The sequence below is a fragment of the Platichthys flesus genome, chromosome 7, assembly GCF_949316205.1.
Source record: "Platichthys flesus chromosome 7, fPlaFle2.1, whole genome shotgun sequence".
NCBI lineage: Eukaryota > Metazoa > Chordata > Actinopteri > Pleuronectiformes > Pleuronectidae > Platichthys > Platichthys flesus.
Window position 1 is genome coordinate 9,728,019 of NC_084951.1, and position 551,241 is coordinate 10,279,259.

The 551,241-nt window shown below is 42.5% G+C and overlaps 10 protein-coding genes and 367 non-coding genes across 383 annotated transcripts in view; 8 read left to right on the forward strand and 369 right to left on the reverse strand.

Moving 5' to 3' along the window:
- Window positions 1–2,534: 2,534 nt before the first annotated feature.
- LOC133956979 (protein piccolo-like) lies at window positions 2,535–26,949 on the reverse strand. Its single transcript, XM_062392358.1, has 3 exons — window positions 26,932–26,949; window positions 22,208–23,908; window positions 2,535–2,567 (listed from the first exon to the last, which is right to left on the reverse strand). Exons 1-3 carry the CDS (start codon window positions 26,947–26,949, stop codon window positions 2,535–2,537), a joined length of 1,752 nt encoding a protein of 583 aa, XP_062248342.1.
- Window positions 26,950–93,863: 66,914 nt separating this feature from the next.
- On the forward strand, window positions 93,864–161,447 carry LOC133956683 (helicase ARIP4-like). Of its 2 annotated transcripts, XM_062391935.1 has the most exons (23): window positions 93,864–94,549; window positions 111,790–111,946; window positions 141,854–142,097; window positions 143,873–144,006; window positions 144,863–145,036; window positions 148,208–148,428; window positions 148,688–148,870; window positions 149,527–149,660; window positions 150,378–150,574; window positions 150,742–150,945; window positions 151,046–151,184; window positions 151,279–151,456; window positions 152,044–152,262; window positions 152,814–152,932; window positions 153,071–153,195; window positions 153,719–153,818; window positions 153,938–154,143; window positions 154,938–155,113; window positions 155,874–156,070; window positions 156,303–156,502; window positions 156,619–156,708; window positions 156,824–156,919; window positions 157,438–161,447. In XM_062391935.1, exons 2-23 carry the CDS (start codon window positions 111,838–111,840, stop codon window positions 158,496–158,498), a joined length of 4,506 nt encoding a protein of 1,501 aa, XP_062247919.1. In that variant the 5' UTR covers window positions 93,864–94,549; window positions 111,790–111,837; the 3' UTR covers window positions 158,499–161,447. The 2 variants fall into 2 exon arrangements, with proteins under 2 accessions (XP_062247919.1, XP_062247920.1); XM_062391936.1 differs by lacking the exons at window positions 93,864–94,549; window positions 111,790–111,946 and adding an exon at window positions 129,448–130,040.
- Window positions 161,448–163,399: 1,952 nt separating this feature from the next.
- Window positions 163,400–173,709, forward strand: tmem115 (transmembrane protein 115). Its single transcript, XM_062392521.1, has 3 exons — window positions 163,400–164,896; window positions 166,558–166,922; window positions 169,528–173,709. Exons 1-3 carry the CDS (start codon window positions 164,405–164,407, stop codon window positions 169,826–169,828), a joined length of 1,158 nt encoding a protein of 385 aa, XP_062248505.1. The 5' UTR covers window positions 163,400–164,404; the 3' UTR covers window positions 169,829–173,709.
- Window positions 173,710–175,684: 1,975 nt separating this feature from the next.
- On the forward strand, window positions 175,685–186,837 carry rhoab (ras homolog gene family, member Ab). Its single transcript, XM_062392522.1, has 5 exons — window positions 175,685–175,807; window positions 180,812–180,969; window positions 182,569–182,689; window positions 183,703–183,833; window positions 184,161–186,837. The coding sequence occupies exons 2-5, from the start codon at window positions 180,814–180,816 to the stop codon at window positions 184,332–184,334; spliced, it is 582 nt and encodes a 193-aa protein (XP_062248506.1). The 5' UTR covers window positions 175,685–175,807; window positions 180,812–180,813; the 3' UTR covers window positions 184,335–186,837.
- Window positions 186,838–201,161: 14,324 nt separating this feature from the next.
- Window positions 201,162–426,605, forward strand: sema3h (sema domain, immunoglobulin domain (Ig), short basic domain, secreted, (semaphorin) 3H). The gene is made up of 18 exons (XM_062392739.1): window positions 201,162–201,718; window positions 384,060–384,214; window positions 388,581–388,643; window positions 389,109–389,228; window positions 391,175–391,268; window positions 391,529–391,648; window positions 392,876–393,021; window positions 393,769–393,883; window positions 412,375–412,444; window positions 416,138–416,282; window positions 416,525–416,614; window positions 416,886–417,015; window positions 417,151–417,239; window positions 417,742–417,783; window positions 418,442–418,599; window positions 419,152–419,213; window positions 419,533–419,675; window positions 420,406–426,605. The coding sequence occupies exons 1-18, from the start codon at window positions 201,619–201,621 to the stop codon at window positions 420,862–420,864; spliced, it is 2,301 nt and encodes a 766-aa protein (XP_062248723.1). The 5' UTR covers window positions 201,162–201,618; the 3' UTR covers window positions 420,865–426,605.
- On the reverse strand, window positions 204,182–204,254 carry trnav-aac (transfer RNA valine (anticodon AAC)). The gene has a single exon. It is a non-coding gene; the product is annotated as a tRNA-Val (tRNA).
- trnav-cac (transfer RNA valine (anticodon CAC)) lies at window positions 204,624–204,696 on the reverse strand. The gene has a single exon. It is a non-coding gene; the product is annotated as a tRNA-Val (tRNA).
- trnad-guc (transfer RNA aspartic acid (anticodon GUC)) lies at window positions 204,772–204,843 on the reverse strand. Its single transcript has one exon. It is a non-coding gene; the product is annotated as a tRNA-Asp (tRNA).
- trnar-ccu (transfer RNA arginine (anticodon CCU)) lies at window positions 204,997–205,069 on the reverse strand. The gene has a single exon. It is a non-coding gene; the product is annotated as a tRNA-Arg (tRNA).
- On the reverse strand, window positions 206,007–206,079 carry trnav-aac (transfer RNA valine (anticodon AAC)). The gene has a single exon. It is a non-coding gene; the product is annotated as a tRNA-Val (tRNA).
- trnav-cac (transfer RNA valine (anticodon CAC)) lies at window positions 206,444–206,516 on the reverse strand. The gene has a single exon. It is a non-coding gene; the product is annotated as a tRNA-Val (tRNA).
- Window positions 206,592–206,663, reverse strand: trnad-guc (transfer RNA aspartic acid (anticodon GUC)). The gene has a single exon. It is a non-coding gene; the product is annotated as a tRNA-Asp (tRNA).
- trnad-guc (transfer RNA aspartic acid (anticodon GUC)) lies at window positions 206,964–207,035 on the reverse strand. Its single transcript has one exon. It is a non-coding gene; the product is annotated as a tRNA-Asp (tRNA).
- trnar-ccu (transfer RNA arginine (anticodon CCU)) lies at window positions 207,189–207,261 on the reverse strand. The gene has a single exon. It is a non-coding gene; the product is annotated as a tRNA-Arg (tRNA).
- Window positions 208,199–208,271, reverse strand: trnav-aac (transfer RNA valine (anticodon AAC)). Its single transcript has one exon. It is a non-coding gene; the product is annotated as a tRNA-Val (tRNA).
- On the reverse strand, window positions 208,643–208,715 carry trnav-cac (transfer RNA valine (anticodon CAC)). The gene has a single exon. It is a non-coding gene; the product is annotated as a tRNA-Val (tRNA).
- trnad-guc (transfer RNA aspartic acid (anticodon GUC)) lies at window positions 208,791–208,862 on the reverse strand. Its single transcript has one exon. It is a non-coding gene; the product is annotated as a tRNA-Asp (tRNA).
- Window positions 209,163–209,234, reverse strand: trnad-guc (transfer RNA aspartic acid (anticodon GUC)). The gene has a single exon. It is a non-coding gene; the product is annotated as a tRNA-Asp (tRNA).
- trnar-ccu (transfer RNA arginine (anticodon CCU)) lies at window positions 209,388–209,460 on the reverse strand. Its single transcript has one exon. It is a non-coding gene; the product is annotated as a tRNA-Arg (tRNA).
- trnav-aac (transfer RNA valine (anticodon AAC)) lies at window positions 210,398–210,470 on the reverse strand. Its single transcript has one exon. It is a non-coding gene; the product is annotated as a tRNA-Val (tRNA).
- On the reverse strand, window positions 210,835–210,907 carry trnav-cac (transfer RNA valine (anticodon CAC)). The gene has a single exon. It is a non-coding gene; the product is annotated as a tRNA-Val (tRNA).
- On the reverse strand, window positions 210,983–211,054 carry trnad-guc (transfer RNA aspartic acid (anticodon GUC)). Its single transcript has one exon. It is a non-coding gene; the product is annotated as a tRNA-Asp (tRNA).
- trnad-guc (transfer RNA aspartic acid (anticodon GUC)) lies at window positions 211,355–211,426 on the reverse strand. Its single transcript has one exon. It is a non-coding gene; the product is annotated as a tRNA-Asp (tRNA).
- trnar-ccu (transfer RNA arginine (anticodon CCU)) lies at window positions 211,580–211,652 on the reverse strand. The gene has a single exon. It is a non-coding gene; the product is annotated as a tRNA-Arg (tRNA).
- On the reverse strand, window positions 212,590–212,662 carry trnav-aac (transfer RNA valine (anticodon AAC)). The gene has a single exon. It is a non-coding gene; the product is annotated as a tRNA-Val (tRNA).
- Window positions 213,034–213,106, reverse strand: trnav-cac (transfer RNA valine (anticodon CAC)). Its single transcript has one exon. It is a non-coding gene; the product is annotated as a tRNA-Val (tRNA).
- On the reverse strand, window positions 213,182–213,253 carry trnad-guc (transfer RNA aspartic acid (anticodon GUC)). The gene has a single exon. It is a non-coding gene; the product is annotated as a tRNA-Asp (tRNA).
- trnad-guc (transfer RNA aspartic acid (anticodon GUC)) lies at window positions 213,554–213,625 on the reverse strand. The gene has a single exon. It is a non-coding gene; the product is annotated as a tRNA-Asp (tRNA).
- On the reverse strand, window positions 213,779–213,851 carry trnar-ccu (transfer RNA arginine (anticodon CCU)). The gene has a single exon. It is a non-coding gene; the product is annotated as a tRNA-Arg (tRNA).
- Window positions 214,789–214,861, reverse strand: trnav-aac (transfer RNA valine (anticodon AAC)). Its single transcript has one exon. It is a non-coding gene; the product is annotated as a tRNA-Val (tRNA).
- trnav-cac (transfer RNA valine (anticodon CAC)) lies at window positions 215,226–215,298 on the reverse strand. Its single transcript has one exon. It is a non-coding gene; the product is annotated as a tRNA-Val (tRNA).
- On the reverse strand, window positions 215,374–215,445 carry trnad-guc (transfer RNA aspartic acid (anticodon GUC)). Its single transcript has one exon. It is a non-coding gene; the product is annotated as a tRNA-Asp (tRNA).
- trnad-guc (transfer RNA aspartic acid (anticodon GUC)) lies at window positions 215,755–215,826 on the reverse strand. Its single transcript has one exon. It is a non-coding gene; the product is annotated as a tRNA-Asp (tRNA).
- On the reverse strand, window positions 216,030–216,102 carry trnav-aac (transfer RNA valine (anticodon AAC)). The gene has a single exon. It is a non-coding gene; the product is annotated as a tRNA-Val (tRNA).
- Window positions 216,474–216,546, reverse strand: trnav-cac (transfer RNA valine (anticodon CAC)). The gene has a single exon. It is a non-coding gene; the product is annotated as a tRNA-Val (tRNA).
- On the reverse strand, window positions 216,622–216,693 carry trnad-guc (transfer RNA aspartic acid (anticodon GUC)). Its single transcript has one exon. It is a non-coding gene; the product is annotated as a tRNA-Asp (tRNA).
- On the reverse strand, window positions 216,994–217,065 carry trnad-guc (transfer RNA aspartic acid (anticodon GUC)). The gene has a single exon. It is a non-coding gene; the product is annotated as a tRNA-Asp (tRNA).
- trnar-ccu (transfer RNA arginine (anticodon CCU)) lies at window positions 217,219–217,291 on the reverse strand. Its single transcript has one exon. It is a non-coding gene; the product is annotated as a tRNA-Arg (tRNA).
- On the reverse strand, window positions 218,229–218,301 carry trnav-aac (transfer RNA valine (anticodon AAC)). Its single transcript has one exon. It is a non-coding gene; the product is annotated as a tRNA-Val (tRNA).
- Window positions 218,666–218,738, reverse strand: trnav-cac (transfer RNA valine (anticodon CAC)). The gene has a single exon. It is a non-coding gene; the product is annotated as a tRNA-Val (tRNA).
- Window positions 219,195–219,266, reverse strand: trnad-guc (transfer RNA aspartic acid (anticodon GUC)). The gene has a single exon. It is a non-coding gene; the product is annotated as a tRNA-Asp (tRNA).
- trnav-aac (transfer RNA valine (anticodon AAC)) lies at window positions 219,470–219,542 on the reverse strand. Its single transcript has one exon. It is a non-coding gene; the product is annotated as a tRNA-Val (tRNA).
- trnav-cac (transfer RNA valine (anticodon CAC)) lies at window positions 219,914–219,986 on the reverse strand. Its single transcript has one exon. It is a non-coding gene; the product is annotated as a tRNA-Val (tRNA).
- Window positions 220,062–220,133, reverse strand: trnad-guc (transfer RNA aspartic acid (anticodon GUC)). Its single transcript has one exon. It is a non-coding gene; the product is annotated as a tRNA-Asp (tRNA).
- Window positions 220,434–220,505, reverse strand: trnad-guc (transfer RNA aspartic acid (anticodon GUC)). The gene has a single exon. It is a non-coding gene; the product is annotated as a tRNA-Asp (tRNA).
- Window positions 220,659–220,730, reverse strand: trnar-ccu (transfer RNA arginine (anticodon CCU)). The gene has a single exon. It is a non-coding gene; the product is annotated as a tRNA-Arg (tRNA).
- On the reverse strand, window positions 221,668–221,740 carry trnav-aac (transfer RNA valine (anticodon AAC)). The gene has a single exon. It is a non-coding gene; the product is annotated as a tRNA-Val (tRNA).
- On the reverse strand, window positions 222,111–222,183 carry trnav-cac (transfer RNA valine (anticodon CAC)). Its single transcript has one exon. It is a non-coding gene; the product is annotated as a tRNA-Val (tRNA).
- On the reverse strand, window positions 222,259–222,330 carry trnad-guc (transfer RNA aspartic acid (anticodon GUC)). Its single transcript has one exon. It is a non-coding gene; the product is annotated as a tRNA-Asp (tRNA).
- Window positions 222,631–222,702, reverse strand: trnad-guc (transfer RNA aspartic acid (anticodon GUC)). The gene has a single exon. It is a non-coding gene; the product is annotated as a tRNA-Asp (tRNA).
- Window positions 222,856–222,928, reverse strand: trnar-ccu (transfer RNA arginine (anticodon CCU)). The gene has a single exon. It is a non-coding gene; the product is annotated as a tRNA-Arg (tRNA).
- trnav-aac (transfer RNA valine (anticodon AAC)) lies at window positions 223,866–223,938 on the reverse strand. The gene has a single exon. It is a non-coding gene; the product is annotated as a tRNA-Val (tRNA).
- trnav-cac (transfer RNA valine (anticodon CAC)) lies at window positions 224,310–224,382 on the reverse strand. The gene has a single exon. It is a non-coding gene; the product is annotated as a tRNA-Val (tRNA).
- Window positions 224,458–224,529, reverse strand: trnad-guc (transfer RNA aspartic acid (anticodon GUC)). Its single transcript has one exon. It is a non-coding gene; the product is annotated as a tRNA-Asp (tRNA).
- On the reverse strand, window positions 224,683–224,755 carry trnar-ccu (transfer RNA arginine (anticodon CCU)). The gene has a single exon. It is a non-coding gene; the product is annotated as a tRNA-Arg (tRNA).
- On the reverse strand, window positions 225,693–225,765 carry trnav-aac (transfer RNA valine (anticodon AAC)). Its single transcript has one exon. It is a non-coding gene; the product is annotated as a tRNA-Val (tRNA).
- trnav-cac (transfer RNA valine (anticodon CAC)) lies at window positions 226,130–226,202 on the reverse strand. Its single transcript has one exon. It is a non-coding gene; the product is annotated as a tRNA-Val (tRNA).
- trnad-guc (transfer RNA aspartic acid (anticodon GUC)) lies at window positions 226,659–226,730 on the reverse strand. Its single transcript has one exon. It is a non-coding gene; the product is annotated as a tRNA-Asp (tRNA).
- trnav-aac (transfer RNA valine (anticodon AAC)) lies at window positions 226,934–227,006 on the reverse strand. The gene has a single exon. It is a non-coding gene; the product is annotated as a tRNA-Val (tRNA).
- Window positions 227,378–227,450, reverse strand: trnav-cac (transfer RNA valine (anticodon CAC)). The gene has a single exon. It is a non-coding gene; the product is annotated as a tRNA-Val (tRNA).
- On the reverse strand, window positions 227,526–227,597 carry trnad-guc (transfer RNA aspartic acid (anticodon GUC)). Its single transcript has one exon. It is a non-coding gene; the product is annotated as a tRNA-Asp (tRNA).
- On the reverse strand, window positions 227,907–227,978 carry trnad-guc (transfer RNA aspartic acid (anticodon GUC)). The gene has a single exon. It is a non-coding gene; the product is annotated as a tRNA-Asp (tRNA).
- trnar-ccu (transfer RNA arginine (anticodon CCU)) lies at window positions 228,132–228,204 on the reverse strand. The gene has a single exon. It is a non-coding gene; the product is annotated as a tRNA-Arg (tRNA).
- trnav-aac (transfer RNA valine (anticodon AAC)) lies at window positions 229,142–229,214 on the reverse strand. Its single transcript has one exon. It is a non-coding gene; the product is annotated as a tRNA-Val (tRNA).
- Window positions 229,586–229,658, reverse strand: trnav-cac (transfer RNA valine (anticodon CAC)). Its single transcript has one exon. It is a non-coding gene; the product is annotated as a tRNA-Val (tRNA).
- trnad-guc (transfer RNA aspartic acid (anticodon GUC)) lies at window positions 229,734–229,805 on the reverse strand. The gene has a single exon. It is a non-coding gene; the product is annotated as a tRNA-Asp (tRNA).
- Window positions 230,115–230,186, reverse strand: trnad-guc (transfer RNA aspartic acid (anticodon GUC)). The gene has a single exon. It is a non-coding gene; the product is annotated as a tRNA-Asp (tRNA).
- On the reverse strand, window positions 230,609–230,681 carry trnav-aac (transfer RNA valine (anticodon AAC)). Its single transcript has one exon. It is a non-coding gene; the product is annotated as a tRNA-Val (tRNA).
- Window positions 231,053–231,125, reverse strand: trnav-cac (transfer RNA valine (anticodon CAC)). The gene has a single exon. It is a non-coding gene; the product is annotated as a tRNA-Val (tRNA).
- Window positions 231,201–231,272, reverse strand: trnad-guc (transfer RNA aspartic acid (anticodon GUC)). The gene has a single exon. It is a non-coding gene; the product is annotated as a tRNA-Asp (tRNA).
- Window positions 231,582–231,653, reverse strand: trnad-guc (transfer RNA aspartic acid (anticodon GUC)). The gene has a single exon. It is a non-coding gene; the product is annotated as a tRNA-Asp (tRNA).
- On the reverse strand, window positions 232,076–232,148 carry trnav-aac (transfer RNA valine (anticodon AAC)). Its single transcript has one exon. It is a non-coding gene; the product is annotated as a tRNA-Val (tRNA).
- trnav-cac (transfer RNA valine (anticodon CAC)) lies at window positions 232,520–232,592 on the reverse strand. Its single transcript has one exon. It is a non-coding gene; the product is annotated as a tRNA-Val (tRNA).
- Window positions 232,668–232,739, reverse strand: trnad-guc (transfer RNA aspartic acid (anticodon GUC)). Its single transcript has one exon. It is a non-coding gene; the product is annotated as a tRNA-Asp (tRNA).
- Window positions 233,049–233,120, reverse strand: trnad-guc (transfer RNA aspartic acid (anticodon GUC)). Its single transcript has one exon. It is a non-coding gene; the product is annotated as a tRNA-Asp (tRNA).
- trnar-ccu (transfer RNA arginine (anticodon CCU)) lies at window positions 233,274–233,346 on the reverse strand. The gene has a single exon. It is a non-coding gene; the product is annotated as a tRNA-Arg (tRNA).
- trnav-aac (transfer RNA valine (anticodon AAC)) lies at window positions 234,284–234,356 on the reverse strand. The gene has a single exon. It is a non-coding gene; the product is annotated as a tRNA-Val (tRNA).
- trnav-cac (transfer RNA valine (anticodon CAC)) lies at window positions 234,728–234,800 on the reverse strand. The gene has a single exon. It is a non-coding gene; the product is annotated as a tRNA-Val (tRNA).
- Window positions 235,257–235,328, reverse strand: trnad-guc (transfer RNA aspartic acid (anticodon GUC)). Its single transcript has one exon. It is a non-coding gene; the product is annotated as a tRNA-Asp (tRNA).
- trnar-ccu (transfer RNA arginine (anticodon CCU)) lies at window positions 235,482–235,554 on the reverse strand. Its single transcript has one exon. It is a non-coding gene; the product is annotated as a tRNA-Arg (tRNA).
- trnav-aac (transfer RNA valine (anticodon AAC)) lies at window positions 236,492–236,564 on the reverse strand. The gene has a single exon. It is a non-coding gene; the product is annotated as a tRNA-Val (tRNA).
- trnav-cac (transfer RNA valine (anticodon CAC)) lies at window positions 236,929–237,001 on the reverse strand. Its single transcript has one exon. It is a non-coding gene; the product is annotated as a tRNA-Val (tRNA).
- trnad-guc (transfer RNA aspartic acid (anticodon GUC)) lies at window positions 237,077–237,148 on the reverse strand. The gene has a single exon. It is a non-coding gene; the product is annotated as a tRNA-Asp (tRNA).
- trnad-guc (transfer RNA aspartic acid (anticodon GUC)) lies at window positions 237,458–237,529 on the reverse strand. The gene has a single exon. It is a non-coding gene; the product is annotated as a tRNA-Asp (tRNA).
- trnav-aac (transfer RNA valine (anticodon AAC)) lies at window positions 237,733–237,805 on the reverse strand. Its single transcript has one exon. It is a non-coding gene; the product is annotated as a tRNA-Val (tRNA).
- trnav-cac (transfer RNA valine (anticodon CAC)) lies at window positions 238,177–238,249 on the reverse strand. The gene has a single exon. It is a non-coding gene; the product is annotated as a tRNA-Val (tRNA).
- On the reverse strand, window positions 238,325–238,396 carry trnad-guc (transfer RNA aspartic acid (anticodon GUC)). Its single transcript has one exon. It is a non-coding gene; the product is annotated as a tRNA-Asp (tRNA).
- Window positions 238,697–238,768, reverse strand: trnad-guc (transfer RNA aspartic acid (anticodon GUC)). The gene has a single exon. It is a non-coding gene; the product is annotated as a tRNA-Asp (tRNA).
- trnar-ccu (transfer RNA arginine (anticodon CCU)) lies at window positions 238,922–238,994 on the reverse strand. Its single transcript has one exon. It is a non-coding gene; the product is annotated as a tRNA-Arg (tRNA).
- Window positions 239,932–240,004, reverse strand: trnav-aac (transfer RNA valine (anticodon AAC)). Its single transcript has one exon. It is a non-coding gene; the product is annotated as a tRNA-Val (tRNA).
- Window positions 240,369–240,441, reverse strand: trnav-cac (transfer RNA valine (anticodon CAC)). Its single transcript has one exon. It is a non-coding gene; the product is annotated as a tRNA-Val (tRNA).
- Window positions 240,898–240,969, reverse strand: trnad-guc (transfer RNA aspartic acid (anticodon GUC)). The gene has a single exon. It is a non-coding gene; the product is annotated as a tRNA-Asp (tRNA).
- trnav-aac (transfer RNA valine (anticodon AAC)) lies at window positions 241,173–241,245 on the reverse strand. The gene has a single exon. It is a non-coding gene; the product is annotated as a tRNA-Val (tRNA).
- Window positions 241,617–241,689, reverse strand: trnav-cac (transfer RNA valine (anticodon CAC)). Its single transcript has one exon. It is a non-coding gene; the product is annotated as a tRNA-Val (tRNA).
- On the reverse strand, window positions 241,765–241,836 carry trnad-guc (transfer RNA aspartic acid (anticodon GUC)). The gene has a single exon. It is a non-coding gene; the product is annotated as a tRNA-Asp (tRNA).
- trnad-guc (transfer RNA aspartic acid (anticodon GUC)) lies at window positions 242,137–242,208 on the reverse strand. Its single transcript has one exon. It is a non-coding gene; the product is annotated as a tRNA-Asp (tRNA).
- Window positions 242,362–242,433, reverse strand: trnar-ccu (transfer RNA arginine (anticodon CCU)). Its single transcript has one exon. It is a non-coding gene; the product is annotated as a tRNA-Arg (tRNA).
- On the reverse strand, window positions 243,371–243,443 carry trnav-aac (transfer RNA valine (anticodon AAC)). Its single transcript has one exon. It is a non-coding gene; the product is annotated as a tRNA-Val (tRNA).
- On the reverse strand, window positions 243,814–243,886 carry trnav-cac (transfer RNA valine (anticodon CAC)). Its single transcript has one exon. It is a non-coding gene; the product is annotated as a tRNA-Val (tRNA).
- On the reverse strand, window positions 243,962–244,033 carry trnad-guc (transfer RNA aspartic acid (anticodon GUC)). The gene has a single exon. It is a non-coding gene; the product is annotated as a tRNA-Asp (tRNA).
- On the reverse strand, window positions 244,334–244,405 carry trnad-guc (transfer RNA aspartic acid (anticodon GUC)). The gene has a single exon. It is a non-coding gene; the product is annotated as a tRNA-Asp (tRNA).
- trnar-ccu (transfer RNA arginine (anticodon CCU)) lies at window positions 244,559–244,631 on the reverse strand. Its single transcript has one exon. It is a non-coding gene; the product is annotated as a tRNA-Arg (tRNA).
- Window positions 245,569–245,641, reverse strand: trnav-aac (transfer RNA valine (anticodon AAC)). Its single transcript has one exon. It is a non-coding gene; the product is annotated as a tRNA-Val (tRNA).
- trnav-cac (transfer RNA valine (anticodon CAC)) lies at window positions 246,013–246,085 on the reverse strand. Its single transcript has one exon. It is a non-coding gene; the product is annotated as a tRNA-Val (tRNA).
- Window positions 246,161–246,232, reverse strand: trnad-guc (transfer RNA aspartic acid (anticodon GUC)). Its single transcript has one exon. It is a non-coding gene; the product is annotated as a tRNA-Asp (tRNA).
- On the reverse strand, window positions 246,386–246,458 carry trnar-ccu (transfer RNA arginine (anticodon CCU)). Its single transcript has one exon. It is a non-coding gene; the product is annotated as a tRNA-Arg (tRNA).
- On the reverse strand, window positions 247,396–247,468 carry trnav-aac (transfer RNA valine (anticodon AAC)). The gene has a single exon. It is a non-coding gene; the product is annotated as a tRNA-Val (tRNA).
- On the reverse strand, window positions 247,840–247,912 carry trnav-cac (transfer RNA valine (anticodon CAC)). The gene has a single exon. It is a non-coding gene; the product is annotated as a tRNA-Val (tRNA).
- trnad-guc (transfer RNA aspartic acid (anticodon GUC)) lies at window positions 247,988–248,059 on the reverse strand. Its single transcript has one exon. It is a non-coding gene; the product is annotated as a tRNA-Asp (tRNA).
- trnar-ccu (transfer RNA arginine (anticodon CCU)) lies at window positions 248,213–248,285 on the reverse strand. Its single transcript has one exon. It is a non-coding gene; the product is annotated as a tRNA-Arg (tRNA).
- Window positions 249,223–249,295, reverse strand: trnav-aac (transfer RNA valine (anticodon AAC)). Its single transcript has one exon. It is a non-coding gene; the product is annotated as a tRNA-Val (tRNA).
- On the reverse strand, window positions 249,667–249,739 carry trnav-cac (transfer RNA valine (anticodon CAC)). Its single transcript has one exon. It is a non-coding gene; the product is annotated as a tRNA-Val (tRNA).
- Window positions 249,815–249,886, reverse strand: trnad-guc (transfer RNA aspartic acid (anticodon GUC)). Its single transcript has one exon. It is a non-coding gene; the product is annotated as a tRNA-Asp (tRNA).
- On the reverse strand, window positions 250,196–250,267 carry trnad-guc (transfer RNA aspartic acid (anticodon GUC)). Its single transcript has one exon. It is a non-coding gene; the product is annotated as a tRNA-Asp (tRNA).
- On the reverse strand, window positions 250,421–250,493 carry trnar-ccu (transfer RNA arginine (anticodon CCU)). The gene has a single exon. It is a non-coding gene; the product is annotated as a tRNA-Arg (tRNA).
- trnav-aac (transfer RNA valine (anticodon AAC)) lies at window positions 251,431–251,503 on the reverse strand. The gene has a single exon. It is a non-coding gene; the product is annotated as a tRNA-Val (tRNA).
- Window positions 251,875–251,947, reverse strand: trnav-cac (transfer RNA valine (anticodon CAC)). The gene has a single exon. It is a non-coding gene; the product is annotated as a tRNA-Val (tRNA).
- Window positions 252,023–252,094, reverse strand: trnad-guc (transfer RNA aspartic acid (anticodon GUC)). Its single transcript has one exon. It is a non-coding gene; the product is annotated as a tRNA-Asp (tRNA).
- On the reverse strand, window positions 252,404–252,475 carry trnad-guc (transfer RNA aspartic acid (anticodon GUC)). Its single transcript has one exon. It is a non-coding gene; the product is annotated as a tRNA-Asp (tRNA).
- Window positions 252,898–252,970, reverse strand: trnav-aac (transfer RNA valine (anticodon AAC)). The gene has a single exon. It is a non-coding gene; the product is annotated as a tRNA-Val (tRNA).
- Window positions 253,342–253,414, reverse strand: trnav-cac (transfer RNA valine (anticodon CAC)). Its single transcript has one exon. It is a non-coding gene; the product is annotated as a tRNA-Val (tRNA).
- On the reverse strand, window positions 253,490–253,561 carry trnad-guc (transfer RNA aspartic acid (anticodon GUC)). Its single transcript has one exon. It is a non-coding gene; the product is annotated as a tRNA-Asp (tRNA).
- Window positions 253,871–253,942, reverse strand: trnad-guc (transfer RNA aspartic acid (anticodon GUC)). Its single transcript has one exon. It is a non-coding gene; the product is annotated as a tRNA-Asp (tRNA).
- Window positions 254,146–254,218, reverse strand: trnav-aac (transfer RNA valine (anticodon AAC)). Its single transcript has one exon. It is a non-coding gene; the product is annotated as a tRNA-Val (tRNA).
- On the reverse strand, window positions 254,590–254,662 carry trnav-cac (transfer RNA valine (anticodon CAC)). The gene has a single exon. It is a non-coding gene; the product is annotated as a tRNA-Val (tRNA).
- trnad-guc (transfer RNA aspartic acid (anticodon GUC)) lies at window positions 254,738–254,809 on the reverse strand. The gene has a single exon. It is a non-coding gene; the product is annotated as a tRNA-Asp (tRNA).
- trnad-guc (transfer RNA aspartic acid (anticodon GUC)) lies at window positions 255,110–255,181 on the reverse strand. Its single transcript has one exon. It is a non-coding gene; the product is annotated as a tRNA-Asp (tRNA).
- trnar-ccu (transfer RNA arginine (anticodon CCU)) lies at window positions 255,335–255,407 on the reverse strand. The gene has a single exon. It is a non-coding gene; the product is annotated as a tRNA-Arg (tRNA).
- On the reverse strand, window positions 256,345–256,417 carry trnav-aac (transfer RNA valine (anticodon AAC)). Its single transcript has one exon. It is a non-coding gene; the product is annotated as a tRNA-Val (tRNA).
- Window positions 256,782–256,854, reverse strand: trnav-cac (transfer RNA valine (anticodon CAC)). The gene has a single exon. It is a non-coding gene; the product is annotated as a tRNA-Val (tRNA).
- trnad-guc (transfer RNA aspartic acid (anticodon GUC)) lies at window positions 257,311–257,382 on the reverse strand. Its single transcript has one exon. It is a non-coding gene; the product is annotated as a tRNA-Asp (tRNA).
- trnav-aac (transfer RNA valine (anticodon AAC)) lies at window positions 257,586–257,658 on the reverse strand. Its single transcript has one exon. It is a non-coding gene; the product is annotated as a tRNA-Val (tRNA).
- trnav-cac (transfer RNA valine (anticodon CAC)) lies at window positions 258,030–258,102 on the reverse strand. The gene has a single exon. It is a non-coding gene; the product is annotated as a tRNA-Val (tRNA).
- On the reverse strand, window positions 258,178–258,249 carry trnad-guc (transfer RNA aspartic acid (anticodon GUC)). The gene has a single exon. It is a non-coding gene; the product is annotated as a tRNA-Asp (tRNA).
- trnad-guc (transfer RNA aspartic acid (anticodon GUC)) lies at window positions 258,550–258,621 on the reverse strand. Its single transcript has one exon. It is a non-coding gene; the product is annotated as a tRNA-Asp (tRNA).
- trnar-ccu (transfer RNA arginine (anticodon CCU)) lies at window positions 258,775–258,846 on the reverse strand. Its single transcript has one exon. It is a non-coding gene; the product is annotated as a tRNA-Arg (tRNA).
- trnav-aac (transfer RNA valine (anticodon AAC)) lies at window positions 259,784–259,856 on the reverse strand. Its single transcript has one exon. It is a non-coding gene; the product is annotated as a tRNA-Val (tRNA).
- trnav-cac (transfer RNA valine (anticodon CAC)) lies at window positions 260,227–260,299 on the reverse strand. Its single transcript has one exon. It is a non-coding gene; the product is annotated as a tRNA-Val (tRNA).
- trnad-guc (transfer RNA aspartic acid (anticodon GUC)) lies at window positions 260,375–260,446 on the reverse strand. Its single transcript has one exon. It is a non-coding gene; the product is annotated as a tRNA-Asp (tRNA).
- trnad-guc (transfer RNA aspartic acid (anticodon GUC)) lies at window positions 260,747–260,818 on the reverse strand. Its single transcript has one exon. It is a non-coding gene; the product is annotated as a tRNA-Asp (tRNA).
- Window positions 260,972–261,044, reverse strand: trnar-ccu (transfer RNA arginine (anticodon CCU)). The gene has a single exon. It is a non-coding gene; the product is annotated as a tRNA-Arg (tRNA).
- Window positions 261,982–262,054, reverse strand: trnav-aac (transfer RNA valine (anticodon AAC)). Its single transcript has one exon. It is a non-coding gene; the product is annotated as a tRNA-Val (tRNA).
- trnav-cac (transfer RNA valine (anticodon CAC)) lies at window positions 262,426–262,498 on the reverse strand. The gene has a single exon. It is a non-coding gene; the product is annotated as a tRNA-Val (tRNA).
- Window positions 262,574–262,645, reverse strand: trnad-guc (transfer RNA aspartic acid (anticodon GUC)). Its single transcript has one exon. It is a non-coding gene; the product is annotated as a tRNA-Asp (tRNA).
- On the reverse strand, window positions 262,799–262,871 carry trnar-ccu (transfer RNA arginine (anticodon CCU)). The gene has a single exon. It is a non-coding gene; the product is annotated as a tRNA-Arg (tRNA).
- Window positions 263,809–263,881, reverse strand: trnav-aac (transfer RNA valine (anticodon AAC)). Its single transcript has one exon. It is a non-coding gene; the product is annotated as a tRNA-Val (tRNA).
- trnav-cac (transfer RNA valine (anticodon CAC)) lies at window positions 264,253–264,325 on the reverse strand. Its single transcript has one exon. It is a non-coding gene; the product is annotated as a tRNA-Val (tRNA).
- Window positions 264,401–264,472, reverse strand: trnad-guc (transfer RNA aspartic acid (anticodon GUC)). The gene has a single exon. It is a non-coding gene; the product is annotated as a tRNA-Asp (tRNA).
- On the reverse strand, window positions 264,782–264,853 carry trnad-guc (transfer RNA aspartic acid (anticodon GUC)). Its single transcript has one exon. It is a non-coding gene; the product is annotated as a tRNA-Asp (tRNA).
- Window positions 265,057–265,129, reverse strand: trnav-aac (transfer RNA valine (anticodon AAC)). The gene has a single exon. It is a non-coding gene; the product is annotated as a tRNA-Val (tRNA).
- trnav-cac (transfer RNA valine (anticodon CAC)) lies at window positions 265,501–265,573 on the reverse strand. Its single transcript has one exon. It is a non-coding gene; the product is annotated as a tRNA-Val (tRNA).
- trnad-guc (transfer RNA aspartic acid (anticodon GUC)) lies at window positions 265,649–265,720 on the reverse strand. Its single transcript has one exon. It is a non-coding gene; the product is annotated as a tRNA-Asp (tRNA).
- trnad-guc (transfer RNA aspartic acid (anticodon GUC)) lies at window positions 266,021–266,092 on the reverse strand. The gene has a single exon. It is a non-coding gene; the product is annotated as a tRNA-Asp (tRNA).
- Window positions 266,246–266,317, reverse strand: trnar-ccu (transfer RNA arginine (anticodon CCU)). Its single transcript has one exon. It is a non-coding gene; the product is annotated as a tRNA-Arg (tRNA).
- On the reverse strand, window positions 267,255–267,327 carry trnav-aac (transfer RNA valine (anticodon AAC)). Its single transcript has one exon. It is a non-coding gene; the product is annotated as a tRNA-Val (tRNA).
- trnav-cac (transfer RNA valine (anticodon CAC)) lies at window positions 267,692–267,764 on the reverse strand. The gene has a single exon. It is a non-coding gene; the product is annotated as a tRNA-Val (tRNA).
- trnad-guc (transfer RNA aspartic acid (anticodon GUC)) lies at window positions 267,840–267,911 on the reverse strand. The gene has a single exon. It is a non-coding gene; the product is annotated as a tRNA-Asp (tRNA).
- trnad-guc (transfer RNA aspartic acid (anticodon GUC)) lies at window positions 268,212–268,283 on the reverse strand. The gene has a single exon. It is a non-coding gene; the product is annotated as a tRNA-Asp (tRNA).
- On the reverse strand, window positions 268,437–268,509 carry trnar-ccu (transfer RNA arginine (anticodon CCU)). The gene has a single exon. It is a non-coding gene; the product is annotated as a tRNA-Arg (tRNA).
- Window positions 269,447–269,519, reverse strand: trnav-aac (transfer RNA valine (anticodon AAC)). The gene has a single exon. It is a non-coding gene; the product is annotated as a tRNA-Val (tRNA).
- On the reverse strand, window positions 269,891–269,963 carry trnav-cac (transfer RNA valine (anticodon CAC)). The gene has a single exon. It is a non-coding gene; the product is annotated as a tRNA-Val (tRNA).
- trnad-guc (transfer RNA aspartic acid (anticodon GUC)) lies at window positions 270,039–270,110 on the reverse strand. The gene has a single exon. It is a non-coding gene; the product is annotated as a tRNA-Asp (tRNA).
- Window positions 270,420–270,491, reverse strand: trnad-guc (transfer RNA aspartic acid (anticodon GUC)). Its single transcript has one exon. It is a non-coding gene; the product is annotated as a tRNA-Asp (tRNA).
- On the reverse strand, window positions 270,695–270,767 carry trnav-aac (transfer RNA valine (anticodon AAC)). Its single transcript has one exon. It is a non-coding gene; the product is annotated as a tRNA-Val (tRNA).
- On the reverse strand, window positions 271,139–271,211 carry trnav-cac (transfer RNA valine (anticodon CAC)). Its single transcript has one exon. It is a non-coding gene; the product is annotated as a tRNA-Val (tRNA).
- trnad-guc (transfer RNA aspartic acid (anticodon GUC)) lies at window positions 271,287–271,358 on the reverse strand. Its single transcript has one exon. It is a non-coding gene; the product is annotated as a tRNA-Asp (tRNA).
- On the reverse strand, window positions 271,659–271,730 carry trnad-guc (transfer RNA aspartic acid (anticodon GUC)). Its single transcript has one exon. It is a non-coding gene; the product is annotated as a tRNA-Asp (tRNA).
- Window positions 271,884–271,955, reverse strand: trnar-ccu (transfer RNA arginine (anticodon CCU)). The gene has a single exon. It is a non-coding gene; the product is annotated as a tRNA-Arg (tRNA).
- Window positions 272,893–272,965, reverse strand: trnav-aac (transfer RNA valine (anticodon AAC)). The gene has a single exon. It is a non-coding gene; the product is annotated as a tRNA-Val (tRNA).
- trnav-cac (transfer RNA valine (anticodon CAC)) lies at window positions 273,330–273,402 on the reverse strand. The gene has a single exon. It is a non-coding gene; the product is annotated as a tRNA-Val (tRNA).
- On the reverse strand, window positions 273,478–273,549 carry trnad-guc (transfer RNA aspartic acid (anticodon GUC)). Its single transcript has one exon. It is a non-coding gene; the product is annotated as a tRNA-Asp (tRNA).
- Window positions 273,859–273,930, reverse strand: trnad-guc (transfer RNA aspartic acid (anticodon GUC)). Its single transcript has one exon. It is a non-coding gene; the product is annotated as a tRNA-Asp (tRNA).
- Window positions 274,134–274,206, reverse strand: trnav-aac (transfer RNA valine (anticodon AAC)). The gene has a single exon. It is a non-coding gene; the product is annotated as a tRNA-Val (tRNA).
- On the reverse strand, window positions 274,578–274,650 carry trnav-cac (transfer RNA valine (anticodon CAC)). Its single transcript has one exon. It is a non-coding gene; the product is annotated as a tRNA-Val (tRNA).
- trnad-guc (transfer RNA aspartic acid (anticodon GUC)) lies at window positions 274,726–274,797 on the reverse strand. Its single transcript has one exon. It is a non-coding gene; the product is annotated as a tRNA-Asp (tRNA).
- trnad-guc (transfer RNA aspartic acid (anticodon GUC)) lies at window positions 275,098–275,169 on the reverse strand. Its single transcript has one exon. It is a non-coding gene; the product is annotated as a tRNA-Asp (tRNA).
- Window positions 275,323–275,394, reverse strand: trnar-ccu (transfer RNA arginine (anticodon CCU)). The gene has a single exon. It is a non-coding gene; the product is annotated as a tRNA-Arg (tRNA).
- trnav-aac (transfer RNA valine (anticodon AAC)) lies at window positions 276,332–276,404 on the reverse strand. The gene has a single exon. It is a non-coding gene; the product is annotated as a tRNA-Val (tRNA).
- Window positions 276,775–276,847, reverse strand: trnav-cac (transfer RNA valine (anticodon CAC)). The gene has a single exon. It is a non-coding gene; the product is annotated as a tRNA-Val (tRNA).
- On the reverse strand, window positions 276,923–276,994 carry trnad-guc (transfer RNA aspartic acid (anticodon GUC)). The gene has a single exon. It is a non-coding gene; the product is annotated as a tRNA-Asp (tRNA).
- On the reverse strand, window positions 277,295–277,366 carry trnad-guc (transfer RNA aspartic acid (anticodon GUC)). The gene has a single exon. It is a non-coding gene; the product is annotated as a tRNA-Asp (tRNA).
- On the reverse strand, window positions 277,520–277,591 carry trnar-ccu (transfer RNA arginine (anticodon CCU)). Its single transcript has one exon. It is a non-coding gene; the product is annotated as a tRNA-Arg (tRNA).
- On the reverse strand, window positions 278,529–278,601 carry trnav-aac (transfer RNA valine (anticodon AAC)). The gene has a single exon. It is a non-coding gene; the product is annotated as a tRNA-Val (tRNA).
- trnav-cac (transfer RNA valine (anticodon CAC)) lies at window positions 278,972–279,044 on the reverse strand. The gene has a single exon. It is a non-coding gene; the product is annotated as a tRNA-Val (tRNA).
- Window positions 279,120–279,191, reverse strand: trnad-guc (transfer RNA aspartic acid (anticodon GUC)). Its single transcript has one exon. It is a non-coding gene; the product is annotated as a tRNA-Asp (tRNA).
- trnad-guc (transfer RNA aspartic acid (anticodon GUC)) lies at window positions 279,492–279,563 on the reverse strand. The gene has a single exon. It is a non-coding gene; the product is annotated as a tRNA-Asp (tRNA).
- Window positions 279,717–279,789, reverse strand: trnar-ccu (transfer RNA arginine (anticodon CCU)). Its single transcript has one exon. It is a non-coding gene; the product is annotated as a tRNA-Arg (tRNA).
- trnav-aac (transfer RNA valine (anticodon AAC)) lies at window positions 280,727–280,799 on the reverse strand. Its single transcript has one exon. It is a non-coding gene; the product is annotated as a tRNA-Val (tRNA).
- trnav-cac (transfer RNA valine (anticodon CAC)) lies at window positions 281,171–281,243 on the reverse strand. Its single transcript has one exon. It is a non-coding gene; the product is annotated as a tRNA-Val (tRNA).
- trnad-guc (transfer RNA aspartic acid (anticodon GUC)) lies at window positions 281,319–281,390 on the reverse strand. Its single transcript has one exon. It is a non-coding gene; the product is annotated as a tRNA-Asp (tRNA).
- trnar-ccu (transfer RNA arginine (anticodon CCU)) lies at window positions 281,544–281,616 on the reverse strand. The gene has a single exon. It is a non-coding gene; the product is annotated as a tRNA-Arg (tRNA).
- On the reverse strand, window positions 282,554–282,626 carry trnav-aac (transfer RNA valine (anticodon AAC)). The gene has a single exon. It is a non-coding gene; the product is annotated as a tRNA-Val (tRNA).
- On the reverse strand, window positions 282,998–283,070 carry trnav-cac (transfer RNA valine (anticodon CAC)). The gene has a single exon. It is a non-coding gene; the product is annotated as a tRNA-Val (tRNA).
- trnad-guc (transfer RNA aspartic acid (anticodon GUC)) lies at window positions 283,146–283,217 on the reverse strand. Its single transcript has one exon. It is a non-coding gene; the product is annotated as a tRNA-Asp (tRNA).
- trnad-guc (transfer RNA aspartic acid (anticodon GUC)) lies at window positions 283,527–283,598 on the reverse strand. The gene has a single exon. It is a non-coding gene; the product is annotated as a tRNA-Asp (tRNA).
- On the reverse strand, window positions 283,752–283,824 carry trnar-ccu (transfer RNA arginine (anticodon CCU)). Its single transcript has one exon. It is a non-coding gene; the product is annotated as a tRNA-Arg (tRNA).
- trnav-aac (transfer RNA valine (anticodon AAC)) lies at window positions 284,762–284,834 on the reverse strand. The gene has a single exon. It is a non-coding gene; the product is annotated as a tRNA-Val (tRNA).
- On the reverse strand, window positions 285,206–285,278 carry trnav-cac (transfer RNA valine (anticodon CAC)). Its single transcript has one exon. It is a non-coding gene; the product is annotated as a tRNA-Val (tRNA).
- Window positions 285,354–285,425, reverse strand: trnad-guc (transfer RNA aspartic acid (anticodon GUC)). Its single transcript has one exon. It is a non-coding gene; the product is annotated as a tRNA-Asp (tRNA).
- Window positions 285,735–285,806, reverse strand: trnad-guc (transfer RNA aspartic acid (anticodon GUC)). Its single transcript has one exon. It is a non-coding gene; the product is annotated as a tRNA-Asp (tRNA).
- On the reverse strand, window positions 285,960–286,032 carry trnar-ccu (transfer RNA arginine (anticodon CCU)). The gene has a single exon. It is a non-coding gene; the product is annotated as a tRNA-Arg (tRNA).
- trnav-aac (transfer RNA valine (anticodon AAC)) lies at window positions 286,970–287,042 on the reverse strand. Its single transcript has one exon. It is a non-coding gene; the product is annotated as a tRNA-Val (tRNA).
- trnav-cac (transfer RNA valine (anticodon CAC)) lies at window positions 287,414–287,486 on the reverse strand. The gene has a single exon. It is a non-coding gene; the product is annotated as a tRNA-Val (tRNA).
- Window positions 287,943–288,014, reverse strand: trnad-guc (transfer RNA aspartic acid (anticodon GUC)). Its single transcript has one exon. It is a non-coding gene; the product is annotated as a tRNA-Asp (tRNA).
- On the reverse strand, window positions 288,168–288,240 carry trnar-ccu (transfer RNA arginine (anticodon CCU)). Its single transcript has one exon. It is a non-coding gene; the product is annotated as a tRNA-Arg (tRNA).
- trnav-aac (transfer RNA valine (anticodon AAC)) lies at window positions 289,178–289,250 on the reverse strand. Its single transcript has one exon. It is a non-coding gene; the product is annotated as a tRNA-Val (tRNA).
- Window positions 289,622–289,694, reverse strand: trnav-cac (transfer RNA valine (anticodon CAC)). Its single transcript has one exon. It is a non-coding gene; the product is annotated as a tRNA-Val (tRNA).
- Window positions 290,151–290,222, reverse strand: trnad-guc (transfer RNA aspartic acid (anticodon GUC)). The gene has a single exon. It is a non-coding gene; the product is annotated as a tRNA-Asp (tRNA).
- trnar-ccu (transfer RNA arginine (anticodon CCU)) lies at window positions 290,376–290,448 on the reverse strand. The gene has a single exon. It is a non-coding gene; the product is annotated as a tRNA-Arg (tRNA).
- Window positions 291,386–291,458, reverse strand: trnav-aac (transfer RNA valine (anticodon AAC)). Its single transcript has one exon. It is a non-coding gene; the product is annotated as a tRNA-Val (tRNA).
- On the reverse strand, window positions 291,830–291,902 carry trnav-cac (transfer RNA valine (anticodon CAC)). Its single transcript has one exon. It is a non-coding gene; the product is annotated as a tRNA-Val (tRNA).
- On the reverse strand, window positions 291,978–292,049 carry trnad-guc (transfer RNA aspartic acid (anticodon GUC)). The gene has a single exon. It is a non-coding gene; the product is annotated as a tRNA-Asp (tRNA).
- On the reverse strand, window positions 292,350–292,421 carry trnad-guc (transfer RNA aspartic acid (anticodon GUC)). Its single transcript has one exon. It is a non-coding gene; the product is annotated as a tRNA-Asp (tRNA).
- Window positions 292,575–292,647, reverse strand: trnar-ccu (transfer RNA arginine (anticodon CCU)). The gene has a single exon. It is a non-coding gene; the product is annotated as a tRNA-Arg (tRNA).
- trnav-aac (transfer RNA valine (anticodon AAC)) lies at window positions 293,585–293,657 on the reverse strand. The gene has a single exon. It is a non-coding gene; the product is annotated as a tRNA-Val (tRNA).
- Window positions 294,029–294,101, reverse strand: trnav-cac (transfer RNA valine (anticodon CAC)). The gene has a single exon. It is a non-coding gene; the product is annotated as a tRNA-Val (tRNA).
- Window positions 294,177–294,248, reverse strand: trnad-guc (transfer RNA aspartic acid (anticodon GUC)). Its single transcript has one exon. It is a non-coding gene; the product is annotated as a tRNA-Asp (tRNA).
- On the reverse strand, window positions 294,549–294,620 carry trnad-guc (transfer RNA aspartic acid (anticodon GUC)). Its single transcript has one exon. It is a non-coding gene; the product is annotated as a tRNA-Asp (tRNA).
- Window positions 295,043–295,115, reverse strand: trnav-aac (transfer RNA valine (anticodon AAC)). Its single transcript has one exon. It is a non-coding gene; the product is annotated as a tRNA-Val (tRNA).
- Window positions 295,487–295,559, reverse strand: trnav-cac (transfer RNA valine (anticodon CAC)). The gene has a single exon. It is a non-coding gene; the product is annotated as a tRNA-Val (tRNA).
- On the reverse strand, window positions 295,635–295,706 carry trnad-guc (transfer RNA aspartic acid (anticodon GUC)). Its single transcript has one exon. It is a non-coding gene; the product is annotated as a tRNA-Asp (tRNA).
- On the reverse strand, window positions 296,007–296,078 carry trnad-guc (transfer RNA aspartic acid (anticodon GUC)). Its single transcript has one exon. It is a non-coding gene; the product is annotated as a tRNA-Asp (tRNA).
- Window positions 296,232–296,304, reverse strand: trnar-ccu (transfer RNA arginine (anticodon CCU)). The gene has a single exon. It is a non-coding gene; the product is annotated as a tRNA-Arg (tRNA).
- Window positions 297,242–297,314, reverse strand: trnav-aac (transfer RNA valine (anticodon AAC)). The gene has a single exon. It is a non-coding gene; the product is annotated as a tRNA-Val (tRNA).
- Window positions 297,686–297,758, reverse strand: trnav-cac (transfer RNA valine (anticodon CAC)). Its single transcript has one exon. It is a non-coding gene; the product is annotated as a tRNA-Val (tRNA).
- trnad-guc (transfer RNA aspartic acid (anticodon GUC)) lies at window positions 297,834–297,905 on the reverse strand. The gene has a single exon. It is a non-coding gene; the product is annotated as a tRNA-Asp (tRNA).
- On the reverse strand, window positions 298,206–298,277 carry trnad-guc (transfer RNA aspartic acid (anticodon GUC)). The gene has a single exon. It is a non-coding gene; the product is annotated as a tRNA-Asp (tRNA).
- trnar-ccu (transfer RNA arginine (anticodon CCU)) lies at window positions 298,431–298,503 on the reverse strand. The gene has a single exon. It is a non-coding gene; the product is annotated as a tRNA-Arg (tRNA).
- On the reverse strand, window positions 299,440–299,512 carry trnav-aac (transfer RNA valine (anticodon AAC)). The gene has a single exon. It is a non-coding gene; the product is annotated as a tRNA-Val (tRNA).
- Window positions 299,884–299,956, reverse strand: trnav-cac (transfer RNA valine (anticodon CAC)). Its single transcript has one exon. It is a non-coding gene; the product is annotated as a tRNA-Val (tRNA).
- On the reverse strand, window positions 300,032–300,103 carry trnad-guc (transfer RNA aspartic acid (anticodon GUC)). The gene has a single exon. It is a non-coding gene; the product is annotated as a tRNA-Asp (tRNA).
- trnad-guc (transfer RNA aspartic acid (anticodon GUC)) lies at window positions 300,404–300,475 on the reverse strand. The gene has a single exon. It is a non-coding gene; the product is annotated as a tRNA-Asp (tRNA).
- On the reverse strand, window positions 300,898–300,970 carry trnav-aac (transfer RNA valine (anticodon AAC)). The gene has a single exon. It is a non-coding gene; the product is annotated as a tRNA-Val (tRNA).
- Window positions 301,342–301,414, reverse strand: trnav-cac (transfer RNA valine (anticodon CAC)). Its single transcript has one exon. It is a non-coding gene; the product is annotated as a tRNA-Val (tRNA).
- On the reverse strand, window positions 301,490–301,561 carry trnad-guc (transfer RNA aspartic acid (anticodon GUC)). The gene has a single exon. It is a non-coding gene; the product is annotated as a tRNA-Asp (tRNA).
- Window positions 301,862–301,933, reverse strand: trnad-guc (transfer RNA aspartic acid (anticodon GUC)). Its single transcript has one exon. It is a non-coding gene; the product is annotated as a tRNA-Asp (tRNA).
- Window positions 302,087–302,159, reverse strand: trnar-ccu (transfer RNA arginine (anticodon CCU)). Its single transcript has one exon. It is a non-coding gene; the product is annotated as a tRNA-Arg (tRNA).
- Window positions 303,097–303,169, reverse strand: trnav-aac (transfer RNA valine (anticodon AAC)). The gene has a single exon. It is a non-coding gene; the product is annotated as a tRNA-Val (tRNA).
- On the reverse strand, window positions 303,541–303,613 carry trnav-cac (transfer RNA valine (anticodon CAC)). The gene has a single exon. It is a non-coding gene; the product is annotated as a tRNA-Val (tRNA).
- On the reverse strand, window positions 303,689–303,760 carry trnad-guc (transfer RNA aspartic acid (anticodon GUC)). The gene has a single exon. It is a non-coding gene; the product is annotated as a tRNA-Asp (tRNA).
- Window positions 304,070–304,141, reverse strand: trnad-guc (transfer RNA aspartic acid (anticodon GUC)). The gene has a single exon. It is a non-coding gene; the product is annotated as a tRNA-Asp (tRNA).
- Window positions 304,564–304,636, reverse strand: trnav-aac (transfer RNA valine (anticodon AAC)). Its single transcript has one exon. It is a non-coding gene; the product is annotated as a tRNA-Val (tRNA).
- Window positions 305,008–305,080, reverse strand: trnav-cac (transfer RNA valine (anticodon CAC)). Its single transcript has one exon. It is a non-coding gene; the product is annotated as a tRNA-Val (tRNA).
- On the reverse strand, window positions 305,156–305,227 carry trnad-guc (transfer RNA aspartic acid (anticodon GUC)). Its single transcript has one exon. It is a non-coding gene; the product is annotated as a tRNA-Asp (tRNA).
- Window positions 305,537–305,608, reverse strand: trnad-guc (transfer RNA aspartic acid (anticodon GUC)). The gene has a single exon. It is a non-coding gene; the product is annotated as a tRNA-Asp (tRNA).
- On the reverse strand, window positions 305,762–305,834 carry trnar-ccu (transfer RNA arginine (anticodon CCU)). The gene has a single exon. It is a non-coding gene; the product is annotated as a tRNA-Arg (tRNA).
- On the reverse strand, window positions 306,772–306,844 carry trnav-aac (transfer RNA valine (anticodon AAC)). Its single transcript has one exon. It is a non-coding gene; the product is annotated as a tRNA-Val (tRNA).
- Window positions 307,216–307,288, reverse strand: trnav-cac (transfer RNA valine (anticodon CAC)). The gene has a single exon. It is a non-coding gene; the product is annotated as a tRNA-Val (tRNA).
- Window positions 307,970–308,042, reverse strand: trnar-ccu (transfer RNA arginine (anticodon CCU)). Its single transcript has one exon. It is a non-coding gene; the product is annotated as a tRNA-Arg (tRNA).
- Window positions 308,980–309,052, reverse strand: trnav-aac (transfer RNA valine (anticodon AAC)). The gene has a single exon. It is a non-coding gene; the product is annotated as a tRNA-Val (tRNA).
- Window positions 309,417–309,489, reverse strand: trnav-cac (transfer RNA valine (anticodon CAC)). The gene has a single exon. It is a non-coding gene; the product is annotated as a tRNA-Val (tRNA).
- Window positions 309,565–309,636, reverse strand: trnad-guc (transfer RNA aspartic acid (anticodon GUC)). The gene has a single exon. It is a non-coding gene; the product is annotated as a tRNA-Asp (tRNA).
- trnav-aac (transfer RNA valine (anticodon AAC)) lies at window positions 310,440–310,512 on the reverse strand. The gene has a single exon. It is a non-coding gene; the product is annotated as a tRNA-Val (tRNA).
- On the reverse strand, window positions 310,884–310,956 carry trnav-cac (transfer RNA valine (anticodon CAC)). The gene has a single exon. It is a non-coding gene; the product is annotated as a tRNA-Val (tRNA).
- Window positions 311,032–311,103, reverse strand: trnad-guc (transfer RNA aspartic acid (anticodon GUC)). Its single transcript has one exon. It is a non-coding gene; the product is annotated as a tRNA-Asp (tRNA).
- Window positions 312,649–312,721, reverse strand: trnav-aac (transfer RNA valine (anticodon AAC)). The gene has a single exon. It is a non-coding gene; the product is annotated as a tRNA-Val (tRNA).
- On the reverse strand, window positions 313,086–313,158 carry trnav-cac (transfer RNA valine (anticodon CAC)). The gene has a single exon. It is a non-coding gene; the product is annotated as a tRNA-Val (tRNA).
- Window positions 313,234–313,305, reverse strand: trnad-guc (transfer RNA aspartic acid (anticodon GUC)). The gene has a single exon. It is a non-coding gene; the product is annotated as a tRNA-Asp (tRNA).
- On the reverse strand, window positions 313,606–313,677 carry trnad-guc (transfer RNA aspartic acid (anticodon GUC)). The gene has a single exon. It is a non-coding gene; the product is annotated as a tRNA-Asp (tRNA).
- Window positions 313,831–313,903, reverse strand: trnar-ccu (transfer RNA arginine (anticodon CCU)). Its single transcript has one exon. It is a non-coding gene; the product is annotated as a tRNA-Arg (tRNA).
- trnav-aac (transfer RNA valine (anticodon AAC)) lies at window positions 314,841–314,913 on the reverse strand. The gene has a single exon. It is a non-coding gene; the product is annotated as a tRNA-Val (tRNA).
- On the reverse strand, window positions 315,285–315,357 carry trnav-cac (transfer RNA valine (anticodon CAC)). The gene has a single exon. It is a non-coding gene; the product is annotated as a tRNA-Val (tRNA).
- trnad-guc (transfer RNA aspartic acid (anticodon GUC)) lies at window positions 315,433–315,504 on the reverse strand. Its single transcript has one exon. It is a non-coding gene; the product is annotated as a tRNA-Asp (tRNA).
- Window positions 315,805–315,876, reverse strand: trnad-guc (transfer RNA aspartic acid (anticodon GUC)). The gene has a single exon. It is a non-coding gene; the product is annotated as a tRNA-Asp (tRNA).
- On the reverse strand, window positions 316,030–316,102 carry trnar-ccu (transfer RNA arginine (anticodon CCU)). Its single transcript has one exon. It is a non-coding gene; the product is annotated as a tRNA-Arg (tRNA).
- On the reverse strand, window positions 317,040–317,112 carry trnav-aac (transfer RNA valine (anticodon AAC)). Its single transcript has one exon. It is a non-coding gene; the product is annotated as a tRNA-Val (tRNA).
- trnav-cac (transfer RNA valine (anticodon CAC)) lies at window positions 317,484–317,556 on the reverse strand. Its single transcript has one exon. It is a non-coding gene; the product is annotated as a tRNA-Val (tRNA).
- Window positions 317,632–317,703, reverse strand: trnad-guc (transfer RNA aspartic acid (anticodon GUC)). Its single transcript has one exon. It is a non-coding gene; the product is annotated as a tRNA-Asp (tRNA).
- On the reverse strand, window positions 318,013–318,084 carry trnad-guc (transfer RNA aspartic acid (anticodon GUC)). The gene has a single exon. It is a non-coding gene; the product is annotated as a tRNA-Asp (tRNA).
- On the reverse strand, window positions 318,507–318,579 carry trnav-aac (transfer RNA valine (anticodon AAC)). The gene has a single exon. It is a non-coding gene; the product is annotated as a tRNA-Val (tRNA).
- trnav-cac (transfer RNA valine (anticodon CAC)) lies at window positions 318,951–319,023 on the reverse strand. The gene has a single exon. It is a non-coding gene; the product is annotated as a tRNA-Val (tRNA).
- On the reverse strand, window positions 319,099–319,170 carry trnad-guc (transfer RNA aspartic acid (anticodon GUC)). Its single transcript has one exon. It is a non-coding gene; the product is annotated as a tRNA-Asp (tRNA).
- Window positions 320,716–320,788, reverse strand: trnav-aac (transfer RNA valine (anticodon AAC)). Its single transcript has one exon. It is a non-coding gene; the product is annotated as a tRNA-Val (tRNA).
- On the reverse strand, window positions 321,153–321,225 carry trnav-cac (transfer RNA valine (anticodon CAC)). Its single transcript has one exon. It is a non-coding gene; the product is annotated as a tRNA-Val (tRNA).
- Window positions 321,301–321,372, reverse strand: trnad-guc (transfer RNA aspartic acid (anticodon GUC)). The gene has a single exon. It is a non-coding gene; the product is annotated as a tRNA-Asp (tRNA).
- On the reverse strand, window positions 321,673–321,744 carry trnad-guc (transfer RNA aspartic acid (anticodon GUC)). Its single transcript has one exon. It is a non-coding gene; the product is annotated as a tRNA-Asp (tRNA).
- trnar-ccu (transfer RNA arginine (anticodon CCU)) lies at window positions 321,898–321,970 on the reverse strand. The gene has a single exon. It is a non-coding gene; the product is annotated as a tRNA-Arg (tRNA).
- On the reverse strand, window positions 322,908–322,980 carry trnav-aac (transfer RNA valine (anticodon AAC)). The gene has a single exon. It is a non-coding gene; the product is annotated as a tRNA-Val (tRNA).
- Window positions 323,352–323,424, reverse strand: trnav-cac (transfer RNA valine (anticodon CAC)). The gene has a single exon. It is a non-coding gene; the product is annotated as a tRNA-Val (tRNA).
- On the reverse strand, window positions 323,500–323,571 carry trnad-guc (transfer RNA aspartic acid (anticodon GUC)). Its single transcript has one exon. It is a non-coding gene; the product is annotated as a tRNA-Asp (tRNA).
- Window positions 323,872–323,943, reverse strand: trnad-guc (transfer RNA aspartic acid (anticodon GUC)). The gene has a single exon. It is a non-coding gene; the product is annotated as a tRNA-Asp (tRNA).
- trnar-ccu (transfer RNA arginine (anticodon CCU)) lies at window positions 324,097–324,169 on the reverse strand. The gene has a single exon. It is a non-coding gene; the product is annotated as a tRNA-Arg (tRNA).
- Window positions 325,107–325,179, reverse strand: trnav-aac (transfer RNA valine (anticodon AAC)). Its single transcript has one exon. It is a non-coding gene; the product is annotated as a tRNA-Val (tRNA).
- On the reverse strand, window positions 325,551–325,623 carry trnav-cac (transfer RNA valine (anticodon CAC)). The gene has a single exon. It is a non-coding gene; the product is annotated as a tRNA-Val (tRNA).
- trnad-guc (transfer RNA aspartic acid (anticodon GUC)) lies at window positions 325,699–325,770 on the reverse strand. Its single transcript has one exon. It is a non-coding gene; the product is annotated as a tRNA-Asp (tRNA).
- Window positions 326,071–326,142, reverse strand: trnad-guc (transfer RNA aspartic acid (anticodon GUC)). Its single transcript has one exon. It is a non-coding gene; the product is annotated as a tRNA-Asp (tRNA).
- On the reverse strand, window positions 326,565–326,637 carry trnav-aac (transfer RNA valine (anticodon AAC)). The gene has a single exon. It is a non-coding gene; the product is annotated as a tRNA-Val (tRNA).
- On the reverse strand, window positions 327,009–327,081 carry trnav-cac (transfer RNA valine (anticodon CAC)). Its single transcript has one exon. It is a non-coding gene; the product is annotated as a tRNA-Val (tRNA).
- trnad-guc (transfer RNA aspartic acid (anticodon GUC)) lies at window positions 327,157–327,228 on the reverse strand. Its single transcript has one exon. It is a non-coding gene; the product is annotated as a tRNA-Asp (tRNA).
- On the reverse strand, window positions 327,529–327,600 carry trnad-guc (transfer RNA aspartic acid (anticodon GUC)). The gene has a single exon. It is a non-coding gene; the product is annotated as a tRNA-Asp (tRNA).
- On the reverse strand, window positions 327,754–327,826 carry trnar-ccu (transfer RNA arginine (anticodon CCU)). Its single transcript has one exon. It is a non-coding gene; the product is annotated as a tRNA-Arg (tRNA).
- trnav-aac (transfer RNA valine (anticodon AAC)) lies at window positions 328,764–328,836 on the reverse strand. Its single transcript has one exon. It is a non-coding gene; the product is annotated as a tRNA-Val (tRNA).
- trnav-cac (transfer RNA valine (anticodon CAC)) lies at window positions 329,208–329,280 on the reverse strand. Its single transcript has one exon. It is a non-coding gene; the product is annotated as a tRNA-Val (tRNA).
- On the reverse strand, window positions 329,356–329,427 carry trnad-guc (transfer RNA aspartic acid (anticodon GUC)). The gene has a single exon. It is a non-coding gene; the product is annotated as a tRNA-Asp (tRNA).
- On the reverse strand, window positions 329,728–329,799 carry trnad-guc (transfer RNA aspartic acid (anticodon GUC)). Its single transcript has one exon. It is a non-coding gene; the product is annotated as a tRNA-Asp (tRNA).
- On the reverse strand, window positions 330,222–330,294 carry trnav-aac (transfer RNA valine (anticodon AAC)). Its single transcript has one exon. It is a non-coding gene; the product is annotated as a tRNA-Val (tRNA).
- Window positions 330,666–330,738, reverse strand: trnav-cac (transfer RNA valine (anticodon CAC)). The gene has a single exon. It is a non-coding gene; the product is annotated as a tRNA-Val (tRNA).
- trnad-guc (transfer RNA aspartic acid (anticodon GUC)) lies at window positions 330,814–330,885 on the reverse strand. Its single transcript has one exon. It is a non-coding gene; the product is annotated as a tRNA-Asp (tRNA).
- On the reverse strand, window positions 331,411–331,483 carry trnar-ccu (transfer RNA arginine (anticodon CCU)). The gene has a single exon. It is a non-coding gene; the product is annotated as a tRNA-Arg (tRNA).
- Window positions 332,421–332,493, reverse strand: trnav-aac (transfer RNA valine (anticodon AAC)). Its single transcript has one exon. It is a non-coding gene; the product is annotated as a tRNA-Val (tRNA).
- Window positions 332,865–332,937, reverse strand: trnav-cac (transfer RNA valine (anticodon CAC)). The gene has a single exon. It is a non-coding gene; the product is annotated as a tRNA-Val (tRNA).
- On the reverse strand, window positions 333,013–333,084 carry trnad-guc (transfer RNA aspartic acid (anticodon GUC)). The gene has a single exon. It is a non-coding gene; the product is annotated as a tRNA-Asp (tRNA).
- On the reverse strand, window positions 333,385–333,456 carry trnad-guc (transfer RNA aspartic acid (anticodon GUC)). Its single transcript has one exon. It is a non-coding gene; the product is annotated as a tRNA-Asp (tRNA).
- trnar-ccu (transfer RNA arginine (anticodon CCU)) lies at window positions 333,610–333,682 on the reverse strand. Its single transcript has one exon. It is a non-coding gene; the product is annotated as a tRNA-Arg (tRNA).
- Window positions 334,620–334,692, reverse strand: trnav-aac (transfer RNA valine (anticodon AAC)). Its single transcript has one exon. It is a non-coding gene; the product is annotated as a tRNA-Val (tRNA).
- On the reverse strand, window positions 335,064–335,136 carry trnav-cac (transfer RNA valine (anticodon CAC)). Its single transcript has one exon. It is a non-coding gene; the product is annotated as a tRNA-Val (tRNA).
- Window positions 335,212–335,283, reverse strand: trnad-guc (transfer RNA aspartic acid (anticodon GUC)). The gene has a single exon. It is a non-coding gene; the product is annotated as a tRNA-Asp (tRNA).
- On the reverse strand, window positions 335,584–335,655 carry trnad-guc (transfer RNA aspartic acid (anticodon GUC)). Its single transcript has one exon. It is a non-coding gene; the product is annotated as a tRNA-Asp (tRNA).
- On the reverse strand, window positions 335,809–335,881 carry trnar-ccu (transfer RNA arginine (anticodon CCU)). The gene has a single exon. It is a non-coding gene; the product is annotated as a tRNA-Arg (tRNA).
- On the reverse strand, window positions 336,819–336,891 carry trnav-aac (transfer RNA valine (anticodon AAC)). Its single transcript has one exon. It is a non-coding gene; the product is annotated as a tRNA-Val (tRNA).
- Window positions 337,263–337,335, reverse strand: trnav-cac (transfer RNA valine (anticodon CAC)). Its single transcript has one exon. It is a non-coding gene; the product is annotated as a tRNA-Val (tRNA).
- Window positions 337,783–337,854, reverse strand: trnad-guc (transfer RNA aspartic acid (anticodon GUC)). Its single transcript has one exon. It is a non-coding gene; the product is annotated as a tRNA-Asp (tRNA).
- On the reverse strand, window positions 338,008–338,080 carry trnar-ccu (transfer RNA arginine (anticodon CCU)). Its single transcript has one exon. It is a non-coding gene; the product is annotated as a tRNA-Arg (tRNA).
- On the reverse strand, window positions 339,018–339,090 carry trnav-aac (transfer RNA valine (anticodon AAC)). The gene has a single exon. It is a non-coding gene; the product is annotated as a tRNA-Val (tRNA).
- trnav-cac (transfer RNA valine (anticodon CAC)) lies at window positions 339,462–339,534 on the reverse strand. Its single transcript has one exon. It is a non-coding gene; the product is annotated as a tRNA-Val (tRNA).
- trnad-guc (transfer RNA aspartic acid (anticodon GUC)) lies at window positions 339,610–339,681 on the reverse strand. The gene has a single exon. It is a non-coding gene; the product is annotated as a tRNA-Asp (tRNA).
- On the reverse strand, window positions 339,991–340,062 carry trnad-guc (transfer RNA aspartic acid (anticodon GUC)). Its single transcript has one exon. It is a non-coding gene; the product is annotated as a tRNA-Asp (tRNA).
- trnav-aac (transfer RNA valine (anticodon AAC)) lies at window positions 340,485–340,557 on the reverse strand. The gene has a single exon. It is a non-coding gene; the product is annotated as a tRNA-Val (tRNA).
- trnav-cac (transfer RNA valine (anticodon CAC)) lies at window positions 340,929–341,001 on the reverse strand. Its single transcript has one exon. It is a non-coding gene; the product is annotated as a tRNA-Val (tRNA).
- trnad-guc (transfer RNA aspartic acid (anticodon GUC)) lies at window positions 341,458–341,529 on the reverse strand. Its single transcript has one exon. It is a non-coding gene; the product is annotated as a tRNA-Asp (tRNA).
- On the reverse strand, window positions 341,683–341,755 carry trnar-ccu (transfer RNA arginine (anticodon CCU)). Its single transcript has one exon. It is a non-coding gene; the product is annotated as a tRNA-Arg (tRNA).
- On the reverse strand, window positions 342,693–342,765 carry trnav-aac (transfer RNA valine (anticodon AAC)). The gene has a single exon. It is a non-coding gene; the product is annotated as a tRNA-Val (tRNA).
- trnav-cac (transfer RNA valine (anticodon CAC)) lies at window positions 343,130–343,202 on the reverse strand. Its single transcript has one exon. It is a non-coding gene; the product is annotated as a tRNA-Val (tRNA).
- On the reverse strand, window positions 343,278–343,349 carry trnad-guc (transfer RNA aspartic acid (anticodon GUC)). The gene has a single exon. It is a non-coding gene; the product is annotated as a tRNA-Asp (tRNA).
- On the reverse strand, window positions 343,659–343,730 carry trnad-guc (transfer RNA aspartic acid (anticodon GUC)). The gene has a single exon. It is a non-coding gene; the product is annotated as a tRNA-Asp (tRNA).
- trnav-aac (transfer RNA valine (anticodon AAC)) lies at window positions 344,153–344,225 on the reverse strand. Its single transcript has one exon. It is a non-coding gene; the product is annotated as a tRNA-Val (tRNA).
- trnav-cac (transfer RNA valine (anticodon CAC)) lies at window positions 344,597–344,669 on the reverse strand. Its single transcript has one exon. It is a non-coding gene; the product is annotated as a tRNA-Val (tRNA).
- Window positions 345,126–345,197, reverse strand: trnad-guc (transfer RNA aspartic acid (anticodon GUC)). The gene has a single exon. It is a non-coding gene; the product is annotated as a tRNA-Asp (tRNA).
- trnar-ccu (transfer RNA arginine (anticodon CCU)) lies at window positions 345,351–345,423 on the reverse strand. Its single transcript has one exon. It is a non-coding gene; the product is annotated as a tRNA-Arg (tRNA).
- Window positions 346,361–346,433, reverse strand: trnav-aac (transfer RNA valine (anticodon AAC)). Its single transcript has one exon. It is a non-coding gene; the product is annotated as a tRNA-Val (tRNA).
- On the reverse strand, window positions 346,805–346,877 carry trnav-cac (transfer RNA valine (anticodon CAC)). The gene has a single exon. It is a non-coding gene; the product is annotated as a tRNA-Val (tRNA).
- On the reverse strand, window positions 346,953–347,024 carry trnad-guc (transfer RNA aspartic acid (anticodon GUC)). The gene has a single exon. It is a non-coding gene; the product is annotated as a tRNA-Asp (tRNA).
- Window positions 347,334–347,405, reverse strand: trnad-guc (transfer RNA aspartic acid (anticodon GUC)). The gene has a single exon. It is a non-coding gene; the product is annotated as a tRNA-Asp (tRNA).
- Window positions 347,559–347,631, reverse strand: trnar-ccu (transfer RNA arginine (anticodon CCU)). Its single transcript has one exon. It is a non-coding gene; the product is annotated as a tRNA-Arg (tRNA).
- Window positions 348,569–348,641, reverse strand: trnav-aac (transfer RNA valine (anticodon AAC)). The gene has a single exon. It is a non-coding gene; the product is annotated as a tRNA-Val (tRNA).
- Window positions 349,013–349,085, reverse strand: trnav-cac (transfer RNA valine (anticodon CAC)). The gene has a single exon. It is a non-coding gene; the product is annotated as a tRNA-Val (tRNA).
- On the reverse strand, window positions 349,161–349,232 carry trnad-guc (transfer RNA aspartic acid (anticodon GUC)). The gene has a single exon. It is a non-coding gene; the product is annotated as a tRNA-Asp (tRNA).
- Window positions 349,542–349,613, reverse strand: trnad-guc (transfer RNA aspartic acid (anticodon GUC)). Its single transcript has one exon. It is a non-coding gene; the product is annotated as a tRNA-Asp (tRNA).
- Window positions 350,036–350,108, reverse strand: trnav-aac (transfer RNA valine (anticodon AAC)). The gene has a single exon. It is a non-coding gene; the product is annotated as a tRNA-Val (tRNA).
- On the reverse strand, window positions 350,480–350,552 carry trnav-cac (transfer RNA valine (anticodon CAC)). The gene has a single exon. It is a non-coding gene; the product is annotated as a tRNA-Val (tRNA).
- On the reverse strand, window positions 350,628–350,699 carry trnad-guc (transfer RNA aspartic acid (anticodon GUC)). Its single transcript has one exon. It is a non-coding gene; the product is annotated as a tRNA-Asp (tRNA).
- Window positions 351,009–351,080, reverse strand: trnad-guc (transfer RNA aspartic acid (anticodon GUC)). The gene has a single exon. It is a non-coding gene; the product is annotated as a tRNA-Asp (tRNA).
- trnav-aac (transfer RNA valine (anticodon AAC)) lies at window positions 351,503–351,575 on the reverse strand. Its single transcript has one exon. It is a non-coding gene; the product is annotated as a tRNA-Val (tRNA).
- trnav-cac (transfer RNA valine (anticodon CAC)) lies at window positions 351,947–352,019 on the reverse strand. Its single transcript has one exon. It is a non-coding gene; the product is annotated as a tRNA-Val (tRNA).
- Window positions 352,476–352,547, reverse strand: trnad-guc (transfer RNA aspartic acid (anticodon GUC)). Its single transcript has one exon. It is a non-coding gene; the product is annotated as a tRNA-Asp (tRNA).
- Window positions 352,857–352,928, reverse strand: trnad-guc (transfer RNA aspartic acid (anticodon GUC)). The gene has a single exon. It is a non-coding gene; the product is annotated as a tRNA-Asp (tRNA).
- On the reverse strand, window positions 353,082–353,154 carry trnar-ccu (transfer RNA arginine (anticodon CCU)). Its single transcript has one exon. It is a non-coding gene; the product is annotated as a tRNA-Arg (tRNA).
- On the reverse strand, window positions 354,092–354,164 carry trnav-aac (transfer RNA valine (anticodon AAC)). Its single transcript has one exon. It is a non-coding gene; the product is annotated as a tRNA-Val (tRNA).
- On the reverse strand, window positions 354,536–354,608 carry trnav-cac (transfer RNA valine (anticodon CAC)). The gene has a single exon. It is a non-coding gene; the product is annotated as a tRNA-Val (tRNA).
- On the reverse strand, window positions 354,684–354,755 carry trnad-guc (transfer RNA aspartic acid (anticodon GUC)). Its single transcript has one exon. It is a non-coding gene; the product is annotated as a tRNA-Asp (tRNA).
- Window positions 355,065–355,136, reverse strand: trnad-guc (transfer RNA aspartic acid (anticodon GUC)). Its single transcript has one exon. It is a non-coding gene; the product is annotated as a tRNA-Asp (tRNA).
- trnav-aac (transfer RNA valine (anticodon AAC)) lies at window positions 355,558–355,630 on the reverse strand. The gene has a single exon. It is a non-coding gene; the product is annotated as a tRNA-Val (tRNA).
- Window positions 356,002–356,074, reverse strand: trnav-cac (transfer RNA valine (anticodon CAC)). The gene has a single exon. It is a non-coding gene; the product is annotated as a tRNA-Val (tRNA).
- trnad-guc (transfer RNA aspartic acid (anticodon GUC)) lies at window positions 356,531–356,602 on the reverse strand. Its single transcript has one exon. It is a non-coding gene; the product is annotated as a tRNA-Asp (tRNA).
- On the reverse strand, window positions 356,893–356,964 carry trnad-guc (transfer RNA aspartic acid (anticodon GUC)). Its single transcript has one exon. It is a non-coding gene; the product is annotated as a tRNA-Asp (tRNA).
- On the reverse strand, window positions 357,118–357,190 carry trnar-ccu (transfer RNA arginine (anticodon CCU)). The gene has a single exon. It is a non-coding gene; the product is annotated as a tRNA-Arg (tRNA).
- trnav-aac (transfer RNA valine (anticodon AAC)) lies at window positions 358,128–358,200 on the reverse strand. The gene has a single exon. It is a non-coding gene; the product is annotated as a tRNA-Val (tRNA).
- trnav-cac (transfer RNA valine (anticodon CAC)) lies at window positions 358,572–358,644 on the reverse strand. Its single transcript has one exon. It is a non-coding gene; the product is annotated as a tRNA-Val (tRNA).
- Window positions 358,720–358,791, reverse strand: trnad-guc (transfer RNA aspartic acid (anticodon GUC)). Its single transcript has one exon. It is a non-coding gene; the product is annotated as a tRNA-Asp (tRNA).
- On the reverse strand, window positions 359,092–359,163 carry trnad-guc (transfer RNA aspartic acid (anticodon GUC)). Its single transcript has one exon. It is a non-coding gene; the product is annotated as a tRNA-Asp (tRNA).
- trnar-ccu (transfer RNA arginine (anticodon CCU)) lies at window positions 359,317–359,389 on the reverse strand. Its single transcript has one exon. It is a non-coding gene; the product is annotated as a tRNA-Arg (tRNA).
- Window positions 360,327–360,399, reverse strand: trnav-aac (transfer RNA valine (anticodon AAC)). Its single transcript has one exon. It is a non-coding gene; the product is annotated as a tRNA-Val (tRNA).
- Window positions 360,778–360,850, reverse strand: trnav-cac (transfer RNA valine (anticodon CAC)). The gene has a single exon. It is a non-coding gene; the product is annotated as a tRNA-Val (tRNA).
- On the reverse strand, window positions 360,926–360,997 carry trnad-guc (transfer RNA aspartic acid (anticodon GUC)). The gene has a single exon. It is a non-coding gene; the product is annotated as a tRNA-Asp (tRNA).
- Window positions 361,298–361,369, reverse strand: trnad-guc (transfer RNA aspartic acid (anticodon GUC)). Its single transcript has one exon. It is a non-coding gene; the product is annotated as a tRNA-Asp (tRNA).
- Window positions 361,523–361,595, reverse strand: trnar-ccu (transfer RNA arginine (anticodon CCU)). The gene has a single exon. It is a non-coding gene; the product is annotated as a tRNA-Arg (tRNA).
- Window positions 362,533–362,605, reverse strand: trnav-aac (transfer RNA valine (anticodon AAC)). The gene has a single exon. It is a non-coding gene; the product is annotated as a tRNA-Val (tRNA).
- Window positions 362,977–363,049, reverse strand: trnav-cac (transfer RNA valine (anticodon CAC)). Its single transcript has one exon. It is a non-coding gene; the product is annotated as a tRNA-Val (tRNA).
- Window positions 363,660–363,732, reverse strand: trnar-ccu (transfer RNA arginine (anticodon CCU)). The gene has a single exon. It is a non-coding gene; the product is annotated as a tRNA-Arg (tRNA).
- On the reverse strand, window positions 403,124–403,196 carry trnar-ccu (transfer RNA arginine (anticodon CCU)). The gene has a single exon. It is a non-coding gene; the product is annotated as a tRNA-Arg (tRNA).
- Window positions 426,606–432,445: 5,840 nt separating the features above from the next.
- On the forward strand, window positions 432,446–440,696 carry borcs6 (BLOC-1 related complex subunit 6). 3 transcript variants are annotated; one of them, XM_062392178.1, is made up of 7 exons: window positions 432,446–432,495; window positions 433,836–434,422; window positions 434,859–435,045; window positions 435,236–435,418; window positions 437,985–438,148; window positions 438,376–438,459; window positions 438,886–440,696. In XM_062392178.1, the coding sequence occupies exons 2-7, from the start codon at window positions 433,847–433,849 to the stop codon at window positions 439,009–439,011; spliced, it is 1,320 nt and encodes a 439-aa protein (XP_062248162.1). In that variant the 5' UTR covers window positions 432,446–432,495; window positions 433,836–433,846; the 3' UTR covers window positions 439,012–440,696. The 3 variants fall into 3 exon arrangements, with proteins under 3 accessions (XP_062248162.1, XP_062248164.1, XP_062248163.1); XM_062392179.1 differs by having other exon boundaries at window positions 432,474–432,495; window positions 433,839–434,422; XM_062392180.1 differs by lacking the exon at window positions 435,236–435,418.
- Window positions 440,697–443,180: 2,484 nt separating this feature from the next.
- Window positions 443,181–447,704, reverse strand: si:dkey-72l14.3 (Glyco_hydro_56 domain-containing protein). Its single transcript, XM_062392176.1, has 6 exons — window positions 447,016–447,704; window positions 446,242–446,490; window positions 445,962–446,108; window positions 445,502–445,588; window positions 444,777–444,971; window positions 443,181–444,035 (listed from the first exon to the last, which is right to left on the reverse strand). The coding sequence occupies exons 1-6, from the start codon at window positions 447,631–447,633 to the stop codon at window positions 443,613–443,615; spliced, it is 1,719 nt and encodes a 572-aa protein (XP_062248160.1). The 5' UTR covers window positions 447,634–447,704; the 3' UTR covers window positions 443,181–443,612.
- A 49,261-nt stretch (window positions 447,705–496,965) lies between these two features.
- On the reverse strand, window positions 496,966–497,076 carry trnal-caa (transfer RNA leucine (anticodon CAA)). Its single transcript has 2 exons — window positions 497,039–497,076; window positions 496,966–497,011 (listed from the first exon to the last, which is right to left on the reverse strand). It is a non-coding gene; the product is annotated as a tRNA-Leu (tRNA).
- Window positions 497,077–497,431: 355 nt separating this feature from the next.
- Window positions 497,432–497,542, reverse strand: trnal-caa (transfer RNA leucine (anticodon CAA)). Its single transcript has 2 exons — window positions 497,505–497,542; window positions 497,432–497,477 (listed from the first exon to the last, which is right to left on the reverse strand). It is a non-coding gene; the product is annotated as a tRNA-Leu (tRNA).
- A 13,066-nt stretch (window positions 497,543–510,608) lies between these two features.
- Window positions 510,609–521,357, forward strand: xpc (xeroderma pigmentosum, complementation group C). The gene is made up of 14 exons (XM_062392723.1): window positions 510,609–510,872; window positions 511,539–511,835; window positions 512,241–512,343; window positions 512,440–512,524; window positions 512,653–512,810; window positions 512,927–513,047; window positions 513,159–513,248; window positions 513,972–514,808; window positions 515,798–515,958; window positions 516,690–516,771; window positions 517,775–517,906; window positions 518,049–518,218; window positions 518,967–519,060; window positions 520,030–521,357. The coding sequence occupies exons 1-14, from the start codon at window positions 510,758–510,760 to the stop codon at window positions 520,363–520,365; spliced, it is 2,781 nt and encodes a 926-aa protein (XP_062248707.1). The 5' UTR covers window positions 510,609–510,757; the 3' UTR covers window positions 520,366–521,357.
- Window positions 521,358–523,866: 2,509 nt separating this feature from the next.
- arih2 (ariadne homolog 2 (Drosophila)) lies at window positions 523,867–538,572 on the forward strand. Of its 3 annotated transcripts, none has more exons than XM_062391853.1 (15): window positions 523,867–523,990; window positions 526,696–527,246; window positions 530,021–530,088; window positions 530,403–530,475; window positions 531,181–531,322; window positions 532,159–532,280; window positions 532,920–533,029; window positions 533,291–533,408; window positions 533,599–533,649; window positions 534,152–534,173; window positions 534,535–534,686; window positions 535,019–535,162; window positions 535,689–535,766; window positions 535,961–536,086; window positions 536,516–538,572. In XM_062391853.1, exons 2-15 carry the CDS (start codon window positions 526,977–526,979, stop codon window positions 536,585–536,587), a joined length of 1,548 nt encoding a protein of 515 aa, XP_062247837.1. In that variant the 5' UTR covers window positions 523,867–523,990; window positions 526,696–526,976; the 3' UTR covers window positions 536,588–538,572. The 3 variants fall into 3 exon arrangements, with proteins under 3 accessions (XP_062247837.1, XP_062247839.1, XP_062247838.1); XM_062391855.1 differs by having other exon boundaries at window positions 535,689–535,757; XM_062391854.1 differs by having other exon boundaries at window positions 523,875–523,990; window positions 526,788–527,246.
- An 8,633-nt stretch (window positions 538,573–547,205) lies between these two features.
- impdh2 (IMP (inosine 5'-monophosphate) dehydrogenase 2) overlaps window positions 547,206–551,241 on the forward strand; it is a 12,487-nt gene continuing 8,451 nt past the window's right edge. Inside the window, exons 1-2 of one of the 2 annotated variants that reach the window (XM_062391587.1) lie at window positions 547,206–547,612; window positions 551,048–551,096. In XM_062391587.1, coding sequence (XP_062247571.1) covers window positions 547,515–547,612; window positions 551,048–551,096 — 147 coding nt within the window. In that variant the 5' untranslated portion in view covers window positions 547,206–547,514. The remainder of the gene's footprint in view (window positions 547,613–551,047; window positions 551,097–551,241) is intronic. The other variant, XM_062391588.1, reaches the window with a different exon arrangement.

The window sequence follows — 551,241 nt, forward strand, 5'->3', positions numbered from 1 at the left end:
ATCCAAATTTGTCACCTCGAAGTGGAAGTTGTAGAGGTACACTCACACACTCACACGCACACACAGTGTGTTTAGGTCATTGTCATCTGTCCTTCAATGTGTGACTCACCCCCTCCACCCCCAGCTGCTCTGATTTCCCCTCAATACGTGTGTGTGTTGACCCTGACTAAAAGTATGCTGAGTCAACCTCTATAAAAAATAACACACTTTTTTGCATACTCTGCATCCACACAATATCTAGGTCAGTCTTCACTCTGCCATTTCTGAGCTCCAGTGTTTTGCTCAAGAGCACTTCAACAGGAGAAGCCTCATTTATATTGCAGCGACCCCTGTTATTGGCTCGAGTGGTGAGTGAGATGTGGAAGGACAGGGTGACCCTCTGCTGGTATGGCTGCTCATTTGTTTTTAGCCACATGCTAAGCCGAGATTGTAGCAAAGTGCTCACTCCAGCACAAGATCATAACAGTGTTTGTGTTTAATCAGATGCTGAGTGGCAGGATTTTCCTTGCATCAGTTGGTCCTGGCCTCCATCTAAAAGACCATTATCTATGTCTGACGTTGACATCCCTTCTACACAGCAGCCCTAGCAGTGTGTGTCTGTGCGTGGGTGTGTGTGCAGCTGCAGGGTGATATTTGTGCAGGATTTGACCCAATGCCCCCAATACAATGCACCACGTGGAACACACACCTCCATCACCAGCGCACATACATACCAACCTAACCTAAAAAAAGATGCCCCCATATAAATATGTTGATGTGTTCAGACACCAACGAACACAGTCTTGCAAACAGAGGGTACACAGTCACAAACCAGAGACCTCTACCCTCTGGTCCAATCAGATCTCCCAGTAGGAACGTGCTCACACTGAGCAGTGGAATTATCCACCTGCTCTGAACGACGAGGGCTCCAGATGAATCACACTGCTGCAGCTGTTTTTCTCTTTTCTCCTCATTTACATTTAGTTCCTCTTGAATTGTTTCTTGTCTCTCTTCCAGTCGGCCTCAACTCCTCTGGTCCTCTCCCTAGCAACGTGTCCATAAACAGTCAAATTTTAGTTTTAAATGTGCCTTTGCCCATCTCTAACGATATCGTTTTCCATATATATGTTTGGCCTCTATTATTTTCTGCTTAATCGGATCTGGACTCTAGAAAAAAGTTTTCCTTTAAATTAAAAATACAAAGCAAATAAATACATAAACAATGTGAGAAAGAAGACATCAAGTAAATATAGGTTCTAAAGAGAGTAAGGTAAGGTGGAGGAGCTGTAGACATAAAAAACTGAAAAATGGTTGTTAATAATGGCTATAATATTAATGGTATTTTGGTACATAGTTTGGATATCTTAAGTTTAAAGGGTTTTGCTTGCCATACATGTTTTTGACGTGATTTATTCACCTGTTATTAAGATGATTAATCTGTATTTGTGTGAGTTTACGTGTGTATGTGCACTATTCCTGGCTGTCTGAAGATCAGCAGTATAGCTTCAGGGACAACACGGCCACTTCATGCTGATTATTTGTCATCTCTGGACAGAGATGACATGATGCCTGTCACTGCAGCTCCGATTGGCATTGATTAAGTGTCATAGATGATTCTCTTCCCCCATCTGTTCATGGAATAGGACAGAGAGAACCAGACCAGAAACTGATGTCCCACTGGTGCGAGGGCAGCCAGCGTTGGAAGAAGAAGGGAGAGGGACAAATTGTGGAGGGAATCTTTAAATTAAATTCCTGTATCTGTCATCTAATCTAAGTTTTGTAATCTCGGTAACATTGACACGGATATAGATAGAAAATTATTCCAATCCATTCGAATGATCAGATTCTCAGCAAATCAAGGTTTATTGAAAGATTTTTTTGACAAAAATCCTTAGATTGGTAGAAGGTGTGTTTCTCTTATGTAAGCCTATTTGTTGTTTTGCCTCGATCCAAAGAACTGAAGTGAAGGAGAAGAGGCTGTTCACAGGTCACTAACCTATAACCATTAATCCACACGTGGCCCCTGGCAGGACCATCAATAGAGAGAAATGGTAAGGGACACAAGGGAGTATACAAGACGGCACTGACCATCTAATTACACACTGAGGAAAAACTAACATGAAAAAGAAAGCTGACCATGATTTTAACTTGTTTCCTGATGCTATTTGCTTACATATTATGTTATACTGTAAATATGGCATATTTATTTTCACAGTCAAAATCACATTTTCCTTTTTTTCTTTCTTTTTAGGACTCATGAGGCTCATCAGTTTCATCTTTGTGTGTTGGACAGTAAGACTGGTCCAGGATGTGTTTAGCTTGGTTGAGCACAACTACTGATCTCTGCTGTATTTGTTCAAACACACAGGGTAACTGCTTGTTTAAACGGTCCTAAAAGCTTATAATGATAACAACAATGATGAACTGGTTTGCCAGGGCCCTCCGAAAAAGACCAATAGGACTGTTACTCACAAGAGTGAGGTCCGGCTTTTATTTTATGCACTCTACATCCAACCCAAACCTCCTCTAAAGATATTGTGAAGTGCTGTAAAATATCATACTGCACGGTTCACTGTGCCGTTGTACTCCTACACATATAGACAGTTGTATCATTATAAAATCCAGAATTTAACTACATATCACTGTTAGCAAATACAAAAGGGTCAGCAACAGTTACCTAATTTAGTGAACTGATTTAGTGAAGGCCCTGTGATGAACGATTGGAGCAGCAAATGGTTGCCAACGAGTATTCAAACTAAAATGGGGTTAGCAGCATTCCCCAGCTTCTTTGTTTTAGCGGCTCTAAAAGTACTGTTGAATTCAGGTGTATCCACAGCAGAGGTGATTCACTTTCAAATGAAATCATAGTAGGGGGATATTGCCCTGACAGTCATCATTTACCCTTTACCCTTTACCCTAACCCTAACCCTTCACTCTATTATCTGGTTAAAAAAAGAGTTTAGAGTTACGTGAGGACAAAGTCTTGCAGAAGTAATGCATATTCTTAATGTAAAAACAATACAATACTGGAGGGTCCTGTTTCATCATCGATACATTAGCAAGGTTTAGCTTCGTCACCCTGAAGTCCCTGCAGTCTGTTTGAATGGAGAACGCAATAATTCTTGAGTGACATCGCAGCTGGAAACAGGGTGAGGAGTCAAAGGTGAGATGAACTAAACAAAGAGGGGCGAAGGGTAGCAGAGTGGGAGTGGATGGAGGGATAGATGGATGAAATATAAGTGTTGGATCAATTATTCAGAACAATATGCCTCTTGCCGCCGAAACAATGACTGTCTGCATGGACTGTAAAAACGTTATTGACGAAGTGTGAGCGAGCACTCATCAAATAAAGTGCACACAACTGTATAATCTATTATGAAACTGTGGCAGGACAAACCTGAATTTGGCCCGTCGCCACAGATAATTAATGGAAAATGCTCATCACGGACTGAGCTCAGATACTAGATTGCTAAATTGTATGATCTCGTGGCCACACAGAGAATTCTGACTGATTGACGACTGTTAATTATGTAACCCGGACCCCCAAAAAACGAACCTAAGCATGTCAAATTTTAACGGTCAAACCCAACAGCTATTTGAAGTTGTCAATCAGGCCAGACTGTCCTGTCTCTAAAGGTCTATAACAGCTCCTCACAAAGATAGAAGTAATAGGACACAAACACTTTCATGCAAACACACAAATCACATGCTGGCAGTTCAGACTGAGTCAATCAGTGGAAAAGAATTAGTTCCATAATCTGTGGCGCTGCAGTGACCATGAAGCTTCAGTGGCCAAAACAACAACAGAGAGGAAATAGATCGGCTGTAAAAACACTGCACAGCAGCTAGTGGAAGATCCCACGCCTCTGCGTTTTACTCTAATTAATAAACATACAGTCACTCGCCACTACACACATACACACATACACACATACACTGCATTACACTACACTGCTATTTCTCCACATCCCTTGGGACAACTTAGAGGTAAAGCTATCTTCAACCAAATGGGAAATGTACTGCCTTTCACACTTTCAGCACACACACACACACACACACACACACACACACACCTTAGTACATACAATTGTATTGATTAGAATCCGAAAGAGCTGATTGGTCAGTTTCAGGGCAGAATCTACTCCAGTTGGATCAAGAGAAGGCCTGGCTGTAATTTGATTCCCCAAAAGACTCCAGGGGGGTTTTTCTAATTGTTTTATGCTTGCGTGCACAGGAGTGTGTGTATTTGTGTGCGTGTATGTACATATGTGTGTTTGCTCGGGAGGCTACATCAATTTACCCTCCTCCTCTCCCAGGGGAGCTACAGAGATAGTACACCTGCTCTCTCTCCCTCATTTTCTGTTTGCCATAAAGCCCTGCCTGTCACTCTGCTGCTTTATTTCCATACTCTCCTATATTTGACTACAAATCCACCTTCATTTAAATTCAATACGATAGTATTAGTTTATACATCAATTGTTTATCTATCGCCGCCGTGGGTAATGTGTGAAAACATACAGTGGGAAAAAAACTAAGACCACTTATATTTACACTTATTGTTGTGTTCTTTTTATGAAAATGGTGTAGGTGAGGTCAAGAAGATTAGTGAGTAATGTAGACAGTGATTTAAACAACAGTAAAATTACCCTACAACGGCTGATAGTGTTACAAATCCCTGAACATCCCTGGTTACATCCAGATGTAATAAGTCTTATTCCACATATATTATATGTGTGTCATTTCAGCTGTCTGATGGCAATGTAGGCTTTTAGAACAAAACAGCCCCTGGCTACTGACAGCATTAACATAATAAAATGGAGGAAAGTGCATCATGTACTTGAGAAGATGGTAGTTTAGGCTGTGGACGAGGAGAGAAGTGGAGTTGACAGTCTATTGAGGAGATGTTAGTACATGTCTTTTTGTGTGTGTGTGTCACTTAATAAAGTGATGCATAATAAGTATAACTACAGCAGGAGTTTGGCAGCTGTAGCGAGCTCCAGACACACTTTCAATCCCATCATTATTTTCTTTGATCTCTTTCTGAGTTTCCCTTTTCTCCTCTTTCTGCAGCTTCACCTGATCCCTCTAACAAATTTGTTCCAGATTGCGGTCAACTTAAAAAGTCTGACTTAACGTTATACCTCAAACATGAACACATCATGGTAAACCTCTTATAGTCTGTCCACAGAACACCTCAGTCATAGTTGTCCTCCAGCTTCCCTTACATCACATAAAAACGAACGATAATGTTAACATAGAAAGTGTAAACTCCTGTGTAGAAACGGTGTTGATTGTCCTGTTTGACTGTGATAATTACAAAATGTTTAATAATATATTTAGTGGATCGTTATGGATGGTCAATTACTCCACCACTCAAAATCAAGGCATCTTATTAAATTTGCTCCATTAAGATCATGACACCAGATATGAATCCTGGCAGCAGCAAGAAAACAGCTGAAATCAGCACCATGGACAGAGGCAACATCCAAGTGCAATAACCAATTCTCACCAGCAGGGGGACAAACAGGTCCTACTGATGGGAGACAGCTGTGTTTCTGCTTCACTGTAGTCTCAGATAATAGAGCATACTACACAACGTAATGTGATACTGCATAGCGTGTCAGAGAGTGAAGGAAGAATATCGAATTAGCAATCCAAAATCTCCATAGAAGTGATTCAGAGAAAGAAAGAGGACAAGGAGGGAGAGAATGACAGAGGATAAGAGGAGGCAGAGGGAGAGATGGATACTGTAGAGACCAAGAGCAGCAGTGGAATGCAAACCACTGAGCTGCTGGTTGTAGCTGGATTTTTCTAGTTACACACACGCACACACACACGCACACACACACACACACATGCACACACACATAGATTCTCCATCCCCCTTCCTGCATCGTGGTACAGTCCAATCCTAACCTTTATACTCGCTCCCATCACCCTCCTTTAGCCATCCATCACTTTCTCTCTCTTTTCCCTTCTCCATGTGTTTCTGGCTTGTTCTCTCATTGCATTCGTGAGGACCGTTATTTGTCATCATGATTGTGTAGGCGTATATGTGTTTGTGCATGCTAGGACGTGGATGTACTTTGCATATGTGCTAACTGGCTTCTCTCTCTCTCTCTCTCTCTCTCTCTCTATCCTCTCTCTATCCTCTCTCTCACTTTATGACTTGCTACCCTGCTCTCTTTCTCTCTCTGTTTTTGCGAGAGCTATTATTGCTGAGATGAGACATGCCGTGCATACATAGGGACACATCCACAAAAACACTCGCAGAGGTCTCTTCACATCACCATTATTCATTATGTCTCCTGCTGAGCTGAGCAGAGGAACAACATGCTACTGACAGAGCTAATTCAACCGCCCACGCCTAAATTACACAGGCACATTATTTATTTGTGCGAGTGTGTTTTCCCTGAGTGGTGTTTGAAATATGATGCAGTGAGAAACAAACAGGGCTGTGATGGCTACTTGTCAAATCACTCTCCATTTTCTTATCCTAACCTTTTCTTCTGCTGGTAACAAAAAACACTGTTATGTTTTGGAATAAATCTTAAATCTTAATTAGAATTGTTCTCTATCATTTATTGTCAACTACAAAAAAATCGATCCATCCATTACCTATACCAATCGTCCTTTGAGGGTCATGGGGGGAGCTAGAGCCAATCACAGCTGACATTGGGTGAGAGGCAACCTGGACAAGTCTCCAGCGTATCGCAGGACCAACATACAGAGATCCTGATCTATTTAAATCATGAAGAAAGTGGCTGTAGGTCTAATATTGTCAGTGTCAGAAAATCTTGGACATGGCAATGGCAGGAGAGAGAGATGCTGTTTTCTAAATGTGACCAGTCTAGATTGTCAAATTCATCTCATCTGGCATTTGTCTGCAATGGAAGTGGATTCAATCGACATTCTCGGGTCAGTAGAATGTCAGTAGACAAAGGTTTTATTCGGCTCCAGCTCCGATCGGCAGATTTAGAAACATGACACCCCCGTGTGAAGGCGCTTAGGTGAGAGAGCACCTAAGTTTCTGGTTTGTCCGTGACATAGAAAACGATGCACCAGAGAAAAAAAAACAAAAGGCTAACTCCTCTACCGCCAAATGGAAAGGAGTCAACCGCGTTTTGTTTTACCCACGTGGCATAACAGAGGTATGAAGCAGGTATTGGTTGTCAGTGCACAAGTTAAAAAACACCCATAAGAAAACCAACTAGGAGTGTACAGTGATTAAACAGTACTTTAATAGTACTTTTTGTCATCACATTATACAATATCAAATAGTAAATGAGGTTGGTACAGGTGCTGAACTTTAATTTTATCAATAACATAATTTAAAGGAGGAGTTTGACATTTTGAAAATGTGCTGTTTACACCTATCTAGAATGTTCATCTATAGACATGTAAATATATTCTTTAATCTGTTATTATTTATTGTTTAACTAATCTTGAGTGTTTGGTTTTTGTAAAATTCTCAAGAAATTAAGAAAATATGAGTTACAATAAGTCAAAATAAATTAGATTTTGAGTGGAGGAGAGAAAGTTTGAGTGGGTAGAGGAAGACAGGTGTAAGGGAGGAAAGAGGGAGGAAGGATGAATGGGGGAGTAGTGGAGGAGAAACACATCAAGCTTTTGTCTTGGAGGCAGAACAGCCAGCAAAGAAGATAAAAACACCCCCATGAGCACCAACAGAATGGTATGGCCCACTTGGGAATCATCCATTCAGTGAGCAGCACAAGGGAGCTGGAGGAAAATACAGTAAATGGATCTGGCTGGGCATACCCTTTAATTTAGTGAAAAGGCGTTACTGCTCTTTGAAGGGAGCCGGAGCTCATGGCACAGTTTCTTTCAGAGAGACATTCAAAAGGACAGTCCATCGTTACCTTATCGCTTTGATTCACTACAACAGTGGGGTCTGCCCTATAAAAGCCAACGTCCTGACTGACAGACTGACTGACCGACCAACCGACAGCCGGATGAAGTTTCCCCATAGGCCGTTGCTCTTTCAAAACAAATTGATGTGAACGTTGCAACCAATCACATCACATGCTGAGCTGAATATCCCTGAAAAAAATTGACCATCCAAAAATAGGGCCCATAACAATTGTTATTTGCAAAACCATAACTAAGGGCATTGGGCTTTGGAGCATAATGATACAAAAATATGACTTGGTTCCCTTCAGTTGCACATCTGAATAGAATCAAATGGTTTGTGACCATAACGTCATCGTAATGTCTTGCTTTCTATTCTGTTCTATTGTTTCTTGGTGTATATATTTGATGTAAATGTAAATGTGACTGTCTGTGAACAGAGCTTACAACTCAAGTGTACACACATTTATCTGTATTTACATCCAAATGAGTGACGGCTTGTTTATGTCTGTGTTTGTGTGTGTGTGTGTGTGTGTGTGTGTGTGTGTGTGTGTGTGTGTGTGTTTGTCAGTGTGTGTGTGTGTGTGTGTGTGTCAGTGTCAGCGATGGGCACATGCAGGATCAGGATCTGACAGGTGATTGGCAGATGGAGCTCCAACATTCGTCAAGGCAACCACAGAGGACATTGTCGGGCTGTCAGAGGGAGTTTATTCAGAATAGTGGTGTTATTAGGGGTTTAAACTTCACTTTTCATTATGTGAACTCAAACTTGTGAATGAGATGACAGTGGACTGACGGAGGAACCGTTTAATAAAGGAGATGTCAGTGTTTCATATGAGCTACATGAAAACTGGAGGGGCTTCATTTTTGTTGTTTCCCTTTAATATTACAAATATAAGTTATAGAGTGAATGTATGTATTTGTGTGTGTAGGTGTGTGTGTGTGTGTGTGTGCGTGCATGTGTGTGTGGATGTGTGTGTGTGTGTGTGTGTATTTAAAAAGGAGTCAGAGCTATCCAGAAAAACACAATAACATTTATTGTCTGTCTGTGACACCAAGCGTCTCCCTTGTGTCCTTGAGCAACACCATGAATCCTTGCCAGCTTCCAACCCTGTGGCTTTGTAAAACAAACCTTTTTATTCTCCCGGAATCTATGACCTTATGACTAAGACTACATTTTAGTAGTATGGCAAAATTGAAACATGAAGGATTTCTACAATCACAGGAACTTTTTCCCAACAGTAGCATGTGGAGGATCCATTTAATCATTTAGCGCCTCCAGCTCTTGGATCTCAACCCATCCCGTGACAAATGGCTCCATAACTTGTGGTAACACGCCCTCACAGCCTTTAAAAGTACTTAAAGACTTGAAACTGTTCTCATGTCTTCACTTGAGCTGCATAATCTGTCGTTATATGAATAAAGTTGTGAAAGCACCATTTGGCATCTGTTGTTACAGCTACAGCCTGTCTGCTGCTGTTGCAACAGAAGAGGTGTTTGATAAGTATAGAAAGTAAGACTGGTGAAAGGACCTGGATCTAATATTGTGATATTTCTACGTTTTTTGCTCAGATATAACACATGAAATGAAAAGGAAAAACAAAAAGTAAACTGTAAACGGAGCCAAGTGGAGAGCCAAGTACAGGAGCGAATGAATGAAAACATTTGCAAATCAATGTTCTTTCTGTTTGTCACGACCCCACAACACACCTACATATCCCGTCACACACATACACACATTGTGGGCATCGACTGGACAAAACCGACTGCTGGTCCAATGAAAGGAAACAAGAAAAAGAAAGAGAAAAAGACAGATGAGATGAGAGTGTCTGAGTCATTCACCCTTTTCACTGAATAATCTATGTGAGTCATGGCTCTGTGTATGTGTGTGTGTGTTGTGTCTGCGTGTGTGTGTCTGCGTGTGTGGGTTCCCTATAGTAGTATGTGTGTTACTGTATAATCACAAAAACAGACAGATGCTGATTTGAGCTCACGAGTCAGCCATTATGCAGAATTAAAACCAGTGTGAGTGTGAGAGAGATAAAATGTAAATGAAAAGCAAATCAACGTGTTTGTCTTTGATATGAAACATCCGAATCCTGGACAGAAATAAATGTTAGGGGGGGCAGTGAAACCCCAAAAAGTGACAGTGCTTTTAACATCAGTCAATATATTCAGTCTAAGTTACAGCAGCTTCCAGGTTTCCTGCTGTCAGAGCGTGTATGTTGCTTCATTTACATTAAGGCTGTTTTCAAAGATCCTGGGAAATCAGATATTCTGCTTTTGTGTTAATGGGAAATCTTGTGACAGGCAACAAGATAACTACTCAAATAAAGGGAAAATCAAAGAGCATCTGTATTTACACAAACAACACGTTTAACTGTGTTATTTGGTTGTAGAAATGGAATATGCCAACGCTATATACCATGAGGAAATTGCTGTTCTCGGTTCAGAGACCTATGTCTCTCTCCCAGAAGGTCAGTCTACATTTAGAAGTGACCTTGGGCAAGATACGTAACTCCCAAATCCCAGTTTTCATCACAGATATGCCCAAAGTGCACAAATCCCAGTTTGTGCTGGAGCATATGATTGTGTGTGTGAATGGGTGAGTGCTACGGCACTTTAAGGTACTTTAGGTGGTTGATGAGAAAAAAACACAATGTAAATACAGTCCATTTACCATTTGATTTATATTCAGGTTGCCAGCCTATCACACGGCCGACACATAGAGACAAACAACCAAATAGAGACAAAACACAATTCCCATTCACACTGACATTTAAATGTATCACTCAAAGGTTGACTGTTGTGTAAAGGCTTCTTTCTGATGCTGTCATAGTTATTGGTGATCATAAAGCAGCCACTCCATTAAGGATTCAAAGTAGAAATCTCTGTGTTAGAGGTTTCAGGTAGTGATGACCACCTGCCAGCCGTAGAGGGACCAGATCCAATACAGTCGACATCTTTCTCAGAGCAAACCCTCCTTTCAGGCCCTGCTGCAACCTCTGGTGATATAGGACAAGCTCTGGGCCACTTTAAGATATAGTATTACTCCAGTCGTCCGTAATGACTCAGAAGATCAAGTCTCTGTACTTGGCATATTGCTCAAAGAGAATCCTTCATTAACTCTCAGCAGCTGTTTCAGCTTCAGAAATAGTATTTTCCTTCATCATCTTATCTGAGCCCTCGGGCGCCTTCGTGGTAAAACAGTGCTCATCTTGTTTCCCATCACTGGCACTTGGCAACGCTGTAACTGAGAATCTGAACACTCCTCACGTTGTCCATTATGCTTTGGGGTTTAACGTGTGCTGAGCCTCATTTTGACTCACCAGCTGCATATAATGTGCCTCTCAAAAACAGCTCTGATCCTCACAGAGAAATCTACCACACACACCATCACAGCTCTCAACCTACAGGACGCAGATTACTCCTCCAGAGTCCTCCATTTTGTTTCTTTTTCCATGTCAGTAGTGATGTTATGCAGGTGTGAACCCTTGGGGGAGGATAGTTCTTCTTCTGCTCTGTAACTGTGGATCAGGATGTACAGGGCTTATGATGTTTACTAATTATCCCCAGACCAATGCTTCATGAAATATCAAAATGAATTAGCCAGATGGAAAAACTAAACATCAAGTGTGCATTGCTGTTCCCCTAAATAATGTGAACAAATACTTGCTGCCAGGTTCTGACATCTTGTGGTAAAGCCTTCCCCTGAGAATCATATTGTCCATGTTGTTTTTAGGAGTATATGTAATTAAACTCTCCTCTTCTCTTTTTCTAATGAATCATTCTGCCTCAACACTTAATTACATGCAACTATATCCTACATTTCTGGAGAACCCCAGTTTCAGTTGTTTATCTTTTAAATCTCAATCACTGCTCAACTATAGGCTGATATTTAAAAAGTGGCTGCCAGCAGCTTGTCCTTTCACTCGTTCGGGCTGTTGGGGAACTTCCCATTTTCTCTTCAGCTGCAATGTCCCTACACCTTTGGGACCTTTAACTCAGAATCACACATTGTGGTTCTGTGGCAGACTCTTTTTTAGTGTGTGAGGGGTGCTGTTAATCAGTGTGTAGCCTGGGGGAGGGAACAGCTCTCCTCGCTGACCCATTTAAAAGGCAGTTTGGTAGAGAGAGTAGGGAAAGTAGGGCAAGAAAAATACAAAACTTTAAGGTACAGCACGCAGAAATGAACGCAGCCGAACACATGCATAACGCACAACTATCTTCTTACCTCCCTGAAGACCTGCTGTTTCTGTACCAAAGGTGTGACTCTCGCTGTCTCCTCCTCTGTCCTGACCTAAAGAATTTATTACTGCTTTTTATCTCGTGAAGAGGTGTTTTTATTCCCCTATGTCACTATTGTGAAGGATCATTCCTCCACTCATAGAGCATTAACTCAAAACAACACCACTGTCAGTGGCTGTAGGGGGCGCAGTTACCCACCTAAAATGTGCAGAATTACTGTAAATACAAATATGTGTAGATTCTTGAATGATCAACTATTTGGCCTTTGCAACTGGTTGCAAAAAGAACTCTGTTTCAATAGAAGTCCATCAGCAAACGACCCTACATTTTCTTAAGCACTTTATGGTCCTGTTTGGAAGTCTTCTTCAACTCAGCATGATGTTCATTGTAGAGCAAAATAGCTGATACATCCCGGTATACACAGGAGCACGGATATCAATGTGATTGACAGCTGCTACCGTCCAATGGGTGCAGCTCACAGGTGTACTTTTTCAGTAAAGCTTACCCCTGACTTCTCAAAATATGGCTATTTCTGGTTTCAGAAAAACTAGATGGTGCTGGCTAAAATGCCAATGTATAAAATGGCATTTCATTAACCAATGGGTGACGTCACAGTGAGACTGCAACTAAAACACAACATGTCCACTCTTCAGAAAACAATCAGACAACTAAATTACTGCTGGCAATGAAGGATTATCTTGTTGGATACAATATTTTGATAGAGAATGTCCTCAACACCATTCTAGAACAGGATGTTTCTTTGTGAGCATCCCCAGTCGCTTCTCTGTGGTTTTTAAGAGCGGATGAAATCACTGTCCTCCTTCTCATCCTCTTTACCGACACAGTTATCTTTCTATATGAGTTACACTTGTTACACTTGTTACACATGTTCTTTGAAATAGAAAAGGGCATGTAAACGTAACTCTGACAAAGTGAGTCAGTGTAGCTGATCTCAGATCAACACATTAGCTATAAATGAAGGGTACAACTCTCATTGCGACAAAATTTGTTGCAATGACAATAATGACTGGCCTTACAATCGTATGTAATAAAGACTACATTTTTTAGCACTTAAGATTGTGGCAATAATAAGATATTGCAACATACACAATGTTGGAAAGTTAAAGGTAACAAACAGTCTAGCAGTCTAACCGGTCTTTATCAGTTTTAATCATATTTAACATAGATTCTCTATACAGGCCCGGTCACACCAGGAAATGACACAGCCAAGTTCACCTCAATGCGTTTTTTAACTGTATGGTTCTAAGCATGGTGATACAGTGGCTGGCAAGTTAACTGCTAACACGCTAATTAGCTGGGAACAATCTAGAGCTGCTCAGTCACAGAAGCTCCCTGAGATGTCTTCAAGGTCACATACCTTATTTGAAATGATGAGGGTCAACAGTGTGAATTTCTGCATTAAATTTCAGTATACTTTCACTCAAAGATAAACATTTCAATTATCTTTGTACTTCGGCGACTGTGGAGAGAAAAACTCAATTAACAAAAGATTGGTAATGAACAAAAATGTGTTAATTGAGTAAACATTCAAAATGAAACACAAAAGTACAGCATCCTGCCCTGTCCTTTACTTTCATCTTAGTCACAAAAACATGCCTCAGTTTAGAAAAACTTTCGCTCACTTTCTCTCAGCCTCTGATCGAGGACTCCTGTGTTCAAGGGGGTAAAACCTGAGATAAAACAGAGCAATTTCCATGTGAAATGGTGTGTGAGATTGTATTAGTGTGTGTGTGTGTGTGTGTGTGTGTGTGTGTGTTTGATGTGTTTGTGTGTGGGTGTTTTACAGAGAAATCTGATTCAAGCAGAGTTTTATGTTCAATGAAACTGCCAAAGACAGTAGGAGCAGAGAAGCAATGAAGGATGTCTGTGAGAAAGACAGAGAGTGAAGGTGATATAATGAAAAGACGAGAAGAAAAGATGGAGGGGTGGAGACAGAGCAAAGGGGGGGAAAGTAGACAGATGGATGAGGGGAGAAGAAGAAAGGGAAAGATGCAGGAGTGCTAGTATGGAGGAAGGGGTCGAGGAGGAAAAGGCAGTGTTGTCCTGCAGGACAGGAGAAGATTAGGATAAACCAGAAGCTTGGACAGACAGGAGGAAAGACTGAGTGAATAGTTGAGAGTGAGGTTTGAAACTAGAGGTGGACAGAATGGAGATGGAGACAGATGACAGGGTAGAAGGTGACAGGGGGAGAATCAATGGAAGGTAAGTCAAGGAGGAAAACACAAAAGTCCTTCAGACATAAAGACTGGAGAGTGTGTGTGTTTAGAAGAGAGAGGAGATTCATGAGGGTGCATAAATGAAGTGACCGCAGACGACCCAACGTGCCACAGACCAGTAGGAGTACAGCACATCAGGGCTGAAGCATCATTTTACACCAGTACAGTCTTTTTTATATCTATGTTACAGAAAGGTTCTTGAGTTTGGGAAAACAGAAACATCTCAAATTGAGTCTCACTGTTCCTGCCTGACCAATCCAAGCGCACCACCTCAGTATACGTCATCTGCAGGTATTTAAAGAACCGGCTGAGGCGACTAGTTATCACGCACACCCAGTACTGACGTCACTCTAGAAGGGGAAAAAAACAACACTGGACTCAACTTTGGATGGAAATAGTTGTGAGTCCCTTTCTGTAAAACAATTGATGCAGTGATGTTAAAATGACTCCTGGGAGGACACAATCATTCCTAACCCTTTTCCACACTTTGACATCTTTAGGACCACAAAACACTCGAAACACACCTCCCACCTGTCCACTACGGTGCAAGTCAACCAGGAACACTGCAGCTACACCTTGTTTTTGTACAATCAATCAATGGGCTGCACACCACACCGCAAAGAAATGCTAACAATGCTACCCATGCTAACTAGCTGCTGGCCAGTAGACAATGCTATTGGTGTCAATGAGGTGTGACATGGCCTTATCCACAGCAACATTATTTAGATAAATGGTTAAAAAGCAGAAAACAAAGGCAAACAAAGACACTACATTGTATTCTTAATGAGGCGCACACACATTTGTTATTATAAGTCTTAATTCAGGGTCTATATCCTTCCTTCTGCGTCATATCCGCACACAGTCTAGCTGTCACACAAAGACCACCTCCTCGGCCACACAGACTGTGAAGGCCCAACCGAACTAAGAGGGTCTGGTCTTCAGAGGCTTTCTGTGATCTGCATCACCAGCTCATACCATCCTAGCAACAGAGCTGCAGGTCAACGAGACAAGAGGGCTTGAATGCCCTTTGGTTTTTTAACATTTGTAATTTTAGTTTATGTGTGATGCTAAAGCATTGTACACCGGCGCCCCTTTCTCTTTGAAAAACAATCAATGTCAATGAACTAAAATAAATCCTGGGATTGGTTGGGGCAGGAAGGATAAATCTGTTTGACCATTTATTTCTCAGGCATGAAAGGGCGTATTTGTCTGCCCCATTTGGAGGAGCTTTCAAAATGGTACAGCTTAGTCATGCCTCTGTGACAAAAGTGTTCAAATTTTGCCTCTAAAAGAAACAAACTGAGTCTGCTGCATTTTTTTAGGAGAGTTCTGTCTTGTTCAGCTCTTCTAATGGGCCCAGTTTTGTTATTAATTACAATCCGTTGTATTTTGACATTATTGGGTGAAATAAACCCCATATTTTGAAAAGTAGTCCTGTTCTCATTTGTCCTTTTGACTGCATGGTCTCTGACAAGGTGTTACATTACATTACATTACATGTCATTTAGCTGACGCTTTTATCCAAAGCGACTTACATTTTTAGAACACTCATCATTTTTTTTATGAGGGGCCATCTAGGGGTTCAGTATCTTGCCAAGGACACTTAGGCATGCAGATGGGATAGAGTGGGATTCGAACCGGCAACCTTCTTGTTGCAGAGCACCCGCTCTATCCCCTAGGCCACGCTCTCCCCATGCTAAAGTTACCAAGCTAAAGAAAATAATTGATCTGTCTCTGTTAATGAAAACTAATTCTAATAAAGTATTGTCTCAACAAAGGCTCTTTGCAAATGGATAAAACAATTTCCATTTATGAATTCATTAAAATAATAACACATTCACAGGTTCAGCGCCCTCCACCGCATCCTCTTAAGTGAGTTGATTTTACAGGTAAAAGAGTTCAGACAAGCAGATGGTTCTGTTTTTCCTGGTTATCATTATTTCAATGACTAAGCTCATAAGGCTGTGAAAAAAAGGCCAACACCACAGAAAACCGAAAAAGTTAGTTGCCTTGCAGCCTTCTGAATGCATATTGTATGAATTTTTTTAAATAGTGAGTGGAGGTAGGGCACTGAATAAGTAAAGAGAGAAAGAGGCTGAAGGTGGGCAAGTTTGTTTCTTGCAGACATGACAACAAAAGAGGACAAGGGAGGGTTTTGCGAAAAAGAAGAGGAGACAGAGAAATAGTCGCAGAAGAAGAAATGTAATAAAGAACATAGAGGGAGTTAATGAGGTAGCGATTGAAAATGTAGGAAGGCTATATTTACCCTCACAGCAGGACAGTGATCAGAATGTTGCTAATTGAATCCCACCTGATAAAATGTGGATGGGAGACGATGAAAAAAGGAGGCTCAGAGGACAAGATCAAAGGAACAGATGGAAGTAGAGGCTGGACAGCGGCATGAAGAGAAGAAGGAAGAGAGGAGAGGATGGCGAGCTGTTGTATTATTAATTGTAGTGAGATATCCTCGAGTGTAGGAGCGAACTGTCCGTCCATTAGAAGCCCAGTGGTTCCTGCTGCTGCTCTCAGCCTCTATTTCTGTTCTGGTTTCTTTCTAAATAGAGAAGCATGACTCACTCCATCCTTATTGCCTCCATCTAGCAGCTCTTTCCTTCTCATCTCTCCTTGTTTCTGGGCCTAAGTCGCATCTTCCTTTTAGTGGCTTTCATGCTCTTGGCTTGTTGTAGACTATTGTGGCTCCTTAAACGACAGAACTCTTTTCTGTCTTTATTTTTAGAGTATTGGTCCAGCTGCACAAGCAAATATTTACTTTGGTAGAGACATTCTTGTCCCACGGATTGAAACTTTAACCTTAATTTTCACGTTTGAAACTGCAACTGCAAACCAAATTCAACGTATTTGAACATATATAGTTCAATCCACAGCAGGAGACAACCTCTGCTCCTTTCTGTATGTTCTATTTTTACATGTGCGCTCAACCAGTGTGTGTGTTTATGAGCATTTAAAAGGACACAGTGTGTGTGTGTGTAATGCTCTATGTAATTATACCCATTGGGTGACATCACCTTATTGCAAGCATAGCGATGTGCATGTGTGAGCATAATGCATATAATCTGTTTTTCGTAAGTGTTTGTTAGCCTGGTGTGTATTCATTGTGTGTGTGCGCATGTATGTACATAAGTATAGAGTGCAAGTGGTGATTCCTGCCATTTTTAAACTGTGTGTGTGTGTGTGTGTGTGTGTGTGTGTGTGTGTGTGTGTGTGTGTGTGTGTGTGTTTGTGTGTGTGAACTTGTCTCTGAACATGTCAATCTAAATCCGACCGGGTCATCACAGCTGCAGATTTTGGTTTGTGGCATCTATTTGTCTGGTGTTGACTAAATGTCAAACACTTTATGGAACATTATGCAGCTTGTGTGTTTTGCTGAAATTTTCTTCTGGCTGTTTCCTCGCTCGATTACCTTGTGCCTCTCTGGGTGTCTGCTCTCTGCACATCAATTTACAGATTGTTACTTCCCCCCGAGTTGAAAGAGAACAAATGAGGAGTGAAGACAATGAGAGAAATTGGAAGACAGAAAAAGGTAAAGGGATGGACGAGGAATAGTTGATAATAATGATAGTGCTACATCAAAGATACAATAACTAAAGCTACTCTATTAGCCCTGATGACCCCTAGAGTGCTAAGAGCAACCTTTGAAATGACCAATCAGCTCTGTGGAAAGCACTTACACTTGCACACACGCATAATCAAAGTCATACAGAGAAACTCATTAAATTACCAGTGTTAACCATTTGGCCGTTGTGGCATTTGCCTGATGCAGAGTGATGTGTCTGAAAATAGTCTTATATAAAATATATAAAAATATACATGAAGTGCTTGAGTTGAGAACCTACATTTTGGAGCTTGGTTGCACTTATAGAATGTGAATATGTACGACATGACAGCTCCCCAAACGCTAACGGCTGCAGTATAGGTCATAAATCTGACTCCTTTATATTAGTCTGGACATGGACAAAACTGAATTTAAGTATATATTGAACAAATGTTTCTCAAAGAAGATTTCTGTCATTTTAGTTAAATCTTACTGTTGTTCAAGTGCTCATGTTTCTGATATTGGTTTTAACTAGCTATCAAGCATGTGTATCAGTGAGGTCAGCCTTCAAACTAATAGTGTGTCATGTCAAATTTGGTTGAATTAGATTTTTGACCCAAATACAGACATATACATAATGATACATAGTCACACTCTGGTACACAGCTACCTCTCACACAAAAACATACCCGGTTAGACTAAAAACCCAAATTTGATCATAAACCTGCAAACACAGACACACCACATGTGCACACACACACACACACACCTATACAGATTAAAAGCCACAGTCACAAATCCGTTTACTTCAGTTCAGACACACAAACAAACACAAGCACACACATGTAGACACAAATCCAGGTGGACGGGCTGTTAACATCCTGATAATTGTTGCGACGGCAGTGATGACAGCTGTGAAATCCTGAATGACAGACCGGACAGAGAAATGGCCTCATTCACTCATTCACTGTGTGTGTGCATGTGTGTGTGTGTGTGTGTGTGTGTGTGTGTGTCATCATTCAGTCTTTCATGTGAAGCTTGTTCTCATCACCAAACAATTACTTATTCTGTTTCATGTGTTTCCATGTTGAGATCAGACTGTTGCATAAACAATACATGGACCCATTTGAAACATATGCACAACACATGACCCAGTCTGTCCAGACTGGATGTCCCTTGCATGTCCCATTTAAAGCTCTATTTCATTTATATGGAAAAATGTCATTGCATTGTTCTTCTCTGTCTCTATAAACTGAAGAAACAGAAAGTGGACAGCCAAAAAACGCAGGGAGGCATAATAAGATGGAAGCAGGAATTAGTTAAAGAAGCAGGGAGGCAAGAGGGGGAAGGATACTGTGACTCTTAACTTTTCTGTTCCAGGAGACATCTCTCTGGCTATTTATATATATGAACATATATATATATTTAAATATATATAAAAAAACTTATCTGAATTATAGATGAACCAAGCAAGTCCTACCCTCCATGTGTCTCTATCCCAAAGCGCGCTTGTCTTTTTTTCAAACACTAAAGCTCATCCGCACCATGCTGTCAGACACATGCATTTTTCAGTAAAGACACATGAGAGTGACCTGTAAGAAGAAATGGTGAAAGTAGTCGACTTCAAAACCCTATTTGATCACTATGTTGGCCATTTTGACATTTGATTTGTATCTAAATGTTTATAATCTGGATATCTATGGGCTTCTGCATTTACACCTGAGGTTCTCATCATGTCAATTCAACATGTAATGAAAAACTGAAAAGGCTGCATATACAATATGCAAAGTAATTTGGTCAAAGTATAATTTTTGGAGCCGATGTAGGACTCAATGAAACTTGGATATTTACATTGTTATTTACAGCACTGTATAAAAAGTGCTATGAAGTGTGATAAAAGTACTACACACAAATATTTTCATTAGGATTTAGTTAAAAACACCTCAGCATAAAAAAATGAGGACTGTGATCCCTTTGGTCCCTTGACGTCATCTCTCCTTCCCCCTCTTTGCTTCGCTAACGTCATTTTTCAACCTCCTTTTCCCTACTGTTCTACTAACTGCCATTGTGTGTGTGTCTATGTGTGTGTGTGTTGGATTTTCATCCCTCTGGACTGGAGGCTGCACGTGATTCAGCTCCATGTCTGGTTTCTCCCTCTGCCTCTATCCGGCTCTCTTTCTAACCGCTCCGGCTGCTCTTTCGCTCTTTCAATCTGACAAAATTTTAACTTTTCCCTAATCTCTGTGAGACTAGTCTCTGTCTGTAATGTGTCATCCTATTAATTCCATTAAGTTCCTCTTCAACGCTTTCTAACGTTTCTCTTTCTTCACCTCATTTTGCGTTTCTATTCCAACTCCCTTTTTAAAATCTCTGCTGAAGCATCTTCCTTAAACATCTTTCTTCAGACATCTCTCAATTCAGTCTAATTGAATGTTTATTTCATGGCATTTACTGAAAGTATAATTTAATCTGGTGTTCTTGATATTCATTTTTTGTACCTTATAATAATATAATGCAATATGTATCCTCTTCTCTCCTCATTCTGTCTTTCTTGTAATTACACAAACACACACACTCACACACACACTCTCCTTTTGATCTGAAAGTGTGTGATGGTTTTAATGGTGTGGATTTCTCACGGTCTAAATAACATTCTTTGTCTCCATGCTCTGTGTGTCTATTCACCACTGTCCTTACACAGTGGTAGTAGTAGTTGTATAACGCTTTCCTTTATTATCTCGAAGTCTGTATTGTGGCATTATCAGTACATATCAGTATAGCACTCCGAACTCCCCAGAGACCCTGAAGGCATCACACTCGCTCAAAGTAAATACAACACGAGTCATCCTCATTTTGCATGACCGACTGACTGACTTACACACATCCTTGCTTCTTTGAGTCTTTTCTATCATCATTTGCATCCCTCTATTCATTTTCCTGCTGATTTACTACTGCTACTTCTTTACCTCCTTTCCTTCCCTCCTTCCTTCCTTTTTAATTTCCTTAATGACTGCCTCTTTTCCTTGCATAGTCATCTACTTCTCTGCATTCTTATATATCTTTATTTTCCAGACAACCTTCTGTCTTTTGGCCTTCACTCCTTCCGTCCTTTCCCTACGTTCGTTCCTATGTCTTTCTTTCCTCCTTTCTTCCTCTCATTACATTTCTGTTGCCTTCTCTCTTGCCAATGGGGAAGCTTTTTTTAAAAACTGTTTTCATTCATTAATTATCTCACCCTCTCGCCCTGTTTCTATTCTTTGTCTGAATGCTTCCATCTCTCTGCCCTCTGTCTGGAACCCTGTCTTAAGCATCTACTCTTCAATGCCCCCACTCAAAAAACTATCTATCTCTCTTTTTCTCACTTGTTTCATTTGCAGCCCTCCATATTTCTTTCTTGTTCTTAAATCTCTATTGTCTTACCAACCGAGCATAAAAAAGTGTGTACAAATTTGCCTTCACCCATGTGACAACCATTAGATTGATGGAGGCCATCTTTGTTAAGTTCAAAGTGACACAGTTAGCTTGTCTTTTGTTTCGAATAAAGATCTTGTAAACTGTAGAGCAATGAGTATACAATATGTAAGTCTTAAGTTTGTTTGTATATTTTGCTCAAAGACCTTCATAGATACAACACAGGAGGAAGTTCATCATTCTCTCAGCAGCTGATAAATGAACTTTGTGCATCCTGCCACAAATGAGTGCAATTGCATCGTGTTAAAGGTTCTATCTAGATGTTTCCTTTGAATATTTGTCCCAATTAGTCGGATAACTAATCTTTGTAGAAAGAATAGAGGTTCAGGCCTAACTTCTGCACAGTGAGGAGGAAGCGGTCCAACAGTGGAATGAATAGCGTTTTTTTGTATTTGTGCTGAATAGTGTTGACTGTGTTAGAAGAGATGAGTCTGAGTGTGTGCGTGTGTTATTATACTTATATCTTAGTGAGAACCATTTTAAGCATTGACTGTACAGAGTGAGGACATTTTGGCTGGTCCAAACGATTTCAAATGGGCTGTTTGAGGGTTAAGAATTGGTTTAGGGATAAGGTTGGGGGCTAGGGAATGCATTATGCCAGTGAGAGTCCTCACTAAGAAGAACTACAAACATGTGTGTGTGTGTGTGTGTGTGTGTGTGTGTGTGTGTGTGTGTGTGTGTGTGTGTGTGTGTGTGTGTGTGTGTGTGTGTGTGTGTGTGTGTGTGCGCGCACGCAGTAATTCTACTTTACTACAACATGCTGTGAGACTCCTTTGTCAACTGACATGCTTCATGTTTATTGTGCACTATGCGTGCACTGTATTCTTAGTATGTGTGTCATTCCTCTTACCTCAACCAGATGTGGTGTAGGGTTGAAGCCACACAGGTTACACACTTGGCTTTGACACTGTGTACAGGTGTTGTAGTTGGGTGGGCCAGAGCTGCCAATGTTCAGCTCCGTTTTGCAAAGAGGACAGTTCACTTTCGGTTTCACAGGTTCTGGAGCGGGCACAGGGGCCGCCACAGGCTCCTGCTTCTGCAGAGCTTTCTGCAGATGAGGAGGTGTTTGCTGATGAAAACCTTGTGGTTGTGGCTGTCCTTGCTGCCCCTTTTGATGATGGGCGGGTGACTGCTGCTGCGGCATTCCTTGTTGATAGGGCATGGTCTGCTGATGTTGCTTCTGAGATTGCCCATGTAGTCCACCCATTTTGGGACCTCCCATTTGGCTTGGTGCACGATGACCTCCAATTTGGCTCGGTGCATGAGCAGCCCCCATTTGGCTCGGTGCATGAGCAGCCCCCATTTGGTTCGGTGCATGAGGACCCCCCATTTGACTCGGTGCATGAGGACCCCCCATTTGGCTCGGTGCATGAGCAGCCCCCATTTTGCTTGGTGCATGAGGACCCCCCATTTGGCTCGGTGCATGAGCAGCCCCCATTTGGCCCGGTGGATAAACAGCCCCCCTTTGGCTGGGTGCATGAGCAGCCCCCATTTGGCCCGGCGGATGAGCAGCCCCCATTTGGCTAGGTGCATGAGCAGCCACCATTTGGCCCGTTGGATGAGAAGCCCCCATTTGGCCTGGCGGATGAGCAGCCCCCATTTGACCCGGTGGATGAGGGCCTCCCATTTGAGTTGGAGCATGAGGGCCCCCCATCCCTAATGGTTTAGTGCCAGCTGTCCCTTGTTGTTGCTGCTGCCTGTTTTCAGGAGTTGCATTGCTGAACACCACCTTCCCTCGTGCAGGACTTGGCTGGGTGGAGGCGGTGGGCAGAGGGTCAACACTGATCAGGGTACTCGCCTGATTGAGCAGCGATGCTCCAAAGCCAAATAGTTTGGTTAGGCCATCCTGGGCAGGAGGGGGTGCCTGACTTTGAGATCTGTGGGCCGGCGAGGAGCCGGCACTTCTTGTCTGGTCGTGGTGTCGAGCCATTGACTGATGCATCGGAGAACCACGACCCAAATCAGGCTGGGAGGGTGCTTTTGCCAAACCAGGCAGTGGCACAGCACCAGGGTGGGGAATCCTTGGACCCCCAGGTTGATTGGGGCCTCCTGTAGGCCCTCCGGCAGCCCCTGGAGCTCCAGGACCTTTGTGGGAGTACGGGTCAGACCTCATGCCCTGCTGAGAGGGCCCTGTCTTATTCTGGGGGCCGCCAGGGCCTGGGTGTCTCTGTAAGCCTGGGGAGGTGTGAGGCTGAGTCTGCAGCCCTGGCTGGGATGATGGGTAAGTCTGAGACTGAGACTGGGGATACTGCTGGGACTGGGAGTATGGCTGTGACTCGGAATAGGGCTGCGTCTGGCCGTAGGGCTGAGACTGAGGATGCTGCTGTTGCTGCTGCTGCTGTCGCTGGGTGGGCTGACTCTGTGCCAGAGGTTTGGGCAGTGCTGCTGCTGCCGGCTGTGTTGGCTGAGGTGCGGGTTGCTGAGGCTGGACAATGGGTTTGGCTTGGTGGGATGGAGAATGAATCTGCTGTTGGCTCTTAGAGCGAGGCGTGGTCATATCAATGCCAAGAGCTCTCTGCATCTGACAATTTAGACACAACCACTCCTGGACCTGTAGACAAGAAACAGACAGTTATAATGTTATTTAAACCAACAAAAATACATTTTCTAATAATTCAACTTTTATCTGCATTATAAATATCACTCATACATTCTATATGATATAGTTCCCACAGTTAATGGGATATTGAGGAAAGCCTTTGACTGTTTAATGACTGTATCAATCAGCTGAATGATAAATGTTCTAGATTCCTTGCACATATCAAGTGTCTTTGGGATCTCCAGTTGAGGTTCTGCAGGACTGAACAGTGCTTGGCAGCACAACAAATGTCAGTGGGGCATGAGTCATGACTGTTGCAAGTTTCTCTTAGCAGCAACGCGTTATCATCAGATAAGAAAAAGAGCATCAGAAGAAAAATTGTAAAGACGTAAATGAGCAAACAGAAAGAGACTAAATTAACTTCACTAACAGAAGAGGTCAGTATTGATATAAGCATTGTCTATAAGTCAACCAGTTCGCCTTTTAAAGCTGATTGCTATTGATTACTTTAAGTATCACTGCTGACTCAGACACTATAAACCAGTGTCTTTAATCATTCAAACCAAATAAACTCTGTATTCATTCATTCATCAAACTTAAAAGTTGGAGATTATGCATGAGAGACAAGACATTGGGATGGCGACACATCAAACAAGGTCCATATTTCTTGCCGTGGAAAACAGAAGTGCAGAGACAACAGCTGTAATCAACCAGAAATAGAGGGAGAGAAGGGTAAATCAACCACAAATTGACTGCAGCACTGAGTGATTGCTGAGCCGAAACCGCAACCTGAGAGAAAAGCATTACACCCTTCAGATACACACCAACACATAAATCCACATGGGCACAAAGATATACACACATAAAACACAGAAATCAACTGCTGGCCCAAGCAAGGCATAAAACGATACAAGAGAAATGAAATGAAGAGACAACACCCTTCAGCATCTTAAAATAAACATTAAAGATCACACCTCCTCCTATTCCTCTCCTCCTGTCTTTTTTCTTTCCTTCTCTTCTTCGTCCAGACGAGAGCTGATACTCCCTTGTGTCCAGACCTTGCTTTGCTCTCTAATTTCTCCCGGCTTCAAAACAAAATCACACAGCTTCTTTCCGCGCTGTGTCAGCCTGCTCCCGTCCTGTCTGTCCTTACGCGGCTTTGCATCCACCGCTGCGACCCAGCTGCCATTAAGAGTGCTATTTTAGCTTTTCACTAGCAAGCTAGTAAATCTCTGCACGTTTCAAGCGTTTCTTCCCATCCCTGTCCTTCCCACAATGCAACGCGCAGCTGTCCTGAATCCAGCTATCCACTAAACCCCCTCCCACCCCGTTCCAATTTTTTGGCAAGGTGCTAGGGGACAAGTTTGCCCCTTGAATTTAAGGGGAAGATGTGGAAAGCCTCAGTCACATAGTCTAGCTAAGCAGTTCCTCCCACTGAGCTTTCCGAGTCTGCTTTGCTGTCAAGCATTTTCTAGCCTGACAGCATCACTGATCCCATGTTCTGTTAACTCAGCGGCTACAGCTCACAGCTCACTTCTACAGCCTCACATCCTCCTTTTCCTCCTAACATATTCTCTTTGTAGCCGTCTCCTCCCTGCTTATCCTCTCCCCTCTTTCTATCATCCCATTTTTCTGGATTTTTCCTCTCTCCCCTCATTTTTCTGTTCTCTCTCTGATCGAGGTTGAAAATGTAGGTCTTGTTGCCTGAATGGCTGAGGTGGAAAGATATTTGAAGGTTTAATTTTTTGCTGTGCAGGCTCCTCCTACGTTGTGCTGAAATAATTACATCTGATGAATATGATGGCGAGGGGGGAGATGAGGAGAGGTAGATAGGGAGAAAGAGAAAGAGAGGGACCTGATTTGAATGAGTCCCTGCACGTCTAACTTCCCCCATTATAACCAGCATCATGAGGGAAACTTGAAGAAATGAAGGATAGAGCAAGGGATGGAGAGATGGGTAAGAGTAAGGCTAGGGAGTGAACAGCGGCAGGAAAGAAGTCAGCAGTTTTTTAATCCAGGCAGCTCTTCAGCTCTCGTCATGTCAAGCTTAATCAACGGCACAGCAGCAGAATATCCACTTCGGCTGCACTGTGGCTCAAACCAGTGCTCTTTTCATATCAGTATGGTTACTAGAAGGTGAGGATGGTCCGCCAGGGTAAAGGCTTGTTTCAACAAATGTTTTAATATACATCACTTAACTTAGTGCTATATAGTCTCGTAGCTGGTGTTGCTTTTGACATATAATAGACACATTATGTTTGAGAAAAGTAACAACATCAATTCAATTGCCTGACCCCATCCCCAACACATAATATGCTTAATTTTTATTTGTTCAGATAAAAACATTGGGATTCACTCTACTTGGGCGTCAGCTAGAAGATACATAATCCTTTGTGGCTAAATTAACATTCGCTACAGTTTTCTTACCCTCCCTCTTAAAGGGATAGTTCACCGAAAAATTTAAAATGCACTCATCATCTACTCACTACTATGCCAATGGAGGGTAGAATAAGTGTTTGAGTCAACAAAACACTTGACGAGTCTCAGAAGTTAACTTTGTAGCAGCCTTATCGGATACAATTGAAGTCAATGATGACCTAGACTTCAGACGTAATTAAACAATTAAAAAAAAAACACAACATGGCTCAATACTGCTCGTGTGGTATCATCCAAGTGTACCATCATTCAAATTTCGACTCGAAACAATGTCATCTTTTAGCCTTAAAGTCCACCGGAAGTGCCTAAGCTAGCAAACATTAGCACGTCCAACGGTCCATGAATGTCTCGTAGGAAGGTATAATGGACTTTTAGGCTAAAAACACGTTGTAAATGACATTATTTTGAGTCGAATAATAATGTCGGAGCTAGAGGACACTTGGATTACACCACACAAGCGGTATGGAGGCATGTTATCTCTTTTCAGTTGTATTATGTCTGAAGTCATGGTCACCATTTACTTCAATTATAATGGATTCTGCTCTAACAAAGTTTACTTCTGAGACTCCAGAAGTGTTTTGTGAACTGAAACACTTCACCCTCCCCTCCATCGGCATGGTGGTGAGTAGATTGCATTTTCATTTTTCAGTGAACTATCCCTTTAACTATTATCATCTACCTCTAGTTCTAATCATTATCATTACCTATTGTGACGGGAATTTTACCATTTGGGCATTGATTGATGGAAGGAACTACTTTGATGTATAGAAAGATATCCAGTGATAATGGTACACCATTCGTAAGCGCAGCTTTAAAGAGTGTTGGTGAGTATTTGGGTATCGATATGCGACAACACTATGATACAAAATGACCAAGTTTGTGGATATTTGTTGTGTTACAGGCCTAATAAGCGCTTCATTGGTATTTTAAAAAGTCTGGCTTTGACTAGTTGGACTAAGTTGATAATGCAATTCTCAATCATTGTATTAGTCCCATAAAGTTGGTCAGCATAAAAAATGGAACCAAAGGACATTTAAACCAGAAATTGATGGCAATGAAAAAATAGGTCACACTATGCAGATAACCTGCGCTGGATTCTTATCAGTAGCATGATTTGTGCCATTTTCTTCCACTTATCCTTCACATCAATGTCACCTTAAAGGGTTTGGGGAGTATTAGTGCAACAATTATGCTCGCACTAGTCTTTAGCAGAATATTTAAGTTTCCACCTCTACTGACATAAACAAATATTTTTAAAGATGTTGTTGGACGTGAATCAGCTTGTAGCTACTGAAAATAAATGTAACAGGTTATGCAATAACTAGCCCATGCAAGACATGTGAGCTGCACAAGCAACAAACAAAGAACAAAGAAAACTAAATGCAGACAGACATCTTCCAACTTTGTTTATGATCAGTAGCCGTCATCTGACCCTCCAAAACGGCCCCCCCGGCCCACTGAAGAGTCCCGGCCCTAGTGATGATGGCCCTCTGTGTCAGAGACCTTGACTCTGACACAGACTGATAAGACTGTCACAGCTCTGACAGGTGTCTTATGTGCTTCAAACCATTATAGTGCAGGCATCATCTCAAGTCATAGCCCATTTGCTGTCTGTGTACCTTTCACGTTTCTCCCAGTCAGTTTTGCATGTCGGCCGGGCTCAGGCGATGTTCAGGCTGTGTAAGTTATTACAAAAATCTCCTGACTCTGCACAGGCAAGCAGGAGGAAATGTAAATAGTTCTGCCTGTTCTTGTTTAATTTTGTTTCAGGCTTTAAATTTCTTTCAGTATACATCACACACTCATGGTTGATAGCTTAAATGAAAAAAAGGCACTTGCAGGCAGAAACACATATAGTGACTGGAATTATTAAATGTATTATTCATCAAAATAATAATACGACCTCTGCTTTAAACTCTGACATCAGAGATTTAAATAGCTGCCTATTGTTTGAGTCAATGCCCAGTTTTGTCAACTGGCTTCACAGATTAAAGTGAAATAAAGAAATGGATAAAACTGTATTCCAACTAAAATATCAGTCGAATCTATTCATGATAATTAGACCATATCATTCAGCTCTGGTTTAGAGAATGTGGTCGTTTCATGTAGCCGAGTTCACTTAAACTCTGATATCATTTGTTATTAATTAGCCTGGAGACACAGAATTAGGAGATGAGAGGAGTATTAGAGGATTAAGGTTCAATCACAGAGCTAAAACAGCACAGATGAAGAAATCTGTTAGGTTTTCTTCCACTCTTTTACTAATTTGTATTCACTAAAGATTTAGAAAGTTGAAAATTGAGTGTAAAACTAACCAAATGATTGACAACACCACCAGGGAACCAGATTGAGATCGTAGTTTTCAAGTCTTAACGACCGTTCAAAGCACTTTACAATACAAGCCACATTATCCCATTCACACACACATTCCTACAGCGCTACATGCTGTGCTTTTTTCTTATCACACACACCATTTACACACTGCAGGCAGAGTTGTCGATTGGGGTTCCGTTTCGTGCCAAAGGATACATAGGCATTCAGACTTGAAGAGTTGGGGATTGAACCACCAACTCTTTGGTTCATGGACTCTACTTTGTTTGCAGATTAAATGACCAAGTAAACTGTATTTATAAAACCTAACAATGCCATTCTCTAATGTCAGCCAATATGATTGTAAGGTGTATAAAACATTATAATAAGTGTTCATACCCTATTCTATATACATTCTCTTTTGATTGATGGCTTTATCTCACTCACAGTAAGGCACTGTTCTCATCAGGCAAAGAAAAAAGGAAGTTTGACACTTTGGGCCTCGATGATAGAATAAGCTATTTCCTGTGGGTGTTGCAAGTAAAGTGTGACATGGAAACAAACCGAGTCACACACACACACACATACACACACACACACACACACATACACACACACACACACACATACAAACACACACACAGCAACCAGCTGTCAACATGAAAAATTCACATCACATATCTCCAACACTGAGCAGGTGTCGATGCCGTTTTGTTGAGAAACCTCGAGGTGTGATTCACAGCATTGTCTGCAGCGAACTTCAGCAGACATTTCACCTTTGCATTTCTCTCAACACAGATAAAATAACTTCAAATTACTTCCCAATAACACTCTTACTTATAAAATGCCTCTTTATTTGGGAAATAATTTTGGTTGACGTGGATGCAGTGTTCCTGGTCCCTAATACTGAACAGTCACGTACAACCCAGAAACTACCCAGTGTGACCAGTCCTGTACTGCTGGCAGCTCTATGAGCGTTTGGATGATTAATACCTTGTTCAAGGGCACCTCAGCAGATTTAATGACTTACATGTAGACAAGCCTACTGCTCCTTTCCTTTAACCAACTCAGCAAAGCCTTGTAAAATGATCGCAGCAAATTCAAGTGTAATGGCGCACTTTGAACTGCAGTTAGTAATGCTGTGATTTTGCAGGAGTGAATCCCACTGTGCATGTTTTTTTTCTCTCATTCCATAATTTTTCTCATTTGAACATCTACATCCCTGATACTGTTGAGTGTATACGCTTAGAAAATGTTGAATCTTTACAAACATTTGCATCAAATGTTATCCTGAGTTTAACAGAATTATTCCTTGCCATTAGAGAGTTCTCCTCTAACAGTTCTACAATATACTGTCATGTTTTATTTATTGTGTGGTGGATGTTGTGTGCAGAGCCTTGAATAAACATACAATGGTAAAGAGTGAAGTTTGTGTTCTTCCTTGTTTATCTGCAACAAAGATTCTATCGATAAAACTACAATAGCATGGCAATTTTTTCTTATGCGGTGCTCCAAGATTAGCCCTCAGTCACCAAAACACTGACATGACTTGACATGAAATAACATTGAGGCGTCAGTCATCACAACAATGCCAAACTGATAGTATTTTACTAACCATAGATTCCTGTTTCATGTTATTCCATGCTTAGTTTGAGTTTTTATCTTTGTGAAAGTATCAGTAAACTGAATCTATCTAGACTAGCTCTAGATAACAGACAGGCTGAAACAGCACAGCAGGGGATTTCAGGTATTGCAGATTTTAGCTATATAAATAAATATAGTTTAGTATACAGTTTCACCCACTATGAAGGAACAGTGTTGGGTCTAGAAAAGAAAAACATGTAAAATGTGGTTGCAGGAAACTTTACTACATGAAAGTGAGCTTGAATTAATTTTCCATGACCTGAAATTTGCTAAGATTGTCTGGAAATGTCACATGTAACGTAGAGTAAATGAAGCCGGCTGTAAGCATTTGATGCTGTTTGTGGTTTAGTGTTGTGGTCTGCACACTCAGTGTCACTGAAGCCGGCCGCACACACACAGGTACAGATACATGTTCACTCAAAATACACACACACCCTAATAACCACATGCAGTGCATTGAACAGCCTCACATCCTCCTGCAGAATCCATGTGCACCTCCACGTAGGGACAATGCACACAGCTTTTAATAGACCTGTCTATCAACACATGGTGTGCAGCATTTCAGGGCAGGAGTGGAGGAAGGGAGGGAGAACAAACACACAACAGTGGGAGTGTTTAGAAAGGTGGAGGTAAGATTAATGAGTGATGGAGACTAACAGAACAAGAGAAAAGAGAACAGGGTGAGTCATGTGTATTTAGGGGTCATTTAATGCAAATGTTAAATGTATGTGTGTGTGTGTGTGTGTGTGTGTGTGTGTGTGTATATACATATATATGTATATATATAACATTTTTAATGCAAAAAATGTAATGAAAAAAAACTGCTTGTGTGTGATTTGTGTGTTGTTGTGTTAGAGCAACGAGTCGCAGAGGGGCAACCCACACAAGCGTTTTGACTTATTTTAGCTGATTCAACCTCGTCTGGACTTGGATTTCTGTGGGTGTGAACAGACTGACTCTTTGATTGACAGCACACTCACACCCTTGCATGCTAGGCAGGACAATTTACATTATAGCAATTTCTTTTTTCAACGTAGCGGATACACAGGCGGCGTGATAAGAGGCAAAGCCTGATACACATATTGAATTTCATTCAGCCTGGCATTGTGTTCATGCCAGCCAGATTACTTTGTTGGAGAGTAGAGGTGTAATGTTTTGTTTGCCCCTAACCAATCATTCGATAGTGCTATGGGAGCAGTTCACACATAAAGCAGGACCAAGTGGTAATGCATGAGTACACGGCAGCATTAACAGGCTGTGAAAAAAATTCAGCAGCTTCACTAAGAGTGTTAACTGAGTACATGCTGACAGTATGGGTCACATGCACGAAGAGTTACTGCATTAAAATGACTGAATAAAGCTAAAACATTCAATTTGCTGTGTCAGGGATTCTACACTGTGTATGAGGAAGATGTGTGAAATGTAACATTAGAAGATTTTCAGGGTCGAGTGTGTTGATTGTATGTCCCCCGTCTATATTCACTCTCAGTCACTGAGTGGAAGCTCTTATGCAGACTGACTGCAGTGAGTGAACAGTTAGCCGTCATGGCAGCAGACTAATGTACTGATCAATATTCCGCACAGAGCCAGGACGTTCCAGGAAGTATTCCTGTGATGTAGCCCTGACATTCTACATCTAATTATGGAAACACACATGCACACATGCACTCTCAAATACACACGCAAAGTTGTTTCACTATTGCCTGGATGTATTTCCTAGCATCCTACCAACCTTAGCCATCCCAACTAAAAGCCATAAAGGGAAACTAGCTAAAAAGCGATACGTCTGTAGTAGTGTGGACACAAGGCATATCCATTGCAGAGATGTTTTCAAATGAAAATGTGCTGTAGAACTATGGATGTAGCCAGCGTGAAATGAGAAGAGGTGGGGTGAGTGTCCATTTGTCTGAGTCGAGACCGACTTTTAAGACCTCTGCAATTATACTGTTGGAAACCTGCCTATTGGAACAATAAGAGACAAAAACCTTGAAATGTAACATCTGAAGACCAAGAGAAAGACCCCTCATCCTTCAAGACCTTATAGCGCTGCAGCTGACAGTTCATTCTCTGCTCCGTCCTGACAAATGGACAAACCCATACGCACACACAGGTGCCCACACACACACAGACACAACTGTCTTTATCTCAGTGTGATTACCATCAGCAAGCCAGGAAGAGAAAGTCATAAAACACACGCAGCCCTCTATTCTACAGCTGCACACCAGCACACATACAAACAAAATCAAAAATTCCAATTTTATAAATCCTGCTCTTATCATGACAGTCCATCTCAGTCCATACTCTGTTGCCACAGTCTCACACAGGAACACACATCGCTCAGTCTATTCTCCCTGTTATTTGTACACCTTCCTGCACACACACACACACACACACCACCTGTGCCATTCATCCAATGCCACCCTGGATAACCCAGAGTGGTCGATTGTATTGACCACTATCACGCTATAATGAACGTTTCTTAATTAAAATCTTCCTCAGCACTTTGGGTCCCATCCAGTATGATCACAGCCTCTATGTGAACTGTGTGTACTTGTCCACTTTAAGAGATAGATAGATAGATAGATAGATAGATGTGTAAAGACAGAGAGAGAGAGAGAGAGAGATAGATGGATAGATAGATGGGTATGTGAGCGTGTGTGCGTCTATGCGTACAACTTGTGATTAAAGATCTGGGTCTAAGCTGTGCTGTTAAATCAATAGTAGATTTGAGTCAGACTGCAAAACAATCCCATGGGGCATTGCAAGGGACGGATGGAAGAAAGTAAGGACTCATGAAGCATTTGGAATGGAGAAGCGCAAATGGAAAGAGTGAGCCAAGGAGTATGTTGAGTGGGGGAAAAAAAGGAGGCGGATGAGAGTGAAAATAAATCAACATACAAAAAGGATAACATCCCTGCATGAGAATGTGTCTGAGAACAGTATAATGCTTGCCTGTCATATACATGTTTTATTCTGCAAGGCTTAAAGAACTACGGCAAGATGGATCACTTCTATCAATACCAAGGAGAGAATGCTTGTGAAACAAATACACATTTTAGATATTTTGGGCTCCAACGTGACAATGTTTATATTGAAACAAATTAAAACCAATGTGAATTTTAACCAATTTAAAGTCTCTGTTTGGAGCTGAGAGTGTAGAGGTCAATTAGCTTTTTACATATACATTTAAATCTACCAATACCTTTTTCTATGCCATAAAGTAACCTGTGCTCACTCAGTTATGGTATAACGTTAACACACATTACAGTTTTTATTTATATCCAAACACAGAGAAGATGTTTGAAACTCAAGATGGATAAACTATCCATGATCGTTGACTTTTCAGGTAACTTTCAACAAATAGGGAGTGACAATACACAACAGGTACATCTTTTTGTTATAGTGTCTTGTCTGAAAAATAGATCAAATGAATTAAATAAATACAAAATAATGTAGTATAAGAAAACTCCAAATGGTGCCTGTTTAATATGTCTCCAGTCACCCACAAACCAACCATCAGCATAAAAGTGGTGCAGGAAGAAGACTGTTTTATTTTGGATGTTAACAAAACCTGTCCCAAGTGGTATATAGTAAAACCACTGAAACAGCCACAACTGCACTTTCTTCAAGAGAAAGCAAAAATCCAGCAAAAATCTAAGTTGAGGGCAGACCAGACCGAGCCTCAACCTGGCAATTATTACTCATTGAGAGCTCTGCAAGTTTCAGAGGTTTATTATTGATAGCGACTTTCTTTCTCAAGGGATTTCAACCTGCTACCTGTTTGACTAAGATAGCTGCTTTGGCTGTCTGTTGAGGGCATTGGTCCCTTGATCAAACAGAATGGAACAAGCCAACTTAATTAGGCAAGCAAAGAGTAATTGAATACCATGCAATGTAGATGGCGAAGAAAAAAAACTATACTACTATAATATCTGGATAGTGGGAGTAAGCAGAGACGCGTTATCCATCTTTACAGTTCATGGCTTGAACAGCCAGCACAATCTGGAGGATGTACATGAGGCAAACGCCACCTCTTTAGCCGTGCATATCTCCCTAATGGAGGTTGGTTGGAGTCGAACTGAAACGAGATGTGAAGAGTTAGACGCAGCTTGTTCTTACAGGCTTTCCTCGAGGGGACGAATGAGCAGCTAACAGAGTTTGATTAATTGATTTAACATTTTAATTTTCTGCTTTGATTAGATTCCTGTAATGACTCCAACAACCCTGTGAGGCAGACATGATATTGACGACATTGCACCAACAGGGTGAGAACGAAACTGATAAGTCATCTATCCAGCCAGGAAGCCAGCCAGACAGCCACACAGTGCAGACCTGTTTGCAGAGGTATGAGTGTGTGAATGAGTCCCATCACCTCCACTTCAAACAGCCTTATCACGCAGGGACAGCACCCAGTTTTTTTTTTTTTAAACGTCCTACGGACAGTCTCTCCCTCTCCATCCATGACCCTCCCTCTCTACTCTTTTTTATCTCCCACATATTCCTCCCCTTCGGTGTGTGTGCCTGTGTGATAAGAGTGGACATCAGTGGTGTATGTGTATATGTGTTTCAGGCAGGGAGGACGATCAAAAGTGTGTGAACATGCGCAAATATGTGTGTTAAAGGTCAGTGACACAGAACAGAGCGGACGTTTGCGAGAGCCGCAGCTGTGTCCTTAAACAACTTCTCTCAGCCAGCACGTACTTGATGGACTAACCCGAAGTGGCTCTCCTCCAGAGACAAATAACACCAATACCTGTTTCAGGCAATTGCCCAAAAGATGACATATGTTTAGGTTCAAGTGACCAAGACTTGTACCATCCGTATATGAATGATGAGCCACGTTTGACAGGGAAAAATACTGCACCTCAACACAGGAGAACGCTGTTGTTTTCTTAAATCATGACCGCAATTAATCTCTCACCTTTACCCCAGAGTTATTAAACCATAACAAAGATCGTCCTAATGTTTCTTTGTCCGAATACAATGCAGCAGAACCAGAGATAGGGTCTGGCCTAAAGCAGAAATGACAACTGAGATGTCTTAAACCTTTATTCTTCAGCTTCAGCAAAACAGTTACAACTCTCTCAGGTATCATGCAACAGCAACAAAAGCTATATTTTAAGTGTTAAACTTCATAAAAGCAATAATTTGAACCCAAACATTCATCTGTCCTTCAGGCCAAATAGGTCAATATTGACATGGACACGACTATCCTGATTACTGACCTTCTGAAAGTTATTTTGATTATGATGTTAAAATGAGTTGCTAATAGAATATTTAATGTATCTTCCCATTTACATGTCATTATTACTCACTTCATTTAGTTAACTACTTACACTACTTACACTACAGTACATCTGACGATATTCTGTCAGTTTTAAAACCCCAACCTGAAAGTTTAATTTATCGTACACCATTTTGGCTGATTTCTTTATAATTTTGCTAAATCTATCCGTTAATGTGTCATGATGTGACATAAACATATCTACATGATGTGATGATAATTATGTCTTTATTCAATTCTTGTTTTCAGAATATGATCTTATTCACGTTCGGCATCAGAAAATGCTATTAGCATGTTGTCCTCTTATTCAGACTATTGGGTTACACTGGTGAATATTGGAATATTGCTGTCCATGGAGGCTAAACGCAGTCAGTGATTTAAGACAGTGTTGGAAGACACAGAAAATAATAGAAACACCCGATCAGAAAATGCTTCAATGTCAAGTTGTAAGAACATCAGCAAATTATGTATTTTGTTGTTTAGTCTTGGCGACAACAACATTAAGGAGGAAATAAGGTGAAGTCATTGAGGACATGCACATCAGGCTTTTCACATTAAATGGTGAGTAAACAAGCCAAGCGCTTGTTAACTTTTACTGCTGGGTTATTTCACATCACAGACGCTTACTGATTCACAAGAGGCTGATTCCATTATAGACAGAGAAAGAAGATCTGTAAAGAGTGTTCTGTATGGTACAATACAATTCTTAATACAAATATTCAAGAAAATAAAGGCAGTTTGTGATCAGGGTAGTTAAGCATCCAAGAGGAACTTCCTCCTTGACCTCACAAGCAAACACCATGTGAGAGAGACGTTTTGTTTTTGTCCATGCCATTTTCAAACAATACATAGTAGAATGAGGGGAGTCTGTCTTTTCAAATCTGTCTTTTCTCCAAGTTTGTTTTTGTTCAGCTAGTCTCAATAAAGTAGGTTTGTTCTGCCTGTCTGCAGGTATCTGAGAGTGCTAGCAAAACACATTAATCATTTAAAGCAAATCATTATAAATTCCTGCTCTTCAACTCCTTGGCTTGCACCTGCACTAATGAGGTGCGGGTGGGTGTGTGTGTGTGTGTGTTTTGTCTATAACAAAAGATTTAAGAATAAACATATATAAATTGTCTTTCATATAACCCCATACATATCTATTTTCCACATGACAATGTTTCCTTGTATAGTTTGCTGACATTCTCAACAAGGTAATTTATTTATGTTCTAGTTTATACTTCCAAAAAAAGTCAGCAAAATAAATCTAAAGGACAAAAAAAGCACCTACATGATCATTAATAACTTCACACAAACAATCGCCTGAAAAAAACTGTTTTAATGACAGAAAAAATGTAACCTCTAAAGTGTAAATAGAAAGCAGTCAGGTAGAGATAAAAGACATCTCATCCCCTTTGGAGAAAAATAAGCAGTAGGAAATTGTTCTGAATGTGTAAGAATATAACGTAAGATATGTCATGTGTATAAAGTGTCATAGTGCCGGTTTCATAGACTTTGGTTCCCAGGTGCTGCAGCAGAAGGAGAACAACTGCACGTTCTAAACTCGCTCCCACAATATTTTAAGGTCATGTGACATGGTGAGGTTTTGCAGAGCTGGTAAAAGTCAGACAATTTCTAACCAGCATGCATCGTGGTATGTCAAGGTAGCTACTGCTGCTACTGATATCAACAGTCAATATTTAGGGGCGTGGCTATTGGAAAGCCTGGTGTCAGCCTGTGATGTCAGCTGTCCTGGGTGCACTTCTCTTTGGTGAGTGTGTTCTCCCTTTAGTGTGTACTGTTTAGTGCGTGTTCTCTTAGACATGTTCTCTCTTTGGTTTGTTTTCTTCCTCTACTTGATAGGTGAATGTTCAAAGTAGTCTACGGCAAACCGAGAGAGCACTTACTATACCCAGGAATGCAAGGATATTCAACCTGATTTTTAAACGCCAAGCCAATAACAGAAGTATTGGAAAACAATATCAGAAACATGAATATGGACATCGACAGCATTTTACCCATTGTGACGTCCTATTTCGAAGGCATGACATCAGGAAAATGGAATCTTTCGAAAGCAGGCAAACCTGATGTGGCCACAATAACCATACTGGAAGAGAAACTGCTGGAAATTGTCTATTTAGAGACACAGTCCACCCTAAAGGATCATGTGAGCACCGATGGGCCTGTGTCTCTGAACAGTGTGATTTGCTCTTTTGGCAACAAACTTCCTCAGATTTTTGCTCAGGCTCTTGACGTTCCAGATGAGGTCAAGCTGGTCAGCTCAGACAAGTTGACAAGGTTGATTGCGAAAGAGATTGCAGAGTGTGTCAACTCTGTCCTTTCCATGAGCGTGGACAGTGTGAAGGAAACTATTCCTCATATCACACCTCCAGAAAGGCTACAATGTCTGATTCAACAGGCCGGCAAAATGATCAAAGAACTCATGAGGAATCTGAAATGTAAGTGTGCACCTTGTAAGAGCAGAAAGAAGGTCAGTCAGTCATCATCCTCGAAGACAATCTCAGAAGACAGAGAAAGTCTTTTGTCTGCAACATCCAAAACTGTCAAGGAGATCATTAAGGATGAGGTCTCTCAGTTCACCGAATGTTCTTCTGACGAAATTTCCGACTCTGAGCAGTTGGAATCTGGCTCCACTCTGGAGATGAAGAATGTTGCAGAAAACCTTGCTGAGGTGATTGTGGATGAAATCATGTCGCAAAACCCAGTTGATCTAGAAACAGTCCAAAGCTCGTCCTCTTTGAAGAAAGTGATTGGAAGGGTTAAAACATGCGCTGCAAAGCAGTTTGCCCAAGCGTCCATTAGTCATCTTGTGGAGAGACTGAATATCAAGTACTTTGACAGCCCTGACAACCCAGCCTTTGACAAGGTTTTAGGTAGGCAGTCAATGCAGTCTGTCATGACTGATAATGACGCTCTGCTTCCAGCAGTAGTTGGCGAGATACAGCAGGGGCAGAATGTGTCTCCATGGATTGAAGATATTTTCAATGGTGAAACCCTCTGGTTAACCAATGAGCTGAAAAATATCCTCAGCAAACACATTGATAGGATGAGACCTAAGATCACCTCAGGACCAAAGCGCAAAAGCTTAATGGTTTTACCACCACGTGCTTATCCTATCAGCTGACATCCTTGCCATGGTGTGGTGTTTCCTTGGAGTAATGAGGTGGTGGCTTCACACACAGTCAGAAACTCTCACTTCCAGGGTGATAAAACATACTTTGGAAAAAGCTGTGTCAGAGGGCTCGATCGGTGGGGCCAGTCTGCCTTCAGATGATAGTCAAGGGTCTGGCTCAGAAAGCGAGGTGACCACTTCTGAATTCACTGAAGAATACAGCGAAGAGCAAGAGTCAACAGAGGACGGAAGAAAATTACCCATCAGGATAATTGTTATGAAGCTGGTTTCGAGGATCTTTAATAAGGCAAAGGTGTTGGACACTCTCAGATCACCAAACACCATCATCGAGCGTCTTTTCGAAAACATATGGGTCGAAATCGAGGATGAAGATTTTGAGATCACCCCAAAAATTATGCAACGCCTAGACAAGGTCATCTTCAAAAAAATCTGCAAAAAGTGGCCCAGTGCTTCAAGTGTGCTTTTGGAATTGGAAATGGAAGACCCAGCACAGGAAGAGTATATTTTATCTTCCTTAAAAGATCAGCTTATGTCACCAAGTTCCTGTGGATTTTTCTCCTTTTTTTCCTTCTCCCAATTCTTTTCATTAAAAACTAATTTCTTTTAACAACAATGTTGTTTCTCTTGTGTTTGGGCTTTCAGGACAGATTGCTCCTCTCTACTTCCCTGTGTAAGTCTCCTGTTGTTCGGGTTTCCTCCTCCTTTGCCTCCCACTTAGTTAACACAATACAGAATCTCCCGACTGAGAGTGTGTTTATGTGCATGTGTGAGAGTGAGAGAGGGAAACAGGGGGAAAAAAATGAGAGAGAGTGTTTTGAGGGAATGGGGGATAAGGAGGATTGATTGTGAACAGCGAGGCGTAGGGTGATGTGAGTTGTAAACTGGCAGATGACTAGCTTGTTGGTCAAACCTTGCAGCTTCAATCCAAACAACTGAAGCAATCACATGAGTGCACACACACACACACACACACACAGACACACAAACACAGATGTGTGACACGAGCGGCACATGGGAGCACAATGTTTATAAATCCCCAAAGATTTGGACAGTATTAATTTCCTTTCTCCTGTGTGTGTGAGTGTGTGTGTGTGTGTGTGTGTGTGTGTGCGTGCGCGTGCGTGTGTGTATGAGCACAACAAACGATAAGTGTGTGTAAAATGTGTGTGGGTAGATGTTTGAATATGTGTGTGTCCAGGTGTGTGTTCTCTCCCTCTCTTCCTCTCTCCCTCTCTCGTCCGGCTGGAGCCTCTACTCTCATGGTTTATGCATACGGAGAGAGAGTCCTCGTCCCAGTTCGCTCCCCTTCTTCCTCCCCCTACCCCACCTTACTTAGCCAGTATAGTCCTGATCTCCACCATATACAGAGAAAGATAACTTCCTTTCCTCCCCCATTTCTGGTGCACACCTCGGACAACGAGAGTGAAAAGCGGAGGTGGAGAGATAAGGAGAGAGAGAGAGAGAAAGGGCAGAGTGATAAGAGGTAGGAAAAAGAGGGAGGACGGAGTGATAAGAAACATGAGGGGAAATTTTAAAGATTAAGATGCATTTATTTATCCCAAACACAGACATGCAAAGGCACACTCATGCAGGTAGGGAAATGTAACCTCTGCTTTTGACCCATCTGGTGCAGGACACACAGAGCAGTGAGCGACCATGTACGGCGCTCGGGGAGCAGATGTTGGGGGAGTAAGGTGCCTTGCTCAGGGGCACTAGACAGGGTAGGGAGACTCTTGGATTTTTGGACAGATCAATCCAGGTTCGTCTTTTGGTGTCGCTCCGTGGAGTCGAACCAGAGATGAACCAGAGACCTTCTCTGCCTATAGTCCAAGTTTCTGCCACTAGACCACCGCCTCTCCCCACTAGACCACCGCCTCGTTAAGATGAGTAGAGGTAGTAAAAAAAGGTACGAAACAGAGTGAAAGGCCTTTCTTAAAAAAGACCAGAGAGAAACCCTTGAATGCACCCCTGTATCTGAAAACTGTGTGTGTGCATGTAAAGATATCTGATCAACCATTACGACGACAAACACTTACAAATACACTCTATTCCTCACAGAGGCATGTATACAATATGTGGAAAATCAGCCAGTCAGAAAGGGAAACAAGAATCTCACCTTCAACTGCAGAGACCCTGGTTTCACTTTTGTTGATTGTGTAGGAAACTGGTGCTTCACAATAAACACAACTGTCAAGTTCGTTTTGCACCTACATTAAACCTAATCAAACTTGAAGACCCATTGTGTTGCTATGGGATGAAATGGATTATATTTTCAAAAGTGATTTGTAAGTTTTGAAAGGCAAAGTTAAATGATATCATCCTACTTGTGGTTTAATTTTGTTTAATTTAAATTGTCTTGTTAATCAAACCAAAATAATCTATTATTTTAAACAGATATACTGTATATTCTGAAATATTTCTAAATGCCTTGTTGTGCCTCGTTCACACTAATTTGGGTTTAATCATACTGAGCCACAATATGTATAAGTAATAAAGAATAACATTTTGTGAAAATGTTTATTTATCCACGTTGTATATGCAGTATGTTATACCAGAAGATTTACAATTTGTAAAATCAGGGATGTCTTCTAATTCCAGGAAATCGATGGATCAAATGTATGTACATGTCTGTCAAATAGAAATACAAAAATGATATATATTTATGTAGATGTGTCACTGCCATCCGTTTTTGTATTCTTGTTCTATTTCTGTACCTTCAGCAACTTCCTCAGCCAAAAGGCTCAGCTAAAGCAGTGCCAGGTTAGAGAGGCACAAAAAACACACACACACACACACACACACACACACACACTGGGCAGCTATCACTGTGATGCTCTGCTATATTAGCAGATAATCCTAAACTGGCCTCACTATCCTGCCATTTGGCAGCCATTCTCTTAAAAGCACGTCATAGTACTACAAATGTCAGTTTCAACTCAACAGGTTCCAGCAGGAGGTGTGGAACTCATTCCCCGTCTATGCCATCAGAACATCCCTCTTACAGTGATGCAGCCAGTGAGCTTACAGCAGGGAGGGGCCTGACACAGAGAAACCCATGTAAGAATGCTCTGGCTCTTACATGACTGCAGGATTTAAATGCAGATTGCTGTGAATTTGTACATTGATTGGAGTTGAGGAGAGATTATAAGGTTTGTTGTTGGGGAAACTCCCTGTGAATACACTGAAGGGATTTAGTGTTGAGTCATGACAGTGGTGGAGCTTCAAATTAAGTGACAGAAGATTCAGCATGGAGCACTGGCACAATAAAACACTGGATAATATGAATGTATTTTACATTAACATCTACTCATGTGGCAGACACTTTGATAGAACGCTTCTTACAGCTCAGGGACAACACATAGCTTCAGTGCAGGATGGAACTGAGAGATAAATCTGTTCAACAAGACAAAATATGACTTTCAGCAATTAAATGATTGATTTTCTGATTCTGAAAATGTTATAAAAGGAGCATTTATTTAATTTATTGAGAGAAGTTATGGGATTTACTGGACCGTTGGAAACAACCACAGATTTGATGATGTTGATTCATTTCTGAATTGTAGAAATGTGCTGTTAGGTGACAACCTTCCATGGTCTCTTGAAAAAAAATCTTTGGACAGGATTGTGATCAATCCTAATCAACACTAACCCTAACCTGTATTTGGTGTTGAGGTACTTACACTCACACTAAAGCAAGTATAATATTGCATAGATACCAGCATTTTTTTGTTGTAAACAAAACATTAATGAATAAGATTTGAACATGGAGAGAGGAAAGTACAGCCATTGTTTAGTTTGGATTAAAATGTTATTGTGCCTGCGGCTTTTTCTCCCCTGATGTAAGATTGGAACAGAAAATAACCGTTTCCAGGAATTGTCATTTATATTCATAGTAGCTTAACAAAGGACTGATTGGCTAAACAGGAGTAAATAATCAAGTATGGGAGATAGGATTGAGCTCCATGACGAGAGAAAAGCAGATGAAGATGCTCTTCTTGTTAAGTGAATGTGTCATTATTTAGTTTAACAATTATGTTTGCAGTATTTTTTCATTCTTGATCTTGTGTGACTCAACACACGTTTGTGTCTGTGTTTGCATGTGCAGTACATGTCCCCTGGTGGCCCCAGTAAAGCTGTTGCCATCACAGTCTCTCTCAGCAGATTTCTGCACCTTGATGTTGCAACACGCCCACAGACCTTAACATATGGGAACATACAGCATTTCCTGGTATCTCGGCATAAACAGATACAGTGACCTTCACTGTACCTGACCTGGTTTCTATGGTGACGGTAGTGTTTGTCTGTCAAATGCTGGTAAATCTATTAAGGGTCAGGATTGAGACGAGTAGAGGGACAGAAATAAGCTTGAAGAAAGAAGAACAGGGATAAAAGGGAGTGGATATCACAGAATAGCAAAAATGAGAAAGACGGGAGCGAGCTTAGCGTGGAGTGAAGGAGGACAAAGGAGAAATAAAGGAGCAGAGTGGTAAAAAAAAGAGAGTAAGAAAATGGGCTTCTGTGGGACTAATTGGGAAGAACAGGGTAGTAACACAGACAGGGTTAGAGGTGTCACTCCCGCTGGGGCCAAGCACAGTCAAAGGGTCCAGATGAAGACAGAGCTGTGCTGCATATCTGTTGAGTTTTGTGTGTCTCGATGAAACAAGAGCTTTTGGTATTGTTATAAACCAATGTAGGCCTAGATGATAATAAAGGAAAAATGTGTTTTATCGAATTTACATTTGTACCTCTTTTATTTGTTGACTTTTATTTTTCTATATTTTACATTTACTCCTGGTTGTGATGCACTTTTGTTATTGCATTGATGGACAGTAACTTGCACAGTGAAAAAATAGAAAAATGTAATGTAATACATATATACACATATATTAAGGCTGTACATAGCTCACGTATTAGCTGCCTGGCTTTCTGATGTTGTGAGCTAGGTAACTATCAGCTTAGTAGTCTTCTGTAAGCACTCGAACCATAGACTGTATGAAAAGATGGACAACATGGCAGTTACCCGACAGAGAAGCCAAATAATTTTGAAACCCTGCCTCTTTCATCTTAGCAAAAAGGACTGAGACCAATTGAAAACTGAAAGCAAACATCAAATAAATTTTCCATTCTTTTGTCACAATGATGTTTGTTCGAATGCTTAATTTTTCCTTTCAGGATAGTGGGAGGAAGATGAGATATGTCGTCCATCTTTATATACATTCTATGGCTTCAACTGGCTGAGTCAGCTTAGTCAGGATAAAATATGGTCACCCCCAAAGTATTTTAAAAACACAAAATACCATATAAATATAAAAAATTTAATTGTAATGCTAGATAACCTAATGTAGCTAACTAGCTAGCTGTGAAGTAACTGAATGTGACTTCATCGTGAATTCTCACCAGTAAAATATATCAACTGGCTTGGTTGTTTTCAGCCAAAACAGCCACTGTGGAGAACTACACCAGAGAGTGAAGTACAGTAAACTCTTAGAAAGAAGATATAGTTTAAACAAAAAATGGTGAAGGAGCAGAACACTGTTGTGGAATTCTCAGGGTGGGTGTGGATGTATTGCTTCTGGGGTGATGCCAAAGTTGCTTGTTTTTCACTGGCTATTTAACCAGATGAATCACTTTCAACTATTCCTGTATTAATGCATCTAACCTCGTCACTGAGTCGCTCAGAGGGACATATAGAATGCGGTTGCGGTGAGGGAACCCTCAGGGAAAACACATGGATACATTTCTCCACTGAACTAGATTTGTTTGTGAATGTACTGTGTGTGTGTGGGGGGGGGGCTCCATATGCAAGTGCAAGTGTGTGTTCATGTGCATATCCACTGAGCTGTCAGTGCAACTGGAGGCTTTCAAACAGGATTTCTGCTGCTTGGTGGAGGTTTATGCCGACGCTGGGGCTTTTGATTCGCCACTCACTCATGCATGACGGACTGCTTCCTAGTACCGCAGAGATGGAGAGAGGGAAAGAGTGGAGAGACTGCAGATGTACACAGGGAGGAAGCAAGGAGAGAGCTGGATAAAGGCTGCGGTAGAACACTAGAAAGAAAGAAAGAAAGAATTGCAGACCTAAAACGGCAAGAAGAAAAGAGGATGGAGGCTGACAAAGAAAAGAAAAGTCTCTGCTCTAGCAAATTTGGAAAATAGTGGGGAAGGAAATTTGCAATGCTGTGTGGACGCTTTACATACATTTCAGTAAAGATGAAAGTTGGAGTCTCAGGCATGATTATTTTCCACACTTTGAAACTTAATTGCATGTCAGGATTTAAACCCTCACTGGCAGCTCAGTAATGACTTATAAAATTAACCTATTTCCTCGCCCTACGATTTCACCTGAGCCAGTGTTTCAACAACTCAGGATTACTTTTAATTGTGGGAAGATCTCTGACAGTTCAAAGTGTGAGGTACAGACTGACTCAGTTTTTCAGCTGTTATACGGTTGGCTTGGTATCAGCTGGGGGGGGGGGCCTGTTCTGCAGCAATTGTATGAAGACTTCTCCGGAAATCCATTTATCGTGTAATGTATTATACAATGGTCAGATTTTTGTGGGAAATAATCAATTTAGAGTCTCCAAATAACTAAACCCTAATCTGCATGTCTTTGGACCGTGGGAGGAAGCTGGAGCCACCCTCACAGACAGTAAGTATGGATGGCAAGACCCCCGACCGAACCAGGATTTGAACTGGAATCCCTGAGGCGACAGTGCTTACAACCATACTGCCCTAGCCATGGTTAGGTAAAGGTTGGGATAAGACCGAGCTTTTGGCTTTTCCCTAAGATTGTCGCCTTCTGGCAGGATATTTTTTAATGATATTCTAAAATGTATGGTCTACAAATTAAACCACTGGTTGCCCTGTTTGGCTTCTCTGTAGTTTCTCTTGCACTGCCACATGCTGTACAATCTTATGTTTGGTATGTTAGTTGCAAAGAGAATAATACTAAGTGAATGGAAAGCTACCAGTGCTCCTTGTCTCTCCAGATGGTTAACGGAACTAGTTTCAGGGATACATCTTGAGAGGCTGTACCGCTGCAGTTTATCTCTGTACAGTCTGGCTTTTTCTTATTCTTTTTTTGCCTTTTGTGGTTATTGTGAGTTATGCTTTTGTTTGTATTGTATTGTATCTATGTTAGAGGCGGTGGACTAGTGGCAGAAACTTGGACTATGGGCAGAAAAGGTCTCTGGTTCGTCTCTGGTTCGACTCCACGGAGAAAAAACTAAAAGACAAACCTGGATTGATCTGTCCAAAAATCCAAGAGGATTCTCCCTACCCTGTCTAGTGCCCCTGAGCAAGGCACCTTACTCCCCCAACATCTGCTCCCCGGGCGCCGTACATGGTCGCTCACTGCTCTGTTAGTCCTGCACCAGATGGGTTAAAAGCAGAGGTTAAATTTCCCTACCTGCATGAGTGTGCCTGTGCATGTGGTTGGGATAAATAAATGTATCGTAAGTTATGTAAGGAGTTTGATGTTTTGCGTTGGTCTGTGTGATTAAAGTTAAATCGTTTTTTTTCTAAAAGACGGTTGTTTGTTTAAATACTGAAAAATTAAAAACACATCAGTGTAGTTAAGAGCTTTGTACATAATCAGAAGTTTGTTCTGAAACATTACATAAAGACTTGGGCTGTAATCAACAGAAGAAAAGCAGGAGACAATACAACAGTGATGAGCTCTCACCAGCCATTATATTTATTTCAGTGCTAGGTGTCGTCTGTATTATAATCATTATGCTCCATTTGCAATGATGAAAACACCTCCTCTCATTTAGGCCACCACAGTCGTGTCCCTCATTAAAGAGTGAACGGCCCCTGTTTTCAGTCCTTATGAGCAACTGGCTCCAATTCTCTGAGGCGAGACTGCCATCGCGGTGATAAAAATATCATGTCATTAAAAAGAAATGTTAGAGGTAATTACCAGATTGTCATTCCTGTAACTTGTCTCAGTAGCATTATCATTACTATCTTCATCAGAACCAGCAGCAGTAGCAGCTGCAGCAGTGCTATGAGGAATGGGACAGACCCACACACTTACTGAGTGTGCAGGTGCAGGTGCTGGTCATGTTGTGGTCTTGTACTAGTTTATTAGATGCAGACAGTAAATTTTATACAAAAAAAAACTTTCACAACCCCTGAGAGATAATTATTCTTGTACCAAGACTCACCTTGGTAATAAATAAAGAAATCCTGTACCAAGTGGGTTTTTCTAAAACTTTGTCCACTGCAACTACAGCCTTGAGTTAAGGAGCAGTTTCTTGCTGCTTTAAGACATGCACTGAAGTCCGGACACGTTTGTGAAATTATCATGAGAGGCTGTTTGGAGGAAGCAAATCTCACTGCGCTTTAGTGATTCTCTCGAGTTTTCCATGAAAAAAATTAAATGCGTGAATAGGACGCAGAGGAAAAAGTCAATTTGGAAAGACAAGGAGATTCAAGAGCTTTTGTTGAAGAGAACTAACGCCGATGCTGTACACAAAACCAGATGATTTGCACAACATAATGTATACAACATGTTACTGATCCTGTGTGCTCTACCCAGAGGTCACTCCTTGCTTGAATTGTTTGGACATTTTAATGTTGTTGTCAACATGTCTCATTTGGACAATCTCCTGCTGCATTTTTTATATGAGAAAGGCAATGTCCGAAAAAATTTCCAGACCCCCTGACGCAGACATTTTTCAGAGTCTGTGTTTAGGCAGATATTAAGATTTGAGAGACGGGAACAGAGAAGCCCAATCTGCAGATTACTATGGAAACTAATTGATCCACCTCACACACACATTTCCAGTGACAACTCTTTGTGCAAGCTGAGTCTAAAATTAGCAAGCAGTCTGTTGAACAACAAACAGGCTATGGAGGAAGACATGCTGTCGAAGGCCTTAGATGGCAAATGGCTAAGAGACAAGTGGGCCGAGATCAAGTTAGTGTGAACGACAAGAAAACTAAATATCATCAATAATACACTGATAAATAATAGCCTTTACTTGTGCGATAGTATTTTCAATCCACTATTTCCATAGTGGATTTATTCATGATTTAAAAAACCCAACTTTACAGCTTTTGCCACCAAAACAGGATGTCTAGGGTTCCGCCCACTGAGCCAAATATCGACCAATGACATAAAGTTTCCCTGCCCAGTGTGTGGCTGTAGAGTGGATGTTATTATTGAACAACTGCCATGCACAAAACATTCCAACGCCATAGTTAATTAGGAAAGCAATATATTTTTTTTAACTGCGGAGCATCAGGAAAAGATGACAAGCTATAACCCGTCCACTGCTCAGTATGAACTTCCACACTGAGGGTTTGTAGCATCTTCCCCAGGTGTATCATTTTAAGGAATGAATAAGTCATATAAATGAGTTTCAAAAACATGGTTTGTGGGAGTTTCAGCATGCCTCATTCATATTTATTTATGAGAGCCGCAACACTTTTATCCTTCTAAGGTGTTTAAATGACAAAACCAACACAAAAAACATCAAATAACAAAGGTTCCATCTGGTTCACAGCAAAAACACCCTGTAAGTGACTATGTGCCAAATGGTGGGCATCATCTCATAAGGTTTGTTTGAAGTCTATTCTACCAATAAAAAGTACCTGTTTAGAGGTTGATAAAGATCCCACAGGCACCGACCTGGAACGACTTAAATCTGAATTTTATAGATCAGACATTTTGAAACCTTTTTCCTTTTTTGGGGGGGAGGAAAAATACAGAAGTATGAGAAGACAATTTTTGACAGATTCATTTAATGTTGCAGCTTCAGTTCCAGGCTCACAGTATTGTTTATGCTGGCACATTGTCACATGATCGTTTCTTACTGGGATGCTCGACATAAACTGAGCGATTTCAGTAACACCTGTCCTTTTCTTACTATGTTAAAATGTCTGCATTACGATATTGCAGCATAGCATAAGGCCAACATGCAGAGACAAGCAACCATTCACTCTCACATTCACAACAATGGTCAATTTAGTCTCCAATTAACCTAACCCCAATCTACAAGTATTTTGACACAACCCACACAGCCACAGCTAACATGGATGAACCAAGATTTAAACCCTCTTGCTACGAGGTGACAGTGGTTATTACCACACCACCGTGCTGCCAGCGCCAGGATCTGTCACATGCTACTGTGATGTCCAGATTCAACATAAGAACCGAACCTATAAATAGTATTTGAATGTATATTTCAGTGCCTGACATTCCACTAATTACACTCACAGCTAAATTAACAACATGAAAGCTGTGTTCCCTAAATACCACCTTTCCTGAATCAAACACATTGGCTATAATCTGTCTCTGATCCTCCTCTTTGGCCTGATAATTGGTGTCACCCTCCTGGCTCAGCCTGCTTAAGGTCATCCGATGAAAAAGGTGTCAGAATATAACAAGATGTGGACGTTTCCCTGTTAATAGAGAAACAAAGATGGTGAGTTTTTTGTAATATTGAGGAAGCTGAGTTCAATTATTATTATATGATTCTATAAAGAGCGGTGTGGTTATAGCTGGAAACATTTTATTATTATATGAGAAAGAATTTCCTTTCGGTCAGGATCATTTAAACATGAAGCATGCCAGGACTTCATGTGACTCTGCGCTTGTTTAACAGTCGTTAATAAACATCTCAGACCTGTTAATATAAAATAATCTCTTTAGCCTACCGGCCTACGTCTGCTTAATGTTCTCGGATGCAAATGGAATGTGATCAGTTTGACAGACATAGAGCCTGGTGCTGCTCATAGAATTATCAGGACACACAAAACATTGATTAACTGTGATCATATGGGATAATGTTCAGTTTAACTATGAATCCATACACAACATGACTGGAGATCTGCCACACACAGCTGAAGGCTTTTGTGAAGGGGTTATTGCAATGGCTAGTAGTAAAGTTTTCATATTCGTGTGATCACAATTTTTAGATTATTTTTATCATAAAAAGTGCAAAACATCACTTACCATTCACAATGTATATTCTTATTTCTATTAAATTTGAATTCCCAAGCTTCCATTGAATTGTCTGGGGTAGATTTAATCTGAATAAAGGAAATTCCTTAAAAAATGTCCACTGAGCTGGCTATTTCAGTAAAATAGCCAGCTCAGTGGAGTAAAGAAACATGTGCAACATGTGTAAAGAGCTTTACTGTTTTACAGCTGTTGAGCTAAGTCAACTGGATACTATAAACTACATCAGGGGAACAGTGTTAAGAGATTGGCACTGTTTATCAGACAACCAGGATTGAGGGAGCATTGATTGGCAAGGACAGAAATTGAGAAGATAGTAAATGTTAATTGGAGAAGACGGCTAATCCATAATTTATACAAGCCCTAACAACAGCAGGACTGTCAGATAAATCTGTACAAGATGGAGGAGTCAGAAATCAGACCTCAAATTTGAGGATTAAGGATTGTTCTGGGAAAATAATTAATTCGTTTTTTAAGCCACAAATTGCGGGCGACTGTAGTGTGGGTGTCTACATATCGGCAGTTGATGTTGCCTCTGGTTTAGTTTGTGCGCTTGCTTGTGTGTGTATGTGTGTGTGCACATGTGTACGAGCATATGTGTGTAATATTGTTTGTGTTAATCTGCCACAAATGCAGTCCAAATCCCTAAATCAGAGGTTTATCAACTCCTCCCTGCTCTACATTAGCATTATCCACCATTATTAAAAACTGTAGATTCTCTCTCACTGTCTCTCTCACACACACAAACACACAAGTGACCACATGTGCAGGAACATAAGAGCAGAGATAAAAACTACATCATAAAGATGTAAGTTTAGACTGAATTTGTCGTACTCTAAATACCAAATGTCACTAGAATCAATATTTCGATGCCATGTTGATGTTACAATTCAGATTATTCTGACAGTATCAAGTTATCGAAGGTACCATGTTGATACTTTTTACCCTACAAGTTTTTTAGCCTGATATCAAACTCTACACACAAAAATTGCTTTAGGCAGGTGCTCACAACAATGATACTTCATTCATTAAGTCTGTCTAAATATAACATTGACTTTTTAAATAAATATTCACACACCATTGGTCTGTGTCAATTTAATCTCAACTACTGCTTGCACACTGACTTGTGCGTGCTGCTGTGTGTGTGTGTGTGTGTGTGTATTTCCGCTTACACACACAGCCTGTTGAGCATAGACTATCGCCACCTGCTGACTGGCTGCAGTATAGTTCATAAATCCTCCTCTATGTTGATGGATAGGACATGGCCAAAACTAAAAAGTCACAGTACACGTCAAATATTTCTCCAAAGTGTTTTTGGTCCTTTTAGGTATTTCTCATAACACTGATGTTTGTCCAAGTGCTTATTTTGGGTTTTAACTTGTTATTTGATGCTATTTAAACAGGGTGAAGCACCATTATTGACATCTGAGATGGAATTGGTAGAGCAGCAGAACCTCCATCTCTGATCGCTACTGTGCAGACTCTTGTAATATTTTGGCATCATTTTTTATGACACATCATCCATCTTTGTATGGAGCATCAGAGTGAATGACCAAAGTGTGGGTACCAGGTAAACATGGATGTCACTGGGGCAAATGTTCTCCAACACAAAAGCAAATCAAAATGAGACATAACAACACATCCACAGCTATTTGTTTATTACAACCGAGTGTCTATCCTGCCACCTGCCAATGAAAAGCCCTTGAACCTGACATGAAAGTTTGTGCCAGCATAGCTAATATATCACTCGTAGTCTTGTGCCTCTGTGTGTTGTGTGGCATTGTTCCAGTCTTTGCTGTCTGCATGTGGAGGCTGAGACTTGGCATTTGTCACCTGACCCTGACACCTGACTGATAGTTTGAACTCATCAACGAAGGGGAGTGTCGACCTCCTCTCAATCAGAGAGTCTCTTAACCTTATCTCTCCTCCTCATCCCTCCATCCAACTCTGAATAACTGTACAGTTACACTCCTCTGCCTCTTTTATTCTCCATCTCTCTTTGAATTCCAGGAACTATTGTTTTCTTAACACAAACACACACACACACACAAACACACACACACACACACACACACACACACACAAATTCCAGACCTGGGGATTCTGTCAGCGCATCTGGAAGAAATTACTGCCACTTGCTGAGTCTTTATACTTTCTGTCTATCACAAATACACACTGCAGTAAAAAGTCTCTCTCTCTCACACAAACACACACACACACACACACACACACACACACACACACACACACACACACATACAAACACACAAATTAAAATACATAGAAAAATAAACGCACAGTTAAAGCTCCCAATTATCTTTTTTAATGTGTCCATGCTCTCTCATTCTCCCTCCCTCTTTCTCTTCCCGTCATCGTTAGTCTCCTTTGCCTCCATCCATCTTTCTCACTTCTTTCCCTGTGCCAAATCATTCACTCACTTCAATTCAATATCATTAAAGTCAGAGGTGAATGATTGGCATAAAAATAAAAAATGGCCAAGCTAAACATCTCTACTCTCCTTCGCAGACTCTCACAATAGGCCAGACAAAATATATATCCTGTTTGTTTCTGCAACATCTTTTTCCAGACTCCAACTTTCACTATGTAAATTAACTTTGTCCTGTTGTTTATCATTAAATACTGAAATATGAACTGACATAAACCTCTGTCCACCCCCAGGATTAGATTATATGCATATCCAAATGCTTTGTCTCTCAGTATAAATCAGCACAATCAGATTGCTGATGTAATTTATGCAGAGAGAAAACTGAAAAGATTCGACCTTGTTGTACATATTTGCTGTGGAAAAGTAAAGACACAGACATGAGAGGAAAAAATGCAAATACACACAGAGACGTAGATGAACACAGCTCCTTGTCAACCAGGACTTACCTCAGTGAGGTGTGGGTTGGGGTTGAATCCACACTGGTTACAGACGGTGGCCTTACACTGGGTGCAGGTGTTGTAGTTGGGTACAGCCGGTGGGTTGGACAGCTCTGTGGAGGTGCAGACTGGGCACAGTTTGCTGCTCGGCATGGGCGCGATCTGTGGCACAGAGTAAGGTGAGGTGGGCGTTACGCCGCGGTCAGGAGACGCCGATGGAGACCGGCCGGTCCTGGAGCCACTGAAGTCAACCTGGAGGTTTCGACGGGATGCGTGCTGACCAGGACTCTGACCTACATGGCCTCCCATACCGGAACCGGCAGGACCGTGACCCATCCCATGACCAGATCCCTGGCTGGACTGCATGTGTCGGGGGGAAGTCGGAGTGTCGTGAGTGGCCAGGCGGTAGGGCTCGGCAGCTCTGGACCCTATTCCTCCTCCACCCATTCCACCTCCCATTCCTCCTCCCATTACTCCTCCACCCATTCCCCCCATCCCTCCTCCTCTCACCCCCCCTATCCCTCCTCCTCCTATTCCTCCTCCTCCACCCATTCCTCCCGAACCAATTCCTCCACCCCCCATTCCTCCTCCTCCCATTCCTCCTCCACCCATTCCTCCTCCTCCTCGTCCTCCCATTCCTCCTCCACCCATTCCGCCACCTCCCATTCCTCCTGCACCCATTCCGCCACCTCCCATTCCTCCTGCACCCATTCCACCAATACCACCCATTCCTCCTCCCATTCCTCCTGCACCCATTCCTCCTCCACCAATTCCTCCACCTCCTATTCCTCCTCCACCCCCAATTCCTCCTCCTCCCATTCCAGCCATTCCTCCTCCCATTCCCCCTCCATGGCCTCCTTGTTGCATGCCAGGCTTGGGGCTACCCATCGGACCCCTGAAAGAGAGGGACAAAGCAAAAAAGAGAAATTAAAATCAAAAAAATAGCAAAATTCTAAATGGTGTACAATCACGTTAGTAACTGTGCATCACAACTTACTAGTCAATCATATTGTATTACTCCCATGCCCTTTATCTAACCACCCACCCAACCAACAACCAACCACCCATTCACTCAACCAACCGATGAACCACTCACCAGACTATCCAACCACCTTCCCAACCAAACAACCAACAACCAACCACCCAACCAATCTACCACCTGACTAACCAACAACCCAACCAACCAAGCTACCAAGTAGTCTGTGAAGTCTGTCTTGTCTTGGGTTTTTGTCTCGTAACTTCCTGTTTTATTTTGAAATCCTAACTCTCCTCTCGTTTCAGGTCACTTGCCCTTCCTCATGTGTCACTGATTCCGGATTGTTTCCACCTGTTCCCTTCACCCTCATGTGCTTATAGTCTGCGTCTCCCCTTTGTCTTGTGCCGAAGTGTTTCGTTCTTGTTCGTGCACCTAAGCCCTTGTCCACAGCCATAGTCGTGTTTTGCCTTGATCTTTCCTACACCATGTAAGTTGTTTTCTGTATCCTCTTTGAGAGTGATTTTTTGTTTGCTAAAGTTTTTCTAGTTTAGCTTCGTTTTGTGTTCTTTGGTAATCTGTTCTTCTTCCTCCCTTTTGGAGCGATTTATGTTTAGTGAGTTGTAGTTAGTTTGATGAGCCTCCGGTTTAGGTGAGCCTTTTCTTTTGTCCTTTTTTCATAGCTTGGTTTTTCCTCCCTGAGGAGCGCTTTTGTTTTATTACTCAAGCCTTTTTTTTATCATCCTTCGGGAGCGATTTATGTTTATAGACCTTTTTCTTTTCCTAGTGCTTATTTTGAATCTTTTAGGGAGTTTTCTTCCCCGGTTTATTTTTTGCCAGGTCCTAGAAATATTTAGTAAGTGTTTCATTGCCAAGTTAGTTGTCACTCATCATAGAGGATCTGAATGCAATAAAGTGTGCTGTAAGTGAAATCCTCTGCATCTGAGTCCTCATTCTAGTCCAGGCCTGATACTGATGAAACACCCACCCAACTAACCAACCAGCCAACCAACTAACCAGTCAAATAACTAACTACCCAACCAAATTAACCAATGATGTATACTCCAGACCTGCATTAATCCCAGATTGCTTCAGTGTTAATTCAATTTTATATAACAACTTAATTACTAAATGAAATTGCTCATTTTCTTTCTGCTGCTGGGGTAGAGTTAATGGAATGAGAAGTGTTGGTTATTACCGAAACATATACAAATATCTTGGAGAACTCAGCCTGGTAATTGTCACAGTATTCTAACAAATTCAAATGCCTCCTCAGTGGCAGAGACTCACCAGCAGAAATATCATTAAAAACCAGTCAAATAATTAATAATAATATAATATAATATAATATCATCATTTTTCTGGGGTTTACAGACACATTTCTGTTCTATTTTTTTATTGTTGTGTCATTTATTGAATGGCAGTATAAGCTTTTCTTCCTATGGACAGTTTTGGCGTTGTAAAATCTCTGCCTCTCTTTTCCTTTATGTCTCTGACTTTTTTCTTTTTAATTGAAATCTCTGAATTTCACTCCATAAAGTTTTCTTTTTCTCCTTCACATTTTCCTCTTTATGGTTCAGGCCCCCCTCTCTTCATTGCCCTCTGCCTCCTCCTCTATTATCTTTTCAGCCAGCAATGACCATGGCCTCGTTTCCCTGATGGTTTTTATTTCCTTTGTCGAGTTTACATTGATTGAAGTTTTCGAAATGTCAGTCAGCAGTGTGACAGTTATTTTGGGGGAAAGAGAATGTACGCAGCAACCATTTGCATTGGCTCAAGTGAACACTGCTGACAGTTATCTTTGTCAGGCAGAGGGATGTCAGTCTGTATATGATAACATTTTGTTTCACAAAAGACCACAACCTTCAATCCCAGATGTACACAGTTACAGATCAACGAAGCAGTGCAGTTGTGTGCATATAGCATGTGTATGTGTGTGTGGTCGGGGTGACTCACGTTGTGGGGACCTAAATCTACAAAGTCACATTATGGGGACTTGTCTCCTTTGTGAGAAGGGGGTGGGGGAGGGTGACTCAACACAAACCTCAAAACTTCACTGAGGAGTCGAGTATGTCACTAAGACGTTGGAGCCGACAGGGTAACAGACTTACAGCTGAAATGGATGATATGAAAGAAGGTAGAAAAAGAGAGAACAAGGCTGACAGTGGACTCTAAGCAAGATTATAACTGAGGCTGTATATAGATCTTGTATGACACCATACAAAATCAGCCTTAATTTAATATGAGATACTAAGTAAATATTTGGTGGCAGTAGGGAATGTTATTTGAAGAAAAAATAAAAATGTAAAAATCACAAACAAATATTTTGACAATTTAGATTTGCAGTTTAACTGTAGTCGAAATATAAAAGAGAAGAAAGGAGAAGGAAGAACAACAGAAAAAGAAAACAGAGAAAGCGAAAAAGAATGGGCGATAAGTACAAGAAACATGACAATGAAAGAGCCGGGGATTTTCATTTTCAGGAAGACACCAGCTCTAATCGTTCAGAGAAAGTGAGGCTAACGAAGGTGACAGCCCAAATAATGGGAACAGTCCTGCTCTCTGTGTGTTTACACACTTAGCCTCTGCATTTAGCTGGGGACATTTATCACTGTCGCACCCAAGTGCCTCAATACACATGCTTGTTCAGTCAAAGTGATTTCATCCTCTCACATTATAACCTCTGATCTACTGTCTGAAGAGAGGGGGGAGGCTTGTTGGCCAGTCACAAGTAAGTGACATTGACAGGAGTGGACCACAGACTGAACAATGAGGTGGACATAACATAACTGCTCCACTAAAATGAAGCCAAAACATTTCTCTGTCTGGCTGCAGTATTGACTCTACCCCCTCCATGTTAGCAGATGGGGCAAGAGCAAGCTGAATGTTAGCAGATGGGGCAAGTGCAAGCTGAAAGAAAATGTGAAATAAATGTTTTCCAAGACTGTTTTGTGTCATTTTAGTTTCACTTCTTCTAGTGATGATATATATTCTGTTCATTTTGCTGTGATATTTGGTTTAAAACATCTACTGGATGTTATTAAAAAGTTGTGAGACATCATGATTGACAACTAAGATTAACTTAGAGGTGCACTCTTCTGAATGCAACTCTACTTATCAAAGCAAATAGACATATTGCTTATATGCTCTGTCTTATTGAGAACTAAAGGGAAACTGCAAGCAATCCCAGAAAATCCCCATTGGTGGTGCTTTCACTTTTTATTGACCTTTATAGCCTTCTCTTAGGTGGGTACAATCCTTATCCCAACTGCAGTAAAACAAGTCTATTCCAGTTATTAGTGGACCAAAACCAAACATCTATTTCCTCCTCCTCCTCCATTTCTCCTCTTCCTTCATTTCTTTCCACTCAGCTGTTGACAGAATGGCTTTTGTACGACCCATTTCTTCCCATCTGCTTCCTCCTTCCCCCGTCATCTGCCATTATTTTATGCCATCGCTTCTTCTCTTCTGTTTCTGTTTTCCATCCCCGTTTGTATCTAAGAATTAAGTATTTTTTTTCATTTGTTGTGTTGTACAGGAATTTTTATTATCAAAAGTTAAGCTTCTTCATAAGCTACATTGTCTCAAATCAAGAAATATTTCAAAGGGGAATTGTTTTCTCAAGAAGAAAATCCAAAAAATAGCCTACACCTTCAAGTAAGTACATAGTGTACCCAGTGTGGAAGAGCCCTGAAGAGAGTATCCAGGTAGGCAGGAAGGTCAGAGGACTAGCTGAAAAATCTCTTACCTCTTGCCTTAGCTCTTCACTCTGTGATCACAAGAATGTTTCCAGCAGTTGTGTCTCATTTTGTTATTTTTTTCTTATGTTGATACACCGGCTTACTGCAGCTAAGTTATTTCCATATCGGCATCTCAGGTTAATATCTAAATTAAAACACATGAGGTCAAACCAGCATAAGCAGAGTTAACCAGAGGTCCAAAGAGCTGAAACACATGGCAGCCATTGCTCTTTTCTCTTCCTCGCTGCTTAAACAGATGACACACGCAAACCCTACTGTTATTGTGGGCACAGGGTCTATTGGGTATCTCAGTGAAAACATACTCCAGATGCAAGCACGAGTGGATTTAATGAATGTACATAAATTAAAGCACAAGTGTACGCATTCTGTGATTTACATATATTTTGAATAAAAAATTAAACTTTATTGATTCCCATGGGGAAACTTTGAAACGTGCAGCAGCAAATAAAAATGGTCTATGGTCTAAAAAGAAAGTGGGCTGCTGGGTGAGCTGTCTTTCTGTGTAACACTGCAGTACCTCATATCTTGTATTTTCTGGTGTTTAACCATTAATCTGGGAAATTGAAAGAAGAGAAGGAAACAAGTGAGGAGCCTGTCATTCAGCGGATGTTGCTGTGGAGCTGCAGGGCTTCAAACCAATGATGACAGCAAGTGATTTCACTGATGCAGAGGAAATAATCAATTAAATTTGGTTCTCGTGGGGGGAGAAATCTGCATTGTCTCAGCAATCTGTGGCACAATTTGACATATCTAATCTATTTTGTGGGTGGTGATAACGCCCTCTCAAGTGATAACACAATGGTCTGTTTCAGTCCGATACTGAAAAATAGCTTGAAAAATTACAAAACTAACAACAGTGTTCACACACAAAAAGACTGACCGACACATATGCATAATAAGAATGATAAATCTCATAGTGATGCTGTGTTCTCAAGTCTCTTTGATGTTTGCAGCTTAAGCTAATGTTATATAACCGCTGTGTCTGTTCCATGCATTCAAGCTCAAAAAGCACAGAACCGCTTCTGTTCAGCCGATGGTGATAATGCTGTGCTAAAGGGGGGAGTTTGCCAAAAAAAACGTTTTGTGAGAGAAAAAGAAAGTCTTGTTTCATGTTAGAAATCATTTCTATCTGATGCAATGAAAGATACAAGCATCAGAGCACGGTCCTTCTACACTGACCAAGCATAACTAATTTAAGAAAATCTATTCATGGTGTAGCTTTGATTTTTTTCCCATTGCAGTCCGCAAAACAGCTCAGAGCTTAAACCGATTTCCAATTCTACTTAAAAGTTAGTCAAAGCATTCAGATATGGATGAATCATCAAATTATGCACTTCACATTCCCAGCATTTGGTAAACAGCAACTGAGGACGGTGGTTCCAAGGAAATCAAGTCAAATCAGGCTTCAAATACTTACACAAACCTGTGTGTGTCAATACTTCCACATATGCACAAAACACACCTGCTCTTTCTTCAAGAGCCAAAAAAGAAGGGAGGTTGATATTGAGTCTAGTATGCAACTGGACAATTCACTGTTAGAACATAATGGAAATGCTTGCTCGACTCCAAATTGGATATAAATATGCATGTGTGTCTTGTAAACTAATTCTAACTAAACTAGTAATTCTTGTTTTCAGACAAATGTTTAAAATGAAATTCTGGTCAGGTGCGTCATCTTGGCTGGATTGGTTTACCTATTCTGTAATTGGGGAAAACAAGCTAATTAGTGTGTCAGGTACAGGGCAACAAACTCAGTGCAGCTACATATACTGCATTAGGTACAAGTTGAAATTTGACCCCAGATGTGACAAACACACAAGAGAGCTGTGAACCACCACTCTTGCACAGTTCTTTCCATTGTAAAGAATGGGTTCAGAGCACAGCAGTGTAACTGTTATGTTATCTTAAATGATCTTAAATGTTACCATTAGTTTTCTAATTACACTATCGATAAAGTAATCTGAATATGGATTATGCAAGAAAGAAAATGTCTTCAGCATCACTGCTGCCATAATAGGATTTCCCATTTAAATCGTATTCAGTGTGATGCAGTGCAGGCCCAACACACTAGGTGCCTGATGATTGCTGGTTGATTTATAGCCAGAGCGGCTGGAGATCAACTGTTAGAGCAATAACTGTATTCTACAGTACCCATGTGTCTGTCTACATACACTCCACACCAAACGTCTAATGTACTTCTCCATCTATTTATAACTTGAGCACATCCTACATCTTTATAACCTTCTAAAGCTTTCTAAGCAGGGGACTGATATAAACAACAGCTACTCCTCTGTCAGTGAGTGTGTGTGTTTGTGATTTTTAAGTATCTCTTTTATTTACATATGCTTTTATGTATATGTCCTGGCTATCGTCGTGGGTGCTTAGTCCAGCAGCTGTGCTCTTGTATGTAAACTGACATAACATGCACACACACATGCACACACACACACACACACACACACCCACACACACACATCTGTGTCTCCATGACTTCAGAGAACATTGCATTGACTCATTGATTTCCTGGGGACTTCCTCTGACCAGCTACTACTTGCCTAAATCTAACTCTAAACCAACATTAAACATGTCTTCAATTTAAAATGTATCGATTTACATTATGGGGACTTGCTATTTGTCCACATAACAAAGAAAAGTCTCCATAATGTGACAGTGTAAACAGATTTAGGTCCCCACAACATGAGCAATACCTGGACCGGACACACACATACACAAACACAAAAACAGCAGCAGCGGCGGCAGCAGTTACGCTTCATCAACTCCCAGTCAAATCAAGTCCACAGGAAAAGAGAAGGCGAGAACAGAAATTGGATTTTGAAAAATTATTTGTCTGGCTGTCATAACAGCCTGCCTGTCTGCCTGCATGTCTGTCTGTCTGTCTGTCTGCCTGCCTGCCTGCATGTCTATCTGTCTGTCTGCCTGCCTGCATGTCTGTCTGTCTGCCTGTCTGCCTGTCTGCCTGCCTGCCTGCCTGCCTGTCTGTCTGTCTGTCTGTCTGTCTGTCTGTCTGTCTGTCTGTCTGCCTGCCTGCCTGCCTGTCGAGCTATGTGACTCACTGACCTGCTGATTGAAACACTACTAATTCACTGGTCTGATACAGGCCATCTGGTTTGCCATCTTATTGATTCATTATTTTGCAGGATGACTGATAACTGAATGAGCTCATTTAGCAGAGTAGCTTCGAAGTCATATATGAAGGTAAATAGTTGAGTCATGTGTTGATGTGACAAAGAAAATCACATGTTTAAGGATGATGAGTTTTTGGTGTTTTTTTCAGTATCTCCATTTTTTTTTGCTAAGGTGAGAAACATGACAGACATGACTCCGCACTGGACTCACAGATGAGAGGGATGGATAAGAGGTAAACTAATGTATTTCTTTGCTTTAACTAACAGACCAGCTGATCCATTATTTTACCACCTGACTACACCTTATACTGGATTAACTGATTTAGTTACTAACGGATAGGCCTATGGCTTTGATTTGTTAACTTGCTGCTAAGTTACAGACTGGTTTACGGTCTACGGTTTACGGTCCAGACTAGCCAGTCCTCAAGGTAGAATACTATACTACCTTGAGGACTGGCTAGCCGTCTGAGTGAATGAATGATTAGGTTGCTGACTGCCTGACTGATAACCAGAATACCTCAAGCTCACTGACTGACTGCAGGCAGTGCCCTCGGTCAGTTCAGGCACGGAAATAAACCTTTCTGATAAATGGACGCTTGTGTGAAAATAATCAAATGGAAAGCAGTGCGAGGAGACGACGGAGGAGAGGATATAAGAGGAGAGGAGCCGAGGAGGTGAGGAGGGGATAGAGGAGAGAGGGTCTTGGAGTGGGATAACCTTGCTTTGCATGTTACCCCACTCTTGGAAACCTATCCTTCCTCCTCCTTTTCTCTCTCACTATACATTCTTACACCCCCACATATATACATACATACACACACACACACAAATGGAAACACATTCCGAGGTCTTTCCCCTTCTCACTGAATTCAATCGGTCTCTACAACATAATCAATATCTATAAATCTGATGAATTGTTTATAGATTGAATCAGTCCCTTGTACGTCATGTTATGAAAAGACAAACCTAAAGGGCAGCGAATTAAATACTGGATGTGAAAACAGTCCTAGAAAATATCTAAATGAGTCTCTAGTGATGATGGGTTAATTTTGTATCATGTAAGTTGCAGACACCTGCATGTCCAAAACGAAATCAAAAGAGACGTCCTTCATGAAAGGAGAATGAATCAGTTCATAGAAAACTAGAAAAGGACTCAAAGACGTGCTCGTTTTTTTACCCACATTTTGAAAATGAAGGTACACCAGTGGGGGATGGATGTAGTTTCTCTCTGACTGCAGAAAGAACTTTCAAAACACCCCTGGACTATTTCCTCTGCACTTTAATTGAATTCCTATCAGGGGTGTGTAGCCTCAGGAGGAGAAGCAGACAAATGCATTAGGAAATAGACCACTGTGCTGTCAGTTTGAAGGGAACGGTGAATAGACTCAAAGCAGATGACACAGGCGCAAAGGTAAAATATACATGTAATCACAGGCTTTTACATGAGTGTGTTATTCCTTTACACAAGTTATAACAACAGCAGGTAAATGTAAGTGACAAACAGTGTTCTTATCTTGTGTAGAGTGGCATATTTCTTTTTGAACGGGAATGTGTGGACACTACTAAATTAAAATTAATTCGATTTGGATTTTTGTTTGGATCTGCACCAACTTGTGCACGCTCATTAATAACAGTTCCCTTCACATGTCTGATTATTTTTTCATCGAGATGCATGAATAATGCACTTAGAAGCCAACAGAAATGTTGAAAAGTACCCTGTATCATTAAGTGGAAGAATCCACACACTGCATCCTTCCTCCAAGTTTTATGGTAATCTGTCCAGTAATTGTGGAATCCTCTAACTAACAGACAAACAGACGGACAAAACAATAACCTCAATGGAAGAGGAAACATACAGGCCACCACAACATCTCCCTTAATTAAGCCATTCTAGACTCTCTGTTAGCATTTATATATTTTTCCATCTTCTGGTCTCCTTCCTGCATCCAGTCTGCATTCAAACCGTCTGCATATCCAGAGAACTTCTATAACAGCACTTAGGCTTCAACTGCATGCCAATCTGTTTTTCATTTATTTGGTCCTAAACTGAAGGATTTGATGTGAAGCATCATGAGGTGATTCTGTATTAAATCATACCAGACACCTACATAGAATCGCAGACACATACATAGAAAATCAGAGAGAGGCCAGGGACTGGGAGTGTTCAAAGTGATTAATTGAGCATGTCCACACTCGACGGTTACCACCCACAAAGTCTAAACAGTTCAATTTGACAGGTAATCGGCTGCCAGGCAGTGTTGTGCAGTCTCCAGCACACAGGGAAGTGCAGGCTTGGGCTTGTGTCAGGCTTGTGCCCACTGAACCACAGTTGTGCATGTGGAGCAGAAGGGCTTGCTCTCCGTTGGATTTTGCGATTATGAAATAGAGACTAAACAAACGATACATTTCCCTTATTAGATCCACATTGCCATCTTAAAGAAATTGGCAGCAGTTTGACACTAGAACATCAAATAGAAAGCAATGTTAGTTAATCCTGTGCACGCATGAAGCACACGTGATAGGCCCAAAACATGAAGTTCATTTAGTTGTACATAGCCCTGCTACAGCTGTATATTTGAGGCTGAGAGTAACACATCAATTATTACTAATACGATTTCATTTAGAATAACTTTGGCAGTAGTTTTTAATGTAGTCATTTGGGTCCTCAGCAAGGATGTTTCCATGGCAACGGAATCCTCCATCACACTTTCACTGCTGTTGCTCATACAGACCAGTTAGTGTTTGTGGTCATACTCTAAAAGGTACATGTTACACTTTGCATTGTGCTTTTTTACATCTGATGTAGAGACAGCTCTGCCTATTCATCTCCTCCCTTCTCACCTTGAAATAGTACTTCTCTTCACCAGCCATCTTTTTGCTCTGTGAACAGCAGCAGCAGCATCAGGCTATTTCATGCTGCATGTGTAATAAAAGGATTAATTTGTGCTGCTCAGCCTCGATGTAGGCAGTAATGGGACAGAGGGATATAAATAGAGGCTACCTCACATTTTCTATTTCCTGACACAGATTGTTGGCAAAGAGGCAAGAAATTAATTTTGTTACCAGATTCATTTCCCCACAACCATCCTAATACTCATCATCATTACTGTTGTGCTGTTTATTATCATGTGTATTGTGTGTCAGTTTGTGTTTTCTGTGTGTTTGTGTTTCCCTTTTTTTGCCAGCTATTGCTGTCTGAGTTAGTCAATCTGAGCGCACCAGAGAAACAGTGTGATCACATGTTGAAAACTGATGCAATAACATAACATGATGAGTATAATGTTGAATCAGCATGATACAGTGATGACAGATCGAGAAGACGGATTGAGAGGCTGCACAACATCTCCACAGCAATTTACTTAACTTGAGAGCTGTTTATTTTTTCATGGATGTGAAAAGCCTCTTGGCTTCAAAACTAAAATTGAAAGGATTCAATTTGTGAGTTTGATCCTATCAACACTGGAAGAGTATTAAATATCATTTTCTATACGTTTCTTTGGAAGAACTTGAATAGAAAATACAATCTTTAAATGTAACTTTTGTTCCAGTAGCTTTTAATGTATTTTTGTTACCTTTACCAGCAGTTGAAGTTTGATCAGTGATCATAATGAGGCTTGAGCCTCACATTAGATGCAGTTGAAAGCTCCATAAAAACCTTGTAAATGAAAAATATTTTGTTGTTTGGTATTTTTGACGCAAATTGTTTCTTGATCAAAAAATTACTCGGATGACATAGTTTGATTGCGCCGTAAGGCAGTGTACTTATTCTAGTTGTGTCTTCAAAACCATTGGATATGAAAGTCTACCTGACATGACTCAAAAGCATATTCCAGGATGAAGTTATGTATTAATGTTTTTATTCACGTTAGGCAGTCACTGAATAGTTGTGATAAACAGTGTAAGGAGAAAACAACCGACTGGCTAACTGGCTAGCAGTGTGCTTTTCCTTCGTCAAACATTGTTTCTCCTGGAAATTGTAGCAGAGATGGGCAAAGTCAAGTGTAAATCAAATAGTACACGATGAAAAGGTGACCAAAATGAAACATCCCATTAGCTTGAATTAGCTTTTCTCTGAGTTTGAACATTGTTGGAAACATTTTGGATAAAGTAAGTACCCAAGTCCCCACAGCGGTATGTTTGTTTTTATAGATTTTACTGAAGAATTGTTGCATATAATGTCTTTAACATAAGAAAACGTTGCTTCCAGGCAGAAAATTGTCATAAGGCTGTAGTAAATACTTGAGGACTGCTGATTTGATTGTATCATATTATCAGCCAGTTATAAGCTAATTTCACTTGTAATGACAGTCATTGTCTTAGGCTATGGTGTAACGTCATGTGTTGTGTTTCACGCATCAACCTGGTGCTTCAAAATCTCTGAATACCAGGTGACCATGTCTGAAAAAACTACCCTGGGTTGCAAAGGGCTGTGGAGACCTGAAGGTCATGAAGCTCTGTGATAACCTGTCACTTCTCAATACAAGGACAATAGAATCAATACAGCTGAGAAGACTGAAGTTATGAAGTTACTGTGTGACAGTGATGATAAGCAGTCTGTCCATGGCTGAGCCACAACACAACACAACTGCTGTGCCACTATATGTCTTTCTCTCATCCTCCATCTCTTTATCTCATCCTTCCTCTTTCTCCTCCCTTCTTACTCCTCAGTAACTGTAACAGAAGTCTGTTAAACTGATTCAGCAATAAAGAGGCAGACTGCTGGAGGACGTCTTCAGAAACATGGAGGTGTTGTAGAATTGCAGGACCGCCAACAAGGTGTCCAAATCACAGCGGGGAAAAAAACTCACATTTGTCATTTGTTTAAATTATGTAATTTGCTTATGTATATAAGGACAGCATCTTATTGTTGAAACCACTTCAAATTAATTATGTTGTTTCTGAGCAGTTCTGTTATAGTTTTGGAAAATCTTGTTTTTAAATATAAATCTTTTTAAATTAAAGGGCTTAAGTTTCATAAATTGAATCACTATCACATGGAATAACACTTATATGTATATTCCACAAGCACTTCCCCTCCTGCAAATTGGCTTTTGTTTAAGTCTTGTTTAAACCCACAATAACTATCTATCAACCACTTGGAGGCAAAAGAAATGTGGTGTAAACACAACTGGCAGATTTCAGCCAAATAACTGCTCACTTACTTATCCAGGATATATAGAACAAATACTCCTTTTCGGTGTGATGTGTTAAGAGCTGACAGACAGTAAAAAGCTTACTGGATCAGCAGGTAACTACAGAGTCAGATGGTGTGTCTGTAGTTTTTTTACCCACTAGATCTATTGTTTACTTCAAAATCTTTTATCATAATTTTTAAGATGACTTTAGTGTTCTTTAATAAAGCCTCAATGATGCCTCCCTATTTAGGGTTCATAATTTATAAATATTCCACAAGTGACATTTTCACAGCCACAGTATATGATTGGGACTGGCTTTACATACGATGGTATGAGTCAGCTCTTAGCAGTTGTTGCTTTGGTGACGACAGCATCAGAGCTCTCACTGAACCAGAACCTCAAAGGGAACAAAATGACACATATGAATATTTAATCAGGTTTATCAGCTTCAGCTCACAGTTAAGACTTTACAGCTGCGTGACTGAAAGTTTGCATTTTTACTGATGATTCAACAAGGACATTTTGACATCGTGCCAAGTCTTGAAAGTGCTTCGCCTTCACTGGATGCTGATCTACAGCTCGGGCTCAATTCAGGTGCTGCATCTGTTGGAGTCTGCATTGAAAGACCCGCAGTGGCACAATTAGGCTGTCCTGCATCGAAGGCTCCTTCAGCTGTGGCCACCAAAGGCCTCCTTACCACCCCGAGCAGGAGACTCCAAAAAGTAGATCCTTCTCAGGACAACCTATCCAGGGATTCATTGCATATTGTTGACAAACTGTTTTTCAAAGAACTAACAGAGCTGGCAAACGAAAGGACCAGAACATTTGATGCTTACACTTTTAAATGTAAATATCAGGCTTCAAGTCAACTGAACAGCTTACAGTATACATGTTTATAGTATACAGCTGTGTGTGTCTGGGGGGGGGGAGAAGCTGGTGATGTAAATCCTTCATAAACCATGTTGTTTCATTTCAGTTCAACCTTTGTTGTCTATGGGGCCACACAGGCTACCCCCTTTGTGGACCAGGTCCACAGGAAGTAGCCTCTGAATTGGTCCATAACTATTAGTTACACAGAAGATAACACATCTTTAACTTCCGGTAGCTTGGTCCCCAGTTATCACTAAACATCTCTGTTTATGTTGTCAGGCTTAACAGATCTAAAAAGTACAGTTTTTGCATGAGGATGTGTGACGAGAGTAAGTTGTGTTTCTGTGAGTTACTCAGTTGTTGACAGTAATTTTTTTGAAGAGACCGTTAAATGACTAATTTCACACATTCTGAAATCTGTAGAAATATTTATGACAGGCAGGAGCTAAATTCAAGGGGCTAATTATGTACGTGCTGTACCTCCTTTGATCTGAGTGAAGTCTCTCATTAACTGCAGTGCTGCAGGATTACTCAAAAACGACTCAACAGATTTCAATGACATATTTTGCAGGTGTGGGGTAGGACCCAGGATGGAAACCATTTACTTTTGCAGGAGATCAGAATGAAAAGGTGGATTCAGGATTTTTTTAACTCACTATAACACTGTAACACTCATAGTACACTCTAGCTCCCAGCTGAAGCTCTCTCTCATCGTCACCCCAGTTTTTCGATTCTCTCTCATCCTCTAACTCTCATTCTATCTACAGCTCATTATAGTTAATTCATTGTATATCAAAATCAACGTTTACATGCACGCCATATCTTTAAAGTGTCACTAAAATTTGAGACCGTGAAACGGTTAATGGTTTTGTTTCTCTATGCTGGAATAGGATCTGCTCGTTGGATTGGAGTCAGGCACAATACAGAAGCTGCAGCTCCTATAGAAGATACCACAAAAAAAAAAAAAAACTTGCTAACCTAAGATTAAAAAAATTACAGTTTTTTCCTAGTTTCTTGATGATAGCAAAAAACAAACCATTTGAGTGTCTTTCCCTGTGCCGAACCCCCCACCGAGCACAAAGGAATGCAGAAGCAGAACTGTGCTGAAAATTTAACTGAGCCATCCAGAAGAAGCCGTCGCTCTGCTTGGTTTCATCCGCAATTTAACACAAAGGCTTTCAGGAGAGTTGCTACCAAAATGGAGAATTAAGTGAATTTTGATTAAATTCATTAAATCTTTCTTGTCACCATCTTTTACTCACATGAATCAATGATTTAGAACCACGGGTGTGTGCAGCAGCGTCCTGGGTTTAATAGTTTCTGTTTTGGCTTTCAGCTGGAAAAACAATCTTTTTCCTGCCACGATCTTTGAATAAACCACAGTGAAGTGTAAAGAATGAAGCAGTAAATCAGTCTAATGCTCCGTAACAAGCTGAAACTTATTGACAATGAAAAAACACCCATTCATCAACAATACTGCAGGAAAAGGCTGAGTGATACGCAAACACCCACATACACAAACAACAATGTACAACTGTAGTTTGTTCCAAGGTGGTGTGCGTCAGTGCTACTTGGCTTTAACAAGCACACACACACACACACACACACACACACACACACACACACACACACATTCAGCCACAGCATCAATACAGGTAAAATTTACCGCCAGGTGGTGACAACATAATGAGAAAACGCAACGTGACCTTCACACGAGCAGCGTCGAGAAATGGCAAAGCAAAGCATAATATTCTCTGACATACAAATAAAAGTCAGAGGGGATGTATGCCCACCTAAATGAAGCAAAAGAGCAAGCGCAGGGCGCCATTCACCCACGAGCATCATAACAGGGTGAAGAGAAATATAGAAATGTTCACTTTAACAGCACTGAGTTCACACGAACAATAAATCTGACGTGTTACAGAAAAGACACTTCGAATGAGTAGAATTTAACAGCACCCAGGGCCCGACAGTCTCCCTTATGAATTGATTTCTTGGATTTAAATTCCCTAGATCCACATTTTTATTAGGATTTGCAGAAAATCACACACACTCATAAATATCAGTAAGCTAATCATGCCTGTGTTACATCAGGATCCATTAAGAAAGAGAAATGAATGACAATGTTTAAGTGTCAATGGCAATGCAAAATTGCAAAAAGATTCCTGGATCCGCCCCCTGATCTGGATTAGGTTCTTCCCTGACCCATACCTCATCCTTTCACCAAGTTTGGTGAGAATCCATCAAGAAAAGTGGCTTAATCCTGCTAACAAACAAATAATCTTTGTGGCTGAAGTAACTAGAAAGTAAAAAGTACAGCAAGCAAAGTCAGTGTACCAAGTACATTTTGTGTGAATGAATATACAAACCACCAATGACGAAAAGGTATTCATAGAAGGAAGAAAGTGGAATAAGTGTTGTCATTGATGTGATTGCTTAGCCTGACGTTGTCAGATTCACAATTCTAGTCAGAATGTGAGTCTGAGACCGCTCCATTGGGCTGTGATTATTGGGCGTGTTTCAACTGACCAGGAAATAAAATTCCTCTTCGCTCAATTGGATAGACCTACAACCAATCAGAGCAATGTAGTATGTGACGTATGTTAAGCAACGCATTGTGAGATATTTTCTAACGCCGGGTTCACACCGGACGCTGAAGCGATGCCGAAGCGACGCTGAAGCGCAGCGTCAAGCCTTAAATAACAGCTGGCTCCCATCCACTCCCATGTTAAACCTTTGTGCGGGTCACACTGGAGGCTGAAGCGGCGCGCTGCGCCAAGCATGCCTCGCGCCGTGCAGCGATCGTTTCGGCGTCGAGTCTATTTTTTGCGCTTGACGCGAGCGTATCGCACCAGGAAACACACTGAAAAACGATCTTAAACTATATTGATGACATATTTTATATGATATAAATAATCAAATATGCATCCCATACTTTGAAGTCCCCTTCTGTTGTCCTGGAGTTTTAATTTGACCAATGACATTATTAAATGTCCCCCTCTGCCCATCCACTACAGCCACACAAGCAGTGATACAGATACAAAGAGAGAGGGGGGGGGCCACGTATTCTCCACATAGGCTTGAGTGGAGAATACGTAATTTACCCTCGACACCCGACATTTAACGGAGCAAACAGCGGAGAAGTTCTTCAACATGGATGACATTAAATTAATAATTGAAGTGGAGAAGTGCAGTGAGTTGTATGATCCTCGGAACATGTTGTATAAAGACAACACCAAGAAAGACAATGTTGGGACGCTGTTGCTTAATGTTGGAGCAACAAGTAAGTTTATGCTTTTAATCTACTGGATCAACGGGTGATATTATTAGCGCTGCCCGGCGGTGCAGCGTCACTTCAGTGTCCGGTGTGAACAGCCAACCGCCGGCGATGATGTGATTGATACGTTACCGTTGATCATCTGTCCATCATCGTATAAAGCCCGCCCTGACAATCTGATTGGTCCGGATGATTTCGAACAGGGCATAATTTCTCCCCACAAAGCGACTCCAGACCGAACTTCCCGGCCTCAAATGTTGTGGGCGGGGCTAAGTTCGTCTGGCATCCAGGCTAGTGATTGCTCGTAAATGATGAAATGTTGAAGTAATGCGAATGGTGTTTTGTTGGTTTTGCTTTTAATCAGATTCAGAAAGTATTTGAATAGCTGATTCTACTTAGTGTAACATGAAAAGTTCAGAACAGTGTTAAATCCTGCTCGATCATGTACTGATGTGTAGAACTGAGACATAACTTTAATCTCATGTCCAACTTTTATTTCAAGGCGCCTGAAGGTGCTGCCTAATCAAAAGTTAATTAACACATTAAAAAACTGAATATAAAAGATTTACTGACTGATCTTATTCTTGTCAGTTTTACTACATTTTTACATTCTATAGTGGATGAAGGAAATGCCTCAGTGATCAATACGCAGCTCATATTTTCTATAAAAACATTTTACAAAATGTTCCTGCTAAAAGCATAAAAGCATGAATCGTGCATGAATCATCTGGAGATGGTTTACATTCAATCAAGTTTATGAGTGAATCAATGTGTGGTTTAGTGTCAAATAGACTTTTATTTCTGCAGAAAAGGCAAACAGCCTTAACTGAAACAAGACAAATGAAAATATTGAAGTGGTGAAGGTTCCTTTGGTGAGAAATTTATAAAATGAATGACAGGTAAGCTGTCAAACTTCTGACAAAAAATTAAAATCAGTACAGGTCATTTTCTGAAGCTTCTGAATTCGATTAAAAGTTTAAATTATAGAAGGTCAACATCAGACCTTTAATGACGTTGGCTTTTAGTTTCTTTATATCTTTATCTGAAACATTTTCAGTCTTAAGTATAAAATCTTCAACTTGTTTGTACCTGTAATATACATGTAATTGTTGTTTAATTTGTGTGTGTGTGTGTGTGTGTGTGTGTGCATGTCTATAGTTATGAGGGTCAATGACATTTTCGGTAAGCGGCTAGGGAATGCATCATGTCAATGAGTCTATAGAGACGTGCATGTGTGTTTGTGTTTGTGTGTATGTGTGTGTGTGTGCGTGTGTGCGCGTGCGTGCGTGTGTGTGTATGTGTGGTCTCTACAAAGGAGGCATGAGGTCAGGCGCATACAGTGTTGCTCTGGCAGTAGTCCAGTTCACATTAGCTGACCTACACTACAGACACAACCATATGTTGTGAGAACAGATTATTTACTGCATGTGTCAGTACATATTTTTCAAATGACTGCAAAATTCATTTTCTACTCATTGCACAGCTATTGTTTCTGTTAAATAAGCCGGGTGATCTCGTTGCTTATTACCACAAGTGGACTATTCATGAATTGTTTTTTGTGTGCGGTTTTACAAGGATTAAGCGTTGGTGGATTGAAAAATGCCCCTTGTTAAATACAAGCTAAACGGAGACTGAGCAGCTTTATCCAGGTACATGTGGGTGCAGGCTGCTGCATGTCTCTCTCTGTCTCAGTGTCTGGAGAGTTCCTCCTGACCAGAACAGGCTTATTAATCGTCTCCTGTCCTGCTGGTTTCTGGCAGAGGCCGACAAGCAACGCAGTTCGACTGTTGGCCCAGCAGATGTTATTGGTGCATCGGGGTCACGCCTCGCCTCCGAGCCGATCAATTTGTTAACAGCGGAGATTTGGACAGAAAGGATTTCTTGGCAGAGCGAGAAGACCCTTCAACCCGCAGTTACATCACATGACACTGATATGCCTTGTGAATCTGCTCCGGGCTGGAAATGGAAATCCGTGTAAAACAACACTTAAACTGTACCTGCTTCCAGATATGAGTGACCAGCAGCAATTGAGCTGCTGCAAGAAGAGACAGACTGTAGGACTCGGTCAACAGAACCCTGAAGCTGCACCACCACTGCTGCACAAAGAGCTGTTCACCTGTTCATTCAAAGCTCAGTGAAGCTCGACTCAGTCTGCAGAACCCTGAAGCTGCACCACCACTGCTGTTGGTGCGTTTAACAGCGTTACTCACATTGAGTACCAGGCGGCAATTCTTCAGAGCACTGGTTGCCTGTTTATAGATAGTTTACAAATATTGAACATATCAAGTCCGGATTGAACTTGATTCAACATTGCACTTCCTTGGGCCCTTAACAACAAACGTCCCAAATGTGAATCAATAAGACGGGCCGTTCTCAGAGACAGAGACTTTTTGGAAGTATTAGATCGATTTTAACTTTGGAGTTGGAGACCTCTTCATTCTGGTCCCACTAGAAACAAATGTACAGACATTCGAAGAAATTTCTGATATCTATATCAAACATCTTATATTTTTATTTCCGATGACTGATGATATGAAATGGAAAACAATCTCATTCATTTTAAATCGAGCACATATAAATGATTATGTTTTATGTCCAGAAATGTCTGGACAGCAGTGATTTTAGCTCTTGAGTAGAAGTGAAAAACAGAATCTAATTAAACTTATCCCTTTTTTTTTTGTCAGCTCTGGTTGACCCTGTAGTGGAGGTCAGATGAACAGTGTGTAAATCCTTGAAAGAACAGTATTACCCCATGTTACACGCAGGTGTAACAGTGCTGAAGGTCTAAACGGGCCATCCTGGCATCCTTGTGGAAATGTGCAGTGCTGTCTGAGGTGTCTCAGACTGACAGCGCTGCACTCTGCTCACTACATGAGGTCAGGGCCGTCTGTATTGGTGTCTTTTACAAATCCCTGCTGAGCCCTCGAAGGGGGATGCAGCACTCGAGGACTGACAGCCAAAACCAGGGAGCCTCTGTAATCTGGACTTTTGATACGTCCTCTGCAGAGATTTAAAGGCTGTGGCAAATTCCAATCCATCTGTGATATGAGCTAAAAACACAAACCTCCGTTCAAGCTTCATTTAGCAACTTATCATGCGGAAACCTCATCAGAAACCCATGGCTAAAACACTGTGGGCCTCGTAAAGTTTCAATCAACTTCTTTAGCTCCGTGAGCCCTGATCCATATTTTAAAGTGATGTATGATTTAAATTGAAACCCAAAACATTTGAGTACCAAGAAGCAAAAAGAAGAAAAAGTTTGTCGTAAAAGGTTTGTAGTTTGTGTCTTAACGCAGAGCGGCTGCATAATCATATCGTCTCAGTTCATTTATTCAGCCTGGCGTTAGACTTTTTGGGAGGTGGCTGGTATTTTATTTTGTTTTACCCTCACATATTTATAGCAAGAGATGTGTTTGTCCTTCCAACGCAGAGATGTAGTAGATGTTTCTGAGGTTTCAAATTTTCTCACAATGGTTTGAAGACAATCAGCCGGCACTGCCGGGTAAAGCTGCTTTCAGACATGCACTCAACTCCAGATAATGAGATTATCAAGAAACACAAATGTCCGTATGAGAGGCTAAGGACATTTTTCTCTGAAGATTGTCCGAACCTCCTAAAGTATTCATTACAAGCGAGCGATTGACACTGTTTCTAACATGTGACGGATGCAGAAACCCCAAAAAAATACAAAAAAATAAGGCTACAAGTATCTCAGGATGAATGAGTGGTGCCACTCACATAGAAGAGATTGACAAAAATGTCAGGAGAGCTTTTGTTAATAAGAGCCGACAATGTTGTGCTGTACACAAAAACATGTGATCTCCTCAGCAGAATTCATACGTGACTTTCTGCCCTCTGCATGTCGCATATGTCATATGGGAAAGGCAAACTCCAGAGAAAGTGCAGATCCTATTGTAGTGACTTTTTCTGGAGTTCATGTCTGAAAACGTCTTCTCTCAAGTGTGTCTCTGATGTTGCACTCTCTTTTTTCTGACTGCATTCCCTCTGTCAACCTATATCAGGACTAATAAACACTCAATTTGCGACTGAATTAGATGCGTTTTTGTTGTGGTTTTTTTTTACTCTATCGATCTCCTGGTTACAGAATCCAACAGGTGATCCATTACTCGCCACTGTCTTCCCTGTGATTCCTTCTGATTTCTCCACTCGTCCTGCTCAGATAGCCATTCAATCTGTCTCTGGGTTTCACTTGTAAGCTCTGGCGACAGCATCTATTTGCTGAAAACTAATATTGCGGCTGTGATATTGTCCTTATTGCCACCTTATCTCTCGATGCAGCCACCCAAACACATTTAGTATTTGGAGGCTCCTGCACACGCAGCCTCCAGATAACGAGGTGTGCAAATATATAGAGAGCCTGTGTCTGTCTGACTCTCACCCACTCTCTCAAACATTCACACAATATTACAAAATTCAAATAGTTCATACACCAACTAGCCCACACACACAAACACACAGGAACACGATCGCTCTTGTTTTGATTCACACTCGCTCTCTGAGCCATCTGTGTGTTAATTTGGGAGGTCATTTTGAGGCTGAGGGTTGTGAACCTTCGGGTGATTAAAGACAGTGACTTAAATCCTGCTCACTGATTTTTTGGGTGAGACTCAGAAAGAAGCTCAACACAGGGATGTAATCTTTAGTTTAGTTTAAGTAAGCTCAGTCCAGCTAAGTTACCTCATTTAATTAATTTAAAATTGTGATGAGTTCTATCCGGTTGAGAGATTTGCATTACATTCTGCACATATTCAGACCCAATTAGCATTTTGTTTTTGACAACTTCACCACATTTTGACCATATAAAGTTGAAGCAGTTGAGGCGTATAATAAGAATATAAGCATTTTTCAAGTATTTTCAAGTTAGTTAGTGTAAGTTGAATTATTTAAATAGAAAATAAAGCACTTTTTTCCTGCTGGGCTTAGAACAATACTCATGAGATGATAGAGAAGCCACACTAATCCAATTATTGACAATGAATGATATCTCTGTATTACATGAAAAACATTTTCTCCTTGAGATAATACCGCAATGAATTATAACCAACTCTGCAGCTCTACAGAGATTACAAGCCTCTCTCAGTTCTTTGTTTTGTTTTAATGGTACTTTTTCTGTACACGTACAGAATGTTTTAGTCTAAGCACCTCATTGACCTCTGCTCCAGCAGCAGGCAGCTGTTTACAGAGAACAAGGTATTTACAAAAAAAACAGCTGCACACTCCAAGTGGCTAAAGCTGAGGATTGTAGCGAAAACAGACGACTTTTCGTTTGTGTCGGGAGAAAACAAAACAAAGCTAAAAGTTAGTGGCTAAAGCTAAAGAAAGTAAGTGGCTAATTGATGAATATAGCAAAACATCTAGCAACTAAAAAACTGGGTGTTTTTAACTGGTGTTGGTGGAGACCAAAGCAGAGCTAAAAAGAGAGTTAATATTGGACTGCCATGTTGGCAGGATGTGAAAATTCCAGCTTCTTGTGTCATTAAACCCAATTTTTTTTTTAATATTTTCTGTATTCTTGTGTCTGTCTCTGAATTAAATTACCTGTTAATCAATTTGATGATAACAGGTTCCATCGGTGTAGGTTCACAGCAAAGAGAGGCTGCTGCTTCTGTGCAGAAGGTGTAATAACACGACATGACACTCAAGCATGTATACACACACAAACACACATACACAAACACCTATACACATAATGAATCCATGATTTTCTGGAAAGTGACAATTAGCCGTATAACAGAAAAATACACAACACATTAAAAGTTCACACCTTCATTTTATCTCCAACATACAGACATATTCACACTCTCCTACTTGAGTTCTCTCTCTCTCTCTCTATCTCTCTCTCTCTCTCTCTCACTTACACAGATAAGTGCTGCATACGTAATAAATTGCTATGAATGTAATGGTGTCAAGTCAACAAGCTGCTCTTCACAGTTACTGATAATTATCATGTAAGACACGCGTACACATTCATATGCAATAATTTGCACAAATGCACACACAAATGTACACACACCCGAGGCTTTATGTGACAGATATTAGTGTGAAGTTCATCAGATGTGACGAGAGCATGTGAGACCACAGGTAGGGAATGGTTTGCTCCGTATGTGCTGAAGCTCTATGGTAACTTTCTTTTCTCTCTATTTCTGTGTTACTCCCTCTCACTCCCATCTACCTCATTTGTCTGAAGCCGCCTACTTTCTGCCCCCATGTTTACCTCACATCCTCAGCACATTCATTCTCCTCATTCGATAATTCACTGTATATTCTTCTTTCCACTTCCATCATCCCACTCTCTCTCTGCTGTAATTTAGGACCCGTTTGTGATGCAAATGCTCTCTCTCTCTCTCTCTCTCTCTCTCTCTCTCTCTCTCTCTGTATGTCCTCTATGAACTCTCTTCTGAATTCCACTTTACTCTCTCAGTTCCTCTTAAATTCAGATCTAGTGTGTTTGAACGGCCATATTTAGGCACAAAAGTACCAGGAGCACAGGACCATGAAAAAACATGCGTAATATACTAAAAGAAAATATTGATCAATAAAGAAAGAATGTTCAGTTCTGTGCAAATGTTTAAGGCGCTCCTAGATGTTTTAGAAAAATATTTTATTTTTATATTTTCATCTTATAATTGCATTAGTTTATTAATAGAAAATATATCTGAGATTTCCAAACTATCGTTTAGCAGATAGTGAAATATCTTTGTGACATATGTCGCTGTAAATTACAAACAGACCGTACAAAAAAAAAGGATTTATGGACATATAATCTTCTCCATGATTCAACTTTTGTAACACACAGGTGCTAATGAACAACTAAATAAAAGCATAAGAGCATTTAACCAAACTCATGCGGTGAAAAATAGAAACAGCTGTGTGAGGGAACAAAACTGGGTGAGGGAAAGTAAAAAAAAAGGGTGAGAATACAGCTTTGTCTAAAGAGGGAGCGTAGCAGACATAAGGTGGTCGTCCTGCATCAGCAAGGTCTCCCCCAGAAATACATTTTGCAGCAGACAGGTGTTTTGCAGATGTGCTGTCTAAGCTCTTCTGCAGGAGCACAAAGTAAAGGACGGCGGCCAAAGACACAAAGTGCAGCAGATGAAAGGCACATCGAGCCGACTTGGAATGAAATTGGAAAATATGCAGCGACAAACAACAGCTGGTCATCATCCGGACTGGCAGAAACCAGTAGGACCGTGGTACATTCACAACTTAAAACAACATATGGTCACGTTTTCTTCAGAGGCGTCATGCAGGCCAAAGATTCAAGGCTAAAACTAAGCATTTTTATATCAGGTCATGTCAGGTAATTACACTGTTACCTACAGACAGACACACTGATATAACTACAGACACACTGATATAACTACAGATAGACACACTGATATAACTACAGATATACACACTGGTTTAACTACAGACAGAGATACTGCTAAAACAGATACACTGGACTGGTAAAACTATAAAATGTAATGTAATATAACTACAGACAAAGTGATATACCCACGGACAGACACACTGGTATAACTACAGACACACAGACCCACTGATATATCTAACAGACAGAGATACAGAGGGAATCATAGTGTATCATTACTGTGTCTCCTCAGTAGAACACCTGCTGCACTGTCCCCCTCCTGCTGACTGAGACACTGTCTGTATCTGGACCTGGAGACATCTCATCAGAGTTTATCTCAATGCAACCTGTGATCGTGGTAAAAACCATCAGCTCACTGTCAGCTGCTAACTACTGGCAGGCGACACGGAAGCTAGTTTAACTTTAGCTGCTACTAGCTACCGTCAAACTGTTCCTATCACATTCAATGTTGTATAATAATGTGAAGTAATAATGTAATTTAACTTTCTGTCGTTTAAGAAAGAGTTTCTTGATCTCCTGTCACCCTAACTATATTTTATAAAATATAAAAGTATTGAACAAATTAAATATAAAACATGAAGATATGTGTTATATATTTTGTTTTATAAAATATAAAACATAAAGATATGATTAATGATCAATGTCTGCCAGGAATTGAGGGAGAAGTGATGAAGAACTTCTATTCATTTTAATAAAGTCAGTTCATTGACACAGAGGGATAAAACACAACAGGGTCATTCACAGTTGAACCATGGAACAACCTTTGCCACAGCTCCATAGAATTTACGCCACATATTGTTTGTTTTGTTTATGTCATTTTATGAAGTTGTTATAACACGGATATCTGCTCAAGAGTTCGCGTTAACTCAATGTTAACTCTTGAAAATAAACAAAATAGGGTAAAAGGTCATGATTGACTAACTTGCAACCTCGATACTGCACCTAAACCAAAATGGCAGCATTCAAGATAATCTGGCTTTTATTTTTTAAATTTTCTCATTGGTCGCTTAAGAACACAATGACAAAAGGACCTGATTTGTCAATTATCATTAGGACTTTGGTTTACCTTTTTTAATTTTCCCTTTTTCTGTCTATAAATGTCAATCATATAGTCAAGGGCAGAAAAAGATTGTGATTTTGGCACATGAGCTATTCGTGGAAGATCAGGGTGAACCAGCAACAGGCGAGGAGGAATCGTATGGCTCATAAAAACACTGAGGTTGATTCAAACTCTGAAGACAAACTCTGGTCTGCTGCTTTAAAATCAGACCTCCACAACCTTACTTTTTGTTTCAAAGGGGCCACTACTTCAACATGAGAGAAATCATAGAAATACTGGTTCTGCACCTAAATTCAATTACTACTTACTAATCGGTTAAAAGCCGGGTTTAGAAATCTAAAATCAATGAAGAAGCTAGTTTACCGTTACCCTGATCTAAATCTTTGTTTTGACATTTCACAGTAAGGAGGTTAAGCTGATATAAATCAAATCACACGCGGCATCAGATGCAACATTAAAAAAGGTAACTGATGTTCTGATGTTGTAGCAGATCGGTGTGTTTTTGTCAGTTTGTGCAGCCATGGAAAATAACTACAAAATAAATATCGAATAACATTACTGATTGCTCAGAATTAACTCTTTCAGAACAGCTGGCACAGATACACTCTGATCTACCTCACTATTAAAACCAAACCAGTTTTAATATTTTTGTTTATATGTTTCTGATTTAACTGTTCTCCTGATGATATTGCAGGTTGTTCTTGGATGATCCCTGACTGCAGGTAACACGTTTATACGTCTTTTGATTTATCACCATCACTCCCTCCCCCCTCCCAGTGTCCCTTAAGGTTTATACCATTGTACAAGTGACTGCACATGATCTATTTCCACCAGCTTGTTCCCTCCTACTTTTCCTGCTCTGCTTTCATCCCCTTCGGCTCCCACTCTCATTTTGCCCTTATTTCCCCTCTCACTCTCAGCATCTCGCTTCTCCTTATCAGTTCTTCCATACCCCACATAGCACTGGTGTTGTGTATCATTATAGCGGCAGAGCCATTTATAGGCTGCTGGTTATTGGTTGAAAGGGGGGCGGAGAGGGAGAGAAAGACACAGAGGGGGGAGGGTTTTTTATCAGAAGAACAAATGTACAGTAAAAACCGGTGGATAATGACATAATTACATTAAGATAAAAATGTACACGTGTTCCATTTTGCATATGACTTACTATCATTGCAAAGAACACAAACAATATTGACATATGAGAGGATCAGGGATTTTTTCTTATCATTAAGGAATCCTGTCAAAAGAATAACACCAGCAATAAATGGATCCATATAACAAGAAGTGTGTGTTTTCTAAAGCCTGATTATCATTCTGTGCAACACACCTCTATTGTGACCAAAAATACGACAAACTATGGCACAGAGTAGAACGAATACCTTCTCCAAAGCCCAAAAGGCCCCTTACATTCAATCAATCTCAATTTTTGCACACTCATAGATAACAGTCCCCTGAAGATTTTTCTCATCAAGATCCATAAATTACTACCTGGGAAATCGGTGAAAAATTTTTAATACCCTATCTCATTAGTAGATCAGCTCATTTCAGGAAGTACCAAGCTTATTTAAAAAGTGAAACTACATGTTTATAATACCTTTTTTTTGTATATCATGTGTGAATGAAAGGTCTTTGAGAGTTACATGTTTACTAATGTGTCTACCGTCAGGCAGAGAGAAATTGTTGCTGTTGCTCTTTTAATAGGATTTGACAATGAGAATCATATTAAAAGTAAATAAGGTCAGTCGCATCCTTCATAGAAAAAATAATCATGTTGACATAGTGCTTTACACTATCAGAGTAAAAGCATGAAATGATACCTGAGTGCTCTCTTAATTCGAGACGAATGGAAAGAGAGAGCAAGGCAAAAGAAAGAAGGCAATATATGTGTGGGGCTTGGGAATGTGCAGAGATTGAATTAAAAAGAAAAAGAGACAAAAGCAGTAGAGCGAGAGGGTTGGAAGAAAGGGAGCCTGAAGAAAAGGGGATGAGAGAAAATAGCATCCTTTTTTCCTATAGCTTTAAGAGATGCAAGTGTGGAAATGATAAAGAGATAGCTAGAGAAAGAGAGAGAGGGAAAGAGAAGTAGAGCATATATGTGTGGAAAGGAGACAGGGAGAGAGAGAGAGAGAGAGAGAGAGAGAGAGAGACAGAGAAAGAGAGAGAAAGAGAGAGGGGGTGGACAGGAGCAGGCAGTCAGGCAAAGCAGTGCAGAAGAGAGAGAGAGTGTGTGAGAGTAAGAGAGGCAGGGGGCGAGCAAACACGCTCTGCACGTGATTTAATCTGTTCACATGGCCGTGTGTTACGCCTTAATAAATACTTAACGTGAGAACGTGAGGTGAAACCCTCGGCTTTTATTCCAAATGAATTTGAAGTGTATGGACGATTATTTCTAGCCGTTTGAAACCAGACGTGCTGTAGCCTCCGGAAAATGCAGGACATTATACAAATGTAACAAAGAATACGACTAAATTATTGTGAATCCCCTGAACACAGTATAGTGCACAAATAATGCACCAGGGCACGTCCAGCTGTGTTGTCTTCAATCGGAAGTGAGATGAAGCTGTCATCTGCTTTCTCAGTCTCTGTGTTATATAATGACGGATATAGGGCTGCGCTGCGCTGCTCTGCTCTGTCCTACAGAGGCATGAATCAAACCAAGGATGTGTCCTAAATGCACCTCCCCACCCTCCTCCCCCCACACAGATACACACGCATACACACACTGACCATATCCCATGCAAGTGTGTGTACTGTACAGATACTGTACAGATGTTACGCCAGGTTATGTTGAATCAGGTTACAGGGCAGATAACAAGTCACATGGCGTAGTGCTGCTATGGCATATGGTTATGCCAAAGCCAGGAGGAGTTGACCTGCATGGGATACATACTGTACATAATGCAGTATGTGATTGGTGTATAAAATGTGTTATGAAACGAGATTATTAGTGGATGGCACATAACATAATTGTAGATTTATGTATTTACAATGCAGGTTAAATGTGCAAAGCTGCATTACAGGTTGTGATGTCGATCAATGTATTGTGTTCTTGCATCATATCACTGAAACTGCTGTTTCAATGGTGTGAAAGCCACAAATGTCACACGCAGAATAAAGGTCATTTATTTATTTTCTCTGCTTTTTATTTCTAAAGATATTGGATAACATGACATGGATTGAAATGCAAAGGCTGCAGATCTTTGGAGGTTCGTTTCAGTTTGGTTGGATATGGTGTGTGTGTAGGTCCGGTCGCTATAAGCACCATCTGTCAGTCAGACGGTTTGTACGTCATTAACGGGAAACGGTGGCAATGTTGATAGTACCATACTACACACACAGCATCAAACACACGCCTACATAGCCAGGCAAGCCCCTTTAACGCACAAGCACACACACACACACACACACACACACACATACAACATCCTCTCCTCGCCCATGCGGAACGAGTAGAGCGTATGAAAACGGTTTGTTTGTCCAAATGCATCAATATCTCAAACATGGAGCCCAAAAACGTCCCGTTTCATAAGGGACAGGCTCGAACTCGAACTCTGCAGCCTTAAAAGGATGATCGAGAAAAACGAAGGCTGTCAAAGCAACACGCACACGCCTGAGCACGATACGAGCTGAGGGAGGGAGGGGGGGAATACTATTAGAGCACATGACAAAATCTCATCAGAGGGCAGAACAGCAGCAGTGTGACAACCATTGATGGGAAAACACCTGAACCTGCAGTGGGAAAACCTTCCTGTGGAACAAGCTCAGGCACAGCAGCATGGAGCGTGTCAGCACCACGGACAGCTCCTGCTTTTTAATGTCCGCATCTGTCCCAGCTTCTCTCGAGACAACACATGTCCGATTAAAGTGCACGGAAGCTGGGGAACAGTGTGGAACACCTTGTTAATCCCAGTAAAAAAATCTGATCCCCTGCTTCTCCATCAAGCGTTTCCGTGTTTGGGATGTAGAGTACTACACTTTACCCAGCCCCCTTCACCCGAAGCACCTCCACCTCCACCACCACCGCTGCTCCTACCTTGCCATCCCCATCCCGGGGCCTCCGACTCCCATCCCTCCGCCGGCAGCGGATCCGTTCACCGGCTTCATGTGCTGTCCCGGCCCCGGTCCCGCTGCGGGTCCGCCGGGCATCGCCGTCCCCATCATCCCGACGTTTCCCGGCTCGCCGCCCTCCATGCTTGCTTCGTTCCCCATCTCGGTCTCGGCTCGGGAGACGGGAGGGAGGCGGAGAAGGGTATCGGGTCAAATCGGCGGTGTTACCCTTCACGTCACTATAATGTATATATTTTTTACTGCGATCAAAAAGAATGAATGGATAAAAAGGGGGAGAGAAAACCGCGAGAGCGAACTCAACGGTGCTCCTCCATCACCGCCATCATCACCATCCTCCTCATCCACGTCAGCCTCAGCACCAGCGGGGCTGCCTCCTCCTGACGTGGTGACGGGAGCGCGCCGCGCGGCCATGGTTACGTTAGCGGGGAAATAAAAGCGTGAGATGCGCGAGAGAGGGACATTAGATTAGATTAGATCAAAGTTAAATGAGACCCGAGGGGAAGAAGTGGGTCACAGAAGCACGATTAGGATCCAAGGAGCTGCTGAATGAAGAGGAGGCTTCAATCTGACATGCAGAGAGGAGCCTCGCAGGGAAACGGGACACTGAAGACATCTCACTTACATTCCTGAGGAAGCGATTCAGTTTTTAATCCCTGGAAATCACTGCTCCACTCAGGATTGACCACGATCACATTCGTTTCACCACCAAAAACATCTCATCCCTGAATGTTGCAGTAAGGCTCAAAAATCATAAATTAACTGCAAGACAAACATATGATAAGTAAAATAACAATGCATCATGTTTGCATCGTATTTGCACTCAGTGGAATTTCAGAACTGCATGAAGACTATATGTGTAAAATACTCCCATCATCAAACAATGTAGAAATTCTTGAATTGCAGACGTGCGCAGCCTCAACCGCGGGGCCGCGCTTTGTGACTGTGTGGTGCTGAGAGAAGTGGACAGAGAGGGAGGGAGTCAGGCTGAGGGAGCGACAGTATAAATGCGCGCTCCCTCGAAGAAGCCTGGGCACGGGAGAGTGACGGGGACGCGCAGAGGAGGATACACTGCGCTGGAGCGTCACGTGTTACACACCTGCAGGTTTACTCAGGATTAATTCATGGCAAAATAAAAGCACTTGACACAGCAGCAAGGTGTTTACACAAGGGCCCACATCTGGACAGCTGCTACGGGCGGTCAGGGAACTGAAAGAGTGAAGGGCCCTAAACGAATAGGAGCTCCAGGGGAAATACATAAAAAGTTGTGTCTTAAAATGCTAACAACCTTCAATAATTTGAATGTGTCATGGAACAACTCAAATTTTAAATGATTTATCAAATGTCAGATGATTTCAAGTGCATTGTAAATCAATTATTCCATTTTATGTGTACACAATAAATAATGCATATAAAGTTAGTAAATGTAGCTGATCAAATAAATGCTATATTTAAACTAGAACAATTAAAGGCAAATTGGCCATAATATGTCAGATTGGTTCAATACTAATACTGTATAAAGAATATAAAAGTGACCACAATGAAATCTATTTTTTGGACACACAGATTTAGGGTATTTTTCTAAGCAGTTTCTTACATTGTGGAAAGGATGCATGCTGCAATAACTTAAACTTTAGAAATGGTGCATAAATGCTTTATGATTAGGAAAAGTGGGCAACTACTCCAAACGCCCGAGATTCATTACTGGTCTATTTGTTTGTGGTCATTTGATTTATATAAATAATATAACTTTCCTTGGTAATACGTATTGAATTAATCAATTCATTAACTGATTTATGTTAACGAGTTGACAGTGCCATCTTAGTTAAGTGTTTAAAGTTAAACCCATTCATTCATCGGTAGAGCAAAATGTTACTACATGCTCTGGTGCTGAGCTGCTGTAAGTTATAATGATAATGAATTATTGACTTTTAACTCAATATTTAACTCTTTTATTTCAGTCTATAAATAAACAAAGTAGAATTCAAACACAAAACCTATAATTCATCACAGAAATAAAACATAACATAAAACCAACACTTGTGGTATATCATCATAATGTGAACTTCTTTTCATGATGTCAAAACCTAAAAAACATCAAAATAAAACTTCTTTGTCCACAACTCTGCAACTCTGGTGGATTGTTAAGGGAACTGGGAAAGAGCCAAAGCAACTGGGGACCAGAAAAGGTAAAACAGCAAGATGAAAAGATAAATGTCCACCAACAACAGTCTCCAACTTGTGAGGAAATAATATTACTTTGAAAGACAAGGTTTCTTCAGTTGTCCTGACCAAGAGTTGCTGAACTGCTTTCTGTTCTGTAGGACTTACCTTTAGGCTCCTAAATATTTTTTTTTCAAACCAGCCACTCCAACAGCACCTAAAGGATAAGCAGGATGCATGGATGGATGTTACCAAAACTGGCCATTATCACAAGCAGGAGCCAAAAAAACAGCCGTAGCAGCAGCCTGGACTAAACCAGTCAAACACTAGCATCTAATAAACTGTTCAAAACAATTATTCAAGATAAAAAAAAGAGGGATTGAGAAAAACACAGTGAGAAAAAGAGTATTAATTCTATTTTACACGACAATAATAACACAGCCGGTCAGATAACAGCCTCAGAACAGTGTCCCACGGCCTCGGGCCACTGGGAAAAGGTCCAGTCTCTGTTCCGGTGCCAAGTGTCTCCCTCTGAGGCCAGACTTTTTAGAGATGAAAAACCCTGCCAGCTAACCTCAGTGTCACATGTGTACTGTGCAGTATCTCTCTCAGCGTAAAGAGGAAAGAGACAAAGTGGTGCTGCAGCTGCAAGAATATTGATAGAAAAGCTATTGTCCTCTAAGCTTCTTTCAGCACATTTCACACTGTACACTATGTTTTCTCTTTTGGTCACACTTTAGATCAGTCCATGGCTAATGGAGCAAAAAATAGATGTGGTCATGTTCACAATTCAAAAATCTCAGGTGATTGTGTTTCAACATGATCAACATTAGAAAAGTGCACAGAAAAATACTAAATGATTTAAATCATTGAAATGTAACTTCCATGGGAATTAAAATAAACAGCAGATCATTGTCAAGCAGAAGCACAATAGGGATATTCTCAGTGTTAACATATTAAACGTCATTGTAAACACATAAGAGGCAGAAAAACATCTTTGTGAAACACTAGAGCTCAGAGAAATCAGAGTTAAGCAACAAAACTGAGGGAATTAAATTGTTACCAGAATGAAATTAATCTGGCACTAAACAGTAATAACCCATATTTATTTTACTGAGAAAAGTGTATTCACCAAGCAAAATCCATATCCTGAGAATGAAGAGCTTTACGGAAACAGCTGAAACTATGTCTGTTATCTGATTTAAACACTTTTACTGTAGACGTCCATCATGTACTGTACCAAATATCCAATATTCTGACTGAACACAAGCAACACGTTAAATCAGCACAAGTCATGATCTCTCTTTATCATCGTACACTTCATTATCTTTTTTTTAACGGTGAAATAGTGTGGCAAGAAACAAGCAAACAGATAAATAAACAGAAAGGTGACGTAGAAGATAGATAAAATGTGCATCCATACAGATAACATCAGTTATGATGATGAAGACAATGATATTTAAAAGTCAGTGGGTTGAATCACATTAGTGTTCATGTAGATAATGATAATTTGTCATCAAGGTCACTATATACAATATCATATGACATGATGTTATAGTGATAATGAATTTATAATGTAACTGTTATCTAACTGATACGCATTTTATTATTATAAATCACCATGATCATATTATCAATATGTAAAATATGAAATGTTATCCTGTCATCAACGTGGTATCCAATATATACTGTATAATATTGCCATAAGGGCTACAATGCAACTTTTCAGCAAGAAGTGAGGCCAGATCAGTTCACTTGAGAGTTGGGTTTTGAGACAGGGGGGTCTGAGTAAAACGTCAAGGGCAACTTTTCATTCCTGGTCCATGTTTGACAAAGAGCTTCAGAGGACAGGTTAGCCTGGACGTTTATCTCTCTCTGGACGTCATGGAAATAATCAAAGCACAAAGGTCAACTCACTAAAGCTCCCGTGCTTTAAAATGCACCTCACATATAAAAACATCTTCACTCTGACATTGTTTCTGCAAGTAGATGTTACTGTTTTTCTTTTGCATTGTTTATCTCATGTTTAGATACAGATTTTGAGATATAATACATTCAAATCCAGTAAATCAATAGATTCCAGATAGATCGTTTTTTTCAGGTGTATGCAATTTGGAAGAACTGAATCTTTAAGGAAAAAAATGGGATAAAGGTCACACCTGTGCAGAAGGAATGGAGAGTTAGTCATCATAGCATCTTATTACACCAAGGAGGTTATGTTTTCATCTGCGCTTATTTGGTCTTTCCTGACCCATACCACACCCTTTCACCAAGTTTCCTCGAAGTCTGTCCAGTAGTTTTTGTGCAATGCTGCTAACAAACACACAAACAAATAGAAACCATGAAAAAATAGCCTCCTTGGCAGAGGTAAAGACCAAACTATAAAATAATCACCAACATCAGTCACATCTATAGGAACAGATTGTAATGGCTGGAGTCCCAGTGGTCTATTTTCAATCTGCCATCATGAAGCGCCTGATGAATTGTGGAATCCAGCCTCCATTTTCCTGCCCCAGCAGAGGGACTCCTGGCCTCTCAGCAAATCTGCAGCACCGGGATCGATCTCTTTGACAGACTGACTCATTGACACTGGTGTGGGGGCGAATACTTACGCAGATTAAAATGAGCAACATGCCAGCACTCCACTCCACTCCGAGCAACAGGCCTAGGGAAACCCCATTGGTCAGAATGGCTGATTGAATGACTGATAGGTCTCTCAGACTCCACTGCCTGAGTCCAGAGGTAGCAACAGAAGAGGTTGTCTACATCATTCCTACTTCATGTTCTGAGCTGTATGCCTTTCATTTGCCTTCCTCTCCTCTAACATTCACTCTTGTACAGTTTGGAAATCAATTTACAAAAATTAAAATGATTTAGTCTGCTTTTGTGTTAAGCATAGTTGTGTTATTATTGTGGTGATCAGTATTGAGTTTTTTTATGCGTGGCTGTGAATGTCGTGTCTGCGTGGGTCCCATACTCTATCCTCTGTTAAATCAAGTCTCTATTGAGGATGAAAATGCATCAGGATGTTAATATCATTCACTTCCATTCACATTTTGCACATCTCAGCTGATTCACTTGTTTTTCTTGAAAGGCAAAATCTGAAAATACGTTGGGGCTGAGATTATGGGAGGGTCATATTAAGTTAATGTTTTATCATCTTCTTCATCTCATTCATCCTTTAATCAATTTCTCTCTTTCCATCACAAAGGATTCAGATGAGGAAGTCTTCTCTCATTCCCGCTGCAGAAAGTCAATCTGATGCAAAACTGTGACCGAAATGGTCGTTTACATTTTTCAGACTAAAATTCATTAAAATCTATTAACCAGGGTCAGACATTTCTGATTGGTTTTGGTCTTAAAACTTGGATGACCGAACCCATTTTTTTCAAGTTTTGAATTGCTGGCCTTATGATGGTTAGGTAAGTTTCTAATAATAATCATGGTTTAGCCTTCTGACACTCAACTCTCTTATCATGTCATTAATGTCTTTGTTAATAAGCTAAAGCTAAAGTTATTATGTGGTTGGTATTCTGGAATTTCCCCAGCTCATATTTATGGTTTGTCATAAACACTCTCCTGATGCTTTGTCGTCACAGTCCCAGTTTTTCTTCCAACACTTGTGAGGATACGCAGCAGGAGATCAGTTGCAGTGTTAGATGCAGATGTCTTTCTTTTATTGCAAAGACATACGAAAAGAAGTTCAGTCAGGAAGACATTCTACTTCTCATTTTCTCTTTTCATCCAATCACAGCCTGACAAGCTCGCCTTGATTCAGCTGTCAGTTCAGTTCCGCTACCACTGAGGTACCCACCACCACCCTTGCACCACCCTAATTCTGGAGACTATAGATCATCTCTCTTTTAAACGTCCAATCAGAAGCCTTCATTAGACGTCCTGTCTTCGTCCTCCATTCCTCTTCACCACCTGTCTCCAGGGGAAGTCTCCATCATTCAGAAGCACCTTATTCATAAGGTTGCTTCCATGGTTTACCACTTCCAGCTGAGGTGTAAGGGCCCAAATCTCAGTTTTCGTCCAGTGGACAAGTGGATTCAGTGTTTGTTTGAGCATTCACAAAACACATGCTGGCTTTTAAGATGAAGCTTTAAGAGACAAGTCTGGCTGTTGCTTTGTTTACACTTTAGATCACCGTTGGATGTGAATGAGTTGAAGGGAAAGACAGAAAGAGCTTGTGGCTGTTTTTATTCTCCCCTTCCACAGTCTAAGAGAGAGTGAGAAAGACTGCAAATCACATTCATTCAGAGTGGAAAAACTACACTTCTGTAATGCAGAGGGCAATTATTTACTGCAATGGTAAATCTTACAGCACCTCAGGAAGAGAAGCTGCTCTCGTTTATTTCCCCCCTTTCATTAATTCTCTTTTTTCTCCGTTTGCCCTGTGGAAGCCATGGCGGAAAGAATCAAGCAGCTCCCGGAAATCTGAAAGAAACTTGGCACATAAAATAAATAATTCATTTAACTTGCAGCTATAGTCAAATGGGTTTATTATATTTATTATCATGATTGAGTTTGCGACCTGCTACTCAGATGACTGAGTGCAACAGGAGAGACCAGTTATCAAGTTTTGACTTCATTTTTCTCAAAGTATTTTAACACCTCACCGCAGAGTTAATTATTGTAATGTGCGTGACAGGAAAGATGCGGTGCTTGTCATCAGTCTCTTTGGGCCGTATCCTGGCCGTATCCTGCAGCAGAGCAGACACAGGGAAGTCTGGGATGATAACAGTAAAGAAAAGGTCGGGATTAGTATTGTTATTATGGGTTAATATTCCAAAATGATTTATCAATGTTGGTTTGACACTCAAAAAAGTTATCCACAACAATCCGGTATAATAATCGTGACTTTCTTAAAGAGACAGTTTGTAGAATTTAGTGACATGAAGTGGTGAGTGGTTGCATGTGGCAGCTGATCGCCCCTCAACTCACCCTCCACTCCCAAACATGAAAGAGAACCTGTGGTAACCTTCAGTTTTCATAAAAACTCAAAGGGTGTTTATTTTGTCCAGTCTGGGCTAAAACAAGAAACCCTGCAGCCTCCGTAGAGAGGTGTCCCCAGTTCCTTTCACCTTTAACAGCTCCCAAGTTAACCATTCAGGTGTCAGAGGAGCTTAAGAGTTTAAGGTAAACATGGTTTCTGTCCCAAATCAATCATAAGTGATATTGGCAGACAGAGGCTTCCTTTCTGTCTAAGATAAAACAGTGGGTAAAGAAACAATTCTCTACTTCTAAATGAACTGTGTGTCCCCATTACAGTTTCATGTACATTTGCCAGCCATAACAGGGGGCAGAGGACACATTATTAATGATAAATACTATGTAATAATAAGTCATACAGGATGCTGTTTCAGTAACTTGAGTTTTAAATTCAGCAACAGAGTGACATAATGTTTCATTAAACATAAAAGATGCTCTCATGTATTTTTAACAATCTCTGTCACTACTGTCACTGTGCTGCTGCTTTATTGGGATTGGGATGACTAAGGGCCCAATGCAGGTTATGTCCATGTTTCTCCTATAGACCAGGGGCATAACAAGAAGTCAATTAATTAAGGGGTTCAGTGTCAGGACCACTAACCCTACTGCTGGGATGGGCATCGAACCATCAACTTCCTGTACCTCCTGAGCCACAGCCGACTAACATTTACATATTATCACAACCAGCATACTCTGATCTTCATGTCATGTGCTAGATGTTGGATCTCCAGGCTGCAGAAGTAGATCAGACACTGCCTAGCTGTTTCTATGCGTAAGCTGAGTCCCATCACAGTACAATCCTAACCAGAGAGAGAGAGAGAGAGAGAGAGAGATGTGAACAGATGGACCACAATTAAGAAGTGAAGCCTTCCAATGAACGAGGACAGGAATAGCAACATTGAGGCAAAAGAGCAGAGGAAAAGACAGGAACTGTGTGAAAACCACATGTAACACTAGAGAGAAAAGTATTATTGTTAGAACAGAGAGAATCTGGTACGTCACTGTATCAACAGTGACAGACAGCAGAACAGCGTAACGGAACAGCAGGTTTACATTGCTGCTGATACTTGATACTTTACACAACGCAAGACACTGGAGGAGGGAGGATATCTTTTATTAATTCATAACAGTGGCAATAGAATGCATGATTCATGTGAATGCATATTGGGTTAACCCTAAGTCCGAAGTTACAGAACTGTTTCAGAGAAAACGGATCCACTTTGTTTTTATCTGTTTGCTGTTTGTATTTGATTTGACATAAGGCCTCGCAACAAGACTCAGCTTTTACATAAAGCAGCATATGGCAGAGCTGATAAGTGAGCAGACACGTGATTTCCTCTCTGCTGCACGACACACACACACACACAGTTGAGTCTCCATGACTTCTGATGACATTACATTGATTTATGTTGATATCCTAGAGACTCAACCTTGGCCATAGTTTCCACCCTAAACCTCAACCTCAACCTAAAACTAATCTTAAAACCTTGATGATTTACATTGTGGGGACTTGCTTCTTTTATCCATAAGGAATACAGGTCTCCATAATTTGACAATGTACACAGATTTAGGTTCCCACAACATTGCTAACTCGTGGACCACACACACACACACACTTGCAGACGCAGGACAAGAGAAAAAAAAGAAGAAGCACCAACCTTGAAATAAATGACGATGGATGGAAATATATTCATTCATGTTAAACTCTTCTCACAGTGAACATTTTGAGTTTTTGTGGCAGTAAAAAGCACATGTGCTTATTAAATGTCTCAATTGTCACTTGATGTTGTTAGTTACAACATGTTTGACTAATTGTCCAATGTGACATAAGCATGTTCACTTGACAATCACACTGTACAAACTAATGCTGACTCCCTGACATTATCGTTATAGTATTCAGAAAGAATACTATCAGGTGATGGTGAACTACGTGGAGAGTGGCTCCATCTAGTGCGCATGGGAAGTCAACACAGACTGTGGGGGTCTCATGAAAGTGAACAGGGTGTGCCTCTCGGCCTCAGTGTCTCCACATGTGATTACGCTCAGCATATCGAGCTGTCTGGTGACATAAACAATCTGTCGTGGCGCTCCTCTTCATCCCACGTGATGTGAAGGCAGCACAGCGGCCATCACAATGTGTCTATTTGCATTTTTACAGGCCTGCTGCAAGTTTGGTAAGGTCTTGACCTTAATATATAAAGTGCCTTCAGATAATGTATGTTGTGATTTGGCGCTATACACATAAGATTGACTTGAATTATACCTTAAATCCCTGTTGCTGTAATCTTCAGCAATGCAAGAAATCCTCCACCCAAAATTGAGTTTCTCAATGTGATCCATCTTCTAGTGATATTTATATAGAGTTATGCTGATAATTCAAGTAGTGTGTCAAAACAATTGGTACACCAGTTTGATCTCTTTTCTTTGGTCTATCCTGGTGGTTTGTTTTTTTGTCTTGTTTGTTTGTATTTTTCTTTTAAATGATATGTCTTTTGTAAAGAGCCTCTTCGAAAGTTGCTGTACTGTAGATGCCCTCTTCTCCACTTAATTGATTCATTGATTAAGGACATTTAGATTCCATTAAGTGTGTCATTAAACTAAAGTGTGATCGTTCATTATGTTAATTCAAGCAGCATAAAAAGGATTTCATCTAATGAATACAAATGCAGGCAGTCCGCTGATTGTGGCCCAAATGTAATTTATTAAGAAGTTCATCATAATCAGTCTAAAATAAATAAAGCTGTACATCACTGGCTTTGCAGAAATACATGTGGATAAGAATGATCATGAGAGTGAGAGTAAAAACGGAAATGTCAAATTTCACAACAAAGTTAAACTTTGTTGTGATCTGGAGGGCGAAGTTCAGCTGCTATAGTAACAGACACATTTTAAATGAAAGATATGTATCACATGGGAAACTGAAGCTTTGTGGGGTTGCGGTATGTTTTCTAACCCCAACAAAAAAAAGAAGTAATTTATGGATGTATATGTTGTCTTTTAAATAGGCACTTTACATAAATGGAAAAATAATGTATTTCAGAATATCTAGTTCATGTTAAAGGTGATTGAATCAAACAATGTTTGTTATCCAGGGGATTTTCAATGGGTTATAAATGTAGACAATACATTTGTGTGTGTAACTTTCCAATTCCAGATGTGAGTTTTTACAGTTATTCTAATCAACCTTCATCGATCAAATAATGGATTACATGTTCAGTGTTAAACAGGTGGAGGTCATCTACGCCTCCAACACTGATTAACTTGCATAATCCCGTGTTATGCAAAGCACTATGCTCTATCTTCCAATAGAGGGCGCTGTGTGATTTATAAAAACGAGAAGCTGCAAGGCAGATCATGCAGGTTGTGTAAAAAAATGCTAGTGCATGTTCAGTCAGGCTAAAAAGATACAGCAGTGTTAGGTCTATCAATGCATAAAATGCGAAAATAAAAATAAAATGATAAATCATCGTAACATGTTTAATAAAAGCACAGATGGCCTGTTATATTTCCATGAATCCAAGCCTCACTTTCAGTCTCGAGGTTTTTATTTATTCTATCTATGTACAAAAGCATTTTAAAAGACAAGATATCAATTTACAAATGTTCAATTAAGTTGGGGTTTGAATTTGTGTAGCACAATCACATCAGGCCGCAGTTTCCCATATTATACTTATTTTACATTTGAAATGTGACTGTTGAAAGTAGCTGTACCTCTGCCCCCTACAATGAAGACACTAACCACTGGTATTTATCTTTGGCCCAAAGCAACGGAGGTAATACTCAGTGGATGCACTTGCCAAGGCCAAGTAGTTTATCTACAAAAGATTTTACAGTTAGATTATCGACCAGATGAGTACATTGCATGATATAATATCAAAAATTTATATAATATTGAAATTAAATAGTTTTGATTTTAGACCCTCCTGTAGGAATGAATTCAGGCTGCGGATCTCACTGGCTTTTCTCACATATGACTCCAAGGGTATGGCTTTTATTTCAGATTTGATCCGGAGATATTACAGATATATTTTGTGTGATATAGATTATTGAAAATCTTATCATAATAAGGGAAATACATATGAAAATGTGATACTTTGACAACCTGTCGTCCTCAGAGATGTTTTCAAACCAACCAACTTCAGGGACCAGAGGAGGGATTCCTGCTCACAGCTGTGCAACTAATGTAACACAACAAAACAAAAATCCAAAATATATTGATATAATATCTCTGCATCGTGTAAGCACAGTGAGGAGGATGAAAAGAATGACTTCAGAGAAATAATCATGTGACATTTATCACAATAATTATTGATATTGACTGATATTATCGCCCAGCTTCAAGGGATGGTTCACCCAAAAACTAATTATCTACTCACCACTACACCGAAGGAGGGGTGGGCGATCTTTGGAGCCGCGTTTGTGCGTGGACCACAGAGGACCATTAGGTCTAAATTATGTTGTTTCGGGGGAAATTTGAATGTCGGGGCTTACAGACACTTGAATGACACCACAGGAGCAGAATGGAGGCATGTTGTGTGTTTTTTTTCTGTTGTTTTTACGTTTAAAGAAGATTAGCTGTTTACCGCTGAAACTCCAAAGGTGTTTTGTGGACTCAAACCCTTCATCGACCCCCTCCATCGGCAAAGTGTTGAGCAGATAATGAGGGAAGTTTTTTGGGGGGGTGAACTATCCCTATAATTGTGGGTAATAAGTTAATTTAAGTTAAGATAAGATAAGATAAGTTCCAGAGGAAATTCTTGTGGCAGATTGCTCAACGATTACAGTAGCCTAACACAATATAACACATTGAATAAAACAATTGAGAATTAAGTTTATACAATAGTAGGGTTTTCTCCGATAATAAATGAAAATAAGAGTACAAAGTGTAATTTTAGTGAAATAAAATATGTTATTGAACACATTATGTCTGATAGGAACTGTCAGTGTTTTCTCTGGCGGCTTCAGTGCCACAGTTTGAGCATGTTCGTGCACTTCCGGAACTTTCGTAATGGGGACCAGCGGGGAGCAGCAGGAGCGACCCTCCTCTTGATGAACGAGCAGCCGGTGTCTGCTCCTCCTGCCGCCGCCGCTCCTCCTCTGCTCCTCCAACAATCCGCTGATCAGTGCCTTGAGGAACCCGCAGCAAACACAAGGTGAGAGACGGGTCGGCTCGCTCACACGTGTTTGCTCTCTGTTTGCATCTTTGTGTTCTGCGTGTGTTTGCGGAGCGACAACCAGGCTCCAGACAATAGAGGAGCACGCTGCACCTCCGCTTCCTCCCGGACGCAGTGCTGCTGCTGCTGCCTCCTTCCGTGTTATGAAACCAGCCACCACGCTGCTGCCCCCCCACCACCCCCCTGATTTTAATTGTTATTATCACCATCTTATTTATTTATTTCTTCAAATCCCTCTCGCCCCGTCGGAAACAAGTCGCGACCACGACACCGGCGAGTTGACAGATCGGCCGGCGGAGCAGCTGCGATGAGCGGACACTCATTTGTGGCAGTGTTACCTAACAGCCATTTAGGCCGTGAGGGCAAACTAAAAAAGAATCGAGCTTATGTAAAGAGTTATGTAAATGTATAGCTTCACTCCAGGGCGGTGGGGATCCATCTGTTTGTAGCTGCAGAAGTTGAATGGGGGATTTTCTCTGTCGAGGGTTGAGCTGTGAGGTTAAAGAGCACACGGCGAGTGGCTCCCAGTAGTGACTCCACCAGGTGACTCACCTTCAGGGACGCCAAGCAGTGGTGGTAGGAGCTCGAACCATCACAGAGGTTTGGGTCATGTAATGGGAAACGATCAGGGACCTCAACACTGAGGTTGAAACATTCTGTTTCTCCTGTGTGCTCCCACTAAATCGGTTGGTTAAGCGACCACTTTAAATCAGTTTCAATCGAGACTGATATATTGTACATCGAGTTCCATATTGGAGCTTGAGGGCGTTTTCATACCTGAAAGACAAAGACCAGGGTTCAAACCAAGGTTGGTTTTGATTTCACACAGCAGTTTAAGGAGCAGACTAAAAGCAAATGTGACTTACTCACGCCTTGTCGTTATCACCTACATGGGCAGCGTCTGCATCTGACACCAGCGTGTTGTCTGCTGGGGTCTTTCTCTTTGAATGAGGAAATGCTTGAACCTGTTCCTATCATTTGCGTGGCTGCTGTAATATCACGTTTTACTTTATGACGTTAAGGTTTTACTTCTTTCACTTCAAGCGCAGTACTGGACAATAATTCAAATGTGCCAGATGAACATCCTTGTCATTCAAACACAATTCCTTCGCAAGAGAAGACTGCTCGCAATCCGATGATACGCTTCTTTTTCTTCTTCTATTGTATAACGTTGTCCCAACTTCCTGCCAAAGGTCAGAATGTCCCAGCTGCCCAAAACGTGTCTTCACACTGCAAAAGAACCGAACCATGGTTTGTTTGACCTGGACAGAGACCACCTCTTGTTGTGTCCTAAATTTTGTTCTGTTGGTCTGGGCAGTGGTCCGAGGAACCTTCACCTCTCTAACTGGTTCAGACGAAACTGAACAGGAGACATTCCGTACTTCGACTAAAAGAAGTGTTAGCTGTATATCACTGGCAAGATTGCAGGGCTACTTCCTCACTACGTTTTGATCTCATTCGTGGTGGGACAACTGTGTGCTTCAAGGGATTTCCTCCATTTCCCAGCATGCCTTTTGACAACCCTCGAGAAGTTACATACGCTTGATGCAGGCAGTAGGACAGAGATACAGAGAGGTGATGAGCCGGAGCACAAGATGTCCCAGCTGGGAGTTGTGTCCTTTAATCAATACCCATTACCCAACATGCTCTGCAGCTGCAGTGCATTCTGGTCAGGTGAAGTGACTCTTGTGCCTGAGTGGATTTCCCTGTGTGTGTGTGTGCCTGTTGTGTTGTTGTAACAACCTTAAGACACAGACCCGTGCTGATAGATTTTGTTAGCAAGTTCAGTTAAAATCACTCCCCAACAAATACATACATACGGTACCCCAATAAAATGTCTGATACAGTAGTTGAATATTTAACAGATTTTTGGGAGGCGATATTGTAGCTCTCACTTGTGAAGTCGGATTACTTTTTTTCGAATGTGGGGGGGCACTGAACGAGCATCTTGTTGAATGACCCTTGGCAGCAGGATCATGTTCTCATAGTCTGATTCTCAGGTTGTTCTGTCTGCTTCTGCAGTGTTGATTGAGAGACTGGGATCAGGTAACGAGCAAACGTCTTCCGCCAGACGCAACCTGAGCTGATGAGACCTTCCTGCTGTCTTCTTCTTTCTTTTCTTCTGCCAGAAAAACATTGTATGAAACAAAGCTTTTCTTCTGCTTGTTTGAGTGTGTGTCATCTTTCATAAAGGTCAGTCTGTCTATTAAAATCTAAAACCCTGCCCACCACAGTTTTGTAATTGTATTTTTCAATGGACCCAGACACATGCAGAGATTTCAGACATGCACTGAACTCTGGATAATCTCCTGCCGTTCTCCAGAGGGGCCGTATGTGAGAACACAAATGTCCGAGTGAGAGGCTCTGGAGTTTCCACCGCGAGTCGGTGTTGCTGAAGTATCTAACACACGACAGTCGCAAAAACTAAAAGAATACAAATATCACAGGGAGAAAAAATTGCCATATAGAAGATGCGGACAAAAATGTCAAGAGAACTTTTGGTCATAAGAGCTGATGCCAGTGTCGATGTGTTGTAGACAAAAACGTGTTGTGATCGCCGCTACGGGAGATATACGTTACATCCTGCCTGCTGCACCACACGTCACCTGGACGCGTCGCAGAATTCTGTGTTGATGTGATCGAGTCCGAGCACAGAATCTCCTGCTGCGTTTTTCATCTGTGAAAGGCAAACTCAGGAGAAAGTCCAGACCCATTCTCTAGAGTTAATGTCTGAAAATAGCTGTAGTGGTGGAAGTTAGAGTGCATGTTTGCTGGATTTGACTGGACTAGATGCTTTGATCTGTGAAATGTTAGTGCTAATGCAAACACTGCTCAGAGATTAGAGTCTAATTTAGAGATTTACTCTAAGCTCTTACTTTAGATGATGATCTGGGTGCAAACTGCGAAATACAATGCAAAGTTGTCACATATCGTTATGTTGATGTAGTGTGTCAAATATATAAAACTCAGTGTGAAGGGAAATATGCAGCGGGTGTGTTACAAGCCATTTTATGTATTTCTATAAGTCAATTTTTCTTAATTACTAAAATACTGATCGAGGTTAGTAAGTTTGATTTTATTTCTGTTATAACCCAGATTCTCTAAACGATTTCTAAAAGGATGATCTAGTGACACTTCTGTGATTGTCTCTTAGTTGTCCCTCCCTTCATCCCTACATCGCTCCTCCAGTCTGTTCCTGCTAATGAGCTCAGCGGGCGGCTGAGTACAGGAACAGAACCGCACCGAGGCGACGGAGGGATGGAGGGGGGAGACTTCTGCTGGCCTGCTTGACATCTGTGCACATTAATGGCAGCTGAACATCACATAAGATTTAATGTTTTCATGAGATGGGAGGACCTGAATTTGCACAGCGGGAGCGCAAGGCTGGTTAAAGTCAGACAGGCTGTGTGATGTGGACAAGTTCAAACTTTTTGTAAGCAGCATACGAACGAAGACTTGAGTGAAACAAATCTGGCTGTAAGATTTTTATTTCTTTTTGACTCAGATGTATTCAGGGCCCATTTAAAGCTTTATAAAAATGAATAAATGAAGGTTATACCGATGACTAAACAGAGATGCAAGTACAGGTGAGATTCTGTCTCTCTTCCATGTACTGGCTGCAAACCTCATCTCTATCACTTTAGCCAGTCAGTTGAAAGAATAGAACCTACATTTATGCAAAATTATCACAAGAGAAGTGATCGTTCCCCATGTGCATAAACCTTACTGCTGCACAGTGCATACTTCCAGGACTCTGAATTAGTGTCAAACCCCTTAAGTAGTTTTAATTAAAGTGAAAGCCCTGATGTGCGTCTCTTTACTGGACAGTTGACGCTGAGGAGGTGTCAGCTGTGCAACCCAAATAATAACCAAATAATAGCTAGTGCATAGTATGAGAACAAAAAGACACTAGGATTGTAGCTGTGTAAATAACCAAATGATATATAAGAATAAAAATCAGTTTTTATATTATATTGAAAAATATTAAACAAAATCAATGACATGTATATGTGCACAATAGTCCTATATACAAAGCAGATAAATTAGATTAATATTAAAGATTCAATATGTAAGAGTGTTGACTATACACTTGTGCTGGTGAGGCCTCCTACTCCGGCCTATGTATTATTTAAAGACAGTGAGTTGTTCAATGGGCAGTGTTTAATTTGTTTGTTGATGACATGTCTGCTCTGTGTGTATGCATAAAGAGCACAGCCAGTGAATGTATGGACGTGAAGATGTTACTGCTATAGATAGCATATGGTCCAATTAAGTCCACCTGATATGAGCTCAGATCATGAGATTAAGTAGAACATTTAGGTTGGGATAAACGTTCTGTGAACTGAATATTACATTAGGAGGTAAAGAAAGAAGAGGATGAGATAGAGATGAGGTAAAAATGCAGAGACTCCTACTGTTTCTTGAGCTTGAAAATCCTACACATGCAGTTGAGGGATAGGAGCAGCAGTGAGTGTTTGACCTACACTCCTTTTATAAAACAGCGAGGGGAGAGTGATGCACGCTGGGCAGAGCGGATTGACTGAGCTCCACTGCTCCTATTCAGAGAAAACTGAAACATCACAGCACGAGTTCAGATTCAGGTACAGATTTAGTAACACTTTTACTTGCTCTGATTATGGCCATAGACTTTGAATAATCGAAAAGAAGGGGGGGGGGGGTGAGAGGAGGTAGTTGGAGCGACTGAGACTCTGCCCCCTTTTTATGTTTCAGTAATTCTGTAAAACAACAAGGGAAACACTTGGACTCTAGTGGTCCACAACAGTAGGCATTAAGTTGCGTTTTTTATGATTGTAAGATTTAAAATTTGATAAATACCTTCGCCAAGGAGGTTATGTTTTCCCCCCAGTCTGTTGGTTTGGTCTCTGTTTGTAAGCAATAACAAACCCTGTACAGATTGCCACCACACTTAGTGGAAGGATGTGTTACTGTTCAGAGATGAAACAATTCAACATTGGTGCAGATCTGGATCAGGTGGGCACAGATCAGAGGCATTTTTTCAGTTTCATTAACATTGCGACATTTTAATGTTTTCGTGCGTCTGTCCAATGACCCTTGACCTACCAGGTTCTCTCCTCTGACATGGTTGTTTCTCAGTTTGTTTGCACATATGTCTAGGCTGTGATTTGTTGATCAGTATCCATTAGGTACAACTTGTGCTCATCTGTCATCTTTTTTATCTTCTTGTCTGTGTCCCATATAAATTACTGCTCTGTGTGTTTGTTGATGTTACTGAAAATAAACATCAGTGGCTTCTGTAAGTGCGCTTCTGCAAAAATACATTAACCGTGCAAAGGTTTTTCGTCCTTCTAGCATGAGAGTGGTTCTGATAGAGGCAGAGTCTCTGCAGACTTTGTTTTTGTTCCACTGATGATTAAGCTCAGGGGACACAGAGGATCGGAGTGGATTCACAAACGTGTTCAGTTATGAGGGCGTTAACAGTTTTACAAATGTTGCAAATGTTGAGACGTAAACTCTTTACCACAAAATAAGTGCTATTAAACATTTCGTCAATCTGATGAACATCTAATAATTTACAAACCATGTAGATAAAAGGTTATATTGGCTTGGGAACGTTGGATACCTGAAATTACTCCCGTAGTTCATTAAAGATTCAGTTCAAGTGCAAATTAATACCTTTTTTTACAGCACATCCATTTTCATCTGTCTTCAGCATGGTGCCCCTCCTCGCGTAAGACCACACGCCATTTTGTCATTCACACATCTGATAAACCTGAGAGAGGAGATAAATGCTGGCAGAAGACACAGTTGGTCAAAGTGAATATAAACCTTATAGTTGTTTGACAGTGCAGTTTGTCTGTCTTTGGATCTCGGTAGTGGAAGCAAATGCCTTCCTGTCAAAATGACCTCAATGCGCGCCCATGAATCAGAATTAAGCTTGGTCTCAGATTAATGTTCTGAGTCATTCTTTAGATTTTTTTATGGGGAAGCTTCCTTAACATTTTTAGATTAGATTAGATGTACAGATATTGAGTATTATCAATGTGGATTTAGTTGTTTTTTTTCTGACCTCCCACCATTTGGAAGAAAAGGTGACAAATGCCTTGTTGCTTATGTCTTAGAACGTATATTTCATTTGAACCTATATTCCACCTTTTGACTGAACTTGTTGGATTCAGCCAAGTCCTCTTCCCTTCACACTGAAGCTGTTAAACTGCTGTCTTTAAGCTGCCTCACAGGGTCGATGTAGCACAGATGGGTTATGCAGAGGAGACCCTTCCCAACAATGTCCATGTGTGAACCCTAAACAAACCCAGTGAACCTACTAAACCCTCACTGATTGGCTAGAAAACAGCAAGCATCACCCAATTGAGTATCAATGTGGTCAACTGATTTCTGATCCCTCCCCCGCTGGCTCCTGACCCCTCCTCATTCTAGTAGTATTGATCTCTTGTGTAACTGCCTCCATTACATTGGTGCAAATCCTCCTTATTCGCTGACATGAGAAGTTAATTAAACCCTTTTTTTCACTCCAGTTGTTGATAAGCTAGTAGTTTGTTTACCTTTAGTAAATTGTCTTCAGATGCTGCGGACTAAAGGGAGCTCACGTGGACAGGGATTAGATATATAACTCCGATCGGTCCAAGGGTTTACCTATGTAAAAATATCCTCTGAAGTGTTTCTGTGCAGGTTTGAATTTTCACTGATCCAGGTCTCGTGTGTGTGTGTGTGTGTGTGTGTGTGTGTGTGTGTGTGTGTGTGTGTGTGTGTGTGTGTGTGTGTGTGTGTGTGTGTGTGTGTGTGTGTGTGTGTGTGTGTGTGTGTGTGTGTGTGTGTGTGTGTGTGTGTGTGTGTGTGTGTGTGTGTGTGTGTGTGTGTGTGTGTGTGTGTGTGTGTGTGTGCGTGCGTGCGTGCGTGCGTGCGTGCGTGCGTGCGCGTGTGCGTGTGCGCGCGCGCGACCTCTAGGTCAAAGTATTAAATGCAGGCTAATCCTGAATAGACTTGTACGTGTTGAATGTAATTACAGGTTAGTGCGTCTGAATTAGAAACAGCAACCAAATTTAGACTGAACTCTCTGAGATGAGGTGAATTGAAATAGTGTTTTATTCCTCGTTATGAAAACAGCTAATTCTGCAGTCACTGAACAGTCACATGTAAATATGTCATATAGGTCCTGAACTGAAGCAGATTGATGATTGTTAATGTAACACTGTGGCAGATTTAGAATCTATTGGAGTTGTTGCTATAAAACAGTTGATTTATTAATCAGTTAATCAGAAAGGTCCTAATTAGTAATCTTTCAAGGAACAAGAATAAGACTGTGTCCACTAACTGCAGGTGTTTTTATAGAAGTTATGAAATAGACAGTACACATACTAAATGTATATTTATCAATTGCCCACGGAAATAATAACTAATAGAAAAACAGATTCTAGATTCAGAAACGAGGTTTAAAAAAAGTCAGAAACAAGGTTGCAATCTGTAATCTATTAAAGAACACAGCATTTTTTAAACAGATAATCATTTGATGATGCTAGAAAACTTATAAAATAATTCATATCTTAAAGAGTATTTTTCAAATAAAGTATTTAGACAGAGAATGTGTTATGTTGCCTTTTGAATGAAAACAGCCTGACATGATTGGTACACACCCCCCACCACTGCGGCCTCATACACTAGGCTTCACTATTGTGTAATTCTGTTACACAAGCAGGGGGATGTGATGACGACCTAAGTCTGTAAGCCAGTCCAATATAAAAGGAGGGTGTTATACAATATCCATTTTTAGAACCGTAAATATTAAGCGTAGCTGATTTTGATTGTTCCTTATTTTGTACACTTGCATACGACCTGTACTCAGGAAATGGGTGGAGCACAGTCCAGTGACATGGATGCAGGGTGTCATCTGTCCATGAGGCTCTTAATGAATCAAATGAGGAGATTGATCTGTGGTAAGTGGTTAAACATTTAAAAAGATACATTTCAACGACTCCATCTTAAATAAATTGAATCTACAGTCTACACATTCTGAACTCACACAATCACTTCTTTTTAAGGTAAAAGGGAAAAGCTTTTTAAAAGACCACACTTTGGCTCGATGCTCTTTAATTCAAAGTGTAAAGTCCGTCCGTGCGTGCCGTGTGCATGTGTGTCTTTGTTAGGACCATTATGAACCTACAGAGTGAGGTCCTCACTTTCTGACCCACTTTTAATGGGCTGTTTCATGGTTAACACTTTCATGGCTAGGGGTATGCATTTAGTTTTGATGGTTAGGGTAAGGGGCTAAGGAATGTATTATGCCAATGAATGTCCTCGCTAAAATAGATGCATAGACCTGTTTGTGTTTCTTTTTTTAGAACTATGTCAAGGCTCAGACCTTGGCAGGACATTCACTGACCCTCACCTCTAAACAGTCGGGAAGGTTAAATGTGTTTGTGTGCGCACTATGCCCTTCCATATTGTCATATCTTGTATAACTTTACATTTTCCGAGCTGAACAGTAGCATTATTAGGCAGATCTTATGTAAGTTGGCTTATGCAAGCAGCCGTCTTCTTGTTGTCTCCCCTCCTTTATCATTAATTTTTATTCCTCCCTCCCCACCCCCACCTTTCTCTATTTCTCTCTCTCTCTCTCTCTCTCTCTCTCTCTCTCTCTCTCTCTCTCTCAATCTCTCAGGCGCTTTCTAGAGGTAATAACATGGTTTCTGTGGGTGCCGAGCAAGTATTTCAGTATTGGTCCATTAAGCATTTCATTCCTGTGTAAGAATCCTCTGTATCATTTGCCTGAATCACCCACTGTGGCTGTGATGCAAAATAAAGTGGAAAGAAATGGTGTGTGATCAAAAAAGATGCTGACAATGGGTTTCATGCTTGCAATGGACACCGATCTTCTCTGCATGTGTTTTTGTCCTAAAATGGCACTTTAAAACTCAAACAATAGCTCCATATCAGAAGTACTCAGTTTGTCCACTCTGGAGAAGTTTGCCTTGTAGTCGGTAAATACTGTGTATAAGGAATAGAAACGATAAAAGGTAGGAGATGGGATTTCTGCTTGGATTCACTACATTACAAGTCATTCAGCTGCAGTTTTATCCAAGGAGTGTCATTATTCAGTGCTTTCAACTTCTATGAGGGCTCATTCCGGGTTCAGCATTTTGCCTAAGGACACTTCGGCATTGACTTGTATTCGGGCCACCGGCGTTCTGGTTGGAGGAAAACCACTCTACCCCTCAGCCAAAGCCTTCCATCCAGGAAACATTGTTGGCAAGGAGACCTTTTGTAACGCCTAGCAGTGATTCAAAACGTCTCTCTTTTAAGCAATCGAAAACTCCACCTACTCTGCCACTTTCATGTCTGCTCCAGCTGCTTGTGGTCGACTATAGGCTCATTTACCTCTGAAAAGACATGTCTGTTTCAAATAATGTAACATCACGTACTACCACATGTCCTTTACATTTGCATAGTTGTTAATCAATCCATCAAACAGAGGCCAAGCACAGAGTCGAGAGCTTTGACAACCAACATGTTGACAGTGAAGGAGGTTGTTGTAATGTTCAAAATCAAAATAGAAAAAGTAGCTGTTTTTTGGCAACATAATATACCTGTAGTTTCTTACCAGCTCAGTAAGTCTCTCCTCAAAAGGTTCTGCCTGTATTAAAAAGTCTTCCTCATGTCCTATGGTCATCTCGCTTGCACAACAGGCTACACTGCCCCACAGTGATTTCCTGTGGTTCTGCTCTGTTTTGTCTGTTTTGTCTGTTTCGTCCGTATTCATGTGCTGTCAGAAGAAGTGCACAAATACAGACTAAATGACCTGAGTATGGATAGATGGAAATAAAAGAGATTCCTGAATACCGGTGCTGAACTTGTAATACTGGATAGTTGTTTTTAGACATGTACTGTGGAGAATCTGGGTCTGGACTTGAGACTTTACACATGAACAATTCAGCTAGAGAATTTCTGCTCAGATCATGTGTTTTGTCGTTTTAACAGCACATCGATTCCTGCATTTGCCCTCATCAGCGAAAGCTCTCTTGACTTATTTACTGGTGTCTTATAACTTTGGAACAAGTCCAGAGCCTTTCACTCGGACATCGTCTTCCTCACATACAGCCCCTCCGGAAAATGTCCGGAGATTAACCGGAGTTAAGTGCATGTCTGAGAGCAGCTTAAATGAGTCTGTCCCAGCAAAAGATCTTCACTCACTGTTGTCTGTGCTCCCACTACAATCTTTACATCTGATTAAAAAGATATATATATATATATATTTTCTCTGGTTTCATATTCTTAAATAATAAAAATTCAATTCTTGTGTGTGTTAATTATTTTATATTAATTGGTTAATGAATCATTAACTTTTAACACCAAATTGAGTATTTTCACAGCAACTTCTTCTGGTGCATTACTTTCTCAGGACAAGATTCCACATGTGTAGTATTGGTGTCCTATTTTTTTTCTGGAAAAATGTAGGTTATCTCCCTCCCCCCCGTTTGGTCACGAGGTGGGGGGTGTTTTTAGGACACCAGACAGACTAGTCTTCTCCCCTCCCCCAATCCCTTTTTTATTTAACCTTCTTCTCTCACATCTCTTGTCTTTGTCCATCATCTTTCATGCTTCCCTTTTCTTTATTCTTACCCTCACATTTTGCCCTCATTAACATCCCGTTTCCATATTCAGAGAATTTAAATTGCTGATAGCCTCGCCTGGCCCTGTCGCGAGAAACGCTCCCACAATGTAATGTTGGCTCAATCAGAGATCTGTGGATAACGCTCCTGGCCCTGCTCTAGGGGGTTATGTAAGGTAAGAGGATGCAGGGGTAGAGCAGGAATGTTTACTTTTTTGTTCAAGTCTTCAACTCACCCTGTGTGAATAATGAATGGTAAAAGCTCTGTCTTTGCACATTAACAGTAGTTTGGAAGTCTCATCAATTCAGTTATTTGATCATGAAATATGTGCTCGATTTGGTGACTTCACTGGTTACTGTGGAAACCGCAAGCATGTTTAACGATATAGGTCCTGTCTGTGTTCATAGATCTATAAAAAGATGGGATTCTGCTGAAAAGAGAGCTCGGTTCATTGAGTTACTCATCTGATGAAAAGGGTTTCCAGTCTTCATTGTGTCTTTTTTAACCTGTAAACCGTAAACAAGTTCATCAGTCTTTTTCATCAGGGGGAAATAGTGTCTGAGTCTGTTTGACTGTTCTCCGGCTTCCTCCCACAGTCCATAGACAAGCAGATTAGGAGTCGGTTAATGGAGACTCTAAATTGAGCAGAGGTGAGAATGTATTTTTGTCTCTATATATTGGCCCTGTGATTTGCTGGCGACCTGTCCAGGTTATACCCCGCCTCTCACCCAATGTCAGCTGTGGCTCCAGCGACCCTCAAAGTGGTATAGAAAATAAATGGGTGAATTGAAATAGTCTGTTCTAAATTTATAACCATCTCATTAAAGATTCACTGTGTAGGATTAAGGTGAAAGGCATCTATTGGCAGAAATTGAATATAAATTAATACTAGTGAAGTTTTGTGTTTCATCGAAATTGTACTTATTCTTTACACTTTATATTTAAATGCTATATATTTACATCAGGAGCAGGTCCTCTCTACAGTGCCTGCCACGTGTTCTTTTTTTATATTTGGAAGAGGAGGTTGAGGTGAGGGGTATTCAGCTGCAACATGACACTTCATTAAATTCTACACACTGAACCGTTAATCACCCCAAAGCACAGTGTGCACTTTTGTTCTTGCCTCTGTTTAAAATGAATCTCAAGCAAACACACCTGTACATGCTTCAGAAATGGAGCAGGTTGTTTTCAGTCTGCTTAACAGTGGAGTTAAGTGTCGTCTGAGAGGATTTGATAGCTTTAAGTTGTTTTAGAAGACAACAGCACTGTCTTCTAAGTTAGAGTTGTACTGTGAACAAAATGGGCATTTGAATTCCAAAACGTCTCAGGTTCAGTTGTTTGGTTTCATCTAAAACGTCTTTGTATCAAAAACAACATGAAAGTTGCTCTTGTCTCATTTAATTTCCCAACCGGTTCCATTTGTAAGCTCTCTTGTTCTGAACAATAAGCTTCACCTGCGCCGCTCCCTGTGGAGCAGAAAGTGTGTCAGATCAGTGCAAAGCCGAAGGCAACACATCGAGGCGTTTGTAGGGGAGCTCCAAAACATCTTGTTGCAAAGGATTCATTCAACAACACACTTACCTGCAGAACATAATGTAACGCTTTGTAACAGCCCTGCAGTATATCTTACATCTGTGAGGCTTTTTAAAATTGTGTCATGGATTTCTGCTCAGCCCTTTTGGCAGATTCTCGGCTTTAATTTGTGGTGAACGATTTCATTAGATCTTAATATGTTTGTATCATTTTCTGCACCCAGGAGATGGCATGCATCAATAAATGGTCTTTGAGAAACGTGAAATGTAATTTTCTCAGAATTATGGCCGGGCTGTTGCATCTGAATACATATTTTACCGTAAAGTCATGTCAGGTAAGAAGAAACAGAATATTTGTGACCTACATGGAGCCGCTCAGAGCAGCCAAACCTTCAGAGAAGTGTACGTTATGTAACAGATATTTTACAGTGGGACGGCCTGACATGACCAGAGCAGTTTGGCCTGCTTGCCTCTGCTATATTATATTACCCAGCACATGAGGCCAATGAATCCAAGTAGTTTTTGGCTGAATGTGACTTCCAAGTTATGTAGGTTAATATCAAGCTGTACTGTGTCTCTGTGGGAGTTTTATGTGATCTGCTTTTCAGTATGTGTAGTGTAAAGGCAAGCGCATGCTTCTGCGTTTTCACGGCCCCGCAAGCGCAAGAGCCCTTCCGGGCCCCTTACGTGCTTATGTATCTCTTCTTACGTGCTTATGCGCTTCGCCCAATTTTTCTAACTAGACGGCAAAGCTCCGCAAGCCTCCCGCAGCCCGCAAGGGATGTGATTGGTCTGCTAACTACATCCTTTCCGGAGTCACATTTCCGGTTTCATGCCACATAATACCGGCAGAAACAAAGGAAGATTTAGAAGAACGAATATGGACCAAATAGAAGCGCGTTTGGCAGAAGAGATTCGAAAGTATTGTAACGTCCTCGTGTACAGAGGACAAGGAACTTCTTTGTAGTTTAACAACTTTTATTAATCTTTACACGGACATGTCACTCTTCGCTTCCCTCCGTTCTCGTTCACCTCCACAACAACCCCACTTCCTCATTAACTCCTGCTCATCAACACAAACAGCCAATGAGAGACTGTCTTCCCCGAACAACCCCATCCTATCGGTCCAAGCAATCACATGTCCCACCCCTGACCCCTTCACAGACCCCAGGATATCAGAATACTCCTTGAACACAGTGTTTTACTGACAACGTCAAAAACACACATAACCATAAACCCAGTCCGTTACAGTATGATCAGTTGGATAACCCGTCACTGACTGGTGGATTTGTCCGCCAGAAAAAGGCTACGAGGAGACGGAGTGGCTATGTAAATAAACAATCAACGAAGAAGAAAGAAGGCGTCTCTAAGGTCATCTTCGACAAAAAACATTACTCCGCCTAGTGTTCTGGATGGGAATTGCTTTATAAGACGCGCAGCGCTTGGGGAAGCTTGGGGAAGCATGAATGACAAAGAGTCCTGCAACACAGCTGCGTGAAAAGCCGCCGACGCAGTTGCGGAAGCATGCGCCGGCCTTAAGTGAAATGTTGCTTTAATATGGAGGTTTTCCCTGTCTATATTCAAGAGATCAATCTTAAATTTGAGAGCTGGACTTTTTTGATTTAATGTTCATAAGTTTGAATGCTCTCATTCAAAACCCCTGCGCTCAAACTCAAGCCGTTTTCAGACATGACCTGCGAGTGTAAAATCCGGAGCTTCCACAGCACACAGACACCGTCGGCGGCTCTTTTTCGCCACAAACTCTCTCTTCATCTTCTTCTGTCTCATCTACGTGTATGATGCTGTGAGATATATTTGTTTTATTTTTGCGTCAATCTCCCGTTAGAAGCATCATGAAACCCCCCAACTTGCTCACTCTGAATCCAGCAAGGGGATTCCCTGTTGTGCTTAAACATCGAATTCTCATGGATATCTACGGACTTAATACTAGAAGGTCAGGCGGGGAAATAACGCAGAGACTGCAGTGCTTACTCACATGCACCTCCTCCATAGGAAATACAGAGCATGTCTGAAAGCAGCTTTTCAGTGAATTTTGGAATAGTCGTTAAGTATGCCCCTGCTGGAGGACGTCAGGCTGTGATCCGGCTCTTAAGGGGTTGGCAGCAGATCGCAGATAAAGTGATCTAATTTTGGTCAGCTGTCTCAGTTCGGCCGGACTGTACCACTTTGGTCACTTGAGCATGGAAGACAGCATGTGCTTACTCCAACTTTAACTTTCTAAAGAGAATATCTTCAGGAGTAGTACTAACATTTACTAATACCCTCTACTTACGAGCACAGCAGTGTTAGTCGCAGATGATCAATTTGTATATTCACCCACCACCCTTGACAGACACACAAAAAGACTTCCCAGCCAAATTCTGCAGTCACCACATCCCTGACATTTGATGTTACATAAGGGTGTCACTGATCCAAGTACGGTATGTGCTTGTTCCCCGTTTAACTGTAGTGTACTTTCCCAGCAGTGGTTCATCTGTGGTTGGAAACCGTGTCATGGTCTCTGACTCTTGTGGGCAACAGAGTGTGAGAATAAACACCCAAAGTACCAAAGTGTCCTGTTGCAAGAAATTACTCAGGATTTGTTTTCACAGCAGGTTCATTTGTGCTGGATCAGAAATGCAAAATGATCCTCACGTTATCACTGTAACATTGTGGCGTTAGAATTCACTGCTGTAGAGGTTTGAACTTTTGGTCCTATATTCTCAAATTTTGCTTTTACTTAACAGGTTTGTGTCTGTACAAGTTCCTTTAAGTTTAAGGAACTTACCCTATCCATTACCTCTGTAGAAATATGGCTACTGGAGACGAAGATAAAAATTTGCAACCATTTCTTTTTGAACCAGAGTCAGGTGGGCCGAAGCCTGGCTAGCTTCGGCCCACCTGACTAGCTGGTGGCCGAGGCCTGGCTAGCTCCCCAGCGCAGCCCCGCAGTTGGAGCAGTGGGAGCTTGAGCTGGTGCAGCAGCAACATCCTTCAACACTGTTGAGTCAACGTTTAGAGGTGTCCCGGGGGTCCCTTGTTTATGCGGCCACTTAAATGTCTGACTGGAAACTGACGGGTAGCAGCAGCAAGCTAATCGGGCCGGTGGAGCCCGGCTAGCGTTAGCTCGCTCGTCCAAGGCCATGTAGCGAGACTCCCTACATGGGCATGGTATGGCTATGACGTTTATTTCGGTCGTATTCCCATTCGCTGACTCTATCGTATAGTTTCTGACATAGAGGAACCACAACAAATCGCGGGAGTTGTTTTTTTCCAGAATTTTTGGGACGGTAGTTATGCCAGATACCCAAATTAACGTGTAGAAGCACTACAAAAGTGGAATTTTCATTATATGTCCCCTTTAAACTTGCCCTATGGGATGTTTTGATTGTAAAACAAAAAGCTTCCTCAGCAACTAAATCCTTCCTTCAATGTTCATGTTGTACATTTTATACCATTGGGATCATTATTCATAGTTTTATAGATTTTCTTTTTATTCTTCAAAGATAAAAAACTTTTCAGCACATTTTAACACTGTTGTGATAAAACTGATAACCATGATAATGTTGATCACTATAATAATGGTACAGGCTCTCACACCATTACATGGAGGTAGATTTACGTGGTTGCTTCCCTATAAAATGTACGCGGGAGGAGGTAGAGCAGGATGGTTTGGTTCATATAAAATGAGAAAAGAAACCACAGTGTCTTTAAGGCATTTTATTCTGTGGTAGACATCAACAGTATGTTTGCCTTGATGAGGATCAGTGCTGCAGCAGTGATTGCCTGTGTGATGTGTGTTGCCCTTTCACTCAGTCCTTGAGCTGATTTTAAGGAGGTTTTCAAAAAATTAGATGTAACGAGAGCCTGCTGTTTATTTCTGCTCATGACCTTGCTGCCATCATCCAAGCTACCCTGCCCTATTCTACAGGTTTACAATTCTGCAGCTATCCGTGGCGTCTGAGGTCATACACACATCTGTGTTTTTCGGGAGACCAGAGCGTCAAAGTAAATCAGAAGTTCACCAGGTCCTTGGTTACTGGTTTTCAGAGGAGCAGCGAGTCCATGAAGTCTAGCTCTGTTTGATTTATGAGGCCTGTAAAACCGCCCGGTCGGAACAAAGTTTCAAGTTGGCTGGAAATACCTGTTGTGTAATCTGCTGTGTAACGTTATGCAAGGTGAGCTGGGGGCTGATCAAAAGTAAAACTTGCTGTGATATTACTGTGTGTCTGGCCTCATCTGAGTGGGAGTGACTACAATTTTAAGGCTTTGTTTTTAACCATTAGAGACAGCTTAGATCACAATTCTCCTTTTTTGGTCGGTATATTTAGGCCCATGCAGCAATTTGCTGACGGACCTCGATGAATTAATGTTATTCATATCATTGTCTTGTGGAGAATCTTTGTTCTTTGCCATTATTTCTGTATTTTCAGGTCTTCAATACTGTTGATGTCGATTATGATATCTGTAATAATGATATTTGTGTTCTCGCCTGTACCTTTTGTAAAATTGACATTAAAATAGCGATCATGGCTCTTGTATACGTAACATAATAAGTCTGCTATAAAACAAAAGGGGAACAAAACTTTGCTTTTACTAAACCGCAGATGAAAATGAAGGGCATGGTGGTAGCCTGTGTTTTCTCTTTAACACAGGCTACCGCCATGCCTTTTCCCTGTAAGTCTCTGAGCTGGACTTTCTCGTTTCAAGTCCAGCTCAGAGGAAAAACCTGAAGTAATGAGTGTGTAATTTTGCTGCGGCTGCTGAGAGCTGGGGCTTTAAAAGCATCTTAAAAACTCCTGAGAGCCCTTCACGTCTCTCAGTGGTACATTTGCTGCTGTCTTTCATCCGCAGGTCATGATAATGTTGGTTACGTCTCACTCTCTCTCAGATGGATTTTGAAATGTTCCTTTCTTGTTTTTTAATAAATCAAAAATCCTGGAGAAGAACTTCATGTATTATGTGGCAGGAAGAAAATATTCTGATGCATTTCCTTCCCTCTGGAAGAAAAAAATATATTATCGATATGAGTTCTGCTGTTGAAATTAAAATAGAATATCGGGTTTTATGCTTTATGCTGCAGGTGTGTGTGGTCCTGCCATGCTGAGGTAGCAGCAGCCTGCAGGTCAGGATGTCTGATGTAGAAGAGGGGCAGCTGAATGGGAGGAAGAGGGAGATGGCAATCTGTTACATCAGCGATGAAGACAACGACGGAGACGATGAGGATGAGCGGATACCTGGTGAGTCCTGTTGCTCCCAGTATTTTTTACAATTTACCAGAAATGAGAACCATGGAGGGATCCTTAAGGTAGTTTGTATATCAGTTTACTTCATCCACTCGTCATGCTGCAGGGTGAAGCACTGAAGCAGTTCCATACAACTGTATTTAATATAGTATAGTTCATAATATATAAAACAAAAGTGAAAAAACTTTCCACAGTTACAATTTCTTTTAGTTTTTAGAGTAATTTCTGTTGCATTTATTGACAAAAATGTGTGTCCGTTTTAAGCGATGTATCCGTCACATACTTCCATGCGTCCTTTATGTTGACCTGGTTGTTAAGCAATAAATGCACTAGAGGGCAGCACAGAGTGGAGAGTTTCTTTGACGACAAAAAACATGACGCTAGTTGAAGAAGTTGTGAGAATGCTGCTCTTCAGAACGAGCAAAAGGAGACGATTGGTCCCTTTTTTAATTAACATCATATAGTTTCTTACCATATCTCGCTCGGCCTTGTAAAGTTCTGTGGTTGTTTCGCTTGACCTATTAGCTAAGCTGCACCCCCCCCCCTCCCTAGGATTTCTCGTGGTACTGCTCCAGTTAATCTGTTTTGTCTGTATTCGTTAACTGTCAGAAGACGTGCACAAACGCGGACGAAATGAACACAGAGTACGAACAGTAGGCTTTGTTTTCATTTGTGTATCTAGTGTTGAGCACAAATTGGCGCCTAAAACTGAAGTTTGGAGGCTGCATTTTAATCTGGGGGGACAGTCATGTGATATGAGTTTTCAGGTCTGTGGTATGGATGAAGATTGTTTCTGATAAAAGCTTAAGTACTGGACAGAAATTAATTTGAAACAGTTATGGATGGAGCATAAATGTCTGAAACTGTGTGTTGAACAGCACAAGGAAACCCCAATAGAAAAAACAGATTACTTAAAACACAAAGATTTATGTGTAAAGAGACAGATGTTGACACATTTTGGCCACGATAACATGAATCGAGGACAAACTTCCGAGTTTACTTCTACTCAGAGAACGATCTAAAGCCTCTTATTTCTCCATTTCCTCATTTTCCAGACATATCAAAATGTATGTGCAGACTCTCTTTCTTTTTAATGTTGCTGTTGGATCAAACTGAACCGCTGTTACGTCCACATATGTGACAGACCAGCTCAGCAGCCTCTGACCGCTTGTCCTCCCTCAGGAGAAAAAAAATCTCCTCAACCTTCTCCTGTCTCCTCCTCCCCCCATGTCTTCTGTTGCCAGTATGTGTTGCATAACCCAATGAATCATCTATTAGTTTTATTAGATGCGTGCTTGTGTGTGTGTCCGTACGCGTGTGTGTGTGTGTGCCAGAGGAGTGGTTTTTTTCTGTGTAGGAGGAAAGATTTGAAACTTCAGTTGGATAACTGAAGTGGAGTTAGTCTTTGACCTAATTCTGGAGAGAAATTCCTGTGGAATTATTTTTTGTGGCTCGTCACTGACGACAGCCGCAGTCAGAGGCGTCATCATTTCAGGTTTTCCCACCTGTCGTTCCCATTTTGGTGAACGTGATATCTCAGGGAAGGCCATGGAGGAGTTTTGTACAAACTAGTGCAGTGTTGTTCTAAACCTACCTGTCTGGAATGGGCTGTTCTCTTGTCCTGTACTGACGCTCTGTAGCTACATCTGAATTATTCCTTGTTATTAGTGTGTCAATGAAGTGATCATATTAATGTTGCCGCCATGACTTGGACAATAGAATGAACTCAGAAGATTAAGATGTTCTAATGTCTCACAACCTCACAAAACAATAATTTGTAGTTTAACTTTATAAAATGATGAAGTGATGACATTTTATATCCAATAAGTCAAAGGTCGGCTTCAAATTATCTGCAATTTTATTGCCAATGTAAATTGTCATTGCTAAGGAACAGAATGAGAGATCGTGACTCAATTTCCTGCAACCTGACTGTTTGGCGGAGGCGTGCGACTGGAGGGCTGCAATTCTAGTTAGGATATGAAAAAAGAGATGGAGGGAGGCGGGGCAGCGCAATCAGAAAGCACCTAGTAAACAACTTGTCTCAGATTGCATACACAAAACACATAACATTTACCTCCGTGCTTTTTCATCGGATTCGAGACGGATTGAGAGATTTAACAGCAGGAATAAGACGTTTTCTGTAGTCTAAAGCTTTTTCTTCTCTTTTCCTTATTAACGCTCTCACTCTTTGACTCGGAGTGTGTGAGCATCCTCTTCCGTTTGTGTTTGTACTAAATTGAAATATAGATGTTCAAATACAGAACCAGTACAAAATGTGCTGGCTCTTTTAGAATTAAAACTTGGTTTAAGGGTTAAAGTTAGAATTAGGTTAAAGTCAGGGTCAGAGGCTGGGTTATGCATAATTTAAATGAAGCACACTCATAAGTGTAGAATTACAAATGGGTTTGGTGTGCCCTGGTTTGGGTTTTATCACTTGGCCATAGTTAGAGGTTACACAAGCGCATCATAAAATTGTTGCTTTTTTGCTTTTATTATTTGAATGATCATTTTCAGCCCTAGATGCACAGGTTTTTGGCTGCCTAAACAAATATCCTGGAAACTATGCATAAGAATGTTTGAGGTTCACCTGACAGTGCAGTTCTTTACGCCTGTGGCCAGAAGCATTTAAACCTGTGAAGTCTCTAGTCTATAGAGATCTGCTGCTCATCACTGCGAGTATGTGTTGTTTTTTCAGACCTGTGAAGACGCACACACATATGCACACACACGCACTCTCTCAGAGTGTGTTAATCAGTATGAGGGTGAGATGATGATGAACCATTAATCATTCAACAAAAAGGGGTTCAGGTATGCTTGCCTTCCAACTCATTTCTATAACTGTGGCTATGACCCAGCTACCATATGTTTGTTTGCCCAGCTACCATATGGTAACTGGGCATTAGTACAGTGCCTGTTCTGACCTGCAGTTGGCCCTTGCTGCTGACCACTACTGTTGTTTACCACTGGCTGCTACAGATCACTGGTTGTCTGTTAATTCATTTTTTTTATATTATTAATGTACATATTATGTGTCCATATCTAACCAAATTCTACACTGTACTTTCTCTGGCAATATATATGTGTGTGTATCTATTCACTTAAACATACACACACACATACATATCAGCATTTATTAAACAACACTCTTGTTTGTTTCATTTTGATATGTGATTATGTATTTAGTAAGCTGTATAACTTTGCTGACCCTGCACACACTGCAGTTAATAGGCTTCTATATGCAAATACAAAAAAAAATTCTGAACCCTTTGAGCCACTGTATCAGATTTCGGGGGAAACGTTGTCACATCACAGTTTTTCTGTCGAGCACTAAAAGCTGAAAATCTGAGTTTGTCGTCTTGGCTTGAAGTGGAGGGAGTGAAGTGTCTGAAGAAGGAAAAAAACGCATTTACATGTTTATCTTCCTCACAAGTCTATTTTCTCTTGAGACAACATCACCCCCCACTGTCGCCTGCGTCTATCCCTCCGTCGCCATAACAACCGTCACCAGGACGCCTGCCCCCTTCCCTTGGTTCGAGATCCCCATTTTCCTTCTCTTTCTACCGCATTGATTTATTTTCATCACCAATCACTGAGTTATTTCTTTCCCTACATTTTTCATTCTTTCTTCTTTTTATTAATTTTATACATTGTATTCATGTCCATACTTTTATTTTCTTGATTTTCAAAGATGTGCTTTGCTCTTAAAGTTTCTTTGAAATTCCTCACCCTCTTTCTATTTTACTTTCTCCATAAATATATTAAAAAGACACACCATTTTATGATTTAGCAGTGAATCAGTTTAGAGTTAAAAAAGCCCAACAAGCGAGCAAATAAAGTAATAATGAAGTGAGTGGGAGTTTAAAATCCATGTGACGCCATAATCCTCAATATGAAATCTATGAATGGAAATATGAAGACATATGGAGTGAAGTTTAATTAAGACACTTATAAGTATTTAGAAGTTGTTGCCACAAAATATCGTTGTTTTTTTATCATTAAAAGATAATATAAAAATACTATTTCCAATTACAGTAATTGTGCATCAGTTTGATATGTGTCTTGTACATAGTTCTCTGTCAAACAAAATGTGAGGTTTTTTTTTTTTACTGCACCTTGTCAGGTTAATTTCTGAAAAGTTTCATTAGTTTTTCAGCATCGCTGAGATTTTTCAATGTAGAGGTTTGGAGTTGTCATGGTGACCACTACCATCACATTCAACAACCATGCTATATATAGATATCTATAACATGCATAACACATGCGCACACACTTACATGATTATTTTTAGAAAACATCTTTGGAAAAAGTAATCACATTATCATTTCACAGCATCTATCCAATTCTCATCAGGGTTGTGTTTCTATGCCAATGCTGGTAGCCATGTGTCTACTTGTGTGTGCTGTATGTTCTGTGTATGTTTTAATATGAATGTTTCCATAAATTTTTCCCCTGATTGCGTAAAAAACTTTCATAAATTATTAACGTAACTGTACAGTCTTTGCTCTGTTTAGATTTATAACATTAATATAATTTTTTTTTAATTGCAGACAAAAGAAAATAAACTGACGTCATGATAAAGAATAAACAAATAAGCCCTAGAGTCCCTGTCCTGATGAGTTCAACTTCCTAAGAAGCATTTCTGAATTGGAGGTCAGCTGACCTGAAAACACATCTCTTTCAGATATCTGTTTAAAACTATTTTGCACAAAGCTACTTTCAGCATCAACTATAGCTTCAAATAGGGGCGCCCTTAGCTCAGTTGGTAGGGCGTCCCCCCCATGGGCCTAGGCCAGCAGCGGACCCGGGTTCGATTCCAGCCTGGGTCATTTCTGCATGTCACTCCCCTCTCTGCCCCATTTCAACTCTGTCTCTCTCTGCACTATCAATAAAAGCATAAAAATGCCAAAAAATAATTCTAAAAAAAAAAAACTATAGCTTCAAATGGAGGACAAATTACTTTATGATTGAACAAAAAAAATTACAATCGGAATAAAGTGAGAAACCACTGCAAGGCTGTTTAAGTTTTTGTAGTTACCTCCTTCTACTGAAGTAATATGTAGTAATACACATTGACTTTATGATACAAAAATAAGTGTATTATCATAAATAAAGATTCATCCATATAATATCCTCCACCTTTATTTTGAGATATCATTGTGAAAAAACATTCCTTGGTCACAGCACTTAACAATGTTTTCTACTTAATAAAACAAATAAGATTTTATATAGGAACTATAGAATATGTGAGTCACCTTTAAGTGCTGTCATCCTTGGGAAAAAAGCAGAAGCAAGGCCATTCTTCAAACAGTGACATTGAGAAATGGATACGGGGAGGTGGAACCAGTTTCTTAAAATAAAATCCTCTGCAGTATCACAGCACTGTTGCGATGAGTTGCTGTAAATTCTAGATTTAGGCTTGTAGGTGTTTGCTGCAGTGCTCCGAATATATGAGGTGTCAAATGAATAACCTAACTAATGCACAATGTATGCGGCAAGCTGTATCCAAGGCCACATCATCATACTGCACCTTACAGTTCAATACTGTGTGCACATGCCCGGGAACATAGAATTTGTTGTCTACATGCTTATTAGAATAAAAGAGGTTCACCAAAATTTGTATATTTTTGGCACCTCATACATCTAGATCAGGGGTCTCCAAACTTTTTGTCCCGAGGGCCACATACAGAAAAAACGACAAAGGTTTGGGCCACTCACGCCGCCACGCCGACCCTGCCCTGGAGCGGACTGTTGACAGTGCGACTCAATCGCGTCGCTCAGGGCATGGAGGCGTTCGGAGGGAAAGCTGGCAAGAGAAGTACAATACAGTGGGCCATAGTCTATTATATAACATTACATTTCATTTAGCTGACGCTTTTATCCAAAGTGACTTACAATAAGTGCATCAACCCTGAGGGTACAAATCAAGAGCAACCAGGATCAAGAAAGTAGAATTTCTCCAAAATGTAGCAAAACAAAGTGCTATAAGTAGGGGCCATTAAAGTGCTGCTAAATTGTTGTTTTTATATATTTTATTTTTAGACTTTGATGCGGGCCAATTAAAGGATGGCGGGCCGCAGTTGGCCCGCAGAGTCGGTGTGACACCTACAACATGTGTAAAATGAATGCATATCTGAATTATTTGCATGTGTTCAGAGGTTTGGTACTCATACACGTGTACTTTAGCTGTACCAGGTATGTGGCGAAGGTAGTGTTGGTTAGTCAGATAAAACACTTGACACCACATAGTACCTCAAGCTTTTGTATTGCATGTGTGGGTGTAGGTGAGTCTGTGTGAACAGATTGAGGGGTGTGTGCTGCATGTTATTGGCCCTCCGCAGCTCAGATGATGCTGTAACGAGGTTTAGTCATACACACACACACACACACAAACATGTACATGGACACACAGTGACTCCAGAGAGCAGGAGAGTAATAGTCTGTTAATTAGCCTGTGGATCCCCTGCCTGTGTGTAGGCGTAGGTAAGCAGAGTGCACCCTGCAGAAAAACAAGTTAACATGTTTCCTCCCACGGATGTCACAGAGACCTGCTGTTTTAATCAGCGACAAGATGCATCATCTCGACAGCTTTGGTCAGAAGTGAAGTTGCAGGTAGTTACTTTTGCCAGGGAGAATACTGATGTAATAATCACGCATTTTTAACTTAAAATTTCCAAACAAAAATGAACAATGATCGACAGCTGTTTCCAGTAAACTAACTCAGACAAAGTAAGTAACTAGTAACTAGCTCAGACATCTAGTTAGCAACTAGTTAGCAACTAGATGGTGACCATTTAGCAGCTAAAGAGCCAGATCTCACACCTCTGGGCACAAACCAGCACTAAAAGGAGGGTAAAATACTTGACTTAATATTCATCAAATCATGGTAAAGGTCGAAAAAATACTGCTAAAAAAAAAAAGTAGTTATGACATGGCAAAGTAGGAAGTCAGGGATTGGATGGCTGGTTAAAACGTTCGATCCTTTGTGAGATGTCAGCAAACTTAAGAAATACTTATATTGACCAAAACTACCTTTGGGTTTGCAAGCAAGTACTTTTGGGGCCTATACTAAAACAAACTGACCATTACTATATTCAAGAGCTAAGGTTGACACAGGAGGTATTTCTGAATAAATTGTTTAAAAGTGCAATGATCAAGTTGGGTTTTTGGATTAAACGGTTATAAGTTTAAAGTATAATTTTAAAGAGGATGGCCAATGTCAAATTCTCTCAAAGCAACACTTTATCTGAGCTACAGCGGCCTCTGCAGCCACAAGTGGTATTGAATCCTGGGCATCGAGTGCTTAAACGTTAAGAAACAAAGTCTATCATTCTTCTGACTGGAGCTCCAACTGTGGGGTTCCACTCACTGAACTGAAACATGGGCTCCGATGTGTATTCCTCATGATCCCAGTGCTGTACTTTTAACAAACACACCAAACTCTATTTAGAATTCTTGATATTTTAAGTTTTCTCGCTGAATAGCAAAGATGCTTTTTAACTGATCAACAGTTTAAAACTCTTGAACGTGCTGGGCCTGATTCTGATATTTTAAGTAAAGGACTTTAATTCAGTTGGGCACATTTCATGAGAGATCGTACGGACGGATCAAGTCACTGTAGTATCAAAGTGATTTGGAAGCTGTCTAAGGTTAAGTAGTTGCATAATGTTGCTTAAAGTTTGGTAGAACAATCGTCAAATCGCATTTCATAACGTCTGTGTGTGTTTGCGTGTGTGTGCGACCTGATTATGGTCCACACAAAGTGATGTGTAGGAGGTGATACAGTAACACCAGCTGGTCTCCATACTGATACACAGCACTGCCAGATCCCCCTGTGTGTATGTGTGAGGGAGAAACAGACGAGAGGTTTGTATGTGAGCAGACTTCAGATCAGGTAACGCTCTGGCTCGTTGTTGTTGTGCAATAGTAGGTAGACTTGACGTTGGCTAATTATAACTAATCATGAAATATGGTTATTAAAATAATAAACGATTATTTATTCAAAATAATTAAAAATGATAAGGCCATAACTTATCGTAGAGGGGCACCACCCTGGTAACAGGGACCAACGAGTCAATCTATAAAATATCAGTCTCATAATGATAAATGTCAAATCAATAATCTCAATATTTAATATTAATAATTATTTAATTAACAGTGAAGGCTTCTAAGTTCGAGCACAGGCAATCATAATCCAGCTGCAATCACATACATATGCACAAATAATCACAGACTACAGATACTTTAATTACAAAAGCATTTATTAAAAAGGGGAAATAAAGTTATAATGTTATTCAATGATTCATCATTTTAACAAGCTCCGATATTTCAAAGATAAACACAGCAGCAGCACTTATCACAATTCAGAAAATACATGTAAAACCGGCGGTCTACCTATGTATGTCTTTCTCGGTGTGTGTCTGTGTCAAAGTGTCTCTCTGTGTGTGTGTGTCTGTGTGTGCATGTGAAATAAAGTTAGTGTTATTTAATGATTCATCATTTTAACAAACTCCCATATTTAAGATAACAACAGCAGCCGCTTATCACTATTTATGTGTGTGTGTGTGTGTGTGTGTGTGTGTGTGTGTGTGTGTGTGTGTGTGTGTGTGTGTGTGTGTGTGTGTGTGTGTGTGTGTGTGTGTGTGTGTGTGTGTGTGTGTGTGTGTGTGTGTGTGTGTGTGTGTGTGTGTGTGTGTGTGTGTGTGTGTGTGTGTGTGTGTGTGTGTGTGTGTGTGTGTCATCTAAGATGGCGGCCGATCATGATTCGTGGAATCAAGGCCTAAAAACTCTCAAAATGGCGGATTGACTACAAAACAAGATGGCGGAGCCGTTATGAATTTAGAGCCAGAATGGGAGGAGAGGGAGAGAGGAGGCGTGGCAATAAGAGATTAAAAATGGTGGTTTAACTTGCGTTATTCAAAATGGAGTCTATGTTAATGACACCATGTGGCCGGATCTCACACTGGTGGTCGTCACATGAATTACACAAAGGGATTTTCAGCCAGAGAGAATTCTTTGTCTCTGCTTTGGCGTTCGGCCGCATGGCTTCCAGATGTGTCCAGCCTCTCTGAATATAGATTTAACTATGTTACATGAACTGTATTCTAAATACAGATCGGATGTGTGTATAGGTCGGTTTAGAAGGAGAGAGAGAGAGCATACAAGGAGAGAGCAAAGCTCTTAAAAGCACCGTCAGAGACAAATTACATTTACTTTACCACTCAGCACCCAAGCGGCGTTGTGTGCTGAGGTTTGACGGTAAAGTCTCTTTAAAGTTGTTCAAACGGTCACAATGAGCTGGAGACGCTGCTCACGGCGCTTAAAAACTGTGGCACAAGGCCGTAACCGGAAACCGGATGTGGCGAATCGCCGCTAAACACTGGAGACTCAGCGGTCTCATACAAAACAAATACACTCAAGTATTAAAACAATACGCTACGTATTAGACTAAAATCTGCCCAGGCAATAAAGCCTCCTACTGTACCACCCTCGCGGTGTGCGTGCGCGTTGGGCCAGTGAATCACGTGGTCTCTCAAGCGGTCTTCGGCCGCTGGACCGGACAAGCAGCGGATTTTCTCGTGCTGCCTCGACGGGATGAACGTCGTCCTTCTTCTTCAGGGATGTGGAGCTCGTGCTCCTCAGCTGAATGAATCTCGCGCTTCTGCAGGGGACGGCTGTGGAAGCCGTTTGTAGATCGTTGGGAAAAGAAAAGTAAAGTCCGTGGGGAAAGTGAAACAGTCTGAGATTGTTCCGCGTGCAATTTCCTGTTTGGTCTTTTCAAGTTAAAAGAGCAAAAGTCCTTTTGAAAATAAAACCGTCGACTGAGATAAAAGAAAAATAATGAAATTAATTCAAATAAACGTCTCATCGCCTCCATTAGCCTGCTGAGTCGTGTAGTTTGGCCTCTGGAGGTCGAATACAACTTGAGAAGTGGAGTGAAAGGGAAGAGTTAAGAGTTAGTTGCCTCCTTAAGCATCGGGAACCTCTGGTCAGACCTGTAAAGGCCTGGTGGGGACATCTGTGCTGGGGTGAAAAAGAATGACTAAAACCTACTAACTAAAAGTTCTGGGACCTCAGCACTCTTATACCACCTGAGGACTCAGGATTCCGACCTTAGTGGGCGGGGAGTCGACCTCAGTGGGCGTTTCAGGATCCCAGTGGGGGTCCCTGAAGGACATTACATTACATTACATTACATGTCATTTAGCTGACGCTTTTATCCAAAGCGACTTACAATTTTACAAAACTCAGCATTTATGAGGGGCCATTTAGGGGTTCAGTATCTTACCAAGGACACTTAAGCATTCAGATGGGATAGAGTGGGATTCGAACCGGCAACCTTCTTGTTGCAGAGCACCCGCTCTATCCCCTAGGCCACGCTCTCCCCATCCGAGATTCTTCCCCACTGAGGCGAGGCTCCAGGCTGTCTGAGGAAGGTGTGAATTAAGAATGAAAACTGGCCAAACTGGTTTCAGCTTGGCCTTGCAGGCCCCAAGTATTTACAACCAACTGTTTGATGTTCCTCACTGAGGAGTCTACCCCAACATTGTCAAGGCGACTAGGAATTAGAATAACTCATCAGCAAACCCACCTGCCATCTTTGTGCCTTCCATAATGATGTCATAATCCCAGCTCATCATTTTAACATTTTGTTACACAATGTGATATATTTAGGTTGTATGAATAAAACAATTTCAAAAATAAACAATTTCGCATGGACATGATCATCAAATCACAATCAAGTTCTTGAATTGTTTTATGTCTGTTTTTGATTTTGTGTTGCCCATTATGGCATGATGGGGTTTTATGCACCCCAGGTCGAATCTTTTTAATTTGCAGCTGCATCGTTTTGTTTCTGTCAGGATGAGTGTTGAAATATTCAACGCATTTTTTATATAGGCTCTTGGGGAAGTTGTAAAACACAGTTCAGGGAATTAAGGTTCAATCTATTTTCATAAGATTACTAGTATATAAATAAAAGGGAAAAACTTGATTAAATTTATAACTTTGTTGTCAATTACATCTTAAAATGATGGGATGAAAGTTCTGTCTCTCCGAGTTTTCCTTCAGTTGGTTTTTCGAGAGGCCGTCTGTGTATGAGGTCGGTGTAGATCTGAATGGGGAAAATAAGCAAGTTGAGGTGAGTGTGACACAGAGAGCGAGGCCGGTGGATGTATGAAACCGTTGTCCTACTTAGTTGATAGTCAAGCGTAAGCTATTTGAAAGGTAAACAGGCGGTTAATGACCTAAATGTGCCCTTGACCCAAGTACAAATATTTATACAGGCTAAAGACGTGTAGATAACAACTGTCTTTATTTAAACATAAAAAACATGTGAGCGGTGATACAGAGCTTCAAAATAGAAACACCGCTTCCTCTGCTTCAAAACATTGAAAGCATGACAAAGAAACGTCTGCCTGCGTGCGTGCATGCATGCGTTCAATTGAGAGGTTGTGTCCTGCCAATTAGAGTAAAGAGTCACCTTAGTATTTGACAAATATTAACCTGATGACATGAACACTGAGTCGGGGTGAACTCTGTAACAACAAGCAGTTTCCACTTTCTCTGAGCACATTCCCATGATGGGCCGGCGGTGCTCGGCAGGCAGACAGAACTGGGCAAACGTTGGAGAGGCCAATAATGAGGTGATGGTAATTGTTCTGGCCAACTCACTTTAAAATAGAAACCGCTAATGAGAAAAGTTTAACACTCCAATATTGTTACTCAGTCAGTCAGGCCCTGCTTTGGTGGTCCAGCCTCAAACAAAACATGTGTAGTAGTTAATGTAGTATCTCCAGGCCTGCCCCTGAAGAAAATACATTTAGCTTTTAGAATTTATGGGTTCTCTTGATTATAAAACTAAAACCAGTAAATGTTAACCACGGCTCTTGTTTGTCTTCTAATTACTCTAGAGGTACTTTTATTAAGAAAACGAAAATGGCTGAAGTCAGGTCAAGGCTTTGGCGTGGTTTAACATAAAGTGCCCTCACCTTATCACCAAACTTCATTACGTTATGATAAGCAAAAACACAATTACTTGTTGCTGTCAAGTGCTGTATTTGATTCTGCTTTGAGCTTGTTTAAGGACCACAGGGTTATAGAGGAACTCTTGTGGCTGTCTAGTACAACCACAGTCTTGTGTTTTTGCTGCTGCCCTCTGAGTCGTGGCTCTCGAGACAAATCACTTTTCATACTCTGTATTGTTTTGTAGATTTTTTTGTAACCTCAATTGCCATTTTTGCCAATCAAACTACACTCAACAGTCCACAAGCTGAGCACAATGGCACCCCAGACTGTGGTCAATTGCGTCCACTTTGCCACCATTACCCCAAAGATGCCTCAAGAACTTGATTGAGTCCACTTGTGGCAAATAGAACAATGTCTAGACTGCAAAAATAAAGGACATATTGGTGCATTCACCCAGGTGTCATGTTTCCATCATTGCTGATCGGAAGCTGTAGCCGATAAAAACACGTCTACAGAGTCATTTGACCAAGAGGTGAATGTCAAGTGTCTCAAGGGTCATGTGAAGAAGGAATACTCCACAGAATATTTTGACCCAATCATGGGGATATCCTATTGAGTTCACACTTACAGGTTACTCTAGTGTTATTGCTCATTGTGTGTCTGCTCACAACTATTTAACTCTGTTTAGCTTCTTAAACTGAATTAAAGGATTTGGATTCTTCTTCCAGCCTAACAATCTACTCAAATGACATTTCTGGGAGAGCAGGATCAGTGTGTCACATACCAACACTGTTGTCTTAAATATCTAATTCTGGAAGACTGGCATGCAATGTAAGATCATAGACGGCCATAGGAATATGGCAACTTGGTAGTTCAGTGTAAACAAGCTCGGGCAGCAGTATTGCAGGGTTTCTCTCTCTCTCTCTCTCTCTCCACCATTGGTCAATCAAGGTTAGGTAAACAGTGAAATGCCAGCTCCTCTCTCTCCCCACAGGAGGCGTGGCTGGATACCAGCACTGTGTGGTATTGTGGCAAAGGTGAACGTGTGTGTGTGTGTGGGGGGGGGGGGTTCTGCTTGTGTGTAACCGAGTTCATGTGTTGCCAGGCAGGCTCCACTTCACATTTCCACTGTCACCTCCTCTCTCCACCCCCACCTCACTGTTTCTCGCTCTGATGCCCCTCCCCCAGGCTATGTGGGTTAATGTATGTAATCAGGAGAGACTGGGCTCTCACCTACCAGCACTCTGTGTTTGTGTGTGTGTGTATGTATATGTGTGTGTGTGTAATCTCACACCACCAACATGGGTTTAAAGGGGTCTATGGGTCCACAGCATTGTTTTGAAATGACCTTGTCCCTTATTTTTGCAGAATGATCTCTTCCTTAATTTGCCTTACTTTCATTGACTGAATACTCAGAGAATGATTCATGGATTTTGATAAAAAAAGAAAAAGTTGGCAGGTTTAAGAGACTGAGAGACAACAAAAGACAAACCTGGATTGATCTGTCCAAAAATCCAAGTGTCTCCCTACCCTGTCTAGTGCCCCTGAGCAAGGCACCTTACTCCCCCAACATCTGCTCCCCGAGCGCCGTACATGGTCGCTCACTGCTCTGTGTGTCCTGCACACAGATGGGTTAAATGCAGAGGTTGAATTTGCCTGCCATTGCATGGGTGTGTTGTGCATGTCTGTACATGTGTTTGGTATGAATAAAACATATCTTAATGAATAAGTGCAATTTGTTGCAGATCCAAATAGAAATCAGGATCTAATGAATTTAAAGGTGGTTTTATAGGGCAACTGTTGGGCCTTGATGGAGGAATGAGCTTTCGGATATTCTTATCTCTCACACAAGCTTATTATTACTTTTCACTGCCATCTGTCTGTTTTCATGGATTCATCGCTTCCTTCCAGACTTCTGTCAAGTCCCTTTTTGTACATTTCTTCATCATAATTTTTTCAAGGTTTTAACCGGGGATTATGATGTTATTTCCCATAAATCTTGATAATTTGTCTCACAATTGATGGTTTGTGGATTTTACATGAAGCTGAATTTTCCTCTGTGTCGATTGTAGCGTTTATGACGTTAACTGGTGTTTTACGACGTGCGATACACTTCTGCAATGCTTAATTACATTTTGCCCACTGGTACGCTGTCCTGAAAGCGGCAGCACATGACTTCATCCATCTCTGGCATCTTTTTCCTCTTTTTAAATCCTCCTCTCCTTGTCCTTTTTGAATTTTCTTTCCTCTGCCTATTTTGATCAATCATTTCTTTTTTTTTTTTTACATGGCATCTGAATACATGGTACCATTTTAGTTTATAAGATCTGTAATCACAATGTCAACATGTCAAATGTGCAGGTTTTGACGAAATGAAAGGAAAAACATACAGTGCAGCCTGAGCAGTAGTCTACATTAGAAGCTTTACAAATATAGAACTAGTCTTTATTGTGTCAGCATATATATGTAATTAGAAATTCATCTGTGTTTAAAATGGCCAAGACTTAAGCTGTTTTCAGACATGCAGTAAACTCCTGATAATCTCCTGACATTCCGAGGGGCTGTATGTGAGAACGCAAATGTCTAAGGCTGACTTGCATTAAAGGGATCTCCACCTGCCCCCCTAGTATATAAGTCTGCAGAAAGTTAGGAGAATTCAATATGAGCTGTGGGATTCACAGCAAGCGTGTGAGGGGTGGATGATGATGCTTCATGCAACATTTGACAGATGAGAAACATTTATATAAAGAAATCAAATATCTCCTGCTGAAAAAGTGGAGCCACACATGTAGAAGACAAAGATGTAAAGACAGTGTGTTGGGATGAAAGCCAATGTCTGTGTTGTAAAGTAGGTCACATGATCTCCGCAAGAGAGTTAATATGTCATTTCCTGCCTCTGTCTCCTGCAACCAGCTGCTCCACCTCTTGCCTGGATTGTGATTTGTTGCTGTTGTAAACGTGTCTGGGCAGAAAAACGTCCCAAGTGTGAAAAATAAACTGCGGGTAAAGTCACATCGGATAACAGCTCAGGTGAGAGGCTCTGGGCTTTCATTCCGCTCGTAAAAACTCCAGATAATGTCCGAGTGAGATTGAATGATGTTTATTCAGAGGGTTCACTGAAGGCTATGACGTTTCTAACATGTGACAGATGCAAAACAAAACAAAAAACCTAAAAGACAACATATCTTTGGATGAAAAAGTGGTACCATACACGCAGAAGACCAGCGACGCTAGTGTAGATGTACTGTAAACAAATACTTCATCTCCACAACTGAATTTATCCATTACATCCTGCATCTGCCAGCTGCACCACCCCTCACCTGACCGCTCCAGAGATGTCTGTACGTTTGTGAACATGTTTGAGCGAAGAATCTCCTGCTAAGTTGATCATGTGTGAAAGTCAAACTTCGCAGAAAGTCCGGACTCGATACTGTGGATTCTATGCCAAAGTTCATCCAAACTAATAGTGATTAATAACACTATTAATGTTATAATAGTTGCCAGTTAACAATAAACCAATGAACAAACCAAAAAAAAAAAACTCAGCACATACCCCCTTATGAGTGATACACAATTGAAAGCAAAAATAACAATAAAAGAAATAAAAAAGGATAAATAAAAAGATAACTTAGACAGACTGCGCCAATCCAATCCAATGCTCAAACCACAGTAATATGACATGCTGGGTTATTAACATATGACATAAAAAGATTCCAGGTATTTTGAAATGTACTAGCAGTCCCAGTTAACCAAAGTTTCTCCAGTAAAAAAAAAAAAAGCACTTCTTTGATCCATCTCGCGTGGGTAGACGTAGCTGAGGATTTCCATTGTTACAATATTAATCTTCTTGCAGTAGAGTTGTGAGTACCATCAACTCCTTATGTTCATCTCTTCCTGCTTGAACCCTATTACCCCTGTTACTTAAGGCAGTCACTGTGGAGGGGGCGGGGCTTGCTGGCATCACACTGGCTCCTGTGTCAGTTGGCCATGGGAGGGGCTAGAGGGGGATGAGGGAGGAGTGGGATGTAGACAGGAAAAGGCAGCACTATGTGAGGAGGGGGGGGTTTCCTACACGCGGCAGGCCGGGGACTCTTTCAGCGACTCATTGTTTTGTAATTGTCCCAATGGCCTTCTGTCTTCACTGGAGCGCTGTAAAGCTGCGAGACGAGGCTCGAGCTGGATGTGCAGGGCTCACACACACAGACGCAGACAGACTCGGTTCAGATGTGACAGTGAGGAAGTGTGTTTTACAGCATGAAGGAGGAACACACAGCAGGCGGAGAGAGTTCCTCTGAGTGAAAGTAGAAGAAGGAGGCATGGATCTCTCACAAGAGTAGGAGAGTCCAACACTTTTCAACCACATGACATGGGTGAGTAGCAGGAATGTCTTTTGACTTATATCTCAGGCGGTGACAGGTTTCCTTTATCAGTCTGGTGTTTTGCTTATCATCTCTTTGTTCCTCCTGCTGCGTCTCCTTCTCTCTGTCTTTTTAAATGGTGTGAGTACACAGACACAAAGATGAGGTGGGGAGGTGTTAGCATACTGACCTATATGTGGTGCAAGTCTTTGACCGGGCCACTGAGGCAGATCACACAGCTCATAGGTTTCATAAGGCACATTATGAAATAGAAAGAGTTTTCCATATTTCATTTGCATGTTGATTTATTCTGTTAGATCTCATTATTTGTGGCTACGTCCTCCCCTTTTCAAGAGGACGTTGGTTTTACTTATTCCTAATTTATTTCTTCCTTTTCGCTTATTCAGAATTTTTTTATTTTGTGCAAATAATAGTCGCTCTCAGTTTTGGTGAATGATCCATTACATCCAGTGAAACGTGTTTCCTGTTAAGTTTCTGTGACAGTGTTTCCTCAGGTTTGTGGAAAAAACTGAAACAAATTGAAAATCAGTAAGCACAGATATCAGTTTGCCTGAGGACACTTTGTTCTTAACACAACTGGATGTAGATGCCATTCATCGGTAGGTTGAATTTGACATTTATTTGTAGGACATTTTTATATATATATAAATAATATCTTTAACTTGCTCTGAGTGTTCTCACCGATCCAAACAAAGCATGCACTACGTTGTTCTAGAGTGTGATTTTGTTGATTCTGGCACCGCACTCTGACATATGGTTTATATAGAATGCAAAGACGGAGTAAGAGCGCCACATTCCTGAAGTGAACACTGTGTGTAAAGACTGCATTCCTCGTCTGTGCAATTTATTTTGCTACAGACGAAAATGCAAGCTGTTTGTCTGGGTCAGTGGAGCTGCAGCTTTGTCGTATATATGCAAACTTGTATGTGTAGAAGAAAAACACTCACATTAATTTACAAGTGAGAAGTTAAGAGTCTGTAGTGACTGTGTAGAATTGGGCTCATGCTTGGTGAACGTGTGTGTGTTTGTCCCAGCTGTGTAACGTCTATAGATTTGTGTATATTTGTGAAGGTTTAACGAGGATCATATTTGTATAATCATACTTTTATTTTGAGTTGTGTTTTTGCTTTCATATCCTTGTGTCCTCTCCCCTCTGCTCAGGCAGGTTTAAACCAACAAATGACAAACATTATATATGTGTTCGCAACTGTTCCGCTTTACAAAACCACTTTGTCAAACTAAACAACACACAGAGAGCATGAGTGTGTGGGCGGCTGCTTCCGTACATGCTCTGTTTTCTTGAGTGTTATGGAGGAGTGGTTTTCTTTGGAAGGGGGGCTTTTGGAGCGGGCTTTTATCAGCGGTAAGAGTCCCCCCTGAGCGGGCCCCAGCTCCAGCATACAGGGTTATGCAAGTTTTTCAGCTGCCAGCCCTGCTGCCTGCCTGAGCCTCACACTCGCATTGATATTGACTCCAGAGGAGCACACAGAGCAGTGGTCCAGCAGTCAATGAGTCAGTCAGTCACTGAGGCAGTAGATTAAAGAGCAGTCGAGTGTAAAAACAAGGCTAAGAGGAGAAACACACTTCCTGTATTCGTTCTCAAAGAAGAGGAGGCGGTTTAGAGAGTTTGACAGGGAGTTAGAGACCTAAAGACGAGAGAGGAGGACGCAGGAAAACTGAGGAGACCAAATCTTCTCTTTACTCCACAACCATGTTGCTCCTGGATGAATCAGAGCCATTTGCAGGTATGTGACATCCTCACCCTGACCCCTGAGGCAGGTGTTGTCGAATGGTTGAGCCGGGAGGAAAGTGGCTGTGAAGAGAGGGGAAAAGAAATGGGTTGCAGAAAGGTTGGAGACACAGGGATGCTTTTGAGGAGTGGAAGTAATGCTGCACAGATTCTCAGCAGTTGATCTGAGGAGATGGTGAATGCTGGAGAGGTGATTCCCAGCTGCATCCTGTGTGAAGAAAAGCAGAATGAATGAAATCAGAAAGAAGATAAATGTGGGGAAAGGGAACTGAAGCAGAATTTTCATCCAAATCCTCTCAGACGAGTGAAATGTGCCGCAGCAGTTGATTGACACTTGTTAAGTTACTTAACGTTGTTGTGTAACACCGGATAAATGAAGCATCTACACTGGCTGTCTCCTCTCCTCTCTGTTTTCTCGCTCCACACCTTCATCTCCTCTCTCCCTCTTCCAGTCAGTTCTCCCTCCATCTCTCAGCTGGTCTTTCTCCCACGTGTGCCCGGCTTCCTCTCTTATGTTGTCCTCTCGGGCCCACCCTCCTATTGGTTGTTTCTACGTTACCTAAACCAATGCCGCCATGTGATTGGTGGATGTGTGCAGCATCGGGCCATGCTGAAAGCATGAGCCTGTGTAGACAGGAAAACATATGGTTCATCAGACCAGTGGTTTATGGGGCTAAAGTCAGGGGGCAGAGACAGAGAGCCACTAAAAGTACTACTAAACTACTTTTGTCTTTACTTAAACTGCAGGGACTGAAATCTAAACTTTTCACATTTGAGTTAGTTTGTCAACTTACAGGAGGTAAAACATTCAACTCCAGACAGATTTAACAGAGCCCCGGCATCAGATAGGCCAGTGATTCTCAAATGGGGGTACGCGTACCCCTGGGGGTACTTGAATGTACTCCAGGGGGTACTTGAGATTTTTTTTTTATATATTTAAAATTAGCATCCATTCAAACATCTTTAAAAAATTGTTATTTAACAAATATTCAATAAAATATAAGTGTAAGTTCATGAACTAAATTTTATATTCAGTAGGCTTTTCAATTTAATTATCCTAAAAAAAAAAACAGTCTCCCCCATACCGATGGTTTGACCCAACCTGGCACACGCCACCTGTCATCACCTGTCATCACCTGCCTTGAAAACTTCAACAATGGAGTCGAGTTGAAGTGCAGCAGCAATGCTGCTGAAACACGGAGGGACAAGCGCCAAAGAAGTCGAAACCAGAGCAGAGAGCCTTCCCTAAACAACACTGTGAGAGCTTGTGCCTTTTCGAAGGGGCGCTAAAATGGGAAAGTTTTCTGTTGTGAAGTTAATGATTCATAACAAGAAGTCCGCGTCTCTACCGGTACCCTTTCAAAATAAAAGCATGTAATACAAAAGCGGAAATGAAATTGTATGACCTTAAAGCGAGCAAATATGTCACAATAAAATAACAGAAAGACACTTCAATAATATTAACAATAACATAGATTGAGTTATTTACACTTTATGTTTTTTCTGTGGGTAGAGATTAGCCAACAGTGGCATTAAGCCACCACATCTTCAGCGGTATCTCCAGACAAAACATGAAAGTCATGTTGGTAAGCCACCTTTTTTAAGAGGAAACTTTCTGAATTCAGGTCATCTCAAGACACGATGCGAAAAGTCTCCCCAAAGCAAACGGAAACAAGCTACCTGTCAGTATTCTTTTCGATTCTTAAAGAAGATATTTTAAGATGATGAATATTAAAAAAATATGTTTTAAGCTAATCTTTTATTTAAAACTAAGTTAATGATTTATTTTTTGGGAAGAAGTGTTTAGCTATAATTAAGTTCATGAGTTCAGTTTGACAACATATCTTTATTATGATCCCAAAAGAGGTCACTTTAAGTTGATAATTATTTTGAGGTGCACAAATCTTTATTTTTATTGAGATAATAATACAAGTCTTTAGTTATTTTTATATCTTTTTATTTCGAAATAGTTCAAGAGAGACCACTACAAATGAGCAATGTTATGGACATTGATGGAGTTTTAAATTTGAATGTGTCTAGTTACAAGGATTAATAAATCACATCACATCTTTCTTTCAACCAAAAATGCTTGCGCTGGTTAGGGGGTACTCTGCAGAATTTTTTCTTCGAAGGGGGTACGTCACTGAAAAAAGGTTGAGAACCACTGAGATAGGCTTTTTGTGTATCTTTTCCTGCAGGTTTTCCTTCACGCCACGGTGTCCTTTTCTGTATATTTAAAATTGATGATTATCAAACACACACAAAGTCAAATACATCACTGTCCTGCCTGTGAACATCCTTCACTGTGTAGCTTTGTTTGTCCCAGAAAAAGAGAGATTGTGTTTGCATTTCTTCAGCCAAAGGTTAGAAAAGCTCTGGATGCTCTTTTATCCCTGGGCTATAGATGAAAGCGACCGCTGCATTTGAACCAAGTCGAGTTCTGAAAATATCATCAGATCATGATTTAGGATTTGGACTTTTCATTTTCGTTTTGATGTTTGTCAGTCTTCATCGAGTTGTGCTGTGTCTGCATCTCATTGTGTTGGTGTTTTATTTATTAAAAACTCCACAGAGATCCTTTGTGTGGAAATAAATAATGTCTATGTTCTTGTCATTCTCTGAATTGCTCTGCGTTTGAATCGCTGTGAAAAGAGACACAAGATGCGAAAAAACGGCTCGTCAAATGACACACCACTCTCCCTCATCTATTCAGGAGGATGTATGTGTGTATTAGTTATTTGCGCAAATACCTGCCTGTGAGTACAGTCTGTTCATCAGAAAAAAAAAATGTATCAGCCGCTGTGGTGCAACACAACAGGAAGGAGCTTGCTTTAATGGTTCTCCTGTGGACGCTCCTTTCGGTTGTAATTGGCCTCGTCACGCTGGGCAGGAACAACCTGTCCTGTTCAGACCAGCCTCAAGGTCTGGGCCGAACGCTGCAGAGCACGTGAATCCTGGCTGCCTTCATAATGCTACATCGTGTGGGATGTAAGCTCAGCTGAGCCGGACACATGGCTCCCATTTTCACCTCCCTAATGTTGTCTTTGTTAAACATCAAGGTTTTCTTTTTAAATCTCTCTGCTTCCTTGTGTCAGACCATAGAGACGCATTCTTTGTTCTACATCAATGTGAATTTCCTCCTTTTTATTTCAGCGACAGCGGCCCCTTAATTCCCCGTAACTGCAGCTTTTAATGCCGTTTGTTTGTCTCCTGCTGTGTTACCTTACTTGCCACCATCCCCTCCTATGAACTGCTTGTCGTGTTGCATAGTGTCTAATGATCAGAGAGTGAACATCATGAAGATAGAGTGGCAACGTTCCAATTTCACAAATACTACATGATAACAATCAGACCTAAAGAACCTGAATAATCACTGATATAATATTGCATGGTAAGCCAAGCGTTTTAATACAAATAACCACATGTTTCCCTGTCGACAAAATTATGCTCAACATAACATTAAACATGCCAGGGCGTCTGAAATCACATCTGACGTCTGGTCCACCTCATGCAAGCTGAATGACAATGTCCTTGCATAACAGCTTTTCTTCCTCATGTAGAGAAGACTTGCTGCAGTGCTTCCATAACAAGGCTGCGTGCATGTCTGACAGAGGGCAGGTCCACAACACAATAAAGATTCAAGAAACGTTGCTGACAGAAAAACATGCAACAGTTCAATAGAGCCCCTGAGGTGGAGGACAGGCACAAGAAAGAAAATACAGTATACAAATGTATTATGTACGTATGCAAATGTTTATTACTTCTGCCATGGATGTTAGTTTGTCATTGTTGTCAATACACAAAACTACTGAACCGACGCTATTGAAACTTGGTGGAAGAGTGAGGTTTGAGACAGAGAAGAAACCATTAACTTTCAGAGGGGATTTGATCCAGGATTCTTCTCTTTTTTTTATGCTTTCCTTAACTCAACATTTGTCAAAAGATAATGCATAAATCTTGACGTGTGAGAGGTACCAGATGTATCTGAGATCAGAACCATGAAAGTTAACTCCCCTTTTACTCTGTGGTTGATTCCAGTCATTCAAAGCCTTGTGAACCAATATTTACTCTTGTGTTGAAGAAATCCCTGTTTGTCTCATGTGTAGCTTCTTGGCTGCCAGAGAGAAAAGCTGCTTTCTTTTGTCAATAAGGGGTTTACGTAACACGCCACAGTCGGACCAGCTCAGTGATGTGTGTGTCTGTGTGTGTGTGTGTGTGTGACCCCTCTCCTCTTATCTGCCCTCTTCCTCCTCAGCAGCAGTGACACACTGGCCTACTAACAGCTCGTTGTTCCTCACCTCACCCCTACCATCCGGTCTCTTTGCCAGCCTCTCGTCCTTTCGCCACATGTTTTGTCTCTTACCCCCACACACATTTGTTAGTGTATCTACTGTCTGGCTTCCCCCACAAAAAATCTCTCTCTCTCTCTCTCTCTCTCTCTCTCTCTCTCTCTCTCTCTCTCTCTCTCTCTCTCTCTCTCTCTCTCTCTCTCTCTCTCTCTCTCTCACATACACAGCCAGCAGGGCTTTTTTATAACTCACCTGTTTCGCTCTTATAAAGCAGCCTTAATAACTCATTCAGGGCAGTCTGTTATATAAGGTGTGTGTGAGAGAGTTTGTCGTGTTTACAACTACAGTCACGATTAATTGTTTCTCAGTTATGAGAGTTATGTAACCCAGTTAGATCTTGGTTCGTGTTTGGAAGGAGACCACGGCTGCCTCTCCACAAGTATTTCTTCTTTGGTTTTGGGTTTTTCTTTTCCTTTGTCGCTCTTCGATTGTGCTGGTGTTTTTTTTCCTCACGACTGAGAGGACGAAAAAGGTGTTTAAGTGTCTCAGTATCAGGCCTCTCGTTTTAACCCACTTCCCTTACCTTTACGCGTGATCTTTGGTTCAGTCCATTCGGTCGATCTTAGAAAACCAGCTGGAGAGGATCATTGGGATCTCCTCTCACTTTCCACTGTTCTCACCATTAATCACAGTGTAAATAACACAGTAGGAGAATGCTGGTCCGCTCTATCAGATGTGACAGGCATTAATATCCTTTTTATTCACCTGATTGGCAAATCCCCATGTTACATTACATTAGTCAGATATGTTGTTATTCACCACACTAAGTCACACAGAATTTGGAAAGATCGTATTTGGATTTCATACTACTTAAAATTGTATGAATACGATTTTAAACAGAGAGCAATTGTAAAAGATGATTCTCATTGGGTTATCATTGTTTTAAATGTTTGTATCTCCTGCTCACCAATCATATTTTCTGATAGGATTTTCCAACACATGTTCATGGTTTAATTTTCATATCAGGTATTTCTGTCTCAATTGGACTCTCCTGAAGTCCTCTCAATAATAAATAAAACAAAATTTTTGAAACTTTTCAAATTGACAGCTTTGCTTTAAATCATCAGCTGCAGAGACGTTTTATTCACCTTATTCTCGCCAACAACCAGAAACAAAGAAACATCTGGAGTAGCAGGATGTCTAAAAATGTAACACACCATCCTAAATATTGGTGGATAACAGTATGAGTCAATTGTGACCGCACACAATATTTATTTTTTTTAGAGATAACCCTAACCCTATTTCACTATTATGTCTTTAACTGCTACACTCACCTCGGATGCTCATTATTCCAAATTGTTTTGAAGTAATCATTCAATCAGTCAGTAAGTTGGTTAAGATGATTCTGGTTACTGCAAACAAAATTATTTTCTTATCTGAGAATTTATGCTTTCTTTGTTTCATAATTATGTCAATTTAATATTTTGGCTATTTTAGACCAATTAGACATCACATCTAGTTCTAGGATATCGATGAGAATTATCCAATATACTGTGACTCACTGAAGTCCAGCAACGCAATCAGTAGTTAATTGGTCTGTCCACCTTTATCACCATAAACCTGCTTGTATGCACCCGAGCCAGACTCACTAATTACGGCATTTGACTTTGTGCTTCTCAAGCTCTTCATGTTCTTAATACATCACCATATTAATCTGGGTGTGCCTGCTCTCACGAGTGTGCTCTATGACTCTTTGTGTGTGCGTGTGTATGTGTGCACATACAGGACGTGAGGTTCTTATGAGCATTCTGGTTGTATAACCGCCAGAGGCGGCAGTTACATAAGCGCCCCCACTCGCCCAACCAGCCCTGGCGTCGGTGGACTGTCTGTTAGAAAGCAACTCTGTCTGAGTGAGTGAGTGCGAGTGTGGAAATTGAACAAAATGTGTGTTGCATGGTTTTGACCTCGATACTCGTCAGAATCCACTGACCAGCAGTCACATTGATCAGTAACCATCGTGTCTCCATCTCAGTCGTGGTGACATTGTGACCTCGATCCTCACATTTCGACACCAAAGCTGCTGTTTCCTGATATCAAATCACTTCTCTGACGTCTCTGTAACGTTTTATTTTCTGGAATATTTTACCTACAAGTCGTTTAGCCCAGCTAAGTGTGTGGTGATGTATTTGCCTCGTTAGCGTGTTTGTCTGTCAGTCTCTTCGACGCGTCAGGAATTCACAAGTCGATATGAAGGTAGTCATATAAACAGTTTGGCCACAAGCCGTAGTTAAGTTTCATTTAATAATGGTGGTGAAGCAGCCACTACAGAACTATTTTTTCAGGAATTAGTTTCTCCCCATTTTAGGAATGGTGTGTTGGGTGTTGCATTTACTTCTGCTGAGTTGCAACCAACATCCTAAATGGAATTTTGATTTATTAAGGGGTTTGTCTTGATTCAGTTTAAGTAACGATATCTAAATTTTACTTTAAGTTACTTTATTACACATTAAAATGTCCAAGTATATCACCACATCCTTTTAGATTTTGCTCCTGCTTGTTTTCCCATATGAGCATTATTTGTTCATAATTGCATTATAAGTAGGTTTATTTGAAAATTAAGGCATACTGTAGATAGAGAAAACAAACCATTATGAAAACCTTATGTAATCAAGGCTTGGTATTTTCAAACAGTAAACCTTTTAATAAAAAAATAAATAAAAAGAAAATGTAGTTATGAAGATCTTAAATTAAGAAAATAATTTGGGAGATGAGACATCTTTTTACAAAAGCAGAGGAGCAAGAAGACAGGCAGACGTTACAAGGGTAATTTAGAGATAAATAGAGAGTAGAGGTGGAAATTAAAAAATCAAAGGAGAGCTGGATGGAGGAAGGGACTGTTGTGGGGACAAAGGGGAGGACGAGATCAGATAAGATTTGTACGAAACTGTAAATCTCTGACTGTTGGGAATTCCCAAAGCAGAGGCTTCTAATTTTAACCAAGAAAGAGAGTTGTTTAAAAGGAGTCAAATCAGTAGGAACCGATTTCCACACATCTATAATTTAATTTGTATATAAACAGGCGGTTATGTTTCTCCAAAAATCCCCCATTAAAAAACTTGTTAAAGGTTTAACAAAAATCGAATTTCCCTCCCTTACTTTACCCGCATTTTTGTTTTGTGTTTTAATTCTAACATATTATATATTTAAACCTTTTTACTTTTTTATCAGATTTTTACATTTCAAAATAAACTCTCGCTACCTTCTTTCTTTTGAGAAATCTGCATATCTTATTGACATAAGAGGAAATTTATAGGCTCATTGTTCACTGATTATTTTATCAGGAACTGTGGTTTCAAACCTCTTATGTGACCCACTCTTGTTTAACAGAGAAGGAGTTACATAATTCATCTTTAACGTTTCAAACATGTTGAATAATAAGAAGAGAATGGTTGCATTTATGGTTCCGAGAAGAAAGAGTATAAAATTGATTCATTTTCCTTCCTAGAAGCGTCTTGATGAGTCTCGTGGGGATTTCTGTATGAAACGATAAAAAAGATTATACTTTCCGTGCTATTGCGCAGTGATATCTTTATCCCGACATTTCCTGGCTACCTACTGGAATCCCCATCTGTGTTGGATACGCACAGTGTATGTGTGTGTGCGCGTGGGTGGATTCAACGTCATGCTGTAGTAAATATCTGCGTCATCTCTAATCTGCTTACGTAAATGGCATTATGAGGAGAGGAGGGCATGACACAGACTAACGGCCAGTTTTGTTTATGCATTCACTTTTAATTTTTTCAGGGCTTGGAGGTCAATTATCCACAGGGAAGACGAGTTAGAAGGGTTTGCCTTTACAGGGAGCCAGACACATACCCACACACACATAAAACTGTGGCTCCTTAGTTCAGAAGTATGTCTGTCAGGTTAAGGGACAAAACAGAACCTGTATGTAGGTCACACTGTTTAGAGACTTACCTTATCTCATGTCTTCTGTGTGAGTGCGTCCCAGTTTGGCCTCGGCTGTCTGAGATCATGATTAATGGATGGACATAAATGTCATGCAGGTATTAGGTTGTGTAAAGAAAAAAAAATCTTTAATTCTCCAACCATGAAGCACCAGCCAATTTTTTTCTGACATTTAGTAAGATTTCACATGCCTGCCTGTATTTTGGGTTTCATCATGAAACAAACCCCACTCCAGTGCCTGGCTTCAACCAGACATAAACAACTATTGTACCCTCACTCTGTAAAGTCTCAAACAAACCTGTAAACTGCTTAATGTTGGAGATTACTTCTGTGAATCTCAGCTTCTTGACAGATGCGATAGATTTTATTCTGATAGCAATTGACAGCAGATGAAACGTACACTTAACTAACCCACTCATTCTTGAAGCGTCCATTTTGAATATTTTCTCTTGTTGTGACCTGATTGGTTCCTGGGCAGGACCACACACTGAATATAAAGATAGACGAGGCATCTCCACTTCCTCACACTATCAATAAATAAATCTGTTGGATGCAGACATGAATTCTGCACGGTAGCGACAGTGTATGGAGCTGCCGCAGCAATGTCCTACCAATACATGCTACAGTTTCAGCTGTCAATCATGGCGGTTCACTGCTTTTTATTCCCAAAAATAACCGAACAGAAATCATCTTTGAGAAAATACAGTTAGGCTTTTTAGTTTGGTCCACATCCCATTCACTTGGATAGAAAAGGCAGGGTCTTCACTTTTGTGGAGCTGTCTTGTCGCCCATCTTTATAGTATATGGGTATGACATGCAAACAGTGACTTCCTTTGACTAATTGCCAACCTACCTTCTTTATTGTGATGAATATATGTTGTAAAGTTTTATTACATCCACACATCCCCAGTGTTTGACCCCAGCTTGATGAGTGACCAAATTGTGAAAAGAAAGTTGGCCTTAGTTTCTTCTTCTTTTCTTCTTTTTTTGATGCAGCAGTTACGTATCAAGTGAGAAAGCCTTAATACCACATCATGAATCAGTTATCACTCTCCTGGACAGGCTAACATTGCAGTAATTGCTATAAAAGACAAAATTGGATACCCAGAAGTCCTTGTCAGTCCTGTAACAGTCCGTATAACTAATAGAGAAGCTGAGGGAAATGTTATTGGATGACTTTACTGATATGAACCTTGACTGTGTTTTGAGCTTGAGGGCAGACACTGAACCATCTGTTCCAGAAACAGTTTAGTTTTTCTATGGAAAGAAACTGCTGAGCACTTACAAGAAACGGATATTCCATGCAGGCTGTTTTCACCACTGTGGGGTGAAAACACTGTGTCACCATCTCTTCTGTTTTTTCACAGCCGAGACCCAGATGCAGTCACACACCCTATTTACTGTGTACCATCAATTTGTGGATACACTTCTCCAGTAGTGCTGTGTTTTACATTTTTCCTCAGTCTTCCTCACTGAACAAGACTAACGAACTGGAGGAAATGCCAACCATTTTGTAACATGCATATGCACGCACACACATTCATACACACCCAAAATGCCATTGCATTGTTGCGTTCTTCAGCAGTCTTATATAAACATGTAATATATACTTGGTTGTTATATAACCTTGTGGTTACGGAACATTTCCCCACCGTTACACACCCCCAACTCTCCGAGACACCCTGTGATTGTGTTCCCAGTGGTAACAGATTCTCTGGATTCACATATCTGTCTTCGTACATTCTGTGTTGCTCATGTGAGGAGTAGCAAGTCTTGGACCCACAGGGGGTGTGTTAGAGAACAAATTAATGGCTCAGAAAATTCACTGTGGGTGCTGTTTACTCTGTGACACTCGCTGACTGCTGATGATTCAGCATTTTGTCAAGACCCTTGGTTGCATTTTCAGTTTCTCAGCCCAGTGTGTAGAGGTGCAGTAGGTTCATTTAAGTACAGGACTGAACCTATGTCACGCAGGGTTAAGTGATTTCTTTCGAAAGGTTATGTTATACAATCTATCTCTCTCTTTAAATGACTTCACTTTCATCTCTCTCCCCTCTTCCTGTCTAGTCCCACTGTCTCTATTCAGAGTGTGTGTTTGCGTATAGGCTCCGTGTATTTCAGGAATCGTTATATAACTGTTCTGTAAGTTGTAGGGAGGTGGGGACAAAAAAACAAAGGTTAGATGCTGTAATAGAGTGAATGATTAAATAAATCAGTGATACCTACATATAAAGTCACTTGAATCTAATCTCACTGATTGGTTACAAAGTATTGACCTTGTGTCCACTTTTCCATTTGCTGATCTAGACACGGTTTAAGTCTGTGGTACTTGTTGCATAGGCCGTGTTTAATGTTTCCTGCTTTTTGATTGAAATAATTGGAAGAAGAACAGCTAAGTTAGCCGGAGAATAAAGGTTTAACAGAGGAAAGGCATTCCAGTGCTGCACACACTTCACAACTAACAAAACAAATTGGCCTGTTTTAAAGCAGCAGCTTCACATTACAAGCCAAAGAAAAGTGTGGGCCTATCTGAAACCTGTAGCCTTAGGAAACAATTGACATTGTCGTAGATGTGTGTCTCTGTGCATGCATGTGCACATTCCCATAATGTGGCATCACTAGCCTGGCCATGTTTTGTAACGTTCGTGAAATTGAAAAGCGTGTAGGCAGCGTGTCCTTGTTTGTCCAGTCATGCCAGGCAGATTTTTTGCTGCTGGACCAGCCGACATATTTCTCTGTGTGTTAAGTATATGTTGATCTATGTTCTTCTGTCAACATTTGTCCCTTTGGAATGTGTGTGTGCATACATGTGTGTCTGCGTCGTGTTTGTGTCCTGTCTTGTGTTTCGTAAGCTGATCCAGCTCTTACATAAGCCTCAGATCTAGTTCAGTGTGTCTCTGGCAGGACAACTGGGAGGAGGAGGAGGATGACAGAGGACGAAGAGGGTGTAAGTGAAATCCAGGCTGATGTGATGTGATTTGAATCAATGTGAAAACATTAATGCTCACAGGCTGCAGATGACAACAGCAATGGAATGCGCTGAACAAGTTTAATGGAAGTTTCCATTTCAGGCACAGTAAATGAGAGAGAGAGAGGCTGAGAGAGAGAGAGATAGACTGTTGTGTCTCATACGCACCTCAAAGTGACAAAAGTGTGAACAGTGAGTGACAGTGGAAAAATAACACAGTGCTGATCCAGTCAGACTGGTTGCTTGATTGGTTGGGAGGAACTATACATGTGGTCACCACCACATAATGATTCTATTATATTATTTATTACTCACAGGTGTAATTTATAGGTGTGTGACTTGAAGTTCAATCAGTTCTCAGTGGCAGAGGACGGCTTGAGGTAGGGGGTTGTTCTGGATGTGGCACTTTAGATTTCTTGGGGGTTGGGTTGGGGGGGTAAAATACACCCTGTTATAAAAGTCACACAGCTATTCTGACTTTTTTTTAAATCAGCTCACTTGTTTTTGTGTAACCTTTCTTACAAACCAACAAAAGGACATGGATGGAGGTAGTAACCATTATTTCTTCTCTTCCTCTGACAGACCAGTCCCACAGCGCCCCCTTCAGCTCAGAGAATGAGGCTCAGGGAGGTGACCCAACTGTGTGGCAGTGCACTCCTCCCCCATCTACCTCACCTTTGGGGGAGGCACCAACCCACCCTCCCCCATACCAGCCAGCATCCAGACCTCGATCCAGGCCGGCTAGCCAAAGCCCCTCCCCTCCCTCCGCCCTGATGGGAACCAAGAAGAGAAGCTCCAAACCGGCGCACATGAGACGCAACATCAGGTACTGAATTCAACATCCTCACTTCAGCTCGAACGGTTGTGCTAGTCAGAGACCTTTAAGTGATGAGTTAAAATGCAACCATTAGCCCATCATTGTCAGCGTTATATGTTGACTTCAATATACATCATTGGAAAAGATTCCCTGTCTGGTTGTTACTGTGACATGTCGTCAGAACTATATTTTTAGTGTGTATGAAACAACCGAGAATACAAAGTAATTCCATTTTTTTATCTGCTTACTGGGCCAGAAAAAACGACTAACTTCTATGGGTTAACATAAAGACTGAATTTCAACTTACTTAAAAAACTTTCCAAAAATGAGTCTGACTTTTGCCTGACAAGTAGTAAGCAGTCAGCCTTGAGATCAGTAGGATTATTACACAATCCCCTGAGTATGTTACTGCTACGGTAACATTCACTCAGCCAAGTGACCACATATTTTATCTTTAACAACACCCACTGTTGGCTGGATAATTTAGGAGGAATAAGTTGAGGACAGGCCAATTCCTTCTAAGATCTCTCAGTCATTACACATGTGCCTCGTCTGCTACCTTGGTCCTCCGGCTGCCAGCAGCCATGATGTACTATTGCTCAACCTCAACTATGCTGTTGCTTTTACATAACAGCGTCTTGAGAATAATATCAAACGTGTGTCAGCGTTGCAAGCTCCGGCTCTGTCGATGATAAAATATTTTAGTATTTGTGTCTGTAAATGCAAAAATGAGATACAAGGTTATATCACTAATAGGGATTTATTTGTCTAAACCCTTTCTCTAATGAAACCATCCACCTCTCAAAATAATGGCAGCATAGCCTAATACAACTACAACTAGGACTGCATAGCAGCACTGAACCGGGCACATACATTTAGAAGGGTTGCATGTGTTTTGCGCCCTGCGGCAAGGATAAACACTTCACTTACTGCTTCCACACGTGATGTTGATTCTTGCCAGCTAACATTTTATGTAAATTGAATGATAATTGTAAAACAAAGCTTATTTCATGTTGCCAATAGGTGGCACCATCAGTATTATTACACACAGACTGATATATCTGTTCAATGGAACAACAACTTAATTTTCACACTAATCAGTAGATGGCGCTATGACCCTGAGGAAATATTGACACAGAGAGCTGTTCAGGCTTGGACTCTGATCATAAGACAAAAGTTTGGTGGTGATAGGACAATGCACACTGGAGTTGTGACAACATCGTCTCCTTTGGCGAAGGATGAACCGATTGACCACATTGACAGATCTTTTGTGAAGATCTGTCAATGTGACCTAACTAAAGTAGCTTAGAACAACTGCCACCTACCAACTACGAAGCTAACTGTTTTTGCTTCAGCTAATTGCTAATGTAGTTTGGTCCATGGAAGGTAGTCAACAAAGAAGCTATTTTACTTTTGCAGCTTTTACATTTTTTAATTTAGCTGAAAACAGCTTCTTACAGACAAGAGTCCTGATTCTAGTAAATGTAGTAAATGATGAGTAAATGTGCCATCAAACCTACACTTAGCTAAAAGTGCCTGGTAGGTCCTAGGAGCTTAAGTGATTAGTCTGCAGGTTCACATGATTCACACCTTTCAAATTGCACAGATATTTCCTTCTCTGATTCCCTGTAGTTATCAACATAGTTTTAAAGAATGCACTGTTCGATATGACATGGTCGTCATCATATTAATTTGTCTTTTCAATGGAAACCATACGTCTCCCTAACCTTTAACACAGATCCTGGGACAGTTAATGAAACCAAACATATTTTATTCTTGTGTAGGAAGTTACTAAGGGAGCATCAATTGGAGGCCGTGACCAAAGCTGTCCAGCATGAGGAGCTGGAGAGAAGGCGGCGTCTGGACCAGCAGAGAAAACCAGATTTCCCCTTACCGCTGCTGACTGAATACACAACTGGTGAGAGTGAAAATCCTAATCCACAAAAATATGTACATAAATACTGACGGCAGCCACTGGACGATTCGATACAAAGCCTTTAACTTTTCTTTTTTATGTGCTGCATCCTAAATTACCAATCCTAACTGTTAGCAAAATACAAACCACAAAATCACCTATCGAACATGTTGCTCTAAAGGGATAGTTCATCCAAATAGATAATTCACTCATTATCTACTCACCCCTGTGCTGATGGAGGGGTGTGTGAAGTGTTTCAGTCTACAAACGGTTCTTCAGGGTTAAATAGTTAAGCAGCCGAATCCAATACAACTGAAGATATAAGGGACTTTTCTCCATATTTCTCCTGTGGTATCATCCAATTAAACCCCTAAATGTCTGCTGATAACTTCTGAAGAGGTGCCTTCATGGACAGTCAGATATGCTAACGTCAGCTAGGCTTAAAACAAGGTGTAAATTACCCCCTTTCGAGTCGAATATGAATGTCGAGGCTGGCGGACACTTGGATGACACCACACGAGCAGTATGGAGACATATTATGAGGGGGGTTTTTGCGTCTGAAGATAAATCCCTAATATCTTCAGTTGAATTGGATTCGGCTGCTACACTGTTTACCCCTGAAACACCAAAAGTGTTTTGACGACTCAAACGCTTCACCCACCCCTCCAATATAATTTTTGGTTGAACTATCCCTTTAATCTTAGGAGTAGGTTTTATCCAGCTTCTGAATTGTCTTTTATAATATCACATATCATATATCTTATCACACTTCAGTACGTGGTCATTCATTGTCAAATGTCCTGTGACGGTCAGGTTACTCTCTGTTAATGCTGCATTCCGTTACTCTCCATCTCTCCAGGCGATGTAGCCAAGAACGTGTCCTCAACATCGGCATCAACGGTATCCAAGCAAGACGTGAAGTCCGCCGCACAGGCACTGATCTGCCTGGACTCCAGCAGCACTGGCATCAGTGAGGAGGACAGCAAGACTCACGCACATGACTCCGTGACCAGAGAGCACAGACACAAGACAGGTGAGACACACAAACAGGCAGTTTCCTTCAAACATGTTTATAACTCAATGTCGTGTTTGTAAAGATACTTCATAAAATCAGGGTGTGGCTGATCGTCAAGAACGATTATCTGAAAGGACGATTCTTAATTTATTTGACACTGTTCAGGAAGATGAGGTCCTGCCTCAGGCCCTTTATATTTCCCCAAAATTTCAAAATTATAGCAGTCCCCCTTTGTTTGTTAACCAAGCTGTATTTGTTCAAGTATAAACAGTAGTGATGAGGCGAGGAGCCGAAGCTGTGCCCTTCACACTGCAGGTCTCTCGCCCAGATTGCCCTCTATCCTTTTTTTGAATATGCAGGTGAGCCAGTAAGTACGGACGTCTGTGGGAGCTCATGAAAGCAGATAGAGACCTCTGAAGTCTATTTATCATCCAGTATGTATGTTCTCAGCTGTCTGCATAGCAGGGCAAAGCCTAAAGAAATCTACATGCTAGTTCTTCACACCTCTAATCAGCACAGCATGAGCTCTGGTGCAACATGTGAAGAGTTTTCTTTTGAGACGCCAGGCGTCGGGAGGTTTTCAGATGCTGGTTTATGCCAAGTAGGTTTACAATACATTTTCTGTGGTGTGTTCGTGCAAGTGTTCATATTAAAAAAAGTATATACAAATTAAATGTAAAAAATATTATAAACGCCAGATACGGGATTGTGCAATACCCTTAAGAATGGATTGTTCAAAGTAGAGTTAGTCCTTTATTGGCCACAGGAAGTTGAAGTGTTTTGGTTTCAGGTTTAGAAACAAGAGGATAGTTCAAGTGTTTTTCAGCCAGGTAACAGTCCAACAGACGTTCAGACCTTCTAAGACCATGAGAGGTTTTCACAGGACAGAACAGAAACGGCTTCTGGGCTTTCAATCAAATGTTTCTGCTCCTAAACAACAGTGCTTTTAACAGAACATTCCTGAAGTGAGGTGAAATTTAGGTTTTTGGTAGAATGATCAATTGTGCCATGGCACCACCCCTTTGTTTGAGTTTAAACAAAGGGGTTGCACGATGTACAATTATAAAATTATAATAATAAAAGCTAACCTGGACCTCATCTAAAAGCCGATCGGCTATCATTTGAAGATGAATTAGACTCTGGGGTCAAAGGCCAATATTATAGGGCTTCAGGGGTAGATAGCAGATATTCCACAGGTGAAGTTTAAAGTCGAATTCTTTGCCCAGGGGTTCACAGAGGGAATGATGTATCAACGGGAAACATCACTCACACTTTAAGTAATTTTCCTGTGTCTAGTGGAAAACTCCCATCTCTTAAGCATCAGTCTCTTTGAGATTTAGCAAAGCAGCACTTAATCGCCTCATGACAGCCATGCATTTATTAAATTACACACTCTGTTTTACAAAAATTCAGCTCATTAAAAGACCAAAGACTGAATTAGATTGAATTTTTGGAAAAAAGCAATGGATGAAGAAAAAATTTGACCAAACATCAATTTGACTGAGGTTAACTCCAAAACCGCAGCACAACAGATATTTGCGTTCCCGCTGTCTTCTCAGAACAGTAGACACAAGGATGATTAGATGAAATGAATGTTGGTGATGATATAAAAACTTTGGCCACAAAGACGGCGCTATCAAAACGCTAGTCAACACGGCAGATTTGATAGTTAGACTCATTGCATGACTTCCTGCTGTGTCAGTTCAGATAATATAAATGACGCTGTGTGTTCCCTCCACATGCATTACATGCAGATCCTTAAATACTTTCAGCAGTGAACCGACTTTTTGGAAACATGTGCACCTAATTACTAAAAGCTAAAAGTCTCCCTACGCACTGTGTGCATGTGTTGGAGTTTTTGCAGATTAGCTGCCATGTGCATCAGAATATTTAAAACCTTCACAGGGTACAGCATGTACCGTTCCCTTATTGCCTGAGTGCACACACACGCAGATGCCTAACATACACACACACACACACACACACACACACACACACACATAAATTAGTAGGGGAGTAGACTGAGAGAGACTGATGGGATGTATCAATGAACGAAGATGAACAAAGAGAGATAATATGTCGATTTGGGAGCTTGGAAAGACAAAAGCAAAGGAGCGAGAGAGAGAAAAAAGCATGGAGAGAGGAAGAGAGATGAAAGGAGAGCAAGCGTCTGTGGGGCAGATCAGAGTGGGTCTGTGGAGCAATAAAGCTGGCTAATCCTGGTAATGAGCCAGCACACACACACACAAACACACACACTCTCACACACACATAACCAACACACCTGCATACACCACAGTGGCACAGTGACATAGTTGGGGTTGCATAACCATTCTCCCCCTCCACTCTAATCCTACTTGTATAACCAGGCATTCACTGCAGTTATATAAGAGCTCTCTCTCTCTCTCTCTCTTCCCCCCCTCCGTCCCTCACACTAACATGCTGACACACACTCCTCCCATCATGTCCTCGCTGTTTGCCAGCTTGTGTAACTTTTCCCACTTGAAACCACTGACGTTCAAATCCTTTTGTATCTGATATGGATATCGGCCTCTATGCTTCAAACGCACGCTTTGTGACGTCCGCGACTTAAGTAACGCCACCTTAGTGCTTGTGGTGGAGCCCTGCATCACTTGCCTATAAAATGTATAGGAAGAAGAGCTGCATCTGTATTTCATGTCACTCCACCATTTCGTTGATAAAGTCTAGGTGTTAAGTGTGGAGGATCCAAAGCACGTTCATTTGAAAAGCATATGGTCCAGCGCACATAAAAAAAAACAGCATCATAAGACTTTACATCTTTATTTAAAGATAGCAAAAAAGAAACAAGAAGTAGATCCCAGCAGTAGAGCCCATACCTATGCCAAGGCCCAACGTTCCCAGGAAACATTCTATCTAACTGCACCATATTGCTCAAACTTTTAGAATATGAATATCAGCAAGATCCATGAATTATCCCCAGAGAAAAAACAGAAGTTTGGAAAAATACCGTATCCTTCAAAAAGTACTAGCAAACCCAGCGGTTGCTTTTCTGACGTCTGCAGACTAAATTTAGACAAATTTATTTTCTGACCATAGCTGTCTAAAAACAGTTTACCAAGGGATTTTTTTGAAAACCTTTTAAAAAAATAAAAAATATTTTACCTCCGCTGTCCTAATCAACCCTCATCTCTTGCCTCCTCTGTACAGATGCTATTGATCTGAGCACGGACGATGAGGACACCATCGTCCACATCAGCTGCGAGTCCACCAACGAGGAAGAAGAGAGCGAGCCCAGCGGCTTGCACACCAACGACGGCCTGAACCAACCGGACGAGCAGGGCAGGGTGTTGGTGAACCTGAACCACCCGGAGGCAGAGACGGACATTTTCCTGTCGCCTCAGCTGGCACGAGCAGTCAAACCTCACCAGGTATTATGAGTGCTCCAAAATACCTAAACAAGCCAAACTTTTCCTTCAGTTTTAATGAGAAAATACCTCTGCTTTTTCGCACAATTACCATCTGTCCTCCCTTTCCAACACTCCTCCTCCTACATTGTCATTTAACTTTGTTTCGCTCTCTTCTCTTCTTCTTTCTTCTTGCTCCGCCATCTTCCTTCTCTTTTTCCCCCTCCCTCTTCATCCCAACGTTTCATCCTCCATCTTCTCTCTTGCCGTCGCTTCTCCTCAGATCGGCGGAGTCCGCTTCCTGTACGACAACCTGGTGGAGTCGGTGGAGCGCTTCAGCAGCAGCAGTGGATTCGGCTGTATCCTTGCTCACAGCATGGGCCTGGGCAAAACCCTGGAAGTCATCTCCTGCATCGACGTCCTGTTCAGACACACACGGGTCCACACCGTGCTCGCCATCGTACCTGTAAGCATCTATGGTTTTCTGTTGGAATGAGAGGATGCGTGAAGGACTGAAGCTATAGGCCCATGTTGAGCTCACTGTGGGAATATGAAGCACAGATTTTCTGGGGGTTTGGGCACAATATGCTAGACTTTGTGTAAGGGCATTCACAGCTACTGTATTTTTTTTTGTTGTCAACCATTCGCAAAAGAATTGTCAACTAGTCAATCAATCAATGTCAATTTGTGAGAGAGTTGACGTCTTCTTTACTCGCCCTTTTGGCGCTTCTCCTCACTAACTTTGCTATTGCTAGTGTTGGCTGTGAGCTGGTGTAGCTTTAGGCTGCTTCATTATTGCACTGTGCTTAACCCACAGATTATGAACTAGTCCACAACGATGTTGACCAATTTTTTTTTTGTCGAGTAGTCTGTGAAACCCTACATCTTGCCGACTAGTCTTAAATTTATGGTAGTGAATTACGGTGCATCAATAAGTGAATAGACATGTGACTGGATTTTTGTTAAACAGGAATTTAAAATATCAAAGTTGTAATCACCCCTTCTTTTTGTTGTTGCTCAATATGTTTAAAATGCATGAAGTGGCTTAAAGTTTAAAAATAGTCTGGTCAGTTCATCATGTCAGCCCAAACCTAAGATCTCCGAATTATTTCTCTCTGTCAGGTGAACACGTTGCAGAACTGGCTGTCAGAGTTCAACACATGGGACCCGCCCCCGGAGGCGTTGCCTCCAGATACCGACCCGGCACTGGTGACACCTCGCACCTTTAAGGTTCACATCCTGAATGACGAACACAAGTGAGTAACAGGAACAAGAGCTTTTTTTTCAGCTGCGGGCCTTTTAAACTTCCTTTTCACTTTATCCCCATCTGGCTCTTCCTCTCCTCTACCTCGCCTTCATCCTCTTTCACAACAGCTGCTTCTGCCAGAAAGATTTGCTGATCTAATGCGTTGCGCGTGTGCTGGGCTTAGGGCGTAAAGATGAAGGAATGCTGCAAGATGAGTGTGGAATTCAATGAAACAGTCTTGTCTAGAAATGACACACTGACCTCATTTCTTCGTATCTTGCCGGCGTGATTGTTAAAAAATCCTGCTCTTCACACACTACTCATTTGCCATTGGTTTTTCAATTTATTACTCATTTATTATAATCATTGTTTACAAATCAATGAAAGATAATAATCTGAGTTTTTGTGACAAATTCTTCTAGTCTAGCTTGAAGATGCTTCAAATTACTGAGAAGGCAAAACGCTCCAAGAATACTTTTTGCATGCTACAGAGTTTTATTATTGTATTTTTTTCTTTGTAAAATTTAAGATTTTATTTGTATAGCTTTGGGGCACATCGTGCTTGTCACAACACAAAGAGGGAGAGAGTTTGTTTTTCTTTTTGCGCAAATGGGGCAAATGATTTGAGAGATTCAAAAGAAAAGTCATGAAAAAGAAGCTTAAATATATTACATTTTCTCAGTTAAGTGAGACATTATAAAAATGTATCTGTTCTTGTGCTGTCCAGGAACACAGCTGCCAGAGCCAAAGTGGTAGAGGACTGGGCAAAGGACGGAGGAGTACTGCTGATGGGCTATGAGATGTACCGCCTCCTGTCGATGAAGAAGAGTATTGCGGCCGGGAGGAAGAAGAAGACTAAGAAAACTACTGGACCTGTAGTTGTTGACCTGGACGAAGAGGACAGGCAGCAAGAACTGCTCAAAGGTGAGAAAGAGAAGAGTAAAGAAGAAGACAAGGATGATAGAGGTTTGGAGTAGAGGAAGAAGGAGGGAATAGACAAAGGAAGTTAAACGTAGAGAAGGGCAAGAAATGTGCCAAAAACTTCACATTAACCAAAGTTTTAAACATCGCCATCTCTCGTCTTCCTCCAGGTATCGAGAGAGCTTTAGCCCGACCTGGTCCAGATGTGGTGATCTGTGACGAAGGCCACCGCATCAAGAACTACCACGCCAGCACATCCCAGGCACTGAAGAACATCCAAACTCGACGCCGCGTGGTCCTGACCGGCTACCCACTGCAGAACAACCTGATTGAGTACTGGTGCATGGTGGATTTTGTCCGACCCGACTTCCTAGGTAAAGGGCAAGATCTGTAATGTACTTAACTTCCTGAATTTGAGCACTTTTCGTGATCAAAAGACTGAATACAGTTTTTAAAGCTCTGTATGTATTTCAGGTACACGCCAGGAGTTCAGTAACATGTTTGAGCGTCCTATTGTGAACGGGCAGTGTGTGGACAGCACGCCTCAGGACGTTCAGTTCATGAGGTACAGGAGCCATGTGCTGCACAGCCTGCTCGAGGGCTTTGTACAGAGGTGAGATGGTGCTTTTACAAACCTGCAGTCCAGAAAGTAAAACTCAACCTTCTTAAACATCTTATACATCTACTGACACCTGTCTTCATTCCAGACGAGGCCATGATGTCCTGAAGGACCAGCTGCACTCTAAGGAGGAGCATGTCATCCTGGTGCGTCTGTCTCCCCTGCAGAGGGCGCTCTACACAGAGTTCATGACCCGCTTCAGGGAGGCAGGAAACTCCGGCTGGCTCAGCCTCAACCCACTGAAGGCTTTCTGTGTCTGCTGCAAGGTGAGGAGCGGGGCATGTGTGCAGAGCTCTGTGAACTCAACCTGGACACAAAAAGATGATTATTTGATATGTATGGTAGTTTTTTTTCTTCAAAATTTGGATCTGTTCTATCTCCAAAATATAAAAAAAAACACACACACACATTAAAACCTAGGCGTGTTTGAAAACAACCCTAAAACCTGAGGGTTTACATAAACTAAAATCTCTCAGCCTTGAATCAGATAGTATCAGAAATAAAAAACATTTGATAGTTTAAGCATTTGTCATTCAATGTAAATCTTTGCAATTTCCCTAAACTTGTTAATTTTTTTGTTAAAAGCCACAAACTAAGCAAACTCGACAAGATCCCTCTTTCTTATTCCTCTTCCTAAAACATGTCTCTTACTGACTAAACCTGCGACACATTGTTTGGGTCTGAATCAAGTACTTATCAATGAAACACTGCTATACTATGGATTATATACTTTTTTTTAGACAAAGAGAGCTAACATACTTTCCTGGCAATTTTATTTTGCCTTACGACAAAAAATTGAAGTAAATGTGATGATTAAGTGTTGCTAAAAAGCTTGTCTCCTGTTATTCGTCAGATTTGGAACCATCCAGACGTGCTGCACGAGGCCTTACAGAAGGAAAACCTGGCGAGTGACCAGGATTTGGACCTCGATGACATGACCTCCACAGGACACACCCGGTGTCCGTCCGCTCCCAATCAGAAGCCCAAACCGCTGGAGAATCCTAACCCCCCAGGCGGACTGAGTCTCACCCAGCTGCAGGAGAAAGCCAATCAGGTCATCACTTACGAATGGGTACGTTCAAAGAGGAGCACTTTTATCACTGCAGCGCAAATCTTTGAGGACAAGCGGCAGGTTTTCCAACCTTTACAAGTTTAGCTGTGAACAGAAAAGTTTGTTTTTTAATGATACTTTCTCTCAGTTGCCAAATGTAACTCTGGTATCGCTTTAATTGTGTAATTTTATTCATATACTTTCCTAAACCTTCTTTGTTACGTTTGTTGGTGTATTTATCTGGCAACCAATAATAATAACACACTTTATTTATATAGTACTTTTTATAAAGTTTACAAAGTGCTTTGAGAAGAAAGCAAGAAACGTAAATTAAAACTAGAAAAGTAAATTAAGTAATTTTAAACAAAGTGTAATACACAATTTTTTTTACAGTTTTAAATAAGTATTTGTTAAAATTTGTTGTCATTGCTTACAATGTAACCTCACATCTTAATGGTCAGTTTTAGTTGCATAGATGAGAACCGCTTCTACGTAAACAGCTGAGCTATGTATTTGAAACGATTGTTTAAAAGGGACGGGACTTTGAATAATCTCTCTTTTCGTGTGGCCAGGCGAAGGAAATCATGTGTGACTACGAACCTGGCATCCTGGAGAACTCGGCAAAGATGGTGATGCTGTTCCACCTGATAGAGGAGAGCGTCAGGACGGGAGATAAAATGCTCGTCTTCAGGTAAGAGTTCAGACAAGATTTTCCCTGTGGCAGCTTCGCTCAGATTTATTACATGATTAGGTTGAATTCTACTTCGCATTACATTTACATTCAAGCCTGTTATCTAATCTGAACTCTCCTGTCCTTCTCCTGTCACAGTCAGAGTTTGTCCACGCTCACGGTGATTGAGGATTTCTTGGCAAAGAGGCCGGTGCCTCACTCGCCCAACACGTCCAACAGGGAGAAACCCAATCAGAACTGGGTCCGCAACCTCAACTACTACAGTGAGTGGTCATTTAAAATGATTGACAGATGTGTTTTCTAGCCTGGTATTTGAATGAGTAAGTAAGATGAATATATCTGGAGGACGAGTCAGTTTCAAAAGTTGTTATGCACAAACACAAGTGATATACAGTAAAAACATTAGGTTGAATATTGTTGACCCTGTTGTCTTCATTAGCATATTAAAGAAATAAAAACTAGTTTTCTGCTCACAGTACATAATATTACACACTAATGACCGTGGTGGCAGTAAATTGGTTTTCTGCTGCTTCTCCTCCCATTGACTCACAATGTGTGCTGCCACCTGCTGGTCTTTCTCAATATCATCCAGACTTTGGTTAATGGTTCTCCACAGGCCCAGAAACGACTTCACAGCAGTTGTAGAGTTGCTGTTTGTGTTTTTTAGATGTATCAAGACCATTCTTTAAAGAAAAGAGATAAAAAGCGCAAACTATAATATATCAATGTGTGGAAAGCTGCTGAAAACCTTGTTGTAACTCTGCATTGGTGTGTGTTGTCTTGAAGGACTGGATGGAAGTACGACAGCCTCAGAGAGAGAAAGACTGATAAACCAGTTCAACGAACCATCCAACACCTCCGCGTGGGTTTTCCTGCTGTCAACCAGGTAACAAGTCAACTCAGCATCCAAAATATTAATGGTAGAAAAGGACTTTGAATTATCGAGCTTACGAATGTGACATTTAGCTGCTTTAATAAACACGACCTGACCTCTTTGTTCCTCAGGGCTGGTTGTCTGGGAGTAAATCTGATTGGGGCGAACCGCGTGGTGGTGTTTGACGCCTCCTGGAACCCCTGCCATGACGCCCAGGCCGTGTGCCGTGTCTACCGCTACGGTCAGAGGAAGCCGTGTCACATCTACCGACTTGTGTGCGACTTTACACTGGAGAAAAAGATCTACGACCGCCAGATCTCCAAGCAGGGAATGTCCGGTGAGCTGGTGGCAGGGATCCATGGAACAGCACTGCCTTTTAATATGAACGTGGACACATTACAGTCAAATAACTCAAATAATTTCCCATAATGCTAAAATACACATTTTGTTAGATTAAAAAAGTGACACCAAACTAAGAGAGAGAGAGAGAGAAATCAATGAAAAAAAGCAGTGTCTCCCATTGCATTAATTCAATCTATGGCTGTATCTAGGGTGTATGTGCACAAACTCGAGGGTCATGCTCACTCAACAGATTCCAAGTGACTGGTTTACAGGCTAAAGATTGAAAGATGAGTTCTCACATGAGAAAAACAACTGCATTGCTTGCCACAGCTGTAGCCGAAACTACTGTTTGCATAGGCAGTCAGAATGTCATTGACCATAGCGCGAGCGCAATGTACCGTAACAGTGAGCATGTGGCAAATAGTGCGGCACACACCAAGTTAGAGATCTCATATGTCATTGTGGAATTAATGGAGTTGTCAGCAGTGAAATCTACACGGATGGACGATGACAATGAAAACTACAGTCCAGTCTCTTCCCGTCCAAAACTAAATCATCAGCTTTGTGTTGAAACTAGAGCTCTCTTCCCAAGAGTCTGACAGAGTAAACTGTCTCAAGTGTTTGTTGTAAGCTTGGACCGGTGAGACGGACACACTGATGCTGCTGATATTTTCGAGAGCTGTGTTAATCAGCCTTTTCCAGTTTGCTCTCATTGTTCATGTGCTCCTCACTTTCCTACCATCCTGGTCCACTCAACTCTTACTCTTTTTCCTCTTGTTTCTTCATCAGACCGGGTGGTGGACGACCTGAACCCTGTGCTGAACTTCACCAGGAGGGAGGTGGAGTCTCTTCTTCACTTCGTGGAGGAGGAGCCGGACCCCGACCAGGTCTTACTGCAGCCCCAGGACAATATGGAGCCGGTCCTCAGAAAGGCGCTACACCGCTATCCTCACCTAATCACCAAGGTAGATGAACAGAGAATCAGAATCAGAATAATTTTTTTTGCCAAGTATATTTGCCCATACAGGAAATTGCCTTGGTGTGGTTGGTGCACTGTACATAAAACAACAATCGGACATAAAATAACAATATATACAGTAAGAACAATAAGTTATGGAGAACCATAAGTTAGTGAGGGGAATGTTTTGTCAACCAGTCTACAAATTTTGAATTCTTTATCATGATCTTGTGAGGCAGACAACGAATTTGATTATGTGTCAACTTACGTAGAGAAGGCTGAACCAGAGAAGCCTGGAAAGACAGGAAATAGCAAATACAGACGGAAGATTGATATCATTCATAGCATTAGTATCTGTATTTTTCAAGGTCGCCCTATTATTCAAAGAGCCCTTGAGTCAAACTAACACCTGCTCAACTAAAAGCTCAGCTCGCTGAAGACATGGTGGTATTCACCATGCTGTGTCCTCTTTTTCTGTGTGCCATGAACCCAAAACCTCTGCTTTTTATGGGCTTTTCCCCAATGCCCATAAAAAAATAGTCTTTATTTATCTTTATTTACATTTGATCGCCTGTTTGTGCACACAGATGCACAAAGCACACCAGGCTTTTTTGAAACTGCTGCAGACTGTTGCAACAAATCTCTGTGTGATGGAGCCCTAATTACTTAGATGTTGGCATTTTGAATTAGATCAACTTCACAATTAAACAACCTATCATTTTTATCTACATATGTATCTCAAATCTCTTTTTCATCCACCCTTTCAGCAACCATTCCCCCATGAGTCCCTGCTGATGGACCGCAGGGAGCTGAAGCTGAGCAAGGCCGAGAAGTCGGCTGCTAAGAAGGGTTATGAAGACGAGAAGAGGGCCTCAGTGCCGTACACCCGCCCCTCCTACGCTCACTACTACCCCGCCAGTGACCAGAGCCTCAGCAACATCCCCGCCTTCAGCCAGAGAAACTGGTCAGTTACTCAAAGCCACATTAATGCCATTTAAACTAAAGGGAAAAATAGCTTTTTAGTGATAAGTACAAGTGACTTAATATGAAACGTGTGCAAGTATGTATTTAAAGATTTAGAATTTAACCTTTTTTATGTTTTTTAATGCAGATTTTAATTTCAATCCAGGAGCTCAAATAAAAATAGACCCTAATCCTTGTTTAACAATGAACACTATTCCTAACTTTCTGCTCAGGCGTCCCCCCCCTCGTACAGAGGAGAAGCCAGTGGCCAGTGTCCGGCCAGTCCAGTCAACCCCGGTTCCCATGATGCCCCGCCAGTCGTCTGCAGGCTCTGACACAGGCAATGAGTCATCCAAAACCAACCTGGGAGGATTCTCAGTGAAATGCCTGGAAAAAGCCGGGGTCTTTGTACAGAAGATCGTCACCACTAATGGTATGAAAACTCTTACTTCCCCCACATACCACTCATCGTTTTGAACTGAATATCTTATGATATTTGATAAGGAAATGTTTGTATTTACTCATCTCAAACGTTTTTGTAATTTTTAGACATAGTGATTCCAGGCACCAACAGTTCAGCAGATGTTCAGGCCAGAATCCCAGCTGGAGAGAGCATCCACATCATCAGGGGCACTAAAGGTAATCTATCCCTGCACACTGTTAGTAAATTATACTTGTCAGAATAATCAATTAACTGTTGACATTTTCTTTTACATATAATGATCTGTTTTTAATTGATCATTTCCTGTTTTAGGGACTTACATCAGGACATCTGATGGTCGAATCTTTGCCATCAGAGCAGCTAATAAAGACAAGACTGTAGAGGAGAGTACAACAGCACCACCGGAAGGTAATTTACCAGAAATGAGCACTGCTAAATGTGTAGAGTACTTGATAGACACACAGATCTAAAGGTTCAGTGTGTAGAATTTATCTAGTGGTGAAGTTGTATGTTGCAGATGAATACCGCCCCCCCCCCCCCCCCCTTTCAAACAGGAAAGAAAACCTGTGGTAACCTTCAGTTTTTATAAAAAGTCAAAGATGCTTAGTTTTAAGTTTTGTTTGGACTACTGTAAAAAATGTGGCAGCCTCCGTAGAGAGGACTCACGCTTAATGTAAATATAACGTGTTTTAAATACGAAGTGCCCATTTAAGGGTAAAGGAAACCACAATTCGTACAATTTAGATACAAATTAGTAGTGAAAACATCACTAGGATAATCTTATATCCAATTTCTGCTGATAGATCCCTTTCACCTAAATCTGACACACTGGACCTTTAAAATATAATTGACACTAAATTGTTCAAATAAAGTACGTGTATGTGAAGGGTTAAACTTTTTCTCTAAATCTAATCTCTTCTTCTCAGACTTGCAGGCCCCACCAGACGAAGTTTCAACCAATGGTAGTGACAGTTGTCAGTCACCTGACATTAAGCAAAAGGTGCCCTCCAAGCCTGTGCCCCGCCCACTTTCACCTGATTGCCCAGAGATCATCAACGAGCTGCAACGCTACACCGGAGCCACAGCGGGGCCAGAGATGGCGGCTGTGAGCAACGCAAACAACCTGCCTTCCACCAAACGGCCTCAGACCAATGGCAGCAGTAGGAGCAGTTTACCCAGTGGAACTATGAGCCACCATGATGCCTCTGTGACCAATGCAGTGCAGCCCAGCATTGACACAACTGCCGCCCAAGACATGAGAACATGCTCCAAGCGCAAAGCCTCCACCCCGCCTTCGGTTGAGCAGCCCAGCAAGCAGCCGTCTGCTGCCAAGCACTCCTCAGCCTCTCTGGCCTCACAAGGCTTCCCCTTCACTGGGGGCTATGGCCTCCCTCCACTCGGCCTCAACCCTGCCATGTTGAGTGGTTCACTGGGGCACCCGCTCTTTGTTGGGGCTGGTTCGCCTTACTTCCAACCCCCCCACACTCAACTGGGAGACCCCAGTTACATGTACGCAGATCTGTTTGGCTTGGGCGGAGCCTGCTCTTCCTCCACCTCCTTGTCAACAACAACAGCTACTGCTGTCTCATCTTCATCATCAGTTAACGCTGCCAGTTTGGTTCCAGGTGCCCTGCCGCCATTCATGCTGAACCCCAGCATGGCGGGCATGGCTGGGATAATCGCCCCAGGCTTCCCTCTCTCTTACAATCAGTCTCTGGCCAGCCTCTACACAGGGTCCATGCTCCCGGGTGGGCTTCCAGGACCAGCCGCCACTCCTGGCCCTGCTGGAGCCAGCTTCCTTTCCCAGTATCCTCCCACTGCTGCCTCCAGCTCCTCCTCATCCTCCCCTTCCTCCTTCTCCCCCTCAGCACGGTTTGAGGGCCACCGGGGTCCAGTTCTGATGAATGGTGGGAATGCTAGCAGCGCCAGCTGCTCAGATGATGATGATGATGATGATGATGATGTAATTGAGGTTAGGGGACAGTGACAGATGAATGATGTGCTTGGTTGAGAAAGCTTGATCCGATTGAAAAATCATCACAATAGGATGATATTCTCTGTGTCAGGATACAGGCTTCGAAGAGCCTGTGGCCGAGGCTGTGTGGAAATGGACAAAAAAATGAAACGCCAATATGTGATGACAACTGAGCCCCTGCTAACGAGTCTGTTCTGCCTTTGAAAAACTGTCCGAGAAGAGATTGAACACAGACTAGAGACAGAGCAACACACTTTGATGCTGAATAACACAGGATGAAATCTGAGGAAGAAAAAAAAGCTCCAAGAAAAAATAAAACCCGAAGACTTAGGGCTTCCAAGTTTTTTTTGTTCAAAACTGGCATTGAGATACTGATCACTGGACTTAGAACTGCTGATTATGGGCCTGCAGTGACCACAAAGGGCCACTAGTTGTCCTGTTGACTTTTGAGAATCTAGTTCTGCAGCTTTATCAATGTCATGACTCGTTTGCTTTACTCAGCTAATTAAATGATGATGTTAGGATGGAATTGCTTATAAAAAAAGTTGTGATGATAAAGTCAGCTGGTAGTAACGTCTGTTAAATATCAATACTGATGTATTGTTTGTCACATGTCAAATATTGCTACTGAATATTTCTTCAAATGATAGTGGTTAAAAGATCAAACAGAAGTTTTAAATGATGGTAATAATTCACTGCCAGGATGGTTGACGGTGTTTTACTACTTGAATTATTGAAGAAGCATTTTAAGGTCTGTTAAACTTTCAAACTCTAATGACAGAATGTATACTTAATAAATGCCTTTAAACCAGGCCTTTTTTGAAAAAAAAACTCCTATTTAGGCATCAGGTTGGGGGAGATCAGAATTTTCTTTTTTCTTTGCGTGTGTATTTTCTATTTGTGATCTTTGATTTTTTTTTAGATGCCTAGAAACAACCAGGTGAAAAGTAAAAAAAAACTGTTGTAGTGAGGTGTCCTCCTCGTAGCGGAGAAACAACCAACAGAAAATGCCTTTTTGCCTCCATCTTTCTGAATGTGAACTGTGAGAGAGAGGAGAGGCAAAGAGAGACAGACGGTCGCCGCGGCTCTCTGAATCTCGCCCACAGTCTTACTGTAGCCTAGCGAAAAACGATGCAAAACACTCACTCAAGCCTATATATGTATTTGTACAAACCCCGGAGGAATTGAGCTTGCAAACCCCCGAGTTTTGTTGTTCGCCTGTGTCGTTCCTTAGTCTGTACTTGTGTGTTTTGTTGTTAAGGGTTACAAAAGGAATGGTTTTAAAAAGAAAATTAAGTGAATAGAAACTTGTGTTATTGGTTTGGTGACTCGTACTGACACGGATCCATTTTTGCTCTGCTCTATCTGTCTCATATTTTGTCACCAGAGGTCAGTGTAAAACCAAACTCATTTTTTTTTTCTTTTTTGAGAGATGGTGTAGCTTTGCCAAAAAAAACGAGAAATGCACAAGCACATCATCAGCCTCCAGCGAAGAGGACTTTGTCTTATGAGACCAAATTACGCTGTCTACTCCTTCAAATCCACGACAGCAGCACGCTCTCTCTCTCTATTATAGCATCCTCCCACCCACAAACGACACGTACATATACATCATTCTCTGTATGACCCTGCAGGAAACACTGTACACTGCACTGCACTGTAAAAAGAGACACAAATCTGTACACGTCTGTGGACTTGTCCAACGCTGGGACAAGCTTCATCATCACATGCCCATGTTCCTCTTCAGATTAACCACACGCCACCGTTCAGCTGTTCAAAATTATCCACTCTGATCACATCAACCGTTGGATCACTGTCCTCGAATAGAAACTCTTCTCCTCCGAATCGGCTGCAGGAAGAGCTTTAAAAAAAACACCTGCTCTTTTGTGGAAAGCGAATCTCTTTAACATCATCAGAGCAAAGACTAAGCATTTACTGTCATTTCTCTTCCATGTATTTTGCTCTTCATATTGAAATTGTAAGTCTACATATGTTTCTTTTTTCTTTCTCTCTTTATGATGTTTGAATTTACCAAATTTATTTATTTATGACGGTGCGTATTTATTCATTTTTATTTTTTGTAAAATGTATTTTTTTTGGTCTTTATTTGCTTTTCTTTGTTTATAAACATTTTACAGTCATGTAACATTTTTGTTACTGCAGATGGAAAACACTTAATTTTTTATGTTAATGTATTTTTTTTTTTTTAAGAAGTACGATCTGCCAATCTGACCCAACACGTGAACTTGTGCAGAACTTGCATGTGGACCAATGAACTGGTTTGTTACTGTGCACATTAATATCCAGGAACAACATATTGAAGAAAGATGGAGTAAATATGTTTACAGTAACTGATCAGATGTTGATTATATATTTTAAAAGAAGACATTAGGGATATATTGATCATTGGGGATAAATTGATCAGCTCTGATTCCTTCACCCTGCATCGTCACAAGCTGCATTCAGGACACGTATCTTAGAATTTGTAACTGAATAATATGAGCCATTTGTGTGCATGTAAATGAAGCAAATTCACAAGGAATGGGTCAGAAACAGGCAGTAATATCAGTCAAAACCTGAAAAGAAAACTATGATATCAAGTGCTTCTCTTTTCTTTACTTTTTTTGTTGTTCATCATATCATCAGATATTTTTCCTCAGTGTTGAACTGTTTTGTTGTCAGCTCAGCCTTTGCTGCGCAGTTCAACTGCTCTTTTATTTCACAGCTTTCTACTTGAATTTACATATTTATTTATACAAATCGATTTGGTTGAGCCGACTGTCTGAATTCCATTTTATTCGAGGAGAAGATAAAAGCTGCTGACTTTGAGGATTGGCTCTAGTCAAAGCCTATTGTGTACTTTATCGATGGATAATGTGTATGACCGTGGATTACTTTTAGATCCTTTTTTGTGTTTGTTTTTTGGAAGTTTGTAAATAAAAAGAAACCTGTTCTAAATAGCACTTTTTCTTGTTTCTTTATAAATAGTATCAGCAGTTTGAGCAGGTAACTATGCACATTTAAAGTCTTATTCCAAGAAAATGAACCACTCGTAAAATACCATGACACTAATATAACGTTCTCCACCACATTCCTGTGATATGACAATAATTAATGTGATAAAGCACCTTTTACAGTTACAAAAGGCTTCACACAAGATACTTATGAATAAGTTATTAATTCGAGGTAAACTGATTTGAAGCAACCACTATTTAAAGATCACACATTAGGGAGGAAATGCTACAGATTCTGAAAGGTTTTAAATGGTAAGACCAAACCCAGGTTTAAATAGAATTATAAACAATCGCATATGAATGCACTGTACTCTACACAATACTGTATTTTCATGAAGCATTTGCAAATCGATATTGTTGTTTTTTATTCAGATGAAATCTCTAAAACAATACTACAAGCCCTCAAACACTGAACTGATCTGTCCATTATAATTTGTATTCCATTTTAGTATGAAGTTTATTAAATTGTTCCTTTAGACTAATAATAATTAACCAAATAGACAAGCATAACAAAGACAGAAATGTGAGATTTAATATCAGACCTTTAAAGGTTTTTTCTGTTACTCTATTTTTACATAAAACATACTTGTCCATTGATAAATTGAAGAACATGGACAGTAAATAATTTTTTTTGCAAGGAAATGTCGTTTTTCCAGATGATTACAGTATAAAACAAAAAGAGTGCCAACTAAAAGCAGTTGAGCTAAACTTGGATGTTGTCTTCTGTTGATTTATCCATAGTCATATGGATACGACCTGTGTTATTGATTGCTGCCGAATGATTAATTGTCAGGTTCTTACAGCGTAGTGGTAAGATGGATGGAGGGTGAACTGTGGGTCTGGTTTGTAACCTCCTCTCTCCACATCCTACTTTAATTAATGTTCTCTCTTATGGGGTATGAGAGCTGAAGGCCTCCTGGCTAAGCACATTTTGAAAACATCCAATAAGCCCTTAAAATCAAGAGCCACCATATAGCCAGATATATCATACTACACTTTACTATGCTATACTCTGTTTATGACCCTGTTGACTTATTTTGAGTGGTTTGCTGGGGCAGTAGCATTTCACCTGCTGATAGGAAGAGACTGGACGGACTGGTAAGGAGGGTCAGCTCCTGGGATTTGCCCTTGACCCAGCGTCGTGGGACAGAGGAGGATGATGGGGAAGCTGTCAACTCTTTGGGACAACCAGTCCCAAACCCTGCAGGAGTACATCACAGCACTGGGCAGCTCTTCCAGTGACAGACTGATCCAAGTGTCTGAAGGAGAGGTATCGCAGGTGGTTTCTTCCTGCAGCAGTAACACTGTACCACCAGCTCTGCTCCCAGTAGAACTGCACACATCTTCTCTGGACTGCTCTTACCACAGGTTTCCCTTTTTAACTATACTAAGATATTCATTTCTAATAATAGAAATTATATAATTATATTCATTTCTGTCTGTGAAATTCAATGTGTTGCGTGCAATACCTATGTACCATCCATTTATATATTTAATATTTTCTTATATCTCCTTACATCTATAAGTATTGCATGCATAACTTTACTCGTTTCTATGTTTGACTGCCTTCTTGCTGCTGTAATGTTGCCCACTTCCCCACAGTTGCACAAATAAAGGATATAGCACTATAGGCTATATCACTCAATATAGTACACTATACTATTCTGCATTACACTGCACGTCCCTGTACTATACAATATTATACAATACCATTGCTAACTACAGTATATAAATCATGGAGAGTGGAATAGAATTGATCTTTCTTTCAAATCCCGAACATAGAGAGCTGTGACTCAGACACTTCACCCGCTTACTCAGCATTTCTGTCCTTGCATGTGACGCGTCCTGAGTCAAGAACTCGGTTTCCCGGCATGCTCTGCTGTTGGGACGTTACGTGCCCCGACGTCGCTCCTCGTTGATGACGGTGGCAGACAGCTTCAGTATCCGAGGAGGAGTTCCTGCTAACACAAGATACATTTTCCAACGAGCTGCTCTGGAAATACACAAGAGCAGGGAAATAGACGACTGCCACCGAGGTATTGTGGGAAACCTGTGAGCTGTACGTGACCCGACGCTGCCTCACAGGCGACTCTCACATTTGTTTTGGAGGCCTGTTGCTAACTACGGGAAATCCTCGGGCTAGCCCCGGTAGTCACTGGGCCGAAACAGGACGTGGGGGAACAGGAGCTGGAGCTCCGTGGGCTGCTTTAGTCGACGCTAGCTGCTCCATCTTACTGTATTAACGAAGACGTGAGCTCCCATGCTCCTCGGTGGTGGATATAAATCAACGTAACTAGACGATGACACTTTGACAGCTAGCTAACATTAGCTCTCCTGTGTTTACAATCCAAAGCTCCTCTGGAGAAGTGGCCACTTAGGTGTGTTTGCTTCTGTTGGGGGGGTTTCACGCTCGGCCTCTTCTCACCTGTCTGCTCGCTGGTGGTGATTTGTGAACTTGTTGAACTTCTGTGTCCTCGGACTGAAGGTCGCCAGCTCGACCAGAAGGTCTCCTCGCGGAGATTGTCACATCTCCGGGCTTATCTGCTACAGCGCAAACTTTGTTACCTGCTTGGACTTGTGAGGATCAGTCGAGTTTCTTTGTTTCCTTGAATGTTAGAGACAGAACATCAAATATATTGTTAAGGGTTGAAAACACGTATATGTTTTAAATGCGAAGACGAAGAGGTTTGATCAGAAGGAGTCGACGTGTACTGATTTGATTATTATTGGGACACAGCTGGAGTACAGTGTCCCGGATGACGGATCCCAGAGAAGTGTGGGTTTTGCTGCTGTCAGGATCCCCAGGTGTCACCTGTTCTGCTCGGCTTTGTTAATCTCCCTCCAGCATCCAACATCTGCTGCACCAGAGGGAATCGACCCGCAACATCTCACTACAAGACCACGATGAACCGCTACCTGCCTGTGGCACGGCAGCACTTCCTGGCTGCTCTGGCCAGCACCAGTGTGGTGGTGAAGAGCATCAGCGCCGTGGTGGTGCTCCTCTACCTGCTGTCATGGGCCGTCAACACCCCGTCCGCGCTGGCGGTGACCCCGGGGTACCTCTTTCCGCCCAACTTCTGGGTGTGGACACTGGTGACCCACGGGGTCGTGGAGCAGCACGTCTGGGGCGTGGCAGCCAATGTGGGGACAGTTATGGCCTGTGGCCGCCTCCTTGAGCCTCTGTGGGGCGCTCTGGAGCTCCTGATATTTTTTGCAGTGGTTAATGTGTCTGCAGGCCTCCTGGCTGGACTGTCCTACCTCCTCACCTATGTGGCCACCTTTGACCTGGACTTCCTGTTTGCTGTGCGGGTACATGGAGCAGCCGCGTTCCTTGGAGGTGTCCTGGTGGCGTTGAAGCAGACCATGGGGGACACTACGGTGCTCAGAGTGCCACAGGTGAGGCCATCAAACAACTCGGGTCATTTCTGCTCTGATCGAAATATTACCAGACATTTGTTCCAGTGAGGAGCCACACACCCCAGTTGAACGGAGAATGTAACACGAATTAAACAGTGCTGGAAACCAAACCATGAGCCCTTGAGGGGTGTACATAAACAAGCCTGGGTCTGACTATAGCCAGCACACATGCATGATGCCCCGAGTGACGTCCAAAATATAAACTGAACCTGTGAGATTAAATCACAAAATGTATAAAATCCCTATTGGTACACAATATTTGGTGTGTAAAGACCTTATAGGTACATACAACCTATTAATCTGCATAAATCAAGTAAGTACCTGTGCCTATGTCAGGTTTAATAAAAAAACACACCACGCATCCAGTTTAAGGCTCGGTAGAAGTGCTATGCTCAAATAAAATGAGGAGGGTAATCATCATGCCTGAAGGAGGTCTCTGACCAAAAGCTTGCAAAATAAGTAGATATTTTGCACAAAGTGTGCAGATGCTTTATTTCTCATTCAATTAAATTTAGGTCTATTTTAATAACATTGAACATTTATAGTTCAATGTTATTAAAATATTTATATAAGGATTCTCCAAATTCACACTTCAATACACCAAATTCACACTTCAATACAGTTTTTGTTTTGTTTGTCTCCATTCTGCTTGCCTGACTGTCCCTGTTTTTTTTGCTATACCATGGTTATTATCCATCTTTTTCTAATTATATTAGCCAAAGCTTTACTGCAGGCGGGATCACTCAATTGGGATTGGACCAAAAAAGTAATATTACATATGCAGTTGGAAGACAATAAATTAAGTGTGATAGTTACAATATTAACTGCTTCCTTTTGACTTTAATATTTTAATGTTGCAAATAACATGCGTAATGATGGAGACATTTGATTTTTAACATTAATGAATGTAAATAATGAAATATACACATTACAAGATTAAGTAAAGAAAGATTCATGGCATGCAAGGAACTGAAGGAATCCGTGTATCAAACATACAGAATCAACATTTGTTACATGTTAAGTCAGTGTTACTTTTAACATAAAAAATGTAATGAAAATTAAAGGGTAATTTTGGCATTTTTTTAAGTTTGTTCACCCCTTTTCTTGTCCAGACATGTTAAGTTGTCCTTGAACTATAAGCTGACGATGATCCTAGAGCAGATAAAGTCTTTTCAAACATTATGGTAACAGTAGTATACTACAACCGCAGCCTTAGGAATGACAAGTTAGTTGAAGTTCACACTTTTAAGGACAAATAAAAACAGATAGCACATTTATATCTGCTGCTGTGCCTCTGTATAGAAACATGTCAATATTTTGTGTGGATTGCGATTAACAACAAAGGATTTAACTGTGTAATTGCTAATATTGTTATATCGTTATTAATTAACTTGGATTTAACTTTTATTAACTTAGCATTTTGTGCTTCGTATAAGTTTGAATCAAATTTGGTCACTTCACTCATTCGCCCTCATCTCATTCAATAAGGTCAGGTCCACCCTGGCAGGCAATCAGCCGTTGTTTGGTGTTCCCATTCCTGAATCTTGTAGACTTGGGTGAATTGAGGGAACTGGCAGTCTGTAGACAAACTAGTAGCTACCACTATGCCTGATCATTTTTCTCTTCTGCTCTTGTCACAGGTGAGACTTAAAGCAGCACCAGCTTTGGTCCTCCTGCTCCTGGCCTTACTGCGCCTGTCTGGGCTGCTCCACAGCTGTGCCTCACTGGCTTCGTACAGCTACGGTGCACTGTCCGGTTGGGTCTACCTGCGCTTCTACCAGAGGCACAGCCGGGGACGCGGGGACATGTCAGACCACTTCGCCTTTGCAAGTTTCTTCCCTGAGGCTGTGCAGCCTGTCGTGGGGCTGCTGGCGGGGCTGATTCACTCTGTTCTTGTGAAGATAAAGGTGTGCAGGAAGATGGTGAAGAGATACGACGTGGGGGCACCGTCCTCAATCACTATCAGCCTGCCAGGGACGGACCCACAGGATGCAGAGAGGAGGAGGTAAGTCTGAGCAAAGGAGACTTTTAATCTGAATGCGTATATGCTGATCTGAAGAGAACTTCTCTCTGATATCTTGGTGAACCTTGTTATTAACTACCTGATTAGAGTGTTAGGTAGGTTCCTCCAGTACCTGTTTACCAGATGCAGCTTTGCAGGATTTTTCCTCCACATTTATTTTTTAGCTGTAGTTGGTCACACTGCTTTTAATTTGTGCAAAGAAGAAGCCTGTCATAGTATTACATGATTGCCATTCAATTGAAAGAATAGGTTTAAGTCCATCCAGAAGCTACACTATCTTTTCAGGCAAGGGGCAGAATACACACTGAACAATCTGTCAAATGTAGCCGTCAGTTGGAAGAAATCCAAAGTACCAGAAGAGCATGCAAACTTGTGTTTCCACCTTTTGCTATTACGAGAAGTTGCTTTATAGAACGTGGATAGCTGAACCGATCCCATCAGGACCTGGGATGAATTCAGACAATGATTTTTAAATGACGTTGGCTTGGCAGTCTACTGGATATTCACACTGTACATATTTGTAAACATGGGAAACACAAACACAGCTACGCTTACCTTAATTGCAAGACCTTGAAAAAATGTAACACAGAATACCTGTCAGACTCAGGGCGGGCATGGTTGCTATTCACTCAGGCTTGGCTGGATTCAGACAGAAAAATGCGACCGAGCTGCACTCTGTTGCATAATGCAAACGTTTTCTCTGTGTTGGACGATTTAGAACCGAGCCAACAGAGGTGCCTCTATTTGGGTAAGGAGAGTTTCCTCTCCTCTGGCTGCCTTGTGTCCCCGTCTGGTTCTGACACTCTATTCATCTCTTAAATATTAAGTGGCAACTTTTGACATGACCTAGTCATGTCAAAAGGCATGAAAGGCATGAAAGCAGCGGCCAATAAAGGGATTATGTTTTACTTTTGAATCTGCTACAAGATATGCTATATAAAGGCACTTATTCAGAACAATTAAGCGTTTGAAGTAAATCTAATATTTTTTATAATCAGGTAATTTGTCACAGTGATGAAGGTATTACACAATCAGCGATGTGTTGCCCTAGAACAGCAGTGGGTGCCAGATTCCAACCCAGAACTTCTTTGCTTGTGAGGCGACGGTGCTAACCACTCTGCCTCACACACCCTCACATTAAATACACCAGTTATATAGGAGACAGACACAGTGTTGTCGCTTTTATAGCTTTGTTTACTCAGGTATGGTCTGCTGAGCCTCTGCTCTCTTTTAGGCATAGTCCTCAAACACTTCACAGATATTCATACCATGTTTCCATAATTTTCACACACACTCACACTAACTCCTACTTTCAAGCTGTCGGGGTTGATTTACCTCCTGTTCAAATGTCTGACACTCACACCTCCAAGCTGTCACAGAGATTCAGTCACAGATAGATTTCACTGCTCACATTCAAACAGAAATGTGAGCCTGTCATTTTTCAAGGGGTCTTTTTTACCTTTTTTTTATGGGAAACGTATAAAGAGGAATATAGTTTCCTTTCCAACATTCAGGAGATCTTTGGTAAATACTCTCACAGATGCATATGTTCATCATTTTGAAACTTCTCAGTTACAGGGAAACAGCTGTAAATGTGACATTGAACGAGTATGGTCACATTTTTGTTTAACTGCCTGAGTTTCATTATGTTTCAGTCTGTGCGTTTCTCATCTCAGTGTCTCCTTCCTCCCGAATGACGCACATTACTCACGGCCACCATGTTAATTATTTTAAGGCCCCACTCGAATGTTTGATTTTGATTAGAGGTTGGCGTCTGTTGAAAAGGAAATTAACCTCATGGCCATTACTTGAAAAATAATTGCTACTTCTCCAGGATAAGTAGGACATTCAGTCAACAAATTACATGTTTTATTCCCAAAATGATGTCATTCATTCGATAACTGTTCTTCGTCTTGATTACTAATACTAAAAGACAGTAGCAGCATAAAGTGTGTTATTCGCCTGAATTTTTTTATTTCAACAACTAACTATTTGAGTCCCTTAAATGTGAATTAACACATTTTCAAGTCCATTTTTATTACCTAAGACACTTAACTAAGCAGGGAATGAGTGTTTCTCTCACCTACACTGTTTTTCTCATCTTTTTTAATCCTGTTAACCCCTGTCAATATTTTTTTTGGTTGTTTTTCCCTACTCTTGTTAAAGGTTAAGGACAGAGGATGTCACACCTTGTTAAGCCCTATGAAACAACTTGTTATTTGTGAATATGGGGTATAAACATAATGGTTGACTGATCTGATAAAAAAAAATTGAAAAAACAAGTTTTGTGTATATAAAAGAATGAGATAGCAGGTGTGACCAGTGGACAAGTTATATAATCCTTATATGCTTGAATAGCGTATAACACCTGTAACACTGACTAAAGTGGAAACCCTATTCTCCATATGTCTCGATTTAGAGGACACACTTTATGTTTCACACATTCATTGAATCATAGGGTTGTAATGGAATCATTAGATTACATCTTCATTGAGCATTGAAACAATCACAGACGTGTCCTCTGTTACACAGCTGTGCTCCCTTTTGGTTCCAATGACAACTTTTTTTCTCTCCTTCTTCCTCCCAGACAACTGGCCCTCAAAGCTCTGAACGAGCGCCTAAAGCGTGTGGAGGACCAGTCTGCCTGGCCGAGCATGGACGACGAGGAAGATGATGATGAGGACGAAGTCAGAACTGACACACATCCCCTCCTCCCAGGTGGGAGAGACCCCTCATCCTCCTCCACACTGAGACCAGCAGGGGGACCCATCGGCGCCTCCACCTTGTCATCCACAATGTCGCAGAGCGGCGGAGCAGCATCAACAGGCGGCACACAACACCCGGAGTCCAGCATTATCAGCTTTGAGGATGCACCTTCTAGATCGTAACAAATGGAACGTACGTTTTACGGATCCGCACGCTGTGTTCTGTGTGACTAGCAGGTACTAGCATTCACTGTCTCTGGCTAGTATACTGATATATTCGGTGACAGTGATTAGGCATACACCCTCACACACACACAAACAAACACACAACATCTTTGACGACAGTGCGCTAACACACACACACTGTCAAGGTCATTGTGAAGCCCAAAGAGGTGGTAACTGTGCAGTGCTTTCAGTTGAGACGTTTTGGTTGTTAACACTCAGTGTATTTGGGCAAATTGGACTCTTTATTCTTCTCATCCTTTCTGCATCATCCAGAAATTCTGTCTTGTCTGAACTTTATCTGAACAGCAGACCTCTGTCTGCTGCAAACTCTATGTTTCTCTTTGTCTTGGGTCCTAAATAAATAACAAAATGTTTGTACAATATTCTTTTTGTAAGTCATTTTCAGAGCAGCCATAATTGTTCTCTGATTGCCTGCTACATGAAAGTCGTCAGTGACAGAGACTTGTGCCGAATTTTGATTCTTGCTAATAGCCAACTCTTTTCACACACTGTTGTGATAAGTGCTAAAAAATGGCGGCACGAGACGTTAGTGTTTGTTTGTTTGGTTCCAAATATGTAACCAGATGTGTTACAGAGGGGAAAGTGGGAAAAGCATGTGCTTGCTCAGCACCAGCTGCTGTACCAGAGGAAAGAAGCTGCTGCAGGTCTGACCTGCTGATGAACTTTGATACAAAGTGCCAGGGGAAAGAATTTTTCAAACCAGGTTCATTTGCCTCCTGGTGTCTCTCTGGAACAGCAGGCTGAGAAATGGATTCTGGATCAGTTTCTCTTTTGTTTCTCTTATTGCCCAGATTGATGGTCAGTGGAAATCAATTTGGTATTTTTAACTTTGCTTTTTTTTCTTCAACAAAATCAAAAAGAAAATTCTAACTTTGTATCTGTGCATTAACAAGACTGATTAACAAGAAAAACGGTGTTACTCTCACACAGACAGACGGTGGTGATGATTTTGATTCTTCTTGTTTTATGACATTATATGTTTAAGTTAATTTCAGGCCTAATCCTGGAGCACCATCCTGCACCGCTTTACTCTTCCTCATCCCAACTCTTTAGCCGTCTGAGTGAATATGATACAGAGAAGTGTACAGTGTTTCACGGTTGTGTTGGCTCCTTTTCAAATGTAGAGGATTGATCATGAGAAGATTAGATAACAGCCTGTTGCTGTTTTTTTTTATGTCACAATTATCAGTGGGTTTCAGATTCAGAGTTTGTATTTGTATCTGTGATATGTAAGACATTGACTCACGAGGATTAATTACTTTTAAGACCGAAGATTTCTGTGTTGATCAGTAGTCTGTCTGGTACAGGTCTCTCAGTCACATCCTGTCCGCTTATACATCTCTCATTCCTTAAAAGACAGAGCTACACTGAAGGCGGTGATGAATAATTCACTATGGAGGTTGAGGGGCAGCTTAAGTGGTTAATCTAAAATGTTTCATGAATTCCAAACAAACAAGGTCAGTGACACATTTGTATAAGTTAATCACTGCACATGTCCGGTTATATTATAGTAACAAATCAAATTTTTGATAATTCCAATTTCCCTTATGACCTTGTTGATTAAAGTCAGCTGCAGCCAATAAATATTTTTTCACGTCGCAATCCTGCTAGTCGGACACTGAGGTGTTGTGATTACAGGGTTGAAAATGTCTCTGATTTTATTGAGGATTCACGAGTTGTTAGGAAAGTGAATATGAACTTCTGCTGCACATATTTCATGGTTCTGAACGTGAACATTTTTAAACGTCACTGAAATTCTCGATGGTGTTTCAGGGAAAACAACCTCAGAAATGAATTCTGCAGTTTTTCTTTATGGTTAGTTGATGCCTCTTAAAATTCAGAGACTAAAAATGCAGATTCATGTCACCACTGTTTGGTTTTGACATTTTACTCTCTTAGCAAGCCAGAAAAGCTATTTGAAATTTAGGAATAACAAACATACTGTTACATGTAAAATGTATAGTGGTTATTTTTCTATTTGTTTTGTGGAGAATAAACCTCAGTTTGCCTTACTGATCACTTTATTTCCCATCAATTTAAAGAGCATAAATATTGACAAGCGAAATCCACCAAATCAAATAAAAGACACAGCTGGTTATTTGTGGTTATTTATGATCGTCATGCCCTCCTTTATTAACTAGCAGGAAAATCGTAAACATGAGCAAAACCTAATCTTCTCCTCCCGTCCTTTCAGCAGTAGTAGTCTGTGCTTTGCGAAAAACGAAATGACAGTTTACACTTGGCAAGGTCAAGGTTTAGTTCCATTCTGGGAGCATGTTCCTGGATTAACATTTTCGAGTACTGCAAGTTCAGATTAAATGTGAAGAGACTTGGAGTCCAGGCAATGAGAAAGCGTTTTTTTTCACCTGATTGGAACATGTTATTGTTGGGAAGTGATAAGCCATATTGGAGTGATGAAACTCTGTGTGTTCTGTCCTGTGTTTCTCCTTGTTTCCTCTGCTTATTTCACTGTGCTCCTACTAGTGGTGGTTTGCTTTGGATGAGTGGGGCCAGTAAATATGAGTGAGTTTTTGTATTGATGAATGAACGTGTTTTCAGACTAGATCCAGCTTTAATGTGCAGAAAGTTTGGCTACAGTCATACATCTGAAATCTGTTTCCGCACAACCCTCTACATACAGTAACTGCTAAAAGCAACAGTGCAGTCTCAAGAAGTTGATGTTGGTGATGTTTTTTGGAGCTCAGCTGCTGGAAGAACTCTCACACCACATGATAAACATCAACAATGCAGCAAAACCCATTCAAAACATGGAGTTGCAACATGGTCAAGTGTTGTAATTTGATCTGTGAAGAGTGATGTAGTTTGAGGTTTCAGATTGAGTCTGGCTAATCTGACATTCAGCCAAATCCTCTGATCAGATCTTGTTCTGTCATCTTCAGTTTTTTTTTTCTTTGTATTATTGTTCTGTCTCTGAACGCCATGAAATGTTGAGAATGCAATCACATTTGAATAATTGAGATGTTCTGATACCAGTGCAAAATAATAATTTCTCTAACATATTTTGAAAGCTGTATTGAAACCAACACTGTATGGAAGGGATTATTAGTGTTGTATGAATGGCGTGGCTCAGGTTGAACCTATTGGAAATTAATACATGCGAGAATGTCATAGAACTTCTCCGCGTCGCCGCTTAACCTGGGAGAATATTACAAAAATGTATGTTTTATTTAGCTCTGACTAAAGCTACCGGAAATCACTTCCTCTCCACTGCTCTAAAAACAGTACTTGCCAGTGGCAGAACAGGAAAGAAGAAGTTATTATCTAGATAGGAAAATTGCAGTTTTATCTGATCCAAACTAATATGCTTTAAATACATAGTATCAACATTTCCGTCAGCCCCGGAGGCATTTCCCATGCTATTATTGGTATCAGAACATTTCTGTTGAGTAATGCCACTGTATGCTTGGTGTAGACAAAGTATGATGTCAGTGATGTTTGCAAGCAGTGCTTATTACACTTAAAACAGCGGCTGTGGGGTAACACCAGCGTCATGCTCTGTAGATGAAAGCTGTTCTCCTCCCCTCTGGTGAAAAACAGATCATAGATGAAAACCTTCTGATTTATTTTCCTTTTGGCCAAAGTTGACATTGGAAACATTTTTCTTTTAAAAAAATGTTTCAGTACTTTTACATTTTCCTGATATCCCTACTTTTGCACCAAACAGATATTGTTCACACTAATGACCGTTTTGATCTTTCTCTGTACTGTGGCTGTTCCACAGACTCTTATGGTTTTAGTTTTAAGATATATTTCTTTATCTCTGTATGAAATAAAAGACGATTGTATGACGAAAAAAATGGTGTGGATCTTTGCTGCATCACTGTTGTGGTATTTACATGTACTGCTCTTCTCTTTGGGATTTTTAATGTCATGACTGGACCTGGCAGTGGGGGAGTGGTGGTTAAAGGCAGACATATCAAATTACAACACCAACCATTAATACTATTGAATTATTTATAAAAGAAAAACTTTGTGCACTACCTCAGCCTGTGTATTAGTAAAATGTGCTTACTGACTCATTTAATTGAGTGGTTATATAAATCAACTTGGGCAAATGGATTTACCTGCATGTTCCTGGCGGTTTCTATGTAGTTGGGATTAGGAGATATTTCAGGGTTAATGAGAGGATATAGTAATTTCTTAACCTTAGTTTGTTGCACCAGGGGCTTCAACTGCAAGATGCTATATCACAAAATAATTTGTAAAGATTGGCGGCTCATCCTCGAAAAATTTGTATTCATAAAACTATAAATGAAGCTATTCTAGGGGCTAAAATAGCAATGGTCACAATAAAACCATCATTACAACAGGGACCATTTATCCAATTGACTTATGCCCTGAAGCGGAACTGTGATTCATTGGTAAGCACCTCACAAGAAAGTGTGATGTTTGCATGTTCTCCCTGTGTCTGGGTGCATTTTCTTTGACTGTCCAAAGCCATGTTCATAATAATCATACGCTTGATTTATACAGCACTTTTCACATCAGTGTTCCACAGTGCTTTCCTATGAGAATAAAACAATGGAAGACAAGGTCCCTGTCCCAGTTCGCCCCTCAAGCCCTCCTTATTGGCCCTATCCCTTTGTTTTCTGCGTGGCCATGAAGGGGTAGTGTCATCCTAATTATCTATGTGATGTAGGGGTAGTGGCCATCTATCCCATCAAACACCCCTTCAACCGTAGTGTATTTAGGACCCCCTCAAAATCTATGGGTAGAGAGAAACTCCAGAATGCGTTACGAACGGACGAAGCTAATCAAGATGGCAACTGCGGCGGATAAAATGCTACCAAATGTAAGTATGAAAACTTGCAAAATAACAAAATTGTTTTTATTTAATTTTAATCCAGTAGCAAATGAAAAAAATAATTTAATCACTGTGACAAGCGTTTCAGGAAAAGTTGGCAGGTGTGTCACTGTTACAATGTTGGTTGATGACGGTTGTTAAAATAATAATGTTGGTTGATATTGCTTTTCACTGTTATGATGTTGGGGTCCCAATTTCCAGGGGAAGATTTTCTAGCCCTCCCCCTTGTTTTTCCGTTTGGAGGTGGGCACTCCCAGCGAAGGACACTTATTTTCCAGGGGTAGGGCCAAGGGATAGGAATTGGGACAGAGCTGAGTTGTCCATGATGGAGTCCTAACACTGATCTGTCTCCTGCGTCTGTAAATATAAGTAGCTACCTCATGTTACCGCCAGGGAGCGTCCTAACTCCAGGCTTTAACTGCAGGAACCCAGGCAGCTGCATCTATAGATATATGGCTGCATCCACAGAGAAAGAAAGTTACAGCTGCGGTTTTCTGCAGTTTCTGCAATGAGCTCCATTGACTGTGATTGGGTTGGTATCAGAGCTTGCTTAAATGTGGGGCTTCCCCCATCACGTATTCAACATGGAACCAGCACAGAAGCCATTCAAAGTATGTCACGAGACCCAGTAACATAGATGGATAGCAGTAAACCCCCTCACTAGTTTATTTCCGTATAGAAGCATTAGCTCACCTGTAATAATAACACATGAGCCTGGGACCTGACCATGCTCAGTGTTCCCAGGTTAAAAGCAGAATCAGCTGCATGTGACAACACTGTGATGGAAATGTCCGCCCTGGAAATAGACGGTGTTCGTGGCTCCACATAATGACACTATCACACATTTCAGCGCGAGACTCTGCCTCGGCTCAGAGCGCAGGGGCGTCGTGCCCGCGCAGGTGTGGCTCTCGCGCTCGTGCTCGCCACCCCTCCCCCCCAGCCGCAAACTACAAACCCGGGCTGCGCGCTCACGTGAACTAATTCATTGTGAGAGCCTGTGAGGAAGCAGCGAGCGACTCGACTGGTCGGTGAAACCAGCTCTGCTCCGGGAAACGCTGAGAAAATCCAACTGCGCGCCACAGAAACTACAGGTAAACTACTTTCCTCGACCCCAGACCAGCCCGAAGCGGCAACTTTCTCGCCACGGTTCACTTTAGAACCACAACGCTTTAGTTTATTTAAAGTTGTACGCAGCTTATAAAGGCAGGGCTAGCTAGACGCTAACAGCTAGCGGCGTTAGCTAACCGTAGCCAAATTAGCTTTTCCTCCGGCCGACCTCGGTCTCAGGGCGGCTTCCGCACTTTTTCCACTTGTGCGGGCGTGAACCCTGCTTTCTGCGGATTGCAGGGACTCTAGTGGCCGAGACCGCGTCCAGATATTAGCGAGGACTCTTGGCGAACTATGCTAACTTCCACCTCGCTTGTAAAGTGGATCGCAAAGACTGGCCTAGGTGGACGAGTCAGCCGCAGCCAAACAATGAGGCTCTTTTCCTGACTTGGACTGACCAGGCGGCTTCCTACTCAGCGTTACTGAGGAACTGCTGCTGCTGGTAGATATTTGTTATTATATTTTAATTTTAAAGCACGTTCACAGATCAAGATCATATAAACCATACGTGTAGTTTGAATCAACGCCAATCCGTTCTGTTTGTACGTAGTAAAACGTGTCAATGTAGAGCTCACCGTCTCCACTTTGCAAGTGCAGTTGCTTGCTTTTCTAACTTGACGTTTTTGTTTCAACAAACATTCTCACCACTTATAAGTCATATATACACTATGTGCGGGTCTCGCTTTGCAGTTTGGTTTGGATCGGGGCCACCCACCCATTCTTCCACTGCGGACACACTGGCCATCTGTTGCCTGTGTGATGACGCCATCTTTCTAGTGACCCACCCAGTGGCTGGCTGTTTTAAAAACAATGTTGGAACACTGTGAGCTCTCTGGGCCAAGACACACAACTTCTTCTATTGGATGTGATGTCTTATGGACCACGCAAAGCCTATATCTGTTTTCTAACCTGCCATTTAAGTGCATAGTATCTGACCACGTATGGTTTGAGTGTTATGTATCTATAACTGCATTGACCAAAGATGCATAGACCAACTTAGTGTATGGGGCATGGTTTTGGAGGGAAAAGTAATAACGTTGATTATTGCTGCAGAAACGTGTAATTATTGCTTCTTTATCATGCGGGGCATCCATAAATTCTCAGTCAATACGTGTCCAGATATGACTGCTTGTGCAAACAAGTGCCTGTCATTTCAGATGTAATTATTTGGGTCTGGTGCTCAAAGAAACATTTATAATGAATTCTACTTATTTTGTTCTTGCTGATGTCAAAACAGCCTCTGGAATAGCACTGAATTCTTGACTTGCCGCACCCTCAGCAGGAGAAGATGTGCAGTTTTTTATTGCAGGTTTTACACACTGTCACCCTTGAAGCCATTCAATAAAATGTATCCTCTGCTCCACTGTGGTGAAGGACAATTTCTGGCTGATCAGAATCTAATTTCAATCAATACTCAATTTGCCCCAAATCTCCTAATGCACACAGGGTTATTCCCAGTATATATGTGTATGTCATTGGCTGATTAGATTTGACTGCTTGCTGTGTCTTTAGGTCCGTGCTTAAGAGATTCAGTTTTTAATAAAGGAAGCGGCATATCATAGTCTTAATATGACATCCAATTAAGCTAGTTAAATCTAAGGTTTGGAGATTCCACACATAATTGATAGGGAACACCTGTTTTGATATAATCTGTTGAGACTTCAAATTTAGAAATTATTATACACATGGTTTGAATAGACTGGTTGAAAAATTCGGTTAAGAAAAAAAGGTTCAATCAGGTTGGCTCATTAATTCAAGATCCAGGCTGTATTCCTCTTTGCCATCTATAACACGTAGGTGGCCCACATTCTTGCGTTTAGCATTTATTTTCTGTTCCAACTGTAATGGACCTACCTACAGAAATTGTCCTTCAGATGGCAGAAAAAACGGCACCGGCTGTGTTTCTGTCAAATTAAAATATGAATTGATTGACAGTGTGTTAAGCATCATTAAGCAGGGGCTAATTTTCCACCCTGAAGACTGCGTGGGGTGTTTCCTGGCATACAAACACACATGCTTTAGATGCAACTGCTGTCTATGCTGGGTTTTCTAAAAGACAGGCTCATGAATCATGATGCACACAGCAACTGTTTTAATATCCAGTTAAAGCTGTGTCATACAAGGAAATGTTGCTGGATGAAAAGTGTTTTGTTTAACACTTATTTGATCACGTGAGTGGGTTTAAATCGCAGGCCTGCTGTCAAAGTAGTGCCTGAGTTTGAGTGAAATAAAGTGATTTACAAAACTGACAGGGAGGTCTATCACTGAAAGGGATTGTCTCAAGATTTTGTTCTGTTGCTCTTTCTGTCCTTTTTAGGGGGAGTTTTCACTACCTATAGGTCATATGACCTTTTCAAAGTGCCTGAGCGGTTTTGCACAGCTCCACATAGCAAAAAAAGTGGCTAAAACGATACTGAGAGTACTCTTTTGCTCTGGAGAGTAATTTAATCATTGGTCCTGACAATGACCTTCTTTGAAAATTTGATGAGGACTTGAGTTATTTTTCAAGGTCTTTTTGAATGGAGACTAGTAGCGTTACCATGGGCTTTTACATGGTGTTGTTGCACTGTGGATTCTTTTTATTCTTTATGTTGTTAGGCTAGCGAATGTGTTCGAGTCTGTCTGTAGAGTCTTTCAGAGTTCATCAGCGTTAAAGGTGTCTGGTTTGTCCAGTTTAACCTGCGTGAGTTTCTCATGTCTTATGTTTTTCTGCCACATATGGAATACATTAATGACAATGGTGACTGTTCTTTGAATCATTACTCTACATGATGGCAAGAATTGTCAGATTGGCAAGCATCAATGTGTTATGTGAAATAATAATACCTGTGTTGGGCTAGCCTAATTGATTTGATCATGTTGGGTCGATCTCAGTGTTTCTCGCGCTACTCAACATGCAGATGAGAGCAAATATTTCCACTTGCAGCCTGGTCCTTATCTAATAGGATTATAATCAGGGGAGTACATCTCACATGCACTCAAATTGTCTTTACTGTAGCCACAAACTTAGTTTGCATAACCAGCTTTTCTGTCAATTGCATTTTATAAATTTGAGGAGAAATTTTGTGTATTTTATTTAGTTAGTGCTCGTATGACAAAATCTAGCATATCCTTTTGTACAGCTGATCAGGTTGAATAGCTCCTAGTGAGCACTGTTTCCGTTTTCTTAGAACGGTGCAATACGTCACTGATTTTTATCCTAGCTCAGTTAGCTTTCTCCAAAGTAATAAACCCACTACTTGTTGATCACTATTATCCCAGCATCATTCTACATTTTCATCAGAGATTTGGGACTGTAAAAGGAAGATTAGCAGTTCAGACTGGGATTTAATGCCCCTCAGTGCGTACTTTATTTTTTGTCAGCTTGGTTTGTATTTAAGCGAAGATGATTAAACAAATAAAAATTATTATATAGTTTTATTTTATTTTTGAATTCACTCTTATATTAATAGTGAAATACAATATAGATAGAAAATCTATGTGCAGCCCTAGCTTGGCTTGAAATCATTGACTTCCAGGGACAGCCCTCTGCTATGTATTACTACCAGTCCCATGACTCTTGTATGCTGTAATCAGCGCTAAAGGAACAATTAGCGACGCTAATGACTTGCCTACAGGCACCTAGGCTGCTTTAGTTGAAACAAGGTTGCGTCTTTAGATTGCCACTATACCTGCTGATGACATGTTGAAAATATACATCCAGCTCCAGGCTAAAGCTGCCCCCATTTTTGTCTTCTTTTTTTTCCTCCAGTCAGCAGGAAAGGTTTAATCTTTTTTGACAGATTGCTGTCCTACTTAGCCTATTCCTTTACCATTTATAGGATGCTTGCAGTGCCATGGTGCATTTCAGGGCCAGGAACTAATGGAGCTTGAGGACAATAAAAGACTGAGATTGAAAGACTTTTCTTAGGGAGCAGGAATCGGCAGGGTACTTTTGTCTGTGAAAAAATATACTCAACATGGCAAGTGAATGTAACTACTGTGCCCAGTGGACCATTGCAGATGTGTTATATGGAAACATAACTGAAAAAATGTCTGCCTTTGCTGTGAGTAAGAAAAGGCGGACATTTGATCAGAAATGTACTGCAGCTGGAAGCTGAAGGCGTAGACAGCGCACTGTTTATAGTGGCTGAAAAGGTCAGCGACACACTAACCGCCGTATGGACAGACATAAAATGACAAAACTAAAGCGGGAGGAGGACAGACTGGTTTGTGCCATTGTGAGACAATAAAGTGCAAGACATTTTGAAGATGTAGAACTTTTATCAGATCAGTATTTGTTTTTACAGTAGTATGCTATCAAATTATTTCAGTTTAGTTAAACAGAACCTCAAAACAAGGCCAGATAACCCAGATAAAAGTGACACAGAAAATGTAACCGGCCTAACCCTGACTGTGGCTAGTCTTTGAAAGCTGCTGCAGATCAAAACTGTCTGTCGGTTAACGTTTTAAATTGGGTATCGCTATCAATTCCACATTTCGATTCCAAAACTGCAAAAAAGGGGGCTGAATGTGTAGATGACAATAATAGCTTTATTGAACTGGACCAATGCGCAATAGCTGTGCTTAATGTTACACCAGGAAGCACTAGTTACACCTTGTGGTAGACAGGCAAAATAACAAAAGTCGTCTGCATCGCTATGCATAGAAAAAAAACTTTAAATTTAAAGTCCTCGATATTTCAAACAAAAACAATTACATATCTGGATATGGATATCCCATTCATCATCTCACAAACTTCGTGAGGCTCTGAACCTCAATTGTGTTGCATTGCATCACCTGAACCATGCTTCACTGGTCAGTTCCCTTAAAATGGCACAGCCTCTGCTTTTAGTTTTCTTGTTCATAATGCCTTAAATTGATTATACTGGAAAAAAGTCACAAAACATCAATATGGCCTCTTTGGATTGACCGATGCTGTTGTTTAAAATGCCTTTTTATGCATCTTTTTGATTTATAAACTTTACTTCCTCCACTTTTCTCTTCAGAAATGGCAGCCATTCGTAAGAAGTTGGTGATCGTGGGGGATGGAGCTTGTGGGAAGACCTGCCTTTTGATTGTCTTCAGCAAGGACCAGTTCCCTGAAGTCTATGTCCCCACTGTGTTCGAGAACTACGTGGCTGACATCGAGGTGGACGGCAAACAGGTGAGACAGCTGAGACAGTTTTTTCCCATCCTGGGGAAAACCTTGTTTGGTGACAGTGATTTAAAGTAATAAACAATAATCCAAATAATTTACAGATTGTCATTTGACTGTACTGAGTCATCTACTCTCATTTCCCTTTTGTCACAAAACACATGTCTCTTTTAGTCTCTGCAATTGTATTTGTGTTGGTATCAGGGCTAATTTTGTTCCCTGGGTGCTTAATCGCGCACCATTTCCATATCTGACACAATTGTCAAAATATGGCATGTTATTTTTAGCTTGCTTTGTAGATGTTTTATTTAAAACACATTTAATTGACCCATTAACCAGGGTCTGGTGACCATTTTGGGTTTTCTAGACATGTAAACAAATCCTTCACTACTAGATACATGAATTTTCCTTGGCAAAATTGCCAAAAATGTTGAAATTTGCCCACAATGTCCTGGATCTGTCCCCCAAAATTGAATGGATTCTCTATTGACCTATGTCCTATACTTAAAAGTTTCGTGGAAATCCAGTCGGTTGCTTCTGTATAATCGTACTTACAATCCAAGCAAATAGACAGGGGTGTAAAACTAACCCCTTGGCAGAGGTAATTATTATTCAAGACTATTAACAAGAATACACAAAGATCTCTTCTGCTGAATATCAGCTTTTCTTTTTTTTAACCAAATCAGATTACAATACCAGGGATCTAAAAAAAAATGTACTCTACAAAACAGGAAAAAAATTAAGCAATGTTGGTGAAATTACTCCCAACATTTCTTTTGTTTAAGTTAATAAAATATAGCTGTATTTACTGGTTGTAGTTCAATTTAATCCTCAAGGTTAACCGTCTGAATCATGGCCGAAACTGCATGATGACACCAGATATTTAAGATTAAGGTGAAAATCTGTCAGGCTAAATGCGGAGATTCAACACAGTACTCAGACTTTTATATTCTTTCATGATATTCAAAATCTGAATAATTAAAAGATAGTCCTGCATCTAAATTTTACTACTTTAATGTTAACAAAACATTAAATGGCACTAGAAATCCTCAAACGGACATTTATGATGTGTTTGTCAAGTGTTTGCTTTCCGCGTCATAGTCATAACTCTTTGCTATTGAGAGGCGGTGGTCTAGTGGTAGAATCTTGGACTATGGGCAGAGAAGGTCTCTGATTCTCGGGCTCGACTCCACGGAGAGACAACAAAAGACGAACCTGGATTGATCTGTCCAAAAATCCAAGAGTCTCCCTACCCTGTCTAGTGCCCCTGAGCAAGGCACCTTACTCCCCCAACATCTGCTCACCGAGAGCCGTACATGGTCGCTCACTGCTCTGTGTGTCCTGCACGGTTAAATGCAGAGGTTAAATTTACCTACCATTGCATGAGTGTGCAGTGCATGTCTCTGCATGTGTTTGGTATAAATAAACAAATCTTAATCTATTAGAATGCACTTATTTCTTTTAGTCAACTGAGGAAATAAATGTCCTTTCCATAGTTTCTTGTCAGTATGAGGTCTTTTGTGATTTTTGATATTGATCATGTCTCTCCTTTTTTATTTGTCTTTCCACTATTTCAATGTCCTTCTTTTGTCTGTCTCTGTGTGTCAGGTGGAGTTGGCTCTCTGGGATACGGCGGGTCAGGAGGACTATGACAGGCTGAGACCTCTTTCCTACCCAGACACTGATGTCATTCTCATGTGCTTCTCCATAGACAGCCCTGACAGCTTGGGTGAGCACAAACCACACACACATACACAGATGCATGCAAGTAGACACATTTTCATGCACAGCATAAAACACAGCATCTCTGTCCTTCCTCTTAACCCCCGTCTTTTTCTCATACATAGTTATTTCTGGGGCCTGTAGATGATGTGTTCATCCTGTTGAGACGAGTTGTAGGGGAACTGCTTGCTCATGTTCATACACACTGACACAAATCATTTGTCCTGATGTTAAACTAGAACAACTCCCTTTCTCCTGATCATATGAAAATGGATTTTCATAAAATGAGGTGATAAAAGCTGCAGATAACTGAAGAACCCCACATTAATTAAACAGAGTTAAATGAGAGGAAGATACAGTTGTAATGAAACATGGCTCCACTGTAGTATAGTTTGCCCTTTAAAGTTGTTTAAGATAACCATTCTTCAGAGATAACATTTCTGTTTGAAGCAGCACTTTTTTGCTGAGCAATACTTTTTTTTTACATTTGATGCTCAGTAGAGATAGGGAGACTCTTATTTGTCTTTTTCTGAAGCAGATTATCTCTGCATTGATTCTCATTCAAATTACTTTGTAAAAGTCAGGCTAATTATAATGCTGCTTTAGCCTATTTAGCTGTTAATTAATTTAAAGATAAGCATTATTGCTCTGCCATCAAATCCCTTTTATGCAGTGATTCCAATGTCAGTTTCAGTCGGGTTTTTTGTTTTGTAGCAAGAGGAAGTTTTTCCAGCGTTTTATTTAGTTTTAATGTATTGACATATACTTAAAGTGAAATGTTCCTCACAGAGCTCAACCCAGTTTAGTGGAGTACATGGCACTTAGTTTAGCCGTGGTTGTCCCCTGAAAGAAAACGTATTGCCCAGCTGGAAAGATAAAAAAATAAAGTAAAGATTCTTCACTTTGTAATGGGCCTTGCACCATTTTAGTTTAGGAAAGTTACCCATAGCATTTACATATACACACAAATAAGACATTGCTGTCTGGCCAGTGTTAATTGAGCTGTTCTTTTCCTCACAGAAAACATTCCAGAGAAGTGGACCCCTGAAGTCAAACACTTCTGCCCCAATGTTCCCATCATCCTAGTAGGAAACAAGAAAGACCTGCGTAATGACGAGCACACGCGCCGAGAGCTGGCCAAGATGAAGCAGGTAACTGAATCCTCTGTGCTTGGGCCAAATTACAGTTTAGGTTTGTCTCTATAGTTGAAAGAGGTCTTTAATGATTTTAGCTATTTGACCGATGGGAGTTCTTGATATTAAATAAGGCAAAGGAAGACTAATCCCATGTCGAATGGTTTGACGAGGTGGAGGATTTAAAAATTCACAACAGTACTGTGACCCCCAAGAGTGCATGTTAGTTTGATAAAAGTTTTCATAGCAATATTCAATGGCTTGTATTTTTGCTACTTACTTATGATCAGCAAGGAGTTAGGTTATGTTTCTAAATTGAGATCTTGGGGTTTCTTCATCCAATAGGAGCCAGTGAAATCAGAGGAGGGCCGAGACATGGCTGGACGAATCGCAGCATTTGGTTACATGGAATGCTCCGCCAAGACCAAGGACGGCGTACGGGAGGTGTTCGAGATGGCCACCAGGGCAGCACTGCAGGCCCGCCGCGGAAAGCAGAGGAATAAATGTGTACTGCTGTAAAATGGCTGACACATATGGACTGTTTTCACCCTGGGCTACTGTACATGGGACTAGGGCATCGGGAGGGATTGCGGGAAGGCTAGATTGGGGGAGGGGGGGAGGAAAAGCAGTAAACTACTACCGCTGTAAAATGGCTGTTTGTTGGACTGAATTGACCCTGGGACTTGGGTTTGGGAAGCTTTGATTGACCGGGACGGGTGGGTGGAAGGAAGAGGAACGAGGGAGCGCAAGATATGAATACCGCTGTAAACATTGGGCTCTTCACCTGTAGGGTTACCATCATGGTGGGACATTTCCACCAGCCTTGTCATGTGTCTCAAGCCACTTACACTGATAAAGAACCTTCAGAGATCCTGGTCCTTTCCACGCTCAGTGGGACATTTATCCCAATGTGTTAATATCTGGACTTAGACAGATGGGAAGATTGAATCTCAGTATTTGGGGGTGACCCTGATGAGACTTAACCAGTGCAGAACTGTTTTCAAAGTTTTTATTATGCGCTGTAGTGATCTGGAAAAGTTGTTTTAACAGCTCCAACATTGAAAAACTCACCAATAAACAGTGCATTAAACAGGATTGAGGTTAAATGGCTTGCAGTTTAATTCAAGAATAAAAAAGCAATTTGGTTAAAATTGGGAATTTAGAGAATTTTTCCCGGATTGGATGCTCTATATGAAACCAGTGGTCATGTGTTTTCAGGTGCTCAGGTCTTGTGTGTTGTATTATCAGAGAGGCTTGGAGTCACATGCTCACATGTCCAGCTCAGTTCCATTTAGTCCCTGACAGGGGCTAATCCTATATGTACAGAATCAGTGACAAACACATTGAGCCCTGCTCTCACTCAGATTATTTGTTATGACCTGATAGTAAATTCTTTTATTTGCAGATGAACTGTAGTTGGTTTACAGTTTGTGTTCAAATTAAATTGCCCCTCAGCCCTGGGCTTTAAACTAAAGCTACATGCTGATCTGCAATCCAGTGGCTCTGTTCACCACCTGTATTGCAGCCGCTGCTGTTAATATCAGGCATCACCGCAGTGCTACAGAGGAAGTTAACATGCATCCAGAGGAGCACCAGAGGGACTCCCTCAGTGTCATTAACAGACACTGAACTGTCCACATGCTGCTGAATCTTTATGGTGTTTGATCCGTCTACATTTGGAGATGATCAGCTCTCACGTGAAGGGGATTTAACATTTGATCAATTCTCTCGACTGAATCAGTGGCAGTTGAATTGTTTGTCCCACTGGATGAAAAGGGTATCTACCTGTCCTGCGTAGTACAACCTGAGCAAACTCTGCTCCACTCACATCCCTTCCTGTTCCACATAGCTGACTGCTGGTGCTCCCCTTCCCCTGGTTTGGAGTAGAAAGTATTTGTGTTTACATGCACACCACTGATCTCCTTATTTGGGACAAATGATTACTTTTTGTTTGCGTGTAGGCATGTATAAAAAGGTCAAATGTACAGGCTCTGATAATCTCATGTTAGCCATCGTTTGTTTGTCTTTGGTTGGTTAAATGTTGCTATCTACCATCTGCATTAACAGTTTAACCTATAAAGACAAATATGACCTTTTCATCCATAATACTTTGCATGGAAACCCCAGAATGGTCAGATTTGGAGATAAACATTCAGGTAATCTTCATCCCTTACATGCTCAGTGAGAATTAACCACCGGCTTTGTGTTGGAAAAACACTTGGTTTTAATTTCTTTAAATGTTTTATTTTAATTTTTAAGTCTTTTGTTTTAGAAATGAAAGTGTGGCCAGTTATATTTGGGTTTATGAGTCACCAGCCTTCCCTGACTTTTCTGTGTGTTTTCCTGCAAGACTGAGGCTTTCTTCTGAGTGTTGCACCCTCCGGTTCTTCTTCCTGGTCCACAGGGAGGAGCCTGTTCCAGATGCCCAGTTGTGTGTCGTTGTTTTCATACTTTTGTTTTCTGCTTTAAAAAAAAAAGTCATAAATATGTCGTCTATCAGTATTTAAAAGTAGGAGGTGGAAGACTAGGGGACTGCTCATGTGTTGTCGCTTTAGTTTAATCTTCTTCTTTTGTGCTTTACCTGAACTTTTTATTTTTATGATGATTTTCAAATGGGTGTAACGACTCGTCAATCATCCCTGCCAAAGTTGTTAGGCAGTCAGGAGAAAGGCTGGCCCCTCGGCTGCCTGTCTAGAGCATCACTATGACCATGTGTGCTGGCTTTTTTTTGTTTGTTTGTTTTCAATACAAACTTGGCTGATAAGACAAAAGGAAAAAAAACAACTCTAGTCTCCTTTTATGTACAAATCATTTTTATTTCTAGTTTTTATTGTATTTTAAATCCTGATTTTGGATGCTGTAGCAGTGATGTACACAAAAGGAACAGTAAAACCAAGCTGTATGCAAAAGTCTGTAAATATGAAATGTGGGTCTGTTCATACTAGACTATACACATGCACAGGACTGGAAACTGTATTTGTAAACTAGCTTTGGTTTGTGTAATAAATTACTTTCTATAACACCCAGCTTCTATTCATTATGGTCTCGGGAGGGAGGAAGTGGGGAAGAGCTCTTAAGTTCAATCAATACACATGTGATATGAATGACGGGCAGACCTAATCACAAGGAACACGCGGAGAAAAAAGGTGTAGAGAGCAGGAGCCACATCACTTAAAAATGCAAGCAAAATATAGTCTTAATTAGCTCTCTCTTCATTCATGCACCTGCCCCCTGTCTTTGTTTTGCACATTTCTGTGTTTGCATCTTTCATATCAACTGTGCGAAACCGCCTTTTGTTCATTTTTTTTGTCTGGTTTTAAACAGTATTGTAAAATGTCAATTTCATAAATTTTAAATATTTTCAGTAGGGCAACATCTTCGTCTTCTACATTTAGATCGGTATTCTCAAACCTTGAAAGCTACACCACCAAATCCTAATCCATCAACTCAGTCGCAGGTTATAAGTTCTGCTGAACACTATACAGCCATAAATACAGATAATGATTTATTAGTGCGGCGTCTCGTCTCTTGGGTTTTAAATCTCGCTGGTGCAGAGCTTCAGTTCATCGCAGCAATAAAGGTCCCACAGCAGAGCCTGGTGATAAATTGAGGATCCCACGTACACAGAGCTTCATCTGATCATAAAGCAGAGTGAGTGAGTGCAGCGACACTCTGAACGTCCTCCACACCCACTGATGTTATTACTGACTGCTGCCCTTCTGCTGCACAACAGCAGACTTCTCTTAGTTTCACTTCCACCCAGTGTCTGCTAGTCTTCTTTATTATGGGAAATTTCTCAAATATATCATCTGAAGCAATTCACGTTGCTTTATTAGCTGTGCATTTACTTCTATTGAAAATCCAAGTTGCATTTATATGTACTTAAACAATATAATTCAATTTAAACATTTTTTCCACTGTAGAACCATGTGTGACATGAGATATGGGAACAACTTGAACATCCAGGTGAAATGCTTTTGAGTTGTGTGTTTTCATCTGTATCTATGGTGTTAGCCTGACACTCCCTATGCTAACAGATAATTAGACAGTCATAATCATTTACAACATTTCATTTCCTTTACTGAAATACCAACTATGTGTGTGTGAAATAATTGTATATGGTGTAACCTAGTTTTAATTAACTTTGTATCTTATTTTCGTCCATACATTTATAACGGAATATTGACTGATATGTATTTTAATTGCTGTTAGCTGTTGTGATACAACATGTGGGTAAGATGACACCTGTATGTCTATCAGAAGTCTGAGGGAGAATCTTCTGCTTCAAACGTCAAATAAAATCTTGGGTACAATTCTAGGTGTGAATTTCTCCACCCATTTTTGTGATGTCCACGATGTCCCTTTCAGGTTTATAAGGGACATCTGTTTGACTGTTTCTCTGTATTAGTGAGCCAAAATATTACATTAGTGTTATTGCAATAGTAAAACAAGAAGGAAACACAACACAGTTTCTTTGTCATGTCCTTCCTTTGCAGCTTGTGTAGTTTTGCTTTCAAGGAAAATAAATCATATCTCACTCAAGCCGTGTTAAAATCCTGCAGAGTAGCATTGGTCATCGGGATGAGGAGCAGAAAGTAACGACACTCCACTCAGGGATGTGCACGAGCCTCACGCTGAGGCCCGCGCTGCAGAGAGAGAGCGGAGTGTGTGGGATGCTGAGGTGAGGCAGTTTCACCCTATGTGGGATGATGCTGGATGTTCTGGAGTTATATCAACAAGCTGCAAGTGTGTGTGTGGAGTTTTGGTTGTGTAAGGCAGCACGGAGGAGTAGAACCACAGGAATAAAATGGATGAAAGTGTGAGCAGGAGGGTGCTCACAAGGAGTTTTTTTTAAATATCACATGTAGCACATGTCTAATGCTTAATTATAAGCTTAAAGCTGCAGAGGCTCATATTATTACGACTCTGCTGTGGACCAAAATGGTGGTAAAAGTCTGTTTTGAGCTCACAGCCACTTATTGAACATCATGATCTGTTAGTGCAGCCAGAGCAATAAAGAACCAAGGGCAACTATCATCATTTTGGTGCCACTGTTTGCACGAGACGGCCAAAGAGGATTTAAAAACAACCACACTTCAAGGCATAAACCATGATAGAGGGCTATTTAAGACAAGAGGTGGAAAAACTTACAGAAAAAGAAACGTGCCTGGTTTGCTGCCACTCTGCTAAAGGGAGAAAGAGTTGATTGTGACAGCGGAAAAACTGAGCAGCAATAATCTAAAGGAATTATGTAACACTGAGGGTTGCCGTTCTTTTTCAGAACCACTTACAGCCTGTGTTCCAGGCTTTCCTGCTGTTTATTCATCTCGTGCAAACTATCCAGATCTCAGGTCAAACTGGAGTTCCCATCTTATTACATCAGAGAGGTGCCTGCAGAGACCTTTGGCAGCTTGTATATGGGAGATTTGTGCGTTACGGGAGGAAGAGGAGGTGGTATGAAGAGCTATAGAAAGTGTAAGGAATGGATGGATAGTAGGAGGAGGCCTCGGCTGATGGATTATTAGAGGCGTAGTGGGTGGATGTGAGAGAAAACAAGAAGTCAGCCTGCAGCTTCTGGGACTGAAATGACTTCCTGAGAATGAGACTAGAGTACTTTTTTTTTACACAACTGCTATATTCCCTATCTGCTGCTGGACACCAAACTGCATTCTACTGTACGTTATTAACCCTCAAGTGGATTGCAAATCAAACCTACTGTGTTCCATGGTTTTTCCAGTGGTAGTTGAAAGCTTATTGAAAACAAAATAACATCAAGGTTCTGGTTTATGTATCAAAGAGATCTCATGTTCAACTAGAATGGAATACACACCTCCGTCAGGGCCCAACAGTCTCCTTATGAAACCATCTTTAAATTCACTATGACCAGATTTTCAATTCGATCTGCAACCAATTGCGCACACTCATAACCGGCCCCTCAAACATGACAACATGAAATTGAAAAAAATGTCCCATAACACCCCGAAAAGAACAGATACAAAGGAAACCTTGATCTTCAACAAAACAAAAAATATTTGGTTTCTTGGTAATCTGTCCCGTAGTTCTTGTTTAATTCTGCTAAGAAACAACAAAGAAAGACCTGCTTTGGCGCACTGCCATATATCTTTAACTCCACAACAACCCTGACCTACCTGGCTACGATAAAGTATATTGCTCTGTTCACTTATTCGTTTTACCTGGTCCTATATTTTAGATAGGGCTATTCTGAGAACATTCCCGAAAGACCATATGTCTATGTTTGTGAATTTGTATTATGTCTTGTCAACACTTTGTTATGTATCTGAAAATTGTAAATAAAGTATAAAAAAAAAAAAGAAACAACGAAAAAACGGACGAAAACATATCTTCCTTGTCCGAGGTGACTATGAGCAAATGTACAGCCCGCCTTCTACACCGGTACGTGCCCAGTGGTTTTACCACAAATATGAACATCGGCCAACGATATCGGTGAAAGTCAAAATTATTACCGATAAGCCGATATCAGTAAACGAGGCGAATATCGGCCGCTACCGAAGTTCGGGTGATCACTAGTCATATTATTTGTAAGTAAGCTGCGGGTTAATGTTTTCAGGATTTTTCTTCTTCCCAGTCCTCACTAGTTCATCCTAAATTAAACTGAACTAAATCTATCAAAAATTATAATCAAGGCCTAGAAAGAATAATCCACAAAATGACTATAGCAGATCTTACATGCAAAGTGAAAAAAAAAGTTTGATAAAATGGTTGCCCCAATAAGAGCCGTTCACATGTTTAGGCCTCTCTGATCTCAAGTGTCAGCTTTCTTATGTTTCATCATTAAACACGGATCTCATCTGTCACCACCCGGTTTGCAAAGGTCGCTGTTTTTTCTAAGCGATTGGTGCATTGTACTAGCCTGGATGCCAGACGAATTTAGCCCCGCCCACAACATTTGAGGTCGGGAAGTTCGGTCTGGAGTCGCTCCGTTTGGGAGAAATTATGCCCGACCGGACAAACAGATTGTCAGGGTGGGCTTTATACGATGATGGAGAGATGATCAACGGTAACGTAATCAACCACGTCATCAAAGTGCCCTTGGGTTGAATTCTTTTTCAACAAACATGCCTGCCGCTGGAGAGCTCAGATGTGTAGATGCTGCCATTGAGTCTGTTTTAGAAGACATCGACAGCGCATTCATTTTGAAAGAGGAACACAGAACGTTGAGGCGACTCCAAAGCGCCGCACCGCGCTAATCCCTATTGGTCCGGCGCTTGGCTGTTCACACCGGACACTGAAGTGACGCTGCACCGCCGGGCAGCGCTAATAATATCACCCGTTGATCCGGTAGATTAAAAGCACATACTTACTTGTTGCTCCAACATTAAGCAACAGCGTCCCAACATTGTCTTTCTTGGTGTTGTCTTTATACAACATGATCCGAGGATCATACAACTCACTCCACTTCTCCACTTCAATTATTAATTTAATGTCATCCATGTTGAAGAACTTCTCCGCTGTTTGCTCCATTAAATGTCGGGTGTCGGAGGTAAATTACGTATTCTCCACTCAAGCCTATGTGGCGAATACGTAGCCCCCCCTCTCTCTCTTTGTATCTGTATCACTGCTTGTGTGGCTGTAGTGGATGGGCAGAGGGGGACATTTAATAATGTCATTGGTCAAATTAAAACTCCAGGACAACAGAAGGGGACTTCAAAGTATGGGATGCATATTTGATTATTTATATCATATAAAATATGTCATCAATATAGTTTAAGATCGTTTTTCAGTGTGTTTCCTGGTGCGATACGCTCACGTCAAGCGCAAAAAATAGACTCGACGCCGAAACGATCGCTGCACGGCGCGAGGCAGCCTTGACGCAGCGCGGTGCTTCAGCCTCCAGTGTGACCCGCACAAAGGTTTAACATGGGAGTGGATGGGAGCCAGCTGTTATTTAAAGCCTGAAACATGCTTCTGCGTTTTCACGGGCCCGTAAGCGCAAGAGCCCTTCCGGGTCCCTTACGTGCTTATGTATCCCTCCTTACGTGCTGACGGGTGTCAACCCCCTTTTCTAAAATTTACGGCAAAGCTTCGCAAGCTCACTCAGCCCGCAAGGCTGTGATTGGTCTGCTCTACATCCCTTCTGGAGCTGCATTTCCGGTTTCATGCCCCATAATACCGGCAGAAATCACGGAAGATTTAGAAGAACGAATATGGACAAAATAGAAGAGCACTTGGCAGAAGATATCCGATAGTATGATCACTTGTATAACCTGTCACTGACTGGCGGATTTGTCCTCCAGAAAAAGGCTGAGCCGCAGTGGCTATGTAAATAAACAATCGACGAAGAAGAAAGAAGGCGTCTCTAAGGTCGTCTTCGACAAAAAGCATTACTCCGCCTAGTGTTCTGGCGCGGAATGGCTTTGTAAGACACGCAACGGTTGGGGAAGCATGAATGAAAACGAGTCTTGCGCCACAGCGGCGTGAAAAGACGCAGACGCAGTCGCAGAAGCATGTTTCAGGCTTAAAGGCCAAATTATACTCGTGTTGCACGGACGCACGCATGCACACAAGACACGCAACACGCCCCTTTCGAGCCCTCTGGCGGCTTGCGTGTGTCCGCCAATTTTTCTAACTATACGACAAAACGACGCGAGCCTCACGCAGCCCGCAAGGCTTGTGATTGGTCGGGTTACTACATCCCGTCCGGAGTCTAGTTTCCGGTTTCATGTCCCACAATACGCGGAAATCACGGAAGATTTAGAAGAACGAATATGGACCAAATAGAAGAGCACTTGGTAGAAGAGATCCGAAAGTATGACCACTTGTATAACCCGTCACTGACTGGCCGATTTGTCCGCCAGAAATAGGCTATGAGGAGCCGGAGTGGCGATGTAAATAAACATTCGACGAAGAAGAAGACGTCTCTTCTTTGTGTGTTTTGTTTTCGAAAAAAAAAGTTACTCCGCCTAGTGTTCTGGCGGTGAATTGCGTTGCAACACGCGCAACACGTTTAGGAAGCATAAACCAAAACGGATCCGTCGATGCAGCTGCGTGGCCTTCCGCGGTTGCAGTCGCAGGACTATAATTAGGCCTTAAGGCTTGGCGCTGCGCTTCAGCGTCGCTTAACATACGTCACATACTACGTTGCTCTGATTGGTTGTAGGTCTATCCAATTGAGCGAAGAGGAATTTTATTTCCTGGTTCGGTTGAAACACGCCCCATAATCACAGCCCAATGGAGTGGTGTCAGACTCACATTGTGAGTCTGACAACGTCAGGCTAGCATTGTACTTGAATATCTGTGCACTGCCTTAAAGGGATAGTTCACCCAAAAATGAAAATGCACTCATTATTTACTCACCACTATGCCGATGGAGGGGTGGGTGATTTGTTTGAGTCCACAAATCACTTCAGATTTAGTGGTCAAAGCGTTGCACCTAAATTCAATATGATTAAAGTAAACTGGCAGTATCTGCACTTACTGCAGCAGTAACCAGAAAAAGGATCACAGTTGACATTTAGGCTCAAAACAAGGTGTTAATGATGCTGTTTGAGTCGATTTTTTAATGTCGGTGCTTACGGCTCTTGAAAGACACCAAAGGAGTAGCATCGAGGCATTCAAGATTTTTTTTTCAGCCTTTCTATTTACATCTGAAGAAATACTACAAATGTATTGGATTTGGCTTCTACTAGGGTTGCCAACTCTCTGAAAAATAAATAAGGGACACCTCATTGGTAGGGCTGGCCGACCCGATTGCCTTCACCCTTCCTGGCGTGTAAAACAAATTTTTGTCAGTGAAACGATTTTTTAACTATTTGATCCTGAATTGATTTAGATGCATATTTTTGAGTGACATGAACACACACATCCAGCAATTCACTTTAATAATAAACAAAATTAACTGAATAAAGTATGAATCCTTCTTAAACAGAAACCTGTCTTGTTTAACTTAAAACTGTACTTTACTTTACTGACCATTTTATAAATCTCCCAGTAATACGGGACAAAGTGCGTCCCTTTTCAGCTCAATACAGTACGGGTGCTTTTGTTTCTAAATACGGGACGATTCCGTTTTTCAAGGGACGGTTGGCAACCCTAGCTTCTACACTCTTTACCGCTGAAACTCCAAAAGGGTTTTATGGACTCAAACCCTTCACCCACCCCTCCATCGGCACAGGGGTGAGAAGATAATGAATGGATTTTCATTTTTGGGTGAACTATCCCTTTGACACGTCAGATAACTGCTGTTGGCTATGTTGCTACCCTGATAAGTGGACATCCAAATGTTATGAAAATAAAATAATTTCCTCAGCCAACTCATCACTGGGCTCTGGGTGAGAGGATCAACTGGTTGAAACTACACAGTGGCTCAATTCGGTCTTTCATTTCATTACAGCCGTAGTCCCAGTAGGGATTATGTATTAGTTGGTTGAAAAGCTACTTCTGGGCTCACAGTGACGTTGATTGGTGAGTTACTGAGGGAAACCACACAGAAACCAGAGAGTGGAAAAGGGAAGGAAGGAAGTTCGTCACTGGCGGCTCCACCCTGACTGGTGGCCCGCACCATGTAAGAGTCAGAGGCGCGTCTGGTGCAACACTTGTGGAGGAATGAGCTGGAGGGAGGCAGCAGCGAGTGAGAGGCCTGGAGACGGGCCCTCTCTTTGACTCCCTCAGTCTCTCTGACTCTCTCCTGCTCCTTCGACTGCCGGAGAGGAACAGCATCCAGCTCAGCGCCACCGCCACCTTTATATACCGCTCTATTTTTAGCCCCTCACAAGCCCAACTATTTTTAACCAATATGAGCTCACGGCCCACCCGACCTGTCCAATGGGATGTCAGCCACTAGCAGAGAGCCATCCAATGGGAGACAGGCAAAGGGGTGAAGGGGCGGGATGTACAGGCGCATGAAAAAGGGGCAGGAAGCGAGGACGAGCAGAGAGGACCTCTCACTCTGATGTTTTTGAAGTACCACAAACTACAGAAAGTTTATCTCATAGAGGTTTTAATTCTTTCAACATTTTTGAATTAAGATCTTCAGTCTAAGTTAAGATACATTAATTTGTTATGGCTCCTAAATAGGAAGCACTTGCACCTTTGAATGTATATAGTCTAAGTTTAGTATTGTATTGTTATAGCGCTTTCTACCTTGCTTTTATTTAAATGTATCTATTGCACTGCTGAGCTGACCAGTCTCTTGTTGTCTAACCCCTTGTTGACAAATAAAAACTTGAACTTTGAAACACTTGTTTAATTCAGTTATCATAAAACCACTGTAATTTTGTAAGCGTTCAACAACTAAATCTGTATGCCTTTAAAGGCTGATGTAGATAATATGTTTGGCCTGAATTTATTTGGCATTGCAATGTGCTTTACGATCTCACCAAGGCTACATTTAGATAATGCTGAAGGGAGACTGGCCGCCTCTTTTAAGGATGAGGCAAAGGTTTAGCCCATGGAGTGTAATTAAAGATTGATGACATTTCCTCCCACTATCCAAAATCAAAGCTAAAATATCTCTACTTAAGCGTTTGGAGCAGTGAAGTCTGCGCAATAGCGGACAGGGGATGAAGCATCGACAGCGAGGTCTCATGCATTCATGCGCTGGACCAATCATAGGTCAGACTCACTTGTCATCCCAGTCTGTTTTTATATCATAGAATAACTTAGAAAAAAACAAACTTACCAGAAACAAAAACCACCAAACCCCAGTGTGATAAATCAGATGATAGTAGCCCAAAGGGTATTTGACATGCACTTTTTGTTTTAGTTTTGTCCATGTCCCATCTACTAGCATGGAGGAGGCAGGGTTTATAAGCAATACGGTAACCAGGCACCAGATGACGATCAACATACGTTTGCTTCACTTTTGAGTAGGTGTCACTTCATCAATATTTCTATACACTTTATTGGTCAGCCTATACTTACCTTCAGGGTACATTCAATGCAGAATTCCCCACCATTATTTTAGACGTGAGTCACTTCCTGTAGAAAAGTATTTTCTCACTAGTTATGGTCTGACTGTGGAAATAGTCCTGTTAAGGCCATACTCTGTGGGCTGCCACCATCAAAGCAGGGCTACTACATGTATAATCCCATATGTTACAGAGAAGCACATAGCTGACCAAGTAATTACGTATAATTGGACGTTTGTTGGATAAAAACAACAACTGAGGAAAGCAGTGTATATGCATTATAGTAATCCCGAGCTAGCAAACACATGCCTGATCCTGTACACCATTAAATTATCAGGTATATATCTTTAAGCGCAGGTATATGGTGAAAGACCAAAACTAATGGGTATAAAAGTGGGTAACTGCCTGTGTAGACTCTAGAGTTATTTGAGCTGGGAGTGCATGATGATTGTATCGATTCCCATTGCAGATGATAACCAGATCTTAGTGGATTTTTTCGGACCAGGGGAATCGGGATTTACAATCCACGGCAGTTTGTCATATAGTACCTTGTAGTGCTTGCATGTGTGATAAGACTGGGAAACTAGTTGAACATTAAACGTCAAAGATTGACTGAAAAACCCTGAATCCACACATTCGTCCCACTGTCGCTCCTTCGTGAGGTGGCTCTGATGCATTCTAACCACTGTGTTCTTCATCTGTCCATTAGACGATCTCCGGTGATGCCTTTTGACTGGTCTTACTGCTCGGTCCCTGTCTGGGGTGTATTTTTTTGTTATGACTTGAGGGCCATGACAAGGATTGCCCCAAGATCGTGACTCACACAAACACCCACCCGATCTGTTGTTTCCCAAAGTTGTATTTATAGCCTGCCTGCACCGAAACGAACTGAAACGCCCAGAGACCCACGTTATCTGTGTTTCTTGTTTCTCTGGTGGAACAAGAGTTTATCTTCATGACACATTTACTCTCACAACAAAAGGAAACAAAACCTGCTGGTTTGTGTCTATAATAAAAACATACCGATTATTTACCCCCTGCATCTCACGGGGGAAGCTCACCAACAGTGTGCATGCCTCATTTTACAGTAGATCCACTGCCACTCGGCACCGGGCGCGCTCCCGAGCAGCCGCGCCCCCACACGAAAGGTTCCAACACATCACAACGTGGGCGCGCAGGACGGTCAACCCACTCCCTCCACCACACTGCTAGAATTTAAATTCAAACCGTCCTCTGGGAATCTGATTGGTCAGTTTTAGAAAAATGAAAATTACACTCAAATCAAGTCACATCGAAGGCTCGGATTCTATTTGACTGCTTTATTTATTTTGGTAATACAGCAAAAAGCAATTTGCTGATTACAATGTTAATTGAAATAATTGTACAAATGTATGTCCTAGGAATATTATAAATGCATTTAACTTTAATTACTTTCTATACATTTATATTTATAAAATGGCCTTGAAGGACTTTCTATATGTAATCTACAGTATGTCCGTCTTTTCCCCAGTAAATTGAAATTACCACAACCGTACACTGACCCCTAGCGGCGTAAGTATGTTATTACAACAAACCCATTGAATTCACCCACATTGATTTTTGAACGGTGTCTTGATTTGTTGTTTGAGGATACATGTTTCTTTTTTCTGCTTTAAGTAAAAACAGGCCAAATCCACGCTGTCTAATTTGTGTAGGAACCAAGTCTCATTAGTTTACCACAGTCTCGCGGTATTTCAGTGAATCAGGCAAACAGCGGGATAAACGTGAGATGGCAGCACAGTCTCAGAGAAGAGAGAAGCGCATCGCCGAAGTCCTGCCGAAAGTTTCTTTAGTCCAGTACCAAAGATACACGATGGTAAGATTCTCTTGGTCTTTTCTTTCCTCCTTTTGATAATGGATTTAGGATAAAGGATTTAGTATTTCCCCGTATGTCTCCCTCACTCAGCACCTGTGACACAGTATATACACCGTATGAATCAGTAAAGCCTCACATAAGCAGCCCTGTACATAGCTGACAGCTTCACAGAGCATCCATCCCTATCATGCCTGTTTCCTGAGTTTTTAAAGGAGTTTTCTGTCTATTTGCAGTGAACTTAATGTGGCAAATAGCGATTTGTCAAACAGAATAAACGATATAGAACAATGATACAACTTCAACTGTTACTTTACATTACTTCAAGAGTAAACAAGTAGCTCCATCATGGCCTATTTAAACTCCTAAGTGTGACGTTTTAAGCGTTTTTAAAGGTGAGGAGGAGCAGGTGTTCATGCCAACAACCAACCCCACTGGTGCTTTTTAATTTCCTTAGTTTTTATTGAAAACTACAGGAACCGTGTAGAATCCCAGTAACAGCTGTCCCTCTCTTGCTCCACACATCCAGACAGACGCTGATTATCAAACACACAGTGAATTAGTGCCACATTAGGCTTCATATCAGCTTGAAAAGAAAAGAGGGCACAACCTCATGAGACTTAACAATAAGAACAAAAAGATGAACCAGACCAGTGCTCATTAAATTAGGCATCCTCCTCACTCAGCTCATGAAACACAGGGAATGTGCGTGTGTTAATGGGTGTGTGTTCACTTGATGGAGAATGGCAGCGGCGGGATCTGAGAGCAGTAATGATCTCAGCAGCCACAGTGCACACTCTATTTAACTAATTGACATGGCTCGTGAAAAGAGAAATCAGAGGCTTTTTGTTGCAGCTTGCTGGGAGGTCATTAGTTGTAATTAACGAGCCGACTCATCAGGCACATTTGGCCTCAAGCTTGTGATTTTCCTGTCTTAATGACCCCAGAGTTTACGAGGTCCCTACTAAAGTCAAGATGGAAGGGATATTTTTCAGTTTCTGAAACTCACAACAAGGTGCTCGATCTATGTGTGATGCCTCTGTATCCTCCATTTTCTCTTCTCCTCAGAGATGGGATGTCCATAGACCCAACCTCCAGCAAGAACCTACGTCTGAGGTAAAGACTTTGAAAATGCTTGAGAACCATTTTTGTTTGGCTCTGACTGACGAGTTGTCAGTGGGGTCTGAAAACGTCTAAGATTGAATCGTCTGATTTTAGGTCTTAAAAAACCTTAACTATGGCAATATATTAAATACCAAGTCTTAAAGACTTTAAGCGAGGTCTAAATTATGTTTAATGCAATGCCTTCCATCATAAGTCCCTTGAAATAATGTATGTTGTGAGTTGGCTAAATACATATAACATTTAATTGGATAATGCTTTGAAATTATATTTTTTCAAAGAAATATTTTGGCATTATTCATAGTTTGTAGTGTCTTGTGTTTATTCTAGTTCTTTCTAAGGATTCAGCTATTAAATCACTGTAATTAAAACTACTAACAAGACCAACATGAACTAATAACCAACAGTCTGCTGATACTGCGCTGATCATAATTCACTACACTCAGCTTCTCTGCAGCTTGTATGCTATCGTGGCATTTGAAGAGTTATTCTCATCTTAGTTACAACACATTATCCTCAATTATGGAGAAGTTAAAGTTATTCTGGGTCTGTTCTGTCTGTCACAGTCATACTTGACATACATCTTAAAACTTTAAAGTGAAATTGTTTAAACCTGCAGAAACCCTGGACAGATCAAATGACTAGTCACTAACAACCATGTGATTATAAAACATGCATCATGAGTCAGCAAACAGTGACTCATCAACTCACATGTTCAAATGATGACTGTAGTGTTATTGCAAAAATCCAATACATCACAGTTTTTTGCAGTTTCAACCTTTGCACTTCTCGGTCAGTTTTTCCTAATCACATCTCCTATTTTGAACAGGAAACATAAAATAACTTTATTTTGAAGAACTTCTGTTCTTAGACTTAACATTGTCTGAACCTTTCAATCCTTGTTGAATAATGGCAGGGCAGGCTCAGTACATTTCCACGGAGCAGTCTGCATTAAATTAAGTTGTTTTTAACTGTCTCATAGCCAACTGATAAAACACACATGTGAGCTCTAGTATTAATATGAAATATTTACATTTGCAGCTTTAAATGCACACGTTTTGCTTGGTGTTATGTGGTAAATTCCTGCAATGGATTTGATGTATTTCGTGTCACTAGATTGTATAAAATCAGTACATGACCTGACCTTGATGTGTAGAAGGTGAACAAGGTCCCGTTGCAACCTGCACTGCCTGGTTAAAGATGATCCTAGAGGATCCAAGTTTGTCTTAAAGAGAGACGCTCTAGTAGTAAGAGATAAGTATTAAAGATGATACTACTACTTAAAATGATTACTTACATAATCGTTTAATGTAAACGTTTCAGGTCATTCAAGCAGGACATCGTAACATCGCAGGTTACAGTACATCTAATAATGTAATTAAACCCCTGGGTTGTATTAAAAAAAAAAGCACTATTTGTACAATAACAAACAAATGTGGAGAATAATTTATTTACGAATGAGAAATCCTTGGAGGGATCATATACTTGTTCATTTGCACACAACCTAAATTCATTATTTATCCCGGAGAATGAATAAATTGTCCCCACTAGCCTGTGATTGAACTTGAGCTGGTGAAAAATTGAGCCGGCGCTGCTGTGCCCCAGTGAGCCGGCATCTAATGAAAACAACAGAGCACTGGAGAAGGCACAGCTTTAATGATTGCATTTGGGTTAGGAGTGGAAATGGAGAGAATAATGAGAGGGAGGAAGGAGACTTAAGACGTTTGTTTTGGAGTTGTTTGTGAGATCCTTCTTTTACTCCTGATCTTAATTTACTTCATGGCTTAGCCCCGGACTATATCTCTATATACCAACATGCACACGGTGTTGATGTAGGGACGTAGTGGCTTCGCTTATGGCCAGTCTGTGGTAAGTGTTTGTGGTTGGGCACCTGAGCTCCGATCTACCTGAAAACATGTATTTTCAACTGGACAATACAGCTTATACTTATACATGTGTAATGTGTATGAATGTAAACACAAACTGTAGTTTTTCTTTGATTGTTATTTGTCTCTCTCTCTCTCGTTAATTAATTCTTCCTGATCAGGTTTTTTTTCCTGCTCACTTAGTTTGTTTCATTGTGTGTGAGTCTTTTGTTAAAGTGTTATAAATTATAAAGATAGAAAGGAAGTCGCGGAAAGAAAAAGAGAGTGAGGCGACAGGCTAAAGGAAAGAGTGAAAAAAGAGTTTGAGTGAGTAAAATGGAAACAAAGATGAAAGCTCATTTGTCTCTTTCATTTCCACTTTAACTAGGTTTTTTCTCGGAGGAGTGAATAGACGTGCATGCGTTCTGTGTTTGTTTGTGTGCGCACGGTGGCCACAATGATCTGAGATCTCGCTCCCTCCGCCTCCCAGAGAAAGAGAGAGAGAGAGAGAGAGAGAGAGAGAGAGAGAGAGAGAGAGCGAGAGAGAGAGAGAGTGAGAGAGAGCAGTCACATGTAGAGAGGAGCTGGGACGAGAGACAGAACAGAAGAGAGCTGTCAAGCTGTGAGGAGGCAGCGGAGAGACGACTTAGTTTTTTCTTGGAATACATTTCCCCCTCCATCTCTGAAGCCCACACACACACGCACACCTTCAAAAAATATAAACTGGCAAACTTGTGTGTGTGAGTGCTGCTGTTACCTTCCTAGAAGGAGTGGTGAATTATTTGAAGGATCTGGACTTACTCAAGCCTGACACACTTGGACTGTGAGAGTGTTTGGATCCAGCATCTTTGTAACTTGGACTCTAGTTAGATTCAAATTGTGTTTTTAAGAGTGCAACTCTTTGGACTGAGTGTGCATTTATGTGAATATCTGTGTAGATGCAACTTTTGATTCACCACTGCCCCGGATGCAACACTGAGATTTTGACGGGAACTGCCTGTGCACTCGTTGGTAGCCTGAATTTGTAGGATTGGGCTCACACTCGGACTGTTTGTTTTTGCTTGTGAGGAGAAAGGATGTTTTTGCCTGTAGCGGCGGTTCTGCTCGCCCACCTCGGGTCCACCTTAACGGAGGCATGGAGAGCATCTCAGCCAAGACTGCAGTTCACACACTCCGGTAAGAGGCAACATTTATTTTAACATTTTATCTTCTTCGGTTTTTGGTATTCAAGCCTTCTTTGCTCTCAATGTCTAAAACATCTGCTGCTCTTCTCACTCACACACAAACGTATGCACGTGCAACCACAAACACATACAGACACACACCCACACACAGAGGTGACGGGAATCACACATTGCTTCTCATTTTTCACTTTCTTTCTTACCTCTCCTGTTAATGCCCATATACTGTTGTTCATTATTTGGTGAACAAAATACCTTTCTCTTCTCTGCACCTCCACTTGCCTCCCCCACTTCTCCCCACAGCTCTCTTAAACATCATCACAGTCTTGCCTTTAGCCCTGGGCTGCCGGGATTTCTGGAGTTCTGGTGTGAGATGGTTTAATTAGAGTTGTTTTGACTCTGTAACACAGTTGTAAAATTAGTTGAGGTTTGGTTGTGTGTTACTTAAGACGCTCTAAAGGTTGCTCAGACAGTTTAGCCAGATTATAGTATGTCAATTAATTCCTATAGAAATAAAGCTAAAGGTCAGTGCACATGAAATGTCGTTAATAAGATTGTATTGCACAGGGAAACAGTGCAGCCAAATACAGAAAGGACAGTTGGTTGAAGTCTAACCATTTAATCAAATGGCTTGTGTTAGTCAAGGTTTACTAACCTAACTTAGGCAGTAATTTTAGCATTACCTACTTCTTTCTCTTTCAAATAAGCGAACCTGGGGTTGAAACAAGATCCTCGTAATATATATGAATTCAATTCACAACTTCCCTGGCAGATCTTAATCGGCTGAAATCCACGATAAAAGTAGCAATGTTTCTGCACAGCAGCTGCAAAGCTTTTAATTACAATTAAGCTTTTCACCCAAAGGCAGCTTCCATGTCACAAAAGTACTTCTGGACAACACAAATGCCCCCTCAGGTTTTGAAATAAGGTGTCTATGTCTATTAGAGCAATTTGAGTCGACGGGTCCTCCTAAAGGGTGCAGTGGCCTAACACAAGTTCTAATGGTTGTTGGCATTAGGTTTAACCTTGTGGGAGCAGAAATTGGCTGGAGTTTGCCTCACTGTAGAAGATTAGAACATGATGTTGTGTGACTGACACTGTATTGACACACTCTGAGTTGTCCACAAGCAGTCTGCTCCTCCAAATAGGGTAGAACTTCGTCCCATGATAGACGTTTTGTTGTCAAGGTACAACAAACACAACATTCAAAAAGTAATGGGAAAGAAGATATCTGCAAATATTTGATTCAAACAAGATTTGAGATTCAGTCTTTTGCCTTTTTTAGCTTTATTTACGGTGAATCTCCTCTGAAGTTAAAGTGTTTTATGAGGCATCCAGACCTTTAGTTACGACAAGATAAACTCAAGTCCCTTTATCACGTGTCCCAGAGGCACAATAGAGTAAGAAACCAACTGATTACATGTGCTTACATAAGCTGAAACACAAAGGGTCTGTGAAGTAGATGTGATGAGGCTGGATTCGACCAATCATGACCTAGAATTTACAGAGTGAGGGAGATGATAATCCTTGTTAGATTGTCCCAGGTGGAAATTTAGCTCTAATCAAATGTGAATGTGAAAATGTGCAGAGCTACTTGAGTAGCTATGCGTATGGGTTTTTCTGTTTTTGAGCCTGTATTTATGTGTGGTTGCACGTTTGTGATTGTACGTATGAAGCGGATGAAAGTGTATTGTGTGTGTTATTGTTTGTTTTGACATCATGTTGAGGGCATAAGCATACATGTTCGCACATACATGATCCCTGTTCACCTCATTCTTTTTTTTCTGTGTTGTGCTGAGGCGACTCCTCATTTCTTTGAACCACAGTTTTTGTGTGTGTGTGTGTATTTCTATGGGGCCTGTATGCTCATCTTTGGAAAGAGAACCAAACATGTGTGATGAATATTGAGTTTATGCTGAACTCCTAGCCATCATTATTTCTGTGTGTGTGCTGGCATGTGTGTCCTCTTTCTCACTCCCTGGGGGAGATTCGTGTTGTTTCCAATAAAAATAATTAATAATAATTAATAGTAAAAATGGCTGAGACTGACATTTAAGTGAATTATTTCAGCCAATTTTGATAAAGGTGCGAATATATAAAGCTGTACTGCAGAAAAACATCTAATTGATTTGACTGGAGCATTGAAACAGTGAAATAGTGATGAAAAATGTCGGACCATCAACCTCTGGGTTATGGGCCCAGCATGCTTCCGCTGCGCCACTCGGCTCTTAATCCCCCCCTTATTTATCAACTGAAGGAGGTGCTATGTTAAACAGCTGTAGTCCCACTTTGTGAAAGATTTCAGACAATCACATCCTGGTAAAACATTGCTAGCAGAGGATAGTTTGGATATATTGACCTCTGGGTTATGGGCCCAGCTTGTTCCGCTGTCCCAATCTGCTGTTAATCACCCCAGATGGGACTTGAAACCTCTGATGAGCTCCAGGAGAAAAACATCTGTTTCCGCCCGGTCTCGAACCGGGGACCTTTCGCGTGTTAGGCGAACGTGATAACCACTACACTACGGAAACTGATTGTGCCTTTGGAAGACAGACAGCGGACTGGCTGGTCTAAGCTGAACAATACTTGGTTAGCTCCAGCTTAGGAGCTAGGCTACATGCTACATGCTACATGCTACTTGCTGTTGGCTGGTCTTCATGAGGGCGAACTGCACTAATTCGGGCTCATAGTGGCCTTAATCACGAGCTAATATGACTAAGCTACATGTGATAGCAGCTTTATGATGTTTTATAAATGTACTGACACAGGCTCGTTCAACCACTATAACTAAGATCACCTTTTTTTTGCCTGTTAACGGATGACATATGTTACAAGCTAGCAGCCTTAGTGACGAGCTAACGGTGACGTCACTTGTAAAGCAAGTGAAAACAAAGAATAAGTGTTTCCGCCCGGTTTCGAACCGGGGACCTTTCGCGTGTGAGGCGAACGTGATAACCACTACACTACGGAAACTGAGTCGACAATGGTAGGTCGTGATCGGATGGTGTTACATTAGTTAATATTGATTAAATAGGTTAAAGAATTATACTCCCCGTCGGGGAATCGAACCCCGGTCTTCCGCGTGACAGGCGGAGATACTGTCCACTATACTAACGAGGAGAGGTGAGAGGTGCCATGTGACCACGGCCACCCAATCATAAAACTGCCTCAACCACATCCTGGCAAAATAATTGTTAGCAGAGGATAGTTTCGATCTATCGACCTCTGGGTTATGGGCCCAGCACGCTTCCGCTGCGCCACTCTGCTCTCAACCACCCCAGATGGGACTTGAACCCACAATCCCTGGCTTAGGAGGCCAGTGCCTTATCCATTAGGCCACTGGGGCCCGATCGAAGGTGTTTTTCCACCTAATTTCTCTTGAAAACATGGCGCTATAGAGTGATATGTGCATAGGCAACTTGGTCTGCTTGTGTTTCTTGTAGACATTTTGCCTCTCATCCAAAAGGCTTGTTCACCTCTAACTGGAGGCTTTCAGGTATTTAACCTCTTAAGGTCTTTGTGTTGACAGTCGTTGGGTTAAACCGATAGGTCATTAACACCTCCACCAGCTCGTGGGTCATTGGGGTCCCCTGAGTTGAGGTCCGAACGCTATGGTTAGCTACTAGTCATAGACCCAACTTGATATTGTGTGAATCATTATAGAGTCACAGGACTTTGGGTGTGGTTGGGAATTGACTTGTCTGGGCAAAGATTTAGGACTGAAGTGTAGGTGGCTGAACCCACAGAGGTTAAATAACAGAAAGCTCCCTTAATCAGTTAGAAAGAAAATAACCATTTTGGATTGGAAATGAACAACTTTAAGAAACACAAGCAGGACAGTGCCTATCTACCAACTCAAGGAGGTACTGTATTAAACAGCTGTAGTCTCTCTTTGTGAAATATTTAGTGACAATCACATCCTGGCAAAGAAATTGTTAGCAGAGGACAGTTTCGATCTATCGACCTCTGGGTTATGGGCCCAGCACGCTTCCGCTGCGCCACTCTGCTCTTAATCACACCAGATGGGACTTGAACCCATATCCCTGGTTTAAGAGAACAGTCCCTTATTTATCAACTGAAGGAGGTGCTGTGTTAAACAGCTGTAGTCCCTCTTTGTGAAAGATTTTCAGACAATCACATCCTGGTAAAACATTGCTAGCAGAGGATAGTTTGGATATATTGACCTCTGGGTTATGGGCCCAGCTTATTCTGCTGTCCCAATCTGCTGTTAATCACCCCAGATGGGACTTGAAACCTCTGATGAGCTCCAGGAGAAAAACATCTGTTTCCGCCCGGTCTCGAACCGGGGACCTTTCGCGTGTTAGGCGAACGTGATAACCACTACACTACGGAAACTGATTGTGCCTTTGGAAGACAGACAGCGGACTGGCTGGTCTAAGCTGAACAATACTTGGTTAGCTCCAGCTTAGGAGCTAGGCTACATGCTACATGCTACTTGCTGTTGGCTGGTCTTCATGAGGGCGAACTGCACTAATTCGGGCTCATAGTGGCCTTAATCACGAGCTAATATGACTAAGCTACATGTGATAGCAGCTTTATGATGTTTTATAAATGTACTGACACAGGCTCGTTCAACCACTATAACTAAGATCACCTTTTTTTTTTGCCTGTTAACGGATGACATGTGTTACAAGCTAGCAGCCTTAGTGACGAGCTAACGGTGACGTCACTTGTAAAGCAAGTGAAAACAAAGAATAAGTGTTTCCGCCCGGTTTCGAACCGGGGACCTTTCGCGTGTGAGGCGAACGTGATAACCACTACACTACGGAAACTGAGTCGACAATGGTAGGTCGTGATCGGATGGTGTTACATTAGTTAATATTGATTAAATAGGTTAAAGAATTATACTCCCCGTCGGGGAATCGAACCCCGGTCTTCCGCGTGACAGGCGGAGATACTGTCCACTATACTAACGAGGAGAGGTGAGAGGTCCCACGTGACCACGCCCAACCAATAACAAAACTGCCTCAATCGCATCCTGGCAAAATAATTGTTAGCAGTGGAAATTATCTCTGGGTTATGGGCCCAGCGCGCATCCGCTGCGCCACTCTGCTTTTAATCCACCTGTATGGGACTTGAACCCATACAGGCTGAAGCTTTCAGGTATTTAACCTCTTTAGGCCTTTTTTAATTGACAGTGGTTAGGTTAAACAGATAGGTCGTTGAAACCTCCACCAGCTCGTGGGTCATTGGCTGTTAATATTGATTAAAGACTTATACTCCCCGTCGGGGAATCGAACCCCGGTCTTCCGCGTGACAGGCGGAGATACTGTCCACTATACTAACGAGGAGAGGTGAGAGGTGCCATGTGACCACGGCCACCCAATCATAAAACTGCCTCAACCACATCCTGGCAAAATAATTGTTAGCAGAGGATAGTTTCGATCTATCGACCTCTGGGTTATGGGCCCAGCACGCTTCCGCTGCGCCACTCTGCTCTCAACCACCCCAGATGGGACTTGAACCCACAATCCCTGGCTTAGGAGGCCAGTGCCTTATCCATTAGGCCACTGGGGCCCGATTGAAGGTGTTTTTCCACCTAATTTCTCTTGAAAACATGGCGCTATAGAGTGATATGTGCATAGGCAACTTGGTCTGCTTGTGTTTCTTGTAGACATTTTGCCTCTCATCCAAAAGGCTTGTTCACCTCTAACTGGAGGCTTTCAGGTATTTAACCTCTTAAGGTCTTTGTGTTGACAGTCGTTGGGTTAAACCGATAGGTCATTAACACCTCCACCAGCTCGTGGGTCATTGGGGTCCCCTGAGTTGAGGTCCGAACGCTATGGTTAGCTACTAGTCATAGACCCAACTTGATATTGTGTGAATCATTATAGAGTCACAGGACTTTGGGTGTGGTTGGGAATTGACTTGTCTGGGAAAAGATTTAGGACTGAAGTGTAGGTGGCTGAACCCACAGAGGTTAAATAACAGAAAGCTCCCTTAATCAGTTAGAAAGAAAAAAACCATTTTGGATTGGAAATGAACAACTTTAAGAAACACAAGCAGGACAGTGCCTATCTACCAACTCAAGGAGGTACTGTATTAAACAGCTGTAGTCTCTCTTTGTGAAATATTTAGTGACAATCACATCCTGGCAAAGAAATTGTTAGCAGAGGATAGTTTCGATCTATCGACCTCTGGGTTATGGGCCCAGCACGCTTCCGCTGCGCCACTCTGCTCTTAATCACACCAGATGGGACTTGAACCCATATCCCTGGTTTAAGAGAACAGTCCCTTATTTATCAACTGAAGGAGGTGCTGTGTTAAACAGCTGTAGTCCCTCTTTGTGAAAGATTTTCAGACAATCACATCCTGGTAAAACATTGCTAGCAGAGGATAGTTTGGATATATTGACCTCTGGGTTATGGGCCCAGCTTCTTCCGCTGTCCCAATCTGCTGTTAATCACCCCAGATGGGACTTGAAACCTCTGATGAGCTCCAGGAGAAAAACATCTGTTTCCGCCCGGTCTCGAACCGGGGACCTTTCGCGTGTTAGGCGAACGTGATAACCACTACACTACGGAAACTGATTGTGCCTTTGGAAGACAGACAGCGGACTGGCTGGTCTAAGCTGAACAATACTTGGTTAGCTCCAGCTTAGGAGCTAGGCTACATGCTACATGCTACATGCTACTTGCTGTTGGCTGGTCTTCATGAGGGCGAACTGCACTAATTCGGGCTCATAGTGGCCTTAATCACGAGCTAATATGACTAAGCTACATGTGATAGCAGCTTTATGATGTTTTATAAATGTACTGACACAGGCTCGTTCAACCACTATAACTAAGATCACCTTTTTTTTTTGCCTGTTAACGGATGACATGTGTTACAAGCTAGCAGCCTTAGTGACGAGCTAACGGTGACGTCACTTGTAAAGCAAGTGAAAACAAAGAATAAGTGTTTCCGCCCGGTTTCGAACCGGGGACCTTTCGCGTGTGAGGCGAACGTGATAACCACTACACTACGGAAACTGAGTCGACAATGGTAGGTCGTGATCGGATGGTGTTACATTAGTTAATATTGATTAAATAGGTTAAAGAATTATACTCCCCGTCGGGGAATCGAACCCCGGTCTTCCGCGTGACAGGCGGAGATACTGTCCACTATACTAACGAGGAGAGGTGAGAGGTCCCACGTGACCACGCCCAACCAATAACAAAACTGCCTCAATCGCATCCTGGCAAAATAATTGTTAGCAGTGGAAATTATCTCTGGGTTATGGGCCCAGCGCGCATCCGCTGCGCCACTCTGCTTTTAATCCACCTGTATGGGACTTGAACCCATACAGGCTGAAGCTTTCAGGTATTTAACCTCTTTAGGCCTTTTTTAATTGACAGTGGTTAGGTTAAACAGATAGGTCGTTGAAACCTCCACCAGCTCGTGGGTCATTGGGTGTTAATATTGATTAAAGACTTATACTCCCCGTCGGGGAATCGAACCCCGGTCTTCCGCGTGACAGGCGGAGATACTGTCCACTATACTAACGAGGAGAGGTGAGAGGTGCCATGTGACCACGGCCACCCAATCATAAAACTGCCTCAACCACATCCTGGCAAAATAATTGTTAGCAGAGGATAGTTTCGATCTATCGACCTCTGGGTTATGGGCCCAGCACGCTTCCGCTGCGCCACTCTGCTCTCAACCACCCCAGATGGGACTTGAACCCACAATCCCTGGCTTAGGAGGCCAGTGCCTTATCCATTAGGCCACTGGGGCCCGATCGAAGGTGTTTTTCCACCTAATTTCTCTTGAAAACATGGCGCTATAGAGTGATATGTGCATAGGCAACTTGGTCTGCTTGTGTTTCTTGTAGACATTTTGCCTCTCATCCAAAAGGCTTGTTCACCTCTAACTGGAGGCTTTCAGGTATTTAACCTCTTAAGGTCTTTGTGTTGACAGTCGTTGGGTTAAACCGATAGGTCATTAACACCTCCACCAGCTCGTGGGTCATTGGGGTCCCCTGAGTTGAGGTCCGAACGCTATGGTTAGCTACTAGTCATAGACCCAACTTGATATTGTGTGAATCATTATAGAGTCACAGGACTTTGGGTGTGGTTGGGAATTGACTTGTCTGGGCAAAGATTTAGGACTGAAGTGTAGGTGGCTGAACCCACAGAGGTTAAATAACAGAAAGCTCCCTTAATCAGTTAGAAAGAAAATAACCATTTTGGATTGGAAATGAACAACTTTAAGAAACACAAGCAGGACAGTGCCTATCTACCAACTCAAGGAGGTACTGTATTAAACAGCTGTAGTCTCTCTTTGTGAAATATTTAGTGACAATCACATCCTGGCAAAGAAATTGTTAGCAGAGGACAGTTTCGATCTATCGACCTCTGGGTTATGGGCCCAGCACGCTTCCGCTGCGCCACTCTGCTCTTAATCACACCAGATGGGACTTGAACCCATATCCCTGGTTTAAGAGAACAGTCCCTTATTTATCAACTGAAGGAGGTGCTGTGTTAAACAGCTGTAGTCCCTCTTTGTGAAAGATTTTCAGACAATCACATCCTGGTAAAACATTGCTAGCAGAGGATAGTTTGGATATATTGACCTCTGGGTTATGGGCCCAGCTTCTTCTGCTGTCCCAATCTGCTGTTAATCACCCCAGATGGGACTTGAAACCTCTGATGAGCTCCAGGAGAAAAACATCTGTTTCCGCCCGGTCTCGAACCGGGGACCTTTCGCGTGTTAGGCGAACGTGATAACCACTACACTACGGAAACTGATTGTGCCTTTGGAAGACAGACAGCGGACTGGCTGGTCTAAGCTGAACAATACTTGGTTAGCTCCAGCTTAGGAGCTAGGCTACATGCTACATGCTACTTGCTGTTGGCTGGTCTTCATGAGGGCGAACTGCACTAATTCGGGCTCATAGTGGCCTTAATCACGAGCTAATATGACTAAGCTACATGTGATAGCAGCTTTATGATGTTTTATAAATGTACTGACACAGGCTCGTTCAACCACTATAACTAAGATCACCTTTTTTTTTTGCCTGTTAACGGATGACATGTGTTACAAGCTAGCAGCCTTAGTGACGAGCTAACGGTGACGTCACTTGTAAAGCAAGTGAAAACAAAGAATAAGTGTTTCCGCCCGGTTTCGAACCGGGGACCTTTCGCGTGTGAGGCGAACGTGATAACCACTACACTACGGAAACTGAGTCGACAATGGTAGGTCGTGATCGGATGGTGTTACATTAGTTAATATTGATTAAATAGGTTAAAGAATTATACTCCCCGTCGGGGAATCGAACCCCGGTCTTCCGCGTGACAGGCGGAGATACTGTCCACTATACTAACGAGGAGAGGTGAGAGGTCCCACGTGACCACGCCCAACCAATAACAAAACTGCCTCAATCGCATCCTGGCAAAATAATTGTTAGCAGTGGAAATTATCTCTGGGTTATGGGCCCAGCGCGCATCCGCTGCGCCACTCTGCTTTTAATCCACCTGTATGGGACTTGAACCCATACAGGCTGAAGCTTTCAGGTATTTAACCTCTTTAGGCCTTTTTTAATTGACAGTGGTTAGGTTAAACAGATAGGTCGTTGAAACCTCCACCAGCTCGTGGGTCATTGGCTGTTAATATTGATTAAAGACTTATACTCCCCGTCGGGGAATCGAACCCCGGTCTTCCGCGTGACAGGCGGAGATACTGTCCACTATACTAACGAGGAGAGGTGAGAGGTGCCATGTGACCACGGCCACCCAATCATAAAACTGCCTCAACCACATCCTGGCAAAATAATTGTTAGCAGAGGATAGTTTCGATCTATCGACCTCTGGGTTATGGGCCCAGCACGCTTCCGCTGCGCCACTCTGCTCTCAACCACCCCAGATGGGACTTGAACCCACAATCCCTGGCTTAGGAGGCCAGTGCCTTATCCATTAGGCCACTGGGGCCCGATTGAAGGTGTTTTTCCACCTAATTTCTCTTGAAAACATGGCGCTATAGAGTGATATGTGCATAGGCAACTTGGTCTGCTTGTGTTTCTTGTAGACATTTTGCCTCTCATCCAAAAGGCTTGTTCACCTCTAACTGGAGGCTTTCAGGTATTTAACCTCTTAAGGTCTTTGTGTTGACAGTCGTTGGGTTAAACCGATAGGTCATTAACACCTCCACCAGCTCGTGGGTCATTGGGGTCCCCTGAGTTGAGGTCCGAACGCTATGGTTAGCTACTAGTCATAGACCCAACTTGATATTGTGTGAATCATTATAGAGTCACAGGACTTTGGGTGTGGTTGGGAATTGACTTGTCTGGGAAAAGATTTAGGACTGAAGTGTAGGTGGCTGAACCCACAGAGGTTAAATAACAGAAAGCTCCCTTAATCAGTTAGAAAGAAAAAAACCATTTTGGATTGGAAATGAACAACTTTAAGAAACACAAGCAGGACAGTGCCTATCTACCAACTCAAGGAGGTACTGTATTAAACAGCTGTAGTCTCTCTTTGTGAAATATTTAGTGACAATCACATCCTGGCAAAGAAATTGTTAGCAGAGGATAGTTTCGATCTATCGACCTCTGGGTTATGGGCCCAGCACGCTTCCGCTGCGCCACTCTGCTCTTAATCACACCAGATGGGACTTGAACCCATATCCCTGGTTTAAGAGAACAGTCCCTTATTTATCAACTGAAGGAGGTGCTGTGTTAAACAGCTGTAGTCCCTCTTTGTGAAAGATTTTCAGACAATCACATCCTGGTAAAACATTGCTAGCAGAGGATAGTTTGGATATATTGACCTCTGGGTTATGGGCCCAGCTTCTTCCGCTGTCCCAATCTGCTGTTAATCACCCCAGATGGGACTTGAAACCTCTGATGAGCTCCAGGAGAAAAACATCTGTTTCCGCCCGGTCTCGAACCGGGGACCTTTCGCGTGTTAGGCGAACGTGATAACCACTACACTACGGAAACTGATTGTGCCTTTGGAAGACAGACAGCGGACTGGCTGGTCTAAGCTGAACAATACTTGGTTAGCTCCAGCTTAGGAGCTAGGCTACATGCTACATGCTACATGCTACTTGCTGTTGGCTGGTCTTCATGAGGGCGAACTGCACTAATTCGGGCTCATAGTGGCCTTAATCACGAGCTAATATGACTAAGCTACATGTGATAGCAGCTTTATGATGTTTTATAAATGTACTGACACAGGCTCGTTCAACCACTATAACTAAGATCACCTTTTTTTTTTGCCTGTTAACGGATGACATGTGTTACAAGCTAGCAGCCTTAGTGACGAGCTAACGGTGACGTCACTTGTAAAGCAAGTGAAAACAAAGAATAAGTGTTTCCGCCCGGTTTCGAACCGGGGACCTTTCGCGTGTGAGGCGAACGTGATAACCACTACACTACGGAAACTGAGTCGACAATGGTAGGTCGTGATCGGATGGTGTTACATTAGTTAATATTGATTAAATAGGTTAAAGAATTATACTCCCCGTCGGGGAATCGAACCCCGGTCTTCCGCGTGACAGGCGGAGATACTGTCCACTATACTAACGAGGAGAGGTGAGAGGTCCCACGTGACCACGCCCAACCAATAACAAAACTGCCTCAATCGCATCCTGGCAAAATAATTGTTAGCAGTGGAAATTATCTCTGGGTTATGGGCCCAGCGCGCATCCGCTGCGCCACTCTGCTTTTAATCCACCTGTATGGGACTTGAACCCATACAGGCTGAAGCTTTCAGGTATTTAACCTCTTTAGGCCTTTTTTAATTGACAGTGGTTAGGTTAAACAGATAGGTCGTTGAAACCTCCACCAGCTCGTGGGTCATTGGGTGTTAATATTGATTAAAGACTTATACTCCCCGTCGGGGAATCGAACCCCGGTCTTCCGCGTGACAGGCGGAGATACTGTCCACTATACTAACGAGGAGAGGTGAGAGGTGCCATGTGACCACGGCCACCCAATCATAAAACTGCCTCAACCACATCCTGGCAAAATAATTGTTAGCAGAGGATAGTTTCGATCTATCGACCTCTGGGTTATGGGCCCAGCACGCTTCCGCTGCGCCACTCTGCTCTCAACCACCCCAGATGGGACTTGAACCCACAATCCCTGGCTTAGGAGGCCAGTGCCTTATCCATTAGGCCACTGGGGCCCGATCGAAGGTGTTTTTCCACCTAATTTCTCTTGAAAACATGGCGCTATAGAGTGATATGTGCATAGGCAACTTGGTCTGCTTGTGTTTCTTGTAGACATTTTGCCTCTCATCCAAAAGGCTTGTTCACCTCTAACTGGAGGCTTTCAGGTATTTAACCTCTTAAGGTCTTTGTGTTGACAGTCGTTGGGTTAAACCGATAGGTCATTAACACCTCCACCAGCTCGTGGGTCATTGGGGTCCCCTGAGTTGAGGTCCGAACGCTATGGTTAGCTACTAGTCATAGACCCAACTTGATATTGTGTGAATCATTATAGAGTCACAGGACTTTGGGTGTGGTTGGGAATTGACTTGTCTGGGCAAAGATTTAGGACTGAAGTGTAGGTGGCTGAACCCACAGAGGTTAAATAACAGAAAGCTCCCTTAATCAGTTAGAAAGAAAATAACCATTTTGGATTGGAAATGAACAACTTTAAGAAACACAAGCAGGACAGTGCCTATCTACCAACTCAAGGAGGTACTGTATTAAACAGCTGTAGTCTCTCTTTGTGAAATATTTAGTGACAATCACATCCTGGCAAAGAAATTGTTAGCAGAGGACAGTTTCGATCTATCGACCTCTGGGTTATGGGCCCAGCACGCTTCCGCTGCGCCACTCTGCTCTTAATCACACCAGATGGGACTTGAACCCATATCCCTGGTTTAAGAGAACAGTCCCTTATTTATCAACTGAAGGAGGTGCTGTGTTAAACAGCTGTAGTCCCTCTTTGTGAAAGATTTTCAGACAATCACATCCTGGTAAAACATTGCTAGCAGAGGATAGTTTGGATATATTGACCTCTGGGTTATGGGCCCAGCTTCTTCCGCTGTCCCAATCTGCTGTTAATCACCCCAGATGGGACTTGAAACCTCTGATGAGCTCCAGGAGAAAAACATCTGTTTCCGCCCGGTCTCGAACCGGGGACCTTTCGCGTGTTAGGCGAACGTGATAACCACTACACTACGGAAACTGATTGTGCCTTTGGAAGACAGACAGCGGACTGCCTGGTCTAAGCTGAACAATACTTGGTTAGCTCCAGCTTAGGAGCTAGGCTACATGCTACATGCTACTTGCTGTTGGCTGGTCTTCATGAGGGCGAACTGCACTAATTCGGGCTCATAGTGGCCTTAATCACGAGCTAATATGACTAAGCTACATGTGATAGCAGCTTTATGATGTTTTATAAATGTACTGACACAGGCTCGTTCAACCACTATAACTAAGATCACCTTTTTTTTTTGCCTGTTAACGGATGACATGTGTTACAAGCTAGCAGCCTTAGTGACGAGCTAACGGTGACGTCACTTGTAAAGCAAGTGAAAACAAAGAATAAGTGTTTCCGCCCGGTTTCGAACCGGGGACCTTTCGCGTGTGAGGCGAACGTGATAACCACTACACTACGGAAACTGAGTCGACAATGGTAGGTCGTGATCGGATGGTGTTACATTAGTTAATATTGATTAAATAGGTTAAAGAATTATACTCCCCGTCGGGGAATCGAACCCCGGTCTTCCGCGTGACAGGCGGAGATACTGTCCACTATACTAACGAGGAGAGGTGAGAGGTCCCACGTGACCACGCCCAACCAATAACAAAACTGCCTCAATCGCATCCTGGCAAAATAATTGTTAGCAGTGGAAATTATCTCTGGGTTATGGGCCCAGCGCGCATCCGCTGCGCCACTCTGCTTTTAATCCACCTGTATGGGACTTGAACCCATACAGGCTGAAGCTTTCAGGTATTTAACCTCTTTAGGCCTTTTTTAATTGACAGTGGTTAGGTTAAACAGATAGGTCGTTGAAACCTCCACCAGCTCGTGGGTCATTGGGTGTTACTTGAGTTAATATTGATTAAAGACTTATACTCCCCGTCGGGGAATCGAACCCCGGTCTTCCGCGTGACAGGCGGAGATACTGTCCACTATACTAACGAGGAGAGGTGAGAGGTGCCATGTGACCACGGCCACCCAATCATAAAACTGCCTCAACCACATCCTGGCAAAATAATTGTTAGCAGAGGATAGTTTCGATCTATCGACCTCTGGGTTATGGGCCCAGCACGCTTCCGCTGCGCCACTCTGCTCTCAACCACCCCAGATGGGACTTGAAACCTCTGATGAGCTCCAGGAGAAAAACATCTGTTTCCGCCCGGTCTCGAACCGGGGACCTTTCGCGTGTTAGGCGAACGTGATAACCACTACACTACGGAAACTGATTGTGCCTTTGGAAGACAGACAGCGGACTGGCTGGTCTAAGCTGAACAATACTTGGTTAGCTCCAGCTTAGGAGCTAGGCTACATGCTACATGCTACATGCTACTTGCTGTTGGCTGGTCTTCATGAGGGCGAACTGCACTAATTCGGGCTCATAGTGGCCTTAATCACGAGCTAATATGACTAAGCTACATGTGATAGCAGCTTTATGATGTTTTATAAATGTACTGACACAGGCTCGTTCAACCACTATAACTAAGATCACCTTTTTTTTTTGCCTGTTAACGGATGACATGTGTTACAAGCTAGCAGCCTTAGTGACGAGCTAACGGTGACGTCACTTGTAAAGCAAGTGAAAACAAAGAATAAGTGTTTCCGCCCGGTTTCGAACCGGGGACCTTTCGCGTGTGAGGCGAACGTGATAACCACTACACTACGGAAACTGAGTCGACAATGGTAGGTCGTGATCGGATGGTGTTACATTAGTTAATATTGATTAAATAGGTTAAAGAATTATACTCCCCGTCGGGGAATCGAACCCCGGTCTTCCGCGTGACAGGCGGAGATACTGTCCACTATACTAACGAGGAGAGGTGAGAGGTCCCACGTGACCACGCCCAACCAATAACAAAACTGCCTCAATCGCATCCTGGCAAAATAATTGTTAGCAGTGGAAATTATCTCTGGGTTATGGGCCCAGCGCGCATCCGCTGCGCCACTCTGCTTTTAATCCACCTGTATGGGACTTGAACCCATACAGGCTGAAGCTTTCAGGTATTTAACCTCTTTAGGCCTTTTTTAATTGACAGTGGTTAGGTTAAACAGATAGGTCGTTGAAACCTCCACCAGCTCGTGGGTCATTGGGTGTTAATATTGATTAAAGACTTATACTCCCCGTCGGGGAATCGAACCCCGGTCTTCCGCGTGACAGGCGGAGATACTGTCCACTATACTAACGAGGAGAGGTGAGAGGTGCCATGTGACCACGGCCACCCAATCATAAAACTGCCTCAACCACATCCTGGCAAAATAATTGTTAGCAGAGGATAGTTTCGATCTATCGACCTCTGGGTTATGGGCCCAGCACGCTTCCGCTGCGCCACTCTGCTCTCAACCACCCCAGATGGGACTTGAACCCACAATCCCTGGCTTAGGAGGCCAGTGCCTTATCCATTAGGCCACTGGGGCCCGATCGAAGGTGTTTTTCCACCTAATTTCTCTTGAAAACATGGCGCTATAGAGTGATATGTGCATAGGCAACTTGGTCTGCTTGTGTTTCTTGTAGACATTTTGCCTCTCATCCAAAAGGCTTGTTCACCTCTAACTGGAGGCTTTCAGGTATTTAACCTCTTAAGGTCTTTGTGTTGACAGTCGTTGGGTTAAACCGATAGGTCATTAACACCTCCACCAGCTCGTGGGTCATTGGGGTCCCCTGAGTTGAGGTCCGAACGCTATGGTTAGCTACTAGTCATAGACCCAACTTGATATTGTGTGAATCATTATAGAGTCACAGGACTTTGGGTGTGGTTGGGAATTGACTTGTCTGGGCAAAGATTTAGGACTGAAGTGTAGGTGGCTGAACCCACAGAGGTTAAATAACAGAAAGCTCCCTTAATCAGTTAGAAAGAAAATAACCATTTTGGATTGGAAATGAACAACTTTAAGAAACACAAGCAGGACAGTGCCTATCTACCAACTCAAGGAGGTACTGTATTAAACAGCTGTAGTCTCTCTTTGTGAAATATTTAGTGACAATCACATCCTGGCAAAGAAATTGTTAGCAGAGGACAGTTTCGATCTATCGACCTCTGGGTTATGGGCCCAGCACGCTTCCGCTGCGCCACTCTGCTCTTAATCACACCAGATGGGACTTGAACCCATATCCCTGGTTTAAGAGAACAGTCCCTTATTTATCAACTGAAGGAGGTGCTGTGTTAAACAGCTGTAGTCCCTCTTTGTGAAAGATTTTCAGACAATCACATCCTGGTAAAACATTGCTAGCAGAGGATAGTTTGGATATATTGACCTCTGGGTTATGGGCCCAGCTTCTTCCGCTGTCCCAATCTGCTGTTAATCACCCCAGATGGGACTTGAAACCTCTGATGAGCTCCAGGAGAAAAACATCTGTTTCCGCCCGGTCTCGAACCGGGGACCTTTCGCGTGTTAGGCGAACGTGATAACCACTACACTACGGAAACTGATTGTGCCTTTGGAAGACAGACAGCGGACTGCCTGGTCTAAGCTGAACAATACTTGGTTAGCTCCAGCTTAGGAGCTAGGCTACATGCTACATGCTACTTGCTGTTGGCTGGTCTTCATGAGGGCGAACTGCACTAATTCGGGCTCATAGTGGCCTTAATCACGAGCTAATATGACTAAGCTACATGTGATAGCAGCTTTATGATGTTTTATAAATGTACTGACACAGGCTCGTTCAACCACTATAACTAAGATCACCTTTTTTTTTTGCCTGTTAACGGATGACATGTGTTACAAGCTAGCAGCCTTAGTGACGAGCTAACGGTGACGTCACTTGTAAAGCAAGTGAAAACAAAGAATAAGTGTTTCCGCCCGGTTTCGAACCGGGGACCTTTCGCGTGTGAGGCGAACGTGATAACCACTACACTACGGAAACTGAGTCGACAATGGTAGGTCGTGATCGGATGGTGTTACATTAGTTAATATTGATTAAATAGGTTAAAGAATTATACTCCCCGTCGGGGAATCGAACCCCGGTCTTCCGCGTGACAGGCGGAGATACTGTCCACTATACCAATGAGGAGAGGTGAGAGGTCCCACGTGACCACGCCCAACCAATAACAAAACTGCCTCAATCGCATCCTGGCAAAATAATTGTTAGCAGTGGAAATTATCTCTGGGTTATGGGCCCAGCGCGCATCCGCTGCGCCACTCTGCTTTTAATCCACCTGTATGGGACTTGAACCCATACAGGCTGAAGCTTTCAGGTATTTAACCTCTTTAGGCCTTTTTTAATTGACAGTGGTTAGGTTAAACAGATAGGTCGTTGAAACCTCCACCAGCTCGTGGGTCATTGGGTGTTACTTGAGTTAATATTGATTAAAGACTTATACTCCCCGTCGGGGAATCGAACCCCGGTCTTCCGCGTGACAGGCGGAGATACTGTCCACTATACTAACGAGGAGAGGTGAGAGGTGCCATGTGACCACGGCCACCCAATCATAAAACTGCCTCAACCACATCCTGGCAAAATAATTGTTAGCAGAGGATAGTTTCGATCTATCGACCTCTGGGTTATGGGCCCAGCACGCTTCCGCTGCGCCACTCTGCTCTCAACCACCCCAGATGGGACTTGAAACCTCTGATGAGCTCCAGGAGAAAAACATCTGTTTCCGCCCGGTCTCGAACCGGGGACCTTTCGCGTGTTAGGCGAACGTGATAACCACTACACTACGGAAACTGATTGTGCCTTTGGAAGACAGACAGCGGACTGGCTGGTCTAAGCTGAACAATACTTGGTTAGCTCCAGCTTAGGAGCTAGGCTACATGCTACATGCTACATGCTACTTGCTGTTGGCTGGTCTTCATGAGGGCGAACTGCACTAATTCGGGCTCATAGTGGCCTTAATCACGAGCTAATATGACTAAGCTACATGTGATAGCAGCTTTATGATGTTTTATAAATGTACTGACACAGGCTTGTTCAACCACTATAACTAAGATCACCTTTTTTTTTTGCCTGTTAACGGATGACATGTGTTACAAGCTAGCAGCCTTAGTGACGAGCTAACGGTGACGTCACTTGTGAAGCAAGTGAAAACAAAGAATAAGTGTTTCCGCCCGGTTTCGAACCGGGGACCTTTCGCGTGTGAGGCGAACGTGATAACCACTACACTACGGAAACTGAGTCGACAATGGTAGGTCGTGATCGGATGGTGTTACATTAGTTAATATTGATTAAATAGGTTAAAGAATTATACTCCCCGTCGGGGAATCGAACCCCGGTCTTCCGCGTGACAGGCGGAGATACTGTCCACTATACTAACGAGGAGAGGTGAGAGGTCCCACGTGACCACGCCCAACCAATAACAAAACTGCCTCAATCGCATCCTGGCAAAGTAATTGTTAGCAGTGGAAATTATCTCTGGGTTATGGGCCCAGCGCGCATCCGCTGCGCCACTCTGCTTTTAATCCACCTGTATGGGACTTGAACCCATACAGGCTGAAGCTTTCAGGTATTTAACCTCTTTAGGCCTTTTTTAATTGACAGTGGTTAGGTTAAACAGATAGGTCGTTGAAACCTCCACCAGCTCGTGGGTCATTGGGTGTTAATATTGATTAAAGACTTATACTCCCCGTCGGGGAATCGAACCCCGGTCTTCCGCGTGACAGGCGGAGATACTGTCCACTATACTAACGAGGAGAGGTGAGAGGTGCCATGTGACCACGGCCACCCAATCATAAAACTGCCTCAACCACATCCTGGCAAAATAATTGTTAGCAGAGGATAGTTTCGATCTATCGACCTCTGGGTTATGGGCCCAGCACGCTTCCGCTTCGCCACTCTGCTCTCAACCACCCCAGATGGGATTGAACCCACAATCCCTGGCTTAGGAGGCCAGTGCCTTATCCATTAGGCCACTGGGGCCCGATCGAAGGTGTTTTTCCACCTAATTTCTCTTGAAAACATGGCGCTATAGAGTGATATGTGCATAGGCAACTTGGTCTGCTTGTGTTTCTTGTAGACATTTTGCCTCTCATCCAAAAGGCTTGTTCACCTCTAACTGGAGGCTTTCAGGTATTTAACCTCTTAAGGTCTTTGTGTTGACAGTCGTTGGGTTAAACCGATAGGTCATTAACACCTCCACCAGCTCGTGGGTCATTGGGGTCCCCTGAGTTGAGGTCCGAACGCTATGGTTAGCTACTAGTCATAGACCCAACTTGATATTGTGTGAATCATTATAGAGTCACAGGACTTTGGGTGTGGTTGGGAATTGACTTGTCTGGGCAAAGATTTAGGACTGAAGTGTAGGTGGCTGAACCCACAGAGGTTAAATAACAGAAAGCTCCCTTAATCAGTTAGAAAGAAAATAACCATTTTGGATTGGAAATGAACAACTTTAAGAAACACAAGCAGGACAGTGCCTATCTACCAACTCAAGGAGGTACTGTATTAAACAGCTGTAGTCTCTCTTTGTGAAATATTTAGTGACAATCACATCCTGGCAAAGAAATTGTTAGCAGAGGACAGTTTCGATCTACCGACCTCTGGGTTATGGGCCCAGCACGCTTCCGCTGCGCCACTCTGCTCTTAATCACCCCAGATGGGACTTGAACCCATATCCCTGGTTTAAGAGAACAGTCCCTTATTTATCAACTGAAGGAGGTGCTGTGTTAAACAGCTGTAGTCCCTCTTTGTGAAAGATTTTCAGACAATCACATCCTGGTAAAACATTGCTAGCAGAGGATAGTTTGGATATATTGACCTCTGGGTTATGGGCCCAGCTTGTTCCGCTGTCCCAATCTGCTGTTAATCACCCCAGATGGGACTTGAAACCTCTGATGAGCTCCAGGAGAAAAACATCTGTTTCCGCCCGGTCTCGAACCGGGGACCTTTCGCGTGTTAGGCGAACGTGATAACCACTACACTACGGAAACTGATTGTGCCTTTGGAAGACAGACAGCGGACTGACTGGTCTAAGCTGAACAATACTTGGTTAGCTCCAGCTTAGGAGCTAGGCTACATGCTACATGCTACATGCTACTTGCTGTTGGCTGGTCTTCATGAGGCAAACTGCACTAATTCGGGCTCATAGTGGCCTTAATCACGAGCTAATATGACTAAGCTACATGTGATAGCAGCTTTATGATGTTTTATAAATGTACTGAAACAGGCTCGTTCAACCACTATAACTAAGATCACCTTTTTTTTTTGCCTGTTAACGGATGACATGTGTTACAAGCTAGCAGCCTTAGTGACGAGCTAACGGTGACGTCACTTGTAAAGCAAGTGAAAACAAAGAATAAGTGTTTCCGCCCGGTTTCGAACCGGGGACCTTTCGCGTGTGAGGCGAACGTGATAACCACTACACTACGGAAACTGAGTCGACAATGGTAGGTCGTGATCGGATGGTGTTACATTAGTTAATATTGATTAAATAGGTTAAAGAATTATACTCCCCATCGGGGAATCGAACCCCGGTCTTCCGCGTGACAGGCGGAGATACTGTCCACTATACTAACGAGGAGAGGTGAGAGGTCCCACGTGACCACGCCCAACCAATAACAAAACTGCCTCAATCGCATCCTGGCAAAGAAATTGTTAGCAGTGGAAATTATCTCTGGGTTATGGGCCCAGCGCGCATCCGCTGCGCCACTCTGCTTTTAATCCACCTGTATGGGACTTGAACCCATACAGGCTGAAGCTTTCAGGTATTTAACCTCTTTAGGCCTTTTTTAATTGACAGTGGTTAGGTTAAACAGATAGGTCGTTGAAACCTCCACCAGCTCGTGGGTCATTGGGTGTTAATATTGATTAAAGACTTATACTCCCCGTCGGGGAATCGAACCCCGGTCTTCCGCGTGACAGGCGGAGATACTGTCCACTATACTAACGAGGAGAGGTGAGAGGTGCCATGTGACCACGGCCACCCAATCATAAAACTGCCTCAACCACATCCTGGCAAAATAATTGTTAGCAGAGGATAGTTTCGATCTATCGACCTCTGGGTTATGGGCCCAGCACGCTTCCGCTGCGCCACTCTGCTCTCAACCACCCCAGATGGGACTTGAACCCACAATCCCTGGCTTAGGAGGCCAGTGCCTTATCCATTAGGCCACTGGGGCCCGATTGAAGGTGTTTTTCCACCTAATTTCTCTTGAAAACATGGCGCTATAGAGTGATATGTGCATAGGCAACTTGGTCTGCTTGTGTTTCTTGTAGACATTTTGCCTCTCATCCAAAAGGCTTGTTCACCTCTAACTGGAGGCTTTCAGGTATTTAACCTCTTAAGGTCTTTGTGTTGACAGTCGTTGGGTTAAACCGATAGGTCATTAACACCTCCACCAGCTCGTGGGTCATTGGGGTCCCCTGAGTTGAGGTCCGAACGCTATGGTTAGCTACTAGTCATAGACCCAACTTGATATTGTGTGAATCATTATAGAGTCACAGGACTTTGGGTGTGGTTGGGAATTGACTTGTCTGGGAAAAGATTTAGGACTGAAGTGTAGGTGGCTGAACCCACAGAGGTTAAATAACAGAAAGCTCCCTTAATCAGTTAGAAAGAAAATAACCATTTTGGATTGGAAATGAACAACTTTAAGAAACACAAGCAGGACAGTGCCTATCTACCAACTCAAGGAGGTACTGTATTAAACAGCTGTAGTCTCTCTTTGTGAAATATTTAGTGACAATCACATCCTGGCAAAGAAATTGTTAGCAGAGGATAGTTTCGATCTATCGACCTCTGGGTTATGGGCCCAGCACGCTTCCGCTGCGCCACTCTGCTCTTAATCACACCAGATGGGACTTGAACCCATATCCCTGGTTTAAGAGAACAGTCCCTTATTTATCAACTGAAGGAGGTGCTGTGTTAAACAGCTGTAGTCCCTCTTTGTGAAAGATTTTCAGACAATCACATCCTGGTAAAACATTGCTAGCAGAGGATAGTTTGGATATATTGACCTCTGGGTTATGGGCCCAGCTTCTTCCGCTGTCCCAATCTGCTGTTAATCACCCCAGATGGGACTTGAAACCTCTGATGAGCTCCAGGAGAAAAACATCTGTTTCCGCCCGGTCTCGAACCGGGGACCTTTCGCGTGTTAGGCGAACGTGATAACCACTACACTACGGAAACTGATTGTGGCTTTGGAAGACAGACAGCGGACTGGCTGGTCTAAGCTGAACAATACTTGGTTAGCTCCAGCTTAGGAGCTAGGCTACATGCTACATGCTACATGCTACTTGCTGTTGGCTGGTCTTCATGAGGGCGAACTGCACTAATTCGGGCTCATAGTGGCCTTAATCACGAGCTAATATGACTAAGCTACATGTGATAGCAGCTTTATGATGTTTTATAAATGTACTGAAACAGGCTCGTTCAACCACTATAACTAAGATCACCTTTTTTTTTTGCCTGTTAACGGATGACATGTGTTACAAGCTAGCAGCCTTAGTGACGAGCTAACGGTGACGTCACTTGTAAAGCAAGTGAAAACAAAGAATAAGTGTTTCAGCCCGGTTTCGAACCGGGGACCTTTCGCGTGTGAGGCGAACGTGATAACCACTACACTACGGAAACTGAGTCGACAATGGTAGGTCGTGATCGGATGGTGTTACATTAGTTAATATTGATTAAATAGGTTAAAGACTTATACTCCCCGTCGGGGAATCGAACCCCGGTCTTCCGCGTGACAGGCGGAGATACTGTCCACTATACTAACGAGGAGAGGTGAGAGGTGCCATGTGACCACGGCCACCCAATCATAAAACTGCCTCAACCACATCCTGGCAAAATAATTGTTAGCAGAGGATAGTTTCGATCTATCGACCTCTGGGTTATGGGCCCAGCACGCTTCCGCTGCGCCACTCTGCTCTCAACCACCCCAGATGGGACTTGAACCCACAATCCCTGGCTTAGGAGGCCAGTGCCTTATCCATTAGGCCACTGGGGCCCGATCGAAGCTGTTTTTCCACCTAATTTCTCTTGAAAACATGGCGCTATAGAGTGATATGTGCATAGGCAACTTGGTCTGCTTGTGTTTCTTGTAGACATTTTGCCTCTCATCCAAAAGGCTTGTTCACCTCTAACTGGAGGCTTTCAGGTATTTAACCTCTTAAGGTCTTTGTGTTGACAGTCGTTGGGTTAAACCGATAGGTCATTAACACCTCCACCAGCTCGTGGGTCATTGGGGTCCCCTGAGTTGAGGTCCGAACGCTATGGTTAGCTACTAGTCATAGACCCAACTTGATATTGTGTGAATCATTATAGAGTCACAGGACTTTGGGTGTGGTTGGGAATTGACTTGTCTGGGAAAAGATTTAGGACTGAAGTGTAGGTGGCTGAACCCACAGAGGTTAAATAACAGAAAGCTCCCTTAATCAGTTAGAAAGAAAATAACCATTTTGGATTGGAAATGAACAACTTTAAGAAACACAAGCAGGACAGTGCCTATCTACCAACTCAAGGAGGTACTGTATTAAACAGCTGTAGTCTCTCTTTGTGAAATATTTAGTGACAATCACATCCTGGCAAAGAAATTGTTAGCAGAGGACAGTTTCGATCTATCGACCTCTGGGTTATGGGCCCAGCACGCTTCCGCTGCGCCACTCTGCTCTTAATCACACCAGATGGGACTTGAACCCATATCCCTGGTTTAAGAGAACAGTCCCTTATTTATCAACTGAAGGAGGTGCTGTGTTAAACAGCTGTAGTCCCTCTTTGTGAAAGATTTTCAGACAATCACATCCTGGTAAAACATTGCTAGCAGAGGATAGTTTGGATATATTGACCTCTGGGTTATGGGCCCAGCTTCTTCCGCTGTCCCAATCTGCTGTTAATCACCCCAGATGGGACTTGAAACCTCTGATGAGCTCCAGGAGAAAAACATCTGTTTCCGCCCGGTCTCGAACCGGGGACCTTTCGCGTGTTAGGCGAACGTGATAACCACTACACTACGGAAACTGATTGTGCCTTTGGAAGACAGACAGCGGACTGCCTGGTCTAAGCTGAACAATACTTGGTTAGCTCCAGCTTAGGAGCTAGGCTACATGCTACATGCTACTTGCTGTTGGCTGGTCTTCATGAGGGCGAACTGCACTAATTCGGGCTCATAGTGGCCTTAATCACGAGCTAATATGACTAAGCTACATGTGATAGCAGCTTTATGATGTTTTATAAATGTACTGACACAGGCTCGTTCAACCACTATAACTAAGATCACCTTTTTTTTTTGCCTGTTAACGGATGACATGTGTTACAAGCTAGCAGCCTTAGTGACGAGCTAACGGTGACGTCACTTGTAAAGCAAGTGAAAACAAAGAATAAGTGTTTCCGCCCGGTTTCGAACCGGGGACCTTTCGCGTGTGAGGCGAACGTGATAACCACTACACTACGGAAACTGAGTCGACAATGGTAGGTCGTGATCGGATGGTGTTACATTAGTTAATATTGATTAAATAGGTTAAAGAATTATACTCCCCGTCGGGGAATCGAACCCCGGTCTTCCGCGTGACAGGCGGAGATACTGTCCACTATACCAATGAGGAGAGGTGAGAGGTCCCACGTGACCACGCCCAACCAATAACAAAACTGCCTCAATCGCATCCTGGCAAAATAATTGTTAGCAGTGGAAATTATCTCTGGGTTATGGGCCCAGCGCGCATCCGCTGCGCCACTCTGCTTTTAATCCACCTGTATGGGACTTGAACCCATACAGGCTGAAGCTTTCAGGTATTTAACCTCTTTAGGCCTTTTTTAATTGACAGTGGTTAGGTTAAACAGATAGGTCGTTGAAACCTCCACCAGCTCGTGGGTCATTGGGTGTTACTTGAGTTAATATTGATTAAAGACTTATACTCCCCGTCGGGGAATCGAACCCCGGTCTTCCGCGTGACAGGCGGAGATACTGTCCACTATACTAACGAGGAGAGGTGAGAGGTGCCATGTGACCACGGCCACCCAATCATAAAACTGCCTCAACCACATCCTGGCAAAATAATTGTTAGCAGAGGATAGTTTCGATCTATCGACCTCTGGGTTATGGGCCCAGCACGCTTCCGCTGCGCCACTCTGCTCTCAACCACCCCAGATGGGACTTGAAACCTCTGATGAGCTCCAGGAGAAAAACATCTGTTTCCGCCCGGTCTCGAACCGGGGACCTTTCGCGTGTTAGGCGAACGTGATAACCACTACACTACGGAAACTGATTGTGCCTTTGGAAGACAGACAGCGGACTGGCTGGTCTAAGCTGAACAATACTTGGTTAGCTCCAGCTTAGGAGCTAGGCTACATGCTACATGCTACATGCTACTTGCTGTTGGCTGGTCTTCATGAGGGCGAACTGCACTAATTCGGGCTCATAGTGGCCTTAATCACGAGCTAATATGACTAAGCTACATGTGATAGCAGCTTTATGATGTTTTATAAATGTACTGACACAGGCTCGTTCAACCACTATAACTAAGATCACCTTTTTTTTTTGCCTGTTAACGGATGACATGTGTTACAAGCTAGCAGCCTTAGTGACGAGCTAACGGTGACGTCACTTGTGAAGCAAGTGAAAACAAAGAATAAGTGTTTCCGCCCGGTTTCGAACCGGGGACCTTTCGCGTGTGAGGCGAACGTGATAACCACTACACTACGGAAACTGAGTCGACAATGGTAGGTCGTGATCGGATGGTGTTACATTAGTTAATATTGATTAAATAGGTTAAAGAATTATACTCCCCGTCGGGGAATCGAACCCCGGTCTTCCGCGTGACAGGCGGAGATACTGTCCACTATACTAACGAGGAGAGGTGAGAGGTCCCACGTGACCACGCCCAACCAATAACAAAACTGCCTCAATCGCATCCTGGCAAAGTAATTGTTAGCAGTGGAAATTATCTCTGGGTTATGGGCCCAGCGCGCATCCGCTGCGCCACTCTGCTTTTAATCCACCTGTATGGGACTTGAACCCATACAGGCTGAAGCTTTCAGGTATTTAACCTCTTTAGGCCTTTTTTAATTGACAGTGGTTAGGTTAAACAGATAGGTCGTTGAAACCTCCACCAGCTCGTGGGTCATTGGGTGTTACTTGAGTTAATATTGATTAAAGACTTATACTCCCCGTCGGGGAATCGAACCCCGGTCTTCCGCGTGACAGGCGGAGATACTGTCCACTATACTAACGAGGAGAGGTGAGAGGTGCCATGTGACCACGGCCACCCAATCATAAAACTGCCTCAACCACATCCTGGCAAAATAATTGTTAGCAGAGGATAGTTTCGATCTATCGACCTCTGGGTTATGGGCCCAGCACGCTTCCGCTGCGCCACTCTGCTCTCAACCACCCCAGATGGGACTTGAACCCACAATCCCTGGCTTAGGAGGCCAGTGCCTTATCCATTAGGCCACTGGGGCCCGATTGAAGGTGTTTTTCCACCTAATTTCTCTTGAAAACATGGCGCTATAGAGTGATATGTGCATAGGCAACTTGGTCTGCTTGTGTTTCTTGTAGACATTTTGCCTCTCATCCAAAAGGCTTGTTCACCTCTAACTGGAGGCTTTCAGGTATTTAACCTCTTAAGGTCTTTGTGTTGACAGTCGTTGGGTTAAACCGATAGGTCATTAACACCTCCACCAGCTCGTGGGTCATTGGGGTCCCCTGAGTTGAGGTCCGAACGCTATGGTTAGCTACTAGTCATAGACCCAACTTGATATTGTGTGAATCATTATAGAGTCACAGGACTTTGGGTGTGGTTGGGAATTGACTTGTCTGGGAAAAGATTTAGGACTGAAGTGTAGGTGGCTGAACCCACAGAGGTTAAATAACAGAAAGCTCCCTTAATCAGTTAGAAAGAAAAAAACCATTTTGGATTGGAAATGAACAACTTTAAGAAACACAAGCAGGACAGTGCCTATCTACCAACTCAAGGAGGTACTGTATTAAACAGCTGTAGTCTCTCTTTGTGAAATATTTAGTGACAATCACATCCTGGCAAAGAAATTGTTAGCAGAGGATAGTTTCGATCTATCGACCTCTGGGTTATGGGCCCAGCACGCTTCCGCTGCGCCACTCTGCTCTTAATCACACCAGATGGGACTTGAACCCATATCCCTGGTTTAAGAGAACAGTCCCTTATTTATCAACTGAAGGAGGTGCTGTGTTAAACAGCTGTAGTCCCTCTTTGTGAAAGATTTTCAGACAATCACATCCTGGTAAAACATTGCTAGCAGAGGATAGTTTGGATATATTGACCTCTGGGTTATGGGCCCAGCTTCTTCCGCTGTCCCAATCTGCTGTTAATCACCCCAGATGGGACTTGAAACCTCTGATGAGCTCCAGGAGAAAAACATCTGTTTCCGCCCGGTCTCGAACCGGGGACCTTTCGCGTGTTAGGCGAACGTGATAACCACTACACTACGGAAACTGATTGTGCCTTTGGAAGACAGACAGCGGACTGGCTGGTCTAAGCTGAACAATACTTGGTTAGCTCCAGCTTAGGAGCTAGGCTACATGCTACATGCTACATGCTACTTGCTGTTGGCTGGTCTTCATGAGGGCGAACTGCACTAATTCGGGCTCATAGTGGCCTTAATTACGAGCTAATATGACTAAGCTACATGTGATAGCAGCTTTATGATGTTTTATAAATGTACTGACACAGGCTCGTTCAACCACTATAACTAAGATCACCTTTTTTTTTTGCCTGTTAACGGATGACATATGTTACAAGCTAGCAGCCTTAGTGACGTGCTAACGGTGACGTCACTTGTAAAGCAAGTGAAAACAAAGAATAAGTGTTTCCGCCCGGTTTCGAACCGGGGACCTTTCGCGTGTGAGGCGAACGTGATAACCACTACACTACGGAAACTGAGTCGACAATGGTAGGTCGTGATCGGATGGTGTTACATTAGTTAATATTGATTAAATAGGTTAAAGAATTATACTCCCCGTCGGGGAATCGAACCCCGGTCTTCCGCGTGACAGGCGGAGATACTGTCCACTATACTAACGAGGAAAGGTGAGAGGTCCCACGTGACCACGCCCAACCAATAACAAAACTGCCTCAATCGCATCCTGGCAAAATAATTGTTAGCAGTGGAAATTATCTCTGGGTTATGGGCCCAGCGCGCATCCGCTGCGCCACTCTGCTTTTAATCCACCTGTATTGGACTTGAACCCATACAGGCTGAAGCTTTCAGGTATTTAACCTCTTTAGGCCTTTTTTAATTGACAGTGGTTAGGTTAAACAGATAGGTCGTTGAAACCTCCACCAGCTCGTGGGTCATTGGGTGTTACTTGAGTTAATATTGATTAAAGACTTATACTCCCCGTCGGGGAATCGAACCCCGGTCTTCCGCGTGACAGGCGGAGATACTGTCCACTATACTAACGAGGAGAGGTGAGAGGTGCCATGTGACCACGGCCACCCAATCATAAAACTGCCTCAACCACATCCTGGCAAAATAATTGTTAGCAGAGGATAGTTTCGATCTATCGACCTCTGGGTTATGGGCCCAGCACGCTTCCGCTGCGCCACTCTGCTCTTAATCACACCAGATGGGACTTGAACCCATATCCCTGGTTTAAGAGAACAGTCCCTTATTTATCAACTGAAGGAGGTGCTGTGTTAAACAGCTGTAGTCCCTCTTTGTGAAAGATTTTCAGACAATCACATCCTGGTAAAACATTGCTAGCAGAGGATAGTTTGGATATATTGACCTCTGGGTTATGGGCCCAGCTTGTTCCGCTGTCCCAATCTGCTGTTAATCACCCCAGATGGGACTTGAAACCTCTGATGAGCTCCAGGAGAAAAACACCTGTTTCCGCCCGGTCTCGAACCGGGGACCTTTCGCGTGTTAGGCGAACGTGATAACCACTACACTACGGAAACTGATTGTGCCTTTGGAAGACAGACAGCGGACTGGCTGGTCTAAGCTGAACAATACTTGGTTAGCTCCAGCTTAGGAGCTAGGCTACATGCTACATGCTACATGCTACTTGCTGTTGGCTGGTCTTCATGAGGGCGAACTGCACTAATTCGGGCTCATAGTGGCCTTAATCACGAGCTAATATGACTAAGCTACATGTGATAGCAGCTTTATGATGTTTTATAAATGTACTGACACAGGCTCGTTCAACCACTATAACTAAGATCACCTTTTTTTTTTGCCTGTTAACGGATGACATATGTTACAAGCTAGCAGCCTTAGTGACGAGCTAACGGTGACGTCACTTGTAAAGCAAGTGAAAACAAAGAATAAGTGTTTCCGCCCGGTTTCGAACCGGGGACCTTTCGCGTGTGAGGCGAACGTGATAACCACTACACTACGGAAACTGAGTCGACAATGGTAGGTCGTGATCGGATGGTGTTACATTAGTTAATATTGATTAAATAGGTTAAAGAATTATACTCCCCGTCGGGGAATCGAACCCCGGTCTTCCGCGTGACAGGCGGAGATACTGTCCACTATACTAACGAGGAGAGGTGAGAGGTCCCACGTGACCACGCCCAACCAATAACAAAACTGCCTCAATCGCATCCTGGCAAAATAATTGTTAGCAGTGGAAATTATCTCTGGGTTATGGGCCCAGCGCGCATCCGCTGCGCCACTCTGCTTTTAATCCACCTGTATGGGACTTGAACCCATACAGGCTGAAGCTTTCAGGTATTTAACCTCTTTAGGCCTTTTTTAATTGACAGTGGTTAGGTTAAACAGATAGGTCGTTGAAACCTCCACCAGCTCGTGGGTCATTGGGTGTTACTTGAGTTAATATTGATTAAAGACTTATACTCCCCGTCGGGGAATCGAACCCCGGTCTTCCGCGTGACAGGCGGAGATACTGTCCACTATACTAACGAGGAGAGGTGAGAGGTGCCATGTGACCACGGCCACCCAATCATAAAACTGCCTCAACCACATCCTGGCAAAATAATTGTTAGCAGAGGATAGTTTCGATCTATCGACCTCTGGGTTATGGGCCCAGCACGCTTCCGCTGCGCCACTCTGCTCTTAATCACACCAGATGGGACTTGAACCCATATCCCTGGTTTAAGAGAACAGTCCCTTATTTATCAACTGAAGGAGGTGCTGTGTTAAACAGCTGTAGTCCCTCTTTGTGAAAGATTTTCAGACAATCACATCCTGGTAAAACATTGCTAGCAGAGGATAGTTTGGATATATTGACCTCTGGGTTATGGGCCCAGCTTGTTCCGCTGTCCCAATCTGCTGTTAATCACCCCAGATGGGACTTGAAACCTCTGATGAGCTCCAGGAGAAAAACACCTGTTTCCGCCCGGTCTCGAACCGGGGACCTTTCGCGTGTTAGGCGAACGTGATAACCACTACACTACGGAAACTGATTGTGCCTTTGGAAGACAGACAGCGGACTGGCTGGTCTAAGCTGAACAATACTTGGTTAGCTCCAGCTTAGGAGCTAGGCTACATGCTACATGCTACATGCTACTTGCTGTTGGCTGGTCTTCATGAGGGCGAACTGCACTAATTCGGGCTCATAGTGGCCTTAATCACGAGCTAATATGACTAAGCTACATGTGATAGCAGCTTTATGATGTTTTATAAATGTACTGACACAGGCTCGTTCAACCACTATAACTAAGATCACCTTTTTTTTTTGCCTGTTAACGGATGACATATGTTACAAGCTAGCAGCCTTAGTGACGAGCTAACGGTGACGTCACTTGTAAAGCAAGTGAAAACAAAGAATAAGTGTTTCCGCCCGGTTTCGAACCGGGGACCTTTCGCGTGTGAGGCGAACGTGATAACCACTACACTACGGAAACTGAGTCGACAATGGTAGGTCGTGATCGGATGGTGTTACATTAGTTAATATTGATTAAATAGGTTAAAGAATTATACTCCCCGTCGGGGAATCGAACCCCGGTCTTCCGCGTGACAGGCGGAGATACTGTCCACTATACTAACGAGGAGAGGTGAGAGGTCCCACGTGACCACGCCCAACCAATAACAAAACTGCCTCAATCGCATCCTGGCAAAATAATTGTTAGCAGTGGAAATTATCTCTGGGTTATGGGCCCAGCGCGCATCCGCTGCGCCACTCTGCTTTTAATCCACCTGTATGGGACTTGAACCCATACAGGCTGAAGCTTTCAGGTATTTAACCTCTTTAGGCCTTTTTTAATTGACAGTGGTTAGGTTAAACAGATAGGTCGTTGAAACCTCCACCAGCTCGTGGGTCATTGGGTGTTACTTGAGTTAATATTGATTAAAGACTTATACTCCCCGTCGGGGAATCGAACCCCGGTCTTCCGCGTGACAGGCGGAGATACTGTCCACTATACTAACGAGGAGAGGTGAGAGGTGCCATGTGACCACGGCCACCCAATCATAAAACTGCCTCAACCACATCCTGGCAAAATAATTGTTAGCAGAGGATAGTTTCGATCTATCGACCTCTGGGTTATGGGCCCAGCACGCTTCCGCTGCGCCACTCTGCTCTCAACCACCCCAGATGGGACTTGAACCCACAATCCCTGGCTTAGGAGGCCAGTGCCTTATCCATTAGGCCACTGGGGCCCGATCGAAGGTGTTTTTCCACCTAATTTCTCTTGAAAACATGGCGCTATAGAGTGATATGTGCATAGGCAACTTGGTCTGCTTGTGTTTCTTGTAGACATTTTGCCTCTCATCCAAAAGGCTTGTTCACCTCTAACTGGAGGCTTTCAGGTATTTAACCTCTTAAGGTCTTTGTGTTGACAGTCGTTGGGTTAAACCGATAGGTCATTAACACCTCCACCAGCTCGTGGGTCATTGGGGTCCCCTGAGTTGAGGTCCGAACGCTATGGTTAGCTACTAGTCATAGACCCAACTTGATATTGTGTGAATCATTATAGAGTCACAGGACTTTGGGTGTGGTTGGGAATTGACTTGTCTGGGCAAAGATTTAGGACTGAAGTGTAGGTGGCTGAACCCACAGAGGTTAAATAACAGAAAGCTCCCTTAATCAGTTAGAAAGAAAATAACCATTTTGGATTGGAAATGAACAACTTTAAGAAACACAAGCAGGACAGTGCCTATCTACCAACTCAAGGAGGTACTGTATTAAACAGCTGTAGTCTCTCTTTGTAAAATATTTAGTGACAATCACATCCTGGCAAAGAAATTGTTAGCAGAGGACAGTTTCGATCTATCGACCTCTGGGTTATGGGCCCAGCACGCTTCCGCTGCGCCACTCTGCTCTTAATCACCCCAGATGGGACTTGAACCCATATCCCTGGTTTAAGAGAACAGTCCCTTATTTATCAACTGAAGGAGGTGCTGTGTTAAACAGCTGTAGTCCCTCTTTGTGAAAGATTTTCAGACAATCACATCCTGGTAAAACATTGCTAGCAGAGGATAGTTTGGATATATTGACCTCTGGGTTATGGGCCCAGCTTGTTCCGCTGTCCCAATCTGCTGTTAATCACCCCAGATGGGACTTGAAACCTCTGATGAGCTCCAGGAGAAAAACATCTGTTTCCGCCCGGTCTCGAACCGGGGACCTTTCGCGTGTTAGGCGAACGTGATAACCACTACACTACGGAAACTGATTGTGCCTTTGGAAGACAGACAGCGGACTGGCTGGTCTAAGCTGAACAATACTTGGTTAGCTCCAGCTTAGGAGCTAGGCTACATGCTACATGCTACATGCTACTTGCTGTTGGCTGGTCTTCATGAGGGCGAACTGCACTAATTCGGGCTCATAGTGGCCTTAATCACGAGCTAATATGACTAAGCTACATGTGATAGCAGCTTTATGATGTTTTATAAATGTACTGACACAGGCTCGTTCAACCACTATAACTAAGATCACCTTTTTTTTTTGCCTGTTAACGGATGACATGTGTTACAAGCTAGCAGCCTTAGTGACGAGCTAACGGTGACGTCACTTGTAAAGCAAGTGAAAACAAAGAATAAGTGTTTCCGCCCGGTTTCGAACCGGGGACCTTTCGCGTGTGAGGCGAACGTGATAACCACTACACTACGGAAACTGAGTCGACAATGGTAGGTCGTGATCGGATGGTGTTACATTAGTTAATATTGATTAAATAGGTTAAAGAATTATACTCCCCGTCAGGGAATCGAACCCCGGTCTTCCGCGTGACAGGCGGAGATACTGTCCACTATACTAACGAGGAGAGGTGAGAGGTCCCACGTGACCACGCCCAACCAATAACAAAACTGCCTCTATCGCATCCTGGCAAAATAATTGTTAGCAGTGGAAATTATCTCTGGGTTATGGGCCCAGCGCGCATCCGCTGCGCCACTCTGCTTTTAATCCACCTGTATGGGACTTGAACCCATACAGGCTGAAGCTTTCAGGTATTTAACCTCTTTAGGCCTTTTTTAATTGACAGTGGTTGGGTTAAACAGATAGGTCGTTGAAACCTCCACCAGTTCGTAGGTCATTGGGTGTTACTTGAGTTAATATTGATTAAAGACTTATACTCCCCGTCGGGGAATCGAACCCCGGTCTTCCGCGTGACAGGCGGAGATACTGTCCACTATACTAACGAGGAGAGGTGAGAGGTGCCATGTGACCACGGCCACCCAATCATAAAACTGCCTCAACCACATCCTGGCAAAATAATTGTTAGCAGAGGATAGTTTCGATCTATCGACCTCTGGGTTATGGGCCCAGCACGCTTCCGCTGCGCCACTCTGCTCTCAACCACCCCAGATGGGACTTGAACCCACAATCCCTGGCTTAGGAGGCCAGTGCCTTATCCATTAGGCCACTGGGGCCCGATCGAAGGTGTTTTTCCACCTAATTTCTCTTGAAAACATGGCGCTATAGAGTGATATGTGCATAGGCAACTTGGTCTGCTTGTGTTTCTTGTAGACATTTTGCCTCTCATCCAAAAGGCTTGTTCACCTCTAACTGGAGGCTTTCAGGTATTTAACCTCTTAAGGTCTTTGTGTTGACAGTCGTTGGGTTAAACCGATAGGTCATTAACACCTCCACCAGCTCGTGGGTCATTGGGGTCCCCTGAGTTGAGGTCCGAACGCTATGGTTAGCTACTAGTCATAGACCCAACTTGATATTGTGTGAATCATTATAGAGTCACAGGACTTTGGGTGTGGTTGGGAATTGACTTGTCTGGGCAAAGATTTAGGACTGAAGTGTAGGTGGCTGAACCCACAGAGGTTAAATAACAGAAAGCTCCCTTAATCAGTTAGAAAGAAAATAACCATTTTGGATTGGAAATGAACAACTTTAAGAAACACAAGCAGGACAGTGCCTATCTACCAACTCAAGGAGGTACTGTATTAAACAGCTGTAGTCTCTCTTTGTGAAATATTTAGTGACAATCACATCCTGGCAAAGAAATTGTTAGCAGAGGACAGTTTCGATCTATCGACCTCTGGGTTATGGGCCCAGCACGCTTCCGCTGCGCCACTCTGCTCTTAATCACACCAGATGGGACTTGAACCCATATCCCTGGTTTAAGAGAACAGTCCCTTATTTATCAACTGAAGGAGGTGCTGTGTTAAACAGCTGTAGTCCCTCTTTGTGAAAGATTTTCAGACAATCACATCCTGGTAAAACATTGCTAGCAGAGGATAGTTTGGATATATTGACCTCTGGGTTATGGGCCCAGCTTCTTCCGCTGTCCCAATCTGCTGTTAATCACCCCAGATGGGACTTGAAACCTCTGATGAGCTCCAGGAGAAAAACATCTGTTTCCGCCGGGTCTCGAACCGGGGACCTTTCGCGTGTTAGGCGAACGTGATAACCACTACACTACGGAAACTGATTGTGCCTTTGGAAGACAGACAGCGGACTGCCTGGTCTAAGCTGAACAATACTTGGTTAGCTCCAGCTTAGGAGCTAGGCTACATGCTACATGCTACTTGCTGTTGGCTGGTCTTCATGAGGGCGAACTGCACTAATTCGGGCTCATAGTGGCCTTAATCACGAGCTAATATGACTAAGCTACATGTGATAGCAGCTTTATGATGTTTTATAAATGTACTGACACAGGCTCGTTCAACCACTATAACTAAGATCACCTTTTTTTTTTGCCTGTTAACGGATGACATGTGTTACAAGCTAGCAGCCTTAGTGACGAGCTAACGGTGACGTCACTTGTAAAGCAAGTGAAAACAAAGAATAAGTGTTTCCGCCCGGTTTCGAACCGGGGACCTTTCGCGTGTGAGGCGAACGTGATAACCACTACACTACGGAAACTGAGTCGACAATGGTAGGTCGTGATCGGATGGTGTTACATTAGTTAATATTGATTAAATAGGTTAAAGAATTATACTCCCCGTCGGGGAATCGAACCCCGGTCTTCCGCGTGACAGGCGGAGATACTGTCCACTATACTAACGAGGAGAGGTGAGAGGTCCCACGTGACCACGCCCAACCAATAACAAAACTGCCTCAATCGCATCCTGGCAAAATAATTGTTAGCAGTGGAAATTATCTCTGGGTTATGGGCCCAGCGCGCATCCGCTGCGCCACTCTGCTTTTAATCCACCTGTATGGGACTTGAACCCATACAGGCTGAAGCTTTCAGGTATTTAACCTCTTTAGGCCTTTTTTAATTGACAGTGGTTAGGTTAAACAGATAGGTCGTTGAAACCTCCACCAGCTCGTGGGTCATTGGGTGTTACTTGAGTTAATATTGATTAAAGACTTATACTCCCCGTCGGGGAATCGAACCCCGGTCTTCCGCGTGACAGGCGGAGATACTGTCCACTATACTAACGAGGAGAGGTGAGAGGTGCCATGTGACCACGGCCACCCAATCATAAAACTGCCTCAACCACATCCTGGCAAAATAATTGTTAGCAGAGGATAGTTTCGATCTATCGACCTCTGGGTTATGGGCCCAGCACGCTTCCGCTGCGCCACTCTGCTCTCAACCACCCCAGATGGGACTTGAAACCTCTGATGAGCTCCAGGAGAAAAACATCTGTTTCCGCCCGGTCTCGAACCGGGGACCTTTCGCGTGTTAGGCGAACGTGATAACCACTACACTACGGAAACTGATTGTGCCTTTGGAAGACAGACAGCGGACTGGCTGGTCTAAGCTGAACAATACTTGGTTAGCTCCAGCTTAGGAGCTAGGCTACATGCTACATGCTACATGCTACTTGCTGTTGGCTGGTCTTCATGAGGGCGAACTGCACTAATTCGGGCTCATAGTGGCCTTAATCACGAGCTAATATGACTAAGCTACATGTGATAGCAGCTTTATGATGTTTTATAAATGTACTGACACAGGCTCGTTCAACCACTATAACTAAGATCACCTTTTTTTTTTGCCTGTTAACGGATGACATATGTTACAAGCTAGCAGCCTTAGTGACGAGCTAACGGTGACGTCACTTGTAAAGCAAGTGAAAACAAAGAATAAGTGTTTCCGCCCGGTTTCGAACCGGGGACCTTTCGCGTGTGAGGCGAACGTGATAACCACTACACTACGGAAACTGAGTCGACAATGGTAGGTCGTGATCGGATGGTGTTACATTAGTTAATATTGATTAAATAGGTTAAAGAATTATACTCCCCGTCGGGGAATCGAACCCCGGTCTTCCGCGTGACAGGCGGAGATACTGTCCACTATACTAACGAGGAGAGGTGAGAGGTCCCACGTGACCACGCCCAACCAATAACAAAACTGCCTCAATCGCATCCTGGCAAAATAATTGTTAGCAGTGGAAATTATCTCTGGGTTATGGGCCCAGCGCGCATCCGCTGCGCCACTCTGCTTTTAATCCACCTGTATGGGACTTGAACCCATACAGGCTGAAGCTTTCAGGTATTTAACCTCTTTAGGCCTTTTTTAATTGACAGTGGTTAGGTTAAACAGATAGGTCGTTGAAACCTCCACCAGCTCGTGGGTCATTGGGTGTTAATATTGATTAAAGACTTATACTCCCCGTCGGGGAATCGAACCCCGGTCTTCCGCGTGACAGGCGGAGATACTGTCCACTATACTAACGAGGAGAGGTGAGAGGTGCCATGTGACCACGGCCACCCAATCATAAAACTGCCTCAACCACATCCTGGCAAAATAATTGTTAGCAGAGGATAGTTTCGATCTATCGACCTCTGGGTTATGGGCCCAGCACGCTTCCGCTGCGCCACTCTGCTCTCAACCACCCCAGATGGGACTTGAACCCACAATCCCTGGCTTAGGAGGCCAGTGCCTTATCCATTAGGCCACTGGGGCCCGATCGAAGGTGTTTTTCCACCTAATTTCTCTTGAAAACATGGCGCTATAGAGTGATATGTGCATAGGCAACTTGGTCTGCTTGTGTTTCTTGTAGACATTTTGCCTCTCATCCAAAAGGCTTGTTCACCTCTAACTGGAGGCTTTCAGGTATTTAACCTCTTAAGGTCTTTGTGTTGACAGTCGTTGGGTTAAACCGATAGGTCATTAACACCTCCACCAGCTCGTGGGTCATTGGGGTCCCCTGAGTTGAGGTCCGAACGCTATGGTTAGCTACTAGTCATAGACCCAACTTGATATTGTGTGAATCATTATAGAGTCACAGGACTTTGGGTGTGGTTGGGAATTGACTTGTCTGGGCAAAGATTTAGGACTGAAGTGTAGGTGGCTGAACCCACAGAGGTTAAATAACAGAAAGCTCCCTTAATCAGTTAGAAAGAAAATAACCATTTTGGATTGGAAATGAACAACTTTAAGAAACACAAGCAGGACAGTGCCTATCTACCAACTCAAGGAGGTACTGTATTAAACAGCTGTAGTCTCTCTTTGTGAAATATTTAGTGACAATCACATCCTGGCAAAGAAATTGTTAGCAGAGGACAGTTTCGATCTATCGACCTCTGGGTTATGGGCCCAGCACGCTTCCGCTGCGCCACTCTGCTCTTAATCACACCAGATGGGACTTGAACCCATATCCCTGGTTTAAGAGAACAGTCCCTTATTTATCAACTGAAGGAGGTGCTGTGTTAAACAGCTGTAGTCCCTCTTTGTGAAAGATTTTCAGACAATCACATCCTGGTAAAACATTGCTAGCAGAGGATAGTTTGGATATATTGACCTCTGGGTTATGGGCCCAGCTTCTTCCGCTGTCCCAATCTGCTGTTAATCACCCCAGATGGGACTTGAAACCTCTGATGAGCTCCAGGAGAAAAACATCTGTTTCCGCCCGGTCTCGAACCGGGGACCTTTCGCGTGTTAGGCGAACGTGATAACCACTACACTACGGAAACTGATTGTGCCTTTGGAAGACAGACAGCGGACTGCCTGGTCTAAGCTGAACAATACTTGGTTAGCTCCAGCTTAGGAGCTAGGCTACATGCTACATGCTACTTGCTGTTGGCTGGTCTTCATGAGGGCGAACTGCACTAATTCGGGCTCATAGTGGCCTTAATCACGAGCTAATATGACTAAGCTACATGTGATAGCAGCTTTATGATGTTTTATAAATGTACTGACACAGGCTCGTTCAACCACTATAACTAAGATCACCTTTTTTTTTTGCCTGTTAACGGATGACATGTGTTACAAGCTAGCAGCCTTAGTGACGAGCTAACGGTGACGTCACTTGTAAAGCAAGTGAAAACAAAGAATAAGTGTTTCCGCCCGGTTTCGAACCGGGGACCTTTCGCGTGTGAGGCGAACGTGATAACCACTACACTACGGAAACTGAGTCGACAATGGTAGGTCGTGATCGGATGGTGTTACATTAGTTAATATTGATTAAATAGGTTAAAGAATTATACTCCCCGTCGGGGAATCGAACCCCGGTCTTCCGCGTGACAGGCGGAGATACTGTCCACTATACCAATGAGGAGAGGTGAGAGGTCCCACGTGACCACGCCCAACCAATAACAAAACTGCCTCAATCGCATCCTGGCAAAATAATTGTTAGCAGTGGAAATTATCTCTGGGTTATGGGCCCAGCGCGCATCCGCTGCGCCACTCTGCTTTTAATCCACCTGTATGGGACTTGAACCCATACAGGCTGAAGCTTTCAGGTATTTAACCTCTTTAGGCCTTTTTTAATTGACAGTGGTTAGGTTAAACAGATAGGTCGTTGAAACCTCCACCAGCTCGTGGGTCATTGGGTGTTACTTGAGTTAATATTGATTAAAGACTTATACTCCCCGTCGGGGAATCGAACCCCGGTCTTCCGCGTGACAGGCGGAGATACTGTCCACTATACTAACGAGGAGAGGTGAGAGGTGCCATGTGACCACGGCCACCCAATCATAAAACTGCCTCAACCACATCCTGGCAAAATAATTGTTAGCAGAGGATAGTTTCGATCTATCGACCTCTGGGTTATGGGCCCAGCACGCTTCCGCTGCGCCACTCTGCTCTCAACCACCCCAGATGGGACTTGAAACCTCTGATGAGCTCCAGGAGAAAAACATCTGTTTCCGCCCGGTCTCGAACCGGGGACCTTTCGCGTGTTAGGCGAACGTGATAACCACTACACTACGGAAACTGATTGTGCCTTTGGAAGACAGACAGCGGACTGGCTGGTCTAAGCTGAACAATACTTGGTTAGCTCCAGCTTAGGAGCTAGGCTACATGCTACATGCTACATGCTACTTGCTGTTGGCTGGTCTTCATGAGGGCGAACTGCACTAATTCGGGCTCATAGTGGCCTTAATCACGAGCTAATATGACTAAGCTACATGTGATAGCAGCTTTATGATGTTTTATAAATGTACTGACACAGGCTTGTTCAACCACTATAACTAAGATCACCTTTTTTTTTTGCCTGTTAACGGATGACATGTGTTACAAGCTAGCAGCCTTAGTGACGAGCTAACGGTGACGTCACTTGTGAAGCAAGTGAAAACAAAGAATAAGTGTTTCCGCCCGGTTTCGAACCGGGGACCTTTCGCGTGTGAGGCGAACGTGATAACCACTACACTACGGAAACTGAGTCGACAATGGTAGGTCGTGATCGGATGGTGTTACATTAGTTAATATTGATTAAATAGGTTAAAGAATTATACTCCCCGTCGGGGAATCGAACCCCGGTCTTCCGCGTGACAGGCGGAGATACTGTCCACTATACTAACGAGGAGAGGTGAGAGGTCCCACGTGACCACGCCCAACCAATAACAAAACTGCCTCAATCGCATCCTGGCAAAGTAATTGTTAGCAGTGGAAATTATCTCTGGGTTATGGGCCCAGCGCGCATCCGCTGCGCCACTCTGCTTTTAATCCACCTGTATGGGACTTGAACCCATACAGGCTGAAGCTTTCAGGTATTTAACCTCTTTAGGCCTTTTTTAATTGACAGTGGTTAGGTTAAACAGATAGGTCGTTGAAACCTCCACCAGCTCGTGGGTCATTGGGTGTTAATATTGATTAAAGACTTATACTCCCCGTCGGGGAATCGAACCCCGGTCTTCCGCGTGACAGGCGGAGATACTGTCCACTATACTAACGAGGAGAGGTGAGAGGTGCCATGTGACCACGGCCACCCAATCATAAAACTGCCTCAACCACATCCTGGCAAAATAATTGTTAGCAGAGGATAGTTTCGATCTATCGACCTCTGGGTTATGGGCCCAGCACGCTTCCGCTTCGCCACTCTGCTCTCAACCACCCCAGATGGGATTGAACCCACAATCCCTGGCTTAGGAGGCCAGTGCCTTATCCATTAGGCCACTGGGGCCCGATCGAAGGTGTTTTTCCACCTAATTTCTCTTGAAAACATGGCGCTATAGAGTGATATGTGCATAGGCAACTTGGTCTGCTTGTGTTTCTTGTAGACATTTTGCCTCTCATCCAAAAGGCTTGTTCACCTCTAACTGGAGGCTTTCAGGTATTTAACCTCTTAAGGTCTTTGTGTTGACAGTCGTTGGGTTAAACCGATAGGTCATTAACACCTCCACCAGCTCGTGGGTCATTGGGGTCCCCTGAGTTGAGGTCCGAACGCTATGGTTAGCTACTAGTCATAGACCCAACTTGATATTGTGTGAATCATTATAGAGTCACAGGACTTTGGGTGTGGTTGGGAATTGACTTGTCTGGGCAAAGATTTAGGACTGAAGTGTAGGTGGCTGAACCCACAGAGGTTAAATAACAGAAAGCTCCCTTAATCAGTTAGAAAGAAAATAACCATTTTGGATTGGAAATGAACAACTTTAAGAAACACAAGCAGGACAGTGCCTATCTACCAACTCAAGGAGGTACTGTATTAAACAGCTGTAGTCTCTCTTTGTGAAATATTTAGTGACAATCACATCCTGGCAAAGAAATTGTTAGCAGAGGACAGTTTCGATCTACCGACCTCTGGGTTATGGGCCCAGCACGCTTCCGCTGCGCCACTCTGCTCTTAATCACCCCAGATGGGACTTGAACCCATATCCCTGGTTTAAGAGAACAGTCCCTTATTTATCAACTGAAGGAGGTGCTGTGTTAAACAGCTGTAGTCCCTCTTTGTGAAAGATTTTCAGACAATCACATCCTGGTAAAACATTGCTAGCAGAGGATAGTTTGGATATATTGACCTCTGGGTTATGGGCCCAGCTTGTTCCGCTGTCCCAATCTGCTGTTAATCACCCCAGATGGGACTTGAAACCTCTGATGAGCTCCAGGAGAAAAACATCTGTTTCCGCCCGGTCTCGAACCGGGGACCTTTCGCGTGTTAGGCGAACGTGATAACCACTACACTACGGAAACTGATTGTGCCTTTGGAAGACAGACAGCGGACTGACTGGTCTAAGCTGAACAATACTTGGTTAGCTCCAGCTTAGGAGCTAGGCTACATGCTACATGCTACATGCTACTTGCTGTTGGCTGGTCTTCATGAGGCAAACTGCACTAATTCGGGCTCATAGTGGCCTTAATCACGAGCTAATATGACTAAGCTACATGTGATAGCAGCTTTATGATGTTTTATAAATGTACTGAAACAGGCTCGTTCAACCACTATAACTAAGATCACCTTTTTTTTTTGCCTGTTAACGGATGACATGTGTTACAAGCTAGCAGCCTTAGTGACGAGCTAACGGTGACGTCACTTGTAAAGCAAGTGAAAACAAAGAATAAGTGTTTCCGCCCGGTTTCGAACCGGGGACCTTTCGCGTGTGAGGCGAACGTGATAACCACTACACTACGGAAACTGAGTCGACAATGGTAGGTCGTGATCGGATGGTGTTACATTAGTTAATATTGATTAAATAGGTTAAAGAATTATACTCCCCATCGGGGAATCGAACCCCGGTCTTCCGCGTGACAGGCGGAGATACTGTCCACTATACTAACGAGGAGAGGTGAGAGGTCCCACGTGACCACGCCCAACCAATAACAAAACTGCCTCAATCGCATCCTGGCAAAGAAATTGTTAGCAGTGGAAATTATCTCTGGGTTATGGGCCCAGCGCGCATCCGCTGCGCCACTCTGCTTTTAATCCACCTGTATGGGACTTGAACCCATACAGGCTGAAGCTTTCAGGTATTTAACCTCTTTAGGCCTTTTTTAATTGACAGTGGTTAGGTTAAACAGATAGGTCGTTGAAACCTCCACCAGCTCGTGGGTCATTGGGTGTTAATATTGATTAAAGACTTATACTCCCCGTCGGGGAATCGAACCCCGGTCTTCCGCGTGACAGGCGGAGATACTGTCCACTATACTAACGAGGAGAGGTGAGAGGTGCCATGTGACCACGGCCACCCAATCATAAAACTGCCTCAACCACATCCTGGCAAAATAATTGTTAGCAGAGGATAGTTTCGATCTATCGACCTCTGGGTTATGGGCCCAGCACGCTTCCGCTGCGCCACTCTGCTCTCAACCACCCCAGATGGGACTTGAACCCACAATCCCTGGCTTAGGAGGCCAGTGCCTTATCCATTAGGCCACTGGGGCCCGATTGAAGGTGTTTTTCCACCTAATTTCTCTTGAAAACATGGCGCTATAGAGTGATATGTGCATAGGCAACTTGGTCTGCTTGTGTTTCTTGTAGACATTTTGCCTCTCATCCAAAAGGCTTGTTCACCTCTAACTGGAGGCTTTCAGGTATTTAACCTCTTAAGGTCTTTGTGTTGACAGTCGTTGGGTTAAACCGATAGGTCATTAACACCTCCACCAGCTCGTGGGTCATTGGGGTCCCCTGAGTTGAGGTCCGAACGCTATGGTTAGCTACTAGTCATAGACCCAACTTGATATTGTGTGAATCATTATAGAGTCACAGGACTTTGGGTGTGGTTGGGAATTGACTTGTCTGGGAAAAGATTTAGGACTGAAGTGTAGGTGGCTGAACCCACAGAGGTTAAATAACAGAAAGCTCCCTTAATCAGTTAGAAAGAAAATAACCATTTTGGATTGGAAATGAACAACTTTAAGAAACACAAGCAGGACAGTGCCTATCTACCAACTCAAGGAGGTACTGTATTAAACAGCTGTAGTCTCTCTTTGTGAAATATTTAGTGACAATCACATCCTGGCAAAGAAATTGTTAGCAGAGGATAGTTTCGATCTATCGACCTCTGGGTTATGGGCCCAGCACGCTTCCGCTGCGCCACTCTGCTCTTAATCACACCAGATGGGACTTGAACCCATATCCCTGGTTTAAGAGAACAGTCCCTTATTTATCAACTGAAGGAGGTGCTGTGTTAAACAGCTGTAGTCCCTCTTTGTGAAAGATTTTCAGACAATCACATCCTGGTAAAACATTGCTAGCAGAGGATAGTTTGGATATATTGACCTCTGGGTTATGGGCCCAGCTTCTTCCGCTGTCCCAATCTGCTGTTAATCACCCCAGATGGGACTTGAAACCTCTGATGAGCTCCAGGAGAAAAACATCTGTTTCCGCCCGGTCTCGAACCGGGGACCTTTCGCGTGTTAGGCGAACGTGATAACCACTACACTACGGAAACTGATTGTGGCTTTGGAAGACAGACAGCGGACTGGCTGGTCTAAGCTGAACAATACTTGGTTAGCTCCAGCTTAGGAGCTAGGCTACATGCTACATGCTACATGCTACTTGCTGTTGGCTGGTCTTCATGAGGGCGAACTGCACTAATTCGGGCTCATAGTGGCCTTAATCACGAGCTAATATGACTAAGCTACATGTGATAGCAGCTTTATGATGTTTTATAAATGTACTGAAACAGGCTCGTTCAACCACTATAACTAAGATCACCTTTTTTTTTTGCCTGTTAACGGATGACATGTGTTACAAGCTAGCAGCCTTAGTGACGAGCTAACGGTGACGTCACTTGTAAAGCAAGTGAAAACAAAGAATAAGTGTTTCAGCCCGGTTTCGAACCGGGGACCTTTCGCGTGTGAGGCGAACGTGATAACCACTACACTACGGAAACTGAGTCGACAATGGTAGGTCGTGATCGGATGGTGTTACATTAGTTAATATTGATTAAATAGGTTAAAGACTTATACTCCCCGTCGGGGAATCGAACCCCGGTCTTCCGCGTGACAGGCGGAGATACTGTCCACTATACTAACGAGGAGAGGTGAGAGGTGCCATGTGACCACGGCCACCCAATCATAAAACTGCCTCAACCACATCCTGGCAAAATAATTGTTAGCAGAGGATAGTTTCGATCTATCGACCTCTGGGTTATGGGCCCAGCACGCTTCCGCTGCGCCACTCTGCTCTCAACCACCCCAGATGGGACTTGAACCCACAATCCCTGGCTTAGGAGGCCAGTGCCTTATCCATTAGGCCACTGGGGCCCGATCGAAGCTGTTTTTCCACCTAATTTCTCTTGAAAACATGGCGCTATAGAGTGATATGTGCATAGGCAACTTGGTCTGCTTGTGTTTCTTGTAGACATTTTGCCTCTCATCCAAAAGGCTTGTTCACCTCTAACTGGAGGCTTTCAGGTATTTAACCTCTTAAGGTCTTTGTGTTGACAGTCGTTGGGTTAAACCGATAGGTCATTAACACCTCCACCAGCTCGTGGGTCATTGGGGTCCCCTGAGTTGAGGTCCGAACGCTATGGTTAGCTACTAGTCATAGACCCAACTTGATATTGTGTGAATCATTATAGAGTCACAGGACTTTGGGTGTGGTTGGGAATTGACTTGTCTGGGAAAAGATTTAGGACTGAAGTGTAGGTGGCTGAACCCACAGAGGTTAAATAACAGAAAGCTCCCTTAATCAGTTAGAAAGAAAATAACCATTTTGGATTGGAAATGAACAACTTTAAGAAACACAAGCAGGACAGTGCCTATCTACCAACTCAAGGAGGTACTGTATTAAACAGCTGTAGTCTCTCTTTGTGAAATATTTAGTGACAATCACATCCTGGCAAAGAAATTGTTAGCAGAGGATAGTTTCGATCTATCGACCTCTGGGTTATGGGCCCAGCACGCTTCCGCTGCGCCACTCTGCTCTTAATCACACCAGATGGGACTTGAACCCATATCCCTGGTTTAAGAGAACAGTCCCTTATTTATCAACTGAAGGAGGTGCTGTGTTAAACAGCTGTAGTCCCTCTTTGTGAAAGATTTTCAGACAATCACATCCTGGTAAAACATTGCTAGCAGAGGATAGTTTGGATATATTGACCTCTGGGTTATGGGCCCAGCTTCTTCCGCTGTCCCAATCTGCTGTTAATCACCCCAGATGGGACTTGAAACCTCTGATGAGCTCCAGGAGAAAAACATCTGTTTCCGCCCGGTCTCGAACCGGGGACCTTTCGCGTGTTAGGCGAACGTGATAACCACTACACTACGGAAACTGATTGTGGCTTTGGAAGACAGACAGCGGACTGGCTGGTCTAAGCTGAACAATACTTGGTTAGCTCCAGCTTAGGAGCTAGGCTACATGCTACATGCTACATGCTACTTGCTGTTGGCTGGTCTTCATGAGGGCGAACTGCACTAATTCGGGCTCATAGTGGCCTTAATCACGAGCTAATATGACTAAGCTACATGTGATAGCAGCTTTATGATGTTTTATAAATGTACTGAAACAGGCTCGTTCAACCACTATAACTAAGATCACCTTTTTTTTTTGCCTGTTAACGGATGACATGTGTTACAAGCTAGCAGCCTTAGTGACGAGCTAACGGTGACGTCACTTGTAAAGCAAGTGAAAACAAAGAATAAGTGTTTCAGCCCGGTTTCGAACCGGGGACCTTTCGCGTGTGAGGCGAACGTGATAACCACTACACTACGGAAACTGAGTCGACAATGGTAGGTCGTGATCGGATGGTGTTACATTAGTTAATATTGATTAAATAGGTTAAAGACTTATACTCCCCGTCGGGGAATCGAACCCCGGTCTTCCGCGTGACAGGCGGAGATACTGTCCACTATACTAACGAGGAGAGGTGAGAGGTGCCATGTGACCACGGCCACCCAATCATAAAACTGCCTCAACCACATCCTGGCAAAATAATTGTTAGCAGAGGATAGTTTCGATCTATCGACCTCTGGGTTATGGGCCCAGCACGCTTCCGCTGCGCCACTCTGCTCTCAACCACCCCAGATGGGACTTGAACCCACAATCCCTGGCTTAGGAGGCCAGTGCCTTATCCATTAGGCCACTGGGGCCCGATCGAAGCTGTTTTTCCACCTAATTTCTCTTGAAAACATGGCGCTATAGAGTGATATGTGCATAGGCAACTTGGTCTGCTTGTGTTTCTTGTAGACATTTTGCCTCTCATCCAAAAGGCTTGTTCACCTCTAACTGGAGGCTTTCAGGTATTTAACCTCTTAAGGTCTTTGTGTTGACAGTCGTTGGGTTAAACCGATAGGTCATTAACACCTCCACCAGCTCGTGGGTCATTGGGGTCCCCTGAGTTGAGGTCCGAACGCTATGGTTAGCTACTAGTCATAGACCCAACTTGATATTGTGTGAATCATTATAGAGTCACAGGACTTTGGGTGTGGTTGGGAATTGACTTGTCTGGGCAAAGATTTAGGACTGAAGTGTAGGTGGCTGAACCCACAGAGGTTAAATAACAGAAAGCTCCCTTAATCAGTTAGAAAGAAAATAACCATTTTGGATTGGAAATGAACAACTTTAAGAAACACAAGCAGGACAGTGCCTATCTACCAACTCAAGGAGGTACTGTATTAAACAGCTGTAGTCTCTCTTTGTAAAATATTTAGTGACAATCACATCCTGGCAAAGAAATTGTTAGCAGAGGACAGTTTCGATCTATCGACCTCTGGGTCATGGGCCCAGCACGCTTCCGCTGCGCCACTCTGCTCTTAATCACCCCAGATGGGACTTGAACCCATATCCCTGGTTTAAGAGAACAGTCCCTTATTTATCAACTGAAGGAGGTGCTGTGTTAAACAGCTGTAGTCCCTCTTTGTGAAAGATTTTCAGACAATCACATCCTGGTAAAACATTGCTAGCAGAGGATAGTTTGGATATATTGACCTCTGGGTTATGGGCCCAGCTTGTTCCGCTGTCCCAATCTGCTGTTAATCACCCCAGATGGGACTTGAAACCTCTGATGAGCTCCAGGAGAAAAACATCTGTTTCCGCCCGGTCTCGAACCGGGGACCTTTCGCGTGTTAGGCGAACGTGATAACCACTACACTACGGAAACTGATTGTGCCTTTGGAAGACAGACAGCGGACTGGCTGGTCTAAGCTGAACAATACTTGGTTAGCTCCAGCTTAGGAGCTAGGCTACATGCTACATGCTACATGCTACTTGCTGTTGGCTGGTCTTCATGAGGGCGAACTGCACTAATTCGGGCTCATAGTGGCCTTAATCACGAGCTAATATGACTAAGCTACATGTGATAGCAGCTTTATGATGTTTTATAAATGTACTGACACAGGCTCGTTCAACCACTATAACTAAGATCACCTTTTTTTTTTGCCTGTTAACGGATGACATGTGTTACAAGCTAGCAGCCTTAGTGACGAGCTAACGGTGACGTCACTTGTAAAGCAAGTGAAAACAAAGAATAAGTGTTTCCGCCCGGTTTCGAACCGGGGACCTTTCGCGTGTGAGGCGAACGTGATAACCACTACACTACGGAAACTGAGTCGACAATGGTAGGTCGTGATCGGATGGTGTTACATTAGTTAATATTGATTAAATAGGTTAAAGAATTATACTCCCCGTCGGGGAATCGAACCCCGGTCTTCCGCGTGACAGGCGGAGATACTGTCCACTATACTAACGAGGAGAGGTGAGAGGTCCCACGTGACCAGGCCCAACCAATAACAAAACTGCCTCAATCGCATCCTGGCAAAATAATTGTTAGCAGTGGAAATTATCTCTGGGTTATGGGCCCAGCGCGCATCCGCTGCGCCACTCTGCTTTTAATCCACCTGTATGGGACTTGAACCCATACAGGCTGAAGCTTTCAGGTATTTAACCTCTTTAGGCCTTTTTTAATTGACAGTGGTTAGGTTAAACAGATAGGTCGTTGAAACCTCCACCAGCTCGTGGGTCATTGGGTGTTACTTGAGTTAATATTGATTAAAGACTTATACTCCCCGTCGGGGAATCGAACCCCGGTCTTCCGCGTGACAGGCGGAGATACTGTCCACTATACTAACGAGGAGAGGTGAGAGATGCCATGTGACCACGGCCACCCAATCATAAAACTGCCTCAACCACATCCTGGCAAAATAATTGTTAGCAGAGGATAGTTTCGATCTATCGACCTCTGGGTTATGGGCCCAGCACGCTTCCGCTGCGCCACTCTGCTCTCAACCACCCCAGATGGGACTTGAACCCACAATCCCTGGCTTAGGAGGCCAGTGCCTTATCCATTAGGCCACTGGGGCCCGATTGAAGGTGTTTTTCCACCTAATTTCTCTTGAAAACATGGCGCTATAGAGTGATATGTGCATAGGCAACTTGGTCTGCTTGTGTTTCTTGTAGACATTTTGCCTCTCATCCAAAAGGCTTGTTCACCTCTAACTGGAGGCTTTCAGGTATTTAACCTCTTAAGGTCTTTGTGTTGACAGTCGTTGGGTTAAACCGATAGGTCATTAACACCTCCACCAGCTCGTGGGTCATTGGGGTCCCCTGAGTTGAGGTCCGAACGCTATGGTTAGCTACTAGTCATAGACCCAACTTGATATTGTGTGAATCATTATAGAGTCACAGGACTTTGGGTGTGGTTGGGAATTGACTTGTCTGGGAAAAGATTTAGGACTGAAGTGTAGGTGGCTGAACCCACAGAGGTTAAATAACAGAAAGCTCCCTTAATCAGTTAGAAAGAAAAAAACCATTTTGGATTGGAAATGAACAACTTTAAGAAACACAAGCAGGACAGTGCCTATCTACCAACTCAAGGAGGTACTGTATTAAACAGCTGTAGTCTCTCTTTGTGAAATATTTAGTGACAATCACATCCTGGCAAAGAAATTGTTAGCAGAGGATAGTTTCGATCTATCGACCTCTGGGTTATGGGCCCAGCACGCTTCCGCTGCGCCACTCTGCTCTTAATCACACCAGATGGGACTTGAACCCATATCCCTGGTTTAAGAGAACAGTCCCTTATTTATCAACTGAAGGAGGTGCTGTGTTAAACAGCTGTAGTCCCTCTTTGTGAAAGATTTTCAGACAATCACATCCTGGTAAAACATTGCTAGCAGAGGATAGTTTGGATATATTGACCTCTGGGTTATGGGCCCAGCTTCTTCCGCTGTCCCAATCTGCTGTTAATCACCCCAGATGGGACTTGAAACCTCTGATGAGCTCCAGGAGAAAAACATCTGTTTCCGCCCGGTCTCGAACCGGGGACCTTTCGCGTGTTAGGCGAACGTGATAACCACTACACTACGGAAACTGATTGTGCCTTTGGAAGACAGACAGCGGACTGGCTGGTCTAAGCTGAACAATACTTGGTTAGCTCCAGCTTAGGAGCTAGGCTACATGCTACATGCTACATGCTACTTGCTGTTGGCTGGTCTTCATGAGGGCGAACTGCACTAATTCGGGCTCATAGTGGCCTTAATTACGAGCTAATATGACTAAGCTACATGTGATAGCAGCTTTATGATGTTTTATAAATGTACTGACACAGGCTCGTTCAACCACTATAACTAAGATCACCTTTTTTTTTTGCCTGTTAACGGATGACATATGTTACAAGCTAGCAGCCTTAGTGACGTGCTAACGGTGACGTCACTTGTAAAGCAAGTGAAAACAAAGAATAAGTGTTTCCGCCCGGTTTCGAACCGGGGACCTTTCGCGTGTGAGGCGAACGTGATAACCACTACACTACGGAAACTGAGTCGACAATGGTAGGTCGTGATCGGATGGTGTTACATTAGTTAATATTGATTAAATAGGTTAAAGAATTATACTCCCCGTCGGGGAATCGAACCCCGGTCTTCCGCGTGACAGGCGGAGATACTGTCCACTATACTAACGAGGAAAGGTGAGAGGTCCCACGTGACCACGCCCAACCAATAACAAAACTGCCTCAATCGCATCCTGGCAAAATAATTGTTAGCAGTGGAAATTATCTCTGGGTTATGGGCCCAGCGCGCATCCGCTGCGCCACTCTGCTTTTAATCCACCTGTATTGGACTTGAACCCATACAGGCTGAAGCTTTCAGGTATTTAACCTCTTTAGGCCTTTTTTAATTGACAGTGGTTAGGTTAAACAGATAGGTCGTTGAAACCTCCACCAGCTCGTGGGTCATTGGGTGTTACTTGAGTTAATATTGATTAAAGACTTATACTCCCCGTCGGGGAATCGAACCCCGGTCTTCCGCGTGACAGGCGGAGATACTGTCCACTATACTAACGAGGAGAGGTGAGAGGTGCCATGTGACCACGGCCACCCAATCATAAAACTGCCTCAACCACATCCTGGCAAAATAATTGTTAGCAGAGGATAGTTTCGATCTATCGACCTCTGGGTTATGGGCCCAGCACGCTTCCGCTGCGCCACTCTGCTCTTAATCACACCAGATGGGACTTGAACCCATATCCCTGGTTTAAGAGAACAGTCCCTTATTTATCAACTGAAGGAGGTGCTGTGTTAAACAGCTGTAGTCCCTCTTTGTGAAAGATTTTCAGACAATCACATCCTGGTAAAACATTGCTAGCAGAGGATAGTTTGGATATATTGACCTCTGGGTTATGGGCCCAGCTTGTTCCGCTGTCCCAATCTGCTGTTAATCACCCCAGATGGGACTTGAAACCTCTGATGAGCTCCAGGAGAAAAACACCTGTTTCCGCCCGGTCTCGAACCGGGGACCTTTCGCGTGTTAGGCGAACGTGATAACCACTACACTACGGAAACTGATTGTGCCTTTGGAAGACAGACAGCGGACTGGCTGGTCTAAGCTGAACAATACTTGGTTAGCTCCAGCTTAGGAGCTAGGCTACATGCTACATGCTACATGCTACTTGCTGTTGGCTGGTCTTCATGAGGGCGAACTGCACTAATTCGGGCTCATAGTGGCCTTAATCACGAGCTAATATGACTAAGCTACATGTGATAGCAGCTTTATGATGTTTTATAAATGTACTGACACAGGCTCGTTCAACCACTATAACTAAGATCACCTTTTTTTTTTGCCTGTTAACGGATGACATGTGTTACAAGCTAGCAGCCTTAGTGACGAGCTAACGGTGACGTCACTTGTAAAGCAAGTGAAAACAAAGAATAAGTGTTTCCGCCCGGTTTCGAACCGGGGACCTTTCGCGTGTGAGGCGAACGTGATAACCACTACACTACGGAAACTGAGTCGACAATGGTAGGTCGTGATCGGATGGTGTTACATTAGTTAATATTGATTAAATAGGTTAAAGAATTATACTCCCCGTCGGGGAATCGAACCCCGGTCTTCCGCGTGACAGGCGGAGATACTGTCCACTATACTAACGAGGAGAGGTGAGAGGTCCCACGTGACCACGCCCAACCAATAACAAAACTGCCTCAATCGCATCCTGGCAAAATAATTGTTAGCAGTGGAAATTATCTCTGGGTTATGGGCCCAGCGCGCATCCGCTGCGCCACTCTGCTTTTAATCCACCTGTATGGGACTTGAACCCATACAGGCTGAAGCTTTCAGGTATTTAACCTCTTTAGGCCTTTTTTAATTGACAGTGGTTAGGTTAAACAGATAGGTCGTTGAAACCTCCACCAGCTCGTGGGTCATTGGGTGTTACTTGAGTTAATATTGATTAAAGACTTATACTCCCCGTCGGGGAATCGAACCCCGGTCTTCCGCGTGACAGGCGGAGATACTGTCCACTATACTAACGAGGAGAGGTGAGAGGTGCCATGTGACCACGGCCACCCAATCATAAAACTGCCTCAACCACATCCTGGCAAAATAATTGTTAGCAGAGGATAGTTTCGATCTATCGACCTCTGGGTTATGGGCCCAGCACGCTTCCGCTGCGCCACTCTGCTCTCAACCACCCCAGATGGGACTTGAAACCTCTGATGAGCTCCAGGAGAAAAACATCTGTTTCCGCCCGGTCTCGAACCGGGGACCTTTCGCGTGTTAGGCGAACGTGATAACCACTACACTACGGAAACTGATTGTGCCTTTGGAAGACAGACAGCGGACTGGCTGGTCTAAGCTGAACAATACTTGGTTAGCTCCAGCTTAGGAGCTAGGCTACATGCTACATGCTACATGCTACTTGCTGTTGGCTGGTCTTCATGAGGGCGAACTGCACTAATTCGGGCTCATAGTGGCCTTAATCACGAGCTAATATGACTAAGCTACATGTGATAGCAGCTTTATGATGTTTTATAAATGTACTGACACAGGCTCGTTCAACCACTATAACTAAGATCACCTTTTTTTTTTGCCTGTTAACGGATGACATATGTTACAAGCTAGCAGCCTTAGTGACGAGCTAACGGTGACGTCACTTGTAAAGCAAGTGAAAACAAAGAATAAGTGTTTCCGCCCGGTTTCGAACCGGGGACCTTTCGCGTGTGAGGCGAACGTGATAACCACTACACTACGGAAACTGAGTCGACAATGGTAGGTCGTGATCGGATGGTGTTACATTAGTTAATATTGATTAAATAGGTTAAAGAATTATACTCCCCGTCGGGGAATCGAACCCCGGTCTTCCGCGTGACAGGCGGAGATACTGTCCACTATACTAACGAGGAGAGGTGAGAGGTCCCACGTGACCACGCCCAACCAATAACAAAACTGCCTCAATCGCATCCTGGCAAAATAATTGTTAGCAGTGGAAATTATCTCTGGGTTATGGGCCCAGCGCGCATCCGCTGCGCCACTCTGCTTTTAATCCACCTGTATGGGACTTGAACCCATACAGGCTGAAGCTTTCAGGTATTTAACCTCTTTAGGCCTTTTTTAATTGACAGTGGTTAGGTTAAACAGATAGGTCGTTGAAACCTCCACCAGCTCGTGGGTCATTGGGTGTTAATATTGATTAAAGACTTATACTCCCCGTCGGGGAATCGAACCCCGGTCTTCCGCGTGACAGGCGGAGATACTGTCCACTATACTAACGAGGAGAGGTGAGAGGTGCCATGTGACCACGGCCACCCAATCATAAAACTGCCTCAACCACATCCTGGCAAAATAATTGTTAGCAGAGGATAGTTTCGATCTATCGACCTCTGGGTTATGGGCCCAGCACGCTTCCGCTGCGCCACTCTGCTCTCAACCACCCCAGATGGGACTTGAACCCACAATCCCTGGCTTAGGAGGCCAGTGCCTTATCCATTAGGCCACTGGGGCCCGATCGAAGGTGTTTTTCCACCTAATTTCTCTTGAAAACATGGCGCTATAGAGTGATATGTGCATAGGCAACTTGGTCTGCTTGTGTTTCTTGTAGACATTTTGCCTCTCATCCAAAAGGCTTGTTCACCTCTAACTGGAGGCTTTCAGGTATTTAACCTCTTAAGGTCTTTGTGTTGACAGTCGTTGGGTTAAACCGATAGGTCATTAACACCTCCACCAGCTCGTGGGTCATTGGGGTCCCCTGAGTTGAGGTCCGAACGCTATGGTTAGCTACTAGTCATAGACCCAACTTGATATTGTGTGAATCATTATAGAGTCACAGGACTTTGGGTGTGGTTGGGAATTGACTTGTCTGGGCAAAGATTTAGGACTGAAGTGTAGGTGGCTGAACCCACAGAGGTTAAATAACAGAAAGCTCCCTTAATCAGTTAGAAAGAAAATAACCATTTTGGATTGGAAATGAACAACTTTAAGAAACACAAGCAGGACAGTGCCTATCTACCAACTCAAGGAGGTACTGTATTAAACAGCTGTAGTCTCTCTTTGTGAAATATTTAGTGACAATCACATCCTGGCAAAGAAATTGTTAGCAGAGGACAGTTTCGATCTATCGACCTCTGGGTTATGGGCCCAGCACGCTTCCGCTGCGCCACTCTGCTCTTAATCACCCCAGATGGGACTTGAACCCATATCCCTGGTTTAAGAGAACAGTCCCTTATTTATCAACTGAAGGAGGTGCTGTGTTAAACAGCTGTAGTCCCTCTTTGTGAAAGATTTTCAGACAATCACATCCTGGTAAAACATTGCTAGCAGAGGATAGTTTGGATATATTGACCTCTGGGTTATGGGCCCAGCTTCTTCCGCTGTCCCAATCTGCTGTTAATCACCCCAGATGGGACTTGAAACCTCTGATGAGCTCCAGGAGAAAAACATCTGTTTCCGCCCGGTCTCGAACCGGGGACCTTTCGCGTGTTAGGCGAACGTGATAACCACTACACTACGGAAACTGATTGTGCCTTTGGAAGACAGACAGCGGACTGCCTGGTCTAAGCTGAACAATACTTGGTTAGCTCCAGCTTAGGAGCTAGGCTACATGCTACATGCTACTTGCTGTTGGCTGGTCTTCATGAGGGCGAACTGCACTAATTCGGGCTCATAGTGGCCTTAATCACGAGCTAATATGACTAAGCTACATGTGATAGCAGCTTTATGATGTTTTATAAATGTACTGACACAGGCTCGTTCAACCACTATAACTAAGATCACCTTTTTTTTTTGCCTGTTAACGGATGACATGTGTTACAAGCTAGCAGCCTTAGTGACGAGCTAACGGTGACGTCACTTGTAAAGCAAGTGAAAACAAAGAATAAGTGTTTCCGCCCGGTTTCGAACCGGGGACCTTTCGCGTGTGAGGCGAACGTGATAACCACTACACTACGGAAACTGAGTCGACAATGGTAGGTCGTGATCGGATGGTGTTACATTAGTTAATATTGATTAAATAGGTTAAAGAATTATACTCCCCGTCGGGGAATCGAACCCCGGTCTTCCGCGTGACAGGCGGAGATACTGTCCACTATACCAATGAGGAGAGGTGAGAGGTCCCACGTGACCACGCCCAACCAATAACAAAACTGCCTCAATCGCATCCTGGCAAAATAATTGTTAGCAGTGGAAATTATCTCTGGGTTATGGGCCCAGCGCGCATCCGCTGCGCCACTCTGCTTTTAATCCACCTGTATGGGACTTGAACCCATACAGGCTGAAGCTTTCAGGTATTTAACCTCTTTAGGCCTTTTTTAATTGACAGTGGTTAGGTTAAACAGATAGGTCGTTGAAACCTCCACCAGCTCGTGGGTCATTGGGTGTTACTTGAGTTAATATTGATTAAAGACTTATACTCCCCGTCGGGGAATCGAACCCCGGTCTTCCGCGTGACAGGCGGAGATACTGTCCACTATACTAACGAGGAGAGGTGAGAGGTGCCATGTGACCACGGCCACCCAATCATAAAACTGCCTCAACCACATCCTGGCAAAATAATTGTTAGCAGAGGATAGTTTCGATCTATCGACCTCTGGGTTATGGGCCCAGCACGCTTCCGCTGCGCCACTCTGCTCTCAACCACCCCAGATGGGACTTGAAACCTCTGATGAGCTCCAGGAGAAAAACATCTGTTTCCGCCCGGTCTCGAACCGGGGACCTTTCGCGTGTTAGGCGAACGTGATAACCACTACACTACGGAAACTGATTGTGCCTTTGGAAGACAGACAGCGGACTGGCTGGTCTAAGCTGAACAATACTTGGTTAGCTCCAGCTTAGGAGCTAGGCTACATGCTACATGCTACATGCTACTTGCTGTTGGCTGGTCTTCATGAGGGCGAACTGCACTAATTCGGGCTCATAGTGGCCTTAATCACGAGCTAATATGACTAAGCTACATGTGATAGCAGCTTTATGATGTTTTATAAATGTACTGACACAGGCTCGTTCAACCACTATAACTAAGATCACCTTTTTTTTTTGCCTGTTAACGGATGACATGTGTTACAAGCTAGCAGCCTTAGTGACGAGCTAACGGTGACGTCACTTGTGAAGCAAGTGAAAACAAAGAATAAGTGTTTCCGCCCGGTTTCGAACCGGGGACCTTTCGCGTGTGAGGCGAACGTGATAACCACTACACTACGGAAACTGAGTCGACAATGGTAGGTCGTGATCGGATGGTGTTACATTAGTTAATATTGATTAAATAGGTTAAAGAATTATACTCCCCGTCGGGGAATCGAACCCCGGTCTTCCGCGTGACAGGCGGAGATACTGTCCACTATACTAACGAGGAGAGGTGAGAGGTCCCACGTGACCACGCCCAACCAATAACAAAACTGCCTCAATCGCATCCTGGCAAAGTAATTGTTAGCAGTGGAAATTTTCTCTGGGTTATGGGCCCAGCGCGCATCCGCTGCGCCACTCTGCTTTTAATCCACCTGTATGGGACTTGAACCCATACAGGCTGAAGCTTTCAGGTATTTAACCTCTTTAGGCCTTTTTTAATTGACAGTGGTTAGGTTAAACAGATAGGTCGTTGAAACCTCCACCAGCTCGTGGGTCATTGGGTGTTAATATTGATTAAAGACTTATACTCCCCGTCGGGGAATCGAACCCCGGTCTTCCGCGTGACAGGCGGAGATACTGTCCACTATACTAACGAGGAGAGGTGAGAGGTGCCATGTGACCACGGCCACCCAATCATAAAACTGCCTCAACCACATCCTGGCAAAATAATTGTTAGCAGAGGATAGTTTCGATCTATCGACCTCTGGGTTATGGGCCCAGCACGCTTCCGCTTCGCCACTCTGCTCTCAACCACCCCAGATGGGATTGAACCCACAATCCCTGGCTTAGGAGGCCAGTGCCTTATCCATTAGGCCACTGGGGCCCGATCGAAGGTGTTTTTCCACCTAATTTCTCTTGAAAACATGGCGCTATAGAGTGATATGTGCATAGGCAACTTGGTCTGCTTGTGTTTCTTGTAGACATTTTGCCTCTCATCCAAAAGGCTTGTTCACCTCTAACTGGAGGCTTTCAGGTATTTAACCTCTTAAGGTCTTTGTGTTGACAGTCGTTGGGTTAAACCGATAGGTCATTAACACCTCCACCAGCTCGTGGGTCATTGGGGTCCCCTGAGTTGAGGTCCGAACGCTATGGTTAGCTACTAGTCATAGACCCAACTTGATATTGTGTGAATCATTATAGAGTCACAGGACTTTGGGTGTGGTTGGGAATTGACTTGTCTGGGCAAAGATTTAGGACTGAAGTGTAGGTGGCTGAACCCACAGAGGTTAAATAACAGAAAGCTCCCTTAATCAGTTAGAAAGAAAATAACCATTTTGGATTGGAAATGAACAACTTTAAGAAACACAAGCAGGACAGTGCCTATCTACCAACTCAAGGAGGTACTGTATTAAACAGCTGTAGTCTCTCTTTGTGAAATATTTAGTGACAATCACATCCTGGCAAAGAAATTGTTAGCAGAGGACAGTTTCGATCTACCGACCTCTGGGTTATGGGCCCAGCACGCTTCCGCTGCGCCACTCTGCTCTTAATCACCCCAGATGGGACTTGAACCCATATCCCTGGTTTAAGAGAACAGTCCCTTATTTATCAACTGAAGGAGGTGCTGTGTTAAACAGCTGTAGTCCCTCTTTGTGAAAGATTTTCAGACAATCACATCCTGGTAAAACATTGCTAGCAGAGGATAGTTTGGATATATTGACCTCTGGGTTATGGGCCCAGCTTGTTCCGCTGTCCCAATCTGCTGTTAATCACCCCAGATGGGACTTGAAACCTCTGATGAGCTCCAGGAGAAAAACATCTGTTTCCGCCCGGTCTCGAACCGGGGACCTTTCGCGTGTTAGGCGAACGTGATAACCACTACACTACGGAAACTGATTGTGCCTTTGGAAGACAGACAGCGGACTGACTGGTCTAAGCTGAACAATACTTGGTTAGCTCCAGCTTAGGAGCTAGGCTACATGCTACATGCTACATGCTACTTGCTGTTGGCTGGTCTTCATGAGGCAAACTGCACTAATTCGGGCTCATAGTGGCCTTAATCACGAGCTAATATGACTAAGCTACATGTGATAGCAGCTTTATGATGTTTTATAAATGTACTGAAACAGGCTTGTTCAACCACTATAACTAAGATCACCTTTTTTTTTTGCCTGTTAACGGATGACATGTGTTACAAGCTAGCAGCCTTAGTGACGAGCTAACGGTGACGTCACTTGTAAAGCAAGTGAAAACAAAGAATAAGTGTTTCCGCCCGGTTTCGAACCGGGGACCTTTCGCGTGTGAGGCGAACGTGATAACCACTACACTACGGAAACTGAGTCGACAATGGTAGGTCGTGATCGGATGGTGTTACATTAGTTAATATTGATTAAATAGGTTAAAGAATTATACTCCCCATCGGGGAATCGAACCCCGGTCTTCCGCGTGACAGGCGGAGATACTGTCCACTATACTAACGAGGAGAGGTGAGAGGTCCCACGTGACCACGCCCAACCAATAACAAAACTGCCTCAATCGCATCCTGGCAAAGAAATTGTTAGCAGTGGAAATTATCTCTGGGTTATGGGCCCAGCGCGCATCCGCTGCGCCACTCTGCTTTTAATCCACCTGTATGGGACTTGAACCCATACAGGCTGAAGCTTTCAGGTATTTAACCTCTTTAGGCCTTTTTTAATTGACAGTGGTTAGGTTAAACAGATAGGTCGTTGAAACCTCCACCAGCTCGTGGGTCATTGGGTGTTAATATTGATTAAAGACTTATACTCCCCGTCGGGGAATCGAACCCCGGTCTTCCGCGTGACAGGCGGAGATACTGTCCACTATACTAACGAGGAGAGGTGAGAGGTGCCATGTGACCACGGCCACCCAATCATAAAACTGCCTCAACCACATCCTGGCAAAATAATTGTTAGCAGAGGATAGTTTCGATCTATCGACCTCTGGGTTATGGGCCCAGCACGCTTCCGCTGCGCCACTCTGCTCTCAACCACCCCAGATGGGACTTGAACCCACAATCCCTGGCTTAGGAGGCCAGTGCCTTATCCATTAGGCCACTGGGGCCCGATTGAAGGTGTTTTTCCACCTAATTTCTCTTGAAAACATGGCGCTATAGAGTGATATGTGCATAGGCAACTTGGTCTGCTTGTGTTTCTTGTAGACATTTTGCCTCTCATCCAAAAGGCTTGTTCACCTCTAACTGGAGGCTTTCAGGTATTTAACCTCTTAAGGTCTTTGTGTTGACAGTCGTTGGGTTAAACCGATAGGTCATTAACACCTCCACCAGCTCGTGGGTCATTGGGGTCCCCTGAGTTGAGGTCCGAACGCTATGGTTAGCTACTAGTCATAGACCCAACTTGATATTGTGTGAATCATTATAGAGTCACAGGACTTTGGGTGTGGTTGGGAATTGACTTGTCTGGGAAAAGATTTAGGACTGAAGTGTAGGTGGCTGAACCCACAGAGGTTAAATAACAGAAAGCTCCCTTAATCAGTTAGAAAGAAAATAACCATTTTGGATTGGAAATGAACAACTTTAAGAAACACAAGCAGGACAGTGCCTATCTACCAACTCAAGGAGGTACTGTATTAAACAGCTGTAGTCTCTCTTTGTGAAATATTTAGTGACAATCACATCCTGGCAAAGAAATTGTTAGCAGAGGATAGTTTCGATCTATCGACCTCTGGGTTATGGGCCCAGCACGCTTCCGCTGCGCCACTCTGCTCTTAATCACACCAGATGGGACTTGAACCCATATCCCTGGTTTAAGAGAACAGTCCCTTATTTATCAACTGAAGGAGGTGCTGTGTTAAACAGCTGTAGTCCCTCTTTGTGAAAGATTTTCAGACAATCACATCCTGGTAAAACATTGCTAGCAGAGGATAGTTTGGATATATTGACCTCTGGGTTATGGGCCCAGCTTCTTCCGCTGTCCCAATCTGCTGTTAATCACCCCAGATGGGACTTGAAACCTCTGATGAGCTCCAGGAGAAAAACATCTGTTTCCGCCCGGTCTCGAACCGGGGACCTTTCGCGTGTTAGGCGAACGTGATAACCACTACACTACGGAAACTGATTGTGGCTTTGGAAGACAGACAGCGGACTGGCTGGTCTAAGCTGAACAATACTTGGTTAGCTCCAGCTTAGGAGCTAGGCTACATGCTACATGCTACATGCTACTTGCTGTTGGCTGGTCTTCATGAGGGCGAACTGCACTAATTCGGGCTCATAGTGGCCTTAATCACGAGCTAATATGACTAAGCTACATGTGATAGCAGCTTTATGATGTTTTATAAATGTACTGAAACAGGCTCGTTCAACCACTATAACTAAGATCACCTTTTTTTTTTGCCTGTTAACGGATGACATGTGTTACAAGCTAGCAGCCTTAGTGACGAGCTAACGGTGACGTCACTTGTAAAGCAAGTGAAAACAAAGAATAAGTGTTTCAGCCCGGTTTCGAACCGGGGACCTTTCGCGTGTGAGGCGAACGTGATAACCACTACACTACGGAAACTGAGTCGACAATGGTAGGTCGTGATCGGATGGTGTTACATTAGTTAATATTGATTAAATAGGTTAAAGACTTATACTCCCCGTCGGGGAATCGAACCCCGGTCTTCCGCGTGACAGGCGGAGATACTGTCCACTATACTAACGAGGAGAGGTGAGAGGTGCCATGTGACCACGGCCACCCAATCATAAAACTGCCTCAACCACATCCTGGCAAAATAATTGTTAGCAGAGGATAGTTTCGATCTATCGACCTCTGGGTTATGGGCCCAGCACGCTTCCGCTGCGCCACTCTGCTCTCAACCACCCCAGATGGGACTTGAACCCACAATCCCTGGCTTAGGAGGCCAGTGCCTTATCCATTAGGCCACTGGGGCCCGATCGAAGCTGTTTTTCCACCTAATTTCTCTTGAAAACATGGCGCTATAGAGTGATATGTGCATAGGCAACTTGGTCTGCTTGTGTTTCTTGTAGACATTTTGCCTCTCATCCAAAAGGCTTGTTCACCTCTAACTGGAGGCTTTCAGGTATTTAACCTCTTAAGGTCTTTGTGTTGACAGTCGTTGGGTTAAACCGATAGGTCATTAACACCTCCACCAGCTCGTGGGTCATTGGGGTCCCCTGAGTTGAGGTCCGAACGCTATGGTTAGCTACTAGTCATAGACCCAACTTGATATTGTGTGAATCATTATAGAGTCACAGGACTTTGGGTGTGGTTGGGAATTGACTTGTCTGGGCAAAGATTTAGGACTGAAGTGTAGGTGGCTGAACCCACAGAGGTTAAATAACAGAAAGCTCCCTTAATCAGTTAGAAAGAAAATAACCATTTTGGATTGGAAATGAACAACTTTAAGAAACACAAGCAGGACAGTGCCTATCTACCAACTCAAGGAGGTACTGTATTAAACAGCTGTAGTCTCTCTTTGTGAAATATTTAGTGACAATCACATCCTGGCAAAGAAATTGTTAGCAGAGGACAGTTTCGATCTATCGACCTCTGGGTTATGGGCCCAGCACGCTTCCGCTGCGCCACTCTGCTCTTAATCACCCCAGATGGGACTTGAACCCATATCCCTGGTTTAAGAGAACAGTCCCTTATTTATCAACTGAAGGAGGTGCTGTGTTAAACAGCTGTAGTCCCTCTTTGTGAAAGATTTTCAGACAATCACATCCTGGTAAAACATTGCTAGCAGAGGATAGTTTGGATATATTGACCTCTGGGTTATGGGCCCAGCTTGTTCCGCTGTCCCAATCTGCTGTTAATCACCCCAGATGGGACTTGAAACCTCTGATGAGCTCCAGGAGAAAAACATCTGTTTCCGCCCGGTCTCGAACCGGGGACCTTTCGCGTGTTAGGCGAACGTGATAACCACTACACTACGGAAACTGATTGTGCCTTTGGAAGACAGACAGCGGACTGGCTGGTCTAAGCTGAACAATACTTGGTTAGCTCCAGCTTAGGAGCTAGGCTACATGCTACATGCTACATGCTACTTGCTGTTGGCTGGTCTTCATGAGGGCGAACTGCACTAATTCGGGCTCATAGTGGCCTTAATCACGAGCTAATATGACTAAGCTACATGTGATAGCAGCTTTATGATGTTTTATAAATGTACTGACACAGGCTCGTTCAACCACTATAACTAAGATCACCTTTTTTTTTTGCCTGTTAACGGATGACATGTGTTACAAGCTAGCAGCCTTAGTGACGAGCTAACGGTGACGTCACTTGTAAAGCAAGTGAAAACAAAGAATAAGTGTTTCCGCCCGGTTTCGAACCGGGGACCTTTCGCGTGTGAGGCGAACGTGATAACCACTACACTACGGAAACTGAGTCGACAATGGTAGGTCGTGATCGGATGGTGTTACATTAGTTAATATTGATTAAATAGGTTAAAGAATTATACTCCCCGTCGGGGAATCGAACCCCGGTCTTCCGCGTGACAGGCGGAGATACTGTCCACTATACTAACGAGGAGAGGTGAGAGGTCCCACGTGACCACGCCCAACCAATAACAAAACTGCCTCAATCGCATCCTGGCAAAATAATTGTTAGCAGTGGAAATTATCTCTGGGTTATGGGCCCAGCGCGCATCCGCTGCGCCACTCTGCTTTTAATCCACCTGTATGGGACTTGAACCCATACAGGCTGAAGCTTTCAGGTATTTAACCTCTTTAGGCCTTTTTTAATTGACAGTGGTTAGGTTAAACAGATAGGTCGTTGAAACCTCCACCAGCTCGTGGGTCATTGGGTGTTACTTGAGTTAATATTGATTAAAGACTTATACTCCCCGTCGGGGAATCGAACCCCGGTCTTCCGCGTGACAGGCGGAGATACTGTCCACTATACTAACGAGGAGAGGTGAGAGGTGCCATGTGACCACGGCCACCCAATCATAAAACTGCCTCAACCACATCCTGGCAAAATAATTGTTAGCAGAGGATAGTTTCGATCTATCGACCTCTGGGTTATGGGCCCAGCACGCTTCCGCTGCGCCACTCTGCTCTCAACCACCCCAGATGGGACTTGAAACCTCTGATGAGCTCCAGGAGAAAAACATCTGTTTCCGCCCGGTCTCGAACCGGGGACCTTTCGCGTGTTAGGCGAACGTGATAACCACTACACTACGGAAACTGATTGTGCCTTTGGAAGACAGACAGCGGACTGGCTGGTCTAAGCTGAACAATACTTGGTTAGCTCCAGCTTAGGAGCTAGGCTACATGCTACATGCTACATGCTACTTGCTGTTGGCTGGTCTTCATGAGGGCGAACTGCACTAATTCGGGCTCATAGTGGCCTTAATCACGAGCTAATATGACTAAGCTACATGTGATAGCAGCTTTATGATGTTTTATAAATGTACTGACACAGGCTCGTTCAACCACTATAACTAAGATCACCTTTTTTTTTTGCCTGTTAACGGATGACATGTGTTACAAGCTAGCAGCCTTAGTGACGAGCTAACGGTGACGTCACTTGTGAAGCAAGTGAAAACAAAGAATAAGTGTTTCCGCCCGGTTTCGAACCGGGGACCTTTCGCGTGTGAGGCGAACGTGATAACCACTACACTACGGAAACTGAGTCGACAATGGTAGGTCGTGATCGGATGGTGTTACATTAGTTAATATTGATTAAATAGGTTAAAGAATTATACTCCCCGTCGGGGAATCGAACCCCGGTCTTCCGCGTGACAGGCGGAGATACTGTCCACTATACTAACGAGGAGAGGTGAGAGGTCCCACGTGACCACGCCCAACCAATAACAAAACTGCCTCAATCGCATCCTGGCAAAGTAATTGTTAGCAGTGGAAATTATCTCTGGGTTATGGGCCCAGCGCGCATCCGCTGCGCCACTCTGCTTTTAATCCACCTGTATGGGACTTGAACCCATACAGGCTGAAGCTTTCAGGTATTTAACCTCTTTAGGCCTTTTTTAATTGACAGTGGTTAGGTTAAACAGATAGGTCGTTGAAACCTCCACCAGCTCGTGGGTCATTGGGTGTTAATATTGATTAAAGACTTATACTCCCCGTCGGGGAATCGAACCCCGGTCTTCCGCGTGACAGGCGGAGATACTGTCCACTATACTAACGAGGAGAGGTGAGAGGTGCCATGTGACCACGGCCACCCAATCATAAAACTGCCTCAACCACATCCTGGCAAAATAATTGTTAGCAGAGGATAGTTTCGATCTATCGACCTCTGGGTTATGGGCCCAGCACGCTTCCGCTGCGCCACTCTGCTCTCAACCACCCCAGATGGGATTGAACCCACAATCCCTGGCTTAGGAGGCCAGTGCCTTATCCATTAGGCCACTGGGGCCCGATCGAAGGTGTTTTTCCACCTAATTTCTCTTGAAAACATGGCGCTATAGAGTGATATGTGCATAGGCAACTTGGTCTGCTTGTGTTTCTTGTAGACATTTTGCCTCTCATCCAAAAGGCTTGTTCACCTCTAACTGGAGGCTTTCAGGTATTTAACCTCTTAAGGTCTTTGTGTTGACAGTCGTTGGGTTAAACCGATAGGTCATTAACACCTCCACCAGCTCGTGGGTCATTGGGGTCCCCTGAGTTGAGGTCCGAACGCTATGGTTAGCTACTAGTCATAGACCCAACTTGATATTGTGTGAATCATTATAGAGTCACAGGACTTTGGGTGTGGTTGGGAATTGACTTGTCTGGGCAAAGATTTAGGACTGAAGTGTAGGTGGCTGAACCCACAGAGGTTAAATAACAGAAAGCTCCCTTAATCAGTTAGAAAGAAAATAACCATTTTGGATTGGAAATGAACAACTTTAAGAAACACAAGCAGGACAGTGCCTATCTACCAACTCAAGGAGGTACTGTATTAAACAGCTGTAGTCTCTCTTTGTGAAATATTTAGTGACAATCACATCCTGGCAAAGAAATTGTTAGCAGAGGACAGTTTCGATCTACCGACCTCTGGGTTATGGGCCCAGCACGCTTCCGCTGCGCCACTCTGCTCTTAATCACCCCAGATGGGACTTGAACCCATATCCCTGGTTTAAGAGAACAGTCCCTTATTTATCAACTGAAGGAGGTGCTGTGTTAAACAGCTGTAGTCCCTCTTTGTGAAAGATTTTCAGACAATCACATCCTGGTAAAACATTGCTAGCAGAGGATAGTTTGGATATATTGACCTCTGGGTTATGGGCCCAGCTTGTTCCGCTGTCCCAATCTGCTGTTAATCACCCCAGATGGGACTTGAAACCTCTGATGAGCTCCAGGAGAAAAACATCTGTTTCCGCCCGGTCTCGAACCGGGGACCTTTCGCGTGTTAGGCGAACGTGATAACCACTACACTACGGAAACTGATTGTGCCTTTGGAAGACAGACAGCGGACTGCCTGGTCTAAGCTGAACAATACTTGGTTAGCTCCAGCTTAGGAGCTAGGCTACATGCTACATGCTACTTGCTGTTGGCTGGTCTTCATGAGGGCGAACTGCACTAATTCGGGCTCATAGTGGCCTTAATCACGAGCTAATATGACTAAGCTACATGTGATAGCAGCTTTATGATGTTTTATAAATGTACTGACACAGGCTCGTTCAACCACTATAACTAAGATCACCTTTTTTTTTTGCCTGTTAACGGATGACATGTGTTACAAGCTAGCAGCCTTAGTGACGAGCTAACGGTGACGTCACTTGTAAAGCAAGTGAAAACAAAGAATAAGTGTTTCCGCCCGGTTTCGAACCGGGGACCTTTCGCGTGTGAGGCGAACGTGATAACCACTACACTACGGAAACTGAGTCGACAATGGTAGGTCGTGATCGGATGGTGTTACATTAGTTAATATTGATTAAATAGGTTAAAGAATTATACTCCCCGTCGGGGAATCGAACCCCGGTCTTCCGCGTGACAGGCGGAGATACTGTCCACTATACTAACGAGGAGAGGTGAGAGGTCCCACGTGACCACGCCCAACCAATAACAAAACTGCCTCAATCGCATCCTGGCAAAATAATTGTTAGCAGTGGAAATTATCTCTGGGTTATGGGCCCAGCGCGCATCCGCTGCGCCACTCTGCTTTTAATCCACCTGTATGGGACTTGAACCCATACAGGCTGAAGCTTTCAGGTATTTAACCTCTTTAGGCCTTTTTTAATTGACAGTGGTTAGGTTAAACAGATAGGTCGTTGAAACCTCCACCAGCTCGTGGGTCATTGGGTGTTAATATTGATTAAAGACTTATACTCCCCGTCGGGGAATCGAACCCCGGTCTTCCGCGTGACAGGCGGAGATACTGTCCACTATACTAACGAGGAGAGGTGAGAGGTGCCATGTGACCACGGCCACCCAATCATAAAACTGCCTCAACCACATCCTGGCAAAATAATTGTTAGCAGAGGATAGTTTCGATCTATCGACCTCTGGGTTATGGGCCCAGCACGCTTCCGCTGCGCCACTCTGCTCTCAACCACCCCAGATGGGACTTGAACCCACAATCCCTGGCTTAGGAGGCCAGTGCCTTATCCATTAGGCCACTGGGGCCCGATCGAAGGTGTTTTTCCACCTAATTTCTCTTGAAAACATGGCGCTATAGAGTGATATGTGCATAGGCAACTTGGTCTGCTTGTGTTTCTTGTAGACATTTTGCCTCTCATCCAAAAGGCTTGTTCACCTCTAACTGGAGGCTTTCAGGTATTTAACCTCTTAAGGTCTTTGTGTTGACAGTCGTTGGGTTAAACCGATAGGTCATTAACACCTCCACCAGCTCGTGGGTCATTGGGGTCCCCTGAGTTGAGGTCCGAACGCTATGGTTAGCTACTAGTCATAGACCCAACTTGATATTGTGTGAATCATTATAGAGTCACAGGACTTTGGGTGTGGTTGGGAATTGACTTGTCTGGGCAAAGATTTAGGACTGAAGTGTAGGTGGCTGAACCCACAGAGGTTAAATAACAGAAAGCTCCCTTAATCAGTTAGAAAGAAAATAACCATTTTGGATTGGAAATGAACAACTTTAAGAAACACAAGCAGGACAGTGCCTATCTACCAACTCAAGGAGGTACTGTATTAAACAGCTGTAGTCTCTCTTTGTGAAATATTTAGTGACAATCACATCCTGGCAAAGAAATTGTTAGCAGAGGACAGTTTCGATCTATCGACCTCTGGGTTATGGGCCCAGCACGCTTCCGCTGCGCCACTCTGCTCTTAATCACCCCAGATGGGACTTGAACCCATATCCCTGGTTTAAGAGAACAGTCCCTTATTTATCAACTGAAGGAGGTGCTGTGTTAAACAGCTGTAGTCCCTCTTTGTGAAAGATTTTCAGACAATCACATCCTGGTAAAACATTGCTAGCAGAGGATAGTTTGGATATATTGACCTCTGGGTTATGGGCCCAGCTTGTTCCGCTGTCCCAATCTGCTGTTAATCACCCCAGATGGGACTTGAAACCTCTGATGAGCTCCAGGAGAAAAACATCTGTTTCCGCCCGGTCTCGAACCGGGGACCTTTCGCGTGTTAGGCGAACGTGATAACCACTACACTACGGAAACTGATTGTGCCTTTGGAAGACAGACAGCGGACTGGCTGGTCTAAGCTGAACAATACTTGGTTAGCTCCAGCTTAGGAGCTAGGCTACATGCTACATGCTACATGCTACTTGCTGTTGGCTGGTCTTCATGAGGGCGAACTGCACTAATTCGGGCTCATAGTGGCCTTAATCACGAGCTAATATGACTAAGCTACATGTGATAGCAGCTTTATGATGTTTTATAAATGTACTGACACAGGCTCGTTCAACCACTATAACTAAGATCACCTTTTTTTTTTGCCTGTTAACGGATGACATGTGTTACAAGCTAGCAGCCTTAGTGACGAGCTAACGGTGACGTCACTTGTAAAGCAAGTGAAAACAAAGAATAAGTGTTTCCGCCCGGTTTCGAACCGGGGACCTTTCGCGTGTGAGGCGAACGTGATAACCACTACACTACGGAAACTGAGTCGACAATGGTAGGTCGTGATCGGATGGTGTTACATTAGTTAATATTGATTAAATAGGTTAAAGAATTATACTCCCCGTCGGGGAATCGAACCCCGGTCTTCCGCGTGACAGGCGGAGATACTGTCCACTATACTAACGAGGAGAGGTGAGAGGTCCCACGTGACCACGCCCAACCAATAACAAAACTGCCTCAATCGCATCCTGGCAAAATAATTGTTAGCAGTGGAAATTATCTCTGGGTTATGGGCCCAGCGCGCATCCGCTGCGCCACTCTGCTTTTAATCCACCTGTATGGGACTTGAACCCATACAGGCTGAAGCTTTCAGGTATTTAACCTCTTTAGGCCTTTTTTAATTGACAGTGGTTAGGTTAAACAGATAGGTCGTTGAAACCTCCACCAGCTCGTGGGTCATTGGGTGTTACTTGAGTTAATATTGATTAAAGACTTATACTCCCCGTCGGGGAATCGAACCCCGGTCTTCCGCGTGACAGGCGGAGATACTGTCCACTATACTAACGAGGAGAGGTGAGAGGTGCCATGTGACCACGGCCACCCAATCATAAAACTGCCTCAACCACATCCTGGCAAAATAATTGTTAGCAGAGGATAGTTTCGATCTATCGACCTCTGGGTTATGGGCCCAGCACGCTTCCGCTGCGCCACTCTGCTCTCAACCACCCCAGATGGGACTTGAAACCTCTGATGAGCTCCAGGAGAAAAACATCTGTTTCCGCCCGGTCTCGAACCGGGGACCTTTCGCGTGTTAGGCGAACGTGATAACCACTACACTACGGAAACTGATTGTGCCTTTGGAAGACAGACAGCGGACTGGCTGGTCTAAGCTGAACAATACTTGGTTAGCTCCAGCTTAGGAGCTAGGCTACATGCTACATGCTACATGCTACTTGCTGTTGGCTGGTCTTCATGAGGGCGAACTGCACTAATTCGGGCTCATAGTGGCCTTAATCACGAGCTAATATGACTAAGCTACATGTGATAGCAGCTTTATGATGTTTTATAAATGTACTGACACAGGCTCGTTCAACCACTATAACTAAGATCACCTTTTTTTTTTGCCTGTTAACGGATGACATGTGTTACAAGCTAGCAGCCTTAGTGACGAGCTAACGGTGACGTCACTTGTGAAGCAAGTGAAAACAAAGAATAAGTGTTTCCGCCCGGTTTCGAACCGGGTACCTTTCGCGTGTGAGGCGAACGTGATAACCACTACACTACGGAAACTGAGTCGACAATGGTAGGTCGTGATCGGATGGTGTTACATTAGTTAATATTGATTAAATAGGTTAAAGAATTATACTCCCCGTCGGGGAATCGAACCCCGGTCTTCCGCGTGACAGGCGGAGATACTGTCCACTATACTAACGAGGAGAGGTGAGAGGTCCCACGTGACCACGCCCAACCAATAACAAAACTGCCTCAATCGCATCCTGGCAAAGTAATTGTTAGCAGTGGAAATTATCTCTGGGTTATGGGCCCAGCGCGCATCCGCTGCGCCACTCTGCTTTTAATCCACCTGTATGGGACTTGAACCCATACAGGCTGAAGCTTTCAGGTATTTAACCTCTTTAGGCCTTTTTTAATTGACAGTGGTTAGGTTAAACAGATAGGTCGTTGAAACCTCCACCAGCTCGTGGGTCATTGGGTGTTAATATTGATTAAAGACTTATACTCCCCGTCGGGGAATCGAACCCCGGTCTTCCGCGTGACAGGCGGAGATACTGTCCACTATACTAACGAGGAGAGGTGAGAGGTGCCATGTGACCACGGCCACCCAATCATAAAACTGCCTCAACCACATCCTGGCAAAATAATTGTTAGCAGAGGATAGTTTCGATCTATCGACCTCTGGGTTATGGGCCCAGCACGCTTCCGCTGCGCCACTCTGCTCTCAACCACCCCAGATGGGATTGAACCCACAATCCCTGGCTTAGGAGGCCAGTGCCTTATCCATTAGGCCACTGGGGCCCGATCGAAGGTGTTTTTCCACCTAATTTCTCTTGAAAACATGGCGCTATAGAGTGATATGTGCATAGGCAACTTGGTCTGCTTGTGTTTCTTGTAGACATTTTGCCTCTCATCCAAAAGGCTTGTTCACCTCTAACTGGAGGCTTTCAGGTATTTAACCTCTTAAGGTCTTTGTGTTGACAGTCGTTGGGTTAAACCGATAGGTCATTAACACCTCCACCAGCTCGTGGGTCATTGGGGTCCCCTGAGTTGAGGTCCGAACGCTATGGTTAGCTACTAGTCATAGACCCAACTTGATATTGTGTGAATCATTATAGAGTCACAGGACTTTGGGTGTGGTTGGGAATTGACTTGTCTGGGCAAAGATTTAGGACTGAAGTGTAGGTGGCTGAACCCACAGAGGTTAAATAACAGAAAGCTCCCTTAATCAGTTAGAAAGAAAATAACCATTTTGGATTGGAAATGAACAACTTTAAGAAACACAAGCAGGACAGTGCCTATCTACCAACTCAAGGAGGTACTGTATTAAACAGCTGTAGTCTCTCTTTGTGAAATATTTAGTGACAATCACATCCTGGCAAAGAAATTGTTAGCAGAGGACAGTTTCGATCTACCGACCTCTGGGTTATGGGCCCAGCACGCTTCCGCTGCGCCACTCTGCTCTTAATCACCCCAGATGGGACTTGAACCCATATCCCTGGTTTAAGAGAACAGTCCCTTATTTATCAACTGAAGGAGGTGCTGTGTTAAACAGCTGTAGTCCCTCTTTGTGAAAGATTTTCAGACAATCACATCCTGGTAAAACATTGCTAGCAGAGGATAGTTTGGATATATTGACCTCTGGGTTATGGGCCCAGCTTGTTCCGCTGTCCCAATCTGCTGTTAATCACCCCAGATGGGACTTGAAACCTCTGATGAGCTCCAGGAGAAAAACATCTGTTTCCGCCCGGTCTCGAACCGGGGACCTTTCGCGTGTTAGGCGAACGTGATAACCACTACACTACGGAAACTGATTGTGCCTTTGGAAGACAGACAGCGGACTGCCTGGTCTAAGCTGAACAATACTTGGTTAGCTCCAGCTTAGGAGCTAGGCTACATGCTACATGCTACTTGCTGTTGGCTGGTCTTCATGAGGGCGAACTGCACTAATTCGGGCTCATAGTGGCCTTAATCACGAGCTAATATGACTAAGCTACATGTGATAGCAGCTTTATGATGTTTTATAAATGTACTGACACAGGCTCGTTCAACCACTATAACTAAGATCACCTTTTTTTTTTGCCTGTTAACGGATGACATGTGTTACAAGCTAGCAGCCTTAGTGACGAGCTAACGGTGACGTCACTTGTAAAGCAAGTGAAAACAAAGAATAAGTGTTTCCGCCCGGTTTCGAACCGGGGACCTTTCGCGTGTGAGGCGAACGTGATAACCACTACACTACGGAAACTGAGTCGACAATGGTAGGTCGTGATCGGATGGTGTTACATTAGTTAATATTGATTAAATAGGTTAAAGAATTATACTCCCCGTCGGGGAATCGAACCCCGGTCTTCCGCGTGACAGGCGGAGATACTGTCCACTATACTAACGAGGAGAGGTGAGAGGTCCCACGTGACCACGCCCAACCAATAACAAAACTGCCTCAATCGCATCCTGGCAAAATAATTGTTAGCAGTGGAAATTATCTCTGGGTTATGGGCCCAGCGCGCATCCGCTGCGCCACTCTGCTTTTAATCCACCTGTATGGGACTTGAACCCATACAGGCTGAAGCTTTCAGGTATTTAACCTCTTTAGGCCTTTTTTAATTGACAGTGGTTAGGTTAAACAGATAGGTCGTTGAAACCTCCACCAGCTCGTGGGTCATTGGGTGTTACTTGAGTTAATATTGATTAAAGACTTATACTCCCCGTCGGGGAATCGAACCCCGGTCTTCCGCGTGACAGGCGGAGATACTGTCCACTATACTAACGAGGAGAGGTGAGAGGTGCCATGTGACCACGGCCACCCAATCATAAAACTGCCTCAACCACATCCTGGCAAAATAATTGTTAGCAGAGGATAGTTTCGATCTATCGACCTCTGGGTTATGGGCCCAGCACGCTTCCGCTGCGCCACTCTGCTCTCAACCACCCCAGATGGGACTTGAAACCTCTGATGAGCTCCAGGAGAAAAACATCTGTTTCCGCCCGGTCTCGAACCGGGGACCTTTCGCGTGTTAGGCGAACGTGATAACCACTACACTACGGAAACTGATTGTGCCTTTGGAAGACAGACAGCGGACTGGCTGGTCTAAGCTGAACAATACTTGGTTAGCTCCAGCTTAGGAGCTAGGCTACATGCTACATGCTACATGCTACTTGCTGTTGGCTGGTCTTCATGAGGGCGAACTGCACTAATTCGGGCTCATAGTGGCCTTAATCACGAGCTAATATGACTAAGCTACATGTGATAGCAGCTTTATGATGTTTTATAAATGTACTGACACAGGCTCGTTCAACCACTATAACTAAGATCACCTTTTTTTTTTGCCTGTTAACGGATGACATGTGTTACAAGCTAGCAGCCTTAGTGACGAGCTAACGGTGACGTCACTTGTGAAGCAAGTGAAAACAAAGAATAAGTGTTTCCGCCCGGTTTCGAACCGGGGACCTTTCGCGTGTGAGGCGAACGTGATAACCACTACACTACGGAAACTGAGTCGACAATGGTAGGTCGTGATCGGATGGTGTTACATTAGTTAATATTGATTAAATAGGTTAAAGAATTATACTCCCCGTCGGGGAATCGAACCCCGGTCTTCCGCGTGACAGGCGGAGATACTGTCCACTATACTAACGAGGAGAGGTGAGAGGTCCCACGTGACCACGCCCAACCAATAACAAAACTGCCTCAATCGCATCCTGGCAAAGTAATTGTTAGCAGTGGAAATTATCTCTGGGTTATGGGCCCAGCGCGCATCCGCTGCGCCACTCTGCTTTTAATCCACCTGTATGGGACTTGAACCCATACAGGCTGAAGCTTTCAGGTATTTAACCTCTTTAGGCCTTTTTTAATTGACAGTGGTTAGGTTAAACAGATAGGTCGTTGAAACCTCCACCAGCTCGTGGGTCATTGGGTGTTAATATTGATTAAAGACTTATACTCCCCGTCGGGGAATCGAACCCCGGTCTTCCGCGTGACAGGCGGAGATACTGTCCACTATACTAACGAGGAGAGGTGAGAGGTGCCATGTGACCACGGCCACCCAATCATAAAACTGCCTCAACCACATCCTGGCAAAATAATTGTTAGCAGAGGATAGTTTCGATCTATCGACCTCTGGGTTATGGGCCCAGCACGCTTCCGCTGCGCCACTCTGCTCTCAACCACCCCAGATGGGATTGAACCCACAATCCCTGGCTTAGGAGGCCAGTGCCTTATCCATTAGGCCACTGGGGCCCGATCGAAGGTGTTTTTCCACCTAATTTCTCTTGAAAACATGGCGCTATAGAGTGATATGTGCATAGGCAACTTGGTCTGCTTGTGTTTCTTGTAGACATTTTGCCTCTCATCCAAAAGGCTTGTTCACCTCTAACTGGAGGCTTTCAGGTATTTAACCTCTTAAGGTCTTTGTGTTGACAGTCGTTGGGTTAAACCGATAGGTCATTAACACCTCCACCAGCTCGTGGGTCATTGGGGTCCCCTGAGTTGAGGTCCGAACGCTATGGTTAGCTACTAGTCATAGACCCAACTTGATATTGTGTGAATCATTATAGAGTCACAGGACTTTGGGTGTGGTTGGGAATTGACTTGTCTGGGCAAAGATTTAGGACTGAAGTGTAGGTGGCTGAACCCACAGAGGTTAAATAACAGAAAGCTCCCTTAATCAGTTAGAAAGAAAATAACCATTTTGGATTGGAAATGAACAACTTTAAGAAACACAAGCAGGACAGTGCCTATCTACCAACTCAAGGAGGTACTGTATTAAACAGCTGTAGTCTCTCTTTGTGAAATATTTAGTGACAATCACATCCTGGCAAAGAAATTGTTAGCAGAGGACAGTTTCGATCTACCGACCTCTGGGTTATGGGCCCAGCACGCTTCCGCTGCGCCACTCTGCTCTTAATCACCCCAGATGGGACTTGAACCCATATCCCTGGTTTAAGAGAACAGTCCCTTATTTATCAACTGAAGGAGGTGCTGTGTTAAACAGCTGTAGTCCCTCTTTGTGAAAGATTTTCAGACAATCACATCCTGGTAAAACATTGCTAGCAGAGGATAGTTTGGATATATTGACCTCTGGGTTATGGGCCCAGCTTGTTCCGCTGTCCCAATCTGCTGTTAATCACCCCAGATGGGACTTGAAACCTCTGATGAGCTCCAGGAGAAAAACATCTGTTTCCGCCCGGTCTCGAACCGGGGACCTTTCGCGTGTTAGGCGAACGTGATAACCACTACACTACGGAAACTGATTGTGCCTTTGGAAGACAGACAGCGGACTGACTGGTCTAAGCTGAACAATACTTGGTTAGCTCCAGCTTAGGAGCTAGGCTACATGCTACATGCTACATGCTACTTGCTGTTGGCTGGTCTTCATGAGGCAAACTGCACTAATTCGGGCTCATAGTGGCCTTAATCACGAGCTAATATGACTAAGCTACATGTGATAGCAGCTTTATGATGTTTTATAAATGTACTGAAACAGGCTCGTTCAACCACTATAACTAAGATCACCTTTTTTTTTTGCCTGTTAACGGATGACATGTGTTACAAGCTAGCAGCCTTAGTGACGAGCTAACGGTGACGTCACTTGTAAAGCAAGTGAAAACAAAGAATAAGTGTTTCCGCCCGGTTTCGAACCGGGGACCTTTCGCGTGTGAGGCGAACGTGATAACCACTACACTACGGAAACTGAGTCGACAATGGTAGGTCGTGATCGGATGGTGTTACATTAGTTAATATTGATTAAATAGGTTAAAGAATTATACTCCCCATCGGGGAATCGAACCCCGGTCTTCCGCGTGACAGGCGGAGATACTGTCCACTATACTAACGAGGAGAGGTGAGAGGTCCCACGTGACCACGCCCAACCAATAACAAAACTGCCTCAATCGCATCCTGGCAAAGAAATTGTTAGCAGTGGAAATTATCTCTGGGTTATGGGCCCAGCGCGCATCCGCTGCGCCACTATGCTTTTAATCCACCTGTATGGGACTTGAACCCATACAGGCTGAAGCTTTCAGGTATTTAACCTCTTTAGGCCTTTTTTAATTGACAGTGGTTAGGTTAAACAGATAGGTCGTTGAAACCTCCACCAGCTCGTGGGTCATTGGGTGTTAATATTGATTAAAGACTTATACTCCCCGTCGGGGAATCGAACCCCGGTCTTCCGCGTGACAGGCGGAGATACTGTCCACTATACTAACGAGGAGAGGTGAGAGGTGCCATGTGACCACGGCCACCCAATCATAAAACTGCCTCAACCACATCCTGGCAAAATAATTGTTAGCAGAGGATAGTTTCGATCTATCGACCTCTGGGTTATGGGCCCAGCACGCTTCCGCTGCGCCACTCTGCTCTCAACCACCCCAGATGGGATTGAACCCACAATCCCTGGCTTAGGAGGCCAGTGCCTTATCCATTAGGCCACTGGGGCCCGATCGAAGGTGTTTTTCCACCTAATTTCTCTTGAAAACATGGCGCTATAGAGTGATATGTGCATAGGCAACTTGGTCTGCTTGTGTTTCTTGTAGACATTTTGCCTCTCATCCAAAAGGCTTGTTCACCTCTAACTGGAGGCTTTCAGGTATTTAACCTCTTAAGGTCTTTGTGTTGACAGTCGTTGGGTTAAACCGATAGGTCATTAACACCTCCACCAGCTCGTGGGTCATTGGGGTCCCCTGAGTTGAGGTCCGAACGCTATGGTTAGCTACTAGTCATAGACCCAACTTGATATTGTGTGAATCATTATAGAGTCACAGGACTTTGGGTGTGGTTGGGAATTGACTTGTCTGGGCAAAGATTTAGGACTGAAGTGTAGGTGGCTGAACCCACAGAGGTTAAATAACAGAAAGCTCCCTTAATCAGTTAGAAAGAAAATAACCATTTTGGATTGGAAATGAACAACTTTAAGAAACACAAGCAGGACAGTGCCTATCTACCAACTCAAGGAGGTACTGTATTAAACAGCTGTAGTCTCTCTTTGTGAAATATTTAGTGACAATCACATCCTGGCAAAGAAATTGTTAGCAGAGGACAGTTTCGATCTACCGACCTCTGGGTTATGGGCCCAGCACGCTTCCGCTGCGCCACTCTGCTCTTAATCACCCCAGATGGGACTTGAACCCATATCCCTGGTTTAAGAGAACAGTCCCTTATTTATCAACTGAAGGAGGTGCTGTGTTAAACAGCTGTAGTCCCTCTTTGTGAAAGATTTTCAGACAATCACATCCTGGTAAAACATTGCTAGCAGAGGATAGTTTGGATATATTGACCTCTGGGTTATGGGCCCAGCTTGTTCCGCTGTCCCAATCTGCTGTTAATCACCCCAGATGGGACTTGAAACCTCTGATGAGCTCCAGGAGAAAAACATCTGTTTCCGCCCGGTCTCGAACCGGGGACCTTTCGCGTGTTAGGCGAACGTGATAACCACTACACTACGGAAACTGATTGTGCCTTTGGAAGACAGACAGCGGACTGACTGGTCTAAGCTGAACAATACTTGGTTAGCTCCAGCTTAGGAGCTAGGCTACATGCTACATGCTACATGCTACTTGCTGTTGGCTGGTCTTCATGAGGCAAACTGCACTAATTCGGGCTCATAGTGGCCTTAATCACGAGCTAATATGACTAAGCTACATGTGATAGCAGCTTTATGATGTTTTATAAATGTACTGAAACAGGCTCGTTCAACCACTATAACTAAGATCACCTTTTTTTTTTGCCTGTTAACGGATGACATGTGTTACAAGCTAGCAGCCTTAGTGACGAGCTAACGGTGACGTCACTTGTAAAGCAAGTGAAAACAAAGAATAAGTGTTTCCGCCCGGTTTCGAACCGGGGACCTTTCGCGTGTGAGGCGAACGTGATAACCACTACACTACGGAAACTGAGTCGACAATGGTAGGTCGTGATCGGATGGTGTTACATTAGTTAATATTGATTAAATAGGTTAAAGAATTATACTCCCCATCGGGGAATCGAACCCCGGTCTTCCGCGTGACAGGCGGAGATACTGTCCACTATACTAACGAGGAGAGGTGAGAGGTCCCACGTGACCACGCCCAACCAATAACAAAACTGCCTCAATCGCATCCTGGCAAAGAAATTGTTAGCAGTGGAAATTATCTCTGGGTTATGGGCCCAGCGCGCATCCGCTGCGCCACTATGCTTTTAATCCACCTGTATGGGACTTGAACCCATACAGGCTGAAGCTTTCAGGTATTTAACCTCTTTAGGCCTTTTTTAATTGACAGTGGTTAGGTTAAACAGATAGGTCGTTGAAACCTCCACCAGCTCGTGGGTCATTGGGTGTTAATATTGATTAAAGACTTATACTCCCCGTCGGGGAATCGAACCCCGGTCTTCCGCGTGACAGGCGGAGATACTGTCCACTATACTAACGAGGAGAGGTGAGAGGTGCCATGTGACCACGGCCACCCAATCATAAAACTGCCTCAACCACATCCTGGCAAAATAATTGTTAGCAGAGGATAGTTTCGATCTATCGACCTCTGGGTTATGGGCCCAGCACGCTTCCGCTGCGCCACTCTGCTCTCAACCACCCCAGATGGGACTTGAACCCACAATCCCTGGCTTAGGAGGCCAGTGCCTTATCCATTAGGCCACTGGGGCCCGATTGAAGGTGTTTTTCCACCTAATTTCTCTTGAAAACATGGCGCTATAGAGTGATATGTGCATAGGCAACTTGGTCTGCTTGTGTTTCTTGTAGACATTTTGCCTCTCATCCAAAAGGCTTGTTCACCTCTAACTGGAGGCTTTCAGGTATTTAACCTCTTAAGGTCTTTGTGTTGACAGTCGTTGGGTTAAACCGATAGGTCATTAACACCTCCACCAGCTCGTGGGTCATTGGGGTCCCCTGAGTTGAGGTCCGAACGCTATGGTTAGCTACTAGTCATAGACCCAACTTGATATTGTGTGAATCATTATAGAGTCACAGGACTTTGGGTGTGGTTGGGAATTGACTTGTCTGGGAAAAGATTTAGGACTGAAGTGTAGGTGGCTGAACCCACAGAGGTTAAATAACAGAAAGCTCCCTTAATCAGTTAGAAAGAAAATAACCATTTTGGATTGGAAATGAACAACTTTAAGAAACACAAGCAGGACAGTGCCTATCTACCAACTCAAGGAGGTACTGTATTAAACAGCTGTAGTCTCTCTTTGTGAAATATTTAGTGACAATCACATCCTGGCAAAGAAATTGTTAGCAGAGGATAGTTTCGATCTATCGACCTCTGGGTTATGGGCCCAGCACGCTTCCGCTGCACCACTCTGCTCTTAATCACACCAGATGGGACTTGAACCCATATCCCTGGTTTAAGAGAACAGTCCCTTATTTATCAACTGAAGGAGGTGCTGTGTTAAACAGCTGTAGTCCCTCTTTGTGAAAGATTTTCAGACAATCACATCCTGGTAAAACATTGCTAGCAGAGGATAGTTTGGATATATTGACCTCTGGGTTATGGGCCCAGCTTCTTCCGCTGTCCCAATCTGCTGTTAATCACCCCAGATGGGACTTGAAACCTCTGATGAGCTCCAGGAGAAAAACATCTGTTTCCGCCCGGTCTCGAACCGGGGACCTTTCGCGTGTTAGGCGAACGTGATAACCACTACACTACGGAAACTGATTGTGGCTTTGGAAGACAGACAGCGGACTGGCTGGTCTAAGCTGAACAATACTTGGTTAGCTCCAGCTTAGGAGCTAGGCTACATGCTACATGCTACATGCTACTTGCTGTTGGCTGGTCTTCATGAGGGCGAACTGCACTAATTCGGGCTCATAGTGGCCTTAATCACGAGCTAATATGACTAAGCTACATGTGAAAGCAGCTTTATGATGTTTTATAAATGTACTGAAACAGGCTCGTTCAACCACTATAACTAAGATCACCTTTTTTTTTTGCCTGTTAACGGATGACATGTGTTACAAGCTAGCAGCCTTAGTGACGAGCTAACGGTGACGTCACTTGTAAAGCAAGTGAAAACAAAGAATAAGTGTTTCAGCCCGGTTTCGAACCGGGGACCTTTCGCGTGTGAGGCGAACGTGATAACCACTACACTACGGAAACTGAGTCGACAATGGTAGGTCGTGATCGGATGGTGTTACATTAGTTAATATTGATTAAATAGGTTAAAGACTTATACTCCCCGTCGGGGAATCGAACCCCGGTCTTCCGCGTGACAGGCGGAGATACTGTCCACTATACTAACGAGGAGAGGTGAGAGGTGCCATGTGACCACGGCCACCCAATCATAAAACTGCCTCAACCACATCCTGGCAAAATAATTGTTAGCAGAGGATAGTTTCGATCTATCGACCTCTGGGTTATGGGCCCAGCACGCTTCCGCTGCGCCACTCTGCTCTCAACCACCCCAGATGGGACTTGAACCCACAATCCCTGGCTTAGGAGGCCAGTGCCTTATCCATTAGGCCACTGGGGCCCGATTGAAGGTGTTTTTCCACCTAATTTCTCTTGAAAACATGGCGCTATAGAGTGATATGTGCATAGGCAACTTGGTCTGCTTGTGTTTCTTGTAGACATTTTGCCTCTCATCCAAAAGGCTTGTTCACCTCTAACTGGAGGCTTTCAGGTATTTAACCTCTTAAGGTCTTTGTGTTGACAGTCGTTGGGTTAAACCGATAGGTCATTAACACCTCCACCAGCTCGTGGGTCATTGGGGTCCCCTGAGTTGAGGTCCGAACGCTATGGTTAGCTACTAGTCATAGACCCAACTTGATATTGTGTGAATCATTATAGAGTCACAGGACTTTGGGTGTGGTTGGGAATTGACTTGTCTGGGAAAAGATTTAGGACTGAAGTGTAGGTGGCTGAACCCACAGAGGTTAAATAACAGAAAGCTCCCTTAATCAGTTAGAAAGAAAATAACCATTTTGGATTGGAAATGAACAACTTTAAGAAACACAAGCAGGACAGTGCCTATCTACCAACTCAAGGAGGTACTGTATTAAACAGCTGTAGTCTCTCTTTGTGAAATATTTAGTGACAATCACATCCTGTCAAAGAAATTGTTAGCAGAGGATAGTTTCGATCTATCGACCTCTGGGTTATGGGCCCAGCACGCTTCCGCTGCGCCACTCTGCTCTTAATCACACCAGATGGGACTTGAACCCATATCCCTGGTTTAAGAGAACAGTCCCTTATTTATCAACTGAAGGAGGTGCTGTGTTAAACAGCTGTAGTCCCTCTTTGTGAAAGATTTTCAGACAATCACATCCTGGTAAAACATTGCTAGCAGAGGATAGTTTGGATATATTGACCTCTGGGTTATGGGCCCAGCTTGTTCCGCTGTCCCAATCTGCTGTTAATCACCCCAGATGGGACTTGAAACCTCTGATGAGCTCCAGGAGAAAAACACCTGTTTCCGCCCGGTCTCGAACCGGGGACCTTTCGCGTGTTAGGCGAACGTGATAACCACTACACTACGGAAACTGATTGTGCCTTTGGAAGACAGACAGCGGACTGGCTGGTCTAAGCTGAACAATACTTGGTTAGCTCCAGCTTAGGAGCTAGGCTACATGCTACATGCTACATGCTACTTGCTGTTGGCTGGTCTTCATGAGGGCGAACTGCACTAATTCGGGCTCATAGTGGCCTTAATCACGAGCTAATATGACTAAGCTACATGTGATAGCAGCTTTATGATGTTTTATAAATGTACTGACACAGGCTCGTTCAACCACTATAACTAAGATCACCTTTTTTTTTTGCCTGTTAACGGATGACATATGTTACAAGCTAGCAGCCTTAGTGACGAGCTAACGGTGACGTCACTTGTAAAGCAAGTGAAAACAAAGAATAAGTGTTTCCGCCCGGTTTCGAACCGGGGACCTTTCGCGTGTGAGGCGAACGTGATAACCACTACACTACGGAAACTGAGTCGACAATGGTAGGTCGTGATCGGATGGTGTTACATTAGTTAATATTGATTAAATAGGTTAAAGAATTATACTCCCCGTCGGGGAATCGAACCCCGGTCTTCCGCGTGACAGGCGGAGATACTGTCCACTATACTAACGAGGAGAGGTGAGAGGTCCCACGTGACCACGCCCAACCAATAACAAAACTGCCTCAATCGCATCCTGGCAAAATAATTGTTAGCAGTGGAAATTATCTCTGGGTTATGGGCCCAGCGCGCATCCGCTGCGCCACTCTGCTTTTAATCCACCTGTATGGGACTTGAACCCATACAGGCTGAAGCTTTCAGGTATTTAACCTCTTTAGGCCTTTTTTAATTGACAGTGGTTAGGTTAAACAGATAGGTCGTTGAAACCTCCACCAGCTCGTGGGTCATTGGGTGTTACTTGAGTTAATATTGATTAAAGACTTATACTCCCCGTCGGGGAATCGAACCCCGGTCTTCCGCGTGACAGGCGGAGATACTGTCCACTATACTAACGAGGAGAGGTGAGAGGTGCCATGTGACCACGGCCACCCAATCATAAAACTGCCTCAACCACATCCTGGCAAAATAATTGTTAGCAGAGGATAGTTTCGATCTATCGACCTCTGGGTTATGGGCCCAGCACGCTTCCGCTGCGCCACTCTGCTCTCAACCACCCCAGATGGGACTTGAACCCACAATCCCTGGCTTAGGAGGCCAGTGCCTTATCCATTAGGCCACTGGGGCCCGATCGAAGGTGTTTTTCCACCTAATTTCTCTTGAAAACATGGCGCTATAGAGTGATATGTGCATAGGCAACTTGGTCTGCTTGTGTTTCTTGTAGACATTTTGCCTCTCATCCAAAAGGCTTGTTCACCTCTAACTGGAGGCTTTCAGGTATTTAACCTCTTAAGGTCTTTGTGTTGACAGTCGTTGGGTTAAACCGATAGGTCATTAACACCTCCACCAGCTCGTGGGTCATTGGGGTCCCCTGAGTTGAGGTCCGAACGCTATGGTTAGCTACTAGTCATAGACCCAACTTGATATTGTGTGAATCATTATAGAGTCACAGGACTTTGGGTGTGGTTGGGAATTGACTTGTCTGGGCAAAGATTTAGGACTGAAGTGTAGGTGGCTGAACCCACAGAGGTTAAATAACAGAAAGCTCCCTTAATCAGTTAGAAAGAAAATAACCATTTTGGATTGGAAATGAACAACTTTAAGAAACACAAGCAGGACAGTGCCTATCTACCAACTCAAGGAGGTACTGTATTAAACAGCTGTAGTCTCTCTTTGTAAAATATTTAGTGACAATCACATCCTGGCAAAGAAATTGTTAGCAGAGGACAGTTTCGATCTATCGACCTCTGGGTTATGGGCCCAGCACGCTTCCGCTGCGCCACTCTGCTCTTAATCACACCAGATGGGACTTGAACCCATATCCCTGGTTTAAGAGAACAGTCCCTTATTTATCAACTGAAGGAGGTGCTGTGTTAAACAGCTGTAGTCCCTCTTTGTGAAAGATTTTCAGACAATCACATCCTGGTAAAACATTGCTAGCAGAGGATAGTTTGGATATATTGACCTCTGGGTTATGGGCCCAGCTTGTTCCGCTGTCCCAATCTGCTGTTAATCACCCCAGATGGGACTTGAAACCTCTGATGAGCTCCAGGAGAAAAACACCTGTTTCCGCCCGGTCTCGAACCGGGGACCTTTCGCGTGTTAGGCGAACGTGATAACCACTACACTACGGAAACTGATTGTGCCTTTGGAAGACAGACAGCGGACTGGCTGGTCTAAGCTGAACAATACTTGGTTAGCTCCAGCTTAGGAGCTAGGCTACATGCTACATGCTACATGCTACTTGCTGTTGGCTGGTCTTCATGAGGGCGAACTGCACTAATTCGGGCTCATAGTGGCCTTAATCACGAGCTAATATGACAAAGCTACATGTGATAGCAGCTTTATGATGTTTTATAAATGTACTGACACAGGCTCGTTCAACCACTATAACTAAGATCACCTTTTTTTTTTGCCTGTTAACGGATGACATATGTTACAAGCTAGCAGCCTTAGTGACGAGCTAACGGTGACGTCACTTGTAAAGCAAGTGAAAACAAAGAATAAGTGTTTCCGCCCGGTTTCGAACCGGGGACCTTTCGCGTGTGAGGCGAACGTGATAACCACTACACTACGGAAACTGAGTCGACAATGGTAGGTCGTGATCGGATGGTGTTACATTAGTTAATATTGATTAAATAGGTTAAAGAATTATACTCCCCGTCGGGGAATCGAACCCCGGTCTTCCGCGTGACAGGCGGAGATACTGTCCACTATACTAACGAGGAGAGGTGAGAGGTCCCACGTGACCACGCCCAACCAATAACAAAACTGCCTCAATCGCATCCTGGCAAAATAATTGTTAGCAGTGGAAATTATCTCTGGGTTATGGGCCCAGCGCGCATCCGCTGCGCCACTCTGCTTTTAATCCACCTGTATGGGACTTGAACCCATACAGGCTGAAGCTTTCAGGTATTTAACCTCTTTAGGCCTTTTTTAATTGACAGTGGTTAGGTTAAACAGATAGGTCGTTGAAACCTCCACCAGCTCGTGGGTCATTGGGTGTTACTTGAGTTAATATTGATTAAAGACTTATACTCCCCGTCGGGGAATCGAACCCCGGTCTTCCGCGTGACAGGCGGAGATACTGTCCACTATACTAACGAGGAGAGGTGAGAGGTGCCATGTGACCACGGCCACCCAATCATAAAACTGCCTCAACCACATCCTGGCAAAATAATTGTTAGCAGAGGATAGTTTCGATCTATCGACCTCTGGGTTATGGGCCCAGCACGCTTCCGCTGCGCCACTCTGCTCTCAACCACCCCAGATGGGACTTGAACCCACAATCCCTGGCTTAGGAGGCCAGTGCCTTATCCATTAGGCCACTGGGGCCCGATCGAAGGTGTTTTTCCACCTAATTTCTCTTGAAAACATGGCGCTATAGAGTGATATGTGCATAGGCAACTTGGTCTGCTTGTGTTTCTTGTAGACATTTTGCCTCTCATCCAAAAGGCTTGTTCACCTCTAACTGGAGGCTTTCAGGTATTTAACCTCTTAAGGTCTTTGTGTTGACAGTCGTTGGGTTAAACCGATAGGTCATTAACACCTCCACCAGCTCGTGGGTCATTGGGGTCCCCTGAGTTGAGGTCCGAACGCTATGGTTAGCTACTAGTCATAGACCCAACTTGATATTGTGTGAATCATTATAGAGTCACAGGACTTTGGGTGTGGTTGGGAATTGACTTGTCTGGGCAAAGATTTAGGACTGAAGTGTAGGTGGCTGAACCCACAGAGGTTAAATAACAGAAAGCTCCCTTAATCAGTTAGAAAGAAAATAACCATTTTGGATTGGAAATGAACAACTTTAAGAAACACAAGCAGGACAGTGCCTATCTACCAACTCAAGGAGGTACTGTATTAAACAGCTGTAGTCTCTCTTTGTAAAATATTTAGTGACAATCACATCCTGGCAAAGAAATTGTTAGCAGAGGACAGTTTCGATCTATCGACCTCTGGGTTATGGGCCCAGCACGCTTCCGCTGCGCCACTCTGCTCTTAATCACCCCAGATGGGACTTGAACCCATATCCCTGGTTTAAGAGAACAGTCCCTTATTTATCAACTGAAGGAGGTGCTGTGTTAAACAGCTGTAGTCCCTCTTTGTGAAAGATTTTCAGACAATCACATCCTGGTAAAACATTGCTAGCAGAGGATAGTTTGGATATATTGACCTCTGGGTTATGGGCCCAGCTTGTTCCGCTGTCCCAATCTGCTGTTAATCACCCCAGATGGGACTTGAAACCTCTGATGAGCTCCATGAGAAAAACATCTGTTTCCGCCCGGTCTCGAACCGGGGACCTTTCGCGTGTTAGGCGAACGTGATAACCACTACACTACGGAAACTGATTGTGCCTTTGGAAGACAGACAGCGGACTGGCTGGTCTAAGCTGAACAATACTTGGTTAGCTCCAGCTTAGGAGCTAGGCTACATGCTACATGCTACATGCTACTTGCTGTTGGCTGGTCTTCATGAGGGCGAACTGCACTAATTCGGGCTCATAGTGGCCTTAATCACGAGCTAATATGACTAAGCTACATGTGATAGCAGCTTTATGATGTTTTATAAATGTACTGACACAGGCTCGTTCAACCACTATAACTAAGATCACCTTTTTTTTTTGCCTGTTAACGGATGACATGTGTTACAAGCTAGCAGCCTTAGTGACGAGCTAACGGTGACGTCACTTGTAAATCAAGTGAAAACAAAGAATAAGTGTTTCCGCCCGGTTTCGAACCGGGGACCTTTCGCGTGTGAGGCGAACGTGATAACCACTACACTACGGAAACTGAGTCGACAATGGTAGGTCGTGATCGGATGGTGTTACATTAGTTAATATTGATTAAATAGGTTAAAAAATTATACTCCCCGTCAGGGAATCGAACCCCGGTCTTCCGCGTGACAGGCGGAGATACTGTCCACTATACTAACGAGGAGAGGTGAGAGGTCCCACGTGACCACGCCCAACCAATAACAAAACTGCCTCTATCGCATCCTGGCAAAATAATTGTTAGCAGTGGAAATTATCTCTGGGTTATGGGCCCAGCGCGCATCCGCTGCGCCACTCTGCTTTTAATCCACCTGTATGGGACTTGAACCCATACAGGCTGAAGCTTTCAGGTATTTAACCTCTTTAGGCCTTTTTTAATTGACAGTGGTTGGGTTAAACAGATAGGTCGTTGAAACCTCCACCAGTTCGTAGGTCATTGGGTGTTACTTGAGTTAATATTGATTAAAGACTTATACTCCCCGTCGGGGAATCGAACCCCGGTCTTCCGCGTGACAGGCGGAGATACTGTCCACTATACTAACGAGGAGAGGTGAGAGGTGCCATGTGACCACGGCCACCCAATCATAAAACTGCCTGCACCACTTCCTGGCAAAATAATTGTTAGCAGAGGATAGTTTCGATCTATCGACCTCTGGGTTATGGGCCCAGCACGCTTCCGCTGCGCCACTCTGCTCTCAACCACCCCAGATGGGACTTGAACCCACAATCCCTGGCTTAGGAGGCCAGTGCCTTATCCATTAGGCCACTGGGGCCCGATCGAAGGTGTTTTTCCACCTAATTTCTCTTGAAAACATGGCGCTATAGAGTGATATGTGCATAGGCAACTTGGTCTGCTTGTGTTTCTTGTAGACATTTTGCCTCTCATCCAAAAGGCTTGTTCACCTCTAACTGGAGGCTTTCAGGTATTTAACCTCTTAAGGTCTTTGTGTTGACAGTCGTTGGGTTAAACCGATAGGTCATTAACACCTCCACCAGCTCGTGGGTCATTGGGGTCCCCTGAGTTGAGGTCCGAACGCTATGGTTAGCTACTAGTCATAGACCCAACTTGATATTGTGTGAATCATTATAGAGTCACAGGACTTTGGGTGTGGTTGGGAATTGACTTGTCTGGGCAAAGATTTAGGACTGAAGTGTAGGTGGCTGAACCCACAGAGGTTAAATAACAGAAAGCTCCCTTAATCAGTTAGAAAGAAAATAACCATTTTGGATTGGAAATGAACAACTTTAAGAAACACAAGCAGGACAGTGCCTATCTACCAACTCAAGGAGGTACTGTATTAAACAGCTGTAGTCTCTCTTTGTGAAATATTTAGTGACAATCACATCCTGGCAAAGAAATTGTTAGCAGAGGACAGTTTCGATCTATCGACCTCTGGGTTATGGGCCCAGCACGCTTCCGCTGCGCCACTCTGCTCTTAATCACCCCAGATGGGACTTGAACCCATATCCCTGGTTTAAGAGAACAGTCCCTTATTTATCAACTGAAGGAGGTGCTGTGTTAAACAGCTGTAGTCCCTCTTTGTGAAAGATTTTCAGACAATCACATCCTGGTAAAACATTGCTAGCAGAGGATAGTTTGGATATATTGACCTCTGGGTTATGGGCCCAGCTTGTTCCGCTGTCCCAATCTGCTGTTAATCACCCCAGATGGGACTTGAAACCTCTGATGAGCTCCAGGAGAAAAACATCTGTTTCCGCCCGGTCTCGAACCGGGGACCTTTCGCGTGTTAGGCGAACGTGATAACCACTACACTACGGAAACTGATTGTGCCTTTGGAAGACAGACAGCGGACTGGCTGGTCTAAGCTGAACAATACTTGGTTAGCTCCAGCTTAGGAGCTAGGCTACATGCTACATGCTACATGCTACTTGCTGTTGGCTGGTCTTCATGAGGGCGAACTGCACTAATTCGGGCTCATAGTGGCCTTAATCACGAGCTAATATGACTAAGCTACATGTGATAGCAGCTTTATGATGTTTTATAAATGTACTGACACAGGCTCGTTCAACCACTATAACTAAGATCACCTTTTTTTTTTGCCTGTTAACGGATGACATGTGTTACAAGCTAGCAGCCTTAGTGACGAGCTAACGGTGACGTCACTTGTAAAGCAAGTGAAAACAAAGAATAAGTGTTTCCGCCCGGTTTCGAACCGGGGACCTTTCGCGTGTGAGGCGAACGTGATAACCACTACACTACGGAAACTGAGTCGACAATGGTAGGTCGTGATCGGATGGTGTTACATTAGTTAATATTGATTAAATAGGTTAAAGAATTATACTCCCCGTCGGGGAATCGAACCCCGGTCTTCCGCGTGACAGGCGGAGAAACTGTCCACTATACTAACGAGGAGAGGTGAGAGGTCCCACGTGACCACGCCCAACGAATAACAAAACTGCCTCAATCGCATCCTGGCAAAATAATTGTTAGCAGTGGAAATTATCTCTGGGTTATGGGCCCAGCGCGCATCCGCTGCGCCACTCTGCTTTTAATCCACCTGTATGGGACTTGAACCCATACAGGCTGAAGCTTTCAGGTATTTAACCTCTTTAGGCCTTTTTTAATTGACAGTGGTTAGGTTAAACAGATAGGTCGTTGAAACCTCCACCAGCTCGTGGGTCATTGGGTGTTACTTGAGTTAATATTGATTAAAGACTTATACTCCCCGTCGGGGAATCGAACCCCGGTCTTCCGCGTGACAGGCGGAGATACTGTCCACTATACTAACGAGGAGAGGTGAGAGGTGCCATGTGACCACGGCCACCCAATCATAAAACTGCCTCAACCACATCCTGGCAAAATAATTGTTAGCAGAGGATAGTTTCGATCTATCGACCTCTGGGTTATGGGCCCAGCACGCTTCCGCTGCGCCACTCTGCTCTCAACCACCCCAGATGGGACTTGAACCCACAATCCCTGGCTTAGGAGGCCAGTGCCTTATCCATTAGGCCACTGGGGCCCGATCGAAGGTGTTTTTCCACCTAATTTCTCTTGAAAACATGGCGCTATAGAGTGATATGTGCATAGGCAACTTGGTCTGCTTGTGTTTCTTGTAGACATTTTGCCTCTCATCCAAAAGGCTTGTTCACGTCTAACTGGAGGCATTCAGGTATTTAACCTCTTAAGGTCTTTGTGTTGACAGTCGTTGGGTTAAACCAATAGGTCATTAACACCTCCACCAGCTCGTGGGTCATTGGGGTCCCCTGAGTTGAGGTCCGAACGCTATGGTTAGCTACTAGTCATAGACCCAACTTGATATTGTGTGAATCATTATAGAGTCACAGGACTTTGGGTGTGGTTGGGAATTGACTTGTCTGGGCAAAGATTTAGGACTGAAGTGTAGGTGGCTGAACCCACAGAGGTTAAATAACAGAAAGCTCCCTTAATCAGTTAGAAAGAAAATAACCATTTTGGATTGGAAATGAACAACTTTAAGAAATACAAGCAGGACAGTGCCTATCTACCAACTCAAGGAGGTACTGTATTAAACAGCTGTAGTCTCTCTTTGTGAAATATTTAGTGACAATCACATCCTGGCAAAGAAATTGTTAGCAGAGGACAGTTTCGATCTACCGACCTCTGGGTTATGGGCCCAGCACGCTTCCGCTGCGCCACTCTGCTCTTAATCACCCCAGATGGGACTTGAACCCATATCCCTGGTTTAAGAGAACAGTCCCTTATTTATCAACTGAAGGAGGTGCTGTGTTAAACAGCTGTAGTCCCTCTTTGTGAAAGATTTTCAGACAATCACATCCTGGTAAAACATTGCTAGCAGAGGATAGTTTGGATATATTGACCTCTGGGTTATGGGCCCAGCTTGTTCCGCTGTCCCAATCTGCTGTTAATCACCCCAGATGGGACTTGAAACCTCTGATGAGCTCCAGGAGAAAAACATCTGTTTCCGCCCGGTCTCGAACCGGGGACCTTTCGCGTGTTAGGCGAACGTGATAACCACTACACTACGGAAACTGATTGTGCCTTTGGAAGACAGACAGCGGACTGGCTGGTCTAAGCTGAACAATACTTGGTTAGCTCCAGCTTAGGAGCTAGGCTACATGCTACATGCTACATGCTACTTGCTGTTGGCTGGTCTTCATGAGGGCGAACTGCACTAATTCGGGCTCATAGTGGCCTTAATCACGAGCTAATATGACTAAGCTACATGTGATAGCAGCTTTATGATGTTTTATAAATGTACTGAAACAGGCTCGTTCAACCACTATAACTAAGATCACCTTTTTTTTTTGCCTGTTAACGGATGACATGTGTTACAAGCTAGCAGCCTTAGTGACGAGCTAACGGTGACGTCACTTGTAAAGCAAGTGAAAACAAAGAATAAGTGTTTCCGCCCGGTTTCGAACCGGGGACCTTTCGCGTGTGAGGCGAACGTGATAACCACTACACTACGGAAACTGAGTCGACAATGGTAGGTCGTGATCGGATGGTGTTACATTAGTTAATATTGATTAAATAGGTTAAAGAATTATACTCCCCATCGGGGAATCGAACCCCGGTCTTCCGCGTGACAGGCGGAGATACTGTCCACTATACTAACGAGGAGAGGTGAGAGGTCCCACGTGACCACGCCCAACCAATAACAAAACTGCCTCAATCGCATCCTGGCAAAGTAATTGTTAGCAGTGGAAATTATCTCTGGGTTATGGGCCCAGCGCGCATCCGCTGCGCCACTCTGCTTTTAATCCACCTGTATGGGACTTGAACCCATACAGGCTGAAGCTTTCAGGTATTTAACCTCTTTAGGCCTTTTTTAATTGACAGTGGTTAGGTTAAACAGATAGGTCGTTGAAACCTCCACCAGCTCGTGGGTCATTGGGTGTTAATATTGATTAAAGACTTATACTCCCCGTCGGGGAATCGAACCCCGGTCTTCCGCGTGACAGGCGGAGATACTGTCCACTATACTAACGAGGAGAGGTGAGAGGTGCCATGTGACCACGGCCACCCAATCATAAAACTGCCTCAACCACATCCTGGCAAAATAATTGTTAGCAGAGGATAGTTTCGATCTATCGACCTCTGGGTTATGGGCCCAGCACGCTTCCGCTGCGCCACTCTGCTCTCAACCACCCCAGATGGGACTTGAACCCACAATCCCTGTCTTAGGAGGCCAGTGCCTTATCCATTAGGCCACTGGGGCCCGATTGAAGGTGTTTTTCCACCTAATTTCTCTTGAAAACATGGCGCTATAGAGTGATATGTGCATAGGCAACTTGGTCTGCTTGTGTTTCTTGTAGACATTTTGCCTCTCATCCAAAAGGCTTGTTCACCTCTAACTGGAGGCTTTCAGGTATTTAACCTCTTAAGGTCTTTGTGTTGACAGTCGTTGGGTTAAACCGATAGGTCATTAACACCTCCACCAGCTCGTGGGTCATTGGGGTCCCCTGAGTTGAGGTCCGAACGCTATGGTTAGCTACTAGTCATAGACCCAACTTGATATTGTGTGAATCATTATAGAGTCACAGGACTTTGGGTGTGGTTGGGAATTGACTTGTCTGGGAAAAGATTTAGGACTGAAGTGTAGGTGGCTGAACCCACAGAGGTTAAATAACAGAAAGCTCCCTTAATCAGTTAGAAAGAAAATAACCATTTTGGATTGGAAATGAACAACTTTAAGAAACACAAGCAGGACAGTGCCTATCTACCAACTCAAGGAGGTACTGTATTAAACAGCTGTAGTCTCTCTTTGTGAAATATTTAGTGACAATCACATCCTGGCAAAGAAATTGTTAGCAGAGGATAGTTTCGATCTATCGACCTCTGGGTTATGGGCCCAGCACGCTTCCGCTGCGCCACTCTGCTCTTAATCACACCAGATGGGACTTGAACCCATATCCCTGGTTTAAGAGAACAGTCCCTTATTTATCAACTGAAGGAGGTGCTGTGTTAAACAGCTGTAGTCCCTCTTTGTGAAAGATTTTCAGACAATCACATCCTGGTAAAACATTGCTAGCAGAGGATAGTTTGGATATATTGACCTCTGGGTTATGGGCCCAGCTTCTTCCGCTGTCCCAATCTGCTGTTAATCACCCCAGATGGGACTTGAAACCTCTGATGAGCTCCAGGAGAAAAACATCTGTTTCCGCCCGGTCTCGAACCGGGGACCTTTCGCGTGTTAGGCGAACGTGATAACCACTACACTACGGAAACTGATTGTGCCTTTGGAAGACAGACAGCGGACTGGCTGGTCTAAGCTGAACAATACTTGGTTAGCTCCAGCTTAGGAGCTAGGCTACATGCTACATGCTACATAATACTTGCTGTTGGCTGGTCTTCATGAGGGCGAACTGCACTAATTCGGGCTCATAGTGGCCTTAATCACGAGCTAATATGACTAAGCTACATGTGATAGCAGCTTTATGATGTTTTATAAATGTACTGACACAGGCTCGTTCAACCACTATAACTAAGATCACCTTTTTTTTTTGCCTGTTAACGGATGACATGTGTTACAAGCTAGCAGCCTTAGTGACGAGCTAACGGTGACGTCACTTGTGAAGCAAGTGAAAACAAAGAATAAGTGTTTCCGCCCGGTTTCGAACCGGGGACCTTTCGCGTGTGAGGCGAACGTGATAACCACTACACTACGGAAACTGAGTCGACAATGGTAGGTCGTGATCGGATGGTGTTACATTAGTTAATATTGATTAAATAGGTTAAAGAATTATACTCCCCGTCGGGGAATCGAACCCCGGTCTTCCGCGTGACAGGCGGAGATACTGTCCACTATACTAACGAGGAGAGGTGAGAGGTCCCACGTGACCACGCCCAACCAATAACAAAACTGCCTCAATCGCATCCTGGCAAAGTAATTGTTAGCAGTGGAAATTATCTCTGGGTTATGGGCCCAGCGCGCATCCGCTGCGCCACTCTGCTTTTAATCCACCTGTATGGGACTTGAACCCATACAGGCTGAAGCTTTCAGGTATTTAACCTCTTTAGGCCTTTTTTAATTGACAGTGGTTAGGTTAAACAGATAGGTCGTTGAAACCTCCACCAGCTCGTGGGTCATTGGGTGTTAATATTGATTAAAGACTTATACTCCCCGTCGGGGAATCGAACCCCGGTCTTCCGCGTGACAGGCGGAGATACTGTCCACTATACTAACGAGGAGAGGTGAGAGGTGCCATGTGACCACGGCCACCCAATCATAAAACTGCCTCAACCACATCCTGGCAAAATAATTGTTAGCAGAGGATAGTTTCGATCTATCGACCTCTGGGTTATGGGCCCAGCACGCTTCCGCTGCGCCACTCTGCTCTTAATCACACCAGATGGGACTTGAACCCATATCCCTGGTTTAAGAGAACAGTCCCTTATTTATCAACTGAAGGAGGTGCTGTGTTAAACAGCTGTAGTCCCTCTTTGTGAAAGATTTTCAGACAATCACATCCTGGTAAAACATTGCTAGCAGAGGATAGTTTGGATATATTGACCTCTGGGTTATGGGCCCAGCTTGTTCCGCTGTCCCAATCTGCTGTTAATCACCCCAGATGGGACTTGAAACCTCTGATGAGCTCCAGGAGAAAAACATCTGTTTCCGCCCGGTCTCGAACCGGGGACCTTTCGCGTGTTAGGCGAACGTGATAACCACTACACTACGGAAACTGATTGTGCCTTTGGAAGACAGACAGCAGACTGGCTGGTCTAAGCTGAACAATACTTGGTTAGCTCCAGCTTAGGAGCTAGGCTACATGCTACATGCTACATGCTACTTGCTGTTGGCTGGTCTTCATGAGGGCGAACTGCACTAATTCGGGCTCATAGTGGCCTTAATCACGAGCTAATATGACTAAGCTACATGTGATAGCAGCTTTATGATGTTTTATAAATGTACTGACACAGGCTCGTTCAACCACTATAACTAAGATCACCTTTTTTTTTTGCCTGTTAACGGATGACATGTGTTACAAGCTATCAGCCTTAGTGACGAGCTAACGGTGACGTCACTTGTGAAGCAAGTGAAAACAAAGAATAAGTGTTTCCGCCCGGTTTCGAACCGGGGACCTTTCGCGTGTGAGGCGAACGTGATAACCACTACACCACGGAAACTGAGTCGACAATGGTAGGTCGTGATCGGATGGTGTTACATTAGTTAATATTGATTAAATAGGTTAAAGAATTATACTCCCCGTCGGGGAATCGAACCCCGGTCTTCCGCGTGACAGGCGGAGATACTGTCCACTATACTAACGAGGAGAGGTGAGAGGTCCCACGTGACCACGCCCAACCAATAACAAAACTGCCTCAATCGCATCCTGGCAAAGTAATTGTTAGCAGTGGAAATTATCTCTGGGTTATGGGCCCAGCGCGCATCCGTTGCGCCACTCTGCTTTTAATCCACCTGTATGGGACTTGAACCCATACAGGCTGAAGCTTTCAGGTATTTAACCTCTTTAGGCCTTTTTTAATTGACAGTGGTTAGGTTAAACAGATAGGTCGTTGAAACCTCCACCAGCTCGTGGGTCATTGGGTGTTAATATGGATTAAAGACTTATACTCCCCGTCGGGGAATCGAACCCCGGTCTTCCGCGTGACAAGCGGAGATACTGTCCACTATACTAACGAGGAGAGGTGAGAGGTGCCATGTGACCACGGCCACCCAATCATAAAACTGCCTCAACCACATCCTGGCAAAATAATTGTTAGCAGAGGATAGTTTCGATCTATCGACCTCTGGGTTATGGGCCCAGCACGCTTCCGCTGCGCCACTCTGCTCTCAACCACCCCAGATGGGACTTGAACCCACAATCCCTGGCTTAGGAGGCCAGTGCCTTATCCATTAGGCCACTGGGGCCCGATTGAAGGTGTTTTTCCACCTAATTTCTCTTGAAAACATGGCGCTATAGAGTGATATGTGCATAGGCAACTTGGTCTGCTTGTGTTTCTTGTAGACATTTTGCCTCTCATCCAAAAGGCTTGTTCACCTCTAACTGGAGGCTTTCAGGTATTTAACCTCTTAAGGTCTTTGTGTTGACAGTCGTTGGGTTAAACCGATAGGTCATTAACACCTCCACCAGCTCGTGGGTCATTGGGGTCCCCTGAGTTGAGGTCCGAACGCTATGGTTAGCTACTAGTCATAGACCCAACTTGATATTGTGTGAATCATTATAGAGTCACAGGACTTTGGGTGTGGTTGGGAATTGACTTGTCTGGGCAAAGATTTAGGACTGAAGTGTAGGTGGCTGAACCCACAGAGGTTAAATAACAGAAAGCTCCCTTAATCAGTTAGAAAGAAAATAACCATTTTGGATTGGAAATGAACAACTTTAAGAAACACAAGCAGGACAGTGCCTATCTACCAACTCAAGGAGGTACTGTATTAAACAGCTGTAGTCTCTCTTTGTGAAATATTTAGTGACAATCACATCCTGGCAAAGAAATTGTTAGCAGAGGACAGTTTCGATCTACCGACCTCTGGGTTATGGGCCCAGCACGCTTCCGCTGCGCCACTCTGCTCTTAATCACCCCAGATGGGACTTGAACCCATATCCCTGGTTTAAGAGAACAGTCCCTTATTTATCAACTGAAGGAGGTGCTGTGTTAAACAGCTGTAGTCCCTCTTTGTGAAAGATTTTCAGACAATCACATCCTGGTAAAACATTGCTAGCAGAGGATAGTTTGGATATATTGACCTCTGGGTTATGGGCCCAGCTTGTTCCGCTGTCCCAATCTGCTGTTAATCACCCCAGATGGGACTTGAAACCTCTGATGAGCTCCAGGAGAAAAACATCTGTTTCCGCCCGGTCTCGAACCGGGGACCTTTCGCGTGTTAGGCGAACGTGATAACCACTACACTACGGAAACTGATTGTGCCTTTGGAAGACAGACAGCGGACTGGCTGGTCTAAGCTGAACAATACTTGGTTAGCTCCAGCTTAGGAGCTAGGCTACATGCTACATGCTACATGCTACTTGCTGTTGGCTGGTCTTCATGAGGGCGAACTGCACTAATTCGGGCTCATAGTGGCCTTAATCACGAGCTAATATGACTAAGCTACATGTGATAGCAGCTTTATGATGTTTTATAAATGTACTGAAACAGGCTCGTTCAACCACTATAACTAAGATCACCTTTTTTTTTTGCCTGTTAACGGATGACATGTGTTACAAGCTAGCAGCCTTAGTGACGAGCTAACGGTGACGTCACTTGTAAAGCAAGTGAAAACAAAGAATAAGTGTTTCCGCCCGGTTTCGAACCGGGGACCTTTCGCGTGTGAGGCGAACGTGATAACCACTACACTACGGAAACTGAGTCGACAATGGTAGGTCGTGATCGGATGGTGTTACATTAGTTAATATTGATTAAATAGGTTAAAGAATTATACTCCCCATCGGGGAATCGAACCCCGGTCTTCCGCGTGACAGGCGGAGATACTGTCCACTATACTAACGAGGAGAGGTGAGAGGTCCCACGTGACCACGCCCAACCAATAACAAAACTGCCTCAATCGCATCCTGGCAAAGTAATTGTTAGCAGTGGAAATTATCTCTGGGTTATGGGCCCAGCGCGCATCCGCTGCGCCACTCTGCTTTTAATCCACCTGTATGGGACTTGAACCCATACAGGCTGAAGCTTTCAGGTATTTAACCTCTTTAGGCCTTTTTTAATTGACAGTGGTTAGGTTAAACAGATAGGTCGTTGAAACCTCCACCAGCTCGTGGGTCATTGGGTGTTAATATTGATTAAAGACTTATACTCCCCGTCGGGGAATCGAACCCCGGTCTTCCGCGTGACAGGCGGAGATACTGTCCACTATACTAACGAGGAGAGGTGAGAGGTGCCATGTGACCACGGCCACCCAATCATAAAACTGCCTCAACCACATCCTGGCAAAATAATTGTTAGCAGAGGATAGTTTCGATCTATCGACCTCTGGGTTATGGGCCCAGCACGCTTCCGCTGCGCCACTCTGCTCTCAACCACCCCAGATGGGACTTGAACCCACAATCCCTGGCTTAGGAGGCCAGTGCCTTATCCATTAGGCCACTGGGGCCCGATTGAAGGTGTTTTTCCACCTAATTTCTCTTGAAAACATGGCGCTATAGAGTGATATGTGCATAGGCAACTTGGTCTGCTTGTGTTTCTTGTAGACATTTTGCCTCTCATCCAAAAGGCTTGTTCACCTCTAACTGGAGGCTTTCAGGTATTTAACCTCTTAAGGTCTTTGTGTTGACAGTCGTTGGGTTAAACCGATAGGTCATTAACACCTCCACCAGCTCGTGGGTCATTGGGTCCCCTGAGTTGAGGTCCGAACGCTATGGTTAGCTACTAGTCATAGACCCAACTTGATATTGTGTGAATCATTATAGAGTCACAGGACTTTGGGTGTGGTTGGGAATTGACTTGTCTGGGAAAAGATTTAGGACTGAAGTGTAGGTGGCTGAACCCACAGAGGTTAAATAACAGAAAGCTCCCTTAATCAGTTAGAAAGAAAATAACCATTTTGGATTGGAAATGAACAACTTTAAGAAACACAAGCAGGACAGTGCCTATCTACCAACTCAAGGAGGTACTGTATTAAACAGCTGTAGTCTCTCTTTGTGAAATATTTAGTGACAATCACATCCTGGCAAAGAAATTGTTAGCAGAGGATAGTTTCGATCTATCGACCTCTGGGTTATGGGCCCAGCACGCTTCCGCTGCGCCACTCTGCTCTTAATCACACCAGATGGGACTTGAACCCATATCCCTGGTTTAAGAGAACAGTCCCTTATTTATCAACTGAAGGAGGTGCTGTGTTAAACAGCTGTAGTCCCTCTTTGTGAAAGATTTTCAGACAATCACATCCTGGTAAAACATTGCTAGCAGAGGATAGTTTGGATATATTGACCTCTGGGTTATGGGCCCAGCTTGTTCCGCTGTCCCAATCTGCTGTTAATCACCCCAGATGGGACTTGAAACCTCTGATGAGCTCCAGGAGAAAAACATCTGTTTCCGCCCGGTCTCGAACCGGGGACCTTTCGCGTGTTAGGCGAACGTGATAACCACTACACTACGGAAACTGATTGTGCCTTTGGAAGACAGACAGCGGACTGGCTGGTCTAAGCTGAACAATACTTGGTTAGCTCCAGCTTAGGAGCTAGGCTACATGCTACATGCTACATGCTACTTGCTGTTGGCTGGTCTTCATGAGGGCGAACTGCACTAATTCGGGCTCATAGTGGCCTTAATCACGAGCTAATATGACTAAGCTACATGTGATAGCAGCTTTATGATGTTTTATAAATGTACTGACACAGGCTCGTTCAACCACTATAACTAAGATCACCTTTTTTTTTTGCCTGTTAACGGATGACATGTGTTACAAGCTAGCAGCCTTAGTGACGAGCTAACGGTGACGTCACTTGTGAAGCAAGTGAAAACAAAGAATAAGTGTTTCCGCCCGGTTTCGAACCGGGGACCTTTCGCGTGTGAGGCGAACGTGATAACCACTACACTACGGAAACTGAGTCGACAATGGTAGGTCGTGATCGGATGGTGTTACATTAGTTAATATTGATTAAATAGGTTAAAGAATTATACTCCCCGTCGGGGAATCGAACCCCGGTCTTCCGCGTGACAGGCGGAGATACTGTCCACTATACTAACGAGGAGAGGTGAGAGGTCCCACGTGACCACGCCCAACCAATAACAAAACTGCCTCAATCGCATCCTGGCAAAGTAATTGTTAGCAGTGGAAATTATCTCTGGGTTATTGGCCCAGCGCGCATCCGCTGCGCCACTCTGCTTTTAATCCACCTGTATGGGACTTGAACCCATACAGGCTGAAGCTTTCAGGTATTTAACCTCTTTAGGCCTTTTTTAATTGACAGTGGTTAGGTTAAACAGATAGGTCGTTGAAACCTCCACCAGCTCGTGGGTCATTGGGTGTTAATATTGATTAAAGACTTATACTCCCCGTCGGGGAATCGAACCCCGGTCTTCCGCGTGACAGGCGGAGATACTGTCCACTATACTAACGAGGAGAGGTGAGAGGTGCCATGTGACCACGGCCACCCAATCATAAAACTGCCTCAACCACATCCTGGCAAAATAATTGTTAGCAGAGGATAGTTTCGATCTATCGACCTCTGGGTTATGGGCCCAGCACGCTTCCGCTGCGCCACTCTGCTCTTAATCACACCAGATGGGACTTGAACCCATATCCCTGGTTTAAGAGAACAGTCCCTTATTTATCAACTGAAGGAGGTGCTGTGTTAAACAGCTGTAGTCCCTCTTTGTGAAAGATTTTCAGACAATCACATCCTGGTAAAACATTGCTAGCAGAGGATAGTTTGGATATATTGACCTCTGGGTTATGGGCCCAGCTTGTTCCGCTGTCCCAATCTGCTGTTAATCACCCCAGATGGGACTTGAAACCTCTGATGAGCTCCAGGAGAAAAACATCTGTTTCCGCCCGGTCTCGAACCGGGGACCTTTCGCGTGTTAGGCGAACGTGATAACCACTACACTACGGAAACTGATTGTGCCTTTGGAAGACAGACAGCGGACTGGCTGGTCTAAGCTGAACAATACTTGGTTAGCTCCAGCTTAGGAGCTAGGCTACATGCTACATGCTACATGCTACTTGCTGTTGGCTGGTCTTCATGAGGGCGAACTGCACTAATTCGGGCTCATAGTGGCCTTAATCACGAGCTAATATGACTAAGCTACATGTGATAGCAGCTTTATGATGTTTTATAAATGTACTGACACAGGCTCGTTCAACCACTATAACTAAGATCACCTTTTTTTTTTGCCTGTTAACGGATGACATGTGTTACAAGCTAGCAGCCTTAGTGACGAGCTAACGGTGACGTCACTTGTGAAGCAAGTGAAAACAAAGAATAAGTGTTTCCGCCCGGTTTCGAACCGGGGACCTTTCGCGTGTGAGGCGAACGTGATAACCACTACACTACGGAAACTGAGTCGACAATGGTAGGTCGTGATCGGATGGTGTTACATTAGTTAATATTGATTAAATAGGTTAAAGAATTATACTCCCCGTCGGGGAATCGAACCCCGGTCTTCCGCGTGACAGGCGGAGATACTGTCCACTATACTAACGAGGAGAGGTGAGAGGTCCCACGTGACCACGCCCAACCAATAACAAAACTGCCTCAATCGCATCCTGGCAAAGTAATTGTTAGCAGTGGAAATTATCTCTGGGTTATGGGCCCAGCGCGCATCCGCTGCGCCACTCTGCTTTTAATCCACCTGTATGGGACTTGAACCCATACAGGCTGAAGCTTTCAGGTATTTAACCTCTTTAGGCCTTTTTTAATTGACAGTGGTTAGGTTAAACAGATAGGTCGTTGAAACCTCCACCAGCTCGTGGGTCATTGGGTGTTAATATTGATTAAAGACTTATACTCCCCGTCGGGGAATCGAACCCCGGTCTTCCGCGTGACAGGCGGAGATACTGTCCACTATACTAACGAGGAGAGGTGAGAGGTGCCATGTGACCACGGCCACCCAATCATAAAACTGCCTCAACCACATCCTGGCAAAATAATTGTTAGCAGAGGATAGTTTCGATCTATCGACCTCTGGGTTATGGGCCCAGCACGCTTCCGCTGCGCCACTCTGCTCTCAACCACCCCAGATGGGACTTGAACCCACAATCCCTGGCTTAGGAGGCCAGTGCCTTATCCATTAGGCCACTGGGGCCAGATCGAAGGTGTTTTTCCACCTAATTTCTCTTGAAAACATGGCGCTATAGAGTGATATGTGCATAGGCAACTTGGTCTGCTTGTGTTTCTTGTAGACATTTTGCCTCTCATCCAAAAGGCTTGTTCACCTCTAACTGGAGGCTTTCAGGTATTTAACCTCTTAAGGTCTTTGTGTTGACAGTCGTTGGGTTAAACCGATAGGTCATTAACACCTCCACCAGCTCGTGGGTCATTGGGGTCCCCTGAGTTGAGGTCCGAACGCTATGGTTAGCTACTAGTCATAGACCCAACTTGATATTGTGTGAATCATTATAGAGTCACAGGACTTTGGGTGTGGTTGGGAATTGACTTGTCTGGGAAAAGATTTAGGACTGAAGTGTAGGTGGCTGAACCCACAGAGGTTAAATAACAGAAAGCTCCCTTAATCAGTTAGAAAGAAAATAACCATTTTGGATTGGAAATGAACAACTTTAAGAAACACAAGCAGGACAGTGCCTATCTACCAACTCAAGGAGGTACTGTATTAAACAGCTGTAGTCTCTCTTTGTGAAATATTTAGTGACAATCACATCCTGGCAAAGAAATTGTTAGCAGAGGATAGTTTCGATCTATCGACCTCTGGGTTATGGGCCCAGCACGCTTCCGCTGCGCCACTCTGCTCTTAATCACACCAGATGGGACTTGAACCCATATCCCTGGTTTAAGAGAACAGTCCCTTATTTATCAACTGAAGGAGGTGCTGTGTTAAACAGCTGTAGTCCCTCTTTGTGAAAGATTTTCAGACAATCACATCCTGGTAAAACATTGCTAGCAGAGGATAGTTTGGATATATTGACCTCTGGGTTATGGGCCCAGCTTCTTCCGCTGTCCCAATCTGCTGTTAATCACCCCAGATGGGACTTGAAACCTCTGATGAGCTCCAGGAGAAAAACATCTGTTTCCGCCCGGTCTCGAACCGGGGACCTTTCGCGTGTTAGGCGAACGTGATAACCACTACACTACGGAAACTGATTGTGCCTTTGGAAGACAGACAGCGGACTGGCTGGTCTAAGCTGAACAATACTTGGTTAGCTCCAGCTTAGGAGCTAGGCTACATGCTACATGCTACATGCTACTTGCTGTTGGCTGGTCTTCATGAGGGCGAACTGCACTAATTCGGGCTCATAGTGGCCTTAATCACGAGCTAATATGACTAAGCTACATGTGATAGCAGCTTTATGATGTTTTATAAATGTACTGACACAGGCTCGTTCAACCACTATAACTAAGATCACCTTTTTTTTTTGCCTGTTAACGGATGACATATGTTACAAGCTAGCAGCCTTAGTGACGTGCTAACGGTGACGTCACTTGTAAAGCAAGTGAAAACAAAGAATAAGTGTTTCCGCCCGGTTTCGAACCGGGGACCTTTCGCGTGTGAGGCGAACGTGATAACCACTACACTACGGAAACTGAGTCGACAATGGTAGGTCGTGATCGGATGGTGTTACATTAGTTAATATTGATTAAATAGGTTAAAGAATTATACTCCCCGTCGGGGAATCGAACCCCGGTCTTCCGCGTGACAGGCGGAGATACTGTCCACTATACTAACGAGGAGAGGTGAGAGGTCCCACGTGACCACGCCCAACCAATAACAAAACTGCCTCAATCGCATCCTGGCAAAATAATTGTTAGCAGTGGAAATTATCTCTGGGTTATGGGCCCAGCGCGCATCCGCTGCGCCACTCTGCTTTTAATCCACCTGTATTGGACTTGAACCCATACAGGCTGAAGCTTTCAGGTATTTAACCTCTTTAGGCCTTTTTTAATTGACAGTGGTTAGGTTAAACAGATAGGTCGTAGAAACCTCCACCAGCTCGTGGGTCATTGGGTGTTACTTGAGTTAATATTGATTAAAGACTTATACTCCCCGTCGGGGAATCGAACCCCGGTCTTCCGCGTGACAGGCGGAGATACTGTCCACTATACTAACGAGGAGAGGTGAGAGGTGCCATGTGACCACGGCCACCCAATCATAAAACTGCCTCAACCACATCCTGGCAAAATAATTGTTAGCAGAGGATAGTTTCGATCTATCGACCTCTGGGTTATGGGCCCAGCACGCTTCCGCTGCGCCACTCTGCTCTTAATCACACCAGATGGGACTTGAACCCATATCCCTGGTTTAAGAGAACAGTCCCTTATTTATCAACTGAAGGAGGTGCTGTGTTAAACAGCTGTAGTCCCTCTTTGTGAAAGATTTTCAGACAATCACATCCTGGTAAAACATTGCTAGCAGAGGATAGTTTGGATATATTGACCTCTGGGTTATGGGCCCAGCTTGTTCCGCTGTCCCAATCTGCTGTTAATCACCCCAGATGGGACTTGAAACCTCTGATGAGCTCCAGGAGAAAAACATCTGTTTCCGCCCGGTCTCGAACCGGGGACCTTTCGCGTGTTAGGCGAACGTGATAACCACTACACTACGGAAACTGATTGTGCCTTTGGAAGACAGACAGCGGACTGGCTGGTCTAAGCTGAACAATACTTGGTTAGCTCCAGCTTAGGAGCTAGGCTACATGCTACATGCTACATGCTACTTGCTGTTGGCTGGTCTTCATGAGGGCGAACTGCACTAATTCGGGCTCATAGTGGCCTTAATCACGAGCTAATATGACTAAGCTACATGTGATAGCAGCTTTATGATGTTTTATAAATGTACTGACACAGGCTCGTTCAACCACTATAACTAAGATCACCTTTTTTTTTTGCCTGTTAACGGATGACATATGTTACAAGCTAGCAGCCTTAGTGACGAGCTAACGGTGACGTCACTTGTAAAGCAAGTGAAAACAAAGAATAAGTGTTTCCGCCCGGTTTCGAACCGGGGACCTTTCGCGTGTGAGGCGAACGTGATAACCACTACACTACGGAAACTGAGTCGACAATGGTAGGTCGTGATCGGATGGTGTTACATTAGTTAATATTGATTAAATAGGTTAAAGAATTATACTCCCCGTCGGGGAATCGAACCCCGGTCTTCCGCGTGACAGGCGGAGATACTGTCCACTATACTAACGAGGAGAGGTGAGAGGTCCCACGTGACCACGCCCAACTAATAACAAAACTGCCTCAATCGCATCCTGGCAAAATAATTGTTAGCAGTGGAAATTATCTCTGGGTTATGGGCCCAGCGCGCATCCGCTGCGCCACTCTGCTTTTAATCCACCTGTATGGGACTTGAACCCATACAGGCTGAAGCTTTCAGGTATTTAACCTCTTTAGGCCTTTTTTAATTGACAGTGGTTAGGTTAAACAGATAGGTCGTTGAAACCTCCACCAGCTCGTGGGTCATTGGGTGTTACTTGAGTTAATATTGATTAAAGACTTATACTCCCCGTCGGGGAATCGAACCCCGGTCTTCCGCGTGACAGGCGGAGATACTGTCCACTATACTAACGAGGAGAGGTGAGAGGTGCCATGTGACCACGGCCACCCAATCATAAAACTGCCTCAACCACATCCTGGCAAAATAATTGTTAGCAGAGGATAGTTTCGATCTATCGACCTCTGGGTTATGGGCCCAGCACGCTTCCGCTGCGCCACTCTGCTCTCAACCACCCCAGATGGGACTTGAACCCACAATCCCTGGCTTAGGAGGCCAGTGCCTTATCCATTAGGCCACTGGGGCCCGATCGAAGGTGTTTTTCCACCTAATTTCTCTTGAAAACATGGCGCTATAGAGTGATATGTGCATAGGCAACTTGGTCTGCTTGTGTTTCTTGTAGACATTTTGCCTCTCATCCAAAAGGCTTGTTCACCTCTAACTGGAGGCTTTCAGGTATTTAACCTCTTAAGGTCTTTGTGTTGACAGTCGTTGGGTTAAACCGATAGGTCATTAACACCTCCACCAGCTCGTGGGTCATTGGGGTCCCCTGAGTTGAGGTCCGAACGCTATGGTTAGCTACTAGTCATAGACCCAACTTGATATTGTGTGAATCATTATAGAGTCACAGGACTTTGGGTGTGGTTGGGAATTGACTTGTCTGGGCAAAGATTTAGGACTGAAGTGTAGGTGGCTGAACCCACAGAGGTTAAATAACAGAAAGCTCCCTTAATCAGTTAGAAAGAAAATAACCATTTTGGATTGGAAATGAACAACTTTAAGAAACACAAGCAGGACAGTGCCTATCTACCAACTCAAGGAGGTACTGTATTAAACAGCTGTAGTCTCTCTTTGTGAAATATTTAGTGACAATCACATCCTGGCAAAGAAATTGTTAGCAGAGGACAGTTTCGATCTATCGACCTCTGGGTTATGGGCCCAGCACGCTTCCGCTGCGCCACTCTGCTCTTAATCACCCCAGATGGGACTTGAACCCATATCCCTGGTTTAAGAGAACAGTCCCTTATTTATCAACTGAAGGAGGTGCTGTGTTAAACAGCTGTAGTCCCTCTTTGTGAAAGATTTTCAGACAATCACATCCTGGTAAAACATTGCTAGCAGAGGATAGTTTGGATATATTGACCTCTGGGTTATGGGCCCAGCTTGTTCCGCTGTCCCAATCTGCTGTTAATCACCCCAGATGGGACTTGAAACCTCTGATGAGCTCCAGGAGAAAAACATCTGTTTCCGCCCGGTCTCGAACCGGGGACCTTTCGCGTGTTAGGCGAACGTGATAACCACTACACTACGGAAACTGATTGTGCCTTTGGAAGACAGACAGCGGACTGGCTGGTCTAAGCTGAACAATACTTGGTTAGCTCCAGCTTAGGAGCTAGGCTACATGCTACATGCTACATGCTACTTGCTGTTGGCTGGTCTTCATGAGGGCGAACTGCACTAATTCGGGCTCATAGTGGCCTTAATCACGAGCTAATATGACTAAGCTACATGTGATAGCAGCTTTATGATGTTTTATAAATGTACTGACACAGGCTCGTTCAACCACTATAACTAAGATCACCTTTTTTTTTTGCCTGTTAACGGATGACATGTGTTACAAGCTAGCAGCCTTAGTGACGAGCTAACGGTGACGTCACTTGTAAAGCAAGTGAAAACAAAGAATAAGTGTTTCCGCCCGGTTTCGAACCGGGGACCTTTCGCGTGTGAGGCGAACGTGATAACCACTACACTACGGAAACTGAGTCGACAATGGTAGGTCGTGATCGGATGGTGTTACATTAGTTAATATTGATTAAATAGGTTAAAGAATTATACTCCCCGTCGGGGAATCGAACCCGGGTCTTCCGCGTGACAGGCGGAGATACTGTCCACTATACTAACGAGGAGAGGTGAGAGGTCCCACGTGACCACGCCCAACCAATAACAAAACTGCCTCAATCGCATCCTGGCAAAATAATTGTTAGCAGTGGAAATTATCTCTGGGTTATGGGCCCAGCGCGCATCCGCTGCGCCACTCTGCTTTTAATCCACCTGTATGGGACTTGAACCCATACAGGCTGAAGCTTTCAGGTATTTAACCTCTTTAGGCCTTTTTTAATTGACAGTGGTTAGGTTAAACAGATAGGTCGTTGAAACCTCCACCAGCTCGTGGGTCATTGGGTGTTACTTGAGTTAATATTGATTAAAGACTTATACTCCCCGTCGGGGAATCGAACCCCGGTCTTCCGCGTGACAGGCGGAGATACTGTCCATTATACTAACGAGGAGAGGTGAGAGGTGCCATGTGACCACGGCCACCCAATCATAAAACTGCCTCAACCACATCCTGGCAAAATAATTGTTAGCAGAGGATAGTTTCGATCTATCGACCTCTGGGTTATGGGCCCAGCACGCTTCCGCTGCGCCACTCTGCTCTCAACCACCCCAGATGGGACTTGAACCCACAATCCCTGGCTTAGGAGGCCAGTGCCTTATCCATTAGGCCACTGGGGCCCGATCGAAGGTGTTTTTCCACCTAATTTCTCTTGAAAACATGGCGCTATAGAGTGATATGTGCATAGGCAACTTGGTCTGCTTGTGTTTCTTGTAGACATTTTGCCTCTCATCCAAAAGGCTTGTTCACCTCTAACTGGAGGCTTTCAGGTATTTAACCTCTTAAGGTCTTTGTGTTGACAGTCGTTGGGTTAAACCGATAGGTCATTAACACCTCCACCAGCTCGTGGGTCATTGGGGTCCCCTGAGTTGAGGTCCGAACGCTATGGTTAGCTACTAGTCATAGACCCAACTTGATATTGTGTGAATCATTATAGAGTCACAGGACTTTGGGTGTGGTTGGGAATTGACTTGTCTGGGAAAAGATTTAGGACTGAAGTGTAGGTGGCTGAACCCACAGAGGTTAAATAACAGAAAGCTCCCTTAATCAGTTAGAAAGAAAATAACCATTTTGGATTGGAAATGAACAACTTTAAGAAACACAAGCAGGACAGTGCCTATCTACCAACTCAAGGAGGTACTGTATTAAACAGCTGTAGTCTCTCTTTGTGAAATATTTAGTGACAATCACATCCTGGCAAAGAAATTGTTAGCAGAGGACAGTTTCGATCTATCGACCTCTGGGTTATGGGCCCAGCACGCTTCCGCTGCGCCACTCTGCTCTTAATCACACCAGATGGGACTTGAACCCATATCCCTGGTTTAAGAGAACAGTCCCTTATTTATCAACTGAAGGAGGTGCTGTGTTAAACAGCTGTAGTCCCTCTTTGTGAAAGATTTTCAGACAATCACATCCTGGTAAAACATTGCTAGCAGAGGATAGTTTGGATATATTGACCTCTGGGTTATGGGCCCAGCTTGTTCCGCTGTCCCAATCTGCTGTTAATCACCCCAGATGGGACTTGAAACCTCTGATGAGCTCCAGGAGAAAAACATCTGTTTCCGCCCGGTCTCGAACCGGGGACCTTTCGCGTGTTAGGCGAACGTGATAACCACTACACTACGGAAACTGATTGTGCCTTTGGAAGACAGACAGCGGACTGCCTGGTCTAAGCTGAACAATACTTGGTTAGCTCCAGCTTAGGAGCTAGGCTACATGCTACATGCTACTTGCTGTTGGCTGGTCTTCATGAGGGCGAACTGCACTAATTCGGGCTCATAGTGGCCTTAATCACGAGCTAATATGACTAAGCTACATGTGATAGCAGCTTTATGATGTTTTATAAATGTACTGACACAGGCTCGTTCAACCACTATAACTAAGATCATCTTTTTTTTTTGCCTGTTAACGGATGACATGTGTTACAAGCTAGCAGCCTTAGTGACGAGCTAACGGTGACGTCACTTGTAAAGCAAGTGAAAACAAAGAATAAGTGTTTCCGCCCGGTTTCGAACCGGGGACCTTTCGCGTGTGAGGCGAACGTGATAACCACTACACTACGGAAACTGAGTCAACAATGGTAGGTCGTGATCGGATGGTGTTACATTAGTTAATATTGATTAAATAGGTTAAAGAATTATACTCCCCATCGGGGAATCGAACCCCGGTCTTCCGCGTGACAGGCGGAGATACTGTCCACTATACTAACGAGGAGAGGTGAGAGGTCCCACGTGACCACGCCCAACCAATAACAAAACTGCCTCAATCGCATCCTGGCAAAGTAATTGTTAGCAGTGGAAATTATCTCTGGGTTATGGGCCCAGCGCGCATCCGCTGCGCCACTCTGCTTTTAATCCACCTGTATGGGACTTGAACCCATACAGGCTGAAGCTTTCAGGTATTTAACCTCTTTAGGCCTTTTTTAATTGACAGTGGTTAGGTTAAACAGATAGGTCGTTGAAACCTCCACCAGCTCGTGGGTCATTGGGTGTTACTTGAGTTAATATTGATTAAAGACTTATACTCCCCGTCGGGGAATCGAACCCCGGTCTTCCGCGTGACAGGCGGAGATACTGTCCTCTATACTAACGAGGAGAGGTGAGAGGTGCCATGTGACCACGGCCACCCAATCATAAAACTGCCTCAACCACATCCTGGCAAAATAATTGTTAGCAGAGGATAGTTTCGATCTATCGACCTCTGGGTTATGGGCCCAGCACGCTTCCGCTGCGCCACTCTGCTCTTAATCACACCAGATGGGACTTGAACCCATATCCCTGGTTTAAGAGAACAGTCCCTTATTTATCAACTGAAGGAGGTGCTGTGTTAAACAGCTGTAGTCCCTCTTTGTGAAAGATTTTCAGACAATCACATCCTGGTAAAACATTGCTAGCAGAGGATAGTTTGGATATATTGACCTCTGGGTTATGGGCCCAGCTTGTTCCGCTGTCCCAATCTGCTGTTAATCACCCCAGATGGGACTTGAAACCTCTGATGAGCTCCAGGAGAAAAACATCTGTTTCCGCCCGGTCTCGAACCGGGGACCTTTCGCGTGTTAGGCGAACGTGATAACCACTACACTACGGAAACTGATTGTGCCTTTGGAAGACAGACAGCGGACTGGCTGGTCTAAGCTGAACAATACTTGGTTAGCTCCAGCTTAGGAGCTAGGCTACATGCTACATGCTACATGCTACTTGCTGTTGGCTGGTCTTCATGAGGGCGAACTGCACTAATTCGGGCTCATAGTGGCCTTAATCACGAGCTAATATGACTAAGCTACATGTGATAGCAGCTTTATGATGTTTTATAAATGTACTGACACAGGCTCGTTCAACCACTATAACTAAGATCACCTTTTTTTTTTGCCTGTTAACGGATGACATGTGTTACAAGCTAGCAGCCTTAGTGACGAGCTAACGGTGACGTCACTTGTAAAGCAAGTGAAAACAAAGAATAAGTGTTTCCGCCCGGTTTCGAACCGGGGACCTTTCGCGTGTGAGGCGAACGTGATAACCACTACACTACGGAAACTGAGTCGACAATGGTAGGTCGTGATCGGATGGTGTTACATTAGTTAATATTGATTAAATAGGTTAAAGAATTATACTCCCCGTCGGGGAATCGAACCCCGGTCTTCCGCGTGACAGGCGGAGATACTGTCCACTATACTAACGAGGAGAGGTGAGAGGTCCCACGTGACCACGCCCAACCAATAACAAAACTGCCTCAATCGCATCCTGGCAAAATAATTGTTAGCAGTGGAAATTATCTCTGGGTTATGGGCCCAGCGCGCATCCGCTGCGCCACTCTGCTTTTAATCCACCTGTATGGGACTTGAACCCATACAGGCCGAAGCTTTCAGGTATTTAACCTCTTTAGGCCTTTTTTAATTGACAGTGGTTAGGTTAAACAGATAGGTCGTTGAAACCTCCACCAGCTCGTGGGTCATTGGGTGTTACTTGAGTTAATATTGATTAAAGACTTATACTCCCCGTCGGGGAATCGAACCCCGGTCTTCCGCGTGACAGGCGGAGATACTGTCCATTATACTAACGAGGAGAGGTGAGAGGTGCCATGTGACCACGGCCACCCAATCATAAAACTGCCTCAACCACATCCTGGCAAAATAATTGTTAGCAGAGGATAGTTTCGATCTATCGACCTCTGGGTTATGGGCCCAGCACGCTTCCGCTGCGCCACTCTGCTCTCAACCACCCCAGATGGGACTTGATCCCACAATACCTGGCTAAAGGAAGCCAGTGCCTTATCCATTAGGCCACTGGGGCCCGATCGAAGGTGTTTTTCCACCTATTTTCTCTTGAAAACATGGCGCTATAGAGTGATATGTGCATAGGCAACTTGGTCTGCTTGTGTTTCTTGTAGACATTTTGCCTCTCATCCAAAAGGCTTGTTCACCTCTAACTGGAGGCTTTCAGGTATTTAACCTCTTAAGGTCTTTGTGTTGACAGTCGTTGGGTTAAACCGATAGGTCATTAACACCTCCACCAGCTCGTGGGTCATTGGGGTCCCCTGAGTTGAGGTCCGAACGCTATGGTTAGCTACTAGTCATAGACCCAACTTGATATTGTGTGAATCATTATAGAGTCACAGGACTTTGGGTGTGGTTGGGAATTGACTTGTCTGGGAAAAGATTTAGGACTGAAGTGTAGGTGGCTGAACCCACAGAGGTTAAATAACAGAAAGCTCCCTTAATCAGTTAGAAAGAAAATAACCATTTTGGATTGGAAATGAACAACTTTAAGAAACACAAGCAGGACAGTGCCTATCTACCAACTCAAGGAGGTACTGTATTAAACAGCTGTAGTCTCTCTTTGTGAAATATTTAGTGACAATCACATCCTGGCAAAGAAATTGTTAGCAGAGGACAGTTTCGATCTATCGACCTCTGGGTTATGGGCCCAGCACGCTTCCGCTGCGCCACTCTGCTCTTAATCACACCAGATGGGACTTGAACCCATATCCCTGGTTTAAGAGAACAGTCCCTTATTTATCAACTGAAGGAGGTGCTGTGTTAAACAGCTGTAGTCCCTCTTTGTGAAAGATTTTCAGACAATCACATCCTGGTAAAACATTGCTAGCAGAGGATAGTTTGGATATATTGACCTCTGGGTTATGGGCCCAGCTTCTTCCGCTGTCCCAATCTGCTGTTAATCACCCCAGATGGGACTTGAAACCTCTGATGAGCTCCAGGAGAAAAACATCTGTTTCCGCCCGGTCTCGAACCGGGGACCTTTCGCGTGTTAGGCGAACGTGATAACCACTACACTACGGAAACTGATTGTGCCTTTGGAAGACAGACAGCGGACTGCCTGGTCTAAGCTGAACAATACTTGGTTAGCTCCAGCTTAGGAGCTAGGCTACATGCTACATGCTACTTGCTGTTGGCTGGTCTTCATGAGGGCGAACTGCACTAATTCGGGCTCATAGTGGCCTTAATCACGAGCTAATATGACTAAGCTACATGTGATAGCAGCTTTATGATGTTTTATAAATGTACTGACACAGGCTCGTTCAACCACTATAACTAAGATCACCTTTTTTTTTTGCCTGTTAACGGATGACATATGTTACAAGCTAGCAGCCTTAGTGACGAGCTAACGGTGACGTCACTTGTAAAGCAAGTGAAAACAAAGAATAAGTGTTTCCGCACGGTTTCGAACCGGGGACCTTTCGCGTGTGAGGCGAACGTGATAACCACTACACTACAGAAACTGAGTCGACAATGGTAGGTCGTGATCGGATGGTGTTACATTAGTTAATATTGATTAAATAGGTTAAAGTATTATACTCCCCGTCGGGGAATCGAACCCCGGTCTTCCGCGTGACAGGCGGAGATACTGTCCACTATACTAACGAGGAGAGGTGAGAGGTCCCACGTGACCACGCCCAACCAATAACAAAACTGCCTCAATCGCATCCTGGCAAAATAATTGTTAGCAGTGGAAATTATCTCTGGGTTATGGGCCCAGCGCGCATCCGCTGCGCCACTCTGCTTTTAATCCACCTGTATGGGACTTGAACCCATACAGGCTGAAGCTTTCAGGTATTTAACCTCTTTAGGCCTTTTTTAATTGACAGTGGTTAGGTTAAACAGATAGGTCGTTGAAACCTCCACCAGCTCGTGGGTCATTGGGTGTTAATATGGATTAAAGACTTATACTCCCCGTCGGGGAATCGAACCCCGGTCTTCCGCGTGACAAGCGGAGATACTGTCCACTATACTAACGAGGAGAGGTGAGAGGTGCCATGTGACCACGGCCACCCAATCATAAAACTGCCTCAACCACATCCTGGCAAAATAATTGTTAGCAGAGGATAGTTTCGATCTATCGACCTCTGGGTTATGGGCCCAGCACGCTTCCGCTGCGCCACTCTGCTCTCAACCACCCCAGATGGGACTTGAACCCACAATCCCTGGCTTAGGAGGCCAGTGCCTTATCCATTAGGCCACTGGGGCCCGATCGAAGGTGTTTTTCCACCTAATTTCTCTTGAAAACATGGCGCTATAGAGTGATATGTGCATAGGCAACTTGGTCTGCTTGTGTTTCTTGTAGACATTTTGCCTCTCATCCAAAAGGCTTGTTCACCTCTAACTGGAGGCTTTCAGGTATTTAACCTCTTAAGGTCTTTGTGTTGACAGTCGTTGGGTTAAACCGATAGGTCATTAACACCTCCACCAGCTCGTGGGTCATTGGGGTCCCCTGAGTTGAGGTCCGAACGCTATGGTTAGCTACTAGTCATAGACCCAACTTGATATTGTGTGAATCATTATAGAGTCACAGGACTTTGGGTGTGGTTGGGAATTGACTTGTCTGGGCAAAGATTTAGGACTGAAGTGTAGGTGGCTGAACCCACAGAGGTTAAATAACAGAAAGCTCCCTTAATCAGTTAGAAAGAAAATAACCATTTTGGATTGGAAATGAACAACTTTAAGAAACACAAGCAGGACAGTGCCTATCTACCAACTCAAGGAGGTACTGTATTAAACAGCTGTAGTCTCTCTTTGTGAAATATTTAGTGACAATCACATCCTGGCAAAGAAATTGTTAGCAGAGGACAGTTTCGATCTACCGACCTCTGGGTTATGGGCCCAGCACGCTTCCGCTGCGCCACTCTGCTCTTAATCACCCCAGATGGGACTTGAACCCATATCCCTGGTTTAAGAGAACAGTCCCTTATTTATCAACTGAAGGAGGTGCTGTGTTAAACAGCTGTAGTCCCTCTTTGTGAAAGATTTTCAGACAATCACATCCTGGTAAAACATTGCTAGCAGAGGATAGTTTGGATATATTGACCTCTGGGTTATGGGCCCAGCTTGTTCCGCTGTCCCAATCTGCTGTTAATCACCCCAGATGGGACTTGAAACCTCTGATGAGCTCCAGGAGAAAAGCATCTGTTTCCGCCCGGTCTCGAACCGGGGACCTTTCGCGTGTTAGGCGAACGTGATAACCACTACACTACGGAAACTGATTGTGCCTTTGGAAGACAGACAGCGGACTGGCTGGTCTAAGCTGAACAATACTTGGTTAGCTCCAGCTTAGGAGCTAGGCTACATGCTACATGCTACATGCTACTTGCTGTTGGCTGGTCTTCATGAGGGCGAACTGCACTAATTCGGGCTCATAGTGGCCTTAATCACGAGCTAATATGACTAAGCTACATGTGATAGCAGCTTTATGATGTTTTATAAATGTACTGAAACAGGCTCGTTCAACCACTATAACTAAGATCACCTTTTTTTTTTGCCTGTTAACGGATGACATGTGTTACAAGCTAGCAGCCTTAGTGACGAGCTAACGGTGACGTCACTTGTAAAGCAAGTGAAAACAAAGAATAAGTGTTTCCGCCCGGTTTCGAACCGGGGACCTTTCGCGTGTGAGGCGAACGTGATAACCACTACACTACGGAAACTGAGTCGACAATGGTAGGTCGTGATCGGATGGTGTTACATTAGTTAATATTGATTAAATAGGTTAAAGAATTATACTCCCCATCGGGGAATCGAACCCCGGTCTTCCGCGTGACAGGCGGAGATACTGTCCACTATACTAACGAGGAGAGGTGAGAGGTCCCACGTGACCACGCCCAACCAATAACAAAACTGCCTCAATCGCATCCTGGCAAAGTAATTGTTAGCAGTGGAAATTATCTCTGGGTTATGGGCCCAGCGCGCATCCGCTGCGCCACTCTGCTTTTAATCCACCTGTATGGGACTTGAACCCATACAGGCTGAAGCTTTCAGGTATTTAACCTCTTTAGGCCTTTTTTAATTGACAGTGGTTAGGTTAAACAGATAGGTCGTTGAAACCTCCACCAGCTCGTGGGTCATTGGGTGTTAATATTGATTAAAGACTTATACTCCCCGTCGGGGAATCGAACCCCGGTCTTCCGCGTGACAGGCGGAGATACTGTCCACTATACTAACGAGGAGAGGTGAGAGGTGCCATGTGACCACGGCCACCCAATCATAAAACTGCCTCAACCACATCCTGGCAAAATAATTGTTAGCAGAGGATAGTTTCGATCTATCGACCTCTGGGTTATGGGCCCAGCACGCTTCCGCTGCGCCACTCTGCTCTCAACCACCCCAGATGGGACTTGAACCCACAATCCCTGGCTTAGGAGGCCAGTGCCTTATCCATTAGGCCACTGGGGCCCGATCGAAGGTGTTTTTCCACCTAATTTCTCTTGAAAACATGGCGCTATAGAGTGATATGTGCATAGGCAACTTGGTCTGCTTGTGTCTCTTGTAGACATTTTGCCTCTCATCCAAAAGGCTTGTTCACCTCTAACTGGAGGCTTTCAGGTATTTAACCTCTTAAGGTCTTTGTGTTGACAGTCGTTGGGTTAAACCGATAGGTCATTAACACCTCCACCAGCTCGTGGGTCATTGGGGTCCCCTGAGTTGAGGTCCGAACGCTATGGTTAGCTACTAGTCATAGACCCAACTTGATATTGTGTGAATCATTATAGAGTCACAGGACTTTGGGTGTGGTTGGGAATTGACTTGTCTGGGAAAAGATTTAGGACTGAAGTGTAGGTGGCTGAACCCACAGAGGTTAAATAACAGAAAGCTCCCTTAATCAGTTAGAAAGAAAATAACCATTTTGGATTGGAAATGAACAACTTTAAGAAACACAAGCAGGACAGTGCCTATCTACCAACTCAAGGAGGTACTGTATTAAACAGCTGTAGTCTCTCTTTGTGAAATATTTAGTGACAATCACATCCTGGCAAAGAAATTGTTAGCAGAGGATAGTTTCGATCTATCGACCTCTGGGTTATGGGCCCAGCACGCTTCCGCTGCGCCACTCTGCTCTTAATCACACCAGATGGGACTTGAACCCATATCCCTGGTTTAAGAGAACAGTCCCTTATTTATCAACTGAAGGAGGTGCTGTGTTAAACAGCTGTAGTCCCTCTTTGTGAAAGATTTTCAGACAATCACATCCTGGTAAAACATTGCTAGCAGAGGATAGTTTGGATATATTGACCTCTGGGTTATGGGCCCAGCTTCTTCCGCTGTCCCAATCTGCTGTTAATCACCCCAGATGGGACTTGAAACCTCTGATGAGCTCCAGGAGAAAAACATCTGTTTCCGCCCGGTCTCGAACCGGGGACCTTTCGCGTGTTAGGCGAACGTGATAACCACTACACTACGGAAACTGATTGTGCCTTTGGAAGACAGACAGCGGACTGGCTGGTCTAAGCTGAACAATACTTGGTTAGCTCCAGCTTAGGAGCTAGGCTACATGCTACATGCTACATGCTACTTGCTGTTGGCTGGTCTTCATGAGGGCGAACTGCACTAATTCGGGCTCATAGTGGCCTTAATCACGAGCTAATATGACTAAGCTACATGTGATAGCAGCTTTATGATGTTTTATAAATGTACTGACACAGGCTCGTTCAACCACTATAACTAAGATCACCTTTTTTTTTTGCCTGTTAACGGATGACATGTGTTACAAGCTAGCAGCCTTAGTGACGAGCTAACGGTGACGTCACTTGTGAAGCAAGTGAAAACAAAGAATAAGTGTTTCCGCCCGGTTTCGAACCGGGGACCTTTCGCGTGTGAGGCGAACGTGATAACCACTACACTACGGAAACTGAGTCGACAATGGTAGGTCGTGATCGGATGGTGTTACATTAGTTAATATTGATTAAATAGGTTAAAGAATTATACTCCCCGTCGGGGAATCGAACCCCGGTCTTCCGCGTGACAGGCGGAGATACTGTCCACTATACTAACGAGGAGAGGTGAGAGGTCCCACGTGACCACGCCCAACCAATAACAAAACTGCCTCAATCGCATCCTGGCAAAGTAATTGTTAGCAGTGGAAATTATCTCTGGGTTATGGGCCCAGCGCGCATCCGCTGCGCCACTCTGCTTTTAATCCACCTGTATGGGACTTGAACCCATACAGGCTGAAGCTTTCAGGTATTTAACCTCTTTAGGCCTTTTTTAATTGACAGTGGTTAGGTTAAACAGATAGGTCGTTGAAACCTCCACCAGCTCGTGGGTCATTGGGTGTTACTTGAGTTAATATTGATTAAAGACTTATACTCCCCGTCGGGGAATCGAACCCCGGTCTTCCGCGTGACAGGCGGAGATACTGTCCACTATACTAACGAGGAGAGGTGAGAGGTGCCATGTGACCACGGCCACCCAATCATAAAACTGCCTCAACCACATCCTGGCAAAATAATTGTTAGCAGAGGATAGTTTCGATCTATCGACCTCTGGGTTATGGGCCCAGCACGCTTCCGCTGCGCCACTCTGCTCTTAATCACACCAGATGGGACTTGAACCCATATCCCTGGTTTAAGAGAACAGTCCCTTATTTATCAACTGAAGGAGGTGCTGTGTTAAACAGCTGTAGTCCCTCTTTGTGAAAGATTTTCAGACAATCACATCCTGGTAAAACATTGCTAGCAGAGGATAGTTTGGATATATTGACCTCTGGGTTATGGGCCCAGCTTGTTCCGCTGTCCCAATCTGCTGTTAATCACCCCAGATGGGACTTGAAACCTCTGATGAGCTCCAGGAGAAAAACATCTGTTTCCGCCCGGTCTCGAACCGGGGACCTTTCGCGTGTTAGGCGAACGTGATAACCACTACACTACGGAAACTGATTGTGCCTTTGGAAGACAGACAGCGGACTGGCTGGTCTAAGCTGAACAATACTTGGTTAGCTCCAGCTTAGGAGCTAGGCTACATGCTACATGCTACATGCTACTTGCTGTTGGCTGGTCTTCATGAGGGCGAACTGCACTAATTCGGGCTCATAGTGGCCTTAATCACGAGCTAATATGACTAAGCTACATGTGATAGCAGCTTTATGATGTTTTATAAATGTACTGACACAGGCTCGTTCAACCACTATAACTAAGATCACCTTTTTTTTTTGCCTGTTAACGGATGACATGTGTTACAAGCTAGCAGCCTTAGTGACGAGCTAACGGTGACGTCACTTGTAAAGCAAGTGAAAACAAAGAATAAGTGTTTCCGCCCGGTTTCGAACCGGGGACCTTTCGCGTGTGAGGCGAACGTGATAACCACTACACTACGGAAACTGAGTCGACAATGGTAGGTCGTGATCGGATGGTGTTACATTAGTTAATATTGATTAAATAGGTTAAAGAATTATACTCCCCGTCGGGGAATCGAACCCCGGTCTTCCGCGTGACAGGCGGAGATACTGTCCACTATACTAACGAGGAGAGGTGAGAGGTCCCACGTGACCACGCCCAACCAATAACAAAACTGCCTCAATCGCATCCTGGCAAAATAATTGTTAGCAGTGGAAATTATCTCTGGGTTATGGGCCCAGCGCGCATCCGCTGCGCCACTCTGCTTTTAATCCACCTGTATGGGACTTGAACCCATACAGGCCGAAGCTTTCAGGTATTTAACCTCTTTAGGCCTTTTTTAATTGACAGTGGTTAGGTTAAACAGATAGGTCGTTGAAACCTCCACCAGCTCGTGGGTCATTGGGTGTTACTTGAGTTAATATTGATTAAAGACTTATACTCCCCGTCGGGGAATCGAACCCCGGTCTTCCGCGTGACAGGCGGAGATACTGTCCATTATACTAACGAGGAGAGGTGAGAGGTGCCATGTGACCACGGCCACCCAATCATAAAACTGCCTCAACCACATCCTGGCAAAATAATTGTTAGCAGAGGATAGTTTCGATCTATCGACCTCTGGGTTATGGGCCCAGCACGCTTCCGCTGCGCCACTCTGCTCTCAACCACCCCAGATGGGACTTGATCCCACAATACCTGGCTAAAGGAAGCCAGTGCCTTATCCATTAGGCCACTGGGGCCCGATCGAAGGTGTTTTTCCACCTATTTTCTCTTGAAAACATGGCGCTATAGAGTGATATGTGCATAGGCAACTTGGTCTGCTTGTGTTTCTTGTAGACATTTTGCCTCTCATCCAAAAGGCTTGTTCACCTCTAACTGGAGGCTTTCAGGTATTTAACCTCTTAAGGTCTTTGTGTTGACAGTCGTTGGGTTAAACCGATAGGTCATTAACACCTCCACCAGCTCGTGGGTCATTGGGGTCCCCTGAGTTGAGGTCCGAACGCTATGGTTAGCTACTAGTCATAGACCCAACTTGATATTGTGTGAATCATTATAGAGTCACAGGACTTTGGGTGTGGTTGGGAATTGACTTGTCTGGGAAAAGATTTAGGACTGAAGTGTAGGTGGCTGAACCCACAGAGGTTAAATAACAGAAAGCTCCCTTAATCAGTTAGAAAGAAAATAACCATTTTGGATTGGAAATGAACAACTTTAAGAAACACAAGCAGGACAGTGCCTATCTACCAACTCAAGGAGGTACTGTATTAAACAGCTGTAGTCTCTCTTTGTGAAATATTTAGTGACAATCACATCCTGGCAAAGAAATTGTTAGCAGAGGACAGTTTCGATCTATCGACCTCTGGGTTATGGGCCCAGCACGCTTCCGCTGCGCCACTCTGCTCTTAATCACACCAGATGGGACTTGAACCCATATCCCTGGTTTAAGAGAACAGTCCCTTATTTATCAACTGAAGGAGGTGCTGTGTTAAACAGCTGTAGTCCCTCTTTGTGAAAGATTTTCAGACAATCACATCCTGGTAAAACATTGCTAGCAGAGGATAGTTTGGATATATTGACCTCTGGGTTATGGGCCCAGCTTCTTCCGCTGTCCCAATCTGCTGTTAATCACCCCAGATGGGACTTGAAACCTCTGATGAGCTCCAGGAGAAAAACATCTGTTTCCGCCCGGTCTCGAACCGGGGACCTTTCGCGTGTTAGGCGAACGTGATAACCACTACACTACGGAAACTGATTGTGCCTTTGGAAGACAGACAGCGGACTGCCTGGTCTAAGCTGAACAATACTTGGTTAGCTCCAGCTTAGGAGCTAGGCTACATGCTACATGCTACTTGCTGTTGGCTGGTCTTCATGAGGGCGAACTGCACTAATTCGGGCTCATAGTGGCCTTAATCACGAGCTAATATGACTAAGCTACATGTGATAGCAGCTTTATGATGTTTTATAAATGTACTGACACAGGCTCGTTCAACCACTATAACTAAGATCACCTTTTTTTTTTGCCTGTTAACGGATGACATATGTTACAAGCTAGCAGCCTTAGTGACGAGCTAACGGTGACGTCACTTGTAAAGCAAGTGAAAACAAAGAATAAGTGTTTCCGCACGGTTTCGAACCGGGGACCTTTCGCGTGTGAGGCGAACGTGATAACCACTACACTACAGAAACTGAGTCGACAATGGTAGGTCGTGATCGGATGGTGTTACATTAGTTAATATTGATTAAATAGGTTAAAGTATTATACTCCCCGTCGGGGAATCGAACCCCGGTCTTCCGCGTGACAGGCGGAGATACTGTCCACTATACTAACGAGGAGAGGTGAGAGGTCCCACGTGACCACGCCCAACCAATAACAAAACTGCCTCAATCGCATCCTGGCAAAATAATTGTTAGCAGTGGAAATTATCTCTGGGTTATGGGCCCAGCGCGCATCCGCTGCGCCACTCTGCTTTTAATCCACCTGTATGGGACTTGAACCCATACAGGCTGAAGCTTTCAGGTATTTAACCTCTTTAGGCCTTTTTTAATTGACAGTGGTTAGGTTAAACAGATAGGTCGTTGAAACCTCCACCAGCTCGTGGGTCATTGGGTGTTAATATGGATTAAAGACTTATACTCCCCGTCGGGGAATCGAACCCCGGTCTTCCGCGTGACAAGCGGAGATACTGTCCACTATACTAACGAGGAGAGGTGAGAGGTGCCATGTGACCACGGCCACCCAATCATAAAACTGCCTCAACCACATCCTGGCAAAATAATTGTTAGCAGAGGATAGTTTCGATCTATCGACCTCTGGGTTATGGGCCCAGCACGCTTCCGCTGCGCCACTCTGCTCTCAACCACCCCAGATGGGACTTGAACCCACAATCCCTGGCTTAGGAGGCCAGTGCCTTATCCATTAGGCCACTGGGGCCCGATCGAAGGTGTTTTTCCACCTAATTTCTCTTGAAAACATGGCGCTATAGAGTGATATGTGCATAGGCAACTTGGTCTGCTTGTGTTTCTTGTAGACATTTTGCCTCTCATCCAAAAGGCTTGTTCACCTCTAACTGGAGGCTTTCAGGTATTTAACCTCTTAAGGTCTTTGTGTTGACAGTCGTTGGGTTAAACCGATAGGTCATTAACACCTCCACCAGCTCGTGGGTCATTGGGGTCCCCTGAGTTGAGGTCCGAACGCTATGGTTAGCTACTAGTCATAGACCCAACTTGATATTGTGTGAATCATTATAGAGTCACAGGACTTTGGGTGTGGTTGGGAATTGACTTGTCTGGGCAAAGATTTAGGACTGAAGTGTAGGTGGCTGAACCCACAGAGGTTAAATAACAGAAAGCTCCCTTAATCAGTTAGAAAGAAAATAACCATTTTGGATTGGAAATGAACAACTTTAAGAAACACAAGCAGGACAGTGCCTATCTACCAACTCAAGGAGGTACTGTATTAAACAGCTGTAGTCTCTCTTTGTGAAATATTTAGTGACAATCACATCCTGGCAAAGAAATTGTTAGCAGAGGACAGTTTCGATCTACCGACCTCTGGGTTATGGGCCCAGCACGCTTCCGCTGCGCCACTCTGCTCTTAATCACCCCAGATGGGACTTGAACCCATATCCCTGGTTTAAGAGAACAGTCCCTTATTTATCAACTGAAGGAGGTGCTGTGTTAAACAGCTGTAGTCCCTCTTTGTGAAAGATTTTCAGACAATCACATCCTGGTAAAACATTGCTAGCAGAGGATAGTTTGGATATATTGACCTCTGGGTTATGGGCCCAGCTTGTTCCGCTGTCCCAATCTGCTGTTAATCACCCCAGATGGGACTTGAAACCTCTGATGAGCTCCAGGAGAAAAGCATCTGTTTCCGCCCGGTCTCGAACCGGGGACCTTTCGCGTGTTAGGCGAACGTGATAACCACTACACTACGGAAACTGATTGTGCCTTTGGAAGACAGACAGCGGACTGGCTGGTCTAAGCTGAACAATACTTGGTTAGCTCCAGCTTAGGAGCTAGGCTACATGCTACATGCTACATGCTACTTGCTGTTGGCTGGTCTTCATGAGGGCGAACTGCACTAATTCGGGCTCATAGTGGCCTTAATCACGAGCTAATATGACTAAGCTACATGTGATAGCAGCTTTATGATGTTTTATAAATGTACTGAAACAGGCTCGTTCAACCACTATAACTAAGATCACCTTTTTTTTTTGCCTGTTAACGGATGACATGTGTTACAAGCTAGCAGCCTTAGTGACGAGCTAACGGTGACGTCACTTGTAAAGCAAGTGAAAACAAAGAATAAGTGTTTCCGCCCGGTTTCGAACCGGGGACCTTTCGCGTGTGAGGCGAACGTGATAACCACTACACTACGGAAACTGAGTCGACAATGGTAGGTCGTGATCGGATGGTGTTACATTAGTTAATATTGATTAAATAGGTTAAAGAATTATACTCCCCATCGGGGAATCGAACCCCGGTCTTCCGCGTGACAGGCGGAGATACTGTCCACTATACTAACGAGGAGAGGTGAGAGGTCCCACGTGACCACGCCCAACCAATAACAAAACTGCCTCAATCGCATCCTGGCAAAGTAATTGTTAGCAGTGGAAATTATCTCTGGGTTATGGGCCCAGCGCGCATCCGCTGCGCCACTCTGCTTTTAATCCACCTGTATGGGACTTGAACCCATACAGGCTGAAGCTTTCAGGTATTTAACCTCTTTAGGCCTTTTTTAATTGACAGTGGTTAGGTTAAACAGATAGGTCGTTGAAACCTCCACCAGCTCGTGGGTCATTGGGTGTTAATATTGATTAAAGACTTATACTCCCCGTCGGGGAATCGAACCCCGGTCTTCCGCGTGACAGGCGGAGATACTGTCCACTATACTAACGAGGAGAGGTGAGAGGTGCCATGTGACCACGGCCACCCAATCATAAAACTGCCTCAACCACATCCTGGCAAAATAATTGTTAGCAGAGGATAGTTTCGATCTATCGACCTCTGGGTTATGGGCCCAGCACGCTTCCGCTGCGCCACTCTGCTCTCAACCACCCCAGATGGGACTTGAACCCACAATCCCTGGCTTAGGAGGCCAGTGCCTTATCCATTAGGCCACTGGGGCCCGATCGAAGGTGTTTTTCCACCTAATTTCTCTTGAAAACATGGCGCTATAGAGTGATATGTGCATAGGCAACTTGGTCTGCTTGTGTCTCTTGTAGACATTTTGCCTCTCATCCAAAAGGCTTGTTCACCTCTAACTGGAGGCTTTCAGGTATTTAACCTCTTAAGGTCTTTGTGTTGACAGTCGTTGGGTTAAACCGATAGGTCATTAACACCTCCACCAGCTCGTGGGTCATTGGGGTCCCCTGAGTTGAGGTCCGAACGCTATGGTTAGCTACTAGTCATAGACCCAACTTGATATTGTGTGAATCATTATAGAGTCACAGGACTTTGGGTGTGGTTGGGAATTGACTTGTCTGGGAAAAGATTTAGGACTGAAGTGTAGGTGGCTGAACCCACAGAGGTTAAATAACAGAAAGCTCCCTTAATCAGTTAGAAAGAAAATAACCATTTTGGATTGGAAATGAACAACTTTAAGAAACACAAGCAGGACAGTGCCTATCTACCAACTCAAGGAGGTACTGTATTAAACAGCTGTAGTCTCTCTTTGTGAAATATTTAGTGACAATCACATCCTGGCAAAGAAATTGTTAGCAGAGGATAGTTTCGATCTATCGACCTCTGGGTTATGGGCCCAGCACGCTTCCGCTGCGCCACTCTGCTCTTAATCACACCAGATGGGACTTGAACCCATATCCCTGGTTTAAGAGAACAGTCCCTTATTTATCAACTGAAGGAGGTGCTGTGTTAAACAGCTGTAGTCCCTCTTTGTGAAAGATTTTCAGACAATCACATCCTGGTAAAACATTGCTAGCAGAGGATAGTTTGGATATATTGACCTCTGGGTTATGGGCCCAGCTTCTTCCGCTGTCCCAATCTGCTGTTAATCACCCCAGATGGGACTTGAAACCTCTGATGAGCTCCAGGAGAAAAACATCTGTTTCCGCCCGGTCTCGAACCGGGGACCTTTCGCGTGTTAGGCGAACGTGATAACCACTACACTACGGAAACTGATTGTGCCTTTGGAAGACAGACAGCGGACTGGCTGGTCTAAGCTGAACAATACTTGGTTAGCTCCAGCTTAGGAGCTAGGCTACATGCTACATGCTACATGCTACTTGCTGTTGGCTGGTCTTCATGAGGGCGAACTGCACTAATTCGGGCTCATAGTGGCCTTAATCACGAGCTAATATGACTAAGCTACATGTGATAGCAGCTTTATGATGTTTTATAAATGTACTGACACAGGCTCGTTCAACCACTATAACTAAGATCACCTTTTTTTTTTGCCTGTTAACGGATGACATGTGTTACAAGCTAGCAGCCTTAGTGACGAGCTAACGGTGACGTCACTTGTGAAGCAAGTGAAAACAAAGAATAAGTGTTTCCGCCCGGTTTCGAACCGGGGACCTTTCGCGTGTGAGGCGAACGTGATAACCACTACACTACGGAAACTGAGTCGACAATGGTAGGTCGTGATCGGATGGTGTTACATTAGTTAATATTGATTAAATAGGTTAAAGAATTATACTCCCCGTCGGGGAATCGAACCCCGGTCTTCCGCGTGACAGGCGGAGATACTGTCCACTATACTAACGAGGAGAGGTGAGAGGTCCCACGTGACCACGCCCAACCAATAACAAAACTGCCTCAATCGCATCCTGGCAAAGTAATTGTTAGCAGTGGAAATTATCTCTGGGTTATGGGCCCAGCGCGCATCCGCTGCGCCACTCTGCTTTTAATCCACCTGTATGGGACTTGAACCCATACAGGCTGAAGCTTTCAGGTATTTAACCTCTTTAGGCCTTTTTTAATTGACAGTGGTTAGGTTAAACAGATAGGTCGTTGAAACCTCCACCAGCTCGTGGGTCATTGGGTGTTAATATTGATTAAAGACTTATACTCCCCGTCGGGGAATCGAACCCCGGTCTTCCGCGTGACAGGCGGAGATACTGTCCACTATACTAACGAGGAGAGGTGAGAGGTGCCATGTGACCACGGCCACCCAATCATAAAACTGCCTCAACCACATCCTGGCAAAATAATTGTTAGCAGAGGATAGTTTCGATCTATCGACCTCTGGGTTATGGGCCCAGCACGCTTCCGCTGCGCCACTCTGCTCTTAATCACACCAGATGGGACTTGAACCCATATCCCTGGTTTAAGAGAACAGTCCCTTATTTATCAACTGAAGGAGGTGCTGTGTTAAACAGCTGTAGTCCCTCTTTGTGAAAGATTTTCAGACAATCACATCCTGGTAAAACATTGCTAGCAGAGGATAGTTTGGATATATTGACCTCTGGGTTATGGGCCCAGCTTGTTCCGCTGTCCCAATCTGCTGTTAATCACCCCAGATGGGACTTGAAACCTCTGATGAGCTCCAGGAGAAAAACATCTGTTTCCGCCCGGTCTCGAACCGGGGACCTTTCGCGTGTTAGGCGAACGTGATAACCACTACACTACGGAAACTGATTGTGCCTTTGGAAGACAGACAGCAGACTGGCTGGTCTAAGCTGAACAATACTTGGTTAGCTCCAGCTTAGGAGCTAGGCTACATGCTACATGCTACATGCTACTTGCTGTTGGCTGGTCTTCATGAGGGCGAACTGCACTAATTCGGGCTCATAGTGGCCTTAATCACGAGCTAATATGACTAAGCTACATGTGATAGCAGCTTTATGATGTTTTATAAATGTACTGACACAGGCTCGTTCAACCACTATAACTAAGATCACCTTTTTTTTTTGCCTGTTAACGGATGACATGTGTTACAAGCTATCAGCCTTAGTGACGAGCTAACGGTGACGTCACTTGTGAAGCAAGTGAAAACAAAGAATAAGTGTTTCCGCCCGGTTTCGAACCGGGGACCTTTCGCGTGTGAGGCGAACGTGATAACCACTACACCACGGAAACTGAGTCGACAATGGTAGGTCGTGATCGGATGGTGTTACATTAGTTAATATTGATTAAATAGGTTAAAGAATTATACTCCCCGTCGGGGAATCGAACCCCGGTCTTCCGCGTGACAGGCGGAGATACTGTCCACTATACTAACGAGGAGAGGTGAGAGGTCCCACGTGACCACGCCCAACCAATAACAAAACTGCCTCAATCGCATCCTGGCAAAGTAATTGTTAGCAGTGGAAATTATCTCTGGGTTATGGGCCCAGCGCGCATCCGCTGCGCCACTCTGCTTTTAATCCACCTGTATGGGACTTGAACCCATACAGGCTGAAGCTTTCAGGTATTTAACCTCTTTAGGCCTTTTTTAATTGACAGTGGTTAGGTTAAACAGATAGGTCGTTGAAACCTCCACCAGCTCGTGGGTCATTGGGTGTTAATATGGATTAAAGACTTATACTCCCCGTCGGGGAATCGAACCCCGGTCTTCCGCGTGACAAGCGGAGATACTGTCCACTATACTAACGAGGAGAGGTGAGAGGTGCCATGTGACCACGGCCACCCAATCATAAAACTGCCTCAACCACATCCTGGCAAAATAATTGTTAGCAGAGGATAGTTTCGATCTATCGACCTCTGGGTTATGGGCCCAGCACGCTTCCGCTGCGCCACTCTGCTCTCAACCACCCCAGATGGGACTTGAACCCACAATCCCTGGCTTAGGAGGCCAGTGCCTTATCCATTAGGCCACTGGGGCCCGATTGAAGGTGTTTTTCCACCTAATTTCTCTTGAAAACATGGCGCTATAGAGTGATATGTGCATAGGCAACTTGGTCTGCTTGTGTTTCTTGTAGACATTTTGCCTCTCATCCAAAAGGCTTGTTCACCTCTAACTGGAGGCTTTCAGGTATTTAACCTCTTAAGGTCTTTGTGTTGACAGTCGTTGGGTTAAACCGATAGGTCATTAACACCTCCACCAGCTCGTGGGTCATTGGGGTCCCCTGAGTTGAGGTCCGAACGCTATGGTTAGCTACTAGTCATAGACCCAACTTGATATTGTGTGAATCATTATAGAGTCACAGGACTTTGGGTGTGGTTGGGAATTGACTTGTCTGGGCAAAGATTTAGGACTGAAGTGTAGGTGGCTGAACCCACAGAGGTTAAATAACAGAAAGCTCCCTTAATCAGTTAGAAAGAAAATAACCATTTTGGATTGGAAATGAACAACTTTAAGAAACACAAGCAGGACAGTGCCTATCTACCAACTCAAGGAGGTACTGTATTAAACAGCTGTAGTCTCTCTTTGTGAAATATTTAGTGACAATCACATCCTGGCAAAGAAATTGTTAGCAGAGGATAGTTTCGATCTATCGACCTCTGGGTTATGGGCCCAGCACGCTTCCGCTGCGCCACTCTGCTCTTAATCACACCAGATGGGACTTGAACCCATATCCCTGGTTTAAGAGAACAGTCCCTTATTTATCAACTGAAGGAGGTGCTGTGTTAAACAGCTGTAGTCCCTCTTTGTGAAAGATTTTCAGACAATCACATCCTGGTAAAACATTGCTAGCAGAGGATAGTTTGGATATATTGACCTCTGGGTTATGGGCCCAGCTTCTTCCGCTGTCCCAATCTGCTGTTAATCACCCCAGATGGGACTTGAAACCTCTGATGAGCTCCAGGAGAAAAACATCTGTTTCCGCCCGGTCTCGAACCGGGGACCTTTCGCGTGTTAGGCGAACGTGATAACCACTACACTACGGAAACTGATTGTGCCTTTGGAAGACAGACAGCGGACTGGCTGGTCTAAGCTGAACAATACTTGGTTAGCTCCAGCTTAGGAGCTAGGCTACATGCTACATGCTACATGCTACTTGCTGTTGGCTGGTCTTCATGAGGGCGAACTGCACTAATTCGGGCTCATAGTGGCCTTAATCACGAGCTAATATGACTAAGCTACATGTGATAGCAGCTTTATGATGTTTTATAAATGTACTGACACAGGCTCGTTCAACCACTATAACTAAGATCACCTTTTTTTTTTGCCTGTTAACGGATGACATGTGTTACAAGCTAGCAGCCTTAGTGACGAGCTAACGGTGACGTCACTTGTGAAGCAAGTGAAAACAAAGAATAAGTGTTTCCGCCCGGTTTCGAACCGGGGACCTTTCGCGTGTGAGGCGAACGTGATAACCACTACACTACGGAAACTGAGTCGACAATGGTAGGTCGTGATCGGATGGTGTTACATTAGTTAATATTGATTAAATAGGTTAAAGAATTATACTCCCCGTCGGGGAATCGAACCCCGGTCTTCCGCGTGACAGGCGGAGATACTGTCCACTATACTAACGAGGAGAGGTGAGAGGTCCCACGTGACCACGCCCAACCAATAACAAAACTGCCTCAATCGCATCCTGGCAAAGTAATTGTTAGCAGTGGAAATTATCTCTGGGTTATGGGCCCAGCGCGCATCCGCTGCGCCACTCTGCTTTTAATCCACCTGTATGGGACTTGAACCCATACAGGCTGAAGCTTTCAGGTATTTAACCTCTTTAGGCCTTTTTTAATTGACAGTGGTTAGGTTAAACAGATAGGTCGTTGAAACCTCCACCAGCTCGTGGGTCATTGGGTGTTAATATTGATTAAAGACTTATACTCCCCGTCGGGGAATCGAACCCCGGTCTTCCGCGTGACAGGCGGAGATACTGTCCACTATACTAACGAGGAGAGGTGAGAGGTGCCATGTGACCACGGCCACCCAATCATAAAACTGCCTCAACCACATCCTGGCAAAATAATTGTTAGCAGAGGATAGTTTCGATCTATCGACCTCTGGGTTATGGGCCCAGCACGCTTCCGCTGCGCCACTCTGCTCTTAATCACACCAGATGGGACTTGAACCCATATCCCTGGTTTAAGAGAACAGTCCCTTATTTATCAACTGAAGGAGGTGCTGTGTTAAACAGCTGTAGTCCCTCTTTGTGAAAGATTTTCAGACAATCACATCCTGGTAAAACATTGCTAGCAGAGGATAGTTTGGATATATTGACCTCTGGGTTATGGGCCCAGCTTGTTCCGCTGTCCCAATCTGCTGTTAATCACCCCAGATGGGACTTGAAACCTCTGATGAGCTCCAGGAGAAAAACATCTGTTTCCGCCCGGTCTCGAACCGGGGACCTTTCGCGTGTTAGGCGAACGTGATAACCACTACACTACGGAAACTGATTGTGCCTTTGGAAGACAGACAGCGGACTGGCTGGTCTAAGCTGAACAATACTTGGTTAGCTCCAGCTTAGGAGCTAGGCTACATGCTACATGCTACATGCTACTTGCTGTTGGCTGGTCTTCATGAGGGCGAACTGCACTAATTCGGGCTCATAGTGGCCTTAATCACGAGCTAATATGACTAAGCTACATGTGATAGCAGCTTTATGATGTTTTATAAATGTACTGACACAGGCTCGTTCAACCACTATAACTAAGATCACCTTTTTTTTTTGCCTGTTAACGGATGACATGTGTTACAAGCTAGCAGCCTTAGTGACGAGCTAACGGTGACGTCACTTGTGAAGCAAGTGAAAACAAAGAATAAGTGTTTCCGCCCGGTTTCGAACCGGGGACCTTTCGCGTGTGAGGCGAACGTGATAACCACTACACCACGGAAACTGAGTCGACAATGGTAGGTCGTGATCGGATGGTGTTACATTAGTTAATATTGATTAAATAGGTTAAAGAATTATACTCCCCGTCGGGGAATCGAACCCCGGTCTTCCGCGTGACAGGCGGAGATACTGTCCACTATACTAACGAGGAGAGGTGAGAGGTCCCACGTGACCACGCCCAACCAATAACAAAACTGCCTCAATCGCATCCTGGCAAAGTAATTGTTAGCAGTGGAAATTATCTCTGGGTTATGGGCCCAGCGCGCATCCGCTGCGCCACTCTGCTTTTAATCCACCTGTATGGGACTTGAACCCATACAGGCTGAAGCTTTCAGGTATTTAACCTCTTTAGGCCTTTTTTAATTGACAGTGGTTAGGTTAAACAGATAGGTCGTTGAAACCTCCACCAGCTCGTGGGTCATTGGGTGTTAATATGGATTAAAGACTTATACTCCCCGTCGGGGAATCGAACCCCGGTCTTCCGCGTGACAAGCGGAGATACTGTCCACTATACTAACGAGGAGAGGTGAGAGGTGCCATGTGACCACGGCCACCCAATCATAAAACTGCCTCAACCACATCCTGGCAAAATAATTGTTAGCAGAGGATAGTTTCGATCTATCGACCTCTGGGTTATGGGCCCAGCACGCTTCCGCTGCGCCACTCTGCTCTCAACCACCCCAGATGGGACTTGAACCCACAATCCCTGGCTTAGGAGGCCAGTGCCTTATCCATTAGGCCACTGGGGCCCGATCGAAGGTGTTTTTCCACCTAATTTCTCTTGAAAACATGGCGCTATAGAGTGATATGTGCATAGGCAACTTGGTCTGCTTGTGTTTCTTGTAGACATTTTGCCTCTCATCCAAAAGGCTTGTTCACCTCTAACTGGAGGCTTTCAGGTATTTAACCTCTTAAGGTCTTTGTGTTGACAGTCGTTGGGTTAAACCGATAGGTCATTAACACCTCCACCAGCTCGTGGGTCATTGGGGTCCCCTGAGTTGAGGTCCGAACGCTATGGTTAGCTACTAGTCATAGACCCAACTTGATATTGTGTGAATCATTATAGAGTCACAGGACTTTGGGTGTGGTTGGGAATTGACTTGTCTGGGCAAAGATTTAGGACTGAAGTGTAGGTGGCTGAACCCACAGAGGTTAAATAACAGAAAGCTCCCTTAATCAGTTAGAAAGAAAATAACCATTTTGGATTGGAAATGAACAACTTTAAGAAACACAAGCAGGACAGTGCCTATCTACCAACTCAAGGAGGTACTGTATTAAACAGCTGTAGTCTCTCTTTGTGAAATATTTAGTGACAATCACATCCTGGCAAAGAAATTGTTAGCAGAGGACAGTTTCGATCTACCGACCTCTGGGTTATGGGCCCAGCACGCTTCCGCTGCGCCACTCTGCTCTTAATCACCCCAGATGGGACTTGAACCCATATCCCTGGTTTAAGAGAACAGTCCCTTATTTATCAACTGAAGGAGGTGCTGTGTTAAACAGCTGTAGTCCCTCTTTGTGAAAGATTTTCAGACAATCACATCCTGGTAAAACATTGCTAGCAGAGGATAGTTTGGATATATTGACCTCTGGGTTATGGGCCCAGCTTGTTCCGCTGTCCCAATCTGCTGTTAATCACCCCAGATGGGACTTGAAACCTCTGATGAGCTCCAGGAGAAAAGCATCTGTTTCCGCCCGGTCTCGAACCGGGGACCTTTCGCGTGTTAGGCGAACGTGATAACCACTACACTACGGAAACTGATTGTGCCTTTGGAAGACAGACAGCGGACTGGCTGGTCTAAGCTGAACAATACTTGGTTAGCTCCAGCTTAGGAGCTAGGCTACATGCTACATGCTACATGCTACTTGCTGTTGGCTGGTCTTCATGAGGGCGAACTGCACTAATTCGGGCTCATAGTGGCCTTAATCACGAGCTAATATGACTAAGCTACATGTGATAGCAGCTTTATGATGTTTTATAAATGTACTGAAACAGGCTCGTTCAACCACTATAACTAAGATCACCTTTTTTTTTTGCCTGTTAACGGATGACATGTGTTACAAGCTAGCAGCCTTAGTGACGAGCTAACGGTGACGTCACTTGTAAAGCAAGTGAAAACAAAGAATAAGTGTTTCCGCCCGGTTTCGAACCGGGGACCTTTCGCGTGTGAGGCGAACGTGATAACCACTACACTACGGAAACTGAGTCGACAATGGTAGGTCGTGATCGGATGGTGTTACATTAGTTAATATTGATTAAATAGGTTAAAGAATTATACTCCCCATCGGGGAATCGAACCCCGGTCTTCCGCGTGACAGGCGGAGATACTGTCCACTATACTAACGAGGAGAGGTGAGAGGTCCCACGTGACCACGCCCAACCAATAACAAAACTGCCTCAATCGCATCCTGGCAAAGTAATTGTTAGCAGTGGAAATTATCTCTGGGTTATGGGCCCAGCGCGCATCCGCTGCGCCACTCTGCTTTTAATCCACCTGTATGGGACTTGAACCCATACAGGCTGAAGCTTTCAGGTATTTAACCTCTTTAGGCCTTTTTTAATTGACAGTGGTTAGGTTAAACAGATAGGTCGTTGAAACCTCCACCAGCTCGTGGGTCATTGGGTGTTAATATTGATTAAAGACTTATACTCCCCGTCGGGGAATCGAACCCCGGTCTTCCGCGTGACAGGCGGAGATACTGTCCACTATACTAACGAGGAGAGGTGAGAGGTGCCATGTGACCACGGCCACCCAATCATAAAACTGCCTCAACCACATCCTGGCAAAATAATTGTTAGCAGAGGATAGTTTCGATCTATCGACCTCTGGGTTATGGGCCCAGCACGCTTCCGCTGCGCCACTCTGCTCTCAACCACCCCAGATGGGACTTGAACCCACAATCCCTGGCTTAGGAGGCCAGTGCCTTATCCATTAGGCCACTGGGGCCCGATCGAAGGTGTTTTTCCACCTAATTTCTCTTGAAAACATGGCGCTATAGAGTGATATGTGCATAGGCAACTTGGTCTGCTTGTGTTTCTTGTAGACATTTTGCCTCTCATCCAAAAGGCTTGTTCACCTCTAACTGGAGGCTTTCAGGTATTTAACCTCTTAAGGTCTTTGTGTTGACAGTCGTTGGGTTAAACCGATAGGTCATTAACACCTCCACCAGCTCGTGGGTCATTGGGGTCCCCTGAGTTGAGGTCCGAACGCTATGGTTAGCTACTAGTCATAGACCCAACTTGATATTGTGTGAATCATTATATAGTCACAGGACTTTGGGTGTGGTTGGGAATTGACTTGTCTGGGAAAAGATTTAGGACTGAAGTGTAGGTGGCTGAACCCACAGAGGTTAAATAACAGAAAGCTCCCTTAATCAGTTAGAAAGAAAATAACCATTTTGGATTGGAAATGAACAACTTTAAGAAACACAAGCAGGACAGTGCCTATCTACCAACTCAAGGAGGTACTGTATTAAACAGCTGTAGTCTCTCTTTGTGAAATATTTAGTGACAATCACATCCTGGCAAAGAAATTGTTAGCAGAGGATAGTTTCGATCTATCGACCTCTGGGTTATGGGCCCAGCACGCTTCCGCTGCGCCACTCTGCTCTTAATCACACCAGATGGGACTTGAACCCATATCCCTGGTTTAAGAGAACAGTCCCTTATTTATCAACTGAAGGAGGTGCTGTGTTAAACAGCTGTAGTCCCTCTTTGTGAAAGATTTTCAGACAATCACATCCTGGTAAAACATTGCTAGCAGAGGATAGTTTGGATATATTGACCTCTGGGTTATGGGCCCAGCTTCTTCCGCTGTCCCAATCTGCTGTTAATCACCCCAGATGGGACTTGAAACCTCTGATGAGCTCCAGGAGAAAAACATCTGTTTCCGCCCGGTCTCGAACCGGGGACCTTTCGCGTGTTAGGCGAACGTGATAACCACTACACTACGGAAACTGATTGTGCCTTTGGAAGACAGACAGCGGACTGGCTGGTCTAAGCTGAACAATACTTGGTTAGCTCCAGCTTAGGAGCTAGGCTACATGCTACATGCTACATGCTACTTGCTGTTGGCTGGTCTTCATGAGGGCGAACTGCACTAATTCGGGCTCATAGTGGCCTTAATCACGAGCTAATATGACTAAGCTACATGTGATAGCAGCTTTATGATGTTTTATAAATGTACTGACACAGGCTCGTTCAACCACTATAACTAAGATCACCTTTTTTTTTTGCCTGTTAACGGATGACATGTGTTACAAGCTAGCAGCCTTAGTGACGAGCTAACGGTGACGTCACTTGTAAAGCAAGTGAAAACAAAGAATAAGTGTTTCCGCCCGGTTTCGAACCGGGGACCTTTCGCGTGTGAGGCGATCGTGATAACCACTACACTACGGAAACTGAGTCGACAATGGCAGGTCGTGATCGGATGGTGTTACATTAGTTAATATTGATTAAATAGGTTAAAGAATTATACTCCCCATCGGGGAATCGAACCCCGGTCTTCCGCGTGACAGGCGGAGATACTGTCCACTATACTAACGAGGAGAGGTGAGAGGTCCCACGTGACCACGCCCAACCAATAACAAAACTGCCTCAATCGCATCCTGGCAAAATAATTGTTAGCAGTGGAAATTATCTCTGGGTTATGGGCCCAGCGCGCATCCGCTGCGCCACTCTGCTTTTAATCCACCTGTATGGGACTTGAACCCATACAGGCTGAAGCTTTCAGGTATTTAACCTCTTTAGGCCTTTTTTAATTGACAGTGGTTAGGTTAAACAGATAGGTCGTTGAAACCTCCACCAGCTCGTGGGTCATTGGGTGTTAATATTGATTAAAGACTTATACTCCCCGTCGGGGAATCGAACCCCGGTCTTCCGCGTGACAGGCGGAGATACTGTCCACTATACTAACGAGGAGAGGTGAGAGGTGCCATGTGACCACGGCCACCCAATCATAAAACTGCCTCAACCACATCCTGGCAAAATAATTGTTAGCAGAGGATAGTTTCGATCTATCGACCTCTGGGTTATGGGCCCAGCACGCTTCCGCTGCGCCACTCTGCTCTCAACCACCCCAGATGGGACTTGAACCCACAATCCCTGGCTTAGGAGGCCAGTGCCTTATCCATTAGGCCACTGGGGCCCGATCGAAGGTGTTTTTCCACCTAATTTCTCTTGAAAACATGGCGCTATAGAGTGATATGTGCATAGGCAACTTGGTCTGCTTGTGTTTCTTGTAGACATTTTGCCTCTCATCCAAAAGGCTTGTTCACCTCTAACTGGAGGCTTTCAGGTATTTAACCTCTTAAGGTCTTTGTGTTGACAGTCGTTGGGTTAAACCGATAGGTCATTAACACCTCCACCAGCTCGTGGGTCATTGGGGTCCCCTGAGTTGAGGTCCGAACGCTATGGTTAGCTACTAGTCATAGACCCAACTTGATATTGTGTGAATCATTATAGAGTCACAGGACTTTGGGTGTGGTTGGGAATTGACTTGTCTGGGCAAAGATTTAGGACTGAAGTGTAGGTGGCTGAACCCACAGAGGTTAAATAACAGAAAGCTCCCTTAATCAGTTAGAAAGAAAATAACCATTTTGGATTGGAAATGAACAACTTTAAGAAACACAAGCAGGACAGTGCCTATCTACCAACTCAAGGAGGTACTGTATTAAACAGCTGTAGTCTCTCTTTGTGAAATATTTAGTGACAATCACATCCTGGCAAAGAAATTGTTAGCAGAGGACAGTTTCGATCTATCGACCTCTGGGTTATGGGCCCAGCACGCTTCCGCTGCGCCACTCTGCTCTTAATCACACCTGATGGGACTTGAACCCATATCCCTGGTTTAAGAGAACAGTCCCTTATTTATCAACTGAAGGAGGTGCTGTGTTAAACAGCTGTAGTCCCTCTTTGTGAAAGATTTTCAGACAATCACATCCTGGTAAAACATTGCTAGCAGAGGATAGTTTGGATATATTGACCTCTGGGTTATGGGCCCAGCTTCTTCTGCTGTCCCAATCTGCTGTTAATCACCCCAGATGGGACTTGAAACCTCTGATGAGCTCCAGGAGAAAAACATCTGTTTCCGCCCGGTCTCGAACCGGGGACCTTTCGCGTGTTAGGCGAACGTGATAACCACTACACTACGGAAACTGATTGTGCCTTTGGAAGACAGACAGCGGACTGGCTGGTCTAAGCTGAACAATATTTGGTTAGCTCCAGCTTAGGAGCTAGGCTACATGCTACATGCTACATGCTACTTGCTGTTGGCTGGTCTTCATGAGGGCGAACTGCACTAATTCGGGCTCATAGTGGCCTTAATCACGAGCTAATATGACTAAGCTACATGTGATAGCAGCTTTATGATGTTTTATAAATGTACTGACACAGGCTCGTTCAACCACTATAACTAAGATCACCTTTTTTTTTTGCCTGTTAACGGATGACATGTGTTACAAGCTAGCAGCCTTAGTGACGAGCTAACGGTGACGTCACTTGTAAAGCAAGTGAAAACAAAGAATAAGTGTTTCCGCCCGGTTTCGAACCGGGGACCTTTCGCGTGTGAGGCGAACGTGATAACCACTACACTACGGAAACTGAGTCGACAATGGTAGGTCGTGATCGGATGGTGTTACATTAGTTAATATTGATTAAATAGGTTAAAGAATTATACTCCCCATCGGGGAATCGAACCCCGGTCTTCCGCGTGACAGGCGGAGATACTGTCCACTATACTAAGGAGGAGAGGTGAGAGGTCCCACGTGACCACGCCCAACCAATAACAAAACTGCCTCAATCGCATCCTGGCAAAGTAATTGTTAGCAGTGGAAATTATCTCTGGGTTATGGGCCCAGCGCGCATCCGCTGCGCCACTCTGCTTTTAATCCACCTGTATGGGACTTGAACCCATACAGGCTGAAGCTTTCAGGTATTTAACCTCTTTAGGCCTTTTTTAATTGACAGTGGTTAGGTTAAACAGATAGGTCGTTGAAACCTCCACCAGCTCGTGGGTCATTGGGTGTTAATATTGATTAAAGACTTATACTCCCCGTCGGGGAATCGAACCCCGGTCTTCCGCGTGACAGGCGGAGATACTGTCCACTATACTAACGAGGAGAGGTGAGAGGTGCCATGTGACCACGGCCACCCAATCATAAAACTGCCTCAACCACATCCTGGCAAAATAATTGTTAGCAGAGGATAGTTTCGATCTATCGACCTCTGGGTTATGGGCCCAGCACGCTTCCGCTGCGCCACTCTGCTCTCAACCACCCCAGATGGGACTTGAACCCACAATCCCTGGCTTAGGAGGCCAGTGCCTTATCCATTAGGCCACTGGGGCCCGATCGAAGGTGTTTTTCCACCTAATTTCTCTTGAAAACATGGCGCTATAGAGTGATATGTGCATAGGCAACTTGGTCTGCTTGTGTTTCTTGTAGACATTTTGCCTCTCATCCAAAAGGCTTGTTCACCTCTAACTGGAGGCTTTCAGGTATTTAACCTCTTAAGGTCTTTGTGTTGACAGTCGTTGGGTTAAACCGATAGGTCATTAACACCTCCACCAGCTCGTGGGTCATTGGGGTCCCCTGAGTTGAGGTCCGAACGCTATGGTTAGCTACTAGTCATAGACCCAACTTGATATTGTGTGAATCATTATAGAGTCACAGGACTTTGGGTGTGGTTGGGAATTGACTTGTCTGGGCAAAGATTTAGGACTGAAGTGTAGGTGGCTGAACCCACAGAGGTTAAATAACAGAAAGCTCCCTTAATCAGTTAGAAAGAAAATAACCATTTTGGATTGGAAATGAACAACTTTAAGAAACACAAGCAGGACAGTGCCTATCTACCAACTCAAGGAGGTACTGTATTAAACAGCTGTAGTCTCTCTTTGTGAAATATTTAGTGACAATCACATCCTGGCAAAGAAATTGTTAGCAGAGGACAGTTTCGATCTATCGACCTCTGGGTTATGGGCCCAGCACGCTTCCGCTGCGCCACTCTGCTCTTAATCACACCAGATGGGACTTGAACCCATATCCCTGGTTTAAGAGAACAGTCCCTTATTTATCAACTGAAGGAGGTGCTGTGTTAAACAGCTGTAGTCCCTCTTTGTGAAAGATTTTCAGACAATCACATCCTGGTAAAACATTGCTAGCAGAGGATAGTTTGGATATATTGACCTCTGGGTTATGGGCCCAGCTTCTTCTGCTGTCCCAATCTGCTGTTAATCACCCCAGATGGGACTTGAAACCTCTGATGAGCTCCAGGAGAAAAACACCTGTTTCCGCCCGGTCTCGAACCGGGGACCTTTCGCGTGTTAGGCGAACGTGATAACCACTACACTACGGAAACTGATTGTGCCTTTGGAAGACAGACAGCGGACTGGCTGGTCTAAGCTGAACAATACTTGGTTAGCTCCAGCTTAGGAGCTAGGCTACATGCTACATGCTACATGCTACTTGCAGTTGGCTGGTCTTCATGAGGGCGAACTGCACTAATTCGGGCTCATAGTGGCCTTAATCACGAGCTAATATGACTAAGCTACATGTGATAGCAGCTTTATGATGTTTTATAAATGTACTGACACAGGCTCGTTCAACCACTATAACTAAGATCACCTTTTTTTTTTGCCTGTTAACGGATGACATGTGTTACAAGCTAGCAGCCTTAGTGACGAGCTAACGGTGACGTCACTTGTAAAGCAAGTGAAAACAAAGAATAAGTGTTTCCGCCCGGTTTCGAACCGGGGACCTTTCGCGTGTGAGGCGAACTTGATAACCACTACACTACGGAAACTGAGTCGACAATGGTAGGTCGTGATCGGATGGTGTTACATTAGTTAATATTGATTAAATAGGTTAAAGAATTATACTCCCCGTCGGGGAATCGAACCCCGGTCTTCCGCGTGACAGGCGGAGATACTGTCCACTATACTAACGAGGAGAGGTGAGAGGTCCCACGTGACCACGCCCAACCAATAACAAAACTGCCTCAATCGCATCCTGGCAAAGTAATTGTTAGCAGTGGAAATTATCTCTGGGTTATGGGCCCAGCGCGCATCCGCTGCGCCACTCTGCTTTTAATCCACCTGTATGGGACTTGAACCCATACAGGCTGAAGCTTTCAGGTATTTAACCTCTTTAGGCCTTTTTTAATTGACAGTGGTTAGGTTAAACAGATAGGTCGTTGAAACCTCCACCAGCTCGTGGGTCATTGGGTGTTACTTGAGTTAATATTGATTAAAGACTTATACTCCCCGTCGGGGAATCGAACCCCGGTCTTCCGCGTGACAGGCGGAGATACTGTCCACTATACTAACGAGGAGAGGTGAGAGGTGCCATGTGACCACGGCCACCCAATCATAAAACTGCCTCAACCACATCCTGGCAAAATAATTGTTAGCAGAGGATAGTTTCGATCTATCGACCTCTGGGTTATGGGCCCAGCACGCTTCCGCTGCGCCACTCTGCTCTTAATCACACCAGATGGGACTTGAACCCATATCCCTGGTTTAAGAGAACAGTCCCTTATTTATCAACTGAAGGAGGTGCTGTGTTAAACAGCTGTAGTCCCTCTTTGTGAAAGATTTTCAGACAATCACATCCTGGTAAAACATTGCTAGCAGAGGATAGTTTGGATATATTGACCTCTGGGTTATGGGCCCAGCTTCTTCCGCTGTCCCAATCTGCTGTTAATCACCCCAGATGGGACTTGAAACCTCTGATGAGCTCCAGGAGAAAAACATCTGTTTCCGCCCGGTCTCGAACCGGGGACCTTTCGCGTGTTAGGCGAACGTGATAACCACTACACTACGGAAACTGATTGTGCCTTTGGAAGACAGACAGCGGACTGGCTGGTCTAAGCTGAACAATACTTGGTTAGCTCCAGCTTAGGAGCTAGGCTACATGCTACATGCTACATGCTACTTGCTGTTGGCTGGTCTTCATGAGGGCGAACTGCACTAATTCGGGCTCATAGTGGCCTTAATCACGAGCTAATATGACTAAGCTACATGTGATAGCAGCTTTATGATGTTTTATAAATGTACTGACACAGGCTCGTTCAACCACTATAACTAAGATCACCTTTTTTGTTTGCCTGTTAACGGATGACATATGTTACAAGCTAGCAGCCTTAGTGACGAGCTAACGGTGACGTCACTTGTAAAGCAAGTGAAAACAAAGAATAAGTGTTTCCGCACGGTTTCGAACCGGGGACCTTTCGCGTGTGAGGCGAACTTGATAACCACTACACTACGGAAACTGAGTCGACAATGGTAGGTCGTGATCGGATGGTGTTACATTAGTTAATATTGATTAAATAGGTTAAAGAATTATACTCCCCGTCGGGGAATCGATCCCCGGTCTTCCGCGTGACAGGCGGAGATACTGTCCACTATACTAACGAGGAGAGGTGAGAGGTCCCACGTGACCACGCCCAACCAATAACAAAACTGCCTCAATCGCATCCTGGCAAAATAATTGTTAGCAGTGGAAATTATCTCTGGGTTATGGGCCCAGCGCGCATCCGCTGCGCCACTCTGCTTTTAATCCACCTGTATGGGACTTGAACCCATACAGGCTGAAGCTTTCAGGTATTTAACCTCTTTAGGCCTTTTTTAATTGACAGTGGTTAGGTTAAACAGATAGGTCGTTGAAACCTCCACCAGCTCGTGGGTCATTGGGTGTTACTTGAGTTAATATTGATTAAAGACTTATACTCCCCGTCGGGGAATCGAACCCCGGTCTTCCGCGTGACAGGCGGAGATACTGTCCACTATACTAACGAGGAGAGGTGAGAGGTGCCATGTGACCACGGCCACCCAATCATAAAACTGCCTCAACCACATCCTGGCAAAATAATTGTTAGCAGAGGATAGTTTCGATCTATCGACCTCTGGGTTATGGGCCCAGCACGCTTCTGCTGCGCCACTCTGCTCTCAACCACCCCAGATGGGACTTGAACCCACAATCCCTGGCTTAGGAGGCCAGTGCCTTATCCATTAGGCCACTGGGGCCCGATTGAAGGTGTTTTTCCACCTAATTTCTCTTGAAAACATGGCGCTATAGAGTGATATGTGCATAGGCAACTTGGTCTGCTTGTGTTTCTTGTAGACATTTTGCCTCTCATCCAAAAGGCTTGTTCACCTCTAACTGGAGGCTTTCAGGTATTTAACCTCTTAAGGTCTTTGTGTTGACAGTCGTTGGGTTAAACCGATAGGTCATTAACACCTCCACCAGCTCGTGGGTCATTGGGGTCCCCTGAGTTGAGGTCCGAACGCTATGGTTAGCTACTAGTCATAGACCCAACTTGATATTGTGTGAATCATTATAGAGTCACAGGACTTTGGGTGTGGTTGGGAATTGACTTGTCTGGGAAAAGATTTAGGACTGAAGTGTAGGTGGCTGAACCCACAGAGGTTAAATAACAGAAAGCTCCCTTAATCAGTTAGAAAGAAAATAACCATTTTGGATTGGAAATGAACAACTTTAAGAAACACAAGCAGGACAGTGCCTATCTACCAACTCAAGGAGGTACTGTATTAAACAGCTGTAGTCTCTCTTTGTGAAATATTTAGTGACAATCACATCCTGGCAAAGAAATTGTTAGCAGAGGACAGTTTCGATCTATCGACCTCTGGGTTATGGGCCCAGCACGCTTCCGCTGCGCCACTCTGCTCTTAATCACACCAGATGGGACTTGAACCCATATCCCTGGTTTAAGAGAACAGTCCCTTATTTATCAACTGAAGGAGGTGCTGTGTTAAACAGCTGTAGTCCCTCTTTGTGAAAGATTTTCAGACAATCACATCCTGGTAAAACATTGCTAGCAGAGGATAGTTTGGATATATTGACCTCTGGGTTATGGGCCCAGCTTCTTCCGCTGTCCCAATCTGCTGTTAATCACCCCAGATGGGACTTGAAACCTCTGATGAGCTCCAGGAGAAAAACATCTGTTTCCGCCCGGTCTCGAACCGGGGACCTTTCGCGTGTTAGGCGAACGTGATAACCACTACACTACGGAAACTGATTGTGCCTTTGGAAGACAGACAGCGGACTGGCTGGTCTAAGCTGAACAATACTTGGTTAGCTCCAGCTTAGGAGCTAGGCTACATGCTACATGCTACTTGCTGTTGGCTGGTCTTCATGAGGGCGAACTGCACTAATTCGGGCTCATAGTGGCCTTAATCACGAGCTAATATGACTAAGCTACATGTGATAGCAGCTTTATGATGTTTTATAAATGTACTGACACAGGCTCGTTCAACCACTATAACTAAGATCACCTTTTTTTTTTGCCTGTTAACGGATGACATGTGTTACAAGCTAGCAGCCTTAGTGACGAGCTAACGGTGACGTCACTTGTAAAGCAAGTGAAAACAAAGAATAAGTGTTTCCGCCCGGTTTCGAACCGGGGACCTTTCGCGTGTGAGGCGAACGTGATAACCACTACACTACGGAAACTGAGTCAACAATGGTAGGTCGTGATCGGATGGTGTTACATTAGTTAATATTGATTAAATAGGTTAAAGAATTATACTCCCCATCGGGGAATCGAACCCCGGTCTTCCGCGTGACAGGCGGAGATACTGTCCACTATACTAACGAGGAGAGGTGAGAGGTCCCACGTGACCACGCCCAACCAATAACAAAACTGCCTCAATCGCATCCTGGCAAAGTAATTGTTAGCAGTGGAAATTATCTCTGGGTTATGGGCCCAGCGCGCATCCGCTGCGCCACTCTGCTTTTAATCCACCTGTATGGGACTTGAACCCATACAGGCTGAAGCTTTCAGGTATTTAACCTCTTTAGGCCTTTTTTAATTGACAGTGGTTAGGTTAAACAGATAGGTCGTTGAAACCTCCACCAGCTCGTGGGTCATTGGGTGTTACTTGAGTTAATATTGATTAAAGACTTATACTCCCCGTCGGGGAATCGAACCCCGGTCTTCCGCGTGACAGGCGGAGATACTGTCCACTATACTAACGAGGAGAGGTGAGAGGTGCCATGTGACCACGGCCACCCAATCATAAAACTGCCTCAACCACATCCTGGCAAAATAATTGTTAGCAGAGGATAGTTTCGATCTATCGACCTCTGGGTTATGGGCCCAGCACGCTTCCGCTGCGCCACTCTGCTCTTAATCACACCAGATGGGACTTGAACCCATATCCCTGGTTTAAGAGAACAGTCCCTTATTTATCAACTGAAGGAGGTGCTGTGTTAAACAGCTGTAGTCCCTCTTTGTGAAAGATTTTCAGACAATCACATCCTGGTAAAACATTGCTAGCAGAGGATAGTTTGGATATATTGACCTCTGGGTTATGGGCCCAGCTTCTTCCGCTGTCCCAATCTGCTGTTAATCACCCCAGATGGGACTTGAAACCTCTGATGAGCTCCAGGAGAAAAACATCTGTTTCCGCCCGGTCTCGAACCGGGGACCTTTCGCGTGTTAGGCGAACGTGATAACCACTACACTACGGAAACTGATTGTGCCTTTGGAAGACAGACAGCGGACTGGCTGGTCTAAGCTGAACAATACTTGGTTAGCTCCAGCTTAGGAGCTAGGCTACATGCTACATGCTACATGCTACTTGCTGTTGGCTGGTCTTCATGAGGGCGAACTGCACTAATTCGGGCTCATAGTGGCCTTAATCACGAGCTAATATGACTAAGCTACATGTGATAGCAGCTTTATGATGTTTTATAAATGTACTGACACAGGCTCGTTCAACCACTATAACTAAGATCACCTTTTTTGTTTGCCTGTTAACGGATGACATATGTTACAAGCTAGCAGCCTTAGTGACGAGCTAACGGTGACGTCACTTGTAAAGCAAGTGAAAACAAAGAATAAGTGTTTCCGCACGGTTTCGAACCGGGGACCTTTCGCGTGTGAGGCGAACTTGATAACCACTACACTACGGAAACTGAGTCGACAATGGTAGGTCGTGATCGGATGGTGTTACATTAGTTAATATTGATTAAATAGGTTAAAGAATTATACTCCCCGTCGGGGAATCGATCCCCGGTCTTCCGCGTGACAGGCGGAGATACTGTCCACTATACTAACGAGGAGAGGTGAGAGGTCCCACGTGACCACGCCCAACCAATAACAAAACTGCCTCAATCGCATCCTGGCAAAATAATTGTTAGCAGTGGAAATTATCTCTGGGTTATGGGCCCAGCGCGCATCCGCTGCGCCACTCTGCTTTTAATCCACCTGTATGGGACTTGAACCCATACAGGCTGAAGCTTTCAGGTATTTAACCTCTTTAGGCCTTTTTTAATTGACAGTGGTTAGGTTAAACAGATAGGTCGTTGAAACCTCCACCAGCTCGTGGGTCATTGGGTGTTACTTGAGTTAATATTGATTAAAGACTTATACTCCCCGTCGGGGAATCGAACCCCGGTCTTCCGCGTGACAGGCGGAGATACTGTCCACTATACTAACGAGGAGAGGTGAGAGGTGCCATGTGACCACGGCCACCCAATCATAAAACTGCCTCAACCACATCCTGGCAAAATAATTGTTAGCAGAGGATAGTTTCGGTCTATCGACCTCTGGGTTATGGGCCCAGCACGCTTCCGCTGCGCCACTCTGCTCTCAACCACCCCAGATGGGACTTGAACCCACAATCCATGGCTTAGGAGGCCAGTGCCTTATCCATTAGGCCACTGGGGCCCGATTGAAGGTGTTTTTCCACCTAATTTCTCTTGAAAACATGGCGCTATAGAGTGATATGTGCATAGGCAACTTGGTCTGCTTGTGTTTCTTGTAGACATTTTGCCTCTCATCCAAAAGGCTTGTTCACCTCTAACTGGAGGCTTTCAGGTATTTAACCTCTTAAGGTCTTTGTGTTGACAGTCGTTGGGTTAAACCGATAGGTCATTAACACCTCCACCAGCTCGTGGGACATTGGGGTCCCCTGAGTTGAGGTCCGAACGCTATGGTTAGCTACTAGTCATAGACCCAACTTGATATTGTGTGAATCATTATAGAGTCACAGGACTTTGGGTGTGGTTGGGAATTGACTTGTCTGGGAAAAGATTTAGGACTGAAGTGTAGGTGGCTGAACCCACAGAGGTTAAATAACAGAAAGCTCCCTTAATCAGTTAGAAAGAAAATAACCATTTTGGATTGGAAATGAACAACTTTAAGAAACACAAGCAGGACAGTGCCTATCTACCAACTCAAGGAGGTACTGTATTAAACAGCTGTAGTCTCTCTTTGTGAAATATTTAGTGACAATCACATCCTGGCAAAGAAATTGTTAGCAGAGGACAGTTTCGATCTATCGACCTCTGGGTTATGGGCCCAGCACGCTTCCGCTGCGCCACTCTGCTCTTAATCACACCAGATGGGACTTGAACCCATATCCCTGGTTTAAGAGAACAGTCCCTTATTTATCAACTGAAGGAGGTGCTGTGTTAAACAGCTGTAGTCCCTCTTTGTGAAAGATTTTCAGACAATCACATCCTGGTAAAACATTGCTAGCAGAGGATAGTTTGGATATATTGACCTCTGGGTTATGGGCCCAGCTTCTTCCGCTGTCCCAATCTGCTGTTAATCACCCCAGATGGGACTTGAAACCTCTGATGAGCTCCAGGAGAAAAACATCTGTTTCCGCCCGGTCTCGAACCGGGGACCTTTCGCGTGTTAGGCGAACGTGATAACCACTACACTACGGAAACTGATTGTGCCTTTGGAAGACAGACAGCGGACTGGCTGGTCTAAGCTGAACAATACTTGGTTAGCTCCAGCTTAGGAGCTAGGCTACATGCTACATGCTACATGCTACTTGCTGTTGGCTGGTCTTCATGAGGGCGAACTGCACTAATTCGGGCTCATAGTGGCCTTAATCACGAGCTAATATGACTAAGCTACATGTGATAGCAGCTTTATGATGTTTTATAAATGTACTGACACAGGCTCGTTCAACCACTATAACTAAGATCACCTTTTTTTTTTGCCTGTTAACGGATGACATATGTTACAAGCTAGCAGCCTTAGTGACGAGCTAACGGTGACGTCACTTGTAAAGCAAGTGAAAACAAAGAATAAGTGTTTCCGCACGGTTTCGAACCGGGGACCTTTCGCGTGTGAGGCGAACGTGATAACCACTACACTACGGAAACTGAGTCGACAATGGTAGGTCGTGATCGGATGGTGTTACATTAGTTAATATTGATTAAATAGGTTAAAGAATTATACTCCCCGTCGGGGAATCGAACCCCGGTCTTCCGCGTGACAGGCGGAGATACTGTCCACTATACTAACGAGGAGAGGTGAGAGGTCCCACGTGACCACGCCCAACCAATAACAAAACTGCCTCAATCGCATCCTGGCAAAATAATTGTTAGCAGTGGAAATTATCTCTGGGTTATGGGCCCAGCGCGCATCCGCTGCGCCACTCTGCTTTTAATCCACCTGTATGGGACTTGAACCCATACAGGCTGAAGCTTTCAGGTATTTAACCTCTTTAGGCCTTTTTTAATTGACAGTGGTTAGGTTAAACAGATAGGTCGTTGAAACCTCCACCAGCTCGTGGGTCATTGGGTGTTACTTGAGTTAATATTGATTAAAGACTTATACTCCCCGTCGGGGAATCGAACCCCGGTCTTCCGCGTGACAGGCGGAGATACTGTCCACTATACTAACGAGGAGAGGTGAGAGGTGCCATGTGACCACGGCCACCCAATCATAAAACTGCCTCAACCACATCCTGGCAAAATAATTGTTAGCAGAGGATAGTTTCGGTCTATCGACCTCTGGGTTATGGGCCCAGCACGCTTCCGCTGCGCCACTCTGCTCTCAACCACCCCAGATGGGACTTGAACCCACAATCCATGGCTTAGGAGGCCAGTGCCTTATCCATTAGGCCACTGGGGCCCGATTGAAGGTGTTTTTCCACCTAATTTCTCTTGAAAACATGGCGCTATAGAGTGATATGTGCATAGGCAACTTGGTCTGCTTGTGTTTCTTGTAGACATTTTGCCTCTCATCCAAAAGGCTTGTTCACCTCTAACTGGAGGCTTTCAGGTATTTAACCTCTTAAGGTCTTTGTGTTGACAGTCGTTGGGTTAAACCGATAGGTCATTAACACCTCCACCAGCTCGTGGGACATTGGGGTCCCCTGAGTTGAGGTCCGAACGCTATGGTTAGCTACTAGTCATAGACCCAACTTGATATTGTGTGAATCATTATAGAGTCACAGGACTTTGGGTGTGGTTGGGAATTGACTTGTCTGGGAAAAGATTTAGGACTGAAGTGTAGGTGGCTGAACCCACAGAGGTTAAATAACAGAAAGCTCCCTTAATCAGTTAGAAAGAAAATAACCATTTTGGATTGGAAATGAACAACTTTAAGAAACACAAGCAGGACAGTGCCTATCTACCAACTCAAGGAGGTACTGTATTAAACAGCTGTAGTCTCTCTTTGTGAAATATTTAGTGACAATCACATCCTGGCAAAGAAATTGTTAGCAGAGGACAGTTTCGATCTATCGACCTCTGGGTTATGGGCCCAGCACGCTTCCGCTGCGCCACTCTGCTCTTAATCACACCAGATGGGACTTGAACCCATATCCCTGGTTTAAGAGAACAGTCCCTTATTTATCAACTGAAGGAGGTGCTGTGTTAAACAGCTGTAGTCCCTCTTTGTGAAAGATTTTCAGACAATCACATCCTGGTAAAACATTGCTAGCAGAGGATAGTTTGGATATATTGACCTCTGGGTTATGGGCCCAGCTTCTTCCGCTGTCCCAATCTGCTGTTAATCACCCCAGATGGGACTTGAAACCTCTGATGAGCTCCAGGAGAAAAACATCTGTTTCCGCCCGGTCTCGAACCGGGGACCTTTCGCGTGTTAGGCGAACGTGATAACCACTACACTACGGAAACTGATTGTGCCTTTGGAAGACAGACAGCGGACTGGCTGGTCTAAGCTGAACAATACTTGGTTAGCTCCAGCTTAGGAGCTAGGCTACATGCTACATGCTACATGCTACTTGCTGTTGGCTGGTCTTCATGAGGGCGAACTGCACTAATTCGGGCTCATAGTGGCCTTAATCACGAGCTAATATGACTAAGCTACATGTGATAGCAGCTTTATGATGTTTTATAAATGTACTGACACAGGCTCGTTCAACCACTATAACTAAGATCACCTTTTTTTTTTGCCTGTTAACGGATGACATATGTTACAAGCTAGCAGCCTTAGTGACGAGCTAACGGTGACGTCACTTGTAAAGCAAGTGAAAACAAAGAATAAGTGTTTCCGCACGGTTTCGAACCGGGGACCTTTCGCGTGTGAGGCGAACGTGATAACCACTACACTACGGAAACTGAGTCGACAATGGTAGGTCGTGATCGGATGGTGTTACATTAGTTAATATTGATTAAATAGGTTAAAGAATTATACTCCCCGTCGGGGAATCGAACCCCGGTCTTCCGCGTGACAGGCGGAGATACTGTCCACTATACTAACGAGGAGAGGTGAGAGGTCCCACGTGACCACGCCCAACCAATAACAAAACTGCCTCAATCGCATCCTGGCAAAATAATTGTTAGCAGTGGAAATTATCTCTGGGTTATGGGCCCAGCGCGCATCCGCTGCGCCACTCTGCTTTTAATCCACCTGTATGGGACTTGAACCCATACAGGCTGAAGCTTTCAGGTATTTAACCTCTTTAGGCCTTTTTTAATTGACAGTGGTTAGGTTAAACAGATAGGTCGTTGAAACCTCCACCAGCTCGTGGGTCATTGGGTGTTACTTGAGTTAATATTGATTAAAGACTTATACTCCCCGTCGGGGAATCGAACCCCGGTCTTCCGCGTGACAGGCGGAGATACTGTCCACTATACTAACGAGGAGAGGTGAGAGGTGCCATGTGACCACGGCCACCCAATCATAAAACTGCCTCAACCACATCCTGGCAAAATAATTGTTAGCAGAGGACAGTTTCGATCTATCGACCTCTGGGTTATGGGCCCAGCACGCTTCCGCTGCGCCACTCTGCTCTTAATCACACCAGATGGGACTTGAACCCATATCCCTGGTTTAAGAGAACAGTCCCTTATTTATCAACTGAAGGAGGTGCTGTGTTAAACAGCTGTAGTCCCTCTTTGTGAAAGATTTTCAGACAATCACATCCTGGTAAAACATTGCTAGCAGAGGATAGTTTGGATATATTGACCTCTGGGTTATGGGCCCAGCTTCTTCCGCTGTCCCAATCTGCTGTTAATCACCCCAGATGGGACTTGAAACCTCTGATGAGCTCCAGGAGAAAAACATCTGTTTCCGCCCGGTCTCGAACCGGGGACCTTTCGCGTGTTAGGCGAACGTGTTAACCACTACACTACGGAAACTGATTGTGCCTTTGGAAGACAGACAGCGGACTGGCTGGTCTAAGCTGAACAATACTTGGTTAGCTCCAGCTTAGGAGCTAGGCTACATGCTACATGCTACATGCTACTTGCTGTTGGCTGGTCTTCATGAGGGCGAACTGCACTAATTCGGGCTCATAGTGGCCTTAATCACGAGCTAATATGACTAAGCTACATGTGATAGCAGCTTTATGATGTTTTATAAATGTACTGACACAGGCTCGTTCAACCACTATAACTAAGATCACCTTTTTTTTTTGCCTGTTAACGGATGACATATGTTACAAGCTAGCAGCCTTAGTGACGAGCTAACGGTGACGTCACTTGTAAAGCAAGTGAAAACAAAGAATAAGTGTTTCCGCACGGTTTCGAACCGGGGACCTTTCGCGTGTGAGGCGAACGTGATAACCACTACACTACAGAAACTGAGTCGACAATGGTAGGTCGTGATCGGATGGTGTTACATTAGTTAATATTGATTAAATAGGTTAAAGTATTATACTCCCCGTCGGGGAATCGAACCCCGGTCTTCCGCGTGACAGGCGGAGATACTGTCCACTATACTAACGAGGAGAGGTGAGAGGTCCCACGTGACCACGCCCAACCAATAACAAAACTGCCTCAATCGCATCCTGGCAAAATAATTGTTAGCAGTGGAAATTATCTCTGGGTTATGGGCCCAGCGCGCATCCGCTGCGCCACTCTGCTTTTAATCCACCTGTATGGGACTTGAACCCATACAGGCTGAAGCTTTCAGGTATTTAACCTCTTTAGGCCTTTTTTAATTGACAGTGGTTAGGTTAAACAGATAGGTCGTTGAAACCTCCACCAGCTCGTGGGTCATTGGGTGTTACTTGAGTTAATATTGATTAAAGACTTATACTCCCCGTCGGGGAATCGAACCCCGGTCTTCCGCGTGACAGGCGGAGATACTGTCCACTATACTAACGAGGAGAGGTGAGAGGTGCCATGTGACCACGGCCACCCAATCATAAAACTGCCTCAACCACATCCTGGCAAAATAATTGTTAGCAGAGGATAGTTTCGATCTATCGACCTCTGGGTTATGGGCCCAGCACGCTTCCGCTGCGCCACTCTGCTCTTAATCACACCAGATGGGACTTGAACCCATATCCCTGGTTTAAGAGAACAGTCCCTTATTTATCAACTGAAGGAGGTGCTGTGTTAAACAGCTGTAGTCCCTCTTTGTGAAAGATTTTCAGACAATCACATCCTGGTAAAACATTGCTAGCAGAGGATAGTTTGGATATATTGACCTCTGGGTTATGGGCCCAGCTTCTTCCGCTGTCCCAATCTGCTGTTAATCACCCCAGATGGGACTTGAAACCTCTGATGAGCTCCAGGAGAAAAACATCTGTTTCCGCCCAGTCTCGAACCGGGGACCTTTCGCGTGTTAGGCGAACGTGATAACCACTACACTACGGAAACTGATTGTGCCTTTGGAAGACAGACAGCGGACTGGCTGGTCTAAGCTGAACAATACTTGGTTAGCTCCAGCTTAGGAGCTAGGCTACATGCTACATGCTACATGCTACTTGCTGTTGGCTGGTCTTCATGAGGGCGAACTGCACTAATTCGGGCTCATAGTGGCCTTAATCACGAGCTAATATGACTAAGCTACATGTGATAGCAGCTTTATGATGTTTTATAAATGTACTGACACAGGCTCGTTCAACCACTATAACTAAGATCACCTTTTTTTTTTGCCTGTTAACGGATGACATGTGTTACAAGCTAGCAGCCTTAGTGACGAGCTAACGGTGACGTCACTTGTAAAGCAAGTGAAAACAAAGAATAAGTGTTTCCGCCCGGTTTCGAACCGGGGACCTTTCGCGTGTGAGGCGAACGTGATAACCACTACACTACGGAAACTGAGTCGACAATGGTAGGTCGTGATCGGATGGTGTTACATTAGTTAATATTGATTAAATAGGTTAAAGAATTATACTCCCCATCGGGGAATCGAACCCCGGTCTTCCGAGTGACAGGCGGAGATACTGTCCACTATACTAACGAGGAGAGGTGAGAGGTCCCACGTGACCACGCCCAACCAATAACAAAACTGCCTCAATCGCATCCTGGCAAAGTAATTGTTAGCAGTGGAAATTATCTCTGGGTTATGGGCCCAGCGCGCATCCGCTGCGCCACTCTGCTTTTAATCCACCTGTATGGGACTTGAACCCATACAGGCTGAAGCTTTCAGGTATTTAACCTCTTTAGGCCTTTTTTAATTGACAGTGGTTAGGTTAAACAGATAGGTCGTTGAAACCTCCACCAGCTCGTGGGTCATTGGGTGTTACTTGAGTTAATATTGATTAAAGACTTATACTCCCCGTCGGGGAATCGAACCCCGGTCTTCCGCGTGACAGGCGGAGATACTGTCCACTATACTAACGAGGAGAGGTGAGAGGTGCCATGTGACCACGGCCACCCAATCACAAAACTGCCTCAATCGCATCCTGGCAAAATAATTGTTAGCAGTGGAAATTATCTCTGGGTTATGGGCCCAGCGCGCATCCGCTGCGCCACTCTGCTTTTAATCCACCTGTATGGGACTTGAACCCATACAGGCTGAAGCTTTCAGGTATTTAACCTCTTTAGGCCTTTTTTAATTGACAGTGGTTAGGTTAAACAGATAGGTCGTTGAAACCTCCACCAGCTCGTGGGTCATTGGGTGTTACTTGAGTTAATATTGATTAAAGACTTATACTCCCCGTCGGGGAATCGAACCCCGGTCTTCCGCGTGACAGGCGGAGATACTGTCCACTATACTAACGAGGAGAGGTGAGAGGTGCCATGTGACCACGGCCACCCAATCATAAAACTGCCTCAACCACATCCTGGCAAAATAATTGTTAGCAGAGGATAGTTTCGATCTATCGACCTCTGGGTTATGGGCCCAGCACGCTTCCGCTGCGCCCCTCTGCTCTCAACCACCCCAGATGGGACTTCAACCCACAATCCCTGGCTTAGGAGGCCAGTGCCTTATCCATTAGGCCACTGGGGCCCGATCGAAGGTGTTTTTCCACCTAATTTCTCTTGAAAACATGGCGCTATAGAGTGATATGTGCATAGGCAACTTGGTCTGCTTGTGTTTCTTGTAGACATTTTGCCTCTCATCCAAAAGGCTTGTTCACCTCTAACTGGAGGCTTTCAGGTATTTAACCTCTTAAGGTCTTTGTGTTGACAGTCGTTGGGTTAAACCGATTGGTCATTAACACCTCCACCAGCTCGTGGGTCATTGGGGTCCCCTGAGTTGAGGTCCGAACGCTATGGTTAGCTACTAGTCATAGACCCAACTTGATATTGTGTGAATCATTATAGAGTCACAGGACTTTGGGTGTGGTTGGGAATTGACTTGTCTGGGAAAAGATTTAGGACTGAAGTGTAGGTGGCTGAACCCACAGAGGTTAAATAACAGAAAGCTCCCTTAATCAGTTAGAAAGAAAATAACCATTTTGGATTGGAAATGAACAACTTTAAGAAACACAAGCAGGACAGTGCCTATCTACCAACTCAAGGAGGTACTGTATTAAACAGCTGTAGTCTCTCTTTGTGAAATATTTAGTGACAATCACATCCTGGCAAAGAAATTGTTAGCAGAGGACAGTTTCGATCTATCGACCTCTGGGTTATGGGCCCAGCACGCTTCCGCTGCGCCACTCTGCTCTTAATCACACCAGATGGGACTTGAACCCATATCCCTGGTTTAAGAGAACAGTCCCTTATTTATCAACTGAAGGAGGTGCTGTGTTAAACAGCTGTAGTCCCTCTTTGTGAAAGATTTTCAGACAATCACATCCTGGTAAAACATTGCTAGCAGAGGATAGTTTGGATATATTGACCTCTGGGTTATGGGCCCAGCTTCTTCCGCTGTCCCAATCTGCTGTTAATCACCCCAGATGGGACTTGAAACCTCTGATGAGCTCCAGGAGAAAAACATCTGTTTCCGCCCGGTCTCGAACCGGGGACCTTTCGCGTGTTAGGCGAACGTGATAACCACTACACTACGGAAACTGATTGTGCCTTTGGAAGACAGACAGCGGACTGGCTGGTCTAAGCTGAACAATACTTGGTTAGCTCCAGCTTAGGAGCTAGGCTACATGCTACATGCTACATGCTACTTGCTGTTGGCTGGTCTTCATGAGGGCGAACTGCACTAATTCGGGCTCATAGTGGCCTTAATCACGAGCTAATATGACTAAGCTACATGTGATAGCAGCTTTATGATGTTTTATAAATGTACTGACACAGGCTCGTTCAACCACTATAACTAAGATCACCTTTTTTTTTTGCCTGTTAACGGATGACATATGTTACAAGCTAGCAGCCTTAGTGACGAGCTAACGGTGACGTCACTTGTAAAGCAAGTGAAAACAAAGAATAAGTGTTTCCGCACGGTTTCGAACCGGGGACCTTTCGCGTGTGAGGCGAACGTGATAACCACTACACTACGGAAACTGAGTCGACAATGGTAGGTCGTGATCGGATGGTGTTACATTAGTTAATATTGATTAAATAGGTTAAAGAATTATACTCCCCGTCGGGGAATCGAACCCCGGTCTTCCGCGTGACAGGCGGAGATACTGTCCACTATACTAACGAGGAGAGGTGAGAGGTCCCACGTGACCACGCCCAACCAATAACAAAACTGCCTCAATCGCATCCTGGCAAAATAATTGTTAGCAGTGGAAATTATCTCTGGGTTATGGGCCCAGCGCGCATCCGCTGCGCCACTCTGCTTTTAATCCACCTGTATGGGACTTGAACCCATACAGGCTGAAGCTTTCAGGTATTTAACCTCTTTAGGCCTTTTTTAATTGACAGTGGTTAGGTTAAACAGATAGGTCGTTGAAACCTCCACCAGCTCGTGGGTCATTGGGTGTTACTTGAGTTAATATTGATTAAAGACTTATACTCCCCGTCGGGGAATCGAACCCCGGTCTTCCGCGTGACAGGCGGAGATACTGTCCACTATACTAACGAGGAGAGGTGAGAGGTGCCATGTGACCACGGCCACCCAATCATAAAACTGCCTCAACCACATCCTGGCAAAATAATTGTTAGCAGAGGATAGTTTCGATCTATCGACCTCTGGGTTATGGGCCCAGCACGCTTCCGCTGCGCCACTCTGCTCTTAATCACACCAGATGGGACTTGAACCCATATCCCTGGTTTAAGAGAACAGTCCCTTATTTATCAACTGAAGGAGGTGCTGTGTTAAACAGCTGTAGTCCCTCTTTGTGAAAGATTTTCAGACAATCACATCCTGGTAAAACATTGCTAGCAGAGGATAGTTTGATATATTGACCTCTGGGTTATGGGCCCAGCTTCTTCCGCTGTCCCAATCTGCTGTTAATCACCCCAGATGGGACTTGAAACCTCTGATGAGCTCCAGGAGAAAAACATCTGTTTCCGCCCAGTCTCAAACCGGGGACCTTTCGCGTGTTAGGCGAACGTGATAACCACTACACTACGGAAACTGATTGTGCCTTTGGAAGACAGACAGCGGACTGGCTGGTCTAAGCTGAACAATACTTGGTTAGCTCCAGCTTAGGAGCTAGGCTACATGCTACATGCTACATGCTACTTGCTGTTGGCTGGTCTTCATGAGGGCGAACTGCACTAATTCGGGCTCATAGTGGCCTTAATCACGAGCTAATATGACTAAGCTACATGTGATAGCAGCTTTATGATGTTTTATAAATGTACTGACACAGGCTCGTTCAACCACTATAACTAAGATCACCTTTTTTTTTTGCCTGTTAACGGATGACATGTGTTACAAGCTAGCAGCCTTAGTGACGAGCTAACGGTGACGTCACTTGTAAAGCAAGTGAAAACAAAGAATAAGTGTTTCCGCCCGGTTTCGAACCGGGGACCTTTCGCGTGTGAGGCGAACGTGATAACCACTACACTACGGAAACTGAGTCGACAATGGTAGGTCGTGATCGGATGGTGTTACATTAGTTAATATTGATTAAGTAGGTTAAAGAATTATACTCCCCATCGGGGAATCGAACCCCGGTCTTCCGAGTGACAGGCGGAGATACTGTCCACTATACTAACGAGGAGAGGTGAGAGGTCCCACGTGACCACGCCCAACCAATAACAAAACTGCCTCAATCGCATCCTGGCAAAGTAATTGTTAGCAGTGGAAATTATCTCTGGGTTATGGGCCCAGCGCGCATCCGCTGCGCCACTCTGCTTTTAATCCACCTGTATGGGACTTGAACCCATACAGGCTGAAGCTTTCAGGTATTTAACCTCTTTAGGCCTTTTTTAATTGACAGTGGTTAGGTTAAACAGATAGGTCGTTGAAACCTCCACCAGCTCGTGGGTCATTGGGTGTTACTTGAGTTAATATTGATTAAAGACTTATACTCCCCGTCGGGGAATCGAACCCCGGTCTTCCGCGTGACAGGCGGAGATACTGTCCACTATACTAACGAGGAGAGGTGAGAGGTGCCATGTGACCACGGCCACCCAATCACAAAACTGCCTCAATCGCATCCTGGCAAAATAATTGTTAGCAGTGGAAATTATCTCTGGGTTATGGGCCCAGCGCGCATCCGCTGCGCCACTCTGCTTTTAATCCACCTGTATGGGACTTGAACCCATACAGGCTGAAGCTTTCAGGTTTTTAACCTCTTTAGGCCTTTTTTAATTGACAGTGGTTAGGTTAAACCCACCAGCTCGTGGGTCATTGGGTGTTACTTGAGTTAATATTGATTAAAGACTTATACTCCCCGTCGGGGAATCGAACCCCGGTCTTCCGCGTGACAGGCGGAGATACTGTCCACTATACTAACGAGGAGAGGTGAGAGGTGCCATGTGACCACGGCCACCCAATCATAAAACTGCCTCAACCACATCCTGGCAAAGTAATTGTTAGCAGAGGATAGTTTCGATCTATCGACCTCTGGGTTATGGGTCCAGCACGCTTCCGCTGCGCCACTCTGCTCTCAACCACCCCAGATGGGACTTGAACCCACAATCCCTGGCTTAGGAGGCCAGTGCCTTATCCATTAGGCCACTGGGGCCCGATCGAAGGTGTTTTTCCACCTAATTTCTCTTGAAAACATGGCGCTATAGAGTGATATGTGCATAGGCAACTTGGTCTGCTTGTGTTTCTTGTAGACATTTTGCCTCTCATCCAAAAGGCTTGTTCACCTCTAACTGGAGGCTTTCAGGTATTTAACCTCTTAAGGTCTTTGTGTTGACAGTCGTTGGGTTAAACCGATAGGTCATTAACACCTCCACCAGCTCGTGGGTCATTGGGGTCCCCTGAGTTGAGGTCCGAACGCTATGGTTAGCTACTAGTCATAGACCCAACTTGATATTGTGTGAATCATTATAGAGTCACAGGACTTTGGGTGTGGTTGGGAATTGACTTGTCTGGGCAAAGATTTAGGACTGAAGTGTAGGTGGCTGAACCCACAGAGGTTAAATAACAGAAAGCTCCCTTAATCAGTTAGAAAGAAAATAACCATTTTGGATTGGAAATGAACAACTTTAAGAAACACAAGCAGGACAGTGCCTATCTACCAACTCAAGGAGGTACTGTATTAAACAGCTGTAGTCTCTCTTTGTGAAATATTTAGTGACAATCACATCCTGGCAAAGAAATTGTTAGCAGAGGACAGTTTCGATCTATCGACCTCTGGGTTATGGGCCCAGCACGCTTCCCCTGCGCCACTCTGCTCTTAATCACACCAGATGGGACTTGAACCCATATCCCTGGTTTAAGAGAACAGTCCCTTATTTATCAACTGAAGGAGGTGCTGTGTTAAACAGCTGTAGTCCCTCTTTGTGAAAGATTTTCAGACAATCACATCCTGGTAAAACATTGCTAGCAGAGGATAGTTTGGATATATTGACCTCTGGGTTATGGGCCCAGCTTGTTCCGCTGTCCCAATCTGCTGTTAATCACCCCAGATGGGACTTGAAACCTCTGATGAGCTCCAGGAGAAAAACATCTGTTTCCGCCCGGTCTCGAACCGGGGACCTTTCGCGTGTTAGGCGAACGTGATAACCACTACACTACGGAAACTGATTGTGCCTTTGGAAGACAGACAGCGGACTGGCTGGTCTAAGCTGAACAATACTTGGTTAGCTCCAGCTTAGGAGCTAGGCTACATGCTACATGCTACATGCTACTTGCTGTTGGCTGGTCTTCATGAGGGCGAACTGCACTAATTCGGGCTCATAGTGGCCTTAATCACGAGCTAATATGACTAAGCTACATGTGATAGCAGCTTTATGATGTTTTATAAATGTACTGACACAGGCTCGTTCAACCACTATAACTAAGATCACCTTTTTTTTTTGCCTGTTAACGGATGACATGTGTTACAAGCTAGCAGCCTTAGTGACGAGCTAACGGTGACGTCACTTGTAAAGCAAGTGAAAACAAAGAATAAGTGTTTCCGCCCGGTTTCGAACCGGGGACCTTTCGCGTGTGAGGCGAACGTGATAACCATTACACTACAGAAACTGAGTCGACAATGGTAGGTCGTGATCGGATGGTGTTACATTAGTTAATATTGATTAAATTGGTTAAAGAATTATACTCCCCATCGGGGAATCGAACCCCGGTCTTCCGCGTGACAGGCGGAGATACTGTCCACTATACTAACGAGGAGAGGTGAGAGGTCCCACGTGACCACGCCCAACCAATAACAAAACTGCCTCAATCGCATCCTGGCAAAGTAATTGTTAGCAGTGGAAATTATCTCTGGGTTATGGGCCCAGCGCGCATCCGCTGCGCTACTCTGCTTTTAATCCACCTGTATGGGACTTGAACCCATACAGGCTGAAGCTTTCAGGTATTTAACCTCTTTAGGCCTTTTTTAATTGACAGTGGTTAGGTTAAACAGATAGGTCGTTGAAACCTCCACCAGCTCGTGGGTCATTGGGTGTTAATATTGATTAAAGACTTATACTCCCCGTCGGGGAATCGAACCCCGGTCTTCCGCGTGACAGGCGGAGATACTGTCCACTATACTAACGAGGAGAGGTGAGAGGTGACATGTGACCACGGCCACCCAATCATAAAACTGCCTCAACCACATCCTGGCAAAATAATTGTTAGCAGTGGATAGTTTCGATCTATCGACCTCTGGGTTATGGGCCCAGCACGCTTCCGCTGCTACACTCTGCTCTAAACCACCCCAGATGGGACTTGAACCCACAATCCCTGGCTTAGGAGGCCAGTGCCTTATCCATTAGGCCACCGGGGCCCGATTGAAGGTGTTTTTCCACCTTTGTTCTCTTGAAAACATGGCGCTATAGAGTGATATGTGCATAGGCAACTTGGTCTTCTTGTGTTTCTTGTAGACATTTTGCCTCTCATCCAAAAGGCTTGTTCACCTCTAACTGGAGGCTTTCAGGTATTTAACCTCTTAAGGTCTTTGTGTTGACAGTCGTTGGGTTAAACCGATAGGTCATTAACACCTCCACCAGCTCGTGGGTCATTGGGGTCCCCTGAGTTGAGGTCCGAACGCTATGGTTAGCTACTAGTCATAGACCCAACTTGATATTGTGTGAATCATTATAGAGTCACAGGACTTTGGGTGTGGTTGGGAATTGACTTGTCTGGGAAAAGATTTAGGACTGAAGTGTAGGTGGCTGAACCCACAGAGGTTAAATAACAGAAAGCTCCCTTAATCAGTTAGAAAGAAAATAACCATTTTGGATTGGAAATTAACAACTTTAAGAAACACATGCAGGACAGTGCCTATCTACCAACTCAAGGAGGTACTGTATTAAACAGCTGTAGTCTCTCTTTGTGAAATATTTAGTGACAATCACATCCTGGCAAAGAAATTGTTAGCAGAGGATAGTTTCGATCTATCGACCTCTGGGTTATGGGCCCAGCACGCTTCCGCTGCGCCACTCTGCTCTTAATCACCCCAGATGGGACTTGAACCCATATCCCTGGTTTAAGAGAACAGTCCCTTATTTATCAACTGAAGGAGGTGCTGTGTTAAACAGCTGTAGTCCCTCTTTGTGAAAGATTTTCAGACAATCACATCCTGGTAAAACATTGCTAGCAGAGGATAGTTTGGATATATTGACCTCTGGGTTATGGGCCCAGCTTCTTCTGCTGTCCCAATCTGCTGTTAATCACCCCAGATGGGACTTGAAACCTCTGATGAGCTCCAGGAGAAAAACATCTGTTTCCGCCCGGTCTCGAACCGGGGACCTTTCGCGTGTTAGGCGAACGTGATAACCACTACACTACGGAAACTGATTGTGCCTCTGGAAGACAGACAGCGGACTGGCTGGTCTAAGCTGAACAATACTTGGTTAGCTCCAGCTTAGGAGCTAGGCTACATGCTACATGCTACATGCTACATGCTACTTGCTGTTGGCTGGTCTTCATGAGGGCGAACTGCACTAATTCGGGCTCATAGTGGCCTTAATCACGAGCTAATATGACTAAGCTACATGTGATAGCAGCTTTATGATGTTTTATAAATGTACTGACACAGGCTCGTTCAACCACTATAACTAAGATCACCTTTTTTTTTTGCCTGTTAACGGATGACATATGTTACAAGCTAGCAGCCTTAGTGACGAGCTAACGGTGACGTCACTTGTAAAGCAAGTGAAAACAAAGAATAAGTGTTTCCGCCCGGTTTCGAACCGGGGACCTTTCGCGTGTGAGGCGAACGTGATAACCACTACACTACGGAAACTGAGTCGACAATGGTAGGTCGTGATCGGATGGTGTTACATTAGTTAATATTGATTAAATAGGTTAACGAATTATACTCCCCATCGGGGAATCGAACCCCGGTCTTCCGCGTGACAGGCGGAGATACTGTCCACTATACTAACGAGGAGAGGTGAGAGGTCCCACGTGACCACGCCCAACCAATAACAAAACTGCCTCAATCGCATCCTGGCAAAGTAATTGTTAGCAGTGGAAATTATCTCTGGGTTATGGGCCCAGCGCGCATCCGCTGCGCCACTCTGCTTTTAATCCACCTGTATGGGACTTGAACCCATACAGGCTGAAGCTTTCAGGAATTTAACCTCTTTAGGCCTTTTTTAATTGACAGTGGTTAGGTTAAACAGATAGGTCGTTGAAACCTCCACCAGCTCGTGGGTCATTGGGTGTTAATATTGATTAAAGACTTATACTCCCCGTCGGGGAATCGAACCCCGGTCTTCCGCGTGACAGGCGGAGATACTGTCCACTATACTAACGAGGAGAGGTGAGAGGTGACATGTGACCACGGCCACCCAATCATAAAACTGCCTCAACCACATCCTGGCAAAATAATTGTTAGCAGTGGATAGTTTCGATCTATCGACCTCTGGGTTATGGGCCCAGCACGCTTCCGCTGCGCCACTCTGCTCTAAACCACCCCAGATGGGACTTGAACCCACAATCCCTGGCTTAGGAGGCCAGTGCCTTATCCATTAGGCCACTGGGGCCCGATTGAAGGTGTTTTTCCACCTTTTTTCTCTTGAAAACATGGCGCTATAGAGTGATATGTGCATAGGCAACTTGGTCTGCTTGTGTTTCTTGTAGACATTTTGCCTCTCATCCAAAAGGCTTGTTCACCTCTAACTGGAGGCTTTCAGGTATTTAACCTCTTAAGGTCTTTGTGTTGACAGTCGTTGGGTTAAACCGATAGGTCATTAACACCTCCACCAGCTCGTGGGTCATTGGGGTCCCCTGAGTTGAGGTCCGAACGCTATGGTTAGCTACTAGTCATAGACCCAACTTGATATTGTGTGAATCATTATAGAGTCACAGGACTTTGGGTGTGGTTGGGAATTGACTTGTCTGGGAAAAGATTTAGGACTGAAGTGTAGGTGGCTGAACCCACAGAGGTTAAATAACAGAAAGCTCCCTTAATCAGTTAGAAAGAAAATAACCATTTTGGATTGGAAATTAACAACTTTAAGAAACACAAGCAGGACAGTGCCTATCTACCAACTCAAGGAGGTACTGTATTAAACAGCTGTAGTCTCTCTTTGTGAAATATTTAGTGACAATCACATCCTGGCAAAGAAATTGTTAGCAGAGGATAGTTTCGATCTATCGACCTCTGGGTTATGGGCCCGGCACGCTTCCGCTGCGCCACTCTGCTCTTAATCACCCCAGATGGGACTTGAACCCATATCCCTGGTTTAAGAGAACAGTCCCTTATTTATCAACTGAAGGAGGTGCTGTGTTAAACAGCTGTAGTCCCTCTTTGTGAAAGATTTTCAGACAATCACATCCTGGTAAAACATTGCTAGCAGAGGATAGTTTGGATATATTGACCTCTGGGTTATGGGCCCAGCTTGTTCCGCTGTCCCAATCTGCTGTTAATCACCCCAGATGGGACTTGAAACCTCTGATGAGCTCCAGGAGAAAAACATCTGTTTCCGCCCTTTCTCGAACCGGGGACCTTTCGCGTGTTAGGCGAACGTGATAACCACTACACTACGGAAACTGATTGTGCCTTTGGAAGACAGACAGCGGACTGGCTGGTCTAAGCTGAACAATACTTGGTTAGCTCCAGCTTAGGAGCTAGGCTACATGCTACATGCTACATGCTACTTGCTGTTGGCTGGTCTTCATGAGGGCGAACTGCACTAATTCGGGCTCATAGTGGCCTTAATCACGAGCTAATATGACTAAGCTACATGTGATAGCAGCTTTATGATGTTTTATAAATGTACTGACAAAGGCTCGTTCAACCACTATAACTAAGATCACCTTTTTTTTTTGCCTGTTAACGGATGACATATGTTACAAGCTAGCAGCCTTAGTGACGAGCTAACGGTGACGTCACTTGTAAAGCAAGTGAAAACAAAGAATAAGCGTTTCCGCCCGGTTTCGAACCGGGGACCTTTTGCGTGTGAGGCGAACGTGATAACCACTACACTACGGAAACTGAGTCGACAATGGTAGGTCGTGATCGGATGGTGTTACATTAGTTAATATTGATTAAATAGGTTAAAGAATTATACTCCCCGTCGGGGAATCGAACCCCGGTCTTCCGCGTGACAGGCGGGGATACTGTCCACTATACTAACGAGGAGAGGTGAGAGGTGCCATGTGACCACAGCCACAGCGACCTCAGGGTTATGGGCCCAGCACGCTTCCGCTGCGCCACTTTGCTCTTAATCAACCTGTGTGGGACTTGAACCCATACCGGCTGAAGCTTTCAGGTATTCAACCTCTTTGTATTGACAGTGGTTATGTTAAACAGATAGGTCGTTGAAACCTCCACCAGCTCGTGGGTCATTGGGTGTTACTTGAGTTAATATTGATTAAAGACTTATACTCCCCTTCGGGGAATCGAACCCCGGTCTTCCGCGTGACAGGCGGAGATACTGTCTACTATACTAACGAGGAGAGGTGCCATGTGACCACGGCCACCCAATCATAAAACTGCCTCAACCACATCCTGGCAAAGTAATTGTTAGCAGAGGATAGTTTCGATCTATCGACCTCTGGGTTATGGGCCCGGCAAGCTTCCGCTGCACCATTCTGCTCTCAATCACCCCAGATGGGAATTGAACCTACAATCCCTGGCTTAGGAGGCCAGTGCCTTATCCATTGGGCCACTGGGGCCCGATTTAATGTGTTTTTCCACCTAATTTCTTTTGAACACATGGCGCTATAGAGTGATATGTGCATAGGCAACTTGGTCTGCTTGTGTTTCTTGTAGACATTTTGCCTCTCATCCAAAAGGCTTGTTCACCTCTAACTGGAGGCTTTCAGGTATTTAACCTCTTAAGGTCTTTGTGTTGACAGTCGTTGGGTTAAACCGATAGGTCATTAACACCTCCACCAGCTCGTGGGTCATTGGGGTCCCCTGAGTTGAGGTCCGAATGCTATGGTTAGCTACTAGTCATAGACCCAACTTGATATTGGGTGAATCATTATAGAGTCACAGTACTTTGGGTGTGGTTGGGAATTGACTTGTCTGGGAAAAGATTTAGGACTGAAGTGTAGGTGGCTGAACCCACAGAGGTTAAATAACAGAAAGCTCCCTTAATCAGTTAGAAAGAAAATAACCATTTTCTATTGGAAATGAACAACTTTAAGAAACACAAGCAGGACAGTGCCTATCTACCAACTCAAGGAGGTGCTGTATTAAACAGCTGTAGTCTCTCTTTGTGAAAGATTTTCAGACAATCACATCCTGGTAAAACATTGCTAGCAGAGGATAGTTTTGATCTTTTGACCTCTGGGTTATGGGCCCAGCTTGTTCTGCTGCCCCAATCTGCTGTTAATCACCCCAGATGGGACTTGACCCCCTCTGGTGAGCTCCAGCAAGAAAGAAACGTTTTTTAACCGGGGACCTTTCATGTGTTAGGGCAGTGGATTTAACTGATAAATCAGACAGCTTAGGTACCCATGCACTATGGAGGACCATACATGACTTATGTAAAAATAAATAAATGTATAAATAAATACAGAAATAAATAAATAAATGAATAAATAAAAAAGGAAATAAATAAATAATTAAATGTGTTAATACCAAGAGAAATGTCAAAATAAATGTCTTAAATATATTTGCACATTTATTTTTTTCCCTGATACATTTCCTTTTCATTTTCAGTGTCCTTATGCTAATAAGAAAGGCGGGCCTAACCGCAGTCTCATGCAGGATTGGTCACAAGAGTGTAATGATCCAGCCCTACTACTTCTGCCTCTCAATGCTGGTGTCCAGTAGCTGCTTGTAGCGTTGAGCCCGTTCACACTTAAAATGAACTAGTTCAAGTTCAGAGGGTTAGTTAAGGATATTTTTTATTGGGATAGTTTAGGTGTCAGTAGTCCTGACTGTAAGCGTCACGTCTCATGTTGTACTGAGCACAATGAGCGAGCCGAGAGGAGGAGGAGAAAACAGAAACTCCAGCTCGGTACAAACCACCTGCAGCTTCTGCTCTGATCATGAAGCCGCTGATCTCTGAGCAGATGTGACCAGAGAAACTCTGTGTTTCCACTGTTCTACAAAGTCACTAACTGGCTGTTTCACGGTGAAGAGCTCAAGTCTCAGTCCCTTCCCGTGTCTCTGAGCGAGTGTGTGCGGAGCGCAGGGGCTGTGTGTGTGTGTAGCTCAGTTGACCAATCCTGCTCGAGACTGAAGTTAGGTCCGCCTTTCTCATTAGCATAAGGACGCTGAAATGTGGAAATAAATAAATGTGGAAATAAATAAATGTTGGAATAAAAGTGGAAATAAATAAATAAATGTGGAAATAAGTTTAAGACATTGATTCATTTAATTCTGCATTTATTTCCACCTTTATTTATTTATTTCTACATTTATTCCAACTTTTATTTTTCGATTTCAGTGTCGAGCAGGATTGGTCTACTGAGCTACACACACACACACACACACAGCCCCTACGCTCCGCCAAACACACGCTCAGTGACCCTGGCAGTGACTGAGACTTGAGCTCTTCACCGTAAAACAGCCAGTTAGTGACTTTGTAGAACAGTGGAAACAGTGAAAACACAGAGCTTCTCTGGTCACATCTGCTCAGAGATCAGTGGCTTCATGATCTGAGCAGAGGCTGCAGGTGGTTTGTACCGAGCTGGAGTTTCTGTTCCCTCCTCCTCCTCTCGGCTCGCTCCTTGTTCTCAGTACAACACGAGACGTGGCGCTGACAGTCAGGACTACTGACACCTAAATCATACCAATAAAAAATAACCTTAACTAACCCTCTGAACTTGAACTAGTTCATTTTAAGTGTGAACTGGCTCGACGCTGCAAACAGTTACTGGACACCAGCATTGAGAGGCAGAAGAAGTAGGGCTGGATCATTACACTCCTGTGACCAATCCTGTATGAGACTGCGGTTAGGCCCGCCTTTCTCATTAGCATAAGGACACTGCAAATGAAAAGGAAATGTATCAGGGAATAAATAAATGTGCAAATATATTTAAGACATTTATTTTGACATTTCTCTTGGTATTAAAATTTTTATTTATTTATATTTGTATTTATTTATTTATTTCCTTTTTTATTTATTCATTTATTTCTGTATTTATTTATACATTTATTTATTTATTTATTTTTACTTAAGTCATGTATGGTCCTCCATAATGCACAAGCTGGTATCTGGGAGATCTCATTAATCTCATGATGCTGCTTGTGTTCCACGCTGTTTATTATACAACTTGAGGTGGTATTGTGTTAAACAGCTGTTAATTCTCTTTGTAAAATATCTTCTGATAATCACACCCTTGTAAAACACTGTTTGCGGAGGACTGTTTTGATCAATCCACCTCCAGTTTATCGGCCCAACACACTTATATGTGACAATACAAGTATTAAAATGAACGACATTCTGAATTGTAATTTACAGGATTTTTTGACACATTTCTAATTTAACAGACCATAAACTGAAAAAATTGCTGACATATAAGTGTTTCGCATTTTCCTAAACATTATTGAATTGTTCGTTGCTACATTTGATCTTTACTGTAAGTTTAGGATCATATTTACTGTAGCGTGCAAAAAAAATCTGATGTCTAAGGGTTTGTTTCTTTTTTTTTAAATAAATGTCTATATGAGTGACAACAAAAACATACCTGGATGGACAACATCTGGATCTGTTCAATAGTCCAAGAGGACTCTCTACTCCTCCAAACACATGCACAGACATGCACAACGGTAGGTAAATGTATCCTTTGCATCTAACCCATCTGGTGCAGGACACACAGACTAGTGAGCAGCCATGTACAGCGCCCGGGGAGCAGATGTTGGGGGAGTAAGGTGCTTTGCTCAGGGGCACTAGACTGGGTATGGAGCCTCTTAGATTTTTGGACAGATCAATCCAGGTTTGTTTTTTCAATCCAGGTTCGAGTCGAACCAGAGACGAACCAGAGACCTTCTCTGCCCATAGTCCAAGTTTCTGCCACTAGACCACCGCCTCTACTCATCTCATCTCATTATTATATACCAACCCACTGTCCATCCCTTTATTGGCTATACTAGCCCCATGCACAGATTTTACCACTACTTATTCTTATATATTTAGATATTCATATATATGTATAGTTTTCTGCTGTTTTTATATATATATACATTTTATATTTTATTGTACTATCCACTCCAGCAGCACAAAAACACTTTCCTACTGGACACTGACACAATCACATCATTGCATTCCATTCCTGTATCTGTAAATGTGTTCTCCGGATGTGATTTATGTATGTATGTCACTGATGTGTTAAGTGTACAAGCTACTGGATGATCTGAATTTCCCACGGGATTAATAAAGTATCCATCTCTCTATCTATCTATCATCTAAGTGCCCCTGAGCAAGGCACCTTACTCCCCTAACACCTGCTCCCCGGGCGCCGTGCATGGCTGCCCACTTCTCTGTGTGTCCTGCTGTGTTCACCAGATGGGTCAAAAGTAGAGGATAAATTATCCATAATTTGCATGTTGTTTGTCTATGCATGTGTGTGGGACCAATAAATGTATCTTGTATCTTGTATCTTGTTCTCTTCCACGTTTGTTACATTAAATATCTGAGTTCATAGAAAAGTTGAATTTCCTATTATAGTTCAAATGTATGTATCCATGTCAGTAGAAACATTTTTACAAAAACAGTGAGCTCAAATTAGCACATATACGCACATTCTGGCATCATCATCATACAGTTGTATATGTTGCTGAAATCAAGCACCTGCTAGTTAATAGACAGTTTGAGCTGTTAAGAGGGGCCCTTACTTTGTGTCAGAGATTTGTTGTGACTGGTGAGGTTTAATATATACATGTCTGAATATCCTCTAACTCTTATCTCTTTCTCAATGATTAAATTATCCCAGTTACTCTCTCAAACTTCATGTCACCCAGGTGCAGCAGTGGGCTAACACCCCCCCCCCCACACACACACACACACACAAAGAGGGAATTGAGTCCATTATCTCAGCAATTCAGTAAATAGTAGAGTGATTTTCTTGATGATAGATAGAAGTTTGAGATATCCTCTCTGTACCACACACTCACAGAAAACAAACACATACTCGCACACACACACACTCTTTTATAGAGTTTTTAAGCACACAGACAGGCATTATTGTTTTCAAACTTTCAAAAACAACAAACACACTGAACCCCTAAATTGCTTCCAACTTTGTGCTACTTTTTCAAGACAATTGTATTTGACTCTTGCTTGGCTCTAGCTTAACCACATTTGAGGATCTTTGTATAAAGTTGAATTCAACTTTGTCATCTGTCCCCTTTTGTAGTGCACTGTTTTTTGAATCTTTAAACTCAGCCAGGGGCGCAGGGCTGCAAAGCAATGAATAGTGGCTGTCACTGTCCAAGCTTTTTAAATCTATGTGTGTGAATGGTCTTTTTCTTTCCCATTCACTTCTCAACTCATTTTGGATTTCATTTGAATTAACTATTTTTAGAACAGTTTTCCCTTTTATGGCTAGGGTTTAGGGTTAGTAGTCAACAAAAATCTCCAACAATTATTTATAGATGCAAAAATAACAGTTGTTCCTCTACAGCTGTATATGGACGGGGGTCATTTCAGGCACAATTAAGTGTATTTAAAAAATCCAATTTAAAGAAACAGGAAAGTATTTCTAAATTAAACAAATTAAACTAGGAAGTAGTTTAGTTTAGTTTTTTTTAATTATAGATTATTCTGTTGCATTTGCACTTGCATTTGGGTTTGTTTCTAAAAGTAAAAAAATATTATTTAGACTTAAAAAAATCATCTCAGAGCATTATGTCGCTGTACTTTATGATTTGTAATTATGCAGTACTTCAGATGGACTTTATTCAAAGAATTTGTTCCTTGTCTAAATCCTGTACCAGACTTAAATATAGGCTGTCTGCAGTTAATTTATATAAAGGTTCTTGGTGTTTGTGTTTCCTCCTTGTTCTGTGGCTCACCATTCCTTTCCCCCTCTGTACTAATAAAGTATAAAATCCTCCAGAGCCATATTTATCCAGAGCCATTATTAATTTATTCTTTCAGATCTGTTTCCATCTAGGCCAGTGCTTTCCAGGCTCTGGGCTGGGGATGTTGCTGAGATTTGGATTTCACTGAGATGATTATCTGGTACAGAATCAAGATAATCTGTCTTATTAATATTAACTGCACCAGTCCCCAAACGCTGACACTACCATTGTTTGTGACTGCTGAAGTTAAATGCCAAACTTCTGAAAAAACTCAAGCAAGACAATTGTCTTCTCTGGACCTGATTGTGCGGGCTACTTACATTCAAAATTGGCAAAATATAAAGTTGTGCTTTAACTTGGGTAAGCAGGGTGTTTCTTGCGATTGGAATTGCAAGGAGGCCTCCTCCTTTAAATTGCGTGCCGCCTCTGCCTCCCAACAAAATCTGAGTACAGTGGAAACATATAGCAATCGGGTTTGTCTTGGGCCAAATTCATCACTGTAAGCTGTAGATCAGTATAAAAGAATTGCGTAGCTTCTGTATGATAGTAACGGAACTTGAGGAAAGGTAAAAGCGCGCGCACACACACACACACACACACACACACACACACACACACACACACACACACACACTCACTCCCTGACTCCCTGCTCTCCGCTCTCTCTCTCTCTGTCTCTCTTTCTTTCTCTCTCTCTCTTGGCAGTGCACAGTGCAATGATAGAGACACAGAGAGGAGCAGTACGGTAATGACAGAGCCAGTAAATCTGTCAAATATAAATATAAAATATAGTATCCTTACATCCCAAGCATGTATGAAAAGAAAAAAATGATCACTGTGAGCGGACTTGGTGGAGCTGTGCATGGCTCCCTAAATGTGTCTGTCCCGGGCCGGGCCCTGATAATGTGGATTTGTGCTTTGAGGCTAAAATGTCAGCAGGACAAGGAAAACTCACAGCGAGAGAGTGGGTATGTTGATGATGCTTCTAACACGTGACAGATGCAAAAGTGAAAAAAACAACTAACAACAGAATGTAAACATCTCAAGATTAAAAAGGGTCGATATCAGTGTCAATGTGCTATAAACGGAAAACATTTGCTTTCCGCAGCGGAATTTAAATATCATGTCCTGACTCATGCATGTGCTACCCAGACACCACCCACGTCTTGAGGACATTTTCCTGTTGCTGTGAACGCGTCTGACTCTGACAATGTCCTCCTGCGTTCTTCTTATGTGAAAGACGTGTAAGAAATGCCCGTACCCAATTTGGAGTTCATGTTGGGCTTTAATGTTTCTCTGCATTTCTACTTAACATTCAAGAGATGACAGAACGTTTTTTTATTTGATTACATCAGCTCAAGCACCCAAGGGATTTAATTTTAGTGTACTGTTCACTGTGAACAGTAGTTTACATAGAAAATCTAAAATGAAACCAGCAAGTAGATTAAAGTTAATAAATCAATTGGATTACATCTTATTCTCATTCCATGTGTCATTCATGTGATATAATGATGTCATATTGATAGGAAGAAGTAGCCCTAACCTCTGCCTTGTCATAACCTTGGATGTGGATGTCCACGTTCGTTTCGGAAGTATGTTTCTCACAGCATTCCTTTCACTTTAGCTCCATGTGGGAATTAAATCCACAAAGGCTCCCTTGACTGAAGCCAGAAGCTGATGTGTCAGGAGTGCTAAAACTCTTTCCAATAGTTTACCTCATTAGCTGTAGATTAGGACATGCTGGAGACGTGTAATATGAGGGAGTGCAGAGATGTAGCTGATACTGAGAGGTTTATTGCCAAAATAGATATCCATCTGTCACTACTTCTTCCACAAAGATTGTTTCAGGAATTGTGGTTACCCTGAAGTTATTACAGATACACGGTATTTACATTCCAAAGACAAGATAGCAAAATGGCAAAATAGGAAGGTGAAGCTGCTTTTCAACCAACAAGCACAGTATTATTTTCATGGTATTTCTATGTCGGCAACAAAACAAAGACAGAAAAAGAAGAGAGTTTACATTTGAAGTCTCAAGTTCCCAAGCTGTGATCTCTTTTAAGTGAAGCCCTCCCTTTGCATCTGTCAGGGAGCCCATAACTTAATCACAGGCAAGTTTTTTTATTTTCAACTAAAAGGCACTAAATGTCCATTCTCTTTGCAACAGTTCCCCAGGTACACTGTGAAGAAAGTGAATTTGTTTCATTGATTTTTAAGTATCATCATGTAGTGAACTTCAGACTAGTGCTACATACACACTGACACAAAACATCTCACCTTTAGTCCTTGGTGTTAGTGATTTGACATTCCCAGAGCTGCGTAAACAAGAGCAAACCACAAGAATTTGATTCTCCCTGTTTTGTCAGTGATGGAAAGATGAGACAATGTCCAACAAAAGGTTGGAAGTCCGACTTCCTTTTCCTGTTTAAATAGAGCCAGGAGTTATCAGAAAATAGAGAGGATGTGACAGATAGGGGAGTTTATCATCTGGCCGGGCTTTAAAGCTGAGATGGGTGATAAATTTGACCCTCGCAGCTGATAGTAAATTTAAACCTGAACTCTCTGCAGACATCATAACAATCCATAACCTTCAAAGGGACAGATTATTTTGTATGGTTCTTAAGATGTTTAGATTTACAGTAGTTATTGTTCATTTGCCAAAGCAAACGTCCACAAAACATACTGTATGTCAAACACACTTTGAGGCTGAGCCAAGAAGTAGAAGCCACAGACGGTTTAAAATGACTGCATTTTTACTCGCATGGGTTTGGACATACAGAATCTCTTCGAAAGAGTTGACTTAATTCTTATGTGGGTAAATTCAAGCTTAGGATCATGGCTGCACATGGGATCCACCAGTCTGTGTAGGAAACACAGAAGTGATTTTCTTGAGAATCTGACACCAGTCCAAGCCGCTAAGGGTTATTGTTTCATCTTGGACTGAGTCCCCTTCAGAGTTATAAACCTCAAGTCTCGGCCTCAGCAGCAAGATGGACAGATGTGTTACATACTCAACTAAATCTAAAGCTCTACAGCTAGATTTATTCATACTGTGCTTGGATGTAGGATGGAAAAATGAATAAATCACCAGATATCAGTTTGGGGTTTGGCCATCTTGCCAAACAGCTTATGTTTCGCACTTGTTCGCTATAATTGAATAAAGAAAATGTGCTATAAACATTTTTCATGGACTCGAGGGTCGGGTTCATACACTGTACCTTATGAGAGTATTGTTAAGAAAAAGATTCACAATCACCAGTGGTCTTTTATTTGTCATTAGGATTGTGGAAATGTATTTTCAAATCCTAAAACCGGTGACTAGATGTAACTTCTCATCAAAACCGTCTCAGTCTTTGTAGCTGTGAACAAGGTTTTAATCAATAACATTGTTCCGCAGTTGAGCAGCAGATGAGACTAAATGTGAAGCAGAAAAAACAATGAACCCTACCTCAGATAAATAAAGATGAAAAATAAATTTGATTAAAAGCAAACAATGTGAGTATGAGCTGTGTATGTAGCAGCACAGCGCCACAATCAACATTCTGATGATGATGAATAATCGTACACACTGAGGTCGGAGGTCAAGCTGTTCACGTGGGTCTGGTCTGACGGTGACACAGTCCAGACATAGTGTGTCTGTGTGTTTGGCTATAATTTTGCTGTGGTATGTGTGCGTGTGTGGGCTCATATGTTTGAATATGTGAGAAGATGTGTTATTAATTTATATCAACGTAATGCACATAATCATTGTACAGTACACCCTCCAAAAGAGTCAGAGGATACAGTTGACCAACCAGGTTGATCAACGAAAAAAACATGGTTTGAGTTCAACTTATAGCTCTTTCGTCAGCACTGAGCTGAGCTTAAGACAGTGGGAATGAAAGAGGACTATGCATGAGAAGCTGTGGTTTTATACCATGCACTGTGTTCCATAGACATAAACCAATGATTGTGCATCTGAGACACCTCAGGTAACTCCAACAAAAAGATAAGCATGTAAGAATTTGAAACATTAAGATTTTTCAACAATGTGTCTGGAAGAAATTTCAGGCACCGTGAACAACTCCATTCAGGCACACATATCGATAGTGAATGTGTGTCATCATTGAAGCACTATAGTCTGATGTTGGTGAGAGTAGCATCGAGAGACAATGAGATTTTAACATACTCCTCTATGTATGTTGACATGCGTGTTAGAAACACCTTTGTCTGTGTGCACACACTTGCGCATGTCTTCACATGAGTGCCCATTTGTGTGCCTACAGGCTTTGTTCCCAGGCTTCTGCAGGCCTCCTGCTGTAATTGCACCAGTAATTGGTGAAGTGATAACCCCATTTCCACAGGAAATGTGCCCCGGTTTCCTCGCCTCCGCCAGTGCCACCCCCCTCTGATGGCGCAGCCAACAAAGTCCTCCCCCAGGGAATGTCGCACCAGACAGCTTAAGTTCCCTGGGGCTCAGCAAGTAGACGAACAGATGGATAAAGACAGACACACACACAGATGACACACATGTAGCTTACAAACGCACTCACATGGACAGTGCTGAAGGCTGTGAGAATAATTGGATAATAGTAAGTGTAGCTTGTGTGGGTCTGGATGTAAAACGAGGAAAACTTACAGTAAAATAACAAAGTTGGACTCCCATGAGTGGGAGGGGGGACTTGATTCTTTCACCATTTTCATTTGTATCTAATGTGTCATTCAGATTTCATTGTGTAACTGCAAACCCCTGCAAGACTTACAGAATTATTCTTATACATATAAATATTTTAGATATGCTACACACCTCCACACCTAACAATGTTCATAAAGTGAGGAATAATCAGAAGATGTTCGGTGTGTGTTTAGCTGAATCACAGCCCAGCTCAGACCTAGTCATGCATAACAGACAGCTCAGATATTGCTGAAAGAGGACTTTGAGACCAATTTAGTGGGATCCAGACAGGGACACGCAGAAACCATTGGTGAATATTATAATATGTATGTAAGAAACTGATTCACACCATTTGTCAACAGTACTTTGTTTACTAATTTCTTATCAATTACTGTCTCAAAACCAATTATTTGTTTTTTTATATGGACGATCATTTATTTTTGTTTTGTTTGTCTTCAGGTGTGTTGTGTGCATGTGTGAGAGTCTGTGTGTAAGAGAGAGTAAGTGTGTATGTGGTGCAATGCAGGAATGTTCTTAGCTGTATCACACGCCACACATTTGCTCTAATCACTCCGAGGTCCATCAGAGCTCCCATGACCAGCAGCCTTCAATATAATGTAATGTTCACCGTGGATGAAAATACCTCCCCACTAAGACACACACACACACACACACACACACACACACACACACACACACACACACACACACACACACACACACACACACACACACACAGACACACAGACACTCACAATGTGTATATAGTATATAAACAAAAACACCCTTGTCGAGGTTGACGCTTGCACCGATATAAAGACACCATTCACACACAGACATGTTCTGTGTGTGGGACGGTGTGTGTGGGTCCGTGCATGTAATGTAGGATTATCTCTTAACATCTCTGTTCTTATATGTGTTAACCTTTCTCGTCTTTGATTCCCAGTGACAGGAGTCAAAGGCCAATTGGCTTAGATCAGAGGTCAAGACCCTTGTTGACCCTGCTGTCAACTTGATGTTGATAAGAATGGCTGCACTCAGCAGGCGCGCGTGTGTAACTGGTATGTGTGAGAAGGATCGGATCAAGCTACTTTCATAGTGCAGAACAAACTATTATAATATACTGATACCAATAATGCAAATTTTACATTTAAATACTCTATAATAACGATTCATTTATTCTTCTCCTTTAAGCTGGGCAGATGCTATATGATTTTAGCTTGAACCAATTTCTGAGACGCAATCCAAATTTTGCAGACTGAATTTCAGCTTTGTTGTGTTTGTCGTGGAGTGAACAGGGGAGAGCAAGGCTTCAACAAATGCTCCTGATCTGCTATTAGATGGTCAGATGACTTTCAGATATGTCAGCCAGGAGTCAATTTGCCAAACTATGCACCTATCTTTTCTCACTGTGCCTTAGCCAAATGGCGGCACTTTCATCACACTGAAAGTAAATGTGTCATATGGACAAAAACATGGAAGCCATAAACCCTTTGGTATGACGGATTTACTCGTACAGTGTCAGTTGGAATTTAACAAAAAAAATTCTCAGTGGCCACAGAAAATGTCATACATAATTAAACAAAAAATATCACTTGTTAGATTGCGCTTGTAACATATTTTGAAAGAGCCCGTAGAATTTAAATTGTTTGGCAACATAGCTCAACATGAAGGGGTTCAACAATAACCACAAACCAAAACAAAAGACAAAGTCTAATGAAGTTTCAACATGGGATGGAAGTTGTTGTTTCACCAGTATTTCTTTTCCCATAGTCCTCTTTGGACAATTGGTTCCCCTTCTAATTAACCCATATTAGATCTTTTTTGTTTTTTACAAACATTTTTATTGATTTCACATTTGCAGAAGACAATACAATCAAAGACAGTTTCATTTCCATTTTGTATATCCCATATTAGATCTGTTATACTGGTTCATTAACTTTGAATGGAAAACAAACACCTATGGTCACTTTCCATCAGAATTCTGAGTTTATGAGGCTATGCCAGCACACCATAACACAAAGGACAGGATTAGAAGTCTGATGACTTGTGTATATAATAGGCAGACAGGTGTGTTATAAGTTGTGCTTGCAGATCACGTTTGTTCCTAAAAGAACATGCTAAATGACAAAAAACTTTTAATAGAACACTTTTCTCTGCAAAGCTACAATTTAGCACCATACCATCATGATCATTACAGAAAATTGGTGGTTTAAGATTTGCTACACTCCTATTAGAAGAAAGAAAAATCAATGTTGTAAAAAGCCACTTTTAAAAGTAATGGTAGCATCATGGATACTGGCAGGAGCAGGAAAATCAGTGATTATTTATACCAGTTGTTAAATTGTCTGTAAATCTACAGGAACATTTGTGGATTCAATGATTAGCCTAAAGAAATATTGCATAGTGAAGATGACATATATTACCCAGCCTCTTCACAGAATATAACAGTTGTCCATCCACTAGACCAACTCCCCAGAGTAAATAATCGGATATTTTCTGCTCCTCTTTGCTTTATGTCCTCCTCTGCGTGCCACATGACAACTCACTGTGTTGTTATCAGGTTGTTCATCCAGCATTTGGAATGCTTTTGGGAGCTTCGAGTTATTAAAAAAATCTATTTCAATTCAGAGTTTCTGAAAAGACTGCAGGGCTGGAGAACAAATTGCCTCTGGGTCGATGAAATTATCACAAACCACCACAGATGAATACTCAAGGTTTCACTGACGACTCAGAAGTTATTGTAGGGTGTGAAGGGAATGGGTTGACCCTTTGTGACTGTGGCCAATAATGACCAAAGATTTCATTTAGTCTCATCAGACGTGTGTGCTTGTGTGTGTGTGTTACTGTCCTGTTGAATGTTGGCACTGACAGACAGGCTACTGGCACACAGATGGCAGTTTTTCTATCCTGAAATATCTGTAAGTGTATGTGTTTAATGGTGTGCACGGATGTGTGTGTGTGTGTGTTTTTGCCCTCCCATTAAATAAATTGCTTTGATGTGTTGGAAAAACACTCCATTATTGCAGACTGCCCTCTTTGTTTCTGCCAAAGAGTTGATGGGAGGTGTGGGCCAAATAATTGAACTGTGTGTGTGTGTGTGTGTGTGTGTGTGTTAGACATGGGGAGTGAGGGTAAGGAGGCACGGCCAAGAGACACCCCTCGACACACCACACACACACACACCCTCAGAAATTATGTCGGCATGGTTGCTGTTGCCAAGGAAACTGTCCCAAGAGTAAGGGTGGGGTGGGTGCAGCTGGTGTTTCGCGACTGGGTCAGGAGTTATATGTGTGGATGTGTGGTTGTTTGTGCGTGGCGGATACATTTTTGTGTGTTGATTTCATTTTGAGAGCCAGCCATCTTTGTAAGGTCACAATAGGAAATGTTTGAAATGGCCAAAAATCTCACCCAATTATGTTTGTGTATGAAGGATGAAGAAAGAAAATCTGAGTTATAACCAATTACAGAGACTGATATTAAATCCAAATTTTGTGTTGCTGACTCACCAACCTTCCTATCTTTGCAAATTGATCTTTGCGTATATTTGTGTGTGTTGACGAAAAACACTTTCAGTTCCCTCTCGCACATCTGACTGTCAGCCTCCAGCCATTATGCAGATTTAATGCAGCCAAAGTGAGAATGTGAGCAGGATTTATCTCAGCCTGTCCAACCCAATAGGATCTTGTGATATTAACAGATGCTGAAAGACGCTGTTTTTTCCAGCGCAGAGGTGGTTTCACATTCAATTGAGCTGAGCTTTTCACTTTATATTGAATTAAGCAAGGTCATAGCGCTCTTGTGGCACACAGTCTGAATGTAATTCAGATGCAGAGCTGGATGCTTGAACGAGCAGAGCCAGGCATGAATTACACCAAGGCTGGATTCCTTGTAAAGAGAGCGGATCTCAGAAATGTCTTGCTTTTTGGAAGCCAAGAGGTTTGAGTTCCAGTAGTGGAGTACATGAAATGCCTGGAATTGAAGAAATGTTAGAACAGAGCTGCTCGCCAAACAAAGTGGAGGATTATTATCTTGTGTTCCCCTTAAAATATTGAATGATTTTTTTTTTGGATTCAGCAGCATGTTTTGGATTGAGCAATGAGTTGACACCAAAAGCTGAGAGAGGAAAATAGTCACTGCAAAAATATATCACAACAGTTTATATGGAAGACAGAAAACAACTCAATTTGAAAACACCCACCATGGAACCTCTTCATATAGCAGGAAGAGCATGGGTATAATTAACGTATTAATCCATTATTAATACTGTTATTCTTATACTATTCTGTTAACAATACTATGTTATTAATACTGTTATTCTATTATTAATACAGCCCTTTCCAAACCTGCCTGTTTGTTTGATCCGTGGTGATGCTGGTTGCAGTTTTCTTTGTGAAACTATAAAAGTCACCCGTCCACAGAACCCTGAGGCTGCACCACTACAGCTACTGCACAAAGATGTTTATTCAAAGTTCAGTGAAGATCGACTCCATAAGTAGAAATGGACAATCAGTTGTCATTGCTTTTGTTGTGAATGCGCTGTTGTAATAATCAACAACGTCACTTACGTTGATGAGTCCCAGCCCTCACAGCCTTATAGCACTAGTAATTTATTCACCGTTTGTTAATATTGAATGTTTTGCGTGTCCAAGTAGAACCAAAATTGAAACACTTCTTTGGGCCGTTAACAATAAACATGTGAAGTGTGACGGCGATACGATGAATGGTTCTGAAGATATGTGAGACACAAACAGACGGACAGACATATTTTTCTTTGAAGATTGATAAAAGATCTGGAAATATTGACTCTGCATAAATTATATTTACCCGAGAGCAACAAAATCATAAAAGCCTTGAACAAAACAAACAGAGAGGTCACCATTCTGTTGAATTTATTGTGCTGCTGATGCACCCACTGAGATTAATGAAGCCAAGATCAATGTGACGCAAAACAATTTTTTGCTGATATATACCCAACTGGTAATAAGCAGAGATTTCCCACTGAACTAAAGTATAGGTTTCTCCTATCTGCCATCAGAGGTTGGAACTTCGCTTTCCTACAGTGACTGTTTCTCTGTTTCAGATTATCTCTCCACATCCATTGAGTCTGTCTCCCCATTTCCCTTCTGCTCATCCATCTCTTGTGTTCTTTCTTGACTGTCAGCATTTTGCGGTTCCTCCTCCTCCTCCCTCTTCTTGAACCTAATCTCATCTTTCTTGTCGCTGCCTCCAGGACTCGACCTCTACCCTCTTTTTTCTCTTCCTCTCTGTTTTTCCTACTTTTCTCTTTTACCAGAGTCACCCTGTTTCCTGTCTGCTCTCTCCCTCACCCGTCATCCAGCCAATCATTCATCTCTCTCTCTCTCTCTCTCTCTCTCTCTCTCTCTCTCTCTCTCTCTCTCTCACACGCCACTCGTGTCATCTGCCTTTGTCACCCCTCACACCCGTCTCAGTCTACCTTTCTGCCCATCATCTGTCACCGTTATTAAGCTACAATTTTCCCTCACACTCTCACTATTCTTTCCCTTTATCCTCCAGTTGGTTCCATTTCCTCCCCATTCACAAGTGTGCCCATCACTCCCCCCACCCTGTCACTGTAACATGATTTTTCCAGCCGCTTTTTCTTCCCCCCTCATCGACCTTTCCTGCTCAATCCCCACCTGTCTTTCCTCATTGCTTTTCTTCCCGCTCATCCTCATCATCATCCATCAATATTTATTAATTTCTTCTATGAGGATTTCCTCCTTTTTGATCTCCTCCTTTTTCTCTCCTCGCCCTCCACTCGTCGTCTGTCTATCATCGTGTCATGTTTTGACATTTTTCCCATTCTCATCTAGTTGACTGTCAGCTCCCATCACACCATTTTCATCTTGTTGTCACTTCGTTTTTCTCATATTGTCTCCCTGACGCTCCTCTTCCCCCACCATCTCCTCCTCCCTGTATCTTTGACCTTATCTGTCTCTTATATGCAGGCTCTCTCATTTAGTTTATAGTGAAAGTGCACATTGAAAAACAAAGATGTTATGTGTTTAAAAAAAACGATTGCAATACAGGGATCATAGTGAACAAAGAAGGCCAAGGCCACAAAAGGCCTATTTAATTCAATCAAGCTGCACCAAATAACACATATTCTTAGATCCCCTGAGTATGTTCTTTCAGATTAAACTCATCAAGATCCATGAATTATAGCCTGTGAAATCAGTGAAAATGAAGAAAAAAAACACCACATCTTGCAATGTTAGAGAAAGAGATTTTTTTTTTGATCCATGCCAAAGTTTTGAAGCATTTAACTTGGTCTGTGAACAATCTTTCAACCAAGTTTTGTTGAAATCTGTGCTTAATTTTTCGTGTAATCCTGATGACAAACAACTTGAATGGCACTAAGTTAAGTGCATACATTACCTAAGCTAAGGCCCAGTAGTCCCTTAAGCTGCACTAAATTGCACACAATGATCACTTCCCTAAACATGCCAGATTTTCCCCATCAATATCCATTAATTATTTCCTGTGAAATCGGCGTAAAATGTAAAACAATCTAAAATAACTCTCTCACCATGTTAAAAAGGGATCCTAAAATATAACGGGTTATTTTTTGGCCCTTGTCTCATCCTTCAACCAAGTTTCATGGAAATCCATTCAGCAGTTTTTACGCAATCATGCTGGCAAACAAACAAAACAAACAGATCAGGAGTGAAAAAACATAACCTCCTCATCCGAGGAAATGATCTTTTTTTTTAATCACATGATACCAGCCAAGAATTGTAAAAAGTCACATGGGCTCACAGCATGGAACCTGTTAATTGGGCCGAGTTTTGGAAACCTGTCATCCTGCCGTGTAAGATATGTTAGACACTTTTTTCGGGTTTCTGTTAATGTATTTAACCATGTTGAACTTATCTGGACTCTCTTTGTCTTTGCTCACAAAGAAACTGCTTAATATGAACTTCAGGCTGCAACATGCATGAGTGAAATTACTGGAGCGAAAATATTCATATTTGTGCGACTATGTGGAGCTGAAATGGTGTGAGCAGGCAGAATCTGTCATGCCTGAGAATAATACGTAAACAGTTCCATGCAGCAAAAGTGTCACGAACTATCGTATACTGAGGATTCTTGGTTATTGTTTTAGGTCGTGGTCATTTAAAAAGATAACAATCACAGAGCTGATACAGTGCAGAGCCGAGTATTTACCTGATATCTTCAGTTTTCTGTACCGAATGTTACAACAGAGGTTGTGAGATTCTGTGCTTTGACACAATGTCGACACTGAAAAGGCATTACACAATCGCTGACATTCTGTGATGCATTTTAATTCACTACTGGGTCATGGTAGGTGCAGGATGAAACAAGTGGCTCAGATATACCTCTACCCAGCCACATCTAACAGTTCATGCTGGGAGATGCCAAGGTTTTTCCAGATCAGGCAGAATATTTTATCCCTCCAGTATGCTCTGGGGCTGCTCTAGGGTTTCCTCCTACTTGGACGTGCCCAGAATAAGTCCACAGATGGATTCCAGGCTGCATCATATTTTTATTTTTTGTGGATTCGATATCTAAGAGCCATTATGACTTCATATAACTTTTCCATATTGGTTTTAACATGCTTGTGGAAGACGGCTCTAAGGAATTAGTTAATTATCTAAGCCTCTGTTTGATTACAAAGCATCAGGAGCTCTCAGACATCATCCATTCATTCAAAAAGTTGTATTGTAAAGAGGATTCTTGTAGTTTCTGTAGATGTTAGAGGAGAAGTTTGCAAAGTTGATTCTCTGCGGTTCTTTGTGATTATTTTGTACCAGTACATAAATGGTCTCGATCAAACAAGTGTTCATTTGAGCTAGAGATATGCTCAGGGTGAGTATGACCTTTCTTTCACCCCAGTCAGATAGAATACAGTTCTTCATCTATCCTTTTTTATATCCAGCCTGTCACCATTTCATGCTCTTTCTCCGAGATTTCGTCTCATTTCTTTCTCAGTCTTCCGGATCGATCTAAGGCAGCGTCTCAGCAGTGTCCCATTTCTCTTCATGTATATCAACGTGTTTCTTTCCTTCTCCTCTCAAACTCTTGGTGTTCACTCCTCCACACATCATATTCTTCTATAAGTCTTCTCATCTTTTCTTAACGCTTCATGACGCCCATCCCTACTTTCTATTAAACCCACATGCAAACTAACATGATGCATACTGTAACATATAAAGAACAGATACAGCAGAGTATTGAAGGTTTTCACATTCAGCACTTTTTTTAGAACCCACATCTGCTGCAGTCTGCTGCAGTTTTAGATGTTAGACACATATTTTTCACAGAACAATGTTGGGGGAAAATGTACAGAATAAATGGCAGCCACAGAGATGTAGCAGAAGTTACTGGACAGATACATGCTCTTTTTTAATATGGGTCAATCTGATAAAAAAGGCGAGTGACTCCTCTCCCATGTCCAGAGGACGGGTTTGCCTTTCTGTGTTATTTAATCCGATGAGTCACGTTTCGACATCAGCAACGCACTGGAAACCAACACACTGACAATGTTACAGTGATCACACTTTTATATCTTAAACTTCAGCCACTTATTAAACTTAGTAGCGACCGAACAATTTTAAATGGCTGGAAATTCAATCGTAGCGTCAGTAAAGAACTGCACCAGAAAAATTCACTGAGGTGCCATGTTTTCAACAGCTCCGATCTGCATCCCAACTTGAGAATGCAATAAAACAGCAAAACAGACAGCGTCAAACAAATATTCCCAGAAGAAGATTGAGTTGAGGTTTGTAGGAGACTGATTTGTCAGCAGCCCAGTCTGTACAAACTAAAGGACAAAAAATTAATTTAATTTAAAAAAAAGTTTTTTTACTTCAGCATGAATGAATGAACTGAGGGATCAATTTGTACAGACACCATCCAAGCTAGAAACTCACACCGTCGTAATACTGTAAGGCTTATTAAGCAGATTATATTCTGTGTGATACAATTATGGTCTTTGTGTCAGTTCAGATTCAGCTGCATGAAGAAACACCCTCTGTGCCGGAGAGGTGGAGGAGTTAGTTATTTCCTCTAATAAAAAAGTGCTTTCTGCAACAGTCGAAGACGATAAATCTTTCACCTTTTTCAATCTTGGCTATAGTGAACCAATATTATATGTTTAAGCTTTGTTGTGACTCATTTATGTAAATTAGAAGCTGTACACATGCATCCCATTTGTCCTTGGGGTGTGGTTTATACACACAGGAACATTTATTTCACTGCTTCTCATCCCTTTGGTATTATTTGGTATGAAAGCAGTTTAGAGTGTTCACACACTGTTTACTAACACTGCTGGCCAAATTCACTTGGTTTTGACGTTCAAACTGTTTTCATAAGCTCTTGCTGCCTCTCACCCACTTGGAGCTGCCAGTGTATGAAGTTATGCGTGATGCTGCTTCAGAGCCTATATGTTTATGCTTCCAGCTTCGTGAGCCTATGCCAAGTCCAGTGCACTAAAGAACGCTCGGCAGTTCAAATATGAAAGTTAACACAAGACAGACGGACGTGCGATTCATGTCCTCGCTCAGCTATCGGCCAATCTCCCCCACCATATTTTTCATAGTTTACGTGGTGCGAGAGTGTAACTGTTTAAACATGAAATGTGTGTGCTTGTTTCTCATACTTTAAGAATCATGTTATCGTTATCACAAAATCTGTCTGGATATGTAGTGGGAGTTTGTGTGTTTGTTTTTCACCAAAAGATATGTTTTAGATTTTTTCGTTTGACCGAAGCATCCAGTGTGATGAGAAAAATTAGGCTGGAAGAAATAAACTGACACGTGTGATGTGTGTGTGTGTGCTTGTGTGATAGATACAACACATTTTAGCTGTTGTATGTATTGTTATACCCATGACTGTGTTTAAAACAAATAGACCATGGGTATCGACAGTACATAAAGATGCGTCTCCACTTCCTTGCACTACCACCACTTTATTTAAGCATCAAAAAAACTAATTAAAACCAAACTTACTGTAAAACTGAGCGCTTGAGTTTGATAAAAAATACTTGAGAGAAACCATCTTTAAAAAAAATAATATGTATGTGTATCTTTATATAAAGTCTGGACACTAGCTTGCCTGATTTTCATAACTTTCATGACAACCAAAATTGGTCCTTTCACATTTAATAACAGAAAATGTACCAGTATACATTTTCAAACTTTCAAGGTTGACAAGCTAGCTGTTTGATTATTGAATGTATGCTAAGCTAATTGATTATTTGTTGTTTAGTTGTTGAATGAAAAAATGCATTGTGGATTTATTTATTTTACAATATTTGGGAAAAACAATGGAGCTCATAGAACTCAAACTCACATCGCCACCTGTCCTCTCCTCATTCGTCAGAGCTGATCCAGAACGGCCGCCTGCTGATGCTGCCCCTAGTGGCAGGAGACCTGCACTCCCTGCTGCCCGACGAAGATGGGAGGCGTCTGTACGTGGCCATGAAAGATAACCTGCTGTCTACCGGTCTGGACGACATCACACAGAACCCACGCAAGGTTAGAAGTGGAGGACACACAAACGCACACGTACACACACACACTTTCACATACCATCCGAGGCAAGGTACGATATAGACATTCTGCAGTCAATCATATGGAAGTTGATGCATGATTGGATATACACGTGAAATACACACAGTCAAATGACAGTTGATTCAGATGACTGACATATCAGAGGCCAATTTAAGTATTTGTTAGCTGTAGAACTAAAGGCTAAAGTGGAAAACATGAGAATTTAAAAAACTTCTTTTCATTGAGAAAACATTATTTCTTGGCATTTTTCACATTCCCTCTTCTACCACATTCAGTTCACCCCTACATATTTTAACCAGAATGGCACTCAGTAGAGCGCATATCTCCACCAAGGCCCAGTAGTTCCCTTAAATTCTATCAAGCTGCACCAGATTTCACACATTGTAGATATCAGAAGCTTTACAGTGCCAAGATCCATAGATTATTCCTTAGGAAAACGGTGAAAATATTGAAGAAACGCAATGTCAAAGATTGTGATAACAAATTCCGGGATCTGCCCCCTGATCCATACCAGAGGGTTCCTTCCTGACCCATACTGCTTCCTTTCCACCAGGTTTCATGGAAACCAACCAATTAAAAAGGACAGAGGTGAAAACATAACCTCATTGGTGTAGGTCATAATCAGAGAAGACAGCTACTTTTAAATACAATATATTGATTTATGTACTTAAATGATTTAATGAATCAGTAATCTTCATTTCATATCAACATTTTAAAGACCAGGAGTTTTACATGGCATCATTAATATGAAGCTTAATAGTATGAGGCCTAAAACCCTGAGGCAGGAAGTTTCCTGTCAGCTCTGCCTTTTCCTGATTCAGCTGTTTCTGTCCCGTGAAAATCCCTCATACTAATGAGACTGAGCTATAATATTCATGGTGCACCAAGCACCAGAGTCTGCATTGTACTCATCAATGATGCGACTAAACAGGAATGACACCAATGTAAACTAAATTCAAACCCAAACCAAAATTCGCGGCAGGAAATCACACCATTCTGATGCACAGGAAGATATATCTGGGTGGAAATTTTGTTGTGAGTGGAATTTTTTAACCAATCCGACAAAAAACTTAAACAGCGACTATTTGTTAAAGGGTTACAGGTCTCTTGGAGTTTGTGCAGCAGCTTTAACATGATATCCAGGCAGACCCAATTAGGGTTTGTCAGCCAGACAGGTTGAGTTCAGGGTCACAGCAAGGACAGCCATTTAATAACTCTACTCTGTCTGATCAAATCAATACCCTCATCAGTCAGACGTACACAAACGCTATTAGACTGCCAAACAGGTGAGCAAGCCGACAAACAGACAGTGAAACAGACAGAGAGACAGCAGTCAAGCTGGCCACCCACCCACTCAGCCAGGCAGCCAGCCAACAAAAGGATAGATAGTCATAGACAACTCATAACTCAGCTCTGTGCAGTCTGTTAAGTTATATATTTGTACATACAGTATTTATAGTCTGTTTATATCGTTCCAGCTCATATGCAGTTTTCTCCCTTGTTGTGTTAAACCACTCTCGGTGCCGTGTTCTCTGCATTTCTTTTTTATTTTCTCTGCTACCGACATCCGCCTCTTCTTATCAGCACTGCTCCAGGAGACCGAGTGATGCCTTCTTTCATTCGTTTAATCTTCTCACAACTTTAAACCTAGCACACAATTATATGTGTTGTATTTATCAACAATCGTAGCCGACGCAGTGAAACCAATATTGGCTCAGGGACATGTGTATCCTGCTCCTTCATTGCAGGGCTGAGAGCAGAAGGTGACGATGTTGTCATCAGTCATTGATTTTCTTTGATCAGGCAAACAGCTCCCATGAAATTCCTTCTGAGTGAGTCTTCAGCTGGAAACCCACATTTCACTTTGGGTCGCCAGGGGTTTGAGTGTGTGTGGCCTTTCATTGCATATTTCTTCTCTTCTCATTACCATTACACCTATTGTTTCTGTTTTCTGTCTTTCTTTTCGCAGTCAAAGAGCATTTTAACACATTTCTTTTATTTATTTAAGTCCCTTTATACAGAAATCCACACTCACCTTATTTGTTTGATTAAAGTGACAGCCAGCATGCTTTTCACACGGGGTGCATTTCCATTAACCAGAGTTTTTTACTTGGTGAGAATCCTTTGGTGGTGGTCCGCGTTCCTGTCAGTTGGTATTTGGAGATAAGGGGGAACGTGGTCTCTAATCTAATCTGATGGTCTCGGCTCTACACGGCGTGCTGCAGGAATGAAGACATCAGGGAGCAATTACTGGCTTTGCAGAAACTGTTTCCTGAATGCATCATCATTTGGTATTAATCACATTTGATGAGCTGGTGTCACATTTTCTTGATTAAAGCAATTTCAGGCAAAAAAAGGGGAAAGAACCCAAACAAGTGCTTGAGGGTTGTCTGTTAGGACCAACATCCATGCATTGATCGCCTGACACTAACAATGAGCTTTGTGGTTGGACTGTGAGACATTTTATTTGGCTGAAACTGTACAGCTTTTCAATTTAAAGTTCCTTCGTTCCCCTCAGAACCACACATCTCAGTTTGTGTGGTTTGTGGAGATAAGTGGTGACGATCACTTATTATATCGATTCAATCTGCTCCACCATTGTGGTCTCTGAGGGAATGACTGACTCAGGGAAATATTTTGATTAGTCATAGCTGACATCTTAACTAAGACACACTCTCTCTCTCTCTCTCTCTCTCTCTCTCTCTCTCTCTCTCTCTCTCTCTCTCTCTCCCCGTTGGCCATTTTCTAATTACAATGAATCTTTCCATGTCTTACCCCAATCCACTGCGAGCAAACCCAAACAGGCCCAAAGCAAATTGGACCTGATTGAGAAACAACCCATGGATTTCATTCAAACGCAGTGATTTAGAATGTTTAAGAAAGTAGATAAACATGTGGCACTTTGTAATGTTTTGCCTCTAATTTGTTTCAGACTTCCACAAGAGGCTTGATTATGTTAACTTCTTCATGTCTGGCCCTGAGCCATGAATGAAACAACCTCCTCTGTGCTTATAACGTTTGACAGGTTCCATTGCTTTCATAAGCTCTTGCTGAGATGAGAGGAATTATGTTGTTGACCACACATTAACATGATTCTTGATGCGCATGACAAAGAACCCACATACAATGCAATGGAAAGAACATACAACAAGACATGAAGCATGTACATAAGCTTCTGTGTGGGCAAACTCTCCAACCAAAACAGATTATCCAACATTTTAACTTCCTATAGCTAGATCTGCTGCTCTTCTAGTGTCACAGGCAGAACATATGATTCTCCTTACGTCCTGTCGAGTCCAATAAAAACTCAATGTACGGTACACAGAAAATATATCATGACTTAGAAATAAAACAGGTCATAACTGGAGTGTATGAACTTTGTGTGAGGGAAGTTGGATCCATAAATGTGCTCAAATTTCTTCGTCACCAGGATTTAAAGCATCATAACAGTCTTCAGCATGATTAAGAGGATTTACAAAATGATCATGGAAATATATTCAGGTGAAACCTTTTGTAAATTTCTGCCGATTTTTATTTGGATGCAAATCCATTTAAATATATAAACTTAATGTGCTTAAAGCAATAAAATAGTCTGAGTGATTTATGAAGTCATATGCCGATGTATGGTGTCGGAAAAGGTCAGATTTCAAATAGAATACAGAATGGGTATTATTTCAAGTATGGAGCCGTTAGAGGAGAGCACAACACATGTTAGTCAATGAAGCTTCTTTCAAACTTTGTTTGCAGTTTTTAACTTCATTTGCAGTTTGCAGTGTCAAAACTGTCACATTTTACAATATGCTGTGACAATTTAGTCATCTGCATTGTAACAAAACCATTGACAGCTGGAGTTGGTGTCAGCACTTAATTAATAATACAAAAAATATCCTATGAACAGTTGCTTACATTTAGTAGTATTATAAACAGGGATGAACCGAACAAAAAAATCTTCTTCTTACAAAGTATTGACAGTTGGTGCATGTCCTGTGAACCACAATCTGTAGCCATAGTGGATTACTTAGTCATGTTTTCACTATCACTGCTGCTCTGACAGCTTGGTTTGTAATCATTACTCATCGGCACCCAGCCATGTGGTTTTTAAATTCTTCTTGCTGCTTGGACATCAAACCTTAAAATCTCCCTCTTTTCCTCTCTAGTTCTCTTTCTTCTAGATCAGACACACATAGCTGTAACTGTCTGCCTCGCGTCCTAGCAAAGCACCTGCCAATGTCATAGCTTTTTATCAGAAATTGTAGCCTGAGTAACAAAAACACTTTTAGATCTCCTTCTCTCCCCTGTTTGTTTACATTATCTCTCTTGCTCTCTGCAGCTGTACTGGCCAGCCAGTCCGGACCGCGTCCAGGAATGTCTCATGGCTGGGAAGGATCCGGAGGTGATCTAAGACGCATTGCACACAAACACAACTACACACACTTACAGGTGCTGCAGTAACTTCTGCGTGGATGAATGGCAGGTCATCATCTTTTAAATTCACATCGGGAAGGAGATATATTTACTCGGAATCCTACACAGATATTGATCAGTGACTGCACACTACCACACAAGGAATTTTCTGAAAGAATGTCAGAGAGTTAAGCAAGACAGTTCGATGGTAGATTACAATCTAGAACGGAAGTGAAGTTGAAAGAATCTGATTCATTTGGGAACAATAGACATGAGAGATACTAGCAGGGATATCAAGACTCAGGGTGGCTGCATTTCTTCAGACAAAAAAAGGGACAGGTATGGGACATCATGGACAATATAACCAATATCTTAAATATGTAATAAAACAATGACATTAAATATTCAGCATCTGCACTATGTCTCAACTTGTTTCTCTCTCTGACTCTCTCAGTTGGAGTGTGCCAACTTCCTGCGAGTTCTGCAGCCTTTTAATCAGACTCATCTGTACGTGTGTGGCACCGGGGCCTTCAACCCTCGCTGTGCTGTCATCGCTACCAACGTCTTCCAGCAGGTAACTGAAAACCCACGTATACACACAAGTTATCCTTTTGTTTAGCCGCTTAAGTAGAAAGTAGTGCCTCTGTCACTGTGACTGGAAGGAGAATCACTGGATAAACTTGGTGTTTCTTAATCTTTATTTGAAAGAACATTTAGCAGCAGATACCCTCAGAGCACCCATACTATCTGACATGATTTTCACTAAAAAGGAGGACCACACAATGAACGCATGAACAACTACTGTAGGTGTGACGTGGCAGATTTTCATATTTCAACTATGTATTAACCCTGTAGCTGAAGATTGAAGAATATATTTTAAATTTTTCTCTCACCTACTGCACCTCCAGATATAACATCTGAGCAGAATGTCTTCTGCCCACCACATCAACCCAGCTATAGTTGCTCTTTGAATAAAGATATTGTTAAGCTTTTTTTAGATCATGCAACATTTATTTTAACTCGGTAATACATTGAGAGAGAGACCTAATTTACATTATAGTCGAGTACAGAAAATGAACAAAACATAGATGACACAGTAACCTCAGCTAATTAGCAAAAGCAAATGCAAATTCAAACATGTTATTTATAACAAATGTATCAATTAAAACAAGAACAGCTGGAGTTAAAACAACAACAATTGATGAGATAAACAACTTAAATTACCCTAAGGATACAAGTGAGTTGAGCATTAGGTTGTTTGTATGTTGTTCACTGTTGCAGGTGCAAGATTAGAAAACTGGATTTTCTGAGCTCAATCAAAACAGTTAACTGAGCAGTGTAGTCCAGTCATTTGAAGGTGTTCGATGAGAGCCCAGTGAGGTGTGTGTGTGTGTGTGTGTGTGTGTGTGCATGTGTGTTTGTGATGGAGTGAGTGAGAAGGGGTCGACATCCACAGCAGACTCCCCTCCCAAGGACAGTGGGACCCAGTGTGAGACAGAGCAGGGCGCTGTGCTGTGGGATAAGTAGAGGTTGGATATAGCAAGTGTTTGATGAGAGCCCACATTCAAAGACAGCAGTGAGGGGGGAAAAAAGACCAATAAAAATATGCATATAAGCCAAAATTGAAATTAATATACAAAAGGTGTAGTTGACTGCAGAACAAGATGCCCTTCCTACCACCCACCCTCCTATGTGTGTGTTCTAACTCCCAGCACCAGCCCTTATACACCTTTCTATCAGCAGCTGAAATATCATACCTGTGGTGTCTGCCCCTATGCCCATATATCTACCAGGGTTTACTCTGTGCCATCTGTCTGTAATATAAACAGTGTTTCTTTTGTCATTGAGGCTGCACTCTGGGGGCTACTGGACATTTTAGATTTTTTATTTGACATCTTTGTGTCAAATATAATATAAATGTAATTCTAGAGCCCAGGAGTGTCTCCCTTATACCCCGCTGATAATTAATCATCACTAAGACACATGTGGGTTATCATTCTGTCAGAAATAGGTTAATGGTTCTAAATTCCCTCAGTGTGTGCGTGTGGGTGTGTGTGCATGTGTGTGTAAACCTTTGCCAGTTGTGGGGTCAGAGACTATGTGGGAATTTGTGTGTGTTGGTATGCATTCCTGGATCTGTTTTTTGTTAGGCTGCATGCATGCCTTTCAGCAATGTGTGTGTGTGTGTGTGTGTGTGTGTGTGTGTGTGTGTGTGTTTGTGTGTCAGTTAACACCTAATCCCATGAAAGGGTGTGAGATCAGAGCAGAGGTTCAGACTAGGTACTTAGAGGAGCTGGTGGTGCTGAGTGTTTTAAGACTGGACTTCACACATTTTTAAATCCCTCCACTTAGCCCAATTACCCTCACTTGGCCGCTTGCTCTTTGTGTGTGAAAGGGTGTGTGTGTGAAGGTGTGTGCATGTGAAAAGTTTTTCCTGCTTATTGGACAGAATCAGTGGATATATAAAATGAATTATCGATTAAAGAATTGAGTGATTTCTGTCTTGGTTTTATTTTCCAGTCAGAGCACCCGACTCTGTCCTACAGCCAGACAGAGTGTGGGAAGGGCAAATGCCCCTACGATCCGTTCCAGAAAACAGCCTCTGCTGTTGTTGGTATGTTAACTGTCTGTTTCCTTATATCAGTTTACAACAAATTACACGTTAACGCAGGAACTGCTCCAACATATCTGTGAGGTTTTTTCCAAGAAAAAAAACATGGAATTAGACAATCTGAAGAAAATGTTTACCCATGGGACCAATAAAGTTGTATCTTATGAATCACTGTGAGAATATGTTAGAATAACTCAAAAATCAACAACATTGTCTGTTCTGTTTTTACTAAGAATAACTAAACGTTTTATTTTTCAATGAAGATGGAGAACTGTATGCTGGGATCACCTCAGACTTCATGAGCAGGGACTCTGCCTTCTTCCGTAGTCTGGGCAGCCGCCATGTCATCCGCACTGAGCAGTATGACTCCACCTGGCTGCAGAGTAAGCACACAAAAAAATCCCTCCATCCCCTTAACTTTGCAAGTGGATCTAATGAATGTCATAATTGAGGTTTCAGGATTTCTGCTAGAAATCTGAAACATTTTTATCCCAAAAAATACAAGATAAAGTTACTGTATTGGAATATTTAATTACATTTCACAGCAAACAATTATCAATTCTGGTTCATACAATTCTACCTAGCTACGGCTAGGGACCAGAGCACCCATGTCACTTTGTCTGACTTGGGGTCAATGGCCCAGAACAATGTAATCACATTTGATTTATACTAAATAAGCCCCTCCTTTCAGAGAGGTAGAATGTTTATCCAATCAGCTCTCTGTGTGTTGTCTTCAGACTTACATTTGGTCACCTCCAATCTGAATGAGAACCCCTTCGAAGGTCTCACTACACATTTACATGAGGCTCTGCTTAGACTCAGTGAAACCTGTTTTCCCAGAGACCTCTGCCTCTGACTATAACACCTTTGCATTTATTGCAGACAGTAGGATGGCCCCTGCTGTTAAGACCTTTTGTCTCAACAGAGGCACAAAGGAATCTCCAATGAATACACATCTGAGTCTGCCAAGCTGACCCCCACATGTTTTCAGTCTTAAACACACAGGAACACATCAGAATAATATTTCAATCTTATAACTGTCATTCCTTGCATGAAACTTAACTAAATATAAAATCTCCCATCACATTACCTTGCACATGCTCCCCAGATTGATACCTTTATAGCCTAACATGTCAATGTTGACTCAAACTGTCTAAACTGTGAGTCATCGACTAAAACATGCAGTGCCCTTCTAATATACTAGCAGTTCAGCTTTTACTGGCTCTTTTAAATGAAAATCAATCACAATAACAACCATCCTTTTTTGTATTCTTGTTTTGATAAACTGAATATCCTGAACTGAACTGAATATCTTCCACTTTAAATCAGCATCTCAGAGACCATGTCCTACACGCTCGCTTGTTTTTTTATCAGGCTGGTCTGTTGACTTCTGCCACTGATAAGAAAAAGATACAGGTTGACTTTCTCTGCCATTCTAAAAGTCAATTGTACCTCCATCATCCCTTTGCTCTATCTCTTACACATGATTATATGTATGTTACGTGCATATCAGTAGAGATGGCTTGCATTACATTTGATTAATAATTTACCCATGTTTTTGTGTATGTGTTTGTGTGTGTGTGTTCTTGCGTGCACCTCTCTCTCGCCAGATGCCCAGTTTGTACGGGTAGCGCCACTGTCTGAAACTGATAACCCAGAAGATGATAAGGTCTACGTGTTCTTCACTGAGCGCGCTCAGGAGGCAGAAGGGGCTGCTGGGAAAGTGCTCTACTCCAGGGTGGCGCGTGTGTGCAAGGTACGGTGCTGAGTTTGTTAGAGAAAGACAGTGACCAGGTAAATGTGTTTGTGTTCTCATATCAGAAACTGTCTGCGTGTAATTTACGTAAATGTCTGGCTGAACAGGTAGAGTTTGTATCTGCCGGTCTGTGTGCGTCTTTGTCTTTGTGTGTGGATGTTTGTGTGTGTGTTTGTGTGTGTAGGGGGGGTGTAGGTGTGTGTTGGTGTGTGTGGATGTGTTTGTTTATGTAAAAGAATGGATATGTATGACTGGAATTTCCAGGAGTCTGGTATAGATACGCTTATTGAAGTCTGTGTTTAAAGAACTGTTTATGTGTTTGTATCATCTGCTTCTTTATGTGGATCTTTATAGATATGCATGACTTTGTTTGATTATTTGCATGAATATTTGTTGTCTGGTTATGTGTTTGTGTTTATATGTTACATAACAGTTGGAAAATAGGTAAAATATCCGTCAGTAACAGTCTGTGTAATTTAAAAAAAGATATTGTGCATTAAATAGCCTGAAGTAAGATAGAATGGTAGTAATTTAAGTTAAGAAAAAATAATGAATGAAGTGTCTTTACAATAGGCTTCAAATTCTTTATTCTTTAATTAGATTTACTTCATGAGACGGCTCCGGTTCCAAGGATTCTCTTAAAATATTTTTATAAAACATTGATTAATGGCTGGGACACGCTATGTTTGTAAATTCTTTTAATGTCTAATGTTTCATGTATATAAATTATTCTGGATTTTTTTTTAGAATGACATTGGAGGCCAGAGGAGTTTAGTGAATAAGTGGAGTACCTTCCAAAAGGCCCGTATGGTGTGCTCGGTCCCAGGACCAGACGGCCTGCAGACGCACTTTGACCAGCTGCGTGAGTACACGCACAAGCATCAAATGACAGCAAAATACATGCACAATAAAACTAAACACATCCGACAGGCCTCAACCACTGATAGCATCAACATCTGGAGCTCTGCCACTGAATTAAGGAGGACCTGAGTTAAAATACTCTGTGTGTGTGTGTGTGTGTGTGTTTGTGTGTGTGTGTTTGTGTATGTGTGTATGTTAATGAGTGTGATTCATGAGGAGCAGGAACTTGTGGCTCAAATAGTTTGAGGCGACAGAGAGTTTGCACGCTGAAGAAACTTAGAGCTCAACCACAGCCTCTGTCTGTAAGTGTGTCTGCATGGCTCCACTGTTACCACGGTGATCAACAGGCCTGACGGTCACCTTGGGTTCGTCTTCGTGCCTCAGCCTTGGTAACCACAGCAACCATTCAACATTCAGTTGCTGTGGTCTTATTCAGATATTAAGGACTGCGCCAGAGTCCTCCGGTTGGCTCTGTGTGTGTGTGTGTGTGTGTGTGAGTGTGTGTGTCAGGAGCACATCTATATAGGCATGACTCTTTATAGGGTATTTTGAGTGAATTAGGGTGTTAGCCTTTGTCTCACTGTCCACTCTCTCTATTCATCAGTCTATCTGCAGATGTATGACTCTAATTTTCTGAATTAAGCCGTGAACTAGTGCTTTACTCTTGGTAGTCTTAGTCTTGTAGACTCTCCAAGCTGATTTTGCATGTGAATATGCAAAAATCTACAGTTGAGGGAGAAAAGTCTGGGGCCAGAAGCCTTCTAGTTTTGCGTCCAGTTCGACCAATCACGTTTGGGCAGGGTTTGGTTTCCTGCAGGTAAACAGTCCACGTGGAGAGCAAAAGAGGCAGACCACATTGACTGAATGTATCGGCGATAAGCTTTTTAATTCATCTGCATTCTTATGTTGATAGCTGTTAATAGAGATCAGCCAAAATACAAAAAAGTATCGCTGTTTGTGTTTTGTGTCGAGAAACGCTTGACCTGTGTGATTAAAGAGACTAGCATGACTGTAAACAGTATAAAGTGAGTGTAAGACAGCAGAGATTTTGCCGAGATAGCTGTATTCTTAGTTTTCATACAAACATCTCTTTTTATAGGGTGGTAAAGCATTTTCTTAAAAACACTGCAGACTGCAGTTATGAGCTGTAAGATTCTTATCAACATGGTGGACAGGTATTTGCCTCTGAGTGTCGTTTTTATGTCAGTGTTGCTGGATATGATTCATACGATCTGTTATTAAAAAAATATCCTCTGGAGATCTCCAAATTCTGGGATGGCCCCATAACATGTCACGTTAAAAATACTGCTATAAGCAGAGGAGGTTGGTCTAGGTGAAGGCCGAATATTCCTATATGACTTTTCTTCCCAACCCGGTCTAGCTCGCTAAGAAAACAGCTTCCAGTCTGTAGAGTCACTACAGGTAGGACTGGATTGGGCCACTGGGGCTTCACAGCTCTGAGTACTGTTTTTAGATGAAAAGTGTGTGTTAACAATTGTGGGGTGGTGTTTGAAACACATGGCTGTTAATTCTGGTCCCAGGATGGCTGTTAAATGGCAGAAAGGGTTTAACGAAAAGGTGCTATGGTCATTCAGGGAATTGAAAGCTCCAGTGTTTACGCAGTTGAGCCATAGTTTATGGAGGTGCTGTGTAGCTGAAGTAATTCTTTAGGTAATGGGTCAGACTACACAATATGAGCCTAATTGTAAGCAGGTCCAGAAGAGCTTTGGCTCTGTTTGGGTCTGGTGTGCATTGTTAGACAGAAACAGTCACAGATTTCTTTAAACCTACTATGACACCTTTCTTCAACTCTAGGGTGTTGACTGTCGCTGACAATCAGCTGCTGGTAAAATGCTGTTAGCAGAGGATGGTTTCGATCCATCGACCTCTGGGTTATGGGCCCAGCACGCTCCCGCTGCGCCACTCTGCTGTCATACATTTTAATGGAACATTGTCACAGGCTTTACACAGAAAACAAAACAAGGAACATGAAAGGCAGGGCGCAGAGGTTATGGTGCAGAACATTGAAAGCCAGGGAAACATGAGACAAAGCAATGACGTAACCCAGCAACAATGCTTGGGCTGAGTTATCCGTCTCCGCAAGACAGACTGTTTCCCTGATACCGACAAGTCTGTTTCTGAAATCCCCACTTCCTCATGATACAGATGGGCACAAGTGCATTCATTTGTTGGACGGGGAAAAGAAGTGCGTTTGCAGGTGTGTGATAGAGTTCTTGTACTTTATATTTCTTCCAAATTATGTTTTTATACGTTCTAAATATTTTACGAGCTTAAGTACTTGATTGATTATTTATTTAAGCCTAGGAAAACACATTGAGAAATAAGACCCTCATTTACAATGGTGCAGAGGGTTACAATGGTGCCGACTTATAAGTGCTATGAAGCTAATTATCTTGTTGTCTCTCACCTGAGAGGGGATTTGAACGTACAGTTCAGGCCTAAGAGCAAGTTCCTTCTCTATTGCACCAATGTGTCTAATCTTCTCATGCTACTTTTTACCAGTGGGAGAAGTTCACCATTGTCTACATTACAGTTTTTTTCCATCGCTAACGAGCGCTTACCTATACTTAAAATACGTTTTCTAAACTCTTAACACAGACTTACACCTACAAAACACAATTGGCCAAATAGATCATTTTCTTCTCAAAAGCACATTTTGTTAACTATATACTAACTCTTCATTTCAAAATAGAAGACATCTTTCTCTGCACACACTTACTTTACCAAAACACTGGACATCTGACTCAAAATGAAATTATTCTTTCAAAGAATAACTCTTGTTTTCACTTCACAAGGAACATGCAGCCAATCAAAGTACACCAGGTTTCAAAATACTGGCTATTGTGGACATTACAAAAACTGCATAGACTTTTATGTTTCAGTTTTAAAGGTATTTGCATGCAAAACATGCAATCCACTGTTTTTTACGCCAAATTTTTTGGTTGGGAACTGTACTGTATATCCACATGTAATGTTCACATTCAAAAGCATTCCAGTAAAAAGCGAATCAGTTTTTTTTTCTTTACTGTTTACTACAGGAGGTATAGTAGAAATACTGTTTACAGTATGATACAACAGAAAACGTTTTACAGTATTGTTTAAAGTTAACAAAATATCCATGAACAAAAAAGCAACACCAAAAAGCCCAGTAAAAAGGGAGAACTAAAAAAAAGCACAAAATTCCTTTATCTAATCCCTGCGATCTTCAGGGTTAGGCCACAAGTTTTCATCCACATCGCATCTGATGTTATCCAAGGCGATACACCTTGGATAAAACCGCTTGGAATGCCTGATCCACCCTTGACAATCATCAACTGTGATGTCCCTGCAGCCAGCATCCATGGCTTCAAGGAGGGACAACTGGTCATGTGGCTGATGGTCATAGACTTTCCACCTCCATGTAGAAAAGAACTCCTCTATGGGGTTGAGGAAAGGTGAATAGGGTGGAAGAAATAGACGAATCAGTCTTGGGTGGACCTCAAACCATGCTGTAACTGCTTGTGAGTGATGGAAGGCCACGTTGTCCCAGGTGATAACGAAGGTCCTCCTGTTTTCACCCTCCTGATCCTGCTCTGGAACCAGGCGCTGGTGGAGATCATCGAGAAAAGCAAGGAGGCGCTCGGTGTTGTAAGGTCCAACCTGACATTTGTGGAGGAGTGATCCTGCATTTGAAATTGCCGCACATATAGTGATATTTGCCCCTCTCTGTCCAGGAACATCAACTGTGGCCCTTTTTCCAATGACATTTATTCCACGTCGACGCCTTTTGGCCAGATTAAATCCTGCCTCATCCACGTATACGAATTCATGAGGGGCCTGGATGGCCTCCAATTCCACAACTCTCTGAAACAAAATTTATGTAAATCATGCCATTATAGTACTATATACCATACAGTACTGTAACCTATTACTGAGTAGGTTACCTACTTGAAAAGTGCAAAGCTTATAGAACTGTACATTGAATTGAATATACACACTATACCTGGACATATTGTTGTCGTAGCAACTTGACTCGCTCACTGTTCCTCTCAAAGGGAACAGTGTAGAGCTGTTTCATCCGCACTCTGTGTTTGGACAATGTCCGCGTAATGGTTGCGAGGCTGATGCTATTGATATTGTGAAATATCTCTTGGTCCTCCAAAATTCTGCTTTGAATCTCATGCAGTTTAATTGCGTTATTTGCAACAACCATATCTACTATGGCAAGCTCTTGTTGATGATTAAGGAGCTTACCTCTTCCCCCAGAGGGAGGAAGACGTTGCATTCTTTTTAGGGACAAAAAAAAAATCAACATATGCATTACTGTATGGCCTCATTGACATGTCAAGTGAGAATAGAAACAATCCATGTAAAGTGCAAACTTACCTGTTGGTTTGTTGAAAGATGAGTATAATTGACGCAACCGTTGACCGCCCCAAATTGGGCTGTACTCTTTCACCAGCCTCCCTTAGTGAAAGACCGTGGTTTATCACATGGTCAATGATAGTGGCACGAATTCCATCACTCACCACTGCCCTTGTAGCCCTTAGAATGCCACCACCACGCATTCTTATACCTCTACCTTGCCCTCTCTTTAGGCCTGCTCTTCTCCCTGGACCTGCTCCTCTCACTTCTCCTGCTCCTCTCACTACTCCTGCTCCTCTCACTACTCCTGCTCCTCTCACTACTCCTGCTCCTCTCACTACTCCTGCTCCTCTCACTGCTCCTCTCACTGGGCCTGCTCTTCTCCCTGGGCCCCTTGCTCTACTTCTTCCTCGTCCAGACATCTTTTTCGGTTTCTGTTTCCAAAAACATCACTCCTCAAAGTCCTCCTTTTAGTAATGCCATTGATTCTAAGCCAGAGTGGAATCAGCTGTGGTTGACCCAATATACCCAACATACATCAGCTGTGTGTCAATTATTCAATTGTTTGTTTATTATCAGCTGAGATATATTGTTTTAGAACTGATATTACTGTATTACAGAAGCAGAGGTTTTTATACTGTATCTAAGGTTTGGAATATTGTGTTTGCAATTGTGGGATGTTGTGTGTTAACATTTGTAAATAATACAAAAACAATCCATAATTTTGTTTGGAGGTATAGCTTGTCTGTTAAGAAAATGTAAGCATTATATAAATGTGTTCACTGACTGCATATTGTGTGAAAACAACATGAAATGTGTGAATGGTATGGCCACAAAGGACCGATGTTGTGCTAATCGTGTTTAGAGTTTTGAAAATGTGACTACTGTTTAGAAAAACGCTTGTTAGCGACTGAAAAAAACTGTAAGCAACTTGTGAAGCAAAACCCAGTCACCTCAGATGACCATTGGGGCTTCAGGTTTTGCGCACCGTCAAAAAGCATTCGAGGAGTGCAAAGGGAGCACACAGAAACACAGAGAGAGCTTTGTGGAGACAGGGCTTGTTTCTTATCACTGCTGTTTTTGTAAACGGAAAATCGCAGAATAAACAACGTCTCTCTGCCGAACAGACACATTCAGAATAACCTGGTGTGAACATGCATTCAATCTTACAATAAACTAAATAATGCACTTTTCCTTTCTAATAGTCTGACCTTTTCATAGATGCAAATATGAAGTGTTTCAATGCAGGCACACACAAACATACACACACACAGCTTTCGATCTTTTAACACACTTCCACAAGCTTCAGCCTGTCAGTGTACACAAGGCAGTTCTGACTTGTCAGGAGCATAAACATTTCTAGCCAGCATTCCTGTGGCCACATTTCACACATCTGATAAGGTTGCCTACAAATTTGTTTGTGAACACTTCTCAGCAGAACACTCATTCAAAACCGCAAACCCGTATACAGGAGATTAACTCATCAGGTTAAGAATGCTGTGAGTGTTGAGTTTACGCCATGCTCTGTCACACAGAATCACTACAAATCCAATATACCCTTTATGGTCCGCGGGTCCCTCATAGAAGTGGATCCCACCCATCCCACCTGACTATGTGTGAGTGTGTGTGTTTGTGTGTGTTAGTGTGTGTTAGTGTGTGTACAGTCATTAGATTATGCACCACATTTTTAAGCTCCTCAGTCACAGAAAACATGGAAATCTATCACCTACAGTCAAATAAACCACCAGGCACCAAACATTGTGAGTGTGAGAGTTCAGGTTGAAAGAATGTGGGAGTATGTGTCTTTGTGTGTATTTGTAAAAAAACACAAAGCACACCAAACAATTGTTTAAAGGTGAAAACAACACCATGAAGTGCACAGATAATAGATGTTGGTATCACAAACAAACAACTCTCCATAAACATGTGAATCCTGGATTACAATACTTTTCTAAATATTGAAGGCCTAGTTTGTATAAGTAATCATAGTGTTAGAGCTGGTGATTAATTCCAGGCCATATCACCCAGCCCTACCCAGTGTATGTATTTATTCTGTGCATACCATCCAACACCAACATAGGCAACATTCACCTTTACAACTTGAATAGTTCAGTCCCTGAGCAGCCCATAAAATGTCTTAAAAGAAGAATGATAGGAATTCGAACTCCACAGATGGTAGAAATTCTGTGATTTATGCGATGAGTAAAATGCCTTTGCTGATAATAACACAATTAAATCATGATCTATCCTGTGACAGGGAAAACCTATACCTGTTAACAGTCAATGTAAACCATGCAAAGGTAGTAATGTGTAGTTTGATGATCCTGGATCCCCCCCTATGACACACTGGCAACCTAAGCACGAACAGGATGGATACATTGATGGGTGCTTGTCTTTATGCCTTGCCAAGTAGGTTATGTCACCACCGGTTTCTATATGTTGGTTTGTGTGTAAGCAAGATTACATAAACAACTTGATGGATTTCCATGAAAAGGAAGTGGTATGGGTCAGAGGATGGGTCAACGTATAATATTTTGGTGCCGATCCAGATCAGGTGGAGATCCAGGATATCTACGAGTGTGTGCGATTTGGTGCAGTTTAAATTAAATTAAGGGGATGTTGGGGTTTTGGCATAGGTATGTGCTCCACTGAACAATTCAAGTTAAATAGTGATCCTTCCCAGAAAAAAACCCATAGACTAATTATACACTGATAAAGCATCAGTCTTTTCAGTAATAGTTGTTGTAGCTATTATGGTAAACCAGGATATTTCCCTTGACCTCACCAGTTTGTTTTTGTGCCTAACAAACAACATATTTTGTTAAAATCTGAGAACTTGTAAATGTTTTAATCACCTCTGTTTCCTGTAGTATATGTTTGAGGTTGTTTAATCACATGTTTGACAATGTTTTTGAGCGCCCGCACGCTTGTTTTGAACAGAGCATCTGGAATTTGATTGCCTCTTGTTCTGACTTAGGGGACAAATTTGCTTTGGGGTTATCGTTCAGTTACTTTTGTGTCTAGGACTAAGTTCACGTTTATGAGACTTACTGATAATGTGTCTGGCTCTTGTTGTCGATGTCACTGCTAACTGCCAAGCCTAATTGAACCACAATTGTTAAAAAAACAAAAAGTTTAGTGGAAGTGATTCATGTTGGCTGTTTTCCCTATAAACGAGGACAGACATTCTTCCTGCTGTCCCTGCGAGCTGGAACAACCCATATTCTCATCTGGAGAAAAGTTCAACACACAAAAAGGCTGTTTACTGCTGTTGTTAGGCATGCTATGAGGTTTTAAAGCAGGACACAACGGCCCCCTGTGGTTAGACTCCAGTATCATGACGTTAGAGACAATGGGGTATTTTCTGGTCTTTTCGTTATATATTTTGTGAGTGTGTAAAATTTAAGATTCTGGGCAGAAGGCAGCGCTCATATCCTCATCATTACAGCAAGCACTGACGTTGGAAGGGAAGGTAAAGTTGGGTGAAAAATATGCAGTGAGTATGTATGTTAAGCATATCACTGGAGCAGTCTGGGACTGTACTGAAGGATAAGTATTGTATCTGAATATAAATGAGTTGGGGGGGGAGAGAAGAAGAGGAATATTAACTACTGTTTTATACTTAAAGGGCAAACCTGACAAATGGAGGGAGAGAAGAGGAGGAAAGGAGCCGTCATTTTGTTAACCACTCTGTACGATGAGGGGGGAAGTCTACAGACTTTTTTACTTTGAAAAAATTATTCAAAGTAAAAGACAGGATGAAAAGAAGAAGGGGAGAGGACAAAGTTAGGATGGGGATGATAAAGGTTAGAGGGAAGAACTACTATATACTTCTCTATGTGACATTGACACCAGCTATATTTACCCCCAGACTAATGCAGATATAACAAAAAAGGTTTGAGGTGCTATCACATCTAAACCAACTACTTAAGTCATAAATAACAAAATAAATAAGATTGAGACAACTTCACCTGCTGTCATTGCAGTTACTTTGTTTTGAGGCTTTTGAAATTTAGGCAGATTTTCTCTGCACTAATGCAGCGATCTGTCTTAGTGTGCGTTGTTTCAGTAAATCAGCACTCATCAGCATGCAGAAGACATCTGGAAGTGGGAAAAACAGATGGAATGTTAAATGAGATGTTATTTTAATAAAAGAAATAATGTAAAAGCCGAATGAGGCCTGAATGGGAGTTAATGGGAATTGAAAGTGTAAAAACTCTTTTGACTCTTGTTGAGGATAAAGGCACGTAGTAGCATCCTCCATACTCCAGCTATTGACCTTACAACAGGACTAGTTGAGTGACATTTTTTATCCATGTTTGTCACACAGACATGATTGTTCCTGAAGGGATTATTACAGAGCGCTTCTTTTCTGGTGACATCACATGCATAACTGTTTGCATCCACATGCAAACAGTTATTTGCATCCACATGCAAACAGTTATTGGTCAGCGTGCAACATGTGGTCTGTCATCTCTCTGCAGCCCATGACACAGCAAGAATTGACGTCCCTATCTTTGTTTAACATGACACAGTTATTATCTTAACAGGCAAAAGTATCTTATAGTCTGATCCCAGCATAGGATCTGATGTCAAAAGTTGGTCCTAAAATCCATCATGCTTGGGCTGGAGACTATAGGTTTTTAATGAAAAGCATTTATAACATATTGGGATAATTTTGGTGTCAGGAGACATTTGGAAAACCGGCAGGTACATTAATTGCTGCCTATACTACTAAGCAGAAAGGAAAGCATAGAGTTTAGTAGATGCTGAATGTATTAAGGTTTTGTATTAAATAGCCAAAGTAGCTGTTTGCGTCACTTTTTCAGACAATCACCTCCTGGCGAATGAAAATCAGCACCACTCTGCTCTTAATCACCCCAGATGGGACTCGAACCCACAATCCCTGGCTTAGGAGGCCAGTGCCTTATCCATTAGGCCACTGGGGCCCAATTGAATGTGTTTTTCCACCTAATTTCTGTTGAAACATGGCGCTATAGAGTTATATGTGCATAGGCAACTTGGTCTGCTTGTGTTTCTTGTAGACATTTTGCCTCTCATCCAAAAGGCTTGTTCATCTCTAACTGGAGGCTTTCAGGTATTTAACCTCTTAAGGTCTTTGTGTTGACAGTCGTTGGGTTAAACAGATAGGTCATTAACTCCTCCACCAGCTCGTGGGTCATTGGGGTCCCATGAGTTGAGGTCCGAACGCTATGGTTAGCTACTAGTCATAGACCCAACTTGATATTTTGTGAATCATTAGAGTCACAGGACTTGGGATGTGGTTGGGAATTGACTTGTCTGGGAAAAGATTTAGGACTGAAGTGTAGGTGGCTGAACCCACAGAGGTTATATAACAGAAAGCTCCCTTAATCAGTTAGAAAGAAAATAACCATTATGGATTGGAAATTAACAACTTTAAGAAACACAAGCAGGACAGTGCCTATCTACCAACTCAAGGAGGTACTGTATTAAACAGCTGTAGTCTCTCTTTGTGAAATATTTACTGACAATCACATCCTGGCAAAACATTGTCAGCAGAAGACAGTTGCTGCATGTAGCAACGGAGGATGGAGCTGAGACACCAGGACGCCCAACCTTGTCAGATTAACGTGACAAATGTGTCTCCGCTATGTACTGGTGTATTACCTCATTTATAAAAACACACTGTGCTTTAAGTGGGTATGAAAACATGTTTTGTGATACTGAAGGAAATGAATCATGTCTGGACGCCTACATTCAGCTGTTCTGATCCATCATAGATTGTATGGAAAAAAAACTTGAATGGAAGCCCAGTTTATCAAAAGGAGGAAAAAGAGGAGAATGATAGAGGGGGAGAGGAGGGATGAGAAGGGAGCAGGGGAGCTAAAAAAAGATCGGGAGAGAAAAGTGAAGTAGGACAAGTCAGTGGAGAGCAGAGGTCAAAGCTAGAGGTGTAGACCAGGAAAATACAGGCAGGGGTTTGAGGAGGAGAGAAAGAATTGATGTAATCAGAGTGTCATTGCTCTAAAACTGTGAAGGCGATGGTGAAGATGGAGCAGAGGGAAGGAAGAGCTGATTAAGAGGACTGAGTAAAAACATTGCTTCAGTTGAGTTAGAGTAAATAGGCGATGAGGAACGAAAGGAGCTCTGGACAAAAAAGACACATTTTTCCTCAGGACAAAATTAAAAAAATGTAGATAATTTTTCACATGTGGCTCGTATTTAAAACACGTCTGAAGTGGAAATTACAGTAACATGGGCATAGTTTGCCTGCTGTTATGCAAATGTCTGGTACAGCCTCCCCTCTTAGTACTGGTTTTATATTCCCCTTGAGCTATGGTAGCCTGAAAGTGACACAAGGGAAGCTATATAGGAACACTAATTAGAGTGCAAATCCTGGAGAGAAGACTGAAAGTAAGTTTTAAAAGTAATAAAGATCCTCACTGATCATCAGCAGTACTTTTTCCTTACATATCTTACAATGTAGACATGTATTTTAAGTGCCACCAGGGAGTTCAGAATGAAAAAGGAATTCACAATAGACAGACGGAATAGGAGGACAAAAGAGATAGGAGGACAAAAGAGATGTGATATGTATGAACAAGGAAACACAACAACCCAGACAAAAGGCTTTTCCCCTCATAGGACAAGGAGGGGATGAGTGAGGTGAAGTGCAGCTAAAAGGGTGCGAGGGGAGATGTGATGGAGACAGGGAGGGAGGGAAGGACGGGAATGGGGTTAATTGGAAAGAATGGAGAAGACAGTAGGGTGGAGAGGGGGGGGGGGGGGCAAGGAGGAGTGTAAGAGTGAACCTTTTTAAAAGCTGTAGTTACTTAATGTAAATTATTGGTGTTTGGCCAAAGGCTATTTTCCTGCTGGCTTAGTTCCCAGTCTTAAAGTTATTAAAAGTAAAATTATAGAAAGGATTTTCTCTTATAAGTAGATGTAGAGAACATTTTCCATTGAACAGCATAAGTGAACTCATGTCATGTTGGTACTACACTACAACTGTGGGAGAGCAGACACCTTCCAAATGGACATCTCAGTCTGGACATAAACTAAAAGAGACTTGAAGATGGAGATAACAGCAGTGGCTAGAGGGGGGAAATGTGTCATGGAGAAAATAATGTGGCAGTGAAAGGAATAGGGCCAATAGCCCCAAGGTTAAAGGACAGGACAAGATGAAGGCAGGGCGATTATTGGCAAATTAATCGGGATGGCCACAAGGAATTGAAGACAGGGACCGTAGTCACAAAGGCGACAAGGAGGAGGAAGATGTCGGCATTCTGGGTGGCTGGGCAGGGAGAGAGTGAATGAGTAGGTTAAGGGAGTCTGCCTCAGGGCTGTGGCCAGACAATTAGGAGGAGGAGGAGGAGAAAGATAGGGGCTGAGGCTGCAAGTCTGCGGGCCAGACAAGACTATCTTCCCTCAGGGGGAAACAACCCCCTTTTTTTTTTTTAGAGGAAGACACAGGACCAATCCTCAAGAGAAAATAGGCCAGACACACAGTAAAGAGAGTGGTGGAGGAAGGAGAGATAGTGGGAGGGAGGGATGGAGAATGAGAGGGACGAAAAAAATGAGAAACAAAGAGAACCAGAGACGCCTATAGCGGGATCCTGGGAAGTCCAGGTGGATTTGCGAAGAAAGGGAGGCGGGGGTGAGCACCTGAAGGAGAGATACAAGAGAGAAAGAAAAGGAGAAACGTAGATTCAAAAGGAGACAAAGAAAAGCTTCTCAGACCGAGTGATTATTGATGGTGGTCTCCTGAAAGTGAAAGAGAGAGAAGATGTAGATTAAAAGAAAAGAAGACAGTGTTTTGTACAGCTGTAACATGATTGAACTGCTTTGTTTTACATATTTTAAAAGTGAAAATCCTTGCTCCTTCCTGAAAAATGATTCATCTTCGTTCGTTCAAGTTCATTAACCACTTATTTCCTGCACTTGGTGTTAGTGACGAATGTGTGTTTTGCTCTCCCTCCCCTGCTAAAGATGAATGATATTAAAGGCCCTACAGTTTAATAAGTCAAAAACAGGGATGTTGGATTTATTAAATTAATGGACCCTGATTTAAACTTGTCGCTGGCTGATAAGGAAGAGTTTTTTGGCAAACCTGTGCCGTAAATAACTGAGACATCTTCTTCAAAGTCTGTAGAAAGAAACATTTTCTGGCTGCGTCTTCCAAAGTCTAACTATGTTTTCTTGAAGAGCTGAATTCACACTGAGGTGCTGAGAAGAAAGAGAGTCTGACTAACTTTGAAGCACTAGGTAGGACTCAGAATTTGTACCCTACTGGGATTACCAAAGTTTGCATTAAGTTTTTGCACTTTTTGAATATCAAACTGAGCATATTTACAGGCTATGTGGCCTCTTTTCTCCAGTATACTAAAGAGGAAGCTGGTTGTTGATGTTGCAAGGTGGAATTGTTTAACATGTTGTCAAGCTGCCTATTTTCCACAAGGGATTATCACAACAGATGTTTGACTCTAGGTTTTCTTAACCTGACACAGGGATAAACTTAATTGCTTACAATTCAAGGAGGTTTTGTATTAAACAGCTTGAGTCCCTGTCCCAGTATCACCTCCTAGTAAAACACCAACAACAGAGGATAGTTTCGATCTATTGACCTCTTGGTTATGGGTTCAGCACGCTTCCGCTGGAGTGACATCAAATGTAATTCCACATCTGTTATTTTTTATAATAAATATAAATATAATTATATAAAGACTTTATTATTTATAAAAAGCCTATGTGGGGACATTGAGTTTGGGAGACGTGTGTTCACCTGGCTTTTACAATAATGGTTGCTTACGCTACTAAGTTGTATTAAACAGGTGGAGTACCTATGCCTGTTTGCATAACTTTTACAGACTATCGGCTCCTGATAAAAGATTCTATAAAGTTCTGGGTCATAGGGTAGACGCACTTCTGTTAAATTATTCTCACAAAATCCCTAATAAAACTTGAACCCACAATCACTAGCTGTAAGTCCAATGCCTTATCTATTTGGCCAGTAGTAACTGCATCAGAGTTGACAGTATTGCGTCTTTCAGAAGTGAACTGAACTCCTGAGAACCTCTGTACATTCTCCTGAGGAGCAATATGTGTGAACCTAAATGTTAGAGTGAGTCTGGCCTCCAAACCCCCGGTAGTTTCTCCAGGCAGCCCCCCAGTAAAAAGTCTAGAACACAGCTCCTAAGCAGGATTCACTCATTTAAATAGCAAAAAGAAAACAAATATCTAAGAATGAAAGAGAGGACCAATAAATGTGGAAAAGACACAGAGGAAGATGGGACACAGAGGAAGAGCTGTTGATAAGGGCAGACGCTGATGTGCTGCACAAAAACATGTGATTTCTGCTGCAGAATAAATATGTTAGCTCCTAGATTTTTGGCGGTTAAAGGTTAACATCTTTGCTTCAAAATGAGTGTTAATATCCAAGCATGTGAGGAGTTGAACGGCAACAGCAAGAGTATCTCTTTGGAGGAAGTGGAGGCTGAGAGTCTGCGTGTAGGAACAGAGGATGGAGCAGATACATGTATGACTGAACCGCCAGGACGCCCAACCCTGTCAGATTGACGTGACACATATTTCTGAATTACCACATTTGTAAAACATTACTGAGTTTCAAGTAGGTATGATAATGTCATTGAGTGACTTTTATGGAGAAAATCTTCAAAATAGCAGAGGATGGTTTCTATCCATCAACCTATGGGTTATGGGCCAAACACATTTCCACTGCACCACTCTGCTAAGTAATTCCATAGTGATGAGGACAATTATTTAGACTCTGTACTATTTGGTCACACTCATCACAGCTTTCCAAAGGATTGAGACGCTACTGTGTACAAGCTGAGAGTTTTTAGCATTTAGCTCAACTTTTTTAGAATTAGAAAATACTTTTTGCCTTGTACTGTGCAACAACTAACTTTTGATATTGTTGTCTTGTTGTGAATTGCAGAGTAGACATTCTCCTATTATTACACGCAACCTAGACATCAAAAAAATAACTTTAGCCCTATTTTAACGCACACTGCAATACATTTCTTATATGAGACCCATTACCTGTTTGGCTGTACAACAGCAACTCTGGTCGTTTAGTAATTTAACTTAGAATCCTGTTTGTATATTCATCTGTTACAAATATTTTTTTCCTAAACTGTCTGCTATTCCCTGGCCCTTTTCCTTCGTCTTCACCTCTGGACATAAAAGTGTATTCACCATTCCACATGTCAAACATGTGTCTTGCAGACAAATATTCCCATTGCTGGGTTGTCAACATGGCCAAATATGGTTCTGAACACCTCTGCAAATGTTGTTTGTTTAGATTAGCGGTCGAGTGCATATTTAGTGCACTTACAAATGGATTTGTATCTCTTCTTTGCTCTAGCTGATCACAATCCTATTACCAGATAAACATGTTCCCACCAGATTTAAGGGGAGCTTCATCTGGCCTTTAACGAATTCCACCAGGTTGAGAAGTTAATGTTTCAGTGGCCTTCTTTTGAGTCTCCGGATCATGTTTTTTCTGTGCTTTGGATTCACCAAACAGAATATATATCATCCAGAGTCATATATCAGAACCGCCTTGAAGCATTTTAAGATAAGTAGTAGGTATGAAAAAACAGAGAATGGAGTTATGATAGAATTTTTGATTAATGAAAGGAGGGGAATACAGTCTGGTCGTCTTTGAAGGATGTAAGCAGTAGAACTAAAAAAAAAGCTTGAAATGATAAGAAAAGTGAAGAAAGAGAAATAGATGGAGGGATGAGATACACATTAAGCAGTAGACGGGAAAAAAGAAAACACTAAAGATAATTCAATCTTGAAGCAATATAATGAATAAGGCATTCAAGAAGTGAGCAATGTGTACAACGCTGCAGGCTGCAAATTACCCATAATCCTCCCTTCTATGTCCTAAGGGGCCTGCTGACTGCTTTGATTATGCCTCTTCGCTACCATCAGCAATGGTCGCCGGCTTCATCTTTCAGGTTGTCAGCTCGTCCTGTTCTTGTCAATGGGGAAATCTCAGGAGCGACACCAGGGAAATTCTTAAAATTTCAAGAAATGTTCAATTCACAAAACTAAACAGTTAAATAGTTTTGGTGGTAGATGATAGAAACTTTTTTTTTTCAACTTTTCACATGAATATTTATAAAGCTTTGGAGCGACTTCTCGCAGTTATTGATTGGCATTTACAGTAGCCGGTGTGGCAGAGTTGACGGTAACTAGCAGCTCAACATGAATAGTTTTGAAAGCAGCCTGCTCCCTGTTGTCTTCCTGCCACCACTCTGGCCCATGCCTGCAGCATTTGTCTCTGTGCACAAGTCGGTAGATAAAATAATGACATGATGACAATTAATTTCCAAAGGTTCAAAGGTCACTTTTACTTTGACATCATAATGTTCTCCATAAGCTGATAATATCAACGCCTGATTAACAGACTGTGACCATATGTCACGTGTGTCCTTGATTGCATACGTCTTCTGTGGAGCCAGGTTCATAATCCATGTTTTTAACTTTGAAGCTTCTTTACGGCAACTTCCATATTCACCACGGCTACAACAATGTGTTCTGTCTGAATCAGCTTTGTTGTCAGAGCATTTGAACAAATACATGTACTTTTGACTCTGTTTCTCTCAATGAACTTAGAGTAAAGACATGTAGCAGGACAAAGACAACAAAGCTTAACATAGTCAGCTCATATGATTTTTATTTTTTCAATCCTGACAAGAATGAGACACAATACATTTCATGAAATAAGTCTCCAACTGCAACTTGACTGATTGGTGGAAGCATATAACAAGGCAGTAATTCAGTAATGCAGTACTTTCTCATAGCTTGATGTCTGTCACTGTGTGTGGCGTGTGTGTGTGTCTGTGTGTGTGGGCGTTAGTGTGTGTGCGTGTGTTTGTGAGATGAAATGAGATTAGACTTCCTGCAGGGCTGTAGTTCCATGGACGCCACCTGAAGCAGCAGGAACGACAGGAATGTTGGAACGATGATACGCTTCATCATCTCAGTCACCACAGCAACATCTCTGCCTCAGTGTGGGAGAGGAGATGAGTGTGATGAAGGGAAGAAAAGAAAATAGAGGAGAATAAGACCAGCGACGCATTCAAACCTTGTTTAAAACATGCTTTTCCGACCATCATTTCTGCAAACTCTCTGTATCTCAACATCGACCTCAGCACTTTTCAGTTAAATCCTTTTTGTAGAGTTTCAAAGACTTTTAAAGTTGTTTGCCAACTGCAACCTCGGCGCCAAGTCAAGTCACATATTTATAGATTATCCCAGCATGCCACACAGGAAAAAAGGTCCCTGTTCTCTACTGTGATGCGATGGTAGAAACATTTTCAAGTCTTATCTCAGACAACAGAGCAAAACAGAACATCTTTGATTATTATATGACTGTGAAAACGAAGGTGCAGCTGTCACAGCAGACTAGTGAATTATACAATAATGAGCAACACCAGAGAAATGGAGTTGGAATTGTGTTAAACTGTTATGACCATGAGCTAAAAGTCACACAGTTGAACATCATGTATCAATAATATAATGTTTTTATGTGTTTCTTTCTGTAGTGGAGTCATTCGGTAGAGCTTTCACTCAAAAGCCTGTGCTCTCACTCAAATAGCCCCTGCTTGTGCTTAGATTTGCTTTGCTTGTGATCAAGCTCTATTTTGAACTGAAATATCTTGACCCCTGCAGTGGATGTGTTTAACGTTATCTAATTTACAATATATGAAATATTTTTAGAGCAGAAAACAGTAAAGCTGGGCAATATGACTTCAAATCAATAACATGATTATTTCAAACTTTTACATTGATTGCGATATTGCCCAGCCCTTTGTATCAGTTTGGATGTAGAGGTAAAGGAGCAAAGTCTCTAAGAAGTCAGGAATACTTCACCACATCACATGGAGCTGTCTGCAGTTACATTTGCTGAACGACTGATTAATTTAGATTGTTTGTGACTTTGTAAACTAGAGTCTTTTGAAGGCTTTTTTCAGTTTTCATTAGTTGCCATCTGTTTGTCTGTTTGTGTGTTTGTCTGCTTTCCTGTCAATCTGTTCGTCTGTGAACTGTGACATGCTTTGTTTCCATTGTAATTTGAGATTAAAAGAAATCGCATTGACTAGCCCGAGGAGAGAAAACACAGTATGTGACTAATATGGAAGAGTAGTTGTGTTTGTTTGTAAACACAACATCTCAGACTGCACTTTTGAAGGTTACAGCCTCATAAACACTTTTACTGAAGCTCAAACAATAAATCGGATAGGTTCACAAAAGTCTTACTCCATGATGTTAGAAGTGGCCAAAACTCTGCAGTAAATCTTGAATTAAACCTTTATTGGATTTTTTTTTTTTTTTATTAGTAAATTAATTTGACCAGCGCCGTAATAGATTTATTCTGACCTGTGGCCCAGGGTGTTGCTATTGTGCCTAGTTGGTACACAAAGCTTTAGTTATTGTCATTTATCAAAGAGACATCATATTAAATCTGTCAATGTCAAGACTTGGGGTCACAATCAATTTGGAGTTCAAATGCTTGGAAAACCATGAAAAGGAATGCTAAGTTTGGTCCGATGGTTTATGAGTTACCAGGTTAGAAAGACAGACAGATGGAACGAGAGAAAATCCACACTCCACCTGATTGCTCAGTGTGAGCGACGACAGTCGGAGAAACACCAAAGTGAGAAAAACATATCACATGTGATCCACTGTGTTTTAAATAAAGAGCGAAGGCTGAGGCGTGGTGTTAGTGTGTGTGACAGCAGGTGTCGTTCTCCTGTGGCGGACTGAGCGCTCAGCTCTCCCACTGGGGCCGGTTATTAATGGCTACGGATTCATTACAAGCAGCCAGTCAGCCATGCTGCCAGCACGCCCGATGCTATTAGTCACACAGTCAGACTGATAGATGCACACAGGCATACACACACACACTGGCATACAATTAATGAGCACCAAATACCACCCCCAAACGCTTATACACTTACACAGATTCAAGAACATTACACACAAACCTGTCGCACAACAAATGAATCACTTCTGCGGTAAGGTTTTTATTTAGAATATCTACTGTGGTGTGTCTAACGTTTATCAATTTTTCTTGTCCCTTTCCTATTCCCTATTCTCTCTATCCAGAGGACATCTTTGTCCTCCAGGGGAAAGACAAGAAGAACCCTCTCATCTACGGCCTGTTCACCACGTCGAGGTAGGTTCCTCTGTTAAACACTAAACACCACATTCCAGTTTCTTCAAACTTTATAAACTGTTTACAATTTGCGCACCCTTGTGTAGATACAAACAAATTCCAGTGGTGTGATGAATGGGCGTGACTGGGGGTGTCATACATTTCTAATGGGTGGAGAAGTTTTGGTCATGGTCACCTCAAAGTGATACAAAAAGCATTGCATTTTTAGCATGACTAACAACCACAAACCAAACGTTTCACACATGAGACTTAATCAGTGTGTTCTGGGCGATAGGCAGTTATGCACTTTTGCAGCCCTCAGAGGCAGCAGTAGGTACTGCAAGTGTCTAAATGAGACATTTAATTAAAGATTTAATAGCTGCCATATAATATCAAAGTCATTGATTAAAAGGCAGATGACATGGGGCCAATTTAGAGATTTCTCTCTTCCTCTTTTCAAGATGTGAAAGATAAGGATTTATACATAACATGTAGATGCAGCTTTATATGAACTTTATCTGGACATGGGTTATATTGGGATGTGGAGAATTTGGTTGGCAAGAGTTGAAAAAGGTTACTTTTCATTAAATTGTATCTTTAAATAGTAAAAAAACGACTGCATTTGCCTACAGTGTGTGTCATCATGAGTCTGTTGAAAGGCAGACAAGATAACATCTAAGCCATGATGTCAACACTCTGTGTGGGTGGGTGGCTATGGCTTAGGGGGTAGAGTGGTTTTCCTTCAACCGGAAGGTCAGTGGTTCAATCTTCAGTCTTCCCGAACGCCATGCCGAAGTGTCCTTGGGCAAGAGCCCCTAAATGGCCCCTCATAGATGTTGAATGCAGTAATTCGCTTTGGATATATGCGTCTGCCAAATGAAAGTGTAGTGTACTGTGTGTGTGGTGTGTCTGTTGTGTGTGCGCCTGTGTGTTTGTGTGGATCTTGACTTGTATCATACTTTTCTCAGGCACTCCAACCCTTTTGACTCAAACTCTCTCATTTAAAGAAACAGTCCATAACATCTCTGTGACCTCAAGCTACTTTTAGACCTTGAGAAAAAGAAAGTCATCAAAGAAAAACATACAGAAGACAAAATGCAAAATAAATGTTACTAATATACAGAGGTCAAACCAGAATGAGTACATACTGTGCCACTACAAACTTGATAACAAAACATGGAAAATATGAAGCAGCAGTGACCTGGGCCTTATTACAGTATGTATGCAGTATGCTTTATGTTGGTATTGCAAAATAATAACTATCTAGAGTTATAGACATTCATAACATAATCAGAAATACTTTAATGATCCCCAGGGAGAGGGAGAGAAAAATATCTTTGTTACATCTGGAACAGAGCAGTGATATGATGGAAGGCAGACAGACATTTAAACACAGCGACAGGAACAGATAACAGAATGCATGTTAGAGACAGAAAACAGGTTTAACAACAACAGTCCACAGACAGGAAAACACTATTAAGTGAGGAAAGTCCAGATCAAATTAGCGAGTGAGTAAAAGCCTGTAGCTTTTTTTCTTCCACTCACTGACAGAACCACATGCTCTGAGAATAATCCAGTTTCAGAGCTGGACCCCAGCGCTCCACAGTAGCAGCAGACGTATGACAGCGTTTGGCGTGGCCAAACAGGGAGTTGGTCTGTTTTTGGGGTTTTGGAAAGTGTGCATGGAATCCGAGAGGGGATCAGACAGAACTCCAAGGCATCACTCAGGGGTGGGGTCCCGACCACAGGAGTGCAGAGTGCAGGAAGGTCACGCCCCCTGAATGGAAACTTCTCTCTGCGCTGCAGTTATGATTTCACACATTTGACATTTTTCTTCCTCTTGTGATGAAGCCAAAAGAGGATTTATGCTTTTATTTAATTTATTTATTAATCTTTTCCTTTTTTTATATGAATTGTCATAAATCACATGCAATGTGTTAGAAACAGCCGATTGGATTTATTTAGCTACTGAGCCTTACTAAACAGAAGGTTGTTTTTTAGGTTTGTCTTTTTTCTTTGCTTTCATTAACTCATATTTAAAAAGCTAATTTTTTTTATAAAAATTAAATAAAATTCTAATTTAGAAAGCATTTGCATTTTCAATGATAGTCATTTTCTTTTGTGTGTTTTTAGTATTTTAAGAGACATTTAAGACTTGATCAATTATCAGAATATGGCGAGTTGTCGATTACACTGAATATTTCAAGAAAGCTTGTGGTTGGGTTTTCAGTAAATACAACCTTGGTCTCCTATTGTCCATGGAGGTCAATTTTTTCACCAATTCTTAAATGCTCCTCAAACCCTGGTAATAACATTCATACCATAATTTGAGCAATTGCTTTGGTGATTTCTGCTTAGTTAAAGGGAAAACTTGAAGACCAGAAACTTCTGGCAATAATACATTTAGCCATTTTTTGACATTCTCTTGTCTACTCTGTCGCCTTGAAGCAAGACGTTTCATGGTTTGAGTCGGATTCGAAGACATGCAGCTTATGTTAATTGTACAATCTAAATAGCCTGGAGATGAGAATGGTTGTTTGTCCCTGTACGTCAGCCCTCAATGGCATTCACTGGCGACCCGTAAATGGCCTGTATTTATAAAGTGCTTTTCCAGTTTTATCAACCACTCTTTACAGAACAATAGCTTTACAGAACAAGTTGCATTCACCCTTTTACACTCACATTCATTCACACTGTATGCACAGCTGTCAGGGGCCATTTGGGCTCACCAAGGACTCTTTGGAATGCAGAGGTGAAAAGGCCTCTACCTCCAGGTGTACCCTGCCTCTTGTCCATTGTCAGCCAATCCGTGAGCCGTATAGATGATGGTTTGCTGAATGTGGGCACTAAGTTTCACATTGGACAAAATTCAAAAGGGCTCAATTAAAATCCAGCATACTGAGTAGGAAAATGGCTCTTAAGCGAGAGCACTGAGAAACGTTTTTTGATGAAGTGAAAATATCAGCTATAGGAAATTTGAGGTTCATGAAATGTTGGCAGAGAAGGAAAGCCTCCTATGTTTCTTACATGGGTGACTCCATATGTTATGACAGGATGGTAACCTTTACTGCTCAGCTTCATATCAGGTCAGTCACCAAACTTTGATTCTTTAGAAGTGTTTGTTAACACATGAATTCAGATTCAAGCGAACTATGAATTATTATGTATACTTGTGTTAACAGTGGATTTTATTTGGATGTAACTATCAGCAGTGTCGGCTTTGTAGAAATTTTACAGTTGTTTTCATCAGGGATTCCTGATAAATCAGTCACAGTATTATTTTAACAACTCCATAGTATGTGTCAGCTGTCTATACTGAGTGAAACCATTGTGTGACCATCACCATCCCAACACGGCCTGTCTCTCTGTTCGGATTCCAGCAGCTCTGCCATTAAACACGGCTGGAATCTTCAACTCTGACACACTTTGCCAAAAATGTAAACCATGATCTTAACTACAGTGGATGGGATGTGTTGTGGTCAGGACTGATGTGCTAAAAGCAGAGTGTTCATCCAAGCTAAACTTTGGTTTGGTGAAGAGCTGAAAAGCCACAATGACTCAGAGCTCTTCATACAGTACATCACATCCTTCTTTAACTTACAGATTAGAGACCATGGCAGCAATGCTCAGCCCATGCTTTTACTCATGATGGCTGGATGAAGGTTGCTGTTAATGACTTCTCTCCTTCCTGTGCACCTTCTTGTTTATCCTCAGTGATATTCTGAATGGTTCGGCTGTGTGCGTTTACCGGATGGAGGATGTCGTTCGGGCTTTTAAGGGAAACTTCTTACACAAGGAGGGGCCTCAGTATAAGTGGGCAGAGTTTACAGGCAAGGTGCCCTACCCACGACCAGGAACTGTAAGTGAAACTTCAAAACATCTTCAAATGTTCAGTTAATACCCTCACCATTTGGTGCATGAAGTTATACAGTCAACAAAGAAGTATAAATGTAGCAAATGCACAATTATGACTACACTCAGTTACTGCAACATAGCCAATAAACTGAAAAAAATAGTCGACTTAATTTTAAATATAAATTACACCATGTTTACAGAATGTATCCTTTTGACAATTTTCTTCCCTCTTTACCTCTCTGTCAGTGTCCAAGCAGCACATATGGAAGCTACAGTTCGACCAGAGAGTATCCTGACGACGTCATCTTCTTCAGCAGGACACACCCGCTGCTGCAGGTTCGGCTAATGATTCACATTATTTAACAATAATTATACAATAGTAAACTTTATTTATATTCAATGTAACAAAGTACTGCACAAGACAAAGTAACAAGGGCAATTAAAAACACTTTTGTCATGTGATCGTTTATCAAAAGAAGGGCAATAACAGAAAGAAAGGAAGAAAGAAAATATATATATGGGTTACAAAAAGGCTATTAGTTCATACCACAAGTCCAGTAAAATCATGGGATGCGTTGGTATCAAATTAAAAACCTTATTGTTCTAGGAAAATGTGCTACCACTGGGAGAGCGCCCACTCCTGGTCAGAGTCGGTGTCCACTACAAGTTCACCAAATTGCTGGTGGACCGAGTGGAGGCGGTGGACGGCACCTATGATGTTCTGTTCATCGGCACAGGTATGAGAGTGTGTGCAATGGACTCTTTCTCTAAGTTTTCAAAAGTTTAGGTCTGAGCTTTAACCCTGAGGGGAAATGTGATGTTTGTTTGTTTCACAGTAAAACTTTAAAAAAGTGATGTTTCTTTTGCTGCAGACTCCGGTCTGGTGCTGAAAGCCATCCATCTGCCCAGAGAACACGGTCAGAGTCATGAGGTCACTCTGGAGCAGCTCCAGGTCTTTCAGGTACAACAACAAACACAGTGTTGCACCACAGATTTTACTGCAAACCACTGTATCTTTGTTTCTGTACAATCTGAACATTGACTCACAGACATTTGAAACTTTCTCTTACTTTGTTTCAGTTAGATTATCGAGTATAATGCAGAGTAGTCTTCAAGTCAGTCTAGACTTGACAAAGCATGACAGCTTAAGATTTAATTAATTAATTAAACTGTATCAGCAGCAAACTGTTCATTTCCATACAAAAATAATAAAAACAATGAAATAAAACGTATTGATCAGTACATATGATATCTGAATCATTACATTATAGAGTAGCAGGAATATAAAATATGCCCATTTATAGTTGGCAGCTGCATTCAATTAATCAATCAATCTATCTATCTATCTATCTATCTATCTATCTATCTATCTATCTATCTATCTATCTATCTATCTATCTATCTATCTATCTATCTATTGTTAAGTTTGAAACTCAATATGTTTGCTTCTCTCTCGTTCACAGCACAAATCACCTGTAACAGCCATGACACTCTCAAAGAAAAAGGTAAGAGATGAAAAGAGATGGAGACAAAAACTCTCTTCGAAACTTCCATACTCTCACACACACACACACACACACACACACACACACACACACACACACACACACACACACACATACACAGACACACAACATCACACTTATCACTCACATCTCCACCTTATATCTCCAAGGACAGCTTCATCACCAGTTGCTATGGTTACCCCACCTCTCAGTCAGAGCAGTAATGAAGAGATGCTACACACACACACACACACACACACACTCACACACACACACACACACACAAACACACATACAGAAATACACCTTGCATTATTCAAATTGTCTGGGTTTCATGAAAAACACACCACACAAACAGGCCACACTGACATTGTTACACTGTGAGTTAGATGTGTGACTCAGTGGTTGAGGATGAATCTGATTTAGCCATTGATTGTCAGTTTGTCTCTTTTGTTTTTTGGAGCAAACTAAATACCCCCCTTTCTCTCATGTCTCTCTATTTAACTCTCCTCCTCCCCCCTACTGATTCCTGCTTCCATTCCTCCTTCCTTTTCCTCAACCATCCTTCACTCCCTTTTCCAACCATCTTTGTTCCTATGACTCAATTTCTCTCTGTCTCCTCCACCTCCTCCTCTACCTCCTCCTTCTCCACCTCCAGCAGTGGTTGTTTGTGGGCTCCAGGGAGGGTGTGTCCCAGCTCGCCCTGTACCAGTGTGAGTTGTACGGTCAGGCGTGCGCAGAGTGCTGCCTGGCCAGAGATCCCTACTGCACCTGGGACGGACACGCCTGCAGCCCCTACATGCCCACTGTGCGCAGGTATAGTGAATTACTACAGATCTGCTCGGAACCATATGCCGTTTACTGGAAATCACTGACAACTGCCTTTTTCCCCCTCTGGATAACAAACATGTGGATTTGATCCTCTTAAATCGGGTTAAACCAAAATAGTTTATAGTTTGAAACACGGCCAAAGGTACATCTCAATTACATCTTTGAGATCGTTCAGATTAAAGTATTTTTTCCTCTTGAACAACACTTTCCATGAAATGCGCAGTTGCCTATGCTTTTTGTGGAACTTTTCCTCAGTGCCACAGTCCTCACCATAAGACAAGATCTCAACTGCGGCACAAAATGTAATAACACTTATAAGCTCAATTGGCATTAAATTTGTGAAGTAAATTGATTCTACCAAGTAGATTTAATTAGCAGTGATCTTTTCTGCACCACAACATATAGGACAAACTTTGCCACACTACTGTTGTTTTCATTTGGTTCCATGTAACACTTCTCTGTTATAGGAAGTAATTGCATTGATTGGTGACCTGCTGGTTGAGATTCTTTCTTAAGCTTATTACGTTTTCTCCACAGGAGGAATGCTCGTCATTTAGGGGAGGAAGAGGATCCGCTCACTCAGTGTGTCAGACAGGGAGGTGAGGAAACAATACACCGTTCAACATGTTTGTTCACTGATACTTTACTGATACTTTGCAAAGTAACAGCATCAAAGTAAGTGTTATTTTAAATAGCTTATAAATAGAGAACAACATTTCATGTTATAACAACTCTACAACTTAAAACATAGTGATACTAAATGCCTAATAAATAGAATATATCGGGTTGCCAACAAATGGGCAGAACTATGAGACTTTATCAGGGTTGAACCCAAAATTCCCGGACTTGTTTCTGTCATTGTCCCTGCTGGAAACACAGTTAACCAAGCTGTCACATCTTTTTCTCACTGTCTCTCAGCCGTGCTGCAGGTGGAGGCGGAGCAGAGGGTGATGATGGTTGCTGAGGGTAACAGCACCTACCTGGAGTGTCTCCCTCGATCCAGACATGCTGCTGTTACCTGGTACAAACAGGCTGGAGAGAACAGTCCTGAACTAAACCAGGTACTTTTGAAATATTAAAACTAATTATATATAAATACAGGATAATCTTATAGATACACTTTTTCCAATATCTTAAGAGGAAATATGCATCTAAATATATCTAGAGGCGGATAGGTGCTGTCAAAGGCTTCTGTGACTCATTGAGCAGCCTGCCACCAGGGCAGAGATATTCTTTATACGTTCTTCTTTCCACTCTAACCAACCAGACAAGGCCAAAGTTAGGGTTGGGAGCTCACAGCTGTCAATCATTGTATAAACATGCCTCTGGTCAACTGCTCCTCTCTCACTGAGGCTTAACTCCATATGCCTTCATGGTTGACTCACAGGTTAGCAAGCTGCTGAGACAGCGAACATAATGAGGATCCCGGTTTAGGGCTGGGCCAGGACCGTCTGCCTTCAGGGCTGCACTGTGGCCTCGCTCCTGGGTGGAGTGGACCAGGGTTAGGGAGAGGGAGCTTAGTGGTTTGTACTTGAGCCTCACAGTCAGACTGGCATGATCCCTACAGCTTGCATATTGCAGTTTTGAGTTTGTCCAACACTTGAATGTTAAGATACAGTCTTCAGCACTAGAATAAATATCAATGTGATAATAACTCCCATACACTAACATGGTATAGGCAGTGTGTATGGCCTATAATGCAGCAAGCCACCAGGTGGTGATCAAGATGCTCTACCAAATATAAGCACTTGGTGATGCACTCATCAATCATCTATCTGTCTCCCTGCTCAGGTGGTAACAGGTGACCAGCTGGTGGTTATCGAGCGGGGTGTTCTGATTCGTCGAGCCGAGCTGTCTCATGGCGGTGTCTACCACTGCCAGGTGGAGGAGCATGGCTACCACTGGACCGCCGTCACTGTTCGTCTAGCTGTCTGGAGCTCCTCAGCCAACCACCTCTTCGCTTCCTGGTCCAGCTCATCCTATCAGAGCAGGGGACCCAAGCCCTGGTACGAGGACGTGATGGCGCTGATTCACCCGGGAAATGTCGGCCAGCACTGCAGGGCCCTGGGATACCGCCCCCCACGCTACCACCGTCGTCATGGTGACATGATGGTGGAGCCAAACAAGGAGAAAGAGAGAGGAGAAAGGCACAAGCATGGGGGAGGGCGTGGAGGAGGAGGAGGGGGAGGAAGAGCAGCAGGGAGGAAGAGCAGGAGCAAGCCTCAGCAGAGGGCGCCAAGAAGCGCTTGAATGTTTCGCAGAGCAGGAGGGAGGATTCCAGTGACGTGCACACATTTATGTTACATATACATGAATACACACACATACACATACTTGGACACATGTACACACACACACACACACACACACTTAACTTAATACACTTAGACACAAACATACTGTATGTACAGAGACTACGTCATGAGCATGCACTTACCTACAAATAAAAATGGCATCTTTTCATTACTTTCATAGCTTTCAAACTAAGCTACACAAAGAACTGAAGTATGTACAGGAGGATGTGAACAGCAAAGACTGTTTGACCTGGACAAAAGAGAAGTAGATTACATGTAGAGGTTGCGAAGCATGCTGAATGAAGGATGAGCAGCATGTCCGGATCACTCAGTTTGACTGACTCGGCCTCGTGACAAGGACGTGTAAAAGGAATGCTTTGAATTTACATTCTCTACAAAAAATACATTAAATAGGAGTCTTGTTCCAGAAGTTTTGCAGTTGAAAAAAATATAATCCAACCCATATGAAATGATTGCTGTCTTAAAGCACCACCAGGTTTCTGAATGTTTCTGCCCATTAATTACAAATCACACAATGTCAATTATGCTCCAAAACAGAACAGATGTTTTTTGATTGATTTCCTACCTTCAAGGCAGACACTGGTTTCCATTGATTTTCATGTGCAGAAACTTGAAAAATGCATCATGTTGCCTTTTTTTGGTTAAAGGTCATTTAATTGCAGTTGCAAGAAGCATTTTTCAAACTTTCTGTTGTGTTGAGCTCAAATTTCAAGTATACTCCGTCCGTCAATGGAGAACTGACGCTACATCCGTACTACTTTGTTTGAAAATGTATCAGCTCTGCGACGGATACGCCTGGTGTCCACACTTCTCTAGAGTTGGAGAGTCTGGCTCTGTTATTTTAAAATTTTAAGCGCTACCTTGTAATCTGAATGGGCAGAAAGTGAGATATCTGAAAACTGTTTTCAGACATCTCAGCTCAGCTTGCAACCGCTTGCAGACTGGGTCTTTTCGGTTAAACATATTTGCTGATTTATCAGGCTTCTATCACATGACCCCTTCTGTAAGAAAACAACTGGCATTAGCCTTGGCTACCAGTGTAGAACAAAACCTTTGTTGTGTTTAAACAAAAAAGTAGTTGTATGGATGTAGCCTGAAGATCGGCTGCTCACAAGCAGCATTGTCGAGATACATGATTGAAAAGTTAACAATAAGAAGACATAAAAACAAAAGGATACAGCTGTTGTATGGTATTGTCTGTCAATGTTCATAATGCTACAAAGCTAAAATAGAAACGAAAGATATCTTGTATCCTCTTAGTGGAAACCTCATTGATCTAAAATCTCAGTATGTTGTGGAAAACTATCAGCAGTGATTGATAATTAAAGGGTAAAATCTTCAGACTTCAATTATTAGCTATCAATGTAATGTAATATAAACAGAGCAGCAACTTTGAAAAAGTGATGATTTAGATCGCAAACAGCACTGATTTTGGATATGTAACAGTTTAACATAAAGTCCCTTCAGCAATTCAACTTAAACTAAAGCCTTTTTGGTTTGTTGAGATAGGCGGAGTCTGACCACAAGATTACTGACCGCGGCCCATAAAGATGAAAGGCAGCGACCACTTTGATGAGGTTGCAGATCTACTTTCCCAGGTCGTTAGTGTTGTGTGTTGCTGCCGTGCAAACGCACCACAGGAGAAGTTTCCTTTATGTTCTCCTCTGTGTTTGGTTCAGTCCATAGCTGCACTTATTTTGTGCCACGCAGCAAAAAAGCTGTTCAGCACAGGTGTGGTGAGCCAAATAAAGGTTGGATGTGGTGTGTTTTATAATGTCAGAAAAATGCTCAGTCGTATTTTGAGTATTGGTTTGTTTCATCAGTGTACAGATGTAAGAAACATGTTAAGGTTAATTTTCTGTGCAACAAAGTTAACGTCTGCACATCTTGTCCAGTCTACAGAGAAATCTACACAACTTACTTTTTGCTGCTTGAGTTTCTTAAACAAAATTATGTTGCTGCAAATGTATGAATCACAATCAGGCCTTTATAGTAACTCAATCTAAGTCATAATCAGACCGATCTCTTTGAGACATTTTTGGCATACCACAAAGTACAGTTTTGATTGGTAATATTCAAAACAGTGTTTTTCGAGATAAGATAAGAGACAAGACTGTATTAATCTGGAAGGAAATTATTGTGCCTGCTTGATCCAAGATTACAGTACAGAACAAAATAAAGTAGAACACAGCAAAAAGAAAGAAGAAAAAAATTCAAACAAGTAAAAATGTGAATATTTTGTGGCTCTGTTTCTATTGGACAAAATATTTTGATGTTATTGAGATGGTGTCGGTTAACTCCACTGAATCGTCAAAAAAGATTTCCATTCATGTTGGATACAACATGGACAAGAGAACCCTGTTTGAAAATGGACCTAACTTGGAACTGAACTGCGTCAAGACTTTGTACAGATCATGCATGTTTCTCAACCTACGGCTCAACGTCCAAAATGGACCGCATGTGACTTTGAAGAAGTGGAGTGATCCGTTGCTCCTCCTGCAGCTCCAGCTGGTAAAGACATGTTGCTGTAAATGATGAAGTGGGCCACTGTGTAATAAAGAAGCCATCATCATTATACAAAGCTGGACCATGAGAAAGTGCTTAACATCAAGAGGATCTGAGCGACTTCACTGACTTTGCAAAGCAGTAAATTGTGATTTGTTCTTAATGTTAAAATGTTAAACATCACAACTTGTTCTAAGTCTATTTAACTTTCCGCCTATTTATTTGTTTATTAATCTGGAGTGAAAATCCTTGTTTCGCACATTGTGAGTCAGGTTTTTTGGGGAAACGCTTCAAGCTCTCCTTCAGGTTTCAAGACTTATTTAACGAGTGTGCTTGTTGGTCTTTTCGTTTTTCTTTTTACTAGATTTCCAGAGAATCTTGGCCATCTCACAGACCTTAAAAAGTAAAGACTAATTTGAATGGAGGCTGTGGAAACTAAAAGTGTATTTACATCTAGGAGTATTCGATATATACGATAAGATGATATGGTGATAGTTCAGTTGTTCACATATCCGACTGTTTTAGACATGAACATATCGAATGCTTCTGACGTTTATTGGTTGACATGAGAGGATGGAGTAGGAGTAAGAGAAAGCCAGACAGCCTGAGTGAATTAAAGCTTAAAACTTTATTTTGTGTGCTTTACTGGAAGAAGATACATTTATATGCTTGGCTTCGTCCAATAATTACAGCCTCTCGTATTTTCGTATATTTAGTTTCATCCCACAACGATGATGCTGAGCACGCAATCTTGCCTATAGTAAATCTATATGACATCAGTTCCTTTGCTCATCTGGCTTTACACGTCTGTGTATGTAACCGTGTTTTACTATGTTTGAGGTTTGGAACTAAGAAACCCACTATACTTGGGGTCCAATAGCTTTGTGGGGACCAACTAGCTGGACGCCTCATGCCTGTTTGAGGGTTGACGTTTTAACGCAAGGGATAAGGACTAAAATTAGGTTGAAATTAGGATTAAAGGTTCAGTTGGGATGGTTAAGGTAAGGGTACGGAGGGGATGTTGTTAGGGAATGTGCAGTGTGTTTGTGTGTGCCTGTGTGTGTCTGTGCCCGCAACATACGTCTATATGTCTTTGTGTATGTCTGAAATTTGTGGGATCGGAGTGAGAGGGTCTGACGCCCAGCCGTTCAGAGCTCTGGAGAAATGGATCTGAGACACTTTTGATGCAGAAAGCTAAATAAACCAAAATGACTCGAAGCAGTGAGAGTCTGCAGAGCATTAACATGGGCTTGGCTTCTTGGCATCTTGGCTTTGGCCACATGAAAGAGCTAACCAGTGCTGAGCTGGTTCTGTGTGAGAGTGTTTCAGGAAAGAGAAAGAGGGTTTATGGGGAGGAATGTGAGTCTGAGGTGTTGTTGGAAGTGTGAAATATGTCAGATATAGCCTCGTCTCAAAAAGGAAAGGGTGCATGTGGGCGAACGTGAAGCGAGCAGCGTGATCCAAATGAATTCAAGATTTGGCGTGTTCCTGTGCTGCTGTCAGGTACATAATTTAGAGCAAATATGAGTAAACACATCTCTCTTGGTGTTAACAGCAGATACAGAGTGTTTGCACTTCAGGCAGGCGTGCTGCCTTCAGTGTCCCTGGGAGACACGATTAATGTTGACAGCTAAATGAGCATCCACTGATGAACTGAGTTGTATAATGTGTCAAATTCATAATTTTTTTTTTAAATATATTTGTTGTTATATCTTGTTGAAACACACTGTCTGTCCATATATACCATACAAATAGCTATGGTGTAGTGGGAAATATAAAAATCATATAGTTTACATTTCAACATTTAAGGAAATACATGTAGTCGCCCTCCTGCTGAGTTTAAGGGTGTTTTCAAACCTCAAAGTCCAGACCAAGATCTTACATTTGATCCGGTTAATTCTGGATTCTTATTGTAATTAAGGGAGTGAACATAACCTTTTTGTAAAACAATTTTCAGACTTATCCTGCTAAGGATCTTCGGACTATTCGATCTGGACTTTTTCTGTATTTTTTCTTAAACACATGCACAACACAGTGGGCGATCTCTGCAGAGACGTGTTCACAACGGCAACAAATTCTCCACAGGATTCACGTCTGACATTCTGATGCCACTGTTTTGTCATTATGATATTATTACCAGCACCGCAAACATCAAGTGCATCGACGCTAGTTCAAATGAATGTGCCCGTCATTCAAACATTATATTATCAGAGGTGAAGCCTAAGCAATACAGTGAGCCTGCGTAACTGTGATTTAACACCCTTGATTATTTAACTCTGTCTTAACCTCCTGCAATTGGTTCACAACTTCGAACTGTCCAAACAGTGTTTGGTCACTACAAAAGATTCAAACCACAGTTCAGATTGATGCAGAACGAGAACACTTCTCTAAGTCTGACTAGAGTTTGGTCCGTTGATCTGGATTTCAAGGCACCTTTCACACCTATCATTTTGGTAAATTGAAAAGTCTGAGGGGCTAAACTTACAGGTAGGTGTAGGTGGAAGACGCGCTCAGCTGAGGAGCTATAGACGCTCACACCACCAATGATAGGTGATAGGTTTGATGTTGATTTGTCCTCAGGCAACTTAGTTGTGTAGGCTGTGCAAAGATTTCGATAATCGCTGCTTACAACAACACACGCGCTCAGGCCAACAAGCCAAATGTGATGCATTAGCTCTCAAACCTCCCTGTGGCCTCTGAGAAGACACCAACGTTGATTTGATTTGGAGCACGCTGCCTGTTCAAGATTTTGTTTTTCTGTCGCATAAAAATGAACCAGATGTAACAACAATCTCAGAAACGATATAAATAATCAGGTTTGTTGAAAGTCCAGCTTGTGAATATTGTTTATATAGGATTGTTCAAAGTGTGTATATATATGTGTGTGTGTGTGTCGATTCAAACACCACAAGTACAGGAGGTTGAACTCACAACATTTTAACGGTGGACCATTTAATTTGAGTGATTCACTTAAAGACGTGGTGCAGAGCTGCTCCTCATTCATTACGATGGCCTCACGTGTTTCATTTTGTTATGCGGTATTAACATCTGAGTGCCAATATTAGCCTGTGATTTTTCCATAATGACTTCTCTGCAGACAGAATGAAACTGTCATCAAATGATTTCCTCTCTTGTGTGCAGTCTTTGTTTCTCTCAGTAAATATGTATTGGTCTGCTTTCAAAATGTAACGTTTTTTTTGTGATTTATTGTGCCTTTCGCAAATCCACACACTGTTCACACAAAGTCTAGTGAAACAAAATAGTGGCTTACTGCGGATGCTTAGTTCTTCCACTATGGAGCTATTGGAACAGGTGCGACCTCCTCAAAGAGGTGTGTAACGGACTGACGGTCACAGTTTCAATTGCCAGAATAAGGCCCAGCAAGTTCAAGGGTACTGTACATCAGGGCAGTCAGTTTTTCAGATTTTGTGGTGCCTCCTCAGCCAAGCCCACAGATTTGATTTAAGGCAGTTACATATTACAAAGACGACAAACTTCACCTGTGATTGATGCTTTGCCATCTACAGTTTATGCCCCAAAATACCTCAGCTTCTCAGATGCCGCCGGTGTCATGATTGTCGGCTCAGGGTGCTTTTGCTTGCGAACAACTTCCATTCTATAGTAAGATAACTTAACAATGACAAACTTGACTGATAGGTCAAGCTGACAGAGATTTTTCATGCACATTATCCATCACTGCCTTCATTCCAAGACACTAACATACCATTATAGACCAAACCACCATTCATCTCTGTGACCACATGTCATGTTTTTCATTAAATCTCAAACTACTGGTTTGTTTAGCTGAGTAATCTGAAGCATTCCAATCATTTCACATAACCAGCATCAATTCATCATTATTTTGATTTACTCTCCCACTTTTGCGGTAACGAGGGGGTCAGCGATACTTCACTCTTTTAAACTGCTGTGTATTTACCATGTAAATATGTATTGGTCTGCTCTTAAGGGATTCTATAAACACAATGTTTGGGAACTATACCAAATATTTCAACAGAACACATAGAAAACAAGCACTCAGCATGAGACGACAGAATGACTCTGGTCATACAACCACAGAGTCTTATCTCCACCATTTTGCTCCTAATAGTCATTTTACTTGTAGTGACAGGGTTATGTGCACCTCACTGCAGCATTTCTCTCAGTGAAGTTTTCATGCTAAACAGTCAGCTCATGTTTACGATTGAATTTGACAAATGAAATAGAAATGAAATAGGGTGTGTGTGTGTGTGTGTGTGTGTGTCTGCATGAGTCCATGGTACATGTCCATGTTTAATTGGCTCGGACAAGCTGTAGGCTGAAGTGAGGAATGAGGAGCAGAGGGAGATGAAAGGATGTTGTGTTTGTACTATAGTAATAACAAATAATGGACGTTATTGTTCATGTACATACACCCTATAATATAGTATAATATATAGTATAATATAATCTATGATAATATATAATATAATAAAAAAACAAAATAATGAATATGCATGTGGCACATGACCATCCCAACCCTTGCCATGCCGTCACTAGCCCCCTGCGCCGCAACTGCAGAGAGCCGACGCACAACCCCCTCCCCCATCAGCCCAGTGTGGTTATACAACATCGCAATCATCTATTATCATTGTAAATTCTATTTATAACAACAATTCTAAACGTTGATTAAATAACAATAAAAAAGGAAATAGGAACTTACAGCAACAGAGAAAAAAATATATAAACATCTGTACATACATATATGCTTCTGAATGTATCCATGCATCTGTTTCCCTACAAATAAATGGACACACATACCTTAAAGGGATAATTCACCTCCTCACCACTCTGCCGATGGAGGCGTGGGTGAAGTGTTTGAGTCCACAAAACCCTTTAGGAGTTCAGGGGTAAACAGTGTTGCAGCCAGATCCAAAACAATCCAAGTTACTGACGTCATTAAACAATTTGATTTGTATAGTGCCAAATCATAATATAAATCATCTTTAGGCCCTTTATATAGACGGTTGAGAGAGACCTTCAAAACTCTAGAGAAACACAACAGTTCCAACAATACAATACAACATTTTGGCTACTGTGGAAAGAAAGAATTCCGTCATAAACTCATTGGCGGGTGGCAAGGTGCATTACAGACATCCACTGTGTGTTTCAATATCCTATTTCATCTTCTTCTCCCATATTTAGTACTGTATCTCTTATAACCCTTGACATTTGATAGCTTCTGCTACTTCTTTGTTCAGTCTAGTTGCGGTTGGCAACCTGCGTTGGAGGGTAAATCAGTTATCTGGGTCAGATTATATGATTTTGTCCAATCCTGTTTCTTTTGAGATAATGGAACATACTCCCTATTCCAAAGGTAAATACTATTTGCATTTTCTTCCACTCAATGCTTTGCAATTACCCTCTTTTGTTTTCCTGTTCCTTAACATACCTATTGCAGTGAAGCTCCACTGACTCCTCTATATGTCAATAATAACATAATCCTGTTGGATGTCCTCAGCCCACTCCCCTTGTTCTTCTCTTTACTCCTTTTTGTTGTCCTCACAGCTCTCACTTCCTGCTGCACTGCATACATGTGTCTCCCTGTGTGAGCTGTATCCCCGCTATGCTACCATTCTTTATTATTTTCTTTCTTTTGAAATCTCCATGACTTCTTCATGATTTAGTGCTTGCTCAGCCAATAAATCCACCCCTTTATTCCTCTGTGTGCCGGTATCCACATAAAAGTAGTCACAATATTCATATTCTGAAAATGATACAAAGTCTCAAATATCTCATTAACTAAATCTTGCCTACCGTTAAAAGGAAAATTACTTTAACAATATTAATGCTGAGCACAAATCTGTACACAAAACAACCTTCCTTATTTGTAACTCTTCTACCTGCTGTAATGATGCGGGAATTTCTACCACCGTGTCAACTGACAAATGATCCAAGGAACAGCCAGGGTGGTGTACAGCAGTGACTGAACTCCTCTGACATAATGACGTCTCCTGGCTACTTTTATACTGCTCCATGCAAAACGCTCCTTCAGAACCAGACTTAAGAATGAATGCTGTTTAAAGCCACCCAATAGTGATGGTTATTGTTAATGGGCATGTTTAAACACGTATGAAATACATGAAATTTGCTACATATCCAAATAACGATATTCCTTTTGGGACCATAGCATCTGTACATAGGAAGAAGATTAACCTAGTAATTCATATATTCATCCTATGTAATACGTATATCCTCTTCTACAGAACACTGTAGGCCTGTAACCTTGAAGGGGCATCTGTAATACAGCTGTTTACTATCTCAACTGGAGGCTCATATATTTTACAAATGTAGGATCTGTTCTACGACCTTGGTTCCTATGGCAACTGCCGGTGGAGACGGGGCAAGCTGGACCCTATCAATGTGTTCACAGCTATCAGACAGTGAACTACGGTTATAAATGTGACCTGTGGAAGGGTGTTTGGGAAAAGAGAATTAGAAAAAGAGTTTGATTCACAGACAATTTGGACACAAGGGAGATTAAAGCCATCTTTAGCTCTTTCAACACACATGTGACATGATTTGAGTATTTTGCTGGGAAATAATTTTAAACTATCGCTTAACTCATTGTTTGCCATGTGTTGACTTGAGAACATCACAAGCCATTTTCAGTCTACAGCTCTGGAGTCCGCACAACTGGGTCTGGACTTTCTCTGAATTTTGTCTTTCACATATGAACAACGCAGTAGAGGATTCTCCACTCAGACATGTAGACGTATTCACAACAACACAGAAATCTCTGAGGTATTCAGGCGAGGGGTGGTGCAGCTTGCAAAAGCAGGATGTTACATATGAATTGTGTTTACAGCACATTGCACTGGTGTCAGTCCTTATCACCAAAAAGTGTCATCTTTATGCTTCAACATGGCACCATTTTTCCTCCTGAGGTATTGATTTTCTCGTTTTTCACATTTCTACGTCATGTTAGGTTTAGAAATGTGATCAACCCAGCCTCTCGTTTGCTGTGAATCCTCTAGAGGATCTCCTGCTGTTTTCTCACATGGGCTCATTCGTACATTCTCCAGAGTTTTTACAAGGGGACTGGCAGGAGAAACTTCGGTATTCACTGCACGTCTGAAAGCAGCAATACTTTCAGTTATTGCACCACTACAAAAGAATTGCATTGGAGTTACATTAGTGCATTTCCTTTTTGCTTTACATTATTTCTGTACATTTAAAGGCAGTTTTCTGACTTGGGGAGAGACAATGAGCAGGTTCATGGGTCTTTGTAGTCATTTCTGTTGTCAATGTTTAACATGCTTTTATTATGGGAAAAGAGCATCCATTTAAAGGCATGTGCTTCAAATCTAAGACTTTCTTACATGTTTCCTTTATTGTGAGTTAATAACTTCTCTCTGACTGTAACCTCCTCGGACACAAAACTACAATTTTGGTAACATCATTTTGCTTATTGAGTGTTTTACTAGGAAACTCTGGAAACTATATTGGGTTATTTTCAGAAATCGAATTGTCTTTTAGGTAAATACCCCAGGCTTTGATGTTTGGCACAAAAAGAAACAAATGGGATACAACAGCCGAAAAACCACAGAGAGGGCCGGAGCAGCTGGCCTGGATGCATGGGGTAAATTAGAAATTTAACAAGCTCTCTAGATGTGGGGAGAGTGTGGTTTTGAATCCTTTCTCCGCCTCTGCAGCGGTGTTTGTCATTTCTGACCACACTCATTGGTTTGAAAGCCACAGACCTTGGCCCAGGTTCCACTGTGGAGGCAACGGGCTAAAGCAAAGCCTCTTGAGTATTTAAGTGTCCTCTCTAGTCATTTCGCCAGCTGTTTAAAGAATTTCAAATGTTCTTCTTGTGTTGATGCCATTAAAAGTGATATCATTATGATTTCCCAAACTGCGACTTGTGGGATATCATTTAGAAACTTGTTGCCACCAAAAATAATTTACTCGTCTGTTTGCAATATTTCAGTGATTATCCCGATCATGCTTAATTTAAGTTCTTCCTCTTCTTATCAATGAAAGTTTGTTCTGTATGTAGCGGTGGCCAAGGGAGCTCAACGCAATACAAATTAAGAAAACACATGCAAATACAAATTAACATACAAATACAAAGACGTACCACAAGTTGGGAAAATGACACTGAAAATGTTTCCAGGGGACCCCAAAAGTGACGAACCTGGCTGTATAGTTCAATGTTGTGAAGTTTCATCACCACTGACGAGTAGCACACTTCAATAACTTGTGAACCATCTTCATCATCTTCATCTTCACCAATTACATGGAATTGGAGAAGATGTATTCATAATTTGCTAGTAATTTTTTTCTGTTTGCATGTGTTTTCTTAATTTGTAGTGCATTGAGCTCTCTCGGCCAAAGCAGTATGGTCCTCATATCTAAGTATATCTATGTAAATGAGAAGTTGCACATAAGACCACTATGATCACGAAGCACAACGTTTAACCAGGACAACGCCGCCAGCAGCCTTAAGTGCTTCTGTGTAGCCTTAGAAACACATATCTTCAAGGATAACAGACAGTATTTTAAAATGTATATATTTCTTCTGCATCGTCAGAGGTCAGAGGCCCAGCTGCACGCCTACGCCTGAAAAAGGGCAAGGACCCTCAGACTCACCTCACCAACACAAGATGCGGAGCCTTGGAGTTGTCTTCACTCACCCGGACGCTCCTCTGCAACTAAATGGAACTGAGCTCTGTCCTGTGGTGTTTGTCTCCATCTGTAGGAGAACAGGGACACCACACGCATGCAGGGGTCACGTGTGGTGTCATCATCATGCCATGGCAGCTCACAGCAGTTCTCCTCCATTTAGGTTAAATATAAATGAACAGCATTGGACTCTGACTGTGGGTAATAATAAAATAAACTCAGCACTACATTATGTATTGATACCATCTGGAAAAGAGTGGGTATTACTACTTTAAATAATATCGTCTGAAACGCCTCTTATCATTGTGGGGCGGAACTGTTGTGCTGGGATTAGAGGGGAAGGATTTTCCGGTCGGACTTGGTTGTTGTTACATTTGTCAGAAGAGGAACTGCTCCGGTGAGTGTTTTCTTTATTACATTGAGCTCTGAGATACAGTTGTCTACCCTCACCAACAGACAAGTGGCCATCTTTAGGTGATTCACCCTCGGTGGTGTTCCAGTGTCAGACATTCAAGAGCGAACCTCACAAACACTGTGTTTTAAAGGCCTTGACAGCTAACGTTAGCAGCTCGCGCTAACACCATTCAATAAGCATTCACCGTTGACAGCGAGTTAGCAGGACGGCTACAGAACGGCAGCACACCAACTTCCTCATCGGGGACAGGTCTCCGCGTCCTCTTCATTTCTCTGTCGCTGTTTGTCTGTGGCACAACGGGATGTCTGTGCTGAATGTCTAGAGAATGTAAGCTAGTGTTCACTCGAAGTTAGCTTAGAATAAGCTAGTGCGAAGCTAAGCAGCCCACTATTACGTAATGTCACATCAATGAGAAAGTATATTCAGTTTATTTGTGGCAGAGCTGCCTCACAGATCAGCGGCGGACATGATCCAACACCCCTGGTCGAGAAGAAAACAGCCGGGTTCAACATTTCTAGCTTGAGTTACAGTCTGCAGCCTGAGATTGTTGTTGCTCATCTTATCTTAGCTTATTTCCTTATACCCTCAATGTTATCATACAAACACTGAAACCCTCCTTTATCGTCTCTTGTTGTGTTTGCTAGCAGGTAGTTGTGCAGGAATTCTGCATGGCAACATTTCATTTGATTGTAATGTTTATTCGATAGGGATCAATACAACACATAGCAAATTGCAGAGAACAACCCAATGCAAAGCAGTGCAGCATTTGTAGTATTTGCCTATGACACATTACACATGAGACATTCGCATGATTCAAAGTCAGTCAACTTTATTGTCCATTCGTGCCATATGTACAGCTTAGGACACACAGGATTGAAATGCAGTGTCCCCACTGAATACATAAAAGTACACAATGCATAATGTACACAATAAGTAAGTAATTAAGTACCCCCCCCCCCCCCCTCAAATGACTTTAACATTAATTAGCTTGTAAGAATTCATTGAATTCTTAAATTCAATCCATGAATCCAGAACTTTACTGAAATGTGATTAGGTTCCCTTAATTTTGAAATATAACAATAATGGAACCTGGAAGATATTTCCTGGTTCAAAGTGGGAAACATTTTTACCTGTCGATTAAAACTGGTATCAAATAGGTACTGGTCCATTACTGACAATTTTCAATTGATACTTATCACTTGTGAACAGTGGCACATGTCAGCATCCTCTTGTCAAGCTGCAGAACACAATCATTAAAGCATTATTAAATGTGGATTTAAATAGCAGAACTTAATCTTTAACATCTTCTCTTTCTTCCCCAGCAGGTGGAGGGATGAGTCTCTCCCCTGTGATTGGCACAGAAGTGCCAGAAACAGCTAATGGGGTTGTGATACCTGTTGTTTCAGAGAACGGCCCTCATGTCTCTGTGAAGTGTGGAGGAAGCAGGGCGCCCTGTTCTGGGGAGGGATCAGAGGACGGCTCCCTCGGACACACAGAGAGCACTTTAAATGTGGAAAACAGAGTTTACGATGGCGAAGATCACCTGGATACAGAGAAGGTCATTAACGAGAGGACCTCTAGCTTATCATTGCACACAGACCCCTCTCTCTCCACTGACACATGCACAGGATACTCAGAATCGGTATCCATTGTCAGAGACATTCCTGAGGCCTCCAGCACTGCAGAGCCTCCTGGTGCAGCTCTGCTGTGGGACTCAGCACAGACCAAAGACTCATCTCAGCGTGAAGCCCTCATCTCCCTGGACAGACAGCTGACAGAGTCAGAGACTGTGGACGGAAGCACTGACAGCCGAGATGAGGAGGAAGATGGAGAGATGGAGAAACAGGATGAGGAGGAGGATGAGAAGAATGAAAAGAAGTGGAGGAATCCGTATGCAGGGAGAAAACACGTGAGTGGACTGAAGGATTATTTTTCTGACGTGTGTACCATATAGTGGAGAGCATCATGGGAATAAGAACAAACAGTCAACAGTTATTATGAACATGATCTAAACTTAAACCAGTGCAATCAGGGCTTAGCTCCTTTAAATACACTGCTGAGACACTATACTTCACATAAACTAAAGCATCAGCTATGTAGCACATGAGTTTCCGAAAGGACCACTGAGTCTATCTATCTATCTTTCTTTCTATCTATCTATCTTAAACATATAAATCCTCTAACAGACAATTTTCTTTTTAAAAATGGGTAAAAGTGAAAGTGTGGCAAGAAGCTGTCCATCAAATGAAAGGCCTAGATTATAAACAGTGATGATTTTGTCAGTGTGATTAATTAAGCAGTAGTTTAACTTCACTTTTTCCCATCATCTCCCCACCTCATTTTAGTCTTCACAACACTACTCGTCCTCTGCTCCCGGACCTAGCACCACATCCTCTTCCTGTCTCCCACCTCCTATTCTTCCCTCAGATGATGGCCCCTGTCCGCCCCATGTCATGGCCCAGGTGTGGGTTCGCAACGTCCGGGGGATGCAGGATAGCAAGAGCCTGGATGAAATTAGCCAAGCATTTGGAGGTAGAAATCTGTTGGAGTGATCCGTCTTTTCTTTACTTGCTTGAAATGATAACATTTAAAACCAGTAAAACAAGTAGCAGAAACGTAGTGGGAATTGTGACTATATCAATGGGCTTTTCATCTTTTTATGTGCTTAATTAGTATCAGCTTTTATAACCTTATTTAGCTGATGTTTGCGTATTATCCGTAGGCAGTTTGGGGGCCCGGGGAGGGGGCAGAAGTGGCCAATCAGAGGGTCGACGGGCTACAATCTCCTCAGCTCTGGAGCTAGAGGGGACGGTCAGCCAGGATGGAGACCTAACTAACTTCATCACTAAGAACCTGGAGCAGAAGATCAAGATGAGCTCCAAGCCAAGTCTGGACTGCAGTGACTGTGAGTGTGGAGCAGAAACAAACTTCACAAGATTTGTCCAAGACAATTTAAAGGATAATCATAAAAGATAAACTCATGTAAATATGTAATGTATTTCTATACAATGATATAAAAGCTCACAAATACAGAATGGTAAAAAGACAAGTACTTTAACATTATGCAAACATTAAAATAAAGTAGAATTTATACAATAAATAATAAAAAAACATAAAACACTCAAATTAATAATATCTAATAATACTAACTAAAGATTGAGTATAGGCCGTTGTGCAAAGGTGAGACTTCAGTAGGGATTTCCAAGCTGCAGTGGAGTCTCTGGATTTCACACTGAGTGTACTATTTGTGTGTTTCATACTCTGTTGTATTTTATATGTACAAGAAATGTGTGCATACAGCACACGCACTGATACAGAGGTGTGTACACACAATGCTGTGATGCTGCTTTCATGACGGCTGTATGTTTCAGAGTCAGGAGAATGAAAGGGGATGAACTGTCAGTGTATTCCTCTGCAGAGGGAGGTGTCAGACATGGCATTTCAGCAGGTTAATAGCGTCTTTAATAGGCAGCGGTTCTAAAACAGATTCAACTACTCCTCATTCATGCGCTGCTCTGGTCATATCCAAAGCATAAGTAATGGATAATTGATGCACTATATTAAGCAAATGAATGACTTTGACTGTTGGCTCGTGACAAACTGATGGATGTTTGTATGAATCATGGTCAGCTGTTCAGTTTTCACAATGCAGCAGTATTGTCCCGTGAGCCTGATCTCAAAAAGATGTACTTCATTCTCAAGTAGAGCTACATCAGATTCGATCCATTTTGTGTTCATACATTTCTGCTACTGTTTTCAATAAGTGTGTGTGTGTTCTTTGACCTTGATTCATGGTAGCATGCAGAGGCTCTGAAATAATGAATACAGTCAACCACTACAGTGTAAGGAGTGAAAGTTTGATCTCTGTTACAGACTAATTCAAAGACCCAACAGTCCCCTTAAATTCAATCAAGTATGCCTGATTTTGTTTTTCATCAACATCTCTGCATGGTCCCTTGAGAAATTTACAAAAATACTGAAAAGCACCCTTATCTTATTCAATGTTAAAGACAAAAAAAGATGTCTGGATCTGCCCTTAAATTCTGTCCTCTCCAAAATTGTAATGATGCTTTCTTGGCCCACATCCTATACTTTCACCAGGTTTTTGAGAAAATCTGTTCATTAGTTTTTGTGTAACCCTGTGTTAAAAACTGATAATAAAAAACATAGCCATCTTGGTGAAGTTAACGATGGGAGCGTAAAGAAAAAATACATAAATATCAGACTTTTTTCACCATATTTCTGTGAGTGTTCCAGATGACATGCCTGTCTTGCTTTTATTTTCTCTTTGTCCTATTCCTCATTATTTTTTAAACAGCTGTATAGTGCAGTATAATTAAATGTATGCTCAGTGGTTAGAGAAACTACCTGCTCACAGTATCTCAACCAACTTTAACATTTATAGTCATCCCTGGCTGATATTTTTAACCAGATACACATTATATATAAATACTTCCTTAATACCTTGCTCTCTCTGTCTTACTTGTTCCAGGCAGATTTAATTAGCATCAGATTATATTTTTAATGAGACTGCAGAGACTCAAACCCAGAAAATGAAGCTTGATATTTCCCCCCTGAATGTCTCAGACGTGAGGCATGACTTAGAGCATGAATCAAATCCTCTTTGGAAGTTCAGCAGGTTGCCCACGTCCTGCCTGTCCATTAGCAGCCGTCCGTCTTATATAGTTTTCCAGGAGAAAGAAAACAAAGCGCTGCCCTTCATTCAGAGAAAAATCCCCCTGGATTAGAGCGTCAGCAAAACTGGCCACTCAATTTAAACCGAGGAACAGAGTGAGTATGCCCTCAGTCAGTGGCATCTCATTCCCTCTACCTGCTGATTCAATTAGGATGGATGACTTGCAGACTTTGTTTAGACTGCAGGGATTTATTACTAAGGTCCTGCTGCCGCCTAACAAGACTCTTTTTCAGAGATGGAAACTCGTTTCTTTGGCTCACTAGCCATCCGGGCTTTGTGTGTTTCAAGATGTGACGACTTGACGCACAAATGTTCTTTTGGTTAAGTGCCATAGTTAGTTTGAATAGGTACTGGCAGTCTTTTTTTAAGAGCAGGTGTTTCTTCAGTGGCAATAATTCTTCTGTTGGTCTGGTGTAAAATATGTTTGTTGTCTGTCAATAAGTTAGCCAACAGAAAATTAATCACCAAATGAATTGTTATTTTTCATTAGTTGAGCAGAAATGCAAACGTTGGCTCGTTCCAGCTTCTCAAATGAGACGATTTGCTGGTTTAGTCTGTTTTAAATCCTTAGAAATTAAATATCGCTCACAGTTTGTAATTCATTTATTTTTTTTACTTAATAAGCTCTTGTGAAGAGCCTTTAACTATTTTCTTTTACAATTCATACATTGACTGTAAACAAACAAACCGAAGGAATAATCAGTTTAATTGAACAATTAGTTGCAGCCCTATTATTGTATATGATTCACCAAATGTTATCATTATTTCTTCCCAGCGGACTGTTCTGGGCCAATCTACCGAAGCCGTGGGTTGTCACGGAGACCAGCAGATATCCCACCCATTGATCCCACTGTCCTATTGGACCTTCAGAGACACACACAGGAAGTGGCCCACAGTGTGGAGATGATGATGCGCAGCCTCAATGGAACCATCCAGAACGTGAGTATCCAAATGAGACATTTCATTGTACAGATTGAATTTACCTTCCTAAATGCTATATTTGATGTAAACACACAACTGTCTCTCACGCACAAACTCATATACCTTCTTGTCTCACACACACACACACACACACACAGTTATTATTCTCAGCCTCACATGCATATTTTTCTTTTGTCTTGTTTCTGTGTAACTGATTGATTCTGTCCATCTGTCTGTCCATCCAGATGACAGCTCTGAGTGTGGGCTACATCCAGACCTACAGAGACTCAGTTGATAGCCTGGGAGAGTCTGTGGACATGAGTATAAAGGTGACACATAGTCAGCAAAGCACGTTGGCACTGTTTTAATTCAAATATCTCAGATTCCTACATCAGGCCACAGTGGGCAACCCAATTATAGCTTTTTATTGTTGTCATGTGGGAAATAAAAAATTCTCCTCCCACTGTCCATCAGTCGCTTTGTTGACAACACTAATCAATAAAAGGTTGTGCTTGATTCCCTCTCAGGGCTTTATTAACGGTGTTGTCAATAACGTGATTACAAGTAGTGGACTATGTGTGGGATTCTTCGTTTTCTTTCTGACCCGACAGTTATTGATCGTAGACTCTAATCATTGGTGTTAAAGAACTTTTTTGAACTTACAATTCCTGTCATGTTCTGGTAGTTTTATTCTCTTCTGCTGTGGCAGAGGTTACAGCTTTTTCATTGTGTGTCTATTATATGTGCTCACACAGGGTATGTACACGCTGATGGCTCGCTGCGAGGAGCTGGATCGTTCCATGCAGCCTATACACACCCTGGCCGCGCAGATCCGTGACATCAAACGCACACTGGACGCTCTGGAGACGATTTGCAAGTAACCCGCACAGCTGGGTTGAAAACACGTCCCAGCTGCAAAGATCCATCATCAAGCACATCCTGAACAAGGCTGTCTGCAAGTCACTCTGCCCATCTGCAGGTACCACACACATACTGCGGTGAAGATTAAGTGCACCACTGGAGTCCTTGAGCCACTGTTACCAGGCATGCTGGATGATTGGCGCTCATATTCCCACGCTTGTTCATTGTTCCAGGTGGCCATGTTTGTGTTGTGCGATCTCAAATGAATCGCGCCTGATTTGCTCTCGGGTTGCTTTTTTTCCCATTTTTTTTAAAGCAACCTCACCAGATAAAATCTCGAAGATTAACCATTTTTGGAGACACTTGGCCAAGTGCCCTGAAAACACATACCCAGACCCACACAAAGGTGTGGGAGTAGACGCCCGCTGTTCCCACTCTACAGCAGGAAGTGTGTCGTTATCCGTCCAGCCCAATTGGTTCAGATTGCACTATCCTCTCCTCTCCACATGAGGGCGATGTTCCTCTCTCGGTGTCTTGTGCTATGAGGAGGGACCAGTACAAACTGCTCAGAAGACAGTGACTTTTGCACAGGAACAGAAAGTCAGGTTTTTAATCTTATGCAACAAAGATTAGATTCTTTCATTGGGGAATAAATGAATTGAGCGAAGCATCACATCTTTCTGTCGGTCTGTCTGCCTTTTTTTTTTTTTTTTTATTTATTCTGTTTTCAAGTGCATGCTTTTCCCAAAAATAAAGCAGTACTTCTGTTTATCACTGACTCTGGTAGATTTTTCCACTGGTGGCCACTGAGCAGCTCCACTGGAGCATTTGGGGTTTAACTGCTGCTTGAGGCTGTTTGTCAGGAGTAATGAGACAGAGAGTGAGACTGACAGCTTTTCCCCCTCAGATTCTCTCAGACTGTCCATCAATTCAACAAAAAAAAAAACACCATTTAAATTACACAGCTGCTTCTCTAATTTGTTTGGTTAGCACCATGAAACATTTGGGCTGAAATCTCACTTCATTGTCAGTGCAATCTAAGAACTTATTGAGACCCTAACCAGAAAAATGTATCTTTTCACAGTGGCTTTAAATATTTGAAATTCAGAACTTATTAAAGTGTTTACACTTTAATAAACACTTTATTAATTGAGTCAATTTAAAAGAAATAAAATATGCATTCAGGCTGCTGCACACTAGAGGATTATCAGGCTGTTTTTAGACCCGCTTTGCACCTTCAGACAATCGTGGTGGCGTTTCCGACTGGAAGTCACTCTGTGCCGATTATCTGCCCAAGTAATCCTGAAGTGTGGGGGGTTTATAAAATATCTTAATGCTACCAACTGAGTCGAAGCCTTCCTGATCTCGAATCGGATCCGGCAGAAACCTGCAATAGTGAGAGTATTTTGGGCTGCAAAACAGAATACATGACATCAGTGTACCTCCAGCTTTTGTCAAGTTTAGTCACGCGAGAGTTCCACACTCCAGTTCAGATGGTGTCAGTAATGCACTTAGCAGTTTTTGCAAACCGCCATAAAGAAAACTGAATAAGATATTCACATTTTCTCTGAGATTCCAAGTCTCTGGACTCTCCACTGTGAAATCGTTTCCAACAAAAGGCAAGTGTGTGCTCTGACGTTCTGGCCAAATCGTCCAGTGCGTGCGTGCTCTGAAGATTATAAGATTAAAAATCTGTTTAATCTGTCATTATGTCTGTGGTCTCCTACTTTTTTTTTAAAAAGAGTTGAAAAACAGGCCTTATCAGAGATCAATTTCCGATCAATCCTTTCAATTCTATTTGATGAATGATTGCCGGCACATTGCCAGCCCGTGACTGAATTAGCTGCTAATCTTCAACCGTTGGTTCTGCATTGACATGTGTATTGAAATTTGGGAAGTTTGTTCATTACACTCTGCTTGCTTTAATGTTGTCTTCTGACTGTACTGAACAGCCAAACAAGCGAGTTCAGGTTTTCTTTAACTTCAAAATGAAAAAGATGGAACAGAGGAGAGTTAAACACGGGGGCTATTGCTGGATGAAGTCGGGACTCAGCCTTTGGATCTGAACTAACGTGGACTCACTTCACATAAAATCAAGTTGGTAAGTGAGTATGTATCAAGAGTCACTGAATGGCAGCAATGTCTCCTGCTGAACCGACTAAAGCCATGTGCGCTCGTTGAAAATTCTTCTTGATTTAATGAAGAGACTGTGGTACTTCTGTCGTTGCACTGGAAGGTAGACATTTAGTAAATCCTAGTTTGTGTACTAGATCAATTTACGTGTACCTATTACTGATGGCAGGCAGGATGTAATTTGGCTTGAGTTGTGTTAAAGGTGTTGTGTGATAGCTTCCTTTTTTGGAACACTTCAGAACTTTTGAATATTTACAAAATGGTGCACTAGAGCAGGAAGTGTAAGTCAATTTTATTCCTGGACATAATTCTGATGCCTAAATCTACTATAAATGAACATCTTTTCAAAGGGACAAATTTGGAAGTGGAGCTCTTAGCAGCAACATCATCGAAAGTGTTTCTACATGCAGCTCTGCACCTTTTTAATGTGTGTTCACTACTGTGGTTAAAGATCAGGTTGTAGGCTACACAGGAAGCTCAGATTGCATGAAGTGTAACATTTCCTCAAAGTCCCCTGAAAATTGTCAGGGGAGAATTGAAAGAGAGGGGGAAGCATCGTTAAAAAGCTCATATTAAAGTTTATAATCGCCCTGATTCCCTGAAGATACTGAAATTAACTCACACACGTCCAAGGCTGTAAGGATGAACTGATCTTTTTCAGATGAAGGTAAAACTGTTGAAATCTCAGCATCTTGGAAGAAAGGATCCTCAACATGGGAGATGAGAGGAAATTTCACTTTCTGGTTCACAATATATATTAATGTATGATTTCATGGATTTTCTGTTGTACATTCGGACACACCCTTGTACATATGATCTCTTTCTGTTACTAAAAATGATTTAGATACCCTTCGTCTTGAGTGTATATTTTAATGAAAAATAACAAATAAATTTACATGAGCTCCAAAAACAAACATTTGAGTCTTTTGTACAATATTCTGCCTCAGGGAGCACTGCAGGATGTGGGTGAGAAAGAAAATAGATATAAACAACACAGACTTATAAAAATATATTTACATAAATAATGCTGATTTATTTTGTGTGTATTTCTTTATTTCCTCAGAGGTATGTCCTTCGAAAGAACAGATACTGCATTCTTAGCCATTAGCCAACATCATACAGTACGTAAAGGAGCCTTCATTTCTTGCTGGTGGGACTCAGACACTTTGACTTACCTTTGTAAGAAGAGCACCAGTGTCACTGATAGCATTACTGATGGGTGTTTGCTGTTAAAATGCCCCAGTAAGCCGTGACAGTGAGCCAGCGTGCCCAGCACCAGCTCTCTGAACCGCAAGCAGCTAAATGGAATCCAGCCATTTTTCATTTCATTGTTTACGTCTGTGCTTTTCCGACTGTGTCATTTCAGAGAGGACTGTGTTGAATGGTGCCAGACATCTCCGATCATTTGCGCTGCAGCTCAGCACATATGTCTCTCACAGTCATTTATCTTATAGTGATAAATTACACCAATGGGTGATTGTGAGAATATGAAATACTTCTACTGGGCGTAACTTTTGTGTAAATACGCCAAAATTTACACAAATTCTCTTTGATTGAAATCTCATTTAGAGATCTGTCTATACATGTTTAACTCTAGATTAAAGCACAAATGAAAAATATTTGCAACAGCTCCTCAAGGTCAATCAGGTACGTCAGTTCACCCAAATTCCAAACAAATGCAGTCAGTTACCATTTACCTTGTGTGTTTGTATGTGTTCACCTGCGTCAGATCTTTTGTTGGTTTATTGGTCAGCAGGATTACACAAAAACTACTCATGTTTACGACAAAGATGTGGAGGAATGGTTGTAGATTTAGATCTTTTATCTGCATATACACATATACATATACACCCATCATTTATAGTAGGTATGTGCTCACTGAGTACCATTCTAGTTTTATTTTATCCAGTTTTAATCTGTTTTTTGAGATTTCGCTGAAACTTCAGTAATGAGTAATGATTAAAGAATTGAAAAGGAATTTATGAATAGTCTGTGTTAATCTGGATCATTTACACTCTTTGTTGTCAATGGTTTTGATCTTAAATGAATAACTTTCAGAGAAATGGTCCTTGTGAAATGTGGATTTGTAAATGATGGCCTTATGATGAATAACTCGTTTCCACATAAGGGCACTAAAAAGTAAAGTTACAGTTTTACAGACTGTTTTCATGTATTTTTTGTTGGGAGGCTGTTGTTTTGACATGACAATTATAATCATAATAAAAATAATAATGATCTGGAACGTTGATTCTCCTTTCAGGAAAAAAAAAAAGGTTTAAAATGCAGCCGGTATTTATACCACTGTCTCTTGGCACATCCAGTGATAAGGACTGGACATAATGTTTTTTACTTTGATCTCCTAAGTTCATGTTCAGCTACAAGCAGCTCATCTGCAGCAAAGCAGGGATTCAGTGTCTTGCTCAAGGGCACTTAAGAAGGGCTGATATAGCCCAGACCTTCCTGGTGAAGGCAGGTTTTATTTCACATTTTAGGGTTCCAGGCACAGACGTCCAATTACCAGCAGCAGCAGAACAGTCAGGTGTGGGGCACTCGGGGGATTCGTACCAGCGTCTGTAGGTACCTCCAGTGAAGGCAATGGACTCACAGTATCCACTGAACTGCTCCCTCTTAACTCCGTCACAGGGGCACTTTTCATTGTAGAAGTTCTTGTAGATGCTGTTGTTGATGCAGTTGTAGTTCCCACAACTTCTACAGTGTTTACTTCTACTGTGTTTACTTCCACTGTTCCCCCAAAAGACGTTCCATCTTTGGGGGGCTGTGGATCGGAGACATCTCCGTTTGCTATCTTGTACCACTGGCACTGGAAATCTTTCTTCCATACCTCCGCTGGGTCTGGTTCAGCTGGTTTAGTGTCTGTGTCCGGCTGATCTGTGGCTTTTGCTGCCTCTGCCTGTGGAGATTGATAGAAAAAAACATTAACATTAGCAGAAATGTTGCCTTACATATATCAGAGAAAATAACATAGTTTACAATATCAGTCTGTAAACTGTGGAATAAATAACTTATAGCTACAATTCAAAATGTGATATTCATAGTGTTTTACACTAACATCAAAATTCAGACTTAATATTCAAGGTAAAAACGTATCCATCTCTGTTGTGTCTCAGCTACTGTTTCCTCTCTGCTTCCTTACACTCAGTGAAGATGCTCCTCTTTTATTTTAAATCACGACGAGTTGTCTTTATCTGACTGAAACATATTGTAACATAATCAAAGTTTTTTTTATTGCTTATATGATCCTAAAACTTCAGTTTTGTACATTTTATATAAATGAGAGTATATTTTTTATAATCACCATTAATCGTAGCTTTAAAAATGACCAGATGAATTAACACTTTTCAATAATTAAAAAAAAAAAAAAAAACTCAAACAGAACATTATTTAGCTCATACATAACACACTCAACCTCCTCTGGAGCATTGGATCATGTCATGTCCATGTGTAATGACACAGAGCTGCTTTGATGACATTGCCAAAATGAAACCAAAGACAGAAAGAGTCTGGTTTATATCTGAACGAGGTTAAACAGACCTTTGTCAGCATCTGTGCCTGTGCACAGTTTTAATCATGACTGGGAACAGATCGCTTCATAATCCAGAGTTAACCGTGAAATCAAATCGCAATCTCCCACCTTTTCCGTCACCTTCTCAACTACTTCAGGTGGGGGCTGGAGGTGGATATAGGCGGAGCTTTCTGGCTTTTGACGCACACATCGGCCCTTTCCCTGGCACAGAGAGGCTGAGCAGAGTCGAGTGGCCGCGGTCACGTTGATGGAATACGGTCCCAGGACCTGGCGGACGAACTGTGCCAGGTCCTGGCACTCTCTCTGGGAAACAAGCATGCAGACAGTTTGATTTCAACAGGAAGCAGGGACAGTGGTACAGGCTGATTCCTTAAACACAGTGCGTCTCCTTGTCTTTTTCCTTTTATAGTTTGAAGTACTGAGAGGAATAGAGCATTTGGGAGACATAAGCAGGTTGTGGAAAAAATTTGCACAGACAAATATGTGTTTATATGCTGAAATCTGTGGGGCAAAAAGATAGAGAACTAGATTGGCGCTCAGAAGAACATATTTTCGCCAAGGCCCAGCAGCCCCCCCCTGAATTCAGTTATGCTGCCCACACTTCTAGAGACCAGTCAATATATTTTTAGCAAGATTCAAATATTATTCCATTATTTTCTTTCTATCCCCATGTTCCTTTTCTTGTTTATCTGTTCAGTAGTTTTGGCGAAATCCTGCTGAAAAAAGAAAACCAACGGGCATGTGCAAAAAAAACACAACCTCCTTGTCAGAGGATATTATCACAAAATAAATAATGATAAATGTGCAGGAGTGTGTGGGTTGTGTGTGTGTACCTCTGTTTTAGTCTCATTTCTCTCCCAGATGACAACTCCAGCTGTCCCCAATGCAGCACTTTCTCCTATGGTGTTGACCAGGTCTGTCTGCAGAGAGAAGCATGTGGACGGTTACACACTTTTGTTTTTGTGAGCTTTTCACTTTCAGTTTGAAATAAAGCGATGGAAACGGCATCAACCTGCCAAGCTTTAATTTAAGCAGGTTTACATCAATGTAGAAAGACAGTATATGCCCTATTACATTCATCATATGAAGTCTCAAGTAGTTTGACCACACGTCTACACTTTTTAACGAAACTGCAGAACAAAACTAATGAAAACACACTTCCAGCTAAATTTATTATCCTTTCCACATGTAAAGCCAATACATAATCAGAGCCATGTTACTATGGGAATCTACTTGTTGAAATGTATGGTCCATCTGGATCAAATACTTGATGTGTCAGATATTAAACATCACCTGTGAGAGGAAGGTGTTGGTTGAGGTGTAGACGCTCTTGACCAGTGGAAATACAGGAAGATCAAATGCCGTCCCAGTGAGAGATGATACTCGCAGGGCTTCTCTTACTTGACTGGATGAATAAAGTCTGGCTCCTGAGGTCCCGCCCTAGAAAAGGGGAACATGTTACACAATGAAGTGCTTTCACAGTAGTGAAGTCATATATTTGTCCTGTAGGCGAAATCTCCTTTCATGACTTTTCCCTGTTGACTATTTTCCATCAGTTGCTCATGTTGCCAACCTGCAGCTTCTCCAGAGTGAGGAGCGGGTAGAGGGCGGAGCTTCGTTTCCAGAGCCACAGAAGCTCGTCGTTAAGGGCCATCTCAGCAGCAGGGCACTGGCCGGTGTAATTGGCTAGCATGGTTTGGGCAGGGTCGCCGTTGTAGCAGCTGGGGTAAGGGGAGACACCCCATAATGCTTTGGGCCGTAATCTTTTGGCCTCCCGTAGCGTCTCCATCATTACTGCCTGGGCGGCTGCCTCGAAGTCCACCTGCGACAAGATCGATAAAGATCACCTTTCAGCCCCCTCGGGTATTTGAAATGGACACACCAACATAATTAGTGACTGGTTTTCTCTGGGCCAATGTGACATGATGGAAAGGATCGGAAAGCATGACCGCTTTGTGGCACGAGTGGAGTTGTTGGATAGTTAAAGGAATAGTTTTACATTTTCAGAATGTTTTTTTCATTTTGTTGCCAAGAGTTAGAGGAGGTTGCGATTACGTGACAATTTCTTGCCCTTTCTTGCTGTGTTGGTGTCATAGAAAAAGTGCTGCCCCTCTCTGCACTGTGTGAATGTGTGAATGGCAAAGTAACTGTACTGTGAAGTACTTTGAGTGGTCATCACGGCTATAAATACAGACCATTTACCATTTACTCTTTTCCACCCATGCTTCCTCACCACTTCCTTTCTTCCCTTTTCATGTTTGTCCATCTCTCCCTTTTTTTACTTGCACAATTGTACTTTTCCGTTGTTGCTTTTGTCCCCTCCTCCCCTGAATTCTATTCATCTTACCTGAGACCACTTCTCCACCTCCTCCGGAGTCCAGCCAGGGAAGAAATTCTTCAGCAGGTTCCTCGATGCTTCCAGATACATTATTTGCTTCTCTCTGTTCCTGAACCACTGGGGGGACCACTCTGCCCAGCGTAGCACCCCCAACCCAAGATACCTCGGTGCAGGTAAAGCTGCTTCCAAGTCCTGCTGTGTCTTCTGGAGGTGGTTATCAAGTCGCGTGTGCTGCGGTAGCCCGCCATTAACCGGAGTGTCTTTGTCTACAAAATATGGGTAGTTTCCCAGCATGTCCTCATAAAAGAGAGCCACCCGGCCCTCCTGCTCCATCCCAAAATATCTGGGATCTGTCTTACCAGAGCAGGCAGAGTTGGGGATGCCCCAAAAGATGATGAAAGGCTGGCCAGACAGGAGAGGGAGCCGGGCCGGCTGGGGTGGGCCGGCTATACAGAGGTCTGCAAAGGCAGTGAGCAGCAGGATGAGGACGGGTGCTAAAATCGAAGGCTGGACCTGAGGAATGGTTGATGAAAGTGCTGGAGCGGATATTTGAGTCCTGAGATTGTAAGGTGTCAGTTGTCCTTCTCGCTCTGCGTCCGGACGCGATGGGGGCTCGATCCACGCCATTGGAGCGGCCTCCTCTCAGGCTCTCACCCGTTCAGTCCTTCACAGCCGATCATGTTCCTGTCAAACGGAGAGAAATCACACCATCACGTCTGTAATATGATCATCTTATCTATATGATGTAATACACATGTTCAAAGTTGGAGTTTATTGTGGTTATTTCAAACTTCAACGCATTCAACAAAAAACAACTCCAACACACAAGTGGTGAAGAGATCCGGTCGTTTACATGAACTACACTGTATATTATACACCATACATCAGTCATCCATTAGTTCACTTTAATGTGCGCAATTTTCTCTGGGACTGCCACACAACTAATGAGGACATACAGACCTCACATCGAAGGTGGCACCAGAAAACAACACAATTATGAATGACATAGACAATTACCAAAATAATGATGACGAGCAGAGCGGGGTGAAGGACATAGGCAATTTAGTTTCTAATTACATTTGACAGAGCAACTTGACCACGTTTTGTGCTCGTTATTACTTCCCTAAGAGTTGTTGTGGAAAGCTCAGGGGATGGAAAGGTCTACAATCGAAACAACATTCTTATTTCTTGTTTAGCATCGCCAGAACTCCCCTATGAGTTTAAATATTTACCATGGCTTCTTGGCTTGACGACTGTTAGTCAAAAATATACTGATCTGTTGTGACTGGTCAGTTGAAAACCTGGTTCAAATCTTCTATCACAGAACCTATTTCCTGATATTAACTTGTCTTTCTGTTTTGATTCAGTTTTGTTATATTTGTACAGATCATAGATTTCTCACAGGTTACACGAGGCACATGTCTTGTTGACAGCTGGTGGAGGTATGATTTTATACCCTTGTGTGCAATGGAACAATAAAAGATGCTTAACAATACCGTTAAAATGTAGGATAAAACCACGATACAGCAATACAATGAGCAGTGAAATAAATAGATGATTATTTGATTATCCTTAATAAATATTTTTCCAGTCAGCTTGCTATAGCTTAAGTAGTCAATCTCATATCTGAGTTACACAAAAACCTCAGTAAGTCTTGGATGATTCCCCTCAGACACCAAATTCTACTCTAGCCAACTTATTATCTACACAAATGTTCAATATCTTTCACTGCTGTTTTCTCCATGTTCACACACAGGAAGAGGATCCAACAATCAGGACAGAAACATTGTTCATTAGATGTATAGAAGTGGTAATAAATAATCGGTCCTTTTCATTTGAGGTTCTATAATTTAGCTTTTAATCCTAAAATATGTAGCAGTGGCAGTTTCTCTCTGATAGCTCTCAGTGGAAAATGCTGGTCGGGGAGCATATGTTATAAAAATCTTATTTTATCAGAGGCTTTATACAAGTTCAATAAGTATTTCTACTTCATGCAAGTTGCTTTCCGACTCACACTGTTTCTTTTTAATTAACTTGATGAGTCATTTTTGAATTTCAGCTCAATGCTGTGAGACCGACACATACATGACCCTCTGTTCATTAGGATACTAATAAATACAGTGCTAATAAATTACAGCAGTAGCACTCAGTCCAAACAGCCAGACAAAGACAGCCACACATTCGAGTACAACACTTATGTTCAGTATTAATACATCACTACTTAAAATCTAAAGTTTTTATAGGAATATTTTATTTAACTAAACTACTTTTCATTGACATATTACACGTTTTATTCTGATAGATTTAGCTAAAGGTTCAATTGGACATTAAAATAATACAGCATTGCGTTCAGAAAATAGGATGTTGCTTTCGGAGTTTAAACCAGACAACAATTAATAGACCACCTGCAACTGTTAATGCATCAATAATTTAACACTGAGGCATCAGCAGGAGCAGGAAAACAAACTTTGAAGTGTTTTTCCTGTCATTGTGTGTGTGTGTGTGTGTGTGTGTTCATGAGGCTTTAGTCTGTGTTGTTGAGAGATGATGGGGAAAGAACAAATGCAGTGATAAAAGTACGAAGACTGATGTGGTGCAGATGGAATGAAAAATAATAAAAGTGATGAGAAAAGAAGCTGCATCTCCTACATCTTCTTTTTGAAATCAGATAAAATCACTGAATGGAAAAACCTTTGACAAGTAAGCAGCTTTCTCACTTGCTACTGTGCTGCCAAATACAAAAATGGAAGTATTCTATGAAATGTTTCACTCATGCACATGAAGAAGCCATTACATATAACAGAAATACAGTTATCATTAAAGGGCCTAATAACTAAAAAAGTGATCTGCTCTAGTTAAACATGCAGCAGAAAAAATGAAAACAGGAAGGAGAAGTCTGAGACAACATGACACCACCGCGACAACTGTGACTGTTTTAAAATAGCATGCTCCTGGGTGGCAATTAAGTGTATTTGCTACAATCGAGACAAAACCTTGAATATAACAGGTGACGCAGGAACTGGTGACAGCTCTGACTCTGAGCAGCTAAAAACCGCTCTGACAGTCTGCTCCAATAAATAAAGCTGCTAAATCAATACTTTATATTGCTACGGTAAATTGTTAAGTTGAAATAAACCATATATAATGTCAACAGTTATACAACTTTACAAATATAAACCAGTACTCAACTCATGATAAATTTACAAAATCACATAATAAATAAAACCTGGTCCAACGGCAATAATTTCACACTGAATAATAGTTTCAGTGCTTAATACAGTAAAGTAAACCTACTCCAAACTCTTCATCAATTGTCTCGTCACCACTGGTGCCAGGGACGCCCACCCTGCCTGCTGATTTGGGAAGTAGATACCAGTCGTGAAGGAACTGGTGTCTGATTGGCATTTCGGTAACCAACCCTATTCAAACTAGTCAAATTTTTCAATGAATTGTTTTTCTTGAATCTACAGTTCCTAAAATGTTTGTGGTTTTGGGGAATGGAAATGAGAATTATATAATATGTATATGCCAAAATCCTCTTTTTCCTTAACTCGTATAGATTTCGCAAATCGAACTCTACTGGAGGAATAAACACAATTTTTTATCCTTGTATGTAATTTGATGAAGATGATGATGGAAAGCACTGTCCAATACTCAGTACTGAAATCTGACATATTGTTAGCTACACATAGTTTTCCTATAAATACATCAACTGCTCAGAGATCCTGAGTGATCCTGTTTGGAAGTATCCGTCTTTCTCATGTATCTTCCTTCGCTTACCAAATTATACCTTTTCTGTGTATTTGGTTTATTTATGGTTTGTTTTTTTATTAATACATTGATTTATAATACTTGTGTATAAATAAAACCAAGCTTTTTCAGTTCACTACAGATTAAGCAACACATGTTAACTGATTATAACCCAGTATCAACTCCATTGATTAATGAGTACATTGAATGTGAAATCATTCAGTATAAGTACCTGATACGTTTAACTTCAGCATTTAACAACTTTTACGTTTTCCAATACCCACATCGCAGATTTCTACTTTTTTTAAATTACACAGTAATCCCTCAGATTTCCCCCTCAGGCCTTTTAAGCATGTTCTTATCCACCGTGCCGTCTAGGAACAGTTGTATAAGCTTCTAAATCTCCAACATAATAAGCCACTAATACTAAGGAGGTCAGAGGTCATAGAATGCAGTGTTTCTGTTTCTAAAAAATAAAAGGTCAATGAAAGAGGGAACATGTTTCTTTCTTCTTTTACTGATTTAGAATCTGTTGAATCTGAGATAATATGATTAAATAATTCTTTCAGCATATTTCTGTCTATATCTCTTTTTTCATTATCTTTAAGGAGAATAAAAAACATCAAATTAACTTTGGTCTCAAAAACATTGAGTTAGTGTGACTCTTTTTCACAATGTAGCTGTTGTGAAGAAGTAACATGTGGTAAATATTTATTAAGGGCACACTTATTACCACCTTGATTCCTGCTCTTCCTCTCTTCCTCACAAAATATTTACACGATAACCCGATGGCTGTTATCTAAAGTTTTACGTACAGTGCTTTTAAAGTATATTCGCAGAAACACACAAATAAGAAAATAGATAGAAGTCCTATTTTTCTTCTCTTCCACCATTCACCCAATATGATACAGTATTTGTCTACAAGCAGGATCGGGGAACCATCCTTTCATTTTTTCATCACCTGCTTTCAACAGTGTTCTTAATCTGATCTCTATCTGTTACCTTTTTCATTCCAATAGCTGTAATCTCATCATACTGTATGTAATCCTGCATTCACTGGTAGTAGTGAATGGGAACCGTGATATGTGGATAATCTGGTCAGACTAAGCTGCTGGTCTGTGTTTACTCTTCTGTCTGGGCACAGGCTGATCCTGAGCCCAACGCCTCCACAGCAAAGAATAAAACACCCCGCCCTCTGGTTACATGTCAACGATTACGTAGATCTAATGAGTCAGCCTGTATGTTACATAGAGGTTAAGAAATATCTGACTTTTTATTATGATATTTACTAAATATATTGATTATTAATGTCCCTCAGCAAAAGATGGAATTGATGAATTTGGAAACACTGCATCACTTTTCCCACAGTTCATTTGTCTGCTCCTCGCCCATAATCGCCACCACGCTGAGCCGAGGACACAAAGAAATCTCTGTTTTCAGCCTGCGGGGACTCGGATTGGAAGAAGTCACCATCAGACAGCTTTTAAATATCTTATTTTGCACTTGAGGAGAAAATTATTTGTGAAAAAAAAAAAAAAGCTTAAATGTAAACATTGAGGCTCTTCAATCAAATATAAGCTGCAGAATCACTGTTCCTTTCAATGTTTGACAATGAGCACTAAACATCGACCACAGTGTCGAGCAACGGGTCTCTTATTCTCTTGTCGTGTATCCGGAGACACTCTTTTTTAAAGTCTTTGCTGCCGGTTTGTTTTGTTTTCAGTTATCGACACTTCGGAGACTGATGCCTCCTGATTGTGGTTAGATTAAAGTGCTGCTCTGCCTCCTCGTGTTCCCTCACCGTGCTGCTGCTCAATGAAGCGGGAGGAAACGGTGGTAGGATCCAATCAGTGAAATCAGCAGAGATTAGGGTGATACATGCGTCACTCCCATCTGATGCCCAGAAAAGAACCAGTGCAGTCGATCTACTGCAAAGCACCGCTCAGGCTCAACAGTGGTTTCAGTTTTTTTCCGGTGTTATACAACACTCGCTCGGGGAAAAGAAATCCTCAAACTTCAGAACACACGTTACTCTACTTAGTGTTTTGTCATCATCTGACAAAGTTGTGGATGTTTTTGCTTGTGTCTGCATCATACAATACCTTGAGCAGGGTCATAACAGTATACATAGTGTAAGCACGTATTATTTTATGGTGGTTACTTGTGTTTGGTTTGAAGACTGTTGCCAAGTGGTCAAGACCATAAATAACTACAAGAGTCCCATTTCATTTGATCTCTCTCTCTCTCCACGTCATCCCTCTTTCTCTCCCTCTCTCTTATTTTCTGTTAACATCTACTGAGGTTGTCAATAAAGCCTTAGACATGCAGGTGAATTTCCCTGCAGTGACTGACATTAAAACACAACAGCTGTACTTTTTAAACCAAAGTCAATGACAGTGTCAGATGCTGGTCGAGTCACCTTCATTTCATAGTCCCCTCTTTTGTTGCTCTCAGAAAAGGTGCTGGGACTTTTCATGGCCTCCAGTGATGGAGTCCAAATTGTTTTCTGGTGACCCTCTGACCTTTCCTGCTCTGTCTGTGGCATCATCCGCTCTCTCCTCACAGAGCAAAGCCCTTTTCATCTAACACATTGTGTGTGTACTGAGATCTAACAAGTAATCATCAATACATCCTGAAATGAAACATTGGCTCTAAGATGAGATACAATATACAGGATAAACGATGCAGTACAAAATGTAATTTAGTATCATATTGTTTAAATTATATTTTATCCAATTAAATAAAACACCTCAAAAAGTCAAAACCCACTGATGCTTTTCATTATATATATATATATTTAAAATGCCACAGTAGTGTCAATGAATTGCATCACACATGTTGCTTTCAGTAATACAGATATTGCATCTGCAGTTATTCAAACCTATTGCTGTGTTGCGTGAAATGAAGTTTCCCGCACAAAACATCTTCCACACGCCAGCTCATTCCCACCTGTAATACTCAAGTGTTTCGGTCACATCCGCAAATTTAGTGAATCCCAGTTTCCTGCTGTTTCAGAACCACAAGGCTACAGAAATATGTGTAGATTTGCTGATGTAGTTGTGTACATCTCTCTATTAGTGATGAAATATGTAAATGTTCATGTCAAAATGTTCAACAGTTTATACACTGACACTGCTATGCGAAAATTTGTTATTGTTAGATACCACTATTAATTTTCCACTCCGACATTTCTATGTCGTGTTTATCTTCATATAGAAACAGTTTCTTGATACATTTTCAAGACATTTCTATTTTAGCTGTTCTTTTTGGGTAGTTTTGCTGCCTGGAAACAGTCAAAAGTATAATTTACACAATGGTGTAGAAAAGCGATTTCCTTTTGAAAATAAATGTATTTTTCTTTTGCCTTCTCTGAGCTGTAGTGTGGCCAGGTTGGTATAGTTTTGTAATCGGAGGTTATGCAGAAGCTACAACTTCAGCCTCTCCAATGCACTTTCTATTAAACATACTAAACACATTTTTTCTGACGACGAGGTTTAGTTAATATCAACTTGAACCTTTTTTCTCATGTTAAAAAACAAATCTCCACATCTCACAGTCACGGTCATTCAAACGGAAAATGTTGCATCATGCAAATTGAATTAAATTGTATTAAATTAAACCTAATCAAAAATGCTAGAGCCCTTAAACTGGACAAATGTTGATCGGAAGCCAGACCAAGTCATCAGGACCAGTGAAACTTACCGAGGCCGGAGTTGTTCCTGTATCTACTCCTCACAGTCTGGACGCCGTCAGACTCTCTGCTCCTGACATCAAGATGTTTAATTCCTCTGTCTTTTGATTTACTCTTCACTCGTCCATGAAGGAAATTCAAGCGATCCTGTTGGATTTGCGAGGGCATAGATAAGCTTTGCATGTGTAACATGCAGCGAACAGGAGCCTGACATCCGGAAGAGAGAGATCGAGAAGGGAGGGAGGAGGGAGGTGTGGAGACAGAAATAGACAAGAGAATTAGAAAGAGAGATAAAATGTGACAAAGGAGAGAAAGAAAGGGAGGAGGAATGAGAAAAAAAGACAGAAAAGCTGCAAAAAGTTAAGTAAAAAAACTAAGATGAGGTAGAGGAGGCGAGGAGTCTGTGTTGGAGATAGAGAGATGGGTGGGCAGGTGTGTGTGATTGTGTGTGTGTGACCTCTCCTTCACAGCCAGGCTAAGCTTACTTACCAAGAGAAGGTAAGCAGGGTCAGTGTCGCCCCCGCCAGCTCACATGACCAACGACACTGGCCATAATACCATAATCCTCTTCTCTACTGCTGCCGCTCTTGGCTAAACAAACACCCGAGCTGTGGAGGATCACACCTGTCTCCCTCCACCTCTCCCCCCGCCCGATCACACTCACTTCCTTCCACTTCTTCATCTTTTTGTTGACTTCTCATCCTCCTCTTCCACTCTGTCACATACCCTCCCTCATCTGTTGGTTTTTTTAATCATCTGTGTACATTTTCATTTCTTTGACTTTCCTCCTCCTTCTCCTCCCCCTCCAGCTCCTTTCTTCCCTCCTAAATCCCTCGCTCCCTAATCTCTTTTCTTCAACAGTTGACCATGTTGTTTTTCGTTGACCTTTCTTTCATAGATTCAGCCGCCACACAAAAAAAAACACCAGCATTGTCTGGGCTTGTGTGACACAGCAATACACCAATGCTCTCTCTTTCTCCATTTCTTTTCTTTTTCTGCTGTTTATTTTACTCTCATGCACCTGTGCTTTGTTCCGGGTCTCATTCGTGTTTAATCATGAATATGTTTTTCCTGCTTTAGAGGGGAAAACCTTTTCGTCCTTCATCTCATCCTGTATAAGCTTTTTTCCCCACTTTTCCATCACATTTAAAGTATTAACTTTGCTGTTTTTATTTGGGTGGATTCCTTTTTAATGAGGAACATCATCACCATCCATTTTGCCCTTGAGCATCATTCAATGGGATGCCAAAAACATATTCATACATTATTTTCAAGCCTCTGGAGAACACTCTGGTTCCTCACCAAAATCTGTTCAATTCACACTAGACAAAAAGTCAAGTGCCTCACCAGCCCCCCCATGTGGCTGTCTATGTTTTTAACGGACAGTAATTAAAGAAGTAAATTTGATCTGTGTAGTGCACTGCAGTAAAGGTAAGGGGATCAACTACATCATCAGGAGAGGTAACATACATATCTGTACCAATTATTATATTGAGATATTCTCTGGACTAAAGAGATCGATGTTCCTCGATGCCATCCATCCATTTTCTGTACCACTTATCCTTTGACGGTCCTGGGGGTGCTGGAGCCAATAAGGGCTGACATTGGCTCCAGCACATAACCCCACCCAACATGGACACAGGGAGAACAATATGTCAGAGCGATTTACCCCTAATAATGAGAAGCATAAAATGTTTAAGTCACTAATGAAATGTGAGTTACAGCCCGCGTCGTGTGGCACAAGCTCCACAGCCACTGGGTAATTGGAAGTTGTGGGAGGAATTTAAATAAAAGCCCTAAGATTTGATTGGATGGTTCAAAGTGGGTGTGTCTCAGTTTTATACAGTTCAGAATGAAACTGTAGTGAGATATTTGCTGTGTCCCAAATCATACATGTCATAATCAAAGATATTAATGAATCAGTGACAATGTGAACAATAATATTCTGATATTGACCTGATTAAGATAATTGTCATTATATATATACATTGTTATCATAACCTAAGAAATGAGTAAGCAATAATAAACTGAAGACGTGTTGAGTATTCTGACCTTTGTCAAATTCTGTCGACATGTTTAGGTCTTAATCACAGTACTCTGTCTTATTTAATTGATAAGCATGTAATATTAATGATAATATTCTATTAGCAGCTTATGTAAACATCATGATCCAAATAATGTCTCATTCAGAATAAGGTCAAAAGACAGTATTCTACTAGGGTCAGCGACGTAGTATTTTTCACTTTGCAAGCCTTTCAATTTCGGCCAACAATCCCACAATGCATTACCTTGAATATAGAGATCCAAAAACTAAGGATATTTTTTAACTCAACACAGAATTCTGTGATTGGGTCCCTGCTTAGTCATGGCAGCATTTTACTTTAGTTTAACATTAACAAACTGTCCCTCAGGATAATGCAGGCCGCTGTGCTAATGGAAGCCTGCATATGAGTTGTGTTTGTGTTTAACAAAGGTAAAACTCCACCATGTCTGTCTTTTGTGCATCTGAACACATTTATTTTCTCCTTATACCACAATCATTTGTGCCTATATTCTATCCGCCTCTAAATCATCTTTTTCTCTGTTGTTTTTCTCTTTTTTTCATGTTTTTCTCTTATATATTTCCATCCTAGCTCTTTATTTAGGCTCCATACCTTTTACATCCCATCTATCTCTTCTAAGTTATCTGTCATTTTTTCCATTAGAGCTGTCACTGCACATAATAGCTAATAACCTGGTCAGAGAATCACACCTGTGCTCTCATGCTTTTTCTATAAATCCACTATTTTTCATCCCTCTTCTTGCTGCTGGGCTTTTCTTTAGAATTTGTTTACGTTCTTCAGCTTCCTCTCTGTGCTCCATGTAGCATTTTATGTGTATTCAAATTAACAACCATTATACGCAATATCTGCTGCATCATTTCATGATGATGTTAGCGACCTTATGGCACAGCTCCCCCCTAATGACAATGTGCCGCTAGTGAAACAGGAATAAATTCTGTGTCACCCTCAAAATAAAAAAAATATTTTGCTGAAATAGGCAATTCAAATATATTGCATTTAACAGTAGGATGGCGTGTATAGCTCCACCAATGCCCAATCAGGCGGCAACAAATTTTACACTTCCCTTAATGTCCCATAAATTAAAAAATATAGAAAAACTCCCTACCTTACAATGTTAAACAAAGGAAATGGAAACATTTTGGATCCGCTACCTCATCCAGATCTGCAGTAAATGTTAACGGCTTCTTCTCAGACATATACCACATCCTTATGTTAAGCTTTGTGAAAACCTGTCCAGTAGTGTTTGTGTAATTCTGCTAACTAACAAACAAAACAAGCAATGAACAGTGTTGAAAACACAACCTTGCTGGAGGTCAAATGTTCTCAGTCCTTTAATTAAAACTCTTTATTTTAGATTCAGACGGTAAATTATTATAACGTTTTTCATTTCACTTTGCAGAATTTATTTGATTTGCACTTAGTATTAAAAATGTTCCATATGCAGTCTGACATGTGAACACCATTTGTAGACTTTCCGTGTGTCTCCTGCTTTTATATACGTGTATATACGTTTGTGGTTTCAGTGTGTTCCTCACTGTAGCTAATGCTCATGACTCTTACATTTTCCTGCCTCTTATTTTATTCCCACTGAGGCCTCACGCACTATAAATACATGCATCACCCCACAGGGAGTAAGAGATAAAAGCATCCAGCGCATGACAAGTGGCAGACGGCTACACAGGAAAACTGTGTGTGTGTCTGTGTTGCATCTGTGTGCCTGCATGGGTTTTGCAGTTTTCCAGTTTTTGACAGTATATGCTTTGTTCTCTCCGCGTGTATCTGTGTTGTCTACATGTTGCATTTATCACTGTGATTGCTTTGTGTGGTTTATTTGCAGAGTATTAACTTTCTATAGATTAAAAGTGTAAATGCGCGTCTCGACATCTTCAGTCAAACACACTCACATGTGGACGTTGCCCAGTTCAACCTGTAACACATCTGTGTGTTTGTATGTACATATTTGTGTGTTATTCACGGTTGTTTGTCGTGTGCTCATTCCTCTTGATTTCGGTCTGGTCAGTTACAGCCGTTTTTACGCAATAAGGACGATGTATCTGTGCTATGTGTGCGTGAGGAGGTCCCCTGCCCTCTTTAAGGTAGAGCCCTCAGACTCCACGGATTAAACGAAGGTCGTCAACAATACCTTTAGGTTAAACACACGTGCCATCACAGACGCACGTACACACCAATGCACCAGTCAGATTAAATGTATTCAATACCCTGAGGTCATCCGATTTGCCCCGAGGCCATGTTTCCCTGTAAATAGATCAGCGAGGGGATGATGAGGATGCGGATCTCACAAGCCGGCGTATTTGTATAGAAATAGGACATACTAGGAGCAGATAAGAGGACAGGACGCAGTTAAAGAGACAGGAAACAAATACGAAGTGAGGCAGATAAGGAGCTTGAAGGCGCGGAGGAGCAAGCAGGATTTCCACAAAGTTTCTGTGAAGAACAACGTTAAATAAATAAATTCCCGTACTGCTGCAAGAGGACACCAGGGTTTGTGATCAAGCCTGATTTTGATCCCAGTTATTTGTATTCAATGGAAACATGTGGTTAGTAGAGATACTCCTCAACTAGTGTAACATCTGGACACCACTGGAAGCCAGGCTCAGTTTCCAATCAGTTCTTATTGATTAGAAAAGGTGGATTAAGGTGATGGGAGTGACGTCAAACTGTTTTTATGTCACGTTGTCTTCGTCCCTAATTTCATTGAGATGCTGTTATTGATTGTGACCTGCTTTCTGTCGATGGCAGGGATATTACATGTTACAGACATCATCGAACACCCATACAGATATTGTAGTTAGTTGTACCTGGAGCTTGTTAAGCTCTCTGAGGCAAGTTATAATTTGTGAATATGAGCTAGAGAAACCTTTTAAAACCAGTTTCTGTTTGATCAACTTTTATCAGTTATCAAAATTGCTGGCTTCAGTGTATGTAGCTCTGATTTAGAGCTGCCACACTATCTCTCACCAGAGTTAATGATGCCCACAAGTTTAAGATAAGATGAGATAAGCTAGGATAAAATGTATTGGTCAAGTAAGTGATGATGAAATTCCCATCATCACTTACTTGACTGACCATGTAATGCCAATCCAGCCAGTGACTGTCACACTGTTTAATGAACCTCTTATGAAATGATGGACCTCATCTTATCTTCTCCACTAAATGGATTTGGCTCGACTTGAAATCAGCACAGAAATGTAACAATTTACAGAGAAACGTTCCTCTTCAGAGTTAAGTTCACGGATTACTTTACATGGAGTCCCATATCCAACTGTTCACCTTATTTAGGATAAGACTTTATTTAGATTTTGGTCTTTACCTGAGTTGCTAATGGAACATTCCATTGCATATGTCTAAGTTACAAAGCATAGTCTGATTGTGACTTTGGCATCATATTTAATGCTGTCCTGACAGTTTTAAAATGTCTTGAAATCGTTGAACGTACCAAACCAGTGCGTTGGGTGTTTATTTTCTTGTTTTGCTATACTGCTATTGTCAACAAAACACTACTATAAATAGTTTTTAAAATATGACAAGGACTTATAACTTTATCAATGTATTCTCTGTCCAGAAATATATACAAATTTCTGTTCTGAAAATGACCTAATTTGTATCATCCTTAAAAGTGTATGCAATAAGAAAATCCTGTGCAGTGAGTTGTTGACATCCAGAAGAAAGGAATTGTTTTGGTATTAAATTTTGTTCTTCTGTCACACATGCATCTCTTCATTTAAATGTGTTGCGGTTACAACCAGACCGTTGTGGATTTAAGGGCTAATACTGATAATAACAAGTGAAAAATTTGACGATTTAAATATATAAGATTCTTAAGATTATCAAACATTCATGACAAAGTAATGTAATTGGGGCATGGTGTTTTACAGTTTAACCATAAACTTTTATAAGATAAGAAGAAATACAATACAATATTACAACTTGAAGTAAGACCACAAACACATTTTAAATTAAATGTAAACACAGATGCACATTATTTATTCCAAAAAATAAAAAATGTATCTTATTTCAGTGCTTATCAGCAAACATAAGCAGAGATAATGATATGATACAGAACATTTTTTTTTGTTTTGCGGACGACTAGATCACCATCCTCGGAAGAAATCCCATAACTTAATATCCATTCATAGTTGCTTTTAGTTTTTAGACTTCTGTAAGGGATAGAGAAGTCATGCCACATTACAATCTGAATAAACCTCAGTCACTTTGTTTCGAAAGTCTTGCTGGTAGAAAGTTAAAACCATTTCTGTCACACTTTCAGCACATCTTGTGATTTAAATGCTGTCACATTAATGGATGACAAATACTGTAAGTTTAACTAACGGATCTTATTTCACCTGAAAGAAATTTGTCATTCAGCCATTCAATTCTATGCACTAGGAAATATTTCAATTATACATATATAGATATATAATTGATATAAATAAGTTGTACAGGAGAGCCTTCAGCTCAGATCAGTTCATAAAAATGTGATTTCATCCATATAATGCCTAAATAATCAGAAGACCATCTGTGTCCCCGTCAGCGCTCAGTCATACCAACTGCTCACACAATCCAACTCTTTACGCACCACAATTTAGAAAAAATACATTAATTGAGATCCCCAACCTAATGTCTTGTTGTTTTTAATTATGTTTTGGTACCTATAATAAAGAATCCTATTTTATGCCAATGTGAAAAAATGTGTCAACTGATGTAGTGTTAATTGGATTGGTGAGATGTGGCGGTGGTTGTCCCTGGCGCTGAAGATGCTCATTATTGTAGCTTTGGAGGTAAACACTCATTGAACTGCAACATTTCAGGAGCCACCAGTGAGGCGAGCTGTGAGTGAGCAGAACACGCTCTTCTTCATCCAGACGATTGTTTTCCAGCTCACCGCTGTTTTTCCTGCAGCGCTGCCGCTCTCTCTCTCTCTCTCACGCATCAGGTACCAAATATTATGCGATCAATCCATATCGGAACAAAAAACATCACTTCAGCTGACAGAAACAGAAGATACATGAATGAAAACTGAATTCAGCTCACTCTCAATTATTTTTAGTAAGTCATTACATATATTACATATAGTCAGATGACACATGAAAAATGTTGGAGAAACAAATTGATTGAACCTCCAACCACTAGGTCCCTCAATGGGTGATGATATGGAAATGATGTAAATCATGCTGTGGCGGTCACAAAATCCCAAACCAGCTCAGGAAAACAATCCAGTTCAGTTGTAGCATCAATGCCGAGGTGCATGAAAGCTCCTCTGGAGGTTTTTGGTGGTCCGACACCTAACAGACTCCCTTTATGTTGATTCTTCCTTTAATGCACATGTAATAGTAAAGACACACATGGTGTCCTGAGCTGTAAACTGATGATTTCTGTCACAGGCAAGTTGGCGGTGATGTAGATTTAAACTGGATTTGGAGTAATCTGGTTGCAGACAGAGGGCTCCCTCTGATGGTTAGAGAGAGAGACGTGCAGAGAGAGCAAATGAAAGAGCAGGTAAACACACATCCACACGTAGACACACACACACACACACACACACACACACACACACACACACACACCAGAGAGTGGTATTACAGTTTGGCTGACGTTGCTGCTCTGAACTAAAAGATTTGCAGTGTGAAAGCACCTCTATTGTGCTCTTTAGTGTGACAGTATCCAGCAGGAATGTGAAGCTAACTGGTCTTTTTCACACACAATAGATATGATCGGGTTCAACGGGGACATCGGCCGCACAGTTTAGAGCTGACGTCCAAAAAAAGATTAGAAAAGAGAGAAACCAGAGGAGGCGAATCTGGAGCTTCTGTGGTTGAATAAATTATGAAATCAAATCACAACTGTACAGTCAACAGTTCGATGGCAGCATGTTTTACCCCTGATGAGCGCTGAGCACCTCTGCTGAAACCCAGTGTTTTTATATATAATCCTTCTGAAAGTTTCCCTTTTAATGACACGTGAACAAAAGCTGCACATCGTAATTTGAAAAAGGAAAAACACAATGATTGCAACCTGAAGGCGGATAGTTCTGAGGCAAATACCTTAAACTCTTAATCCCTGATGAGTTTCATTTGCTGTTGGAGATAATTCAGTGAGAGGAGAGAGGAAAAAGGGAAATGAGGAAAAGATAGCGGTGGAAGAGGAGGTGGAAGGGTTTCATGTAAGGGAAGAAGGAGAAAGGCATGTAGAGGTGAAGAAAAGAGGAAAGAGGGGAGGAAGGAGAAAACAGACGGAAGAGCAGAGGAAGGAAAAATGCTTTGAGGTACACTGGTCAATTTGGAGGAGGGAAGGATGGAGGGAGGGAAAAGATTCATTCGAGCAGTCTTTGATCTGTGTGTCGTTTAAAAGGAAAATAATTACTTTGTCTGTGTGTGTGTGTTTGTGTGTGTGTGTGTGCGCGTGTACTCATCCAAAAGGCTTCCATCATCAAATCTGTAGCCAAAATAAGTGAAGACTTGAGTGTTTGCATGTGTGTGTTCTTACTTGTTCTGTGTGAGTGTGTGCGTGCGTGTGCGTGTGTGCGTGTGTGTGCGTGTGTGTGTGTGTGTGTTGAGGCCTAGGCGGATGTTTTCCGAGCTCAGCAGCCGTATCGGGGTAAGGACACACAGAGAGAGAGAGGTAGGTGTAAAAGGGAAAAAAAGGGTGGAAGGGGGAAAAAAAGCGTGTCCCAGGAATTTACAAATGAAAAGGGAGGTTTTTTCTCTTAATGCGATTAAATTTTTCCATTTCACCGCTTCCCCGGCCGACAGTTTCAGCTCTTTAGGAGCACAGAGCCGCAACGCAACGCTGTCTCTAAGACGGGACGGTGGGGGGTGAGGGGGAGGCTGGGGGGGAGCTGGTGGGGGGTTAACAGGAGGCAATGGAGAAACGCAGAGACAGGGGGAGAAAGGCGAGACTGGCAGAAATCGTACATTTCTTGAACCACTTTGCCAGTGTTTTGTCGGGTGAACAGTCGAGATACAGTGATTCAAGCTGAGAAATTAAATTGAGAAAGTGACAGACGGAGAGAGACACGGACAGACAGAGAGAATAACGCTAAAGGATTAACAGTGAACAGGCGGCACGTGTTTGCAGCGAATCAAGTGGTTTCTTTCAACTGTTTCATTCAGATTCATTGAATCCTGCACACCAGAGGAGGAGCGTGCAGTTGGTTTATTTGATTTGACACAGTCAGATAAACTTTATATTTGATCTCAGCGATGGAAAAATACATTTTCTGACATGTTACCAATCTGTACTTTCATTCTACAACTGTGCAGCCACCAGGATTAATAAGCCCTGTGTCATCCAGGGTCCACGCTTGCACTTGCACTCGACTGAGTGCCTTTGAACATGTTAGTCCCATAATGAGGTTTGAGCTATCTTCAGGCCATGAAAAGCGTAAACCTGGTCTGAGGTCAGTGGTGCAGTGTTAGAGCTCCTACAGGGAACTTCTCACTTTCCCCTCTGTGGACTGAAGTGGAAGTGTTTCCACTGTCACCTGTCGTACAAACCTCTGTCTGTTTTGGAAGGGGTGAAAAAAGAAACACAGCTGTTTGCAGGATGCATAGCAATGAGGTAATGTCTCTATTGCTCACTAACCCTGCCATTTATCGTTTTGACTGACCTGGCTGGTGGTCTGACCCAACCACAGACATACACAAGACAATTTTTCTCCCAGATTGTCGTAGCTCATATAGAGGCAGACATATAAAAATGAAAAAGTTGCGTAGCCAGTCGAAACTGGTTGAAGTGCATTTAAGTCTGTAATATTTCAGGTGAGCCAGTGGGCGCCCCGGGTGTGGAGGCGTGAGTCTTCCAGCCATGGCCACAGGTTCAGTCCCGATTGGCCCATTGCTGCATGGTCAAATGTAAAATCCTGAAATTCGTGAAAACTGGCAGAGGCTGCAGTTCGTGTTAACACCAATTTGGCTTGATCTCACCAGTAACACCCCACCACTAACACAATTAAAAGTGTCTGTTGGTCAGTGCACATCAACAAAACAATGTGAAGTAATGTCTAACACTTTTGTTTATGCTTTACACAAAGAGCTTCAGCTATCAGATCTGCATAAAACAACACATCATCGGTATAAGGAGCTGGACAACATCTGATAAAAATAAGCTTTGAAAAACTAGGGCTCATGGTTGTTCTTTCTCCACAACTGTGTTATTTCTTTATCCTTTCCATTTTGTTTTGTGTTGCATTAAACATTCAGTGGATAAAATGTGCTGCTGTGAAGGGCTGAGAAACCTGTGTATGCAACATCTTCAAGTTCTTCCATGAACAGTTCAACTATTTTCAACACTGCTTAAATGTGTGTTCATGCAGTGGTTGCTACTGTGATCACTGTGGTGTTTCCATGCATCTCTGCTCTGCTGGTTTCCACAGAGGATTGTTTTTGCACTGGTTGTTTAGTAATTGTGTAACTGGGCCTGAATAAACAAATACCCACATAAACAATCAACTTTTCCTTCGTGCTTTTCATCTTTACTGACAGGACAGTAAGGGGTGGGAGTATAGTAGAGTATATAGTATGGGGAGAGGGTCAGGTCAGAGCCGAACCTGTGGCCACTGCTGGCCCATTCTTCTGAGCAATTAATGACTTCCTGCGACACAGCTATTTAAATTGTTTCCTTTTTTGATAGCAGTATTGTAGATATACAGGAAAGGCAGCAGAGAGAGGGACTGACAAAGGACAAAGCAGCCCAGGACCTGAGCCAGATTCCAACCCAGGCAGTTGTAGTTTAAGGACTCAGACTTAATGGTTCGCACTTAACCAAACACCACACACACACACACACACACACACACACACACACATAAACACACACACACATAAGGTTTCAGAGAGAGAGAGAGAGAGAGAGGAAGAGCTGAGTTGAAGTGAGAACCTCTAGTTTCGACAGCAGCTAATCTGTGAGAGTTTTGAGAGGCGGTTAAGGCTTTTAAGAAACAAGCACTTGAAGACGGGGATGAACGATGGGCCATCTGTGTCTTTCATATGAGAGGCTCAAACAGCAGTAGACTGAAACCACACATCCCAACTTTCTGCCAGATGCCACTTGCTAACAGCACTCTGATGTAATTTGTTGAAGTGTTGTTAGAAGCGTGGAGCAGGATCAGGGGACTGTTTTACTGTGTGTCTTTGTCTTCTAACTAATATACAATGATGAATACAAAGATAGGAAAAATAGATATTTTTATTAAAGGTTCCCCTCAGTGTGATGTTATTTTTAGTAGTCATATATAACACACAATATTTTTCTCCACAGTGAAATTAACCATCGTAAGCTCCACTCACAGTAAGTAGCATAAAGCCGGAGCAGTGCTCAGCTCCTAAGTGCCTGTTTGGCCACTTTCCCTTCCTCTGCTGCTATTTGGAGTTTTGGTTACAGTGCCCATCTCTGTTGTCAGACAGAAACCACTTAACAGTGAACAATACCTCGGCTTCTTTTATTTGGGTTTAAACACCACAAAGGTCACACAAGAGAACTTTGATTGAGGTTCCACAGGTCAATAAGGGACCTGGTGAGCCGCCAATCTGCCAAAGGAATGTAGTCATTTCAAGACAGCATCATCCTCACACACACTGGGTTCATGTCGGGTGTACAGTTTGGGTATTGGTGTGTTTAACAGACAGGATAAGCCAGGACCTCACTCATTTCTATACACTGTGTGCAAAACAGACAAATATCTAATATGTTTCCAGTCTGTAGTGAGCTCTGTGCATTAAGATAAATTTCATTACCGGTGGATCATGTGGATCACGGTGGATCCCCGATGAACTCACATACTAGCAGCCTTTTGGAACACAGAATGAAGGAGACTGGGATTGAACCGCCAACCCTCTGGTCAGTGGACGACCCACTCTCCCGTGAGTCACCACAGAATCATCACCTGACTCTGAAGTTTCTCACGTCACGACAGCATCCTCCAGCTCACTGCTGTTGTTTTTTAGTCTCCAGTCTATGAGGCAGGACTGATCTTTTCCCCACTGTGTCTTTTAGTAATTACAGGCTACTACTCACCAACCTCTGCTTAGAAGACAGAGAGAAAAGCAAGAGGCGGAATAATGGAGCCTCTCAAAACAGAACTGTCAAAATATTTGATTCCAATCGTTGGCGAGTAAACAGAAAGGCTGCAGATACGAGGAGCAGTCATCTCAGCCTGGTGCAGAAGCCGGAAATTTTGCCGGAGACTTTGGCAACATTGAAATGCTGTGTTGCTCTTGAGTGCCCTGGACACAGTGGCCAAGCAAGTCCAGTCTGGGCCCAAATCCCCCAATTACCAACAGTCTGGTTTGGTGCCAGCATGTGGACTGGAACTCATCGTGCCAACCAGTGAGCGCCCACATTAAGGCCCTCGTGGTGTTATGTGGTGTCTCTCAAGTGGTGCTCTGTGGATGTTGCTCAGTAACTCGTGTGTCTGTGCCAGCTGGACGGCTGCAGCGGCAAACATCGAACCATAGATGCCATTGGGGAAAACACTGAAGTGGCTGAAGCCTAAATTCTGTTTGGTCCAGAGAGGACACAGCTACAACTGTAATAGCTGTGTATGAAATGTATTTGATAGAATGATACTGGCACACCACATTATTAAATGTTTCCATACAGTAAATGAAAAGTTAAGCAATGTAAAGCGATGACTGGTTAGCAAGACCTGTGTTTTTAATCAGTTGATTTAGTTCAGTGCTTATGTCGGTGGCAATGTCAAGATCAAGATATAAATAATGATGAAATATTTGAGCATTTGTTTAACCCTTTCTGACTCATCAGACAGGTTCCATGATCCTCTTCAGACCTGATGTTAACTAAATGGGTAAATATGTGGATCACAAATGTACAAATATGCAACATGTATGATATCCTGTACATGTATGTCTGTTTGTAAATGGATAATCATACTTACTCTTTCTTTCTTTCTTTCTTTTCCAGTTTCTTTAGTTGCCATTCCTGCTATTATCATGTATGTGTGTTTATGTATGTGTATATATACATTTATACATAGAAATATTCCACGCAGTGTCCTTTTATTCACCAAAATACACGTACATATTGTGAAAACTGCCATAAGTATGGTTAATAATGTCATACAAGCCGATGTAAAATTACATTTTACAATGAAGTATGAAAAGAATTGCATTCATTACCTGTTTAAATCCTGCTCTTTTCTCTCCAGCACATTACCTTGAAATATAACACTTCCTCCATCCATTGTTTGAAAAGTCCAATTTGTCTGAGTTTGTGTTAATGCAGCTGAAGACAAACTGTGTGTGACAGAAAAAAGGAAACAAACAAAATGTTTTGTGGTGGAATGAAATCTTTTATTTCAGTAAAGTGTCCGTACAAATGATAATGCAGTTTCCAAAGCACAGCGCAGCTTTCAGACCATCTCTGCATCTGTGAGTGATTTGTGGCTCTCAAGTACAAAACACAAGGGTCATTACCCCCTGAAGACAAGCCCCACTATGTGTTGTCATTGTGTGCAGCAGCATATTTCAGACAAAACAGACAAAGTCACAATTGCATTTAAATTACAAGGTCCCTTTTTATGTCATTTGTTATTCTCTCGTCCCCTGAGGCTTTTCTATGGCGACTTTCTTGGCATCTCTGTCCATCGGAGTGTAACACACAGCCATACAGCCAGTCAAGCAGAAAGCCAGCTATCCTGCCTGCACGCCTGCCTGCCAGCTGTCTCCTCTCAGGCCAGCAGACAGTGGACAACTGGGCTGGCTTCTGTAAGCTAATGGTTCATGCCCTCCTCCCAATGCTGAACATGGACTGGAATGTTGTTTACCTCAAACGCAGCATGGCACCGCGCGGCAGAAAAGATCAAACTACAGACACTTCACTCTGAGATTCAGGTAAGCTTCTTCAAGGGTGAGACACGCTGAGGTAAAACAATCTCATTCACTTTATTTGCTGCTGTACCTTTCTTTTTTTTCTACATTCAAAACAAAAGTAAACCAAGCATTACAGCAACAGAATAGGTTCAACTCTAACTCAGGGAACACAGTGTTGTGTAGTCATCAAAAACTTAGCCAGACAATAAGAGATGAAAAGATCAATCCCATTAAATGAACACAGCCAACAGTGGATTTGTTCAATGAGCGGATCTATCATCTTTTTGTTAGGGGGGGGACAATAAACTGAACAAAGTCTCAAGTGCAAGCGGGACACAAATATATATACTGTTGTATTATAGGCCCCTCTTTCAGACCCCTCTTTTCTCACTGTGAATTCTGCCCCTGTTTGGTGATGCAACATTTGAACTGGACTATTGAAATATTGATAATTATTCATATCCTCTTTTGTGTGCTGCTAAAAATGTGGCCTAGGAATAACAAATAATCACAGAATGAGCCTGGCCGCTCGAGTGACATGAACACTGAATGATTGACTGTTAACAATTATCTTCAACTGTGACGTTGATTTATTTTTTTGTTTTTCTATCTTCCTTTGACAACAGGCGAAGACCAGGTGGCGTCATCTAGGGCCACAAGGGACATTTTAACAAAATTCCTGACTTTCTTTTTAATTTGAAACACTGTGGATGTCAAGCTTGACATGTTCTATAGTTAATGTTTGTCACTGAAGACAGGCAGTCTGAGCCCGTAAAAACATCACAGCTGACAGACCGGCCGTCGTGGCGCCAAAAGGGACATTAGATTTGAGTTCCGTGTCTCAAATATAATCGAAAGGAGCCTCAAGTGTCATTATGCAACCAGGGTGTTTTCAGAAAGACTGTTTATGTCTGTGTTGATGAATTTAATGCCTTTCTGTGTCCATCATGCAACGCAGCCCAACGCATTCAAGATGGGGCCCGACAAACCATTGAGCCTGGATCAAGCCTGAGTGACAATAAAGGTGAAGTGGGAGGTCCATTCTTTTCCTTTCAAAGGCCTTTCAGAGCACACACAAGGGATCGAGTTTGATGATAAATGGTGTCACAAGGGGTCAAAGGTGATTTGTGGAGCTGTAGAGTTGTGTGTCAGAGCGAGGTCAAGGGCAAGATCATGAGAGTTCAAGTTCAAGTTTGACTTTGTTGTCGTCCAAGGTTTAGACTATACAAATCCCAACAAGAATGAATTTGTGTGTATAAGCTTTTTGTCTTGGAACAAACTGGTGATAAAATCACAAAACCCATCAGATAGACAGTGATATAAAAATCAGAGAGTAATAAATAAAAGGCACCACATATTTCTTTCAACAGTATAATGCCAACAGGTGAAAAATAAAAATGGACGTCATGTGATGCATAGACTGTGTTTTTAAAGATGCACAATGCCCCTCCAATTCCAGAATATCCCAATTACGAACGCTGCCATTTCGCGTAATTGAAGCCAGAGTCTGTGCAGTAGATATGTGATGGGGAATGGAGCCAGGGTAGCGAGGTTCTGCAGATACATACATCATGATGTCTCAGCCCATCTTATTCAATCGAATTAGGAAACCTTTTTGGAGAGAACTATATTAGACTGTCACTACGATTTTTTTTTTTTTTGTTCCATGTCCCATTCACTAACATGGAGGAGGCAGGATTAAGACCTGTACCACCCGCTTGTGGTGGCAGCAGGCAATAGTCACAGGAAGCTAGCATGATGTTCAGCCATTGTATCTAGCATTGCATGAGACCTATTTTTTCTTACTTCACAGAAAAACTTCGGCTTTTAATAAGAACACAAAAAGATTATTAGACAAATATATGTTTATACTTCAGTGAGGAAGTGGGACAAGGTACCCACAACGATATTACTTAAGTAGAAAAGCGATATCGTTGTTCACTTTTTCTCGGGCTGTTTTGAATTGAAGTGCACAAGTAGCTGATGTGTGAAAGGACAGGATGTGTGCCAACGAGGTGAAAGTGAGTGACCAGTGCAACACTTAAATATTTACTGGAGTAGAAATCCCTCCTGAATGTCAGGTCAGAGCTAGAAAGGGCAGCAGCTTGAGCCCTAGTGGTACCCAAGCTGACTAGCTGACTCAACCAGGCATCCTGTTTATTGTCAGTGACCTTCAAAACACCTCAGACCTAAACAAGACTATCCAGGAACTAAGGAACCTTTTCCACTCCGCCTGTTGATGACAGTGAATTTATGACCTTTCAGAAAGCCTTTTCAATAGGTCTGCTCTGTCCCCCGGTCATGAAACCTGTTAGTGTAGATGCGCTGATTTTCTTTAGGGCACAGACGTAACATATCCTGATCGTTTACAGGGGAGATGATCTTCCTCTCTTTCAGCGCCTCTTCCTCTGAGAGGTCAGGCGTCAGGGTCTTCATCAGGCGCCGTGGTCTGTGTAACAGCTCAATCACAGCCCATCTGATTGTCAGGCTCGCTGCGTCCTGCTGCTCATCAACACTCCGGCTGTCAAGTGTCACTCAGAGCATCTAAATGCAGCTTTTTACCTTAACAAGAGCTCCCAAGCATCAGCTCTCTGCCTTTGCTGCACTGCTTCCTATAAGCTGCCATAACATCTGTGTGTGTGTCTGGCATGACAACATTTTGAGCAATGCGTACAGCCTGTGACAAATATCAGTCCTTCAGCTCAGGGATGGTTATTAATGCTGGGCTAGCCTCTGCAGTGCAGACTTCACATCCACTGCCAACTTTCAGAGTGATGAAGAAAGCATTGACATTCATACAGTAGATTGAACAGTGTAATTGTCCAGTGGTGTTCAGCAATTTTACACTGATTCTTATCAGGTGTTGTACGAGCAGTCAATGTTGGCTTTTCTAAAACAGTGAACCATGGCAACAATTATCCACCAACGTTAATTATGTTGTTTTACAGCAGTTGTATGGAGCGAAAGACACTTTAATTATTCTGTTATTGCCTTGCTTGGATTTTTACAAAATGATTCCACTGAAACATTTTGTCCCTGGCTGCTGTTGTTGCTGTTGTTTCTAACAACAAAATGACAGTGGATATGCACAAAGTAAACAGCGACATCATAGTTCACCCAATGCCCAATGTGTCCAGACACATGTGGACAGGACATTAAGTCACACAAGTAGATGGATGGTTGGAAGATGGAGAGCGACCTCCAGTAGAACCTAAAGAGTTTCTGTTCATCCTCTTTACAATGACCGTGCAAGAACACATTAGATTTAGTTCACCAGGTTTATCTCTGTCGAAACCTGGCAGAGCTAGTATTATAATAACATGTTGATATAAATGTGTTGTCACTGTGTCTCATGATAATGTTAATGCTACCATGGAAACACACCACCACTCGTACGCATAATTAACCAATTAGGAACAAGCATATTTATCACACACTGATGGTGTGGTCACTCAGGTGTGAAAATTGTGGAGATTATAGTCCCCGATTAACTTAACTGTGTGTAGTCGTCTGCTGTTTCGGCCGTGTTTTTACATGGCTGCACACTTCAGTGCATTTACAGCAGGTGGGCACACAGGTTCAAATGGGAGGCACATCAATAAGACACAAATGGTCACATGCATCCAAACATATTAGAGCATGTTAGAGCAGTGTGCTGTGGCGTGTTTGTGGTGGGTCTGCGTGTCATGGTAACCGTGTGAATCGTGGTTGAAACCTAAATGTAGTGGAAAGACGCTGAGAAAAGAGAGGGGGGAATTCTTGGTTGAACTTCTGATTTTGTGCTCAGGTGAGCGTGTCTGGAGCTGGAGACGTGTGTGTGTGTGTGTGTGTGTCTGCTAAACTTAAACTCACAAAAAGATTTGGGTGTTTCTGATACAGAAATGGGAGCACAGAAGCGCATTTTGTTTAACTTGTGCTCCTTGAATACACACACACACATACACACACATACACAAACACACACACACGCATACATGCGCACCCAGCCTGGCACCTACATTTGGTAGCCTTGTCTTGTCTCCCCTCCGTGCCATGAACCTGTTTGACCCAGCCACACACACCTTCACAGACAAAACACACAAACAGCAACACACACACACCAGCAAACATGTATTTGAATCCCCAAAAGGAAGTAGAAGGGATGAATTAACACACACTCGGTGGCTCTTTCACATTCTGACACTGAAAACACACACCTCTTTCTTACCTCCTGAAGTGTAGACATTCACACCCCTCGGTGACTGTGACAACAGGGCTCATCTGTCATCACAGACACACACACACACACACATATAACGGAGGGGGAGAAAATAATGACCAGTGTGTGTGTGTGTGTGTGTGCAAACAGCATGCACATTCCTGGAGCCGCTGACCCGGGCTCTGTGGGTAACCATGACGACCACTGCTTCACCATGGAGACGACTGTTACTCCCTTTACTAGCCCTGCACCCCCCGCCCCCCCCCCCCCCCCCCCCCACTGCTCTCCCCGCCGCACCCTGCTCTCCAGGGTCTGTGTCCATCACTCTGTTACTCCCTCACTTTCCATTTCTCACAGTCTTGCTTCGCCCGGCCATCTCCTTTGAACTCTGCACTTTTTATTCATATACGTTATGATCACACAAGATTATTGTAACAGTCTGCTTAAAGGATTGTATTTTCTTGTAAGCAATGAAAATAGTAAACCTAACAATGAATGTTTCCACTAACCAACGTATTATCTAAATGTAGCCAAAGCCTGATATGTCTTACTTGAGCTGTGTTGTCCTCAAATCCAGAGGCACACTGTTAGGTTCACTCATGTGTTTCTTCATTACCCCGAGAACAGGCACTCAAGTTCAGCACATTGTAAATCCAATATTCACTAGAGCAACAAAACCTTCTTTTACATGTCATTAGATCCTCAGTGTTATTAAAACAGACCCTTAAGATTTAATAAGCTGATGAAAACCTTGCATAGTTTATCCAGATTATTCCGGTAACCCTGAATAGAAGCAGAATGAACAATTTAAACAAGTTTAGATAAACAGCAGCTTTATTTCTATCAGGCCACATCCATAATACATCTTTGTTTTAAAGTTATGGAGTCGTCCCCTGATTGCTACTGTGCAGAAACTGGCTCCAAATGACATACTTGGCACAAGATGGCAGCGTTTGTATCCAGGATATTTTGGCTTCATTACTGGATAGTGGGCGGAGGTGGGGTCGACCATCTTCACCTATAGTCTCTGACTGTAGCCCATATAGTAACAACTAGTGCTTAAGCAACCACAGCAACTGTACTAAAATATTCAGCTTAGTAAACTGTAGCTTTACTGGCTATGAATAAAAACTGATCTCATTTTAACTAATGCATACACAGATATCCTGCGAATTTACAATGTGGACATAACATCGACATTTTGGCATTTAGGCATGAAGCATCAAACTATCCCTGAATGGTTTGATCAGGATGATTGTGAAGGTTCTGTTACGTACATGTGAACAAATCTTTTGGAAGATTGATGTTCATCCCTTTCAGGAGAGCTCCTGAGACTTGGAGAATCTATCATTGATGTGTTATCACACCTTTTGTCGGTCTAACCCTTTACCAAGATACTTTATATACATTTTTCATTCAATTTGGTCCATAATGTGTTTTTTGCAACCTGGTTATGCATGAGAAAATAGTGATTATATCCCAAAATATACAACAGACTAAGTGCATTATGAACATTGCCTCCATGACAGCAGTGCTACTTCCTCTTCACATGCACGTGAGTGGGTGGGTTTTGTAGGTGAAAGCATCTGACCTTCATTCAGTGGTTTCAGACAAATTATCGTGGCGATGTGTTACAGCTCAGTCATGCCCGCTGTCGAGGGCAGCTCTTAATGATACAGTTATCAGCAGAATTCATCCTTTGGCAATGTTTAATGAAAGGGAAGTAAGAGGAGTCTTTCCGCCGCTGTCCCCTTAAATTGAATTGGTAAGAAAGAAGAGTGATGAGCTGCTCTCCTGTGTGTCTGCCGAGGTGAACACCTTCTCTCCTCAATTGCTGTTTGCTACACTTTACAAAAGTACATTTTTCAGAAATTTGGAGAGGCAGGCTCATTGTAAGATTGATGACTGTGGATTTTTTAAATCGTATTAAGGATACAAGGTGGATTGTGTTGGCCTTGGGGTGAGAAAACTCGCACCACAACCGAAAAAATACAGCAGATTGAAGAAAAATCTGAAAATCTGAGGAGCAACAACCCACTTGTCACCTACTCAAGAAAAACACAACAACTGCTCTCTACTGAACTGCTTGTTAACCTTGTTGCGTCCACTAGGTTTGGTTTAAATTTAATGTTGCTGCTGTTAACCTGCATGTGCCAACATCAGAGAGTCAAAGAGGATATAGTTTGCCTGATGATAGATATGTTGAAGCTCCACTCTGACAGTGTACAGTTTGGCTTTTACTGACATGTGCTGTGTCTGCCGACATTGACACATCCTTCACACCTTTGTGATGGTGTGATTGGAAAATGTCACTGACTGTGTCAGAAAGGGAACAAGTCTTGTGTCATGGTGGGTCAATGGTTCAAGGCCAGTGTTATGTCATGATTCCAGGCCACTTAGGCAGAGTCACCAGGTCCTCATGGGCCGCAGGTTGTGTTTTTTTGGGCTTATTCTGAAAACTCTAGTTGATTCTAATGAATATCTAACAAGGTACATTTCTTGACATTTATAATCAATATTTTCCCCCACGCATTGAATAAACTGTTTGATTAAAGCCTCACAAATAATGTCAGTGCTGTAGGGTGATGCGTCCTGCTATAAATCCCCACATGGACCTATCCCACCCATCTTTCTTTGTACCTGGCACCAGCAGTTCGTTGAACCGCCTTTTCAAAAGAAAATGTAGCAGTGTGGATGTAGCCTCACTTTGTGTCATCTTTTTGATCAAGAGTTGCTGCTTTTCTTGGCCTGCATTCATCCTAAATGCACATAAATATAATACAACGATGTCCATATGATGGAAAATCAATGAAAAGATGTCAAGAGGATACAATGTTTTACTTTCTCAATTTGTTATCTTGACATTTCAGATATAATTAAATAACATGTCCCAAACCTTGTTATAATAAGCGGTCAAAACAAAGAAAAGTTAGAATTGCCAAGACAAGGAATATGTTATTTTAAGATCATAAGAAAACAAAAAGAATGAGAAACCTCAATTATTTCGCATCATATTCAGCTGCTGGTTTTCATAGGTGGGACGAACTTGAGAGACTTTGACTTTAACATTGGTGACTGCCACTGACTGGTTTGGTTGCCAACACCTACCCAGTGATCATAGTGCTAGGAGGATTAGTCAGTCCAAACTGGAGAGAAAGGGAAAAGTGATAATTTCTAACCTCAGTGTAACAAACATGTCTCAGCAAAATAAAAATAAAATAAGTCCTCGGTGCCTCTGCTGTGAAGCAGAAAATGCTGCAGAGCAAATGTGATTTGCATTGTTTCCGTACCAGTGAAAAGGAAGACCATTTACCATTTCTGCAATTTCCCTTCACAAAGACTTAAACTCTTTTCTCAGCTCAGGCAGTTGAGAATAAACATCCAAATTCCCATCAAACATAAACTCAGCTAATTTATTCCCTAGTGATTTGTGAAAAATATCTTCTTTAGGAACACAAGACTACACTCAATTTGTTTGGGGGTCTGACTGTGCAGTGTCTCCTTGATGTGTGCCTCAGCCTATCACAGTCTGTGTTGGTGGTTTCCACGTCTCCTCTGCTGCGGCTCCTTGTTTTGAAGCAAAATTAATATTTTCAGTCTCCTAACATTTGATGTTTCAAACCCAAACTCAAGGATTTCTTCAATATTTCTTGGCTGCTCTTTGGACTCCTCCATTGCTCACCTTAACTGCTCTTCTCAAGTTTGCGTAATGTATTTCTTTTAAATAAATTTTCATAAATTTTTGTAAGCAAGATTATACAAAAACTACTTGACAGATTTTCTCAATTCTGGATCGAAGGAATCCCTTTCATGAATATTTTGAGAGAGTGAATATTTTTTCACAGATTTACCAGGAAATAATTCATTGTTTGGACTCAAGGGGAATGTTGGGCCTCGGTGGAGGTTTATATGCTCCTCCCATGCTTTTTCAAAATGAATGTGGTAATGATGTCCTGTTGATGAAATGCAGCACAGCATGATTATATTAACTACGACTTGCAGTCAAGGTTTCTCCAAGGAAAGATGCTTATTCAAAGATCGAACAATGAAACAGGTTTTTGACTTTCCCTCCGCTTCGTCCTGAACACTGTTCACTTCCTCTTCCTGTTTCTCTGTCTCCATCTGAAGCCGAGACACAATGAAAAACAAACCCACATATACAGTAACTATTAATAGCACAGGTTGAATTTTTGAGATTCAAGGCGACCCGCAACGTCTTCATTAATATTATTGCAGAGTAGTGGCGTCATGCACCAACAAAGTGAAACCACAGGTACTCTTCCTCTTCCTCCTCCACTCGTCTTTCTCTTATTTCATCACCTCCACTTCTCATCGGCATTCCTCTTCCCCCGTCTGTTAATCTGCAACCGTTTCACTCCTCATCACCTCCTTTTTTCATCTCTTGTCAAATGATCTCTGAGACCGGTTTGATCCCCAGACCAACTACCTCCTCCTTCGCTCCTGTCAACCTTCTGTCAGTCTCACTCTGTTCCTGATTGTCCACCATCCTTTTTTTTCTCTCCCTCTCCCTCTCTCTCTCTCTCTCTCTCTCTCTCTCTCTCTCTCTCTGTCTCTCTCTCTCTCTCTCTCTCACTCACTCACACAGACAATTATTCTCATCTGGCTGCCATTTTTCACCGTCTTTCTCGTTCCTCTCCTCCTGTCACCTTCTTTTCTCCTCTTCTATCCTTTCTGTCCCTTCTTCTTTTTCACTTCTTATTTCCCATTGCTTCCTACATGTGATATTACCAGGCTCTGTTTCTTCCCTTCCACTTTTCTATCACTCCTCCTCTTCATTGCTAACATTCCCCTCCAACCTTTCCTCTCTGTCCGCTCGGCCTCCGAACATTGTCGATAAAACAGCACAAGGATTATGACAATTTAACAAGCGTCAATCGTACGTCACAATCTTCCCGCCGCTCAGTTTTTCCAGCACAGAAATATTAAACCACCTCTGGAGAGCGATTATGAAAAAAAATCACACCATCACCTCTTAAAATGATTTGAAAAAGGGTTATTTTTCAACTTTTACTCTGCTTCGGTGTGTACAGTTCAAGCGTCATCGCTTTCCTCTTTTTCCTTTTTGACCTTCCCACCGTTTTTGTCTTGTAATTCTCTCTGTCGCTCTCCCTCCTCCTTTATCTAGCGTTTCCTTTTGTCTATCTCTTTTTGTCTTCTGCCATTAGCTCACCAGTCTGTCTCTCCTGCCTTTCATCCTTTTTTTTCTTCTAGGCTCTTTGACCGTACATCCCTCAATTTTCCCTCCACTTTTTCTGTTCCTCTTCTCTCGATCACTGGAATTTTCTCTCTTTCTCAGTGTCTGTCTCTCTGCCAATTCTCCCCCTTTTTACCTCCCCCATCCCACCACCCTTCACACACACCCAAGCGCACTCACACACTTTTTCCTCATTCATATTCTACCTGTCAGTCTCCTTGGAGTTGTCTGGGGGAATCAAAACCACCTTCAAATTCATCGTTTTATTCTGCTTATCCACGCTCGGAGTCAAGGTCTTTCCTCTATTCTTCTCCTCCCTGCGGTTTGAGTACGTCTAATTATCTGTGAAGTTTTTTTTTTGTTTGCACTGAAGCAAACACGTGAAGAAAAAAACACTCACACAAATGCTGTTTGTGAATCATTCTTGGCAGGCATGCATTCAGAATCTACACACTGAATTTCTCCTGAAGGGATCTCTCTCTGAAAAGCAGAACAGATCACAGGCAAGGACAAGGTGAAATATAAGAAGAAAGCAGGATGAAGGGAAGAGGAAAATCCTGTTGAGTCTCTGTAGAGGACACTCAAGGATGCAGGGAGCTTTAAAGGGTATCACCAGTGTTTTCTTTTTTCCATTAAGAGGCACTATTAAATACTTCTGTCGAAAAACTAAACTTAACAGGGAGGACATTTTTCTTTGAACTTTTTTTGTTAAGGCCATGGAAATATGCAACAAAAAGAGTCAGAGGTATTTCTGATCTTTTTCAGCCACAGCAGATTAGACAATAGAGATCATACAGAGAAGCCGTTGTCTCGATCGTTGGTGCCCATTGTGAATGACCTTGTTGATCTTTTATTGGCTGTCCACTGATATCACATGACCAAAGTTCCACTATCCTGTGAAATGTTGCTGCTTTACCACAAAACTAGTGAAAAACATATTTAAGAAATAGAATATTGGAGTTAATATCATTTCTGTGAGGTAAAAAGGAATTTGAAGGCCTTTTTCCAGTTTCAATACTGTTTTAAATGAACTCACGGGAATCAACCAACATTGTCAATATGGCGAAGATTCATCCAGGTACTCTCTGTTAGCCGTCAAAAGGCATTTGGGTAAATCAAATGAAGTATCTTCTATCTGGCTCTATAGCTGCTTCAGGACCAGCTAGTGGCCAATTGTGTTTGTCTGTCAGGTCGGGACCAATGGTTCTTCAGAGGAAAACCATGAGAGCAGTGAGAGCGAACCAAACCTGTAAAGTTGTCAGTTATGCAGTAAAACAAACAGCTGAAACTCAAAGGGCAACAAAACCACAGAGAGACATATTCAGATAAGAACTCTCTGTATACGAGTGAAATTCTCCACATTGTTTTTTACATTGTCCCCTAACACTGTTTTGATGTCATTCTGTTGCAGAAAACAGTTGCCTCTTCATATTTGTTTTAATTCAGTAACTGTAACTAACATATTTTGCGTCGTTGAGTTTTGCAAATAGTTTCCTTTTTAATAAATCTGTTAAAAAACATCTAAAAAACCTGTTTTCACTTTATAATTATGGGGGGGTTTAGTGTAGATTACTCAGAGGTTTACAGGGTTTAAATATTTTCTGGATGCACTTTATGTTTATTTTATTCAACAAAGACATGATAACACAGAACAGTTTAATTAGCACTGAGCAGCTACTATTATTCAGCCAGCTAACATGTGTTCAGTGTTCATGACCCATAATGTTGTATTTTATTCTGACAACAGAAACAGACCACTGTGTAAATGAGAACCAGTTAATAGTGAATTCAGGCGAGGTGGTCACAGAGCAGGAGACCAGGCTCAGCAGAGCAACTGTCCTTCTCTTTACCACATGATCACTTTGATGCACAGATTTGTACAATATATATGGAACAGTAAAGAGGAGGTTAGGCCATTTTCCTGTTGGTTTTTAATTGTTGGGGAATTAAAAAAATAACAGCCTGAATTCTTATGATTTTTACAAGTGAAGGGCATTTTTATATTTAGCTGGCTGACTGTGGACTGTTTCATCATTCCTCCCCCTTCTCTCCGACAGGCTGCTGGGTCTCCTGGTGAGAGGTGACCTTTCTCCTCAAGTAGAGAGAGACAGAGAGAGAAAGAGAGAGGGAGAGAGAAAGAGAGAGGGAAATACAGGGAGCGGCAAATTGAGCGAGAGAGGAAACATAAATGAGTGAATGACAATTTAGTGGAAAATAAAGGTGATTGTGTTTTAAATGGATTTGTGCATACATATTATGAGTGTGTGTGTGTGCATGCATTCTTTTTCTGTTTTCGAACATATGTGTGAAGGTGATAGTGTGTTAATGTGTTCATGTGCATTGTGTGTGAGACATTTGGTAAGATGTCTGAGAGAGAAGGAGAAAAAGTGGGGAAAATTGTACGTGTGTGTGCATACCATATGTCCATTGTGTGCGTGTGTTTGGTGAACTGATGGTAAATAGAGATATCTACTGCATTGTCTTCATGTGGTAACCATGACAATGTCACAGTAGGAGAGGCTGTCTGTGTAAATGCTCAATGACATCAATGTTTAACTCTAAAAATGCATGCACGTACGTATGTACACACACACACACACACACACACACACACACAACCACATGCACAGACACACTATTTACTTAAAATATATGTCACTGACTACGTCTGGTAAACACACACCAAATAACTGCTTGGATTCACACAAAAACCATGCACTTATAAAGGCAACATAAGAAGAAGTGTCTATCAAATCAACCTGAAGTCGAGAACACACACACACAAAGACACACACACACACACACACACACACACACACACACACACACACACAAACACATACTCAAACACACACACTCAAACACACACACAGTTACACACACTCTCAAGTGGACAGGGGAAAAACCTTTAAATACTCTCAGAGGTAAGCATTGTAGTCAATCTCTCAAGTGCTGTGAGAACACACTGTTGAGTGGTAATTACTCTTACCTGTAGTTCCTTACACTTTTGTAAAACACATGTCATTACCTAAAGACCACTTACCTGCCTGCACATGTCCCTGTCAGAAAGCTGGACTGTTCACATTGAAATCCAGTTCAGTTCTTTTGGTTGATATTTTTAAACCCCACTTTCTCTCTGTTTTCTGGTTCATAGAGTCCAGCCTTTGAATCTGAATCCTGACACAATGATATCCCCTCATTATGAAAGGATTGCATATGTGGCTACTTTGGTAACAGCAAGTGCAATTTTATAAAGCAATGGGGTGGGGGTGAAGGTTTAAAGAATCCATCCATAAAACTTGTACAGGCAACACTGCACTTTCTCATGTGACGCAATGTTTACTGTCAAATCAGGACAACAGAGATTTTATGATAATTTGTAGAACTAGTAACTACATATGCCTGTTGTCATTTGGCTTAGCAAACTCACAAAGCAAAGTTGTGTGACTGATGAAGTCAAGCCTCCCCCATCATGCAACTTTAGTGAGGGTTGTAACATGGGTTACAGAGGTTACAATGATCATCATGGTAGCCACAACATATCTACCAGGATTCTCAGTCATGCATGTCATAGTGTCCTCAGGGGTTATAATTGTGTACATAGGCGGCTGAACTTTCATCCATCCATCCATCCATTATAGCACTTATCCTTAATTTAAGGTAACGGGGAGGTTGCTGGTGCCAATCCCACCTGACATTGGGTGAGAGACGGGGCACATCCTGGACAGGTCGCCAGCGTATCACAGGGCCAACATACAGGGAGACACACAACCATTCACTCTCACCTTCACACACATGAGTCTGAAATTAAAACTATACCCCAATCTACTTTGGTCTGTGGGAGGAAGAAGGGGTATCCAGACTGAGATTCAAACCGTGCTAACCACCACACCACACTGTGTTCCTAAAGAAAGTGAGTGCAGTTTAAAATAGATTCACAGGTAGTCTTGGGTTTCCAACAACCATCCAAAACTCAATAAACCATTCTCACCCTCCCGAAAACACAACTGTCACTTCACTTCTCTGAGTCCTCGGAGAGTCACCTGCCAACTTGAGGTGGATGAGACTAGACAGACAGGAAGACAGCCAGAGAGAGATTCCTCCACTTATAAGGAGGGGTGAATGTGTTATCGCCCATTCAAAATGGACCTGTTGTGACTTCTAGATTTAATAGTAGAATAAATCAAGAATATTAAGGTAATGAAAATTTTAAAGGTAAAAACAGTTCACACAACATATCACAGTTAATGTGTGATTTTAACTGGACTCTTGAGTATATACTCTTAAGACGGCATACACGAGCAAGCCTTCCCCGACATTCATCATTCAAGGGGTGGACATATACATTTTCTGCACCGACAGTTGTCTCACTGAACCAAAACAGCCATGCAGCAGTTGTTTAAATGTGTGGAGGTGCAGCTCTCACCTTTTAAAATAAGCCTATGCACACTTTTACTGTCCTGCCACTCTTACCGTGGCCCTGTCTGCCTCTCAGTCATACAGCTGCATGCAGGCAATGTCGGTGCTTTGAGCTATGTGCTGAAAATCTCTCCCTGAATTAGAGGAAGACAAAGAGGTAAAGGAGACAAATAAATAAATCACACTTCATCAGAGAATATCACCCAGTGGGCCGTGAACATCACAGACAGATGATTCCTAACGCTATAAAAGAATCTGAAGGAGGGTTTTTCCTCTGATGATACTGAGGCGATGTTGGGTTTGAAAATACTATCCATCACACGTGTTTGTGTGTGTGTCTGTGTGTGTGTGTGTGTGTGTGTGACAGATGACAGAATGTGTGTGATAGTGCAGGTGTGTGGGTGGTGGAGGGAAGAATTGAACGGTCAGAGAGAGAATGAGAAAGTGAACAAGAGAAAGAGAGCGAGTGAATCATTCCCTGAACAGACCACCTCGACAGCGTGATATCAGATGCATTATTCGATGATTGGATCGCTGGCTACAAAAGGTGATAGATCTCCGCCTGAAATTGATTTCTGTCTGGATGTGACTCACACACACACACAGACACACACACAAAACCAGGAGAAACTAATTACCAGTTCACTGAGTGTCTGAGAAACCTGAACCTCGATGAAAACACCTGAAGGACTCGCAGACTGGCAACTAGAGACAAAATAAATTGGGAAATTAATGTTCTATTATTGGACTAAGCATATGTGTGTGTATGCATGTCTGTGCGTGTGTGTGTGTGTTGGTATTTTCACAGTCTCTGATGATCTGATCACCTTTAGGGTCACTTTTGCTTCTTTTCAGGGGTTTTATTGAACCAGAGAAAATAATACAGTTTGTGTCAAACAGACGGTTAGCTTGTGAGGCTTAACTGTCTTCAGTTAAATTACCGAATGCCATGGTGAAAACAGCAATGAGCTAAACATGCTTGTGGCAGATGGTGCTACAAATTTGATTGTATTAATGTTAAAGATCCTTGGTCTCATATTATATTTATATTTAAGACACATAACACAAACAATACATTCGGGTGCACCTGAAACCTATTATTGGATGTATTTGTGTCTCGGTCTGTAGAACCACCTTCACTCGTATGAGTATTGTGTGAGTTTGCAGATCAACTTAACTTTGCAGTATGGATAATAATACTGTGTGTGTGTGTGTGTGTGTGTGTGTGTGTGTGTGTGTGTGTGTAATATGGGTAAAACTTGTCTTTTTAAATCCAAAAGTTACTATTAAGTCTAATGGGAATTTCACTTTATTAATTCTGAAAGAGTCAGACCAAACAAAAATAGCACATGGTAAAAAATAACGGTGGTTTCGTGCCTTTTAAAAAGCTGCTAAACTGACTTCAAGGTTCACCCTCTGCTCAGCGTCTGCCTCTACCCATGTATGGGACTAACATGAGTGGTCATGGTGATGTTGTTACTGGTGTGTGTGTGTGTGAGTGTGTGAGAGTGTGAGTGTGTGTGTGTGTGTGTTGGGGGGGGGGGTTACCTCTCTGTCAGAACTCTTCTGTCACACTCGGTAATGATCAAAGCTCTCCCTGGGACCCCCTACCGTACACACTCACACAACCAGCCAACTGGACAGGAATTGCTCAGCCATGCAGCCGCGCTCCACACGGCTCATGCAAGATCAGACACGCACGCACAAATATACATACACACATACATGCGCGCGTCTCCACTCCAGTTTTGTGTCTTTCACCCTTCCAATTCCCTATTCTTTACATTGTGCTGTGAACCCCCTGCCTCGGTTTCAAGTCAAAAGTTCTCCGTTAATGTATTACTGTTTGGGATTTCTCCTTCTCTTCTCCTAAAGACATTTTTTTTCGTAATGTTTTCGATGTTTTGCAATGTTTGTTCACGGTTTCTTTCTTCAAATGTATTCTTACTCTGCTCAGTTTGTGATTAGATTAGACTCTCAGCTCAGCCTGTTTCGATTTCCTTTGTGTTCAGAGAATTTCAATGTTTTTGTCTTTTATGTTTGGTCTATTTTTGAGTATAATAATCAATTCCTTTTTGCAACTCACACAACCTTTAATTCCGTGTTTTGAATTAATATGTTCACTCTTCTGTCCAAGCATTGATTTTCCCTATCATCACTTTTCTTCTCTTCTCTCTCTTTCCTTCAGCGTATAAGTATCATCAATTATTTCCCTCCTTTATTCACACATCATTTTACTGTTACCTTTACAAATATGAATTATAACATTCACATGAACAGCCATTCTAATTATTTATCCAACAGCACGTTCATATTGCCTATTGACATAAACCAACAGTTCACTTTAGGAAAATAAAACCACTTGGATAATGTTGCACCATAAGTAGATAGAGTAGATGTCAGTTTAACCACGTTTCCTGCGATTACATTTAATGGTGACATTAAGTGTCCTCACAGGAAATTGGGTAACATTTCAATAGTGTTAAAGAAAATAAGAGACTGAACCGTTTCTTTTTAACAGTTGAAAACCAGACTTAAGAACAGAAGATAATAATTGAAATTTACAATTTGGCCACGAACCCAATATTTGCAGACTAACCCTCTGTGATAACAATTTTAGGATGTTGGATTGCATTTTGTCTTACACTCTCCGTCCATTTTTCTCAAGGCATATCAACACAGAACTCATCCCAGTTCTTTCATCATTCTTCCTCTTTTTTTTCTCCCTTCACTCTGTCACTCATGTCATCTTCCTCCTTCTATCCCCCTCTTTCCTTTCACAGATCCATCAAACACAGACCTGTTTGGATGTAGTTAGTATTTCTGTTTTTTTTTTAATTTGCGTGTTTTTTTCTAAATCTCTCGGGAAATTTTAGGGATTGTAATATGGACGGAAGGCTGCTGAGAGACTGTTTTAATAATATGGCTGATCTGTGGACATATTCTGAACCAACAGTAATATGTTATTCAATACTTATTTTGTATTTTGAAATATTACATTACTCAATTATTTTCTTTAAGTTACAGGAGTCTGGGATCAATAAAGTACAACCTACCCACGTATCCACATACTTCCCACCCACCTACCCACCACTCTATCTACCCACCTATCAATCTATCAAGTCAAAAATATACAGATCAGCCACAATATCAAAACAACCTAGTAGTTATTAAATATTAAAGCTGATTTATGTATTTTATTTTGTCAAGGGGTTACAACGCTAGTGAAAAACTCACACTCTGGACCTTGCTCCCTGCGATTACCAAAATGAATCCAACCCCTCCCCTCATCATGAACCACCAATTCATGTTACGTCTCTTTCATTTCAAAGGAGAGCCGGCATCCCACCTCCCTCCATATCCACATCCCCTCCTGCAGGCCCTGCGACAGCCCACTGAGCAGAGAGACAAGAACTGGAGCAGAGAGACGCGACAGCCCAGCACGAGACTGGAACCAAACCCACTGACACACACATCTGCATGGATACACCCGAACCTCCGGGAAGCCCTATTTGTTTTCGAACTTGTCATCCCCAGAGATGCTTTTCTGCTTCGATCACAACAGATTATTCTCCAAACAGACAGGGATATAGGTTTAAATAGACTGAAAATGCTTTGGATCTCATCACAGGAAATATTTGACCTCTGAATCCGCATGTGGTGCACTCCCCCCATTGGCCACAGAGTCAAGGCTGTTTGAAATCTCCTTTTTGTCAGCATTTACTTCCAACTTAGTGTAGTAGTAAAATGTTTAAACATACCACTTGGTTCCAGCCACTTTAGTTAGCCCAAATGATTAGTATTATAATTAGAACCAATCAAGCTAACCAGCTTCTACAGGCTACAAAAATTGGAATTATAGTTAACTTCGACTCAATCGCGACAAGGTGCTCAAACAGAAAGGTACTCAGACTTATTTAAGCATTACATTTTATCTGTCACAACTGTCAGCAGTGCAGTTAAATTGTGAGTCAGCAGACACCAGGTTTTGACAAGGAAAATGCATTTGAAGAGTTCTCAAAAAACATTTGTATGCATTGATTTTCATGCTTTGCCAAAAAACTGTCTATTGTGAATCTGAAGGTGTCTTCAGACTGCTCAGACGAATCTCTTATCAGGGATATTTTTGACACTTGCTGAAGCAAATTAGTCTTTCAGTCCTGAAACAGTCACTTGTGCTGGTATAGACTGTCAGCTTGCTGTCAGCTTGGTCATAATAACACACATTGATTACCTTTCAGCGAAGAAAACATTCAACAAACAATATGTAACTTTGGTTTCTAGGGGTCTCTCAATCAAAACAGTAAAAAAGAAACAGTTTGATGATGTCGTACAGCGGTGTGGGATCATGGGAGTCGTTGTCTTCACCTTCATTGTCAATGATAATCTGTCTGATGCGACTCAGGGGTAAATATTTTACCCGATGTAAATTGTTTACGTTATATTCACATTCCCAAATTGCAATGAATAATTGTAATCCATTTTGAGTGACCAATACAAACAGTGGACGAAAAAAAACAGCTGACTAGCTAACTGGCTAACTTTGTGTTTTTCCTTCGTATTGCATAGTTATTGCAGAGACAGGACAGAGATGGGTAAAGATGATATGAAGCAATTAATAGGCGACAAGAATTAAATGTTCCATCACCTTGATTTAAAACTAGGGATTTCTCTGGGTTTCAACAGGTGGACACAAAATATAACATGGGTCTAGTTTCTTTTTTTAGACCTTTTAATGAAGATGTTTTTTACTTATTGTATCTTTAACACTACACAACTTATAAATTGTTTGTAAATAATCAAAATGTTCTCAAAACACATGGCCAATGTAAAGTCTTTGACAAGAATAGTCCTACGCACGGCCGTATTCACATAAATCATCACTGTAAAAAAAAGCGTAAACACAGACCTAGACTTCTTATTTTACTATACTGTTTGTTATTATAGTCAATAATTACATTATCATTCAGAGGGCAAATACAATAATTGTCATATATCTGTCAATGCTGCCTCAGTCAACTAGCCTTGTTAACTCCTGAATAAGTTACATAATGCCAAAAAACTCCATTGCCAATATGTTATTAATGCAAACACCATTAATGTCTGCCACGACAATGAAACTATATATATATATATATATATATATATATATATATAAAAGAGAGAACACCTGTACACATATAGAGTATATGTATATATATATATATATATATATACATACATATACTTTACAGTTAAAGTTGCAGCATCACCTTGAGACACTGCCGACCCACCGGAGAGAATCTCATTACAGTTAGTTGCAGCAGAGACATGTTTGATGTCTCACAGTCTCCGTACTGTTTCAGAGGCTTTTCCGTGCTAACGATTTGGGAGGGAGGGAATAAAAGGATAAGCATGGATTTTTTTTCACTCAACAAAAATAGCCTGCTCTAAACGAACGTGAGCTATTTTTTGCCGCGCTTGTTAACCAAGACAAATTTCAAATGAAACAATAAACCGCCAGCATACACCATCGTAAGCTGCAGTAACCGGCATACACAGGTGTTACTCCTAAAACCTAGAGCTGGATCACCAACCTCAGTCGCTCAGAGATTACTACACTATAGCTGGCCGGGGCTGACTGTGCACTGTATCCAGAACAAAGGGGAGAGACAATGAGAAAAGACGGAGGATAAAAGAGGAAAAGAGAAAACCAGAGAGGATGATTAGAAAAAACCCTGCTAGTCATCGGCTCTGTGGAGCTGAAATCCCCTCTCTCAGCTCTCTGGATAGGGAACAAGCTGGGACCCACAATGGCCAGCAGATTCCCCCGGATTTGCAGCACAAAGGGTGGGCAGTTGTCCACCCAATAACCCTCAAAACCCCCACCACCCTGACACATGCATCTACCCCCCCCCCCCCCCCCCCCCCCCCCCCCCCCCACACACACACATACTATTTCACTCCATCAACATGACCCTCCATCTGATCCGACCGCCAGTGGCTGCTGCAACCTCCAGAATCAGAAGCCAGCCGACTGAAACAATGAGTAATAACATTTGTGAGTGAATCTGTGGCCACACATACACTTACCCAACGAATTCTGGAGATTTTTGCCAACTGTCACTGCGCTGCCAAACAGGAATCTCATACTGTAGTTGTGGTAATTTGAGTTTTGCTCCATGTGCCCATACAGGAGGATCGTGATAGACACAGCCACACATGGACTTTCCATTTGGTCTGAATAGGTAGAAGAGTAAGTTTCAAACCCAGGATTTGAGTTCAGCTTCGTCTAAGGCTCATTAAAAGTTACATGATCTCATCACACTTGGATCTGGTCCATGACCCTTTTCCAGTCCCCACCCTTAGCTTAAGAAAGTGTGGATACAACTTTATTGCAGCCAGGTGTCTAGTGCACTTGAGTTTGGCATAATCATTAGGTTGGTCTCAGACAATTAAACAATGAGACAATTAAAGCTCAATTAATGACTAATGTCTAATGTCTCCAGCACTGTTATGTTCCTGCCTGAAGCGACGGTACAGCGATGGCAGCAGGTGGCTGAGTGTAGCACAGCGATGGAGCATCCACTTAGCAAGTTATAACCACAACTCTGTGTGTGTGTGTACGTGTGTGTGTGTCTGTGTGTCTCTGTGTGTATGTGAGTATTTCCATGAGATTGTGTCAAAGCCTGACTCTAATCACCAGAATTGTGCCACTTGTGTCTGCCATGACAGTGATAGTAATTGCAGCAGTTTTTGGCTCCAGTGCTAATAGAAGAGAGACGAGCAGCCAAGCGGCTGCTGGGACCTATCACCTCTTCAGAGATGGACATAAGAGGGTGTTTAATATGACTCGGTGGGGTGTTGAAAAAAAAGGAGAAAATATGTAATTATGGTTGTGATGGTGCTTTTCTCTCATTTGCAGTGAAGGTGGAAAAGGGCAATGGGTCTCAAGAAAAACAAAATAATGGATGTACAGTATGAAGGCAGTGAAGAAATCACCGCTAACACCCTAACATGCCTAACTAACAATACTATGGACTTGTCTACCTGATCTCAGACACTCTGGGCTCTATGTGCAGATTTTAACTTTTTCATGGCGGAAAAAAAGATTTATTCCATTTGCGCCAGATGCATGGTTCAAAAGGGTTCTATTTAGTCTCTTAATTAACCGTGTGTGTGCTTAAGGAGTAACATGCAAAAAAACTATCACAGGCCCATTTCACATTTTCTTTAAAAGTCAGGTTATATATATCATTATGGCAGGTTGTTATTATAAAGTTGGATTTTCCCAGTATGAGAGAACAATTCTGTGTGTGTGTGTGTAACGAGCAGAGGGTATGTGCCTCGTTCACCTTTCCATGTAGGTACATATTACTATCTTGATGCACCCTTAAAATAACAATTACTGCACCATTGTCTTAAACCAGGTTGTTGTATGTCAATCACTCTCTGTTGTGTCCAGATAGAAATGCACCAACAATGTCCCTGAAACACACAACAGCCCCATGTTCCCTCGGATTGCAGACACCAACTCAATCAGTCTGGAACAAGCAAAGAAACTTGATTATTCTTTGCATCACTTTTTTCCTCAGTCCTGTTGAACAGATGCATCACTTTAATATTTACCACAATGACTCCTAGTCAGTTTTATTTATCTTATAAATAAGTGTGATATATTACGCGTGACCAATTTAAAAATTGACATAGGAAGTTAAAGCAGAGTTAAGGCGTGTCACATTGAATAAAGTCGTGGATTTCTTTGAGTTTTTACATTGTTGAAAACATTTTGGAAAATGGAAGTCCACAAGTCATATAGGTCTAGTTCATTTTAATAAAGAATCGTTACATATTTTAACCTTAAATCACAATGTTGATTTTGGTGTTGTATATAATCTCTAAATAATCAGTTTCATTTGTGACTCCATACTGCTCAAATGAGCTTCTTTCATTGGCTGGTTAGGGTTTCCCTAAGATGGGATAGGGATCTCAGAGCAGAACTGGAACGAAGCAGGTGATTTATTGAAGACTGGGCATCTAATCAGGATGGCCCTGTGGAGTTATTCTGAGAGGAGACCCTGGGATTGACCAGGAGTATCCTGCAGGGATTATGTATCCACTCTGGTCTGGGAATCTCTAAGGATCCTGAAGTACAATCTGTAGGAGGTAAAGCTGGGGAGAGGAATGTCTGTACCGCTTCTTTGTTGGCCTGCTGCCACCAGGACCCGGACCAGGATGTGTGGTTTAGATGAATAACGACTAAAGGATGAAAGATGATTCCCCTTCATTTAGCTACTTTCTTCCCATTCATTTAAAATCGCAAATAAGCAGTACATCATTTGTCTTTATTTCATATTTTCTCATGTAGATTTATTTTCCCTTTTTATTTTTTATTTTTAATCTGATTGGGAAAAAGAGAGAAAGAGAACAATCACTCAGGTCATAACCGAAACATGTGTAGTGCTGTTTGTTGTGTGTAGATGCTGCACTGGGATAGTGGACTATTCAAACAGAGCGAAGGAGATCGATACACAGACAGACGGAACACTTCAGTTAATTCAGTTTTCTCAACATACTTGCTTTTCCCACCACAGCCGTCCTCTCTGTGGTCCAGGATTTACAAACTGAAGGCTGTTACATTACTGCCAACTATGTCCCGCAGCAGCTACCGGCGAGGAAGCCATTTATTTCAATTGATTCCAGATTGTAAAATCTGACAATTTGATCCGTCTCATTTTGGTTATGGACTGTTGTGCCAACCAAGACATCTAAAAGTTGTTTCCTGAGTAGCAACCCTATACAGTGAGATAAATTTAAATTCTTACCCAAAAATCAGACTTCCCTTCACTACTACCCAATGCCCAGTAGATGCTCAAATTTACATTTTTGATGTGTTTATGTTTGTTATGCATGTTTATATTTCTTTTGCCAATGTCCGTGTTTTCCTTGATTTCTGGATTTGAATTGATGACGACAGATTGGTGAATTTAGTTGTCGATTGGTTTTTAATGCTCACAATTCAGATGTCAGATCTTCCTCAAATAATCGGAAGCACCCGCTAGCTGACCTGGTTCTAGGGGCCTATATAAGACTCTTTTCCAACCCAGCCTTTTGCTGGTAGGTTGGTATGCTAACATACACCTCAAAATGAATATTAACTTCTAGGAAGTAATCAGAAGTATCAAATATGCATGTAAATATGTATGTCTGATGTGCCAGAGCTGTTTGAAGTCTCCCTTCAAGTGATTTTCATGCTGTTCAAAGCTGATCATTGATCCTATGTGATTTTAACCCAATATGTCATGTGTCTGTTGGATGAAGGTCATGTGTGTTTGGTTCCAGAACCTGGTAAACATCATCATTTGATTAAATAGTAGTTGGATTTTGCAGATATACAGATCGGCTGAGAATGACACAGTGAACTTTTTCCCACTCAGTCTTTCCTCTGAAATTATATATACACCCCTTTCAATCAGCCCTAAACCCTGAGGTTAACACAGGCAGAAATGTCACGCTATTTGTTACTCCTGCAGTGGTATCAATCACCGAGTTGAAGGGTACAAGCTGTTTAAAGGCATTTTTTTACAATCAATCCCAACTTTCTTTTTTCATAGCTGTTCTTTTCAAGGCTGTCTAAGCAGGGACTTGGACACCGGCGTCTCGGTCTCCATTGTTAAGACAGCAGAGAGAGGATGAGCGGCTCGGCTGACCCACACAAGGTTAGAAATCTGATTTTCTGCTCTCTTGTAAATGTAACCAGTGACTCATTGCAGACTGCCTTCAAAGCGGCCTCGCATTCCTAACTGTTTCCGGGCAAATGACCAATACTATCAAAGGAAAAAGCTTTGATTCCCATGACATATTTATTGATCATAACACTGCCTTCTGATATGTGCAGCGAGAAAAGGGAGCCCTACCCTGAATATCAATGACGCCCCACTGACAGGCAGATAGAGTGGGAATATCATCAAGGGCCTATTCATATTTCATGTTTTCTATTGCAGCCTATTCTCCTCTGTTCTCTTCAATTCTGACTTGCACTATTCATTTTCTGCAGTTTTTTCCCCCCTCTCTCGCCTATTTCAATCTTTCTTCAATCTTACCTTCTCTTAGCACACTAATGTTTTGTGTATAATCATGTAGCGTAGCACAGTCAGGCAGCAGAGGCCAAGTTAGAAGAAACATAAATACCTTATTCAGCCTGTTCTTATTTAAGAGGATCAAACGCATAGGGAGAAGATCAAAAGACCACATTTTTCTTTATCCTTTCTCCTTTGCATTGTCACCTTGGTCCTCCACTAATGACCATTTGTAACAGTGGATGTAAATGTGTAACCAGTAGAGTTTCATGATGTCTGCTTTGTAATATATTTGATGAAAAGGTCAGATCATGAATGTCTTCGTTTATCTGGACAAACCTGACAAAAGAATAACGAATCCTCCAGTCAAGTTTTACATGTGGAGTGCAGGTAAAAGCTGTGTACAACGATTTGTGTAAATATAACAATAAAATTAAATGAAACAAATTGAAATGCACATCCAAGTCTGTGACACATAATACTGGTATATAATAAGCATTGTTACATACCATACAACCACATGATATATATATTTATATACAATATATATATATATATATACAATATATATTCTCCGCTTACAACCTCCAGTACGATACCACAAGTATTATCAAGTATAATTGATGCATTGAGATAGGACATTAAAACAAGTTTGTAAAATAACTTTTCTTGGATGACTTTACTTCTATTGCTTGCATTTTATCATCGTCATAACTTTGATAACTTAATTCCTTGAGGAAAAAAACATCTATATTCCGAACATATTGTAGATGTTTTTTCCATCTCTGATAAGATGTGGGCACTTTTCTTTGCAGATCCTGATAAATTAAAATTCTCATCATTTCCAGATCGACTGCTACTTGTTTGATCACAGCTGTAAAAGCTTGGTTATGCCTCACTGCTGCCTGATGCTTCATTTTCACATTCATATTCAAAGTAGAAGGCAGACGTCTGCACATTATGGCCCTTTTTGCAACAGCTGCTAATGCCTGGGCAAACGAACAGGCTTTAGTCAGAGTCAAACAGAAAACTGGAGAAAATAAGAAAAATAATATAGTTTTGTTATGACTGAACTATTTAAATAACTGTTTGATCAATTGCTGTGATGTTTGGTACTGTGACCTTTGTACTACATTTTGTACAGTTGTCCTCCAAATCGCTCTGCCCTCCACAGCTATGCTAATGTTTCCCCTGACTACATGATGACATTATTTGTCTGTGGTCTCCAAATCTTTTACAAATCCTTATTAAAATATTTATTTTGATCTCTAGGCAGTGCATATATTAAGGTTTGGTCCAAGCACAGAAATGGTTAATGGATTGGGTTAAAGTTTCTTAGACATGTTTACGGAAAATTGACTTTGTTATGGCCACTAGAGGGCTTTGTCACGTCAATGTAACATAGGCATCTTTATTTGAGGGGATTTGCTGACACGACGAATGATGTCGTCTTACTTTTGAGATCAGTCTGTCGCAAATGATTTATGGTGATCCATTAATTTTTCATCTAGAGCCATCAGCTGCTAAACATTTTAATTTGTCCAATACTCTGTTTTATGACCAGATGCCTGCAAAACTAATGACATTCCAATGGGCCTCAGCTGTTCTCTGTTTTAAAGACAAATGTCAGCATGCTAACACACACAATTCAGATACTGTTTACTGTGATATTTGTGAGTATATTAACACTCTGATGTTAGCATTAAGCTCAGAGCTTGACACAACCTCACAGAGACTACTATGCTAGTAGATGCATAATTGTAGACATTTTGTGTCTCAATCATAGACTGTATATAGAGATTGACGACAGCTCCCCAAAGGGAAGCCAAATCATCTGGATCCCCCCAGTGGCTGGCTGCATGTCACAAGCACCGTCTCCTCCATGTTATTGGAATGGACATGGACCAAACTGAAAAATCAAAGTACACATTACAGAAAATGTTTATCAAAGATGGTCAAAATTTTTGCTTAAAGACTTTATTGTTGCTTATTGTGGATTTTCCGGCACTACAATCTCTATGACACTGTTTGAAGTCTTCGTCTCTGGTCTTTTTCTTTTCTCTGTTCGTGTTTGCTCTCACTGCTCTTGTTAACTTCCCAATTATTCTTTATTCCACAAGTGCCTGTTGTTGGTTTCTTCAACATAACATTTTTATTTTTTAAGTGACCTGACACCAGTCAAATTAGAGTAAATGTGCTAAGAGTAGGCAAACAAGCACTGGTGTCACTAATACTGTTTAATATTACAAAGGGTGATATCTAAAGTCTGGCATGTCTCTCCTCTTTGCACTTAATCTTGATGCAAACCGAGCTATTACTTGAGATGGAGCCAGGCTTAGGACACTCCAACATGTCTTTTAATCCTTTAAAGGTGTGAAGAAATGGATTACAGTGTGTTTGCAGCCTCTGATGTACGATTAGACTTGAATACTTGAAAAACTGCAGGGCAACTTGAAAATGTAGATGTTACAGTTCGTCCACCAATTCAGGATTTGTCAGAACTCATTGTATAGCTCCTTTAAGACATTCAATGACATTAGATATTTTCCTCAAATGTTCCAGGAGGGGCTGTATGTGATGCAAATGTTTGTGTCAGTTGCCACGGACACCTTCCAGAACTTTTATTTTTTAATTTTCTGGACATTTTCCAGGGTCCAGGAAAGAAATCAGCTTGTTTTAATTTGTGAATAGCAAATGTATTTTAAGATTAAGATGCATTTATTAGTCCCAAACATATGCACAGACATGCAAAGGCACACTCATGCAGGTAGGGAAATTTAACTTCTGCTTTTGACCTATCTGGTGCAGGACACACAGAGCAGTGAGCGACCATGTACAGCGCTACGGGGAGCAGATGTTGGGGGAGTAAGGTGCCTTGCTCAGGGGCACTAGACAGGGCAGGGAGACTCTTGCATTTTTGGACAGATCAATCCAGGTTCGTCTTTTGTTGTCTCTCCGTGGAGTCGAACCAGAGACCTTCTCTGCCTATAGTCCAAGTTTCTGCCACTATACCACCGCCTCTCCTTTATTGTGTAACACAACATCAGTACTGTCGCTGTGGGGGTTAAAGTTATAGCTGTGCAGAAAAGACAGTATTTTGTCCCCAGCAGGACCTCAGTACACACAAACCTGTGGGAGTGTTGAGTGATAAAATAAGATCTTGGTGGTGACATCATTTGACATTTAGAGCTGAGTGGACGTCACCAACATGAGGAAAATCTCATCTCATCCTGTCCTCACACACCTGCTTCCCCCCTGGTTAAGCTCTCTTGTCTTTATCCAAGGTTTGCTCAGCTGTATTTTGTCTTTCTCTATCCCCCACGATGTGTTTGTCCCTCCATACCTCACAGCTTCTGTACTTTCTGTAGAGCGACGTGTCAATTGGGCCTGATTGTAGACATCATGTGTCAGCTGCCTTAATGTGCTAATAGCATTGTTGTTAGTTGTTGTTAGTCTGGTTTTCTTAGCTTTACTATATTTTTGGGGTCTAAATTCTGTTTTGAAAGCTTTTCAGCTCTGACATGAAATATATTCTGAAACAAAACAGAACATTTCTCTATATTTGTCTTTGATAAACCGTAAATTCAATGTAAAACATTGATTTAATAAAATCCAGATGAAGTGATCATTAACTTAATCTCATTATCCCACTTAATTTCACCCCACACCTCACACGTCTTGATCACTAAATACACTTTTCAGTGATTCTGTTTGCTGTAACAATTATCTTTGGAGTACCAGATGGATGGTTTAGTTGCATTAGGATCCGCTTCAGGGTTGGCCTACCATGCCCATTATGTAGCTTAAGGTAGATTTCTGTGTTTTTGAATAGTATCGAGTTAGAAATGGATAGACTAACTAAAATTGTTTACAGCGTGAACATATCCTGTTTTTGGTTTCTATAGTCAAGAGTTGTTACAACACAATTAACACTTGGACAGTGTATCTTAGCTGTTTACAACACCTGCATGGAAGATCAGAAAATTCACTTTGTAACTTGATTTACAAACTTAGCTGTTTCATGTTGCCTCTAGAAGTGACACAGACTGTAAACACATAACTGACAGAGGCCACATATGCAGCTGACTCAGTTCTGAGCTTATGTCCTGAGCACCTATCCTCTTGGTCCTCTAGACCACTCTGCACTAACAGAGTATTGTTAATACATATGAACTGTACTTCCTCTTTGCCACATTAAATAATTTTGCATGGGAGATCATATGCTCATCAAAATCAAGGCATGGATCTGATTTAAAAATGTGTTCACGAACACTAGAACTTTCTGTTGTCACTGAAACAGTCTGACAATCATTGAGTTCCCCTGTGAAACTGGGTTAGTTGTTTTTATGATTTAACTCCGCGCCTTAGACCGCTCGGCCATCCTGACGTATTTATATTACACTTTCCTAAATAAATTCATATTGCATACCCGCCATGTCTCATACATAGATTATTAGGATTTCACATTCAGCACATTCAAGGAATTTACATAAAAGAACAGATCTTCCTGAAAATAAAGCGACTAAGTTGGTTTACAAACATACAATTGGCCCCTGTTGACCCCAAACCTCCCAAATAAGATACTAAGCTTCTTCTGTTAGCCACATAGTCTTCACCGTTGAATATTTAGTCAAAATATAAAAAATATAGTTTATTTGTTTCATGTAAACAGTGTTCAAATGTAAAACCACCTCACAAAGACACCTGGAGGTAAAGAAATGTCAGAAGTGGGATTTGAACCCACGCCTCCATTCGGAGACCAGAAATCCCTTTGATGAAGAAGGAGTCAGTCCTTGAGTCTGGCGCCTTAGACCGCTCGGCCATCCTGACATATGTAATTTATTTCCTATACCGTATAGATCTTCACACAGAGAGAGATCATATTTCATATCTGATTTGGGTCATACAAAGATTATCAAGATTTCACATTCACCACATTTAATGAATTTTCATGAAAGAACAGATCTTCCTAAAAAAATTAAGCAACTAAGCCGGTTTACAAACATGAAATTGGCCCCTGTTGACCCCAAACCTCCTCAAGAGGATACTAAGGTTCTTCTGTTAGTCACATAGTCTTCACCATTGAATATTCAGTCAAAATGTAGATTTTTTTATTTGATTTCATTCATGTAACCAGTGTTCAAATGTAAAACCACCTCACAAAGACACCTGGAGGTAAATCATATGTCAGAAGTGGGATTTGAACCCACGACTCCATTCGGAGACCAGAAATCCCTTTGACAAGGAAGGAGTCAGTCCTTGAGTCTGGCGCCTTAGACCGCTCGGCCATCTTGACATATTTAATCTATTTCCTATACCGTATAGATCTTTACACAGCGAGAGATCATATTTCATATCTGATTTGGGTCATACAAAGATTATCAAGATTTCACATTCACTACATTTAATGAATTTTCATGAAAGAACAGATCTTCCTGAAAATTAAGCAACTAAGTGGGTTTACAAATATGAAATTGGCCCCTGTTGACCCCAAACCTCCTCAAGATGATACTAAGCTTATTCTGTTAGTCACATAGTCTTCACCATTGAATATTCAGTCAAAATGTCGATTTTTTATTTGATTTCGTTCATGTACCTAGTGTTCAAATGTAAAACCACCTCACAAAGACACCTGGAGGTGAAGCACATGTCAGAAGTGGGATTTGAACCCACGCCTCCAATCGGAGACCAGAAATCCCTTTGATGAGTAAGGATTCAGTCCTTGAGTATGGCACCTTAGAACACTCAGCCATCCTGACATAGTTAATTTACTTCCTATACCGTTTAGATCTTAACACAGCGAGAGATCATATTTTATATCTGACTTGGGTCATACATAGATTATCAAGATTTCACATTCACCACATTTAATGCATTTTCATGAAAGATCAGATTTTCCTGAAAATGAAGCGACTAAGTTGGATTACAAACATGAAAGGGGCATCTGTTGACCCCAAACCTCACAAATAAGAAACTAAGCTTCTTCTGTTAGTCACACAGTTTTTACCATTTAATATTCAGTCAAAATGTACATGTTTAATTCTGTTTTTGTTTTTTTGTAACTGATGTAAACCTACCTGGAGGTAAACCACATGTCAAGAGTGGGATTTGAACCCACATCTCCCTTCGGAGATCAGAAACACCTTTGACCAGGAGGGATTCAGCCCTTGAGACTGGCGCCTCAGACCGCTTGGCCATCCTGACATTGAAAAATGGAAAACTAAATCAAGTTTTTTTATTTTCTTACAATGTTCAGTTGAAATGGTTTCATTCTTGTTCAATTTGGTCTCTAAACCTGCCTCTGCACTATAAATGTTTACTGTATTTCTCTTGAGGACATGTGAGAAGTCATTTTCCATTTCTGAGTGTCTGCAGTCTGTAGGTTTCATCCACTGGACGTACTGTATGTGGTTTTACTGCCTCTTTTTTCCTCCCTACCTGAAGGTGTGCTGGAGACAAGAGTTGGAATGAAAACTGTTGACTTTATTTACTAATCCCCTTTATAAGAACTTGTTGATGTAGAAATGTTCGTGTCCTTGCAATTAAAGTGCATCTGTATACTTTTAAAGCTTTCTTTATATGAACAATCACATGACTATATGAAAGGGTTTGCTCTCATGCCATGGTTTTGAGGTCTTGTCGATACACACCCACGTCCAATCGTGAGTCAGTCTCATCTGTCAATCAGGTTTCACCACATGATAGGTTTTTATAGCATCAATCACTAACTCACTGTGAAAATGAATACGTGGAGCATCTTTAAGAAAAATGAATATAACGTGAGTTTTGACTTCATAGTTCAGCTCATGTCCCATTCACTTACATGGAGGAGGCAAAGTTTTTTACCTATATTGCGGCCAGCCACCAGTTTGCATCATGACCCTGTGGCTTCACTATTGGGGAGCTGTCATGTCGTCAATCATAATGTGAAGTCTATATGTGCTTAACCCAGAGAGAAAAACAGAGCCCGTTTCAGCTTTTCTCTTTTGGCTTATTGTCCTGCACCAAACAGCAGGTAGACAAAGCCAGCGTTTGCCTTAATGATGCTCAGTTACAATGACAATGGGTTGACAGTTTTGAAAAACATTCATGACAATTTTGCAAGTGGAAGTTTGTGGTGTTCTTGACCTGTATAGCCTCACAAAAAGGGCTGTTTCTATTACAAGCCTGTTAATATAACGCAATACAATGAAGCACCACCACTAACCACAGCTTCGTTAGAACCTTCCTGAAGGTAGGGTTAGTAGCAGGACGGATGTATGAGACACTTTTAGCGCGGTGCACCCACATAAATCAAAAGTTAAAGTATGAGGTAGCTACAGAGCCAAATATTTCCCTCTGGAGTCAGTGAAGATCACAAGCAGAGCAGATGGAATTTTGGACTAGACTTGTCAGGCAGGCAGAGACATCAATCAATCAATCAATCAAATTTTATTTGTATAGCCCATATTCACAAATTACAATTCGTCTCATAGGGCTTTAACAGGGTGTGACATCCTATGTGATTCACCCTCAGCAAGAGTAAGGAAATACTACTAAAAACCCTTTTAACAGGGTAAAAATATGTAGAAACCTCAGAGAGAGCCACATGTGAGGGATCCCTCTCCCAGGACGGACAGAAGTGCAATAGATGCCACGTGCAGGAAAACATCACCAAGATTAAAGTCTTCCAGATTAAAGATTAAAGTCTCTAGCAGCCTTTGATGAAGGTAAGCATCCCGAAGGACAACCCCAACATGACATGCCAAGCAGTCCCGCTGCAATCACAGTCCATGGTCAGCAACCATCCAGACCACGATCCACCATCCAGACCAGACGCCACTCCAGACCTCAGTCACCGTCCACGCCGCCCACCAGGACCTATCACTAGCCACCAGCTCGGTCCTGGTCCACCGCCCGTACCCAATGCCAACGCGACACAGGGTCCGCAACCAGTACCACGATCAGCCAACATGACATAGAATCCGCCACACTGGATCGAACACAGCAACCCCCGGTGTGCGATCCACAAACTGCATTCCATGGTGCGGCCACAGAGGCCCTAGATCTGCGGGTGATAAAGCAAAGGGATTCCGGGGAAGGGGGATGGAGAAGAGGAAGGAGAAGCTGGAAAGAGAAGCTCCGTGTGTCATGTGTCATAAAATAGAAAAAATTACGTTCTGCCGCAATAATTAGCTCTAACTATAAGCATTATCAAAAAGGAAGGTTTTGAGCCTACTCTCAAACAAACAGATAGTGTCTGCCTCTCGAACTGAAAGTGATAGATTGTTCCACAGCGGAGGGGCTTGATGGCTAAAAGCTCTGGCTCCTACTCTACTTTTAGAGACTTTAGGGACGATTAGTAGGCCTGAATTCTGGGAGCGGAGGGATCTAGTGGGTTGATAAGGTACTAACAGCTCTTTAAGGTAAAAAGCCGCTATATTATTAAGGGCCTTTAAAGTGAGCAGGAGAATTTTAAATTCTATTCTAGATTTAACTGGAAGCCAGTGTAGCGATGCTAATACTGGAGAAATGTGCTCTCTTTTCTTTATTCATGACTTCAGTTGAATGATGATGTTTCTCTGTATCTGCTGGATGTGTAAATAATTAACTGTATACAATGAGTTTGACAACTTAAGAAGTGATCAACAATATCAGTGTTGTGTTCACAAATGACAACTAAAATCTGTTATTGCAGGTTTACTAAATCAATCACTCAATCAAATTGTATATTTTTTTTATCACAATTTGTCTCATTGGGCTTAATGATCTAACTTGTCAAAGATGATGGAATTAAATATTCCACTTGAAATTCATTAGGAGTTTTATTAAAAAAAGAATATTTACGACTCGTAGGCCCGGTTCATATCATCTAGCATTAACATGTGTCTTTGGTGATCTAATCACAAGTGGACAGCTCCAAACAAGTGAACTTTCCCAAGTCACATTGAGATCTGACCAGTCGGATCATTTTCTGAGGTGTTCTGGGACACATGTGACCACAGTCTTCGAGCAGAGTGTACGCCTGACTGACATCCTCTGTTAGAAGGAGGACGTACTCATTTTCAAATCACGTGAGTCCCCAATGTCAACAAAGTACGAAAAGCCCATGGAGATATAGTATGTCATAGAGTATGTCAGACATCTTTGGTCATTTTCATGGGTGAAAAGCGTGGCTGGGGAGATAGATGTTTGGAATATCCTATACCGACTTAGATCCTCGGGCAGGAGGCTGCGGTCCATCAGTACCTGAACCTCCCGCCACAAGAGCAGCTTTTTCCCGCTTGCAGTTGGCCTTATCAACATGGCCCGGGACCCCCACCTGACTCGGTCTTCTATTCCGCCCCCTCACCCCAAGGATGTGTTAAATGAACACATTATATCATATCATATTATATTATACTGCATTATTTGCATATTACAATCGGACACTGTTTACTGTTTTGCATTTTGCATTTCACTTTTTACTTCACTTTTTATATCTTTTATCTTCTAGATATTTTTATCCAGAAATGTTTATGTAAAAATAAATTTTACTTTGTATAAATATCGGAAAAAAATGAGTAAATAAGAAGTAAACAGTGAGTAAATATATACTGGTTTTCTATTTTTTATTGCCTTTCCTATGTATCTTGTATTTATTGCGTTTTTATGTTATTGTGTTTTTATGTCCTATGTTCATTGTATGCACCAATTACCAGAGCAAATTCCTTGTAGGTGTAAACCTACTTGGCAATAAAATACTTCTGATTCTGATTCTGATTAGCAGAAGAAAATGACTGGTGGGATAGACAAGGTATGGAGAGTGATCAGATTTGATCTTTGCAAAAGAAACGATACAGGTTTATTTGCATTTGGAGTTGGGTGAATATTGCAATCAAACAAAATGGCGTAAATATTTTATGGAAGTATCTGTGACTGACTGTGTAATATTGTGCCAGGTAACACAATCCTATGCCTTTGGCCCTCTTATCGCCTACATCTTAAAGTCCCAGCCACCCGGTATTGCAATTTGAAGCAATCGCCACAATTTTGCAAATTCAGCCATGAGTGCTGTGTCACCTCTTTCATTCTATTTAACTCTGCTTTATTGGACTTTATTAAAACGCAGGCAGTTCAGAACAAACCCATCTGACTTTAATAGCCTCCAGAGAAGCAAATGATCCTGAACTGTGATTTTATAATTTAACTTTTATTGCAATCAGGAACAAAGGCTGGGGGAGAGAGATGGAGGTGTTATGACTTTTAAGGATTTTATCTGTCCTTCGCTATTGCATCTCCATCCTTCTCTTCCACCCCATCCCTTCTTCCACTCTTGTGTCCTCTGTCACCTCCTCTCACCTCTCCTCCCTCTACTTCTTTACTGCCCTCTGCCGTCCTTTCACCTTAACCCTCTTTTCGTCCTCACTCCTCTCTCCCACCTTCACCTTATCCCTTCTTTTCCATCTTACATCCGTCCACATCTCTCTCCTCTCATCTCCTCTCACCCTTGATGTCCCCTCTCCTTCCTCTTACCCATTTTCTCATTCATCCTGCCCCCCCACCCTCCCTGAGGCTCCCACCTTCACCACCTCCTCTCCCCCACCTTTCTCTCTCTTTCTCTTCTCCCTCCTCCTCCTCCTCCTCCGCTGCCCGGCATGACGTGGGACCAGATCAAGGAACAGTGTTGCCTGGAGTAGCGGGGATTGAGAGCGACGCGTTGGAATGCAACTCCAGCCGAGCCCCTGAGAACAGAAGAAGGAGGAGGAGGAAGAGAGAGGAGGAGGAGGAGGAGGATTGAGGGAAGGTCGAGAGCAAGTATTTCCACTTTATCCCTGTGTTTCTCTCAAATTCTCTCTTGTTCTTATTCTCGCCCCTTCTCTTTCTTCATGTCTTGTCTTTGACGTTTTGGGCTTCGTCCTTTTTATTTCCCCTCCTCTGTCTTTGAAAAGTAGGGGCCAAGAACTGTTATTCTCCCTCTCTATCCTTTTTATTGCTGTTCTGTCTCTCCAAATCTCCTCTCTGACCTTTCACCCGCCTCTCATACCTCATATTGCAATACTACAGCTTGATTTCACTGTTTTCTCTGCTCTTGTCTGACTCTGGCACTTCAGTTATGTCGGCCGGTGATCAGGCTGTACATTAATTTAAATGCCAGTGAAACAGACGGAGAGAGAGAGGGATGGATAGAAAGAGAGAGAGAGAGAGAGATAGAGAGAGAGAGAAAGAAAGAGAGAGAAAGAAGAGAGAGAGGGGGGGCTAAATACATGGAGATGCAGATGGATACACACTCAAACACATTCACAAATTCCCCAGCCACACACACACACACACACACACACACACACACACACACACACACACACACAAACTACTTTATCAGAAGAATGAAAGTGCTTTCTGGCGGTATTTGAATGAGACAGAAAAGAGCCCTATTCAGCCCCACTGCCCGGCTTTTATTAACACTGCGTGTCACTGAGGCGACATAAGCCTCCCCTCCCTCACACCCACTCTCTGTCTCCACACATACACACACACACACATTGATACTTCTATCTTAGTGAGGACAGTCATTGGCTTGATACATTCCCTATAGCCCTTATCTTGCTTAAACTTAACCATCAAAACGAAATGCCTCACCCAAACCTCAGCCTAAATCTAACCTATAAAACCAGGTTTTAACCCAGAAACCTCCATCCATGTGTGCAGCCTAACCAAGTCCTTATCCCCAAACTTAACCATACCGAATACCTAATGCCTAGCCCTAACCTTAGCAGGAAATTAAGCTTAGCCTCATTCAGTGTTTATACCAAACACACACAACCTTGTATATGTCTAGCTTAGTGAGGACAATCATTGACATGCACCCCCCGCCCTAACTTTAACCATCACAACCAAACGAAAGTAAGAACTGGCCAAAATGTCCTCAATCTTTAAGGTCTGGGCTCAAAAAGGTCCTCACAAAGATATCTGTACAAGTACGCACACATTAACACACACACACAGGCAGAGGGAGGTCTCCTGTTCAGGTATGATGATGCCCCCTCCTTCCCCCTGCTCGCTCTTTTTCCCCTTTTCTCTCATCCCTCTTTTTTCGCTCCTCCTCACTCAGGGGCTTTTGGCTTTTGTTACGTTACTCTCCTCCTCCTCTGCTTTTCCACCACACCCTCCTCCTCCCCCCCCCCCCCCCCCTCTCTCTCTCTCCCTGCGTCTGCCTCCGCCGCCGCTGAATGGAAATACGCACAGATGCGTAAAGGGGCGGTCAAACTCCACATATCCACCGGTGGCAGCGGCAGCATCAGCGACCCTGGTCTCTTTTCGGACAAGAGGAGCGAGCAGGGGACAGGGGACAGAGCACACCAACTGCTCTGTCTTTTTCATTCTTTTGGACATTTGTTCAGGCCCCGTGCAGAAGCCGACAGAGACTGGAGACCACCTGTTTGAAAGCGGACTGTGGAGCCCCCGGCCGCCGGACGCAGAGGACGCAGCGGCCGGGCCGGTGCAGAGGCAGAGAAGGTTCCGTGATGTCCCGTCTCGGGTGCATGGATGCACCTCGTCATCTTCTCCATCGTTTTTTTTTTGTGTGTGGTTTTGTTGGCTGCTGTTGCTCGTCGTTGGCGCATCCAGAAATAGCAGCAGGTGCTTTATGAGGACGCGTCTGATTGTGTGTTTTTTCTGCGCTACTTGTCGACTTTCCCTGCAATTCTTACTGCTTTTCTCTGTCGCTGTCTCTTTCTGTCGTCGCCCCCTGTCTTGAGTTTCCAGCTCTGATGCCACTTAGTCTGCCCAAGTCTCACTAATTAGCGACTTGATTGACAGCTCAGTAATTGGATTTATTTCATATCCGCTCCTTGAAGTTGTGAAGCCTCTTAAGGCGCCACAGGAGTGGTTTCTCAGGCTTTTATTTCTGTAGAAAAACAACAATAACATACCCACTTTAGATCTGGAATTTTTTTTGGACGGGTTTATTCTATTTTTAAAGGAGGCACTTGGCAAAATTCGCAAGCCTCAAGCCTTATCCAAGCTATTCCTGAGGCCAGAGAATGCTGAGGGGGGGGGGGGGGGGGGGGGGTGCTCAGGAGAGGGATTCTTATTCTACATTTACATTCAATTGTACTGTGTCTTGTTTCAGGAATATTCCACAGAATATACCCAAAATGTTGGGGAGGGTACAAGTGGCAAATGACTATTGATTGAATGGATAAGAGAAATGATCACTGGCATTTTTTTCTTAACTGGTTTAAAAAAAAGGTTCATGAAACTTGTGTTTGCAGGAGGCCAGGTTCCTGCGCACCCATTGGTGTAAAAGTTGATCCTTCCTCTGTAAGAGCAGATTCTTTAATGGGAGCCTTGGTTTTAAATTAGCCAACATCCAACAGCAGGATTTAGTCTCCACCAAACCAATTGGATTTAATTTTTTTAGTGCAATATTTAAACAAGCACCATTTACTGGAAAATGCGCTGAGAATTTACACTGGCTTCAAATGTTTAGGATAAGTGCAAAGTATATACATATTCATAAAAATTAAGTTAGACCCAGTTTGTAAATTAGTCATATTTAACTATTTTCAATATGTCAACTGAGTCAGACAGCTGAACTGTCTTTCTTTCTTTATTTCTTTATTGAGATGTACTTGCAGTCAAGGAGATGAGGGTAGGACCTTATATATCCTTAGGGAAGGAAAAGTGTGAAAGCCTAAAATCAGCAATAGTAATTTTCTGTGACTACACCATCTAAAATATGGCTTCTTAAAGTCAACAGGTCAAGGGGTTTAAAGAAATCTTGTACGTCACACAGCAGGGTAGGTCCGTCTGTTCGTGACGAGCCAAAAGCTGCATGACTGGAAATCCAGCTGCCTTGGAGACAACACTGTGGGGATAAAGAGCCCAATTCCATGCTTGGTGGAAGTTCAATCCTATTGCCACACCTCAATGCTCGGTGGCATCACCAGTCCTTAATCAGGCTTTCAATCTGACTCAAACACTCACACTATCTGACTTCTGGTCGGTCAGATGATCACTCTTAAGCCCTGTATAATGCTGAATTCCAAGTAAATCCAGTATACAGGTCCAAGGATCGTCTTTTTGAAGCTCTCAAGGCGTCTGTGTCCCCCACCTACTCTTATCCTGTTTTCCAGTGTTGCAGGCCTCAGGGGTTTTATTTGACTGTCTTTCATCATAAGCTGTGTGTGTGTGTGTGTGTGTGTGTGTGTGTGTGTGTGTGTGTTTGTGTGTATCCTAGCTCTTAAAATCCAGTCTTCCCAATGCCCAGTGCGCTGTATGGCTTTTTATTCCTATCTGACTCTACTAATGGTTCATATAGGGATGGAAGCCATGCACCGCGCTGGGTGCCCAACGCACTGGACCATGGATTCAACCCTGTCACCCCACACACTCACAGACACACACATACTATATGTATGGGCACACTTTCAAAAGAGCCTGCATACTCACAGAGGGCAATAAATGCATGCACACATCCAGGGGACTGTGAAGTGAAAGGCTGTCTGACAGAATATGGATACACGTGCACTGCACACATAAACATGCATTAATTTATGCGTATGCATGCAATAAATATGCATGTGGGGCCTGCTTTGCACACACACACACTCTGAAGTGAAACACAAACACGTCTGCCACAGAATCTCAACGTGATCAATACAGATCGCAACGGAGCAGAATGAAAATTAGATTGAACTGGAATGAACCGAATTGATTCAGAGTGAAGAGGCAGAACTCATTTCAGGGGGAATCACGCAGACCCATCGCAAAAATAACGATAGGGATAGGGAAAGATAAGGAAAATTCATTCAGTCATGGTCCATTACTTCCTTAATTTTTTATTCAGGCTCCCAGTGGAAAGAAGAGGGCATCCCAGCAAGCACTGGGTTGAAGGCCAAGATTCCAGGTCGTGGCTGGCACACATTAATATCGGAAACCAGTTTAGTATGGAATAGAAGACCTCTTTTGTTACTGAGGTGACTTAGACATTGTGATACATTTCTCCCTCCATAACAGAGTAAAATCACTTCAGGCTTCTCATTGTTTCAGAAGACGTGTTTCTGCACAATGACATTTGGAAAAGAGCGAATTTTTTTTTCCGCTCTAAAAGATGAAGCATCACATTTGTATCCTGGTGTGTGAAGATCTATTACACATCATTAAATAAAATAGAACAGGAATAGAAAGAGATTTAAATCAGACTCATCTGCTTGATGACCTGAAATCAGAGGTGCATTTGACCAGCCTGTGCAGGTTTTTAAAAACCTTTTAATGCTAGAAATCAGCATGAAATGTTCTCAGTTCCCTATATATGCAAGCTTTCTCAAATTTTAGGTTTATCTTTTCAAATGAGCCATCTTTTACTTAAATGTGTGCTAATTTCCCAAAAATTATTATTTCTTAGGTTGATCAATATGATGCATTGCGTGGCCTGCAGTGTAGCCTGATTTGAAATGTCACAGTGTCATTGTGGAGTATATATATTTAGTAGTAGTAGTGATGACTTTTTATTCGGTCATGAAAACATTATTCATATTATACACATAGTCAACAATTGTGTATAAGGTGACTGAAAAGGCAGAGGCAGAATCAGGGTGCGTATATAAGACTGTCCTACATTTCTGTCCATCTTGTAAATCTTTCAGATTTAAACAAACAAAGCAAAATATACAAATGATTAATGTTTGTAACCCTCAAAAATAGCTTAACAGACCATTTTGTACAAATTTGGAGGTACACATTCTAAAGTTTACATTTGAATTGTTCAACAATCCAACCCCAACAATTGAAACACTTCTCGTTTTGATCCCCTTTTTGCTCTCTGTTCTATCCTGTACTTTCATGTTTGCTCTCCTGAAATAAAAAATAACTTTGGACACAACTTTGGAGGGATTTCGATTTGACTCTTGACATTATTTGCGTTATTTTATAATAAATCAAAATCATGCAATTTCAATGCATGTTTTTTTTTAAATAGTTATTTTATGTGATTATTACAACCTGCCTTATTTATAATCAGAATGGATCTTTTCTGTAGTAAATCAATTAAATTTAAGGTTTTTTTAAAAGTTGACCCCCAGCTCCACACAGTGTGATAGATAAGCAAGTATTAGTGGACAGTCAATTATATGTAAAATGTTTTAATGTGTGTCTGGATTTGTACTGGATGATATTGACTTTGACATTTTTCCTGTGATATATTTATGATGTGGTTGCCATGTTATTTTATGATCAATCGCAACCCCTAGAAATTTTGCCTCAAAAACAATAAAAGAACCAAGCTTTGAGGATTTCCAGCTCCCTTTCAATAGTGCAGAAAGTTTCTTAAAAACTTTTCCATAACAAAATATATTAGCATCAACATGCACAAATTATATATTCATTGATAACCGGTTGTAAACTGCAAACTTAACCATTTGGTTTGCTCTTGAAATTGTTGTCAGGACTGAGAATCACATTAGATAATTATTAAATGAAATTCATCATTTAAACTCTGGTGGGGTTTTTTTTCGTTTTTCTGTGGTCACCAACCTGAGTGTCTCTTTAATTAAAGCCCATTCCAATGTTCAAGATTCCTCTATTGGTCCCACACACATGCACACATGGGAAATTTGTCCTCTGCTTTTGACCCATCCGTCTGATGTTGGGGGGAGTAAGGTGCCTTGTTCAGGGGAACTGAGACAGTGTAGTAGGGAGAGTCCTCTTGGACTTGATCAGATCCAGGTCCAGAGCAGCTTCATCAGAGACAGATGCCTCTCCTGAGCTCTGCACCTGACACCTGCAGTGCAGCCTCATATATGACACAGTACTGCCCCTCAGTGTACAGAATTAGGTATTACATCAGAACGGAGAAAAGTTTACCTAGTCATTATCAGGGCCCGAGCATCTACATTGGGAAGGCCTTTTTGGCCGTTTTAACCGTTGTGTATTTGAACGAACTCCTCCTACAGATTTCATCATATAAACTTCAAATACGGTGAATGTCATCCCGGCCTGATGACATCTACACAGAAACCATGCATTAAAATAAGAGCGCTCCCTGTTGGCAACAGGAAATATCTGGGTTTTGCATGACTTATGCTTTGATGATGAAGTCATATGGAAGCCGCAATATTTTGTTGTGTGCCATGTTAGTGGCGTGGAGTCAAATTTCAACGTGTCGCCATGACACACAAAATAGCTGTAACTTCAGTTTACATTGTCCAATCTCCCTCAAACTACATTTGTGTAACAACAGCCCCCCCCCCCCCCCCCCCCCCCCTGCAGACATTCAGATGGTTTTAAGAAATGGGCGTAACAAAATAGCTGAATAGTGTGTTACTCTAGTGCGGCTGGCTTGACCACAGTAAACAGGAAGTCGGTCATTTTTGATTTAGTGGCCATTTTTCCAGTTACACGTTTTGATCGTGAAAGATCAACTTTAATTTCAGTGAGTGTCATCTTTACTCAATGGAGATTAAATTGTAGTAACTCCACAGTATATTGTCCAATCGGTCCAAAATTGCTCACCCTTCATCAGAGCCCTGATTTGAACAGATCAATTCATCTGTATGTAGTGATAGTGATCACCGCCACCTACTGGCAACAGGATTTAGGCCTTGTTCAGCAACTTTAATTCTATTTACATTAAATGTTCACCGTGTGGTGGTAGTGGTTGTCTTTCGGTGTTGCGTGACTGGCACAGGAAGTCAAGCATTTATCCTTCCCGCGGTGCCCAAAACACACGCAGAACCGTCTGCCCAGTCCTCGTCCTCCCTCCCATGCAACTGTTTCAGGTTCAGAGTTCGCAAGAGCTTTGGCTCGCACAGTCCATACTTCTATTGTTTTTATATACAGTCCAGTTTACATATGTGTCTTTCATTCAGGATAACAGCAGAGAGACAAATAACCTTAATGTTGACTAGAAAAGGTAAGCAGGGAGGTTTATCAGCGTTAAGAAGGAGGTAAGTGCAGTAAGAAGAAGAAGAAGAAGAAGGAGAAGAAGGAGAAGAAGAAGAAGAAGGAGGAGAAGAAGAAGAAGAACAAGAAGAAGAATAATGTTTATTTTTTCACTTCATTGAAGTATACATTTTACAATATATGGCAGTTCCATAGCGTCAGATATATGCTGTATATAGAATGGAGCCCACAGACAGCTATACAACTTAAATACAAGTAGGAATATAAATGATATTAGAATTAAATATAAAATAAAAAGTATTTAAGGGGCTGTTTTGGATGATGCTACACGAGGAATGCTCTGTTTTTTTTCTGTCGTTTTTATTTTACATTTGAAGAACCCCCCTCCATCGGCAGAGTGGTTGCATTTTTTGGTGAACTATTCCTTTAAGAAGAAAAGGAAGCGGATGTGACGTCAGAGCCCTGCCTCCAAAACATCCGGAGCGTAGTTTCTGATTGTGTTATGAAAGAGTCGTGTCGGATGACCAGCGGGCTCCTTTGCTTATACAATAGCATGTGTTCAGCTGCAGGGCTGCTGCTCTCCTAGTTTTACACAGAGACGTTTAAAGAAATAGTTTCTGGAACAAGAAGAAGAACATAGAGAAGAAACATGGCGAAGAGGAGAGCGAGCGTAGGGACTCAGGTCAATACAAAGAAGTCGAGGCAGGTGCTGCCGGCGAAGAGCTGCAAAGCACAGGCAGCAAGAGCCAAGAAGAGAGAGGCAGGTAGGTCAAGCTTCTCATTATACTAATAAGTCACCACTACTAGTCTCTCTTCGCACATGCGACCACTGTGCATTCAAGCTTAGTGTGAAAATCAAAAGGAAAAACTGAGATCCTAAAGTCAGCTTGGTCCGTTTACCTGTTGCCCCAGCATAGGGCGGTGTGTGGTGAATTCTGATAAAACTTAGTTTTTTACTTGAAGAAGACTTATTAAATATACCATGCTAAAGTATTATTGTTTGTATGTGGATGTATACATATAGATACTGGCTGATTGTCAGTGTAGACTTAATTATGTAGTTTCAGTGATGCACATGATTAATATCCACTTTATTAAGTAGAGATATTATTAAATTATCACGGGGTTGGCTAATAAAATAATAGCAGTAAATGTGGCGTTTATTATAACGTTTATTAAAAGCTTATTATATACTTATACATTTTGCAAGCTTGGGGAGGAGGTACAACACAATTGATCATTATCAGATTTTCCAGGGTTTTGAATTCTGTGCTCATTCAGACGAGTTAAAACGCGTCTGTTATAAAACTGTAAACTTTAAATAAAAAAAAAAAAATATTCTGACATTTACGATGATAAATATCAATATTGAACGATATTACCTTTTTCAGCAGCAGCTTAAAGCCATTTCTTTTTGTCTGTTCTTTCAGATAATGGCCTCGCAGAGGAAGAGGAGAAGCTGGAGAGGAAGATCAAACCCAAGTCACGTTTGTCCTCAAAATTGTTGGCGAAGAGCAACTCTCCCTCCAAATGCAACACCAGCACCACCACCGATGTCAACACCAGTAAATACTTCCAGTCACCAGTCAAGGAGGAGGAGAGTGACAGTAAGGACTTTGACATGGTGACATCACCAGCACCTGTGGCTACTGTAAATGCCAAAAAATCTCAGAAAGACGAGGCGGAGGACAGTGAGGAAGACGAAGATGACTGGGAGGAAGTGGAAGGTAAATATCAGCTTTGAAAACCTCTTTCCTAAAGGTTTGTCATGTTATCTGTAAAGAAATATAGGTCAGAATAAGCTTTTTTCACAGGGGCTATAGCATTTATTTGATATATGCGTGTGTGTGCATGTGCGTTTGCGGTGTGTGTGTGTGGTCCCAGTATTACTCTGTTGTGTTGTTGGGGCCTAAATTACATTATACAGGCTTATCTTTCCTATAGCGACAAGTCCCCATAATAATGTAAATAATTTAATTTTAAGGTGAAAGCCTGTTTCAAAGTTCAGTTTAGTTTAGGGTTAGGCAGGTAGTAACGAGAGTTAGAGGTTTGAGTCTCGATCAATGTAAGACAATGTAATGTTCCCTGAAGTCATGGAGATACTGTGTGTGTGTGTGATGTGTGTTTATCAGAGCTAGAGGAGCCACTGGATCCAGCTGAGGCACTGGAACCCGTCCTGCCTTCTCAGCCCGTGGAGATAGAGATAGAGATTGAGACACCAGAACTCAGGAAAAAGTGAGTGACTCGGTTTACTGTGTGTACATACTACATCATTATTATTGTAGCCCACCCATTCATCTGCTTTATTCTGTTTATCTGTATTTTTGACAGAAAGAAGATCCAGGCAGAGTTTGAATCGTATCTGAGGCGGATGATGAACAAATGCAAAAAAGACCTGCTGATAGACACACACAAGGTGAAAACACACACACACACACAGCACTTTACCTCGTCCCTCATGCTGCTTCAAGGTCTTGTGTCTACACTGTGTTCACTGGAATTGGATTTTTTTTGGATCACAAACCTCTGATTGTGTCTCATCAGGTCCACCTCATGTGCCTGATAGCCGGTGGAATGTTTCGGAACCGTCTGTGCAGTGAACCAGACCTGCTGGCCATCACTCTGTCGCTGCTGCCTGCCCACTACAGCAATGTCATGAAGGAACGCATTGACCAAAACTACCTCTCCGGACTGCTCAAATGGTGCGTCCCTTTATATCACACTGTTAAAAAGCAATGTGTGGGAATATTTCAATGGAGACAATGAATTGTCCATGAAAGTGACACTCTTAAAATAAATAACCACTTTCTTCTTTCAGGTTTAGAGCAACATTCACCCTCAATCCCAGTCTTTCCTGTGAGGAGCGTCCGGACCCCCGGGCCATCCTGGAGAGGCGGCTGGCCAGCCTATCAGCCAGGAACCACCAGGATATGACTCAAGTTGGTATTCTGGCCCAAAACACGATCCATTTTATGAGGTGAAATACAGCCTTTGTGTGAATTTACAAATGGTGGAGGTCATTAGTTCCCTGTGTTTTGTGTTTCCTGCAGCTGTTCCTGTTGGTGCTGAGGTCTCTGCAGCTCTTCTGCAGATTGGTTGTTTCTCTGCAGCCGATTCCTCTGAAACCCCCATCAGCAAAGGTACCAACAAGCTGTTACTGAGCGCTTTAGAGGATTCAGGTGTTAAAACAGCAGCTGTACTCAACCTGCAGATACACTTTAATATAGATTTCTGTCCTCCGCCTTCTAATGTAGTGGTCAGTATGTTGGTGTCTAGAAGCCATACGAATATATGAGATTTCCTGATTAACATGCCTGTCTTTTTTTTACGCCCCAATATCGGTTAGAATGATAATAGTAATATCTTTATTTGTATTGCATTTATCTAAACAAGGTTACAAAGTGATTCACTATAGAGTCAATGGTAAATAGGGTAGCAGCCCCCAAAAGTCCACAGTCTTCAAATGTCTTGTTTTGCCAGAACAGAAGTCTGGGGTTTTAACGGAACATTTTGACATAAGCATCTTCATCCTAATGATTACTCAACATAATTAATTTACATTTTGTAATAGATCTTCTACACAATTTTTCCATGTATCCCGTGGAAACTGCAGTAGTATCCTCTGGGCCACGAGAACACATATTTTGGAATCACTGGTCTATACTGAATAATTGTATGCATTTTTTAATATCTTAATCATCAACAGTATAAATACAGAAACACTTTGTCTGCTAAAAATATTTCACTCTTGTTTTTGAGTGTGAATGCTCATTCCAATATTTTGATTACAGGATGTTTGCTCGTGTTTGATTTTAATAGGCTTTTGTTTTTACAAATACTGAATGTGTCTTTCATTTCTTCAGGGCAAAGGAGCTAAAACATCTCCCGGTGCCTCAGGAAAAAGCAGCTCAAAGCAAGAAACCTCCAAGACCAGCTCTTCTCAGCTGAAGGTCTCACCTGGCACCAAGAGACCAGCTGCAGTTGGAAAAGTCAAGGGAGACAGAGGAGGAAAGAAAGCAAAGAGAAAAGAAAAACCGGAGAACCAGAAAAGGGTTATAACATCGGGAGGACAGAGACCGAAGAACTCAAAGCGCCGCACTATCGCTTCAAAGGTCAGCTACAAGGAGGAGAGTCAAAGCGAAGATGAAGAGGTGCTTAGCGATGAGGATGAGTTTAAGGCAAGCAGCGAGGAGGAAAGTGAGGATTCAGAGAGTGAAGCTAATACATCGAAGAGGAAAGGGAGGAAAGTGATAAACAATAAGAACACTGCAGGTAGTGGTGGAGGGAAAAAATGTATAAAAGCTGAGGGGGACAAAGAGTGGGAAGAAGAGGAGGACAATGAGGAAGGAGGAGAAGGAAAACCAAATAATGGAACGAAGCGAAGGATTGGCAAGAAGACAAAGGCTCCTGGAGCGGACGAGTGGTTGGAGGTGTATCTAGAAAAAACATCTTCCTGGGTTTGTGTGGATGTTGAGCGGGGTGTCGGGATGCCTCATCTCTGCTCCCAGAATGCAACATCTCCAGTGACTTATGTGGTGTCGGTGGACGGGGACGGATTTCTGAAGGACCTTGGAAGGAAGTACGACCCTACCTGGATGACATCATCCAGGAAGAGACGGGTGGATGAAGACTGGTGGGATGAAACCCTCGAGCCATTCCTGGGACCAGAGTATGAGAGGGACAAAAGGGAGGACAAGGAGGTGAGAGACACAGATCTATTTTATGCCCCCCTGCCCTGGAGCAGACTGTTGATTGGGGGGGGCTTTCTGAGGGACAGCTGCAATACAGTGGGCCATAGTCCATCACATTACATTTCATTTAGCTGACGCTTTTATCCAAGGCGACTTACAATAAGTGCATTTCAAGGGTACAAACCCAGAACAACAGGAGTCAAGAAAGCACTATTTCAAAACTACAAAGTGCTGTAATTAAATGCCATTTAAGTGTTTCTAAATTGATAGTTTAAAAAAATATATATACATTTTTTTTTTTTTTTGGAGGGCGGGTCAATTTAAAAATGAATGGCGGGCCGCAGATGGCCCGCGGGCAGTAGTTTGGACACCCCTGGTGTAGGGGAATAGGACCCCTGTAGCAGCCCAGTGTATAGTCAACCATAGACATAGTCTTGACTTTCCCCCATTGTCCAGAAATTTAGCCAAAATATCCCGGATTCGAACGCTGCCATCTTGCACATATGTAGCCAGAGTCTGTGCAGTCGCGATAGGGGGATGGCACCAGTGTAGTGAGGTCCCGTCGAAATACACAAGCTCGACCAATCGCGAGTCAGTTTCAGCTGTCAATCATGACATCTAACCCCTTTTTATAGCATTGGATAAGTAGCTAAAACCAAACTTGGCAAATCATCTGCACAAATCATTTCTGTCAATATAAAATGACAGAAACAGTTTTAAAAGAAATGAATAAGCTTTCGACTATGACTTTTAAATTTGTCCCATTTAATAACATGGAGTAGGTGGGCTTTATGACTTATTGCTGCCAGCCACAAGTTAGCGGTCGAGGCGCTTCATCTTTGCAGAGCAGTCATATCGTCCATCTTTATATACAGTCAATACAGTCTCTCAGTGAACATTTGAATTGAGTTCATATAAATGAGACATGTCTCATTCTCAGCACCCTTTTACACTAACTGATACCACCCACCTCTCCTGTCTGTGTTTTTTCCATCCAGCTCCAGAATAAGCTTATAAACAAACCCCTGCCGATCTCCATAGCGGAGTACAAGAACCACCCACTGTATGCTTTAAAGAGACACATGCTCAAGTATGAAGCCATCTACCCTTCAACAGCAGCTGTACTGGGATACTGCAGAGGAGAGCCGGTGTACTCCAGGTCTGTACCACAGTAGAGAAGTCAGCTGTTCATATGTATTTGCTAAATCATAGCTGAAGATGCACTGCATGATAGGCATTTGTATAATATAATCTGTGTGAACCTAGTTTATGAGGGAAACTGGTTTGGATATGCTAACGTGTGATTTCTAGTGAAGTGAGTTGCTGTGTCCCAGTTCAGGGGCTGGATCCTCAGCTCCACATTTCTAGAACAAATACAAATTACTTCTTAAGATTCATTCCTCCAGATGTGTGAGGTATATGTTCATCTTTTCTCTGAATTTGGAGCAGTCAACCAATGTATCCTCTGTAGGTCCCATTGCCAAACTCCATGTGTTTGATTTACCTGGTATTTGCACACTTAAACTAAAAGTAAAAAAAACAAAAAGGAAACAGTTGTTCTCCATGAATCTTGGAGGATTGTACATTATAATGAATTGATATATTAACCATTAATCTGGTAGATTTTGGTTCACCACTGGTATCAACATGGAAGTGCACTAGTCATAGTTGTATGTGTCCACCTGGTGGTGCTGTAGGATATTTTTAAAACCCTTAATGTGATTGAAGCATAGTTTTCATCTCCAAAAATTAACTACTAGCTATGAATTACCTATATCCTTTAGTGTTTGTTAGGCTCTGTTCATGAAGTAAATACCTACCAGTATTTACTTCAACATGATAAATGCATGTTTTGTCATTATGTGATCTTGTTTAAATCTTACTCTCCAGGGATTGTGTGCACACCCTCCACTCAAAAGACACATGGTTAAAAGAAGCTCGGACTGTCCGACTCGGGGAAGAACCGTTCAAAGTGAGAGCGAAAACTTTTCTCCTCCATCCATCATGTCTGTTATTTCAGTTTGTTTTATATCTCGCCAAAATAATTAAGCTGAAGATATGTTATTTTTTTCACCAAAGAAAACTATGATTTAAGGAACATCCAAATTAAGACTTCAGTCTGAACAGTAAATCAAAGAAAAAATGAGCCACCATTGTCTAGGATTGCATGGATTTACCCAACTATGTGGCGCCTTATTCATTTTCAAGGGTAGATCTCCCTTTTTTTCATGGGTTATTCAGGAAAGGAACTCATAGCATGCAGCTTGACCTCTTAGAAGTTTTCCCACAGCCGTCACTTAAGTTTGAGACTGAGAGAAGCCATGTACAGCCAGATGCACATTAAAGATAGTGACTGTGAATGTGCGGCTTTGCAAGCTAAGTATTTTGTCAGTAGCCTGAAAAAAATGTATGGGATTGTTTGTGATGTCAGTTTTTAACATAATTTCCATCTGAGCTCAGTGCATCAGTTTTTTAATAAGGCAGTGATATTTTGCTGAGTAGAGGAGTGTTGAATAATTTGAGGAGCAGTGATGCTATTAAATCTCAGTTTGTTTGAATTGGAGCAATGAATATGTGGTGACATGGTGGATTAGAGCAGAAACCTTACCCGGGTGTCAGCACTTTAATATTTTAGCCAGTCAGCACCATTTAGACAATAATAATAGTAACAGAATTAAACAGCTTAAATGTCAAGCAAAGATTAATTAAAAGAAGGGAATTATAAAAAGGTATATAATATACAAGTCAAATGAAAATAGGGGAATACAAGATAATGTGGTGTGTACACAAATTGCCCCACTAGTTCCATTTTTTTATTCAGTATTCACAGAAACATGATACTTTTCTTCTAGTTAATTCCCTGACAAAGTGTCTGTCTCAGATGAGAATCAAAAGTGTTTGTTGGTCGTCTGAACTCGGTCAAGTAGATATAGATAGAGTGTGAATATTCTCTCCATTGTCTCTCTTTCTGTCAGATGGTGAGGGGTTTCTCGAATCGTTCACGCAAGGCCAGGATCAATTCAGAGCTGAAGGAACACAACGACCTGGCTCTGTTTGGAGAATGGCAGACTGAAGAGTACCAACCGCCTATAGCTGTGGATGGGAAGGTAAAGGAAAAAGAGTTGATGTGGAGACTATTATTCAAATTTTACAGCTATGTTATCAGATACAATCAAATATCAGAACTTCTTTACTTCTCAGCAGAGCTCACAGTGTTACTAACCTGTTGTGTGTGTCTGCTCCCATCAGGTTCCCCGCAACGATTTCGGTAACGTCTACCTCTTTAAGCCCTGCATGTTACCGGTGGGCTGTGTTCACCTCAGTCTGCCCAACCTGCACCGTGTGGCCAAGAAGCTGGACATGGACGCCGCCCCTGCGGTCACAGGCTTTGACTTCCATGCAGGATACTCACACGCTGTGTAAGTCAGCACATTTTTATCTGATCTTATCTGCTGGGATGAGATTAATTATAGCAATTGAAGTGAGGGATATGATCAGTATAGGAGCATTTTAACATTATTTAATTTAATTGTTTCCAATTATTGGTTCTTATTTATCATCCTAGAAAAAAGACATGTTCACTGTCTTTGCATAGAATATTCACATTATGTTCATTTTAAGCAAAATCTCAGCATACATGTCAGACAAGTACTTTCTTCCTACTTATACATCTTTTACACGATAATGTATGACCAGGTTTTTTAAACACAGGTAAACACACTAACTCCTTTCCCCTTGCTAAAAGAAGAGTTTGCCTTTATGTTTTCATGTTCTTCGTCAAAAACACATCGACAACTGTGCGCTTCCATCGTCTTGCTGTGTTCACCTGGGTTTCTCGTTTCCATCAGTGACGAACGGATCGTTTGCTGAGAAAATGTGTGTCTACTGCAGAGTCAATTGACCTGGGAGTGAATGCTAATTGTCAATTGTGTGTTGGTGGGTTTTTTGACCCCTGAAAAAGGAGCTTTAATCCCACATTCATCGATCTACCTCATGGGTCTCTGTTGATTTTCTAAACTTTAGTATTGACATTTGTTTTATCGGTGAAATGGGCTTCAAAGTTCAGTTTTTATCACCTTATGTAATTTTTATTTTCATGTGTGAGAGAAATTGATCTGAATGATCAGATCAGTCAGTTTCATACAAGCATTTTTCTGTGTGTTTCAGGACTGATGGTTACATTGTTTGTGAAGAGCATGAGGAGATTCTCAGAGCTGCCTGGGTGGAAGAACAGGAGATTCAGAAACAGAAAGACAGAGAGGTTTGTGTGTGTTCATGAAAACTTCTGCGACATAATTTCCCATGAATATGTTTCACTTTTAGTCAGATGTCAGGTGAAACCTCCGCCTGGTTGTTTTTTTTTAGGTCATTATCTGATGTGGATGAAACTGACCAACAATTCTGTTTCCTTTTTGTCTTTTTCTCAACATTCTGATGACAATACACAGTCCCCATTTCCCTACAGTACACCTTTGTCTTGATGATTCATCAGAGGGTGTAGATTAGAAATTCCAACTTGCTGCAGGAATTGTTAGCATGAATTGACATGGCTTCAGTAACTTCCATTGCTGCAGCCAAGCTTTAGAGTCACAGGTCATCGGAAAATGACAATTCACTCATTATCTACTCACCACTCTGTCGATGGAGGTGAAGTGTCCACACAACACTTCAGGGGTAAACTTTGCTGCAGCAGAATCCGTTACAATTGAAGTCAATGTTGAGGCCGTCTTCAGATGTTATAATTCAACAGCAAAAAAACATAGAATCCCTCCATACTGCTGGTGTAGTGTCATCCAAGTGCCAGTCACTTTCACATTCACATTAGACTCGAAACAAGGTCATTTAAACTGTGCTTTAAGCCTTAAAGTCCACAGGAATAGCTATAACACAGTGTAAATGACTTTGTTTCAAGTCGAATATGAATGTGGGGACTTGCGGACACTTGAATGACACCACACGATTAGTATTGAGGAATGTCATGTTTTTCTGTTGTTTTATTTATGACTCAAACACTTCACCCACCCATCCATTGGCATAGTGGTGAGTAGATAATGAGTGAATTGCCAATTGAACTATCCCTTCAAGTTGACTATTTTTCTTAATCCCTGAAAGAGACCTATTGTCTTAAAAATGCACATGATTTCTCGATTGTTGATAATCTAATCGGTTATTTGAAGCCTCCTCAGGATCGTCATGCTTAATGACGCTTTTCTTCTTCTCCACTTTCCAGAAAAGAGAAAATAGGGTGGTCTCCAACTGGACTCTGCTGGTGAAAGGACTTCTGATCAGAGAAAGACTTAAACAGCGCTACGGCAAAAAGAACCCAGGGTTGGGGAGCCTCTCTCAGGGAGACAACAACATTGACCTCTCATCTGATGAGGAGGCAGGTGAGGATGAAAGTCCCGAAGCTAAGACTGCCTCTGAAACTCTGGCTATGTCCTGGCCTCAAAACCGACAAGCAGAGGAGGAGGACAGAGGGACCAGCAGTGGACTCAAGAAGAAACAGAAAACAAAACGAGAAAAGAAAGGACAAGACACACATTTGTTTCCCTTTGAGAAGGCGTAATATTGGAGATTAAAAACTGTTGATGAATGTTTTGATGCCTCAAGGCTGATAACTTGTTTCTGATAAGTAGTTATCATGCCTTTCAAGATTGGATCCAGTGAGTCTTAGGGACAACAGATTTGAAATAGTTTCAGTAAATCAGGTCAACTCTGAAAGGGAAGAGAGGATGACAGAAACAAAGGAAGGAGGAGAAGAAGAAAGATAAAAACATTTTGTTGAGAACAGATTTTCCGACTGGTCATTTTCTTTCGGTGGTGATAGTGTGTGCAATAAACCTTCTCCACTATCATCGTATCTGTTGAATCTGGAAAACTGAGAGGTGCTTTCTGAACAGTAATATTATATTGTCTTGCTAATTATCAGTGGGGGTGCTTAAAAAAATCCTATACAGGGCTGGTTTGAGCCCGGTGGGCATAGTTTCCATTTCTACTGATGCAGCCGTATTTGGAAGATGACGTAAATATCTCTCTTCTACCTTCTGCTGTTTCAGCTTATAATGATCAAATTAGAAGGTTTCTCCAGTCTTGCAAACTTGAACGGCACACCAGTGTGACTAAATGGGTAACTGTCGTCATTACTGTTTTGGTTGTCCACTGTTTTTAGCTCAACCACTGTGAACATTTGGGCTGATGTGAAAGACTTCGGGTAGTAGACGACAAAAAGTACCCCATGTAAACCTTTTCAAAACGGTAAAATGTAAATTTCAGATTAAGTCGTCTTAGCTCACACTCCTTTGTTGTCAGGATGCTATATCTCTGGAGGTTCACTGTTTTGTCTGGTGTATCATTGTCAACTTCAGCCTCTTTATTTAACACACTTGTCAGTTTTACGCTGTGTGTTGATATGTTTCACAGCAGCTGTAGTATTAAGCAGTTTTTGTATGAAAGGTATTTTTGTAAGAAATGTCTCAATGCAAGTAAAAGCAAAACAACTCAAATAATTGTCATTTTTCATTGACTTGTGTGTAATTTTCCGAAACATTTCCAAAATGTGAATATATTTCAAAAAGATCATGGTGAGCATTTAGAGAACAGTAAATCTGTGGCCATAAATATTTTTTACAAATTTCAAAATCTCAAAGCAGCACATCATTAGTTTATAAAAATGTAAATAATGATTTGCTGTGAATCACATTTCCCTCATGTGACCATGTGGTGATTTGACGTGTGTTGATCTGAGATGTATCCACTCAGGCACACACTGACCCAGGGGTTCAGAGCTTGATGCCAAGATCAGTCCGGCCAATACTTATGACACAGTTCAGAAATTTCTCCTAAATTGAAAATTCACAAAGATCCCAGTATAAACTTTTAGTTTCAAAATAATCTCTGTCATCATCCAACAGAAACATCTTCTGCATTAGTCGATGTATCTAACTCCTCAGCAAATCAAGACCAATTACCAATGCATTAACCCCAGAAGTCGGACCCTCCACTTCTCTTTTCGGTGCCGATGAGAAGCACAGCAGAGTGTCATGCATGGTTTATGAATCCATCGATCCTATACTCTCAACCTAAAGCACTTTGAATGCTCCATTTAGATTTAGAGCCGCAACACCTGCAGTTACATTCCAACCTCTGCCACCTGCTGTACAGGCAAGGAAAGTAAACAAGCTCTGGAGTTTTTGGGCAGCAATGGAGAAAGCCCTGTCCCCAAAACACTAAATCTTGAGAAGGTTTGTAATGTGTTCCCTGTTTTTTGAACTTGTTAAAACTCTTGCTGCTACATTTTGAACCACTCGGAGACAGGACAATGAAAACGGACAAAACAAATTATAAAACGAGTCGCATTAATCAAGACATGAGGATATCAGGTCATGTGCATAAATACATATTAATCAGAAACATAAAAAAGTATCTAAAAAGATTATGACAAAACTGTACATTTAACAGAAATATAAAGGAGAGAAAAGAAAATAATTGGGTGAAACAGTTTTTTCACGTCAAGTTCCTGTAAAATTTAGTGTCTATAAATTGTTGAGTCTTTATATAATCTTTGAATTCACATGAATAATTCACGTTCATAGTTCACCATTTAAATTCTGAACTAGTTCATAGTTCAGTTCATTTCATAGTTTTAAGGTGGAAACTGAGAATGAAAGACTTGTTAAAGCAAACCTTATTCATCACTACCCCTTGCCTTTACTGTCGGAATGTTTTTCAGACAGTGTGTAAAAATCCCTCAGATAATAATAAGGTGCATCGGATCTCGGATGTAGTTGCTGAGTCTGCGTCTCTGCTTTCTCTTGCCCTCTGTATATGAGACCGAGAGCTGTTGTGTTGCAGGTATGGCCTGCCCTTCAAAGGAACGTTGTAGAGTGTGACTTAGTGGACCAGGGTATTGTGGGAAAATAGGCTAAAAGTGTGTTTATAAGCATAAGTGACGGACCACCTAGAGGGGATGCGAGTGTTGCTCCTGCTGTGTATCCGAGAAATGAAGTGGCCGCATTCCAAGTAAAGAAACATCTCCTCCTCCTTATTCACGGAGCGGTCCGGGCGGCTGGTTACCGGCCAGACAGCGAGCCAAGATAACGAGTGACTGGTGACCGGCTCCTGGTACAGGCGACACAGGAGACTGATTCATCATGACGTGACACATGCAATGAAAAACAATACATTAACGTCACACCATCATCCTCTAACCCCGGGGACGCACCGGAGGAAGAAACGCTGCGAAAAGCGGTCCGCCTCCTTTGCTCGCCCATGTTAAATACTTGGGCTGTTCGCAATGGCAGAGTAGTGCCGGGAAAGAACCGGGAAGCGCCGCGACCACACACACAGGCACATTATCTCCTGTGGGGGGGTCATTTACCCCTGAACCAGCGCAGAGAAATAATGATGATGAAATGTAATATAAAATATGTAAATATAAAAAAATTTAATTAAATGAAATATATATATTTTTTTAATTAAATGAAATGGGAAAAAAAAAACTGCGAGCGCACATCCTGTGCAGATCCTGCGCAGAAGCCTACTGCGCACATTCTGCGCAGAAGCCCATTGCGCACATTCTGCGCAGATGTGTGACACGTGACAGTTCTAGGCCAATGGCTGTAGGGTTTTGTGGGATGCCAGGCTCTCATTGGCTGATGAGTTGGCGTATCAAGGGTGAATGATAGCAGTGAGGATGATAGGAGTGTTGGAGTTACGAACAAGAAGTGTGTCTTGTTCGCTGGACTTTAATAAAGTTACACATAAAGAGAGGTTTCCTGTCGTCTATACGCGAGGACGCTACAATACGAACGTGTTCACCGTTCAAATTCATTATTTGGCATTGAGTTGCGTTCAGTTCATCGTTCTCATAAAAGTGAACGTGTTCAATGAGCGTGTTCTTTTGCGTTCGTTCACGCACAGCATTGTTTATTTATAAGGAAGGCAATGTTATGAAGAGATGAGAGGGGAGGAGAGGAGAGGAGAGAGGAGGGAGGAGGGAGGAGGGAGGAGAGGAGAGGAGACAATGAAAGGCGACAATGAAAGGCGGATGTTACGTCACTGATAAGCACCCCTCACCGTGTATCTTCCGCCTACAGTCCCTCGAACACTGTGTGACTCGCTCCCTGGATTCCCCTCCACACTCAACCCACCCCTGACTGTCACAACGAGCCGAGCCGACGCTGCTCTCACAGGTAAACACCGCCGAATTCAACCGGGGAAAACGAACTCTGCGTTTGTTGAAACATGTCTCTTAACTCCTGCGCTCCAGCGGGCCTTGTTTACATCTCAATCCCCGGACTATAGTGCGTGAGAGGCGATGGAGCAGCGTGGGGGTGCGCTAAAGAGGGTGGCTCACTTAGTCAGCCATTAATATATATGTATATTATTGCTCGGGGACTAAATTAACGTTTGTTCTGCAGAACCTCAGTGAGTTTATTCTGTTAGCATCTCACAGTTTAACTCGTTGGTTTGGCATTCCGTTACTTCGCTGCTTAGTACAAGGGCGAGCACGCAAGCCTGGAAGCTAATGTGGCTAACGGTAAGTTAGCCATTCGCCGTGTGGTGTTTTACTTTGCTGCCGTCGTTTACTGCTTCGGTGCCGATGTCCAGCGACCAGCAAGCCGCTTTTTACCCGTTATCCCCTCCTACACCTACGTATTGTTATCAAAGCTGACTGAGTCATTGTGATACATTAGCCTAGCAAGATGTGTGTCACCCAGTTTTCTTCCTATTTTTAGCCTGCAACGGGCGGAATGCGAGCGTTAGTTTGGCTCACACCGGGGCCGGCTGGCTGACCGCCTTGCCTGGCTAACCTTGTTTTCTCTCCGGGTGATTATTCCTGCGAAGTCTCTGATTAACCCCGGTGCCAGCAAACTGCAAAGATCTGTCTGCAGATCATTGACGATTAGTTTTTGGGAGTGGGAGACAGGTCTGGCCAAACTATTAGTCCCTTCCCATTTAGATACCATAATGTGGATATATAGAAACTGAGAGAGCCCACCTGGACTTTATCAATGAGGACATGGCACTGCCGCTGCACAGCATTGCTATTAAACGTCTACGATGAATTATATACCTGGAGATAAATGTCATTGTCCTGCAAATTGGTTGGGTGATTTTAGGGGAAAAGAAAGACATCCATCAATTATCTATACCGCTTAGCCTTTTAAGGGTAAGAGGGGGAACTGGAGCCAATCCCAGCTGACATGGGGTCTTAGACGGGATGTACCCCTGGACAGATACCTGCGTGTGTATATATATATAAAGCATTGTGATGCCCATCCTAAAGATCATATTCTCTAGACATAAGAAACATCAATGTTTGGTATAAGAAAATACTACTCATGTCAAAAATAACACTTCATCTTAAAACTATGACTCGTATGCATTTCATTAGCTTTGTTGATGTTTTGAAAAAGGAAGTAACCATATTTGGAGAAGAAAGGGATAAGTCTGAGTGCCTAAAATGATAGTTCATCCGAAAAGGAGAAAGCCAAATCCAATACAAAAAAGTAAATGTTGACCAATTCTTCAAACGTAGAAAACACCATGGTTGAATTGTTTAAGAAGAACATGCAAGACTATGTATGGAAGAAACCGAGCACTTCATACCTGGTCTGAGCCATTCGGGACCACCCGGGTTGGGCAAAGATTTTGAAATCTTAATGATATGGGGTTCTGGTTGGGTCGGCTTCAGTAACGTTTGCTGATTTGTTTACTTAATTTTTTTAAATCCTGCATGTTCCTATAAAATGGTAAAATATCAGGCATGGGTCTGGTTTGGACCCAAAAACAGAATGCCTGTTGGGCTTGGCTAATTTACGCTTGGTCTTGGAGGGTTTCAAAATTTCAAAAATCACCAAAGGCTATGTTATGACCGAAAAGTCCCATGTGGTTGTCAATGTCTTCGTTTCCAAGCATCTCTGTTTCGGCCCATCCATACTCAAATAATGTTTCCAATCTACTGTTTTAGCGTCTCTAAAACGCCCTAGTAGTGTGTATCCAAGGCAGAGTTGATGCATTTTCAAATGATAACACTGTAGTATGGATGGAGCCTTATTAGAATTTTGGTAGACATCCCTAAGAATATGCCTGAGCTGAAGTAGCTCTTTAGGGAGAATGGTCCAAAACTTCTGTACATTATGTTGCTCTGGTCCATGGATTCCCTAGCTTATTTTGAGGTTATTGCTGTTAAAGGAGGTACAGCCAGATATTAATTCCAATGGTGCACATATCTTTTCCACCGGTGTTTAATTTTATATAAAGACACTTAGGAGTACAAGGCTGTTATTAGCTTAAACAAATTGTATCTATCTCCAATAAGTGCTAAGAGTTCACAAGGTATTCTCTTGCCATTGTATCTCTCAAAGTAAATACAAAGTCTCAGTTTATTTTGTAGATTTTTTGTACATTTATTTATTGCAGATTGTCATGGGGTTTGGTATTTCAAGAGTTTTGTTTGTCCTCTAGAAAAAAAGATCAGATCATTAACGAAGTACAGTTAACTATATTTTAATATTTTATCTCTGATAAAATGTGGCTGAGTACTCAGGAGATGTATTCTAATATGGAACTAAGTACTGTACTACTCGCACTTCTTTAGAGGTTTTATATCTTGGTCTTTCAGACAAAGCTTTCTGTTGGACCTTCTCTGTAATGATAATGCAGACTGCTTGGCTTCCTGTCAGCAACTGATTGTGACTGCTTCTTTTCCTGTTAAGAACATTGCTAGCCTCTATGATCATTTAGAGATTCCCTACATTAGCATACAACGTCTGTGAGGTTAATGTAAATAAGCTTACTTCTTACTAACTCCTATCTCTTTCCCCCTTTCTTTTTCACCCATGTATCACATTCCTCCACTCTTTCCTCCATCCTTCTCTTTCCATTTCTCCAGGCTTTATTCTCTCCTTAGATCACCCTAAAACCATCTTTCCAAATGAGTGACGGGGAGTGTGACTTCTTCTGCTTCTTCCGTTGCTGCTGAAGGTGCTTCTTACGCGGCTCATTCAGACGAGAAGGCAGGGTGACCCTGCAAGGCGACGATCAGGTGGAGAGGTGGGCAGAGAGGAGCACGAAGGTGGGGCTTTAGAAAAGCAATTTCAGCCAACTGGACCACTAGGATCTGACAGGTGGCCGGGCCGTCTACCTGTACGGGTGTTTGATTCAGTCGACTGGATGTCTGTGGACATGAACAGCCAGGCGTCGGACAGCAATGAGGAAGACTATGGGGTGAACTCTGAGGAGGATGATGACGATGACGACGATGGTGGAGAGGAGGACGATCAGGGTGACATGGCAAACTACTATGAGGGTGTTGCCGGTGATGTGGAGCAACAGGGCGCTGACTCCTTTGACCCAGAGGAGTACCATTTCACTTGTCTGAACTATAAAGAAAGTCAACGGATGCTCACGGAAGAGGTTAACACTGTGGCTGCTGCACTAAAGGTGAGTGAAGCTGAAAACGTAAAGCTACACTATTCGCAAAAAAAGACAATTAAATAAAATATTCTTATGGTAGTAGAGTCTGACCCAGTTATGGTTTGGCCAATATGAGCCTTTCGCAGTCACATCAGCCTCTGCACTTTTGTTTGCTGAAATGAAAACTTTTATGTTACAGAATAAACATCACAGAAAAGATGCGCATTTATGTTAACATTGTACAATAGTTTTGATTTGCACTGGTATTTTGCTTCTGCCTGAAGCAAAATATTCAACAATATTGTAAGGAGTTAGTGTGGGCATGGGGGTGGCTCAGGGAGCACGTCCAGCTGTACCATGGGGCCATCAGGGCAGCTGATAGCTCCTGGCTGATAACATCCCTGGATAGATAAAGGGAGCAGGAGAGCTGCCAACTGAGGAGGGAGAAAACTCTAGAAGATAAAGAGAGGGAGAGCTGAACTGAGCCAAGTTTCCCTACTTTGTCGGACTATTTCTGCTTTTTGGAACTTATGTTTGCCCCTGTTGCAGTAATAAAAGATGTTGAAACCTTAATGGTTTGTCTCTGGCTGTTGTTGGGGAAATCCCATGGCAATGTCACGTGGCATACTAAGTAATGATATTCCAGAAATAATTCAAAACGAAGTATAAACAAATTTTTGTCAAAATTATTATTATTTTTGTAATTTGACTTTAAATTTTCAAAACAACTACTGGTGCAATTAGCTTGCTTGGAGTGCTATGTTACCTTGCTTGTTAGTTTAGAATAAAACTGAACCAATGGTGAAGGCTGTCGGACTGGCTTCTCTTACAATTAGTGGCCAGAGATGGAGATGTGTTGGCATCGACACAGGTCCGAGTTGCTTGCCCTTAATGAAGAGATGTTTGAATGATGAGTGACACTGCCTCTAGAGTATTTAAGGTGCAGGACCCCTTAAGTGCTTCTGTGAGTATGCAAGGGGTCACATCCCATAGTGAGACATCGAAAGGAATTCTAAGAAAGAGAACCTCAGTTCTTCTGTGGATTTACTCGTACTCAATTTCTTTTGTCATGTAATCCCACACCGACTCTGATTTTGAGATCTGGGCCCTGTTAGGGCCAAACCATCGGATGCAGGTCTCCTTGTTATATGGTTGTGTGTTTCTTGTCAAGAGGCAGAATAAGTCTGGGACCAATCAGACATTGACTTCCCTGATGGCGATACACGATTCAGTGTGTTAAAAACTTTTTTTTTTACAGTACCACACACTGATCTCATACAATATAAAAAAAAAACGGCAAGTTAAATTTTTTGTTTAATCAGTGTATGCACTATATTCCGGTTTATAGTAATATTTGTGTGTTGATGGTCACAGTTTTGGTTTGAGGTTGTGGTTGTATTAATATTCTCAGACTGATAGTTATGCTAGCCTGACATTGATCCGATTGCATACATTAATATTCAAGAATTTTTCTTACACTGGGGATGAAGGACAATCATCATGAGCTTACATCATTTGATAATATGGTATTTTAAGCTAAACCATGTTTTGTTTTTTTTACTCTTGTTTACTTGGGCTAAATTTGGTCCTTGTACATACTGGCATTTAGTAACACTATACTTCACACTCTTAGTCGCACATACTAACACCTGGGATCAGCTCCGTCTTGTGATAGAAGCACTGAGCACCTCCCAGAAGAGCAAGTGTGTATTTTTCTTGATGGCAGTAGGTCAAAGACGGAATTCCCTGTAGATGATATGCTTATTTAATGTTATCTACACCTTTTAGCTTCCTACCTGCTATAATATACAGTGTACAGTAAAAGCTTAGAGACTACATGAGCTGAGCATCAGTGAAGTCGATGCCTAAACTACATTTCTGTTTTCTTGGCTAATTATTCACAGAGATGGGTGTTCTTGGAGGCAGTGAAGCCTTTTTTCTTTAAAACTGAGTCTTGCGTGTGTATAATATATTGAGGAATTGTCTTATTACGACTTGCCAGATATCAAACAAAAGAACAGGCAGATATTTACATTTTAGAGTCTTTATTTTATTCATTGTAATGGCAGCACAGATTTCCACTGATACGTTGTCTTTTTGTGAAATAATCAATTAATCAAATTGCTATTAAGTTATTGTTCCATAGCCAAGATAAACATCAGTAAATTGGAAATGTTCCTATACCATTTTTCCTTCCTGATACTGATTCTGATCCGGCTGATGTTGAGTATGGATCCAATACCAATGCATTTACAAAATTGTATGTTGTAGTTGTAACATTTTCATAATGTGTTTTAATAGTTAGATGCTACTTAACCCAAAACTTATGCACTGCTGGAAATCACTTCTTCTTTGCCACCCTAAAAACAGTGCTTTCCAGAGGCAGTATGGCGCAATAGATGTTTTCGAGTGGTGACGACTTAATTTCCAGGAAGAAAAAAAAAAAGAAATTTCATCTGGGCGTAACTCTTTGAAAACATGTCTGATCAGAAAAAGGATTCAGATGCTCACAGATGCCCAACCCAATGCTGGAATCGGATCATCTTAAAAAATACATACAGTGTTTGCAGCAGGGTCATGATCCTGATGTATTTCCTGCTCATCAGAAGTAGTGCCAGCTTGTATCCATTACAGTAATAACAAGCAGACTGGGCAGCTGAGTGCAGATTAGTTGCCTATAAATGCAGCCAAGTGACCTATCTGGGAGTGAAGCAACATGTAATTGCCCTGACCTAAATGTCATTTGAAGCAGCTTCATAGTGTCTTCTTCTCTCTGACTTTGTTGTGTCTCTGTCCCTCAGGTTTTGCCAGCAGTAGCAAAACTGATCCTGGTGCATTTTCACTGGCAGGTTTCACAAGTACACGACAGGTATGTCTCTTCTGTTCTTCCCCATTCCGGCCTCTTTGTTTTTCATCACCTGCTCGCTGCTTCTTTCTCCACTTTTCCTCGTGAGCCTCTCTCTCTTTTCTTGTACTTCCTTTTAGTCAGCTGCGTTACCTTGCAATCTTCCTGTCTCTTATACCCATCTGCAACTACTTTATTTGGTCATATTCAAGGTTCTCATCGTCTTGTGTTTTGTCTGATCTTTCTCTATCCCCGTCATTCTTCTGCGCTGCAGCTTTAACTGGGTTCGGTGTCTCATCCTTCTTTGACTAGATTGTTCTCACTGTGTTCCCCCATAGATTTAAGTCCAACTCGTCCCTGATGTTGTCAGATGCTCTGGTCCAGCCCAGCACAACCTGCAGAACAGTCCCTGTGAGTAACGGATCAGATTGGATAAATCAGGACTGCTTAATAGATTTGAACAAAAATAACGTGCACTTGCGATGGTCTAACACGTCAATTTTTGTATATCTTTCATATATTTTGTGGACAAAGATATAACCAACGTATCTCTTGAGGCATTCACAAGTATTGGTATAAAATCCATAATGGAGTACACTTCTACATTGCCGTAGTTTAAAGCTTTTTTATATATATATTGGTTTCTTGTTGATTAGCTGCTCTTCACATATATGCATGAAAGGTTTTCTGGTTGTTATAATGTAATTTAATATAGTTTTCTAATTCAGATTTCCTTATTCACTGTCAAAATAGACAGTGAGAGCCGAGAAGGCAAATTAGCATTATTTTGTGTATTGTAGACAAAGTAATTTGTTGATTTATAAAAAAAATATATTCTCTTAAGAGAGTAGAGAGAATAATACATTGATGCAATAATAATTTCCCTTGCAGTTTTCATATGTTGCATGATTGATTCTATTTAGAAGGTTTTATGGTTTAGTGTTTCAGATGTCATTTCCCTGTTACCTTTTAGAGTATATCATTCCATTTCACATGTAACATGCATGTCAAAGAGCTTGTGTTTCGAACCTTACAATTTCTTTAGTGCAGGGTGTTTGTGTGTGTGTGTGTGTGTGTTTGTTGGTGTGTTGATGATTTATGTATCTGTGTTTTCAGGCCCCTCAGTCCCTCCAGTGTGGCGTGTGTCTACAGGCCGTACGTAGAGAATCCCTGCTGGCACTGCCCTGTCAGCACTCCTTCTGCAAAGGATGCTGGGAGCAGCACTGCACTGTTTTGGTCAAAGACGGCATAGGAGTGGGTAAGTAGTGGGTCTGTGTGTGTAGTCTTTAAAGCTGGTATTAAAGTGGTTGAGTCACATTTTGATCTAGATGTAGATGTAATAGGATGAGTTTTTTTTCTTTTTTTTCGGTATTAATTTTACCAGACGGGCCACTCCTTCAGTATCCTTATGACAAACAAAAAAATCACAAGTGTTTGTGAATATGGCCCCTTTACACTGGTCAGAAAACCAACTAACATCTGACTTTTGTCTGCAATGGGAATGGATACGATCAGTATTCAAGTCCAGGTGAACAGACTCTGCGGTAGACACAGGTTTTTATAGACTCCAGGTTTGTTCGGCAGTGATGGAAACATGACACCTAGGTGAACATGCTGATTTGGCAAGACGTTGAGGTGAGGGAGCCCCACTGTTTTTGGTGTGTTCATGATGTTGAACATTACACATCCTTAAACTCCTCTACTGGCAATGGAGTTAATCGCCTTTGTTACGGTCACCACTTTCTCCCCGGAAGATATTTGTTTTGTTTTTAGTTAGAAGGGTCATCAATCACTTCCTGGCAGTGAATCCAGCGGGGATCATCTGCTGTGTTCACACATCCACTTCACATCTCAGCTGGACGAAGGATGAATCTATGATCACAGAATCACTTTCTAGGTCATAGTAACTCTAGAAACACTGACACCTCTTAACACACACAAACGTCTACAGAGGCACTCTCTCAGTCACAGATGGATTTAAATCAGGAGTGTAGTTTATATGTTGCTTTGTGTGTATGTGGGCTTTGTGTGTATGGGATGCTTCTCCAACAATCAGGGACTCTGGGCTGTTCATAATAATCTCTTTGTTTTTAGGTATCTCGTGTATGGCTCAGGAATGTTCCCTGCAGATGCCTGAAGACTTTGTCCTGCCGCTGCTGCCGGGAGAGGAGCTGAAGGACAAATATAGACGCTACCTCTTCAGAGACTACGTTGAGGTGTGTGTCTGTGTGTGTGCTGAAGGTCTTCGCTCAGATGCTGCATCAAAGCATGTGTAGCAAATGAGACTTCAGAGACATGTGAAGAGGGAGAGAGAAAAACTCAGTAGGCCCTTGTGTTTCCATGAGTGACTCTTTTAATCTTTTTATGCAGTAGTAAATCTGAGTCATCGCTCTCACACGCTGAACTGTCCATCAGCTGGGTTCTCATCTAAATATATCTTAAGTTATTAAGCAAGTTATGAAATCTCATATTAGACATTTGATTTTTTCTTGATGGATCATTCACCCAAATTACAAAGCAATACATTGTCAATTGTAGTTCCTCAAGTTCTTGATCAACCTTGATTGTTGTTAATGCTCAAAATGTTAAATGTAAAAAATTACATTTGCACCACTTTCCAGTAAGACTGTCCCTGTCAATCCACAGAACCCAGTTCAATCTTCATTCGATTGATGTCAATTGTGAAATTATACTTTTTCAATGCTAAAGTTGAAAGTAATTTATAACTTCCTGCTCAGTTCTACACAAGGGAGGAGAGTTATACAGGACATCTGAATGGTTCATCACCATTTTGAAACTCTTTATGTGTTACCCAACTTACCTCTCACGTCTTGGTCTCTTTCTCTGACCTGCAGACTCACTTCCAGTTGCAGTTGTGTCCAGGTGCAGACTGTCCCATCGTCATCAAGGTGCAGGAGCCCCGGGCGCGCAGGGTACAGTGTAGTCGCTGCAGTGAAGTCTTCTGGTAGGAGACACGCACAAGTGTTGTTGAACTATTCGTGTTATCCGGTATTAATCTAATTCAGAGTCAATCAAGGGATTCTTTGCTATGGACTTTTGAAAGTCCCATGCTGGCATTCAATTTTTTTTCTTGTATAAATGTTATACTGTTGCATATTTGCACAATAGGTCTTAGACATTTTTTTATATATGAGTTTACCATGGGACTGTAAATGTGTAAATATCCCTGCACATGTTGATGATTTAAATCTGACTCTGTTCACAGTTTTAAATGCCGTCAGATGTACCATGCGCCCACAGACTGTGCAACAATCCGAAAATGGCTGACCAAGTGTGCGGACGACTCAGAGACAGCAAACTACATCAGCGCACACACTAAAGATGTATGATGAAACTGCATGTGAACACACACACAAACATACAGGCAAATGCATGCTGTAGCTTCTGTTACTTGAACAGCTTGCAAACACATTCACATACAGAACCTTACAGTTTGAAGCCGTTCATTTCCCGTACAGTCCTCTGCTGCACAGATTGAAATCATAATCATAATAATGTGCATTTCTTTCCTAGTGTCCAAAGTGCAATATCTGCATTGAGAAGAACGGAGGGTGCAATCACATGGTGAGTCAGAGCTGAAAATCACACTTTCCCAGAACCCAGGAAACACTAATAATATGTTTAGATTCTGAGAGCTGAAGTCCTCCACTCTCATAGTTGGACACATTACTGGGTAGATACACTTTGCCTGTTTGTTTATTACCCCCACCAAGGTTGTTTAGTTTTGAATGAGTTAGGGAAGAACATGTGATATGTTGGTGCTGGTCTGATTTACCAGGAGAAAATGTGATTTTTCACAACACAAGGCAGTTTTCTTGAAATAAATGGTGGATTTTGATGTTAAACACACTGTTTGGCCTTGGTGGAGGTGTGGACTCTACTGAGTGCTTCTCTTTTATATTTTTCATACCCTCTAAATGTGTTAAATCAAGCACTAAATACTTTTGTGTAAAAACATTGAGATGTCACTTTGTTCAGCTTCATTCAAAGTGTGAAAGTCAATGGTTGTTAAATCAAGTTTCCAGCTCACCAATATGACTTCCTTTTATGTGTTTGTTTCTTTCAGCAATGCTCCAAGTGCAAACACGGTAAGTAGTTTGTCTTTGACACCAACTAACCCTAACACCTTGCATCCACATAGTGGCAAAATACATCACAATAAAATAGCCTTGAGTTAAAAGGAGAAGAATTACTGCACTTCCAAGAAGTTCCAAGTGAAAGATAAAACTTGGTTAGAATGAAAAATCACGAATCCAGTTAAACTTAATTGGTTTGTCATATTTTATCAAACACAGTCAATAACATCCAATTTGTATCACATTTAGACGTAAGAATTCAGCTGAACCTTTATTCAACTAATATACAGTAAACAAGATGTCACCTACTGAACATGATGTGTGATACATATTTGTAGTTGTGAGTCCACACGTATGTTTTGTGTCTCTTCAGACTTCTGCTGGATGTGTCTTGGTGACTGGAAGACTCATGGCAGTGAATACTATGAGTGCAGCCGCTACAAAGAAAACCCTGATATAGTCAACCAGAGCCAGCAGGCTCAGGCCAGAGAGGCCCTCAAGAAATACCTCTTCTACTTTGAAAGGGTGAGTTTATTTGTATTCCTGTTTATTTTAATTCTAATAACAATTAAAATATATAAAAAAACAGCCTGCTCAGGAAAAATCTTCCTTGATAAAACTTGATGTGGAAACTTGAACACAGATTTTCTCCCTTTGCAGACCAACACTAAAATGTTTGCCATTGCTTCTTTTTTTTCCTGTATAAAATCTGAGACAATCTGGTCAATTTTTTTTTGATTTCATCCTTTGGAATAGAGGAGGCTTAAAGATTTCTTCCTGCACTTTCATAGAAACTTGCCTCTACATCCGCAAGAAGAATGTCTTTATTAATATTTCCATTCTCTTTTCCCCACAAGTGGGAGAATCATAACAAGTCTCTGCAGTTGGAGGCTCAGACGTACCAGAGAATCCAGGAGAAGATCCAGGAGAGAGTGATGAACAACCTGGGAACCTGGATCGACTGGCAGTACCTGCATAATGCTGCAAAGCTACTGGCTAAGGTGCTTCCACAGTAGAGAATGGCTGTGTGTTCTTGTTCCAGAGTTAGTGAGTGATGTGGGGAAAGGAGAAATGGTGTTTGAGAGATGGCAGAAAGACGGGTGCACATGGTACAAAAGAAATATCAATTATAACTTTTGTATGGAATTTAGTTTGGATTTACTTTTTATTCTATAAAACCATCAAGATACTTAATAGTATTTCATTGAAGACACACAACACACAGGCATAAATAAGTGCCACAAAATGTTAATAATTTTTCAGAACTTGTTTGAGGAAGTTGTTTGGTTGTGAAAGATTTTGGAAAAAACAAAGGTCTTGAGATTCACTTTCTCTTTGAGAAGTAAAGTGAAGATCAATGTCATGTTTCACTTAAACACGACATTCTTACCAGAGGTTTAATATTAACCATTTATTCTCTGTTAGATATTCACACGTGAAACCATGTTCAGATAATGTTTAAGGGGCTTCACTTAATTTTGACACTGTCTTTGAATGAACATGTCTTTTGTGTCTATTTGTTTGCAGTGTCGCTACACACTGCAGTATACGTACCCCTACGCCTACTACATGGAGTCTGGCCCACGCAAAAAACTGGTGACAATTGTATATGCCTACCTTATATTACAATGTGTTGACTGTACTAGCCATATCCACTATGGACTGGTGATGGTTTTATCTCGCAGTTTTGTTTGTGTTTTTTCCAATAATATTCTGTCTTTTATCACCTAGTTTTTCTCAGTTGGGGAATTGACTGAGTATTTCACCTGATTGTCATGTTTTTATCTTGTCCCCCGCAGTTCGAGTACCAACAGGCTCAGCTGGAAGCCGAGATAGAAAACCTGTCGTGGAAGGTGGAGCGAGCCGACACCTATGAGAGAGGCGTATTGGGAGGCGAGGCGGAAATCAGCTCCAGTGACCGAGGGGTATGGGACGACAACTTACATTAACTATGGTTCTGTTTTATACTGCTTCTGTTGGCGATCAATTGTTTTTATAGTACTACAGAGAACCTACCACTGTTTATGTGGGATGTCAAGGTTTTGGGTAACAGTTAAAAATCACCTAAACGTAGATAACACCAGTTGTTTCCTTAAATTACTTCAAACAAATCAAAGCTGCGTTAGTAATTACATTAGGTCATTTTTATTATTGGTGAGGATAATTCACAGAGCCAGCTGTTGCAGTGAATAACTATTGTAGAGCCTGGCTATTAGGCCAATTTATTTATTTTTTTCATTCTTGGAAAAGAATGGCCCAGAGTTATAAGATCAGTAACTGTTCTGGTCTTTTTATGGAATGTGTTAATAATGAGGTGTAATTCAACTACAGTGAAGGATTTTCTGTTTCTTCAGGATCTGGAGAATCAGATGCACATTGCTGAGCAGAGGCGACGCACGCTGCTGAAGGATTTCCACGACACCTGAAGCCCCATCGCGACTGCAAAGCACCAGCATCTCCCTCCCTCCTTCCTTACTTCCTTACTTCCTGCCCACCTACCTTTTGCTTCTTTCAGTGACCATCTCTCGGTGCATTCGTACTGACCCCTTCCCTTTTGCTTCTTTACACTCGCTCATTTGCTTCTCACTTTCTGTCTTTCTCTCCCCTCACTCCTATAATGCTGCAGGGTCACAGAATGGCACGATTGTATCTCAACCTTCCTCCTCTCGTCCTCATCCTCATTGACACATTTTGACCTCGGAGCATCACATTCACCGTGGTTACACTTGTTGCAGCCTTTCCGAGCTGATCGTTAAGGGCAAATTGAGGTTTTCCGCAAGTGTGTGAAAACAGTGGGCATGCTTTAATTTCACATTAAGCATTTAGACGCTGATATGAGCAGCTAAAAGCAACATGCTGCTTGTTTGTAAAGAGTGAGAGCGAGCGCTTTTGTTCTCCGTGATTATTCCTGTTATGCTGGAATAATACATAGAGAGAGAGAGAAAGCTATAAAACTGCTTTCGTTATTCAGCAGATGAAGAAGTTCTGGGAGAAATAACATTATTATTTTTCTTTAGCGAGATGTTGCTGATTGTCGGCCTGCATTTGGTGGTTTTATATAGACAATCGTGACTAGCAGGCCCTTGTTGGTAGTTGTAACTGTAGAACTTAATCGGCGGGTCAGAACACAAAGCTGAATTATACTGAATACTGAAATCTATACACATTGTAAGTCACTTTCCTCTGCTGAATTTAAACAGTTGTTGAAATAATCCCAGATTAAATGTGTCGCCGCCACAGATTAATAGGCTACATCCATACCACGACAGTTTTTGTTTGAAAACGCATCAAATTGGCCGTGGATTCGCCTGGCGTCCACTCTGCTCGTTTTAATTTGAACACTAAGGACGGGCAGAAACAGCGATATCTGGAAACGACGACAGAGACACTCACAGCCTCTTGCTGACTGGGTCTTTTCGGTCTCGATATAGCCTTCACTGATATTGATATGCATACATGTTATGGCAGTGTTCTATCAAGTGACCCACTTCTGGAGGAAGACTGGAGCAAGATGGCTACCATGATACTATTGCTGACATGCATAGGAGTCATGCTATTATTCGAGCACTTGCCGTGTTCCCCGTCACCCACATGCCCAGTAGTATGGACAAGGCTTAAAACTAATGCGGAGCCAAAATGCTAGAGATAATTTTAACCGTAGTAGTATGGATGAAGCCGGAGACATGAACTTGGTGTGTTTGTGTGAAAAAGAAGACTGTGGTCCAACATACTCCCACATACAAAATACAGTGTTTTCCTAACGTATGATGCATGTTCATATGTACAAGATGTTATAGAATAAGATGAATGTGTGTTATCTCCTTTTTTTTGTCGCCAGTGTTTTCATTATAAGCACACCTCCCCTTGGTTATGAAGTGCTCCAGCCACGACTGACAGCATACAGTTGCTAGTCATTATTAACGAAGTAAAACTACTGAATTCATGTCTCTTTACGTTGTTGTGCTGGTGCTTGATCGTGCCTGAGCCCCTCCATTAAATACTAGCACCTCTGCTGATCAGACGATGAAGCTATTTTGAAGCAGCAAGTGTTATCTCAGCCTTTCAATTAATGCAAGCAACAGCACCACCCACAGACACCAACACAGCATGCACATATCGAAACACTCACTGAGCTGCAGAAAATATAATGTCACCTGGTAATTTGCCTCCCCCCCCCCTCATCTCATGCTCTCCTCTCGTTTTCTCTACATTCAGCCCCTCCTCATTTTATTTTTGCTCTTTACTTTCTCTTTTCTTCCTGCCCACATTGTTCACTTTTCTTCTGGAAAATGGCTGTTGATAGATAGATCGTTTAAAAAAAGGAATAAAAAAAATACAAAAAAATTGCTGTAATTTTCAACGGTTGTACATTAATACAGAAATAGAGTTACTGAAAGTTTTTAAAACCGGACCCTGTGTCTTGTGTCTTCATTATACACACACCCTAACATGTAATAGGGCTATTGTCTAAAGGGTTTTCTTCCTTTTTTTAACAACTCCAGGATTAATGTGATGCGTTCAATGACAACTTAACAGGAGGCTGTTAGAATTTGAATAACAACATAACAAAACAACCTTGATTCAAATTTTTCTAGATAGAATTCCACTGAGATGTATTATTAGTAATTATGAGCTTCACAGAATTGATTTGATACTCCCTGACTTTTAATTGATAATATAATGTTGATCGCGAAGTTGTAGGAATCAACGCCACACGGAAGCACTGTCATAGTCCTAGCTCTTGTTTTCACCTCTGTCCATTTGTTTTCTTGTAAGCAAGGTTTTGCAGAAACAATTGGACAGATTACCACAAAACACGCTGGAAGGAAGTGGTGATCAGAGAAGAACCGTTTGCATTGGTGCAGATCTGATGATGGAGGGGATCTTTATTTTTGGCATGTTAAGCGGAAAGATATTCATTAGCGTGCAATTTAGTTCAGATCCAAATCAAAATGGTTTCATAAGGGGACAATATGGTCTTGGTGGGGGTATACACTTACATTGACATGACATTTTCTATTATACAACTGAACCCTATAAGAACTCAATGTGCTGCTCATTGATTATAGGGACGACTTGCCTATATTTGAGTCTCAAGCATCTTTGCTGCAAATGTGGATTAAAAAAAAGAAGTGTGCTGACATACTCTATTCCTACCCTCAGTTTGTCATTGATTATTCACTGAGAACCTTCAATGTTGAAAGTAGTCCTAACGTTGAATTAAGTAACTTAATGGATGTAAAAGGATTTCCTAAAAGTCTCTAGAACCATTTTGATGCTTCTCAACACTCACTGCAGTGTGAACACCCACGTCACCTCTGACCTTATCATATTAGCACCTCGTCTAATGCAGGTCCCATTTGTGCATCTGCTACAGCCTTATATAGTTAGGAGTGATTGTGTGCCAACACAGTATTAACTGCCCCATTGCACTGCCCAACTTGAAGCATGTGACCCACTTTCCCCTTCACACTGTAGCATGGAGTGTGTGGGGGGGACTACACTTTCAAGTGTCTATCCCATGCCTCCTAACATGAAACAGCTGCATGGTGCTGAGAGAACAATTACAATGGGGCACATTTTGCATTTCTGACATAATCTGTCCAACCCCTTAAAAAACACCTGCAAAGTATAATGCACTTTTTGGAGTTGTCATATATTTTTAACAGCAAACAAAGTAAAAGATGTGACTTCAAAATTTGGGCTGCTTCGTTTTAAACCCACATATCATAATTTTGTAGATCTTTTGTAAATCTGCACCTGTAAACCAGACACCAATAAAAATGTATTTTCTAATAATCGAGCAATCAATACAAATAAGACAATGACACTGGAGTGTGTGGAGCAAGTGTCCTTGCAACCTCAAGCTAACAATGGCGAGATGGCGATCCTTGCCTGCTAATTGCTCATTACGGTCCTCGCTATCAATTGCACATCACACGGTGAACATTTAATGTAGAGCGAATGATAAGATGTAACTGAAAAGCTTACTTCCTGTTGCCAATATGTGGCGCCATCACTGTTATTACATGCAGACTAATAGATCTTTCCAAGTAGGGTCTCTGATGTAGTGTTAGCAATGTAATAACTTAATTACCACACTGATCAGTAGGTGGCGCCATGACTCTGATCTAATATGAACATATGGAGCTGTTCAGGTCAGGATTGTGATCTTAGGTCAGTATTTGACAGACAGACGGACGAAAAAAAATAATTAATACAAATCCGTCCGTCTGTCCGTCCCTGAAAAATTAAAAATACGGGCAGGCAGATGAACAGATAAAATTAAATGTATTGTGGTCAGGCCCTAATAAGTAGAAATGTAGATTTGTATTCATAGACAAACAAAGATTTGTTATTGGACCCCTACTGACCTTGAGTGGACTTCATTATTTACCAAAACAATTGTCTGATTAATCTCAAACTATTTTGTTTAATGATACAACACGAAAGTTAATACCAAGCAAAAATGATAAAAAAAAAGTCAAACTGACTGATTCCATAGTTTGTAATAAAAGTTGGTTCAACAACTTTTTTTTTTCTTTTCTAAATGTTGGTCTGCAAAAAAAATGGTTAGGGTTGTTAGGGCCCGAGCACCTGTGGTGGGAGGCCCTATGGCCTTTTGGGGCCTTTTCAGGGCCTATGCTCAAATTGTTACCAAAGTTTGCAAGGAATTCAGAACCCCAAAAAGTAAAAGTAACGGACGCAGGAAGTGAAGCGTCTATTCTTGCTGCCTTGATGGCTCTCTCCACTAACCACAACAGGCTTCCAAATCTGTGGGCTCGGGCCCGTTAGTGCTACAACGTAGCCCTAGTTATGATTGACTTTTTATGGAATTTGACTATTATCGATTAATCAATCAAATGTTCATGTTCAAATCAAATCAAATCAAAGTTTATTGTCACATGCACCAATGACAGCGTCATCGGAGCAGTGAAATTCTTGTGACATGGCAGGCAACATCTACGCAATTTACGACTTTACAAAATAGAAAAATAACGTACTATATAACATACAAATATATAACATATAACATCGTAACATATAACAGTCAAATGAAGCAGCAGTTTCCAGGGTGAAGGAGTGAGGAATATTCAATAAAACTAGGGCTGCGTTGTAGCACAAACGGGCCGAGCACAGGCAATTTCAAGCCTGTTGCAGTCAGTGAAGAGAGAGCGATCGATGACCAAGTGCACGTCTCCGCATTGCATACGTTTTGTGCTCTGCGGCAAGGATAAATGCTTCACTTTCTATAGCCTGCAGGTGGCGCTGTGGTTTTAAGTCATGGTGTCTTTGTATATGTCATCAGGTCGCGGCTCTTGTCTTACATGTCTAGGTTGGACTCGATTGGACCAAATATGTCCAAGATGATACAGAACCTCGCGTTTTGATGGTGTGTGATCAAACTTTGACGCCACGCCACGGTCACATTGTGCGAGTAGAAATGTATCTTTTAATAACTTTTAATTTCCATCTGGTGTGGAGCAGCGGTCAGGTGGGTTTCTACATCTATACAACCTCTCGCTGAGACTGCCCAAGATCTGGAAGATATCCTGCATCGTCCCTGTGCCCAAGACGGAGCGTCCCAGTGCTGCAAACGACTTCGGCCCGGTGTTTTTTTAATGTAACCTTTAAGAGGATAGTCCCACCCCACCTCGGGCCCATAGAGTGGAAAAATTGCACATTGACACAACTCTGATCCCACCTCTATTTTTTTTTTTTTTAAATAGCCTTATGTATATGTAGTTATCCCTACTTTGAATACATTTCTATATTTACACATTATTTGTCATACTATATTTTTCACTTGAGCTGCTACTTTCTTTATTAACATCGACCTGCAGAGATGGAGAGCCCCTGTTCTCCACCATTTTAGACCTAAGCATGCACGAGTTTCAAACCCACTAAGAGAAGTAAACTGAACATCTAGTATTCATTCTAACATCATCAGAGGCAGAATATTTATTCTAGCACTCTACAACAGACAAATAAATATACTGGTGGCACAGTGAACAGCTTTAAGGAGCACTCTATATCTCCACTCAGATTTCCATGGCTGTGCCCAAACAAAGGTCAACAAAAACTCTTCAAGTTTATGTTTCCTTGAAAAACCCCAAATATGTATGAATTTAAAAAAACGCTATCGATACCAGTGTCTGTATATTTGTATTTGAATGTGTGCAGGCATACAGCTGATTAATGTATTTTATGTAGGTATATGGCTGTGTACACTTAATAAATGTTTAAATTGACAAAAAAAAATCTGTATCCACAAACATTTTATAGAAGAGAATAAAATGTGATATACATAGAGTCTGACATATGCATACCTGGAAAACCATGAGAACCAAACTGGTGGTGCATGCACAGGCCTAAACTGTGGTTCCATGACTCTTGCATGTGAACATCTGGAACCGTTCTCCGGCTCTGCAGGAGGATGTTTCTGATACACTTTCTTGTGCTGCTGTGTCATTTGTGAATTTCCTCCATGGAGGATAAATTAAGGTACACCTTATCTTACCTTATCTTAAGTACATCAACATGTTCAAGACATTTTTTTTTTATCGTTTTATTTGGTGAAATACTATCATTGTGAGGACATTATTTTTTTTTAGGATTTTTTTTAATGAAATTGTAAATCCCTCCATTAACCTTTACAGTCCTCACAGCAGGTGAAGAAGGTAAAGTCAGCTCAGTTGCTGGGGGATGTTGGCGCCGCTGACCTCTTCTGCTTCCTGCACAATCCCAAAAGGTGGCGGACTCTCTTACACAATGAAGCCTTCTTAGGTTTCTGTGTCTTCTCAGGCAGCCCTGTCTCCTTGGGTTTGGAGAGAACCTCTTCCTCAGTGAGCTCAGTTGTGGAAGCATAAGGTTTATATCTTTGGAAGACCTCATCAGAAGTAACCCTGAACTTCTCCTGATTGGTTGCATGACTTTGCCAGACCTTGTGATAAGAAGCTTTGAGCTTCTCCAGCTCTTCTTGGATATTGTTCTTCTTCTTCTTCTCGTCCTGAAGCTCGGTGTCTAACTTCTCCTGGGTGGTTGTATGACTTTGCCAGACCTTGTAATAAGAAGCTTTGAGCTTTTCCACCTCCTCTTCGAAATCGTTCTTCATCCTCTTTTCCTCCTGGAGCTCGTTGTTGAACTTCTCCTGATTGGTTGCATGACTTTGGCAGACCTCGTGTTGAGAAGTTTTGAGCCTCTCCACCTCTTCTTGGAGATCGTTCTTCTTCTTTTTCTCCTCCTGGAGCTCTGTGTTTAACTTCTCCTGGTTGTTTTCAACACTTTGCCAGACCTCGTGGTGAGAAGTTTTGAGATTCTCCAGCTCTTCTTGGAGAGAGTTCTTCATCCTCCTCTCCTCCTGGAGCTCGATGTTGAACTTCTCATGATTGGTTGCATGACTTTGGCAGACCTCGTGGTAAGAAGTATTGAGCTTCTCCAACTCTTCTTGGAGATCGTACTTCTTCTTTTTCTCCTCCTGGAGCTCGGTGTTGAACTTCTCCTGGTTGTTTGCAACACTTTGCCAGACCTCGAGGTGAGAAGTTTTGAGATTCTCCAGCTCTTCTTGGAGAGAGTACTTCTTCTTTTTCTCCTCCTGGAGCTCGGTGTTGAACTTCTCCTGGTTGTTTGCAACACTTTGCCAGACCTCGAGGTGAGAAGTTTTGAGATTCTCCAGCTCTTCTTGGAGAGAGTACTTCATCCTCTTCTCCTCCTGGAGCTTGGGGTTGAACTTCTCCTGATTGGTTGCATGACTTAAGCAGACCTTGTGATGAGAAGCTTGGAGCTTCTCCAGCTCTTCTTGGAGATCGCTCTTCTTCTTCTTCTCCTCCTGGAGCTCGGTTTTCAACTTCTCATGGTTGGTTGCATGACTTTGGCAGACCTTGTGATGAGACGCTTTGAGCTTTTCCACCTCCTCTTCGAGATCGTTCTTCATCCTCTTCTCCTCCTGGAGCTTGGTGTCGAACTTCTCCTGATTGGCTGCACGACTTAAGCAGACCTCGTGATGAGAAGCTTGGAGCTTCTCCAGCTCTTCTTGGAGATCGCTCTTCTTCTTCTTCTCCTCCTGGAGCTCGGTTTTCAACTTCTCATGGTTGGTTGCATGACTTTGGCAGACCTTGTGATGAGACACTTTGAGCTTTTCCACCTCCTCTTCGAGATCGTTCTTCATCCTCTTCTCCTCCTGGAGCTTGGTGTCGAACTTCTCCTGATTGGCTGCACGACTTTGGCAGACCTCGTCACAAGAAGCTTTGAGATTCTCCAGCTCTTCTTGGAGAACGTTCTTTTTAGTCTTCTCCTCCTGTAACTCTGTGTTCTTCTTGGCCAGCAGGTCTATGAGGTACCTTATTTGTTGGGATATACAAATAGAGTTTTGCAGAATCGTTGCTGGGCATTGAATAGTCCCCACGTTTTGTTGAAAAAAACCTTCCATCACTAGTTTATTCTATTAGTTTTAAATAGAAAGTTATAATTATTATGGAGAGATTTCTGAGTAGGTTAAAGTTTATTCCCTTCATCTTATTTTGCTGTAAAGGACCTATCAATGGAACCTTTAAGATAAAGGAGCATGAGCCTTCGATATATAGAACATTGAACGTGTCTTTAATCTTTCACATTAAACATGTTTGTGATCTTAATGAGTCCTTTTCCTTTGCATGTATTTTTGGGTCGTTTATAACCTTTATGTTGTTTTTATTTATAGGACATAGGCTTTATTGTGAAAGGGAAACAGAGAGAGTGGGGGAGCACATGCATAAATGGCCGCCAATTCTCTTCTTCCGGAACATTCCATTTACTCCTTGATTTCTTTATTTTTAAATGTTTTCTTTCAATAGTCATATTTCATCACAAAATGCAAAAATCTAGATTAATAATCGTGGATTTCAGCAATCCCTCTAAATGTATTATTATTCTCATCAAGATCCATGAATTACTCTCTGTGAAATCAGTGAAAATGTAAAATAAATGTTTTCACTCACATTGTTTAAGACAATGAAATAAAACTGTGAATCCACAATTACTGCTGGTTGGAAAAGTCTTAAATATGCAAAAATATTACTTAATTATGTTGAGCTATGTCTGAATTATTTTAATGTTCATATATATAGATTTGCCAATATATGGGTATGTTGGATATTTTACTCCCAACTATCAACATTGGCATCTGCACCACAAGTCCACATAGGATGGGCTCTCAGGCTTTAGTTTTTGCGGACAGGACAGAGCACGTAAATTAGTCTTTTTGGGTCTTAACCTAAACCTAAATCTAACCCTAACCTTAAAACCAAATCTTAACATTCAAACAGTCCTTTGAGTTTGTGAGGAGCAGCCAAAACGTCCTCATAATTATGCTATTGGACATAAATGTGGCCTCAAAACTATAGATAGACATGCACACCTTTATCATAATGATGAATCTGACCCGGGACAAACGGGATCCCTTGATATTTCCACAGTGGAGGAGGCAGAGCGAGATTTGAGGCTCAGTCATATCTCTGTTTTTCAAATAATCTGTTTCCTCAATTCTTTTGACAATAATTCATTGACTGAAAAACCTGTCAATGAGATGAATTTCTTTAATTTATCATCTAGAGTGGCAGGGCTTCATCTAATTGGCCAAATATATTGACACGCAGAGTGTGAATGCGTGGCCGATCGAACACCATTTATCGCAGTTTTTGCCACCTACACAAACTAGGGCTACGTTGTAGCATTAACAGGGCTGAGCACAGGCAATTTCAAGCCTGTTGCGGTCAGTGACGAGAGAGCGATCGATGACCAAGTGCACGTCTCCGCGTTGCATACGTTTTGTGCTCTGCGGGAAGGATAAATGCTTCACTTCCTATAGCGGGCAGGTGGCGCTGTGGTTTTAAGTCATGATGTCTTTGTAGATGTTCATACACACACATAGTTTGAGGGACATGGACCCATGAACATGGAAGTTACAGCGATTTCGTCATGGCGAGCTGATGAACTTTGATGCCACGCCATTCATAATCCCCATGATGAAAATTCACAATAATCTTATGGCTACATTATCAATGTCTTGAAACCCATTTGACACAGTTTGACATGTTTTCGCAAAGTTGATGAAGAGAAATATATCAAAGTGTAAGACGTACCAAAAACAAGACATTTCCTGTTGCCAGCAAGGGGAGCTGTGATTTTGACAAAAAATCGATCTTTCAATAACTTTGGATCTCCATCTTGTTGTGATGACACTCGTCTACATTTTAAGTTGATCTGATGAAAGCTCTACGACAAGTACATCAAAGTTAAAATATGGAATATCACCAAAATGGCAACTAAACCCAAAATGGCGGCTTCCTGTTGCGTTTTTCATAATGGTCCTTGAGGCTTTTTTGTGCATCTGGTCATGATACACAACTATCCTCATTTTCGTGAGGATCAGTGAATGCTAAATGAGGGGCTTTCTGTAGGTGGTGCTGTTGAGCCATTTTGCCACGCCCATTTCCAAATTCTCCAGAATACGTGAAGATTCACCACTTTCTAATTTACTTCAAAGTTTTACAACTTTTTGAGCACGTTGAAAAATGCTCAGAATAATCCTTTCAATATTAATAGGGCCTCCCACCGGAGGTGCTCAGGCCTTAATAATATGAATATATGTATAATATGTAACATAGTCAAATCAAATGAAGCAGCAGTTTACAGGGTGAAGGAGTGGGGAATATTAAATTAAATAATAAGAATATATGTATAACATATAACATAGTCAAATGAAGCGGGAGTTTACAGGGTGAAGGAGTGGGGAACATTAAAAAAATTAAAAATTAAAATATGGATATATATGTAGTAAGTACGTAGTAAGTGTGACCTATGATCTTGTGACCTGGCGACCTATGATCTTGTGACCTGGCAGGCAACATCTACGCAGTAGACGGGCTGTACAAAATAACCATTATTATAATAACCACGTATGCATGATTGTTTTACTATAAGTAAAGTATGATAATATGTAAATATGACCATTCAAGAACTAATTACAAAATGAGTGGGCGTGCCGATCGGATGTGACGCTAGTCTCGGAAACGCTGTCACAGGATAGTAACGCACGTGTGGACTGTGGAGCTGCAGAAGAACGTGAGTACCGAGCGCGTGCAGCCGGAGCAGACGGTAACACGCGGCGGACATCTTTTCCGCAGCGGTGGAGCCAGAGCAGCACGCTGAAGTGACCGAGGAGAAGGAGAGCGCCACGGACGAGGACGAATAGAGTTGTCGGTGTCTGTCCCTGGGCCTCTGTGTGTGCGCACGCGCGTGTGGGTTGCCATCGCAGCTGGTTGAGTTGGTTCCATCAGTAACCGGGACCGAACAGAGGACCGGGCGGCGGACGTCATGGCGGACTACTTGATCAGCGGGCAGACCGGTTACGTCCCCGAAGACGGTTTAGCGGGACAGCAGCTGTTCAACGGGGGAGACGGACTCACGTACAAGTAAAGAACCGACCGCTCCCACCCTCTGCACCAAGCTAACCGACCTACACGCGGCCGAACCCCTAACCGACACGCTGCTGACTGGGTTAGCTTAGCGTGCTAACATTAAAAGTCTGTAATGTGGGCACTGCTCCCTCCGGCTAAGTCTCACATTAGGTTAGCTTAGTGTGGCTAACACCAAACCAAGTTGTTTACTAGGTGAAAAACACCACATCAGCATGTCTGAAAACACGTCAGAGGAGTGAGAGGTGATCAGGTACAATAACCTTGACCACACCGACTCACTCTCACACAGACATACTACCAGACAGTTTAGTTACTCATTAATCGATCCATTATTTAACTGAAACATTCAGCCACTCTCCTTGCAAAGGAACAGTATATGAGTGCTATCACAAGCTGATAAGTACGCCTGATGATAGGGAAACTGAAACTCATCTTTACAACAAGTGTTCTTCTCACATTTACATTAAAAGTTACCAGAGCTTCAAGTGGTGTCTTAATTTTAACTTACGTTTTAAAGGTTTGGTGTGTAGAATTATAGTGACATCTAGTGGTGAAGTGTCATGTTGCCGCTGAATACCCCTCACCCCTCTTCAAAACATTAAAAGAACCTGTGGGAGCCTTTAGTCGTCATAAAACTAAAAAGATGTTTAGATTGTCCAGTCTGGGCTCCTGTAAAGCACATGGTGGCCTCTGTAGAGAGGACCTGCTCCGAAGTTAATATATAGTATTTCAATATAAAGGGCCAATTCAAGGGTAAATAAAACAATTGGTACAATTTAGATGAAACACACTAGTGAAAACATCACTAGGACACTTTTATATAAAATCTCTGCCAATAGATCCCTTTCACTAGTCGTGCACACTGGATCTTTTCAAATTATCAGCCTAAAGAATGATATTCATAAGAAGAAATGGAAACAATGTTTGTGTTCTCTATCTGCTTATAAGATATGGTAACAGATGTTTCATGGTTTATCCACGGTCAAATTTAGATTATGAGGACAAAGTTCATCTGTTGCCCCTCCGCAGAAATCGGAGCTACTACCTCACCAACTTGGCAGTTAAAGTGTTTGGCAGCAGACCTGATGAACACATTGTCTTATTCATTAATTAAGTTTTGTTTTCTTTGATCTTAACCCACAGTTGGTATTTCTTTTCTTCCTTTTAAATCACACACTGTTCATGTTCCTAATAAATGGACCAACTGGTTTAGAAAGTGACAACAGTTTAATTTGAATCACAGTCTTTAGGAAATTAGACAAGGACACGTTCCTCTGCACACATACTATTCCCATATTTAGGTCCCGGCCCACTCAGGCCTGTGTTATGTTGGCCTGAATTGAGCTTAGCTATATTTGGCCCCTGTGTGGTATTTGCCTGCACTAAACAAAGAAAACTTAACGCGATGTACTTCATCATGGTTTTTGACACATGTGACCAGCAGTTGAAAACGGTTTCAAGTCAACATGATATAGGAGCGAGAAAAAGTGGAACAACTTTTCATATGGCTACAAGCTGTAGCCAGGAGACATTTGGCTATTTGACCATTGTTTGGTTGACCCACACAAATGTATGTATTTGAATTTCAAACAATTGCTGCAGATATCATCTCAAAGATGAATATTTTTGGGGTAAGACCTGTTGGTGAAATCAAACCTTTAGCCTGAAGATGGCACTTGGGCCTCTTGGAGAATATATATGACATTTTTCACTGTTTTCAGTAGTTTCCTGTAGATGTTTAGTCAAAGAATTCATCAAGGATTGTATTATGGCACTGATACCCTGCAACTCATATCTGCTATTCAACATTATGTTGCAGTCTAATCTAAAGTGTGAAAGTAAGAGCAGTGAGTTATTCCTCGTGTTTGTACAGCAAAGTTATATTTACCTGATAATTCTAAAAAGCAATGAGCTAATCAAATGTTCTGTCAATGAATACATTTTTTTAGCAATCTTATTAGTACTAACATACATTAATGACGAGCCAAATATATTTTTAATGCCCTATGATCCAATCAATCCATGATTTTACTGATTTTGCAATTGGTTGCACATTAAAGTATAATTGTTAATAGTACATTAGTAATAGTTAAATGACCGACACCTGTTGGGACATCGTTTCACCCTTAGGTCTCTGTCTGGTCTCACTGTCACTTGGTGCTCACTATGACTCAGACGTCAAAACGATGGTCATGCCTTTCATCTCTGCATTTGACATGTGCCCTCGCACTGTAACGTGACTCTCAGAGGATTCCCAAGAAAGAAATTCATCTTACACCGACTCCTGACTAGTTGAAGTCACTTTTTTTCCCGATGGACATGCTTACTGTTTATAGACACACATAGTTGCGTTTTGTTAAGTGTATCTTTAAGCCCATGAAACCGAATCTTTCCTGTCTTCAGTTTTGATAGGCTATGGCAGGTTCAAAGTTGCCTAGCTGAACAGGTCTTAAAAGGACCCCAAAGGCTCACCAAGGGGTCTTCAACTGCTACCCTTCTGGGGTCCGGATAATTAGATCAGTACAAAGACAGGCTCATGCTTTTTTACTAGACTAAATAAGTTTAATTAACATTGCTTTTGGAGTTGCTTTTGGAACTATTCAGAATAATTTGAACACACCCTGGTATAAATGCCTATGCTGGACAAACATGAAACATTGCAATAAACATTTAGTCTTGGAATTTGCATCGGCCTACATTTCTTTCATCCATAGAGATGTAACAATATTGCAATCTTTTTGGGCCAATTGGGATGCACAACATATCTCGATATATTGAAATCTATTAATCACTTTTCAATGCTAAATTCAAACAAGACCACAGGAAGTGCCTAAGCAAGCAGACGTTAGCATTCATGCACTCTTTAACGCTGCTCCCATCTGTAAAGGGCTTTTTATGAAAATCCATCCTATTCTCAGCGAATACTCGTATATCCACTGTTGTGCAGAGATGGAATGAGAAAGGACTCTTAGATCGCTCATACTGGGCTTTGAGCTCATTTATTTTCTACGTCCTTACCTACTGCTGCGGCTAAAAGTCTTCAAAGTGTCTGTTTAGTTTTGTAATGGTGTTTAAAATAAAATGCTTCTTTTGACAACCGCAACAGACTCCTTGCAAAAGAAACACACTCGTCTTGTTTTTCTCATTGCAGGAAGAACAAACGCATACTGCTCTGTCCATTCTGCTCGGAAGACTCCATATTTCGCCCAATTCTGCACGTTTGTCTGTGTGCTTCACTCTACCTAGCGTGTGCACACACAATATATGATAGCAACACAAAAGACCCATATTGCTCTACTGGATCAGAAATGGTTATGCCTGATTAAATGTAAAACTAAGTAACCGGAGGAAGAGCTCTCGTGGTCAGGAGTGTGCCAGTTGGGGACCTCTGGTCTAATCTCTTCTATTCTTTTCTTGTCTCCCGTGCAGCGACTTTCTGATCCTGCCAGGTTACATCGACTTCTCATCAGATCAAGTGGTGAGTTGTAATTTACATTTTATTTTTAATTTACCAACATACGAAATCTGATTAACTCTGCTGTTGTGGCATTACGCTAATCTAAGCTGGAGATGATGTCCAATACTTGGGCAAATGAGGTGAGGGTGAGAATTATCAGCATAAA

What these genes read in the sequence shown, in the direction of transcription:
- LOC133956979 (XM_062392358.1), bottom strand. An exon ending in CTACACCACATCTGGTTGAG is followed by an intron (nt 2,568 to 22,207) that starts GTAAGAGGAATG and finishes CTATATGTGTAG; the next exon opens with GAGTACAACGGCACAGTGAA.
- LOC133956683 (XM_062391935.1), top strand. Translation starts at nt 111,838, where the DNA reads ATGTCTGATGTAGAAGAGGGGCAGCTGAATGGGAGGAAGAGGGAGATG. An exon ending in CCGTGCTCGCCATCGTACCT is followed by an intron (nt 148,871 to 149,526) that starts GTAAGCATCTAT and finishes TCTCTCTGTCAG; the next exon opens with GTGAACACGTTGCAGAACTG. An exon ending in GCAGCAAGAACTGCTCAAAG is followed by an intron (nt 150,575 to 150,741) that starts GTGAGAAAGAGA and finishes GTCTTCCTCCAG; the next exon opens with GTATCGAGAGAGCTTTAGCC.
- tmem115 (XM_062392521.1), top strand. Translation starts at nt 164,405, where the DNA reads ATGAACCGCTACCTGCCTGTGGCACGGCAGCACTTCCTGGCTGCTCTG. An exon ending in CGGTGCTCAGAGTGCCACAG is followed by an intron (nt 164,897 to 166,557) that starts GTGAGGCCATCA and finishes CTCTTGTCACAG; the next exon opens with GTGAGACTTAAAGCAGCACC. An exon ending in CAGGATGCAGAGAGGAGGAG is followed by an intron (nt 166,923 to 169,527) that starts GTAAGTCTGAGC and finishes TCTTCCTCCCAG; the next exon opens with ACAACTGGCCCTCAAAGCTC.
- rhoab (XM_062392522.1), top strand. Translation starts at nt 180,814, where the DNA reads ATGGCAGCCATTCGTAAGAAGTTGGTGATCGTGGGGGATGGAGCTTGT. An exon ending in TCGAGGTGGACGGCAAACAG is followed by an intron (nt 180,970 to 182,568) that starts GTGAGACAGCTG and finishes TCTGTGTGTCAG; the next exon opens with GTGGAGTTGGCTCTCTGGGA. An exon ending in AGCTGGCCAAGATGAAGCAG is followed by an intron (nt 183,834 to 184,160) that starts GTAACTGAATCC and finishes TTCATCCAATAG; the next exon opens with GAGCCAGTGAAATCAGAGGA.
- sema3h (XM_062392739.1), top strand. Translation starts at nt 201,619, where the DNA reads ATGTTTTTGCCTGTAGCGGCGGTTCTGCTCGCCCACCTCGGGTCCACC. An exon ending in TACATGCCCACTGTGCGCAG is followed by an intron (nt 418,600 to 419,151) that starts GTATAGTGAATT and finishes TTTTCTCCACAG; the next exon opens with GAGGAATGCTCGTCATTTAG. An exon ending in TCAGTGTGTCAGACAGGGAG is followed by an intron (nt 419,214 to 419,532) that starts GTGAGGAAACAA and finishes ACTGTCTCTCAG; the next exon opens with CCGTGCTGCAGGTGGAGGCG.
- borcs6 (XM_062392178.1), top strand. Translation starts at nt 433,847, where the DNA reads ATGAGTCTCTCCCCTGTGATTGGCACAGAAGTGCCAGAAACAGCTAAT. An exon ending in TCAATGGAACCATCCAGAAC is followed by an intron (nt 438,149 to 438,375) that starts GTGAGTATCCAA and finishes CTGTCCATCCAG; the next exon opens with ATGACAGCTCTGAGTGTGGG. An exon ending in CTGTGGACATGAGTATAAAG is followed by an intron (nt 438,460 to 438,885) that starts GTGACACATAGT and finishes GTGCTCACACAG; the next exon opens with GGTATGTACACGCTGATGGC.
- si:dkey-72l14.3 (XM_062392176.1), bottom strand. Translation starts at nt 447,633, where the DNA reads ATGGCGTGGATCGAGCCCCCATCGCGTCCGGACGCAGAGCGAGAAGGA. An exon ending in AGGTGGAGAAGTGGTCTCAG is followed by an intron (nt 446,491 to 447,015) that starts GTAAGATGAATA and finishes ATCTTGTCGCAG; the next exon opens with GTGGACTTCGAGGCAGCCGC. An exon ending in TCACTCTGGAGAAGCTGCAG is followed by an intron (nt 446,109 to 446,241) that starts GTTGGCAACATG and finishes CCCCTTTTCTAG; the next exon opens with GGCGGGACCTCAGGAGCCAG.
- xpc (XM_062392723.1), top strand. Translation starts at nt 510,758, where the DNA reads ATGGCGAAGAGGAGAGCGAGCGTAGGGACTCAGGTCAATACAAAGAAG. An exon ending in TGAAACCCCCATCAGCAAAG is followed by an intron (nt 513,249 to 513,971) that starts GTACCAACAAGC and finishes TCATTTCTTCAG; the next exon opens with GGCAAAGGAGCTAAAACATC. An exon ending in AGAAACAGAAAGACAGAGAG is followed by an intron (nt 519,061 to 520,029) that starts GTTTGTGTGTGT and finishes TCCACTTTCCAG; the next exon opens with AAAAGAGAAAATAGGGTGGT.
- arih2 (XM_062391853.1), top strand. Translation starts at nt 526,977, where the DNA reads ATGTCTGTGGACATGAACAGCCAGGCGTCGGACAGCAATGAGGAAGAC. An exon ending in TCTTCAGAGACTACGTTGAG is followed by an intron (nt 532,281 to 532,919) that starts GTGTGTGTCTGT and finishes TCTGACCTGCAG; the next exon opens with ACTCACTTCCAGTTGCAGTT. An exon ending in ACGGAGGGTGCAATCACATG is followed by an intron (nt 533,650 to 534,151) that starts GTGAGTCAGAGC and finishes TGTTTCTTTCAG; the next exon opens with CAATGCTCCAAGTGCAAACA.